This window comes from Natator depressus, chromosome 2, assembly GCF_965152275.1.
Source record: "Natator depressus isolate rNatDep1 chromosome 2, rNatDep2.hap1, whole genome shotgun sequence".
NCBI classification, from domain to species: Eukaryota; Metazoa; Chordata; order Testudines; family Cheloniidae; genus Natator; species Natator depressus.
The window spans coordinates 93,791,124-94,367,839 of record NC_134235.1 but is presented as its reverse complement, the minus strand read 5'-3'; the positions used below and the strand labels follow the sequence as shown (position 1 = coordinate 94,367,839).

The window sequence follows — 576,716 nt, the reverse complement described above, 5'->3', positions numbered from 1 at the left end:
ATGGCAATGCCAAACAGGAAAGGTGACAGAATGTAGCCTTATTTGATACCAGTGAGGTTAGCCAATGTTATAAATTAGGTTTCAATACCACCAAAAGAATCATGAAAATAAAGGAATGAAAAAAAAATCTACTTATGGTGTATAATGAAGTCTCTTACTAAAACATCACATGGCTCTAATCTGGTATTGATCCTTATTTCACCTTGAAACTCTCAGATTAAAACTGCTACATAACTGACAAAAATGAACCAAGCACAACAAAACTGAGCAGATTCCCAAAAGAACCATTACATCTTCTCGAGAAGGGATACCATTAAAATACTCCAAAAAGGATGAATATACAAGGCCTTTCTCCAGTAGTGTATCTTCCCTAATCTGTTAAAATAAACACACAGAGACAGGTCTTCAGTTGGTATAAATCAGGATACCTCCACTGAAGGACCTTGTCCACTAAATTTTGACAAGATAAATATTTTGTTCCTTACTAAGAACATAAATCTAAGATAACCTTTTCCAAGACAATGGGTATTTTATTGTATAGCAGCACAGAACTATAAATTGTAATTATAAAATTGTAAATTCATCTCCATGCAATGGAATAGTTTCTGCATATGAATGGATAATTATTATACCTAAAGTTAAGTAGTTTAAAAACCAATACTACTCCAGTCATTTCCACTTCTTTACTCTTACGATTGCAATTTGATTAACTTTGGCAATAGTTACTATGGAAAAGTTTTTATGTTTGTTTGTTTCCTGTCCAATAATCTGAATAACCTTATGTACACCTACAACAGACTATTTTTAAAGAGTAGTCCTTAATGCCTAAACATCAATAGGTTATACTTTGTGATTAAAATTAAAAAAAAAAAAAGTGTTGCTAGACTTTTCTTTTGCTTATGCAGGAGTGCGTTGCTGCCAGAAGCCAGCATGTTCAGCTGGGCAGTAGCAATGTGAGCTCTCCATGCTAAGCAGTTTCAAAACTTCCTGGGGCTTTGTAAGGAGAGGGGTACATGCCTCTCTAACTGGATGCAGGGCAGCGGAGTTCAAAACAGTGAGCGGAGAGGTCACAGTGGACATTGTGGGATACCTTCTGGAGGCCAGTTACAGTGACTTAATGAATGCGGTGTCTACACTGACGCTTTGTTGATCTAACCTTGCTGCAAAAAAACCCATGCCTCTCATTGAGGTGGTTTTATTTTGTCGGCAAAGCAGGAGAGTTATGTTGGCAGGAGGAGCATTGTAGTTTGCACACCTGCACTGTTTTTTCGACAAAAGCTGCCTTTTGCCAACACAACCGTGTAGTGTAGATAAGGCCAAAGACATCTAGGTTCCTTACACTCAGATTTCTGGGGAATGTTAAGTACCTAGATGTTTTTGAAAATCCCACTTGGCATCTAAATTTGGGGGGGGGGGGGTTAGTTGGGTTTGTGCTGCACGTTAACCCGAAAACCGCAGCCCCTCCTTTTAAATGGCCAACCCAACGGGTGCTTGGTATAGGAAAGTAGGGTGCTGCTGTTTAAAACCATTCCCACATGGTATGAAGCTTGAAGAAGCTGAAAGACTGTGGCTTACCATGGCTGCCTGCAAGCCAAATTCTGTTGCCCGGCTCTGCGTGTGTGATCTCTCACACCAAACCAGCAGGCCCTCAGTATAAGAGGCAAAATGTGACCTTGTACCGAAAGCACATGTGCTATGTAATGTTAACAGCTTGGTTCACCGTGAAAGAGTCTACCTATTGTTCTCTAAAATGTGTCTCCCTTTTTTCCCCCTCCCACAGCTGCAGATGTTTCAACGCTCCCCCTATTATCTCCGTCCCAGAGGCCAGCGCAGATAAGAAGGTGAAAAAAAAATGCACTCATGATGTAATGTTCTCTGAGCTCATGCAGTCCTCCTGCACTGAAAGAGCTCAGCAGAATGCATGGAGACAAACAATGGAAGAGTTCAGGAAAGCAGAAAATGAACGCGAGGACAGGAGGGACAAGCAAGGTGAGAGATTGCAGGAGCAAGAGGAGAGGTGGTGGCAGCATTATGAGAGGAGGCAGGATGCAATGCTGAGGCTTCTAGAGGGTCAAACTAATATGCTCCGGCATCTGGTGGAGCTGGAGGAAAGGCAGTAGGAGTACAGACTGCTGCTGCAGCCCCTGTGTAATCGCCCGCCCTCTTCCCCAAGTTCCATAGCCTCCTCACCCAGATGCCCAAGAATGCAGGGGGCCCCTCTGGGCACCCAACCACTCCACCCTAGAGGACTGCCCAAGCAACAGAAGGCTGGCATTCAAAAAGATTTGAAGTGCAGTGTGGCCTTGTCCTTCCTGCCTCCCTGCATCCACCACCCCACCGGGGCTTCCTCCTCCTCCACCCCTCCCGGGCTACCTTGGCAGTTATCCTCCTATTTGTGTGATGAATTAATAAAGAATGCATGATTTTGAAACAATGACTTTATTGCCTCTGCAAGTGGTGATCGAAGGGGGGGAGGGGAGGGCAGTTGCCTTACAGGGAAGTAGAGTGAACCAAGGGGGTGGGTTTTCATCAAGGAGAAAAACAGAACTGTCACACCGTAGCCTGGCCAGTCATGAAACTGGTTTTCAAAGCTTCTCCGCTGCACAGTGCGCCCTGCTGTGCTCTTCTAACCACTCTCGTGTCTGGCTGTGAGTAATCAGCGGCCAGGCGATTTGCCTCAACCTCCCACCCCACCATACACATCTCCCCCTTACTCTCACAGATATTGTGGAGCACACAGCAAGCAGCAATAACAATGGGAATATTGGTTTCACTGAGGTCTAATGAGTCAGTAAACTGCGCCAGCATGCTTTTAAACGTCCAAATGCACATTCTACCACCATTCTGCACTTGCTCAACCTATAGTTGAACAGCTCCTGACTACTGTCCAGGGTGCCTGTGTATGGCTTCAGGAGCCATGGCATTAAGGGGTAGGCTGGGTCTCCAAGCATGCCTATAGGCATTTCAACATCCCCAACAGTTATTTTCTGGTCTGGGAAGTAAGTCCCTTCCTACAACTGTTCATACAGACCAGATGTCATAAATATAAAGGGAAGCGTAAACCCCTTTAAAATACCTCCTGGCCAGAGGAAATCTCCTCTCACCTGTAAAGGGTTAAGAAGCTAAATGTAACCTCGCTGGCACCTGACCAAAATGACCAATGAGGAGACAAGATACTTTCAAAAGCTGGGAGGAGGGAGAGAAACAAGGGGTCTGTGGGTCTGTCTATATTCTGTCTTTGCCGGGGATAGACCAGGAATGGAGTCTTAGAACTTTTAGTAAGTAATCTAGCTAGGTACATGTTAGATTATGATTTCTTTAAATGGCTGAGAAAAGAATTGTGCTGAATAGAATAACTATTTCTGTCTGTGTATCTTTTTTGTAACTTAAGGTTTTGCCTAGAGGGGTTCTCTATGTTTTGAATCTAATTACCCTGTAAGGTATCTACCATCCTGATTTTACAGGGGGGATTTCTTTATTTTTATTAAAAGTCTTCTTGTAAGAAAACTCAATGCTTTTTCATTGTTCTCAGATCCAAGGGTTTGGGTCTGTGGTCACCTATGCAAATTGGTGAGGCTTTTTACCAAACCTTGTCCAGGAAGTGGGGTGCAAGGTTTTGGGAAGTATTTTGGGGGGAAAGACGTGTCCAAACAATGCTTCTCCAGTAACCAGTATTAGTTTGGTGGTGGTAGCGGCCAATCCAAGGACAAAGGGTGGAATATTTTGTACCTTGGGGAAGTTTTGACCTAAGCTGGTAAAGATAAGCTTAGGAGGTTTTTCATGCAGGTCCCCACATCTGTACCCTAGAGTTCAGAGTGGGGGAGGAACCTTGACACCAGAGTTCCTGAAGATGCGAGCATCATGCTCCTTTTCCGGCCATCCCACGTTGATGTTGGTGAAACATCCCTTGTGATCCATCGGTGCTTGCAGCACCACTGAAAAGTACCCCTTGCAGTTTATGTACTGGCTGACTTGGTGGTCTGGTCCCAAGATAGGGATATGCATTCCTTCTATTGCCCCACCACAGTTAGGGAATCCCATTGCAGCAAAGCCCCACTATGACCTGCACATTTCCCAGAGTCACTACCCTTGATAGCAGCAGCTCAGTGATTGCATTGGCTACTTGGATCACAGCAGCCCCAACAGTAGATTTACCCACTCCAAATTGATTCCCAACTGACCGGTAGCTGTCTGGCATTGCAAGCTACCAGAGGGCTATCGCCACTTACTTGTGAACTGTGAGGGCTGCTCTCATCTTGGTATTCTTGTGCTTCAGGGCAGGAGAAAGCAAGTCACAAAGTTCCATGAAAGTGCCCTTACACATGTGAAAGTTTTGCAGCCACTGGGAATCATCCCAGACCCGCAACACTATGCAGTCCCACCAGTCTGTGCTTGTTTCTTGGGCCCAGAATTGGTGTTCCAAGGCATGAGCCTGCCCCACTGCCACCAGGATGTCCAAATTGCCGGGGCCCGTACTTTGAGAGAAGTCTGTGTCCATGTCGTCATTACTCTCATCACCGCGCTGCTGTCGCCTCCTCGCCTGCTTTTGCAGGTTCTGGTTCTGCACATACTGCAGGATAATGCGTGAGGTGTTTACAGTGCTCATAACTGCCACACTGATCTGACGGGCTCTATGCTTGCTGTGGTATGGCGTCTACAGGAGAGCAGAGTTGCAGCGGAAGCAGTGGCTGACGATGGATGTCACGAGAATAGATATTTATAGAAAACGATGAGAGGACCTGCGAGGTGGATTCATGAGAGCAGGAGAGCACAGTTGCAGCAGAAGTGGGGGATGATGATGGTTAGCAGTCCTACTGCACCATCTGCTGAAAGCAGTATGGCGTCCACATGGAAAAAAGACATGAAACGATTGTCTGCCATTGCTTTCACGGAGGGAGGGGCGACTGATGACATGTACCCCAAACCACCTGCGACAATGTTTTTGCCCCATCAGGCATTGAGAGCTTAACCCAGAATTCCAATGGGCAGCAGAGACTGCGGGAACTGTGGGATAGCTTCCCACAGTGCACCGCTCCGTATGTCGATGCTAGCCATGGTAGCGAGTAAGCACATTAAGTTGGCGGAGTGCGTTGTGTGGACATACGCAATCAACTGTATAAAATTGATTTCTAAAAATCGATTTCTATAATATCGACCTAATTTTGTAGTGTTGACACACCCTTAGGCACTTAGAGGCACACAATCACACAGAAAGTGAGCAGCTGAGCCAAGAATAGCACCCAGGTCTCGTGACTCCCTGGAGAGGTCTCTTTCCCTTGGACCACACTGCCCTACACAAACAAATACAATATACATATACAGTAGCATATGTATAACCTGTATCTTGATTTAAATACTTTAATTAGGATTGATATTTCAGTCTAATATTGATGGCTTGTAACATTGTGCAGGGTGGGTCCCAGAACTGTCAGGCACTCTATTATCTCTCTGCCTCAGCAAGAATGAGCTGTGCTGGAGATTAAATTGTGTCAGCTCCCTGCCACACCAGTCTGACTTCCTCTCCAGCAGATTCCTCAAGGTTCTTCAGCCTCAAATCTTGCCTAGCAGGCAACAATCAGTGAGCTCCAGCCACCAAGCTCCTCAGAGATGTTTCTCTGCAATGCACAGCTCCTATTACTGTACATTCATAGAAGATATTAAGTTTGCTGCTCTTTTTAAAGGATCTGTACATTACAGCTTACTAACTTAACTGGGGTAACACACCCTTCCCTTCAAACAAAGCACCAAGTTGGTTTATAGTTCAAATAAAATGAGTTTTAACAACAAAAGGACAAAGGTTAAGTGATACCAAACAGAAGGAATACAGATAGAAATGGTTACAAATAAATAAAAGTAAAAATATGTTTTCCAATGATTAAGACCGAACTCAACAAGCTACAGTCTTTTTTTCAAGGTAGTTTCCTCACCAATCTTCCTTTTCCAGCAGTGAGTGTCTAGCCAGGATCCCCACAGATTTGAATGCACTGATTTTCCTTGTCTCATCAGGTGAAAGATAATTTAGGGGTCTGCTGCCCTTCTGGTTTCCCAGTAAACCTTTGAAATGTATTCTTCTGAAATATATCCACAGAAAGTTTCTTTCCCCTGCTGGGTGTGGATGCCATTCTGTCTTCTCCTCCCTGTAAAGGAGCTGGCTCACCCCTGCAGTGCCTCCTGCTGGTCGTTGGGAATTAGCTTTTTTCCAGCCTGGAGCGCCCTCTGCAGACTGGTGATCTGCACAGCTCTGGCCCCCATGTCCCTCACAGACCCCAGTGACCCTTTCTCTGGGGTTCTGCCCCCTGGCAGTACCCCCACACTCTGCCTCTAGGTCTCCCCTTCCTGGGGAACCCCCAACCCACTATCCTCACCTTGCCTCAGTCTGGGCTACTGCCAGTCATCACCAAGCCCCCACTCCCTGGGGCAGACTTCAGTGTAAAGGCCACTCACCATAGGCAAGGGGGTTCAGACCTGTTGCCTGTCTCTGCCTCCCAGTACCTCTATGGGCCTTGGACCAGGCCCTACAGTCTGGGGAGTAGCCAGCCTGGAGCACCCCCGCTCAGCCTGCTCCTTTCCCAGCATAGCACCACCCTCAGTACCCTGTCAGGCAGGGAGCCAGGCCCTGCTCTCTCCCAGCCTGGAGAGAGACTCCTTGGGCCTCTGGCTCACAGCCTGATTGGGGCATGGCCCAGCTGCGGCTGCTTCTCCAGTCAGCCAGCCACAACCCTCTCCAGGGCTGCTTTGACCCCTTTTATTTTAGGAGCAGGTTAGCCACCCCGTTACACTCCCCCATACCCAGTAGTTTTTACAAAGTAATGATCTCTTCCTGCAACCTCCAGTATATATATCTGGTCAATTGATTTTGTCTACACCTGGTTTGAGGTGTTAGCCTCTTTCCTGGGTCTGGAGAAAACCTGATTAGCAACTCTCCCTCACATACCTAGTTTAAACGCCTTTTAGTCACAGACTTGTAAGCATAATATCAGTGAGTACCCATAATTCCACATACAGCCTTGTCATTTCACAATGGTGTTATGACCAATGTGTTGCTAGTTTTCAAATGATACCTGAGAAGGCATATTTTGTCGTTGATGTGGTATGTAGAGTGTGAATACATTGGTGGCTAGGGTCACATATTTATCCTGCCAAAAAACAAAACAAAATGCAACAATATCCTTTGAGTCACTGGCAGTAGGTTATCATTTCTATTCTGTTTTAGTATTACTTAAAATCAATCAATAATAGAAGTTAGAGGTGGGAAAATCCACCAATTTCCCTAGTATATCAACATTTCTAAAGCTGGCCACATTAATAGATACCATGTTTTTGTTCCATGTCTGGTTAGTACTGTACATCCCTGAACTCAAGTCCTTGCAGGATAGGGCTTATGTGCGTTCTTAAGCTTACACACTCTGAGTAATTCCACTGAAGTCTACTTCAGTTGGACTACTCACAGTGTATAAAGTTAAGCATGTGAATAAGGTTTTGCAGGAGCAGAGTCTTGGAAATAATGGTGCAGTAAACTAAAGAGAAACAAAGCACAGAAGGTGAATTTCATCCCTGTGTAGAGGTTCTGCGCAAAATTAAATCCCACTATATTCCTTCAAAATACTTTTAAGTGAAACTTAAATGGGGTATATGCCTTGTGTGGGCCCTCTGAACAGGAGTAAATTTCACCCAGAGTGAAAAAACCTTGTTTTAAAAGCACTAATTTGCTGTTTCCCAAGTATCAAGGTTGAGTCACTTACAACCAAATAATAAATTACAAGTGCAAAATGGGCTAGCATAAAGCCTAATAAATGTTAGCAAAATATTTTTATTTTGAAAAAAGGACAGTCTGACTTATTAATATTAGCTTTAATGTTACCTTGTCATTCGGGTAAATGTTTCCCAAGCTGTTATTAAAACAACTTGCCGTATAAACCTGGTAATTAAAGTACAACCTTCTGAAAAAAAGCTACATGCTTGATTGAGATTAATAATCACGAATGCTATTATAAACCTACCATAACATCCTGACTTCTAATTTTGTTTTAATTAAATTAAACTGGTCTTGTATAACTAGGTTATAAATTATTCTTAACACACTGGTGCTTCCATGCTACAGACCTTCAGTTCATATAATCCAAGGGGGAAAAAGAAGACTGGACACATTTTGTCGTAAAAGTAATATATTCAATAATCAATTTTGCTTCCTAGGACTGTTGACCAATTTGCTATAGCCTAACCAACCATGCAACATATAGATTCCTTGATTATTATTCCATTAAAATGAGCAACTCACCAGCAACAAGTCTAAACATTTTATCTCCCTGAACATACCATTTTTAGTTTCAATGTTCTATCTTGCAAGAGCAAGAATCAGATTTCTAGGTTAATGCTGTACCTCTTACAGATACTTCAAAAACAAAATGCTAGCTAAGGTACATTGGCTATTATTCCAGCCTCATCCTCCATAAACACATGAGACTTAGAGGCTGCAGCTTTAGTTTCTGATCCAGTAGACAGGGTGCTGGCCTAGGAGTCAGGGTACCATTCTTGACTCTGCCACTGACCTGTTTGTTATCTGTGGCAAGTCAATTCACATATCTGTCCAGCTATAGAATAGAGGTAATGATCTTTATCTTCCTTTGGAAAGGATAAGGAGTTTGCTGGAGGCAATTGGCACCCTTACCCTCCTGAACTGGCCAGTGGGTGGCCAGGGAGGTGAAGACTACATCCTCCTATGGATAGAGATAGGAAACAGGAGGCAGCCCTTGTCCAAGAGAGGGCACACTCTGATGCCACAAGACCCCCTGTCCTTCTGCTGGTCCAAAGCAAATGCTCCTGCTCCCTGTCCTCCTCCTGCTAAGTGGGAAGGGACATTGTACATACCATAGAGAAAGTACACCCTCACATTCTCCAGACAATCACAAACGGATTCCATCTGCTGTCTAAAAATTGTTCACCATAAGCCAGTGCTCCGTAGCCCAGAGAGAGAAATTAATGCTGGAAATTGTAAGCAGTGACATCTGTTTTCAAATGCTGACTTTTTAAATGACATTTGTACATGGGGAAAAATAAATACCTTCATAGCTATGTCAAGTATCTGACTCATTCCTAATGAGCACTGGCACTTTGAAATCACTGCTGCATTCTGCTGAAGTGGAATGGAGTAGCAAAGGAGGTTATACAAGCCAGTGTACCCATATTGGGCCTTCCCTCTAATTATTTACTGTTGCTCACAACCCACCCTTTTTTTCAAGTTAAACTGTCCAATTGAAAAATGGACAAAGGGACTGGCCAATACATGGGGAATGGGCCTACAATCTAGAAGCACGCAACAATCTCACTGACTTCAAAGGGAGCTTTTCCTGTGTGAGGACAGCAGGATCTGGTTCCAACACCCCTATTTATTGTTTATTTACCATATGCCAACATTGCTAATCACTCCTGACCTCTCACTGCCCGGCAGAGGAGCCTTAGCTCGTGGTACACAACTTTGTGGATAGGAGTGGCATGAAGCATCGGACATGGTAATGCCTTTTCTCATGTGAGCCTTCAACCCCCATCCTCACCCTCATCTCCCAAATACAACAATTTTCCTTTAGGACTGACTTGCCAAATGTTTGAAACATAGTACATTTACACCACCAGTCAAGCTTATTGTAATCTTTAGATAGGCATTACAAATAAAGTGAATTAAGTTGAATGCTGTAGTTCAGAGGACCAAAAAAAAAAAAAAAGATTTTATTTCTCTTTTCCATCCCCCCCTCCCCCCCCCCATGGTGTCTGTGCACAGATTGTTTTCAGTTCCCAATTTCTTTGTTCTAATTGTTGCAGTGTTCCTTTAATTGTTCTTAATGCACATTTTGTCTTAGTGCAAGATTGTCTTTTACCTTGCTTCAGATGAGAAATAATTGCTTTATGTGTAAGCATGATTACTTCAGTCTGAAGAAAGATGTGTTTCTGCACTGGGGGACAAGTGAAATCCTATCAACATGTGAAGATAAAATGATTGTTTATTTTAGGAGTTATCACAGCCCTAATAAAGCTCTTTCAGGTGGACACTCACCAGGCTGCTGGGTTTGGATTTCATCCTTCTCTACCTTTAGTTTCCTTTTTTCTGAGTAGGCTATGGTGTTTATGTCTATGCTTCTAAACAGCCTCAATGGATGATGTTTTGCTAAACTTTGCTGTTTTAAAAAATTATTGAACTCCTGAACAAAGGGTATCTTACAAATGTAGTGTTGGTATATATTGTCCATTTTAAGAGCAAGTGCGGTCTGAAGCAGAACCATTTCCAGAGAGGTTTCAGAGTAACAGCCGTGTTAGTCTGTATTCGCAAAAAGAAAAGGAGTACTTGTGGCACCTTAGAGACTAACCAATTTATTTGAGCATGAGCTTTCGTGAGCTACAGCTCACTTCATCGGATGCATTTCCAGAGAGTGATTCAAGCTTGTTTGATGAGTCTACTTAGATTAACAGAAGTTTAAGACCACATGAGTCTAGCGGATCTTTCCTTGGCCTCTCTGCCACATTTCCTGGGCACAGGCTTTGTCTGTTTCCACTTCACAGAAATGTGACCTTATAGCCCTGCTGCCCTAGGTCCCCAGTGCTGAGCGCCCCCACCCACATGCTCTTTAGTAGCTTAAGCTCACCTTCTCCCAGAATTCCACTTTGTGCATGTTCTAGCTTTATAGTTCACCTCTTCAGGGTGAAAGGGGTTTGCAAATAGTTCCAAAAAACAGTCACTTTGTAGCTAGCTCAAGGAATGCACAGTTCTAGAAAAAACAATAGAACACCTCTACACATTTCCTACTTCAGTTCTTACCAGTCTTGAGCTTTCTTTGGGCATTGATCAGATTCCTGTAAGGAGTTCAGGATCCCCTCATTATGCATATGGCTTCCTCTTCTGAAATGCAGTCTCTGTCCTCTGAGGGGGAGACCCATTGGCTACAACAACAAAAAAACAAAAAAAAAAACCCCCCACTACTCCTCTGTCCCTTTCTCCTGCCAAGTCTTGTGTCTCTTTAAAGGATGTGGAGGTACATATAGTGTCTCAGGCTCTGTTGTTTTTGAGATGAAGTGTTAACACCTGATCTATTTGTTCTCCAGTGTGGTGATTTTTGACTCTGCAAACCCCAACCTCTTGCAAAGCAATTGGATAAAACTGGTTTTACCTAGTAGGTGGCCAACTCATTGTCCCAAGACGCTCCTATTGGAACGAGAGCCATTGATGTTAATGATCATCCATTGTCCCTGGTCTAGGAGATATATAACACAGCCCTGACAACAGATGTTAGATTCCACATAGCACTGAGACATTCAGTGCTACAGCAATTTCACAAAATCAACCAGAATTTATGAGTTGTACATAGACAGATTCCCCAAATCATCACAGGAGTAAAATTTGAAAAATGGTTTTATTAAAAACAATGAAAAGGAAGTTATGTTTGTACTATAATGCTGAACAAGACAAAGTATAATTAGGCTTCTTTAAGCTTGTCTAGATAGAGGAGGAAAAGGGTCAAGTCTAATTGTGGTGTGTTGATAAATGAACACAGTAGGCTTGGAAATAACAGCCCTTAGTATTTTACTTGCAAGAATAATGTGCCAACATCAAAACTGCTGTTTGATACAAGCTGTTATTTTATACCTAGACTTTCAACTATCCAGGGACAATTGTTGTGAGAACAATACTACATGATTATTTTTTAAGTGCCCAGCAGACATGCAGGCATTTCTTTGGGAAAGAACTAGTTATTGACCTTTCAAGGCCATACACCCCTATTCCACTAATGCCCCAGACCAACAGAGCAGGAGCACGCTCCTCTCGCTGCTCCCAAACCACCAGTCTATTCTGATAATTGTGGGTGTGACATAAAAATAAAGGAATGGACTTGGAATGTTGGGAGCAGTAGAAAGCTTTGTCTGTGCTTTTTCTTAAAAAAAAAAAAAAAATTAAAATAATCCTTTTTTTAGTATTCAGGATAGGGCTTACCAAACAGGGTTTTACATATTTATTCAAAGGCTGATATATGAGCGAAACTAGTTGCTTCTTTGTTGTGTCTTTAAGCCTTGCATGCCACAGATTTTGACTATTCATTGAATCCTCTGAAAAGGACTAACCTCTGAGTCATTTTCTAGTTCTTTTGGAAGGTTTGATGGACATTTGACACACTTGTTGCTTAATGATAAGATCTGGTTGTCTTGTTTCAAAGGATGGAAGTCCTTTTCTTTCTTTTGTTTTTTTGAAAGAGCACAACGGAAGGGAAATAAATTTAACAATTGAATAGTATTTTATTCATAAATTCTCTACAAATTAAAAAAATCAAGGTTAAATTGTAATCCCCTGAGCAAAATTAAAGTAAAAGTGTTCTGTAGAGCAGAACTTCCTGGGGGTTAGCAGGCCAAAATCCTTCCTCCAAATGTTGGAGGTATGACACAGACCATGAATAGTACTACATGGTGAGCTCAGAAATAGTGGTGGTAGCATTGTGTTCCCTCTAGAAAGGGGTTCTGAGTATTGTGCAAGGATGCAGGTCCTGATGTAAAGCCCATTGAAATGAATGGGAGTCTTTCCCTTTGCTTTGGCTCAAGCCAGTACTGGTCATGCGTTCCTTCCTCCCGTGGATGCATAAGCCCACACCTTAAGGATCCCATGTAGAATTACTGTAGAGCATTAGACAGGAGATTATGGAGTCGACCTGCTTCAATTCTTTTCAGTCTTGCTATGCTCACATTGGAAAAGTGGTATTTCCATCACATTTATGGCTTGCTTGCCAGTGGTGGGGGAGATGTATGTGGCAGCAAGGATATTATCTTTAGATAGGAAGGCAAGAAAGAGAAAATACAGTATATAAAGTGGAGATGCAAATATAAGTCATGGAACAAATATTCCAACTAGAAGAGAAGCATGTTTGAGAAAAACAGCCTTGATTTCAAACATCAGCACCAAACTAGGATGTCCAAACATGGTATTACAAGCATAATTGCCCCATTTTAAGCAATTAAGTGTCACTGTAATTGTCCACATCCAGGATGTGGATGTCCAATTTAGATAGCCACATTGGAAAATTGGGGCCACAGAGCCATTGTAAAATGATGGGTTGACTCCAAAGTCCTGGCTGAGCAGCTCATAGTGGTTTTCTCTCAAAAAGAGGGGAAAAAAATGAGCTTAAATTTATCGTGCTAGAGATGTAGGCTGGTGAAGGTTTGCTGCAGGAATTCTCCTCAGGGGTATCACAGTCACTGATTGTAAATGACCATGAGCACAGGGTAGAATAGAGAGCAAAGGAAACTAGCTATTGTAAGATACATCATCAAAACAAGGAGCCCACAGATGAAAGGCAGAGAGTCTGAGCATGAGGCAGGAGCCTGGGACCACCCGATTTCTAATTTCAGTTCCACCAATGACCTGCTTTGTGGCATTAGGCCAGTCACTTCACCTTAGTATCCGCATGTCTAAACACGTCTTAATGCTAGTTACTCATGGGGTAAAGATTGTGCAGTTTTGAAAATATAAAGATTTATGTAAGTGCTAATTATTATATTTGAGAAAATTCTCATTATAGGTAAATATTTAATTGGATTTCAAATTACTCTACCACCTGTAGCCCAAGAAGTGTGTAGTTCCACTGAGAAAATATAGCCCAAACACTACTTTATACAGAAGACAAGGACTGGGATCTACAACATCCATAGTAAACAAAACACTTATAAGCTTGTCTGGCCTCTGGATGGCACTATGCTGTCATACAAAAAAGCTGAAACATCTTTTCCCAATCAGTTAAAAATGTTTTTTTTTTTTAAAGTAGTGGTATTGATCACTAAGTCTGAGTTAATTTGGCAAATTGTTAGTTCTCAGAAATTTAAAGAGTATTTTTTTTTAAATTAAGCTTGACCTTAGTAACACTGTAGCTGTGGGGTGTCCTCTTTTTTCCAGTGACAGAACTTTGCACCTGACTTCATCCAGTCATTGTGGGTGGGATTCAAAGGTAGTTAGGTGCCTAACTCCCATTGAAGTTAATGGGAGTTAGGCAGCAAAATCATTGTGTGAATCATACCCTCTGTATAATGACTGCGTCCTAAATTTACAAAACATGAAAAAACTGCCCTTTCCCAGAAATGAGGGAAACTCTTTCATGACTCCATTTGACCAATATATTCTACACTGTTTATGCTATTAGAAAATGCTGCTATGTCCTTCAAAAAACCCAGTGTGCATTGGCATAGATAGCACTACTCTGAAAACATGCTTGAAAGAATTTGAAGCATTTACTACTTCTGATTGTCTACCCAATTCCCTTCCTTCTGTGAAAGTTAGATATTTACAGAATAATAAATGGATACATTTCTGCAGTCCTTACTCAGACAAAATGTATATTGACTTCAACTTTTATACATGCAGGCCACTAGACCATACTTCTACCTTAAAACTTTTCTGTAGTGCACTGTTTACAAGCTTTTAGCTGAATTCTGCTGTCCTTACTCAGAAGGGTTTCCTACAGAGTGAGCAGAGGAAGAGAAGGTTGGTCTGACCACAGAAGTGAAAGCCAAGTACTCTGAAAATCTAAATCCAGCTCTAACACCAACTCCCTCTGGGGCCTCAGGGAACTGATTTAGGCCAGAAATTTCAAAAGCGACGAGTCATTTTTGGTATACAACTTGAGACTCCTTAAAGGGGTCTGATTTTCAGAACTTTCTGAAAATCCAGCCTCTTTAAGGTGGCTCAAGACAACTCTGACACCACATTCTACAGGCCATTACCCTCTGACCCCACCGAGGATTACCAAAAGAAACTAGGTTTCAGAGTAACAGCCGTGTTAGTCTGTATTCGTAAAAAGAAAAAAGAAAAGGAGTACTTGTGGCACCTTAGAGACTAACCAGTTTATTTGAGCATGAGCTTTCGTGAGCTACAGCTCACTTCATCGGATGCATCCGATGAAGTGAGCTGTAGCTCACGAAAGCTCATGCTCAAATAAACTGGTTAGTCTCTAAGGTGCCACAAGTACTCCTTTTCTTTTTACAAAAGAAACTACACCATCTGCTCAAGAAACTCCCTAAAGAAGCACAGGAACAAATCTACACTTACACACCCCTAGAGCCCGACCAGGGGTATTCTATCTGCTATCCAAAATCCATAAAACTGGGAATCCTGGACGCCCCATCATCTCAGGCATTGGCACCATGACAGCAGGATTATCTGGCTATGTAAACTCTCTCCTCAGGCTTTACACTCCCAGCTATCTCCGAGACACCACTGACTTCCTGAGGAAACTACAATCCTTTGGTGATCTTCCAGAAAACACCATCATAGCCACTATGGACGTAGAAGCTCTCCACATGAACATTCCACACAAAGATGGACTACAAGCCATCAGGAATAGCATGTCCGATACCATCACGGCAAACCTGGTGGCTGAACTTTGTGACTTTGTCCCCGCCCACAACTATTTCAGATTTGGGGACAATTTATACTTTCAAGCCAGAGGGACTGCTATGGGTACCCATATGGCCCCACAGTATGCCAACATTTTTATAGCTGGCTTAGAACAACGCTTCCTCAGCTCTCGTCCCCTTACACCCCTACTCTACTTGTGCTACACTGTTGACATCTTCATCAGCCGCACCCATGGAAAGGAGGCCCTTGAAGAAATCCACCAAGATTTCAACAATTTCCACCCCTCCATCAACCTCAGCTTGGACCAGTCCACACAAGAGGTCCATTTCCTAGACACTATAGTGCTAATAAGCGATGGTCACATAAACACCAGCCTATACTGGAAACCTTCTGACCGCTATACTTACCTACGTGCCTCCAGCTTTCATCCAGACCACATCACACGATCAGTTGTCTACAGCCAAGCTCTAAGATACAACCGCATTTGCTCCGATCCCTCAGTCAGAGACAAACACCTACAGGATCTCTATCAAGCATTCTTAAAACTACAATACCCACTCGGTTAAGTGAAGAAACAGATTGACAGAGCCAGAAGGGTACCCAGAAGTCACCTACTACAAGACAGGCCCAACAAAGAAAGTAACAGAATGCCACTAGCCATCACCTACAGCCCCCAACTAAAACGTCTCTAGAGCATCATCAAGGATCTACAACCCATCCGGAAGGATGATCCCTCACTCTCACAGACCTTGGGAGACAGCCCCCCAACCTGAAGCAAATACTCACCAGCAACTACACACCACACAACAAAAACACCAACCCAGGAACCAATCCCTGCAACAAACCCCGGTGCCAACTCTGTCCACATATCTATTCAACAGACACCATCATAAGATCTAACCACATCAGCCACACCATCAGAGGCTCGTTCACCTGCACATCTACCAATGTGATATATGCCATCATGTGCCAGCAATGCCCCTCTGCCATTTACATTGGCCATTGGACAGTCTCTACGCAAAAGAATAAAATGGACCCAAATCTGACATCAGGAATCATAACATTCAAAAACTAGTAGGAGAACACTTCAGTCTCTCTGGTCACTCAACAACAGACCTAAAAGTGGCAATTCTTCAACAAAAAAAATTCAAAAACAGAGTCCAACGTGAAACTGCAGAACTGGAATTAATTTGCAAACTGGACACCATCAGATTAGGCCTGAATAAAGACTGGGAGTGGTTGGGTCATTACAAAACCTAAACCTAATTTCCCTAGTACAAATTTCCCCTGACTGTTACTCATACTCTGAAATGGACCATTCATTACCACTTCAAAAGTCATTTTTCCTCCCGTGGTATCCTGCTGTTAAGTGAATTCTCGTTAGACTGACCTCACACTTGGTAAGACAACTCCCATCCTTTCATGTATTTATACCTGATCCTATATTTTCTACTCCATGCATCCAATAAAGAGGGTTCTAGCCCATGAAAGCTTATGCCCAAAAAATGTGTTAGTCTTTAAGGTGCCACAAGGACTCCTCGTTGTTTTTGCTGATACAGACTAACACAGCTACCACTCTGAAACCTGAAAATCACTAGTCACTTTTGAAAATCTTGGCCTCTCTTTACCTAAATCTCCTTACCTGTAAAATGGGCATAATGATATTTATCTGCTTCACAACAGCATTGCATGTAAAATTGTTCCTAGTTTACAAACGTTAAGTATTAGTTATTTCAAAAGGTCTGAAAGAGTAGTTTGCAAAGGTCGCAAGATGCAGATGTTTGTATTGTTCCTGTTCCTGTGTGCTGATTTTCAAGAAAGTGTGTGTAATTTTGTGATGGGTTTGAGTAAAATCACTTGGCATAGGAGAGGTAGCACCCCAGTGCTTTCGAGTGTGATCTCCTTGAGGCAGTGATGGTGATGGGCCTTCTCTGTTTGGAAAGCAACTTGTACTACCAGAAATAGTAAATAATTAATTATAGTTACATTTCCTAGTCCTGTAATAGTCAGACCATGTATTTTGCCCTAACTAGTGCTGCAGGTCAATTAGTACCCCATATTGTGCCAAACAGGTGAGTTGATGAAGGAATCTTGCTTTATACTTATACCTTTCCTTGTTCAACATGGGCTTATTACAAGAAACCTAACCAAAGACTACTTCTTTCTGTTAAGAAGTGTAACATGCACAGTATTATGTCTGCACTTCCAGGAAACAATTCCATCTCAAATGACATACCTGAGAAACCTAAACAAATCACTTTTCTGCTTGTGTCACTCGATGGAGATCTTTTTACTTCTGCAGCTGAAGGTGATCATAATGGAATGGTCACAATATTTTTAAAAATAAATGCCTTACATCATTGTGAAAAAGCAGGAGCTCTCTCTTATAACTGGAAACAGATGTTTGTTTCTCCCCACTCTGCTCTTTTCAAACTGCTTAAATATTTTTGCTTCTAAAGTAGATATTAGGGCTGTTGATTAATTGCAGTTAGCTCACATGATAAACTCAAAAAATGAATCATGATTAATTGCACTGTTAAAAATAGAATACCAAATGAAATTAAATATTTTGGGATGTTTTCTACATTTTCAAATGTATTGATTTCTATTACAAACACAAAATACAAAGTGTACAGTGTTTGCTCACTTTATATTTTTATTACAAATATTTGCACTGTAAAAATGATAAAAGAAATATCATTTTTCAATTCACCTCTTACAAGTACTGTAGTGCAATCTCTTTATCATGAAAGTTGAACTTGCAAATGTAGATTTTTTTGTTACATAACTGCATTCAAAAACAAAACAATGTAAAACTTTAGATCCTACAAGTCCACTTAGTCCTACTTCAGCCAATCACTCAAACAAACAAGTTTGGTTACAATTTGCAGGAGATAATGCTGCCTGGTTTTTATTTACAATGTCACCTGAAACTGAGAACAGGCGTTCTCATGGAACTGTTGTAGCCAGTGGCGCAAGATATTTACGTGCTAGATGTGCTAAAAATCCATATGTCCCTTCATGCTTCAACCACCATTCCAGAGGACATGCATCCATGCTGATGATGGGTTCTGATCGATAATGATCCAAAGCAGAGCTGACAGTCGCATGTTCATTTTCATCATCTGAGTCAGATGCCACCAGCAGAAGGTTGATTTTCTTTTTTGGTGGTTTAGGTTCTGTAGTTTCCACATTATTTAAGACTTCCAAAAGCATGCTCCACACCTCGTCCCTCTCAGATTTTGGGCAGCACTTCAGATTCTTAAACCTTGGGTCGAGTGCTGTAGCTATTTTTAGAAATCTCACATTGGTACCTTCTTTGCGTTGTCAAATCTGCTGTGAAAGTTTTCTTAAAACGAACATGTGCTGTGTCATCATCCAGGACTGCTATAACATGAAATATATGGCAGAATGAGGGTAAAACAGAACAAGAGACATACAATTCTCCAAGGAGTTCAGTCACAAATTTCTCACACATTTTTAACGACCATCATCTGTATGGAAGTATGTCCTCTGGAATGCTGGCTGAAGCATGGAAGGGTCATACAAATGTTTAGCATATCTGGCACATAAATACCTTGCTGGCTACAACAGTTCTATGCGAACGCCTGTTCTCACTTTTAGGTGACATTGTAAATAAGAAGCAGGCAGCATTATCTCCTGTAAATGTAAACAAACTTGTTTGTCTTAGCGATTGGCTGAACAAGAAGTAGGACTGAGTGGGCTTGTAGTCTCTAAAGTTTTGTTTTTGAATGCAGGGGTTTTGTTGTACATAATTCTACATTTGTAAGCTCAACTTCCATTACAAAGAGATCGCACTACAGTACTTGTATTAGGTGAATTGAAAAATACTATTTCTTTTGTTGTTTTTTTTACAGTGCTAATATTTGTTATACAATATAAAGTGAGCGAGCACTGGTACACTTTGTATTCTGCATTGTAATTTAAATCAATATATTTGAAAATGTAGTAAACATCCAAAAATATTTAAATAAATGGTATTCTATTATTGTTTAACCATGCGATTAATCACGATTAATTTTTTAATCGCTTGATAGCCCTAGTAGATATACACACATTTCAGTTTGAAAAAAATATACAGGTTATAACTATATATAAAGTCTGATGCCTTAATTTTATGCAAAAGCATAAAACTTGAAAGTCAGGAAATGGCAGGGTTTCAGTGCCTGTAAAATTTGTGGACTAAAAATAAATCTAGATAACTGTAGCTCCACTCTGTCAGTTTGCTCTGCCTTGTGAGTCTTACTGTAAATCCTTGTAAGCTCACTTTTATTTATGAGCTGGAAATTTAGAGATGGCAGATAGAGCCTGGCACTAGAATAAGGTTTCTCAGGTTCCTAAGGGTTATAATAATAGTAACAAACCTATAACTTTTATCATGTGTTTAAAGTAGTCAGCTAGTGATTTATCAGTTAAATCTCTGGAGAAGGCAGGGGTGTTGGAGACAGATGTTGGCTAAGGAAACCACACAATGGTCTCATTCCAATAGAGGAAGGTAATCTGTGTGCCATAATGTAAAACCAGTTTCTACTCTAATTTATTCTGATATAAATTTGGAGTAGGAAAATATTAGAAGGTTGAAATAAAAGGCTGAGAGAGAGAAAATAAGGGTTTCTAATTTAGGAGAAGAGTAATGTGGTAATATGAGAACAGTGCTTTGAATGCCTCTCATGGTAATTCTAGTTTATTGTAGTACCTAGTATCCTTAACAAGAAATTTGGTTTTTCTGTGTTTGAGGAGCCCACCTGCCTTGTCACCTCCTCCATCATCCCCATCTGCACTCCCTGTGATGGATGACCCATCATCCTCTTATGCCAACTGTGGTGTTAAAATAGATATTAGAATTATAAGAATGTGTTTAGACTTTATGAAATGCTCGTCAGATGCTGCATGTATTAATCTTACTTATAATAGCTGTACCCCATGTTATAAGGAACTATTTAAGTGTTTGCTCTCAAACTATAAGCCCTCACATTTTAGAGGAGAGAAGCATTACCAAGTGTGAAATGCTAGTTGATCACAAGAGTGTCATCTCCTCTCCGACAAAAGAAGGCCCATAGACACCAGACAAGCCATTGTGGAATATTGGTGGACAAAAGACTTTGTTCCCCCACAACCATGAAGAGGAGATGTGCACAAATACTCATCCCATCAACTTGAGCTTGGAGGGGGAAATAAAAATCCCTGTCAAGAGGAAATGGTTATCCCTATGCTGACTGGACTTCTGGAAGAGGGCAAGACTTTTAAGCATGAACAGAGGATCACCAGCTGTTTAGCTTGGGTTAGCCCTAAAGGACATATAGAGCTTGCACATTACAGAAGCATGCATTAATTTATTTTAAACCTAAGACCATAACTCATGTCTGTGTGTATGTATTTAGCTGCTTTAACTTTGCAAACAACTCATTTCTTTTTCCTAGCTAATAAATCTTTAGATAGTTTATTATAGGATTAGCTACATGAGTCATCTTTGGTGTGAGATCTGAGGTACAATTGACCTGGGGTAGGGGACTTATCCTTTGAGACTGGGAGTAACCTGAACCTTATTGTGATTTTTGGCATAACAGACTTTCTTGGGTGGCACAATAGATGAGATTACCATGCATCCGATGAAGTGAGCTGTAGCTCACGAAAGCTTATGCTCAAATAAATTGGTTAGTCTCTAAGGTGCCACAAGTACTCCTTTTCTTTTTGCGAATACAGACTAACACGGCTGCTACTCTGAAACAAGGGGGCTGTGTGACTCCATGTTAAGGCTGTTCTAGTGCATGAGGAACTCACATTTGATTTGGTAATATCTAAGTATAGAACTCACCACTGGTCTGGTGCCCTGGTTTGTAGCAGTTTGCCTTGAGGTTGGCACCCATTCATGAGCCAGTCCAGTCAGCTTACCATCAACGTCATTCCCTTCCTCACACAACGAATTCCTCTTTACCCCCATACCCATGGTGGCTGCATTGGAGTTGCAGGACTGCAACATGCTAACAAATTTCCTCTCCATGATCTTTCTGATAAATCAGCAATTTCCTGTAAAAATCTTACATCCCTCATTATGATTCCTGGCTGTCCAGTTTCATCACAGTACTGAATCCCTAGCAATAGGGTTCTCCTTTCCGCCATTTAAGTTTGCTTTTATCAGCCAGCAATCACAATTTCAAATTATTTAACTCCCCTGACTATAATTTCTATAGAACCAATTTGAGTGCCAGATTGCAGTTTTATAGATTTGGTTATGCAGCGTGTCAGTTTCATAGATTCCACTTAAAATTAAGTGTCCCTGCTGGGATGTGTATGTTTTCTTACAAATCAGAATATAGGGGCAAATAAAGCTAAATGAAGTATTCCTTCTTCCACTGAATTTTATTAAGAGAAAACTAGTTTATAATCCAAGCTACTATAGAAAGCTTCTTCATATTAAATATATTAACATTCCCCTGAATGAACATATAGTGGTTATGTAGTCACTGCAAGGCCATTTTTCAAATCAATAATTTTTTGTAGATGGTACATTTTCATAAGTGAATCTCTTAGGTGAATAAGAAAAGACTAAGCTTTTTACAGAAATTGCAACTCCGTTGTTTTTATGTGGGATTTCTGTAAACCTTGTATTGATGTTACTACCTGTGAGAGAGTAGCTACCTGTTGGGCCCCAGTTTGCATTCTTCATGTTTCTATATTTGAAAGGCTGTCAGGCTTTTCTGTAAGAGCACACCTAACTCAGCCTCCTGATGCTCAGAAATACAATTGGTATAGGAGAAAATGACACTTTCTTGACTCCCAGTAAAGTGGATTCCATTTACTTTTTACTGTAGACCTAGATTAGTGAAAAAATCAGTATGTATCTAGTTCCATGCTCAACTTTCGAGCAGGTTAAAATGGGTTAATATTTTCTTTAAAAAAAAAAAAAAGAAGAAGAATCAGGCAGTTATTCTAGACCTTGTTGATAGCTTAAAGTTGGTTGAATATTCCTAGCTTTGAAATATAGTTATTTTGTTGATCTTAACGTTTTTCCTGCTAGCAATAATGGATTCAACATTGTGAAGGAATTGTGGGGAAGATTTATCCCTGTACTACATATCCTTTGTGTTGGCTACACTGGTGAAAAGAGGCCATAAACCCTTCCATGGTACACTCCTGGAATGAGGGGCCCTGTGCCAGAGGGACTGAACCAGTTCTGCAGCTGACCCCTTCCCTTCTCCTCGAGGCTCTGCCAGAGGGGCATTTCAAGCCAGAGCGGGAGAAGTCTTCTTATGCTCCAAGAATGTTGCACTTCTGCAGTGGCTCATACAAGACCGTGCACAAGAGGCCAACTTAGAACAGCCAGACTCCAGCAGCCCTGCTATTGAGGATGTACAAGCTGCCTCTGGCTGTCCCTGCAACAGCCATAATACCATTGAAGGGACGAATCTGCCCCTACTGTACATGGACGGATGCAGTTACTGTTGGCAAAGCCATAGATGTGGTTTGGCTAGTAAGTGTACAGTAGGGGGTTTCAGATTTCTTTCCCACCCTTTTACATCATGACCAGCACTCACATACTTTTCTGCAACCCATGCATCTTTGAAGACCCTAATTCCGTTTCCAACATCTGACAATCTCTACTGTCCCTCTGCCTCCAAGTCAATTAAGTAAAGTGGGAGCTTACAGTGCCCTCATTTGAAAGCAGCCCATTCACTCTCCCGCTGCAAATGAGCAACACTGGTCTTCAGGGAAGAAGGGATAGGAGCAGCAGAACATGATGGGAATTCCAAGCTGAACGGAAGCAATAAGAATAGTGTTAAAATATATAATATCTGCATTTTTAAGATGTAGAAGTGGTATTTGCATTTTTCCCCTATATGATATTCTCAGAGAAATTAAAGTTGAATTTTACTAGTCCAATAGTAGGTATGCTTCTGTGGCATTTAAGCCTGAGTCTTCAACTATTTACAAAAGAAATGATACAGTATTTTATATGAAGCGGGGTACTGCTTCACAGTGCAGGAAAACAAGGTTACCCAAACTTCTAAGCAAAGGCATTTATAAAGGAGACAGATGAAGATCTGAACACTCCGTTCACAATGAGAATCATGTTCTTCTGTACTAGATATGGACTGGCTGCAGAGCTTGCTTACACACACCAGATGTAAGCAGCATCTTAAAATTCCTTTAATGCTCTGCTGGGTATGGCTGAGTTTAGTGTAAATAGGATATTTTATGCACAGTGCCACTTAGTGGTGGAACAGTATAATACAGTTTATCACTCCATTACAGGTTTCAGAGTAGCAGCCGTATTAGTCTGTATTCGCAAAAAGAAAAGGAGTACTTGTGGCACCTTAGAGACTAACAATTTATTTGAGCATAAGCTTTCGTGAGCTACAGCTCACTTCGTCAGATGCAACACGCATCAGTCCTACAGTTAGATTTTCTGATAAGGTCCCCTGCATCATGGGACTCTGAATAGATGAGAGGGTCCATGCTAGCAGTTCTAATTGAAGGTTCAGACTCTAGGATTACATAGGAAATTGCATGGATTCAGTAACTCTGGTGTGATGACAGAAATACAGAAATGCAATAATGCACTTGGCAAATTTTATTTTTGTTGGCATGCAAGCTGCGAGGTACAGTAAGAGGACAGTGTTTCCCAAAGCCACATGCCAGAGCCTTCACACAAAGGAAATTAAATAAGACAGAACCTTAGTTAAATAATATGTCTCTTTAAAACTCAGCCCAACATTTATAATGAAGTATTGAGAAGAGGGCATTCTGGTGTTTTGTTGTGACGTTGGGGAATCCAAGTGATCACATTCTGGAAAAATTAAGATAACTGCTGAGCAGCCATAATGCCAGCAAGAATCAACAGGAGCTACTGGTGTTTAGCAGCTCTGAAAATTAGGCCAAAGTTTTTATTCCCCTCCACGCTCCCCAGTAGCATTCAGATACTGACTACTTGAGAGGGAGTAGCTGTATGATTTCTACTGACCACATGGGCTAAGTTCAGCCAATCAGGAAACCAAAAGAAACACTGTTCCACGCAACACCCACCATTAGATTCCTGTGTAATCAAACCCTGATAAAAAGCTCAAAATTCAGAGAGCCTTGTGAAGAGAAAACCTAAATGGTTAAAAATATCTAGATAATATATATATAAAAATTCAATATTGATTAAAAATGTCTGATGTAAGAAGAATTAGAGAATGCATCAAATATTCTCTCTTAGGTTTTCCTGTATCTGTCACCATCATCATGACTCTTAAGTTCTTATCCTTATATTTAAGGATTTTACAATTCTTGCTCTTTTTACATCAAGGCTCCAGTTGGCCCCTGATTTCCATGTGAGTCTTTATATTCATAAATTAGGAAATTTTGACAGAACTAAGCCTCTGTTTTTGACAGGAATGTGTTTCTTTAGTGGCCCCCATTTGAAAGCTATCATTTACCCATACCATATTAAGCAAGTTTTGGTATCTCAGATAGCTGAATACTAACTTTTAAAAACAACCACAGTATGTTTTCTACATTCATATCTAAAGTCAGATGCAGGGCTATAGTCAAAGCCACTGAAGTCAGTGGATAAGTCTCATTGACTTCAGGGAAGTCTGGTCTATGGTGTACATAAAATATTAATTGCTGTACTAATATACCATTTAAAATTAGCTTATGTAGCTGGGCATTCATGAAAGAGTCACACTGGATTCAGCTGTGCTCCCTGAGGTTTGGAAGTTGGTTACACAAGGCTGAAAATGATATTAAATAAAGACAACTTGCTTGGGCCGTTGAAAGCCTTTCACTTTAAAAGAGAGAGCTTTGATGTTGTGCTAGAGCATTTGCTGAGAGACATTTTTTCATTTAAATTAGTTGCCATGGAATCAATGTTTGATGTATGGCACATCCAGATAACCTTTGCCTGTGCCATCACTGATAAGTCATTCAGCATTCACTACTTCCAAATACTCTTCAGAAATGCTATTCATGTTGCCTTCCTGACACATATTTAGTAGATTTTTATAGTTTTTTTCTCCCCCTTCTATCCTTCCAAATAGAATCTGTTACTGCAGATGAGAATTGCCTGAATGAGTTTTGTCATCATTGTAACTAGTTGGAAAGTAAGGCCAGAGTGTGCTGTCTAGATCCTTGGGCAGGTGGGATCTTCCATGAATGGATCATCCCTGACCCATGTAAAAGATGCCTGTATAACACCTTCCCACCTTCCTGATCCCCAGGGAGAGTGATCTATGGAGCTAGGGAGCCACACATGAAAAAGGAGCTGACAGACATATGGGAAATCCAACAAAAGGCAAGAGCATTAATTAGTGAGGGTCACTAAAGTTAATAAACAGCCTTTTCCTCTTGTAGGTGGTGATAGTGGGTGGCGTCTCTTGGACATCCACAAATTAAGGAAGCCTTGGATACTTGACTTGATTGGAACAGCACTGCAGCACCAAAGAGTGTGTGTGGGGAGCCTTCACACTGGTACAGATACACAGGGACTCCACAACGATAACCCTGGTGTGTCCATGGTCAATGGAGGGGGCCATACTGAGATTGCTCAGTCAGGCAAGCTGCAAAGGATGGGGCAGACAATTCCCCCAAACTGGTGGTTATTCTAATAATTAGATTCACCAAGCCAGCAACAAAACAGCTTCTACAATACCGTACTGGTTACCCAGAAGCCAAAAATACAATTCTCTTAAAGCAATCCAGCCTTGGGCTCCCACCCAGACAGCCAAGTCAAATAAATTGAGGATTATTTAAAATCTTCACCATATATAAAATGCTACCAATCTGAAGGGATCAGACACATTATCTGGTCAATGACTATTTCAGATCTTACCCAAATACACACTTACAGCCAATTCTTATTAAGTAAACTAAGATTTATTAATCACAATACTTTTCTCTTTTGTAAAAGATTATACATGCAGATATGAATACAGTTCTTAGGTCAGTTTTATAGCAGTTCACCATTTCTACTAAGTTGCAAAAAAGATCTTTCAGAATCCATTCCCTAGGTTATAATCCAATAAACATTGGTTCAAATCCTTCAGTAACTTCCAGAACTTGCATGATCAGTCCAGGGTACCTGGAGACCTCAGTCTTATGACAACTCAAAAGCTCCCCTGATAAGGTTCTAGCAGGCTTGAGATGACCAGGATAAGGTCCTAGAGTTTTTATAGATCTCTGGCAGGCTACTATAGCCTCTTGACATCATAACATAGCGGGCATTCCTTTAATGAAGATTAGGTAATGCACAGCATTGCTTTGAAGTAAAAAATCTTTTTCCTATGTATGCACAGGTAAACTAGTAGTATTAATTAAGATAAAGCAATTATCCTTTCAGACTATCAAGGCATTTCATTATGGCACAGAATTTAAACAGAGGACAATATAAGTATTATTTCCTGCAATATCTTACAGCTTTGATCTTAAGGTTAACTGAACCACCTGCAAGCATAATATAATGTAATTAAGACATGAAAGGGAATTACCAACCACAAACCAATCTGGTTACCTGGTTAACATCTAACAAGATATAGGTAAAACATACAAATACAATTAGTATTTACCTCTAATTTTCTAACAATAAAGGTTTGCATTTCAAAGCTCTAGTTTATCTAACATGGCTTTGTTAGCTATTTAAAAGGAATGGCCCTAATTACCATTTATATACTTTTCTAGTATGTCTTTGAAGGTCATTTAGCATACTAGTTGCTTAACCTTGCTGGCTCAGTGTCACATCTGGCTTACTACAGATACTTATAGCAATCCACATTGGCCAATTACTGAATGACCTAGGGGAAACCCATCACAGCTATCCTCCTCTTAGGGTCCTCCCATGGGTTTTTCCCCCCTCCAGGGGAAGTGATCAGGCCTTTACTTTCTTTGCAAGTGTAAATGAGTTTCCCCACTGGAAGTGGTGAATAAGGAAATAATGTAATCAGCCAGGGGTTGGTCCGGATGAAAGTTTTTAAATGCGGTGTGAAAACTTAATTGAGCAGAAAGTTGGGGGAAGTCTTCCCCCAGAACTTTTTAAATGGTTGTGTTACAATGTGGCAGAGCCAGGTTGTATGCTCACCAGTTTGTTGTGAGGGGACCCAGCCAATTGCTGGGCTCCACATGCTTTTAAGTCAGTAGAGCTGTGATGGAGTCGAGTCACTGCTTCCTGCTCTGGACTCTAGGGCACACTCTGAGGTTCATACAAAATCTGAGGTCCTTCCTTGGAATGTTGAGTGCCATCCAGATGCCCTAGGCCCCTAAATCAGGGTCTGAGGCCTCCCAAGCCCCCAGTCACCTGGACTTCTAGTGTAACCCCTTTGGGGATGTCATGGCAGGAAAGTGAGGAATACAGGCTTTGCAAAGGAATTTAACCACACTGACTTTACTCTAAAAGCATTTGAAAGTTACAAGTTTTTGGAAACAGAAGTCCTGAGATGTGCCCTCTTCTAGCCTAATCTCACCCCTTCCATGAGTGCTAGGTTTGTCAGCATTCCAGGCTGGGCAATCATTCCTGCCCTCACTCTCCTGTACATCTTTGTTACAAGTGGTGATGACTGCCCCCCTGCACAGAGCAGAACTCTGCTCTTAAACAGCCCCCCCACCAACGCTCAGATTAAAAAGCTACAGACCAACCAGTCATGTTTGCTGTTTCCTCCTCTGCAGGCCCCAGTGTAGAAAATCCATTGTTCCCTGAGAGTGGGCCATAGTTGAGACACAAGATCACTGGCTCCAGATTACAGCCATGGTTAAGTGTTAGTCCTTCAATGTGGTGTCAAACACCCTTCCCAGGCAGGGCAGTTGTCAGAAATGCAGTGCATTGGTTGGTTTTGGTCACTTCCAGTGTTGAACACAGTCAATATCCAATGTTTCCACACATAAGACAAGACAAAGTTCACAATTTGAGTCAGATAGGAGCCTGTGACAGAGATGGGTTTCAAAGTGCAACCTGCATAGCTGAACAAGATAAATAGAGTGGGAACACAGCTTGCCAATCAGGGAGCAAGTGTTCTTTCTCAAATTATTTACACTGTGGCAAAAAAACCCACACCAAAACCACAACCGACCACCAAATGGAGAGAACAACACGATGATGTTTTCTGAATGCGGAGCAGTGTCTGGGCTCCAGAGTACTAGGAGTCTGATAGCATAAGAACCCAAGTGCCTTTTCAGCTTGGAGTCTCACCCAAATAAAAGGCAGAAGAAGAGAATGACTTGAGGGGAAGAGCTTTCCTACTCTAAGCAACACTATCACAAGGCACACCAAAGGAGGAGGAGCAGAACCCTGAGAGTGGATCCCTTGGTGACTGGGGCTGAACTATAGCATCCCTCTTTGCATTAAAGGTGTGGGAGTACGTCCCCACCTGGAGTCCTGTTATTACACTCATGCTACAAGCACACACAAGATGATATGCCAGAGATTAAGAATATCCTAAGAGGATTAAACTGCTTTAAAGGTTTAGAGGGTCTTAGACTCCTTAAGCAGCTTTAGGGCTCCAAAGTAGCATGAGCTACTCTAAGCAGCTTAAATTGTCCTACAGACCTCAGACATCTTGAAAAACTTAAACTGCTTTAAATCCTTCAAGTGGCTTAAGATACAGAAGATGTTAAGCTACTATGGCAGTTTAAGATACTTAAAACATTCAAAGGTCTTAACAGGGACACTGGGGTGTAACAGGAGATCAAAAAGGGGGTGTGACCAGTGCTGCTTCTCCCAACTCTCAATCAGTAGTGAAGGGGAGAAGATGCCATGGTCCTGCTGCCCAACCAGAGCAGTGAGGAAGAGATGAATACAATGCTGTGGAAGGGAAACAGGAGGGGAGTTAGGCCCAGAACTTCTGAAGTCCTGTTGAGTGCATGAAGAGAAGCCACTTTGCAATCTAAGTTACCATCCACTAATATAGATGCAACAATTTGCCAGCACCTGTCTATGAATTAGAGAAGAAAATTACTATTTTCTCTATGTTTCCCCCTTCAACTCCTTTACTCCCCCATCCCCTTTCTTCTAGCATGCCTGTATGATGACCACCATCTTAGCCAATACCAGGGATTGAACTAGGGCAGTGGTGGGCAACCTGCAGCCCATCAGGTTGCAGGCCACAAGACATTTTGCTGATGTTGACCATCCATAGGCATGGCCCCCTGCAGCTTCCAGTGGCTGCGGTTCACCATTCCTGGCCACTGGGAGTGGCAGGGGCCATGCCTATGGATGGTCAACATCAGCAAAATGTCTTGTGGCCCACAATCAGATTCCCCTGACGGGTCGCATGGGGCCCGTGGGCTGCAGCTTTCCCACCACTGAAGTATGGTCTCCCCCAACAAAAAGCCTTTACTGCTTGAGCTAAAGAGCCAGATACTAACGAGGGCTGTAGCAGACTCTCACTCTTTTTTGATCAGGTGCAGAGGGGAGGGGAGGGGAGGGGAGGATCGGATCATGTGACATACACTGGCCAGTGTGTTACACCTGCAAGCTACACACATTGTTCCTCCTTCCCGGGCGGGAGGGAGAGAGGGAGAAACCACTCAGCAACAGTAGTGCACAAACCATGATGGTGGAGAGAGGCATATAAACCAGTTTGTTTCGGGATGGAAGATGAGGTCCAAAAGACAAGCCCCATAGAATATAGCAGCTATGATAATACTAATTTCACGATGGTAGCCACAGCATAGAGACAATCAAATATCCTGTAGCTAGTGTACAAAGTGACAGATACCGTGAAAAAGTTATTTTGTTCTCATGTTCACAGTCTAGAACCTGTAGACCAGATCCTCACTTTGTATAAATTGAAGTAGATCCATTGGTGCAGGATGCTTTTCCAGGCATCTTTTTAACACCCTAACTAGCATTCTTGGTGACTGGAGAAACCACCCATCTCCCTCAAAGCTGACTGGTGGAAAAATGACACCTTCACTGTGCACATTTGGTTTTAGCCTAGCCTCTCAAAAAGAAATTACTATAAAAACATCCTCCTTACTCTCAACCGAAGGGGAAAAAAGTTACCAACCGCCATAGAACATGCCCAGGAGCAACAGCACAAAGTAGGACAACTCAAGTTTCCAAATATGTTTGTCTATTTATATTTGGTACTTAGATGGTCCTCTCATCCAGTATTTAAACAGCTCACAATCTTTAATGTATTTATCATCCCTGTGCGGTAGGGAATTCATTATGCTATTCCCTTTCCCCAGGCTTGCTGGGCATCTGGTAGAGAAATACTATAACACATAGTGAGTGTAATGAATTAAATTCAGATCAGAAATGTAAAAGGGTGGCTGTTTTCCTTATTGTCTACTTTCCCATTTTATAGTCAGATATCAGTCTCCTCCCATCTCCCTATTTTCATTTTATTCCTCTTTCCACTTATGTTTCTTTTCCAGAGTTTGCTTTTTCCCTTTTAACGGATCCTCACATCTTTCTATCTTCTTGTATTCCCATTGTGTTGCCCAGTTTGTAATACTGGGCAATGAAGAAGTTCACAAGAATGAATCACTTAAGTCTAAGACTAATATAAAAAAAGTTAACATGTTTATATAACTCTTCAGAACATTGAAAATTTCAGCAGTCCCAGTCTAAACATCTCTCAAGAAAGATATTCCACGAAGGAATTAACTCACCACAGGAGCATCTCCTTGTAGCAGACATGGTGTAGTGGTTCTCTCCATATCTGGCACTCTGCTGACAGCCACTCTAGTAGCTGGCCTCTTCCTGAGCCTTCTTCCTCAGGCCTCCAGCCAGGTCACAGTTTAAGTCTACCTCTTCCAGTATAACAGAGTGCCAAGAGTCCAGGGTCCTTATATCAGGTCTCTGGCCCCAACAGTCCTTGCACTGCCTTGTCCCAGGGCTTCCCTTGTCCTTATCCACTAGTAACAGGGGGGCTTTACACCACCTTATCCAGTGGCTGGTAGGAGAACCCAGGCCCTCCTGATTACACCAGGCTGCAGCCCAGGGATCCTATAATTGGCATAGCATATAAATAGCATCCCAGGGCTGCTCCTTACAACTCCTTACTGCTGCCTCCTTCTTTCAGGGCAAGGGCCCTCTTCTGGAATCCCCTAACAAAATGCCACACTAAAAGCATATCCTTAGTCAACATCCACCATCCTCAGTCTTGTCCTTTTAGGTTTCTTAAGTTCCCCTTGCTCTGTTCCTTAATTGAACACCTCCCAGTCGTTCTCTCCCCCTCTCTGGAAGGCTAGAGCTTTCATTTTTATCAGGGCTTACTACTGGAGCCTGTTCCACTTTCAGTGGCTACTTTGTGTCTCTTAGCTACTTATCAGACTAGGATCCTAGGGCTTCTTTGTCTCCAAGGCTTCCTCCTTACACCCTCTCTATTCTCAGAGAGTAATTGGAGATTCTTCCCCAAGCCCTTTTCTGTTACAAACTTCCTCTCTTTATATTAATCATCCTGCTCCTGCCCAGCTGGTTTTCTTGATCAGTTAAACCTTGTTCCCCCTCCATGTGCAGCCTGGCATTTTAATTGGCCATTCAAACCCAGGTCATAGCCTGTGATGGGGCGTCATCCCACACTGACTGGTAAGGGGTTAATGAGGCCCTAGAGCGGCTGCGCAGGAGACAGCCAACTAGAAAGGGGCTGCAAGGAGCAGCCAATCAGGGCTGGCCAGGCCCATATAAGAAGAGCTGCAGGGCAGAGCAGGTTCAATAGCTGCTTAGAGCTCAAGGAGGGAGGATAAGCTGCCTGGCAGGTAGAAGAAAGCCATCAATCTGGACAGAGCAGGGCTGCTAGCAGGGCCCAGGGGAGCTAGGGAAGAGCTGGTGGCTGGGAGTTGCAGGCTGAGGCCCTGAGGCAAGGGCAAAGAAGGTACTGGGGCTGTGGGGAAATAGCCCAGGGAAATAGACTGTGAGGTTGAAGGGGACACAGCACATGGCTGCCATCTACAGGATCCCTGGGCAAGGACCTGGAGTAGTGTGTGGGCCTGGGTCCCTCCCCCCACCAGTTGCCACTGATGAAGGGGTTGGATTGTGGTATTGTCCCCTGGAAAGGGGAAGCACAGAGTGGGGCACAGCCAGAGGGCTGTGTCCTAAAGAAGATGCTGTGGTCCTTGGAATGACACAGGTCCAGGAGCAGAAGTGATGGTGGTGAGACACCACTGGAAGAAGATGCACTGGCTAGCAGAGCTAATCCCTCGGACAGCTAGGAGGAGGTGCTAGCATTGTGAGTGAATCCCATCATATGGCTTAAGAGTGGATGAATTGTAGAATCCCTCTCCAGGAGGGGTAAAGGCCTAAGATCTGACACCTGTGAGGGGTGCACTAAGAGAGATGCTAAGAAGGGACAACTAGCTTAGTAACTGTGACACTGGGATTTTGAACACCTAACTGTTTTGGGATGTTTGAATCTGAATTGTTTGGTCTGGCCTATTATAAATATAGGAGCTATTAATAAAATTCATGTCTAGGTTTGGATTTTGAACCATCCCAATGTTTAAGAGTGTTTAGATTTGATGTTTCAAGTTGGGATCATCTCTAACAAGAAAGGGAACATTTTAAAGCATTTGTTACTGCATGTTCTCATGAACAAAGGCCCTCAGTCTGGCTCTGATATCATACCTTGATTCTTCAGACAAGACCATTAAAAAGAAAACAACCCAACCTCTCCCAGCTGTGTGTGGACATGTTAAAGAACTCCTGGTGCCTTTGGTAAACATAGAGGTTTGTACCAGTGTCATTGCACAAAATGTTCCTTTCCCCCAGTTATATGCAATTTTCTGTACACTTATTGCCTCAATGCACCCCATAGGCCACTTCAATTCAGTGGTGATACATATATTTACTTAGCAAAAGTGTTATATAATTGTCAATATCATAACAGCATACTATAGTTAACTGGGACACATTTAGGCCTGAGTGAATAAATTTTTTTTTGGTTCAGTGGCTGCTCTAAAAAAAATTAGGTCAAATGAAATGTTTTATTCCATTTTTGGGTATTTAACTTTTTTGTTTATTTAAACAAATCTAGATACTTTTTTTGAAGTGAAACACCATTTCAAGAATGTCAAAACATTCTGACTTTGAATTTCTCCAATTTATTTTCAGCTGAAACTATTTGCCAAATTAACCCTCAATAGCTTTCATTCACCCAAGATTGCATTTTTTGGCTGTCAAGGTTCCTTCCCCACTCTGAACTCTAGGGTACAGATGTGGGGACCTACATGAAAACCTCCTAAGCTTACTTTTATCAGCTTAGGTTAAAACTTCCCCAAGGTACAAATTAATTTTACCCTTTGCCCTTGGATTTCCACTGCCACCACCAAACTTTATCTGGGTTTACTGGGAAATGTAGTTTGGACACATCTTTCCCCCCCAAATCCTCCCAACCCTTGCACCCCACTTCCTGGGCAAGGTTTGGTAAAAATCCTCACCAATTTGCATAGGTGACCACAGACCCAAACCCTTGGATCTTAGAACAATGAAAAAGCATTCAGTTGTCTTACAAGAAGACTTTTAATAGAAGTAAAGGAATCACCTCTGTAAAATCAGGATGGTAGATACCTTACAGGGTAATTAGATTCAAAACATAGAGAATCCCTCTAGGCAAAACCTTAAGTTACAAAAAAGACACACAGACAGGAATAGTCTATTCAGCACAGTTCTTTTCTCAGCCATTTAAAGAAATCATAATCTAACACATACCTAGCTAGATTACTTACTAAAAGTTCTAAGACTCCATTCCTGTTCTGTCCCCGGCAAAAGCAGCATACAGACAGACACAGACCCTTTGTTTTTCTCCCTCCTCCCAGCTTTTGAAAGTATCTTGTTTCCTCATTGGTCATTTTGGTCAGGTGCCAGTGAGGTTACCTTTAGCTTCTTAACCCTTTACAGGTGAGAGGCTTTTTCCTCTGGCCAGGAGGGATTTTAAAGGGGCTTACCCTTCCCTTTATATTTATGACATTGGAAAATGAACTTAGTCTGAAAAATTTTGCTCAGCTCTTGACACACTGAATTGTTATGGTTACTTTAGTGAGACAGGTCTCTGGAGAATGATTTCACTTAATGGCAGTGAATGGGAATGACTGATGCTGAATTTGCATACATTCTGAATAAGGGATGAATTTTGCTAGTGTCAAATAGTTATTTGGTGTTTAACTAGGTGGTTCTTTCTTTACTGCACTCTTTTAACAGACAACTTATCAAATAGATTAATGAGTACAAAACTTTTGGTACTTAGTGTTGATTAGGGGTGGGTAGATTTGGGAGGCAGCAAGCCAAAAGGTGGCAGATCAAGCCATGTCTTCAGCAAATGTCACTTTGAAAATTTCATTTGCATAGAGATTATAGAATCTGCTTAAATATTTTTTCTTAAATCACCCAATCTTAAATACCTCTTTAAAAATACATTAATTTGTTTGACAGCATTTTAACAATATCTCTGAACAAAATATGCTGCATCATTCTATATAAAGATTACCTTTCTCCTGTGAATGTATTAATCTACTATTTAAAATGTCACCAGGATGAATCCTTCTTCCCCATTAAAATGCCTCAGGCATGCCTGAAAATAAATAATTGGAAACAGTAACTGCTTCCATCATGGACTGAAAAAAAAGAGAGAATCTTAAATACTAGTCAAGGCACAATCAGTATCTTCAAAATTTGAAAGGATCAAAGACATTTTTACAAAAAATATAAATTAGTTTTAAAAATCAGGTATTTGATTTGCTAGCTAATAAAATAGCTGTGAAGTAACACATTTCTATCACTGTATGTTAGCTTCATTTTTTGTGCATTTTAACCAAACTAATGAGCAAACAAGAACGAACTGTCATTTTGTACTATTTGACTGGAATGCAAATGATTATTTACTTTTTTGTTCTTGCAGAATGCTTAGTTTTCCCCTTCTATCCTGTAGACACTGATAACATTTATGTAAGGTATATAAAGTATACCAACATCAACTCTGTGGCTCAGGTAGAATAACTTTTGGTAAGGCCAGGTCCATGCTTGGAAGCTGTATCAATTATTGATGCTTTTCAGGAATGGGATAGATGGACTGATGTTGACATGTGATTGTAATACTTGGACTAAAAGATAACTGGAATTTTCTAACTGTGAAGTTGTACATATAATCAATATTTCTTCTAGTTCCTGTTGAATGTAGAATTCTATTACTACTTTAATGAAGTCAAACACTATTTCTTCTAAACCTTTTCAGTCACATTAGGTCATTTCAAATGTCAGTCAAGTTATATTTTTGTTGCTTTCAGAATTACTTGATTTTTTTAGCAAGAGATCTCTGCCCTTATTCAACTGTCCTCTTTTCTAACTAATGTTGTGAATGATTAACACAGCTTCACCTCACCACATCACTTAGTATTTCAACTCCTATTAAAACGAAAGACTAAAGAGCTTGTGATCAGATTTGTATTTGCTCATGAGCAGATTTTTTTTACTTTTGCTTTCACTTTTCTCATTATTGGGGACAATGGGCCAAATTCTGACTTAGTGTAAGTGGTGGATATAGTGTAGAAAGCAATCCATGACTGATTAATTTGGGCCAGGAGTTGGGGCTTGCCTACATTTAAAACTCTATAATGGCACACTTGCGCTGCTGTAGCGCTTCAGTGTAGACACTACCTATGCCAACAGGTGGGATTCTCCCATTGGCATAGGTAATCTAACTCCCCAAGAGGCAGTAGCTATGTCAACAGAAGAATTCTTCCATCAACCTAGTGCTGTCTACACAGGGACTTAGGTCGTCTTAACTACACTGGTCAAGGTAATTATGACAACCTAATTTTCTAGTGTAGACCAGGCCTTAGACTGACTGTCATAATACTTGCAGCCCAACCTGGATTCCAAGAGCCGTTTGAGATATAGGAATTGTGTGTGTCCCTCACACTAAACAATCACTCCCTATGCTTGTTACTCCTGTTTCTTTTTCTATTGCAAGAGACTCTAAAGTTGTAATTACTTACAGCCCACTCCAGCTCACCTTGAGGTCAATGTCAGGCTTTCCATTGATGTCAGTGGGATTTGGATCAAGCTCTTAGGTCCAGGTGTAAAATTGGCCCTAAATTATAGTGGTGACATTGTGCTAGCTGGGCCTTTGTGGTGTGTAATCTATATTTCCTTAATCTGAAAAACGTGCATGAAAGGAGGAACAAGAGAGAATCCTCTCCTGATCCAGAAACATGTGGATATTTGTGAATGTTAAGCCTATAGCTATTGAAAACTATGGGCATGGCTACACTTGCAGAAGTAGAGCGCTGGGAGTTGAACCAGCCCTCGGAGACCACAGCAGGGAAAGTGCTGCAGTGTGTTCATGCTGTCAGCTGCAAGCGCACTGGTGTAGTCACTGCATTATGGGCAGCTATCCCACAGAGCACCTCTTCCCATTCTGTGGCTTGTGGGAAGGGGTGCATGGCATTCTGGGTTCTGTCCCAATGCCCCATGATCCATTGGTTCGCATCCCAGCAATCCCTGTGCTTCCATCCACATTTGGTGCCATCTTTCAATGTTTTTTGTACTGCGTGCTCTGTCTTCCCTTTCGGTTTGAGGGAATGGAACCCGAACTGCTGAGGAATACGCTGATGGGTCTTGCCAGCACATCATGAATTGCAGTCGAGTTACTCCTTAAGCTACAAGCTGACAGTGAGAGTCCGAGGATGATGTCGACTCATATAACGCATATGACATGACATTGCTTTTGGCATTCATGGACATGCTCACACCATGGAATGCTGCTTGGGGCTCAGGAAACAAGCACTGAGTGGTGGGATCACATCATTGTGCAAGTTTGGGACGACAAGGAGTGGCTCAGAACTTTTGATGAGAAGCCACTTTCATGGGACTGTGCTGGGCTCGCCCCCACTCTTCGGCACAAGGACACAAGATTGAGAGCTTCCCTGCCAGTGGAGAAGTGGGTGGCAATTGCAATCTAGAAGCTGGCAACTCCAGACAGCTACTGATAGGTTGCTAACCAGTTTGGAGTGGGAAAGTCAACCGTTGGAATCGTGTTGATGCAAGTTTGCAGGGCTGTTAATCACATCCTGCTCAGAAGAACCATAACTTTGGGTAACATGCATGGCTTTGTGGCTGGGTTTGCACAATGGGTTTCCCTAACTGCGGAGGGGCAATAGATGGGATGCGTATTCCAATTCTGGCACCAGCCCACCAAGCCTCCAAGTACATTAATCGCAAGGGGTATTTCTCTATGGTTCTCCAGGTGCTTGTAGATCACTGTGGGAGTTTCACTGACATTAACGCAGGCTGGTCTGGAAAGGTGCATGAGACACGTATCTTTCAGAACGCAGGCCTGTTCAGGAAGCTGCAAGCCGGGAGTTTCTTCCCAGAACAGAAGATCACCGTAGCAGAAGTCGAAATGCCCATTGTGATCCTTGGAGACCCCTCTTACCCTTTAATGCCATGGCTCATGAAACCCTACACAGGGAGCCTTGACCACAGCAAAGAGCGGTTCAACAACAGGCTGAGCTGGGGCAGAATGACTGTGGAGTGTGCTTTTGGCCATTTATAGGGCCACTGGTGCTGTCTGTATGGGAAGCTGGACCTGGCCGATGACTACATTCCCACGGCTATATCTCGGTCCTGTACCCTCCATAACAGTTGTGAAGGGAAGGATGAAAGATTCACTCAGGCATGGACCTCCAAGGTTCAACACCTGGAGGCTGAATTTGAACAGCCAGAGAGCAGGGCTATTAGAAGGACCCAGCGTGGGGCTGCAAGGATTAGGGATGCCTTGAGGGAGCAATTTGAGGCTGAAAGCCACTGGTAATGTTTGGTGCCCTGCATGGGAGTGAAGTGCAGGGGTTCTAATGTTAGTAGGAATCTGTGTTTGCTACATATGATGCACTGACTTGCAGTGCCTGTTGCTTTTCTGGGCTACGGTATCTTTTACTTAATGCAATAATTGTTTTCAAAGCCAAAAAATCCATTTATTGAAAAGAAACACAACTGCTTGGGAAACAGAAAGGGCATTACACATAGGTGCTGTGTGGGATGAGGAAAGAGGGTGCAGTGGGGAACAGAACAATCACAGATTTGCTTATGTCCTATTATCATACTCAGCCTTCCTGTCTAGAGTGCTGTGCAAGGAGTACTGCACTTCCAGCTGGCTAAAATGCATGGTGATGGGGTCATAGTTTGGTAAGGGTCATAGTTTGCAGGGCTGGGTGGTGAAGCCACAGATGTTAGAGGCATTCGTGGCAATAAGAACCCAGATGTTGGGGAAAGTGGGTTGGCAGTGACATGGGGGCACAAGGGAAAGGAGTTTTTTGGGACTAGGGCTACGGGGTGGGGGATGGGGAGCAGGCACAGAAGTGTTCCACCTGCATTTCTACAAACACCTGTATCTAGTCCACTTGGCGCTCCATGATGCTTAGCAGCTGCTCCATGCTTTGGTGCTGGCATTCTGCTGGCAGACCCTCCTTCTGCACTTTTTGATTTTCATTAATGGACTGCTGCATCACTTCATGCAGCATGTCCTCTTTGCTTTTTCGAGTACGCTTCCTGATTCTTTGGAGTCTTTTGGCCGTTGATAACACGGACGGCTGGGATCTCATGGTTGCATCTGTAAAGCTAAAATGCAACACTTAACAGAGGCAGCATTGTTCACACCAGACAAAGCAATGATTCAGCTGTACTTAAAGACAACCACAGTGTACACAATAGCAGAAATTTCCCATCCCAAAGTGAGCACACAACCCACAGGAGCCCCGAAATGGTGAGTAAGCACAGGGGCAAGGGGGACTGATTGTTTTATGGCCATACTGTCCTCTGGGGTTCTGTGCCTTGGGGAGAGCCAACAGCTGCAGGGGGCCCCTATACGGAACACTGTCCCCACATTTTCCACTGGAGTTTGTCCTGGAAGATATCTCACTGCTGAGGGTGACCTGGGAAGCAAGGGAGGGTCTTCTACCGCAATGCAGCTTCCACCCTGGCCCATATGCAGCTTGCCTGTGCACCAGTGGTCCCCCTGCTGCCCCTCATGGCACAGTAGTGCAGACACATTAGCCTTACTGGGACAAGGAGCACAGTAGCTCTGCCAAAGAACCTGCACAAGTGGACTGCCCAGCTTCTGCATGAGACCTTTGAAGAGATCACTCAGGCCAATTACCACAATGTGAGAGCACATCAACACCCTATTCCGCATCTAGACATGCATGCAACCCTAACCCTCCTTGCCCCAAGAGCTCGCACCAAACAACTTCCTTCCCAAACTAAAAGCCGCTTACCGGGCACCTCCTCTGGTGTTTGTTCTTCCCCAAGCACCATCCGTTACGACTGGCTACCTTCCTCCTGGCTTGAAAACAGCTCCTGGCTGCATGCATCTAGGGATGCCGGGCTTTCTTCCTCTTCCTCCTCCTCCTGCGTTGTTGAACTGGGCTCTGAAGTGTCCATTGTGGTCTTCAGAGGGGAGGTGGGGTTGCCCCCAAGTATTGTGTCCAGCTTTTTGTAGAAACAGGTCGCAGGGGCAGCACTGGAGTGGCAGTTTGCTTGGTGGCCTTTGTGGTAGGCCTTCTGCAGCTCCTTCACTTTAACCCCGCTCTGCACTTAGTCCCAGTCATAGCCCCTTTCCATCATGTCCCTTGATATCTGCCCAAAGGCATCATAATTTCTAAGGCTGGAGCGCAGCTGGGACTGGACAGCTTCCTCTCCCCAAACAGAGGTCCAGCACCTCCCCATTGCTCCATATTGGGGATCGCCTGGTGCGTGGAGGCATTCGCCTGGAAAGATGTGCTGAGAGCACTCCCTGTTTGCTCAGCAAGGCATGAATGGGATTTTCAAAATTCCCAGAGAATGTAAAGGGCGGGTCTGACAGTTGGTCACCTGAGGGCAGGGCAGTAGAGTTCAAAGTGATGATGACTGGCTAGAACAGGCATGGTGGGACACTTCTGGAGGCCAATCAGAGCGTATTAAAAGACCGGGGTGTCCACACTGGTGCCGCAGCGCTCCAGCCAGGGCGCAGCAAGCGTTATGCTTCTCGTGGAGGTGGATTACCAGGAGCACTCCAGCCATGGAGTCCAGGCGCTCTACGTGCCTTGCCAGTGTGGACGCATCATGAGCTAGGGCACCCGGGGCTGCTTTAATGCACTCTAACTCGCAAGTGTAGCCAAGCCCTATGGATATTAAGCCCAGTGTTAAAGTGCTATAAGGACATGATAGGCAGGTATGAAAGATTGGATGGTCTAGCATTTTCCTTTGATTGCTGTACTTCCTTTCCCTAGCCTCTCACAAACTGACTCATTGAGTTGATAGCTGTGATATTTTGATTACTTTCATGTTCCACCCTGTTAATGTGTGAATGTTTGTAAGGGAGAAAAGTTGTATCTTCTTTGACCTGGCTTCACCAAATCAATTGTAACAGAAATTAAGGAACACACAGGATTTAATTAGGGAAATGGTGTGTACCAATTGCGCATGGACTATTTATCCACCCAAAATGACTAAACAAACCTGAAGAATGGACTCCTAGGATAAGGATTAGACTGAACTTTTTTATTTATGCTGTATTCTTTCACTTCCATAAAGAGGCAGATTCCCCACTATGGTGGCATATAGGGACTGAAGCTTTACCTCAAGAAGCCAGGAGGAAATGCCACTAGTGAAGGCACAATGTACTGCGAAGAGACCCTGTGGTGCCCACTTCACAATCTAAGAGGTGAGGAAGTGCTGTGCCAGGGACCAGGGCATGAGGGAGAATCTCTACAGTGCTGCTGCTATGGAGATTCTGGGCCATAGAGCAGCCAATAGGCAGCTTTTGAGGGGTTGTAATAAATGAGAACTCCTGTATTTTCTCTAATTTACACTGGAAATTGTTTCAGCCCAGAATCCTGATGGTACAATGGTGGCACTCTGAGCTTCACTTGTAACTTTCAGTAACTCTGGGGTCTGCCACTGCCTTGCTGTGTGGTCCTTGGCAAGACACTTACCCTCTGTCTACTTTCCTCCTCTGCAAAATAGAATATATACATAGCTATCTCACAGGCATGTTATGTTTAACATTTTAAACTTTGCTTAAAATATGTGAAGTGATTAGTATCCTTGTAAATGGGTTACTGTGGTTTTTTTCATAGATCTCAAGGCCAGAAGGGACAATTGTGATCATTTAGTTTTATCTCTTGTATAACACAGGCCACAGAACTTCCCAAAAATAATTCATAGAGAATATCTATTGGGTAAAAATAAATCCAACCTTGATTTAAAAATGGTCAGTGATGGAGAATCCATCACTACACTTGGTAAATAATGTTAAGTAGTTCATCTTGGAATGATATTTAAGAATGTCAAAAGCAATGCTGGAGTACTTAGGAGGGTGGATGACAATATGTTTAGCTTGCTCTAAATTACATTCCCTAATTGCAGACATGATTGTATACAAGCTGAAATAAATTTTTGAACTAAATTTCAATTCCTTCATGTAGGAAATCTAGTGTTCAGCCCCATCTGTTGTTTTTGAGTTGCAGGGTTAAGTCTGTACACAGTATAATGGGAAATGTTCCACTTAGTATGAATCTGGGGATAGACTAGGCAAGATGACATGAACTCCAGACTTCTTCCCTGATGCATAATCTTAGTTGTTTTGATGCTGCCAAATAAACAAAACATACAAAGTGGTTCATTACAAGTTTCATAACTGCTTAGCATTGAAATTGAATGAATCATATTAAGTGTATTCCAAGCAATTTTTTCTCTGTTCACAGCAATAAGGAAGTGGAGGCAGGAGGGGAGATCATACACTGCATAAAGACAACCCTGGGTTTTAGTAACAATTAATCTACTTGATCTACACTATCACGGTTTAAGATGCCCTCCAACGTGATACTCCCCACATATCTTTCCTTATAACCAGGCCTGCTCCTGCAATGGGCAATTCAACTAATAGAGACATTGAAGCAACTCTTCCATCAGAGTGTATGGATCTGTGCTTCTAATCCATTAGGTTCTTTCCCTAATATTTATTCTCTCTCATTGAGTAAATCCTTATGAGAAGTCCAGTTCTGAAATGTGGCATCCTTAACAGGATATCAAAATCTTGCACATGGGTCCTGATCCAAATCCCATTAAAATGAATAGAAAGAGTCTCTCATTGATTTTGATGAGCTTTGGATTATGGCCTTCAGGTTTGTCTCAGCATCTATGGTTCAATGCCTCCCCAAAGGATTACTTTCTTCAAGGAGGAGAAAAATCTCTTTTGCAGATATTAAATGAAACTGAAGATGATTACTCCTAAAAATTTCCCTGGAACTCCCTTGTGAGGAAGTAATACTTTTTGGTAACAACCGCTACAGCCACAAAGGGCCATTTTGATGATGCATTTGGACACAGTTGTGTTAATGGCCTTTTTTTTTTAAGGTGCCCAGGTGAATTAATTGTATTAGGTCCCCACATTTCAAAATTGGGCCCACATTATGGACTGCATATGCTTATTTTAGCAAAGATGGAAATAATTATGAATGTATGTTAAATTATTTTTTAAATATGTTTGAATCATTTCAGTGAGAAACTGCAACAGTTCATTAGGAAATATAGTCAGGCATTTGTTAATTTTTAGTGCTCATCAAAGTTGCTAGACTGCAAGCTCTGGAGAACTGAAGTCCTCTATTTAGCTGCAGAATATTGTGACAGGGTCGGGCCAGATGGCTATAGGAGAGTAAGAGAAGGCAGATATCTAAGCGCCAGGCTAAGTAGGTCCCTTTTCCCTGGGTAAGGTAAGAGGGAAGGTTTTTTATTTTGAAACAGAAAAGAATTTTATCGTGTAACACTTGCCAAGAGTTACTAAAGAAAACAAAACAAACTATGCAACAAAACAACGCAAACAGAAGGTATAACACAGCAGCTTTCAGGAGGGAGAAGTGTTCAGGCTAGCCTGGGCCTAGAGCAGGGGGGCTTCCTCGACACTCGTGGTCTTCCACCCTCTCAAGTTACCTAGGGCCGTGCCCAGTGTCACTGATTATCCCTCTCCTGAGAGTGCAGGGCAAGATGGACACGGCTGCGGGGTGGGTGGTTTGGGGGTGGAGGGGTAGAGACCCACGTATTATAGGACCCCTCCTAGATGACAGTAACAATGGTATCCACAGCGGCAACGGCTGGGGCTAGTGTCTCTCGCTCTTCCCCTCAATTAAAGGGTCAGACGGAGGGAACCGGATGGGGTCACCGAGCAGAGAACCCCGGACAGCGCCCACCGCTCCTCGAAGGCGTCAAGGGAGTCGGTGGACTCCGCCCGGATACGTGAATGTACTGAGGATCGGAAAAAGGCCCTACAATCGCAGGACGTTTCATGGGCCAACCTCCTCTCTCTGGTTTTATAAATGGCTGTTTTAGCCATGGTTAGGAGGAGGTTAACCAGGAGATCCCGCGATTTTGTGGGGCCACGGATGGGAAGTGTATAGATAAAGAGGTGAGGGGAGAAATGAAGCCAAAAGCGCAGTAGAATATTTGTGGGGAGCTGGAAAAGGGGCTGCAATCTGGCACACGCTAAATATACGTGCGCCAGGGTTTCCCTCACATTACAAAAAGGGCAAGTATCCGGGATGGGGGTAAACCGTGTCAGAAACACGCCCGTGCTCACAGCTCCGTGAAGGAGCTGCCAGCTGATGGTCCCGAGGCCCGTCGGGGACAAGGTGGAATACAGGCTGGCCCACCGAGGTTGCTCACCCTCCAAAGGTGGCAGGAGGTCCCGCCACTTTGTATCGGGGTGGGACACCAGGGTGTGGGTGTGAAGGGTGTGACGCGTGAGTGTATACAAATATTTCCATGGTGCAAATTGAAAACTGACCGGCTGCAGTTCATGCAGCCGGCTCGCAGTGAAAGAGTGAGGGGTTTGTTGGGATCGGCAGGGTAGGGGCCCAATGGAAAAGTCCGGCGGGCCTGGGGTAGAGGATGGGCGGGGTGTGCCCTCGTGCAAGGCTCGCTTGACATAAGCCCGAGCAGTGGGGGTCAAAGCGGCCTTCACCTCCTGAAGTACGCGCCGGGGGGTACAAGGGCTGGAGAGCCCCATGCGCCGAGCGAGCGTCAGGGCATCTAGCCAGTCTCTCCGGTCGTAGTCCAGGAGGTCTCCGACCCTTGTGACTTCCACCAGGACCAACCTCTGGCGCACCGAGCAGGACTCCGCCACCTGCACACGGAGTTGGGGGTTGTGTAGCAGGGGCTCCGTGAGGAGATCTACTCCCGCGGTGGCCGCCACGGACCTGGTCGTTAGAAACAGTTTCCAGGTCCGGAGGAGGTCCTGGTAGAAGACCGGCAGCCCGGAGAGGTCTCGCCGAAAACCTCTCGGACAAAGGTAAAAGAGCTGCCGGTCGTATCGGAGCCCTTGGAAGCGGCGCAGGAAGGCGTGCGCCAATATGCTCCACGTCAAACTACCTGCACTGTAAAGGAGCCTCTGCAGGGCCTGGGGGTGGAAAATGCAGACCTGAGTGTACAGACACTTCAGGCCCTGTCCTCCTTCCTTCAGGGGTAAATGAAGAACTCCAACAGGGGCCCAGTGCATTCCTGACCAAAAGAACTCTAGAATCAATCTCCGGAGGTGGGTCAGGAAACCCGGGGCCGGGGCCAGGGTGTTGAGCCGGTACCAGAGCGTGGACAGGACTAGTTGGTTAAGCACCAGTGCTCTCCTTCCGAGGGAGAGACATCGGAGTAGCCTCGTCCATTTCCAGATCCGCTCTATCACCCCGCCCTCTAAATTTTGCCAGTTCTCCAGCGGGGAAGGGTGCGTGGCGGAAAGGTAAACGCCGAGATAGAGCAGAGGACCCGCGCTCCACCGGATGGTCTGAAGCGCGGGTGGGAGGGAGCTTACCTGCTGCCAGTCCCCCACCGCCAAGCCAGAGCTCTTGACCCAGTTGACTTGGGCGGAGGAGGCTGCCGAATAGATGGCCTGGCATGCCTCCACTCGCACCAGGTCGCCCGGGTCCTGGACCACGAGAAGTACGTCATCGGCGTACGCCAACAGGACCAGCCACAGCTCCGGCTCCTGCAGCACCAACCCCTGCGGAGGAGACAGAGGAAAGGCTCGATCGCAAGAGCGTACAGCTGGCCCGAGAGGGGGCACCCCTGTCGCATTCCTCGCCCGAAGCTGACCGGTTCGGTCAGGGTCCAGTTGAGCCTAACCAAACACTCCGCGGAGGCATACAGCACCCGGAGAAAACTCACAAACTGAGGTCTGAATCCAAAAGCCTGCAGAGTGCTCGGGAGGTACCCATGGTCTACTCTATCGAACGCCTTCTCCTGATCAAGAGACAGGAGGGCGAACAACAGACCATATCTCTGCCCGAGTTCCAAAAGGTCTCGGACTAGAAATAGGTTGTCAAAAATGCAGCGACCTGGGACAGTATAGGTCTGGTCTGGGTGGATCACGTCTGCCATCACGGACCCTAGCCGCAGCGAAATTGCTTTCGCTACGATTTTGTAATCCGTGCTAAGGAGTGAGACGGGACGCCAGTTTCGTAAATCGCAGAGGTCCCCCTTCTTCGGCAGCAAGGCAAGCACCGCTCGCCTGCACGACAGAGGGAGGACCCCGCCCTGCAAGGACTCAGCCCAGACAGTGACTAGGTCTGGGCCGAGGATGTCCCAGAACACGCAGGAAAACTCCACGGTCAGCCCGTCCATGCCCGGAGATTTATTGGTGGGCATGCGGCGGAGGGCTTCCGAGAACTTGGCCAGGGTGAGAGGCAGCTCTAGCCGGTCTCGGTCGCCCACGCTGACCGTGGGGAGTTCCTCCCAGAGCACCCTGCAAGCGCCAGGATCGGTCGGATCCGGGGAGAAAAGGCTTGTGTAGAAGTCGCGGGCCCTCCCACACATCTCCTCCGGATCCGTGAGGGGGGTGCCGTCTTCCACTAGAAGGCAGGTGACGTGTTTCTTGGCCCCCCTCGTTTTCTCCAGGGCATAGAAGAAGCGGGAGCCGCGGTCCATCTCCTGAAGGAGGCAGATGCGGGACCGGACGAAGGCACCTCAGGCCCGGTGGTCCTCGAGGGCCCGAAGCTCATCCCGCTTCTCCCGGCACGCTCCGCAGAGGGACGGGTCCTCGGGGTCGGCGGCCAGGCGCCTCTCCATCTCCAAGACCTCCCGTTCCAACTGCTCTATCGCCGCATTTCTCCGTCGGCTGGTGCCCCGAGTGTAGTCACGGCAGAAGAGCTTGGCGCGTACCTTCCCTAGATCCCACCATCGCCGCACCGAGGGAAAGGCACACCACTGCTCTCGCCAGGCCAGCCAAAACTCCTGGAAGGACGTCACGAAGCTCTTGTCCTCCAACAGGCTATTATTAAAGTGCCAATAGGCCGGCCCCGGTCTCTCTGCACAGAGGGAGACCGTTATAGTAACTAAATGATGGTCGGAAAAAGGGGCCGGCCGCATGGTGGAGTGAGCCTGTGAAAGATGGAAACGGGATAAATAAATACGGTCCAACCGAGAGTGGTGTGACCGATGGGCCTCCACCCGGACAAAAGTGAACCTGGAGGTGTCATCTGGGTGATGGTCACACCAGACGTCCACTAGGGAGTGATATTCAACTATTCCTCGGAGGATGTTCGCGGCAGCTGGGCTCGGCTCGGCCCCTGAGCGGTCCTGTTCCTCGAGGGTGGTGTTAAGGTCCCCTCCCAGGACCAGGCACTCATGCGAATCTAGGGTGCCGAGAAAGTCGGACACCCGCTGGTAAAATTGTGGCCGCCTTGGGCTCATTTGCGGGGCATAGATATTAACAAGGTTGACCACGAGCCCCTCCATACGGACTCGAAGGTGCAGCAGGTGGCCCAGCACGACCTCAGTGACCCCCTAGCACCTCAGGCCATAGGGTGGGGGAGAACAGGGTCGCCACTCCAGCTTGCCAAGTCGTGAAGTGGCAAAAGTAGACCCCGTCCCCCCACTCCAGCCGCCACCCATCCTCAACGGTCGGGTCCGTATGGGTCTCCTGCAGGAAAGCTACAGAGTACCCCCCGTCCCGAAGGTAAGAGAGCACCTGGGACCTGCGGAGAGCCATCCTACAGCCCCTGGTATTCAAGGTTGCAATAATAAGAGGCATCATGCGGAGGGCTGGGGGGGTGGGGGTTTCTCATTGGCAGGGGTGTTCGTGGCCCCCGGTGGGTTGCGCAGCAACCCGTGACCCATCCCGTAGGTGAGTAGATCGTTTCGGAAGCCGCGGGCCCGCTCGTAGGCCGCAGCACCGCGCCTTCCTTGCCCTCTGCCCTCCTTTATAAGGGCTCTTGTGGCCTGAAAAATTTGATCAAAGTCCCCCCATCGCTGGAGAGCCAGCTGTGCCCTATTGCGGGCACCACAGGTGTGTTCTAGGAACTTCTGTAGTGCATGCTGCAGCTCATGGGGGTGGTTACGATTTCCAAGGTATTCCCTGGTGGGGCTCTTAATACAGCCTCGTGGTCCGTTAAGGCGGGTAGGCAAGGTGCGGACCACCGACGGGGCGTCTGACAGGCTGGGGTTATTTAATCCATTTCGCGCCTTGGGGTGGAAGGGGATGGCGGGGGAAAAATTGCAACTCCTAATGGGTCGCGACTAGAAAATGCAAAAACTGCTCCCTGGGGGGCATCTGCGAAAGGCGGGAAAAACGACCCCAGGGGCGGCAATAGCATTGCAGGAGGAGGTAAACTGGGTGGGGGCAGGGGCAGAGGTAAGGCTCTGGGGTTCAGGAGGCAAGCAGCTAAAGGAAGGTGCCCCCTGAGCAGAGTTAAGGGGTAAGGGAGGGGGCTCCCAGTAATGCTAGGCGCTGGCTCCGTGGTGGTCTTGGCGGCCATGGCATCAGGTGGTGGACCACCTTCTGCAGGGTGCTTGCCTGGGAAGGCAATCAGGGGGAGGGAGCATGGGGAAAGAGGGGCTGGGGTGAGGTTGCCGGCTGGCCTCGAGCTGGGGAGTAGATCATCCTCTCCCTGGGTGACCGGGGTCAAATCTAGGGCCTCAATCTCCGTGTACACGGAGGAGAGGCCAACGCCTGCTACCCCGGGGGCCTCTCCTCTAGGGCCCGCCTCAGCGGTCGCCTCGGGGTTCGCGGGGGGTTCGGATGGTATTCGGGCAGAAGGGGTGTCCTCAGGGGTCTTGGAGGGGAGGGTCTCCCGTGGAGGGGGAGTTCTGCCCTCCAAAGCCAGTCTGTCTTCCCCTCCTGACACCAGCAGATGGATCTAACTCGTGGTCGTAGCGGAGGGCCCGATGTCAGTGCCTCCCTTCCTGGTCTTCTGGGGGGCTTCCGCGTCGGATGGATGCAGCAGAGCTCGAGCCTTCCGCTTGCTCCATTTCCCCTGGACTAGGTTCCAGCCCTCCATAGCGTCGTCTGGGGGCTGGTTAGCAGGGGTCGTGTCGGGGGGCGGAGGCAATGGTTCAGGGGTTCGGGGGGGTAGCGGTGAGGCAGCATGAGGAGGGGGGGTTCTCCTTGGGGCAGGCCCTCTCCTATGCCCAATAATATCTTTGTCGCACCCTCCTCCATAGGCTCTGCCGAAGTGGAAATAGCGAGGGTGGGACTCCCTTGCTCGCCCGGGCGTTGTAGGGAAGGAGTCTCCTGGGCCCAGACGGGAGCAGCGATGGATTGAGTAGGAGGAGGGTTGGTGTCAGGTGCCAGGCAGCCAGAGGCGTCGGCAACAACGGGGCCGATGTCCTGCCGGGTCTTGGGTGCCCCTCCCCCCCGGGCCAAAGGGCAGTCTCTGTGGACATGCCTGGCTGAGCGGCAGAGGTAGCACCGGGTCTCTCCGGTAGAGTAAAAGACCCGATAGCGGGCTCCCTGATAGGGGACTAGGAAGGACCCCTCGAGCGCCTCTCCGTCACGGACCACCGCCGGCGGTAGAAGCTGCACTTGCCGGCGGAATGAAAGGACGTGATGGAGGGTGGGGTCCTTGCAGCCCAACGGGAGAGGGCTGATGACAGAGGTAAGTTTCCCCAGGGCGGAGAGAGCGGGTAACAGGGCAGCATTGGGTAAAAAGGGAGGAACGGAGGTGAGGACGAGGCGAACGCCCAGGTCTTCTAGCGGCTCTAGGGGGACGAACACCCCCACCTACCGCCAGGCCCCTTTCCACCGCCTCCTGGGCGGCAGCCTCCGTAGATAAGAAAAAAACAACCTTCCTGTACATCTTGGAGGCCGCCACAATAGCCATGGGTCCTACCACCTTCGCCAATGCCTGCACGTGTGTCTCCACGTGAGGTGAGGCGGGCACCAGGAGGCAACGGACACCGTGCTTCCTGGTCAAGGTGGGGAAAGGGCCCCGGCTGCTGGTGATGGTAGCGGAGGCAGTGGGTGGGCGAGATGACGAGGCGGCAGGCAGGGGGGAGCCTGCCACGGCCCGGGCATACGTCCTGGGGGCCGGGGGGGGGACATATTCGGAGCTGGTGGAGGGAACTGCGGGGAGGGGCGCCGCGGTCGATGATGAGGCCACGGCTGTGGGGGCGGCCCCTGCCATGGAGGGCCCAGATGTTTTAGCGGGGCCCTTTCCTTTCGGCCCGCCCCGACCTTTCCGTCGAACTGGGGGGGGGTTCCTAGAGTCTAATGGGGCAAGAACCGAAGCAGCAGTAGTAATTGCCCCGGTGCCTCCCACTGCCGAGGCCCCAGCGGGGGCGGGGGCAGGGGTACTAACAATGGAGGCGGTGGGGAAATCCTGAGGGGTGGGCAGGGGGGTAGATGGGGAAGGGACAACCAATTTCGTTGGAGGGGCCTTGCGTCTCTCTATCTCTGCCATTGTAAGCAGGGAGAGACAGGGAGACACCGGAAGGAGGGGGGGGGGCAAAAATCGGGGTCCGGTAGTAGGGGTAAACTATGGGATAAACAATCCGGGGGGGCGGGGTGGAGGGAGAATGACCCACCACAATTGTCCAAAGAGTCTCGTTTGGTTGGTTGTTATGCCCGGTCCGAAAGGCAAAGTCCAAAGCAAACAGCTGGATCCGAAGGCAGATGGCAGATTGCCAGCAGGGACGAGGCAGCGGGGGCCGTGATAGTCGTAGTAGTGGTGGGGGGGTTGGGGGCACCGGTGGATCTGGGGGTAGCTCCCTGCTACACCCCTGTGCCGCCACAGACGCAGCTGGAACGCAGTCAACTCCCCCCCCGAGGGTATAATTCAAAGGAAATCCCTCAGTCTTACGGCCTCTCTCCACGATGATTCATAGCTGCTCGGGCGAGTTCTCCGGCCTCTGGCATCTGTTGCAGCTGTTGGCTCTGTCCCAAGGCTCTCGGCAGCTAGGAATGTTGTAATGATAAGAAAAAAGTCCAGGCAAAAAACAAAACGGCTGGGTCTGGGGGCGTCCACTCCCCTCTCTGGACAGCGGGTCGGCAGTCCTCCCCCCCTCCTCTGGGGGTTTCAATTAAGCAAAGAGCAAAGGCCAAAAGCAGGCGTCTGGGGGGGGGTGCTGGCGACCGGCCAGCACACTAACGCAGCTCAGAAAAGCGGGAGAAAACGAAACCAAAAAAACAAAGCGTCCGGCCCAAACGCGGGGGGGGGAAACTAAGCGAAAGGAAAAGTGTGAAAAATCTGGGCCAGGGGGCTTCAGGAAAGAAAGGAAAGCAGATAGCTCAGGAGCGAGCGAAGAAACGATTCCGTCTCCTAACAGGGAAGGTTTTTTTTTTTTTTTTTTTTTTTTTTGAAACAGAAAAGAAATTTATTTGTAACAGTTACAGAGATTACAAAAAGATAAAGAAAAACTTAGCAACAAAACAACGCAATCAGAAGGTATAACACAACAGCTTTCAGGAGGGAGAGGTGTTCAGGCTAGCCCAGGCCCAGAGCGGGGGGGCTTCCTCGACACTCGTGGTCTTCCACCCCCTCGAGTTACCTAGTGCCGCGCCCAGGGTCACCGACCCTCCCTCTCCTGAGAGTGCCCGACAAGATGGGCACGGCTGCGGGGTGGGTGGTTGGGAGGGAGGGGGGCACACCCATGCATTATAAAACCCCTACTAAATAACAATAATGATGGTATTCACAGCAGCTAGCGGCTGTGGCTGGCGTCTCTCGCTGTGTCCCTCAATCAGAGGGTCAGACGGAGGGAACCGGACGGGGTCACCGAGCAGAGAACCCCGGACAGCGCCCACCGTTCTTCGAAGGTGTCAAGGGAATCGGTGGACGCCGCCCAGAGGAACTCCGCCCGAATGCGTGAATGTACTGAGGATCGGAAAACGGCCCTACAATCGCAGGACGCCTCATGAGCCAACCTCCGCTCTCTGGTCTTATAAATGGCTGTCTTAGCCAAGGCTAGGAGGAGGCTAACCAGGAGATCCCGCGACTTGGTGGGGCCACGGATGGGGAGTGTATAGATAAAGAGGTGAGGGGAGAAATGAAGCCAAAAGCGCAAGAGAATATTTGTGAGGAGCCGAAAAAGAGGCTGCAATCTGGCACACTCTAAATAGACGTGCGCCAGGGTTTCCCTCACATTACAAAAGGGGCAAGTCTCCGGAACGGAGGTGAAACGTGTCAAAAACACGCCCGTGCTCACGGCCCCGTGAAGGAGCCGCCAACTAATGTCCCCGACGGGCCTCGGGACCAAGGTGGAGTACAGGCTGGCCCACCGAGGTTGCTCCCCCTCCAAGGGTGGCAGGAGATCTCGCCACTTTGTGTCGGGGCGGGACACCAGGGTGCGGGCGTGAAGGGTATGGAGCGTGAGTGTATATAGATATTGCCGTGATGCAACTTGAAAACCGACTGGTTGCAATTCATGCAGCCGGCTTGCAGTGAAAGGATGAGGGGTGTGTTGGGATCGGCAGGGTAGGGGCCCGATGGAAAGGTCCGGCGGGCCTGGGGTATAGGATGGGCGGGGTGCGCCCTCGCGCAAGGCTCGGCTGACATAAGCCCGAGCAGCGGGGGTCAAAGCGGCCTCCACCTCCTGAAGCACGCGCCGGGGGGTGCGAAGGCTGGAGAGCCCCATGCGTCGAGCGAGCGTCAGGGGATCCAGCCAGTCCCCCCGGTCGTAGTCCAGGAGGTCCCCGACCCTCGTAACTCCCGCCAGGACCAACCTCTGGCGCACCGTGCGGGACTCCGCCGCCTGCACACGAAGTTGGGGGTTGTGTAGCAGGGGCTCCGTGAGGAGATCTGCCCCCACGATGGCCGCCACAGACCTGGTGGTTGAAAACAGTTTCCAGGTCCGGAGGAGGTCCTGGTAGAAATCCGGCAGCCCGGAGAGGTCTCGCGGAAAACCTCTCGGACAAAGATAAAAGAGCTGCCGGTCATATCGGAGCCCATGGAAGCGGCGTAGGAAGGCGTGCGCCAATATGCTCCACGTCGAACTACCTGCACCATAAAGGAGCCTCTGCAGGGCCTGGAGGCGGAAAACGCGGACCTGAGTGTACAGACACTTCAGGCCCTGCCCTCCTTCCTTCAGGGGCAAATGAAGAACTCCAACAGGGGCCCAGTGCAATCCTGACCAAAAGAACTCCAGAATCAATCTCCGGAGGTGGGACAGGAAACCCGGGGCCGGGGCTAGGGTGTTGAGCCGGTACCAGAGCGTGGACAGGACTAGTTGGTTAAGCACCAGTGCTCTCCCCCGAAGGGAGAGACATCGGAGTAGCCTCGTCCATTTCCTGATCCGCTCAATCACGCCGCCTTCCAAATTTTGCCAGTTCTCCGGCGGAGAAGGGTGCGTGGCAGAAAGGTAAACGCCGAGATAGAGCAGAGGGCCGGCACTCCACCGGATGGTCTGAAGCGCGGGTGGGAGGGAGCTTACCTGCCGCCAGCCCCCCACCGCCAAGCCAGAGCTCTTGACCCAGTTGACTCGGGCGGAGGAGGCTGCTGAATAGATGGCTTGGCATGCCTCCACTCGCGCCAAGTCGCCCGGGTCCTGGACCACGAGGAGGACGTCATCGGCGTACGCCGACAGGACCAGCCGCAGCTCCGGCTCCCGCAGCACCAACCCCGTCAACCTCCTGCGGAGGAGACAGAGGAAAGGCTCGATCGCCAGAGCGTACAGCTGGCCTGAGAGGGGGCACCCCTGCCGCACCCCTCGCCCGAAGCTGACCGGTTCGGTCAGGGTCCAGTTGAGCCTAACCAAACACTCCGCGGAGGCGTACAGCACCCGGAGAAAACTCACAAACTGAGGTCCGAATCCAAACGCCCGCAGGGTGCTCAGGAGGTACCCATGATCCACTCTATCGAACGCCTTCTCCTGATCGAGAGACAGGAGGGCGAACGACAGACCGTCTCTCCGCCCGAGTTCCAAAAGGTCTCGGACTAGAAAGAGGTTGTCAAAAATGCTGCGACCCGGGACAGTATAGGTCTGGTCTGGGTGGATCACGTCCGCCATCACGGCCCCTAGCCGCAGCGAAATTGCTTTCGCTACGATTTTGTAATCCGTGCTAAGGAGTGAGAGGGGACGCCAGTTTCGTAAGTCGCGGAGGTCCCCCTTCTTCGGCAGCAAGGCAAGCACCGCTCGCCTGCACGACAGAGGGAGGACCCCGCCCTGCAAAGACTCAGCCCAGACAGTGACTAGGTCTGGGCCGAGGATGTCCCAGAACGCGCGGTAAAACTCCACGGTCAGCCCGTCCATGCCCGGAGATTTATTGGTGGGCATGCGGCGGAGGGCTTCCGAGAACTCGGCCAGGGTGAGAGGCAGCTCTAGCCGGTCTCGGTCGCCCACGCTGACCGTGGGGAGTTCCTCCCAGAGCACCCCGCGAGCGCCAGGATCGGTCGGATCCGGGGAGAAAAGGCTTGCGTAGAAGTCACGGGCCCTCCCACACATCTCCTCCGGATCCGTGAGGGGGGTGCCGTCTTCCGCTAGAAGGCAGGTGACGTGTTTTTTGGCCCCCCTCGTTTTCTCCAGGGCATAGAAGAAGCGGGAGCCGCGATCCATCTCCCGAAGGAGGCGGATGCGGGACCGGACAAAGGCACCTCGGGCCCGGTGGTCCTCGAGGGCTCGAAGTTCCTCCCGCTTCTCCCGGCACGCTCCGCAGAGGGACGGGTCCCCGGGGCTGGCGGCCAGGCACCTCTCCAGCTCTAAGACCTCCCGTTCCAACTGCTCTATCGCTGCATTTCTCCGTCGGCTGGCGCCCCGAGTGTAGTTGCGGCAGAAGAGCTTGGCGCGCACCTTCCCTAGATCCCACCAGCGCCGCACCGAGGGAAAGGCACGCCACTGCTCCCGCCAGGCCAGCCAAAACTCCCGGAAGGACATCACAAAGCTCTCGTCCTCCAGCAGGCTGTTATTAAAGTGCCAGTAGGCCGGCCCCGGTCCCTCCGCACGGAGGGAGACTGTAACGGTAACTAAATGATGGTCGGAGAAAGGGGCCGGCCGAACGGTGGAGGAGTGGGCCTGTGAAAGATGGAAACGGGATAGGTAAATACGGTCTAACCGAGAGCGGTGTGACCGATGGGCCTCCACCCGGACAAAGGTAAACGTGGAAGTGTCATCTGGGTGATGGTCACGCCAGACGTCCACTAAGGAGTGATAGTCAACTATGTCTCGGAGAATGGTCGCGGCGGCCGGGCTCGGCTCGGCCCCCGAACGGTCCCGCTCCTCGAGGGTAGTGTTAAAGTCCCCTCCCAGGATCAGGCACTCGTGCGAGTCTAGGGTGCCGAGAAAATCGGACACCTGCTGGTAGAATTGTGGCCGCTGTGAACTCACTTGCGGGGCATAGATATTAACAAGATTGACCACGAGCCCCTCTAAACGAACTCGGAGGTGCAACAAGTGGCCCGGTACGACCTCAGTGACCCCTAGCACCTCGGGCCGCAGGGCGGGGGAGAACAGGGTCGCCACTCCAGCTTGCCAGGTCGTGCAATGGCTGAAGTATACCCCGTCCCCCCACTCCAGCCGCCACCTATCCTCGGCGGTTGGGTCTGTGTGGGTTTCCTGCAGGAAAACCACAGAGTACCCCCCCTCCCGAAGGTAGGAGAGCACCTGGGACCTGCGGAGAGCCATCCTACAGCCCCTGGTATTCAGGGTTACAATAATGAGAGGTGTCATGCGGAGGGCCGGGGGGGTGGGGAGTTCTCATTGGTGGGGGTGCTCATGGCCCCCGGCGGGTCGCGTAGCAACCCGTGTCCCATCCCATAAGTAAGTAGATCTTTCCGGAAGCCGCGGGCCCGCTCGTAGGCCGCGGCACCGCGCCTCCCTTGCCCTCTGCCCTCCTTCATAAGGGCCCTTGCGGCCTGAACGAGTTGATCGAAGTCCCCCCATCGCTGGAGAGCCAGCTGTGCCCTATTGCGGGCACCACGGGTGTGCTCTAAGAACTTCCGTAGTGCATGCCGCAGCTCATGGGGGGGTGGGGTTACGGTTTCCGGGGTACTCCCCGATGGGGTTCTTAATACAGCCTCGAGGTCCGCTAAGGCGGGCAGGCAGGGTGCGGACCGCCGACGGGGCGTCTGACAGGCTGGGGTTATTAAATCCATCTCGTGCCTTGGGGTGGACGGGGATGGCAGGGGGAAAAGCGCAACTCCTGATGAGTCGCAACTAGAAAACGTAAAGACTGCTCCCTGGGGGGAATCTGCAAAAGGCGGAAAAGAAATAACCCCAGGGGCGGCAGTAGCCTTGCAGGAGGAGGGAAATTGAACCGGGACAGGGGTGGGGGCAGGGGCAGAGGTAAGGCCCTGGGCTTCAGGAGGCGAGCAGCAAAAAGAAGGTGCCTCCTGAGCAGGGTCGGGGGTTAAGGGGCAAGGGAGGGGGCTCCGAGTAATGCTAGATGCTGGCTCCGGGGTGGTCGTGGCAGCCATGGCATCAGGTGGTAAACCACTTTCCGTGGGGTGCTCACCCGGAAAGGCAGTCAGGGGGAGAGAACATGGGGAAAGGGGGCCTGGGGTGAGATTGCCTAAAACGAGGCTGGCCGGCAGTAAATCATCCCCTCCCTGGGTGACCGGGGTCAAATCTAGGGCCTCAATCTCTGCATACACAGAGGAGAGGCCGACTCCTACTACCCTGGGGGCCTCTCTGCTAGGGCCCGCCTCAACGGTCACGTCGGGGTTCGTAGGGAGTTCAGGTGGTATCCGGTTAGAAGGGGCTTCCTCCAGGGCTTCGGAGGGGAGGGTCCCCCGCAGAGGGGGGATTCCTCCCTCCAATGCCAGTCTATCTTCACCTCCCAACACCAGTGAATGGATCTCACTCGTGGCCGAAGCGGGAGGCTCAAGGTCAGTACCTCCCTTCCTGGTCTTCCGGGGGGCTTCCGCGTCAGATGGATGCAGCGGGGCTCGAGCCCTCCGCTTGCCTCGCTTCCCCTGGACTACAGTCCAGCCCTCCATAGCATCATCTGGGGGTTGAGTAGCAGGGGGCGGAGCGGGGCACGGAGGCAAAGGTTCAGGGGTTCGGGGGGATAGTGGTGAGGCAGCAGGAGGGGCGGGGGGTTCTCCTTGGGGCGAGCCCTCTCCTGCACCTGGTAATAGCTGTGCCACACTCTCCTCCAGAGGCTCTGCCGAGGTGGTTACAGCAAGAGCGGGACTCCCGTGGTCGCCTGGGCGTTGTTGGAAAGGTACCTCTTGGGCCCGGACGGGGGCAGCGTTGGATCGGGTGGGAGGAGGGGTGGTTTCAGGTGCTGGGTGGCCAGGGGTGTCGGCAACGACAGGGCCGATATCCTGCCGGGTCTCGGGGGTCTCAGGTGCCCCTCTCCCCCGGGCCAAAGGGCAGTCCCTGCGGACATGCCCCGCCGAGCGGCAGAGGTAGCACCGGGCCTCTCCGGTGGAATAAAAGACCCTATAGCGGGCTCCCTGGTAGGGAACTAGGAAGGACCCCTCAAGCGCCTCTCCGTCACGCACCCCCGCCGGCAGTGAAATCTGCACTTGCCGGCGGAACGAAAGGACGTGACGGAGGGCGGGGTCCTTGCAGCCTAACGGGAGAGGGCTGATAGCAGAGACGAGCTTTCCCAGGGCAGAAAGAGCGGGTAACAGGGCAACATTAGGTAAAAAGGGAGGAACGGAGGTGAGGACGAGGCGAACGCCCAGATCTTCTAGCGGTTCTAGGGGGATAAACACCCCTCCTACCACTAGGCCCTTCTCCACCGCCTCCTGGGCGGCAGTCTCCGAAGCCAGAAAGAAAACGACCTTCCCATACATCTTGGAGGCCGCCACAATGGCCATGGGTCCTACCACCTTCGCCAACGCCTGCACGTATGCCTCCACGTGGGGCGAGGCGGGCACCAGGAGGCAACGGACACCGTGCTTCCTGGTCAGGGCGGGAAGAGGGCCCCGGGCGCTAGTGATGGTAGCGGAGGTAGTGGGTGGGCGAGATGAGGAGGCGGCAGGCGAGGGGGAGCCTGCCGCCGCCCGGGCATACGTCCTGGGGGCCGGGGGAGGGACGGTCGCAGAGCTGGTGGAGGGAACAGCTGGGAGGGGTGCCACGATCGATGATGAGGCCACAGTGGTGGGGGCGGCCTCTGCCATGGAGGGCCCAGCGGCTTTAGCGGGGCCCTTTCCTTTCGGCCCGCCCCGACCCTTCCGTCGAACTGGGGGGGGGTTCCTAGAATCTAATGGGGCAAGAACCAAAGCAGCAGTAGTAATTGCCCCGGTGCCTCCCACTGCCGAGGCCCCAGCGGGGGCGGGGGCAGGGGTTCTAACAATGGAGGCGGTGGGAAGATCTTGAGGGGTGGGCAGGGGGGTAGATGGGGAAGGGACAACCAATTTCATTGGAGGGGCCTTGCGTCTCTCCATCTCTGCCATTGTAAGCAGGGAGAGACAGGGAGACACCGGAAGGAGGGGGGGGGCAAAAATCGGGGTCCGGTAGTAGGGGTAAACTATGGGATAAACAATCTGGGGGGTGGGGGTGGAGGGAGGACGACCCACCACAATTGTCCAAAGAGTCTCGTTTGGTTGGTTGTTATGCCCGGTCCGAAAGGCAAAGTCCAAAGCAAACAGCTGGATCCGAAGGCAGATGGCAGATTGCCAGCAGGGACGAGGCAGCGGGGGCCGTGATAGTCGTAGTAGTGGTGGGGGGGTTGGGGGCACCGGTGGATCTGGGGGTAGCTCCCTGCTACACCCCTGTGCCGCCACAGACGCAGCTGGAACGCAGTCAACTCCCCCCCCCGAGGGTATAATTCAAAGGAAATCCCTCAGTCTTACGGCCTCTCTCCACGATGATTCATAGCTGCTCGGGCGAGTTCTCCGGCCTCTGGCATCTGTTGCAGCTGTTGGCTCTGTCCCAAGGCTCTCGGCAGCTAGGAATGTTGTAATGATAAGAAAAAAGTCCAGGCAAAAAACAAAACGGCTGGGTCTGGGGGCGTCCACTCCCCTCTCTGGACAGCGGGTCGGCAGTCCTCCCCCCCTCCTCTGGGGGTTTCAATTAAGCAAAGAGCAAAGGCCAAAAGCAGGCGTCTGGGGGGGGGTGCTGGCGACCGGCCAGCACACTAACGCAGCTCAGAAAAGCGGGAGAAAACAAAACCAAAAAAACAAAGCGTCCGGCCCAAACGCGGGGGGGGGAAACTAAGCGAAAGGAAAAGTGTGAAAAATCTGGGCCAGGGGGCTTCAGGAAAGAAAGGAAAGCAGATAGCTCAGGAGCGAGCGAAGAAACGATTCCGTCTCCTAACAGGGAAGGTTTTTTTTTTTTTTTTTTTTTTTTTTGAAACAGAAAAGAAATTTATTTGTAACAGTTACAGAGATTACAAAAAGATAAAGAAAAACTTAGCAACAAAACAACGCAATCAGAAGGTATAACACAACAGCTTTCAGGAGGGAGAGGTGTTCAGGCTAGCCCAGGCCCAGAGCGGGGGGGCTTCCTCGACACTCGTGGTCTTCCACCCCCTCGAGTTACCTAGTGCCGCGCCCAGGGTCACCGACCCTCCCTCTCCTGAGAGTGCCCGACAAGATGGGCACGGCTGCGGGGTGGGTGGTTGGGAGGGAGGGGGGCACACCCATGCATTATAAAACCCCTACTAAATAACAATAATGATGGTATTCACAGCAGCTAGCGGCTGTGGCTGGCGTCTCTCGCTGTGTCCCTCAATCAGAGGGTCAGACGGAGGGAACCGGACGGGGTCACCGAGCAGAGAACCCCGGACAGCGCCCACCGTTCTTCGAAGGTGTCAAGGGAATCGGTGGACGCCGCCCAGAGGAACTCCGCCCGAATGCGTGAATGTACTGAGGATCGGAAAACGGCCCTACAATCGCAGGACGCCTCATGAGCCAACCTCCGCTCTCTGGTCTTATAAATGGCTGTCTTAGCCAAGGCTAGGAGGAGGCTAACCAGGAGATCCCGCGACTTGGTGGGGCCACGGATGGGGAGTGTATAGATAAAGAGGTGAGGGGAGAAATGAAGCCAAAAGCGCAAGAGAATATTTGTGAGGAGCCGAAAAAGAGTCTGCAATCTGGCACACTCTAAATAGACGTGCGCCAGGGTTTCCCTCACATTACAAAAGGGGCAAGTCTCCGGAACGGAGGTGAAACGTGTCAAAAACACGCCCGTGCTCACGGCCCCGTGAAGGAGCCGCCAACTAATGTCCCCGACGGGCCTCGGGACCAAGGTGGAGTACAGGCTGGCCCACCGAGGTTGCTCCCCCTCCAAGGGTGGCAGGAGATCTCGCCACTTTGTGTCGGGGCGGGACACCAGGGTGCGGGCGTGAAGGGTATGGAGCGTGAGTGTATATAGATATTGCCGTGATGCAACTTGAAAACCGACCGGTTGCAATTCATGCAGCCGGCTTGCAGTGAAAGGATGAGGGGTGTGTTGGGATCGGCAGGGTAGGGGCCCGATGGAAAGGTCCGGCGGGCCTGGGGTATAGGATGGGCGGGGTGCGCCCTCGCGCAAGGCTCGGCTGACATAAGCCCGAGCAGCGGGGGTCAAAGCGGCCTCCACCTCCTGAAGCACGCGCCGGGGGGTGCGAAGGCTGGAGAGCCCCATGCGTCGAGCGAGCGTCAGGGGATCCAGCCAGTCCCCCCGGTCGTAGTCCAGGAGGTCCCCGACCCTCGTAACTCCCGCCAGGACCAACCTCTGGCGCACCGTGCGGGACTCCGCCGCCTGCACACGAAGTTGGGGGTTGTGTAGCAGGGGCTCCGTGAGGAGATCTGCCCCCACGATGGCCGCCACAGACCTGGTGGTTGAAAACAGTTTCCAGGTCCGGAGGAGGTCCTGGTAGAAATCCGGCAGCCCGGAGAGGTCTCGCGGAAAACCTCTCGGACAAAGATAAAAGAGCTGCCGGTCATATCGGAGCCCATGGAAGCGGCGTAGGAAGGCGTGCGCCAATATGCTCCACGTCGAACTACCTGCACCATAAAGGAGCCTCTGCAGGGCCTGGAGGCGGAAAACGCGGACCTGAGTGTACAGACACTTCAGGCCCTGCCCTCCTTCCTTCAGGGGCAAATGAAGAACTCCAACAGGGGCCCAGTGCAATCCTGACCAAAAGAACTCCAGAATCAATCTCCGGAGGTGGGACAGGAAACCCGGGGCCGGGGCTAGGGTGTTGAGCCGGTACCAGAGCGTGGACAGGACTAGTTGGTTAAGCACCAGTGCTCTCCCCCGAAGGGAGAGACATCGGAGTAGCCTCGTCCATTTCCTGATCCGCTCAATCACGCCGCCTTCCAAATTTTGCCAGTTCTCCGGCGGAGAAGGGTGCGTGGCAGAAAGGTAAACGCCGAGATAGAGCAGAGGGCCGGCACTCCACCGGATGGTCTGAAGCGCGGGTGGGAGGGAGCTTACCTGCCGCCAGCCCCCCACCGCCAAGCCAGAGCTCTTGACCCAGTTGACTCGGGCGGAGGAGGCTGCTGAATAGATGGCTTGGCATGCCTCCACTCGCGCCAAGTCGCCCGGGTCCTGGACCACGAGGAGGACGTCATCGGCGTACGCCGACAGGACCAGCCGCAGCTCCGGCTCCCGCAGCACCAACCCCGTCAACCTCCTGCGGAGGAGACAGAGGAAAGGCTCGATCGCCAGAGCGTACAGCTGGCCTGAGAGGGGGCACCCCTGCCGCACCCCTCGCCCGAAGCTGACCGGTTCGGTCAGGGTCCAGTTGAGCCTAACCAAACACTCCGCGGAGGCGTACAGCACCCGGAGAAAACTCACAAACTGAGGTCCGAATCCAAACGCCCGCAGGGTGCTCAGGAGGTACCCATGATCCACTCTATCGAACGCCTTCTCCTGATCGAGAGACAGGAGGGCGAACGACAGACCGTCTCTCCGCCCGAGTTCCAAAAGGTCTCGGACTAGAAAGAGGTTGTCAAAAATGCTGCGACCCGGGACAGTATAGGTCTGGTCTGGGTGGATCACGTCCGCCATCACGGCCCCTAGCCGCAGCGAAATTGCTTTCGCTACGATTTTGTAATCCGTGCTAAGGAGTGAGAGGGGACGCCAGTTTCGTAAGTCGCGGAGGTCCCCCTTCTTCGGCAGCAAGGCAAGCACCGCTCGCCTGCACGACAGAGGGAGGACCCCGCCCTGCAAAGACTCAGCCCAGACAGTGACTAGGTCTGGGCCGAGGATGTCCCAGAACGCGCGGTAAAACTCCACGGTCAGCCCGTCCATGCCCGGAGATTTATTGGTGGGCATGCGGCGGAGGGCTTCCGAGAACTCGGCCAGGGTGAGAGGCAGCTCTAGCCGGTCTCGGTCGCCCACGCTGACCGTGGGGAGTTCCTCCCAGAGCACCCCGCGAGCGCCAGGATCGGTCGGATCCGGGGAGAAAAGGCTTGCGTAGAAGTCACGGGCCCTCCCACACATCTCCTCCGGATCCGTGAGGGGGGTGCCGTCTTCCGCTAGAAGGCAGGTGACGTGTTTTTTGGCCCCCCTCGTTTTCTCCAGGGCATAGAAGAAGCGGGAGCCGCGATCCATCTCCCGAAGGAGGCGGATGCGGGACCGGACAAAGGCACCTCGGGCCCGGTGGTCCTCGAGGGCTCGAAGTTCCTCCCGCTTCTCCCGGCACGCTCCGCAGAGGGACGGGTCCCCGGGGCTGGCGGCCAGGCACCTCTCCAGCTCTAAGACCTCCCGTTCCAACTGCTCTATCGCTGCATTTCTCCGTCGGCTGGCGCCCCGAGTGTAGTTGCGGCAGAAGAGCTTGGCGCGCACCTTCCCTAGATCCCACCAGCGCCGCACCGAGGGAAAGGCACGCCACTGCTCCCGCCAGGCCAGCCAAAACTCCCGGAAGGACATCACAAAGCTCTCGTCCTCCAGCAGGCTGTTATTAAAGTGCCAGTAGGCCGGCCCCGGTCCCTCCGCACGGAGGGAGACTGTAACGGTAACTAAATGATGGTCGGAGAAAGGGGCCGGCCGAACGGTGGAGGAGTGGGCCTGTGAAAGATGGAAACGGGATAGGTAAATACGGTCTAACCGAGAGCGGTGTGACCGATGGGCCTCCACCCGGACAAAGGTAAACGTGGAAGTGTCATCTGGGTGATGGTCACGCCAGACGTCCACTAAGGAGTGATAGTCAACTATGTCTCGGAGAATGGTCGCGGCGGCCGGGCTCGGCTCGGCCCCCGAACGGTCCCGCTCCTCGAGGGTAGTGTTAAAGTCCCCTCCCAGGATCAGGCACTCGTGCGAGTCTAGGGTGCCGAGAAAATCGGACACCTGCTGGTAGAATTGTGGCCGCTGTGAACTCACTTGCGGGGCATAGATATTAACAAGATTGACCACGAGCCCCTCTAAACGAACTCGGAGGTGCAACAAGTGGCCCGGTACGACCTCAGTGACCCCTAGCACCTCGGGCCGCAGGGCGGGGGAGAACAGGGTCGCCACTCCAGCTTGCCAGGTCGTGCAATGGCTGAAGTATACCCCGTCCCCCCACTCCAGCCGCCACCTATCCTCGGCGGTTGGGTCCGTGTGGGTCTCCTGCAGGAAAACCACAGAGTACCCCCCCTCCCGAAGGTAGGAGAGCACCTGGGACCTGCGGAGAGCCATCCTACAGCCCCTGGTATTCAGGGTTACAATAATGAGAGGTGTCATGCGGAGGGCCGGGGGGGTGGGGAGTTCTCAGTTGTGGGGGTGCTCATGGCCCCCGGCGGGTCGCGTAGCAACCCGTGTCCCATCCCATAAGTAAGTAGATCTTTCCGGAAGCCGCGGGCCCGCTCGTAGGCCGCAGCACCGCGCCTCCCTTGCCCTCTGCCCTCCTTCATAAGGGCCCTTGCGGCCTGAACGAGTTGATCAAAGTCCCCCCATCGCTGGAGAGCCAGCTGTGCCCTATTGCGGGCACCACGGGTGTGCTCTAAGAACTGCCGTAGTGCATGCCGCAGCTCATGGGGGGATGGGGTTACGGTTTCCGGGGTACTCCCCGATGGGGTTCTTAATACAGCCTCGAGGTCCGCTAAGGCGGGTAGGCAGGGTGCGGACCGCCGACGGGGCGTCTGACAGGCTGGGGTTATTAAATCCATCTCGTGCCTTGGAGTGGACGGGGATGGCAGGGGGAAAAGCGCAACTCCTAATGAGTCGCAACTAGAAAACGTAAAGACTGCTCCCTGGGGGGAGTCTGCAAAAGGCGGAAAAGAAATAACCCCAGGGGCGGCAGTAGCCTTGCAGGAGGAGGGAAATTGAACCGGGACAGGGGTGGGGACAGGGGCAGAGGTAAGGCCCTGGGCTTCAGGAGGCGAGCAGCAAAAAGAAGATGCCTCCTGAGCAGGGTCGGGGGTTAAGGGGCAAGGGAGGGGGCTCCGAGCAATGCTAGATGCTGGCTCCGGGGTGGTCGTGGCAGCCATGGCATCAGGTGGTAAACCACTTTCCGTGGGGTGCTCACCCGGAGAGGCAGTCAGGGGGAGAGAACATGGGGAAAGGGGGCCTGGGGTAAGATTGCCTAAATCGAGGCCGGCCGGCAGTAAATCATCCCCTCCCTGGGTGACCGGGGTCAAATCTAGGGCCTCAATCTCTGCATACACAGAGGAGAGGCCGACTCCTACTACCCTGGGGGCCTCTCCGCTAGGGCCCGCCTCAACGGTCACGTCGGGGTTCGTAGGGAGTTCAGGTGGTATCCGGTTAGAAGGGGCTTCCTCCAGGGCTTCGGAGGGGAGGGTCCCCCGCGGAGGGGGGAGTCCTCCCTCCAATGCCAGTCTATCTTCACCTCCCGACACCAGCGAATGGATCTCACTCGTGGCCGAAGCGGGAGGCTCAAGGTCAGTACCTCCCTTCCTGGTCTTCCGGGGGGCTTCCGCGTCAGATGGATGCAGCGGGGCTCGAGCCCTCCGCTTGCCTCGCTTCCCCTGGACTACAGTCCAGCCCTCCATAGCGTCATCTGGGGATTGAATAGCAGGGGGCAGAGCGGGGCGCGGAGGCAAAGGTTCAGGGGTTCGGGGGGATAGCGGTGAGGGAGCAGGAGGGGCGGGGGGTTCTCCCTGGGACGAGCCCTCTCCTGCACCTGGTAATAACTGTGCCACACTCTCCTCCAGAGGCTCTGCCGAGGTGGTTACAGCAAGAGCGGGACTCCCGTGGTCGCCTGGGCGTTGTTGGAAAGGTACCTCTTGGGCCCGGACGGGGGCAGCGTTGGATCGGGTGGGAGGAGGGGTGGTTTCAGGTGCTGGGTGGCCAGGGGTGTCGGCAACGACAGGGCCGATATCCTGCCGGGTCTCGGGGGTCTCAGGTGCCCCTCTCCCCCGGGCCAAAGGGCAGTCCCTGCGGACATGCCCCGCCGAGCGGCAGAGGTAGCACCGGGCCTCTCCGGTGGAATAAAAGACCCTATAGCGGGCTCCCTGGTAGGGAACTAGGAAGGACCCCTCAAGCGCCTCTCCGTCACGCACCCCCGCCGGCAGTGAAATCTGCACTTGCCGGCGGAACGAAAGGACGTGACGGAGGGCGGGGTCCTTGCAGCCTAACGGGAGAGGGCTGATAGCAGAGACGAGCTTTCCCAGGGCAGAAAGAGCGGGTAACAGGGCAACATTAGGTAAAAAGGGAGGAACGGAGGTGAGGACGAGGCGAACGCCCAGATCTTCTAGCGGTTCTAGGGGGATAAACACCCCTCCTACCACTAGGCCCTTCTCCACCGCCTCCTGGGCGGCAGTCTCCGAAGCCAGAAAGAAAACGACCTTCCCATACATCTTGGAGGCCGCCACAATGGCCATGGGTCCTACCACCTTCGCCAACGCCTGCACGTATGCCTCCACGTGGGGCGAGGCGGGCACCAGGAGGCAACGGACACCGTGCTTCCTGGTCAGGGCGGGAAGAGGGCCCCGGGCGCTAGTGATGGTAGCGGAGGTAGTGGGTGGGCGAGATGAGGAGGCGGCAGGCGAGGGGGAGCCTGCCGCCGCCCGGGCATACGTCCTGGGGGCCGGGGGAGGGACGGTCGCAGAGCTGGTGGAGGGAACAGCTGGGAGGGGTGCCACGATCGATGATGAGGCCACAGTGGTGGGGGCGGCCTCTGCCATGGAGGGCCCAGCGGCATTAGCGGGGCCCTTTCCTTTCGGCCCGCCCCGACCTTTCCGTCTAACTGGGGGGGGGGTTCCTAGAATCTAATGGGGCAAGAACCAAAGCAGCAGTAGTAATTGCCCCGGTGCCTCCCACTGCCGAGGCCCCAGCGGGGGCGGGGGCAGGGGTTCTAACAATGGAGGCGGTGGGAAGATCTTGAGGGGTGGGCAGGGGGGTAGATGGGGAAGGGACAACCAATTTCATTGGAGGGGCCTTGCGTCTCTCCATCTCTGCCATTGTAAGCAGGGAGAGACAGGGAGACACCGGAAGGAGGGGGGGGGCAAAAATCGGGGTCCGGTAGTAGGGGTAAACTATGGGATAAACAATCTGGGGGGTGGGGGTGGAGGGAGGACGACCCACCACAATTGTCCAAAGAGTCTCGTTTGGTTGGTTGTTATGCCCGGTCCGAAAGGCAAAGTCCAAAGCAAACAGCTGGATCCGAAGGCAGATGGCAGATTGCCAGCAGGGACGAGGCAGCGGGGGCCGTGATAGTCGTAGTAGTGGTGGGGGGGTTGGGGGCACCGGTGGATCTGGGGGTAGCTCCCTGCTACACCCCTGTGCCGCCACAGACGCAGCTGGAACGCAGTCAACTCCCCCCCCCGAGGGTATAATTCAAAGGAAATCCCTCAGTCTTACGGCCTCTCTCCACGATGATTCATAGCTGCTCGGGCGAGTTCTCCGGCCTCTGGCATCTGTTGCAGCTGTTGGCTCTGTCCCAAGGCTCTCGGCAGCTAGGAATGTTGTAATGATAAGAAAAAAGTCCAGGCAAAAAACAAAACGGCTGGGTCTGGGGGCGTCCACTCCCCTCTCTGGACAGCGGGTCGGCAGTCCTCCCCCCCTCCTCTGGGGGTTTCAATTAAGCAAAGAGCAAAGGCCAAAAGCAGGCGTCTGGGGGGGGGTGCTGGCGACCGGCCAGCACACTGACGCAGCTCAGAAAAGCGGGAGAAAACAAAACCAAAAAAACAAAGCGTCCGGCCCAAACGCGGGGGGGGGAAACTAAGCGAAAGGAAAAGTGTGAAAAATCTGGGCCAGGGGGCTTCAGGAAAGAAAGGAAAGCAGATAGCTCAGGAGCGAGCGAAGAAACGATTCCGTCTCCTAACAGGGAAGGTTTTTTTTTTTTTTTTTTTTTTTTTTGAAACAGAAAAGAAATTTATTTGTAACAGTTACAGAGATTACAAAAAGATAAAGAAAAACTTAGCAACAAAACAACGCAATCAGAAGGTATAACACAACAGCTTTCAGGAGGGAGAGGTGTTCAGGCTAGCCCAGGCCCAGAGCGGGGGGGCTTCCTCGACACTCGTGGTCTTCCACCCCCTCGAGTTACCTAGTGCCGCGCCCAGGGTCACCGACCCTCCCTCTCCTGAGAGTGCCCGACAAGATGGGCACGGCTGCGGGGTGGGTGGTTGGGAGGGAGGGGGGCACACCCATGCATTATAAAACCCCTACTAAATAACAATAATGATGGTATTCACAGCAGCTAGCGGCTGTGGCTGGCGTCTCTCGCTGTGTCCCTCAATCAGAGGGTCAGACGGAGGGAACCGGACGGGGTCACCGAGCAGAGAACCCCGGACAGCGCCCACCGTTCTTCGAAGGTGTCAAGGGAATCGGTGGACGCCGCCCAGAGGAACTCCGCCCGAATGCGTGAATGTACTGAGGATCGGAAAACGGCCCTACAATCGCAGGACGCCTCATGAGCCAACCTCCGCTCTCTGGTCTTATAAATGGCTGTCTTAGCCAAGGCTAGGAGGAGGCTAACCAGGAGATCCCGCGACTTGGTGGGGCCACGGATGGGGAGTGTATAGATAAAGAGGTGAGGGGAGAAATGAAGCCAAAAGCGCAAGAGAATATTTGTGAGGAGCCGAAAAAGAGTCTGCAATCTGGCACACTCTAAATAGACGTGCGCCAGGGTTTCCCTCACATTACAAAAGGGGCAAGTCTCCGGAACGGAGGTGAAACGTGTCAAAAACACGCCCGTGCTCACGGCCCCGTGAAGGAGCCGCCAACTAATGTCCCCGACGGGCCTCGGGACCAAGGTGGAGTACAGGCTGGCCCACCGAGGTTGCTCCCCCTCCAAGGGTGGCAGGAGATCTCGCCACTTTGTGTCGGGGCGGGACACCAGGGTGCGGGCGTGAAGGGTATGGAGCGTGAGTGTATATAGATATTGCCGTGATGCAACTTGAAAACCGACCGGTTGCAATTCATGCAGCCGGCTTGCAGTGAAAGGATGAGGGGTGTGTTGGGATCGGCAGGGTAGGGGCCCGATGGAAAGGTCCGGCGGGCCTGGGGTATAGGATGGGCGGGGTGCGCCCTCGCGCAAGGCTCGGCTGACATAAGCCCGAGCAGCGGGGGTCAAAGCGGCCTCCACCTCCTGAAGCACGCGCCGGGGGGTGCGAAGGCTGGAGAGCCCCATGCGTCGAGCGAGCGTCAGGGGATCCAGCCAGTCCCCCCGGTCGTAGTCCAGGAGGTCCCCGACCCTCGTAACTCCCGCCAGGACCAACCTCTGGCGCACCGTGCGGGACTCCGCCGCCTGCACACGAAGTTGGGGGTTGTGTAGCAGGGGCTCCGTGAGGAGATCTGCCCCCACGATGGCCGCCACAGACCTGGTGGTTGAAAACAGTTTCCAGGTCCGGAGGAGGTCCTGGTAGAAATCCGGCAGCCCGGAGAGGTCTCGCGGAAAACCTCTCGGACAAAGATAAAAGAGCTGCCGGTCATATCGGAGCCCATGGAAGCGGCGTAGGAAGGCGTGCGCCAATATGCTCCACGTCGAACTACCTGCACCATAAAGGAGCCTCTGCAGGGCCTGGAGGCGGAAAACGCGGACCTGAGTGTACAGACACTTCAGGCCCTGCCCTCCTTCCTTCAGGGGCAAATGAAGAACTCCAACAGGGGCCCAGTGCAATCCTGACCAAAAGAACTCCAGAATCAATCTCCGAAGGTGGGACAGGAAACCCGGGGCCGGGGCTAGGGTGTTGAGCCGGTACCAGAGCGTGGACAGGACTAGTTGGTTAAGCACCAGTGCTCTCCCCCGAAGGGAGAGACATCGGAGTAGCCTCGTCCATTTCCTGATCCGCTCAATCACGCCGCCTTCCAAATTTTGCCAGTTCTCCGGCGGAGAAGGGTGCGTGGCAGAAAGGTAAACGCCGAGATAGAGCAGAGGGCCGGCACTCCACCGGATGGTCTGAAGCGCGGGTGGGAGGGAGCTTACCTGCCGCCAGCCCCCCACCGCCAAGCCAGAGCTCTTGACCCAGTTGACTCGGGCGGAGGAGGCTGCTGAATAGATGGCTTGGCATGCCTCCACTCGCGCCAAGTCGCCCGGGTCCTGGACCACGAGGAGGACGTCATCGGCGTACGCCGACAGGACCAGCCGCAGCTCCGGCTCCCGCAGCACCAACCCCGTCAACCTCCTGCGGAGGAGACAGAGGAAAGGCTCGATCGCCAGAGCGTACAGCTGGCCTGAGAGGGGGCACCCCTGCCGCACCCCTCGCCCGAAGCTGACCGGTTCGGTCAGGGTCCAGTTGAGCCTAACCAAACACTCCGCGGAGGCGTACAGCACCCGGAGAAAACTCACAAACTGAGGTCCGAATCCAAACGCCCGCAGGGTGCTCAGGAGGTACCCATGATCCACTCTATCGAACGCCTTCTCCTGATCGAGAGACAGGAGGGCGAACGACAGACCGTCTCTCCGCCCGAGTTCCAAAAGGTCTCGGACTAGAAAGAGGTTGTCAAAAATGCTGCGACCCGGGACAGTATAGGTCTGGTCTGGGTGGATCACGTCCGCCATCACGGCCCCTAGCCGCAGCGAAATTGCTTTCGCTACGATTTTGTAATCCGTGCTAAGGAGTGAGAGGGGACGCCAGTTTCGTAAGTCGCGGAGGTCCCCCTTCTTCGGCAGCAAGGCAAGCACCGCTCGCCTGCACGACAGAGGGAGGACCCCGCCCTGCAAAGACTCAGCCCAGACAGTGACTAGGTCTGGGCCGAGGATGTCCCAGAACGCGCGGTAAAACTCCACGGTCAGCCCGTCCATGCCCGGAGATTTATTGGTGGGCATGCGGCGGAGGGCTTCCGAGAACTCGGCCAGGGTGAGAGGCAGCTCTAGCCGGTCTCGGTCGCCCACGCTGACCGTGGGGAGTTCCTCCCAGAGCACCCCGCGAGCGCCAGGATCGGTCGGATCCGGGGAGAAAAGGCTTGCGTAGAAGTCACGGGCCCTCCCACACATCTCCTCCGGATCCGTGAGGGGGGTGCCGTCTTCCGCTAGAAGGCAGGTGACGTGTTTTTTGGCCCCCCTCGTTTTCTCCAGGGCATAGAAGAAGCGGGAGCCGCGATCCATCTCCCGAAGGAGGCGGATGCGGGACCGGACAAAGGCACCTCGGGCCCGGTGGTCCTCGAGGGCTCGAAGTTCCTCCCGCTTCTCCCGGCACGCTCCGCAGAGGGACGGGTCCCCGGGGCTGGCGGCCAGGCACCTCTCCAGCTCTAAGACCTCCCGTTCCAACTGCTCTATCGCTGCATTTCTCCGTCGGCTGGCGCCCCGAGTGTAGTTGCGGCAGAAGAGCTTGGCGCGCACCTTCCCTAGATCCCACCAGCGCCGCACCGAGGGAAAGGCACGCCACTGCTCCCGCCAGGCCAGCCAAAACTCCCGGAAGGACATCACAAAGCTCTCGTCCTCCAGCAGGCTGTTATTAAAGTGCCAGTAGGCCGGCCCCGGTCCCTCCGCACGGAGGGAGACTGTAACGGTAACTAAATGATGGTCGGAGAAAGGGGCCGGCCGAACGGTGGAGGAGTGGGCCTGTGAAAGATGGAAACGGGATAGGTAAATACGGTCTAACCGAGAGCGGTGTGACCGATGGGCCTCCACCCGGACAAAGGTAAACGTGGAAGTGTCATCTGGGTGATGGTCACGCCAGACGTCCACTAAGGAGTGATAGTCAACTATGTCTCGGAGAATGGTCGCGGCGGCCGGGCTCGGCTCGGCCCCCGAACGGTCCCGCTCCTCGAGGGTAGTGTTAAAGTCCCCTCCCAGGATCAGGCACTCGTGCGAGTCTAGGGTGCCGAGAAAATCGGACACCTGCTGGTAGAATTGTGGCCGCTGTGAACTCACTTGCGGGGCATAGATATTAACAAGATTGACCACGAGCCCCTCTAAACGAACTCGGAGGTGCAACAAGTGGCCCGGTACGACCTCAGTGACCCCTAGCACCTCGGGCCGCAGGGCGGGGGAGAACAGGGTCGCCACTCCAGCTTGCCAGGTCGTGCAATGGCTGAAGTATACCCCGTCCCCCCACTCCAGCCGCCACCTATCCTCGGCGGTTGGGTCCGTGTGGGTCTCCTGCAGGAAAACCACAGAGTACCCCCCCTCCCGAAGGTAGGAGAGCACCTGGGACCTGCGGAGAGCCATCCTACAGCCCCTGGTATTCAGGGTTACAATAATGAGAGGTGTCATGCGGAGGGCCGGGGGGGTGGGGAGTTCTCAGTTGTGGGGGTGCTCATGGCCCCCGGCGGGTCGCGTAGCAACCCGTGTCCCATCCCATAAGTAAGTAGATCTTTCCGGAAGCCGCGGGCCCGCTCGTAGGCCGCAGCACCGCGCCTCCCTTGCCCTCTGCCCTCCTTCATAAGGGCCCTTGCGGCCTGAACGAGTTGATCAAAGTCCCCCCATCGCTGGAGAGCCAGCTGTGCCCTATTGCGGGCACCACGGGTGTGCTCTAAGAACTGCCGTAGTGCATGCCGCAGCTCATGGGGGGATGGGGTTACGGTTTCCGGGGTACTCCCCGATGGGGTTCTTAATACAGCCTCGAGGTCCGCTAAGGCGGGTAGGCAGGGTGCGGACCGCCGACGGGGCGTCTGACAGGCTGGGGTTATTAAATCCATCTCGTGCCTTGGAGTGGACGGGGATGGCAGGGGGAAAAGCGCAACTCCTAATGAGTCGCAACTAGAAAACGTAAAGACTGCTCCCTGGGGGGAGTCTGCAAAAGGCGGAAAAGAAATAACCCCAGGGGCGGCAGTAGCCTTGCAGGAGGAGGGAAATTGAACCGGGACAGGGGTGGGGACAGGGGCAGAGGTAAGGCCCTGGGCTTCAGGAGGCGAGCAGCAAAAAGAAGATGCCTCCTGAGCAGGGTCGGGGGTTAAGGGGCAAGGGAGGGGGCTCCGAGCAATGCTAGATGCTGGCTCCGGGGTGGTCGTGGCAGCCATGGCATCAGGTGGTAAACCACTTTCCGTGGGGTGCTCACCCGGAGAGGCAGTCAGGGGGAGAGAACATGGGGAAAGGGGGCCTGGGGTAAGATTGCCTAAATCGAGGCCGGCCGGCAGTAAATCATCCCCTCCCTGGGTGACCGGGGTCAAATCTAGGGCCTCAATCTCTGCATACACAGAGGAGAGGCCGACTCCTACTACCCTGGGGGCCTCTCCGCTAGGGCCCGCCTCAACGGTCACGTCGGGGTTCGTAGGGAGTTCAGGTGGTATCCGGTTAGAAGGGGCTTCCTCCAGGGCTTCGGAGGGGAGGGTCCCCCGCGGAGGGGGGAGTCCTCCCTCCAATGCCAGTCTATCTTCACCTCCCGACACCAGCGAATGGATCTCACTCGTGGCCGAAGCGGGAGGCTCAAGGTCAGTACCTCCCTTCCTGGTCTTCCGGGGGGCTTCCGCGTCAGATGGATGCAGCGGGGCTCGAGCCCTCCGCTTGCCTCGCTTCCCCTGGACTACAGTCCAGCCCTCCATAGCGTCATCTGGGGATTGAATAGCAGGGGGCAGAGCGGGGCGCGGAGGCAAAGGTTCAGGGGTTCGGGGGGATAGCGGTGAGGGAGCAGGAGGGGCGGGGGGTTCTCCCTGGGACGAGCCCTCTCCTGCACCTGGTAATAACTGTGCCACACTCTCCTCCAGAGGCTCTGCCGAGGTGGTTACAGCAAGAGCGGGACTCCCGTGGTCGCCTGGGCGTTGTTGGAAAGGTACCTCTTGGGCCCGGACGGGGGCAGCGTTGGATCGGGTGGGAGGAGGGGTGGTTTCAGGTGCTGGGTGGCCAGGGGTGTCGGCAACGACAGGGCCGATATCCTGCCGGGTCTCGGGGGTCTCAGGTGCCCCTCTCCCCCGGGCCAAAGGGCAGTCCCTGCGGACATGCCCCGCCGAGCGGCAGAGGTAGCACCGGGCCTCTCCGGTGGAATAAAAGACCCTATAGCGGGCTCCCTGGTAGGGAACTAGGAAGGACCCCTCAAGCGCCTCTCCGTCACGCACCCCCGCCGGCAGTGAAATCTGCACTTGCCGGCGGAACGAAAGGACGTGACGGAGGGCGGGGTCCTTGCAGCCTAACGGGAGAGGGCTGATAGCAGAGACGAGCTTTCCCAGGGCAGAAAGAGCGGGTAACAGGGCAACATTAGGTAAAAAGGGAGGAACGGAGGTGAGGACGAGGCGAACGCCCAGATCTTCTAGCGGTTCTAGGGGGATAAACACCCCTCCTACCACTAGGCCCTTCTCCACCGCCTCCTGGGCGGCAGTCTCCGAAGCCAGAAAGAAAACGACCTTCCCATACATCTTGGAGGCCGCCACAATGGCCATGGGTCCTACCACCTTCGCCAACGCTTGCACGTATGCTTCCACGTGGGGCGAGGCGGGCACCAGGAGGCAACGGACACCGTGCTTCCTGGTCAGGGCGGGAAGAGGGCCCCGGGCGCTAGTGATGGTAGCGGAGGTAGTGGGTGGGCGAGATGAGGAGGCGGCAGGCGAGGGGGAGCCTGCCGCCGCCCGGGCATACGTCCTGGGGGCCGGGGGAGGGACGGTCGCAGAGCTGGTGGAGGGAACAGCTGGGAGGGGTGCCACGATCGATGATGAGGCCACAGTGGTGGGGGCGGCCTCTGCCATGGAGGGCCCAGCGGCTTTAGCGGGGCCCTTTCCTTTCGGCCCGCCCCGACCCTTCCGTCGAACTGGGGGGGGGTTCCTAGAATCTAATGGGGCAAGAACCAAAGCAGCAGTAGTAATTGCCCCGGTGCCTCCCACTGCCGAGGCCCCAGCGGGGGCGGGGGCAGGGGTTCTAACAATGGAGGCGGTGGGAAAATCTTGAGGGGTGGGCAGGGGGGTAGATGGGGAAGGGACAACCAATTTCATTGGAGGGGCCTTGCGTCTCTCCATCTCTGCCATTGTAAGCAGGGAGAGACAGGGAGACACCGGAAGAAGGGGGGGGGGCAAAAATCGGGGTCCGGTAGTAGGGGTAAACTATGGGATAAACAATCCGGGGGGTGGGGGTGGAGGGAGGACGACCCACCACAATTGTCCAAAGAGTCTCGTTTGGTTGGTTGTTATGTCCGGTCCGAAAGGCAAAGTCCAAAGCAAACAGCTGGATCCGAAGGCAGATGGCAGATCGCCAGCAGGGACGAGGCAGCGGGGGCCGTGATAGTCGTAGTAGTGGTGGGGGGGTTGGGGGCACCGGTGGATCTGGGGGTAGCTCCCTGCTACACCCCTGTGCCGCCACAGACGCAGCTGGAACGCAGTCAACTCCCCCCCCCGAGGGTATAATTCAAAGGAAATCCCTCAGTCTTACGGCTTCTCTCCACGATGATTCACGGCTGCTCGGGCGAGTTCTCCGGCCTCTGGCATCTGTTGCAGCTGTTGGCTCTGTCCCAAGGCTCTCGGCAGCTAGGAATGTTGTAGTGATAAGAAAAAAGTCCAGGCAAAAAACAAAACGGCTGGGTCTGGGGGCGTCCACTCCCCTCTCTGGACAGCGGGTCGGCAGTCCTCCCCCCCTCCTCTGGGGGTTTCAATTAAGCAAAGAGCAAAGTCCAAAAGCAGGCGTCTGGGGGGGGGTGCTGGCAACCGGCCAGCACACTGACGCAGCTCAGAAAAGCGGGAGAAAACAAAACCAAAAAAACAAAGCGTCCGGCCCAAACGCGGGGGGGGAAACTAAGCAAAAGGAAAAGTGTGAAAAATCTGGGCCAGGGGGCTTCAGGAAGGAAAGGAAAGCAGATAGCTCAGGAGCGAGCGAAAAAACGATTCCGTCTCCTAACAGGGAAGGTTCCAGAACAATCAGGAACCTTCTGGAGACAATTAAGACAGGCTGATTAGAACACCTGCAGCCAATCAAGAAGCTGCTAGAATCAATTAAGGCAGGCTAATCAGGGCACATGGGTTTTCAAAAGGAGCTCACTTCAGTTTGTGGTGTGCATGTGAGGAGCTGGGAGCAAGAGGCACTAGGAGCTGGATGAGAACGCGGACTGTTGGACTGAGGTGTACAAGCATTATCAGACACCAGCAGAAAGGTCCTATGGTGAGGATAAAGAAGGTGTTGGGAGGAGGCCATGGGGAAGTAGCCCCGGGAGTTGTAGCTGTCGTACAGCTGTTCCAGGAGGCCAGACAGCTGCATTCCACAGGGCCCTGGGCTGGAACCCGGAGTAGAGGGCGGGCCCGGGTTCCCCCCAAATCCTCCCAACTTCTGGTCAGACACAGGAGGAGTCGACCTGGACTGTGAATTCAGAAAAACAGCCAAGCTGAGGGCTGCCGTGAAGCTCCAAGGTGAGCAAATCCGCCAATAAGCGCAAGACCCACCAAGGTATAGCGGGAACTTTGTCACAATATATAGCTAGAGCAGTGCAGGGAAGCCTGTAATTCCCCTGCTCATGTTACGTGCCTCAATCCTGTCTTAGTGGAACCTCCATGTAGGGAAGAGAGGGCAGCTTAGTTTCCATGACCTCTCTGCTGAGGGCCAATAAAGGTAATTTCTGTGGGGATGTTTTTTAGAATTATTCTGCTTACCTTTGTGAGCAACTACATCATGAAAAGCATTTGACAGTGCATGATTAATGTCATGTATTGAAGAAACAAATCAGAAGTTTACTTTATCACCATTAATTGTGTCACATTTTAAAAGAATGATGCCAGGCATAATAAACTCACGCTTTGCATGCCAGATGAAGGTTACACAAGGCCCTTGTGTCATCACGATTAATTTCCCAACCAGAGTTCTTCAGGTAGACATTGTCTGTTTTGTCACCATGAAACACCCATGATCTAATTGGCTTGCCTGCAGACACTCCATGTAGTCTGAAGTTGGGGGAAAAAAGGTCGGAAATCAACGAACAGATGGCAACTGGCTAAAGTAATTAAGTGTTGAAAATTCAATCCTTCTTTACACACCCTGCACAGAATATTTAATTAGACATTTGACCAGTGAGATCAGGCACTCAGAATAATGTTTTTTTTTCCCCTGGCTATAATATATTTTGTATTACAAATAGAATACTTATAACATTAAATAAAATATTTCTCATATTCAAGAAAGAACCGCACCCACCAAAAAAGAACTCTGATATCAGAGTATCAGCAATTTGAATTAAGACTATCATTGTCATTATGCAAAATGTCCCCGCAGAGAATAAAACAAAATTATTCTCTTATTTGCCCTCAGTGGCTTTTTCTTTAGCTCAATAGACTAGATTGCAGCTCTGGTTGAATCCATAAGGTGAGCAGAACGCACAGTCCAATAACAGGGGATGGGGCAAAAGTGGGTTAGTTTCAACTGAAACAGCTGGCAGTTAAAATATTTTTATCTACTGAAAGATCCCAGCCTGGTAGCTTTATATGAATTTTACTTATTTTTACTTTTTACTTATTTTTCACAGACACAAAATCACGCTGCAGACAACCCCTATGCATATTTCTGTTCCTTAGGAGGACTGAAGGTCTTGCTCATCTAAAGGTTTCTTAGTTCTAAAATTAGGCAGTACAATAGGTCCTGTTAGTGGTTAACTATCACTAAGGGCAAGTGTACAGTACAAAATTAACTTGACCTAAGGTACAGTGATGTACTGCTGCCACAGTCATTAAATCGTGTTTGTATGTCCACACTATGCCCTTTGTCGGTGGTGCATGTCCTGACTACTAGTACTTGCATCGATGCAGAGAGACGTGCAAACTGAGTAGGTATCCCACTGTGCAACTCACCACCATCTAGCACAGAGATTTGGGAAGGATTTGCAATGCCTTGTTTGGGCAAACAAGACATGCAGTGGTGACTGGGAACACGATTTCAATGTCCCATGATGCAGTTTTCTCCCATAATTTTATCTGCATCCCACACTGTTTCCCACCTCTCTTCAAAAGACCTGCTAACCTATGCATCCACCATCTCTGTGAGAAGCATGGATCTTGCATAGCTGTGCACTATTGTGATGAGCACTGTGAACAAACACACTTGATTCTGCAGTATTTCCACAGCTGCAAGAGTTGCTGCATGGAATATGATGATTCCTTGCAAGCTGGCTTGCTATGCACCATAGAAAGAAACAATTCAAGGTGGTTGTTGGCAGGCATGGAGCAGCTGCAGATGGTGGAGTGCCTGTTCTGGGCCTGAGAAACAAGCACTGACTTGTGGGATTGCATCATTATGCAGCTATGGAATAACAAGGAGTGGCTGAAGAACTTTCAGATGCACAAGACCACATTCCTGCAACTGTGTGTGGCACTTGGCTCATCCCTCCAGTGCAGCGACACCAAAATGAGCTTCACTGACAGTGGAAATGCGAGTAGTGATCATTGTGCCAGATTGCTACCAGTCTGTCGGGAATCAATTTGGAGTTGGGAAATCCACTGTGGGGGTTGCTGTGATGCAAGTGTGCAGGGCCATTAATTACATCCTGCTATGAATGACTGTGACTCTGGGCAATGTGCAGGACATAGTGGATGGTTTTGCAGCAATTGGGTTTCCAAACTGCATTGGGGTGATAGATGACATGCATATCTCTATTTTGGCACAGGACCACCTTGCCACAGCATACATCAACAGAAATGGCTCCTTTTCTATTGCATGTGCTGATAGATCAGCGAGGATGTTTTACTGATATGAACACGGGATGGCCAGGGAAGGTGCACGACAAGGCATCTTTAAGAACAAAGGCCTGTTCAGAAAGCTGGAAGCAAGGACTTTCCTTCCAGACTAGAGGGGATGTTGAAATACCAATACTGATCCTGGGAGACCCAGCCTACCCCTAGCTCATGAACTCACGTACTGGCCACCTTGACAGCAGCAAGGAGCGCTTCAACCACAAATTACCAGGTGCCAAATGACAGTTGAATGTGCCTTTGGCCATTTGAAAGGCTGATGGCACTGTCCTCTTACAAGATTAGACCTAAGTGGAAAAAAATATCGCCATGGTCATAGCTGCCTGCTGTGCGCTTCATAATATACGTGAAGCAAAGGGGGAGATGTTCCTGCCGAGATGGAGGGTAGTGGTGGAACAGCTGTCTGCTGATTTTTGAGCAGTCAGGGCTATAAGAACTGCTCAGTGGGGAGCTATCAGGCTCAGTAAGACTTCAGAAGACCCTTTTAATAATGAGACACAATGTGGCAGGCCGCTGCTAGGAAAGCCCTTAATCAGCTCCTACCGCTCCTGCCACTCCAGCCCCAATGCTGGGGAATGGATTGGGGCTGGGTAAATAGCCAGTGCTTGCCTGGGAACTGCCACTCCTGCCAGCCACATGAGCTAAAAGGCTGGGAGGACATGGAAGAAGGGGACAGAGACCAGGAGGGGAAATGGACACTAAATAAAGCGCACGAGTGTTGCACCAGCTTGGAGCCTCCCTGAGTGTTTAAGGAGCAGGGCCAATGGGCCAAAGCTGATGGGGTGAGGTGTGCACCCCGTTACACACAGTAATGTGTGTTACTGGGGTGCAAAAAAAAATGTCAGACACACCACACAACAGTATGAACCTTGTAATGAGTACTTTGTGTGTGGTAATATAACATTGCAAATGCACCTATTGCTATTATCTGTGAAGGATGCCAGCCCCAGCTACCTTATGTTGTGAACTAATAAAGATGAATTAAGTTTCCATAAATAGACCTTTATTTCAAAGCCATGCAAGCAGACATATTTATAACTGAATGAAACTTTATAAATACAGGGAAGAGAATCTTTGAAGGGGGAAAACAGTCATTTTCATTTCACAAACATATACACCAAACATGTCTCTCACAGATCAGTGTATGTGCTTCTGTGATTGTCTGTACTCTTCCCTGGGGTGGAGTGGTACGGGTAGTACAATGGCCCCAGATGCCATGTGGGGTGTATGTGTAGAGAGGTCCCGGACTGCAGTTCTCTATGGGCTACAGAGGGAGGCAAACACGAATCTGTTGAGCCTAAAGGTCAACAAGACTCTCTAGCATATCTTTGCCATTTTAGAAGTGATATCATCTCCTGCTGCATGTCACTCTCCTTTTCCCTATCCATTTCACGAGTGCGATCCTCTAAGCCCTCTGCTCGGTATCTGCAGAACCAGAGGCTTGCATGATCACTTCCAGCATGTTATCCTTCATTCTCTTCCTTCTCCTTTATCTGGTTGAGACACTCCACTAGTGTAGATGGAAAGACACTTCCAGTTGCAAAAAATACAATGCACAGAGGTACTATTGTGACTGTATTCACAATATAAATGGAAACTTGGTATATTGAACTAACTCCCCTTGATCCACACAAGTTGCAAGCACTACATTATCACTTCTTCTTTGGATTCATAGAGCCATAGGAGCCAACTCCATCGGTGCTCCGGGGCTGGAGCACCCACAGGAAAAAATAGTGGATCCTCTTCCCCCCCAACCCCAGCAGCCAAGCTCCCCTCCAGGCCCCACCTCACCTCTTCTCCGCCTCCTCCCCTGAGCAGGCCATGTCCCCGCTCCTCTGCCTACCTCCCAGTGCTTGCCATCACCAAACAGCTGTTTGGGGGTGTAGCAAGCTCCGGGAGGAAGGGGAGAGGAGTGGGAATATGGCACACTCAGGGGAGCAGGCGAAGAGGCAGGTCTGGGGCAGGGATTTGGGGAATGAGTCGGAGTAGGGGCAGGGAGGGGGCGGAGTTGGGGCAGGGACTTTGGGGAAGGTGTTGAAGCGGGGGTGGAGTTGGGGTGGGGCTGGGGGCAGAAAGGGATGGAGCGGGGGTGGAGTTGGGGTGGGGCTGGAGGCAGAAAGGGGTCGAGCACCCACTGGTGTGAGCAGAAGTTGGCACCTATGCACAGAGCAAGTGGCAGTCCCAGCCATGGTGAGTATGGCCCAGGAACAGACGGGGCAAGTTGGCACAATAAGAGGGTTGTTTGGTAGCCCATGGGCATTAGTATATGGGGATAGGGCAATTAAACTGAATACTGGCACTGTTTTCCACTAGCAGTGGTGACTTTAGCTGATATCTCACTCCTGAGGATAACGGAGGCTGAATGGGAAGAGCTCCTGCACATGTCTGGCTGCAGACTAGGTCTGTATGCTGCTAGCCTGTGTGCTGCAATGATGGCTGCTGAAGTAAACACTGAGTGGTGTGGGAAGGTATCCTACTGCAGCAGAAGAAATAAGGTATCCCTCCCCAGAAACCTTCAGCAGAGAATTGCAGACTACCTCCAGGAGAGATCTCTATGGAGGATACAAAGAACAGCTGGTGCACATAAACAAACTGTTCTGCAAGGCCTCCTCTGCCTAACTGTATGAGGAATAAGAAGCAGATAGCAACTCTATTTCTACTGATTATTTCACTACCTCTTGTAGCATGATTTAAAAAAAAATGGTAAATTAATAGATGTGTCCCTGCAATATCAAAGCAAACTACCTACTTACCAGTGGTTCCTTCCTTTGCATCAGGCTCAGCCATGCTGGCTTGACTGCTCTGTACTCTAAAAGAAGTCCTGGCCTACTGAACAACTGGATCCCCAGTCACCTGTCCCCCATTCTCCTCATCATCATCCAACACCTTCTCCTTAGTGTTCACTCTGTTGACCTGTGACAATGAGTCCTCCAAAGTATCCACGGGGCCGTTGGGGCTGGTGGTAGAGTACCAGCCAAGGATGGCATGAAAGACTTTGTAAAAGTGGCAGATATGCAGCTCTGCACCAGAGTGACTGTTAGCTTCCCTTGCCCTCTGGTGTGCCTGCTGCAGCTCCTGGGCTTTCACACAGCACTGCTGTGTGTTCCTGTTGTAGCCCTTTCCCCCCCCCCATGCCCTGAGCAATTTGCTCATAGATATCAACATTTCTACCGCTGGATTGGAGCTGTGCCTGCACAGCCTCCTCTCTCCGCAGACCCAGAAGATCCATCACCTCCTGTGTACTTCAGGAGTGTGGAGCACGGAGCTGTCATGGTCAGCTGGACAGTTGCTATGTGAGCTTTCCATGCTGAGCAAACGGGAAATGGAATTTCATAAAATTGCAGGGCTTTAAAGGGGGAGGGATGTGTACCTGCATACCTGGCCTCTGGGTAGCAGAATTCAAAACCGGGACCAAAGCAGTCAGGGTGGGGCATTGTGGGACACCTCCTGGAGGCCACTAAGGTTGATGTAAGTGTCACTACACTGACACTGCATCACTGTAACTATGTCGACCTAACCGCTACGCCTCTCGTGGAGGTTGAGTTATTATGTTGGTGTAGTGGCGAGTTACATCAGCGGGAGGGACATTTTAGTGTAGACACTTACAGAGTTAGGTCGACGTAAGCTGCCTGGCATCATCTTAACTCTGTAGTGCAGTCCAGGCCTAAGTAATTAGCAAAAGAAACTAATGAACTGAATTTTAATCAAGCATGAAGAATCTGCCTTTGATAGTCCCTCTGAGATTTCCATCTCAGTTCAGTATTTGCTATCTTTCAGTTAAATATGCAAATATCATCTCTTGGAGAAAAGAAAAATCTTGGTGAAAATCTAAAAAAAATTAAAATGCTAATATAACTTCTCTATAGAGGAACTTCATTCCTCCATAAACTGAACATTAAGCAGCTTACTATGTATAGTATTCATCTTTATTTTGACTTGTGCAATGGAAGACCTGATTATTATAGTACCCTGATTGGGAACTGTTCAATGAAACAATTTTTCATTGAAAAATGCCAGTTTGCCAAAACCAAAACTGTTCATGAAATAGTCAGTTCTGACAAATGTCATGACTGGGGAAAAAAGGTTGAGAATGAAGTTTTGAATTTATTAAAATACTTCGTTTCAATTTTTTCTAAATGAAAAATTATAGTTTTCTAGTTTGAAATTACTTTTCATTTAGACATTTAAATTAATTAGACTAAAACAAGGTTAAAAATATTAAAAAAAAGACTGAAATCAAAATCAAATGTTTCAAAATTATCAAAATGAAAATTTTCAGTTGACCAAAGCAAAAGGTAATAATTTTTTTTTGGTTCATGAATATTTTCAAGATATTGACTTTTCAAGAAGGCAGAAAATTTTAAATTCTCAAAAAAATGTCCCAGGAGAGAAAAATCATTTCCCACCGAGCTCTGCTAATTATACTTCTGTCAAGGTTCCTTCCCCACTCTGAACTCTAGGGTACAGATGTGGGGACCTGCATGAAAACCTCCTAAGCTTACTTTTACCAGCTTAGGTTAAAACTTCCCCAAGGTACAAATTAATTTTACCCTTTGCCCTTGGATTTCCACTGCCACCACCAAACTTTATCTGGGTTTACTGGGAAATGTAGTTTGGACTCTAGTTTCCCCTCTATTCAACATTGGTGAGGCCTCAGCGGGAGTACTGTGTCCAGTTTTGGGCCCCACACTACAAGAAGGATGTGGAGAAATTGGAGAGAGTCCAGCGAAGGGCAACAAAAATGATTAGGGGACTGGAACACATGAGTTATGAGGAGAGGCTGAGGGAACTGGGATTGTTTAGTCTACGGAAGAGAAGAAGGAGGGGGGATTTGATAGCTGCTTTTAACTACCTGAAAGGTGGATCCAAAGAGGATGGATCTAGACTATTCTCAGTGATAGCAGGTGACAAGACAAGGAGTAATGTTCTCAAGTTGCAGTGGGGGAGGTTTAGGCTGGATATTAGGAAAAACTTTTTCACTAGGAGGGTGGTGAAACACTGGAATGCATTACCTAGGGAGGTGGTGGAATCCCCTTCCTTAGGAGTTTTTAAGGTCAGGCTTGACAAAGCCCTGGCTGGGATGATTTAGTTGGGATTGGTCCTGCTCTGGGCAGGGGGTTGGACTAGATAGCCTCCAGAGGTCCCTTCCAACTCTGTTATTCTATGATTCAATGACACATCTTTCCCCCCCAAAATCCTCCCAACCCTTGCACCCCACTTCCTGGGGAAGGTTTGGTAAAAATCCTCATCAATTTGCATAGGTGACCACAGACCCAAACCCTTGGATCTTAGAACAATGAAAAAGCATTCAGTTCTCTTACAAGAAGACTTTTAATAGAAGTAAAAAAAAAGAATCACCTCTGTAAAATCAGGATGGTAGATACCTTACAGGGTAATTAGATTCAAAACATAGAGAATCCCTCTAGGCAAAACCTTAAGTTACAAAAAAGACACACAGACAGGAATATTCATTCTATTCAGCACAGCTATTTTCTCAGCCATTTAAAGAAATCATAATCTAACACATACCTAGCTAGATTACTTACTAAGTTCTAAGACTCCAATTCCTGTTCTGTCCCTGGCAAAAGCATCATACAGACAGACACAGACCCTTTGTTTTTCTCCCTCCTCCCAGCTTTTGAAAGTATCTTGTCTCCTCATTGGTCATTTTGGTCAGGTGCCAGCGAGGTTACCTTTAGCTTCTTAACCCTTTACAGGTGAGAGGCTTTTTCCTCTGGCCAGGAGGGATTTTAAAGGGGTTTACCCTTCCCTTTATATTTATGACAACTTCTTTAGTGGATCCCTCCAGCCATCAATTCCCATATCTATTTTAAAGATCACCAGCTGACACTGCAGCTAAATATTGGATTTTCTGGTGACTGTAGGCAAACTCATTCCTTACAGCTTATCTGCTTCCTTTTAGCCTCTAGTTTGTCCACCATTGTCATGTGATTAATGATGTGAGGAAGTGTGTGACAGAGAAAATGTCACACATTTTGGCCGAGCAATTCCGCTGGACACTTACTTGACTGCTGTGAGAGGATCCAACCACTGAATCCCACATGCTCTTAGTTTGCCGAGGGTTGGCTGAGTTTAGTCACTGTTCCTGGCTTTGGGGCTCCTAGACACAGTAAAGACCAAGTGTCTGACACCCCTCTTTCATTGGGAATCCCACAATCAAATTGTCTATGTCCTGAAACTAGTGCCATCTCCCCCTAGCCTCCCCAGCAACTTTTGCATGTTCCTCAGAATCCCACTGCAAGTATGAGCATTCTTGTTTGCAGTTTACCTCTTCAGGGACGTGTGATAGAAGACACAAGTAAACACAGACCTAGCAAAAGATTTCCAACACAATTACTCTTTACTGAAGGGAGAAAGCACGAGACTATAGATCATTTAGAAAATTCACACTTTGAATGCAGTACCCCTCACTCTAGCTCACCCTTCCCCTGGGAGTTTTTGGGTGGATCATATAGGTTCAAATATATAGGGTTCCTCCACCTCCACAGGCTTCTGCAGCAGCTCACCTCAGCTTGAGCTGGTGAAAATGATTAAAGACCAAAATAACCTCCCTATCTCCTCTATCAGGAGACCAACCACCTGATCAGCCTTAATAGGTGACTTGTCAGGTGATCTCTCCCTTGATAAACCTGTTCCCCTGGGTAGGAGTCAGCCTTTTGTCTAGGGAGCTTCTGCTTGAAAAGAGGTTTAAGTACCCTCTGTTGTTAGACTGTGATGCTCAGTATTTTCAGTATTGACACTGAGAGATCAAAAATCATGAGTCAGACCTCCAAAAATCCATGAGATTAAAAAAAAATCAAATCATGTTTTACAGTCTGCCTTTCCACTTGTTAACTCCCCTCTAGTCCTCTTCCAGTGCGTGAGTGATACTCTCACATTGAAAAGTCACCTTTAATGCACACAAAAATGGCTGCTCAGATGAAATTTCTATTTACTTGCTCCTCACCTGTAAGATAGGGGAACAGCCATCAAGTTCATGTTACAGTCTTGACTCTGCAGCAACACTGTTACACTCCCTGCTTTCTCTGGACTTCTCTACCTGGGACCCAGTGTCACCTTTTCGCCAGCTCCTTCCTTCCCCTGCCCTGGAGCCTCTCCTCTACGCAGATTCCAGCAGCACCACTTCTCCAACTCCCCTCTCCCTGCCTCCCAATACCCTTGGACCCTTTGTGTCCTACAGGGCCACCATACACAAAGGCAAGTCTGTGTCCTTAGCCCCAAGGTTCTCACACAGAGCCCTGCCCACATTCCTAGTCCTGGAAAATTGCAGGATCGAGAAGCTTCTTGTATCATCCCAACAGCTCCTCCTGCAGGTGCCGAAATCCCATGACTTGTCATCAATATGCAAGAGCTGGCAACACTGAATATACTGCCTTCCCCGGGCTGCTTGGAGGGGACTCCCCTTATTCACCACTGCCTCCAGGCTGAGGGAGCTGCCGTCCAATCCCCTTCACTTCCCGTCTCATCCCATCACTGTCCTCTGCCTCCCTCATGCCCTCCACATCACTCTGCCCCTGTTCCCCTGCACCCCTAAATCTGCTTCCTGCTCTCCCTCATTCTCCCCATTCACCTTTCACAATGTCTCTGCTGCTCCTCACAGTCCCTGTCTAGCCCTCTGAACCATTTTTGGGTGCAACTTTGTCTGTGGGCATGGCTTCAATCTCATTGAAAACAGTGGGAGATCCAGCCAACTTTATCAATGGCAGCCTCATTTCCACATGCAGATAGATTGCAAGGAAATGGAAGCCATCTTTCTGACTCCAGTCCCCATTGGCAGTAACAGGAGATGGTAGCCATTTTGAATATTCATTAGTTGGTGCCTTTCATTAGAGTCATGATAAAATCATGAGAGTTGGCCATTTGGAAATGGAATTTCAGTCCAATATGGAGATAAAAGGACAACTGAGAAGGCAAACAAGCTGCACATACAAAATGGAGTTGGCAGCTTGGTAAAGATATGCCTAAAGAGTGCATAATCTCACACAGAATTAATAAATTGTGCATAGATGATTCCCCAAATCGTCGCAGAGATGTACTAGCCAACAACTAACAGCTACTTGAAAAACAAACACTTACAGTTTGATTCTCAAACTCCATTTGGTCTGAGCAGTGCTGATGGAGTGGAGAAAAAGGCCACAGGCTTTTGCAGATCCTTAATTCAGAACAGTCTCTTCTCTGGGGCAAGTTGAGGCTGCACAGAGGCATCAACAAGCAAGTATAAAGTCCCTCAGCTCTTCTCTGCCAGAACCTTCCCCCTCACTGCCCTGCCCGTACCCACTCCTTCCCCTCAGTCAATGAATGAGGCATGCAACTGGTTCAGAGCCACCTCTGCCAACTTTACACCAGTGGTGGGAATTCCTGGGAAAAGCAAGACTTCTCATTTGGCCTTCTCTAGCAGCTTTAAGGCAACTTTACATTGCTTATGCACACACAGTGGCCTTACTAGACTGGACAATCTGACCCTAATGGACCAAGTTTTGTCCTATGATGCACACAGAGAGTTTCCATTCAAGTCTATAGGACTTTTGCACAGGCATCTGAGGTAAAAATTTGGTCAAGAAGGGAGCATAGTTCCTAAACCAAACCAAACCAGAATGACTTAGAGTGGTTTTGGTAGAGGGCATATTTTTAAACAGCTAAACTATCAACAGGAGAGATTAAAAAGGATAGTACATATTCCTGGGTTGAGTAAATTATTTGTGACAAGTCGGAAAGAACAACACAGGCATATTACATATCTATTTTATATTATGGTTAGGAGCAAGTCATGGGTAATCCTATTTTCCCATGATGGTCTCTACACCCTATAAACCTTATCACTTGCATCAATGATAATTGGCATCCGGTTTCTCTGGTGCTGTTTTAGTTTAATACAGCTTTTAAAACTGACTGAAAAATGTGACTTTTGGTTTTAATTATACATTTTAACCTAAGCTTGAAATTTGGGCAAACATTCATTTTTAAAATTTGTTTGCTCACCAGATAGGTCTTTTAGACTTTTCCCAGTGCTATAGTAACTATAAAGTAAGGAGTGAAACGGGAAGTAATTTCTTAAAACAGCAACAACAAAATCCCCTCAAATTTTAAGGATCAAGTTATTATGTTTGTACTTGTGTTGAGCTGCTTGAATGCATCTTTACAGTTCTTTACCCCCTAATCTCATTTACAATCAATTTCTGATGAACTATAACCTATAGTGTTTGCCACTATTTGTACAAAGTCTTGTACAGTTCTTTCTTTGGATAACTATCTAACAGAATCTAGTTCTAAATTAATCTCAGCTGGTATTTCCAATTTACTGCTTAGTGACGATTTCACACAATTTTGCCTCATATACTTAAATATAAACCCTCATATTTCTGCTCACACCATTGCTGAAATTTTTGCGAATACTATATCTTCATCAGTCAGATAAACAGACAGAGAATAGATATCAACTCCTTTCAACAAAGAAATCTGCCAGAAAAACTTTGATATTGGCCGAACCAGTTATCAAACACTTTGAGAGAAAGTTCTTACTTCTTCTTCACTGTTTTTGCTTTTTTTACCACAAACATATTCTCTCCTGCTGTGGGATAAATTAAATATGTTTATTCTCAACAATAAGACTGGAGTTTAGAAGTAGACAGAGAAGCTCTCAAGATGTTTTTGGAATCAGAAACAAAATTTTTCTTGGTCAACACGAAAGTGTAGTCCAGAAATCCTCCCTGCACCTAAGCCATACACAAAAGCGGAGACGTTTATTGTTTCATCTCCCACCCTTTTCCACTCTGGAAGTAAAAAGAATCTATCATAGTCATAGGAATCGAAGTACCTAAGAATTGTTCTTTGAAAAGAGTGTACTCATTCTGTAGCACAAAAGGAACCACAAATATCAGGTTTGAAATAGAAACCAGAACCTTTGAAATATATGGTACAAAGAAAATTAACTCCTTATTCGTCATTTTTTGAGGCATACCAAATCTCAAGCAATATCAACCCTTTTCTTCTCCTCCTTCACAGTAATATCTTATTCTATCACAGAGGCATTTATTGCCAATTCTCACTGACATCAACAGAACCCTGAGCATGGAGCACTTGCAGAAACAGACTCTACCTCTACAAAACTGATATTAACAAGAAAGAAAGAAAATAACTGCTCGTCTACATGAACACTATGTGTGGCAAGCTGAGGTGTAAATATTCCCCACACCAGCCTGCTGAACACAAAGTTTTCTTTGTGGACCCTGCTGCTACACACTAAAGTGCCTCAGTGCACTCTGATCGACCCCACTTTGAAACAGGAGCAGATCAAAGCACTCTAGGGAATTTTTGGTGTGCGACAGCAGGGTCCACAAAGATGCTTAATGTGCATCAGGCTACTGTGGGGTGATTTACATCCCAAGCTCGCCATGAAGAAAATATACATATAGACAAGCTCTAAGAGAGCATCTGTACATGAGCAGCTGCTAGTTCCTAATTCATATGGTTGTATTTCAAATCAAGCACCTGCTTTCAACTATCCAGGTTGCATGGTAAATATCAAATCATAAAATGGGTTGGAGAGAAGCAATTATCTGGCTGGCCAGTAGGATTCAGAGCAGTGGCTCAGTTCTAGGCTTGTTTCTCAGATTACCATGCTCCAAAACCATCTGTCCCATTAAGGTGGCAGAAACAGGTGGTAAATTCCTTCTTCTGGATTCTGTTCTTGTGATATAAATTTTATGTAGCTTTCTAAACCGTGTCGATTTAAAATTTGTAAATCAGCATATCTCCATTGAAACCTATGGAGTTACACTAATTTGCAGCAGTTAGAAAACAGCTCACAGGTTTGGTTTGTTTTTTGTATGTATAACCCACACACTGCCTGGGTGTGGTGTTCTGTCTCCTCTAGTGGCACAGAGATCACTTAGTGATTAATGAGTCTGCTACAGCCATAGCTAAGAGCCATGTGGCTTTTAGCTCATGTATTTAGTTCCAGAGGTCCCAGGTTCGATCCTGCCTGTCGATGAGCGGCATCTGTCAGTGTTACATGTGCACAAAGCTTTTAAATTGTACTCATTAAAAGAGTCATGTAGGCCTGATCCAAAGCACGCTGAAGCAAATGGAAAGACTTTCACTGACTTCAAAGGGCTTTAGATCAGACCTATCATCAGAGAACAGTTAACAAAAATTGCACAAATTTATTTGTACCCAGCAAATTTAAAATGTGATGTTTCATAGAAAGTTTACAGATAGATAGGGGTGCTCACACAATCCTGGTTTTAGTCAGGCTTTTAGTTATGTATTCACAGCATGCAATTTTTTAACTTTCCTGGCGGCAACAAGATTTAAGATATACTAGCAGCTTATTTTGTTCTTGATCAGGTCCCTTATTAACACATTCCTTCTGTGCAAGCATACAGTAAAACGTACTGAAATCCTGATGTAAAAATGTTAGTAAGCTTCACTGTCTTGGACATGGACAGAGTACAGCATAGGGGGAGAGAAAGAACACAAGAATGATGATACAGGACAAGGGAGGAGACAAGAGTAGGAAAAGAGAGCAGGGGAGAACATGGAAAACCAGAAGGGTGAAGAACAAAAATACGAGACAAAACAGAACAAGAGGGGGAAGAGAATACAGAAAATTCACTATTTGTTGAAACTTATGCTTTCAGAAGATGGGGTGGGGTGTAGAATGTTTTATATGTAGCTGAAGCCAATATTATGGGTCTCATTTGTAACCTTTTATCATGACTAAAGCTGACCACAACATTTGAATTTCTGTCCCATGGGAAATTCTAATACCTTGAAATTAATTTTCATCCTGAATTATGCAAGGGACCTTGGTGCATCAGGACAGATGTAGCCAGGCAGGAAATCAGGGTAGATAGGGGGAAATGGGGACATGTAGACCCAACCTGAAGCAAAAAATATTTCATTTAGATTTTCCTGATGGAAAATTCACTCCAACTCAGTCTTTTCAGATGGAAAATTTAAATTTTGATGAAACCCAATTTTCTGATGGGAAAATGTTTCATTCAAAGTTTTGACCAATCCTACTCATTAGGGTTAAAGCATGTCATTGCATTCTACTATTGGGCCCCATTCAGTAGCCCTTATGATGAATAATATTAATGCTTGCAAATAACCCATGGGAGTGAATTAGTCTGTGTGTTCCCACATTTCAAATTGCTGTCTACACCATTGTAAAATATTTTCTAAATGAGATTTTTTTCTTCGGCAACCTTAGGTTAAACTTGAAATTCTCGCCCTAATGATTTATGAAAAGACTCACTATTGCCTTAAACGGTCTTCTGTCTGCATCTATAAACATATAATATATCACCAAATCCCGAACCTTTCAGTGACTTGTGAATGCTACTGTGTAACAGCCATCTTAGCACAATATATCTCGGTGAGGTTATACTGTAGTTTGGCTCATAAGGAGGTAGGAAGGTGAATTCAAGTATGGTGCCCATTCCCTGCCTACCCATTGGACAGATAATAATGGCTCTCAGTAATACAATACAATTTAATTAAAATATTAAAGTATCAATTAATATTCAAGTAGCTTTCATTTTTCTTTGCAGTATTAAATAGAATTTACTTAAAACTGTTCTGATAATGGCTGTATTTCCTTTTTTCCATGTCTCTACATGTGCATTAAGATTGATTACCCTTTCTTGATACTAAAAGTCTGTGTTACACAAATATTAAAAGAGCTGTGTGGCACAGATCCAGAAAAACTGATCTTTGCATATAGCAATTGTTTTTGTGTTGCTAAGGTAGAAAATCAATAGTGCATCAAATCTGCTTTGTTCTCGAATTGCTAAGGGCTTTGGTTCCAGATGGGCATCTCAAAAATTACTTACCTCAGCTTTTGTATATAAAAAAGACAAAAAATGCCAGAGAAACAGGCTTGACTTTTAGAACCATGTTCATTTTAAAACATTTAATTCATCATAAAGATCAGATCTAATCTTCCTCAGAAAACAATGTTCTTTTTTTCATTGAACATCTATACCCATTTATAGCACTGGCATGTCATTGGACTTTTATGTCTTAAAGGCACTTTTTTTCTAGCACTGTTATGCATTCAAAAATGTGGTGTGCTCAGCTTCTTGCTTATTATGGAGATAAGGGGAAACAACCTTAACTTTGCCAGTGCTTCTCTAAGTATTATTCCACATAAATATGGAATCAGGCAGACAGTCAGACAGAAAATATAATTAAAAATTCCTAGATTGTTGGAAAGTTGAATAAACAAGTCTTTGCCAAATTATTCAAAAGTGGCTAATAAATTCAGATGCCTCGTTTATTGGGTGCCCAACTTGAAACACCTTAAAGGCGCTGGATTTTCAGAAAGAGTTGAGCACCAGCCCTCTGAAGATCAGGCCCTTTTAAGAGGTCTCCGGAAGGGCATTCGATTGTGCGCCCAAAATCACCAGTCACTTTTGAAAATCTTGTGCCTAGTGACAGATTCATATGGAACGAAGACCTAGATGCTCAACTATCTGAAAATGGTATATATGTATATAGTGCCTTTCATCCCCAAAACATACTACGAGCCTTCCCAAACTATACACGTATCCTACCGAAATGCAGACACTTCTGGGGTAGAAGTCAGCAGCCAAGCGTCCTAGTTCAGGGCAAGAGCAGCTGTATTCCCCCTCCGTGGTCCAGCAAGGGCACCCACTCTAGGCTCCCAGATCCTTAGCTGCCACCCTTCTTAGGCAGAGACCTGTGTCTTTCTCCCGCCTAACCACAGTATTTCCATACTGGGCAGCTCCTTGCCTGTACTGTGACCTCCCAAACAGAGTCAGGCTGCCTATGCCAGACTGCCTTACTTTTCTCCTCAGAGAAAGTAAACAGTGTAATTGCCACTATTAAACTACCACCCAACTCTTTCTAAACAAGCAGATTTATTATTAAGATAAAAGTATTATAGAGAAAAATATAAAAACAATTAAAGAACCTACACATGTGCTAATAAACTCACCAGACATTATCCTCAACTCCAAAAAGGGTTCTTGCCGGTGGACCTCGTGAACCAGTTTAGAGGAACGTCGTCCTACCCACATCTATCATCTGGGTTTGTTGTTAGCCCCTTAAAAAAACGATAAACCAAGAAGGATGTGTGGGTGTAAACAACCAAGGTATTTATTAAACAATCAACAGTTCTAAACAAGGTAAACCAGAGGTGAACCAAATGAATAGGAACACAGGTAAAGCAAGGACCCCCACAACAGGTGATATAAAGGTAAGTAAAGGGCCGGTAGTATGCTGACTGACTGAGGATAAGTTCCCTCCCCTAGGACGGGACCCAGGTAAGAGGATGGAGGATCAATGGTCCACTACCATGTCTTGCAGCTCTGAGGACCCTTGCAATGACAGGACAGCTGTCATTGCGGTTGGCAGAACCTGCAGGTAAGGAGTGGACCTCAGGATCAGGCGATGATGGCTCTCCCGCAGCGATGACTTTGCTTGTACTCCCTGCCCCCGCTGCAATGTTGTGGGTCTGTGTTTGTCCTCAGTGAAAGAGTGGCAGCTGGTGACACACTCTCTGTACGCAAGTGAGAATTAGCCTCCCGCAACCAGATGAATGAGTGCGGTGTTCTGCCTACTCCTCTGGGGCAACCTAGAGAGTTGCGGTGTCTGCTGTGCTTTCCAGCAGTTGCAGCAGCAGCACCTCCAGACTCTACCACTCAGAAGGGCAGCTCCTTCCTTCTGACGTGCTAGCCTTTATATGCCCTGCTCTTACTGGACAGATCACAGTCACATGATTTGCTTGGTTTCCCACCTTTTGGTAGGAAGGGGAGGAAACTACACCTGAGGAAGGGGAAGAAGGGCAGCCAAGGTGGATTCCTAGTTGTTTGGGCATTCCAAGATGGTGCACCTATGATAGTCGCCAAAGTTTTTCTCCTACAGACTGACATTCAATGCTCACCTAAGGGTTTTCTTGTGGTTACCAGTTCATCAGTCTTTTTACTCAGAACAAGAACCATCATGAGTAAGTCAGTTACTTCTTTATATGCTTGCTCTTTGAACTGTCCTCATGTAACAGATGATCTGCAGACAAAAGGTTCCCATCTCAAGGGAAAGCTTCAAAGGCTGAGTCCAGAGGTGGGAGTTTGCAATCTCGTCTTCTCAAGTACTTCCTAGGAATTCCACTCCACACAGATTATCCCAAAAGATCAGTTGTGTCCGCTGCATTGTTCAGTATAGTCTTTTGAAGCTCACAATACTTCTCAGAGATTGCATTGATCTTGTCTTCCTCCTAAAGAAGTTTCATGCAATCTCAGAATAATACATAAACATTTGCATTGAACTCAATGCTTAAACATAATTCAATAAGATTTAACTTAACTGAATATGGTTTGTACAGGATATTGCAGGAAATTGCCATATCTGTTACAAACAGGTATACAATTGAAGAATATGGGTGGGGAGGGAAGTTTTGGTCTGCTCAAAATCCTACCTTTATGAAAAGCATTGTGGGATATTTAATGTTCACATAGGTCTGATCCAACTCCCAGTGATGGCAATGGGAGTCCTTCTGTTCTCTTTAATAGGAAATGGGTTGGGCCAAGAGAGCAGGCAGTATCTTGGATTTTACCTATGGAACTGGCAGTTAAGTGTTCACCAGCAAAATAAAGTTGCATTACATAATGGGCTACCACAAACTTAGGAGTGTGCAAACTAATATTCCTATATGCTGGCAATGCCTTAATATGCAATAGTTTGTGATGGGAATCTTGTATGTGATAATAAGAGATTTGAATTCTTAGTACCACTTCTCTCTCTCTCTCACACACACACACACTCTCACACAATCTCACTGTCCCACCAATAGTTCTTCTGAGCCAAGTTGTCGATTTACTACTACTGATTTTGGGTCTGGGTTATGGATTAACTTCCATCACTAGGAGCAGAACATATTTCCCCCCGCTCCTTAAAATAGATAAATGTGATAAAAATCCAAGGCTTCTAGTAATTATACGGGTTGATGCCCTTTTTGTAAGCTATATGGTAATTCTATTAATTATTAGTTATTATTTGTATAATCCATTGCACTTAGGCAACCTAGTCATAGACCAGGACTCCATTGTGCTAGGCACTGTATAAACACAGTGTAGACATAAAGTTATGTGTAGACATAACGCTGGAAACTAAAGCTGGTGTAGAATGAAGTGGCCTGTTTGTTAAGTGGAGTGTCAGACCAGATACTATTCTGACCCCCTGTGAGTTTCTGGATGGAATTCCATATGTTAGTTTTAACCCTTAAATCCCTAAAAGGTTTGCAATCTGCTTCTGCCTAATCTCCACATCTCTTCACCCCCATTGAGACATGGTTCACTCCTGGGGGAGTAACTAGGGAGAAATCTCTGTGCTTCCTGGAGCACAGTGACTTCATTTCTGCCCAGATCTAACACGGCCTTTGCAAGGAGGAAGGAGGTCAAGAGAAAGGAAACTCTTTACTCTCTCTGCCACACATTGTGCACCCAAGTAAGGCAAAATCTCTCTAATTTATTAGCTGTCTTTTTGTTTGTTTCATTGCTGATTTCTGGCCTTTCAATCTTTGTGTGTTTTAAGTGTATATGGTATAAGAGTAAAGTGGGTCTCTTCTGGAAATCTGTTTGTATGTATTCTCATTTTAAAGTTTTCATAATACCTTTTCCCCATCAGTAAGTATTGCTATCGTGACAGTGTTGCTGTGCTGGCTGGGTGAATGTTTCTCGGCACTCACTTAGGCAGCCCCTAAAGGGTGTGTCTCATTCCAGGCAATAGGAAGAGCCCCTGTCTTAGGAGATAACTCTCTGAGCAAATCCAGGGGGTGGAGATGTGCTTCCTGGCTGGGGAGAAATTGAAACTCTTTGGTACAGCAGCCAGAGCAGAGCTACCTTTGTACCCTCTGCCGGAAACAGAGAGGTTATGCTTGATGCCGACAGGAGCTCAGCATTGTTCGGAGGACTCAGTCTAGCTATGCTAACAAAGAAATAGACTGTGAGATCATGTAACACTAGTTATACATTCGTTACAATAATATAAAATATATCTATAATTCAATGAAACCATTAGCACTAATATATTCTACACAATGTATAATTCTCCAATTTATACTGTATCTTTCACGTTTCATGTGATTAAGTATACAACAAAGACAATGTATAATTTTCCAATTTATACTGTACGTTTCATGTGATTAAGTATACAACAAAGACAATTACAGTTATGTTTGCATTCAGACTTCCACTCTAGCCCCCTGTAAAAGAGGTCATACCATGTCTACACTACAAAATAACATCAACCTAAGTTACGTTGACATACAGCCTCTGCAATTATTACATCTCTTGTGTGTGTGGACAATTGGCTCCTTGTGTCGGCAGTGCATGTCCTCATCAGGAGTGCTTGTATCAATGCAGAGTGCAGTGCACTGTGGATAAGTATCCCACTGTGCAACTCACCGTGATCCAGCACAGCATCCTTTGGGAAGTTCTTTCAATATCTGACGGGGCTGAAACGTGTCATGCAGGGGTGACTGGAAGCATGGGGTCAACTTCCCATAATGCAGTGTTCTCCATCCCATAATTTCTTCTGCATCCCTGTAAAGGGGCTAGGCCGGGGCTCAACCCTCTCTGCGGCAGCAGGGAGCCACACCAGCTCGCTACACACAGTTGACTTTGGGGAATTTGTCAGGCCACCAGAGTCTCCCTTGGCAGCCCTTGCAGTAACTGGAACGAGCACTGTAGGTCCGGGCCCTGAGTCAGGGCGGGGCACCAAATAGTCAGTAGCTCAGGTTCTCAGGTAGGGGCTGAGCAAATAGCCCAATGTTAGTAGGCCAGGCCCTGGGTCAGGGCAGAGCAGCAAACAGTCAGTAGCTCAGGCCCTCAGGCAGGGACAGAGCAAACAGTTCAAGATTAGGCAGGCCCAGGCCCTGCGTCAGGGTGGGGCAACAAACAGTCAATAGCTTAGGCCCTCAGGCAGGGGCTGAGCAACACAGCATGTGTGAATTAGCCCAGGCCTCCACGGGCCTGGGAGAAGGGGAGACTGCCACCACGAGTTGGGTGGCGGGGGGGACGCAGCCCACCCACTCCACTGCGTCCCAGCCCAGGGCCCTAGCAGCGGCCGAAGACCTGCTGCTGAGTCAGTGGGGATCCTGGCCGCAACACACTGACATTGGCTCTGGCAGTGCTGCAGCCAGACTAGGGTCAGCTGCCCCCTGGCTACTTCTGGTCTCCCCCTCATTGGGTACCTGGGTCATGGCGGTGTTCTCCGGGGGGGGGTCCAGCACCACGGGTTCCTCGGGGCAGTGGGCAAGCGGCAGGTCCGGCAACACCCCTGGATAGCTGGCGCAGGGCAGGTCCGGCAACTCCCCTGGATAGCTGGCGCAGGGCAGGTCTGGCCAGTCTTGGCGTGGACCTGGGGCCGTGGGGTTTTCCCAGTCGCGGGCTAGGCTGGCAACATCTGGCCTCCCCGGCAGCTAGTCCTCTAGTGAGCTCTGAGGGCCCGCCTTTCTACTTCCGGGTCGCAGCCTATCCCTCTGAGGGGTGGGCTCAAAGCTTCCTAGCTCCACTCACTCTGGTGTCTGGAGGGGCTTGAGCCTCTCCAGGGCGGCAGGGAGCCACACCGCCTCGCTACAATCCCATATTTTTTGTGCCTTCTCTTCAAAATCCCACAAACCTGCACATCTCTCCTCGCTGTCCCCATCTCTGACAGAAGCATCAAGCCTGCACAGCTCCTCATGACTGTCATGAGCATTGCAAGCACAGTGTACATGATCCTGCAGTATTTGCAGTGCCACAAGAGGAATTGCAGGGAACATGATGATCCGTAGCTAGATTGCTGTGGGACATAGAAAGAAACAATTAAAGATTGTTAGTGGCATTTACAGAGCAACCGGAGATGGTGGAACTCCTGTTCTGGGTCTGAGAAACAAGCACTGACTGGTGGGATTGCATTGTCATGCAGGTTTGGTATGATGAGCAGTGGCTGCAGAACTTTCAAATGTGCAAGGCCACATTCCTGGATCTTGTTCCGAACTCATCCCCCCGTGCTCCAGAGCAGGGACATTAAAATGAGAGCTGCACTGACAGTTGAGAAGCGAGTGGTGATTGCACTATAGAAATTTACAATGCAAGATTACTGTTGGTCAGTCAGGAATCAATTTGGAGTTGTGAAATCCATTGCAGGGGCTATTGTCACGCAAGTGTGCAGGTCATTAATCACTTCCTGCTACTCAAGAGTGTGACTCTGTTCAATGTGTAGGACACAATGGATGGTTTTACAGCAATGGGGTTTCAGAACTGTGGTGGGGCAGTAGGTGGCACACAAATCCCTATTTTAGCATGAGACTACCTCATAGAGTAGATCAACAGAAAGGGCCATTATTTATGGTTATGCAAGCACTGTTGGACCACCATGAATGCTTTACCAACATTAATGTGGGCAGGTTGGAGAAGATGCATGACGTGCATATCTTTAAGAACATAGCACTGTTCAGAAAGCTGCAATCAGGACTTTCTTTCCCAACCAGCAGATTAACATTGGAAATGTTGCAATGCCAATAGTGATCCTAGGCAACCCAACCTACCCCTTGCTCTCATCACTCATGAAGCCACACACCTTGACAGCACCAGGAGTGCTTCAACTACAGGCTCAGCAAAATGACAGTTAAATGTGACTTTGGTCATTCGAAAGATCGTTGGCATTGTTTACTTACAAGATTGGACCTCAGAGAGGAAAAATATCCCAATGGTTATAGCTGGCTGCTGTGTCCTACATAATACCTGCGAAGCAAAGAGGCGGGGCGGGGGGGTGAGTTTCCACCAGGGTGGAGGTGGAGTGGCTGTCTGATGAACAGCTAGATACAAGGGCTATTAGAAGAGCTCAAAGTGGACCTATATGGCTTAGGGAGGCTTTGAAACACGATTTTAATAGTGAGCCAGTATAATGTGTATGTTTCTACAGTGTGCTGTCTCTGGCTGTGCTCTTTTTATGCCCAGTATGAATCTTGCAGAGAGATTGCTGTGTACATAGGAATACTGTATTGTCAATGCACCTATTTATATTGTTTGTGAGTGATGTTATGAATTGTGTGACACAGTGCAATAACAGGTAGTTGGTTGCTGTTAGACCTGCTCAGCATCAGCCAGCATATGCTATGAATTAATAAAGATTAATTTTGTTCAAAAAATAGAATTTTATTCTGTAACATAAACCAGGCAATTTAAAAAACCATTTAAAACTTAATAAAACTTAATGGAACAGAACTTATGAAGGGGAAAGAACAGTCATTTTCATTTCAGCTACACATACATGAACCATGACTTTCACAGGTCAGTGTATGTGAAGCTGTTATTTTCTTCAATGTTCCCATGAGTGGAGTGGTAAGGATAGTGCACTGACCTCATTGCCATGTGGAATGTTGAGGGGGGAGTATGGGGAGGTCCCAATATTGAGTTCTCCATAGGTTACAGTGGGAGGCAAGCACAGGATGGTTGAACCTAGTTCAATGGGCTCTTGTTCCATAATGGAGGCTCCTAGGTGCTACCACAATACAAATAATAAATTCTGCCTCAGTTTTCAGACGATTATCCATATTATTTGTTTGTATTACCACAGCACCTAGAAGCTTTAGTCATGGACCAGTATCCCATTGTATGAGGAGCTGTATAGACACAGAAAAAAAAGGCAGTCCTTGCCCCAAGGATTTTACAATGTAAGCAGACTTTTTTTAAAAAATAAAATGTTAAAATAAGCACAGGTCATTACTTTGAAGGTCACTGAGAAGTTGAAGATTTTGGAGATAGCAAGCATGGTTTAATGTTAATTACATTGTAATTCTTAGCGCTAATTCCTGCATGGAAATTGAAAGGAGGAGCAGAGGTTGCAGGAGGAATGAGTTTGGAGGAGGCACTAAGAACTCAGTCTGTGTGCCCTGACTAGAATTCTAGCAGCATCTGCAGCATCTCTGCTATTAAAAAAATATTTCTCTCAGTTAAAGGCCAGTTTAGTTTTTCAAGCAAGTCCTTTCATATTATCATCTGAATGAGTGGTATCTGAAACACTGATAACTATTTCAATCACCTTTTCTATAACAGTTTGAGTTGGGTAAATAAAATGCTGTGATAAGGAGACAATTTACTGAGCGCAAATTGCTAAAGAGCAGGAACAAATTTTAAGATGGTTCTTACATATCAAATGTATTAATCCTGTGAAAACAAAAAGGGCTAAATACTTTCCATTTGTTTAATGGAATAAAAACAATGATAAACAAGTCTATTATAAAATACTTACATATTTTATTTAGATAATTGAACAGTGAGATATTGTTAAGAAATAACTGCTCACAGTAACAAGTATTTTTGAAAGTGATAAGAGCTGGAATTTTGTTGTAGCTCCAAAAGCTAAAGCGTTCAGGCATGCATCCCAAGTTGTATATATTTCAGTGATAAAAATACAACTTTGCAAACCGACAGGGAAATAAAGTATGGGAAACTGGGCCTGTGGAAAAATACATATACAGTGTAAAAGGAGTTGCAGAAGACCTAAAAAAAAATAATTGTTCTCCAGGGTCAAGATGAATGTCTAACCTGTTTTGGGACCTAGTTGCTATTTTAACTTTGAAAAGCTCTAAATTCTGTAAACAGGTAACCAAGACAGATCAGGTAACCAAGGTGCTGGTCGTTTTTGAACTTGGTCTCCCCTTATAATTAGAACTAAACCTTTTGTGGCCCCTTATCTTTGGTCTAGACTCAAGACATCATTTCTTCCTTGACTGAAGATCCTCACTGGATGTGCTTGGGTAGCCTGTATTACTCAGACAAAAATCTCTTTGATTCTTCTTGGGGAGTGGCCATTTTGAAAATATACTTGCCAAGCTCTCCTAACCATACTATATTTGACCCTTTTTGCTGTGTTGTGGATGAACTGAGTGACAATGAAAGAGATGACTGGTGGCTGGGTAAGGCCAAAAGAAAAAAAAACCCACTCCACAATCAAATCAATTTTTTGGCTATACTAACTTAGTATAATCATATGACTATATAAATTTATTATACATAGATTCAAGCTTTTTTAATTAACTAAAATTCACAGAATTCTTTTTCTCTACAAATTATTATTTTGCACCATTCAAACCATTTTCAGAATTCCAGTCTTATACTATAGCAATTGTGGATCTTGATAAATGAAAAAAAGTTCCCATGGAAAGGAGTTATGTTAGAAGTAAAGCTTAAAAACAAAGCAAAATCCTCTGCTGTGTGACTTTATATGGTCAGAAAATTGACTGCAATAGTTTAAGAAAATGAAAGTGAAGAAAATGCCCCAATCATTCTATTTCTGTTACTGCACATTGGGAGCTCCTTAAAGATAAACCATAAGCTTAGCTTCCTGGGGGATGGATGCCACCTAAGTTACTCTATAGCACTGTATGTCATGCTGGCTATACTTTCATAAAGTGGTGGTTGCTAGTAATGACTCCTAAAAGAACTGCTCCTGCTCATATCTGGAATTAAAGTGACAAAATAGCCACTGAGGAGAAAGAAGCAATAAGAAATGTACTAAGTGCTTTTGGGGCTAAAAGACCTGGAGCTGGCAAGAAGGAATACAGCATACAATTTTCTTGGGTACTGTCTGCATGCAGTAAATGCTTCCAAAGTATCATTATTCTTAATTCATTGGAAGCACAATAATTAATATTTTTCTTTGTGCCACTCATCAATTTGCTTGCAGTAATCATGTATTTTGTTTTCCCTACATCACTAATTGCCTCATTTACTTAGAGGTGACCTTTGAATATAACAGGATTCCCTTGCACCCATGTGAATGCCATTTATTAACTACATTCTCATTCCAGTCCTTTGGTACACAAAGGACTAAGCTATAACCTGATCATTGACTTGGCATATTCATGTTCTGTGATGATGCAATTTTCTGAAGTAACTTCTTTCAGAAGCTGATTCACACATCTTCCTCCAGTCCAGTCAGGACTTCTCCTTCTAGGTCCTCTTCAAGAGTACTACAGAAATAGCAGAGGCGTGAATGGGAGTGCCTTTCAAAAGCCGTGGTGTATCTGAAAACGGTATTGGAATCATAGGCTGTCACTTTAACTTGTGAGGGGTTTTCTGGTCCTGCTTGCAGGATAGGGAGCTCTGAAAGAAAGTGTGTGATCAGACTCATTCTGATACAGCCAACCTGAAGTAAGGTTTGGTGAGATGTGCCTGTCTGTTTTAGAGAGTAGCTTGCTTTCACTCTTTCTGTGTGTATCATCATTCTGAATCCTAAGAAATAAAGCAGTGTTACACTGCAAACTTCCAGCAAAAGATTTTATGCTTTTATCTAACTTCTCTGCATGTGGGAAACATAAGATATATATGCTCCCTCCACAGTTCGTCTCTTTACAACTTCTGTTATCCATGACTCCTTCCCAAATTCTCTTCCTTATTTCTACCAGCACTCACAACTCTAGCATATTTCCTTCAATCTTCAAATATTCCTGTACCTTTTATAATTTTCCCTCAATCCTACCTCCCTTCCATAATTGTTATTTTATCTCCTCCTCCTCCTTTTCTGTCTCCAAAATCATAGAGAATATTTTCTACTTATGCTGTCTTGACTTCCTTTCCTCCAGCTCACTTCTGTTTTCCTATCCAGCTTCCATTATCTTTACTTCACTGAATCTCAACCTCAATGTCACTGAAGATTTCCCCCTCACTAAATTATGAGAAGGATATTTCTCTATCCTTATTCTTATCCCTCTGGTACCTTGTCTCTCTTCCTCCACTTTCTCTCCCCTATTGGTTTTTGTAGCTTGTGCTGTCTTGGTTCTTCTATCTTACTACCAATTTCTTCATTGTTTACATTAGTTGCTCTTCCTCCTCCTCTTCTTCTTTTGGTGTCCCTCAGGGCACTGTCCTAAATTTTCACCTCCTCTTTCTCTCATGCACTTTGATGGCTTCAATTAACATCTCTGTGTGGAAGATTTCTAAATTTACCTCTCAGCCTACAACCTCTCCCCACTCTCTTGCATTTCAAGGTCCCGCACAGGTCTCCTGTTGCCGTCTCAAATTCATTCTCTCTAATACCAGATTTTCATTCTGATACCCTTTCCCCTATTTCCCTAATTTAACTGACAACTCCATTTTCCCTCCTATCTGAGGCTTACAATCTCACGGTAATCTTTGATTCTTTTATTTTCCTCGATGTCCAGTCTCCCTAACTCCTATCACTTCTTCCTCTATAATATTTATCCTTTCTCTTCTATCCCCATGGCTAACAGCTTGTCCCTGCCTTGATTGCCTCTTAATTTGGTTAACTTGACCTTCTTGAGTCTTTCCCTCTTCACAGTATCCAAAATGCCTTTGATTAACCAAATTCCTCTCCCGCCACTCTGACCTATGTTATCCCCCTATTTGAATCCCTTCATTGGCTTTCTATTTTGTACCACATTAAATTCAGTCCCCTTTCCTCACCATCAAATCCCCTGATCATACTTTTCCCCTCTACATCTTTGCTTTCTTCTCCACCTCCCTCCTCCTCCTCTCACTACCTACACACTCCTCAATCTCTCACACCTTATGTCATGCTATCCTTTGTTTGTCCACCAAGGCCCAGATCCTTAAAGATATTGAGACATCGAACTGCCTTTGATTACAATTGCAGTTAGGTGCCTGAATACCTTTGAGATTCTGGGCCCAAATATCTGCTGCCTCTTCTTTTAATCCCTCCTTATAATCCACTTTTTCAAGGTATCTGTGTTACCACCTTCTTCTTCTCACAAATAATGCCCCCCATACACACACACACGCTCCCTTTCCTGAACTATTGCACCATGTTGCTGGACTGTTGTCTGCGATGGATTATTAGATTTTGGGGACAGAAAGCAAATCAATCAGCCTTGGAGGAACTAGTCACAGCCTGTGGCTTGGGCTGTGTTTCTAAGCACAGTGTGCATTTATGGGGCTGTATCACTGATTTTTTTAATGATATATTTGGTGGATAATGCACTACAACTACTGCTAGATGGGCATTTTGTATATTACTCCTTTCTCTTTGATGTAGCCTTCCTACATTATTTCTCTTATTTCTGAGAACTGGGTCATGTGAGCTACCATCTACATAGAAAAAAGGTTATTTTAAATGGAAGCTCATTACAGGCCCATCCAGAGATTAATATTAACTTTTAAAAAAAATTTACATAGTCCCAACAAGTATATTTGATGTCTACAGACATTCAGAAAATGAAGTCCTTGCCCTGAAGCCTTAAAATCAAAGCCTGTACTCCTGTAATGAGCTCTGCATGGATGGTGCCCCACTGGAGACAATATGCTCCATGCACGTTCAGGTGTCTATCCACATGGAGTTCATTGAAGGATCAGAGTCAAAATAGACAAAACACAAATAAAGGAGTGGGGGAATGGTGGGGAAGCGAGGCGAGGAGTGAAAAAGGGATACCATACAAAAGTAAAGGACGACGTGCTTGAATTCAGCACACATCCTGCTAGCTCTCCCTCTTCATTTCATTGTAAGTTTTTTTTCCCTCCTACTTACTGGTCATTTTTTGTTTTTACACCTATCGGCAGTGCAATGAGCTAATGCCCCATGTATCCATTAGGGGACCTCCACAGCCCTGCTGCACCTTGCTCAAATGGTGCTACTAGAGGCATGTCTACACTGCAGCTGGGAGCATGACTCCCCGCCTTGGCAAGCAGACAAACGCTAGACAATTAGATGAGAGTAGGTAATCCAAAATTTGTCCATCTGCTTTCTTTGTAACTGTGCCACCAATAAAATAAAAAGTAGAATTTAAATTCTAAACTTCCTTTTCAGATCTCCACTAATTGCATTTAGCACTACAGCAGCATATTCGAAAGACAGTGTTCCAGGATTTAACCATTTTCTTACATTTTTTAGATCTGTACCCACATAAGACCTGCAGCATCCTTGTATATTACATCCTTTATAGCCAATCCTGTATCTCAGCTGGCATAGTGAATGGAAAGCATGCAGTCAATATATGCTTCAGAACACCACTGAATGTATGATATTGCACACTGAATTCCACTGCCCTCATGCTGTGTTTTAATTAAGATAAAAGATTAATGACCTCCCTTTCCTGGCTAGGATGGTGTTAATACATAAATTATATTGCTGCTTGACAAATGAAATGTGATTATGAATGTCCTCATAGACCAATTAGCATTTAACAAAATTAAATGTAAGAAATACCCTTATGCAGTGACCTAGATAGACTGAAGATAATCTCTGCTGCAGAAAATTCATGTGAGAAAATTAAATATACCAGTCTGGACATCTACAGGAACATTCCTAGCTTCCCCTCCATCCCTCCAGAACATATTTTAATGTCATCCAAATGCTTATTTCGTTAGTGATTGGCATCATTTCATACCTTCCCCAGTGATCCTAGACACAGCAGAGTGGCATCCTAGACACAGTAGAGTGGCATTCAATTTTTGCTCATGTCCAGCTGCTTTCCACAGAAGAGACTGACTATCAGGCGGTGTGAAAAACTCACATGGGGTTTTTGAGATCATTAATCAGGATATCTAATTCTGCCTGGAAATGTTTTATTTCCTACCTTTCTCCAGTTCCATCCTCAGTGCTGCTGCCGCCACAGTTTCAGTAAAGAATGAAACAGGTTATCCATCTCTCTGAGGTCAGTGAGATGGATGACTTTCTTTGCTATCTCTCTGATGCTGTTTCTTCTCCCTTTCTAACAGTTTAAGCTAGCAGATTACAAAATTAATTAGAATGCATTCAGACACATTGACAAATACAAAGGCTTAAAAATATTACACCTGGTTGACTAGTTTTTGTTGGCCTGAAGCTATACTATGACTGCTCAAATAAGGAGCACTGAGGCAGCATTGGTGGAACAGGTTGGCTGGGGAAAGCAGCAGGGAGTTGAACGTAGTGGAGAAGGGGCACAAAAGTGTGTCTAACATCATCTATGCTACTTGTCTGCTTGCCTAGTGCTGTATGTCTTACCTATGTAAATTGTCAGTTGTTTGGAGCATGGGCTGTTTTTCTTATGGCTGGAAAGTGCCTATCACATTTTGTGCAGTCTTGTGATTATTAATATCTTAATTTACAGAACATATTTGTATTTACGGTATTGTACTGCACTGTACTGTATTGTGTTGGACATGGTTCTCTTCTCATTCCCACAGGCATGCTCCAACAATGCAAAGGAGCTGAAAGCCAGAGGATCTCCTCAGCTGAGGATTCTCCTGGGGAGGAGAAGACCCTAGCTGGCACAGAGCCAATGTAGCTGGTTTCTGCTCCAGTACCCATGAAGCCCTAGGTGTGGCCTGAGCACTATTGCACCCTGGCTATTCTTGGATTGTGGAATGGCCCCTTGAAACCATAGCCAGCTGGCATACTTTACAGCAGCCTCCAGGATACGATAAACTATCTCAGGATGAGCACAGAACTAACTCAAGGAGAAAGAAGCCATAGCTAAATCTTTGCCATACTTTAACAGCCTCAGTTGCACGCAGTGGATACTGGTCACAGCTGAGTATCTGGGCTTGTAAATACAATCTGTGGATGTATATATATCCAGAAAACCAGAACGTGTAAATTAGGTTTCATAATGACACTATAATAGCACTTTAGGCCAGAAGTTTCACAACCAGTCTCTCTTTTCACACACACAATTGATTTTGTGGACACAATAATCTTGACCACAGTTTTGTGCCTTCAATTATTTGTAAATGTAAACTGGACAATTTAGAGATCTACTAATGGATTTGTAGGTACACCCAGGTGGAAATCTCAGTCATCTAAATTGCACCCACAAATAATTCTGAGCACAATCTTATACTGTATTTACTGTGTCCACAAAGCTGTGGGCTCTAGAAGGGAGGTCCAACTAAGTGCAATCTGAAAATTAGGTCCTATATCTATAATCCACTTGGTACATGTATTACTGATGGAGTGAACTACAATTAAGCCTTTATTAATTGAATAACCATTCAAACAATAACTAGAATGTGGCCTTTTAGGGAAACAGTCTTTCAGTTAAGGTATTTGGGAATTTTTTTTTTTTTTGGAATGCCAAGTAACTCTTACAAAATCTGTTGTAATACAGTTAAAATACAAATGCTTAATGAAACAATTTAGAAGGGCTTCCTTACTGCTGGTGAAAGAAGAATGTATCTGCCAATTACACTGGGAGGGCCATAGAGATGCCACTTCAACTGGAGCAAATTTAGGCCAATGCTGAAAGCTTTTGAAAAAGCTATGCTAAGTTTTTATTTCAGTTATATCTAGTGTAACTGGCAGACATTTCCAGGATTGATTCCATAACCTTATACCTCCTTCCTGTTCACACCACAATGATACTTTCAATAGTTAAAAGGTTAATTACTGTTTTTCTATGTTTACAGAGATGAAAGACAGAAATGGGTCTATGTTAGAAAATAATTTTTTTCCAAGGAAGAATTAGATACAAATAACAAATATATAAGTGACATAGTGTCATGGTTATGTTTTATGTAATATTAAGAAGTGACTGTATTATGTTTGTAATGAAACTTTGGGATCTTGGATGAAAGATACCAAACAAGTACAAAACATATCTATTTTACTGATGGGTAAACTGAGGCATAAATAAGTTAACTGACTTGCCCAATACCAAGGTCTGACTTCTAGTCCCTTCCTCTATCTGTTATGCTATGTCTACACTGGCATACATACTCAAGTACTGAGTCATATACAAGCTCACACGCGGTCCCCATACCATGCCAAGTGTCCACATTTGTTGTGCTGGACACGGGTATAACACCATATACGTGTGTATACCCAAGTCCACATGCTAGTCAAAGTTAGGAAAACATAGCAGTTTTCAGGGTACAAGAATGGAAAAGACAAGTGGCTTTCCAGTACCATAGAGGAGATCTAGCAATCTATGCCAGAGAGATGTTTCTGCTAGTGGTCATCCTTCTGCATATTGCGGAATGGAGGGGTTTGGTCAGCTATGAAGGTGGACCAAGCACATTTGCAGACATTGAACCTCGAGACCCAGCTGGAGTTTGTGTCCCACCAGAAATTTGCTGAAATATGCTTAGACAACTGTGAGGCAATTTAATTGTAAATTAACTATATTCTTAGCTAGCATATGGAGTTTCCATGCAAAGGAAGATGCAAACCATAAAAATCATTCCCCACTCCCAGAATTACCAGAAAATTCTGCCCCATGCCTGCCCCATTACCAGAAAATCCTGCCCCATGCCTGGCTAACAATGGTTAAATAGGCAAGGAAGGAAAGAAACACAACAACATTTGATTCGGGGTCCCCAAAAGTTTCCAATCTGCATCATGAGCCCCTCGACTCTCCAGTACAAAAGCGACACCAGTTGTGTTTATCCAACTACCAGACCAGATCCTTCTCCCATCCCTGTTTCCCACAGCTGCTGCAGCATGGCACAATGTGGGGAGATGTCAGACACCAGTGAAGGGGATAGTAAAATTTTTGTACTCTTCCACGTGAAAAAAGGAATGTTGTGACTAACTTTACCTCAGACAACCAAAGTGTTCTACAGCTGTGTTTTGTTCCTTCCCCTTTGTGGGCCTAACCCCTCCTTCCACCTCCCACCCTGCTCATTCTCCCTTAAATGGAGCTCCCATTTGTAAGGGGATGGTAAGATCAGTGGCATGAGAGAAGCACTGAAACTATGTAGTCTTACAAGGTACAAAAGACACCTGGTACTACCTGTAGACAACTGACTAAGTTTTCTACAACTGGCCCATCCCAGACTGGGACTTTCTAACCCATACCCTCCCTTCCTGCTCAGTGTGGCCCTGGGACCATCACTGCCTGACTGCTGGCCAAGAAATGCACAGACACAGTGGCACAATGCTTTTTCCTTAATAAACTGTTTTTAAGAAGGAGCTTTAACCAAATGCCTAATAGTGCTTAATCAGAAATTAATAAACTCATTGATTTAAAACATGGGAACCTTTTCAGGTTGGATTGGAGGAGGGACTGGAGGGAGGAGGGGAAATTGGAGGAGATTGGTAAGGGGAAGCAGTGTGACAATGCCATGGCTTCAGCACTGCAGTTCAAATTCACACATATGGCATGGCATATTATCCAGGAAGGAAAAGTTAGTGCACAATAATTCAAATGCCCTTGGTCTTAAAATCAGGATTGTAGCAGAAGAGCAAGAGGGGATATTGGCAAGGAGGGTGGGAGTCCATTGTAACTTACCAGCCTTAGGTTCTGGTTTTAGGAATGTGTCAAGCACTTGAAGTTTCTGTACAGGAAGGCCAAAGACTTGAACAGACACTCCAGGAGGGCTTGTCATACATGCCCCCTTCTATGAGGAACTTGACCAGGTACTGTCAAGGACTCCCAGTATAGACCCTGAAGTGGCTGAAGTGATGCCCTCCTCAGTCCTGCAAGCCTCATTGTCAAAAGGGATGCTGATGAGGGCCAGGATAAGGAAGCAGCAGGAACTGTGGAGGCTGCCCTGGAAGACAAAAAGTATGTGATTTTGTACTTCTACCTGGAGTAGCTGGTGGAGGAAGTCTCACCCATGCCTGACCAGGATCCTGAGCCACAGCAAAAACGTATCCATACCCCACAGACACGCTAGCTTAATTGACCGCTAGTCACCTTCAGACCTGTGCTTCTGGGGTTTAGGTGTGGACAACAGGGGATTATGACACAACCACACATATGTAGAGTCACTAGTGTATATATATCCTGTACCCTGATGTATAGATTATGTGTTAATTATATTGATTATTTAAGAATTCCCACTTTGAGGGTTGACAGGTTCTTGTCCCAAGATCAGGCCCAGTATTATTCAAATTACTATATAGGTGGAAACCATGAGGTGCACAGTTGCAACACTCACACTATAGGAACCCTTCTATATTTACAAGAGTTTATGAATACATTTAGCAAAGTCACAAACACTTAACTCAGTAAGGTAGCTAGAGACAGTACAGAATGCACATCTGCACTTCCATATACACACACTCACACCTTCCCTTGCAGAACAACCTGAAATGTTAGTCATCATCTTCCTCAACACCATCACCATCACCAATGGCCATCATTCTGGCACCTTCCAAGGACTACTACATCTCTCTCCTCCTGTACCCAGGCTAGGATACAGCTTTTATAATATGTTAAGCTGACTCCACTATGTCTGATGCATATTCAGTAGGGTTTCTCCCCTCTTCCTTATTTGTATTTCTTCACCCTACTAATGTTGAGGTGCCCTTCATATATGTCAATTCATTGCCATGGCACTCTTGTGGTCAGATATCTGCAGATTTTCTATCCAAAAGCTGGTGTTAGCTCATGTTCCTGTGGCTGGCTGGTGTTGTTATGGTCAAAATTCCCCCCTACACACTTTATTTCCAGTTCCCCCAAACTCAGGGGTGACCATTAGGCCATGTATCTATGCCAAAGGTCATAGGCCTCAAACCTTATGCTAACTGCTGAAGCCAATGTCTTACAGACTACAGGCCTGTAGGTTCCTTGTATTACGGCTGAATAAAATAAATGCTAACACTAGTTCTATGGGTGACAATCCTTAGCTACAGGCATCCACTTCTTCTAATAGCCTTTGTATTTACTCTGTCCTTTCCTAATGCAAAATCTTGTAGGGATTTATATGCATAACTCACAAAAGTGTTACAAGGAATTCCATGAGTTAATCTCACATATCAAGATGAACAAATAAGCCTAAAAGTATGAGCCAATTATAGTAAGGAAGCATGCTGTAATAATTTGTTAACAGCAACAGAAACTACGATAGAATATGCCTCTGACAGGTATAAGGAAAACATTTTAAAGAAATACTCCCAAATGCTCAGAGTCATATATTTTCAAAATCTAGCAGGGAAAAATCTAGTTCTGTAAGCTATTTAGGTCATGATGGCTTTCAGGTATAATTCAGCTCAAACAGTCACTAGTCCAATTAGACTATAGCACAATAAATTGTTGACACATTTCTCTTGTCATAACCTTTGGCAACATTCTTTAACACATGATGGGTGACAAAGGTGCTCTGTGATGTGAATTTGAGGCATTGTTTGACTATTATGTCTTGCCATGTTCAAATGTGTTTCAAGATATGTGAAGTTCCAGTAAATTAGATTTCCAGGACTTCTACTTGCAGGCATAGACATTGTGACATTATTATTTTAATACACACATGTATGTATAGGTATTGTTTATCTAAAGTGTGTAAACCAAAAAATCAAGGCTTTTAGGCCCTCATCCAGCAAAGCCCTTAAGCATGTACTTATCTTTAATCATGTGCTGAAGAGCTTTACTGAATTGGGATCTTCATCGGTAGTCTTGCTAGCTAAAGTGTAAAATTGTAGAATTTAAAGAAAATATTAGTTTGAACTCTATTCTAAACTCATACTTAAAGATATATTATAAGCTGTTTGTTGCTGTTGAAATGCTATAATATGTAAGTTGTGTGTATTTAGTCAGCTAAATCAAGGTCTCCTAGGGTGGAAAAGGGGGCAAAAAGTTGGTTATAATTTTTTTCCTATTTCAGTTGACTTCTGAATGCTTGACAGTTTGAAAAGATGAAATTCTATTAGTACCAAAAGTAGAATACTAATTGTGATGGGTTGCCCCCCTCCAGGGTGCCACCTGATGTACTGGAGTACCATTGAGCCCACCTGTTCATAGAATCACAGAATCTTAGAATATCAGGGTTGGAAGGGACCTCTGGAGGTCATCTAGTCCAACCCCCTGCTGAAAGCAGGACCAATCCCCAACTAAATCATCCCAGCCAGGGCTTTGTCAAGCCTTACCTTAAAAATATCTAAGGAATGAGATTCCACCACCTCCCTAGGTAACGCATTCCAGTGTTTCACCACCCTCCTAGTGAAAAAGATTTTCCTAATATCCAACCTAAACCTCCACCACTTGCAACTCCTTGTTCTGTCATCAGCTACCACTGAGAACAGTCTAGATCCATCCTCTTTGGAACCCCCTTTGAGGTAGTTGAAAGCAGCTATCAAATCCCCCCTCATTCTTCTCTTCCGCAGACTAAACAACCCCAGTTCCCTCAGCCTCTCCTCATAAGTCATGTGTTCCAGTCCCTTAATCATTTTTGTTGCCTTCCGCTGGACTCTTTTCCATTTTTCCACATTCTTCTTGTAGTGTGGGGCCCAAAACTGGACACAGTACTCCAGATGAGGCCTTTGGAATAGAGGGGAACGATCACATCCCTCGATCTGCTGACAAAGCCCCTACCTATACATCCCAAAATGCCATTGGCCTTCTTGGCTACAAGGGCACACTGTTGACTCATATCCAGCTTCTTGTCTGCTGTAACCCCTAAGTCCTTTTCTGCAGAACTGCTGCCGAGCCATTCGGTCCCTAGTCTGTAGCAGTGCATGGGGTTTTTCCGTCCTAAGTGCAGGACTCTGCACTTGTCCTTGTTGAACCTCATCAGATTTCTTTTGGCCCAATCCTCCAATTTGTCTAGGGCCCTCTGCATCCTATCCCTACCCTCCATCATATCTACCTCTCCTCCCAGTTTAGTGTCATCTGCAAACTTGCTGAGGGTGCAATCCACACCATCCTCCAGATCATTTATGAAGACATTGAACAAAACCGGCCCCAGGACTGACCCTTGGGGCACTCCACTTGATACCGGCTGCCAACTAGACATGGAGCCATTGATCACTACCCGTTGAGCCCGACAATCTAGCCAACTTTCTATCCACCTTATAATCCATTCATCCAGCCCACAGTTCTTTAACTTGCTGGCAAGAATACTGTAGGAGACCGTGTCAAAAGCTTTGCTAAAGTCAAGGAACAACACGTCCACCGCTTTCCCCTCATCCACAGAGCCAGTTATCTCATCTTAGAAGGCAATTAGATTAGTCAGGCATGATTTGCCCTTGGTGAATGCATGCTGACTGTTCCTGATCACTTTCCTCTCCTCTAAGTGCTTCAGAATTGATTCCTTGAGGATCTGCTCCATGATTTTTCCAGGGACTGAGGTGAGGCTGACTGGCCTGTAGTTCCCAGGATCCTCCTTCTTCCCTTTTTTAAAGATGGGTACTACATTAGCCTTTTTCCAGTTGTCCTGGACTTCCCCCGATCACCATGAGTCTTCAGAGATAATGGCCAATGGCTGTGCAATCACATCCGCCAACTCCTTTAGCACTCTCGGATGCAGCGCATCCAGCCCCATGGACTTATGCTCGTCCAGCTTTTCTAAATAGTCCTGAACCACTTCTTTCTCCACAGAGGGCTGGTCATCTCCTCCCCATGCTGTGCTGCCCAGTGCAGTAGTCTGGGAGCTGACCTTGTTCGTGAAGACAGAGGCAAAAAAAGCATTGAGTTCAGTAGCTTTTTCCACATCCTCTGTCACTAGGGTGCCTCCATCATTCAGTAAGGGGCCCACACTTTCCTTGACTTTCTTCTTGTTGCTAACATACCTGAAGAAACCCTTCTTGTTACTCTTAACATCTCTTGCTAGCTGCAACTCCAGGTGTGATTTGGCCTTCCTGATTTCACTCCTGCATGCCCGAGCAATATTTTTATACTCTTCCCTGGTCATTTGTCCAGTCTTCCACTTCTTGTAAGCTTCTTTTTTGTGTTTAAGATCAGCAAGGATTTCACTGTTAAGCCAAGCTGGTCGCCTGCCATATTTACTATTCTTTCTACACATCGGGATGGTTTGTCCCTGTAACCTCAATAAGGATTCTTTAAAATACAGCCAGCTCTCCTGGACTCCTTTCCCCCTCATGTTATTCTCCCAGGGGATCCTGCCCATCAGTTCCCTGAGGGAGTCAAAGTCTGCTTTTCTGAAGTCCAGGGTCCGTATTCTGCTGCTCTCCTTTCTTCCGTGTCAGGATCCTGAACTCGACCATCTCATGGTCACTGCCTCCCAGGTTCCCATCCACTTTAGCTCCCCCTACTAATTCTTCCCGGTTTGTGAGCAGCAGGTCAAGAAGAGCTCTGCCCCTAGTTGGTTCCTCCAGCACTTGCACCAGACAACTGTCCCCTACCCTTTCCAAAAACTTCCTGGATTGTCTGTGCCCCGCTGTATTGCTCTCCCAGCAGATATCAGGGTGATTGAAGTCTCCCATGAGAACCAGGGCCTGCAATCTAGTAACTTCCGTGAGTTGCCGGAAGAAAGCCTCGTCCACCTCATCCCCCTGGTCCGGTGGTCTATAGCAGACTCCCACCACGACATCACCCTTGTTGCTCACACTTCTAAACTTAATCCAGAGACACTCAGGTTTTTCTGCAGTTTCACACTTGAGCTCTGAGCAGTCATATTGCTCCCTAACATACAGTGCAACTCCCCCACCTTTTCTGCCCTGCCTGTCCTTCCTGAACAGTTTATATCCATCCATGACAGTACTCCAGTCATGTAAGTTATCCCACCAAGTCTCTGTTATTCCAATCACATCATAATTCCTTAACTGTGACAGGACTTCCAGTTCTCCCTGCTTGTTTCCCACCTGTTCCACCAGCCTGGGCTCCCTTACACTGTTCTGCTGAGCCAGGTCCTCAAGCATCCTCCAGCACACACATGGGTAGGGACACACTCAGCTGCAGAAAGACACAGACACTGAAATCAGCTCTGCATGAGAAAGCTTCAGCTAAGGAATTGCCCAGCACTCAAGTGCACTGCCCCTCTGGAGTATAAACCCAAAATTGTACTGTCTTGCGCTGCACAGAGAACTGTACATCATAAACTTATTGAAATTTGCTGCCTCCCTACATGTGGAGGAAGATATGTACAGCTTTTCCCCCCACCCAATTATGAATTCCACAAACTGGTTTTAGAGAAAACAAAAACAAGTTTATTAACTACAAAAGACAGATTTTAAGTTATTATAAGAGATAGCAAACAGATCAAAGCAGATTACTGAGTAAGTAAAACAAAAATGCAAACTAAGCTTAATACATTATAGAAACTGGCTGCAAGTAGTAACTGCTCACCCTAAATGTTGTTTTTGGCAGATTGCAGTGGTTCCTGAAGACAGGCTGCTCTTGCTTGCAGCTTAAAACTCCAGGTATTTCTTTCACAGGCCTGGCACCTTTTCCAGCCTGGGCTCAGTCCTTCTCCCCACCTCCTTTGTTTTTGTTTCTTAGATGTTTCCAGCAGTCATCCTGGGCGGGGATTCAGTGAAGAACAAACCCTGATTATCTCACTTCCCTGTCTTAAATAGGATTTATATATGGCAGGAATCCTTTGTCTTTCAGTATGATTCCTACCCCCGCAGTGGAAAAATACTGGTATTCTATCATGGAGTCCAGTACCGGGTGACATGATCACATGTCCTTGCAGTGTCAAAGCAGCCATGAGTCAAAGGCCGCTTGTAGCATCCCAGAAAGATTCTCAGGAAGGTGGGAGATTTGCATCTTCAAAGACCTATTGTCCTCCCTAATGGTTCATTGACTTATCCCTGGCTAACCAGCCAGACTGATTGCATTTTGTCTGGTGGGCGTTCCCCAGGTGCAAATACTTTTGTAGTACAGATGTATAGTTAATATTCCTAACTTTACATACAAAAATGATAGATGCATACAAATAGGATAATCATATACAGTAAATTATAACCTTTCCAAAGATATCTCACATGCTTTATCTTGCACAAAACATATCATAGTTATGCTATAATCATATTATAACAATATTTCTGTGAAGAATATGGGATGGAGTGTCACACTAATATCCATCTCTTGATAGAGATATACATATCATTCATTTTAATCAGAAAGAGAATTCATATGACATACACTGCAAAGTCCTTATTCTTTTCTCTTTATGTTAAATGTAGAATCTTCACAACTGATAAACTGATGGTAAATTCAACAATTAGCCATTGCTGCTGTTGACATTTTCATTTTCTTAAAGCCTTGATCCTGAGGCGAATGGCAGAGATTGAATGGCTGTTGCACTTCAGTGCACAAACTTGGTGCTGATACAACTAAAATTATGCACAAGGCATAGTATGCTTCTATGAGCAGAATGAAGTCTCAAGCCCTCTATGCATCCACTCTCTTATTTGAAAGTGTCAGATAAAACACAGAAGTGCACACAGAGAACAGGATTATTTTAGGAGACAGGGATTTAAGAGGATTGGTCCTGCTTTGAGCAGGGGGTTGGACTAGATGACCTCCTGAGGTCCCTACCAACCCTCATATTCTATGATTCTATGAAGAGTCATCCCTGTTACACTAATGAGGCACTTAGCTACCTGTCTGTTACCAGACTGAAGTAACTTGATGGCTGTGTAATACCCCTCATTAATATGGGAGGTAGTTTCCTCGGCCTTCTGGGGCCAGATTCTGAGCTGGCGTAAAGTGAGATAAATTTATTGAAGTCAGTGGAACTATTCTGATTTACATTTGCTGAGAATCTGGTCTCTAGTCTCCTGAATTTCACATTTTTACCTTGCACTGATAGGAGTCTGACTCACGAGTGCTGGAAACATACTAGACTTCCTGGCACATGATCTGAGTCAGATGACAAAAGACATCACAGGACAGGCAGTCAATATCTATTGACTCTTGTGACTACCACTAAATAGATGCAAGCCCTTAAGTGTTAATGGGACAAGAAGAAGGATTGGAGGAGGGAGGATTTAACTATGTACATATTTTTAGTTACATGATTGTGTTTACCCACATGCCAAGTAGAACCTATCCGCTTCCTGATTAGAAAAGCTGAGAGCTGCTGTTTACAAAGAGAAGGATTGAAAAAAAGCACATGCCTTCAATGTATTTGAAAATGTTTTAATCAAAGGCTCACCTAGCCTGGGACAAATTCTGCCTCCACCTTCTTGGCATGGATGGTCTAGTCAATGACACTGCTGCCAGGGAGGGGCTGTTCATCATGGAGAAAGTCTCCCCTCCCCCCTGCCGTGATGAATTTCTGATGTGTGGAGAGGCTCTCTGCTTGACTATGAGCAGGCAGAGGTGGAGCCAGAGGATCAACTGTTGTGCAGATCCTCCAGTAGTAGGCCCTGTGGTTGGGTCATGTAAGAAGTGTGGAGGACTACTTCATTCAGCAGGCTGAAGTAGCTTCCACCAATAGCTCTGCAGCCACTCTATAGCCTGGGAGGGAGGATTCCTTCCTCTCTTTCCCCTGTACCTTTTCCCAGCCCACATTCCAGCTACTCAGGCTGTTGACACACTCAACAGGACATTCATTGCATTTGTTTCCCCTTTTTCTTGTTATTTGAGGTACAGAGAGGAAACAAAAACATTCTGTCTATTCCCAATTCAAGTAATATACAGCAAAGCAACACTGCTTTATTATTGTTTTTAACTGAGCTGCAAGAGAATATGGTGGCTGAGCATATTTACTCAAGGAGTTCAGTCTCCACCCAAGCCAAGTCTGGGCTTTAAAATGGGCTTTCAGAAGTATCAAGCTAAACTGGTGCTTTTATATCGTTCTGTCTGTTATTTAATAGACTGAAATGAAACCTGAATCCTTTAAAATTTAGAATGCAGGTGAAAAAGCTGTCCTCTTCTTGGGTGGCTTTATAACTACCGAGTTCATTTGTAGTGGGTGAAATTCACAGCTGTGTCCTGGGGCAGTACAAGACCTGTGCAGCACTTAAATGCCACTTACGCTGCCTGGAGCAGGGACTATGTCTATATGTGAGTGTGGACAGTGTTTGGCTGACTGTAAGTGCTACCTGATGTAACCAGTAAATAAGATTATGAACAGAATGTGGGAAAATAGGCTGTGTCACCTTATTTTTTAAATTGGCATATAGGATGTAATCACTGAATCAAAGCAATTAATTAAACTTGTTTAAGTTGGATTAAAATCAGATCTTACGCCATCAGCAACAGAAGCAGCTGAGATACCTGCCCATCTTTGTTGTTGTTGTTGTTGAAATTATGTCTTTGAAAAAGGAAAAAATCATTTAGTTTAGAGAATAACTATTCAAGGCAATATCATATTTTCCAGCATTGAAAAAAAAAAAAGAATAAACTTAACAGTATATTGTAGCACAAGACTCTAGCGTGTTGGCTTTGTCTGCACTGCAAATTTTAATATCCATTTTTCGGTAATGGTGCATCTTCCCCAATACTACCAATGGTGAACACAGAGATCAGTTGCATTTAGCACCACGTAATGAAACCCTACATCGTACAGTTCCTAGCAGTGGGGTAAATGTACTACTGAAAACAAGTATTCATTTGCACCCTAAGTGACTGTTATGTCCCGACAGATTCTGTTCTGACATGCATGGCTACACAACTCCCACTAAAAGCAATGGGAACTGCTCGCATATAGCAGAAGGCAGATATTGGCTGATACTCTATAAACAAAGCCTTTGTGGCCCCAACATAACTAACAGGATTAATGAGTATTCTTCAGCAGAATCAGTTATGTTATTTTACTGATAATTAAATTACAACAAAAAGTAGTTACCGAGTGCAATATATTTGAGTTTGTAATTTCACTGGTGGTAATAGTGTGACTCTGTGCCTTCTCCTTAAGGAACCAATTAAGCCAAAGAAATAACAAGTTGTCCTCTGCTGCTGCCATTGGAGGTCAGATTTGAAATGGGCCACAAAAGCTTCATAAAATTTTAATCCCAGCAGGAACTGGGAACACAACAGTTTTGTCTGTTTTAGTCATTTCTTAATTATTGACTGTACAAAAATCAAAGAGGACAAAGGTGAAGGACAAACCACAGCTAGAATAATTTATTTGGCTTTGTTGTTGTTGTATTTTTACTTTGGGGATTTTGGACCCTTTCAGATGTAGGCTAGTGAAAGGGGGAGATGAAAGGCTGTATCATGTTTTAATGTGTATTAAATCTAACAGCATGAAAGTTAAAAAGAAAACACCCCGAAAACTAATGAGCGAAACTCGATATTTTAAACAGTGTCAACACTTTAGAAATTACAGTGCCAGTAAAATTCTGATGGAAAATATGATCACTCAAATAACTTTATCTGGGCCTTTTTGTTGCTCACTTATTACTCCTGTGGGAATTCTGCATGCATGCATAGTTAATAAGCCATGCATATTTTTCATTTTTTTGCACAGAACTAAGCATCTGTTGAAAAGTTGCTGCAGTTCCACCTTTTGCCTACCAGAGGGTGCTGTGGTGACAGAACACCGCAGCAGCTCCCAGGCAGCTAGGGAAGAGAAAGAGCCTTCAGAGCCTTCTTCACAACACCTGTAGGACAAGGTCAGGAGACAGGGGCTATAGGGAGACAGCATGGGGCTGCTGGGGTGTCAGACAGGGGCTCATAAGGGAGGGGGTGCAGGGCTACAGGGGGATGGGAGGAGTGGGTGTCTGTGTGGAGGTGGAGGGACACATGTTGATAGGACTATAACAGGGTTTAAAAGAGAACTGGATAAATTCATAGAGGTTAAGTCCATTAATGACTACTAGCCAGGATGGGTAAGGAATGGTGTCCCTAGCCTCTGTTTGTCAGAGGGTGGAGATGGATGGCAGGAGAGAGATCACTAGATCATTACCTGTTAAGTTCACTCCCTCTGGGGCATCTGGCATTGGCCACTGTCGGTAGACAGGATATTGGGCTGGATGGACCTTTGTTCTGACCCAGTATAGCCATTCTTATGTTCTTATGGTCTGATGGCAGGGGGTGCAAGGACACATGGGGTGAAGGAACACATGGGGACAGTGGCAGATGTGTCTGACTGAATGGGAGAGGCTAGGGGTCAGCAGGGTCTGCATGGGGTAAGCTCCCTAACAGTCCCTCCCCACCCCCGCAAATAACCTGTTCCATTCTTTTCCCACCCACACCTAACAACCCTCCAAGTTCACACCTGGGCTCCGTCCCAGAAATTACTTCCCTCTCCCTCAGCTCCTCCATTACCCCTGACTCCCCGAAGCCTATGCACTGCTTCTGAGGGGTGCAGGAAATACCTTTCTGTATTGTAGTTTAAATGAATTTATTACTCAGAGTTCTGATTTATTAATTTATTAATAAAGTAAGGAATCTATTTGTCAAAGAACATTTTCTGAATTTTTTTTGTCTGTATTGTTACAGACATACTTGCTGACAGGCATTTTTAAATAGATGACGAAAAATAATTAAAACTGGTATGATTATATTGTGTTATTTTGACAAATAAAATATGCAGAATTTTGCAGAATTTGAAAATACTGTGCACAGAATCTTTAATCTGTTGGCACAGAATTCCCCCAGGAATAATTTATCTTCTTTAGGCTAACTAGAACTGGAGCACTCTGTTTAAAAACACATCAAACTATTTGTATGTACATACTCTATGGGTTATATACCTCATGGTAATACTACTAAAATTGGAAGTTACCAAGGATACCTTGGACCTCTGGAGGTGTTTCCATTTTTGAAGATGATTCATGTTAGGACTTGATCTAATATGTGAGTGTCCCTACATATTATTACTTTTAATATCAGAACCCATTTAATATCTAAGGAAGTACATATACTGGGTATTTCATTTATAAATTATCCAGTGCAATCCCTGATACCAAGTATTTAGACTATCTGAAATAATTGTATTCTGAGTAGTAATAATTACTGAGAGATTAGAAATGAGGCATGCTTTAAAAATTAATAGATACCACTAGAAATAGGCTGAACAGTATTAATATATTAGGAATAGTTTTAAATCCAGGTCTATTTGGAACCTGAGGGATGAATAAGTGTTTCGTTTTCTGTGCACCACTTATTACTTCTATACCTGCTGCTGATCCATTGAGTACTTTTACTTGATTGTCCTATCGTGATCAATCTTGCAAACACTTCTATAAGGCAGAGTGCTTACTCCCAAAAGGAGTCATATTTTTGTCAGTGATACTCACAGTAGTAAGCACTACACATGGTAGGAGGGATTTACAGGATATGGCCCATAGACTTTATAATAAAGATATGATCTTAGTCTTTCCTTGGTAAGACTGATTTTGACATGCAACCACCTCATCTTTTGCCATATGTGTTTCTCTGAGATAGGAGAATACTTTTTAATGAAATGTTTGGGGTAATCACATGAACCATCCTTGAGGTATGACAATGCAGAAAACAAACAAAGAAACACAGGCTGTAAAACTGGTTAAAAGTTAATTGTCTAACATCACATGAAGTACCAGTTGATTCAGCAAACTGGTGGAGGGATAGCTATGCCCCACTGTGGAGATGGTGGTGTTTGCATCAATAGGGGCATGACTAATCTAGGGCACTTTAAATTGAGGTTGGGGCAGCATATGAGTCCTGATGATAGAGGCTTCCTGGGAGACGTACTGTATCAGTGTGCCTCCCAGATGACCTGGCTCCATTTTTGGAGTTGTGTAGACAGGGGTGAAAGTAAGTCGAGTGACTTACCGGTACTCTGGGGCCAGCTCTGGCCCCCGGAAGGGACGGGGCCAAGGGCAGAAGGGGCAGGGTTGAGGGGGTCAGAGCCAGCCCCAGCCCACCCTGTAAGATAAGTGCCCTCCCCCACCGGGGTAGCAGCAGCAGCCCGGGGCTCCAGGGGCTATTTAAAGGGCCCAGGGCTCCCCTCTTCTACCACCCTGGCCCTTTAAATAGCCACCGGAGCCCTGCGGTGGCAGAGGCAGCTGAAGCCCCGGCCCTTTAAATTGCCCCTGGAGCCCCCGCTACGCCAGGGCTCTGGGGGCTATTTAAAGGGCCTGCCGCTCCCCTGCTTCTACCGCCTTGGCCCTTTAAATAGTCTCCAGAGCCCTGGAGTACCGGTGGCGGGGCTCCAGTGGCTATTTAAAGGGCCCGGGTGGTAGAAGCAGGGGAGCCCCAGGCCCTTTAAATAGCTGCCGGAGCCCTGCAGCTGCTACCCCAGGGCTCCAGCAGTGGGGCTCTGGAGGCAATTTAAAGGGCCTGGGGCTCCCAGCCACTGCTGGGAGCCCCAGGACCTTTAAATTGCCCCCTGGGGAATCCGGGCTGCCCGAGTACGGTGCACCGGCTCTTGCTGGTACGCCGTACCAGGGCGTACTGGCTTACTTTCACCTCTGTGTGTAGACATCATATGGGAGTTGCAGGTAACTTGTATTGCAGCAACTTGAGGGATAACAATTAGTTCATATACTATTCTATGGCACTCAGCACTGTAGAATCTAAACATCTCACAAATATTAATTAATTTATCCTCACAACAACCTGGTGAGGTAAGGAAATATTATCTCCATTTTACAGAGGGGAAACAGAGGCAAGCAGGACTAGTCTCATCTGCAAAAGAAAATAATCCATTGGCCAGAAAACAATAGTTCTGTTTCTTGAAACATTGATCTGTTTTGAAATTTGTTTTCATTTGAACGTAGAACGAAAATGAGACCTTCTGAAAAATTTCACAAAATGGAGAGAAAGAGACTTTCTTAGTCTACAACCTGATGGTTACGCCACTGGCCTGTTAGAGACCAGGTTCAAGTCCTGGCTCTGTCTGATTTGGAGCAGAGACTTGAACCTGGGTCTCCCACATTCCAGGCCAGGGCCTAAGTATTGGGGTCCCTAGGCACACACTCAGGGTGCAAGTCCTCTGTCTAGCACCCTGTCCTGAGAGCTTAGTCTACATGAGGGATGGGCAATAATTTTCGCAGGGGGACCACTCCACAAATTTTGGTAAGTCATCACGCGCTGCACATTTCTACTATATCAGTGGAGGGGGTGCGGGCTCTGGGAGGGAGTTTGGTGCAGGAGTGGGGCTCTGGGCTGGGGCAAGGGATTGGGGTGCAAAGTGCAGGCTCTGGCCAGGAGGCACTTACCACTAGCTTCTCCTGGCCAGCAGCACAGCAGGACTCAAGCAGGCTGCCTGTATGCCGTGGCCCCACGGTGCTCCCAGAAGCGGCTGTGGCCGGCTGATGCTGGCACGTGTCTGCACACCCCTTGGGGGGAGGGGGAAGCAGGTCTCCTTGCACTTCCCGTGCCCGCAAGCACCGCCCCCGCAGCTCCCAGTTTCCAGCCAATGGGAGCTGTGAGGACAGTTTTGCGGATGGGGGCAGCACATGGAGTTGTGAGATCACAAGGGGGCTGGACAGAAATGTTAGAGGGGCCAAATCCGGCCTGCGAGCTATATTTTACCCACCCCGGTCTACATGGTCCCTCTACCCACTCCCTGGAACTGGTGCTGATTCCTCTGGCTTTCCTGTGGCTTAAATATACCCTCTTCCCAGAATTTTGGTGCGAGCCTTCTGGTTTACCTCTTCAAGGTAGGTAGGGATAGCATATAACACAGAGACACTTTGCTCTGAAGTCTAACACGTTATAGCTCTTAACTTAATCACACAAGAAAAACACAGTTCTACATAAAAATAATAAATGTTACATGCTCACCTCACACTGGCTCACTCTTCCCTTGTGTTTGGGGGCCTCCTGAGTTCAGGTAGGCAACAGCTTCTCTCATCTTGAGCTGGTCAAAATGGCTGAAGAGAGCAAAGAGATCAGCTCCTGTCATTTTGAAACCTTCCAGGACCCTATGCTGGGTGAACTCCTGTTCATTCCCAACAGGTGACCTCATTTCAAGGCTAACTCTCCCCTGACAAACCATTTCTTCTGGTTGTTAGCTAGTCTACTGTCAATGGGGTTTGTGTTTCAATAGAGGATGATCCTGATCCGGTGGGTCTCCATTTTCAGCCCTGTACCACTACCCTTTGGAATTTCAGTCCAACATGGAGGTAAAGAGACCACTGAGAAGGCAGCTTGTCCCCACATTCTAAATGGAGTTTGCAGCATGATAAAAATACCGAGAGTTCATGTTCTCACATAGAATTCATAAAGTGTACAGGCAGATTCCCAAATCACCACACAGCCCTCTGTATCTTGTCAGAAGTAATGGGACATGAGAAATGCTCAGTTTCCTGGACTGCAGAAACCCATGATGTGAACAGGAATTGTTTTAGACTTGCTTGTTTTGAGGGATTATACATTTCCTCTAACCATGCTGTGGAGAATAAGGGAATTATGTGCTTTTTGAAAAACCATATGCATCTTAGTTTCTCTGTGTGTGATATCAACCTGCCTGAATGCATAAAGTTAAATCAAAGTACACTGTAAGAGGGAAACCAACAGGAAACAAAACAATGGCAAAGATAAGGTGCTATTGTAAGGAATACCAAAGGTCCTTGGGGAACCTATTTAGGGGGAAATAATCACCAGTCTAGCATACAATAGGCTAGCAAAGTTCACTCTTTCCAGGCTGAACATATGATTAAAGGGTATAAAAACTTAAAGATGCTAGTCTAGGCAGGACAATGGGGAAGGGGGAGAGAGAAAGGATTGTAAGCAGACTGAGGCTTCTGCTTCTCCTTCTCCCAGGCTAGAAATAGAGGTAAACTGGGCTGAATGGAGCTTATTAAAGCTTGCAAGGAAAGTCTAAAGTTCAGGCAAGGTGAAACATGCATATAGGCCTTTTTTGTTTTATACCTATGCTCCACATACTTGATACCTTTGGGTGAAAGAATAAAATGCTTTGTTTTGAAGAAGCTGGTTTTGAGTCCTTTAATCAGCTTATTGGTTACAAGCTTCCAGAGGAAAAGGTTTACAGGTGTTAAACTCAGTTGGGCTTGTTGGATTAATGTGGCTGGGAAACAGCCCAGAGATCCAGTTTAAGAGTTGTTGGACCACATGTTTCTTCTACCCTTGAGGAAGGTGAAAGCATCCAGACTTGTAACCTGAGGGGTACACTCAAGAGGACAAAGGGGTATCTAAAGCATATTTTGCCAATATATATGACACATGTAAACAAGAGAAATTACAGCTTGTCACCTACATAGTGCACTATGTGTCTTGCGCATTATCATCTAATTTCACATAGATAGTTTAAGGTTCATGTGTCCCAAACAAAGGCCATCTTGTCTTGTTGATAACCAAAGAGATCTTTGCATTTACCAGAAAAGCACTTCTGACCATTGGGATAGGGAGCATCACCACTACTGCCATTGGTGCTTTTATATATTTATACTGGAAGGTGAAAACTAGGGCAGCTAATGCCTGAAGTGGTGGTGTGATTAGAGTAAAAATTACATTCTTAGGTGACTTTTGCAGTTCAAATACTGAAATCCCAAACCTATCAGGAGGCAGTTTGGTGGCATGCAATGAAGCTATGTCAATGAATTACACTGAATATTGTCGCAGGCTAAACTTCATTTAGAAAACATCCCAAGTAATACAATGAGATCTTGTAGTTGGCCAGATTGCTCGTCTGATCACCCAAAAGCTTATTGGAACACAAGCTTAACTTTACTTTGGCTTTACAAAATATTCTCTAGCCATTACGGATTCTACTTCCTAGGATTTGATTTCAAATGCTTCATTCTAGCTACAGCAAGATTCTTCTGAGTATTTCCAGGAATAGATTTCTTATAACCAAGTCTTTCGGGACCAACAATTCATTATACCACCACAGTACTAGTTTCAGATTCAGACGAAAAGAAACCAAATTAAATTAAGTGTTTTGGGTGATTAAAAAAACTATTTTCTTTGAGGGATTACACAACAACCACAAAACCTTGGGTAGAAATGCTGAGCTTGAGCTTTGTCCTAGAAGTGAAAGCTCAGCACTTCTCTCGAGAGTGTATATGAAAGAGGAAGGAGGATCGAGAGAATTTGTCCATTTATATCACCCATTCAGAATTCCTTGCTTTTATTGATTTAGATGCCGTAGCTTATTTCCCCCTCCCCCTCCAAAAAAAATTATGAATCCTACCAAGTTATGCTGAGCAATTCTGGGCACTTGGGATGTTTTTGTCAGTGCAATAAAAATTGAAGATGACCATAAATCTTTTGATTATTTTCAGATGAGACTCTTTTCCTCAACACAGCATTTCTGACATAGGAGTAGATACGCGTATGTGTGTACACACACAAAGAAAGTATGACAGTGGAGAGAGGAAAAAAAGGATAGACATGAAAAATAGCTGCAGCTAACTGTACCCAGCATTAATTCCAGAAGAAAAATCTAATCCAATTTTTAAATGTTACTCTCTTTTAGATGAATAATATTAGGAAACTGCCAAGAAAAGAGAGAACTACCTAATAATTCATGCCATGAACCCGGTATCTGTGACCATTTTAAATGAACTCCAGATTTACCCTTGGCCGTAGGCAATACTAGTGTCCACTGTGAATCAAGACAGACCATTCCTGTACATTGATCAGTGTACATGAAAATGTTGCTTTTGTCCTTACTGTTCAGAAACTTTTCTTTAGGCAACAAGAGGGAAAATATATTTCATATTTCCACAGCATGTAGCCCAAAGCCAAAATGTCACCTCTAGCCTTCTTTTTTATTCCCAGCATGTACTTTCAAAAATAATGTTTGGGGTTTTTGGTTTGATTTATAACCAAGTCTCTGTCACATCAGCACCAACTATGTGTCCAGATCTGCAGGATGTTCATCCATCACTGGGAAACACGATCAATGTCTAAAAGATGGCTCCTGAAAGTAGAGAATAGGAAGGATGATGGATGATATAACTGATATCACTTCTTTAGCAGGGGTAAAAGAAGAGCAGGGGTTCTGTGTGGGTGACATATGATGAAAACAGCTGTTCATCTTTTCTGATCTGGAGGGAGCTGAGCATGGGATGCTACAAGTGGAATAACTGTCATTTTGGGATCTTCAGGGATTGAACAGAGATCCTCCAGAGCAACCATCATTAGTCACTCTAACTGAGCTAGTCTGGAGATATAGCACTCCATCTTGAACTGGGACAAAAAATAAAATCAAGAAAAAATTTATAAATCAAAATTAAAACAAAAACAAAAAACAAACAAAAATAGATCACATTAATTGAAATGTTACATTTCAATCATTTATAAATATTTTATTTGTACATTTACCTTTTTGACTTTTTTATTATAAATTAACTTAAATTTAAAAATTAAAAATTATTTTGAATTCAAAAATTGACCTTTTATTTTTCAAAATATTTTTGAAACGGGAAATTGGTTAAAACCAGTCCTTTCCTATGTAAAGTTTGGGTTTTTATGAATCAGCATTTTCCAATGGAAAACACAGTCTCCTTAAGGGCACTTAGAGTTCAAGCCTTCAACAACAATACATTTAGTGAGGATCCATAAGGCTGAATGTTTGAGGCAACATAGTGTAACGGCTTTATCGCAGGCATCTAAAAGCTCTCTAGGGTTATTATTCGGAGCTGATGTAGCCAGTTTAATTGGGGATGACTGTGTGGCCACTGCCAGTCTGTGGCCAAGCAATGTCCCTTGCTGATCTCAAATCTGATCTTCAGAGTGTGTGGGGACTTAATCTCCAAGGTGGGAAATATGACCAAAAAGTGGCAGCTGGTGGTGACCAATGATGACTTCAATCCTCTCAAGGCCAGTTCTCAATAATAAATTCCTAATACTTATGCCTAATCATTGCCACTTGTAACATGTATGATATTCTTCCAGCCTCCTGATGTTCTGTTTAAGCAGCCTCCACATTTCAAATCTGTATAAGAGGATAGAAGTATGCAGATTTGATAAATACATACTATTGAATATAATTTCACCTTCTTTTGGCTCCAGACCCTATGCAAGGCCTTACTGGTTGAGGCTGCTAAACTGATTCTCCTCAGAATGTCTGTCTGGATGCACCCATTTGATGACAATTTATGCCTAGATAGGTGAAATCATCTACTACTTCCATAGTTTGTCAAGCAGCACAGATATCTTGTATCACAACTTTTACGTCAATGCTCCGGATTTTTGTTTTTGATCAAGAAATCCTTAATCCAAGGGTAGCTGCCACATGCTGGAAGCTTTTTAGTGTATCTTTAAGGTTGTTTGCATCCTAGCCAAAGAGGATGACATAATTTCTATAATCCAGGTCCATAAAAAGCATTAATTTATAATGGTATTTGTGGAGATATGTTCAAGGAGCCAATCCACTGTGCAACAGAAGAGGGGTGGGGCCAGGACACATCCCTGCTTCACTCTGGAGCTAGTGTAAAACCTGTCATATCCTATATGTCCCTCATCACATCTAAACTCCTGAGTCATTATGTAGATCTTGAATTAACCTCCGGACAATGTCAGGAATGCCTGTGTCTTGTAGGGCCTTCTACTGACAGAATTGAGGCTGTCTTTAGGTCTACATATGTTGCTGTCAAAGTATGATTGAATTCGTGATGGATCTTTGATAAAAGATATAGAGCAAGTATAGCATCCATTGAAGATTGCCTTGTATTGAGGTCTCATTGCTCTGGGTGATGATGTTTCACAAGGAGAGGCTGGAGCTGGACAAGTAGGACATGTGCAACAACACTTCTGGGAACAGAAAGCAGAGTTATTGGCCTGCAGCTGCCGTACTCAGTGCATGGGCCTTTTCCCTTTCCCTTCTTTCCACTCTGTGGTAAAATGAGGCCTGGTGACATCTGATGACACACTCCACTGGTACCGTCCCAGTAGTCCAAAGCCCAGACAAAGAAGTTGGTGTAAAGCTACATTTACAGGCTCTATGGTACAGCTCAGACGTTCAGATGTCCCATCTGGGCCAGCAGCTTGCCCACTTCACAGTTTCTTTTTATGGTAGAACAAACATCTTCCAAGATAGGTACATCTACTCAAGTTTCAGGACCAGGGATTGCCTCTGCTACTAATGAGTCCAAATCTGGGAATACAGCTGCTTTAGAATGGCTAAGTTCAGTTTTATAGTATTCTTTCCATCTTTACAGGACTTCTTGGGCTGTGCATGTTTTACCATCAGCCATATTTATCGGCATAAATCCCATGCGCTCTTCAGTTTTGGATCAAAGTGATTGAAGAGCTTTAAATGGAGGCTATAATTTATTCAGTCTTATTCCCTCTTCTCTCTTTTGCCAGGTTCTCAAAATTAGCTTCATGATCCACTTTTTCTCTTGCTGGAAAAATACTTTCTAAATATTCACATTCATCAGCATTGTCGCATTGCCTGGCTTCAAATTTCTTTTGAAGAATTTGAAATATCTCAACAGGTACCCAAGGGCATTGATTTTAGCATTTCAGTGTAGGGGTGGCAACTATGGCTTCTTGGATGACTGTGTTTACGGCAGTCCAAGCTAAATCTATGTCATTTGTGAGAGCGCCAAGTGCATTGAATTTGTTATGCACTGTGATGAGTACTTGTTAGCAAGAACTGAATTGTCACAGACATATTGTGCCTTATGACAGGTTTCAGAGTAGCAGCTGTGTTAGTCTGTATTCGCAAAAAGGAAAGGAGTACTTGTGGCACCTTAGAGACTAACAAATTTATTTGAGCATAAGCTTTCATGAGCTACAGCTCACTTCACACTGAATGCATCTGATGAAGTGAGCTGTAGCTCACAAAAGGTTATGCTCAAATAAATTTGTTAGTCTCTAAGGTGCCACAAGTACTCCTTTTCTTATTGTGCCTTATGTGTCATAACAGGCTCACTCATGTGTTGAAATTAGGAGTACTTGCCATTTTAGCAACAAGGAGACAATGGTCAGTATTTGCTGGGTCTTCTGCGCCTCTGTAGACCTAATATGACCTTACGATAGTGTGATTCTGGACCAATATATGATCCAGCTCCTTCCTCATCTGGCTTTCATTGGATATCCAAGTTTACCAACGCATATCAAAGCACCTGAATCAACAAGCAATGATGGTAATATGATGAAAAGCACAAAAGAAGAGAAATCTCACAGAGTTTTCATTTATTGTTCCAGAGCAGAATCGTCTGAGAATAGTCTCAAAGTCATTTCTGGAACAACTTGGTGTCGCATTCATATCTCCAACTCTAAGTTTGTCATGCAGCAGAACAGATTGCATCACTGCTACTAGCTGCTGATAAAATTAATCTTTATTAGTGTCAGTAGCATCCCTGGTGGGAGTGTAGGCTACAATGGCGGACAGCTGCTTATGGTGATGCATCAAACTGGCATATGGCAGTCAATCAGAAATAGGGAGCCGTCTTGAGAGTTATTTATTAAAGGGTGGCTGGAGCATTACCATCACCCTGTTTGTGTAGCTGGTTCCTCCAGAGTACAATAAACTTGCATACTCCAAAGAATGTTGAACATTTTTTATGAGTCTCACCTCCGTTACCCCAGCAACTACAATGTTGTATCTTTTCAACTCTCCAACTAATGAAACCTGGTACCTAACCTCATTTAGGTTTAGTACATTCCAGGTAGCTAATGTGGAGTTCAGCCTAAAGTATGGACTAGGCCTTCAGTTTTCTTGGGGTGGAATCCCACAATTTTCTTTGTCCAGACCTGGCTCTTCAGCTGTAGACTTCTGCAATTCACTGTGATCACCTCAGCAAATCGGAATTCAATTCAGCCCCTGCAGTTCTTTTCTCTAAGGGCATTTGCAGGGATCACCAAGTCACCAGCCACCTTCATAAAGCAGAGTATTATTTATTCAGAACAAAAGCATTTCAGATAAAACATTTCTTAAAACAGTTTACATCTTATGCACCTGCCTAGCTTACCAGGTGGCACCCGTCTTCCCCATGAACACCCTGGCTGGTCGAAAATACTTCAAGTCCTCACACAAGGCCTGGTTCTGTTGGTCATAGTCTCATGCCTATCAGTTCTCAGATGGTGTGAGAGACCATCTGACTCCCAGATCAGAGCTAGTATTTGTATACACTATCAAGGCATTGGTATTCTTAGGCTTCTTGAACCTGTTCAAATCCAATCTATGAGCTTCCTCCCCAAGGAGGGGGTCTCGACTTGTTAGCTGCATTGTTTCAATATTGGGAACTTGCATTAATTACCCTACATTGACTTAAGTTCCTGCAGAGAGCATTGCTTATCTGACCCATTTAACCAGAAATGCAATTATTAGCAAGCCCATACAGATACTCATAACATGTACAATATTAATACAATGGTCTTTGAATATTCTACGAATCCGTAGCATCTGTCACTCTATACTCTGTTGAAAACATAGAAATCCCAACTGTCCAATACTGCGCAGCAGTATTTTCTAACTCTAGTTGTTAGTAAGACATCAGGCCTTAAAAGCACATAATTCTCATTACCCTCTTGCCTTTTCCTCCTCAGTTCAGTTCTAACCTCTGTTTAGTGACTGCTATGTGGAGAATTGTTACAGCTGGAATCAAAGCCATATCCCCCCTGTGAAAGCTCTCTCCCTCTGCTTCCAAATGGTATAAACTTCAAGCATTAAGCTCTAACGCTAGGAGTTCATGAGAATACTGAATGATAAAATCATGTCAGAACTTAAGGCAAGGGGTGTGGAAAGAATGCAATGTGGTAAATTACAGTGCACTCATTTTAAAGTGTGAACCCACCAAAATAATTAGCTTGGATACCCATGATGCTTCTGACATTATAAGCACCTCATGTTATAAGGCAGCTGCAATGGCCACATGAAGTTGCATGGAAATAAATATTTGGATGTGGGGGGAAAAATAATCCCCAACATTCACTTAATGAGGACATTGACCCTCCTTTAAAACATGGAAACAGCAATTGCTTATGACAGCACCAGTAGCGGGGGAGGGGGAGAAGGAAGAGGGGGAAGCCTCTGCACAGCAGGCTTTGTTGCAAAAGGTACAAATATGAACCTTTGTTTTGTGGAACTGCTGAGAGATTTTACATTGATATTCACTAAGAAAAATATTGAAAACAAAATTAAGGCCCCTATTCTGCAGCCATTATTTGGCAGTAGAACTATTCGTATGAGTAAACACTACTCAGTGCAAGAAAGGTATGTAGCATCTGACCCTAAATTAAGTGACCCACACATTTTATGGTCAATGTTTTGTAATTTTCCCTGGACCAGAAAAATACTTTGGTAGACTGATATAAAATGTTTTCAGGATCAGAACATCTTCTAAGCACTGTTTCTGCACCTGTGATCAGCTCAAAAATATGTTACTCTCTGAATTCTAGCAGGATAACATTCACTCAGTTTTACCGTTATCACCGCTCACCTGCTTGCAGTAGCACAAGTTCAAACACTATCTACAGTATCCAGGACCAGCAATTAAATTGGATGTGTGTCTATACTGCAATGCGGGAGGAAGACAAAATACATGCATTAGGGAGGTGGTATCGCCACTGTGAGATTGTAGTAAAGCATACTGTGCTAGGACCCAGCCAGTTGACCCAATTTTTGCTGGTCCTTTGAGGATCTCTATTGTTTCCCAGTAAAGTAGGTGGTTTGTGGAAGAATATATAAAAAAGTAAGAAGTTTTCATTTTAGAGAAAATGTTACTGAGGCTGATCACTTCTCAAAAAATATGGCATGCTATTTTTTGGATAGGACAAAGGAGAATGAATTGAGAGGTCAAATCTCAGTCATATTTTTGGGGACTTGAACATTTGGGGGACAGTGATGCATCTTTAGAGCTTGTTTAAGGATCGGGTTTTATTTCCATTTTATTTTTTTGCAGCAAATAACAAAAGCATTCAGTAGTGTCCCCACATCCATTGGAAATGGATGTAAGTTATTAGCACCGTATAGGGGAGAAAAAAATCAGTAGGTAAGAAATAAAATAGGTTTTCTCAGAACAACTGATGCTCCAGGTCATAGGACACAATGTCCACAGAGTAAAATGAGACTCAGCTCTCTTTTGAGAAGCCATTGACATAGTCCAGAACCCCGCCCCCCCAACATTGTAAATAGGATACATTAAGGTTTAATTATTCAATCAATTTTCTTAAAAAGGAATAATGCGGCAACCTCACCCTAGGGCTTGTCTACATGTTAGTCTGTACTAGAGGGGTGTAAATTCCAGCGCATGCTAGCATATTGCGCACTACTTGCCCCCTGCACACTAAAAGTTCTTTACTGAGCATTAATGTAACCACAAAGGCTAGTTAGTGTGTGACACGCTAGTGCACACCTCTCTAGGGCAGACTAATGCACCATACATACAAGCCCTGAGGGAGTAGGGCTGAGATGAAAAAGAGCAAGGAGGAATTTCAGAGCTTGCGGTTTAGTAACACATTGTGCTATTTATTTATTTTATGTTTAATCCTGTGACTTTGTGCCACACTGCAAGAAGCAGCTGCAGTAGTTATCAGCACTTCAAAGGGTCATGAAAGTGCATACCATCAATTGCAGACCAGTCAAACTGACAACGAAGCAGCAGCCTGCCAGAGGCTGAAAGGAGAGGAGGGAGAGAATGAATGAGTGAATTAAAGAGTGAGAAGATAGGAGAAAGAAAGTGGGTTATATCACTTAACTCAGTGACATATGAATTCTGAAGCTAAATGTTTAAAATTAGGAATTGAAAGTCAGGCTGCCCAACATAAAGTTAGAGTCAGACAACTAGCTGAGGGCAGGTCTACACTTAAAACACCACAGCAGCGCAGCTATACCGGTGCTGCTGCACTGCTGTAGCACTTCAGTGAAGACGCTAGTTGGCTGACGGGAGAGCTTCTCCTGTTGGCGCAGTTAATCCACCTCCACCAGAGGTTGTAGCTATGTCGAAGGGAGAAGCCCTCCTGTTGACATAGTGCAGTCTACACTGGGGGTTAGACTGATATAACTGTGTTGCTCAGGGGGGTGGATTAGTGACGTAGTTATACCAAAATAAGTTTGTAGTGTAGATCTGCCTGAGCCAACAGCTAATTTAGAGAATCAGCCAACCATAGTGTGCAAAATGAAAAAGCAAGATAAGAAACCTGGATATCAGGAATCACTAATTCCCAGAGCTGGTTCCACCATAGAGACAGAATGGGCAGTCACCTAAGGGCAGCAAAATGTTTAGTGACTGTTTATTGTGCGAGCGAATGTGAGACTGAGAGGGGGAGCACATTTTCCAGGTTGCCTGGGGAGCAACAACTGTAAAGCAAGTGCTACCAATTCCAGGGGGAATTAAAGAGTAAAAGCTAGAGATCCCGTCAGCTAAATGCAAGAAGGCAATTAGAGCTAAGGAGTAGGCAGAGTCTGAAATGACCTTGCAAAAACACGGTGAGAATCATAGGAATTATCTCCCCGTACATGCTTTGCATACCACATTTTGTATATTTGTGTTATTTTGCAACTTTCCTTTACAAGAGATATCCTGAAGCTGGACAGGAAGCTTCTGGAATCTGGTCACTTCTGATTGAGGCCTCCAGTCGTTAGCAACCCACCACTGTTCCCTCCTTACAAACCCTATCCTCTCAAATGCTGGGCCATCACTGAATCTGAGTGGCCATAGAATCAGCTCATTCTAAAGCTAAACTGCATCATAGCACCCCCAGCTTTCTATACCATCCTAGTTTCTTAGAACAATAAATAAAAATAGTCTTAACTTTATCATGTGCTGCCTATTTTGCATCCTTTTGCATACAGTAGTCATTTCAAACAAGTCTTTGGACACAGTTTGTATTATGGATTAAATTTTCATAGTAGTGTGTGAGGAATTACAAATGTGTGGTAAATCCCTTTATTGTTAAAGTTGAGTCTCTATTCTTCCCTTTCAAATTTGTTGTAGCCCTACCACACTTTTTTATAAGTTCCTGATAACATAAGGCTATTGTACTTTGCAAACTCTAGTGGCTTATATCACACACAGAATTCTTGACTTTCCCAAACAGCCTAGTTCAGCAGTTCTCAGTTCAGTGGTTTATCATTTTATCAACACATATGTGGCCCACACTGTGTTACATAGAGCACAAGTTGAGAACCACAGTATGCTCCCCTTGCTAACCGCACAGACACCTTTGCCCATTGCCCCCTGCCCAGAGACCTCTCCACAGAATGGGGCCAGGAGAGGAGACCCGGGCATGGGGCCAGGCAACTGGGACCCAGATCCTGCCACGTGGGCTGGGCTGGGCAGAGCATCTGGGACCTGGACTCTGCCACATGGGGCCAGACAGGCCAGGGCAGCTGCGAAACGAACCCCGCCATGCAGAGCCAGGCTGGGCAGTCAGAACCTGGACCCCCGCCGCAACCTGGGATCTGCTGCGCCAGGCCGGGCAGCTGGGACCCCTGCCGTGGGGCCAGGAGTGGAGCCCCATATAAAACCGGGGGGGAGGGTTAGCACCCCCGCAAACCCCTAGTTCCCACGCCTATGCTGTTCAGCGCCCCCCACAATCCTCCCCAGAGACCCACTCTCCCACACCCTGCCCCATTGCAGTCGTCATCAGCCCACTACAGGGAGGAGCGCTCCAGCAAGGCTGCTTGAAGCTGTCTCCCCTTGCCATACCAGAGCGGTAATTTTTGAATTTTTTTTAGTACACAGCTGGGCTGCAGCTTGGCTGCAGCTGTGTGCTAATTGGGCCGCATGTGGCCCATGGGTTGAGAACAACTGGCCTAGTTTGTTGGAGATCACTACATTAATTTTGAGAAGTTGCAGCTACATCACACGTCATAAACTATATATATAGGACTAATGCCCAACTTTCTCTCTCATCCCTACCTCAGCTTTAATAGAAGAAAAATAACTAACGAAGTATAATGGCACTTAAATATGAGGGCATGTATTTGCAGAATCCCAGGTACATAAATTATATTTGTCTAATGGATTCTTCTTGCTGTTTTTTTGTTTGAGTAATTTTAGGCCACATCTGCTCTCCTGCCAGATTCTACGAAGTTGCACAATTAAGCTAAGTAAAAATGAAAGAGAATCACTTCCATTAGAAGAACCAAACATTTATTTTGAGAAAAAAATGGAAAGAGATAGTAGTTCTATCTATTCAAAATTGTCAAGTGGATACACCGGGAGGAAGAAAAGCCTCCATTGCTTCAGTATTTATGACCACAGAAATCCTGTCTTTATTCTGCAAGTACCGACTGTGTCAAATACAATACTTATCATCAGAACTGATGAGAAATATATACAAAGAGGATAAATAACATCTGAATATTCAGTATTCTTGAAATATGCATTAAACATTAGGTAACATTAATAAATATATCAAAGATGCGTGTTAACACTTTAAGGATTATTGAAACATTCACACCGTTTAATTTAAGTGCAGCTCTTTCCTTGCAATAGAGTGATATGCAAGAGAAGAGCCAAAGAGACAGACAAGATTTATAGAAGACATAAACAAGTGATCAATTAAAAATGTAGTTTAGGGACGAAACAATAGAATCAGATGAGGTGGGAAGATGTGTACTTAATATGGAGAATAATAGCACATCAAAGGAATAACTATAGAAAAATCATATGGAGAAGAGATACAGAATTGTAATTGTATGCAAATAAAGTTCCTTTTTCTATTCACATCTTCTCCATGTTTATTAGAACCTTGGAAATTGAAGCTATTTTTATGCAGAGAACATTGTCCAGATGATATGACTTTTCTACGCATTTGTTATTGGGTGTCATGAAAAGGACAGGGGAACAAGATACTTTTCAGTTTTGTTTCCCCATGTATGTAACATGCTGATTATTTAAGAGCTTAAGGAACTTGCATAATAAGACAAATTCCACAGCAGCTTATTTTGTGCCTACAGCATTGGTAAAAACAAAACAACATATCAGCCTAGTTTACATACTTTATACATCTTGGATGAACTTTAATATATATTTTCTACTGAGCTGAATTTTGCTTCAAACTTTTCTTGACCCTTGGCAAACAAAAGTTATTCAATAGTCAATGGACGTTCAGTTCCAGTTCAGCCGATGCTAAAATCCCAGGGTGGGTGCTCTCAAGTAAGACAGCTTTTAATGAGAAATTATACCAAAGGTCAGCACCTGGGGGCTATCATGTCTACATGAGTTTAGAGCTCCCTGAGGGGTTCTAAATTGTGCTTGGGTCTGGACCAGCAATCCTGATGCTATGCAGCCTGACAATAACGCCCACTGAACTCAACAGGAGTCTTTCCATTGATTCAAAGAAGGTGAATCAGACTCCTGCAGGTAATGGGCTGGATTTAGAAAATTGCTCAGTGTTGTCCTAACTCTGGTCCTACTGAAATGAGTGAGAATAGTAACACCGACTTCAATGGCAATGGAGGTAAGCCAATGCTCCAACCCCGTGGGACCTGGATCACATCAAAGCCTGAAAAATTCCAGCGGAAGAGATGTTACCCAGTGAACCACATCATGGTGAACAATTAGAGATGTTCCCAAACAGGAACATGTATCTGAAGCTCCCATACTGTTTAATGATGATTACAAAAATACAAAACTTAAAAGTGTCAGCTCATTTGGCCTAATGCCCCCGCACCTCCAAAGCAGCAGCAAGAAAAACACAAATAATACACGCTCTCCAAACCTATAACAACAGCAAAAATAATAATAAAGAACAGGAAACAAAATAAAATCAAGCCCAACAAGGAAACCTTGCATCCTGATTTGAAACCAACCACTTTGGCCGTTCATTTCACATTGAAGGTGGGCAGCTGGTTAGATGGTAATATCCTGACTAGATGCAGAGGGGAAAAGGTAACGTACATCAACAATGCTAACTGCATAGCTTGAAGCTTTCTCAAATGTCGACGTGGAGCAGGATCTCAGCTGCAAAGAGAAAGTGGGCAAAAACAGTTTTAAGCCATCATTGCTCTCCACTGGTTCACCTCCCCCTCTCCCACCCACAGCATAATTTATAGCAGCTTCAGGGAGGCTCTAAGATTTGCAGATTTGCAACAGTCACTGGGGAGCAGGACCTATGTCTTGATATATTTTTTTATAAGAATGTTATTACTTTTCAATGCATATTATGGATTTTTCTCATTTGATTTCCCAAATAATTTAAATAATATTTTGGTACATCTTAAAAATATTTATATTTGATATTAAAATATGCTTGCAGGCATAGGGGTTTCCCTATGACATCTGCATGTCTTTCATGATTTTCCTAAATTTTTGCCATGGTGAAGACTGAGCCTTAATTGTTAAAGAAATGGGTCCAATTCACAGGTAGGTGAGTGCAGTTCATTCTCTGTCTCATTGAGAAGCTTTGGATCAAACTCCACCAAACATAGCAGCACTCTGCAGCTGTGACCAAAAAAAAAGTAAAGCTCTTGAAAAAGATAATGTGATAATGTGAAGAGATTATGATTCCAGGGTATGGATATGTATGACCTCTGTTTTAATAACAGTAAGAGATGGTTAAGGGAGAATTAAAATGAGCTATTCAAATTCAAGATATGAAATCACATATGACTTATATCATAGCTAGTTACTTTCAGTTGAAAGATAGTTCATTTACAGATAAGAGCTGAGCAGTAACAGGGATTTTTCAGGTGAACGGCAATTCTGAAATACAATAAAACAATTTTGTGTCAACTTGAAAACAAAATTTTTCAAAAAATTCAGTGAATGAAAAAGTAAAACAAGTTTTGATCTGTGAGCATTTTTAACATTTTAAAAAATAAAATGAAGAAAATTTGAAACAAAAGTTATTTTAAATCAAACAAGCAAAATGTTTAATTTTCAAATGTCAAACTAATTGGGTTTTTTAATTTTTTTTTTTGTCAAACAATTTGGCAAAATCAGTACAAATCTGCAAAAAGTTTTGGTGTCACTGAGTCTGCAGTTTTTCTGGAGAAATCCTTTTTGGTCAAAAAATGTTGCCCAGTTCTATAGTGTATGTATTTCTATATAGAAGAATTGTACCATATTCATTTTATACTCCTAATATTGCTGTAAAATTGCAGTGAAAGAAAAACTACGCAAGGCTCACTCTGAAATTTTGCATCGTATCCCTCAGGGGAGCATTAGTGTCCTGAAAACTCATTTTTGTTGCTCTCCTACCAATCTTTCTCTTTATCTGATACATTTATTTAGCCAACAGAATAGCATATCATTATCTGAGTGCATCAACAGTATTTTTTCCTGTAGACTATTCAAACTATATTTATTTCCATTCCCAGTAATTGCTATCCTGCTTGTAATTGCTATCCTGTTGATCCTCAGTGTGTACCTTTTTAGGATATTTGCAGTGATCTGGATTGCTCTGCCTGATGTCCTTTGAGGTCCCCCAGATTTAAAGCTCTGTGGAACAGAGTAGTTTTTAATCATACGGCTCATAAATAATTTTGGTTTTTATTTTATTTAAGTTTTGATCCATTTGTGTTTGCAGCTCCCAAGTTACACTTTCAGTTTGGGATTAAAATGAACTCTCAGCCTCAAAGTGAAAGCCTGTCAGAACCACAGAGCGTTAGTTTATCTTATGTCCAAACCATGTGCAACTGTGCATTTCATAGAAATTCTGTACAGAACTGAGTGAATAATTGATTTGTTTGGTTCAGTGACTGCAAAGATTTCATTTTGGGTCAAATAAAATATTTCATTCGCCCAAAAGCAAAATAAAAAAGGGAAAACTTATTCATTTTGGGTCAAACAAAATGTTTTGTTCAACCTGAAATAATTGTTTGTTTCTTTCATTTCATATTTGAGTGGGTTTTTTTTACTTAAAAAAAATAAAGCTAGCTAAATTTCTAAACAAAACGTTACTTTGAAACAAAAAGTCAATTTCAAAAGTTTCAACTTTTTTAAAAAAGTATATTTTTAATTTAAACTATTTGCCAAATTCAACCTGAATTTGCAAAGAGATTCAGTCCACCCGAATCTGCATTTTTTGGCAAATAAACTATTTGTCTGAATAATCTTGTCCTGCTCTATTTATGTATGTCATCATAAATCAGGCCAAGTTCATTTAAAAATGCCACCTACCCACATCAATGGGTGGGGCAATTTTTTCCTATTATTCTTTATAATTGTCACAATATGAACTGTTGTGAACTTTGTAGCTCCTTCAGTTAATTATGCATTAGAGTTTCCTGTTAGATTTAAGTTTCTCTTATTCCTTACAAAGAGTTGTTATTATAAACTCAGTCAAATATTTCCCCTTTTGTTGGGGGTAAACAGAGTAACTATTTCCCCCCTCAGTAATACAAGTCCAATTTATTAAAAGCTTTTTTTTTAAAAAAAAAGATTTAATCTAAATACTGGGAAGGATAATTCAAAGAAGAAAAGAAAACAATTTGGAATATGTAATGACTTCCTGAAAAGGGAAAGCATTCCATGAATGATCCTTTGATTTATTTGGTACTTACCAAATACAAACTACAGAGTACTCTGCAACAGTTGATTTTGAGTTCCAAAAAGTATGCTAAAGTCTTGTATACCTCACTGGCTGACCTGGGCAAGTCACTTCAGCTCTCTGTGCTTTGGTTTCCTCGTCTGTGAAATGAAAATAATGATACTTACTTTGCACTTTGAGATCTACTGATGAAAAGTAATATAAGAAGAGTTAAGTATTATTGCTAACCCATTAGTAATTATAGACTTCTTAATCAATTAGATTTTAGTCTTGCAAAATGCATGCATGTGCTTATTAGAAAGACAAGGTGGGTGAGGTAATATCTCTTTTTGGACCAACAAGCTTGTCTCTCTCACCAACAGAAGTTGGTCCAATAAAAGATATTACCTCACCCACCTTGTCTCTCTAATATCCTGGGACCAACACAGCTACAACAACATTGCATACAATGATGTATGTGCTTATCTTTGATTTCAGGGGGGCTGCTCACAGTCCATAAAATTAATTGCATGTGTAAATTGTTACAAATTCAGGACCGTTTAGCACTAGCATAAAATATCTAATCATTGTAAAACTATCCTTCCACAGCTATAAGGATACAGGATATAGGGACATAATCATTTTGGATAACGTCTCCTGGCTGATGGTGAAAACAGCAAATAAATGGCAATTTTATATGCAGTTTTACATACCAATTGTCTTGCAAAAATTCAGCGCTATTGAAATTAATCAATAGGAAATGAAGATTCCTGGAGGAAAGGGTAAAGAAGGGTAATTGGATTGGAAGGTCAGGTTTGATGACTATTTTATTCCAGCTACTGCAATCTTCCAGGCAATTACAGATATTTACATTATCTTATTCTGATAATTATATGTAAAATTGCAACCATAGGTTTCAGTCCTGGGCCCCATCATTAGCTGTTTTCATTGCAGCAGCAAAGCAGCCAGACAGCTGCCCTAAAGGCTCAGCCTTGGATTTCCCCTATCATAGCTGTACACCTCCATCCTCCCCACACGTTCAGCATTGGAGACAGGAAGAGAGGGCACTAGGGATTGGAGGGGATATGGGGCAGAACAGACAATATGCCATAAACTCCTCAGCCACGTGCAGCAGATAGCATAACTAACATAGTTCCTATTTTTAAGAAAGGAAAAAAAAAGTGATCCGGCTAACTACAGGCCTGTTAGTTTGACATCTGTAGTATGTAAGGTTTTGGAAAAAATTTTGAAGGAGAAAGTAGTTAAGGACATTGAGGTCAATGGTAAATGGGACAAAATACAACATGGTTTTACAAAAGATAGATCGTGCCAAACCAACTTGATCTCCTTCTTTGAGAAAGTAACAGATTTTTTAGACAAAGGAAACGCAATGGATCTAATTTACCTAGATTTCAGGAAGGCGTTTGATACCGTGCCACATGGGGAATTATTAGTTAAATTGGAAAAGATGGGGATCAGTTTTGGGACCAATCTTTTTATTACTGACCTCAGCACACAAAGTGGGAGTGTGTCAATAAAGTTTGCGGATGATACAAAGCTGGGAGGTATTGCCAATTTAGAGAAGGACAGGGATATCCTACAGGAAGATCTGGATGACCTTGTAAACTGGAGTAATAATAATAGGATGAAAGTTAATAGTGAAAAGTGTAAGGTCATGCATTTAGGGATTAATAACAAGAATTTTAGTTATAAGCTGGGGACGCATCAATTAGAAGTAATGAAGGAGGAGGAGAAGGACCTTGGAGTATTGGTTGATCATAGGATGACTATGAGCCGCCAATGTGATATGGCCGTGAAAAAAGCTAATGCGGTCTTGGGACTCATCGGGCGAGGTATTTTCAGTAGAGATAAGGAGGTTTTAGTACCATTATACAAGGCACTGGTGAGACCTCACCTGGACTACTGTGTGCAGTTCTGGTCTCCCATGCTTAAGAAGGATGAATTCAAATTGGAACGAGTACAGAAAACGGCTACTAGGATGATCCGAGGAATGGAAAACCTGTCTTATGAAAGAAGACTCAAGGAGCTTGGCTTGTTTAGCCTAACCAAAAGAAGGCTGAGGGGAGATAGGATTGCTCTCTATAAATATATCAGAGGGATAAATACCAGAGAGGGAGAGGAATTATTTAAACTCAGTACCAATGTGGACACAAGAACAAATGGATATAAACTGGTCATTGGGAATTTTAGACTTGAAATTAGACGAAGGTTTCTAACCATCAGAGGAGTGAATTTTGGAATAGCCTTCCAAGGGAAGCAGTGGGGGCAAAAGACCTATCTGACTTTAAGATTAAACTCGATAAGTTTATGGAGGAGATGGTATGATGGGATAACATGATTTTGGCAATTAATTGATCTTTAACTATTCATGGTAAATAGGCCCAATGGCCTGTGATGGGATGTTAGATGGGGTGGGATCTGAGTTACTACAGAGAATTCTTTCCTGGGTATCTGGCTGGTGAATCTTGCCCATATGCTCAGGGTTCAGCTGATCACCATATTTGGGGTAGGGAAGGAATTTTCCTCCAGGGCAGACTGGAAGAGGCCACGGAGGTTTTTCGCCTTCCTCTGTAGCATGGGGCACAGGTCACTTGCTGGAGGATTCTCTTCTCCTTGAGGTCTTTAAACCATGATTTGAGGACTTCAATAGCTCAGACATAGGTGAGAGGTTTATCACAGGAGTGGGTGGATGAGATTCTGTGGCCTGCATTGTGCAGGAGGTCACACTAGATGATCATAATGGTCCCTTCTGACTTAATATCTTTGGAATTTAGAGCAGCTCCATTCTTATTGTAAACTTGACACAGATGAGAACTAAGCCCACAATTAGTAATAATTGTCTGTCTCTTACATATTTTATCACCAGTGGATGTTAATAAATCCTTGCATTCCATCTATGTAAAAACACCCAAAGATATACATTATAAAAATGTAAAGTGTGCAAAGTGAAGCATTCAAACGTTAGGAAATGCTGCTAGTAAGGTTGTCTGTGCCTGTGCATATCCCCTGGGGTTATGGATTTTGATAGTGTATAATTATATGATCACATATTATATTTTCAACAGGTTCCCCATATTTTCAACAGGAACACAGTGCACAGGATGAAATGGAAGGTGACCTGAGTCAGAATCAGGGATGTTTAGTGAATGTCTTTTATTGGTAGGAATCCTGTCTCATTTATGGCTTGGGAATTGTAGTTCAGGTGCCTCATACCCCCATTCTCCTCTTTGGGTGGGACTCCCTGGCTGGATTATATCTTCCATGACGCACCATAGTCTTCCCTCTCATTGAATTATCACAATGCATTATGGGAGATGTAGTCCAGCTGGGGAACCTGGCCCATACTGGAAAATGGGGTGGAAGAGGTCACGGCTGTTCTTCCCCGTCCATCTGGGAGGGAGGCCATTCCCCCCTCACTACAGTGCCTCTGTAGGGCTCAAATTCAGGGGGGGATTAACACCCAAAAAGAGTCTAGGAGCCCAGGCCCTCAGGCAGGGAAGGGCACCAAACAGTTACTGGGCTCTGGCCTGCAGTCAGGGTAGAGCAGCAAATGAGTCTAGGGGATCAGCTCTCCGGCTAGGCAGAAAACAGTCTGACATCCTAGCTCTGACAGATGGCAGACAAACACAGGAATCTTGACCTCAGGTGGGGAGGCTGCCACCCAGGGTTCAGGTGTAGATCCACCCGCCTCCATCGGATTCCAGCCCAGGGCCCTGGCAGTGGCAGAGTGTTCTACTACTGGATCAGCGAGGATCTGTCAAAACATGCTGACCTAGTTTCAGGACACAACACAACCAGACTATTGTCTGGTTCCCCTGGTCTACTTCCTACACTCCCACTGTGGGGTACCTGGGTCCCAGGATTGTCTTCCATCTCCCCAGAGTAGTCAGCTAACGGCAGTTGTCAGGGTTCCCTCCCCACACTGAACTCTAGGGTACAGATATGGGGACCTGCATGAAAGACCCGCCTAAGCTTATTTCTAGCAGCTTAGGTTAAAAACCTCCCCAAGGCACAAATTCTTCCTTGTCCTTGGATGGTGTCACTGCCACCACCAATTGATTTAGACAAAGATTTAGGAAAAGGACCACTTGGAGTTCCTGTTTCCCCAAAATATCCCCCCATTCCCTTTCACCCCCTTTCCTGGGGAGGCTTGAGAGTAAACAAGGTGAGGTGAGCACAGACCAGACCCTTGGGTTTTTAGGACACTAAAACCCCCATCAGATTCTTAAAAACAGAACATTCCTGGCAGCCAGCAGCTTTGGTAGCTTGTCAGCGCTGTAGTGGTCACCATCTGGCTCAAGACCCAGCAGTGGGCAAGAGGTGTCTGTCTCCTCTGGTGACTCCAGCCCAACTGAGCTGCAGCGCTCAGCTTTTATACTTCCAGTTCCTGTCCTGCCCTGCTATTTCTGGCAGGGTGGGCATGGATGCGCTGAAGGGTGGGTAAGGGAGTCTCCCTGTCTATCTGTGGGGGAGACCACGCACCCCTTGTTACATGGGGGCATGAAGCAGCCTAACTATAAATCCCATGAGGCACCCTGGTGGCATTTCTGAGTTAAAACCTTTCAGTTTTCAGGCATCCAGTTTCTCAATTAGAAGCTGAAATTTTGTATGTTAACTAGACACTTTTTGAAAACAATGTTAAAAAACATATATTTCAAAATACCCAATTTTGATGGAAAATTGTTGTCAGTTAGTCCTAATGATCAGTGCTTTATTAAACTTCAAAATCTCACTTCCATACTGGCTAACTGGTATAAATTGACATAACTCCACTGACGTACATAGAATACATTTGAATTATGCCAGTTTATACTAGAGGCATCTGGGAGTGCCACATTTTTTCCATCTACAGAATAAAATGTATCTGCAGTAGCTCCTTGCCACTGTCGACTTTTTAATGATATCTAACATATAGGTGGTTTATAAACACGTCATTAAACTTTAGCTAGTATTTTAATATAATTTAAACATGAGCTTGATTTGGGCTGAAGTTCAGGCGGGCTTTTATCTTGTCCCAGTCAGTTCACCCTTCCTCAGTAAAAGTGATAAAAAGCAAAGGTAAAGAAAGCTTATTTCCTCCTAGGTATCTGCTATCGCTCAGTGTGTGACCTGAAATTAAGCTGACAGATAGAACTGGAGTTGATGCGTAAGTATCCTCTGCAAACCAGAGAATACTCTAGTTTGTCAGGTATGTGATTCATTTTCAGCTTGTTCAGCACCTATGTAATAGACAGTTCTGTCACTCCACTGAATTCACTAAATTGACCAGAGGGGTTGTGGGAAACAAATGGGAGTGCTCGGCTATACTTCTTTCTTTCTTTCTTTCTACTCCTCACTAACAGCAAAAAAACTACGCTACCAGTGACAAATCTGAAAAATTGTGCTTGTTCTTGTATGCAGCATACTTTTTTCTCTCAATTATGCCACCTAATGTGCCTGTGAAATAAGGGATAAAAATTCTCAGAATGTGTATAAATTCTACTATTCTCAATCTCTTCTTGACCAAATGATGGACTAGGGTAAAGACTGCAAAAGCACTTAAGTACTTAAGCTCCTAAGTCATTTAGGAACTTTTGAAAATTTTACCATTGATCCTCACCTGGTATAAACTGACATAGTTCTTGAGTTAATGCTTTTATGTTGATTTACGTCAGCTAGAATTTAGCCCTATATTTCTAATACCATGTTTATCATCTTTTCTTAAAGTATCTATACTTTACAAAAATCCAAGATTTTATTTTTATAACACATAATATGTATCATATCTACAGTGAATAGTTAGCAAGAAAAATGCATATATTGTATACAAATGTTATTTGTGTTCATCATAGTTCTGTTCCATATTATGCAACAGCTTCTGAGCAATGTGTTTTAGCCTTACAAAGGGTTATTAATGAGTATGTAGGGAATAGCCTCAAAATTATGCTAAAATGTGTTAAAATCTCACTCAGGAGATCTTTCTGATGACACCCATCAGAACATGCCACCCACATGTCCACAACAAACATAGTAACTTCAAAATCTCAACTCACCTCAGATCAGTTTTCTCAATATCACCCTCCTCTCATCCTTGCTAATCAGAGTTGAGAGCTTTAGATAATCACTATGTGTTACTGAGAAACAGCCATACATTGATTAATGTAAACCCTGAACTCTGCTTGGCTAATGATGACCTTTTGCCATTCAGAGTAAAGGGATTTGCATATTGTATGGTTAGTGAGATAGAACTGTATTGTCATTATGCAAACAAGAGTGTAGGGGTACATAAATGCCTGAGAAATAAGCATACGTATGGATGTAATAGCATCCTTGAACTCTGACTGGCTGAGACATTTCCATAGTTTAAAAAAATCAGGAATAAAGCTGTTACAGGTAAAATATGGGGAAAGATGATTTGTGGAGGTCTGGGTTCTATTCTCAGCTACAGCAACCTTCCTGGCAAGTGACTGCACTGTGGTTGTTTCACCTCCATCAATACCCTCATTGTAAAATTAGCATAATAATATTTATTCCCCTTATAGATTTGTTGGGATTCTTAGATCAGTAATGTGCTTTGAAATCCCTAAATGAAAGGTGGTATGGAAGTGCAAAATATTATGATTATTATTAGAGATAGGCTCAAACAAAAGCCTTGGAGCTGAGTTCTGGATCTGAATTTTGTATCTCTGTAATGGGCAGAACCAAACCACTGATCTGAAAACTCCCAGACTTTGTAGGTCATAGTCTTGAACCAAATCTGAACTTTGCCCAAGATTGGGGTGCTAGGATTCAATGTGCAGATTTAACCAACAGTAGAAGAAAAACTTGGATCACAACTTGGAAATGGAGATTGTAGCTAGTTATTATTAAGATTAAAGAAATCTTGTGTTCACCTCTTTTTGTTAAAAAGTGTACAGAAAATACAGTTCTAAGTGTGAAGGCATTGACAAAAGCTGAAAATACCTTCCTTTCACATGAATAAAAGCTATTACTTGGCAGTGCAACCTATCTTATAGTGTGGGAAGTATTTCGACAAAAAATTAAGCAGAGCTATCACAAAGGTTTCACAAGTGCACATTGATTTTGAAAAATATGTTTTTGTTTGCATGTTTTGTAAGCTTTTTTCTTGGAAAAAATGAGGTTGTGTGACATTTTGAAGTAAATAAGTGCAAAATTTGTGAAATGATGTTGAATTCAGGATATTTGGTGAACTTGGGTATAATTTCATATGAGGGAAAAAACGTGGAATGGGTCAGAGAACATCACAGAAATGAGAGTTTTATTATTCTTTATACATCTCCTATTTAGAACCTCATTGTGCCTTCTAATGTTTTAATATTTACCAATCTTTACCACCTATTAATCATGGATATTTCTCATTCTAATTATAAAGGGAGAACTGGTAATTCAGATTGCATTGTGTGGTAACTTTTTCTAAAACCGTACAGGATTCATTATATATACTATAATGAGGGATTTAGGAAATTAATAGTTGTTGTGACTCAGTCTAGATAGATTCTCATGACATTTATGCAAAATATATAATAGAATAGGCCTGCTGCATGTGAATACATTGAAAATGTTATTCATGAGGCTGCATTACTCAGTACTAAATTGCCTGGCATCAAGAGTCAGGCATTGAAACTCAGCTCTTTCTTTGGAAGAGTTCCCCTTGACCAATTGTGTAACTTTCAGCTGTAAAACAAACAGCTAGGCACAACAAGTTCATATTATATCCTTGGACATCTATAGGGGCACTAGTAGAAAATAAAATCAGCTATGGTAAAAGCAGTGTAGAAATTCCATGTAAGAACTAAATTGTTTTTAGTTACCACATGTTAGCAGATTATTCTCACACTTTTGAGATCAGAAGAAGCCTATTCTACAAACACTTTGAGGAAGGAAATAATTGTTTGTTGAACTGTTTTATCTCCTTTTAAATGTTATATTTTCATCATGATTTACTTTTTATTTCATTCAAAAATTATAAAAATTGTCTGTGCCGATAGCCTCAGAGTGGATTTTTTCCCCCAACAAAGAGTTTGTTTGAACAACAAGGCACCTTTTAGATCAAGCAAGTAGGAGTCAGAGGGGATAGGGAACATCTATGGCATGTATTGGATGCTATTCAAAGCTGGTTTATAAACTCCCCATTGATTTGGACCAGTACCACATGACAATAGCAATGACTGACCACTGCAATTCACAGTTAACGGATTGTCAAATGAGTATTTTTCTGTCAGTTGGTTATTTTGCTCTCATATCCTTTGATACGTCCCAGAGAAAGAAGGAAGAGACATGGTGGAAACAAGTAAACCAGCATTAGCGTCAACAACAACAAAAGAAATGGCAGGTTGGTCTGAAAACTAGCACTCTTCAAGAAAACTTCAAAATCAGCTGCACACTATGGAGAGCTGAACAGCAACTGTTTCCTAGTCATTGAAGGCCTGAAATTAAATCTCATGCTTCAATGGTAGGTCCATAACCAGTGAATTCTTTCCCCACTGAAGAACCAACAATCCTAGCCATGAACTCAGTCTCTAAGAATGGGCCAAATGCAGGAGTAACTTCCCTGAAGTTACACCAGGGATGAATTTGTTCCATCGTCTGTAAAAGAAAAGATGTAGCCATGTGCATGGAGACCAGAGGGAAGAATAAACATTTCCTTTCTAAAATGTCCAAACAGGACAGACAGTTAGGAAAGAATTAGGAGACAGAGCTGTTGAATAAAACCTTATTTATTCTTAATCAGTTATGCTCCTGCTCTTTATTGCAATGAGTGCAAGTTACATGAAATGGTGACTGCTTCTGTTGTGGCTGTTCTGTGGAATAATCATCATCATACGTAGCTCTTACATTGTGCTTTCCATCAGTAGATCTCAAAGTGCTCTATAGAAGGAGATAACTATCGCTATTGGTGGTTAGGAATTTTTAGATTCAACATTTTTTCATTGGAAAAAGCCAGTTAGTCAAAACTGAAACTTCTCATGGGAAAGGGTGAGTTTTGAAGGAATTTTATTTTCTAATAAAAAAAAAAAGAAAGAAAATGTAAAAATATTTTCTTTTGACATTTACTTAATAAAATTTTCTGGTTTCCTGGCTCAAAAATGACTTTTCATTTTGTCATTTAATCTAATTATATTTAAAAAATAAAAATGACCAATCAAAATAAAACATTTGAAATGATTGAAATGAAACATTTCAATTGACCCAAACCATTTTTTCTTGGGATTTTTGGTGTACGAAAACAGAGTTTTTCAATATCTTGAATTTTCACAGGATGAGAAAACTGCTTCCCACCTAGATCTAATTACTATTCCCATTTTATAGCTAATGAAATGGGCGCACACTTTGCTGAAATTATTTGCCCATGGTCACCCAGCAGGCCAGTGACAGAACCAGGACTAGAACCTAGGTCTCCAGAGGCCCAGCAGAATGCTCTAGCCACTAGGACATGCTGATTGCCATAGCTAGCCTCTCATTCACGGAGTTTTACAATAATCATCAGCTAAGATTTTTTCCTTCAAGGAGAGATAATTGAAGACGACATTTTCCTATCCACAACATTTAGTTTCTTTAATTATACTCAGAGGTAAGATACAGTTAAGATATACCTGCAAGACTCAAACAGTTACCATTTTAATTAGCAATCTATGCTCTGCGCAGGCAGAGTGCAATTCATTCTCAGCTGAAGATGTCTTTTAAAATGCAATTATAATATGATGAAATAACTCCAGCTACATAAGTGAATGTTAAATACTGAGTGAACTTTCACAATATAAACATATGATTCCTTATATAAAACTGTGCTGGTGCCGTTTAAAGCAAAGAATCTAATGTACCTAGCACTGCATTAAGGAGTATATTTACAAACCTATCACTTTAGATAGCAGCAAAATAATGAACTTGATTTCCAGCTGTATTTTATACCAAAGCATATTATATATAAAAAAAAATAAAAATACAGAAACATGAGTCTAAATCCTTTAAAACTGTAGAGAAACTCAGATCCTGATCTGGACTTTGCAGCTCAGATCCTTCTCTACAGTGAAGCAATCTAATGGTGTTATTGTCGAACCATTTCAGTGTTGAATTCTGTGCGAGGCATGTCAGGCAAAGGTGCATTTCATTCACAGCATGATATTCCACCCTGATTTCAGTGGACTCCACCCTGGACGATGGCAACACAGACACTGGAGTGGAAGAGCAAAGTGGTTTCAGGATTTGATATTCTGGGATAGCATTACTGCTTGTTCAAAATACTGGATTTCCTCAGAAATCCTACCTCCACCTTTTTGTTTTTCTTTTTGCTTGTGTACGAATATGAACGGGGCTAAGGGGGCTGTGTCCAGATCCAGATTTGAGTTGGAGGTCAAATCTGAGTTAGGGGTCATGGTTAGATTCTACAGGGCCAAAAATCCAACAAGATTTTGGATCCAAATGATACATCTCACATGATCAGTTGAATGATTTTAACAATCTCAGAACAGATGCTCTTGAGAGTGGGGAATGCAGTAGAGGAGGCAAATTCTTTGTAATGCTTCTGTATTAGCATCACATCAATCTTCCCTGGGTGCAGCTTTAGGCAGCTGCTCTTTATCCAGATGCTGATTTTGGCTAGGCATTGAGAAAGCTGGGAGAAGGTACTGTTTGCATTTGATGTAAAGGAGATGTATTGTTGTTCATATACTGCTGGCACTTCAGCCTTTGTCTCACTCACTCACCAGGGATTACAAATTGATGTTGAATGATATGGAGCAGAGCCTTTAGCCTTGTGAGTTTCCACAGATAAGAGCTTTTGGAGATAGAGGGAAAAGTGGCCATAATCACCATCTGGATTCATTCTGAGGGAAAGGATTTAAGCCCTGTTATGGTGGTTCCAGTCACAGACTTTTGGAGGTGGGGAGGGAGTATCTGGTGATTAGTGAGCTCCAATGCCTCTGAGATCCAGCAGGATGAGTGTGGATGTGCTTTCTTTTCTATGGAAAGGAGCAGGTCAGCCATAGAGCAGTAAGCGTTGTCTCTATAGTGTGCTTGGCCTACAGTCTAGCTGAAAGGCATCTAGCATACTGTCAGCACAGAGCATTGCTTAAAAAAACCCCTGAGTGGGTGGCAGTTTGCAAAGTCTTCAATCTGTACAAGGGTGTGGGTATAGGAGCATTAACAGGAGTATGGAGGAGTAAGAGAGATGAAGGCACCCGCTGCTGGGAGGAAGGAACAGGAGAACTAGGGCACTGATTGGCACCAGTGGCCAGAGAAAGGAAATTGATGAGGAGGAGAGGAGTCATTCACTGAGATGGCAGCTGCTGCAGGCAGCTGTAAAAGCTGAAGATATTATGTTTGCAATGGTGAGGTGACTGATGTCTCTCTGTGCTGTACTCAGAGATAGCAGCTTGAGAGCAGGATGCTTCTAACAAGTGACAACTGAGTGGAAGAGATGTTTCTTATTAGCACTTTTATTAAGTGCAATTTACCCCAAAGACCACCGTGCACTTAATATCTTCAACAACCTGGGCCATTCTGCCCCAGCCTATTACTGTCCGTCATGCTTGGTGTTGTTCATTGTTCAAAAAAGGCCAGAGCAATAACGATATGTCCTAGTCCAGGATGTAGGGGAGAAAAAAAATGATGGCTTACTGAAGTTCTAGCAGTGTGGAAATGAGGGTTTAGACACACACTGAGGACGTAATTCTCCAATGCATCTCACCTTTTATAGCCACTTACAGCTGTGCAAACTGGGTGTGAAATACTACTCTTATGATTACGTAATGTTTTACACCCACTGTTCACTCTCTATACACACGGGGAAATGACTGTATCGGGGACAAGATAGTGGAGAATCAAGGCCTGAATGCTTAAAATATCGAAACCAAAATCAATATCTGTACTATGGAGCAGTACGGAAGGGTACCCAGCGAGATGCAGAGGTTAACTCCACAGTTGGAATCCAGCAAATAGTCCTTTTAACTCCCACAGACTCAGCAAATAGTCAAGATCTTAAACTATATTTAAAAGCTGTACTGTGGCTAAAAATGCTGGTGGATTGCTCATAGCTTGGCTTTGCACTCTCAGCTTTTTAATCATTGAAAGTAACGCGAAGGGGCATGATTTGCAGCACTTGGCAATTCAGATCCACTACAAGAGTATTTTTTTGACTCAGGGTTATTTATTTTAATGGTAGCACCATTAAAGAAATACACATAAGCTCACCCCTCAGACTTCTACTAATTTATCTGTACAGCATCCTCTCATGCCCCCGCCAGTGAGAATTCCAGAGAGCTGCATTTTGATCAGGTATCAAGTTTCAATATGTGCCCAGATCTTAGACTTTAATACTACTCATCTTTTCATTAGGTTCTCTTTTGGTCATAGATGCCTTTCCATGAATGGGTGCTGCTTGCTACCATTGTCTCTACGTTAAATCGCTCCTAGCTGTAGGCCCAATATTATCCTGCTTTGAAAGCCTGCACTTGTCTAGCTGGTTTTAATAAGCGGAGTCTCACTTGCGTGGTGTTAGGTTTAGAGGTAGGGGAATATATCTAAGCAAATTTTCTGTGAGAATAACAAATGGATGTTGATTCTGTTATAATCCTTCCCCCTTTATATGTTCTTTTCCACAGATATTGAAAATGAACAAGTTTATTGGCCAGAATACTTGTGGAAATAGATTTTATAACATTTTCACCTAAAGTGACTTCTGAAGTAGTGAAATTTGATTCCAAGAGTTACACTCATCCAGTGAGGAAACAGAAACATACATTGGGGCACGTTCAGTCCAAACTAACCAACACAGTTCAAACTTCAGATATAGTATACTCTCAGTAAATTTTTGGCAAACAAGCTGCAATCCAAAATTGATCAGGACATGCATGTGAATGAAAGACAGACATAGGGATGGATTTAAGTGCTAGGCTGAAACTTTATTAACTTAACAATGGTGAGGGGCACTATTTGCTGATGCTTTCTCACATACCAGATATTTGGTTTGGTCCAGTATGTGATTAAAGGGCTCACAGCATATAACCAATAACTCGAGGGAGACACTCTTCACTAATGCACTAACTCTGAGCATACCTCCGAATCCTCTTATCAAGGGGGAACTCAGGTTGCAAAGATTTCAGGTCGCCTTCTCCTTGCAGACAAAAGGCCCACCAGTTTCTTTTGCCTCTGGGAGCTGGCCCTTTTAGCCATTATCTGCACAGGACACTGGCCACAAGTTGCAACAAACTAACATTCCTATATTCCCCATAATGGTGATATTCTTACACTTTTTAACCTAACCTGTTAACCTAACCTAACCGCACCCCCTTGGGACGAAGCCTAAAGACTTCAGCCCTGGGGAGTGGGGCTCGGGCTTTGGCTTCAGCCCTGGGCAGCAGGACTTAGGTTACAGGCCCCTCACCTGGGGCTGAAGCTCATGGGCTTGGGCTTTGTGCTCCCCCTCCCACCTGGGGTGCCAGGGCTCTGGCGGGCTCAGGCTTCAATCCCCCTTCCTGGGGTCGTGTAGTAATTTTTGTTGTCAGAAGGGGGTCATGCTGCAATGAAGTTTGAGAATCCCTGAACTACAGCAAGCTGCCCCCTAGATGCCTGAAAGGGATTTAAATTGGATGGTGAGAGGGACTGAGAGCTAATTGGCCCTCCTAATTCTTCCCAGCTGCCCAGTGGGAGGCACAGAAGCCCCTCTGCCTCCCCCAGACACACTCCAACATGTACTTTGAGGCACAAGGAGATGTAGACCCCAGTATGGCTGAGCACGATCTCTCCTTCCCAGGAGCTGCCCATCTCCCTATCAGTGCAGCCAAGCCTTCCACACTGCTGAAATCAGGAGAAGCAATTGTGTGCAGAAATAATATTTGCAAAATTTCCAATAACAAATAAACTTGATAAAAATCAAACCTCTCAAAGACAATCTGTCTTCTGATTGTTTCCTCAATAAATATTTAGGCCTAAAGAAAGAGAACCTTGGATATAACACCAGTCTCTGGAAACAGATTGCTGTATAATCTTGAACAAGTCACTTTCCTGATTCAGCCTCCTTAACTATAAAGCAGGGATAATAATGCAGATATCTATGATGTCTGTGGGTTGTGAGATTTAATTAATTAGTGATTTTAATGTGCTGTGATAAAAGATGCTATAGAACTGAAGAATATTATTCTAAAAGGATAATCCCAGGAGACAGAGAATGAAACCCAACCAGGAAAGCAATAAAAGAAGGCAGAGGTGGCTCACTGGGCTCTCAGGAAAATAGGAACTTAAAACAAAAATAAGGAAAGCAACATTTTTATACAAGTCAGGGTATGCTAAACTCTGTGCTGGAGTTCAAGAAGCAGTTGGAGTAGAGGAACCAAGGTCAGGAAAAGCCAGAAATGCTACTTATTACAGATCCACTTGAAATGACATCCTCTCTCATTTAGGGCCAAGTCAGGCATGCAACTATACACATGTATGCAAAAAGCATCCTCCATACAGCATGATCTCATACTCATCGTATTAAAAGTGTACACCGTGCAGAGGATGCCATTTTGTTCACGTGTTTGGGGGCCAGATGGAATCATCCTGTGGGCACAGCCAGTCTTGGGATATGCAATGCATGCCTTGCATACAGCGACAGCATGCCATTCAGCTATGATTCTGTTCACAGTGTACAGTACCCTGTTCCAGTGTGTAGGAGGAAATGACAGCTACAGTGTACACAGGAAGCATGGTGATGAGTCAGGGACACCGGAACATGGATGGCCCTTCTACTTTTGAAAGTGGATGAGCCTGGCCTGTCTCTTTTCACTACAGGTTCAGCCCCCTACCCCTCTTCTTCCTCCCCAAGGCCCCACTCCCCAGCTGGGCTGGAAGCTGGAGCCCCGCTTGGGTAAGAGAGGCCTGGGGAGCTCTGGCAGCTGTGGGGAGCTGCAGCCCCTCCACCTGCCCAGGGTGGGGGGGCCCAAGAGAAGCCCCTGGCCTGTGTCCCTGCCCTCTGGACTCCCTGCCCATGGCAGATAGAGTGTCCACGGCTCCCCACAGCTGACCAGGCAGCTCTTACCATGGCTTAGGTGTGGCACTTTGGCCCCTGAGGCCCCACCCCAGGCTGGAAGGTGGAGTCAGGTCAGGGTAAGAACTGTGCGGGCAGCCGTGGGGAGCCACAGATTCTCCACCCGCCCTGGGTGAGGAGCCCAGGGGGCAGGGACATGGGCTGGGGGCTTCTCTTGGGTCCCCCCACCTAGGCAGATGGGGCCTGGGCTCCCTGGCTCCCGGTTTGGCTGGGGAAGCAGATCCCCAAAGGGAAGAGGAAGGGCGGGGTCAGGGCCAGAAAGGGGATAAGGTTTCATGCCCCTCTCCCACCTCACTATTAGGAAGACTCCGTCACCCCTACAAGGAGTAGAAACCTAGAGGAAGAAAAGAGACAATAGGACAACAAGGTGTGAGAACTGAGGAAGAGGGCTTGAGCCATGGCTGAAGAAGAATGATCACAAGTGCTCCCAAATAGCTCTGAGAGTGAATAGCAGATATCTGTAGAGTGGTGGAAAGCAGAAGAGAACTGAAGACTATTGCCATCAAAAATCATTATAAACATTTAAAACTGTTGTCTGCATAGTCTTTGCATTAAAACTCTGAATCCAAGAAAACACTGCCATCCAACCTATCTGAACTGCTTGCCCTGTGAGTTCTACGGCTACAAGGTAGAGAGGATGCTAGAATGTTCATAGAATCATGGAATCATAGAATATCAGGGTTGGAAGGGACCTCAGGAGGTCATCTAGTCCAACCCCCTGCTCAAAGCAGGACTGATCCCCAATTAAATCATCCCAGCCAGGGCTTTGTCAAGCCTGACCTTAAAAACTTCTAAGGAAGGAGATTCCACCGCCTCCCTAGGTAACGCATTCCAGTGTTTCACCACCTTCCTAGTAAAAAAGTTTTTCCTAATATCCAACCTAAATCTCCCCCACTGCAACTTGAGACCATTACTCCTTGTTCTGTCATCTGCTACCACTGAGAACAGCCTAGAGCCATCCTCTTTGGAACCCCCTTTCAGGTAGTTGAAAGCAGCTATCAAATCCCCCCTCATTCTTCTCTTCTGTAGACTAAACATCCCCAGTTCCCTCAGCCTCTCCTCATAAGTCATGTGTTCCAGTCCCCTAATAATTTTTGTTGTCCTCCGCTGGACACTTTCCAATTTTTCCACATTGTTCTTGTAGTGTGGGGCCCAAAACTGGACACAGTACTCCAGATGAGGCCTCACCAATGTCGAATAGAGGGGAACGATCATGTCCCTTGATCTGCTGGCAATGCCCCTACGTATACATCCCAAAATGCCATTGGCCTTCTTGGCAACAAGGGCACACTGCTGACTCACATCCAGCTTCTCGTCCTCTGTAACCCCTAGGTCCAATTGTCACTATTAAAACTTCCGTGAGGGATTTGTATGGGACTATCCAATTATAGTATGTGTGCCTGCATCTGGTCTTCAGAAAGAGAGGGACCTGAGAGCAAAAACTTTGCGTTGGCATTTTAAACTGGCAGTACACAATGCTACATTCTTTGTCTTTTCTTCCTTTTAATAAAAAGAATTAGAAGAGAAGGGATTTTCTAAATGTGGAGCTTTTCTGCTAGCCAGATATTCTCCTGGATATTAAAAGTGTACACTTGAAATGTATGCAGCCTTACTCTCCACGTCATTGTATTTGTGACCATTTACATCTGTGCAAAGTAGATATGAAATATTGCTATTTTGTTTTGGAAATATTGACATGCAGTTTGTGGAAGGTGCAAAGACTGGAGAATTAAGCTCAATATCTCATCTTAAAACCGATTCTGTTTGACAAGGAAAATATTAACATTTTTTGTACAGATCCATATTCTTCTCTGTGCATACAATGTCATTTGTCATTAAATGAGAGCTCATATGTTCATATTACTTGCTGGCATGGAATAAGGTCTAATTTTTGCTCCCTCCTAGCCATCTATGCTTTGCTGTTTTTAAATTATTTTTTTGCGTTTGCCAATCAGCCTGTTCATCTTACTAAGCCTATGCAATTTATTTTCAGATCGCTGTACAACTGCAACAAACAAACAAACAAATGATAAGTCTATGATATAGCAAATGGGACAGGTAATAATACATTTCAGAAAGATCATGATTATGAATGAAGTCCATCTATTAATTTTAATACTGGCAAGAGACTGGAGCTTCCAACGCCATTAATATAGTTATTGAGATCTTATTAAGAATCAAGTAACAGATGCCAATTAGAGAAACATACAACAAATGATGAACAGGCCAAACACCACTGATAATGGTGCCATTCACACAGCTGAATATTGTCTGTCTATGGGGCTCAGTCCTGAGCAGCACTGAGAAACCATTACAGACATTAAAGACAATGGGAGTCTTGGGTGTTCAGCACCTCTCAGAATCAGGTCTATTTTGTGGACAATACATTGCACTCTAACATCCTTGCCATCCGTTCCATATTCAGGCAACTCATTCAGCAGGTGGAGTGAAAGAAAATGCCACTGGTTCTTGCCTTGAAAGTTGGGAAGGACAGGCTGGAACCTCCACTTGTGTTATGTAACAAGAAACCCCATTCCCAGGGCAGAGAAAAAGAAAGGAGCTAACTCTGAGTTCAGAAGCAGGAGCCAATCAGCTCTCCAGGTGGTGAAAATGTGCATTTTATAAGCTTGTTACATGGTTCTCTGTCTACCCATGAGGACCTGATCTTCAGGTTGTGTAAATCAGTCTCTTACAGTTTACTTCAATGGAGCTACACCAGTTTGTACAAGCTGAAGATTGAGTGCACACAGCATGGGAAGCACATTCAGGCTTTCCTTCTCCTCTTAAATCCTGGAGCTTGGGAGTACCTTGGAAATCTGCTAACTAACCCAGGACCTCTCTTCCTGGTAGATGTGTTTCTATTGGTGAAAGTACTCCTCTCTTCTTGTTAGCATTTGAACTCTTCAGGCAAGAAGTAGTAACAATGGTCTCCCGTCTACTCAACCAGGGAGCTGGGCTTCCTGGATGGGGCCACTTCCAGTTGGAACATTAGACATAGGACTAGAAGGGACCTCGTGGGCCACTGAGTTCAGTCCCCAGCTATTGCAGGCAACCCCAATTTTGTGCTACAGAAAATTTCATTAATACGCTCCTACTTTTTGTGTCAAGGTCATTAATGAAAATATTAAATAATATCTGTCCCAAGACCAATCCTTGAGGAACTCTACTAGTTAACCTATCTCCAGCCAGAGAGTTCTCCTTTCTGCACAAGCCATTGTTATCTCCTCTTTAGCCAGTTCCTTACCTATCTTGAAATTTGTATACAAACCCCCATCTTTTCCATTTTAGGTAATCATTTCCCATGTGGTAGCTGTACCCATATCAAATGTTTTACTGAACACCAAATAGATTAGATCTACCACACTTCTCTTGTTTAAAAAATTAGTTACCTTATAAGAACTATTTCAGATTTGTTTGGCATGATCTACCTTTGCAACCCACATTGCATTCTATCCAAGTTTTTGTTTACCTCCATGTGTTTAGTTATTTTTTCTTTCAAAATTGTTTCTAATCCCTTGCATACTATTGAGGTCAGAATAATGGGGCTGTAGTTGCCTGGATCATTTTTTCCCTTCCTCAAATATCAATATCACATTGGCTATTCCCCAGTTATACAGTATCACCCTTCATTTGATAGATTAAAAATCCCTGATACCAGACTTGCAATTTCCTGTGCCAGTATTCTGCAGAGGAGATTATCTGTTCCCTGTGAGCACATTAAACTCTGTGTTTTTTTCTCACCTCACATGTGGTCACTTCTATACACTCATTTCTACTAGCCATCCTGCCTATGCCCCCATGTTGCACATTATCATCCTCACTGAAAACGGAAGAGAAGTACTCATTTAGTTTTAGGGTCATACCTAGATTAATTTTAATCTGTATCCCATTCTTGCTACGTAGCATTTCCACTTCTTTTCTTGTTCTCTTTTTATTTATATGGTTAAAGAACCTTTACTATTTGTTTTCATTTTTTTACATGATCTAACTCAACTTGACTTTTAGCGATTCTCACTGTTACCCTACAATTTCTGAACCTCAAGATGTAGTTTTCTTTGCTGATCAATCCGTTGTTCCTTGTAGACTCTCTGCCAACTCCTAATATCCTTATTGAGGTGGTTAGTTACCTAGTTAGGTCTGGATCCCTTTCCTATAAGATTTTTTCCTCTTGCTCAGGATGCAAATTCCAGATAGTTTTTGAGCCTTTGACTTAAATAAATTCCAAGCCTCCTCCACATTTAAGGCTCTGATCTCTTTAGTCCAGTTGACTGCACTAACTAGTTCCCTAAATGTCTTTAACTCTGCTCTTTAGAAATGAGGAAGCAGATATCTGTGCATTGCCTAAGATATATTTGGGCAATATTTCAGTTAGTGAGGAACACCAATGTTTGTAGCTTTGGAGGATAGGATTAAAATTCAAAATGATCTGGACAAACTGGAGAAACAGTCTGAAGTAAATAGGATGAAATTCAATAAGGACAAATGCGAAGTACTCCACATTGGAAGGAACAATCAGCTGCACACATAGAAAATGGGAAATGACTGCCGAGGAAAGAGTACTGCAGAAAGGGATCTGGGGGTCATAGTGGACCACAAGCTAAATATGAGTCAACAGTGTAACACTGTTGCAAAAAAAGCGAATATCGCTCTGGGATGTATTAGCAGGCTTGCAAACACGAGAAGTAATTCTTCCGCTCTACTCCACACTGTTTAGGCCTCAACTGAAGTATTGTGTTCAGTTCTGGGCACCACATATCAGGAAAGATGTGGACAAATTGGAGAAAGTCCAAAGAAGAGCAACAAAAATGATTAAAGGTCTAGAAAACATGACCTATGAGGGAAGATTGAAAAAATTGGGTTTGTTTAGTCTGGAAAAGAGAAGATTGAGAGGGGACACGATAACCGTTTTCAAGTACATAAAAGGTTGTTACAAGGAGGAGGGAGAAGAATTGTTCTTCTTAACCCTCTGAGGATAGGACAAGAAGCAATGGGCTTAAATTGCAGTAAGGGAGGTTTAGGTTGGACTTTAGGAGACACTTCCTAACTGTCAGGGTGGTTAAGCATTGGAATGAATTGCCTAGGGAGGTTGTGGAATCTCCATCATTGGAGATTTTTAAGAGCAGGTTAGACAAACACCTGTCAGAGATGGTCTAAATAATACTTAGTCCTGTCATGAGTTCAAGGGACTGGACTAGATGACCTCTCAAGGTCCCTTCCAGTCCTATGAGTCTATGACTTAATCAGTTTATTACTCAAGTCACTCATTCCCTTGTTAGCATCAGTGTCTTGATTTTTTATTGAGAATTATTCCACCTCAGGCCTCTTGTTTCCAAAGGTAATGCATGATATACAAATAGCTCTGGTGCTGTTTTTAGCGCTATTCATTTTTTTTATGATAGCTCTTGAACAATTTCCTCAGGATTTATGCACTTGCTCCATCAAATAGGAGGAAACAGGTTAGTAAAAGGCATGATTTCATTTCCCTTGAGACATGTTTGATCTTAAAACAGAGTAAACAGAATTGCAAAGCAGGCAGCAGAGAGCAGTAATATATTAGCTGCAAAATTCAAGAAAGATTTCAAAATAGGACCTATTTCAAAAAAGGAATATTCTCTCAGAAACAGACCTACTCCTTTCACTTTTGTACAGAGAAAGAGTAACTTGCAGTCTATTTCGGCACCAAAACTATACTACAAGTAGTACATGTTATGTCTTGCAAACTTTTAAAAGTATTTTTTTCTGCATTAACCACTTATTACCACAAGAATGCATCTAGTGACGACATTTTCAAAAGAAGACAACTGAACACTGCCTGCAAAATTTGTGCAACATCTCTTTGTGTGATCAAACCCTCATTGTGGTGATATATTTATGCAGAATACACTGACCTGGGCATCCTCTTCTATAACAAAGGCAACTGAAGGAGTTGTCTGGGGAGACAATCATCACAAGGTTTTCCCTCGGAGTTCCTCCCCTAACTTTGTGTCACAAGGGTTTGCTTCCAAATCATGGATTAGTTGACAGGAGTGGCTCCAAACTGCTCAGATCCCCCAGAGATTTGCCTGAGATCCCATATCTCTGCATCTGTTCGGGTCCTCAGTGTCCTGTCTGGCTTCAGCTTTCCCTGGGACCTGCATGAAATGGCTCTATGGTATTGCTAGGTGAAATTTTTCATCCTAAACTTTTTTCTTTGAAAAATACAGATTCAGTGACATCAAACATTTAGTGAACCCATTTTGGTTTCACTGAATTGTTTGTGTTGAAAAAAACAACCACAGAAAACAAAGTAAAAGAAATTTGGAAAAAAAATGGAACTTTTCATTGCAACATTTTTAGAACAATAAGTTTTGATTTTTCAATTTGAAATGACTTTTTGTTTTGAAACATCCTTCAGTTTTATTTTTAAAACAAAGCTCTTGAAATAAAAAATGTTTTGTTCCACCTGGAGTATTTTTTTTTTCAAATTTTTGATTAATCAAAAATTTTTTTTAAATTCATTTTGGTTTGACCTGACAATTGTTTTTGAATTGCCAGAAAACTGAACAAATTAGGTATGCCAACAGCTGTTCTCCATAGTAATATGACCCCAGTCTGTGTTCCCTCTAAGCTGCGTGGTTGTGTGGCCACCCAGGAGTAAATCAAGTGCTGTGCACTTGATTAGCAGAGCTGCACACAGTGATGTGTGCTCAGGTGCTCCTCCCCCGACTGCTTTGCATCCATATTGTTCCTGCCCTGTGCCTTGGAGACCCTGGCCAGCTGATCTCGGGACTCTCCTGCTTGCTGTAGAGAGCGGGGGGGATAGAGGAGCTGCTGATGTCAGGGTTTCCCCTCCTCCTCCTTGCCCATGTACCCCATCTCCTCAGAGCAGGGGAGTGGGGACAGGGGTCAGCAGCAGGAGAACTCAGCTGCTGCGGTCTGAGCCTTCTGGTGAGTGCCTTGAAGAGACCGCATATGGTCTCTCATTAGGGTTGCCAGTTTTGGTTGGACGTATTCCTGGAGGTGTCATCACATGACCTACTCTTTAATTAAAGATTAATCTTGAATTCCTAGAGACTCCAGGACAATCCTGGAGGGTTTGCAACTCTATCTCTCATAGATTTCCCAGGCAGTCAGCACACATGCACACTGTCTCTGTGTCTCTCACACATTCAGACACACGCACACTCTGTCTCTGTGTCTCTCACACATTCAGACACACGCACACTGTCTCTGTCTCTCACACATTTCGACACACGCGCACACGCACACTGTCTCTGTGTCTCTCACACATTCAGACACACGCACACATGCACACTCTGTCTCTGTGTCTCACACACATTCAGACACCCACACACATGCACACTCTGTCTCTCCCCCTCCCCCATGCCTATGTACCCCATCTCTGCAGAGCAGGGGAGGGGAAACAGAGGTCAGGAGCAAGAGAGTTGCTGGCAGCTGCTGCTGCCTGAGCCTTCTGATGCGTGCCTTAAAGAGACAATGCATGGTCTCTCATAGACTTCCCCATCAGCCAGCACACACACTGTGTGTGTGTGTCTCTCTCTCACACACACAGTCTGTCTCTATGTCTCTCACAGAGACACATAGACACACAGCCTCTGTCTCACATACACACACACATTCTGTTTCTTTCACACTCACCTCCCAACACATACTTTTGTTATTGTTGTAGTTACTTCTGGGTATTTCCTGCAATGCACATATATTCTCTGTAATTTTATTCTTTCAAAGTGCTGTTATTTGAGTTTTTTGACTGGTCTATGCATTTCATAATTTTATTTCTCTCCTATGCTTAAATTTAATTCTTTGAGTAGTGAATTCTAAAATGCCTAACCTGTCCTGGCTGCAGTAATTATCCCGATGGTAACTTTAAATATATATATATATAGGTTTTTTGTTTCTACTGGTGGCTCACATCCGCACATTACCTCGATAATTTGGCGCACATAACAAAATACATTCTGCACATGGATAGAAAAAATTAGAGGGAACGTTGGCCCCAGTCTATATTAACTTTTCCACTTAACCTCCAAAGGCCTGGAAAGGAGAAAATGGTGATGTCTCCCCCTCCCCAACTGCACCTATCGCCACCCCTTCTCTTTGAGTAGATCCTGGATTTATGGAGTCCAGTCAGGCAGTCTGATTTAGGCACATGAGCCAAAAAGACAGCAGACTCCCATTCTTAAAGGAACAGCGAGATCAATACACAAAGAGCCCCTTCAGTATGAAGAACTGGGGGGACCGGGGAGATTATCTGGGACAGTATACATTCTATGTAAATGAGAACCCACCATCTAAAGAGCTTTCTCCCCTCTTTCCAAAAGGCAGGCATTTAATTCTATTCCACACTGCTCATATGCTTTTACAAAATATGGAGTAAACCTATAAAACATAACCATTTAAAGACTAGATGATGAAGAAGATATTCAAAAGTAGTGGACTTTCTACATGTTCATAGAGGTTTTCATGTCCATTCACAGATGTTTTCAGAGAGACTTTGGGTAGTATATATGAGAAGAAAATATTCTGCATATAATACAAAATGTAATTTTTTACAATAAAGAGACAAATTGATCATGAGTAGAGTGGCTTTTTGCTGTTACTCAAAGATGGAAAGAAAGTATAGCCAAGCACTCCCATTTGTTTTCCACAATCCCTCTGGTTAATTTTGTGAATTCAGTGAAGTGACAGAAATGTTTATTACTTAGCTGCTGAACAAGCTGAAAATGAATCAACTAACTGACAAAACAGAGTATTTTCTAGTTTGCAGAGGACACTTACCAATCAACTGCAGTTCCATCTGATTTATTTCAGGTCACACACTGAGGAATAGCAGGTATCTAGGAGAAAATAAAAGTTTTCATGTTAGTTTTTGTTACTGCACTGGTTGGGAAAAGGTAAAAGTCTGTCTGAACCTCAGCCTGGATCTTGACTAAATCAAATTTATGCTTACAAGCTCTATTCTACAATGTGATGTGTATGAATGGCTTCCTGCACCAACATACAGCTACATTAGGGCTCTGCTCAAGCATAGCAGAAGGTCTCCGGGGTCTGCCTGACCACATCACATTATAGGATCAGGGTTTAAATTACATTAAAATACTTGATAATAATTGATAGATTATTTTGTGGAATTAACTTGTTAAGAAGCATTTGCAGATTAGAATGCATGGCAATTTTATACATCTCCATAAAGTATTCTAAGATTAAATTAAATTTATTAGGGAAAAAGATATAGCTGAGATTCATTTATTAACTCTTAATGAAGTATTGAGGACTTTCAAGTATTATAAAATAACTATAATTACTATACTAAGTCAGAAGCAAAGGTGGAAGAAAAGCAAAAACAAATGATGTGAGCAAATCTGACAGTGGAATTTCTAAGCAGTTCAGATTCAGCTCAAGTAAATTGGCTCAGATGTGGTATTGGTGATTATGAAGCTATACTTACTTGTAGCAGCTGCGGGTCTAGTCCAAAGTCTTGGTTTTTCCTTGTCTGGAACTTAGCTTTTCTTATTTTTGAAGTGGAAATTGCAGTTGCTAGGTTTGCGACACTGATTGTAGTCATCACTTGAAGGGCATCTCAGGATTCCATCTAAAAGAAATAAAGCCCTCTCTGAAACACCCACAATTTCTTTCAAAGTAAAAAAACCTTTATCTTCACAATATGATCTTTTATGTTTCCTCAGTCACTCTTATCCTGATGGAACCAGCTGGCTTTAAGCTATTACATTTTACCAAATTCAGAGTTGACATCAGCATTTAGAATAACTGAAAAGGTAAACATATAAGTAGAATTTGACAATAATGCTTTGCTTTCAGGAATACACTTCTAAAGGGAAAAAATTCAACTTGAATATTATTACAATAGTGAATCTAAAAAAAAAAAATAAAAGCAACAAAATATCTCAACTACACAGTATTGAAACTCACAGCTTCATTTCTACAAATGTCCATCTCAATACGCACACTAGTATTGACTTAAACGTGGGGCATATTTTCCACTTCTTCTACTATATATGATTCATTGTGGTGCTTTCTGTTTTCTTGGTCCCTAACCCAATGGATTTCAAAGACAATGGAAAGACTCTTATTGGCTTCAGTGCAGTTTGGATCAGGCTCTTATGCCTCAGTGATACTATCATGTATGCCTTTCTAGCAGAGAAGTAGCCCAGGATACATCCATTCAATAGCTATGAAGCAATATATAGTTGCTATAGAAAACCAGCTTCTAAACAGACTGAAAGGCGTATGCTTTTGTCTATGGGAATGAAGACACAAATGACAATGAACTAAGGTCCTGATCAAGCCCATCCCTGTTCAGGACAGCACTTAATCAAGAGCTTAAGTCTCACTGAGCTTTGCAAGACTTAGCACATGCTTAAGTGCTGTCCTGATATGCTTTCCTATACGGGACCTACGTAAACAACAAAAAATGCTGTGCAAGGCATGTATTGTCTCTTCATGTAGCTGGAAGGGACATAAAACGTGGTGCCAAAACCATTTTTATAGTGAGGATGCTGAAGGCGGAAGCCGTGTATTTGGGTTGTTATTTCAACTTCAAGCAAGCAGATATGGCAGCATCTGCAGCACTACTAATTCCACCACCTATGGAGAGAAAGATATTTTAGGATTATTTGGCAGTCTTTTAGAAAGCTGTGACATGGTAGAGCAAGATTTAGAGCAGACTAAGTATCTAACATGCAATGCCTTTAAAAAGCATTGCAGAGAAATTTAAACATCAATTTGATCAAATTAATTCATTAGTAAAAGAACTCAAGGGAGATTATTGAGCTGACAAGGAATATATTAGACTGAAGAGATACAATTATAAAAGTTAATGCCGTCTTCAAATTGATAAGAAGCATTAATGTCAACAGGAAAGGATAATTATTTGGGATTGAGGCTACATTTATTAAAATTTTGTGCCATACTCCCATTTATTCAATTGTGATATTGCCACAGGGTAGCTGGTCCCTCTGGATAGACTAGGCCCAGTGCCCTGGACCAGAGCAGGTGAGTCCAATCCAGCCAATTAAAGAAGGCTGAGCTACACCCAAGCCTATAAAGGGCTGCTAATAGGCAGAAAGAAGTGGGGATTGAGTGAGTTGGGCTGTGCCTGGAAAAGGAAAGCCACGATAGAATGGAGCTAACTCCTGTGGTGGGTCGCCTGGAGCAAGGGGCCAGGTGCTCAGGGAGACAGCTCTAAGGCTGCTGCCCCAGAGAGAGAGCAGTGCTAGTCAGAACTGAGAAATGGCCAGAGACACCTAAGAGGGGTGAAGGTGAAGCCTGAACATAAGAACTGAGTTAAACGGTTGTCCCTCTGTTTGTGTACTTGCTTATATTAAAAAATAGAAATGTCCTTGCAAGAGACTTGGTGCAGCAGCGTATATTTTTGAGGTAAGGAGAAGCCCTGGTCAGTGACAGATATATTTCCATCTCTCATTGAAGAAAAAGAAACAGTCCTTTCAGTATTTAAAATGGAGAGGATACGAATAATTAATTGCCACCAAGACTGGGTGGAATTTTTTTTTAGGTTTTTATTCCACATTGGATCAACACCAATTTTTTTAATGAAATAATGAGAGAGAGATTGACATTCCTGAATAGCCAATAGCCCAGTGGTTAGGGCAATCATTTTGGATGTGAGACAGCCGGCTTTATATCCCTGTTCTGAATGAGGCAAAGCAGAGATTTGACATCCCAGGTGAGTGCCCTAACCACTGGGTTATTGGTTATTAACTTTTTTTGAAACAGATAAGTGTCCACGCAAAGTTTTGATTTCAACAAATTGGCATTTTCTGATGAAGAACATTTTCTCAAAAACTTCCCAACTGGCTCTGATTGCCACTATTGTTTTGCTTCATGGGGTGCAACAGAAGCAAATTCATGATTAGGGTGTTGAGGAAGCTAGAATTAGAATTATTCTACAACTGTAGAATGGGAGTGTTGAAGATTACTACTAACATATACCCCTATGGAAAAGATCATGTATCTAGGTCTTTGATTTTGTCAGCCACAAGTTACTACTACTTAAAGGGGCTCCCTCTCTGTGATGCTATATGGAATCTGGGGGACACTTTACGATATTATGAATACCAATATTGTAAAATTGCAATGAGTTGTGCCAGATATACCACGTAAGGTATCTGCGAAAATGTTATAATTTGCCAAGTATGATAATCTTGTGTATATGTTTGTATCACCTTTGTATTGTACATTATAGATATGTATGGTATATCTGTATTTCCAAATTTGTGCTGTGCATCTGGATGACACCTCCAAACAGATTGGCATCAGCACTGCCTAGCCTGCTTGAGGGCCCATCAACTGTACAATGAACCCACTGAAAGGACCAGGGGCTACATCTTATGACTCAGCAAGGCATGTAGAGGCATGCCTATCGACAGAATTCTAAGGCTTCCAGGCCATATGCTGGGCAGCTTGTGTTTGAAACAAAGGAAATACAAGCTGCATGGCAAAAGGACTATAAAGGGCAGCTGCATCATCTCCATTTTGTCTTCATTCCTTCCCTCTAGAGTAAACTTTCTCCAAATGAAGCTCTGAACAAAGGACTGAATGACTCATCTAAACTGTGGATGTATTCCAGAGGGACTGTCAATCCAGCAAACTCACCAGTACTACTAAGAACCTGATACATTGAATCTGAATCTTTGTATGTATGTGACTGCTTTACTATTTAACAGCTCTCTTCTTGTTCTTTCTTTTTTCTTTATAATAAATCTTTAGTTCTCTACACTAAAGGATTGGCTGACAGCATGGTATTTTGGGTAAGAGTCAACCTAATATTGACCTGGCAGTGTGGCTGGCCCTTTGGGATCAGAAGAACATTTTGTATAGTGAGCAGTTTTAAAATAACTTCTCAGTGTACTGGACCTTGGTGCTGATTGGAAGCCAGAGAACAGGAATGCAATAAGGGGGCTGTGTGATTTCTTTTCTTCGTCTTCTTCTTCTGGTTCTTGATAACCAGTGTGGGGGGTCAGAATCACAGTTTGTGGCTGGCTGGGTAGTTTAACTACAGTGTTACCCACTAGTCTTGGGAGTATCTGCTCTCCTTTTTGCAGCCTGCCCTGACCTTGGCATTTCCAGTGAGGGCTGCCCCACGCACCTCAGGTCACACTCTCGTACCTGGAAAGGGAAGAGTGGCATACCCAGTACTTATCCCAGCACCTGAGACGTATGTGCTTGGGTGGGTAGTTCAGGCCTGCAGCATACTTCTTCTGCCATACACTAAGTCCTCTGCTGAGCTCTTGGTGGTGGAGTCATCAGTTCAGTGGATTTTGAAATTAACTTCCCACTAAGATATAGGGGGCAGTTCAAATCTCTCAGATCAATTAATTCAGGGTGTCTGCAAATTCAGACAGATTACATAGATTATGTTAAATCCATGTTTTCAAGCTTTCCTTTTTAACCAGGAGTGCTAAAAAGCTGAGATTCTGTTGTAATCACATAACTCCAGGAGCTGGATGCCTAGGCATGACAGTGCCTATGTCTTTATCTAATGACAGGTTTCAGAGTAACAGCCGTGTTAGTCTGTATTCGCAAAAAGAAAAGGAGTACTTGTGGCACCTTAGAGACTAACCAATTTATTTGAGCATAAGCTTTCGTGAGCTACAGCTCCGATGAAGTGAGCTGTAACTCACGAAAGCTTATGCTCAAATAAATTGGTTACTCTCTAAGGTGCCACAAGTACTCCTTTTCTTTATGTCTTTATCTGGCTCTGATCTGGAACCTTTCATCTGCTCATTGTTCAGACTCTGAGATACAGCACTTCCTGGATTTCTTAAACAACAGGCATCTTGATGCCATATGACATGACCACTTGCAACTCACATTCTGCATTATCTGACTCTAGCTGCACTATTCCCATAAGCATATGTAACCGCAATACATCAATCTAACCCTTAGAATCATAGAATCATAGAATATCAGGGTTGGAAGGGACCTCATCTAGTCCAATCCCCTGCTCAAAGCAGGAACAATCCCCAACTAAATCATTCCAGCCAGGGCTTTGTCAAGCCTGACCTTAAAAATATCTAAGGAAGGAGATTCCACCACCTCCCTAGGTAACGCATTCCAGTGTTTCACCACCCTGCTAGTGAAAAAGTTTTTCCTAATATCCAACCTAAACCTCCCCCACTGCAACTTGAAACCATTACTCCTTGTTCTGTCATCAGCTACCACTGAGAACAGTCTAGATCCATCCTCTTTGGAACCCCCTTTCAGGTAGTTGAAAGCAGCTATCAAATCCCCCCTCATTCTTCTCTTCCGCAGACTAAACAATCCCAGTTCCCTCAGCCTCTCCTCGTAAGTCATGTGTTCCAGTCCCCTAATCATTTTTGTTGCCCTCCACTGGACTCTTTCCAATTTTTCCACATCCTTCTTGTAGTGTGGGGGCCAAAACTGGACACAGTACTCCAGATGAGGCCTCACCAATGTGGAATAGAGGGGAACGATCACGCCCCTCGATCTGCTGACAGTGCCCCTACTTATACATCCCAAAATGCCATTGGCCTTCTTGGCAACAAGGGCACACTGTTGACTCATATCCAGCTTCTCGTCCACTGTAACCCCTAGGTCCTTTTCTGCAGAACTGCTGCCGAGCCATTCAGTCCCTAGTCTGTAGTGGTCCACGGGGTTCTTCTGTCCTAAGTGCAAGACTGCACTTGTCCTTGTTGAACCTCATCAGATTTCTTTTGGCCCAATCCTCTAATTTGTCTAGGTTCCTCTGTATCTTATCCCTACCCTCCAGCGTATCTACCTCTCCTCCCAGTTTAGTGTCATCTGCAAACTTGCTGAGGGTGCAATCCACACCATCCTCCAGATCATTTATGAAGATATTGAACAAAACCGGCCCCAGGACCGACCCTTGGGGCACTCCACCTGATACCGGCTGCCAACTAGACATGGAGCCATTGATCATTACCCGTTGAGCCCGACAATCTAGCCAACTTTCTATCCACCTTATTGTCCATTCATCCAACCCATACTTCTTTAACTTGTTGGCAAGAATACTGTCGAAGACCGTGTCAAAAGCTTTGCTAAAGTCAAGGAACAACACGTCCACCGCTTTCCCCTCATCCACAGAGCCAGTTATCTCATCATAGAAGGCAATTAGATTAGTCAGGCATGACTTGCCCTTGGTGAATCCATGCTGACTGTTCCTGATCACTTTCCTCTCCTCTAAGTGCTTCAGAATTGATTCCTTGAGGACCTGCTCCATGATTTTTCCAGGGACTTAGGTGAGGCTGACTGGCCTGTAGTTCCCAGGATCCTCCTTCTTCCCTTTTTTAAAGATGGGCACTACATTAGCCTTTTTCCAGTCGTCCGGGACTTCCCCCGATCGCCATGAGTTTTCAAAGATAATGGCCAATGGCTGTGCAATCACATTTGCCAACTCCTTTAGCACTCTCGGATGCAGCGCATCCGGCCCCATGGACTTGTGCTCGTCCAGCTTTTCTAAATAGTCCCGAACCACTTCTTTCTCCACAGAGGGCTGGTCACCTCCTCCCCATGCTGTGCTGCCCAGTGCAGTAGTCTGGGAGCTGACCTTGTTCGTGAAGACAGAGGCAAAAAAAGCATTGAGTACATTAGCTTTTTCCACATCCTCTGTCACTAGGTTGCCTCCCACATTCAGTAAGGGGCCCACACTTTCCTTGACTTTCTTCTTGTTGCTAACATACCTGAAGAAACCCTTCTTGTTACTCTTAACATCTCTTGCTAGCTGCAACTCCAGGTGTGATTTGGCCTTCCTGATTTCACTCCTGCATGCCCGAGCAATATTTTTATACTCTTCCCTGGTCATTTGTCCAATCTTCCCCTTCTTGTAAGCTTCTTTTTGTGTTTAAGATCAGCAAGAATTTCACGGTTAAGCCAAGCTGGTCGCCTGCCATATTTACTATTCTTTCTACACATCGGGATGGTTTGTCCCTGTAACCTCAATAAAGATTCTTTAAAATACAGCCAGCTCTCCTGGACTCCTTTCCCCTTCATGTTATTCTCCCAGGGGATCCTTAAAACAGTAGCATTTCATTAAATAAAATAGTTGCTTCAAAAACTGATATTTTTCACTTAAAATTATATTAAATTTAGTAAAACTGTGACAGATTCCCCTGGGTATATGAGAAGTGGTTCAAAAATATATTTTGGTAAGTGTTACATGAACTGGCAGTAGCATGAACAGGATTTTGTGGAGGGGTGGATGGGGAAGGGATAAAATTCCCTATGTAGACATGGCTTTTTTTAGCTGAGTTAGCTTTGCAAGTCAAACAGAAGTAAAAAGCAATCAGATCTCATTCTTGTTACTAAAGTCACCGGATCAGATTGATTACGCACAGGGAACTTAAGGCATTTGTACATAATTGTTCTTAAAAGTGAAACGGTACTTTTAAGAAGCAAATATTTTGTCTTCAGGCAAATGTCCCTAACGTAATAAAAACTAAGTAAAGGAAAAGAATTAAAAAACAAAACAACATTATGTAAAAAATATGATATCCAAAAAGGAAACTTTAAAATATTTTTCACAAGATACCATCTTTAAAAAAAATACTCAGGAGTGAAAACCATGATACCAAAGCAAATTTAAAATATAACACAGAACACACTATATCAGGTACCAGAAAAAGCTACCCGTCTAGATTCATCATGCTAAGTTGCCTAAATATGTACAGCTAGCAAATTCCTCTGATGTGTCCAGAGTAAGTGTTTACAAATGATGCAGTGTATAAAACAAACCAAAAAAAGTCACCATATTTTCACTTTGATCATTTTTACGACCCATTTTCTTGGTATAATTAGCTATGTTGTTATGGTATTATTGTATTCCCCCTTTAATTTATTCTTTGTGTAACTTGTTAGAAATCTTGATCATAAAAGAGGAATCTGCTCAGGGCTGTAGATGTTTTATTCCTGCATATTTAACTTTCTGTTTTAGGCTTTTTATCTAGTTACTGTTCCTTAAATTCTTGGGATTTTTTGTTTTTGTGTTTGCTCTTTTCCTCTAACACTTCTTTTCCCCTTCACTCAAATCCGCATCACTTTAAAAAAAACAAAACAAATCTAGGCTCTTCTCTATTACCGTAGAACCTCAGAGTTACGAACACCTCGAGAATGAAGGTTGTTCGTAACTCTGAAATGTTCTTAACTCTGAACAAAAGGTTATGGTTGTTCTTCCAAAAGATTACAACTGAACATTGACTTAGTACAGCTTTGAAACTTTACTATGCAGAAGAAAAATGCTGCTTTCCCTTTATTTTTTTTAGCAGTTTACATTTAACACAGTACTACACTGTATTTGCTTTTTTGGGGTCTCTGCTGCTGCCTGATTGCGTGCGTACTTACGGTTCCAAATGAGGTGTGTGGTTGACTGGTCAGTTCGTAACTCTGAGGTTCTATTGTATCACAAATAGATTATAGGAAAAAACAGCATTCTAAGTCTATATTTGCAAAATAAATATTGGACAGAATATTAGAAATGCTCGTTTTCTTCATCTACAGTCTTAATTTTCATATATTCTTTTGTATCTTTTCAACATATTTTGTCATAAAACTTCCTGAGTTTACTTTAGACTTTGGGGTCCCAGTTTTCTTAATAATGTGTGACCTCAAAGTAGTTTTCACATTCGGGAAAAATGCATGGATGATGTTGTTAATAAAGTATAAATACTATTGGGCTACGTCTTATAGTCTTTACTCAGGCAAAGCTCACCTTTTAGTCAAGGAGATGCTTTACTTGTGAAAAGAGCTTCAGGATGAAAACGGCTTGTATGCATATGTCTACCCAGCAATAAAACATCCATGGCTGGCCTGTGTCATCTGATGTGGGCTTGCAGGGCTCAGGCTGCGGGGCTATAAAATTGCTGTCTAGATGTTTGGGCTTGGACTGGAGCCCAGGCTCTAGGACCCTCCCCTCCCAGCTACAAACATTTTTTTAGCCTATGGGTAGTTACACCCCATGCCCGAGTGCAAGGGCAATTCATCTCTCCAAGCCTCCTATAATTCACCTTTAGCTTCAGTGGCACACATTGTGCCATGATTACATTTTACGTATGTTGGAAAAAACTTGAAACTTTCTTAAAAAACATGAATTTTTTGAAATGTTCCTTTGTATCTGCACATAAAAGTATTTATTTGTTATTTAAAAAAAATGAATATCAATTTTTTTTGAAAATGTGGGGATGGAAACGCTGCCACCTTAGGATGAAATGTAAACCGTACACCTGGAGCTGGGCTATCCCAATTCAGAAAAATAACTTGCATCCATTATAATCATGTGGCCTTGGAATAATAAATGGGGAGCCCGCAGGTATTAAACCTTCTGGTCTCACATCTTTATCTAATATATTAACATGTGGAGAACTAAAATAATTCTTTTGCTGACTCTACCTCAAAGAATTCTTTCACAACAGGGATGACACCACCCACAACTACCCCATCCTCACTGGCAGTCATAAGAAAGAAGAATCATCTGAGTAGGCTCTCACAGTGGATGAAACCTCAAACCTGATCATTAAATTGATTGCATCAGGAAAAAGTCTGAATGTGAAATCCTTAAACATCACATCCACACTGAGAGCACAGTCCCTGAGTGGAGGTGCCATCGTGGTTCTCAACCATGATGACTACATCAATGAAGCCAACTGACAATCTCCGACACAACTTACTGTAAAGAACTCAAAGAAGATCCCACACCACAATTCTCTCAGGAGTTTAAAGACATCTGCAAATCCTTCCCCAAACAACTTCAGGAGAAACTCTACAACCTCATCCCACAAACCCAATCCAGGGACCTTCTACATGTTTCCCAAGATATGCAAACAAGGGAACCCAGGCAGACCGATCATATCTGGCCATGGCATTCTTACTGAAGAATATCAGGACTCATAGAAACTACCCTCAAACCACTCAACATACAAAGGGCTGGCTTCCTCCAGCACACAAATGACTTCCTCCAGAAACTCTGTAACATTAGCAATCTCCCTTGGAACACCATCCTTTCCACCCTAGATGTCACCTCATCATATACCAACATCCCTCACAACAATGCCTGCCTCAGATAGCTACAAGACAAATGGACAGCACTCAGATATCCACCCCAAACCCATGGCCAAACTCATCCATTTCATCCTCACCCATAACAATTTTACATTCAACAACACACACTTTGTCCAAACCTCAGGAACAGTCATGGGTACTAGGATGGCTCCCAATCCCTCAGCCCGCACTGCTTCCTGCAGCCCCTATTGGCCTGGAGCGGCGAACCGCGGCCAGTGGGAGCTGCGATCGGCCGAACCTCCAGATGCGGCAGGTAAACAAATCTGGGCTTACCCTGGAGGCGGCGTGCCAAAGATTGCCGATCCCTGCCACAGAATATGCTCCGAGGAGAAAGTCCGGGATACACAGCTTAACACACTTAAAACTGCCTTCACCAAACAAGGACACTCCAACAGAGAAGTAAACTGCATCACAGAATGGGCCACCCAAATACAACAACCTACTTCAATATGGAAGAAAAACACCCTCCGACTTCACACTTCTAAATGTCACTTGTCTCATATGGGTTCCAGTGTGGGGTGGTATCATTAAACAATACAACCCAAACTTGATGAGGACCACATCATGAAAGAAATCTTTCCAACTCCTCCCTGCTTTTTGCCTTCAAACACTCTCCCCAACCTCGCAAGCTCAACATCATCAGAAGCATTGTTATGATGATCAATACCCCGCACAGCACATCTTTCAAGATCCATGAGTCCTACACATGCCTATCAGAACATACGGTGTACTTCATCCAGTGCACGGAATGCCCCAGTAACAACTACATGGGTGACACAAGACAATCACTACGTGCTCAAATGAACTCACACAGAAAAATGAAAAAACACAAAAAAATCACCTGTCGGTGAACACTTCACAAAGCACTCACTCCAAATCTGACCCCTCAGTCTTCATCCTCAAAGGAAACCTGCACAACACTTTCAAAAGACAAGCCTGGGAACTTAAATTCATAACATTGCTAGAAACTAAAATTCATGGATTTAATAAAGACATTGAATTTATGGATATTACAACAATCTCTAATCCACTAACTGCCCTTTTTTGTCCTATGACTGCAGAGGTGTTAACTGATTACTTCACCTCAGATGGTCTCTTACAATATATATGAACTACACATGCTAAACAATCTGTTCCTCCTTGTATTTAGCTGTGACATTCTGGGTAGGTCTACAATAAAGCATTCTTGGCTGTTTTATATCAGCAGATTAGGGCTGTCTGGGCTCCAGCTATGGGGCTATACAGTTGCAGTGTCGACTTTCAGGCTTGGGCTGGAGCCTGGGACCCCATAAGGCAGGAGAGTCTCAGAGTCTGAACTATAGCCTGAACCCAAAATTCTACATTGCAATTTTATAGCCTTGCAGTCTGAGTCCCACGAGCCCGAGTCAGCTGACATGGGACAGACATGGGTGTTTTACTGCAGTGAAGACATACCCTCAGAGTACCTTTCACAGACCTGAAGATGAGCTCTATGTAAGCTTGAAAGCTTGTCTCTTTCAACAACAGTAATTGGTCCAGTAAAATATATTACCTTACCCATCTTGTCTCTCTAATATCCTGGGGCTAACATGGTTACAACAATTCTGAAAACATCTTTATCTGTATGCATAATAGGATCGGAATAACAACATTTTCGCATTCAGAGATCACGATTTTTCTGACTTACTGCTGCTGAATGCACAGGTATAGCCAACATATGTGATTCTGAACATACTTTCAGCATTCTAAACATTCTCAGCATACATTTTCATATGCTGAACGTACATTTTCAGCATTCTAAATCAATTAATTTCAGTGGAATGGAATTTTAAATTGATAGCCTTCGAGTTGTAAAGAGGTGTTTTTGGCTTTAAGGTTAATTGGAAACAAAACTAAATGCTAACTTTTTTTTGGTCCAATTTAAAATATTATAGGGTTAGTTTTTAATTGACCAGGGCAAGTGAAACTGTCACAGGATGGGTGGCCCATTACCTGAGGTAGGTCCAGCTCCCCTGTTGAAGAACAGGTGCTCCAGTTCATCTATTTAAGTGGGCGAGGCTGTGCCTGGGGCTACAATGGGTCGGAGAGCAGCTCAGTGAGTCAGAACTGGCTGAGAGAGGGCTAGGGAGCTGCAGGAAGCAGGACTGCCAGATTGTCTGGGTGGGGAGATGGGAACTGGTCTTTTAACAAACAGTTTTGTTTGTGTGTTGGTTTAAATTTGGACAGTAATCCTGCCTAAAAGGTGGTAGCGAGTCCTTGGCAAACTAGGGAGAATCCCTGGCTTGTTACAGAAACACACTGTACTTCATTGTATAGCATACACTTTGTTGCATTAAGGTACATCTATACTGGAACTGGAGGTGTAATTACTAGCTTAGGTAGATGTACATGCACTAGCTTTGTTCCAGCATAGTTCCTAAAAACAGGCAGCAGCTGAGGCTAGCTGCTTGAGTTGGTATTTAGGATCTTGGGTGGGATTGTACTCGAGTGGCTAGCCTGAGCCACTTTCCATCCTCTGCGGCATGTTGCTATTCTTAATGGGCTAGCGCAATCAGAACTCGCATGTGTATGTCTACCCAAGTGGAGAATTATACCTCCAAAGTGCAATGTAAAAGTCCTCAAAATGAGTATCATTTGAACTGTAGCAATTACCATAATTCCTGTATGTAACACTGTGATACAAGTAAAGCAACACAGGTTCTCTAATCCTATCCCTCACCTCCTCCACATACTCTACTGCAGTGGTTCTCAAAGCCGGTCTGCTGCTTGTTCAGGGAAAGCCCCTGGCACACCGGACCGGTTTGTTTACCTGCCGCGTCCGCGGGTTCGGCCGATCACTGCTCCCACTGGCCGCAGTTCACCGCTCCAGGCCAATGGGGGTTGCGGGAAGCGGTGCAGGCCAAGGGACATTAGAAATAAAGAGAGGTTTACTCATTCTCTGACTTTAAGAGCAGCCCCGAGAGAGTGAGATACTACAACAATAAAAGTCATTTTTAACATCTCATCCAATATGACTTCTAGTTAGGGCACCATCACTGGGTTCAAAACCCAGAGCTCCTCTGCTTCTCGCAGCATTCTTTCTAGAAAGCAGTGAGACAGACCATATTTGCCAGGGTATTGGGCAGTGTAATTGGCACTGCCAGAAATCACTTTTTTTGCCTCTACTTTCTTGAATTTTCAAATGTGTCTCTATGAATGATTTATCTTTTAGAGTGAGAATGCTCCTTTTTTGACCTGACTTCTATTTGCATCTCTAATAACATCAGAGAAGCATTCCTGAGACTGTGCAAGTATCAAAGGTAATCTAGAGTTTAGTGAATATCTAATGACTAGTGTGAATACCAGCATAAACTCTTTTATTTCATTCATTAAAGTTTTTTGCAGTAGTTGCACTTAAAAACATTCCCACGTTGCCCTAGATAACTAGATATCAGTCCTACGGTAACTGCACCATTCCCTAGACTAAGAAAAGGGCATGCCTGGGAACATTACAAATACTGAGATAATGTTACTGTGTTGTCAAAGGCAATCGACATGTTTTTAAGTTCAACGACTGCGCATTCTATATTGTTTTGCTAGTCTATGATTTATGAAGAGAAAGGCTGTGAGTGGCAGAAATGTCATCATGGTTTTGTTTCCTTAAGTCCTACGCTAACAACCAGTGTATTCTGCCTTTTTTCTAGTTTTGGAATCGTCGAAGTTACAGATGGTTAAGACTGTGGCCTGGTCTGTGCGCAGAATTTGTAACAGTGTAACTATGTTGGTTAGTGGTGTGATTTTTTCTTTCAACTGATATAGTTATACCAGTACAATCTCTTGTGTGGATGCAGTTGTATTAGTATAAAGGTGCTTAAACAGATATAGCTTATTACCCTTCTCATACAGGAATAGCGATACCCGTATATCATAATACGAGTACAACTTTATACCAGCATAATTGTGTCCACACTAGGGGTTATACTGCTTAGTTGTACCATATAGTTAAAGTGAAAAAAACCTTCTGAGTGTGCAGAAAAGCCCTGAGTCCACTCTCCTTGCCAGTATAGAATTGTTCATTGTGTGTGATTTATAGTGGTTTATCCAGTCTAATTGTAAGGAGTCCAAAACAACAGAGCTTTCATCATCTTCCTTGGGGGTCTATTACACAACCTAATACATCTGAAGGGTTAGGATTGCACTATTATAGAGAGAGAGTGCTACAGGTCTTATATGGATGTAGAGAGACAAGGTGGGTGAGGTAATATCTTTTATTGAACCAACTTCTGTTGGTGAGAGAGGCATGCTTTCAAGTTTACACAGAGCTCTTCTTCAGCTCTAGGAAATATACTCAGCCTGTCACATGAAGTGAGTGAGCTGCAGCTCACAAAAGCTCATGCTCAAATAAATTGGTTAGTCTCTAAGGTGCCACTAGTACTCCTTTTCTTTGAACTAAATACAAGATGGAACAAACCCATTCATGGTGAAGTGGCCCATTAACACCCCTCCAGGCATAGTGGGAAAGGAAGGGAGAAGTAAAAAAGACAGCTTGGGTGGAAGGGAGGTTTGGTAGTGGGTTACAGATTGTGGTAATAAGCCATAAATCCAGTGTCTCTTTTCAGTCCAGGATTTTTAGTGTCTAGCAAAGTTAAATAGATGTAATAATGATATAAGAATATGTGAAACACATGAATTTTCCATGTACTTATAGAGTTTTACATTTTTAGTTGGTAGATAATCATATTGTTTTGGTTAATACACATTCTTAGGTGGAAAAAAAAGCATATCATTATTTTATATGTAATACACACTCTTGGGAGTCATTGAACCCTTTGCATCTTCCTCTCTGGTCTTACTCTACGTCCCCTGCTTGGGTGGACACTTCATTTGAATGAACTGGAGAAAGAATAATCGCAAATATAGGCAAGGCAAATATTTGAAAGCATTTCCAAAAGTGGTCCCTAGGTGAAGATAACTCACAGGATGAGTTGCATAAGTTTCACAAATGAATTTACTTATCTGTTTCTTACTGAAAACAGCTTTCTCTGACCTTTACTCTGCAATGTATAGGACAGAAATAAGGTTCCTCCGGGCAAATATGGTTAGCTGAATATTCTTGCAGCTTTCTTCTTCACAATGAATTGTTCTAATTTTCAACTCAGAGTGACACAGACCTTCAATATATTCTTATTTCCAGTTACTGTGGAATTAATGGGTGCAAAAAGCTAGTTATGGCCTACTACGTTACTAGCTATTAGAAATTTCATGCTAAATGTCTTATATAAAATAGTTTTCATCAACTTTAACATTATTAACCTTGTTACATTATGAAGGGCAAATAGAAGCCTTTGGCACATAATATATTACATATGCACATGCAAGAGACAATTTTTCAGTATAAGTAAGTACTCCCTTGATAATGAGTATGTTAATGGAGGCAGAGACCTGGGGGATCCAGAAGAGAGGAAAAACAAAGAAAAGAGGGAGAAGGGTACAACTATGCAACAATCAAGGGTCACATAGAAAGATAACCACTCCACACATACAACACCCACTGCAACATTCAGGAGCAAGTGAAAGTGAGAATCCCAGATCAGATCATGTTTTCAGGCATCATTCATGTAGGTTAAAATGAAGCACCACAGAGAAGCCAGACTGTTAAACTGTGATTGTGCTTTTAAATTTCAGATAAGGTTAAAGGTTTTAAAGGTTAAAAATCTACAGGAATAGATGCCATTTTCAAAGATCCATCCCATCCATAATGTTAACACTCTGACTCCACTTTGATTTCAGCTTCTACTGCATTCCTTGCTGGAAAAGATTAGTGCTTGTGAAATATTGACTCCAGTGACTCGCAAGATCGCTCCTGAGTCATCATTACATCAGTGCTACCATCCAATACATTTGCCAAATCCCAATGGCACCTGAACCACAGACAGTGGAAGACCCAGTGGACAAAGCGCAGTACTTATTTAGAGAGATAGACAGATTAGATTAGAATAGGAAAAAAAACCCATCTCTTTCCTGTCGCATAACTCAGGTTCAGTGGCTGCTCACATTACTCATCTGAGAGGTTGCAATGTCTAGATTCTAGAAGCACAGAGCTGGACTTTTATTCTATGGTAACATTTTTACTATCAAGAGTTTCATTAGCTTTTTTTTTTAAAAAAAAGTACTCTGTATATTTTTAGACTTTTCGCCCATCCAATAATAACCTCGCAATGAAAAAACTGTATTTCACATTCTTTCTTTAGAGTCTTAATCTATTGAGAACAAGTTCGTTCTAGTGATGTAAAATCAAAAGGATAAAGGGGAAGATTAAAGGATGACAAGAAATAAAATTAAATACAATTTTAAGTACAAAAGAAAAACAAAGGAAGAGTCCCACAGATATTTTAATTTCACTCTTGGATTCCAACTAAGCAGATTACTTATTTGTATAGCTTCAAACCTAACTGTGTTCCCTGAGTTTATGCTAAGGAATAATGTATCAATGAACCAGGGAGTGGGCAGGATGATATGCACTACTTCTATCTGACTTGTACTTGTTCAATGAATAAATACTAGGTTTCAGTCTCCATGGTTGTCAGTCTGGCATGTTTCACAGCCATTAGAATTTTAAACTAAAAAGTTTTTAAGCAATCACATAGCTTGGTACAAAAATGGGATATAATTGAACTTATTAGCAAGTAGCATCTTGGTTTCTTTTCCCTCCAATCCATTCCAAGATTCTCACCCAATCAAATCAAATCATAGTCAAGACAAAGGACTTTCATTGCGGGTAATGTTGGGCTAGCTCTGTTGGTGTAAATTTACACCAGTTGATTACTAGGCCCATTACTTTTCTTAAATTCTCAGTGGTTTCCAACCACCAACTTCCAAGCTCATTAAACTTGTCTAGAGCCCTTCCTCATTAGGGAGAATACTATTAATGTTTCAAAAAGCTGTTTTCCTTTTTCTCCCCTTTAACATTTTTTGCTGCTCCAAGTAATATGCACAGAAGTGGCTGCCTGCCACAATCACAAGTGAAAGAAAAGCAAGTGGGATAGCTCAGTGGTTTGAGCTTTGGCTTGCTTAAACCCAGGGTTGTGAGTTCAATCCTTGAGGAGGCTATTTAGGGATATGGGACAAAAATTGGGGATTAGTCCTGCTTTCAGCAGGGGGTTGGACTAGATGACCTACTGAGGTCCCTCCCAACCCTGATATTCTATGATAAGAGCAGATTTACCAGTGCTAACAAACAGTAAAGCATCCACAGTTCAACTTTTTAACGTTTTTTTTGGGGGGGAAGGCTGTCATTTGTATGAGGAATGAAAAAATAGAGTGGGCATAGTGACCAAGCTTTTGAATTCTGTGCCTGGACAGATGTAGTATGTTTGAAGTGATTTACATTTTTCCTCAGTCGTACTGTAGCTCCATAGTACCTTAGTAACTTTTATTACCAATATTCATTCAGCCAGTTTTCTGATAATATACCTAGTACAAGATACAGGGTTTTGAGTAATGAGATATGACAAAGTATGTATTTTAAGCATTATATTTTTCCCTGGATGAGTCAGTGCAGGGGGGGCATAGAAATTGCCAATTGTATCCTCTGCTGCAGAAACCTGGCAAGTGCAAGCTGGTGTCTCTAAAAAGAAAGGAGCCCACTGTCACTTGCTGGTGACAGTAGTGTACATGTGAAGCTGCTTGGGGTCTGGAGAAACCACACCTCCTCAAGGTGCTGGAAAAGTGCAGAAAAGGTTTATGAAAATTTGAAACATTTTCAGCAAAATTTTGAATTTTTGAAAAATTTCAACTACTCCATATCTTGGTAAAAAAGAGCAGCACCATTTCTTGTTAAAAAAATTCATCATTGTTTCAAAAAGTCACAACTAACTCTACCTCCCTGGGGACACAGAGCACAGGCATGTCCTGAATTTTATAGAGTGATCTTATCCTGTTTGTATAGCAAGAGGATCCATCCTATGCTTTCCTATTGGCCTTAAGGCATTCACGTACACGCCTATAGATGGTGCGTTCGTAAACATAAGGTAGGTGGCTGAATGGTGTTTGTATTAAAAAGTAAATTGAAAATGCACTATTATTACGCAATTTTTTTTTCATTTAAGGCAATTTTATGGAAAAAATTCCTTGCAGTATTTTAAAGATTATTCAGATTATTGTACTGAACGTGCACATCAGGGAGCACAAAACTTTTGCTTCTACAAGAAGGCCTAAGCATTAGTAGAAGTCATCAGTCATAAGAAGACTCAAAACACGCAGTACTAACAACTAGAGCTGAGGGGAATTGTTTTTCAGCAAAAAATGCAGATTCAGCAACACTGAAACAAGAGTTTACAATCCCTCCCAGCTTGCAATTTGATAAGCATATTCTCCACTCCATTATCCAAGTCATTAATGAAAATACTGAACAGTACTAGAGAAGACCTCTGTGAAACCCCTCTGTATACATCCTCTTAGTTTGACAGTGAACCATTGATAACTATTCTTTGAATACGGGTTTTCAACCAGTTGTGCAACCACCTTGTAATAATTTCATCTAGGCCCCATTTCCCTAGTTTGTTTATGAGAATATCATATGGAACTATGTCAAAAATTTTAATTAAAATAAAAATATATCACATTTACTGCTTTCCCTCATCCACTAGGCCAGTAACCTTATCAGAAGGAAATTGGTTGGTTTGGCATGATTTGTTTTTTGAGAAATCTATTTTGGCTGTTGCTTACCATCCTGTTATCCTCTAGGTCAGTGGTTCCCAAATGAGGGGGTGCCGCTTGTTCAGGGAAAGCCCCTGGCCGGCCAGGCCGGTTTGTTTACCTGCCGCGTCCGCAGGTTCAGCCTATTGCGGCTCCCACTGGCCGCGGTTCACCACTCCAGGCCAATGGGGGCTGCAGGAAGGACGGCCAGAATGTCCCTCAGCCCACGCCGCTTCCCGCAGCTCCCTTTGGCCGAGAACGGCAAACTGTGGCCAGTGGGAGCTGCGATTGGCCGAACCTGCGGACGAGGCAGGTAAACAAACTGGCCCAGCCGGCCAGGGGGTTTCCCTGAACAAGTGGCACCCCTAGTTTGGGAACCACTGCTCTAGGTGTTACAAAGTGATTGATACTCAGACAGATACTGGAACAAATTATTAAACAAAGTTAGGTTGACTGATCTATTATTTCCCTAGGTCTTCTTTGTTAAGATAGGTTTTATGTTTGCCTTTCTCCATTCCTCTAGGACTTCACCTGTTGTCCATGAGTTCTCAAAGATCATTACTAATGGGTCTGGGATTGTTTCAGCTAGTTCTTTAAGTATACTAGGGTGAATTTCACCAAGCCCTGCCAACTTGAATACATCTTAGCTAAATATTCTTTAACCTGTACTTACTCTACTTTGGCTTGTGTTCTCATCACCTTGTTGTTAATAATTGTGTTAAACATCTGGTAACAACTAAACTTTTTAGTGAAGACCAAAGCAAAATAGGTATTAAAAACCTGCACTGGGATCTAGGCTCTGGTCCCTGGAGATTACAGGCCTCACAGTCAGCCTGCAGAGTTAATAAACTGCTTTAGGCAAGTAGTTTTGATTCAAGATGGAGCTGGTTGAAACATCCAATTTTATTTCCACCAAATGTTTGAAACAAAACATTTTTGTATTAAAATTTTGATTTTTCAATGGAAAATTTGAAACAAAATGTTGTTTGATTATAAATTAAAATAATTTGTTTCTTTTGTTGAAAAATATAAAAACTTCCATTTTAAGATGCTGCGGCCCTCCCCCCTCGTATGTTTATTCCACATGCTTTTTTCCCATTCCCCTCTGGAAAAGGGAGAAAAGATGAAAAGTGAGGGGGAAAATAAACCTGTGAAAATAAAATTGGGAAAAAAAACCCTCCCCCCACTCTCTTATTTACTTTTTCTTCTACTTGAAAAGTAGAAAGAAGCCACAGGGCGAGGGATTATTCTTTCACCCATCCATGGTTCCTCGATCCATCACAACCACCAGGGCTTTTTTTTAAATTGTCATTCTTCAGAGCTTGGATCATTTCAGCTCAAATCATACATAAACTAGCTGTCCGGTACAGTCTGAGAGGTTTGGGGGGACTCTCACAAAGGGGTCCGTAAATAGCTCCTCAGTACTTCCCCCACAGATGCTAAATGTCTCTATTTAGAAAGAGAAATCCTAACTTTAATTAAAAAAAACACTATTATTTTCTATCCTGTCCCAAAAATCCACCTGTTCTTCAGTATTTCAGTGGAGTTAAAAGCACGGCTCCTATTTTCTTCCCCTTAATGAGGGCTTGACATTGCTTGTAGTGAAGAGAATGGCAAAACTATTTCATATTAATGGGAGCAGGACTGGGCCTTTTACAGTCATCATTCTGAGTATCTGTGCATATCTTCTGTCTCTGGGCCCAATTTTCATACATGGGGTCCTTAGGAGGAGATTCACATCCCTTATTTAGCATCCCAAATGGGCATTTGGGTTTCGGCCTGTTAAGTAGGTGTTTGCATCTTTCAATGTTGAGTTAAGCACCAGAGGCAGAACTGGACATTCTGGTTAGCTTTTTTGTCTGAAAATTAGGGTCACTGTGCCTTCTGAGCTGTATGTGAAGCAACTCGCCAGGTGTGTTGCTAGCACTACTTTCTATGTCTTTGCTCTATCTGAATCGTCACACCTTCGAGTCTTAGAGAGACTAATTTACCAGAGGCAACTACATGTTCAAAATATAGACCTCCAGTCCTCTGCACACTATCCCAGTAAATATTACCACATAGAATAAAACTAATCCTTAAAGGTACAGAGACCCAAAGAAAAGCATAATATTTTAAAGCAAATGTGCTGATGGAATAAGCTGAATGAAGACCCAAGAAATGCAGAGGTCTTTAAAAAGAGCCAGTTGAAAAATACACATGGCACAGATTATATGCCATGGTTAAACTGCAAAATTATTGCAACCTATGGCTGTATAGTGCATATAGGTAATGAATTATACATGTTGCTCATATTTTTTTATTAACAATGCAGTAACTACATGGCACCTTCTCTGGAAGCAATATCAATTACATGGCAAATGCTACAATATTATCTTTTAGTAACTATCATCAAGTTATGCCTTTCCACTGCTAATTAGAATAGTGGTTCCTGGTGATGGATGCAGCTGAAATCACCCAGGAAAAAATAAGGAGAGATTCTTATAGTTGTGACTGCTTTGGAACATGCTCATGCACTCACAGTGTGACCGGAGTCATACTTGGTACCAGTAAATCATGCTGGGAGGAAACTAATGCAGCAGCAGCCAATATCATAATGGCTACACAAACTTGATTTGTTTAACTGCGTAAGATGTTTGGGGGGCAGATAGGTAGCTTATGATTTATGTCTTGTCCATTGCTTAAAGGACTCCACAAATGACTCCTTGATTGTTGAGAAGAATATGCTGTAATAAAGGAGTGTGATCAATGATCACTTATACCTAAATACATGTAAACTTTCATAGGGCATTGCCACTGCAGAACAAATCATTGTTACACTAAAGGAAACAAGAGCTACTCACCTATCTGAACTCCATATTCCACTAAACACAAGTACTAATGATGAAGAAGAAAACATAGTACATACTGATGGAAAAATACGGCACAGGGTTAACAAAGACAGCGGGGTCTGTGTGGTGGTCCCTCACATTCTGCCTCACTACTGGCAGACCACAAGTAAAAGTCCTGTAGGGGAAAGCCCTGAGCCCCTGGGCAGGACGAATCATAATAGTCTTTAGCCCACAGCTGCCTGGCTGACAGTAATTAACAGCCTATAATTAGCAGTCTATATGGGAGCTCTGGCCCTCTGGGCGGTGCCGAGCCACAGTCTTTAGCCCACAGCTGCCTGGCTGGAGCAGACTACAAGCAGCACACAGGCCTTCTGGTCTAGGGGTGAATAGGTCGCTACCCCAGGGGTGGGGTTGGCAGCAGGGGTAATGGGACCCGGGCCCACCCTGCTCCACCAGGTCCCAGCCCAGGGCCCTAACAGTGGCGGATGGGTCCACCACTTGGTCAGCGGGGATCCTCCAGAAACATGTTGACCCACACTCCGGCAGCAGAACCAGAGTAGAGTCTGGTCCCCCTGGGCTACTTCCTATGACAGTCTGGGTGTAGGGCTCAGTGGTCCAAAGATCCTCTGTCTCCTCGGGATACTCGGCTGCTGGAAGCTCTGGCAGCTCTTCGTCTGGCAGGGTTTTAGAATCATAGAATAGAATAAAATAATAGAATATCAAGGTTAGAAGGGACCTCAGGAGGTCATCTAGTCCAACCCCCTGCTCAAAGCAATAGCAATCCCCAATTTTTGCCCCAGATCCCTAAATGGGCCCCTCAAGGATTGAACTCACAACCCTGGGTTTAGCAGGCCAATGCTCAAACCACTGAGCTGCCCCTCACCCCCTAATGTCTTTGTCTGCCTCCCCTGACCACAAGGCATTGGTCCACTCTGGGGCTGGGCTGGGCTCTTGCAGAGGTGTTCGCTCCCTAGAAGAGATGTCCATTCTTCTCCAGTGGCTCAGCAGCAATTGAGCTCCAGGGTTCTCCTTTTCTCCTGTCCTGACCTGGTACTTCCAGAGAGGGGGTGGGGCAGATTTGGCTCCACCCACCCAGGAAAGCGTAGTGGTCCTTCACACTCCAGTTCAGAGCCTCCCTACAGACTGGTTTACATCAATACAGTAAATGTGATTCAGTGTGATTACTCCTCTGATTTGCTAGTCCCCTTTCAAAATACACGTGAGATGGTCTCTTTTAATGTGCAGAAACAGCAATGTGCTTATTCCAGACCCTCCTGAATTCTGACTTTTTAATGTTTCTTATGGCTTTTTCAAGTGACCCATATAATAATGCTCTATACTATTTATTTGGGAATTGTTTTGGGATTGGCTTCAATGGGTTCTGGCTTATACCCATAGTGATTGAGACTCCACTGCCATAGTCTGCAGAAATAAATGCACGAGGCCAAACACATCTCTAAAACTGTGCCTTTAACTAAAAGTTCTATTAATTCGATACCAATGGAGTATAATAATGTATAATGTGAAACTATGCAGAAAACTGGATGTTGAATCCATTTATATTCATATTGATTATATGACTGGAAGACCAATCCACTTGTAATAAAAGAAATACAGTGCATTGTACAAATACTGTAGGCATTGTTTTTGGCTAATGAGTTCAGCAAATGAGTTGATGTCGTCTGAAGTATTTACTGATTCTGTATATACAAACTCTTTCTCTTTCTACAATTTCTTCCATGGAAAACAAAAATTAAATGATAAATGGCACAGGTCTGTTTGTCCTTTCCCTAGCTGTATTTTCCCCCTTTCAAATGGCAATAACCTAAGAATTATGATATCCATTTGTGTCAGGAGCTAGATTCATTATGCAGAGTCCTTTTCTGATTACGATCAATTAGCACCCAAAATGGAGCCACTTTGAATATATTCTCTTAGTGATTAAAGAGCCAACATAATTACATTTGTACTTTAACATGCTTATGTTTGTTCAATATATCACTCAGAATAGTAATTGAAAAGAAGAGTGTTTTGATTTTAGATTTTTGGTTCTGATTATTCCTCTGTTATTTGGGTCTTTACTGTTTAAAAAGCCTCATCTCCTGGCCTGGGCCCTATAAACCAGGTAAAAGGGCTGGGGGGTTATAAAGGAGTCCTAAAATCCCTGTGTCCAGCTGTGGGAGGATTATCCATGAATACATTTACTGATCCAGTATATGCAAATGTGTTTTCCTTCACAAGAACTGAGGAAGATAGCTGTGAATTGCCTACTGAGGACCCCTCACAAGTGTACTTGCGGGGAGGGGAACATGGTTGCAGCACAGAAATATGGGAATTTGAAGACTGGGAGGATGTAGAGGTGACTTAAAGCCACTATAGCCCCTGCCTTCTCCTGAACTGAGAGTCCTGTGATACCTGTCTTGGAGGCACTTCACAGAATCCCACCAAAATACTCTATTTTGCCATCAGGTGGACAATAGGATAAACATTGTTTTGGAATTTATCTCATAAAAATATTTAAGCACCCATGCAGGTGAAGTTGTGGGGGCCATCCTTCAAAGTAAGAAAGAAATACAAAATAGATCAAATTTTCCCCAAAGAGCATTTCTCTCTATTATTCCTCTGAAAAAGATAAGCAAGTTTAATAATAAAGCAGGGGTAAGCAAACTTTTTGGCCCGAGGACCACATCTGGGTGGGGAAATTGCATACAGGGCCATGAATGTAGGGCTGGGGCAGGGGGTTGGGGTGCAGGAGGGAGTGCTAGGTGTGGGAGGGGGTGCAGTGTGCAGAAAGGGGCTCAGGGCAAGGGTTTGGGGCAGAGGAAGGTGTGGAGAGTACGAGGGGGCTCAGGGAAGGGGGTTGGGGTGCAGGAAGGGGTTCAGAGTGCGGGAGGGGGCTCAGGGCAGGGGTGCAGGGAGGAGTGCAGGACGGGGCTCAGGGCAGGGGGTTTGGGTGCAGGAGGGGTGCGAGGTGCAGCAGGGGGCTCAGGGCAGGGCATTGGGGTGTGGGCTCCAGCCTGGCGCTGCTTACCTGGAGCAGCTCGGGGGTGGCAGTGGCACACACCGGGATGAGGGCAGGCTCCCTGCCTGCCTGCCCTGGCCCCGCACCACTCCCAGAAGCAGATGGCACCATGTCCTTGCGGCTCCTAGGGGAAGGGAGGGCTGAGGGCTCTGTGTCCTGCCCTCGCCTGAGGGTACCTCCCATGAAGCTCCCATTGGTCTCGGTTTCCCATTCCTGGCCAATGGGAGCTGCAGGGAGCAGTGCCTGCAGTCGAGGGCAGCACGCAGAGCCCTCTGCCACCCCACCCCCCTGCCCCCGGCCCAGGAGCCGCAGGGATGTGGTGCCGGCTCCTTCCGGGAGCGGCACGGAGCCTGCGGTGCCATGGAGGTGGCAATCCCGTGGGCCAGATCCAAAGCCCTTACAGGCCGGATTGAGCCCGCAGGCCGTAGTTTGCCCACCCCGATATAAAGTTTCAAACATGCTCCTCCAATAACTAATCAAACAATTTCATTATTGTGTATAATTCTGATATTTGGACACTTTATACATGCATGAAATTATATCCGATCCCTAAGAATAAGCAGCTTCCTAAAGAACAGATCTCTAAGATTGTCATTAGAAGAGTACACTTTATTTTGAAGATTACTCATATGGCTTCCCATTACTGTATGAGCAGTGTTTATGACCCATTCATATGTGGTAAATATTCTTTTTTATATTTGTTAACATCTAGTAAGCTTCTAGAGAAATAAACATTTATAAATCAGTGACTATAGCAATTTCATATGAGATCAAGGATTCAAAAATCTGCATTTAGTAGAGTTGAGTACTGAACGTACTTCTATATGATGAAGAAAGTTTACCAAATGGCTGTAATGTTAGACTAGGACTTTGGAGTCCTGAGTTCCTTAGCTCTGTCACAGATTTCCGGCGTGACCTTGGGCAAGTCATAATCTCTTTGTCCTTTAGTTTCCCATGTGCAAAATGAGGTTAATAATACGTCCCTGCCTCACAAAGGTATTGTAAGAATGCTCACAACTGAAGATCATGAGGTGTTCTGTTTCTATGGTGATTAGGTCCATGTTGAACAGATATTTATGGAAATTTTAAGCTAAGATCACTTTAGTCATGATTCTGCATTTTTTGTGCTCTTTTGGCCAGTTTTAAAATAACTGGCCTGAGTAGTCACAGACAGAATATATCAAAGTTACATGCTTAAGTAGTTGCTGAAATAAAATTTTCTATTTGCATGTATAACTCTCCCTAATGGACACAGCTGAGTACTCATCCTGTTAGGGAACAGAAAAAAATGTTACCTATCACAGCCAAGCAACAGAATTTGAATCCCAATACTGATTATTGGGCACTTGAAACCGTATCAATGTACAGACTAAAAAAAAAAAAAGAAAGGTGTTGAATAAATGTGAACAATGAGTACATTTGAAGAAAAAAATGGTTATTCACCTTCTCGTAACTGCTGTTCTTTGAGATGTGTTGTTCATGTCCATTCCAATTAGGTGTGTGTGCACACACATGCATGGTAACCAGAAGATTTTTCCCCTAGCAGCATCCGTCAGGTCAGCCTGAGTGCCCCCTGCAGTCGCGCCTTCATGGCGCTCAATATAGAGCCCTGTTGACCTGCCACCCCCCTCAGTTCCTTCTTGCCGGCTCGTCCGACAGAGGAGTAGGAGGGTGGGTATTGGAATGGACACAAACAACACATCTCAAAGAACAACAGTTACGAGAAGGTAATAGTTTTTTCTTCTTCGACTGCTTGTTCATGTCGACTCCAATCAGGTGACTCACAAGCCCAAGTTTAGGAGGTGGGGTCAGAGTCTTCCACTGATTGGAGTACTGCTCGTCTGAAGGCCGCATTGTTTCTGGCCTGCTGGGTAATCTCATAGCGTGTGCCAAAAGTATGGATGGAGGACCATGTCACTGCTCTGCAGATTTCCTGTGTGGGAACCTGAGCCAGGAACGCTGTTGATGAAACCTGTGCCCTGGTGGAGGGCACAGTGATTGGAGGTGCAGGAACCCCTGCCAGATTGTAGCACTCATGAATACTGGACGCTATCCATGACGAGATATGTTGTGATGACACCGGCAGACCTTTCATTCTGTCTGCCATTGCCATGAATAACTGGACTGATTTTCTGAATGGTTTCATTCTCTTGATATAAAAGGCTGGTTGCCCTGCAGACATCCAGAGAGTGGAGTCTCTGTTCCCCACTACTGGAATGAGGCTTAGGGTAGAACACTGGGAGAAAAATGTCCTGGTTGATGTGAAACTGTGACACAACCTTTGGGAGGAAAGCAGGATGAGGCCTAAGCTGAACCTTGTCCTTATAGAACAGGGTGTAGTGAGGCTCTGACATTAGGACCCTGAGCTCAGACACCCTCCTGGCCAAGGCTATTGCTACCAGGAACACCACCTTGTTAGAGAGGTAGAGCAGGGAACATGTTGCTAATGGTTAAAATGGTGTTCCCATGAGCCTAGAGAGGACCAGGTTGAGGTCCCAGATGAGGACAAGCTGACAGACGTGAGATTACAGTCTGCTGAGTCCTTTTAAAAATCGGCTGACCATAGGATTAGCAAACACCGAGCGGCCCTCTGCACCCAGATGGAAGGCCGATATGGCGGTTAAGTGCACCCTTACTGAAGACAATGAAAGACCCTGCTGCTTCAGATGGAGGAGGTAGTCCTAAATGAGTGGCATTGAGGCTAGCATCAGGAACGAATGGCGCTGCGCCGACCAGATTGAAAATCTCTTCCACTTGTCAAGGTAGGTGTCTCTCGTAGAGGGTTTCCTGCTGCCAAGGAGGACTTGCCTAACCTGGTCTGAACAGAAAAGCGCCATCGGGTTCAACCATGGAGTTTCCATGCCATGAGGTGAAATAACTTGAGGTTCAGATGTTGAAGATGACCGTGATCTTGCGTCAGAAGGTCTGGGAAGAATGAAAGGGTGACCAGAGCTTCCACTGACATCTAGAAGGCTGGTGCTATCAATATGACCTGAGCTCATTCCCTCCGGAACTTGAGGAGTACCTTGTGAATGAGCAGTATGGGTGGAAAGGAGATAGCATCCCCATGGAAGGAGGAACGCGTCCACTCTGGAGCCTGAGATGAGATTCTGGAAGGAGCAGAACTGCTGGCACTTTCTGTTGCGTCGCGTGGCGAATAGGTCTATCTGGGGAAAGCCCCACCTCTGAAATATTGAGAATACGATGTCCGGATGAAGGGACCATTTGTGGGCATGAAACGACCTGTTGAGGTGGTCCGCCAGCTCATTATGTACCCCAGGGAGGTACGACGCTTGCAGGTGTATTGAATGTTCTGTACAGAAGTCTCACAGCATGAAGGCTTCTTGGCACAGGGGAGAGGAGCATGCACCCCCCATTTGTTGATATAGAACATTGCTGTTGTATTGTCTGTCATAACTCATACACAATGACCCATTAAATGTTCATGGAAGGTCTGGCATGCTTGGCGCACTGCTCTTAGCTCTCTGACATTGATGTGGAGAGCCAGGTCTGCCTGAGACCAGAGATCTTGGGTCCTGCAGTCTCCCAGATGAGCTCCCCAGCCCAAGTCTGATGCGTTCGTCACTAGTGAGAGAGACAGCTGCGGATAGGTTAAGGGGACCCCTGAGCACACTTCCTGAGGGTTAAGCCACTAGATGAGGGAGTCAATGATTGGGCGAGGCAGGGTCATGATCCTGTCCAAGCTGTCCTGGGCTGGACAATACACTGACGCGAGCCATGACTGAAGAGATCAAAGCCTGAGTCTGGCATGCTGTACCATGTAGGTTCAGGCAGCCATGTGTCCGAGAAGCTTCAGGAAGTTCCTTGCTGTGGTGGGGGAAACTGTCTGAGGCCTTGAATGATATCTATCAGGGCCTGAAACCTTGCTTCCAGCAGGTATGCCCCAGCTTGGGTCAAATTCAGTACTGCCCCTATAAACTTTATCCTCTGGATGGGGGACAGAGTCGATTTTGCTTTATTTAGGAGACCCAGGTTGTTGAAGATGGCTCTGATTAATCTGACATGAGCTTCCACTTGAGTCCTGGAGCAGTCTTTGATCAGCCGGTCATCGAGGTACGGAAATACCTGTACCTGGTGCCTGAGCAGGAATGCGGCAATGACTGCCATGCACTTGGTGAAGACTCAAGGTGCTGCTGACAGGCTGAACAGAAGGACTGTGAATTGGTAGTGGGTATTGTTCACCACAAACCTGAAGTATTTTCTGTGTGTCTGAGTGATTGAGATATGAAAATATGCATCCTTCAAGTTGAGGATGGCATAACAGTCTGCTGGATTCAGTGAGGGGATGATAGAAGCCAAAGAGACCATGCAGAACTTGAGTTTCTTCATGAACTTGTTGAGTTCTCGCAGGTCCAAGATGGGCCTGAGGCCGCCTTTGGCTTTCGGTATTAGGAAACAAACAATAGAACAACAATAGAAGCCCTCGCCCTTCTGCTCCAGAGGAACCTCTTCTGTTGACCCTAGCGATAGGAGTGAGTGCACCTCCTGGATGAGGAGTTGCTCGTGAGAGGGGTCCCTGAAGAGGGACGGGGAAGGGGGGGTGAAAGGGTGGGAGGGAACAGAATTGGTTGGAGTATCTCCTCTCTACCATGTGGAGCACCCAGCAGTCTGAAGTAATACGGGACCACGCATGGTAGAAAGGGGATAGTTAGGATGAAAAGGTAAGATAGGGTGGAACCAGATCTCGCTCTGGTGTGCCGTCCTCGACTGTGCCTTCAAAAGGCCAGTTTGGCCCTGAAGATGGCTTGGACTGTCCTGAGCCCTGGCCAGAGGGTTGATGCGGCCTTCTCCTTCTGCTCCGATTTCTCCTTCTGGAGCCCTCTTGGCAGTTCTGATGATTGAACCGCTGAGGAGGCTGCGGACGAAAGTGTCTCCACTGAGTTGAAGGCGCGTAGAGGTCCACAGGCCTCAGGATGGCTCTGTAGTCTTTAAGGCTGTTTAGCCTTTTGTCAGTTTTCTCTGAGAAGAGAGAGTCACCCTCAAAAGGCAGATCCTAAATGGTTTACTGTATCTCATAGGGAGGCCATAAACCTGGAGCCATGAGACCCTTCTTATAGCTACTCCTGTGGCCATAACCCCGTGGCCGCATCTGCCCTGTCAAGGGACAGGACTGCACCTGAAGGGACACCCTTGAGATCAGTCTCCCTTCTTCAACCAATGCCACGCAAGTCCGAGGGGAGCAACTCCGTGAATTTAGCCATCGCCCAGCATGTGTTGTAGGAGTACATGCTGATGATGGCTTGCTGGTTGGATACGTGGAGCTGTAAGCCTCCAGTGGAGTAGACCTTTCTCCCATAAAAGTCAAGCCTTTTCTCCTCCCAATTCTTCAGGGAAAATCCCTGGAAGCCCTGACGCTCATGTTGGTTGGCAACATCGACCTTGAGAGAGTCAGGTGTGGGATGTGTGTATAAATGCTCGTAACCCTTGGACAGCACAAAGTAGCATCTTTTTTAGGGATTAGCCGTAGGGAGCAATGAGGCTGCGGTCTGCCACAGAGTTTTTGTGGTGTCAGAGCTAGTCTTTATGAGGGGCAGGACAATACATGCATGTCCAGAGGGGGCAAGAATGTCTGGCATTGGATCTGCATCCTGCACTACCTCCTCCACCTGAATGCCCAGGCCCTGGGCAACCCTCCACAACAATTGCTGCAGAACACTGTTGTCCTCCAAGGCTGGGGCTGTTGCCATGCCCTCCAATGCCTCATCTGGTTAGAATGAAGAAGAGACTCACGGGAGGGCTGGCTGCTCCCTTCTTTCTGCACCCAAGACATCCTGCAGCACCTAGATTTCTTGGGCCGGTGCCAGCCTAGATGGTGTCATGCCCCTCAGTGTAGGGGCTGTATACACCGACGCAGGCACTGCTGGTGCCAAAAGTGCTATCGGTGCAGATGTCATCCTCAATGTCAGAATTGCCATCGGCACCGGAATTGCTGTTGGTGCCGGAGCCAACATTGCCACTAGTGCCGGAGTCCCCGCCAGTATTGGGGCCGCTGGGACCCCCCAGGCCCAGTGACAGTTATGCTGGAGGCATTGAGATGGTAGCGCAAGGTGCTAATGGGCCTACCCCCAACCCTACTGGTGCCGGTGGTGCTGGCGGGGGTACAAATGAGGCTGAGGCCACTAACATCGCCCTGGAATGAGACCCTTGGCTGTGGCCGAGACTTTGATGAAAGGCCCAGGGAGTCCAAAAGGGCCATTGCACCAGGGGCTGCCATTGGGCGGGCCATGGTGCTGGGTAAGGGTGCTGGTCCCAAACTGACATGGATCATCTGCTCCTACTCCTCCGGGACCAATAGAAGCGTGACTCCAACTCCAAGGTGTCTGAAAACGATGACCATGGGGGAGTGGTACTTCTAGGCACCGAGCTTTCACGCCGAGGGCTCGGGGATCAGCGTGGCTGCTGGGTGTGCTCCAGTGCTAGGGAGTGGTGCACGGGGCTCAGAGATTGGAGGGTCATCTTGTTGAAGGAAGGTGCAGGTCACAGCTTGGCCTCGGCAAGCGAGGAAGGTCCAGACTCAACCACCTTTCTCCGTGGGCAGGAGTCGGCATGACCATCACCGGTGGAGCAACTCTGGTGTAGCCCGACTTGGGTATAACAGCGGCAGGCTCTTTAGGCCTAACAGTGGGAAATCGACTGCTCTTCAGCCTCTTATTTTGTGGAACCAGCGATTGCGAACAGTGCCTGCATGCGGCATGTGAGCTGCAAGTGGAGCCGGGACAGTCCTGTGAATCCTTATCCTTACTGGGATACTGTCATGCTGACAGTGCCGGAGCGCTCCACATTGAGCAGGAGGTACTTGGCACAGGGTCCGTCGACCCAGGGTTGGGCTGGGGGCAGAATGCTGCCTCAGTCAACAGGACCTTCAGGCACTGGTCTCTATCTTTTAAAGTCCTAGGCCGAAAGGTCTTACAAATGGCACAACTATCCTTCTGATGGCCCTCTCCTAAACACTCTAGACACTAGGTATGAGGATTGCTTCTGGGAATACACTTGCTGTAGGCCTCACAGGCTTTGAAGCCCGGAGACCCTGGCATTGGGAGAGGGTAGGAGGGGATTCCCCACCAAAGGAAACTTATCTAACACTAATGAACTACTAACTATTAACGAACAATGGAAAATTAATGGAGAACAATGTAAGAAACTGCAAAATGCGCTTGTCGCACAGGGAAGTTTCAGCTAACCATCACTGGCAGTAAGAAGGAACTGAGTGGGTGGTGGGTCGACAGGGCTCTATATTGAGCGCCACGAAGTTGTGACTCCAGGGGGCGCCCAGGCCTACCTGATGGATACTGCTAGGGGAAAAATGTTCCAGCTACCATGCATGTGTGCGTGTGCACACACCTGATTGGAATCGAGATGAACAAGCACTCGAAGGAGAACCATCATTTTCTCATAAATATTCCATGAACAGGAAGAGACACTAAACAGGCTGGGGAAGTTATGTCTTGTGAACTATTCACTCAGCTCTAATCTTGAGCACCACTTGAGAATTATACTTACCACCACTACCCTTGGACTGTCCAGCTGCACTACATCAGTGTGACCACCACTTGTATTGCAATGGGGCAACTGGCAAACACATACCAAAGATTTATGATGTAGTGCTTAGATAGATTGTTGGGAATTAGTTCCCAAATGACTGTGTCAGTTGCCTTCAACTTAAGTACTTCTCAGGATCCAGAAGACTAATGATTGTTTTCTTTTTCTTGCACCTCTCACCATTTGAGGTTTGGCAGGAATAATCACAAAGCCTTAGCTCCCTATTAGTACTGCCAATTGCTTTGGTTTCACATTTTAATGAGAGAAGTTGAAATATCCTGAATATGACTCCTGAAATTTTAAGAATTTTGCCCAATTGCTGGGCCTCTAGGGTTTTCACATTGTATAACAAACTAATTTTTATATCTTGTCAGAGAAAACACTTTTTCAACATTTTAAGGCATACCATGCTTTAACATTAAGCATATTGCATGACTTTACAGTATTACTAAGTGCATTAATGTAATTATTAAGATGAAGTGAAAGTATTTTAAAATGAATAAACAATTGTTTGCTTTTCATTTAAATTTTGCATATTGACATTTTCACTATGGCTGCATTACACTTAGGACTGTGATGAATTTAGTTGAGTAGACACAAAGATTCTCAGTGAGCTGCAGTAACTGGAGTTTTAGGGGGACTCAAGAAGTGCTCTTCATTTATTCACAACATCTGAAGAATGAGTAAGATCAGAACAGGGTATTAGAACAGTCGGTGATGTTTTAACTTTGTGGTGAGTTGTCCACAGTAGTTTTCCAGCAAGAAAAATATAGTGTACAGAATAATGTTTACTGGATGGAAACTCAATTTCACTTGCAATTTTTTAAATGTTCTATTGTTTTTAATCTTCAGATTCTCAATCACAAATTGAAAAATCCATATGGAAAAGACTATCCCTTTGCCAATGCATGATTAATTGTTCTCTAAATTTTCTAAGCTTTACCCATTCTAGTTTTAAAATGTGGCAGCAAAACAATTGGCTTTTTGAGACATCTGCTCTCCTTCTCTAAGAGGCATGGAGATGCAGAAATCCAAGTAAAAATGATGGAGAAACTCTTGAAATAATGCAAAAAGGGAAGAATGGAAACAATTTGACACATCTCTCCCCACAAAGTCTGGGCCTTTGCGTATCCATGGGTATTTGGAGAAACTGGGAGTGGGTAAGAGGCAGGAATAGAACAAAAAGCATATGTGTGGCATAATTCCTGTAGACACCAGCAGGTTTCTTGGTGGATAGCCTTACAGAAGTTTATTGCTGCTGTGACAGTGAGAGAAAGCAAGCAAGCGCGAGAGTGCGTACACCAGGGTGTATTATATGTAGCTGCACATGAAGAAGTTACTAAGGAAAAGCCAAGTCAAGTAAATGACCATTGCAGTTTTAGTGTTTTGAAAGCTCTCTCTCTTCTGAAATCTAATATGGAATTCAGGCCATTAAATGTGGAAAAGATAGAAAAACATGGAGTTATCTGATGGCTAATTTAAACTGAGAAAATATTTTAAAATCTGATCAATATTATTTGTAACACAATGCTACTCTAATGGCGATAGGCCTATGTACATAAAGAGAAAACACGGAATTTATCTGCTATGGTTCCCTTCTTTCCTTCTGTGCTTGTAAGAGTGAAAAGGGTATTCTGAATCAAAATATGAAGAGGTCTAGGCAACAAAACAGTGAGGAAGTCTGCTTTGGGAGGGCAGGAGGAAAGACAGTTCGGACAAAAAAGCAAAATCACTATTTTTAACATTCTTAAAATCTTAATTCCCACAAATTTGAAATTGTGTTTAAAAACTACCTGTCTCAATCAATGTATTCCTCCACCCCATGGGAGAACATGGGCACCAGCTATGGATGTCTGAGAAAGGACATCAGACAATCTTACTATTCCCCACATCTCCCCAAAGACAGCAGTTACGGGGAGCAGGCCAGGCAGGTGCCCATGTAGACATGGGAAAGGGAGAAGGATTGTAGGCCACTGTAAGGAAAATGAGGAGGGGCATCTAATGTGCTAGTGGAGTTAGGGGTGGCAAGACTTGTTGGTTTCAACAGGAAATTAAGAATTCCTCTTGGCGTTTCAGGCTCATACGGACACAGCATCACACTGTAATTAGTGGACTGCAGAACTGTCATATTAGGTCTATAGAATCCCTATGAACCAAAACTTGTAGGGTTTTTTTCATATTCCTATTAATGACCCCAGGACAGTTGCTATTGACCGTGTTAGAGAATATCGCTGACCCAGTGGCTGAGAAATGCTGGTCTTACACATCATTTTTTAACATTTGAAGAGAATGGTATTTCAAAGCTTTCAAAATTTGTCATTTTGAAAATCCTAATGCTTAGAGTGCTACTTCACATAAGAGGACTACTGATATGTAAACATGATTTAAATACTTAAACACGCAGAATTAATAAAACAGATATTTAAACAAAAGCACAGTTAAGCCCTTAAAATAAGCTGATATGTACATGTTTGTATGCATGCACACGTATGTGGGGGGAGAGGCTGGGGCAAGAACAGGAAAAATAAAAGAGGAGGGGTGATTTGAAATCTAAATGAATATTAATATTTATAAGGCTTTTTCCTATAGACCTCAAATACATTTATGAAGGAATGTATGCACCTTCTAACATTATATAGGTGGGGAAACTGAGGCACGGAGGAGCAAAGTGATTTGCCCAAATTTACACAAAAGGTCAGCATCAAAGCAGGGATTAGATTTGAAGTCTCCTGGTTCCCAGTTCATTGCCTTGTCCTCTGGACAATACTAAATTTGAACCAGGTAGCCTTCACCTTGCATGTTTTGAATTCAGTTTGTCTGATGATAAACTAGGACATTGCCACAATAAGTAAAATCAGATTTTTGCTTTAAGAGACAGCAATCAAGAGAGCTGAGAATGAAAAATGCACGACTGCAAACTCCAATTCAGATTTGGTACACATCGAAGCAAGCACATTTCCTGCGAGTCTAATGTAATATGAATATGAGTCCTGAATACTATATTAGAAATAATGCATGTCATATTTCTTTGTACAGATCTGCCATATGTCAGAGGTGTCTCTTTCCTCTAAATCTTTATCAGTTTTCCTCTGTTCCTAATGATCAGTGTTAGTCTTGTCACTGTGGGGCTGTTTTATGAAGCATGCTGGCTCCCCTCATCTTTGCTCACTGTCTCTGTGGAGTCGCCAGCATCATACGTGGAACTTTGCTTGATCCCAAATCCAGAGCTCACTTTCTGCTGTCTCTTCAACCTGAAAGGAAACAAAGTGTGTGACCAGAAAAAAAAATCAGAAATGCCAATTGTAAATTTAAAACGGGATATCAAATATCTTCCAAGAAAAAGTTTTGTTATCACTCAAGTGTAGAGCACTAGAAGTTTACATCAGACAGGAATTTTGCAGCTCAGTTAACTTTAGGGCAGATATTGGATTTTTTTCCCCAACAATTGATTCCTTAATACACCTAAGGAAAAAGAGATACTGTTTTAGATTAAATGATCTGAAATCATCTTTTAGAACAAGAAGCAGGGTATGTACATTTGCTTACTTTCTTTGCGATGACTATGACCCTTTATTTACTGAATGGCATTTTTGGACTGTGGTAGGAACGTGTATGATTTTTTTCATCTATTTGGAGCAACAACTGCTGAGCCTTCTTTTGGGTATGTGTAGGGAGGTATAATAAGGCACCTAAATAATTAAGATACCGCAAGCCACTGGTTTACCAGGTTTTAGTGTCTGAAGGGAAGGATGGACCAGGAAATGTGCAGAAACAACCATCCTGAAAAAAATATGTTGGGTTTGATACATTCTACAGCATTTTGCTCAACAACAGAGAGTCCAGGTTCACATTTTGTAAATTACAGTTAATTCTCATTCTTTAATAACTATTGTCCATTACAATGAAACCTCCTATAAAAATGAGGTTGATGTGAATTAAAATAAATGAATCCTCTAGTACAGAGACACAGTGAAATTACTTAGCAATACCCTGTTATTGTTGTAGTTTGCTTTTGCCACATAACCAAATTAGAGACGCTATTCCATATATTCATATGACTACATCAGCATTTATGTTAGCTTGACGGTATTCAAGGCAACACTGCACAATGCCACTTTATACTTTTTTGCACAAAAAGGGAGACTATCACCAGAATTTAAAACTGAAAAAAGACAATTGGAAATCAGGGATATGAGCTTAAATGATACAAATGACATTCTGTTCCCTCAGGAATATGGATGTTACATTTTCAATAGCAAATAATTTACCTTTAAAAAAGAAATATGTCTGGCTAATAGAAACACACAGTCAATTCCATTAATACTAGCCTATATTTTTTATTTATAGTTCCAAATTAATAGGCTGCTCTGATACTTGTATAAAATTTAGCTGAAGGCTTCCTGTCCTTCTGATATTTTTAATGCATTAGTAGAGACAGATGTTCATTTTATTCAATTATTTAATTGCATTAATACAATTACATATGTTGTGAACCAACAGTAAAATCAATATCTTGCCTAATAACTTTTAGAATATTTAGAACAAGTATTTGAAAGTATCCGTAAAAGAAAATATGTTTGCCAACCTTCACTAATAAACTTGAATACTGACCCTTTTTGAATGGTAGCACCAATCCATAATAAATGACACTATGCAAAATGTCTCCTAACCTATTAATATAGAGGAAAACCCTGGACCCACCACTGCACTGATTTGCAACCACCTGCAGTATCAAATCAAAAACAGCTCCTACTCTGTGAGAACTACTGGGACTGCTGTTCTATTTAAGTTAATCCTTACCGAGGTATAAATGGAGTGCATGGCACAGATATCAAATGTTTTTAGCTCAATTTTATTTTCCATATTTGCAATATATACTCGTAACAGGTCTGAAGAACCTTTTATTGATTCTCTGCCAGTGTTATATATTACTGCTGTAATGTCCTATTTAAGAGAGAACATTTATGGAATCAGAGTGAGCGGGCTATGAAAATGGTCTATTGCTAACGGAGAGATTCTGTGATGAGGCCTGTCATAAATATAAAGGGAAGGGTAAACACCTTTAAAATCCCTCCTGGCCAGAGGAAAAACCCTTTCACCTGTAAAGGGTTAAGAAGCTAGGATAACCTCGCTGGCACCTGACCAAAATGACCAATGAGGAGACAAGATACTTTCAAAGCTGGAGGGGGGGGAGAAACAAAGGTTCTCTCTGGCTGTGTGATGCTTTTGCGGGAACAGAAAAGAACTGGAGTCTTAGAACTTAGTAAGTAATCTAGCTAGATATGTGTTAGATTCTGTTTTGTTTAAATGGCTGATAAAAATAAAGCTGTGCTGAATGGAATGTATATTCCTGTTTTTGTGTCTTTTTGTAACTTAAGGTTTTGCCTAGAGGGATTCTCTATGTTTTGAATCTGATTACCCTGTAAGGTGTTTACCACCCTGATTTTACAGAGATGATTCTTTTACTTTTTTTCTTCAATTAAAATTCTTCTTTTAAAAACCTGATTGCTTTTTCATTGTTCTTAAGATCCAAGGGTTTGGGTCTGTGTAAATTGGTGAGGATTTTTATCAAGCCTTCCTCAGGAAAGGGGGCGTAGGGTTTGGGGAGGACTTTGGGGGGAAAGACATTTCCAAGCAGGCTCTTTCCTGGTTATATATTTGTTAGACGCTTGGTGGTGGCAGCAAGAAAGTCCAAGGACAAAAGGTAAAATAGTTTGTACCTTGGGGAAGTTTTAACCTAAGCTGGTAAAAATAAGCTCAGGGGGTTTTCATGCAGGTCCCCACATCTGTACCCTAGAGTTCAGAGTGGGGAAGGAACCTTGACAAGGCCAACACAGTTATTCTAGAAGTAGTTGCCCAATATCGCAGCACAAATTCAGATTCAAATTACTATTACTGCTAGTAAACTAAATTCAAAATCTTAAATGAGTAATAAAAAACATACCTAAGCAAAGCATTAGCTGTGTTAGTTTGTATCCACAAAAACAATGAGGAGTCAAGTGGCACCATAAAGACTAACAGATTTATTTGGGCATTAGCTTTTATGGGTAAAAAACCCACTTCTTCAGGTGCAGATGCAGGTATCATCAGCTTTGATTCCACCAATGAAAAAGAATGGAGATTAAATAGGCTCTAAACTTTCTCAGCTTTAGAAACAAATGTAATAAATATACTATATTTGCTTGCTTGTGGGCAGCCCCACATACCTGTGAACGCAGTGGTGGGAAAGAGCATCTAAGGAGTTTTTCCTCCATAGTTTATGTAGGGGCCAGGCACAATTCCCCTGAGCAGAATATTGAGACTAGTGAGACTTAGCCTCCCAAAAGTGGAATAGGACCACAGTTTAATTGCTTTATTTTCTAATAGACAGTAGAATTATCACTGGGGCTTGAAGAGTGAGCCTCTTCCCATTCTCCCCACCCCTCCCTAAAGAAATTCTGGACTTTACAATTAGGAACTACACTTGTGGTTCTAGCTCCCATTGTGTTTTGCAGGTTACTGAAATGTTAATTTTGTGCAGGTGCAGTTTACAGGCTCTGGAAATCAGATACTATGCGTTAATATTGTGTTTAAAACCAAAACAACAAAAAACAAACCAAAACCAAAACAACTGTGGCAAGAACTTCTTGCGTTGCACTCCAGCCTGGCTTATCTTACCTTATTTTATCTTGAGTGATGTATGGACCGCAGGATAAAACCTATATTGTCTGAAAGCCTTCCATGTAAAAGTGAAAACAATTGCAAAATCCCTAGTGGACTTCATGGAGTCTCTGACTCTTCTTATTATTCAGAATTAAATCTCTGCTTGGGGAAGGGTTTTGTTTCTGATTTTTTAATTAAAAAAAATACTTTTTTTGGTAGATTGTTTTTGTGTGGTACATCTCCAACAAAGCAGGTGCAGCTTTTTACAAAAAGGCTATTGAACTCTGCACATAGGGAGAGTTCTATCGTATTCACTACCCAGGAGATAAAATCCATAATAGCTTCCTAGCTACATACCTTAAAAAAATGACAAAAGATGAGTGTAAAAGAATGACTTATATGGGATTTTTTTTTTTTTAAGCAGCAAGATACTCATAAGAAAGTGTGTTTGGCATATTCTCCTTTTCAATTTCCTCCTCTACATGTGAGTTTGACTTTGTACAGTAATATTTTTACCTACATAATCTTCAGGCCTATAAAAAGCATAATAATTTTCTTTCCCAGTAATTACATGGTTGCCAGCTTCAATTTCAATTCCATTTACCCATTCAGAACGCTTATCTTTTAAGAGCTTCCCAATGTGTCTCTTCATTATCTCCCCTTTTACCTCGACCAGGTATGCTACTGTTTCAAACCTTCCTTCCACCCGCCCACTTCCTTTCTCCCATGAGAGTTTGAATCAAGCTCTCTCTAGTCTAGGCATAACATGTTGGAAGTCATTTGATGTGGATTATTTACTCTATGCTGTTTTTCATGTCTAGTTCTTTTGCTAAATTTGGTTTAAATAAACCAAAGTAATGTACACATGGAAAACAAAAGGCATCACATTTCATAAATACATGTATCACCATTCCAAATAGGAAGTCACATGTAAATACCTGCAGGTTAAATTTTTTGTTACTCAAAACACTACTTAACATATTACGGTATCATTCCATAAAATGCCTCCTGAAGTCGCTACTTCTAATAATTACTTTATAGTCCTGGAATGAAAATTACATGGGTGGAGGTCTCAGACTCACTATATTCAGCCCTGGACAGGTGCCAAAAACACACTGCTGGACTGTGACAGTATTGAAGTCTGATATCTCATGGAGCAGCAGGGCTAGCAACATATGCTATACATCATTGCAACGCTGTTACAATGAGCTTTCCAATGGTGCACAGCATTTATTTCAAACCTTGTGAGGTTGTGAGATAGCGTGTGAATGTACATCAGTCCAATTACTATCTCGTTGCCTGCTACCCCATCCCAACTTACATTTTGACATGATAGTGGCTGCTATCTCAAAAACTGCTAGAGATAGATACCAATTCCACAGCTGCATATCATCTGGAAGTTTGAAAACTAACTTTCAAATGTTACAAAAAATTAATCTCTCACTCTGTGGTTTGTAAGCTTTCGAGTGCTAAAGTTATGTTGGAATTGAAGTGGGAAGCAAAAACTAGAAGATGTAATCAGAATGAGAATATTAAGGTTTCATTATCATCGGACCAATCAAGTCTGATGGACAAGTGCAAGGGCTTTCAGGGCCAGTAGAGTTTTCCAAGCAAACAAATAGAAAGTAAAAAGCACTGGTCCCTAATTTATAATAAAGCAGACCATTGGGTAAGGAGAAGAAGTAAAACAGTTACAAGGAGGTACCAGGTGTCTTTTCATTTTTACTTTACCCATAGATCTTTAAGGATGGATTTTATTTAATATTACCAAATTAATAGATCAAAATCTCAGTATTTTGCTGCTTAACACGTATATTGTCTTTTTTAGATTCAGATTGTCACAACACACAAACAAAAGCCATCTTTTAAATAAGAAATGATGTCCTATGTTTTTCACACCAATTATATACAGTAAGTTCTAAGATATTCAATGGAACCTAAGGCTGCAAGGGCCCCAACTCTCATTGAAATTCAATGCAAATTGGCACCTAATTCCCTTAGTCTACTTTGAAAACCCCAGCTGCAGAGTTTTATGAATAGATAGAAAATGATGCTATTCATCAACACAGCTAACTCACCACATTACAGAGCAAGTTCATATGCAGAAGACAGCCTGAAAAAGTAAGTTTCTCTTCGGTATCTAAACTTGTCTCTTTAGAAAAGTTGCACATCCAAGTTAAGGTGAAGTGCTGACACCTCAAGTTACAAGGGTTAATTTAACATGACTGTGGCAATAATATCTACTGTAGGTAATAGGTTTCAGAAAAAGAAAGTGTCCAAATCTTTTCTCAAACATTCTTGCTTTTAACTGCAAGTATAGAAATCCACTTGTGACACTTCTTTTTCTTCTTCAACAATTAGGTATATATTATGGTTCATACAGTGAAAATCCCACTCTCACTACACCCAGCTATTCCCTCACAGCTCATTAGTAGGTCTCCCATTTCCAGATTCCTAACAACACCTTAATGGCCACATTACTTTGTTATCTAGCTATGTTGAAACTTCCATGTGATGTTCTTCCAAAATCTTGTCTTCATCTTGGTCTGTGGGTTTACATGACAACAGAAATTAGTAGCATATAGTAAATGACATTCTATTCTTTTGGGAATAGAAATTGATTTTATTTTTTGTCATCTTGGCATATGAAGGCTCCAGAGTGTACCCTCTGACCTATTCTCTGAAAAGCGTGCATCCAGATGAACAGCAGCCAATTTGGAATGAGCATCGTTTTGGGGGGGGGGGGGGGTGAGAAATAGCAGCACATAAGAAAAAATAAAAATTTGCCCAGCTTCTAGAGGCTCTGAAATTTTCAGAAATATAAAGGGATGTTATACAAAGTGAAAAACTCCCCAAAGAAACTGATGTATAATTAGATCATTGAAAAGCATCCTTAAGAAAATCACACTAAGTACCATGCTTTATCTAGAAATCTATGCCACATACAAGACCTTTTATAAATTTTAAGGGAACACAAAGAGTAAGGGTGAAAATGCTGTTTTGTTCACTGCACTTATATTTCACTTATGATAACTTCTAAACTGTACGTGCATGCTTTGAATCAGATTCTGGTTTTGATTGGTTTTACACCAGTGTAATTCCATTGATTTCACCGATTACTCATGATTTACACTGATGTAAGTAACAACACAGTCTGGCCCCACAAAATATACACTGTTAGAATGTATCAATAATTGATAACGTCCCTTTCACTGAGTCACACAGTTCACCTGCTTCATGTGATATTACATAACAAATAATTGAAATTAGCATTATACAACCAAGTTCAGATATCTGGTGGCTTAAAAGAAATGTTTGGTCCCTATTTACTGGGCTGGAAAAGCAATTTCATTGGCAGTTCCACATTTTAATGAGGCCTTATTTTCAGGGCCATTAAGGGTATGTCTACAGTGCAATGTAAGCCTAGTGTTAGCAGAATTTGAGTTAGCAGATCCTGCGTTTGTTGAACTAGAGTTTAAGTGTCTGCTCTCATTTGTAACCCCAGTTTATGAACTGTTGAACCCTGGGTCCCAACCTGGAACTCCAGTATCTACACTGCATTATGTGGGCCTGAGTCCAACCACCCATATCCCAGACTTCTTCGTGCCCTCCCAAAATGTGGCCGCTATAGCCCTTTGTTCATGGTGCAGCGTGGGAAAACTTGACTGTCCAGAGGACAAAGAAAGTCAGCCTGTGGAATTGTGGGATACTTTTGGTGGACTCTCAGAGCATGAGTCTAGTGGGGCTGTGTCTGCACTGCAAAGCAATAGGGCTTGAACCCTGGGTCCTGGCTCAAGTCAGGCTCAGACCCTACGCTCCCATGGGGTTGTGGGACATAACATCTGAGTCCAGGGTTAATGTAATTTGTGTGTAGACAGGAGGGGGTTTAGGCTTGAGCCTCAGTTTAAATCCTGGGCTTACTTTGCAGTGTAGACCTACTCTAAGGGATTTGCACAAAATTGAAATGAGCTCAGAATCCACAATTAATCAGTCACTGAGGCAGTTACTTTTTTAGACTTAAATAAGAATTCATAAAGTCTTAGTTGGTTTTCAGAAGGTTTTCATTTTTATTGCCTATATTTCTGAGGTCCAAATAAAATTAACTACATTAAGCTTATTTATTGCTTTTCAGTATGAGCTAGATGACCAAGCTGTGAGAAATGCCAGATCCCAGGAGGAGGAATAAGTGGCAGATCTGTGGGAGGCTCTTATTCTCTACATGGGTGTAGTGAGGAGGTGTGGCCTCCCTTAGAGAGTGACAGGGAGGGACCACAACATGCCCACGGTGGGCAGAACCAGGAGAGCCATGTCCGCCCAACTGGAAGAGGAAGGGCTGGACAGGAAGCGGAAATACAAAAGGTGGGCCCTGCAGGTCACTTGGGATGGAGCTGCCAAGGGAGACAGACACATCTCACTGGCCAGAGACCCCCGAGAAGACGGAGGACCCCCACATTATAGATGTACCAATCCCCATGGTAGGAAGTAGCCCAGGGGAACTAGATGACCACCTGGTTAAGTGGGGCCCTGATTCTAGTTCAGTGTGTTGCGGGCAGATCCCTGATTACCCAGTGGTGGACCACTCTACCAGTGTTAGGGCCCTGGGCTGGGATGGGGTGGAGTTGGGCAGACCCGTGTCCCCACTGCCACCCCACTCCTGGGGTGCTCCCCATATTAGGCACCGTTATCTGAGCCCCTAGGCTATGCTGGTGCTCACAGACTGCTTACCTGCTCTGCCCTGATTGTAGGTCAGAACCTACAAATTGTTTACTGCCCTGCCTGAGGCTCATAGACAGCTGTTTTGCTGTGCCCGGCCAGAGAGCCAGAGCACTAGGTGCAGCTAATTCCCCTCTTTTGAGCTCATCTTTACAGGTATGTGGCAGCGAGGAGGTGTGGCCTCCCCCAGAGAGTGACAGGGAGGGATGGCCACTTAGCTTACAATAGGTCACTGGAATATACTTCTAAGGGATACAACACACCTGGGGTATTGCAGGTCCAAGATCCATGGTCGGACAGGCAGATATGGGACTGACTGGATAGCCCCTCTCCATAGCATCTTCCACTTCAACCTGCATGGAATTTACACCATCTTCCAGTGGCTCCCTCTTCCACACATTGGGACCATCCCTCTCAGGGAGAATGGGGTTGGGATAATTGCAGCATGGAACCCGTGATAGAATAGCTCCTGAGAAAGCTCTGCCATTATGGAGAAAGGGAAAATATAGGAGGGAAGCATTGGACTGTCGTACAAATGCCCAATACTCTGTGGAGACCCTTGGATCCATGGGACTATCCTGCATGAATTTTAATGTCTCTCTCTGTATTGTGTTCCCTTAACAGTCAGAGTGAAAAGACACTGTATCACTGATCATTGCATATTCAGGTAAGTGTAAAGAAAAAAATAATAATTTAACATCAGTGTGTCATATCCCAGGAGAAAACCTTGTGGGAGAAAGCTAGGCCTCAACAGCATGATTTATTGTCACTTCAGCAAACTAGATTAGATTATAAAAAGAAAAGGAGTACTTGTGGCACCTTACAGACTAACAAATTTATTTGAGCATAAGCTTTCGTGAGCTACAGCTCACTTCATCGGATGCATGCAGTGGCCACAAGTCCTCCTTTTCTTTTTGCGGATACAAACTAACACTGCTGCTACTCTGAAACCTAGATTAGATCATGTTTCCTAAATTACCAATTTACAATAATAGTTTCCCCAATGAAACCTAAGCTGAATAGGGAGATCTCCTGTACATGGATGGTATCTGCTGCTTTGGGGCATGGAACATGTGTTCCAATCATGCTAGATGAATACACCAAATGTATGATACTTACATGAATGAGTTTTAAGAAGAAAAAAAAGAGCAATAGGGAAGTTTAATTTTCTAGGAGAAGGAAAGTTTTAGTAAGGTTTATTGCATTTTCAGTTGAGGAATACTAACAGGTTGTTAGCATGTTTAATGATTGCAAATATCACAGTGGCCTTGCATTTTTCATAAATAACACAGCCATACCTAAATGACTTACCTTTTCAATTTCAGGGAAAGACTAAACTAGATTCTTATCTTGCGTGCAAGATAAAACTTACAAACAAAGCTAAAGCTTGTTCAGAGTCTTAGTAGAATAATCTCCCCCCCCCCGCCCAACTTTACAACTTGCTAAAAATATGCCCAAGAAAAGAGAATTTAACTGTTGTCTCTACGCTGATTTCCACTGTTCCAGCCCTCTTCCACAATCTTGCTTCCTCTAACTTAGACATTCTCTAGTGAATTAAGTGCTTAAAAAATCAGGGGTCCCATTAGGCTACACTGTGATAGCTCCACAAGCTGAAAGATTTTGTTTGGAGGCTGACATCTTGTATTTCAGAATCTAAGATTTCAGTTTAAGAAATTAACTCTCTGGAAGTCATAGTTACCATGAAAACCTTCCAACTGTCAGCCATTGTACTGCCTTAGGCTGCAGACAGCCTAATAAATAGGTCTTAAATGCCCCTATACATCAGAATAAAGATAATTGAAATAGTAACTATTCCACTGTTGATCAAGGGATGTAAGAAAGAAGAGGACCAATCCTATTATTTATATTGCAGTACTACCTAGGGGCCTCCATCAAGCCCCATTGTGCTAGCTCGGACAAGCACATAGCAAAAAAAAAAAAAAAAAAAAAGGTCTCTGCCTTGAACAGTTTACAATCTAAGTATAAAACAAGACAAAAGGTAGATGCAACAGACAAGGGGAGCACAAGGTAATAATAAGATAATCAACATGATAAGCAATCGCACCACAAAGGCTAAATAACCAGTGTCATGTTTCTTGTAGGCATCATGGGCAGAGGAAAATTTTAAGGAGGGATTTGAAGGAGGATATTGAGGTGGCTTGGCAACATTTATGGGAAGCTCCTGCCAGGCATGGAGGGGCAGCATGGGTGGGAACACAGACTGATGCTTGCTTGAAAATTTAACAAGTGAAAGATGAAGGCTGGAATCATTGCCAGATGGAGGTGGGGACTGACATCTCAATAGCAGACAAAAGCTGATAGACAGGGAGAGGATAGTCCATGACGGCTTTAAAAGCAAAAGGTGAGTAATTTGTGTTTGATATGGTAGAGAAGAAGAGGCCAGTAGGGAAGGGACACAAAAACAGTGGTGACATAGAAGGCATGCTTTGCAGCAGTGCTTTGAATGGATAAAAGAGGAGCAAGAGTGCATTTGCCAAGGCCAGAGAGGAAGTGGTTACAGTACTCAAGATGTGAAATAAGGGCCTTGGTGAGAATTTTAACTGTGTGGACAAAGAGAAAATGCTGGATCTTAGACAATGCAGGAAGATGTGACAACATTTAAACGCTTCCTGGGTGTGAGGACCTAGAGGGAAGTCTAAGTCAAATATATCACCCAGGTTACATGCTGCAAGTGTTGTTTTCAGTGACTGCAAAAGGAGATAGTAGGGAGGGTTTCAAGGGAAAGATCAAAAGCCATGTTTGGACCATACTGAACTTAACCTGATGGTTGGACAGCTCATGAGGACATGTCAAAAAGGCAGGCTGTGATCCTACTTTGAACGGGAGGAAGCCAGTCTGGAGCCAGTCAGAGGTAGATCTGACAGTCATCAGCACGCAGATGACAGTTGAAGTCATGTCTGTGAATGAAATTGCTCAGAGACAGGATGAAAAGGGAGAAGGAGAGAGGGCCAAAGACAGAGCCCTGTGCAAACTTCACAGAAAGTAGGCAAAGGCATGAAGAAGGTGATCTTTCCAACATGCTGAAAGTGATTAGACAGCATTAGGAGAACTAGGAGAGAACAGAGTCACAAAAGATGAGGGAGGACAAGATTTCTAGAAGAGCCTGGTCAGTGGTGTTGAAGACAGCTGATAGTTACAGAGGACAAGGATGTAGTACTGGTTCTGATCTTTGGCCAGGAAAAAGGGTCATTAGAAATTTTGGTGAGAGCTGTTACACTGGAATGCAAAGGGCAGAGGATCTAGGTAGAACTGAAAAATAGGAGCTTCAGATAGCAATTATAGATAGAGCTTAGATATGAAGGGAATAAAGTAGTTGGGGCAGTAGTTGGAGAGGAAAGGGGAGGATCAGTTGTGGGGTTTTGCAGAACTGCACAAACTGGCATCACATTATGGTATCTCAAATGGTAGTAGAGGGAAACTTTGGTTTGTGGGCAGAGCTTGGGAAAGGTATGTTATTTCACTCACTTCTTTCAACATCTGAAAACAAAAGGTAATCAATAGGAACTAACAAAATGCATATTTGAAAAATATCTTGATTAAAGCCAAGTGAAAATTTTTGACAAATTTTTTTGGGGTGAAAAATATAAAAATTTTGAAATGTTTCCATGTCACCAAATCTGTATCAATTTTGAAGAATTGTTTCAGTTGAAACAACTAAAAAAAAGCTAAAAAATGAAGTGTTTTGACATTTTCTAAACCAAACATTTCAATTTTTTTATTTGAAATGACTTTCAAAAATTCTCTTAATTTTAATTTAACTTTAAAAAATATTTTCAAATGCTTAAAATCCAATGAAATGTTTTGTTTGACCTGAAATGAAACTTCCTTGGTCTTTCTGATTTACCAATTATTTTTTTAAAGAAAGTTCATTTTGGATTGACACAAAACAATTAAAAAAATATTTTCAGGGTTGCCAGCAAAGCAAAAAATCTATTATTCATCCATATCTAAAGCTTGATCTTTTACTTAGAGCCTCTTCCTTTCTTCTTGTGATCACTTGGTATCTTTTAATAAAATTTTAAGCTTCTCTGAGCAGGAACACAATTATTTAATTTGTCTGTAAAACACTATGCACATATATAGCACTATAGAAATAAAAAGTAATTAAAATGTCAAGGTTTCTTTGATTATCTAGTTCACTGACTCCTAAAGCAATAAAATGAAAGCTCTGTGAAATTTCCTTTTTATATTCCTCCGGCAACCTTTGAAATATTTTTTTTTCTGTGTGTCTGTTGAAGGACTGTATACACTTATAGGACTTTAAAAAAAGTAACTGCTCTCCTCTGATTAAGATCCCACATAAATTTATATGTAGATTAGGTGTGGGCTTTGGACACTTGGCAAGTTTCCCAATGTGCACTCAGTGGTGCAAAAATTGTCTGTCATTGACCTACAGTAAGAAAATGGGAATTTTCAAAATGTTAGAGATTAAAAAAAGTGAAAAATGAACAAAAATGATAGTCTTATAAACAATGGTGGAAAATTAGGAACAGAAGATAATAATTATTTTCCAATCAGTCTTTACTATGCAACAGTATAGAACTGCCCAAATTGGAATTACATGTAACAGAAATTGTTATACAAATATTAGGAGCTCTTAGAGTAGAAAAATCCCCAAGTTAAAGGAAATGAGAACAGACACCTGTGAAACCTAAACTGGTACACTTATAAATTTTCTAATTTCAGGTCTAGAGAATGGAAAAATGGTTAACATACTAGCAACATAACATACTATCAGTGTTCCCCACCAAAAACAGGACAACCAGGAGTAACTAGACTAATTTTCTAGAGCAGCCAGGTACTAATAATCTCAACTATAGGAACAGCAGCAAAGAACTCCTGATCTGGAATTCCAGCTATAACAGCATCTGTTTCAGTTCTCCCATCTGGAACTGGAGGCTAAAACTGCAGCACATACTTTGAAGAGATGATGTGAGAATTAGGTAATATTTTGAAAGTGATAAAATAATTTAACATTATTTGAGTAAATTATTTTGCACAAAAGAACATCCCAAAATTAAGGCTGCAACTCTGAAATGGAAGATGCTGGGAAATAAATCTTTGCTCCTAGAACTCTAGGTACTGGTGTTCCTTCTTGCTTTTGGCTATCTCGTCTCTCGTATATTTTACTTGTATAGCTTGATCAGTTGCTTCGGGGTTTTCAAACTATGTGAGCAACTCATGCAAGTGAGTTTTTCAGACATGGAGTAGCAATTTCACGTGTTACCAAGAAAGATGGGCAGAGAGTCCAGTCTCTGGAGGGGCATCTCACATTTTAGATGATGATTTACCTCTACCCCATCTAACCCTATGGTATTACCTCATGTATTGGGATGATTCTAAGCATGCTAAACAAAGAAAAGTCGTATTTGAGCCATAAAAGGTCTAGAAGTAGTTTTTAGACAGCCAGGCTTTCTCTTTTAGAAGATATGGTTGCCACCTTTAGGGACAAATTCCCCTTTGCTGGGGATTGCTAACACTAACTCAGTAAATTCCTGTATTCTAATGCAATCCACCCAGAAAAAAATCATCTAAGGCACTTTATTTTGCCTTGTCATATGAAAGTTAGGCCAGAATATGAGAAAATGTTGAAGTTATGTCTTCATAATACGTTCTCTGCTTACTCCATAATACAAGTACTAAATAAATGGTTGTGACTGAATGCATCCCTGTAGTCACACCCTATGCACTACTGCAATAATCTTCGTACAAAATATGCTTGTGAAGTATCATTTGAAAATAACTCACTGTCAATAATATCATGGTGAAATAATGTGTGTAGCAACATTTTATGTAAAGTTATGAACATAAATTGAAATTATGACTGAAATTTGGTTACCAGACAAGTCTGGGGAGGGTGTAAACATGTTCCTCAAAGACAAAGGACAAGCTAAAGCCTCTAGTTAGGTGTCATTAGAGTTGAGGAGCAACCACCTGTCAAGTGGTCATTCTTTTACAACGAAGAGGAGCAGGAACAGTTTGATCTGCCTTTTAGCAAGAAACAACATGGAACCTCTTTCACCACGAGACTCCATCCTCACAATGGGAAGGAACTTTATTTAGGGGTAACCCTCAGGAAAATGCATTTCAATGGGTGACTGGACTATAAAGTGAGAGGCAAAAACATCCCAGATATTCTCTCTCTCTCTCTCTCTCGCTCTCACTATCTTTCACCTAAGTTGACAAAGAAGCCAGCCTTTGGGAGGGGATCAGACCTGAGAATTTGGTCAGCCCTGTTGCTGGGAATTTATAGTAAGGATTTTAACTTGAACCAAGTCTAGTTTAAATTTTAGCTACTAAAAAGAGTTTTATCTTAATTTCTCTTATAACCATTTCTGACTATAATACCTTATACCTGTACTCACGTAAATCTCTCTCTTTTTAATTAAATTAATTTTGTTAATTTTTTAAATCAAAACTAATCAGAGTTGTGTTTAAACTAAACTCTTTGGGTACCACCAGTGAAAAAGAAAACTGTTGAATATTGACCCCTTCTAAGAGCAACGGACCTATAATATCTGAGCAGTACAGAGAGGGTTGGATAGTGCAGAACACAGTTCTGGGATAATTCAGGACTAGCTGTGTGTGTGGGGGGTCACCCTGCAAGTGGTAATCAAGGCTGGAAGTCAGAGTGTGACTGTAGTGTTACTGGCAAGCTACAGCTATACACAGATACTCAGGGAGAAACCTGCATGCTGTGTGGAGTTTGTAAGGGGGCCAGGTTGGAAACTACACCAACAAACCATTTTGAGGCTCCCAAGATTACAGGGCAGATGGTGACACAATCCCTCACTGGTTGGGACTCCTGCAACACTGTACTCAGCTAAACTAAGAGTGCAAAATGTTGGAAGTGTCACCATTCTCTAGCATCTCTATTACATATACTTTAGTCTGACAAAAATAGGCTCCCTAAGGCATCAAGTCTGCAATCTTCTCCATTTTAAATTTTCCCATCGCACCATCAGCCAAACTTTGGCTACTAGAGTAGATGAAGATACTCATATTTTGTTTATCTTTAACAAATAAACAAACAACAACAAAATTCCCACAACCTGCAGTTTTGGCCTATGCCACTGGTCATATGAAGAGCCTTCTTCTTTAATCAAATGGAAATGGGAGATTATCTCAGCATTATCATGGAAAATAATATTATTAATTCAGAAGAGAAAATACCATATTATAGTTTCTAAATCTCATCTACTTGACAACATCCTTCTCTACCCAGTTGTCTATACATACTACTCACTTACTTTTCTAAATTCTCTTTCCCTATTTTTCTTACTGCTCTCTTAATCTTCAGTTTCCTTAAACCTTAAATTTCAGTCCCAACTGAGGGCAACTTTTCTGGCATTTCAACCCCAGCTAGAATGCTGAACTAGGGGGAAAAAAAATACACAGATTTTCATTGGAGCAGTGGAAGTGTTAGTTTTTCTGACCTAGTGTACCAAGCTCTGTAACACGCCTATGTACATACAGTAAGCTCCCTGTGCTTCAGAAGACAACTGATGAGTGCGGTCTAAATTATCTCAATCTGTCTGTCTTTAAGGCTATACTGTAAGCCATCGTTGTACTAAATGGATCCTCAAATACAAAAGTGCAATACCACTTTATCAAAAATAAATTGATTAAACCAACTACAACAAGCAGAACAAATCTCTTTGGCTGAAATTTGGAAGCACCTGATTTCTAAGGCTAGACACACTAAATGATTGCCATTGAAAGGTCAGTTACCCAGAAGTATCACACAGTAGCATCTAACATACCACTGTATTTCCCTATGCAGTATCTCAGATACCACTGTGAGAGAATTGTAGGTAAATGTTGACTTCTTGATGACAACCACTGTAAGTCTGTGATGATACTTTATCACAGAATCATAGAATATCAGGGTAGGAAGGGACCTCAGGAGGTCATCTAGTCCAACCCCTGCTCAAAGGAGAATATGTAGGGCAAATCCTAGCTTTTGCTTCTGTTAGTAATAGCTCCACATGGCTATCTGAAATAGAATGCTGCAAATCGCTATCTAATGGCTTGAAAAAATTACTTCTTGTGGTCTTTAGAATAAAATATGAATGAAATCTGCACTAAGACTTGATAAGTACTTTTAATAGACAATTAAACTTTTAAGAACAAAGAAAAGAGCCACTGACAGACACAGAAATGACAAATTGTCTGTTGAAGGACCTTTGTGGCTGCACAGATAGAGTTATGATTACAGGAAATGCTTGGGGGGGGGGGCGGTGGAAGCTTACCAATGACAACTAGCCAGTCCTAGAATTTGGACAAATTAATAATATTCAGTCTAGGGTCATTCATTTACTATGGTGTGTCTAGAAAAGTTCATATTGTTTTAGTAAACAGTATTTAAAAGAAAGTGCCTTTTCTTTTATAACCTATTGGAAACTGTTGTGGATCTTTTTAAAAGACCTCTTGGGAAGTAAAGTTACTTTTCAAGATCATAATATTCAGTATTAGTGGTGAAGCACATGGCTATTTAAGTACCTAGATAATAAGTCCATTCATCATTCTTCAATTAATATTTGTGTTTAGTGCCAGAACAATTTTAGCAAGGAACAATAACTAATTTTAAGTACATGGTACTCTTCCTCTCTCTTTAAACACTGACTACAATAGAGACCATTTAAAGTCACCAACTACTTCAAACTAGTTCTGACCAATGCCTGTGAGATATTACTGTTCTGCTCTCTATTTTGTATGTTAGCCATTCAATCGGTTAAATCCTAGAAGAAAAAAGTGAGTTCTCTCTACATATTAGGAACTTACACAAACAAGTTCTCACCTTGTTCAATAACATTTTTTGTCTCCTGAACCTAATAATCTGTTGTCCTCAACAATTATTACTGCTTTTACAAAAATAATTCACCAGTAATACAACAGACTTGCTCCACTAATGAAGCTACCCATATCTAACCTGAAAATAAGAAGAGACTCTTCTCATCTCACCCCTGGGGGTAATATGAACATTGAATGTTGGGGCACTTACAGAAAACTTTCAATTGCCCACCATACAGAAATCCCAATTGAGATCAGACTAAAAATTCTTTCAAGAAGACACATTCCAACAAGTGATCCTTCTCAGATAAGAAGATCACTTTACAAAATTATGATTATATTTCAGTTACAGGCATAACAGGAAAAAAATCCCATCTTTTGAACTAATGACAGGTCCTAATAAGACATGTATGTGACATCTCAGGCATCAATGCAGAAACATTCTCAGTAGCATGAAAGCAAACTTGGATGGTTACTATATGCCCTTCTAAGAGTTAAGACGTGAAGCTTGCTGAAATGGAAAGCTACATTAATAGTCAAGTTAAGACACTTGCATGAAGGTCTCAACAAACCTGTAAGTGGAAAGAATATCATGAACTGACTGAGTGAACACCTGCACAGAGAAGCTGGGTCAGTAGTGCAGGATCTCGATAAGTTACTGCATGTATCTTGTACTAATTTCCATTTTTCCTCCTCTAATTCAGGAGCATCTTTCTTGCCTTTCTCTGCTTGTTTGTGATAATTCCCTATGTTAAAATAAACCACCTTTTGGGGTTATTTGCTGTCTCCACAGATTGGTACGGGAATCTTTCAGCCTTTACAATTCCAGTTCAGATCGAGCATGGGTTGATTGTTACCATCTCGTGGTGTGCACTGGTCTATATGAAATGAATCTAGTGGTCACATTTATGCTGTGGAGAATATGGAAGCTCCATTTTACATGGGGTTTTGAGGTTTCAAAATTTGTTTTTATTCCAAATCGGAACAATAACCAAAAAATGTTAAGTCCTCTGTGAATGAACAAAAAAGTTTCAGGTCAATTGAAACACTTAGCTATGACAAAATAAGAACATTAACCTTGATTGCACCCTGGTATGTCACAATATAATAATGCAAAAATTGAAATGAAAAATAGTTCAAAATGAAAAATTGAAATGTTTTGTTTTAAAAAGATCTCTTCTTTTCCTTCTTGCTGAGTGTAAAGGCTGCTTAACAAGATTGATACCCCTACCACTTATGTGGTGAGTGCTTATTTCAAGGAGTATTACTAGAATTTCATGAATAATGGATTTTTTAGTTGGTTGGTCACACTGAAAAAAAAAGATAAAATTTGATTTGGATAAAACAATTTTGTTTATTTTCTTAGCAAAATAAAACAAATGTTTCAGGTTGAACAAAACATTTTGTTTGACCCTAATGAAACTCTGTGACTTTGGACATTTTAACTGAAATCTTGCCCTCCCCCCTTGGTTTTTGTTTTTAAAACAAAGGAAATTTGGACATGCCAGTCTCAAAAATAGAGTAAGGAGACATGGTAGAGCTAATGGTGCCCCTTATATCCAATAATCTAGTGGGTAGGACATTCACCTGCAACCTGGGAGACCCAACTTCAAATCCCTTCTCCAAATGAGGTAGAGTGGGGACTTAAACCTGGGTCTCCCACTTCTCTGGTGAGTGCACTAACCACTGAACTATCTACACTATAGATGCACTATACCTACAAATATCTGGGTATAAAGAGGACCTGACCACCACCACCACCACCTCCTCTAGTTTTGTGAGGGGTGCCTAAGTCCCCTTGAATCCACCCAGAAAAAATAAATGGCTGAAACTATTTGGAAAATTCATAATGAATCACAAATAGTTTCAGTCTATGTGAAACAGCATTTTCTAGTAAATAAAACTAATCTGAAAAATGTCACTCAGCTCTAATAGAAACCAGCAAATTACAGGCAAGCACCATCATATCTGTTCAAGAGAAGAAGTTATATTTCCTTCAATATTTGTCTCATTTCTTCCTATTTCACAACACGTAACCACAACGCTGGTAATTTGGTAGCTGGGTCTGTAGCATCTACCAATAGCTCTCCACTACCAAACTACAGTCTAATTAACAACTTTCCCTCTCGCAATAGAAGAGGACGCTACTTCCACATGGTTGGGTAATTGAATCCAAATTAGTGTCATATAAATGAAAGAGGAGGTCCTCAAGACTGCTATTTGCTGGTTTGGCAGAGACTCGGTAAGTTATAAACATGAAAACATCAGCCCCACTATCAGAGGCTCGTTCACCTGCACATCTACTAATGTGATATATGCCATCATGTGCCAGCAGTGCCCCTCTGCCATGTACATTGGCCAAACTGGACAGTCTCTATGTAAAAGAATAAATGGACACAAATCAGACGTCAAGAATTATAACATTCAAAAACCAGTCGGAGAACACTTCAATCTCTTTGGTCACTCGATTACAGACCTAAGAGTGGCAATTCTTCAACAAAAAAACTACAAAAACAGATTCCAATGAGAGACTGCTGAATTGGAATTAATTTGCAAACTGGATACAAATAACTTAGGCTTGAATAAAGACTGGGAGTGGATGGGTCATTACACAAAGTAAAACTATTTCCCCATGTTTATTACCTCCCTCTCCCACCGCTGTTCTACAGATGTTCTTGTCAACTGCTGGAAATGGCCCACCTTGATTATCACTACAAAAGGTTCACACCCCTCCCCCCCACTCTCCTGCTGGTAATAGCTCACCTTACCTGATCACTCTCATTACAGTGTGTATGGTAACACCCATTGTTTCATGTTCTCTGTGTATATAAATCTCCCCACTGTATTTTCCACTGCGTGCATCTGATGAAGTGAGCTGTAGCTCACAAAAGCTTATGCTCAAATAAATTTGTTAGTCTCTAAAGTGCTACAAGTCCTCCTTTTCGTTTTATGAAAACCTTAACTGGCAGGAGGGACTGCCAGGGTACTATAGGACTAGTTCAATGAGGCTGCACGAGTCAGTCCCAATTGATCCATGTGAAGTGATTCATGTCAAGGATCTCCTGACCCACAGTTCTTTGAATCCCCACCTCACCTTAAGATCAACATGTGCATATATTCAGGAAAAAAAATAATCCTGTCACAGTACTTAATCTCCATTCTATAGTGAGAATAATGTCAAATTCTTAACACTGTTTTCCTAAGGGAAAAAAGCTTCTTTGAAGCAAACTTTCAAATATATTTTCTTTTTTAATTTGATATGAGAATAAACCTTTAACAACTTTGCCACAGTTCCAATTTATTTTTTTAAATTGTAATTTACTGCTTCCATAAGAACTAATACCATAGAATACATGTTAAGGTGATATCACATCTTTTAGGATTTGCAAGTTCCAAATCTCCAATCTATCCAGATTATTGTAACCTTCATCTTTTGTCATTCCCTAAATAGAAAGATTTGCATAAATACATTTTTATTTGCAATATATATATATATATTTCAGAACCAGCTCTGTAAATTTGTTACTTAATTCTGTTGGTAAATTAAACTTTATACACATTTTAATTGTTTCTATCACTCTTCTCTGTGTATTTTTTTTAAAGACTTCTTTAGTGAAACCTGATCAAACTTTTTTTAATAAAGGGGTTTCCTCCAATAAATCAAACACTTGAAAAAGAGACAGCTCACATCTGGAATTAAAATCCAAATGCCAGTTTATTATTCCATGCTTTTCTTGTACCTTCAGCTACAGAGTATATCACGAGAAATAAATCTCACACAAACAAAAAATGAACTACATTGTAGATCGTGGCCCACCACTAGCTCTTAGAAGACATCACTGCTCACATGGTGCTGGCTGCTGGTGTTTTGTTCTCAGCTACAAAATTCCATTAAGAGAAACTAAAATTATTTACTTTTTAAAAGTTACTGTTCCATGTAAGCTGTTGCTGTAGTTGCCACAGGGATGGCATTTGATTGCGACTAGTAGCTTAGGTGGTTCACAATCACCAACAGGAGAGGAGGTGGTCCATGAGACAATATCTCTAGGATGAGGTGATCTATGCTGTGAAAAATTTTCATAAACAAAGGATTTATCTAATAAATCTCTAAATTTTCTCTAATGTTTTTGAATCACTGTGCTGACTAAACTAAGCCAAGACTCCATAGGGTTTTCAGCCAGGCCAAAGAAAAATGGGGAAAAAAAGATGGCTTGCAAATGTCTGTCATTGCTATATATTGTAGTGATAGTTACTAGACAAGAAATGGACTTTGTCAAGCTTTGTGAAGCTGACTCTAATAAGCAAAAATATATAGGGAAAACAGCTCTTACAAACAAAATAATTAACTAGGATATAATTTGCTTTCTGCTAATTAATAGAAAATAGATGTGTTCAGCTCACAAGAGAAATGTATTATTAAATTCATGAATTTGTGCTATACCTATAAGAGTAATTCAAAAGGACATGTCATGTAACCAGAGTAGTAAAGTAGCTAATAGTAAATAAGTATAGGACATTATATTTAGAATGCATTATATTCATGCTGAAATTGTACTATAGTTAGGTGCTGTAACCTTTGCAAGACCCTTATTCTACTTATAGCAGGAGAATACAATAAGGCTTGAAAAACACACTCAAACCTACCAACCTTTGGGTATTTTGCTATGCTTAGCTATTAGAGACCCTCTGTCTCTTGGAAAATATGTAGTGGTCATATACAGTAAAATATCCCAAATTTTGTATCACTATGAATTTTATTCATGTTTAGCTTTTCAAAAATGCATTTTACTTATGTTAATATTTGTTAACTAAAGGTGACATGCAAAGTATTTTAATGTGTATTAGATATGGAGACATTCTAGAGAAGATGTCAATTTTGCTGAAGCTTATTGAACATAACCTATGTACCCAGCTACGACTGGTGACGGTTTTCCTGACATAGAATACTATGGTCAAAACAAAGTAATGAATTTCTTACAAACTTTGTCACGTTTACTGCAGTCTGTCCAAACCTATCAAAAGGTCTTCAGAAACATGTGAACATAATAGAGAGATTGTTATGGGAGAATTAAACTTGACATTACTGCAGTCAGCCACTGGTAGCTGAAAACCAAATACCACACTTTCCACAGTATGCATCCGATGAAGTGAGCTATAGCTCACGAAAGCTTATGCTCAAATAAATTGGTTAGTCTCTAAGGTGCCACAAGTACTCCTTTTCTTATAGCCAGGAATGATCATTTGGGCTCTGAGAGGCAAGACCAAACAGCTGCATGATTGCAGTTTTGCTAATCAGAATGGGAGGCTGGGACAGAGTTAATATACCATGAGAAAGAAAGGGATGTTTGGATAACCGATCTCGGTGTTAAGTGCCCCGGATGTATAAATGTTGTTGTTATGACAAGAAATACTAGAAATGTTCTGGTAAGAGATGAGAAATTTGTTGAAGCTAAGAAAACTGGTGGTCCAGTAGGGGTTAGTATGAGTTCTGTGTTTTGTGGAGGTTAGCTATAAAAGATTAAGTAAAAGTAAACACCTCAGAGCAGTCAGAGCAAGCTTTTTTCAGGGAAGAAGCTGGCACCTAAACTCCCCATCAGCTGGATGGAAGGAGGGCCCTCGGAAGCCCTGCTGGTGATCATTTGAAACCATCTCAGACTTTGGGTAATTAAAATGTTTGGAGGGCTCTGAACCTATTGCTATAGCATAATAAAAGAGTAGGTTTAGGTAAAAATATTCTGGTTTGTATCAATCATTTATCAGATGGAGGAGCTGTGTCCCTACTGATTTATTCTTGACACCACCTGGCGAGAAACAGGTGTTACCACTGTTTTGGGTTTGGAAGAACCTGGGTAACAATGTAGTAATTCAAAAAAGGAAATACCCACAATCTTATATATCTGTCTATATTGAGAGAGAGAGAGAGACACACACACACAGAATGCCGTTCATATTTTGAGATGGTTGACCAGCAGCATGGCTGCCTTTCAGTTGCATGGTATTGCTCTTCCTTTTTGTATTATTGTGTTTTAATCTTTGACTACTAATATTTGATCAGCAAAGTTGATTAAGTCTCACTATTTAATATGTCATGTTATTGAATTAAATCAAACTGGTAACACCTGTAATCCTTTTTCAGGATTTTAACAAATTTTCTTTTAACAAAGTTCTTGTGGATATAATATCATGGCATAGTAATGATTTCTTCCATGAAGTTAGTAGTATAATTTTTTCCCCAGATGTTACAGTAGTTTACTATAGAATCATAGAATATCAGGGTTGGAAAGGACTCAGGAGGTCATCTAGTCCAACCCCCTGCTCAAAGCAGGACCAATCCCCAACTAAATCATCCCAGCCAGGGCTTTATCAAGCTTGACCTTAAAAATATCTAAGGAAGGAGATCCTACCACCTCCCTAGGTAATGCATTCCAGTGTTTCATCACCCTCCTAGTGAAAATTTTTTTCCTAATATCCAACCTAAACCTCCCCCACTGCAACTTGAGACCATTACTCCTTGTCCTGTCATCTGCTACCATTGAGAACAGTCTAGAGCCATCCTCTTTGGAACCCCCTTTCAGGTAGTTGAAAGCAGCTATCAAATCCCCCCTCATTCTTCTCTTCCATAGACTAAACAATCCCAGTTCCCTCATCCTCTCCTCATAACTCATGTGTTCCAGTCCTCTAATCATTTTTGTTGCCCTTCAGTGGACTCTCTCCAATTTCTCCACATCCTTCTTGTAGTGTGGGGCCCAAAACTGGACACAGTACTCCAGATGAGGCCTTACCAATGTCGAATAGAGGGGAACGATCACGTCCCTCGATCTGCTGGCAATGCCCCTATTTATATACCCCAAAATGCCATTGGCCTTCTTGGCAACAAGGGCACACTGTTGACTGTGCAATCTTAATTTGTCCCCCTCGGGCAGCATATGCATTATGATACAGGCTTTAATTACATGATGGCATGATATTTTGCCATCCCTGTCTGCCTCTGCTCCCATCCCTGTGCCCTCCTACACAAAACTACTCATGTAATTCAGAGTCAACACATTTCCTGTGTTAGGAATGAGAGCTGCTGTGGCATAAGGCAGAAGAACCATAGGGCTTAGGGAATATGGTGGGCCTTTCCTTTTGTGGAAGTGCTGCTGTTGCTCAAAGTGCTTACTGGATTTTGCATCATGCCTCCCTAAACATGTGCCACTGCCACACATTACTATCTGAGAAACACTGGTTTCAACCTACATTATAACACACCCAAGCATATTCAGCCTTTGGGAATCATTATATTGAATTAATATTTTGACATTTCATTTTAGAAAGAAACAAAACAAAGAAGGGCTGCAGTCAGGATTGACAGGCCATGTGTCAAGATACAAAATCAGTCACTCTTCTCCTCTTCTTGGATGGTATTTCCAACAATTCCCATTACTCTCCCCATGCTACTGTTTACTATTTCCTGCTGCCCCCTTCCATCTTGTCCAACTCTAATCTTGGCCAACTTGTTCAGTTAGGTTTTTATTTTACTTTGTTGAACCATTCAGTAACAAAGTTTATTTTACTTTATCTCATTTATATTCATTTTACCAGATGATCCCCAGATGCAGTGAATGAAGGAGGGTCAGCACTGAAACAGGTGAAGATGTAACTGACTACGGTTGGAAGTGGAGGTTGATGAGGTCAGGCAGCAGAGTCCAAAACTGATCTTTCCAGGACTGAGTCACTAAGGAAAACTCATTTGCCCCACTTAGCTCTCTTATTCCACCTCTCTTTCTTCCTGGTGGTAGTGGTAGTGGGGGGATGAAGTGGGGCAGGTGGGGATAGATTCTTTTCATATTTTTGTCTTCACATCAGGGAATCTGAGAGCAGCTAAGGAAAGTCTCTCATGGTGTGAATGGATCTGAGGTTCTTGTCTTCCTCTCCTGTTTAATGGAGAAAAAGGGTCTTCTTTCTCTCCTCCTCTCCTTTGCCCCTGCTGGGGAATAAGAAGGGAGTGAGGGTGGGTGCCTCCACCTCTATGTATTTATCTCACTGTGAATGTGTGGTCCTTGATCTGAAAAACCCAGCCAAGCAAGAGTAAAAACAAAATCCTGTTAGGGCCATATTGTGAACCTCTCTTACTCATGCTGATGAGCAGTTACACACAGGAATATACCCACTGACTCCAATCTCCAGTGGGACTACTCCTGTAGGTAACTGGTCACCAATATGAATAAGTGGTTAACATTTTGTTCCTTGAGTTTATCTTGAATCTAGCTTCCAAGTTTCCTCTTTTGGCTTGATGCAAACAAAAGTCTCTTGGTCTGCCTTTGAGTGGGAGAAAAACCACAGAAATCCAACGTTTCAACCTCCAAACCTTTCAATGTCACAGAGAAAATTGTAAGTTGTGGCAAAGAATGTGGAACACCTGCATTTTATTAATCAGCATGCTGCACTAGACAGACTATAACCGAGTTCTAAAAACCCCTGTTTTCAAAGATGTTTTCACTCTGTGTGACTTAAATAAACCAATCATAGTAAAAATATTAGAAAAAAAACCCAGATATTCCTTCATATCCAACCATAAGGAATCCAACCCTGCACGTATTGAATTCAGGGTTTGAATTCAGATCCATAGTACAAATATCTGCAGTTTGACCTGAAAGAGTGGCGCAGCCACAGTGCAGGATGATACACATACTTTGCTGGTGGAATATACGACTATGTAATACTGGAAAACAGGATTTTTCAGTTCTATTCCTGGCTCTGGGCAGTGTTGCTTAGTGGATAGAGAAGTAGTTAGAAATATATGAACTTGGTATACTCTTTCTGATAGGCAGTATGAATGAATGATGAGACTTGGGTTTTAAATAGAGCTGTTCAGAAAATAGATTTTCCATCCAAATGTTGAGATTCAAATACACCAAAACCAATCTTTGAAAACTCATGGCGATCGGGGGAAGTCCCAGAAGATTGGAAAAAGGCTAATGTAGTGCCCATCTTTAAAAAAGGGAAGAAGGATGATCTTGGGAACTACATGCCGGTCAGCCTCACCTCAGTCCCCAGAAAAATCATGGAGCATGTCCTCAAGGAATCAATTCTGAAGCACTTAGGCGAGAGGAAAGTGATCAGGAACAGTCAGCATGGATTCACCAAGGGAAAGTCATGCCTGACTAATCTAATTGCCTTCTATGATGAGATAACTGGTTCTGTGGATGAAGGGAAAGCAGTGGACGTGTTATTCCTCGACATTAGCAAAGCTTTTGACACGGTCTCCCACAGTATTCTTGCCAGCAAGTTAAAGAAGTATGGGCTGGATGGATGCACTACAAGGTGGGTAGAAAGTTGGCTAGATTGTCGGGCTCAACAGGTAGTGATCAATGGCTCCATGTCTAGTTGGCAGCCGGTATCTAGCGGAGTGCCCAAAGAGTCGGTCCTGGGGCCAGTTTTCTTCAATATCTTCATTAATGATCTGGAGGATGGTGTGGATTGCACCCTCAGCAAGTTTGCGGATGACACTAAACTGGGAGGAGTGGTAGATATGCTGGAGGGTAGGGATAGGATACAGAGGGACCTAGACAAATTGGAGGACTGGGCCAAAAGAAATCTGATGAGGTTCAACAAGGACAAGTGCAGAGTCCTGCACTTAGGACGGAAGAATCCAATGCACCGCTACAGACTAGGGACCGAATGGCTAGGCAGCAGTTCTGCAGAGAAGGACCTAGGGGTGACAATGGACGAGAAGCTGGATATGAGTCGACAGTGTGCCCTTGTTGCCAAGAAAGCCAATGGCATTTAGGGGTGTATAAGTAGGGGCATTGCCAGCAGATTGAGGGATGTGATCGTTCCCCTCTATTCGACATTGGTGAGGCCTCATCTGGAGTACTGTGTCCAGTTTTGGGCCCCACACTACAAGAAGGATGTGGAGAAATTGGAGAGAGTCCACTGAAGGGCAACAAAAATGATTAGGGGACTGGAACACATGAGTTATGAGGAGAGGATGAGGGAACTGGGATTGTTTAGTCTATGGAAGAGAAGAATGAGGGGGGATTTGATAGCTGCTTTTAACTATCTGAAAGGTGGATCCAAAGAGGATGGATCTAGACTATTCTCAGTGATAGCAGATGACAGGACAAGGAGTAATGGTCTCAAGTTGCAGTGGGGGAGGTTTAGGTTGGATATTAGGAAAAACTTTTTCACTAGGAGAGTGGTGAAACGCTGGAATGCGTTACCTAGGGAGGTGGTGGAATCCCCTTCCTTAGAAGTTTTAAGGTCAGGCTTGACAAAGCCCTGGCTGGGATGATTTAGTTGGGATTGGTCCTGCTCTGGGTAGGGGGTTGGACTAGATGGCCTCCAGAGGTCCCTTCCAACTCTGTTATTCTATGATTCTATGATTCAATGAGAGGACCAAATGAGAGGAAAAAAGCTTCCCCCCCCCCCGCCAAAAAAGAAGAAGAAGATATTTTTGGTGTGTGTAAAATGAAATTCTGAAAAACAAATAATAATTTCTGGCCAATTGAAATGTTTTATTTAAATACACCCAAAACATTTTGTTTTAATTTCAACCTCTTCATTTTTTAATATACAATAACATTAATTTGGACACAAAAAGTTATTTTGATACAAAAACAAACATTTTGTTTCAAAAATGTCAAAGTGGGACATTTCAATTTTTCCCCCCAAGCAAAGTTTTATCAAAATCAATATCAATATCATTTCATGAAAAAAATTGGTTTTGATGAAATTCATCTGGCTAACTCTAGTTCTAACTCCTAGCATTCTGCCAGATCTGACCGTGTGCAGTCTCTCAGTTAACTTATTTATGATAAAGGAGTAATGGTAAGTGTTTCTCCTGCAGGGTAGATATGGGAGGCCATGCTACATAGTAAGGGTTGTGAAATGTATAGAAATAGTAGCAGCAATAAGTGTCAAAAAGATGAGCTTTGGAACTCCTAACTAGGTGTGATTAGAAATTTTTGGCTAAAACTTTTCTTTTTTTGGTCAAAGAAAGGCAGATTCATTGACATTCAGATGTTTGTGGAAAAACATTTGCTTTGAGAAATTTCTCAAGTTGAAAAATTTTAGAGGTTTCCAAATTGTCAAAGTGTTTAGTTTGGAAATTTCTGAAATTAAAATTTTCCAGTTTTCTTGTCTGAAACCTTTTTTCATTTAGAAATGTAAACTAATTATAGTAAAAATTAAAAAATGGGCAAAATCGAAACATTTTTTCCATTGACTCAAACAAAACAAAAATCAGATTTTTTGGTTTGCAAAAATGTTCAGGGTTTCTACTTTTTGTCCCAGTTTGCGACAGGAATTATTTTGATACTTTGAATATTTTTGTGGGAGAGGAAATCCATTTCCCATGCAGCGCTACTCCATGAAGGTGCACAAAGACTGTGATTCTCTTTTTTGTGAAATTAAATTTTGAAAAAAAAAATCATTCAAAACATTGTATTTGAATAAATTCAAAATATTTTGTTTAGATTATGACTTCTTTCTATTTAAAAATAAACTAAAGTTTATAACAGAGAAAATATGAATTGCCTGATTTAGTGGTATTATGGAACAGAAAGAATACATCAGCCAAAATGTGAAATGCACTGCAAAACCCGTGACACTTGAATTATGAGCAAACCCCCACTTTTCAAGGCTCAAATAAAACAGCAGTCTATGGTTTTTCCTTTCCTCAGCAGATACTTTGGTTGTTCAACCAGTCCTAGCAGCTAACTGCCTCTTCCTTTTTTATGTTCCAACTGGTTTCCTGAGAGTTTATATGGTCTCCAGCTGCTTCTAGGCCCTGCTGGTTAATTCTTGTCTCAGGACATAGAACATCAGGGTTTTCTGAACTGGTCACCATCCTGACACTTCCTGGACCCAGTCATATTCCCTTTTAGCCAGGTCCAATCTCTTCTAGCCTTACCCACACTCCCTGAGATACAGAATAGGCTCCAGCCTGTGCTGCGATTTCATAGTACTGTCTATATAGCTATTTTTTAGAGTGCTAGCTCAAGTCTGTTGATCCAGGCTGGGAGCTTGCTTCTGTGCAAACCCATATATGCTGGGGGCTCAGGGAGTGACAGTAAACCACATAGATGTGCCAGTGAAGGAAAGAATGAACACATGCAAGAAAAAGCATTCTCCCCTCTCCAGCCCCCCCAAATAAACAACCACCACCACCACCATTAAAAATAAAATGCTGGGCTACTGAGATAATCTTAGCAGGGGCTCAGGTTAAGTCCAGAACATTATCCACACTTTAACCTGGGACAGCTGTCTTGTAAAATTGCTCTCTAATGAAGAGGACCATTCCAATAGTATTGTGCAACTGTGCCACTCATTACTGAGAGAGATTGGGGGGATTTTTTACAAGTCCCTGTTCACCAACTTGTTTCAGTGTTTGGGGCACAGTACGTTTTAAAATTTAGAACTGATACAATTATTTTAAGGAAAGTTGCAAATCAAAAGGTATAAAACACATTAAATTTGCTCCATATGTTATGTCAATTGCTAAGGCTCTACAACTTTGACAGTACCCCTTAAAGAGGTTCATGTTATATACTTGACCCTACTTTGGTTTTCCAAATTAAAAAGAGTTGGGGTTGTAACTGCTGGATAATCCCAGGTTCTTTCATGCAGCTCAAAAAATGCCCAGCCATCCAGTATTCTGCCCTTGTGATCCATAATATGCTTTACTAAAAAATGCAAAGGCAGAATTAAAGTGAAAATATGTTTAGTGAACAGAATAGGTAACTTCTGCACCTGCTATTTGTGTCACCAATGACTTTATGGAATATCAGAAGGTGAACAGGACTGAAAGCATGGTCTGCCTGAAACAGAAGGCTGATGCATCTTGTAATGGCACCTTTAGTAATGTAATATGCAATATATGATTGTTATATGGATTTAACATGTTAATAATGCTGCTACATATAGTATCACTCTATTATCTATTATGGCGGGGGGAGTCTAACACGTAATTACATTCATATATGGTAATTCATCCTGTCATTTATTTTTTCACATACACTCCATTCATATTATTTGTTTGAATCACAGTGATTCAATAGCATGTAGCTGTTAATGCAATTAAGAACACTTATTTTTTTCTGAGAATATGATATGACAGTTTTCAAATTAGTGCATTATTACACCATAAAGTAATTTATTTTATATGGTTTCATGAGATCTCCTGTAACAAAACTGTGCAATTAAATATGCCTTATCAAGACTGATCATGAGCTCAAAACTTAAAGAAGCCTTCATTAAAAATGCTTATCTTTCTCAACAGTTTTCCCACGTTACCTAAAGTATTATTGGTTTAGAACACTGATGCTTAAGGATTTACCAACATATTGCAATGGAATGCTTGGAACAGTTTGTCTCACAATTAGATGAACACAAAAATATACTGCTAATCTGAAGAGAAATATTGTTGGAAAATTACTGACAGTATGATGGCCAAGAATCATTAACAATCTGGTGCTTATTCTTGAACAGGTGTACAGTTTAATTATCAAAGCCAATGGGCAACATCAATGCCAATTTCTGAGAAGCAAAACACTGCCCGAGGTTCTGAGCCAATGAATGAATGGATGCTGCATTCCAGCCAGACAATCCAGGTTAACCAGGAGTAGTCAACAGTGCTATGGAAAATGCTGTGGGCAAGAAATAAAATGCTACTATAGTTTTCCTATAGTGAAAGTATGCAGTACTGTCACACTAGTTTGGGGGGCAACAGATTTTTATTGGAATAGTTTGTCCTTCCTTAGCCCCTGAATTCATGTCCAGAGCATATGCAGAAGAGCAAAAGGTGAGATTTTTAATGGAATGTCTACATATTGTTACTGGAATGCTGCCATCTGGATTCTTTTAATGACTATCTGTTAAAGGAAAAATACATTTTAATTTAAATTGGCTGAAATGAATAATTATTTGTTTCGGTTGCATAAGTGTCGTTTTCTTAGGATTTTTAGTTTACAATCATTGAGAACACAACTGTAATAGATGCTGTTCTGTCAAGAAGAACAAAATAAACTGGTGCTCATTGTTTAAGAACCAGAATAAAATGTCACTAACACATGAATCACTTGAATTTCATAAACATTAAAACACTTATACTGGAAGACAGTTTTGGTCAGCTTTTTTTTCCTGGCAATTATATACCTTTTCTCTCTAATAGTTCTGAAGTCATCCTCTCATGTTAAAGAAAATTTAAAACTTGTTTGATTAGTAAGGAAATCCTTTTTCATTAATTCCCTGGTTCCTATAAAGGTGCATGACTTATATTATTCTTGATTATTAAGAAAAATTAGAAGAAATTTTTGCAGTACTAAAAACAGATTACAGAATCAATTTTGGACAGACTAGAGGGAACAATCCTAATTGACTAATAAGTTTCCCAATCTCAACTTTTAAGGATGTTCTGATAATGCAAAGTTACATACTGCATTCATAAATGCACATATTTTCTAAGAAAAACTAGGATAGTTTACTGTATCATGGCCCTGGCCTTGTGTGCACCTCCATGGCCTTGTGAGCACAAAGTCTAAAAACAAACATTTGTTCTCAGGGTGATTTTGCTCACATTGCTTTTCTCACTACTGTCCACATTATAGAACGCAAACCTCGGTCCTGTGGGTGCAAAATAAGAAGTTATTCTCAACATTTTTTGAATCAAATCTTGCACTGATTTATACCACATTCAACCTGCTGAAGTTACTGGGATTGTATAGAATGAAAGTCAGCAGAATTTGGCCCTTTGCCCTGAAGATTTATACCTGAAAGTTTGAGCCACAAGAAATGGGACACATATCACAGAAAATTCTAGTTTTGAAAAAAGGGCATTTTTGTTGAAAAATAATTGAGACAAAAACATTCCAACCAGCTGGAATAATTATACTTGGAATTTTTGGTAGATTTGGTATTATCAAAGTGTATGCTGCCTCCTCAGTGCCCTCTGAAGTGGCCATGCAGAGGCTTTGTGTCAGTTTCCTCTTCTAAAGGTTTCTTTGAAAAAACCCACAGCCTGCTTTGGCTGCTCCAGTTACTCAGCCCTCTGGCTTAAGTCTTTTAACTAATGTCCACCTTCCAGGGTACTCTAGTACAAAAAACAAAACAAAACAGAAAACACCCCAAAAAACAGAGTCTGCACACTAGCCTCAAACTGGATCCAGCCCCTCCATCCTGAAGGTCTGGTCTGTTTTCCACTGAGACACTCTTCATAAAACCTTTTGGCTCAGTTTTCAGCCCTTTCCAGACTCTTTTCAGGATCTCCCTGTCAGCCCCTCTTAAGCTCATTTGGGTCATTCCCTGCTCATTTGCAGAGCAACAACTTTGAAGGTTTCCTTCTCTGGAGTCTCTCTCCCCACTCTCCTATGCCCGCTGCCCCCACGGGAGAAGACCTTTTTCCTGGAGAACGAGATCAGCAGAGGTCTTTTCCCTCTAATGTATCTTTTCTTATGAGGGAAGAAACAGATTATAAATTATCCTCTTTCCTAGGATCTTGTTGGCTGGGAGAGAAGCGAGTGTGCTCTGCCCTATTCTACACAGCTCTTGGGCCTGGGCCTTTAAAGAAACTGTTACTTGGAAATACTCACACACTAATCATCATTCTGTGACCACGTCCTCTCTCCCCATATGTGCTCCAAAACACTGGAATGGGGTTTGACTGGTGCCAGTGCCTGTTCACTCTTAAAGGGGAGAGAACACCGTGCCCCAGGTATACATTTGGATGTTAGGTACACACTCTGTAATTACACAAAACAAATGTGTACGTGCATCTTCTAAGTGTAGCTATTTACACAACACTCACATTTTGTATTGAAGCGAGCACAGAATGCTGTAGTCCTTTTATTAAGCAGAGTTACAAAGTAGACCAATGCTTCATGATCACCACTGACTTTAAACAATCTACCAGGTGGAATTCAAGGGGTTAGTTTTAACTTATAAATCTTTCAGTGGTTTGGAATCTGATTACCTGAAAGGTTCTCTCTCTTCTACTGCCACAGTTGAAATCAACAAAGGCACTCAGCTGGGGCCTCCTCAATATAAATGAGAGGGACCTACAGGCAGTGTGAATGGTCCTTGGTCCACCTTAACCTCTTCGCTCCCTCCCAACACCCTGATCTTTAAGGATGTTAAGGAGATCATGGGCTGAAAGAGGTCTATGGGCAGTCCTTTGAAAAAAAATTATAGGGTAGGCCACCAGAACACTGGATGGGCACCGAGAGTTGCATTTTAAAAAAATCAAGAACTAAAATAATAATAGTTGTATTAGACACTGCATAAGTATCTTTTATACCATGTGTCAAAAAGATACAATATGGCACATCATTTTTATTGTGCCAAATTGATGAACTAACCTATTACAATTCATTCTGCATGTAGAAAAAAAATCAGATGTTAATAGAGATAGGCTCAAACCAAAAATTCACAGCTGAACACCAGCAGATGCTTGAGAAATTCAGATCCAGATATGTTTTGTTTCTGTTAGTCTTTGAGGGGAGGGGAAAAATAGCCACGTTCCGATGAGTGCAGTCTTCTAGTCCTCTAACTTCAGCGTATGAGCATGAGTAATTTCTCTGAAATACGGGTTGACTAGAGAACTATGATGTTACTAAAATATTTTTCTAGAAGATAGCTTCAGGAGTCAGCTGACAAGTGGGTTAACAACTCCTCTTAACAACATTTTTGGGAGGACTTATATTCTAAATGATTTTTAGATGTGCAAGTCATTACTGGGCTTTGATGAAAATGAACACCACAAGTAGTTTCTATAATCTATAATTTTTCAGAAAGAGAATATAGTGACCTGCATTAGGAAATCTTCAGAGCAATTCAAAAACCGGATAAAATTGTGCAGTAGATTGAGCCAAACTCTTATTTTTCGATAAGAAAAAGCAGCTGCGTTAAATGGAATTATGCATTTATGCAGTCTCTTCACATTAAAGATGTGACTTTTGAACCTTTGCTAGGTAACTTAAAGAATCCTTGGCAACCCTTATGCCACAAATGAAATGAGCTAAAGTACTCCTTGACCCGGATTTTTTATGTACTGAACTACAATTTGTGTGTGGCAGGTGTTTCTTTCAAACCATGAAGAGAAGAAAAATCTGACAGAAGTTAACAGGTATATTCCCATAAACTAAAGCTATGAAAGATGTTAAAAAATAATACAAGGTGAGGAATATCTTAATAAGTAACAGTCTTTTCTGGCGTAACTTCCCTGCCCCTTTGTGTCTATATGTACATCCGGGTATTCATTTCCTGCATAATTAAATTTATTTTGTTTCTAATGTTTTCCATAAAGTATCAGCAACAAAGACACAGACATAGAAATGGAAAACATTACATAAAGTAATTAAAGACACTTCAGTGTTCAGAGCTAAAATTTTAACAGACCTTTGTCACAATTTAAGGTATGGAATTCACTCTAGATTTTTATTTTATTGGGGAAAAAAAATCACACTTTGTTTTCACAAAGCATCCTCTATCTCAGATGTACAAATGCTAATGCGATACTCATGATAGCACTCCTGAGAACAAAGAATTATCACCATCCCCATTTTACAGAAGCCACAGAGAGGTAAAGATTGCAATATTAGTTACACACACACACACAGCCTGACTTCAGTGTTTCTCTTGGCTGCCACCCACCTAAAATTTTGATAACTCAAGAGAAAGTTTATGGCAGAGCAGGAACAGAACCCTGAACTCCCAGGCCCCAGACTTATGTTGAAACCAGAAGCCCATTCTTCTTAAATATTATTCTTTTAAATAATCTACTTAGTTGCTGTAAAATTTAAAAAAGGTAACCTTTTCATAGCAACAACTTTGTGAAGCCTGTCAAGTGTTTTTTTATGATTCTCTATTGACTTTGTAAAAGCAATTTACATCATAGCTATGCTGACAATTGATAATACATACGAACAAATATTCTTTATCAAGAGAGAAAGACAATTTGGAAGCAAAGTCAAGAACTTCTAGGTCCGTCTATTTTATTTTCATTTAAATAGTAACTTAAGATACTTATCCAAGGCTGTAGGTATAGTACAATTAAATCTGAAAAGTATTATCAGTTCAGCATGAACTTAGCCAATCACCACCTACAAAACTCCTTTCTACCTCTTAATTATATATCTCATTCCCTACTTGCTAATAGTACAAATCAATCTCTGAGCAGTTACAGCCATAATGTTCTGGACCTCCAGATGAATACCTACACTTTACATTATTTGATGTTAGTAGCTCCCACTATTTTATTCAGCAGATCATTGCATTTGCATATTTCCTCATAACACAATTCTCCATACCCCCAAGTAAGCCTTGGTTTTCTCCTGCGTCCCTTCTTAAAACTTTATGTCTACTGTTTTAATCTTTGTGAAAAGAATCTGTCAAAAAAGTAAATTATCCACATCAGTCCCAATTACAAATTCAGATGAGCAATTATAATTTTTTTCAGGGCATGAGCCATGTCCTTAGAGGAAGAAAATATGGAATTAAGTCAAGGAGCCTGCAAACATATTCTCTCATGGTTCATGAGACAAAGGAATATAGAAAATATCAGAAATGTTGTGATATAAATATATATCAGCACTATTGGGGGTAAAAGTGTTTTAGGTTTGGAGGGGATTTTTTGGTTCATCCTAAAGAATTTATAACAGTCAACAGTATTGTCACAACCCCCTCCTCCCCACCTGACTTAATAACAATATGACTTGAAGAGACTGGTATGAACTTTATGAAGTGAGTGTGCCACTGTGATACAAGAACAGAAGCTTTATAGCAGAATAAAACAAAAACAATTTCCCCAACCATCTTAGAACCACTGGCTGTACTAATATGGTGTGCTGTTATATGTATCACATACTGGTGGGTTTAGCTGATATCTGTCAATTTACAAAAAAGGATTAGTCTAGCCCTGTTTGGAGCACTATTTACCCCAAGCACCCATAGTTCACATTTTAATTTAAATTGCATAAAAAACTATAGTCCCATCCATTGCACCCTCTATTAAAAAAACCCTAAAATTTAAAAATAATACTTTTTAGAATGCTCTGATCTTGGCCATGACCCCCAGTATGTGGGTGTGCGTCACTGGATATCTTGTGAAAAGATCATGAAAAACACAAGAGAAGTGGCTGAATTAACACTAATGGAAAAAATGGAAGAGGAATAGCTGATTTTTCAAGACATGCAATGAGTGATGCATTCACGTTGCCCACATATCTAAGGGCAGGACTGCGCCTTTAGTATGCCAGTATAATATTGCTCATGGTCTTAAAGGTCACTAAAGATTTTACTGTTCATACTTGAAAAGAAACTGCTTTCTGTAAGTGCTTGGTTCTCTGCAGCAGATCCAAACATTTTACTTCTCATTGCAAGTCAGAATTTCTCAGCACTGATGGGAAATCCATTGGCAGTTAGTGGCAAGAATGTCAGACACAAGCAATATAGGAAAAAAAGAGGGGGGTTAGATATTAATATGCTGTGACTATGCCTATAGAGGCTGCAGGGAGTAAGAGGCTGAGTCAGTAGGGGACAAGGCATCAACAGGGAGGCCAAACCCCAAGCAGAAGGTGCTGTGATGCAGGAGGCAGACCTGCAGCTGGGGAGAGCTGCTCCTCCCTGAAACATGGATGGGGACTGTGAGAGATTGAGTTATCTTTAATTTATCAGGAGAGAAACTGCTGAACTAGAGTTGAGGCCTGGAGGGCCAGTGGGCCTGAGGATTCATTAAGTTGGACCCCAGGTAGGGAATGTTTAATTTCCTTTGTGTTGTGTGGAGTTTAAGTTCTGATGAAGGGAAAAGACAGGGCAGTGAAGAGGCACCCCTGGCCCTAAGGGGCACTCTGAAGGCAGTTGACCCTATTACAAAACATATAGGGCAAGAATGCTAGTATCATAGCAACAACTATAATGATGTAGCCTTGGAGTCATACGAATCTCTTCTCTTTGTTTCTGAAACTTCTGCACATTTCAAAATTTGTTATGTGGTTTGTTGTGTAGCTCAGAGAAAATACAGAGAACATATGACATTTTCATAGCCATAATCATGAATGTATAAAATCTGTTTAAGTATGCTCTCCTTCATCACCTAATTTCCTACCAGTGACAACACTGAAATCACTTAGGTCCTTTTTCAAATCAGAGGTTCTGAAACCAAAAAGCTCAGGAGCTCAACTGCTTCCTGCCTATGTATTAATCAAAATGGAAAACAAAACAAAACCATACACGTGATAGGTTTGACCATTTACATGATTTGAAAGTACTTTGGCCTCTGTAGGCAGTTTTTCCAGATGTAATATATTTCTTCTGGTTTACACCTTATGCCAGCCTCTTCAGCATTGTCTCAAATAAAGGAGGTTTAAAGATTGACTGCTATGAAATAAGAAAAGCCCACCAAACAGAGTAATTTCTAAAGCTTATCACCTTCTTCCTTGAGATACTAAGCAGTGAGCCCTCAAATGGTTTGATGAGTCAATTGAGTTTAGATAAGCATGTAATGAAATGAGCAAAAGTAGATTTATTGGGGCAAACAATTGAAAATTAGTAAGTTGTGTTAGCGTAAAAGGGAGATTGCGACATATTTACAATTCATTTCAGAACAGATACAGGTTGGCATAGTATTGTTAGGTTTATGCCTTGTTCTCTCTCAGCGATCACATTTCCTGATTCGCTAAACATCTTTTAGGCAATGAATGATGAGCTGCCAAGATAGGTAGTGTTCATAGCCACAAGTTCTGAAACAAACTCTTTTTATGGAATATCAGTATAGCAAAAAGTCTTCCTTGATTCATTCCACTAAGTTCCTGTTAAATAACTCTTCACCGTGGTAGAGAAGGAGCAGCAATACACACATCAAAAGAGACATTTAAATTTAATTTACCACTGATGACTCCAGAAATGAGTCACTATCACATACTGTCACAAAATCTATTTGAAAGCAAGTGATCTTTCTTACTGGAGTACTCCCACTGCATGTGATTCAACAGAAAACAAAGTTATCTGAGAGAGTAGGCTGAGAACTTGTACTTAAGTAAGGGATCCAATATTTGCTTTTTTTCCCCCCCACAGCAGGGTGTCTAACAAACGTTCACATTAGGAAGAGGAAAAACAAAGTAATTTTTGCCAAGAAGGAAGATTAGCGTGCCACCGCTTTTATGATTCCTGTGCATTGAAGTTTCTTGCTATTACTTTTTAAAAATTATTTTTGTAATGTATGGATTAACGGGTCAGTTTTCAGGCTACCTAATACTATGCAATTGCTACACCAAAACCTTTTCCTGTAAGAGGCGCATTGCTTACTAAACAAGTGCATCTAAATCAAGGTAAGTATTTTGTGAAAATAATGTCTCTCAGGATGTCTAGTACTTTGTTTCTATAGGCCAAAAATACTGTTAAGCATGTTCAGGTTGAGGTAATGAAGACAGGACTGGGATTCTCATCAGCGATGAGATCATGATGATAAGAGTCTTCTTGACCACTGAACTTGAGTTAATCAACAGGAATATGAGATACAAGCATGTGCGTGTGTCCACTGTGGTCTTGTGAAAGGTTGCTACTGACTGTTTACACATGACTAGTTATATATAGCTGTATGATCTTCTGTACTTACTTTTATCTACAGCTATCCTTAGGAAAGATATGCTGAATTTTTGAAAAATAAAAGTCACTAAAATTCTTTAGAGCTTTAGAGTTTGGTTCGAGTTTTAGGTAATTCTTGCTTTATGTATCAGTAAATCTTCACCTTTTGCCTTCATCTTTGTTCTGCTTTTGACTTGTGTGTGATTTCTCATTGCTTTCAGATATTAATGGATACAATGGGGGACAACACTGTGAAAAAGATAAAACCATTCCATTAAAGCGTTTAAGACAAATTCAGCCATGACAGGGAAGGTATCAGTCCCAATTACGACAGCCTTCACGTTAGCTGTGACGTTCATTAGAGAAATAGTACTGTAAACAAAACTTCTCTCCCATCCAGAGAACGGAATGCAGTGTAGACGAGACTGTAGCTTTAACCCACTCCAATCATCATAGAGAGCACAGAGCTGCTCTGCTCCAACAAATGTTCTGAGACTCACTGTGCCTGATCTCCAGCTACCTGGACATAAATGCCAGGATAGCCCCAGCTACAGCCTTATGAAAGGTGGTGCATACATTGCCTCACTGCACTTTTCTGGCTAAGTGCAGAAGGGCGTGTCTCCCGAGCCATTTGAGGAAGCTCTGCTGGTGCAGTTTGTTCCAACTTTGCACAGTTCCTGTATTAATCGTTGGGGGATACACACTATTGCATTGGACATAGAGCTGTCAGAGCAGATATAGGAAATTTAGCTTAAAAAATATAAGGTTAAAAAAAAAGTCATCCAAACTGGATTACGCAGTTTGGGATTTGTCCCCTCCTCCCTCCACACTTTTTCTGCCCATGTAGCATAATTAGAAGGCACTAACAGGTGCTTACAGGTTTTCTTTTCATGTTTGCTTTTGCATTTCTGCATTTCTCAAGTGTAAACATCCATTTTAAATTATTCAGATGGCTCCCTGTGTTATAAATTAGAAATGCCAAAGGAAAATATGGTTATCAGCCTATGAATATGGTGATAGTGTTGAAATATCCGGTTGGAAGCAAAGTTTGGATGTCAGTGCTTTGAATCTGAATGATAAAGACAGTTCTGAATTTGAATGCTGCTCAGTGAAAACAATGTGTAGAATAGTTCTCATTTATTATTCAAATGCACCATGAGGCATCACGTAAAGAGGACCTTTCCCTTTATCTTGGTTTCGTGTTTGAACAAGTGATTCATAGATTGGTGAATACAACCTGAGTCCTTCCTGTCTCATCCTTGAATAAAAAAGTTAGTAGTTTCATTTTTAGTCTCTCTCTCAGACTCAGTAAGTGGCACCTGATTATATCTTGGCTTTTCAGCTATAGCTCCAATTACACAATGGGTATTATACTTGCTGCATGCGCATACCGCTGTTTTGAGTATGGTGCACAGCAATACACACTGCATGCAGTGGGCCAGATCCTCCCACCTGTCCATGTGTAAAACTCCTACTGAGGTCAAAAATCTGCACAAAAATCTTGCAGGATCTGGTTATTCTACTTCTATTTTCATTTGAATTAAATAACTTTCATCCAGAAGTTAGAGCCCCACAGTTTTGGTCACAGATCATGTCTGAGTTTTGTGACCATTGTGAAGTCTAAGAAAGATTCAGAAATCAAAAGTTTCTTAGATACCTCATTAGGAACTCTCTTTCCAAGATATGTGACCCTGGGTGAAATCCTGGCCACAGTAAAGTCAATATCAAAACTTCCTAGCCCCATTAAACTCAATAGATTTCATGCTCCATTTTGACAAGTTGGCATTTTGCCATTATAACCTGTCTTTCATTTCTCAGCCTGAATGCAAGATCCACTACAAGTGTCCCTTTTATAAATGTGCTTTGCTAGAATGCCCACACTCCCTGCCTCCATAGGCAGAAGATTCCTCATACCCCCCTCCCCTTTGGGGGGCACATTTGCATTTAAATTGCTGCTGGAATATGGGAAAGATATTACCATTTAACTTCTTCCTTTTATTAAAAACTTGTCCTATCAATATTCAATTAGTTTGCTTCCTTTGTTATTAGCGCAGCAGTACAGTGAGTTAATTAGTCATTTTAATAAAATGTGACTCTTTCTTAAAAGATAATTATTAAGCAGAAAATTATGGTTTATCAGCAAAATGTTAGCTTTTTGCTCTTGAAATTAATTTGAAAGTTGATTTGTCTCTATAAAAGACCATTAGGTGCCTTCAATTTTCTTATTTTCCCTTTGTTGTAATTTTCATGCTAAAATAAGACCACCAATATTTTTTCAAGCCACCTTCAAATGGTGTAAACGTATTAAGATACCTTTACAGAGTCAGTATTTTCACTATGGAGTTAATGCTTGCTCTTTGTATGTTTAAATAACTTCATTTAATCAATGAAGCTTATTTAAATTACCAATTCAGAGTAGGGCCCAAGCTGGCATTTTTCATTTTCCCTACTTCCTGAATCAAAGCTTGCATTGGAAAGCAAACAGACCATCAGCTGTTACAGAGAGCACTACAGACATGTCTGCAAGTAGAGGAGGACCAGCACTCGATTACCACATATGTTAAGTTCCTATGAATATATACAAGAGCAAGTTTCCTTTAAATAATGAAACATGCTCATTTGTATTGCCACAATTCTCTATATAGGTTTCAGAGTTTCTTTATATATTAACAAAGGAGAGGAAGCCAGAAAGCTCATGCTTATGTTGACCAGTATTGTCTCATTGCTACCTTTATGGTCCCCTTCCCATCTGTTTTATTCAACTCTCATCTCTCATTTTATACTTCAGTTATAAACGCATTGGGATAGGGGCTGTCTCTTTCTTTAGTGTATGTACAATGACTAGCACAACTGTGCTAGAGGCTTCTAGCTACCACCAGATAACAATATAATGCCATTGGACGTACGCAACCATCTTTCCCATCACTTCTGTTTACCCTTTGCTATGCTGCTCGATTCAGGGTTTAACAAAGAAGAAATGATATAATAGATTAGTTTAATGCTTAGTTGGACTCAAGTATGCTACTGATGAAATACCTACCATTTTACTTTTTTCATTTTGAGGAGGACATTTTAGGAGCTGCTTTAAAATTATGCTTTTTAATAATATTCTGCTCTGAGTTCATTTCCTTAAAGTTCCCTTTATCTCCAGTCATTATTTTCTGCTTTGTCTTTCCTTTTACGCTTACAGGACAAGCATATCATTATCAGGTGACTCCTTTTCCCTCACCAACACACAACAAAAACAGAACAAACAAGCAAGTTTCTTAAATTAATTTTGATACAGCACAAAGCCAGAAAGCCACGGGAAAAAATGTTTAGTTGGAAAATTCCTGACCAGCTTTACTTTTGTTGTAAAACTGATCACTAGCAATCATGCGGAAAATAGTCAGTCAGATCACAGCATGCAAAAGTTACAGCACAAGCTGACTTAAATACCATTTCCTTTATAAAAATAACTGCTCTACTGTGGGACACAATATGGTAGCTCCTCAACATGATCAAAGCATAGTTTGGTATTGCAGGATGCAAGTTAAAACATTTCCTAACTGCTAAAATCCAAGGGTTTAACACAGTTAAAACATAGTTCAGTCCCATCTACCATGCAAAACTAAAAACGAGTTTCAGCCATGTTACAGGATAACCCTGATCAAGAAGGTCTTTTTTTAATGCAAATTGTTGTGACTTTATTTAAGTTTTTTCATAAACGCCAAGAGAAAAAATGCCCTCTTGCCACCTTTAGCTGTGGAGGTACTTTGACTGGACAGCAGGGGTTGACAGAAGTCCAAAATACATGTGATGATGGGGAGTCCACTGCTTCCCTCAAGCCCCTCTTCAATTCTCTGTTTAGCCACTGGCTGGGCAAAGGGGGATGGGGCCAGCAGATTGGCTGCTGTGTCCTCTCCACCTTTCTTACTTATGCTAAACCAGGACTTTTCAAAAGCCTTTTACTCTTCTTTAGCCTTAAGGAAGCAGTTCAGCCATGCCTGGCGCAAGAAAACATGTGAGCAATGCTACAAGAGTCATGGGAACAGAACCAGTGCATGGATTCTTTTAGGTTTCCAGTACCAGGATGCCAAGACAAGGAAGAATAGAGGTGCCTTCTGCACCCAAAAATTGCAGCACCCAGAGGGAAGGGAAATGCTTTGGGACCCCCATTGCTACTTGTGGAGGAGGCAACAATGACAGAGGGATCTCAGCCTCACCACGGGGTTGGGAGCTTGGTTCCCCAACCCAGAGGCACAGACCAGCCAAGGAGCAGGAGCCCTGCTGGGAGGCTGATGCAGCTTGCTTCCAGAGCCACCAAAAATTATACTCGGCGGAAGCCACTGTCCTTCTCCCTCTTCCTGCTTGTATGTGGGGTGCTGCTATTGATGTGTGAGCATCTGGCTCCCTAGGTCCTGCTGCCTGGACTGACCATGGAGTCACTGCGCTTCCCCCTCTCTTGTTTGCAGGGGAGGTTGCTAGCGCCCACTTGATGGTGGAGCTACTGTACAGACAGCACCAGGCCCTGCTCCCCACTCCCCACGAACAAGAAGTCAGAGGGTAGTCAGACTCTGGCTGCAAAAGTAAGGCATCTGGGAGCTTGGGGCTGATGGTAGTTGCAGCTACAGCAGGGGTTGACACTACTGAGGGAAATGGGTGCACAAGAGTGGCCAAGAGCCATGGAGGGGTTGTTCCTTCTTGTGCCCTGGAGAGCCTCATGGCCCTCAAGAGTGATGGCCTCAGAGACTGGTGGTGTTTCCTTTACACAGCTTTGCCATGGAGTCATGGGACCTGTGGGGAAAGAGATTCTCAATTTGTACATGACTCTGGAGCAGACGAGGACCATTGATAAGGCATCAGTGCTGCAGAGGGGAGTGAAGGAGAGAACTTCCATCCCAGATTGAGGAGCAGACTAGGACAGGGAGCTCTCAGCAGCCAGGAACCACGACCTTGGCAGGGACAGTCCATCTTGTGGCTGGTGGACAACAGATTCTGGAAGCTCACCCCATTTGCCAACAGAGGTCCACAAGGGATGCCCAACGAGCTGTGAAACCTTGGATTCTGACTGCAATAGGACTAGTTGAGAATGTGGTTTCCTGAAGGATTTTTCAGGACAAGACTTGCCTCAGTGAGTGCATGGAATTTAGAGCTCAGGATGGGCTCCAGCATCTGTGGCCCATCCCTAAGCATCAAGGAGTGAGATACGCAGTGTTGTGGTGCACCACGGGTTATCTCCCTCCACTATATCAGGTTTTTTAGCTGACCCGTCCTTTTGGTGAAGGCTAACAGGTTTCTCAGACCCATGCAGAGATTCCATAGTGCAGAAGCTCTTGGAGGGATGGTCCAGAGGTGATGGGCACAGGGTAGGAGGACAGGAACACCATAACTAGAAATTCTTACACTGTTATTAAATGCTCTGCCCAGGATATGCAGTTCTCAGATGGAGGCCATTTTATTTAATGCAACATTCATTGGGGCCTTCTTTGGTACTTTCAGATTAAGTAAGCTGGTGCCTCAGGCAGCCATGAACATATGCAGCGGGGTAGTTAAATTATTGGACATATGGTTGTGACCCAAACAGTATCACTGCACTTAATATAGACCATTCTGGGTAAAGGGCCCTTGGGGGGTATTATGGGAATATGCAAATCAGTGCCTGTACCCCATAAAGACAGGCATAGATTTCCTAGTCATACAGAACCAGGATCCCAGCCTGCTGTTATGCACTGGCATGGCAGCTTCCTAACAAAATACCAGTTTTCTGCAGTAATGAAAAGAGCTTTAGCCTACTGCAGTCTCAAGCCAGCTAACTTCGATATATATTCTTTCAGGATTGGAGCAGGGACATGGGCAGTGTCAATGGGTTATGTCTCTTGCAAGGTTCAGGCTATTGAGAGCTGGAAATTGAATTATTACATGCCCCAGAGGAAAGGTTGCTGGGACTGGCAATAAGTATAACTAACCCTGTCTGTTTCTGATTCTAGGTGATTTCCAAACTGATTATGTGCTTTAGGGTTCCCAAGAAGGCAGCCAAATCAGCAGATGGATCACTGCTGGGCTTCAAGGCTGAAACTGTATGCATTCAATGTTTGAGCAGGAGGGGCATGATGTGGGATCAGCTCTTGGTATGGTGGACAGGGCACGAGCTGGCCCCAGTGCTCATTGATGCTGCTCATTGCTGTTGGGTTGATTAAGCAATTGTGGCCAGTTGTTGGCCAGGCAGCAGGTGAACTGCAAGTGAGTTTCAAGGCTGGGGTTTCATTTGCCTTCAGTGGTATGGCTGGAGGCATGAGCTACTTCCAGCACTTGTTGATGGCTGAGCTACAGCCACCTGCTGTCCTGATTATTCACCTGAGCAAAAATGATCTTGGGGACTGTGGGACTACATTAGATTAAATTTATGGCTTAGGATACAGAGGAATGCGGAGCTGATTACACAGGTATGGTCTCGCCCTCAGTTGATTTGGCCAGAAATGGTCACAAGATGAGTTTAGTGGAGACCCACTGAGCCAGTCTGAAGCAACAGGACAAGGAAAAAATGTAAACAGTAAGATAGCCAGCATAATTTTGAGAGTTGAGGGCTGGCCATGGTGGTGGTAACACACAGTGATATCTGATACAATGGTCCTGAGCTCTCTAAGGATGATGGAGTTCATCTGTCAGATGCTAGAGCTGAAATTTGGCTAGGCAGAAGAGGGTACCTGGCATGGTGGGTATGGGGTGTGACCATGCTAATAGCTGGTGCTCCCTATGGTTGGTGGCTAGTGAGTGAATGCTAAAGAGGCCAGCTCCCAGACCTGGGATTGTACAGTTGGACTGTGCTCATGTGGGGTGAGGAAGGAAGAGCTTAAATTCTTTGTGGACTGAGGTCCCCCCACCAATTACACGGGTGTAGGGAAAGGGAATTAGAGGTTGTACAATTGAACTGAGTCTATGGGGTAGACTGGTGAAGGTCTACCCTGATTTGTTTGATTTGTGGCCAGAGCCTTGTAACCCACACTGGAACCAATTAAATGCCTGGTACATGAGAGCTGGGACAAGCAATGTAATGCCCCTCCCCAAGTTATATGTGCGGCCTGCCATTTAAAGCCATCACTTCTTTCTGTAAATCATTCAACTGTTTGTCCTAGTCAATGGATCAATCTAATTTTGTATTTCCTTTTTCTTGTTAATTTATGTTGCACTGATAATTTAAATGCAGCCTTTTGTACCTCACAGTTAGAAAAAATGCAAACAAGTTTACTGGCAATACAACTTAACCACATCTTAAAGGAGGCTTTAGTTTATTGCCATCTAGCTCCCAGAGGCCGGCACATTAATCTTACCACAATTGTTTTTGAAAGACAAAGCTGCTCTAAATACTAACTTTTTTCTAAGATATAGAAATCACTTGAAGGGAAGGATAGTATGCTGTTGCTCTTATTAACTCCAAACATGAAAATGTAAGTGCAGTGCTTAGTAACAGATACTAGGAGGTCTTAGACATTTAAATACTCACTTAAATACTGTAAAAGAAGCAAACTTTTACTAAGTGACCATTTGAGAAGACCAGATGGCAGGTCCAACAAGGGTGCATACAGATGCTGCTAAAGGCAGATAACTACTGCTCAGTCTCAGGTTTTGAAATAAACAGTAATCTAATTACCGGTAATGGCTTGTCATTATAATATGAAAGTAAACAGCAAAATACTAAAGCATCTTCCTTTTCAGTAGCAGCTGCATGCTCTAATCAAACTAAACATACTAATTATTATATGTAAATTGGGATATCATAAAGATAGGACAAAATATAAACTGAATTGGTAGGATAAAAACAACAACAATTGTCTCCCCTTGATATGCAGTCAGCCAACAATGCCATATGCTATAGAAAAGTAAGATGAAAATGTGTTAACCAAGAAAGTCCCCTCAGAGTAACTGCAGGTATGAATATAGAAGGGTAACATTCTATCAGATATGGCTTTATAAGAAGGGGGGGGGGAATTGTCTATTGCTAAATAGAATTGACAGTTTTAAATCTCCCAGAATAGAAGCATCCCGAGAAAATTAAATGAGTAATTAAATTTTGGATTAATACATCAGTGAGCTATCATTTTTATGAGTTATTACAGAAAAAAAATGGCATGAACTAGAAAGCCTAGTGGAGAGTCTTACACATTTGAATTTACTGAAAATGAATGTTATGTATTGTTCTTTCTTTCTTTCTATTTGATAGTCAAAATTATTCCAGAAGAAAATATGGTATTGACCCACCACAGTCAAAAATACTATGATGTATATAAGTAGTCTCACCTTCCCAGGTCTGTTTTTAATATACTGCATAGAGTTATGCTAATATTTATCAGCAGAACATATTACCTATTTTATAGATTACTGTTTGCAGCATAAATATGAAAAAATTAAGGAGATACAATCCTTTCCACAACATTCAGGAATAAAAATTTGTAAGCAAAGACTATCTAATGGATAAGTAGGTGAGGAAAAAAACCAAATCAGTGTCAAAATCCATAGGTATTTAACTAAATCTAAATGTTACACCTAAATTATTGGGCACAATGTCCCTTACATAGAGAAACTAAACAAATTTGTACTGCACTTTGAGATGAAACACTATAGATGCAGGAGATTATCTAGAGTTGTAGAGTATGCATCAGCAATCTCAATGACCTATATAGAAAACAGACATGATTTCTAGAGAGGAAATGCCAATTATACTTGTGCACATCCTATTGAGGAAGGATGGCCCAATGGTTAGGGTTCTAGCCAAGGACTTGGGAAACCTGGTTCAATTCCCTGCTCTGTCACAGATGTATTTTTTGATCCTGGGCAAGACAGTTTGCCTCTCTGTGCCTCAGTTTCCCAGCTGTAAAAGTCAGGATAATAGCACTTCCTTACCTCATAGGGGTGTTGTGAAGATAAACACAAAGATTGTAAGGTGTACAGATATTACAAAAATGAGGCTATACAAGTATCTAAGATACTGGGTAAAACTACACATGCATGCACATACAAATGCAAAATCAACCTATAGAGGAGTTGAAAAGGCAAACAAAAAATGAAACTGGTTTCTTATTCCCCTTCTATGTCTTTTTCCTTCCCTTGTGCAGAAATGATGAATCGGTGGTGTTCCAATCTTTTTTTTTTTCTTTCCTCACATTGAAGGACTCTGGTCCAAATCCTCAAAGGTATGTAGGCAATGTCTCCCATTGAAATCGTAATGTGTGTCTGGCAGAGAAAGGTTGGATGTGGCTTCATGCTAAAGCCCTTCAGCACGAGTGACAAATTGACCAGAGTCAACGAAGAGACAGGCAAGTTAATCCTTCCCTGCAGAGACTGAGAAACCGATTCCCAACAATACTCTTATGGCTCACTGTCCCAGAAGTGAATACTGATTTAAGTCTTTAACTTAGATCCCTGAATAGTAATGCTTTCACTCCTTCATGGCTACTTACCATAACAAATGAAAATAACTCCGGAGTTGCTACCTGTCCCCACTGAAACTAAGGTCAGGTCTACACTAGCACTTACTACAGTATAACTTACGTCACTCAGGAGTGTGAATAAGCCAACCTTCTGAGCAGAGATGGATTTATTATGCCAATGGGAGTCCTGTGCTGATGTCGTGCTTCTAGTGTAGAATAACCTTAAAAGAGGCTTCAACAGACTGCTGCAGAAAAGTGACTATATTACTGCTAGATCTCACAGCAACCATCTCCCCTCTGCTAATTATAAAATAGTGCTGCTAGTCAGAACTTCTGGGTCTCACACCATCCCCAAATAAAACATGCTTTCATCCCTTCTGCAAGAAAACAATCAAGATGCAGATACAGTTTACTGACTGGAAGGGAGAGGATGTCAACATGCTTTTCTTTCTCTATTAGTAAAGCGACTGAGCCTTGCATATCAGATGTGACATGCCATCTACAGCATCTGGCATATAACACAGATGGCAGCACTACGAACAGCATTTTAACAATGAATGCCTTTGCATTATTTGTCAAGAAAAATTGGGCTAGTCCCCATTCCCAAATTCTCAAAATAATTCTCTGATGGGGCAAAATAATTAGTACAATAATTGTCCAGACAGTGAAAAAATAAGAAGACTATTCTTGAGATTTTGAAGAACTCTGATTTTAAAAAGGGATGCCCACCAACTGGAAAGTTTTTGTTGATGTTGTTGCCAACTCATGATTTTATCACTAGACTTGCAATAGGTGGCGCTTTTCTTAAAGCCATAATGTCACATTTATATACTGATACCTCACTGACTCTAGATGACATCAAAAGAACTCAGAAGAGTGCTGAAGGAGGAGAAAGTCCAAAAGATTTTCTCTGATATCATTCCCATCTCACTAATGAAGGAAGACAGAAGATTCTGGAAGTGAACCCACTAGCTCGGTATGTGGTACAAGGTTTTGGTTTTGTGGAACTTTGATCCACCTTCTATGGGGAAAGGGATCTGTACAGTTTGGATGACCCCCATCTCAGAAGAAGGGGAATGGATCTTCTCAGGGATAGGCTGGCGAGACTAGTCAGGAAGGCATTAAACTAGCAATAAAAAGGGAAAGATGAAGAGGGGAAACAATTTAGCACAAAATTAAGATATTGAGAACAAAACTGATCAAGGCACCAAGAGATGTATACAGAACAAAGTCTATAAATGACTATATACACCAATGCTAGGAGCTTGGATAATAGGAGGAATTGGAATTGTTCATTTAGGAGCAAAAGTTTGACCTGGTTCAGAATACTAAAACCTGTTAGGATGATCTGTGTGATTGGAATGTAAAAATTAATTGTTGTAACATATTCAATAAGGATCAAGAGGGCAAAAAAGGAGGAGGGTAGCACTGTATGTAAAAAATGGCATTAACTATTTCTGACTCACTGGTAACTCAAAAGAAAATAATCTCAATGTTTAGGGATCAATGTTCTAACAGAAAGCACAAGATAAAATGTCCTCAGAATTTCTAAAAATTAGAGATGACAATTCCCTAATTGAAGAAGTGATGCATCTAATTTGCGTTAATTGTACATTAGATCTCATCTACATTAGACAGATAAATAGGAATTGATTCTGGAATTAAAAATTAGTCGTTGTTAAGGTGCAAGTGATTATAACTTTATTGCATGTGTTATGTACCAAGAGAACAAAGTCCAGACTAGTTTATATGGCCTAATTTCACAAAGATGAGAATAATTATGAGCCAAATTGGGTGGGAGAAAGAAGTTAAACACAAATTGTAATGATAATTGGGAATTGTTTAAGAACATTTTACTAGATGCCCAAAAATCCACAACCAAGAAAGACGGGTACAATGGTTAAAATACTGATCTGGTTTAAGGGAAAGTGAAAGCAGGAACAACTGCCCCCATATTATTTTATTATATATAAGCAAATGGGGGGAAAGGGAAAGTTAATAGAAATACATATAAAATTAGAAGCTAGGAACTGTAGAAAAGTGGTAAGGGAAGTAGAAGGACCAGGGGAAATCTATGGCAAGCAGAGTTAAATACAATGAGGAATTTTTTTTAATATATCAAGAATAAATGGAATCCTAGCAATGGAATTGGTCCATTACTAGATGGAAATGATACAATTATGAATAGTAATGCAGAAAAAGCATAAACGTTTAATGAATATTTCTGTTCTGTACAGTATTTGGGGAAATCCAGATCATAAATTCATATTACTTAATGCCGATGATGAAATACTTTCCATTCCAACAGTAATTCAGGAGGACATTAAATAGCAGCTGCTAAATTTAGACTTTTTAAATCAGCAGGAAATATTTTTGTCAAAACTATATTTGCTATTTTTATTTATTCCTCTTTATGCCACATGATCTGATCCCCTCAGGCCTGCACTCTTTTATCGCTGCCCCAAATTAGCAATCCTCACATTCCTTTAAAAGAAAGATTCCAGGGAATTATCTCCTCTCAACTTTCCACACACTGCAGGAGATCCTACTGCCCTTCTCGACAGGAGTGCAGAGATGGAGCCTCCAGCTTACAGAATTAGACTGCTTGAGAGACTCCTTGACCTGCATCGCATGTGGGAGCATTGTAAAAGGCAGTAGGTCCAGTTTGGAGTGTTCCACCTACCTGGTCCCAGGCTGGCATTCTTTACAGTGTCTTTAAAAACACCAGCCTGGATGTTCACTTGCTATTAAAGCCCTCACTTTTTGGAACAAACCCACAAATAATCAGAGATAAAAGTCTTGGGGCATGATGAAAACAGTAAATTTGAGTTAGTGGTCCCTTTAAAAACAGTTGTTGCATGACCATGGAAGTATGTTTTGGTTTATAAGCAAAAACACCAAGAGAATAAAATGCATGTGTTGGCCTTTGTGATTTTGAATGATACTTTCCTTATATTATCATCCTGTTAGTGTGATGTATTTTAACTGACAGCAGCTGCTGGCACAAAAAAGGAGACTGCATTGTGTAGTTGCTTACCATTCTGCAGTCCACCATTTTAAAAAGTGTAATGTCATATACTTCTGAGAATCACATACTCTATCAGCCTTTGGTTATCTTTATATTCATGCCAACGTGCCCCAACAAATCATGTCTGCTGATAAGGGAGTCTATGATCTTTCAGTCTGGGGCTCTGTGCTAAGACTACAAAAACAAACGGCAACTGCAATGACAAGTTTCATGGATTAACCATTCATCCACTAGGAAAGGAGCTGATAGTATCAACTCATTTCACATTAAGCATCAAATAGCCATGTAATGGTGTGGGTTTTTTGGGTTTTTTTGTTTGTTTGTGTGTTTTCGGGTGTGGGGGCGGGGTTTGCAACCAGTCTTATGAGGATTTGACCCAGTGGATTAGAAGTGAAATACTCTACTACATTTAATTGATTGTATTGAAAGTGTACGGTATTTTCATTATGTGACTCAGGCACACATGGTCTCTAAAACCTCATTCCTCATATTTTGGCCAGGGATGTGGGTTTTGGATTCACAGCTTATAGGAACGTGTCGAATTTTACACTTTCTAAGTTTCTTTTTTTTTCTTGAGACATTAACAGGGTAAAGTAACCTTTTCCCCTTTAAATAATTTTTGCCCTGCTTTCTGGGACTATGTATAAATTTAAAGTTATCAGGAAAGGATTAGAAAAACCACATGCCAACCTCAGGCTCATTACAAATTTAAACAGTACAGGAACATGAAGTCAATAAAACTCCAGAATGCATCATGCAAGGAAGCATTGCCCAGTGGGTGGCCATGGTGTGTCCTGGAGGCAATAATCAGTAAGAGGAGTAAGGGGAAGGAAAGAAGAGTCAGCAGGAAGGAGAAGAAATATGGTAAAAGAAAGCAGGTTTGGAGTGTCCCAGTGGATGGGGAAGGGAAAAGTTGTTGGTTGTGGGGCTGAAGAAACCGCAGGGGGATGGAATGAGGGAGGAGATCTTTTTTGAGAGAGGTGAAGGGAGGAGAGGAAGGAAATGGCAGCTGGTGAAGGTTAAATCTCGGGGAAAGAAGGTGGAAGTAGGAGCCTACAGGCACTCTCTCTTGGGGTACGACGAAAATGGAAAAGAAGTAGCTATGTGGGTGTGGGAGGAAGAAGGAAGCAGGTGAAGATGAGTCTAGAGGAAGAGCCAGGGGCCTGATCTGAAAAGAAGGAAATCTGAATTAACAGTGTACAATGGTATTTTTCAACTAGAGGATCCTGAAATAGGCTGCCTGGTTTGGATCCAGGTTGCATCCAAACCTTCTTGGAAATATCTATTGCCAACGGGTTAGATTCAAATACTATAAAATTTGGGGCATTTGGAAGAGGGGTGCCAATTGGTGATGCCTTCATAATGAAAATATAGGTTTGCCTAGAAAATATCCAATTTACTAATCAGTAATATCCAAGCCTAAGTAATACAACAGTAGCAAATTACAGACGTTCTAACAAAGTGAGATGTCATTCATTTCTATTACTGCACCTAAACCTTGTGTCCACAAGTTTTATACTGTCAATATATGGACGTGACATTTTAAAAAGGTTTACTGTATACATAAGTTTCTCAAAGCACTTCTGAGCGCTTTATCTTCACAAAATAGACACGAGCAGCAAGTGCAGCCTGTCAGTGGACTTACAAATGAATGTGTTAGAGACGGGGCCCTGCCAGACTCGAATCCAGATGCTCTTTTTGAAATATTGTTTCTGGGTTTGGCGAAGGAGAGGGGATGTGAATAGCCAAAAATGGTGCAAGAACATATAAAAAAGGAGAGGAGCACAAAAACAATTGTAATATAAAGAGCAGACATCTTGAACTTGGAAATATTTAATACAAAAGGTAAGAGCATCATGAACCCTGTAATAATTTGTACATTATGGATGAATGGTAATGCTATCATAGACACAAGGCTTGATCTTTTACAAGGACAAAATCTATATAAAACTAATTATCTACAAAGATTGAAGTTGGAAAGGTAGGTCAGAACATAGCAGAGAGGCAGTTTTGGCAAACACAAAGCAAAGAGCGTTTTATGCTTTTAAGCAGTACTATAAAAATCTGCCTACAAGTCCCAGAAGTCTGCTTTAGGACCCACTTAACATGATGTATCCTGCTGTGAACTCTCTCTGTAACTTTTTCATGGGAAACACTTTTATCCACTTTGTTGCAACAGGAACATATAGAAAATTAGCCAGGGAAGAATCTTCTTTGCCTGTTGCATTTTTATATAGTCACGCATACACACACACACACACACACACACACACACACACACACACACACACACACACACACACACACACACACACACACACACACTTCGTAGAAGATTTTATACAAAAAAGGGTGCTGATTTGCAGCTGGTGTGGGATTACCCTTCTTTCTGTCATTGACGAATGACAGAGTTTCTGACAACTGTGGTGGCCACCCCAATCCTTCTCCACCCATATTACTGTACAGACACCTTAGCTTTGCTTTGTTTCAGAACTATCCATTACTAGAGGGGGGAACAATTGGAAACAGAGTTCCAAGATTTTGACACAAAAGATCCTTTTCTCTCACTTCCCTTGGCACTTATACCATGTTTATAATCATAACATTTGAGTATAGGGTCTCAGCTCAAGTCATCTTAAAAGTGTCATTAAATACCCATTTGTAAGAAAAAACAGCACCCCACTTTTCCCCTCAATGACACAGATTCCTACCCTTGAAATCAAATGTAATCTGTTTTTCTTTCAATAGGTGAGCCTAGAGCACTAGCTGCACTTCCAAAATTACCAGAGAATGAACTAGCAGAAGAAAATAAGCAAGTTATTAGAAATCCTGCCCTTAGGCAATCCCCAGTGGGAAGCTAGAATAAAATTTGTTGTACATATGTCAGGTGGACCTGAAACTGTGTCTTAGTCATCTTTTCCAATTCTCTTAAAAATGATATATTTCACGTAGGACAATAACTCGGTATCAGATGTGGTGAGTGACAATAGTTATAACAGAAATGAAAATTAACATTCATTTCTGAGAGACTCAATCTGAATATGGTGTATTGAAGAGTTAGACTTCAATTCATGGATCAATTATAGATCTGAAGTATCATTGGAGGGAAGCAGGTGACCAACCACTTCAACCTTATCATTTTCTGGATCCCCATGAAAATTATACCATAATTAAGTAGGGCACAATGTTTCACAGTGTGACTGGTTGGATAAAAAAAAAAGAAGACAATAGCTCATAAGGGGCTGATGTTCTTAGCAGAAAAAAATAATACTCATCAAAGACAATCATGTACTCAGAAATTTTGCTGCCACTGCAAAAACAGCCAAATGTGGAAATGTCTGGATTGACCTTCTGCTGAGTAGAGAACAAAAGCCTTGCCCAGTCAGTGCAACGGTACTAGACTTAGGAAAATGTCCAAAACCTCTTCAACTGCATTCCAGATGCGTCATACCAATAAAATCCCAGGTAAATTAAGAAACCAAGAATGTCTTCAGTACCTTGGCAATTATTGGGGTAGTTTAGACTATAATAACATATAGGAGGACAAACTGCTGTTTGAGTTAAACGTCACACAATCAGCAAGTATCTAGTTTAGAATTACCTTTGAAAATATAGCGAGTGATAGCTCGCAATCAACCCACTCAAAAAATCACAGATGTGGCAATAACAGAAAATGGAGCTATAATAGGAGAAAATGATTATTGCAGTTGGTGTGTCATAGGGACATACCAGTGGAGAAAAATCACGTTTTTATATATAAAAGCTAAACAGTATAAAATAAAAATAATCCAAAGGGTCTATAATTTCTTTAAATTTCATTCGTGTCTTGAGGATGGGGATTTTCCAATATGTTCACGCAAGTAAACAGCATAACTTAAAGGGACAATTTCCAAGTAAGATGAAAATTTCTTATAGAACTGTAAAAAGAAAAGGAGGACTTGTGGCACCTTAGAGACTAACAAATTTATTTGAGCATAAGCTTTCATGAGCTACAGCTCACTTCATCGGATGCATTCAGCTGTAGCTCATGAAAGCTTATGCTCAAATAAATTTGTTAGTCTCTAAGGTGCCACAAGTCCTCCTTTTCTTTTTGCGAATACAGACTAACACGGCTGCTACTCTGAAACCTGTCATTATAGAGCTGTGGAAGGGCCAAATTTTTCAAAACATTTACTCTATTCAGGCCTGCTATATATTTCCATAGGCAATGGCTTTGACACAATTTTCTCATACTATCACGTACACTTACATTTCACATTAATAAAACCTATTTTGTGCTCTCAAACTTAATGAAAATCAGACTAAAATGACTAATATGTATTATTTTCACGCCCAAGTGAGAAGTTAAATGGAGGAAGAGTTGAAATGTTGAATCAAAATATTGAACCAGCAAAGCAGTAGGGAAAGAAGTAGCCCAACAAGTGACATATATCAGCGGTTTTCAACTGTGATGCGTGGACTAGTCTAAAATTTCCAAAGGGATCCACTCCTCAATTTGAAATGTTTTAGGGGTCCACAAATGAAAAAAGGTTGAAAATCACTGACACATACAAAATGAGCACATTTCCACCTATCAAGAACAGCATGAAATAATCAATGTAGCCATGCACTATTAACTACGCCTGAAAGATGCTTCAATTTTAGTCAACATCAATCTTTAAAAAAAAAGAAAAAAAAAAGGTTTCTATATGTTAAATGCTGTTGGAAAAAACGTTATTTTCTGCAGAACGAAGATCTAATCCAGTGCAGCATTTATACAAGTGAATAAAATATGTATATAAAAGTGTTTTGCTAGATGGCGTCAAGTGCTTAATTTGTGCCAGGGTTTGCCAGGGATGAGCCCTGGCGCCGCTAGATTTGCCATGTCAATTATGAAAGTAAAAAATTGCTTGAGCCACAGCACCCAATTGCTTGACCCCAGCACCTCTTTCATTACAAATTAAGTACTGATGGAACCTAAATGGTAATGAAAAAAATACAGCTCCTTGGAGTTACAAATTTACATTAAGAGAGAGTATACAGTCAGTCAAGTATCTGTTGGCATGAATCTCAAAATTTGCATTTCAATTATGCACACTGTGCTATGGCAAACAAAGTCTGACTATGTTTCTTTTGAAAGGGGTTAGTGTAAAGAATGCAGTCACAACATAATAGCAGCATTGGTTTAGATGATTTTAAGCAGCAACTTATTTTTCATAAGTCTGAAATATTTATCGTAGTATATGGCCAATTATTAATATAGAGCAAACCCAACACTAAACATTCAGAGTAGTTTGTAGAGAAAGAGTGCCAACATTCTAAAATTAAATTTAGATTTCTAAACAGAATTTTTTTCAATTATATTTGCAGGGAAAATTATAGATATTCATAATGCCCATCTGAAGAAGCACAGCCAATCTGGGATGTATGTATGATTACACCCTCGTAATGCCAACAGATAGTGTGACCCAAAATGTATCTGCAAAAGGTGTGGAATGTGGGTGTACAATTAGATATGCATAGAGAATTCCAAATGAAACAAAGTAATTGAACAAATTCCAAATAATAAGCAAAAGAACTTACGGATTCTGTGCTATTCAACAGAAGATCTGGGTAAACAATGTGTATCTAATAACTGGAGAAAAATGATCAGTTTTCGCTATTCCAAATTATCTGCAAATAGACTGATTTTTACAAATTGGCTTTTTATTTACAGTTGTTGAATGAACATGTCATGAGAATGTATTTCACGTGTTCTGGAACTATTTACTTTGACTGTGTCTTTCCAATTCACCATGTGAATAACATTTCACTGTTCTTATTATTCAAGTTGTGTGATTGGTCACATGGTATTTTCTTGCTGTTGATTGGCTTTTTAAAAAAAATACATACACATACACACAGAGGAACAGGGAAATCAGAGATTCAAGATTCAAGTGTGAGAACACTTAAGGGACAAGCCTTCATGAGAATAATAAATATTTGCATGGGTATTTGCAAGATTTTTCATTTCTCATGTGCATACAAATTAAGTAAATTCATGGTTTTTTCATATACAGTTTCTGCCATAGCAGCAGAGAAAGAAAAAAAAGTGTTCATTAAGCATCTGATTATACTGTCTGAAAATGTACATGTACATAATAAACATGTTTCAAAGTCCTATATGGAGTTACGTCAGTAAAAGAAAAAGGAAAACTAAACTATTGCGCCATTTGTGAATTGCTCAATTATTGATTGCCTATGCATGTCCTTTATAAATCCTCATAAGATTAGTTGACTTAAGGCAAAGAGTTTAATGTAACTACAAGAAATAATGCTAGGTAAATTGAGTTCTGGGTTTTATTATCTTGATACAAGTTATACAAGAGCAACAAAGTTGATGATCTTTTTTCCCCAGGCATTTTTAATAGGTAAATTATGCACCAGAGTCTCTAATAAGGCTGAGTAAAATAATTCCTTTTCTTTACAGATTAAAAAAAGTCGTAAACACTCCGGGGGAAAAGAGGAAACAAACAAACACATTGAAAATTGCATTAATGTGTTACATAAAATAAGAACTGTTTGCATTTGTTGTGGTTGTTGATTTTTGTTTTCCCAAGCAGTCTTAGGACACAATTCTGCACTCCTTTCTTAGGCATACTTCCCACTGCAGACAACAGGAATTCTGCCTGAGAAAGGAGAGCAGGATCACACCAGTAATGTTCCTGTAACGTTGATAAATAATATTTACATTGGTGTACTTAGAGTATCTATTTTGGATCATCAGTGACTGCTGCAGTATGTGCACATTTAAAAACTGCATTTATCAAAAAGTGCCTTTTGCCTGGTAACAATTAACCTTTCCTTTTGATAAATAAGTCAATCATGTATCAACGAAGATTATAGTATATTTTAATAAAGGCAAACAAACATTATACATCAGCAGGGTGGCAAGAAAATCATCCTTGATTGGATCAATACATTTGTACTTACATTTGACAATGCAAGCAACTTGCATGGCCAGGGTTCTATATTGTACTTGAGAGATGTGATGACAATAGCGTTAAAAGTAACATTAAAAATGCAATTTTTAATCATCAGTCAGATAACTATTAGCCTACTAAGACTTTCCAGTTGTAGCTGCATCATACTTAGAGAGACATTTTGCAGCATAAGAATTAAGAATGCAAAATAAAATACTATAGTAAATCCCTCCTCAAGACCTACTTCTGACATGAAATCTATGAGGGCTAGGTTCTGCCCCACTTCATTCACATTGAGCAGTTTAATTAAAACAGATTAGAGTAATGTATCTGTAGAGAAATGAAACACTCAGCACAGATAAGGATAACAGAATCTGGTCCTCAGAATGCAGCCAGCTAATAATCACTGGGGAACTGATTTTGATACTCTTATTAATGCAGGGCAACATCTAACTCCACAAGTACTCCTGTTGATTTCAATGGCACCATTCATGGAGTGGATACTATTCCAAGGGAGAAAAGGTATCAGAATATGTCCTTAAGTTTTAAAAAAATTACAAACAAAACAAGAGTAAAACCAAATATGCTTATCTTGTGGACCAAACAAAAACACATGGAAGGAAGTAAATGTTATAGCCTTATTCACAGACATTGCTTTTCTTGAGGGCCAAATTATGAGCTGCTTACAAACACTTACACTCATTTCTTGACACAAGTAGCCCCACTGAGTTCAATTTATAGAAGAGAAGAGTTTGTAGAAAATGTTGAAAGTGATGAAATGTCTATTTTCTGCAAAAATCATAATTTGGCAGGTGCTTTGTAATATATCCAGTGATGATGAAAATAATGTTAGTTGAAAATATTAGTGATATTTTCCTTGGCTGGAGTTCATTACCATTATTAACTTTAAGTGGACTTTCTGACCTGTGCCACCAACAAGAACCACATTGGTTATCTCCTTTTATGATTTCTAAAGTGGCTATACATAAAATTTATGAACCTTGACTGCCTATTTCTACCACCACACACTCATTCTTCTGAGAGGTAAATATAAAATGTCTTTGGCAGATTTGAGTCCTATTCAATCTTATTCAAGCTGGGTAGTACCATAACAAGAAAGTGTCCCATTTAACTCAGTGGTGCTACTCAAATAGTAAATTGTTATGCAGCATGAGTAAGGATGTTGAAAAATGGGCCTAAACAGAAAAGTGGCCAAACGTATGGTCAAAGTAAACTATCAGTAAGCAGATACGAGGGTGGCTTGACTTGTGCGCTGATGTTTAGTTATAGTAAACATGAGCTACTCTGAACTTCCAAGAATTATGTTTAAACAAGAGTTTCAGAACGTTGTAATATATTTTACATTTCCACATGGCTGTTCCTCACTTAGCTTTTTATCCCTTGAGAGGCAGGGCTTGTCTATATGTTGAGTTAGACTATGGCTAAATTACAGAGCTTATAGTAGTGCAGTTGCACTAGCGCTGCTAGTATAGATGCTCTAAGCCAACAGGAGAGAGCTCTGCCATTGACTTAATTACTCCAGCCCCCATAAGTGGCGGTAGCTCGGTCAGCGGGACATAGCGTTGTCCACACTGGCGCTTAGGTTGGTGTAACTTATGTCGCTCGGGGGGGTGGCTTATAACTTATGCTGATTTAAGTGTAGTGTGTACATAGCCTTAGTGTGCAGCAAGCCAGGATGTGAATCTACAATGCATGAGGATCTTGTTACAGTTCACTAAATGTTCTGTAGCACTTTGATGTATTGCTGTTTGAAACCGAAGTGTACTAGGAAATGTTTAGTGCACTGAAGCAATGGGATATTACTGCAGAGCAAGCTACTCACATCCTGTGACAGTAAACCCACAGATTACCCCTTCAGTAGCTGCTAAGCACCCTCTGAAATCAACAGAAGTAGAGCCCACTCTGCACCTTTCAGCATCAAGTCCGTTAGATATTTGCAGACTTGGAAGAGAAGTGAGAATATGTTCAGAAACTACTAGCACCGTCTCATTCTCTTGCTGTGAGGTGCATTTCATCTTCAAGAAAATCAGGTCACAAAACTGCACAATAGCTGACCTGCCTACACAAGGATGAATATCAGACAGAGATTTAAACTTGTAAAGAAAGTCTAAGTGTTTTTTTCCCCACACAACTTTCATATAAAAAATATGAAGAACTTTCATACATAAAAGATGAAGGAATAATAAAGGGCTAAAAAAAGGTGGATGTGTTGACCATGCTAGAAGTATTTTATGAAATATTCTAATTACTGGCTTCAGTCGTGCTAATGTAAGTACTATCTCACTGCAACAATGATTCTGAATTATTTGGTTATATTTCAGAAAAAGTAATTAAGATTTAATGTACAATCTGATTATTCATTCATGAGTCTTGATTAAATCTAATTTTTATTTTAATTCCTTTGTGACATGAAGAACTCAGGCAACAGTGTGGAGATTTCCTTTATGTTCCCTTTACATCCAACTGATGCACTAAAATGGGGAAGAAGTTTGTCATAAAAGAAGACTGGTGAAGGCATGGGGGGGGGTGTTCATATTTGCTGAGGTTTTTGGTTTTTGGGCTGCTTGAGCTGCTTTGTATTCATACATCCATGGCTGTGAATAATGAGGCGTGGGTGAACTGGTTTGTGAAAATATAAAATAAAAACTCCCACCCCACATTTCACCTGAACCTATGCCCATCCCCCAAAGAGAACTTTATATTTTGAGGATCAAGAAAATTCAATTAAAAATTCTCCTCCAATCTCTCTCTCCTTGCCTTGAATTCAGGGAACTTTGAAGGACAAACCACTCAATGCCATCTCAATGTAATAATCTTTTCTGCTCTCGTGTCATTTAATCAACCAGAAACCTGCACTGACAGCCTGGTTGCATGAGCAAAGGGAAACGGTGCACATATAAGCTATGGCCTGTGTTATACAGGAGGTCAGGCTAGATGATCATAACAGTCCCTTCTGGCCTTGGAATTTATGAATATATGAAACTGACTCAGTCTTCTGTTTCCTATTTCACTGTTCCAGCTCTGTTGTCAAATATTTTAAGGAGGGGGTCCAAATGTGTCCGTAATTTTCCCTTGCAATGCTACCCAAGTGCAGTCATGTACCTCCATTTTGCCATCACTCTGCTTCCCTATGGAGATAAGCTTCTGGGAAATGAGATATTACATTCCTACTGTAACACACATTTATAAGAAATTGAACTTTTCTTAGTCAAGATTTTTAGAACGAAAGTTGCCCTTCAAATATTTCTCCAAAATTATGCATGCAAGTGGGATTTCAGCACACAAAGGTCAATGAAAACAAGGGAAATGTTCACAGGATTGGGGCCTATATAGGGGGAAATACACCTATTTGTCATACATATTGAGTGGTGTAGAAAAAGTTGTAGAGACATACAGGTGTTTATTTTTACCTGGTTTGAAAATGACGTGCACAATAGAGCTGGTTAGGAATTCCACCCCCATATCTGGAAAATTTCAACAAGGTGTGTGTCAGGTTGGCAGGGGGTGATCCAGATTTGTCATAACTGTTTTCAGGATTTTGGAGAAAAACTAAATATTTTTGGGTTCTCAACAACCAAAACCCATCTTTGTTGTTTTTTGGCAGAAGTGAACTGCATTTTTCCAGTTTTAAAATGAAAATATATGATTTTAAAAAAAAAACTTTTTTTGAAGTTTCAACAAAAAATGAATATTTTCAGTGAAACTGCAATATTTGCATGAAAATTTTAGTTTTGTCACAAAGCTATTTCTGCCAAAAAAACTTTTGATGGAACATTTTTGACCACCTATGTTGAATAGGTCTTATTTTATTTTATGTGTGTGTGTGTGTGTGTGTGTGTGTGTGTGTGTGTGTGTGTGTGTGAGAGAGAGAGAGAGAGAGAGAGAATATTATATATATATAAAAAGTATCTTAGAAGACTTGGACCTTACAGTCTCAAATGCCACTTTCTTTGATGTTCATAGAAGATGTTCTATGAAGACAGAGCTAGGCCTAGCCACAAAGACAGCTCAGTTTTACGTGGGCCCTGAATGTAGCCTCTAGTTTCCCAAATGTCTGATTTCAGTATGCAAACTCAGTTTCTTGACCATAAAAATTTAAAGGCTACTTTTAAAATATAACCCAAAGTCATAACAACAATCATACTTTACCTACATGTGTGTTTGGATTGGAAAACAAGAATCTGATCATTAATTAAGAGGGTTAGTGTTAAGAAGGTGTACAGTTCTAAACTTATCCATTGACATGGCTAAAACATGGGCATTTTAATGCTGTTCATATTAAAAGTTTATAAATTTCATATGGTGGTTTTTTTTCCATTTTTGCAGTTCTGTTTTTAAAAACAGCAGTTTGTAAGAATATAGGTATGGCAATATATCAATAGTGTTAATAGACCAAATGCTATCAGTAAGTTATCTTAATATTGAGAGATATCCCACTGATGAAGCACGATTCAAAGGGTGCTCGCAGGTGCATTTCATGGGTTGTGACCCTGAGGTAAAAGGAAGAATAATACTCTCTGTCTCTCAAACCCCCCTCCCGCCCCGACACACAATTGATTATTATAAAATTGTCAAGCCTGCTGACAGAATGGAGACCTAATGAGAAATTGGGAAGGCAAGGGCTTCTGGATGATTTATCATCAGCATCCTTTCTAAAGTGAGATAAAATGCCTGGAGAGATATGCAGCCCACTGGCTGACCTTGCTGAGATATGTCATAAGAGCAACAGGACCATGAAGCAAACTCTCAAAAGAGTACAAGTAATGTATTTATGATGTGCTTGACCTTATTGAATAGAAAAATGGCTAGCCACCATTGTTGTCATTCCCTGTGAATAAGAGTAAATTGGAGATAGTAAAGGACTATAAAGTATTCAAAACTGTTGATATATGTAATCCATGACCTAGTTTCTATTACAGAGAAGACCTCTGCAATGGGTTGGTGAAAAGTAAATCTAATCTTTTAACAGGTTTATTTCTTTATTGCTTAAATCAAGTTAACAGGGTTATATCCCACAGAAAAAATATAGAAAAGACTTAATACAGGAACACTGAGTCTTTGGGCTACTGAGTCTTATCCATTCTTACTGGAATCACTAGAAGCTTGGCACCCCAATAGAATTAGGCCCTGGTGTACTGATCAGCCAATGTACTAGGTTCGTGGTCTGGTAATGCACATAATGCCCATTTGGTATGATGTTCGATTTACAACTATAAACTCAGGCTATAATGATTGTGTTATAACAATTTTTTCTTACTTCTTATTGTGGAATATGTTTATTTAGCTATATTGTATCTATCTACATCACAATTTGGAAGTAAAAATGCAGACAAGTTTATTTAAATAAAGCAGATGCCACATTTCTATAGTGTGTTGCTGGTAAATGATGTTTTCAAAATATCTTTTGGGTTTGCTAACAAAATGGTATTTTATGTCAAATTAAAAACTGAATAAAATTGTAATGCAGTATTGCATGACATATTGCATTTTCAAACTGCTTGTTATAGGAGACATAGGGAACTGGCTTTTCACTATAAACTTCAAAATATGTAAGCCAAACATAACAGTTCAAAATTGAATTTGTACTGCAGTTTATATTTAAAGCTAGCACTTTAAGTGAACACAAAAAGGAACTCTCTCCTCATAGTATACACGGTTAGTGCATATTTTCATAAGTAGTAGCACTGTCAATGTTGAAGCCAACTCAGTATGACACTACGGGCAGGTTGGCAGTGGAGAGTCCAATTTTCAAAGAGTTTCTAAACAGGATAGACAAATACTATCTGGATTCTAGAAAACGCATTTTGGTGCTCAAGTGTCCAATCCAAAGCTCAAAGGAAACAATGACAGTCTTTCCATTGATTTCAAAAGGCTTTGGATCAGGCTCTGATCTGAATATCTGTATTTAGATAACTGTTTAAGCTACCCATGTTTGAAAGCTGGGCTCCGGGTGTAATTTTCCTTTTAATTTGTGTGAAGTTTAAAGAAACATACGTTTCATGAAACAGGTTCACTACATCAGAAAACATCTAATTGTTTTAAGAAAAAGATAATATAAATGGCAAAGTACCCTATTTCAACTGCACCAAGTCATTAGAGAGGAGATGAACCAGCTGTCTGCCATCTGAAACAGGCATAGGCAGCAGTGAGCCTACCAGCATTGAGGGCCTATCAACACTATAAGAGAGGGCACCAACTTTTTTGCCCCCCGAGGAGGCAAATTTGCATTTGAGAGAGGTACCTTTGTCAGGCTGTGTCCCCTTCCACATGTACCACATGTTAACTAATGCGGGGAGAGGATAGAAGGGTGAGGATAGCCTCACAGTTGAACTAAAAGTAAAACAAAAACTAAAGGTAGTTGGAGTTTTGGGAAATGATTCAAAAGAGTACTTATTTGATCTTAAGTGCTTCACCTAGCCATGATTATAATCACAACTGCAATTATTTTTTTTTAAATCCTCCGGGAATACATTTGCAATGCCACCACAGATATTAACACTGTTACATTCAAATCTTATACAAATGCATTAATACATCCTTTTATTATATATTGATCGAGAATGTGCAACTTTTCAACACCTACATTATAGATTGTACGTGAAAAACAGCTCTGTACAGTGAGTAGCCTTGATTAGGGAAAGCAGATTTTCCCAAGACAGCATATTTCCGTAATACATTCTTATGCTTCTTATAATTCACTGCATAGTACAGATGGAGAAATGAGAAGTATTTGTAGCAAGCAAACCCCAAGTAAGGCCACATTGCCTTGCAAATCCAGGCAATTTTTAAAAGTACGTCCATAATGTAAACATATATAAAATATTAGTTGTGGACTATGTAAGTATTTTGACATTTAAATTCACATTTATAAGCAATGTTCTGAAAGTGTTATTAGCAGCAGCAACTATCAGCCTCTACAAATTCTGGAATTATCCAGAGCATTCATTGCTTTTCCTTTTCAAAAGGAACAGGAGTACTTGTTGCACCTTAGAGAGTACTTTTTGTTCTTTTTGTGGATACAGACTAACATGGCTGCTACTCTAAAACTTTTCCTTTTCAAACTCTCAAAGTTAACAAGCAATGCCGTTTTTAAATTATTAATGAAACAGCCACAACAACACTGACAAATTGAGTAAGACAGATTAGTCACTGTATGATCACGTTATAAAGATAATATATTAATTGGAAAATGGGCTATCCTCCATTGGCATGAGCAGATACAACTCCACTGAAGTCAATACTATCGCACCAGCTTTTACCAGGCGCTATATTTTCAAAGCAATTCTCAAATGCAAGACACTATATGTCATATGAGAGAGACAAAGATTATTTAATAGAATAGAGCCTTGTTTATTGGAAGATTTTGGAGGACTTCTAAAGTTTCAGATAACAAAATGCAGTACAATATGGGAGTTAAGCAGTCAACTATGTCAAGTTCCCGTTCATCCTCCTCCCCCCGGGATAGGATGAAAATACCAGGGTTATCTACACACACAGTACAATTTCATGCACATATGTAAATCTCCCAGCTAACCAAAGCTCTGCTAACTGGGGGCACGGGCATTAAGTAAGGTTTTAATGCAAAGTTAAGGGATAATTAGAAAGAGTACAATAGGAAGGCAGAAAACATGTCAAGGGAAACAACAATGAAGCAGAGGAGAAGGGTATGTTTCTACTAAGTGAAAGTGAATGAACGTGTAAACTTCTTTAAGTGTAAGTTATACATATTTAACCCTTGTCTATTTAATTTCATTTAGTTTCTTATACACCCATCACTGAGGTATCTGAATAAAACTCATATGAATATTGAATTATTTTCAAACTCAAGCTGTGATTTCAGACTTGGTGTAGGGCTGATTAACTTTAGAATTTACCTTGCAGCAGTCCTCTCACACTGCCAGGGGGGTGGGGTGGGTATTTTTGGGGTTGTTCGTTTTTGTTTAATTCCTTGAAACAATCAAATTTGATATTATTGTTATTTTTACCATGGAAGCAACCTGAGGCCACAACTGAAATTAGGGTCCCATTGCTTTAAATGCTGTAAAAATGCATGGACAGTTCTTGCCCTGAAGAGTTTAGAATCTAAATCAGACACAACAGATAGAAGCTGGGAGGGGATAAAATGAGAAATAGAAGTGAAGTGACTCGTCCAAGGTCAGTGGCAGAGCCAAGAAGAGAATCAAGGCCTCCTGAATCTCAGTTCAGTGTCCTATCAAGTGGATCATGTAAAAATATACCAACTATGATGCTGAGCTTATATCCTATTCTACTGAATCTCAGTAGATTATCATTAGAAGTTTATGGTAAAAACTGACAGCGCAGAGCCAGAAGCCAAAGTAGCACAAATCACTTACAAAATGTGAAGCTCCATTTACAAAAGGAGGCTACAATAGACAATGTATTTAGACACACTCTAAAACCCCCAAACATCTCTGAAACAAATTCTTTCTTTTTGACATCATTGTGTGTTAGTTGATCCTTTTGAGCCAACAATTTGAAAAGAAGGCAGGGCTTTTAGGTGACCTCATAGCAGCTCTGTGGGAGCTGGCAGCTGTATGTTGCACTTTGGCAGTCCAGACTCTCTCTAGTGCCATCTTTAGTAGGAAGAGCTCCTTGAAAGCATCACAAAGCATGTCAATCTTAGAACACTTACATTTGTCAGACTGCCAGCTGAGCCTGTCCACAAACCCTATTGTTTAAGGGCCAAGTTTTGAACCCCTTACATTAAGGAGTAGTTACTCAAGGGCTATCATACCGAATTCAATTGGACGTACTGAATGGTGAGGACATATTCATTTTGGCTATAGAAAGCCCACGCTTTTTTTAGTCTACATTGCAAGGGCCAAGCAGAAATATGCGAACCAAGTGTATACTGCACAGACAGGATTCTCAAAAACCAAGAAAATCTTTTGTAGCCCAGAGTCAACCTATTTTTTAAATTCTTCAATCTAATAGATTGACAGTTGTAACTTAAGTGTTCAGAAAATAAAATAGAACTATTCTAAAAATAAATCCCAACAACAGAAATTAAAAGACCTAACCAAAACAACAACAAAAAGCCTAGAGAGACAAGATGGGATGGAGGGAATACCTTTCATTGGACCAACTTCTATTGGTGAAAGAAACAAGCTTTCGGGCTACCCAGAGCTCTTCTTCAGGTCTGGAAAAGTTACTCAGAGGGCATGTCTATGCTGCCATTGAACACCGGCAGCTGGCCCATGTCAGCTGAGTCAGGCTTGTGGGGCTCGGGATACGGGGATGTTTAATTGTGGGTTAGATGTTTGGGCGCAGGCTGGAGCCTGGGCTCTGGGGAGGGAGACCAATATGTAGTTTGTTTGTAGCCATGAAGGGAGACCAACATGGCTACCACCAAAAATACCTAAATCATGCTTTCCTCATTCAACCATTACTAACTGTGGCAAGAATGAATAATCCCTAGCACTCCAAGCCTATGCCTGGCTATGGGTCTCCCAAAATAATAGTTGCATTGTCAACATCACAGGAAACAATTAAATAAAGAAAACAAGTGGTATGTTGCCTCAACATGCTCTTGGGGGTGCTTTAATATTCCCCTTTTGTAACATATAACAGTATGCATCCGATGAAGTGAGCTGTAGCTCACGAAAGCTCATGCTCAAATAAATTGGTTAGTCTCTAAGGTGCCACAAGTACTCCTTTTCATATAACAGTAGGTCAATTGGCTTCCCTTGAGGAAAAAAGAAAAAGCCAGTTTCAATATGGTATTCTGTTCAGTGAAGGATAACATTGTTTCAAATTTATTTTAAACAGGTTGTTTCTTTGTTATAATATTATTTCCCCAGTGCTGTCAACTGAGTGTTAAAGGACTAGTAATATTTAATTGACCTACTGTATGGCAACAACAGCACAGTTTCAGCTGCAAAACCATGGGAAAAATTACAGGCTGGTTGACAGTAAGGGAATAACATTTCAATTAAAAAAAAAAGTTTATATTTACAGATGGCTGCACCTGAAGTATTCTTACATAATACCTCAATTGTAAGCACATGGTAATTCATGCAAAAGCTCTCACAGTTCATGGGCATAATACTGGTTAACTAATATCTTGAATGCTTTATTAGTAATAGTTCTGCATAAAAAGGTTTTCCACTGGGATAAATATTAACAAGAAAACTGTGTTTTATTTAAAGTTATGGAATTTAAGAGTATGAATGAAGAGAGATGGGAAATTGTCAATTAAGTAATTTAGTGTGCTGTGAAAGTTACATATATTACATATATTACCTGAGATTTCTAGATACACTGTATGTCAGGACATGTCTGAACTTATTCATGTAAGTCAGGATAGTCTGCAGAGCATGTATCTGTACTCCATATTGTTCTGTCAGCAATGGGCATCACTAAGAATTCAGCTCTTGGTGCAAATAAAGCATTAACTTGCTCTAAAGAGCAGAAGAGGTATCATAGGAAACTTTAAAAAACACTATTTTAAGTAGAACATTATGTCTTGACATTTAAAATGCTCATCATTTCCTGTTATTCCCCTTCCTGAAGTTCTAAACCCCTCTTGTAACATCACCACAATCTCCACAGTAGTCCAGTAGGGTTATCACAACATAGAATAAATTACTTCTTTATGTCTTTATACAAGGAATAAGAAACAGCAGCAGAAAAGGATTTATGAAACAAAGATTGTTTTTTCATACAAATATTGAATAAGAAAAAAAGGGAAAAGCTGTACCTAAAATATTTCACACAATTGCTTTGAAAAAAAGAGCTGTTTAAGAATGATTCCTTTTGCATTGTCCTTTATTATTCACTCTTATTATGTGAATAGTGCTCAACAGATAATCTGCCTCAAAGATTAAAAGGTTTAAAGTCTTGTCAGTACACAGTTGGTCATTTGGGGCTAGTGGAACTAAACCACCCAAACAATGACCCAGATTTTAAACCCACTATAGAAACTGCAGTATCAATCGTGCAGCTGTTTCACAGAACCATCTGTTATCACAAGGTGGCTCCTAGTTAGGCCAGAGCTTCTTCAATACCTTGTGACAAAGCTCTATCCTTGTCTCTGAGGGTCCCGAGTTTCCTGGCGGATTTTTGCTATCCTCAGAGGCTCACTGTGACCCACCATGTAGCCCTTCTCTCTCTAGAGGCAAGGGTCACAGCCTACTGAGCCATTTTCATCATAAGCCAGTGAGGGAGGTGAGGAGAAGCTACTCTCCCTCGCCCAGTCTCTGTTGTCTCTCAGTCTCAGTGATTAATCAGGGGGGCAAAGGGGTGAGCCCGGGCCCACCCTCTACTCCGGGCTCCAGCCCAGGGACCCTAATAGTATCAGCTATGATAGCTGACTTTTTAGAAACAGGACACGTACCATTCCCTGTGCCACTTCCCCACAGCAGCCCCCACTTCCTTGAGATCCAGTTTACCCTTACCTCAGGGCCTCCTTCCTTGTGCCTGATATGGTTTGTACTGCTCAGTCTCTCCAACAGCGTGACTTCCTCCTCCAGCTCCTGACATGCACCCCACCCCCCACTAACTGGGAGGTTTTTAACTTCTTTCAGCCAGCCCCTGATTGGCTTCAAGTGGCCATTGGCTTCAAGTGGCCCAATCAACCTAGCTGTCTCCACTGCTTTCTGGAAGGATCTTAATTGTCCTCAGGTGTCTTGATTAACCTGGAGCAACTGCCATTTGGTTACCATGGTAACAGGGATTTGTTTCGCCTGGGGCTAACATACCTGTTTATTACTACTTTCCTTTAGCCATCTGGCCTTGCCCCGTCACAATCTGCAGTCCTTCAGTGGCTGAAATCCACCAGGCCACCACCAAGGAACTTCTTTCTGGTTAACAGTATCAGTGCTCCAATATCTTCTTATTAAATCCATTTAGTCTCAGATGCTCCTCAAAGCACCAACTCAAATGGGAATCCTGGTGGCAGCAGGTGGCACTGTAGTAGTATAGCCACTTTACTAATACTACCTAGTTTCTAGAGTGTCGCTGACTGGAGGGACATTGCTATCAGTACCTAATGGACAGCTGACTCTGCTGGTCAGTATTGTATGGCCAAATTCCTGCAGCGGTATTTAGAAATGGAATTCTTAAAGGGACTTTGAACTTGAGAAGGGTTTTCTCATGATTGTGTGCATTACTAATTGTCTCCTTAACAAAAACAGGGAATGTTAATAAGCCTCAAAGCTTGGAAGAGCTGTAATATTTGGATTTCCATGGTAAAGCTATAAAATACAGACATAGTGTTAAAAAGAAAAGAGTAGCTGTTGATTTTATTGTGTAATAAAAAATGTTTATATTACCATGACACAATGCTATTTCCTTGACCTTTCACAGTATAGTGTGCTGTACATCGATCTCTGTCAAGAACATACTATCATGTTTATTGAGATGACCTGGCATTTTAAGGCAAGCACTCAGATTTTTATGGAGATGATCCATAAAAGCCCCATAAAAATTTGCCACTGTAGAATAAGGCAGCCTAGTGGAACCAAATTTTGAAGTGCTTTGAAAACATTACAAAATGTTTTTCAATGTGGTCAAGCAATTTTCATGGAATTAAGGCATGATGCAATAAACCTATTATGTTTACCTCTCTGACAATGCAGGATGGTTTCCTACAGCACATTGCTCCCTATAAATATGATGAACTGGTTAGTCCATTCCAACTCTTGTTCTCAAGTGATGGGATGTGAACCACTTCCCAAGGCATATCATTCTGCAGCCTGATAGATCTCCTTGTCAGGATATGAATACAGAACACTTTCATTCTTACTAATTCACTATGAGTTAACAATAATCTTCTATCTGTATAGAGGGGTAGTTATCTTGGTGTTCTTTACAACCACAATATATGAAGTCATTTCAGGCTCACTATTCACTTGGCTTTGAAAGTCTCTGGGTAGGGAATGAAAGATTGGATTCCTTTCTATGTCCCACTATAAGCTGCTAAAACATTATTCTTTGGGTTGTTATGTCTGGGTAATCTTGCAACATCATCAGAGAGTCTTCTAGTCTCATTTTTCAGGCCATCTCCTCCTTAATAGTCTTTTTAAATTCATACAATTTCTGTCTGATTGCAAGTCTGTATCCTATATGCTACATAGCTTTCTCTCACAACTTCACAGTGTTCAGGGCCCCATTAGCTATATAGATAAGGCCAATTATCTGCTCAAGTTCACTCTGACCCATGATATCCATTTTCCTTTACCTGGATCCAGTTGGGAGACCCTCGGTCCAGTCCTGCTGCAATCGCTAGTATTTAACCCACAGTAAAACAGCTTCAACAGGAGAGATTGAGGGACCCCCCCCCCCTCAACAGAATACCCCATAGCTCAGTGGTTAAAGCACTCTCCTCAGGGGTAGGAGAGACCATGTTCAAATTGTCTCCCTGCCTCTGGCAGGGGAGGAGGATTGAACTTGGGTCTCCCACATCCCAGGCAAGTGCGCTAACCATTGGACTAAGAGTTATAAAGTGGGCTCCTCCTCATCCTGCCCCCCAGTTTGTGTGAAATGAGGTAGGCACTTAAACCATTCCCTCAAGAAGTGGTTTAGGCACCTAATCCACCTGGGGTTCCCATTCATGGATCACTAGCAGAGAGAGTTACCTCCCTGCAGTCTGGACTTAGTTATCTATCTCCATGAGGGAGTAGGGCTTAGGACACGCTCCTGTCATTGGCATCTCTCTTTGGCTAGCTTGGACAGCTCCCTGTCTAGCTTACTGGCTTTTGTGGGTTCCATTCTTAGGTGTCTATCTCCTCCCCATTCACTGTATAGGGAGCCTATACCTAACTCAGACTTTGTGGATTTCTGTGTTGTTTCTAGGCACCTAGAAGTTAGGTGGTCAGCACTGCAACACTTAAGTCTCTTTGTGAATCTTACCCCATATTCCTAGTCACAGGGAAGAAACCCAATTGTACAGTTGGGCGGGCATGCTGATAAGCAGTTGACACAGATAGACTTGGATCTGGGTATGACAACCCAAGAGTGTGAAAATTCTGAAATTCTACCCCAGGAGAGTAAAGGCACAAGGACTGCCATTTGTGGGGGTGCACTCAGATACCAGAAAGGGGACAAAAGTGCAGCTAGTCTCATAACTGTGACATATACCATTAGTAGTCTACTATGTTACCTTTAAAACTCAAAAGTCCCTATACGTACATTCCTCAATCTCTTTATCCATAGTTTACCCTCAGGGTAACTTTAAGCAGTACAATCTGATCAGACACTTAGAGGTTGTTTTTATCCATAGGTAGGCTAGGAAGGGAAAAGATATAAAATGTTTTAGTTTCTAACTCACTTCAGCAAGGAGTGAACAACCAACGGAAGACTGACCTAAGGAAGCATGGTTCCATAGGGAAATCTTGAACCCATGACATGCAAGTGGGTTCAAAATACATCCAACTTTGAATATTTTAAAATATATCATGAAAAAATATGACTGAATGCTACCTGTCTCAAAGTACACCAGAGTCCTAGCATTCCTGATTGATCACTTGTAAGCCTAATTCTCCAGTACTTTGCACTTTAGGCTGTCATTTATGAGTGCAGAGTGAGTACACATTTAGTGTTTTTGTACAGGTGTAAGTGATGGCATAAGGCAGGCTCAGAATTAGTCTAGGGTGAGCAAGCAAATAGCTGTAATCTGTCTTTCAGCTGTAACACTTAACAAAAAAAACCACCATGCTAACCAGCAGCAACAAAAAAAAAGGAAAAATATTTTAATATAGTCAAAAAATACTACTTTCTGAAATGTAAGTTGGCTTCTCAGCCTCTTGGATAACATGGAACATGGTTCACAGTCAACCAAGATAAGCATTCAAGTTCAGGTGAGATGCTTTATAAATATAAATGCATTATATGGGTGGGTTAGATGTGTTTTCACAATATGTATATTTTGCAGTTTTGTGAGGAAACAAAAGTGGTGCAATATATACCTCTTTGAATGCTCCAGCTTCAGTTTGACACCCATATTTATACCAACCCTTGTGTTTCCAGAAAAAGCTACACTTTAAAGTAGCCTCTTTAGTAACAGACAATTAATGGAGCAGCATATATTTGCCCCAGAAAAAAAGTGTGTCAGTTGTACATTTTCTTTGGATATCATCTATGCTATTGGATAATGAAATAAACAATGAGAAGATTGAGTATGCTCCTGTAATCTTTGCAAGAATGGCAGGTTCCATCCTTGAGTGTTGGATTCATAGTCTACTAGAAACAGTTTTGAGATATATATATATATTACTATTCACTATATCCAGTCCCACATGAATGCTCACTACTTACATAAATGCACACAGACACACATGTGGGTGCACAAGGGTATAGGAGAGGTACAGGCAGACTTTCCCTACTATGCAATGCACCATCACGAAGGGATCAGTCACACTTGCAGTCCCTTCATATCCTGAGTGGTGTAACTTATCTCTGGCGATGAGAGCTAAAACCCTACTCACTGTAACGGGAGGGGAGAGGTGTCTGAAGAAAGGAAGGCCAGAGTGAAGCATGTTTTTTATCCTACTTAGGAGGAGCGCAGGAGGCACTCCCCCTCTGCATGTCAAGAACTCCACTGCAGAGCCTGTCTCACACATTAAGCACTAAGCTGGGTGGCTCAGCTGCACAACGTCCCCAGCATGGGGCCCCAGAATATCCTGATTAACTGCACCTATTTCTTTGTGTGTTTATCCATTCTCACCCAGACTGATTAAAAACCAAATGACAATAGGAGCTTGAATGTATTCATATGAACCAGAAATGTAGGGGGAACCAAACAATTGCAACAGTTACTAGACAGATGTAAATGTGACAGATCATCAGTGAAAGCGCATCTTCACTTGATCTTCCTGTATTAACATTCCAGCCTAGATTCAAAGTGTTAAAAGTGTAAAGCACTCACCTGCTTTTCAAATGATTAAGCTGAATCTGTAAATTGTCATTTGCCTCTGTCTGCTCATCCAGAGATCGCTGTAGCTTTCGAATCTGGTTTAGTGAATCATCGAGCTGAAAGCAAACAGACCTGATTGGTTTTGAAATGTACCACGCATGTTTTTACCATGAGTGTTATTATAATAGACACAAATAACATCCACTGATATTTGAGGTTAATTTTTTTTAAAGTTACATTTGTGTTTAAGATTTTATCACACGTGTTTTATTCTCTCTCACAAGCACACAGAATCAGGATCCCTTTTCTTAGTAAGGACAGATAACATTGTACTCAGTGCTAAATGTTGTCACGTTTTATTTCCTATACATAATTTTCTGTGAAATACATGAAATATCCTATTTCTTAGCTTTTTTGTTAAAGCATCACAAAGTTTTATGGACAATAAGGAATAACATAGAACATTTATTCTAATTATGTATGAGGATATTTTATCTGTCCTTGTATATTTCCCCCAGTTTTTATGCTGCTGTCAATAAAGTACCTGCCAAGTCACTGGAAAAGCAATAAAATGCAATCATGATTTAAAAATAAGGTCACAAGTAGCTTTCTCTGTAGAATTCTAATTTGACTTCTATGAAACTTGTAGAATGAAACCTGATAACAGGTGAAAGTCAACCAACTTCTAGTTGTTACGAACCCACCAAGGCACAGCCAGCATTTTAGTAAGGGGCTCCCATAAGTGTTCTCCCTCAGCCTGTGATAAATCTCCATGTCCCAAAGCTTTGTGCGCTTGTAGGAAGGAGTCTTGAGGGACTTGAGAATCTATTCATTTTCCCAATTAAATCAAAGAAAAAATTAATTGTCTCCCAAGACAACAAAATTTGGCAATCAAGTTTATCTAAAGCTGCACTCTGTGGGAGGAAAAAAGCTTACATTTTTGTTCCTTAAAAATGTGTTCAACTGGGTCAATTTCAAACGGAGGGTGCAGGGTGACAGATAAAGTCCTGTTGGTGGATGGATATAAAGGTAGCTCTGACACAAATTGCATTGCACCAAATGGCAGATGCTTGCAGAATAACCTGGTCCATTTCTAATGAAAATAAATAGGTTGCTGTCAAAGTATTTTTTTTATAAACCCCTAGGATAAATAATCTTTTTCAAGGATAATTTAGCAGTATCCCAATGGAGTTCATCCTCTCAGCCACTCCCCAGAACCCAGTATTCCCTTAAATCTGCTGGGAACATATTAAATGGGAGGCTTGCAGGCACCCCCAAAGATACCTCTAGATCACAGGTTTTATAAACATAGGCTTCTCCCAGGCTTGTTTATTTATTTCAGTTTGTACAAGATTTACTAAGCACCCATCCAGTGCTGCAGGCCCTAATTACACAATTTAAAAATCACAGGAAATAACTATCTGCAAACAAAATAGCCACCTCTATAGAGCACGTAGAACCTTCCAGCCTTCAACTCACACTTTCCCCAAACCCCAGAAAAATAGATGGGCTTTGCAGCATGCTAACAAGTTAATAGATCTGGGTTCTGACAGCCCAATGTAGAGACACAATTCCAAAAGGCAAAGTCCACTCACACCAGCCAGCCAGCTGCCTCTTCCTTTTTAGACAGGGTAGCTCAGACTTGTTCTCAGCAGAGGCAGTACTGAATGGGGAAAAAAGGTGGAGTCTCAGAGTTTGTATTTACTAAAACATGCTGTAACATGTTATACGGTGCTAACCACCACGTACTAAAATGCTAGTGTGTACTTTAGCATGTACTGAGCTGGTCAAATCAAAGCAAGTGGGGGAGTGTAGGCTTCAACATGATTAGATCAGCATCTGTTAAAGTTGCCTTTGCCTACACTAGCAGTTTAGAATGAACCTGCTGGCCAACACCATTCTAACACCACACTGTTTATCCAAAGCCTCAGATGACCAGAGAGATGGTAAACCAAACTCTTTAGGGCTTGATAGGTTAAAACAAATTCCTTGAGCTCCTTGAGCTCAAAATTGGCAAACCTAGAAAGAGTCTTCAGCAAACTCTCTCCCACTAAGGAGTTACAGTTTTGGAAAAGAGTCACACTGAATTTTAGGGTACACACACAGTGCAGCGAAGTTTAAGGCAGTGGTCTCCAAACTGGGGTGCGCAAGATGATCCCAGGGGATGCACGGCAGCAGGAGTTTTTTTCCTTTGGCGGCAGCTCTGCATGTCCACGGCTGGTGTTCCCCTCCGGCGGCCCGCCTGCGGCAGGTCTTCTGGTCTTCTTCCATCGGCGGCGCGCATGTGGCTGGTCTTCCGATCTTCACCCTGGGGGTGCGCGAGCCAAAAAGTTTGGAGACCACTGGTTTAAGGGACTGTGAAACCACCCCTTATAACCTTCCCCAAAAAGAGTTGGCAACACTTGTTTTAAGCAATACAATAAGTTTCATTTTAATTCTCTTGTTCCACTTATTGTGATCCTCAAAAGTATCTAATCTATCTACAGGAATTATGAGTTACATATAATCTTGGTACCTGAGCCCTTGATCCAACAAAAAACTAAAGAATGTACATAGTCCTATTATTTCCACTGGGACTACACACATACTTAAAGTTGCGGTTGTGCTAAAGCGCTTTGCTAGATATGGGTCTAAGTACAAGGATCCAAGTACAACTGGAGAATGACATTTTAACTTTATGTAAGGGGACTGTTGCCCCCTTACTAACACTCAGTGGGGGTGTTTTAGTTGCTAGCTCCCAGGACTAAAAGGGGGAACGGTCGATGGGGAATCAGGACCCTGAGACTGACAGCCCCCGGGAACAATGGGGAGAGGCCAATGCTCCAGATCAGCCTGAATGACAGGGCGGGCAGGCTAATCAGGGAGTCAGGAGGCAAGGGGAGTTCCATCCTCCGTGTGAGCTGGAATTGCCTGGGTCAGACAGAGTGGGGCCGAGATAAGGAGAAAATAGGGGCCCAAGCCGAGCTGTGGAGCAGAGTTGTGCCAGACCCAGAGGGACCAGAAAAGCAGCCCAGAGAGAGCAGACCCTGTGCTGGGAGTAGAGCTGCAGCCGCAAAGCCAGAGGCACAGCCCAGAGAGAGCAGACTTGTCCTGGGAAGAGAGCTACAGCAACCAGAGCCAGAGGGGCCAGAGAAGCAGCCCAGGGAGCTGGAGGCAGAGCAGCAGCCGTGCTGAGACAGAGTGAAACTGGAGCTGGGGCTGGGGCTGGAGCAGTCCGGAGCTGGGTGTGGTGAGCAGCTGGGGAGAGCGAGGGGGACCCTGGGCAGTGGGCCCAGCACAGGGAGACACCTCAGCCAGGAGGCTCTGTAGGCCACACTCAGAGGGGGATTGGTAACCCCGACAGGGCAGGGGCAACGCTGGGAAGAAGGGCCCTGACACCTAGAACCTGAGAGTGTGTGGCCATCACCAGAGCGAGTGTCCAACCCACAGCATCCCTGCAGCACAGCCAGGGCCTGAGAAGAAGGCCTGGGACTTACAAGGAACAGACTGAACTGCCCTGACATTCCAGAAACACTGTGTGTGATGGTCCCTGCCACAGAGCAGGTTGATGTGTTTCCTTTAACCTTTCCCATTTTTCCTAATTCTTTTTAAAATTAATTGTTGATTAAATAACTTGCATTTGCTTTAACTTGTATGTAATGATCAGTGGGTCAGAGAAGTGCCCAGTGTAGAGAGAGTACCCCGGAGTGAGGATACCCTAGCCCCTGTCCTAGGTGACCACAGCAGGGTTGGGGGGTTGGGGAATCCTGGGCCCAGCCTTGTTGGGGTTACAAGGACTCTGCCAGACAGGAGAGCAGAAGGGGAGTCCTCAAGGGCAGGGAGGCGACTGGGTAAAGGAAGTGGGAGCGAGGACTCAGATCCTTTCGCTAGCCCACTTGACCGGGGTTGTGAAGAAGCCAGGAAAGTTCCCCACAATAGCGGGAATATTCCCCCGCTTACATTTATCTTTGCAGTGCAATGTTGCAGTGTTGTAAGAAGCCTGAGAAATGCTTACCATTACAGATATCCTATTCCTATCAATGGCAGTTATATGCAGACTAAGGGCAGTATATGGTCCACTGTGACTGATATTGCTAATCAATAGCTTTCTATTGTAGTGAAAAGCGTTGTGGTGGAGAAGGGAGAGAGAGAGAAAAAGAAAGAACTCTCTTTCTGAAATGTTAATATCAATAATCTTAGTTCACAGCATTTCTATGGCAATAATTACTGGCTGGAATTAATGGTACACACCACTTTCAGCTAGCTAGCCATTTCATCAGCAGGAAATGCCTTGAACTTTATTCACAATATTGTCCTATTCCTATTGTGATCAGTTTATAAAGGCTGCCATCAAATCATGCTCACAGCAAAGTGTTAGCTACCTGAAACATGAGACATTAACACAATAACTTGTGCATGAAGGAGTCCAGAACAGATATTCATTCTTATTTTTTAAGTGACAAGTGTTTGAACTTTCTCAACTATTTTTTATCATGTTCATATGCCTTTAATAATTGCTTCAGCATCTCAGTTTTACCTGGTTTTCCAGTGAATTCCTTCTGATCAAGGCACTGCAGCTAAGTTTGTCACTTAGGGATGGGTTTTAATTTTTCCATCTTTGAAAGGTGAAATATTTGTTGCATCTTTCATCATTTTTCTTTCTAAGATGCATAACTTGTTTGCAGCAAAGCAGGCCAGAATCTTCACTTATTTTTACTTTCTATCTTTGTAGCGAGAAACTCCAGAATAAACAGTACTAATGAGATTAATCATGTTCAAAATTACTTGGTTTAAAGTGGTCTGATTCAACATGCTCACAGCAGAGGAGCTACCTTGTGACTGCTATGGGCTATGGTTTAACCCCATAGTCTTTGGGCATCTGATTCAGTCATCTGAGGCCTCTTATTTTACTAACAATTTACAGAAAGCTCAGCACTACAGAAAACTTTAGAACCAAATTATTATAAATGACCTCTATTTTCTTAGATGCCTTTTTATTTAGATTTGGTACTTACATTCTCTCTACCTAAATACCTCCTCCAGTTTCAACTGGATACAGTGTTTTAACTCTGTTTTCAGTCCTAATTTCTTATGTATTGCTATGTGCAGCTCAACAGCTGTTATTCCGTGCCTCCATTTACCCATGTGTAAAATGGATATATTGTGTTTCACATGATCTTTAACAACTACTGACATGTACGATTTTGCCACTTTTGCAAATCTATAGATGTGGCTAAATGGAGGGGAAAAAAAGAAATTGTGATTTTCTTTTGGGGGAGGGGGGCACAGGAGTTGTATTTCTTGCAGATTAGCATAGTTTTACTACATGATACGTCTAGTAATTTTTTTCAACCTCAAGGTATGAATTTTAAAAAGATCCCAAACAAACTGTGGTAGTAAGATAAACAAGCATTTTCTATAATCACACATCCTCTACCCAATAAAATGATTTCTTCTAAACATCATTGTTTAATTTAAAAGGAATAATATCAACTTTTTGGTTGTCACTTATTTCATATTATAGTCATTGCTGAATTTTCCATTGGAATGTGGGGTATTGGGGGGTGGGAGGGAGGGTGAACAGAAAATGTAGTATCTGCGATATCAAAAGCTTCCACAGGAAATTTTCATTTTTCCATTGGGAAAACAGAAACGAAATATTTTGTTTTGGGTTGGCGTGATGTTGTCCAATTAAAATATTATCATGCAAATCACTATTGCTACCACTGTTATATAATTGCAACTAATCTTATACAAAGTGTAACATACGGCCAGAAAGGGTTAAGAAGCTTGCAGGCTGAATGACCCAAAGCCAACCTTTAAAAACATGTTAGAAAGTATGTGAATGTTAATTAGGGCCATTCAATGCTAGATAGGCTAGAACTTTGAAGTGCAAACCTGTATTTTTAGATAATTAGAGGTGATACTAATTGTGTGTATTTTAGATATTAGCCATGTAAACAGGCAGTTTCTGTCTGTCACCATAACTATTAATTTCGAGATCAACAGGGAATATTAACATTTAGATGAATCTTGGGTGAAATAATGTCATTGTCTATAAGTCTCTTTGAAGCCTAATGGGTAAATTGCCCTATGTTAATTTGTGTAACTAATTACTGGTGGTGTTTAGGAAACAGAAGGTTACATCAAAAGCCTATTGTTTACCCAGGACTGTATGGTCAAGTGGATGCTAGAACACTGTATAAAAGACTCTTGGGTCCTGATCCTGTTTATTTCAGATCTTAAGCTTCATCAGGGGAAGTTTGAGTCACAAGATTGAGATCCCAGTCCTAAACTAAAACTCTGAAAAGATATTGGACACTGGCCCATAACTTATGGACTAAATTACAAAAGAACTCCTTGCAACTACAAAGCTCACCATCTCTGCTATGAATTTGAACCTCAAGAATTATACTCATGCCTGTATGTATACTGATCTTTTAATCAACACTTCCTCTTCTTTTTTTTAAATACATTTTAGTTTAGTTCATAAGAATTGGCTATAAGCATGTATTTGGGTAAGATATGGAATATTCATTAAACTGGGAGGTTATGTGTCTGATTCTTTGGGATTGGTAGAATTTTTTTATATGATGACTAAGATTCTCATTAATCCGCATCATATTTGACATGAGTATCTAGGTGGAGGCCTGAGGCTGGGTTACTTTAAGGGAACTGTGTTATTGATGTCTGAGTAACCAGTGAGGTATAATAGAAACTGTTTTGTGCTGGCTTGGTAAATTTAAGTATTGGAATATCCACCAGCTTTGAGGATTGCCTGCCCCATTCTGTGCAGTTCACCCTAACTGAGTGACCTCAGCTGGCTCCTCTGGGCCTCCAGTCACAGTTGGTTGGACACAAATCAGAATATTTGTGTTTGTTGAACTGACACATAGCATTTCATTCTGAGTTTGTTCCACCTCAAAATTGCTGATGATTTGGCACTCACAACTGAGTCCTGTAGCTTTAAAGAACTTGAAGTGACCCCTACATCTGACCTTAAGATCACAGGGGAATATTTCCAAAAATGGCAGATGAGACCAAACCTGAGCTACCCCATAGTCTCTATTTCCCCCTTGATAACAGAATGGCACAAAACACACTGTTGAGTTTTGTGGTGAAACAGTGTGTTATGTCCCAAAGCCAACATATCTTGGTCTCATTCTTGACTGCACACTGTCCTTTCATGACCACTTCAAGAAAGTAGTCTTAAAGGTAAGACGCACATCATCACTATTCAAAAGTTAGCGAGAATAAGCTGGGGATCAACTGCTCTCGTGCTATGAACGTCAGCCTTGGCCGTGGTGTAATCAATTGAAGAGTACTGTGCACCAGTGTGGACAAGAAGCTGTCACACCCAATTTATGGATAGGCAGCTGAATCAGACCATGTGAATCATCAAGGGAAGTTTAAAATCAACACTTCTACTGTTACTTTCTGTATTAGCAAACATTGAACCTCCAGCTATCTGTCAAGATATAGCTCTAGCACCAGAACTTAAATGCACCAAAAATTAGTCAGAATTTCCCATTGGAGAGGTTATGGATAGCATTCCTCAACGTTTGAAATTGCAAAAACCACTATGGACCACATGTGACCACCTCATGGCTCTGGATCTGGCCAGGGAATGGCAGTGTCTGGACGTCATCTACTGTTCCAAACAAGTACATTATTACTTACTCAACAAGCCGCCCTAATGGTTTTGACCTGCCATGCAGACTTTGGACCACATTGAACAGCATCTGAACAAACCATGGAAGATGCAGCTAGTTGATGGGTAAGTAGAAAATCAAAGACTCCCCATTGTGCGGCTGTTGTGAGAACATCCAAAGCATCCAGGGACAGCCAATGGTAGTCAGGCTGCATTGCTGTCTGAAGACAGGTCAGAGTGTTGTGGGCAGATCTCCACTGACCCAGTGGCGGAACACTCCACTACTGCTAGGGCCCTGGGCTGGGACCCGGTGGAGTTGGGTGGACCCAGGTCCCTCTACCCCCTGCCACCCCTGGGATGGCAGTCTCCCCACCTTCAGGCAGGAGGCCTGGGTTGGTCTACCAATTGCCTAGTTAGGATGCTAGACTGGTACTCACCCCCACCTGAGCCCTAGACTGTTTGGTGCCCAACTCTGCTTGGGGGCTCGGGATCATAGACTACTGATTGCTCTGCCTGAGGGCAAGAGCCTTAGACTGTTTGGTGCCCCACCCCACCTGGGGTCTGGGCTCCTAGAGTACTCCCTGCTCTGCTCTGTCTGAAGATTTGAGCCCTAGAGACAGCTAACTTCTCCCTTGTACAGACTGCCATTCCAGATGCATGACAGCAGAGGCATGGCCTCCCTCGGAGGGATGGCTACACACGCCTACAAGTTACTAGTCATATTTTATCTGAAATAGTTTACAGTCAAGATCAAAATCAATCAAACAGATTAACTCTGTTTTACAGATCTTGCTACTCTGATTCCTTGACACTAGGGTTGAAATCCTGGGCTCACTGAAGTCAATGAGAGTTCAGCACGCTCACACACACACACACACACACACGTACGTCTTATTTTGTATACTGTCTTTGGGCCAAATCCTGATCCCAAAGAATTCACTTGGAAAACTCCATAGGAGGGCTTTCTTCCTTGAATGGCTGACTCACTGACTGTTCTCAGTTGCTTTCCCTCAAAAGCATTCACTCTGAAGAAGAACAAGCTTCCAGGAGTTTGCTTCCTGGGGCCCACAAGACTGTCTAGGAAGAGGAGTTTTCAGAATGGAGCTTCCAAATTCCATGAAAGCCACCATTAGTGGTCTGCATACATCCAAATATCTTTAATAAAGGCAGATAGTGTCCATTTTGCAGAAAGCATGGTAGTGATTCTGATCAGGGAACACTGTCTCATAGAGCCAGGAAGCCTATCATACCAACACTCTAAAAAGCTGAAAGTGGTACTATGGTGATTAGCTAACACAGAGCACCATGATGACAGCCAGGTTATTTTTGAGCAATGCTGTCAGACAGTGGCACAGTAACAGAGACTGATCCTCTGAGATCAGAGAGAGAGCACTTATCACCTTGCAGGACTACACAGAGAAAATAACTAAAATACACATTTGCAAATGGATGGCAAACTTAAATGCAAACTAAACATGTGGGGTTTTTTTTAAACCTAAGCTGCATGTATCTTTGAGAAGGTTATGGCATCAATGAGAGAACAGTAAAATCACGCTGGCTGATTATTTCCTTTCTAATCTGTCTTAGAGGGAAAATAAAGGCATCTGTAAAAAACAATATATAACGAAAAAAGGGGAGGTTGATAGTAATGAATATAAACCAGAAGCTAGGAACTGTAGAAAATCAATAAGGGAAGCAAAGGAACACAAAGAGAAATCTATGGACAATAAGGAGGAGTATTTTAAGTATAATAAGACAAAAATAATCCTAACAGTGGTATTGGTCCATTACTAGAGGGTAATGGTAGAATTAACAACAATGTAGAAAAGCTGGGATTGATCAATAAGTATTCTGTTCCGTATTTGGAGAAAAAACAGATGATGTTGTCATTTGATGATAATTATGACACTCTTTCCATTCCAATAGTATCTCAGGAGGATGCTACTAAAGGAAGACTTTTAAAATCAGCAGGTCTGGATAACTTGCATTCAAGAGTTTTAAAAGAGCCGGCTGGCAGGCTCACTGGATCTTTAATGTTGATTTTCAGTAAGCCATGGAACTCTGGGGAAGTTGCAGAAGACTTGGAGAAAGCTAATGCTGTGTCAATATTTAAAAGTGGTAAATTGGATAACCTAGGTAATTGTAGCCTCTCAGTCTGACATCAATCCCAAGTATGATAATGGAGCGGTTGATACAGCACTCAATTAATAAAAATTAAAGGAGGGTAAAATAACTAACACCAATCAAAATGGCTTTATGGAAAGTAGATCCTCTCAAACTAACTTGATTTTTTTTATGCGTTTGCTTGATAAAAGTAATAGTAATGGTATAATATACTTAGACTTTTGTAAGGCATTTTACTTGGTACCGCATGACATTTTAATTAAAAAAAAAAACTAGAATGATATAAAATTAACAAGGCACACAATGGGTTAAAAACTGGCTAACTGACTGGCCTTAAATTCTAATTGTAAATATGGAATCATCACTGAGCAGGTGTATTTCTAGTGGGATCCCGCAGAGATCAGTTCTTGTTCCTATGTTGTTTAACATTTTTATTAATGATCTAGAAGAAAACAAAATCACTGATAAAGTCTGCAGACACATAAAGATAGAAGGCATGATAAATAATGAAGACAGGTCTCTGATACAGACAGACCTGGATTTCTAAACAAGCTGGGCATTAGCAAACAATGTGTGTTTTAATACGGCTAAATGTAAATGTATATGTCTAGGAATAAATAATACAGGTCATGCTTATAGCATGGGGGACTTTATCCTGGGAAACAGTGACTCTAAAAAAGATTTGGGGTCATGGTGGATAGTGAGCTGAATATGAATATGGTGGGGGAGTAGCACTGTATGTAAGGGAGCAGTATGACTGCTCAGAGCTCCGGTACGAAACTGTGGAAAAACCTGAGTGTCTCTGGATTAAGTTTAGAAGTGTGTGCAACAAGAGTGATGTAGTGGTGGGAGTCTGCTATAGACCACCGGACCAGGGGGATGAGGTGGATGAGGCTTTCTTCCGGCAACTCACGGAAGCTACTAGATCGCATGCCCTGATTCTCATGGGTGACTTTAATTTTCCTGATATCTGCTGGGAGAGCAATACAGCGGTGCATAGACAATCCAGGAAGTTTTTGGAAAGCGTAGGGGACAATTTCCTGGCGCAAGTGCTAGGGGAGCCAACTAGGGGGGGGCGCTTTTCTTGACCTGCTGCTCACAAACCGGGTAGAATTAGTGGGGGAAGCAAAAGTGGATGGGAATCTGGGAGGCAGTGACCATGAGTTGGTTGAGTTCAGGATCCTGACGCAGGGAAGAAAGGTAAGCAGCAGGATACGGACCCTGGACTTCAGGAAAGCAGACTTCGACTCCCTCAGGGAACGGATGGGTAGGATCCCCTGGGGGACTATCATGAAGGGGAAGGGAGTCCAGGAGAGCTGGCTGTATTTCAAGGAATCCCTGTTGAGGTTACAGGGACAAACCATCCCGATGAGTCGAAAGAATAGTAAACATGGCAAGCGACCAGCTTGGCTTAATGGTGAAATCCTAGCGGATCTTAAACATAAAAAAGAAGCTTACAAGAAGTGGAAGGTTGGACATATGACCAGGGAAGAGTATAAAAATATTGCTCGTGCATGTAGGAAAGATATAAGGAGGGCCAAATCGCACCTGGAGCTGCAGCTAGCAAGAGATGTCAAGAGTAACAAGAAGGGTTTCTTCAGGTATGTTGGCAACAAGAAGAAAGCCAAGGAAAGTGTGGGCCCCTTACTGAATGAGGGAGGCAACCTAGTGACAGAGGATGTGGAAAAAGCTAATGTACTCAATGCTTTTTTTGCCTCTGTTTTCACTAACAAGGTCAGCTCCCAGACTGCTGCGCTGGGCATCACAGAATGGGGAAGAGATGGCCAGCCCTCTGTGGAGATAGAGGTGGTTAGGGACTATTTAGAAAAGCTGGACGTGCACAAGTCCATGGGGCCGGACGAGTTACATCCGAGAGTGCTGAAGGAATTGGCGGCTGTGATTGCAGAGCCCTTGGCCATTATCTTTGAAAACTCGTGGCGAACGGGGGAAGTCCCGGATGACTGGAAAAAGGCTAATGTAGTGCCAATCTTTAAAAAAGGGAAGAAGGAGGATCCTGGGAACTACAGGCCAGTCAGCCTCACCTCAGTCCCTGGAAAAATCATGGAGCAGGTCCTCAAAGAATCAATCCTGAAGCACTTACATGAGAGGAAAGTGATCAGGAACAGTCAGCATGGATTCACCAAGGGAAGGTCATGCCTGACTAATCTAATCGCCTTTTATGATGAGATTACTGGTTCTGTGGATGAAGGGAAAGCAGTGGATGTATTGTTTCTTGACTTTAGCAAAGCTTTTGACACGGTCTCCCACAGTATTCTTGTCAGCAAGTTAAGGAAGTATGGGCTAGATGAATGCACTATAAGGTGGGTAGAAAGCTGGCTAGATTGTCGGGCTCAACGGGTAGTGATAAATGGCTCCATGTCTAGTTGGCAGCCGGTGTCAAGTGGAGTGCCCCAGGGGTCGGTCCTGGGGCCGGTTTTGTTCAATATCTTCATAAATGATCTGGAGGATGGTGTGGATTGCACTCTCAGCAAATTTGCAGATGATACTAAACTGGGAGGAGTGGTAGATACGCTGGAGGGGAGGGATAGGATACAGAAGGACCTAGACAAATTGGAGGATTGGGCCAAAAGAAATCTGATGAGGTTCAATAAGGATAAGTGCAGGGTCCTGCACTTAGGATGGAAGAATCCAATGCACCGCTACAGACTAGGGACCGAATGGCTAGGCAGCAGTTCTGCGGAAAAGGACCTAGGGGTGACAGTGGACGAGAAGCTGGATATGAGTCAACAGTGTGCCCTTGTTGCCAAGAAGGCCAATGGCATTTTGGGATGTATAAGTAGGGGCATAGCGAGCAGATCGAGGGATGTGATCGTTCCCCTCTATTCGACACTGGTGAGGCCTCATCTGGAGTACTGTGTCCAGTTTTGGGCCCCACACTACAAGAAGGATGTGGATAAATTGGAGAGAGTCCAGCGAAGGGCAACAAAAATGATTAGGGGTCTAGAGCACATGACTTATGAAGAGAGGCTGAGGGAGCTGGGATTGTTTAGTCTGCAGAAGAGAAGAATGAGGGGGGATTTGATAGCTGCTTTCAACTACCTGAAAGGGGGTTCCAAAGAGGATGGCTCTAGACTGTTCTCAATGGTAGCAGATGACAGAACGAGGAGTAATGGTCTCAAGTTGCAATGGGGGAGGTTTAGATTGGATATTAGGAAAAACTTTTTCACTAAGAGGGTGGTGAAACACTGGAATGCGTTACCTAGGGAGGTGGTAGAATCTCCTTCCTTAGAGGTTTTTAAGGTCAGGCTTGACAAAGCCCTGGCTGGGATGATTTAACTGGGAATTGGTCCTGCTTCGAGCAGGGGGTTGGACTAGATGACCTTCTGGGGTCCCTTCCAACCCTGATATTCTATGATTCTATGACTGCCCCTCTAGGCCACAGCCTGAGCAATGAGTAAAATGCAGTAGTTAGATGCATAAACAAACAGAAGATTCCAGAGGAGATCCTGGCAATTACAGGCTAATGAGCCTAATTTAAAGTAAAGAAAACTAAGTAGCCATGGGATAAGAAGGAAGGTCCTCTCATGGATCAGTAATTGATCGGAAAATAGGAAACAAAGGATAAGAATGAGTGGTCAGTTTTCACAAGGGAGAGAGGTGAACAGCAAGGTCCCCTCAAGGATGTGTACTTGGACCTGTGCTGTTTATTATTTATCTGAAAAAGGGAAGTGGCAAAATTTGCAGATGATACAAATTTGTTCAAGATAGTTAAATCCAAAGCAGATTGCAAGGAATTACAGAGGATCTTGCAAAACTGCGTGACTGGGTGACAAGATGGCACGGGAAATTCAATGTTGAAAAGCACAAAGTAATGCACATTGGAAAAATAATCACAACTATTCATATATAATGGTGAGTTCTAAATTATCTGTTACCACTCCAGAAAGATCTTGGAGTCACCATGGATATTTCTCTGAAAACTTCTACAATGTACAGCAACTGTCAAAATGGCTAGCAGTATGTTAGGCACTATTAGGTAAGAGAAAAAAATCTGACAAAGTAATTTAATGCCACTGTATAAATACATAATGTGCCCTCACCTTGAACAATGTACCCAGTTCTGGTCACCCCATCTCAAAAAGAATATAGTGGAACTGGAAAAGTTTCAGAGACAGTCAACAAAGATGTGCAAATGTATGGAATGACTTCCATATGAGGAGAGACTACAAGGATTAGGGCTATTCAGCATGGGGGAAAAAACAAAACAAAAACCAAGTAATGGGGGCTATGATACAGGTCTATAAAATCATGAATGGTGTGGAAAAAGGGGAATAGAGAAGTGTTATTTACCCTTTCCCATAATACATAAGCCACGGTTCACCCGATGAAGTTAATAAGCAGCAGGTTTAATACAAACAAGAGGAAGTACTTTTTGCACACAACTAATATGTGGAACTCATTACCATGGGATGTTGTGATGGCCAAATGTATATCTGAGTTAAAAAAACTGTATACGTTCATGGAGGATACATCCATTAATGGCAACTTGCATTGAGCTACCAAGTTCAGGGAGACCCTAAATCTCTGATTGCTCGAAGCCAGAAGTTGAAGACAGGTGGATCACTCCATAATTGCCTTGTTCTGTACCCTTCCCCTGAAACATGGGTCATTGTCAGAGTCAGCATACTGGACAAAATGGACCGTGGTCTACTCAGTATGGCAGCTCTTGTCTTTGTATGAGTAGAAAGGTTATTTTACCTCCTTATTTGGCACTGGTTGTTGCAGGAATACTGTGTCCAGTTCTGGTGTTCCAATTCAAGAAGGATATTGATAAATTGGAGATGGTTCCTGGAAAAGCGATGAGAATGATTAAAAGATTGGGAAAAATGCCTTATACTGCTAGACTCAAAGAGCTCTGTTTAGCTTAACAAAGAGAAGGTTAAGTAAGAACTGGATTAGAGTATGTAAGCACTCATATGGGGAACAAGTATATGACAATGGGCTCTTCAATCTAGCAAACAAAGGTATAGCACACTAAAGTTTGAAGTTGAAGATAGACAAATTCAGACTGGAAATAAGGTGTAAATTTTTAACACTGAGGGTAATTAACCATTGGAAAAAAACTTATCAAGGGTAGTGGTGGATTCTCCTTTACCAACAATTTTAAAATCAAGATTGCCTTTTTCCCCCCTAAAAGATATGCTTTAGGAACTATGTTGGCGAAATGATCACAATGGTCTCTTCTGCCCTTGGAATTGCCATTGGCCATTATCTTTGAAAACTCATGGCGATCGGGGGAAGTCCCGGATGACTGGAAAAAGGCTAATGTAGTGCCAATCTTTAAAAAAGGGAAGGAGGAGGATCCTGGGAACTACAGGACGGTCAGCCTCACCTGAGTCCCCGGAAAAATCATGGAGCATGTCCTCAAGGAATCAATTCTGAAGCACTTAGAGGAGAGGAAAGTGATCAGGAACAGTCAGCATGGATTCACCAAGGGCAAGTCACGCCTGACTAATCTAATTGCCTTCTATGATGAGATAACTGGTTCTGTGGATGAAGGGAAAGCAGTGGACGTGTTATTCCTCGACATTAGCAAAGCTTTTGACACGGTCTCCCACAGTATTCTTGTCAGCAAGTTAAAGAAGTATAGGCTGGATGGATGCACTACAAGGTGGGTAGAAAGTTGGCTAGATTGTCGGGCTCAACGGGTAGTGATCAATGGCTCCATGTCTAGTTGGCAGCCGGTATCTAGCGGAGTGCCCCAAGGGTCGGTCCTGGGGCCAGTTTTGTTCAATATCTTCATTAATGATCTGGAGGATGGTGTGGATTGCACCCTCAGCAAGTTTGTGGATGACACTAAACTGGGAGGAGTGTTAGATACGCTGGAGGGAAGGGATAGGATACAGAGGAACCTAGACAAATTGGAGGATTGGGCCAAAAGAAATCTGATGAGGTTCAACAAGGACAAGTGCAGAGTCCTGCACTTAGGACGGAAGAATCCCATGCACCGCTACAGACTAGGGACCGAATGGCTAGGCAGCAGTTCTGCAGAGAAGGACCTAGGGGTGACAGTGGACGAGAAGCTGGATATGAGTCAACAGTGTGCCCTTGTTGCCAAGAAGGCCAATGGCATTTTGGGGTATATAAATAGGGGCATTGCCAGCAGATCGAGGGACGTGATCGTTCCCCTCTGTTCAACATTGGTGAGGCCTCATCTGGAGTACTGTGTCCAGTTTTGGGCCCTACAAGAAGGATGTGGAGAAATTGGAGAGAGTCCACTGAAGGGCAACAAAAATGATTAGGGGTCTGGAACACATGAGTTATGAGGAGAGGCTGACGGAACTGGGATTGTTTAGTCTATGGAAGAGAAGAATGAGGGGGAATTTGATAGCTGCTTTTAACTACCTGAAAGGTGGATCCAAAGAGGATGGATTTAGACTATTCTCAGTGATAGCAGATGACAGGACAAGGAGTAATGGTCTCAATTTGCAGTGGGGGAGATTTAGGTTGGATATTAGGAAAAACTTTTTCACTAGGAGGGTGGTGAAACACTGGAATGCGTTACCTAGGGAGGTGGTGGAATCCCCTTCCTTGGAAGTTTTTAAGGTCAGGCTTGACAAAGCCCTGGCTGGATGATTTAGTTGGGATTGGTCCTGCTCTGGGCAGGGGTTGGACTAGATGGCCTCCAGAGGGCCCTTCCAACTCTGTTATTCTATGATTCTATGAATCTGTTAATCTATCCCACCAGACAGAGATATTTGGGCTCTGCCTCTCTTCCTGCAAACATTGGGGAATCCCTAACTGCCCAGTTACATAAGCATAAGGTTATGTTGTGCTTTGGGAGTGACACAAAGCAGCCAAGTAACCAGTCCTTTGTGCATAGGCTGAAAGGACTACTGGAGACTTGGAAAGTATATATTAGTTTTGAGCAATATCACATCTTGGTTAAGACTGGTTGTTCAGCAGCCAAGCTGTCAGGTTCAAACAACCTTGGTTGGGATGTGGAAGTAGGCTGGGAAATGGAAGATCTGTCGGATTGCCAATCCAAGAGTTCTACTAAATATTGCCTTCTGAGCCATTTTGGAATGATGAGAATGACCATCACTTTTCTCCTTTTGATGTTTTAAATTATTCTTCCTAGTAGTAGAAGGAAGTGGGAGGGAAGGGCCTATAGAATAAATTGCATCTTCTGTGAGCCACTGTATTTGTTGCCAGTGATCTCTAATGTGTTCTACTTATGAAGAGTCTTGTTTTCATGTTTTGACTGGGTGTGTATTGGTCCATAGCTAATGGGAGTGTAAAATGAAAAAAAAAAAGTGGTAGTACTGTAACTCACTATATAATGGTCATATGCATTAACAGGCAAGAGAAAGCTATTAATGTTTGTCACACAGAGTTAGTCTGTGAGTCATTATTTTCATGAGGAAAGTATGGTCATCAGTAATATAGTCTGTCATCAAGGCTTGATAGAAATAATAAATGTGGCCTACGATGACATGCATACTTAGTAACATCAGGAAGAAACCTATTTTCTACAAGGGACCAAAAAAGAACATTTGCTAATGTACAATAATAACGATAATTAAGAGGAATGAATAGTATTTATTTTCATGAGCTGACAATGACCATATAACTTACAAGTGGGTAAGAGTAAAGGAGGCATTACGGAGCAATCTTCAGTTACCCCCAACAAAAATATAGAGAAAAGAAAAGGAGAAAAAGAAAAAATAGCCTGTATGACATTGAGATTTAAGTAAGGATAGCCTCCCCAACATTTAAAGTGTTCTCCACAGCAGTGTTCAGGGCTTCAGTGTGCAGCTGTGAAACTTACTGGACTGTAAATACACCTGAGAGGTAAACAAGAATACAGGATGGATGCTTTAGAATATCTTCCCTTCATAAAATGGCTTTTCATCCCAAAGGATTTCAAAACTAGATAGGTATGCACAGCTGGCACATCGCCATCTCTGGGATGAAGACTAGCACAACTATGCTGCACAACAATATGGGGAAAAGAAGGGAAAATCTTGAGGACAAATTCCCATTTTTACAAAAGTGCCACAGGACCTGAATGTCGACACAAAGCATCCAAGTCTTAAGTTAAAAGATAGACCCAACTTCCTTTTCCTTCCCACCACTTACTTCCTTCATCACCTCTCCACAAATCTGCCTAACAGTTCCTCATCAGATTTATCCTGCTCTCCAAATTTGCATGTAAGGTGTGTGGGTGCATTTGGGCGAGGGAAAGCAAAAGTTCCCTCCAGATGAAGAGTTTCTGGTGGTTTGAGTTAATAAGACTTTTAGTGAAAGTTATGAATATGTGCATAAGGCATTGTATGCTGAATATATCAAACAGCCAGTGCTTAATTTTTGCCCGGGCTTGCCAGGGCTGAGCCTTGGCACTTGTAAGCTTGGCAGTTCATAGATCCAGCACCTCTAGGCTTGCTGCATCAGTTATGAATGTAAAATAATTGCTTGAGCCCCAGCACCATTCATTACAAATTAAGCACTGCAAACAACACATTGTGTCTGCAGGTTCTCTGTATTATTTCCCATAAATTTGCATTCACTTTGGAACAGAAATGTCACACCTGTGGAGAATCTCGCTACCTACCATAACAATAAGTTTACAGTCACAAAAGCCACAAAAAATGAGCCTTGTTAGCGTAGTCCCTAAGAAATAATAAACCATATCACATCCAGATGGCTCAGTCACACTAAAGGAGTCAAGAGAATAAAGCTCAGTAAAAAACAGAGTAATTAAGAGCAGGGCAGATACACACACTATCTTTCCTATTCATGACCTCTGAAATCCCTGAAGTTATAGAATGAATTTCTCAGCAGTTACAGATAAATGGGTGAAAGCTCACTTCTACTTTATTTATGTATGGAGCATATGTCTTAATTCCTTAATAAATCTATTCTGCAGTTGCAAAGAAAAGGAGAGCTGGATCCTATATTTTCAGGAAGATGTCTGTAGAATTGCACACGTTTATACTGGCCTATAAGAGGGTGGGGCTCTCTCCCCTTGCACTCCTTTAGCAAACAGTCCTTACACACTCCGATAGCCAGTTCAACACTACATGTCTTATTTACAACATGCTATAAGTGCTAGTTTCCCACAGCATAAGACTTTTTACCTTGTCCCCCCAAAACCACCTGAGCAACTATCATGTCCCTGAACTCCTAGCCTTCCTAGCTCTCTTTTAATTTATTCCAGCTGTGAGATGAATCACCTTGTTAATTGTTTAAACATCCAATCCTTAACCAATTATCTCCTCAATTTGGGCCATGTGGGGATGTTTGCAAAGTACACAGAGTGATGAGTCAAGCTTAGACTACCCATACTCTTTCACAGGGCCACGATGACACACGTCTAAGAAAGAAATTAATTTAAGAACAGGGAAAAAGCCAAGGCATCCTGAACAGTCTAAGAGTTAGAGAGGCAGAACCTGAGGAAGTGTAAATTGTCAAAGCTTCACTGATTTCAATGAGCCCATGCTAATTTATACCAGTTGAGGATCATCCCCGGAGTCTTAAATGAAACTCCCCTTTCTTGAAATTAAAAGAAAGATTAGAGAAGCAGAACTTGTCATTCTTCAAAGAATTTGAAAAGGGTATTTCTAGGATAATATAAATCTTCATGACAAGCTATTACTATATCTAGCAGTAGTTTTAGTTTGATTAGTAATTATTTGTTTAATGAATTATTTTGCAGTACTTTCTGTGTGCATGCACTTTTCTTTCAGTTATATAGATGTTCATCTCTTGCTTTCATAATCTCTGTATTTTTAAGGACATAGTTCTCCACATTTTATGGTATATATTTTGGTAATGTTTTCTTATTTTGTATCTGTTCTTCATGACCATACTTAAGAAAGGAGGGAAGCAATTTAATGGTAATGCCCTTTAAAATATGCTCTTTTTTTAAAATCAGTAAACAACCATAAACACTAGATCTAAAAAAAAACATTATTTGATGCTACCGTGATTTGTCAAATTGTCCCATAAAGTTTGACCCTTGAGTGATTCTGTATGATGACCACTTATATCATTAATATTGCCACTGTTAGACAACTGCTGCAACACATCTTATATAAAGTATGTCATTTAAGGTATCAATACAAAAGTTACAATCTATCAAATATAATTATCCTGTTTGTATGCATATATCATCTTTGGGTCTAAAGTTATGAATATTGACTATATACCAGTATTTCAAATGTGTTTGCTCCTGGGGTAACAGCCACAAGGTAGTTTACATCCAGCACATTATGAATGGACCATTCAAGTTGATGGCACATTAAAGAACACTTAACTCTCACAATAGGCTATAGAAGAAGCTCCTCCCCGCCTTGTGAGCCTTCCCATGGATACCATAGCCAGATTATGGGTAATGGCTGCTCCTATGAGTCATCAAGCCATGTAAATGCCTGTGACTTGCTCATGTGCTCCTGGACTCCATCCTGTCCTGCCATTTTTCACAAACTAAGGCTGAGATCTTTTTTTGGGACAGTGAAATTCCCTCTACATTGGAGAACATATAAAAGACCCTGGACGCATCTCCTTTTTTACTCTTTCCTGCTCTGATCTCTAGACTTACACTGAAAGGAGCATACTGACTATGGACTGAGGACCTTCTAATCTTTTGGAAATTACCAGATACTTTACAAGCCAGCAGTCTGTAATATCACTGCTACAAACATGATCCAAGAACTCTGCAATGATTGTATGTATCCGATTTCTTTGACCAGTTTATCTCCTTTCTCTTACAAATAGACCTTTAGATATTAAAGAATTGGCAAAATGTGATTATTGGGCATGATCTGAGTTATATACTGACCTTGCTATGTGGCTCATCTCTTGAGATTAGAGGACCCCTTCTGTGATGAAATTGGTTTTCAGTAACCACTCATCATAGAGTCCAGTGTCTGGGTGGTGAAGCAAGGGCTGGAACGCCTAAGGAGACTTTGACTTCTTGTTAACCAGTGAGGTAAGACAGAAGTTTACTTTTGTTACTGGCTTGGTATATCTTATGCTAGAATAATCACCACTTTGGGGGTGAGTCTGCCCAGAGGTTTGTCCTGAACCTGGTATTCTCAGCTGTGACCCACTGAGGCATGGTCATACCTTGATGTGGTGGCTTCCATGTCTGCAGGTGCCTAGCTATTACTATACTACTATATTAGCCTCTTCCATTATAAAGAATCCCAAAATAATTTATAAATGTAACTAACTGATCAGTCTGTCAGATCTTCAAGACAAGGACTGTGTGTGAGAGTCAGATAGTGTTTAGTTATATAGCATATTTTGGGTACTACTGGAATACAAGTCATAAACAAAGCTATCGAAACTATAGAGAGAGATCACTTCATGTTGACGCACCATGGAAGTACAGTCACCTCCTCAGTGGAAAATGAATAGCACGGGAAGAAAGGAAGAATAGTGAAGACTGACCTGAAACTGCAGCAGGAATTAGGTAGGCAGAATGTAAATACCCAGTTTGGAATTAGGCCAGGATACCACAGGCCAAATTCTGCCTTTCGTTATATCTATATAATCCCACTAAAATCAATGTCAGAATTTGGCTCAAGTTGGTTAAATCCCTAGTGCAAGGAGACTTAATGACAGTGGTCAGGACTTTGGTTTTGTGCCTCTTCCAAAGAAAGATTAATGTACTTTCGCCATCAAAACAATCTCAACATTATCTTTAAATAGCTGACTCCTGGAGAAATGCTTCCATTTTTCTAAATCCTAAGAAACTCAAGTTGCCACAATAAGTGGCTGAGGATACTGCCTGCCAGACAAGAACAACATTCATCATACCACATCTGAAAAACAACATACTTGTGATTGACTCACAGTGCTAAAAAAAATACTGGGTGAAACTTAAACACCTGTGCCAAAGTCCTTTGAAAGATGCACGCCACTGGTTCACTTCAGATACACCAGATTAATTCCCACATCAGTCAAGACCATGCATCCAACTCCCCCTTCTCCAGTGCATCAAACACAACCTACCTGTGATCACTTTTAGGGCCCCTCATGGCTTAACCCAATGCTATCTGCCTGTTATTAAGTCCGTGTCCCTGTCAGTGGAGACTAATCAAACACAGTGTATGGAACTATGTTTAATTGTTTTAAAATTGATCTGCCACCAGTTCCCTTAAACTATTCCCTATCATTATTTTTTAAAAACGCCTAGCTCTTATATAGCACGTCTAATCAGAAAACCACAAGGTGCTGATGTATCATTATCCCCATTTTACAGGTGGGGAAACAGAGGCACAGAGCAGTGAAATGACTTGTCCAAAGTCACAGAGGAGGCCACCAGGGAGTAGAACCCAGGTTTCTGAGGCCTAGTCTAATGCTTTATCCACTAGGCAATGCTGTCCTGCATAGTCTGAAATATCTTACCATTAAGAAATGTTTTATGATATTTATCCAAAAATTTATTTAATTTGGTTAATTTATTTAATCACTCTCAGTATTACTGTACTTCCCAGGACCATCCTTTCTTGGTGTTTTCATCTTAAATCCTAGCCATTGTTTATATTCCCCCCTTTAGGAGGCTAATTGCTCAATGGTCAGAAGTGGGTAAGCAAGGCAAATTTAATTTGAGGGAAGGGAGGTGACACACTTTTCATGGAAAAATTGGTAAAACCAGGCATAATTTCCTGCATTTTAGAGGCTCTTAGATGAAGACTTTAGATTAAAGAGAGTCATCCAACCACAACAAAAAAACAATAAAGAAACAAGAACCACACACAAACAACTAAGCTACTATTTGGAATGCTAAAGTAACTAATCAGTGAAAAAATTGTCCCACTGGGACACCACCTGTGTTCTAAAAATGCTTAACCTTAAAACTCACTCATGTATTACACACACACATGCAAAATATTTTTAAAAATGTATGATAGAAAATTGGAATGCTTGTTTACTGCCCTCGAATTTGGTCATTGGCAAAGATTACAAATCTCTTCCTTCCTCCCCCCACATCACCTTCTGTCATGATTTTGTTATTTGCTCTGGGAAGTGGTACCTCTAAAAGGTGTTAAAGTGATATGTGGCATTATTCCCAGAGGAATAAAAGACAGATTAGTTTTTATTCCAAGAATAGCAATTATGTTTATTTAGGGGGAAATACTGACCGTTTGTTATGCTGACAGTATAAAGCTAGGGATCCATATGCTGATCAATTTGTATTAGCTCTTTGCTAAGGTCAGACCGTGTGCTTGGAGCTGTATGTGGTACTGAAGAAGGCATGGTCCCTGCTCAAGGAAGTTCATAGCTGAGAGGCCCAAACATACAAGGTACTGAAAGCCCTCAATTTCCATTGTTTTAGCAGTCTCAGGCCCTAAATTATGAGCTCACAATAGAAACACAACATCCTCGTATGTTTCCCTCCCTTTTATTGAATGTGACTCATCACTTCCTTTGCTTAAGCATAGGCAAACATGCACATTTTTCATACCTTGCAGTAAGGGGATAGCCTCAAAGAATATCTGAGTATATGTAGAGCTGGATAAATAATTCTAAAAATATATTTGTTAAATGATTTATTCCAAAAAAGACAGACGTGTTAAATCATTTTCATTAATATTCAGTCTGTTCTAGATGGAAATCAACAGGGAAAGCAAGACAAAAGGACCTTCCTTCTTCTTAGCAGATGTCTCCTTCTGTTGACCAGTTTTAGGACTTGAATTGAGATTTGGATGTAATTTATTTCAATCTTCCGTGTCCTGGTCACACAGAAGTATGCATTTAATCTGCAAGTACATTTTAAGGTATGGAAGAAAAGTATCTTCTTGCATTACTGCTTCTAATTATATTAAGAAAATTAATAGTTCTTATTTCTGCCACAATTCTGCATGTTTTTCTCCCGTGTTGCAAATAATAAAAACTTGTGTTTTATAGATGACATGGTCTTGTTTCATCGTTGCATCTGGTGCAAACTCAGTTCTGTCTGGAAAATTAGGCCTGTAATAGGGGAGGGGAACTGAAACCTTCTGGCTCTACTTTCTGGCCTGATTCAGGTGATACCCATTGTTTTCTACATTTACGTTATGTCTACACTGCAATTAGACACCCACACTGGCCTGTGCCAGTTGACTCAGGCTTGCAGGGCTCCAGCTAAGGGGCTGTTTAATTGCAGTGTAGACGTTTGGGCTCAGGGTGCAGCCCAAGCTCTGGGACACTCCAGCCTGAGCCCAAATGTCTAAACCACAATTAAACAGCCCCTTAGCTTGAGCCCAAGTCAGTTGGCATGGGCCAGCTACAGGTGTCTAACTTCAGTTTAGACATACCCGATATATCCCTATTTCTGTCCTATACAATTATTTGCTACCAATCAAATGTAATTTGTAGTGGTGCCTGAAAACTTCTTGTTTGTTTCTGAAAGTTTGGACATCTTCAGTTTTGACTTCACCCTACTGATTACAGTCAAATAATTTGGCCATGCAGCAGGGAAGGATCTCTTGGAAACTTTATTGCACCTACAACATTTTCTAAATCCCTAGAGGTGGGAAAGAAGAACAGATTGTTCTGAGATTGAGAGGCTACATTGGCAATGTTTCCTTTTTGAAAGGATTCGTATGTGCTAGAGAGACCTTTGGTGCTACTGCATTTAGCTGTTCTTCTGCATGGTATGCTTTGTTAGATTTCCTTAGCCTTTTTCAGTACATGATCAATGTGTTATATAGAAAGATGTGTGTGACATGGGACCAGGATGGTGTCTGCTTTTTATTGGCACAAGTGACAAAACTTTTAAATCATGGCAGGCTTAGATTGCTCAACTACTTTTATAGACAGCCCAGTGCATTCATGTGCTATATTATTATACCCTAACCACTTATTGAAAAGAATGAGAGAAATAGTGAGAAGAATGATAATAATATTCCCTCCATAGACACTTCTGCCAAAAAAACAAAACAAAAAAACTTGTACTTGCTTCCGATCATTCTAGTGGGCTTGTCACAGAATACTCCTCAGCACAATATAGTACTGTAGCTGCTACAAGCTAGAGTAATCACTCAGATACTGTTAGGCAAACCAGTAAAGAGTTTATAATCAGCTCTGTAAAGACATTATCTTTTTTTTTTTTTCTGAAGGCCCATATTGGTTTAACAACTTGTCCTAAGTACAACATAAAATAATGAGTAAATCTGGCAGCAGCTCAAGTTGCTGCATTAATATATATAAATTAGATTTTTGGAGTCTTAAATGCAATGTCTAGTACGTTTTCAGATATCCTTTCAAAATCTGTTACAATACGCTTCCGCTATAAATGAACTAAGTACATGAGCAAAAAATAATGTAGATCATAAAATATACAAAAACCCAGCAGAGTCAGAGAGAATGAGAACTTTCCATTTTCATGTGGGCTCAAGAATAGAAATAATTGTGTTGAACATTTCACCCTGAATACACTGATAATTTCCTGCCAATGGAGCACAGGAAACAACAAACTGTTTTTGAGGTTGGTTAAAGACATTTTGCCTATTGTGTCACAAACACAATTCTTTTGAGTGCTGAATGCAGCAGTGTATTAATCTAAATCTGAGTTTTAGGAATAACAGAAGGAACCTAAATGCTAATATAATCTTCTTCAGACAGCACTTAACTAAATAAAATCTTTATGGTTTTGCTAAATCATTGTTAAGCTGCTGCATTAGGAGAGAAAACATAAGTAACTGGAAATCTGATAATTTCCCTAAAAATACAGCAAATATTCTTTTCCTCTTAAACAAGAAGATATTAAATAATAATAAAAATATTACATTTATGATTACCACAAACAGTATTTCACTAAGAGCAGCTCTCTATACATTAGGGGAGCTCCTATATCCTACACAGTATGAGTGGTTCCTTAACATGCTTCTTGGTATCACTTGCTTGGCAATATTGTTAGTTCCAGCATACTGCTGGCAAGGATTATTTTCTTTGTTCCGCTGATAACCCTGAACAAAACTAACTATAGCTCCCAATTATAAAGTACAACTGCTAGAGAAGGCTCTATGCGTTACAATGGTGAACTGGGTGAGGGACTGACACCAAGGAAATAGAAATCTCCCATTTCTTCAAAGAACAGGTTTAAGATGGGTGGCTGCGGTGCAAGTTTCCTATAAGGCACCCACCAACCTGTACATTTTGTGAGGCCACTTTTAGAGTAAAAATTAGGCAGTTTTGTCGTCATGACTGTTCTCTGCTTACTTAACCCCTCTGTTGTCACTTCTAATAGGAGCACCAATTAGCTTTAATTAGGAGTGTGTGATTGTTATACCCTGTCTAACAGGAACTGGGCTGATATCAATTAATTTCAAATAATCAGCTAACCTGTCAGATGGCAGTGATGTCTGTGTTCCTAGTATTGACAGATCGTGAGTGAAAGTTTTCTTGTGCTACTACCAAATTCCTAAACATCCAGTCCCCAACAGGATTTATTTTATTTATAAAGATATTTTCTTGGACTCATCATTTTACCAGCTTTGTTTTTCCTCACTTCCCCCTCTCCTAGTCTGTCAATGATTGGCTCTGAAATCAAACAGAGATTGGATCCATGGGCTGCAGCCACTAATGCAAAAGTAACTCTTCTAACTTAAGGGCATGAGAGGTGCCTTACTGTATTGGGTGTCTGCAACAAGCAAAAGCAAAGTAATAAACTAAGAGTCCAATTCTGTAGACACCTGTTAATGGACATAGTACTTATCCTATGATCCTGACTAATAACAGCAAGATTGAAAGACAACTGGGCATAGACCACATATCTTAACAAAAAAAGTTGGATTATCAAATATTGCATCAAAATCTGGCCAGTCACCATCCTGACTGTGCACAAAGCTGTGAACTGGGGAATCTTATATACACTTGCCTGGCACTTGCTATGCCAAAAGTATTATTTCCTCATTTTCAATTACCATCAAATTAATTCTTTCTAGGTGTCTCAAGCTGAGCATCTAAAAATTGATTCACCCAAATTCACTAGTCACTTCTGAAAATACAGGTTCTCTCTCTATATATATGGCTAGGATTATCTAGAAAGGCTGCTACATGGAAGAAATAGGAAATTCCACTACTAAATGTGAGGAACCAGCCTTCAGGCAGTATCACTATATCACATGGGTACAAAAGGAAGACTTTCTTTCCTGCTTAATGAGCTTCAAATGGTGGCTGAAGATTCATTTTTCTCCATCACAAAACATTCAGGGAGAATGGGCACATCTACACTATGATAAAAAAAACGCAACAGGGAATCTCAGAGCTCGGGTCAGCTAACTCAAACTCACAGGGCTCAGGCCGCCGGTCTAAAAATTGCAGTGGCGACATTCAGGCTCAGGCTGGAACCCAGGCTCTAAGACCCTCCCCACTTGCAGAGTCTTACAGCCCAGGGTCCCTCCCGAGTCCCAACACCTACATCGCAATTGTATAGCCTGCAGCCCAAGTTCCGTGAGGCCGTCAGCTGACCCAGGCCAGCTGCAGCCATGCTGCGAGTCTTTTATTTCAGCATCAATGTACCCAACGTGAGCAGGGAAATTATGTCACTTCAGCAGGGCAAGATACCTCGGTATCATAAACCAATTGTAATCATCACTTTTCTCAGGTAAGGGATCCTCTTTTCCAGGCTGGTCGGAAAAAAATCTTGAAGCCAAGTTATTTTCAGAATGAAAAAGTGGTTAGATTTTTTTTTTTAAACTGAAAGGTAATCAGGGCAAGGAGGAAAGCACATGTGGTGATGGTTGAAGTTTTTTTGGGATGGGAGGGAGAGGATGAAACAAGTCTAATTAACAGCCCCTGAAATGGATATTTTGCAGCAAGCATACAATTAACCATCAGCAATGATCTTGAATCTAAAGTAGTCTAAGATGTTTAAGGGTAATTGATAATGAAAAGGATTAAACTGGGTTTTGTACCCAATAGAAGGTGTTGGGCAAAAGCAGCAGAATTTTGTGCTGTTGTGATTTAAAATAATCTGTACTCATAGGAATGTTGAAAAATTAGTCAATGAGCTCCTTTTATATGTATATATTACACACACACACACACACACACACACACACATTTTGTCCAAATTGTCTAATAACATCCTAATTGGCATATTCAATAGAAAGATAAATTGGGGGGTTATTAGATTTATAGAGACATATAAAATCTTCAGAAATAATCTTATATTGGCAGGACAATGGATAAAGGGACTAAAGAAGTCAAATTCCATGTCTAATGTCAAAGATTGCAGTCCTAGGACCATAAATAAACACATAACTCTACAACATAGATGAGAGGTTTTTCGCAGGAGTGGTGGGTGAAATTCTGTGGCCTGCGTTGTGCAGGAGGTCAGACTAGATGATCATAATGGTCCCTTCTGACCTAAATATCTATGAATCTATGAATATATAAATGCATTTACAGTATACCCTTGAATATGTGAATAAACTGTAAGTGACAGATTCTTTTAACAAATTAAAAGTTTAAATACCTTATCCTCTGCCTGGTTTAGCCCTCTTTTTAGGTCTTCCACACGACTTCTCAGCTTCTTAACCTCAGCCTCGTGTTGTTCCACTCTCTTGTTTGCATGCATCAGTTCCGCCACTTTATCATGAAACTGCTTGTTTAGCTTGTGGTGTGCATGCTGCAGATCAATGAGCTCCTTTTAAATAAAAACAATACCATTCAGATACTGAAACACATCTGGGGACTGAAACAGCTTTGAAATCTTCTTAAAGAAAGTTTTCTATCAGGGAGCCTGCTTTGGCTGTTGAAAGTCTTGCTTATAAAAAAAACTGGTTAAGTATATTCCAGTTAATATTTATTTTAACAAGAACAATTCTGCATTTTCAGGTGAACTTAAAGTGTAGGACCTATTCACATCACTTCACAAAAACTATAGGGAGGCAGATCTTCAGCTGGTGTAAATTGTCTTTATATCACCACTGACACCAATGGAGCTATAAAAATATACACCAGCTGAGAATCTGGCCCAGGGTCTTTTATCACAGCATTGCAACTGTAACATGCTGCCACTGAGGAAGAAAATAGTCCCTTCAGTAGAGAGCTGTGAGAAATGTCAGGGCTGTCTGTGACTGTCTGAGGAGAATTGCTGTGGAAAATTAAATGACATTTTATCAAAAGACAGAGGTTCTTACAGTTAAACTGGTGAAGCTTCCAATCCATTTATCAAAGCCCTTTCAGTTCTTATTTCAAGGTAGATGAAACAAATATTAAAATAAAGTTAATCTGTTTCTGGAACATTTTAAAAAGTAAAAAAATCTGTTCATACCTGTTTTCTCTTGCCAACTCTTAAATTAAATACACATTTTCATAACTAGTTAACCTCTATCCTCTGTGCTAAGGTATTAATCATTTGGTCAAAAATCTTAAGAGTGAAAACGAAAGGGATAGCAGAGAGATGCAACTAGAAATAAAAAGTTTGTGTAGTCAAGACAAAATGTTTTACATTTGAAAGTAGCAGTGAGCATAAGAGCTACCTTGTTTGGAATAAGAAACTTGATTATAAACAGATTATTGTTATTTTTACTAATTTATATTGTGGTAGTGCCTGAAGTCCCCAGCCCCATTGTGCTAGGCACAATACAAACACAAAAGAAAGACAGTCCCTACCCTGGAAACCTTATAATTTAAGTAGAAGTACATTGCAGCCTAAGTAAATTGTGAAGAAATTTGAAACATCAACTGAAACTCAGGACACTAGCTGGCATCTATTTGAGTGTCTTTGATTAGATCATCTATACTGAACATTTAGAGCTTCTGGTTTTTTGGTGTTTATTAATTTCATTTTTGAGGTTAATCGGGGCTTTTGAGGGCTTTCTCTTCATATACATTGTAATGAGTAATGTATATTGTATAAATTGCTCATTACACTCGTATATACTGTAATAAGTAATCTTTTGATAACGTTCCCTAGTGTGCTTTAATGTAGTACTGTCTCAAACAGTACTACATTAAAAGAAAAAGAGGCGACTAAGGGGGGATATGATAGAGGTCTATAAAATCATGAGTGGTACAGAGAAAGTAAATAAGGAAGTGTTATTTACTCCTTCTCATAATACAAGAACAAGGGGCCACCAAATGAAATTAATAGGTAGCAAGTTTAAAACAAACATAAGAAAGTATTTTTTCAAGCAACGCACTGCCAACCTCTGGAACTCCTTGCCAGAGGGTGTTGTGAAGGCCAATACTATAACGGGATTCAAAAGGGAGCTAAATAGATTCATGGAAGACAGGTTGATCAATGGCTATTAGCTAAGATGGGCAGGAATGGTGTCCCTAGCCTCTGTTTGCCAGAAGCTGGGATTGGGTGACAAGGCATGGAACACTTGATGATAACCTGTCTGTTCATTCCCTTTGGGGCACCTGCCATTGGCCACTGTCAGACGACAGGATGCTGGGCTTGATGGACCTTTGGTCTGACCCAGTATGGCCATTCTTATGTTCTTATGCACCAGGTAACCTTTGGTGCACACTAGCAGGGTCTACATGGACCAATTAATGTGCAACACATTAGTGTGCTTCAGAAATCATAACCTCATGGTTTTCATTACTGTTCCCTGTAGACAAGCCCTTAGATACAAGTAAGCACTTCCTGTGTTTTTCTGGCATTTATTGGATAAATGCCAATTTTTTTTTCTTTCTTTTTAAACTTGTTATCTTATTGGGGGTGCTATATTGGTGTTTATTGGTAAAAACAGAAAATCAGAAGTCTTATGAATATTTCAATGTAATTAGCATTTATAGTTTTTTTTTAAAAAGTCCACAAGCCCTAAGCATCTGCTTCAACTATTATACTCTCCTGCCTCCCTGGTTTCCAGTTTATTCCTGTAAGAGTAAGGCCTGGTCTACACTACACAGTTAGGTGGACACATGGCAGCTTACATCAACCTAGCTGTGGATGTGTCTTCACTTAAATTTGGCTCTTGCTGACATAAGTGCCTCACTGTGCAGATTTAATAACACCAGCTTCATGAGTAGCGTAGAGTCATGGTTGATATACTTAGGTCAATGCAGTGAATGTGTAGACACTGCATTACTTATGTCAACCATTACTGTCCTCCAGCAGCTGTCCCACATTGCCCCATACTGACCGCCCTACTCATTACTGTGAATTCAGCTGTCCATTATTGTGAATTCAGCCTTTTCCCTCCGACATCTTTTAAAGCCCATCAAAAGCCACAGCTGGTGTACATGTACCTGAAATGGAAATGACTGTTCTTTCCCCTTCATGAGTTCTGTTCCTTTAATGTATTAAGTTTTAAATCTTTTTTTTTTTCAAATTGCCTGGTTCATGTTAAAGATTATTTTGGTCCAAAAAATAGAATTTTATTCTCTCAATGCGGCTCTGATTTTGATGTCCCTGTGCTGGAGGGCTAGGGCAAGTTCGGCATATAGATCCAGGGATGTGGCCTTGCACATCTGAAAGTTCTGCACCCGCTGCTCTTCATCCCAAACCTGCATGATAATATGATCCCACCAGTCCATGGTTGTTTCTTAGGCCCCGAACTGGTGCTCCATCATCTCTAGTTGCTCTGTGAATGCCACCAACAACCCTGAATTGTTTCTTTCCACAGCACTCTAGCCTCCAGGGCATCCTCACGTTCCCCACAGCTTCTCTTGTGGCTGTGCAAATACGGCAGGATTATGCAGCCTGTGCTTGCAATGCCCATGATAATAGCGCAGAGCGCCGCAGGCTCCCAGCTTCTGTTAGAGGTGGTGGCCAGCAAGGAGAGACACATGGGTTTGTGGGGATGCTAGCAAGTAGGTGCCAGGTTAGCCTATCCTTATTCAGACTCGTGGTGCCAGAGATGAAAAGGCATCTTTTTAAGTACGGGAGTCCACTCACACGGACAGCAGGACTCCGAGATCAGCTATGTCATATTCTTGATTAAAATATACCATTTCTGAGGTTGGTGACTAATATTATTGCTTTCCTAGAGCCCCACAAAATATGTCTGTTCTCAGGGCATGAATGTTACAGTTGATTTCTAGGAGTCCTTTAGTGGCATGTACCATCAGCTGCTGATTCTGTTTGGTGTTTTACACAGTTGCCTTCATTTTTACCTCAGATATCTAAAACCACTGGTTTCTAACTTTGTGTGCAGATGTAACTGGGAGCCATCCAAAGTCTGAGCTGTAGATAAAAGGCCAAACAGCTAGTGACTAGAATGCAACATAAGGAGGTAATGATCAAATAAAGGTTCTTGTTGTTTTGTTCACTAAACTTCTTCCAATGAATCCTGAATGTTAAAAAATACAAAGCAATGTCAGATAATGCTTTTAAGAAGCTACTGTCTTTCCATTGCTCTCAAAACCTTTATTTTTCCATTTCCCTCCCCAAAAATGTGAAAACTAATTCTCACTGGCTAAAATGGTATAACTGAGGTATCAGCTATAGTGATTTAAAACCATCAATTTTGTCCTGTAGACAAACACAAAGTGACTTGAGGATACTGACCGGTTGAGATAGTTCACTTTGCAAAAGCAGAACAAGTATCAGTATATTTTAGTAGACTTTGAATGTTATAAGATCTTGAGTAGTCACAAGATACATTGGATGATCCAAGCACCAACCTCAGAAAGCCAACACTTCCCAACAGAGTGGCTGAGAATGAGTGTACTCTCGCCTAAACAGGTTCTTTTCCCACACTTTCCACTGCAATCCTGAAGCAGCCAGCTACACATAGGCAAGTATTTCACTTGTGTCTAAGGCATGCTGTCTACCAGGCATTTGGGGAACAGTTGGTGTTGTAAAGAGGCCAAAGGGAAAGATGTTTTATTGGCTGTGATAGTATCTTACCCCCTTTTTATGAGAGGGGCCTCTGAGAAAAAGAGATGGGGAACAGGTAGTTAGAGTTGTCATGGAGTGGAATTGGATTTTGTATCCATACTGCATTATTTCTAACATCCACTAAAAAAAGGTGGGCAAGGCAATCCTTAAACGGGAGAAGGGTTTTCTTTCCCTGGATGGTCCAGACAAAGCTTCTCCACCCCAGAGAGGGTGTATGAGAGACCCTAGCAAGTGCTCACTCTTGCCTACCCACTAGGATTGCTGTGCATTGTATCTCCTCATTTGTGTGAAAGCCTCAGCAAGCTGGTTCCTTACTTGGACTCTCTGGCATATTTCCTGACCCCTGACTCTCAGTCTGCTACCCCTTCTCAGAAATGGGGCTCCTCAGCCCACCTGCAATAAGCCCTACCACCAGCACTGACCCTCTATATATTCCAGTTACTTGAACATAGCTGTCTCTACCCAGAAGGTGTGAAGCTTCTGGTTTATAGTTCAGCTTTCTCGGGGCAAAAAGCAGTTGTGAAGCAGTTAACACACACTCATACACAGATTCTAACACCTTTATGTTTAATCATACAATGCACGAGTGTACAAATCATACAAAACAATAAATACTAAAGGCATGTCCCTCCCTCACTGTTTCAAGGCATTCCTTGGGCTGAGGTCTAAGTTCCTTGGGTTGTCCAGAATCCTGGGGCCCACCTGGCTCTGGAAAGCTATTAGAAACTCCTGCCCCATAAGGCTGCTAGATGGCATGTGACCTCTTCCTCCTGGAGCCTCTTACCCAGCTTCTGTGAACTTTCTTTCTTTCTCCTGCCCCATGCTGCATCTACCTGTCTGGGTCCCCTATTCCTATATGTTCCTTGGTTTAAACCCCTCCTGGTCACTGGTTTCTTGTTCTGTTCCTGGCAAGTTTCCACTACTCCTACATTCCTCCCACCTTTCCGAGGAGTCAGCTAAATTGGTTTTCTAAGGGCAGCTCACCTGAATAGGGTCATTGAAGCCTAAGCACCTTCTCTTGTATCTCTGTGGTTCGTATCTTTTTCAGGGTTTGTTAGTATAGGGGTGGATCCACATACATATATACATTCATGACATGGCAGTTTTTTATAATACAATATCACCATATCAATCAGATTTCAGAAATTTTACAGACATAGCTCCAGTGGAGAGGATGGGAGGAGGGCAGCATTCTTTTGGCTTCATTACAGTTGTCCCCTCCTCCACCAGCAGATAATTGTGGTAAATAACTTTTTTTATTATTATAATTTATTCTCTTTTTGCCCCTTTCCATTCTGGCTAACTTTGGACCAAATTCTGACCTCTATAACAGTTGTGAGGTTACTCCAGTTTTACCCTGGGGTAACTTAAATCTGGCTCTTTAATAAATGCACTGTATTACTTTCACAAGACTGATGTGGTGAGCACAAGGTTTATTTTTGCACAAGAAATTGGGATTTTTGAAAATAAAAGCACCTAACTTTAGAAGTTGGAACTGGGCATGAATAAAGTCAGCATCAAAACAGCCAACTACAGCTTTGTAGTAGTAACAATGGAAACAGAAAGAAAGGAAAAAGGCATGAGCAGAGGTTGAATAAATCTGCCAAAAGGCTACTTGAGAAATAATTGCTGGAGTTTGGGAGCTTTTTTTTAAAAAAGTCTTTTGAGCAATCTCTACCCCATTATAATTATAGGCGCTCCATCTACAGTTATAATAATCTACAGTTATAATCAATACGATTGGGCTATTTTTCAGAGAGAATCTGGTTTGCACACAAATAATAATACATGGTATGACAATGGCTATAGAAGAACTACACTTCTATAACTGGGTCTGGCTTGATTACACCATACTGATAGCCTTGTTACACTTCAGCGGGGTTCAATAGGGGACTTGGGCAAGAAAAGTTATTCTGACATGGAAACAAGTTGATTAAAGTACAACATGTGTGGACACTATAAGCAAATCTATTTATCTGAAAGTTAGTTGAAGACATCAACCATGGTTCAAAAAGAAGCACCGAGCAGGAAAATGCACAACAAGAGTACATGATGTTTTAAAGAAAGAAGTGGAATAAATTGGGTACCATCTCCAAGTTCACCCTAATCTTATTGAAGTTGTCATCCCAGCAAAGAATAGTAGAATACACAGAGAGCACAGCATTTAACAAATTCACACACTAAGCAAATAGGCAAAATGTGTGTGTCATAAATATAAAGGGAAGGCTAACCACCTTTAAATCCCTCCTGGCCAGAGGAAAAAAACCCTTTCACCTGTAAAGGGTTAAGAAGCTAAAGAGAACCTCGCTGGCACCTGACCAAAATGACCAATGAGGAGACAAGATACTTTCAAAGCTGGGGGGTGGGGGGGAACAAAGGGTTCTCTCTGTCTGTGTTTTTTTTTCTTTTGCCGGGACCAGAGCAGGAATGCAGCTCAGAACTCCTGTAAAGGGTTAATACGCAATCTAGTTAGATATGCGTTAGATTCTGTTTTGTTTAAATGGCTGATCAAATAAGTTGTGGTAAATGGAATGTATATTCCTGTTTTTGAGTCTTTTTTTAACTTAAGGTTTTGCCTTGAGGGATTCTCTATGTTTTGAATCTGATTACCCTGTAAGGTATTTAGCATCCTGATTTTACAGAGGTGATTCTTTTATTTTTTCTTCAATTAAAATTCTTCTTTTAAGAACCTGATTGCTTTTTCATTGTTCTTAAGATCCAAGGGTTTGGGTCTATGTTCACTGATGCAAATTGGTGAAGATTTTTATCAAGCCTTCCCCAGGAAAGGGGGTGTAGGGCTTGGGGGGATTTTGGGGGAAAAGACGTTTCCAAGTGGGCTCTTTCCCGGTTATATTTGTTAGACGCTTGGTGGTGGCAGCAAAAAAAGTCCAGGGACAAAAGGAAAAATAGTTTGTACCTTGGGGAAGTTTTAACCTAAGCTAGTAAAAATAAGCTTAGGGGGTTTTTCATGCAGGTCACCTCATCTGTACCCTAGAGTTCAGAGTGGGAAGGAACCTTGACAGTGTGTTTTGCTGCAAGTGGCAAAAAATTCAGGACATAATAAAATTCCCTTTAGAAGGAACAGTCAATTATATCATGGCCTTCCCTCTGCCATATTTCTCTACCCCAAGGAACATGCCCAGTTCTCTTGGAAAAATCAGGAATAGTTTGAACTCACTTAAATTTGCCTAAACCCCGGTGCAAAAAACTGAACATATTGTTCCATCTCAGGCTGAACCAGTTATGACTAGAGAGAAATAATTACTCTGCTTGTTTTACATATGGTATTCCTGGTAAAGCAACCCACTATATTCTTTGTCTTTCTCATATTCTCCCCTTCTCGGGTGGTATTACCTTAACGGTATTCTTAAAGAACAGTGTATATACGTCATCATTCATTCCCATGTAAAACACTCTACATTTATTAGATACCCTTTTTGCCCACTTTATTTTACTAATATCACATTGTATCTTTAAAACTAGCTTTCACAGTATTTCCTATCACTTCATTAGAACACTCTCTACTTCATCCCCCAACTGGTCAATAATAATAAAAACAGCCACAACCACCATCAGCACCACTTAGTATGGGACCCAGAAGAATTCAAGCAGCACATCAACACTTCTTCCCACTTGATATTTAACCGTCATAATCTATGCACTTTTAATCCAATTTAATCCAATTCTGTATACATGTGTACTAGTAAAATCTCATTTATATCGCTCTAATTTCCCCAGTGACAGTGACTTGTTGAAACCCCACTCCATTTCCTTTATCTACTTAAGCTAGATATCATATCAAAGAAAGATGTATTGGATTTTGTTTTGTCTTGATGAAACCAACTGCATGCATTCACACATGCCTCACCTCAACTTTCCCCTAGAATCTAAATAATTTCAAAATGACAGTTTTATTAGTTATCTTAGCAATTTATCAGACACTGAAGGTAAATGCTATGTTTGTAATTCTCTATCAGTTTTATTTAGGGTTGTGCATTCAGAATGTGCAGAGACCTGAACATTGCAGATTATCCCAGTATTTGTGTTTACATTTTTCATCATCTTTTCTAATGCCTCAAGGAGAACATTATACCAGGAAGTCTAAAATAAGCAGAGATCTTGTTTTCAGCATATTTCTACCATTTATGAACAGAAATGCTTTAAGACTAGAATTTGTTTTACCTCACTTCCATAAATGGCTCCCTCAGGTCCTAAAAAGCCCATAGGAAGTATACCTCCACTTGTATTCTTTTGTGTAGACTGTACAAACACTTCTAATTTCTGTACATCTTCAAAAAGATACAATAAGGTTTGCCTGTAAAAGTGTTCTGAGACCTTCCTGACTGCCCCATGAATAAAATTAACTACTGTGATTCCTGTACTACTATACCTATTCCCTTGTGTCCCTTAAGGTAAACTTCATCAGATCCTGCTTATTTGAATAAAACATTGAGCTATCTAGGTGATCTATATTGTGTTCCTTTCTGAACAGCCTTGTGACTTCCCTCCCACCCTGGCAAACTATAAATATAGAAGTAATGTTATATTTCCAGAGACTATTGTAAGGCCTTGTCTACACTACGAAAATAGGTCAAATTTATAGAAGTCGGTTTTGTAGAAAGCGTTTTTATACAGTCAATTGTGTGTGTCCCCACACAAATGCACTAAGTGCATGTAGTCGGCGGAGTGCGTCCACAGTACCGAGGCAACCGTCAACTTCTGGAGTGTTGCACTGAGGGTAGCTATCCCACAGTTCCCACAGTCTCTGCTGCCCATTTGAATTCTGGGTAGAAATCCCAATGCCTTATCGGGCTAAAACATTGTTGCGGGTGGTTCTGGGTACATATCATCTGGCCCCCCTTTCCTCCCTCCCTCCGTGAAAGCAACGGCAGACAATCATTTCGTGCCTTTTTTCCTGGGTTACCCGTGCAGACGCCATACCACGGCAAGCATGGAGCCTGCTCAGCTAACCGTCACCGTATGTCTCCTGAGTGCTGGCAGACGCGGTACTGCACTGCTACACAGCAGCAGCTTATTGCCTTTTGGCAGCAGACAGCGCAGTATGACTGGTAGCCATCATCGACATATTCCAGGGTGCTCTTTTAACCGACCTTGATAAGGTCGGGGGCGCCTGGGGAAACATGGGAGTGACTCAGCTAGGTCATTACTCTTTTAAGTTTCGTCTCATGGTGATTCAGTGCTACCGGCAATCCTACTGCACCATCTTTTAATGAGCAGCTAGGAGATGACGATGGCCAGCAGTCATACTGCACAGTCTGCTGCCAGCAAGATGTATAAAGACAGATGAAGTGGATCAAAACAAGAAATAGACCAGATTTGTTTTGTATTCATTTTCTCCCCCTCCCTCCATGAAATCAATGGCCTGCTAAACCCAGTTTTGAGTTCTATCCTTGAGGTTTGAGTTCTGTCTTTGAGGGGGCCATTCTGTTTCTCGCAAAGCCACCCCCTTTGTTGATTTTAATTCCCTGTAAGCCAACCCTGTAAGCCATGTTGTTGGTCGCCCCTCCCTCCGTCAGAGCAACGGCAAACAATCATTTTGCTGCCTTTTCCCTGGATTGCCCGAGCAGGAGCAGACTCCATAGCACAGCAAGCATGGAACCCGTTCAGCTCACCGCAGCAGTTATGATCATTGTAAACACCTCGCACATTATTGTGTCGTTTATGTAGAACCAGCACCTGAAAAACCAGGCTAGGAGGTGATGGAAGCGCGGTGATGAGGACATGAACACACTTTTCTCTAAAACTGCGTTCCCCCGCAATTTGGAGATCATGGTGTTAATGGGGAAGGCTCATGCCGTGGAACACCAATTCTGGGCTGGGGAAACAAGCACAGACTGGTGGGACCACATAGTGTTGCAGGTCTGGATGATTCCCAGTGGCTCCGACACTTTCACATGTGTAAGGACACTTTCACGGAACTTTGTGATTTGCTTTCCCCTGCCCTGAAGCGCAAGAATACCAAGATGGGAGCAGCCCTCACAGTTCACAAGCGAGTGGCAACAGCCCTGTGGAAGCTTGCAATGCCAGACAGCTACCGATCAGTCGGTAATCAATTTGGAGTGGGCAAATCTACTGTGGGGGGTTGCTGTGATGCAAGTAGCCAGTGCAATCATTGAGCTGTTTCTATCAAAGGTAGTGACTCTGGGAAATGTGCAGGTCATACTAGATAGCTTTGCTGCAATGGGATTTCCTAACTGTGGTGGGGCTATAGACGGAACACATATCCCTATCTTGGGACCGGACCACCAGGGCAGCCAGTACATAGACCACAAGGGGTACTTTTCAATGGTGCTGCAAGCACTGGTAGATCACAAGGGCCGTTTCACCAACAGCAATGTGGGATGGTCGGGAAAGGTTCACGACGCTCGCATCTTCAGGAACTCTGGTCTGTTTAAATGGCTGCAGGAAGGGATTTACTTCCCAGACCAGAAAATAACTGTTGGGGATGTTGAAATGCCTATAATTATCCTTGAGGACCCAGCCTACCCCTTAATGCCCTGGCTCATGAAGCTGTACACAGGCACCCTGGACAGTAGTAAGGAGCTGTTCAACTATAGGCTGAGCAAGTGCAGAATGGTGGTAGAGTGTGCATTTGGACATTTAAAGGGTCGCTGGTGCAGTTTACTGACTCGCTCAGACCTCAGCGAAACCAATATTCCCATTGTTATTGCAGCTTGTTGTGTGCTCCACAATCTCTGTGAGAGTAAGGGGGAGACGTTTATGGCGGGGTGGAAGGTTGATGCAAATCGCCTGGCCGCTGAATACGCACAGCCAGACAACAGGGCGGTTAGAAGAGCACAGGAGGGCGCGGTGCGCATCAGAGAAGTTTTGAAAACCAGTTTCATGACTGCCCAGGGTACTGTGTGACACTTTTGTTTGTTTCTCCTTGATGAAAACCCGCCCCCTTGGTTGACTCTCCCTATAAGCCACCCGCCCTCCCACCTTCAATCACAGCTTGCTTGCAAAGGAAATAAAGTCACTATCTTTTAAAAAACATGTAGTCTTTATTAATTGATTACAAAAATAGGGAGATAACTCACAAGGTAGCCCAGGTGGGGTGTGGGAGGAGGGTAGGAGGAAAGGAAAAGGCCACTTTAAAACTTGTTGAATGACAGCCTTCTGTTGCTTGGGCTGTCCACTGGGGTGGAGTAGTTGGGTGCCTGGAGCCTCCCCCGTCTGCGTTCTTGGGTGTCTGGGTAAGAAGGCTATGGAACTTGGGAAGGAGGGAGGGCGGTTAAGCAGGAGCTGCAGCGGCTGCTGTTCATGAACCTCCACCAGATGCTGGAGCATGTCCATTTGATCCTGCAGTAACCCCAGCGTTGCCTCATGCCTCCTCTGATCTTCCTGCCACCACCTCTCCTCCCGTTCATCAGCCACTGTCCTGTACTCTGCTATTGGGTCCCTCCACACAGCTCTGTCAGTGCCGAACGACTGCATGAGCTCAGAGAACATTTCATCGCACGTGCATTTTTTTCGCCGCCTTATCTGAGATAGCCTTTGGGACAGAGGAGGGAGGCTTGAAACATTTGCAGCTGCTGGAGGAAAAAAAGGGAGTGAAGTATTTAAAAAAATACATTTTACAGAACAATGGCTATACTCTTTCACGGTGAACAATACTATTCACATTACATAGCACATGTGATTTTGGTACAAGGTCACATTTTGCATCTTATATTGAGTGCCTGCGGCTTTGGTGTTAGAGATCACACACGCAGTGCCGGGCAACAGAATTCAGCTTGCAGGCAGCCATGGTAATCCATAGTCTTTCGGCTTCTGCCACCTTCATAACAGCAGCGCCCTCCTTTCCCATACCAAGCAAAGCCCGTTGAGTTGGCCATTTAGTGCTGCGGTTTTCCTGTTAACGTGCAGCAGCAGAAACCAAACTAACCCCCTCCCCCGATCCAATTCTCTGGGATGATCGCTTTTCCTCTCCCCCCACCGCCTGGCTGGTATCAGGGAAGATTTCTGCTAGCCAAACACGAATAGCTCAGCGCCAATGCCCCCCACATGGCTAACTGCAGGGAGGATTTCTTTTCAGCCACAGGCAAACAGCCCAGTAGCAATGGGCACCTCTGAATATCCCCTTAATTAAATTCCCCTATTTCAACCAGGTTACCATGAACGATATCACTCTCCTGAGGATAACACAGAGAGATAAAGAACGGATGTTGCTTCAATGCCAGAAAATACCGGGATCATATGCTGCCATGCTTTCTCATGCAACGATACCAGATTACTTGCTACTAGCATGGTGTGGTAAAGTGTCCTACCATGGAGGACGGAATAAGGCTGTTCTCCCCAGAAACCTTCTGCAAAGGCTTTTAGAGTACCTCCAGGAGAACTTCATGGAGATGTCACTGGAGGATTTCCACTCCATCTCCAGACATGTTAACAGACTCTTCCAGTAGCAGTACTGGCCACGAATTCATCCCAAGTCCTCAGGGCTACTTAATCATTAAAAAACGCTTGCTTTTATAACATATATTATATTTAAAAAGGTACACTCACCAGAGGTCCCTTCTCCAGCTTCGTTGGGTTGGGAGGGTATTTCAGTCAGTGTGATAAAAAGATCCTGGCTGTTGGGGAGAACAGTGTGCTGTGTGCTCTCCCCATGCTTGTCCTCCTCCTCCTCATCTTCCCCATCTGCAAAATCCTCAGGCATGGCAGAGTACACCCCATCATCGGAGTCCACGGACGGGGTGGGGTAGTGGTGGTGCCCCACCCCCCCCAGAATTGCATGCAGCTCAGCATAGAAGTGGCATGTCTGGGGCTCTGTCCTGGAGCGTCCGTTTGATTCTTTGGTTTTCTGGTACGCTTGTCTGAGCTCCTTAAGTTTCACACAGCACTGTGTTGCGTCCCTGATGTAGCCTCTGTCCCTCTGAGATTTTTTAAAATGTTTTGGCATTTTGTCTTTTGGAACGTAGTTCTGATAGCACGGACTCCCCTCCCCATACAGCGATCAGATCCAGTACCTCCCGTTCGGTCCATGCTGGAGCTCTTTTTCGATTCTGGGGCTGCATGGTTACCTCTGCTGATGAGCTCTGCATGGTCACCTGTGCTGATGAGCTTGCTTGGCCAAACAGGAAATGAGATTCAAAAGTTCCCGGGGCTTTTCCTGTACACCTGGCCAGTGCATCCGCGTTCAGAGTGCTGTCTAGAGTGGTCACAATAGTGCACTGTGGAATAGCTCCCGGAGGCCAATACCTTCGAACTGCTTCCACACTAACCCTAATTCAAAACGGCGATGTCGATTTCAGCGCTAATCCCCTAGTTGGGGAGGAGTACAGAAATCGGTTTTAAGAGCCCTTTATGTTGAAAAAATGGCTTTCTTGAGTGGATGGGTGCAGGGTTAATTTGATTTAATGCTGCTAAATCCGACATAAACTCGTAGTGTAGACCAGGCCTAAGATAGCTATTAAGCACTTCAGCATACTCCTTGTTAGGCTGTTTGCTCTCCTTTCCTTTAGCTGCTGCATGGCACATGAAACTACCTTTTGTGCAAACTCATATTGATTTACTTTTCTAATATTACCTCCGCAAATAATGTACATGAGGTGGAAAAGTAAGTGCAACATATATGTGAGATTTAATAATACAAAATATGACTAACTTTTTGGATACATTTAATCTAGTATATATTGCTTGTCTTGTGAGGAGAAAAACAGATCAGTTTGAACTGGTGTTATAAATTCTCACCAGTTTATGAAATCCTTTACTAGGTCCAGAGAGTCCCAGGCAAACTAAAATGATATGGCCCTACCTCTGAGGTGCTATTAGGGAAAGAATAACTTACACAATAGCTTTGCACGACAAGTAGAATCAATTATTTTTACTGTTATAACCAAGACAGATTCCCGTTAGAAACGATACCACCCTTGCAAGCAACTACTTTAGATTTTTATATACTTGGTGCGCCCAATATTGCGGTACTATATTTCAAATCACTTCTGTAAATCTAATTGATTTAATAAATTCATACTGAAATTACTTACTTTACTCTTCAGCAGTTTTACAGTATTATGCATACAGCAGCACTAGAATATAATTAAAGGCCCTATTCATTGAAGATAAATTCTTGTGCTACTAGGTCAACTGTGTTTTTTGACCCTTTTTCTAGTTAGAACATTTCTGTATGAAAAATTACTATGGAAAACTGGAAATTAATAAATCCTTGGCTATGGACTGGCCTGTACAAGGGTCATATATAAATGTGAGGCCATGACAAACATTTACATTTATCATATGAACATAAAATCAGTACTTCATGGACAAATCTATAATATCACATTAACACTGAATGCATGTCTAAAGCTACCATTTACATGCAAGTTATTCAGGGAAGCGATCCAGTAACTCATTGTTTTTAAAGATTATCTGGATGTTAAAAAGCTTAAGGAACTGAAATATTATACTTTGTATATGAAAATACAAAATCACACTGGTTCAAATTCAGGGCAGAAGTGTGACCATGCAGATGTCCTGAAAAGCAAGGAAATAATTCACAAAATACACTTTCTGAGCTGTGGAAATCCACGTGTGTGCACACAGCTCTGAAAGATAATGGATAACCATACTCACTTGTGTAACATGAGTTCAGAAGATTACCAGAGGGGAATCGCCTGACAAAGTGTGTGCAAAAGCCATTCAAAGGGGTTCAAAGCCATGGCAGTCATATGTAGATGCCACAAGACCATGCAGATAATACTGCTTATTCAATATTATTTTTAGGTTTCTCCATGGCACGCAGGAGTAGAGGCTCAGAAGACCTCACAAACAATTTGTGCTCCAAACCACCCACTAAGTAGGGAAGTATCATCCGTATTGAACGGATGGGGAAACTCAAGCAAAGAGCAGTTAAGTGATTTGTCTAAGGTCACACACAAAGTCTGTAGCAGAGCTGGCTATAGTATCCAGATCTATTTATTATCAGGCCAATGCTTTGGCCATGAGACCGTCCTCCCTCTCCATAACTGAGGAATTTGTTTCAACTAAGGGTTACGATACATCTTGCTAAAATGAGAAGTTGTAATCCCCAAGAAGAGGCAGATTGTTATTTCCCTGCAAGCAAGCAAATGATGTGCTACTTGCTCTGCAATTCCCAATTCATCGCTAGTATTGGTTGGAATGATGTCCTTGCTGATCTCTGCTGCCTCAAGGTAAGTATCACGAGGGAAACTCTGGAACTAGCTCTACATGTGGGCTATGCAAAACATTCCACAGAACAGCTTGGCTGTGCCAGCAGGTGGTGAATAAGATAGTTTAGTTGTTCTGCCTCCCATGGGTTCTGCAAATCTCTGACTACAGACATCCGTGGCACAGAATGCAGACAAAACATTGTGCTTACATTTCTACTGACTTGTGAATATGTGAACTTTAGGGCAGGATCTTGGAGATCAGGGCCCCTCAGCTGATAAGTGTGCATACTCAGAGGCAGAGCAGTGACTATATAATACTTGAGATGCATTCATGCTGGCAGGGGTGGGTTCCTTTTTTCAGATAAAAAACGAGGAAGCAACAGTCTATTTGAAGAAATTGTGTATAGGGGAAAGAAACCTATGTGGGAGACTCTCTGTAGGGTCCTCAGAAGTTCTGTGGTCCCAGTTAGCTGCTCTTGCATATGCACTTTCAGCACCCTGGTGTTATACATTAATATGAATATTCATGTTTTGATCACTTGAGCTATTTGTTCAGTAACTGATCATTTATGGCAGTGGTTCTCAAACTTTTGTACTGGTGACCCCTTTCATATAGCACATCTCTGAGTATGACCCCCCTCCCCTTATAAATTAAAAACACTTTTTAATATATTTAACACCATTATAAATGCTGGCTGCAAAGCGGGGTTTGGGGTGGAGGCTGAACCCCCAGGTAATAACCTCATCGCCCCCTGAGGGGTCATAGAATCATAGAATAGCAGGGTTGGAAGGGACCTCAGGAGGTCATCTAGTCCAACCCCCTGCTCAAAGCAGGACCAATCCCCAATTTTTGCTCCAGATCCCAAATGGCCCCCTCAAGGATTGAGCTCACAACCCTGGGTTTAGCAGGCCAATGTTCAAACCTCTGAGCTATGCCTCTCCCCTCCCCAAAAAAGAATTATTTCCCTCTCATTTTGGATATTGCCAGTACAGTGGCAACGTCTCAGATAATGGAATTGCCAAAACCAAAAACAAACAAACCAAACTTTCCTTCAAATGAGCTCTTCTATACTTGACTGGAGCAAAGAACAGCTACAATAGCAGTAATTTTTAACAGTCTAACTAGATGAATTTAGGCTTTTCAGAATTACAGGAGCTCCAGTTGGAGAACCCCTGATTTATGGGAAGCAACATCAATGTTACCTCAGTAAATGAAGTAACTTTTTGTAGCAACATCCATGGAAATTGGAGGGAGGAGCACAGGTTGCAGAAGGGAAGAGATTGGAGGAGGCACCAAGAAGTCAGACTGTGTGCATATGGGTAGAATGCTAGATGCAACTCCAGGGAGCTCTGTAAATAGTGTTCTGAATAAAGAGCCAGTTTAATTTTAGAACCATGGAGTCCTTTCATATAATTACCCACAATGTGGTGCATGAAACATTCTTTATAAATGTACCAGAGTACTGGAATATTTGGAGGAATATTTCATTTGTGAAATGATGTTCATTTAAGGATGTGATAAATGAAGGGGAGCTCCCTTTTATGCACAGCCAGTTAGCTATAACATCCCTCTTGGTGGCTGCTTGTTTTACCTGTAAAGGGTTAAAAAGTCCCCCAGGTAAAGAAAAGGAAGTGAGCGCCTGACCAAAAGAGCCAATGGGAAGGCTAGAACTTTTTTAAATGGGAAAAAAGCTTTCCCTTTGTCTCTCTGTTGTTCTCTCTGGGCTGAAGAGACGGGGCAGCTGGAATGCTGTGTAAAGTTTGGACCAGATATGAAAATTCATCGTCAATACCTAGAAGGATTCATTGGAACAGGGAATGTTTAGATAGAGGTGATTAGGTTTATTTATTTTTATTTTCTGTAAGGCTTGTGGACTCCTCTGTGCTAACCCCAGATGCTTTTGTTTGCTTGTAACCTTTAAGCTGAACCCCCAAGAAAGCTATTTTGGGGCCTTAATTTTGAGAATTGTTTTTTTTAAATCTATCAAAAGCCTTATGTTCCAGATGTATTTTCTTTTTGTTTTTAATAAAATTTACCTTTTTTGAGAACAGGATTGAATTTTTGGTGTCCCAAGAGGTTTCTCCATATGTTGTTAAATTAGCTGTTGGCAACAGCTAATTTCCTTTTTTTCTTTCTCAGCTCTTCCCCGGGAGGAGGGGTGGGGAGGAAGAGGGCTTGAAGGTATCCCACAGGAAGGAATTCCCAAGTGTGCCTTTTTGGGATCTGCAAGGGAGTTTGCATTTGGGTGGTGGCAGCATTTACCAAGCCAAGGTCAGAGAAAAGCTGTAACCTTGGGAGTTTAATACAAGCGTGTAGTGGCAAGTATTAATTTTTAAAATGCTTGCAGGCCCCCACCTTCTGCACTTGAGGTGCAGCCTTGCCAAAGGAGTTTTTTCTCCTACACGTAGATGGAATTACAGACATGAGTCTCATACATCAAGATAAGCATGTTCCTACATACCTTTGTAAAATGCTTCTTTTATTAACACCAGATAGAAAAGTAGTAAACCAGAGACTAGTGGAAACAATGTAAGATTAACTCTCATAAAATTACAACTCTCCAGGTTACTGTCTTGTAATAGGCTACTGCTATGTTTAATCCTTTCAGGGCAATTGTTAAAGACTTATTTTTCAGAAAGAGAATGTTACTTCTCTCCCATAGATGAGCAAATGAGAGAGTTTTGATTTATGCAGGAGTAAATCAATTACAGAAGCATAACTTTGTCTCTTAGATCACGATGGCACTTTCAACGTGATCCAAATCCTACTGAAGTCTATGAGAGTCTTTCCATTTACTTCAATGGGCTTTGGATGAGGCCCTTCCTGGATAAAACGTGGCAATCCAGAATCCTTGGTAAAATGTGACATAAGAATACTTTCACCCTTCTGTCACACTACTGACTTCCTATTTATTGTAAGTAAATGTTTCTTAAGTATTTTTTTCCTGTTTTGCAATGCTTATTTGTTTTGGAGCTTTCTCAGGACAGCTAATCCTGCAAACTGGCAAATTAATAAATATAGATCTTGATTTGTTTAATGCTAATATTACCTTAAAATGGAAATAAAACTAAATCTAGCTGTGAGTGCACTTGACAGGTATAAATCCTGTTAACACTATTGTAGTGCTTTATATTTTCAAACCAATATACAAACAGTACCAAAATATTACTTCATTTTAGGTTAGTCTCAGATTTGATTTTATGTTTTGTAAGAAGAGACCATGTTCAAAATGATTTGCTTACTCTCAGTCTTCACCATAGTACTTTAATACCATAAATCTGACCAGGCAAACAAAGAGTGTGGGGACTACATCTGTGGCTATGGGTGAATCGTTTATTATCTTTCTGATATTGTCACCGTTACTTTGCAGTTTGGAGCTGCTGATATTTTTTCCAGGCCAACCAAGTTAAAGTTCCTAATGGTCCTATCTGGCTGTTAGCTAAATATTACAGATTACTGAGGCAGCAAAGAATGGTTTTGTGTTCTATTAAAATTTGTTTTCAGTCATACCATGCTTTATCTATCTGCATCTTAGAATGACACAGTATTCAAGACAACAGCAGGCATACTGGCAAAAGGTAGAATCCCACTTTGCTAGTTTTCTGCTCTCTCTTTCTGTAATTGAAAATGATGAGTTCAGCCTATTGATATAATATCATCTCAATAATGCTCTAAAAGACACACACACACACACACCCAGCTGGATCTTTTAAATTCTATCTGTCCATCAGAAAGAGTGCCTTTTTACAGACATTCAGTGGATTTTATCCTGTTTGGCTTCAAATAACTTATAAGACAGGTGGAAAATTTAAGATTCCAGGAGAGATCATGAGATCACATGTGTACATATGCCCACTCACACACTTTTCTTGGATGCTAGGCTCACTACCCACAACAAACCTTAACAAAATACATCAGATCAATTTAAATCTCATGAAGAAAGCTCCTAAAGTGTTCTTGGCCATCAACATCACCTTCATTATAATCTTTGATGCCTCTTCCACTCATTCTATTTATTAGTCCCCACAAAAGTTGGGAATAATAAGAACCAAGAAATCTTGTAGGTGTTTGAACCTCTCTCTGACCATACTGTTGCATGCTGAATTAATGAAATGGCTGAAGACATTATAAACCAGCTTATAGCCTGAATCAAGAGTAGCTCATACTTTGCTTTGCAGCTAGACAAGATCAGTGTTGCCAACTTACTTGTATATTTAAAATATGAGTTTGAAAGTGAGCTGTTGAAAGATTTTGTTTTGTTTTGTCGCCCTATATCAATCCGGATATGTGCAGAGGATTTATTCAATGTACTTGATGCATTCCTGAAAAAAACCTGTATGGACTGAGGTAAATGCATCGGGATTTGCACTGGCAGTTCATGTTCAATGACAGGTAGTATTTCAGGATGTGATGCTGTATGATTGAAATAGGACCATGTATATCATTGTTGCTACTACTGTTAGACAATTACAACAAATCTTGTACAAAATATGGCATGTAAGATGTGTGATACAGGAGGGCCAGGGAGCAATGGGAGAGTGGTAGGGGGAGATATATAAGCTAATTAAGGCGTGGTTCCCTGTAGACTAGGGAGGGTTGCTACAGGTTAATTGGAGCACCTGTAGTCAATTAATGCCCTGTCAGGAACCTAATAAAACCCCCTGCTTCAGGCAGTCAGGGTGTGTGAGGAAGGAGAAAGGACTGGAGTTTGGAGTTGAGTTGTTGAGACTTGAAAGACCAGAGAACCAAAGGAAGGGAGACCCTCCCCCAGCAGGGTTGGGAGACTCCCTCCCTCAGCGTCAAGGACCGAGGGTAGCCCTATCCAAGGGGTAAGAAACCTGCAGGGCTTGAGAGGGGCAGGGGTTCAGAGTGAGGAGCGAACCTAGACCCCTCCCCAGCTTCCCTCCTCTACCACCTTCCCAGGCCACTAGCGGGGCCCTTGGTGCCCCAAGAGTAGAGGCAAGGGGTGGCGTCTTAGCCCCCCACCAAGAAAAGCGCGGGACCAACCATACCAACATCGGCCATTTTGTCAAAGGTGTCAATGAAAAAGGTATGATTTGCTAAGTTTGATTATCCTCTTTATATGCATGTATCATCTTTTTTATCTAAAGTTATGAATATTGGCTATAGATATGTATCCCAAATGTGTGTTACCCCAGGAACATGTAAAATCTACATTGAAACTAGACAGCTTTGTGTTGATGGCTCATCAAAGGAAATGAACTCTCACAATGGGCCACAGAAAAAGTTCATCCCACTCAAATGACTATTCCTGCAGATGCCTTAGCCTCCAAATGGCCAATGGCTTGCCCCTGTGAGTCAGTAAGCTGTGTAAAGGCATATGACTTGCTCATGTGACCCTGGACTCCATCTTGTGCCTGTACTTTTCCACAAACTGTGTTGTGAGCTTTGTTTGGGACAATAAAATTCCAACCACATGGGAGAGGAATAAAAGACCCTGGAAACATCTCCATTATGTCTTCATTTCCTACTTCATTTCTCTGGACTGGACTTTCTAATAAGGAAGTTCTAAACAAGGACTGATGACCCCCAAGCTGTTTGGGTAATATCCAGAGAGACTTTTGCAAACTAGCAGTTTATTCCATCATTGCTTCAAATCTGATATAAGAACTTTGCAATGACTTGTATGTATATGATTTCCTTAACCACTTTAACTCTCTTCTTCTTTTCTCTTATGAATAAACCTTTAGATTTGAGTTACTACAGGACTGGTAGCAGTGATTATTGAGTAAGATCTGAGTTATATCTTGACCTGGCTATGTGGCTGATGTCTTGGGATCAAAAGAACCCTTGGTTTTATTAAATTGGTGTTCAATAACCACTCATCATAAAGTCTAGTGTCTGGGTGGTGAAATAAGTGCCAAATGCCTAAGGAGACTGCATTTTTGACTTGTTAACTAGTGTGGTGAGAAAGAAGTTTCCTTTTGTTACTGGGTTGGTATATCTAACGGTAGAGTGGCCACCAGTTTGGTGACACAGGGTTAGTTGTATGTATTCAGAAAGTAGCCTCAATATTCACTGGGAACATTGTAGTATTCCCAGGGAGGCACTGGCAACTAAGAAAATCCCAGGCAACCTGAAAAGTCTTGGATATGGCTGTGAAAATGGCTAATTTCATCAACGCTTGATCACTGAACTCACATATATTTTTAACTCTGTGTAATGAAATAGGCAATGAACATGTGAGTTTACTTCTTCATACTGAAGTGCACTGGCTGTTCAGAGGCAATGTGCATCTGCATTTCTTCAAACTGCATTCAGAAATGCAAGCTTTTTTTTCTTGACAAGACAGTTCAAATGGATGGTCACCTTGGAAACAAAGGTCATCTTGCTTACCTTTCTGATATTTTTTTCACGCCTGAATGATCTCAACTCAGGACTGCAGGGAAATAATGTAATAGTTTTGAACAGGCATAACAAAATTGAGGCTTTCATCAAGAAGCTTCAACTCTGGGTTTCTTGAGTAAGAGAAAACAACTTTGACACATTCAAAATCCTTGACAGCTTTTTGGCTGAAGAAAAGTTGATGCTGGATGGTGATGTGAAAAGCAAAATAGAGGAACTCTTGGTGGTGCTCAAATCTCAGTTTTGCTTCTAATTGAAATGCACAATTAGAATGAGTGAGTGGATATGTAACCCCTTTTTAGCAAACTGCAACTCTAGATCCTGTCTAACAGCTAAAGAAGAGGAGCAATTACTCAAGTTATCCTGTGACAGGGGACTGAAACTTTAATTCAAGCAGGAAGTTCTTGCCTGATTCTGGTTGAAAATAAAAAAGGAATACCCTGATCTAACATAAGTTAAAGTCTTCGTTCACCACCACATATGTGAAAGTGAGTTTTCAGCCTTAGTATCAAAGAAAAATTGAAACAAACTGGATGTTGAAGAAGATCTAAGACTGAAACTGTCACCTATCCTACCAAACCTTCATGTGCTCTGTGCCAAGAAGCAAGCACAACCATCTCATTAGAACTGATGACAAGTTGTTGTTGTTCACAACAGCTTGTCAGACTTAGAGCCCATTCACACCGGGCCAAGGGATAGCTCAGTGGTTTGAGCATTGGCCTGCTAAACCCAGGGTTGAGTTCAATCCTTGAGGGGGCCATTTAGGGATCTAGGGCAAAAATTGGGGATTGGTCCTGCTTTGAGCAGGGGGTTGGACTAGATGATCTCCTGAGGTCCCTTCCAACCTTGATATTCTATGGTTCTTGTTTTTCACTGCAGTTCATTTCAGTTCAGAACGTTTAGTGCTTCCTTTCAGTGTGGAAGCTTCAAATGTTTCCTGGAGTGATTAAAGCAAACCATAGGGGTGTTCTTGGTACAGTTCACTCCTAAGGTTGGCTTTTTGTTCTACATTGCAAAGTGTACTCAGTACACACCCACTGTGAAAGGAAAACAAGCTTAAGATGAGTGCACTTGATAAGTGTGCTGACCTCAATCCATTTACAAGTGTCCCCAGTGTGAAAAGGAAATTTAAATTGGCTACTTACAAACAATAGATTTCCAAAGGGGTCCACACCTCCATTCAAAATGTAGGGACCAAAAGTCTACAGGTTAAAAACCACTGTCCTAGACGTATCAACTACAAAGCAGATCCACTCTGGAGTGAATCCACAGACCCCTTCTATGCTCTGCATGTATGTTAGCAGCACCTCATGGTTGATGATTTCCAAGGCAGCTGACCGATCCAAAAGAATTCTCATCTCTATTCGCTGCCAGGAGATAATCAGCAATGCTGTACTATCTAAAACCTGATGGAATTAAAAGACTGAGGACTCCAGGAACTGCTGGGACTATTTCCTCAGCATTCTTGATCATCTTCACCCAAAATGGGGTGACAGACAATTTGTCTTATTCGGGTGTCTAACAAACACTAAATCAGAAACTGGTACCTTCATGCAGGGCATTAACAGTAATGTCCAACAATGGCCCCACTTCTCCCCACTCTCTTTCACGAGCAAGGATGGACATGGCTATTCCTCATATGTAACCAATACATCTTCCAACATCACCAGAGCCTTAAGTGTCGCAAGCAGCAACCCAAACAGTGAGGATTCTACATTTGTTCTACCTCCAATCCCTCATTCCTCCTCCACATGAGAACTTGCTCCAAATCCAAGGGAAATACTTGCAAAGATTTTGAAAACTTCTCCCAGTAAGACACTCACAAATATCAGATGCAAACAGCCTAGATTAGTCACAATGTTAACTACTGCAGCTGCACTAATTGACAATTTTCTATACTTATTACACAAACAAGGTTGGTTTTTTTTTTTTAAAGCAAATGATCCTATTCAGAGAAGAGTTTGTGTCACTAGCATTTCAGTCATCTTCCTTCCCACTGCAGTCACATGTCATTTGACGATTGTGGAGACCCGCAAGCATGAAGTTAGCAAAGAGGGAATTTATGAAATGTTATCACAACATCCCATCAAACTGACCGAGCAGTCTCTGTTGGTAAGGCTAGTATTCCTCAGTCTTCTAGAACTCTCACTGTGGGCAGGTTGTTCCAAATGCTCTGATTCTCTCTTCCATTTTGTTCCACTCTTTTTCCAAGTAGTTTTATTTTTAAAGTTTGGTTGTCTTATCCTGTCTTGTAGATACTGATCCTTCTGTGTATTTTTATATATCAGACAGTTTTTTCACTTTATTTCTTATATAGCTTATGGCTATTGTATTTTGTAATGTAAACCGTAGACCTTTAAAATTCACAAAAAACAGTGAATTAAAAGCTGTTTCTCTGCCAACTTTTAAATTTTCCATTTCACTTAGGTTGAGAGGGGCTTCATGGTCTGAGTATAAATTTCAGAGCCATTTTAATCCCAAATCAGAAACTGAATATCCTCGCGGCCTTGAGAGAGTCACTTAATTTTTCATCCAAAATTTCACCATTTGTATAACAGGGATAACAATTTCACTGGTGTTTTCATCAGGATCCTACACCACACAGAATCCCACTGACTTCAGTTAGATTCCATGAATCAGCATGCAAGCTCAAAGCTTTATTGTCAATTCTGTTTCAATATTTTTACTGTATCAAGCACCCTGGTCTTTGGTGGTGTTTTTAGTAAAAATAAGGACAGAGTATTACTGGGTCCACTAAGTTCTGAGGTTCTTACTCAAATTTGACTCATTCCTTACTCAAAAAAACTCCCATAGATATTATTGAGAGTTTACCAAACTAAGGACTCAATAAAAATTACTTCAGGATTTAGCCCATTAAGCTAACAGGGGCTTCTATTACAATACCTTGTATTAGTTGCTATTTAGACACTGAGGATTTCATGACTAGAATTTCAGTATTTATTATCTGAAGTTAAAAATATTTTATTTTTCTCCCATATAAAAGGGCCTACTCCTGCATAACATGCAGTAATAAAAGATAATCTTCTACAACTTCCTTTTGGTGGACTTTTCAGAGAAATACATCAGAACTCTAAGATATATAGTGTACAGGATTTTCAAGGCACATGTTGAAACTTGGGTATTACAAAGGCTCCCCCTACCTATTCATCACCTTCATAAAGTCTAGCATTTTATAAAATCTAGAATTATAATTCTTTTTATGAGGTTATTTAGGACTTTAGTCATTTGGCAAGTAATTCATAATGGACATAGCATCTTCTAATCTTGGAACCATCGGTTGAAATACAGCATTTAGAAATGCATCAAAATGTGAATTCTCCACTGCTAGTAACCCAATATAATTGAAGTGCTTAAAATAAAAAGCTTTTCCTGTTTAATTTTGTACAACATGAAGATATGCATACAAAAAACATTCTCTCATCTGTTCTTCCCCTGATCTTCTGTCCTATTTTTTTTTCTTTGACTCCTGATGACAATACTAGGAAAAGAATCACACAAAAGATCAAAAAGATTATACGACATTCTTTGAAAAGGGGCCAATGTCACTCTACAGAGTGATTTTTTTTTTCTTTGTGATGAAAAAGATTGAAAACTGAAGTCTTGAGACTGTTAAGAGTATTTGGATGAAAATCAATATGGTGCTAGGGACTGCTGAATACATTGCAGCCACTAATGGTTTATACTACACCAACATTTAAATAAGAATTGGATTTTGTTTTGCTTTGCATATCTTGCCATATTCAGTGCATTCAAGGTATTCTCTTCATCCTAATTTCATGTCTTTGAATGACTTGACTGGTTCATTGTTTATGTCTGACTGATCTTTCTTAAACTAGTATAAGTCATGATTGACTTCACTGAAGTGGTGAAGTCATGAGAAGCCTAAAACAATTATTCAGATCCAAACACCCCGATCCTTGGAGTGCATAAATTTACCTCCAGACTTTACACCTTTGGAGCCATAGATAATCAGCAAATCTTGCAGTTAAGTTAATATCACTTATCCAGTAGTTCACTTCCGAATATATCAAATAGCTTATTATTTAAGATCAATGTCTGTACAACATTTAAGAAAAGGTGTCAAGAATTTAATCATCTAGAAACTTAGGAAATGGGGAAGAAAACAAATGTAATCCCTTATGTCCTCTTCATTCATATGTATTAGGGCTTCCAACAGGCTTTATAATGAAAAAAGAGTGGAGTGATTCTGCAATCCAAGAATTTATACAAAATTGATATTCAGCCACCAGAATTTTGGCAGCACATCAGAAGATGAAGTTGATCTGGCCAAAATGAGTAAGATGCATCAACACACCACAAAGGTTCCCTTTGATCCATTATTAGAGAACATTCACGAGCACTGACAGGTTGAGGAAGTGACTAGTATTAGAAAAATTGTTTTGCAAGATCAGGTCAGGTACTCCTCACAATCTGCCACCTCCATCCTCCTTTCCCCAAAACACCATTCATGAAGAGATTGCCATAGGGCCATGGCTCTCAACCTTTCCAGACTATTGAACACCTTTCAGGAATCTGATTTGTCTTGAGTACCCCCAATTATACCTCACTTAAAATCAGACACAAAAATACAAAAGTGTTACAGCACACTATTACTGAAAAATTGCTTGCTTTCTCCTTTTTACCATATAATTATAAATCAATTGGAATATAAATATTGTGCTTATATTTTAGGGTATAGCATATACAGCAGTATAAACAAGTCATTGTCTGAATGAAATTTTAATTTGTACTGTTTTCACTAGTGCTTTTTATGTAGCCTGTTGTAAAACTTGGCAAATATCTAGATGAGTTGGTGTGCTCCATAGAAGACCTCTGAGTACCCCCAGGGGTAAGCATACCGCTGGTTGAGAACCACTGCCATAGGGGATGATTTCTTCAAAGAGATCATTCTGTCAATGGGGGGCAGGGTGGGAAGACAGAAGAGATTGGTGTTCCTATAGAATCCTAGTGTAGTGTAATACAATGGGGTCGGGGGAGACTATGCCCCAAATTTCACAAATATGCAGGAGGTCAGAACCACTTGCACGGTAGTATTGTGCCTTTATACTAGCTCTGGTGTTCCATTCCTTGAGCCCCAAGGAATGCAGTGCCTATGGAGTTGTAGTATAAGACAACACCCAGTAAGTCCAAGGAGGGGTTCTGCATGAAAGAAATAAGTAACATAGCCCCAGGCTGAATTATCTTTTTTGCCTAAACTCAATAGGAGCATGTGTGAGGGTGAGGACAATATATGCACTTCCTCACTCCCTATGCATATCCTAGACCTGCAGGGATGTCCATATGGTCCAAGGGAAAGGCAAGGGTTAGTGAAGGCAACTCACACCTCACCCTACCCCAGAGTGAGAAGAGATCCATGTCCAGACTGCAATCCAAGCCTATATTATTGCAACAAATTTGCTCACAAAATAAAAGCTATAATTGAGCACATTTGCTTGACTTTAGATCTTATGTTGCTTCCTATGGTTTTTTAGAAAAGAAATCCATTGTACTCATATTTGAAATACGCAATCAGTTGCTAGGTAAATAATGAGCTGATCATATACAATATTTTGGAGGCTAAACTCATTATCTGTTATTAATAATGATTAAAGTGAGCCTTGGGCATTGATCTTGCTGAGCAGCTAGTTCATGTGAGGAAAAACTGCATGTAACAAAAGTCAATCATAGTTCTGTATGATCTAAACATCCAAGATAAAAAGAAAACTAACTCTGCTGGCACTTGGTTGTCAGTTAGCTCTTGCTTCCTTCTTAATACTTTGCAGTCTTATTCAAAGTGAATGCTGAAAATGCAAAAGGTCCCGATCATTTTCTAAGAACACATGTAGAAACGACCTGGGAATTCATTACCATTTAAGCACAGGAGACTATTAAATCACTTAACATGCCATCTACTCACTTTCAATTACCCATACTCTTTGTCAGGGACGTATAAACCTTTAAGCATATAAAATAAGCCTTTGAGCTTTTTAGTTGAATGACTTATTGATTTTTAGTATTGTATGCATGTGGACTTCATTTGAAAGGCAGACAAATTAATGGTACGCCAAAAATAAACCCAGAGAAAGAGTTTTTGATGTATTTGTGAAAAATAGGGACTGCAAGTAAGAAATGTCTGTCTTTTTAAATTACATAGAATTTACAAATCTTTAAAGTGCAAAACATATGATCAATGTAACATATTCAACCCATCTTGAGGTTATATTTTCCATATTTAGGTAGAGCTCTATCTACCTTCAGTAATGTTCTTTATACTGTTAGCTGTAGTAAATGAAATGATTCAGTTAAGTGGCATCTAGATCACCAGTATGGCTTTCAATTGCCATGAGCTGCTGCATGATGAGGACACACGAGCACTGACATCACAGATTGCTGCAGCCAACACACTAATGTCTGTTTCTATTGCCACTCATTTCAATGCTGTCATCACCTTAAAGATTTTACTTGTTTGTTCTTGTAACACATAAGGGATGAGAACAATTTAATAGGATTTATTTTCATAATGCCTCGGTAAGCAACAGTGCACCATCCCAAACTGATACAGAAGGCACTAACTATCAAAGTCAGAAAAGTCCAACCATGCATACACTTAAATTAAAATGTAAGAAACAGACAGACAAGATATTCATAGGAAAAGTCCTCAGAAAACCCTCTGTTCCAGTTTTGATTTCACCTGTAAAAGGATTCCGTGATCGGCATCAAATTTCAAATCAGTTTGCTTCTTCTACATGTATAAGTACATGCCCTTGAGGTGGCTCTGCTGCACAGAGACCTACAGATATACGGTTTATTCTGAAAAGGGTAGAGTGTGGTCATTTTGTGGTTACGCTTGAAATATGGCAGGAAAATTTGATGTCATGTTGCTATTTAAGGCAAATACTGAGGTATCCTTCTATTAATATCTTATGTTGAGAGTTTCCACCACTGTATTGATATGTCAGCTCAGTGGTGGATAAAGAGTAGTGAATTTTTAGAGCATGAGAATTGTCATCACATATCCCCTTCAATCATGGAATTATGCACAGGTATCTCACATTTCTTGAAAATATACTCTGGAGCAGGTATATAAGGTATTCAGTACCCCAGAATCCTTCTGTGATTGAATGGTACCATAAAATATGTGCTACTTATGCTAAACTATCTGTTTGATCTTGTGTTTAGCTGTGACACTGAGTGCCTTTCCCAGACCTGAGGAAGAGCTGTGTGTAGCTCAAAAGCTTGTCTCTTTCACCAACAGAAGTTGGTCCAATAAAAAATATTACCTCACCCACTTTTGTCTCTCTACAGATCTATTGTCATTGGGGCAGATTCAATACAGTGTGAGATCATGACTTTCATACATCTCCCAAAGCACTTTTTTTTTTTCTAAATGCGCTTCAATAATGATATCTGAAACCCCCAACTATTCTCAACATCAATAATAGACTTGTCAACAAACAAATATAAAGATTATGGAACATAATAAATAAAGGAAGGGGGAGATAAAGGGGAGTGATCACCTTTTTGGGGGGTACGAGGAATTCCCCCTCCCCCAAATGATCATACCGCTCTGACTTCCCCTCTCCCAAATTTGCTGAGGAGAAAGAGCGAGAGAAAAATGACTCACTGCCACTCAATCTCTTCTCCCTGTGAAAATTCTCTCTCTAAACTAGTGGTTCTCAACCTGTGGTCTGCAGGACACTTGTGGCCAATCAGCACATAGCTGTGGCCCATATGACATCCTCAGGGCCATATGGTTGTGTGTGTGTGTGTGTGTGTGTGTATACATAGTGTGTGGATGTGGCCCACATAACACAGAGAGCTACATATGTAGCCCACAATGTAAATAGGTTGAGAACCACTGCTCTAAACTGACCCAGTGAATGTTCACACATGCCACACACAGCCAGCGGGATGAGTACTGGTCCTTAGATCTGTGGTGATTATAACTGGTCAGAAAATAGCTGTCTAAATTAAATGTGGCCCCAATGATTTCAATATCTGACTAAAAACTTAAACAGGTGCTTTGCTGAATTGGGGCCCTAATTAGTAGGCAGGAGCATGTTTCAGATATGAGAAGGCAGAAAGTCCACTAATCAGTTATGAAGCATAATCAGTATTGCTAACTCCAAGCATTCTAAAAATGTGTCAGCTCCCAGTCCCTCTCAAAAATGTAATAAGATTGGCTTAAAAAAATCATGAGATTTTAAAATAGTAAATTTGTGGTTGCTTTTATTTGCCTTCTGGTTTTTAGAGCCGTTAGTGTTCATATTTGCAAACTTTTCTCTGCAATCATAAGGACTAGAAAGTTACTTTAAAAAGGAAAGTGGAGATTTTCACTTAATTACCTAACTCCAGAAGTTATAGCTTTAAGGAATAACACCAAAAAGTCACAAGAGTTGGCAACACATTAGACTCATGCCATGAAGGTGCCATTGCCAGAGTCTGCCTAACCTTCAGTTCACTTACCAGCCCCTTTCCCGAAACCAGTTTGCCAACCCCCCAAGTAGCTCAGAGTTCAGAAACATTGTAAAAGCTTTAGGCTCCCAAAATCATAGAGGTGCGGCCCCCAATGTACTAGGAGATGAACGGAGCTGTTGGAATTCTGACCATGAACTCCTCACTTTAAAACAGATATATGAAAGAGACTAGCCCCTCCTCCCCCAACCACGAGACACTAGAACATTTTGGGGAGTCTATAAAAGGGCAGTTAAAAGTAGTTAATGAATTTAATTTTCAAATGTATGTTTAAAATGTACACAATACATATATATTTGTACATATTTTGATTATATCTCCTCTCACAGACTTCATATATTCTTCATCTTAAAATGTAAGAGCTTTGGGGTAAACTTATTAAAAAATAAAGATATTTTATCCTTAAGGGTCATGGCAATAAGAATGGGGAGGCATGAACTCAGAGTCAAGGCCATAATTTAATCTGAAATTAAACCTGACCTCCACTGTCACTGAGTCAAAGTCTTCATGAGTTGACTCTTTTCAGCTCTCTCCTCTTGCACAGTATTTACTTGATGGGAGAATCAGAACACATTGTAATTAATATGAATACGATATTTAAAACTAGTTGCTCACATAAATGTAGCCTATCTGATGGGAGATATTGGCCCACAGGGTGGACAGGTGCAGAGCAAGTTTCTTTCCTCAGAATATCAATCCTAGCAAATACCCCTACCAGTTTAGTCCTGGACTTCTCTTGAAAGGATATCACCAATCATGCCACACTCTACTGTGGTTTTGTAGCATCAGAAGTAGACTGAGACAGACCATCTGTAAAAGTCATTTTCTCGTAATACCCATACCAGTATTCAAGCCCAGGTCTTCAAAAAGAGTGCAACTATATGCTGCAAGTGGGGAGAAAAATGTGAATGAAGGTGAAAAGACAAGAGACTTCTAAACATATTTTGGCTGAAAGCCTTTCCAACGTTTATAATTGATGATGAAATATTACAACAACTGATGTCTTCTAACCTGTTATATAGAAACAATTTTGCCACATGCTCTGTATTTTGTTTTTATTATTAGGGACATCTGCATAAAAACAATAGCCTTCTGCTCCTGCTCTTTATTCCTCATCAGAAATCATAATCCTCCTTTTGCAAATAGATCCATAAGAAATATTTGCAGCATAGCACCTGCTTCGGAATTCACACACACAATCAAAGCACCAGAGTCTCATTCTTTCAAGCCTGCTAATTTATCATCAAACCCAAGATGTGAGGGTTTTTTTTAACTCCATGTAAATAGATGCTAGTAAAGGTTAGAGTTTTGATGGGTGCATTGCAAAATATCGTATGGTCTCTTTAGTTGAGACCTTTAGCTGAGTCTCCACCTGAGATCACAGGGAAGAAAAGGAATTCTATTTGTAGTTGTGTATTAACTACAGGTGGCAAAAACTGTCAGATTTGTTTTGTGTTGGTTTCTTGGAACTAAACCAGCAGTGTAATTTGAAGATGTAACAACACCATAACAAACACTTGGATCTTTTGGGTTTCAAATAGCAAAGGAAGTTGTATAATTAGCCTGTTAATACATTTTACATGAAGAAACAATCCTTTATACTAAATCCACTCCAGAATCCATTCCAACTTGTGGACAGTAGAGTAAAAGATGCATTTAAAAGACAAATTCAAAAACAGCAATATTAAAACATATATAGTCAGAGTCTGTCTGAACCCCCTTTTTCATATGTGCAATTATTTGTTACATGTGTCCCCTGCCCAGACTCTCTGCCTGGGAAGCTTAGACCTTAAAGGCACAGCTTCCAATACCACAGGAATCAAGATAGTTCTAGACCATGCAAGGCATGTCACTTGAAAATCAGGTATATAAACCATAGGGGTGGGATTTATACTTCCTTATATGACTTTGCAATCTTTAAAGTGAACGAGGATTGTTTTAGATTAAGATATTGAACTGAGACTCTGGAAAGCTGGGTTCAATTCATGGCTCTGCCATAGACTTCCCATGGGACCTGGGGCAAGTTTCTTAATCTCTGTGCCTCAGCTTCACACCTTGAAAATTGGGATTATATTTCCCTGCCTCACAGGGATGTACTGCAAACTCATGTTTCTCCGTGATCAGAGAGTGCAATGATGGGAACTGCCTCAATACACAGTTATACAAAAGGGCTGTGGGAAACAGGTGATGCTAATTTTTGTGAAGGTGCCATGTCTTCTAATAGGATAACATTGAAGTTGAAGGAAAAAATAAATGGAGGATGTCCATGATAGCAACAAACAATCTGCATGACAGTAAGAAGTCATACAAAGAGAGCTGGAGAAAAGACAAAATTACTGACTAGGATGAACAGGTTGTACTATTGCCTCACTGTAATAGTCAGCCTTCTTTGCTTTGTCCTTCTACTGTCCAATTTGAGGGAAGGAGGGGATGGAAGATGGAAAGTCAGACAAGCAGTCTGTTCCTCTGAAGATTTCTGCTGATTGAAAAGGTAGCCCCCCTCCCCAACCAGCAAAAGAGACCCTGACACCTCCTCCCAATTAAACACATCAAGATGTGGTGATGGAGTGGGCTTGTAGATCATCATGCCTTGCCTCCTCCAAGAAAAGAGTAATAAGGTGTGTGTATACACTCATAGTTTTAGGCATACTAGAGGGAAACTACTGACATTAATTCTGGTTTCATTTTGTGTTTCATGTTCATTTGACCATGAACATTTAGGGAAACCGCACCAGTTAAATGTTTCCCTGAATCAATTGGAAAGTGGACTGAAATTTGATACAGCTGAGTTTGCAATATTACATTTAGATGAAGTGGAAATGACACCACAAGCAAAGCATTATCTGTGGCCACTGGTGGGGAATAAGTAATAGGAGAACATGAACTCTTAAGAAACAAAAACAGTACTCCAATTTCATCTTGCCTCAGTGATAATAATAATAATGGTCGTAATAATAAAAGGAAGACCAATGCAAAATATACAACAACAAGTTTTAAAATAGAAAGTATGAACGAAGCCATGAATCATCAAGGAAAGCTTCAAATGACAAGAACTAAGAATACTGATTAAAGCCAATATACCAAATGGTAAAATCACTGCCTCATTAGTCTTCTCCTTGCTTTACTGTTTTCAAGCACAATCAGCTAGAGCTCTTCCTACGGGATAGGAATTTCCATTAATGCCAGGTTTGATGCAGGAGATATACGTGATTCTTAAGGTACAATTGGGCATTTGAAAAGTGTGGTATTCATGGTGTTAAGGAAAGAAACAAACAAAGAGGACGAAGTGCCTGTAAACTAGCCTATGCTCTCTCAAAAAATTCTGGCCTCCTAAGGATATTGGAATAAAGTCAGCTACTTTTGCAATAAAGTCAAGATCGTATTTGGTTGAAAAATGGCTTGTTTCTATCCCACATTTTTTTTAATATGATGTTCAAAGTATAGGCAGGATGGTGAATGTATTACATAGCAATCTGTTTAATGCTCTTTCAAGGCAACTCCATGTCTCATGTTAAATAATGGTCTATAGCTTTTGGATGACATTGAACGTCTAAAAGCTTATCCACCACAGTTATTAAAATATCAGCTGTAGTGCAAATGATTCCTTGATTGGTAGGAGTTATGTACGCCCTCCTCACTTACCCTTTATTAATATATTAACCTAGCTCACCACCAAAAAAAAGAAAGAAGATAGGTTAAAGGTTAATATAGCTGTTCATAGTTCCAGGGAGATGGGGAAACAAGAGAAATAATAATAGGCCAGGAGAGTCTTTACTTAACTATTACAGCATTACACTATGAAAAGTAACTATGTAAAGATGGCACTGTCATGGATGCCAGGCTAATTGTACCTCTGCCTCATTCTGGCCTTTCTGAGACAATCCACCTAAGCTTTTGGGCCTCTTGCCCTTACTTGTCTCTGGATGGAATCTTGAGATTTTTCCACTCTTAGACCAGTATCCAGGTACTATATCTGGGCAAAATTTTTCAGCTGAAACTAAGATTACCATATTTCAGGTTCCCCAAAACAGGTCACTGACAGGGGCTGGAGGGGAGAAGGGGAAAAAAAATGAGGGGGCAAGGGGGAATACAGTTGTGGGTGCTGAAAGGGGTACCTGTGGTGGGGGTACTCACTGGAGGTGGGGGGGCAGTGTCACTCCCTGCCGTAGTGGCAGAGTGTCTGGCTGGCACAAGCCCAGGATGAAGCAATGGCCATCAGTCAGTGCCTCCCTGCAGGACCTCTTCCCCTGTGGGAGGGATCCGGTGGCTGTGGCTTTCAGGAGAATAGACCAACCAGCTGTGGGTGCAGGGGAGGGACCAATTGGGGCTCCTTCTGAGCTGCAGCTTTTCTGCTCTGCAAAAACCCTGGGCATTTCCTGTTATTTGAAAAATCTGTCTAGACAGAGAAAGGAAGCTCAAAAAAGAGGCTCTGACTGGGAAAACCTGGATGTATGGGACCCCAGCTGAAACTTGATTTGGTAAATTCCCCTGTGATTGTGCTCCATTATATGTACAGTTAGACACATTCTGTCTAGCTGGGTTGTAATGACAGGCCAGATGGCTGTATCTTCTGTTTGGGTCAGAGGACTGAAACTATCAAATATGTGGGACTCCATCAACCCCTTTGTAAGTCTAATATACACTCTTAAAAGTCAAGCACATAGATCATGTTTTAGATAAAGGCTAAAATAGGCCTGTATAAATAGGCGGTTTCCTTCAGCCAGAATCAACTTCCTCCAGAAAATCTGCAACATTAAAAACCTCCCTCAGAACACTATCCTTGTCACATCCCCATATACCAATATCTCTCATAATGATGACATCACTGCCTGCCTCAAATATCTACAATACTTCAGATATTCACCCCAAACACATGGCCAAACTCACTCATTTCATCCTCACCCACAACAATTTTACATTCAACAGCAAACACTTTGTCCAAAGCATGTGAACAGCTATGGGTACTAGGATGGCTCTCCAATATGCTAACCTCTTCATGAGCCATCTCAAGGAAGACTTTCTGGACAAAGTCACCATGAAAACAATGATATATCTGAGCTACATCAATGATATTTTCACACTCTGGATAAACAACCTAAACTTCCTCAGGAATTTCTAAGACAACCACCACCCATCCATCAAACCCTCTCTAGAACACGCCTGCACCAGCATCAACTTCCTAGACCCACCACAATCAGCTTCAGCAATGTAACCCTGCGGACAATTATATACAAGAAATCCATGGATCACCATGCTTACTTTCACAGATCCACTAACAACCTCAAACACACCAAGAAATATGTTATCCAGAGCCAGGTACTCAGATACCACAGAATATACTCTGAGGGGATAGTCCACAATGCACATCTTAACACACTTAAAACTCCCTTCACCGAACAAGGACACTTCACCAGAGAAGTAGATTGCATCATGCAATGAGCCACCCAAATAACCCAATAATAAATAATAAAGAGGGGAAAAACCCTCTGACTGCACACCCTTAGTTGTCACCTACCACCCCACACTGGAATCCATATGGGATATCATTAAATCAGTTACAACTCAAACTCGGTGGGGCCACATCTTGAAATAAATCTTTCCCCTACCTCCTCTTCTGGCTTTCAAACAACCCCTCAACCTCACTAAGCTCATCATCAGAAGCAAGCTTCCTACAGATGAAGACTCAGCAACTCAAAGTGGCACCAGACTGCACCACCACAACAGATGCAAAATCTGTAGACATATCTCTGCTGCTACAATGATCAATATCCAGCCCCCACAACACACTTTTCTAGATCCATAGGTCCTAAACATGCCTATCACAACATGTGACGCACCTCATCCTGTGCACTAAATGCACCAACAAAAAGTGGGTGAAGTCACATCAGAAAAATTATAAGACAAAAACAATATATTAACCCACAGGTGAACACTTTTCACAATGTGATCACTTCATATCTGAGTTCTTGTGCAGGTTTCTTTTGAGGAAAATGACTGACACCTTCAAACCATGAGCCTAGGAGATTAAATTCATACCTTTAACACTAAAAACACTGGACCCAGTAAAGAGACTGGATTTATTCGCTAATTATAACAATCTATCATCCACTAACCTCCCCCGCCCCTTTGTCCTATGACTGCAGAGGTGTTAACTAGCCACGTCACCTTGCGTGGTCTCTTACAGCATGTTAACTCCTTATGCTAAACAATCAGTTCCAACTTGTATTTATCTGTGACACTGAGTACCTTTCCCAGACCTGAAAAAGAGCTCTGTGTAAGCTGAAAAAGCTTGTCTCTTTCATCAACAGAAGCTGCTCCAACGAAGGACCTACCCATCTTGTCTCTCTCATAGGCATGTGTTGTCATTGTCTCAGATACCTTCTTACTTAGACCTACAGCTTGTATACATTCAGAGATGTTCACTTGCTCTATTGAACGAAGTAAGAGATTTTTTTACTACTTTTTTAGCCCCCATTTCATTACTTTTACTGCTAAGACAACACAACTATAGATGAGTGAGGTGGTATGACACAGAGGCCCATTGGTGGTTCATTGCTCTGTATCAGCAACTCTTGCCAGGTCTGATATACTCACTACACTTAACACACTGTTGTCTTGATATATACCCAAAAGCTGGCATGTAATATATCACTGGAAAACTAAACTCAGTGATTATTAGTATTCTTATGAGATATATGTCTGGGGTGTGCACAGAGAGTTATGAGTATGTGCTAGAATTATGTTCTTAAAATCTGGCAAGCAATGCATAAGCCCAGTCTGCTCTAAACAAAAGAAATATATATTTGCTGGTCATCAGGCAGAAGGAATGAACATACATTGATATAAAAGGTAAACAAATTCATCAACCTAGTGAGTGGGGAAGGGATAGCCTCTTGCAGGGGTCTGAATCTCAAATGGTAAGTAATTGAATCCAGTAATTATAAACAATATTACCGTATTATAAAAGTGTACCAAGAAAGGTCTTTTATGAAAGCTAATGACACATTGTGATTAATACCATTGTAAACATATGTATTAACACTATATGAGGAATTTTGAATATTCAGTGATATTATGCTTTAAAGTCTGTGACCAAACAAAGGGAGAAACAGCTGCCCTTCTTTCCTGTCTGGGAGAAAACCTATCTAACGGTCTCCAGTGAAATTAAGTAAAGTGTGTGATCAAAACCAATGAAAGCCCCATTTACATATGAATCAGCAGGGGAATGGGAAGTCCACAGGAAGGGAAGAAGAGCATGAGAACATCCTGACTCTGGGGACAAAACAGTGAGTTTGGGAAGATATAAGGAGAGAGACAAAGCCATCTTGGTATCCCTCATTGACAAGACACAAGGGGACAGAGCTCTTGCAAGCTCAGAAATATGGGTCCTTCTAACAAGAGGGTTGAAGTCGCTGGTAACTAAATATAAGTAAGAAACCTGCTTAGGCAAAGATCTTTTACCTAGGAAGACAAGGGAAACCAGCACCTTGTACTTCTGTGGAAGGTCCTGACTGAGAGAAAGTCAGCCATGCCCAAAAAGAAAAACATTTATAAGAAATCTACTTTGAACCAAGACTGTAGCTTGTTAAGTCTGAGCCACTAGACTAGCATATTTTACTGTTATTTACAGTTTACTGCTTGTAAACATGTTATCTTTATCCCTTGCACTTGTATTTGATCTGAAGTGATTGTTAATTCCAGTTAAAGCAAAGCTATGCTTTTGTCTCTTTAAATGAGCTACAAACCTTATTAATTCTCTGATTGTTCCAGGAGATGATTGGACATTTCAGGGCAGACAATTTGGGGTAATTTGAGAGTGGAGATGTGTTGGGGTCACCAGCCAAGCAGTAGCCAAGACAGGTGGAGACCAGACTACGGCTGTGGTGTAACAAGCAAGCTGCTGGAGTCAGCATTGCTGAAACATGGCTGCTTAACAGTACATACAGACACACAAACATTCATTAGGACTAGTCAAAATTCGTGGCTTTTTTTTAAATTAAGTCAAAATGTCATACTTAAATTTTAAAACAATTTTTTCTGTGTTTGTAGAATCCTTTACATTGTTGGCAATCCCCAAATTTTCATACTTTCAGTTGTAAACTGTAATTCAAGCATGAAATGCTGCCTTATTGCAATTTGTGGCATTTGAAATTTGTTGTTGAAATATGTATAATGGCAACCATCATGGGCAATTCTGCCTTGAGAAAAATAGCCAAGAAAAGACTGAGCAATACAAAGAAAGACACACAAGTCTATAATCTACTACAGTATATAAGTGGGCATACATAGAACCCAGGTCTGGTGGGAAATAACCGGCCAGAGATGTATGTACTCCAGTTTTACATCTAGAAATGTACAGGAATCCATACCTGACCTGCACCCATCAGTCAAGGAGACTGTTGTTTTACATTTGGGTTTGGGGCTGGTGGAGAGAAGATAGAAAGTCTGTGGTTAAAAAACAGTGCCAAACTACATCTTGAAGCAATTCTGAGGACCAGCTGTCAGCTTCTGTTTACATCCACCATTGTCAGTGGAATTGGCACAAATGCAACTGAAGGGAGAAGTGGGCTTTAATGGAGCAGCTTTCTATAATAAAATCCCCCACTCACCATGACAGTCACAAAAGTGGGAATTAAGGACAAAGAAGGAGAAAGTAACGTGAACTCCCTTTGCTGTGATTTATAAATACAACCTTTCCCATTAAAGTGGTGTTAATAAAATTTAAATTCCTAGCCTCCCAAGGGTGGTTTGATAACAAGAGTCAATAGCTTGTTCAGTGTTCATAGAGTTGAGCCAGAAGAGCCCTCATTGCTCAGAAAAAGAAAAAAAAACACATTTTAACCTGCACAATTTAGACATATCAAATTGAAGTCAGGTCACCTTTCAAGGGGAGTCACCTTAATTTCTAAAAATCTCTGTAATCTTTGCAAGAGATATTTGCCCATAAAATTGCTGACAGCTCATTATCATCCTTGTGGGACAGATAAATTCCTATTTATCCACACTAGTGGAACTGAGGTACAAAATGAACAGTCATTTTATGTTTTTGTATTGAATTTTAAACCTGGCTGAATTAAATTCAAATTATATGAGAAGTTTAAAAATGTTGTGCCCTTTTATAAAGTGAGAAGCCTAACCAATTTCATTTTTGGGTAGAAATATTTTATTCATGTTTAGTTCATGTGTGGGTAAGCCACAGTAAAGCAGTGGAGGCAATCATCTATTACAAAGTGCTGTGGATGGTAGGGTAGGTAAGGCTTAGCACCACTGGTGTATTAACATTCTCAGAATAGACCTGTGCCAACTTGCTAGCCTGAAAAATTGGAAAACAAGTTAATCTTATACCGTGGCTTCCCTAATGGTGAGTTACACAAGCGTGTGGTGTGGTGTTTGTTTTGCTTTTTGAAGAAATGGGAAACAATAATTTAAACAGGTTATCTGTATTACTGATATACCTATATTTTGTGAAACACCATGTGGTTGGCCAATAAATTTCATGGAATGCTACACAGCTAACTTCTTCATTATACACTAAAAGATTTTTAAACATCATATTTGAAAAACAATATATATTTGTCATTAGCTTGCCCTAGTAAAGTAATATTTCTGTAACATCAATAACAGTAATGCCAAGGACAATCATGGATCGGTGACCAAAAGAAAAAAACAGTAATTGGATAAACTCATTGATTTAATTTCATTTCTCTCATGGGGGTGCTTCCTACAAGCTGTTCTTCAGAGGCAGGTATAATTCGTGAGTTTCTTTTACTTAACAGCACAGTTAGCTATCACAATGAGACTGGTAGCCACAAGAAAAATCTATTCTCGCTTTATAAGTTAACAGTTCACATTTTCCCCTTCTGGTTATTAGCTTTCTTCCTTTTGTCTCAGGAGCGATCTCTTCTCCCTTCCCTTTTGGATTTCATGCATCTTTCTTCCATCCTTATTACCCCAATTCTCTCATTTATTTATTAACCAAATATGAAGTCACACAGGTTCTCTGTTGCATCCTCTTTCCCCTGTATAGAACCCAGTGAGGAGGATGGGGCTCTCAGGGGGCTTTTCTCTCTCACACACATCAGATGCAATGTGTTATGCAATGTGCTCTGGTCATTCCTCTTCCCTATACCAACCTGTGCCCAACATGTCCCTTTTGCCAGTAGCTGTGTGAATGAAGGTATATGGGCCAGCTCTACATCTACTGGCGACTCCCCCACACCATGGGCAGCCCTAGTAGGGAACTTGTGGAAGGTTTCCATTTCCTTTGCACTGCCTGAGCAAACAAAGGGAGAAGTTCAGGGTAGGAAGTCTTGTCCTGATAAACTTACGTAGGGCCCAGACTTATTCCCATATAGTCTATGAGCTGAACTATGCAGGGAGACTTGGAATAAAAAGTCGCTTGCTAGGCAAACTCGAGAGTTTCAAACAGAGACAACTAACAGGAGAGTTTCAGAGGGAGTTTGTAGAAGTAGTGTGAGAGGCTTTCCTTTCAGGTTCAGCTGTACATGCAATTTCAAGATGGCCAATGATGCAGCAGTGGTGGTGACCTGCAATAGATTTGCCATGTTTTCTTTCGTACCTGAAGAGATTTCCTGTTCATGAAGTTTAAATAGCTGGCTGCGATGGAGGAAAAGATTCTTGGATTGGAGGGGCAAGTAGAAATGCTATGGGAAATCACAGAAGCTGAGGAGTTTCTAGACAGCCAGGTTCAGGAAATATCAGTACCCCAGTATCATGGAACAAAGGAGCTGGCCACCAGGGAGTTGGAGAGAGAAGAAGTCAGAGAAAAGGCTTGGCAGTTCGTAACCACCCGAGACAAGAGGCAAGCTGGCATTCTACACCACTGGAGACAGATGAGGATTGTCAGCATATCACCACCAAAGAGAAAAGGACAGGAGCAATTCCACACAGCTAGAATACCAGGTCCTCAATGTGGAAACTGTGGAAGATAATTCTCAAGATCCAGCTGGTCTCAGGAAATGGAGAGATGTACAGGACATACCTGTGGATCGTAGCTCAGCCCAAAATATAAGAAAATCAAGCTTGACCACAAAGAGATCTCCAAGGAAGACAGACAATCCTTGTTGGGGATTGAATACTCAGAAGAACTGAAAGAACATTATTCAAGGACAAGTGGACAAGAGCCCTGGCTGGGATGATTTAGTTGGGGATTGGTCCTGCTTTGAGCAGGGGGTTGGACTAGATGACCTCCTGAGGTCCCTTCCAACTCTGATATTCTATGATTCTAACAGGATGGGGTGCTATCTTCCCATATCCAATACCATGAGATGTCACTCTAAGACTGGATAGGGTTCTGAAGTCAATGGGCAAGACAAGGGGATGATTCATACTGGCATTAATGGCACTGCATTGAGGAACATCTCAAAGGTAATAGATGGTTTGAGGGAACTCAGAAATCTGCTGATGAAGAATGTCCAAGTGATCGTCTCCGAGATCCTTCCTGACCCTTGAGAAAGCAAGACAGAGTGGGGAAAAATAAAAAAATAAAAAAATAAAGAACCACTGGCTAGGAAAAAGTTGTAGGGTTTTGGTTTTGTGGAACATTGGTCAACTTCTGATGGAAAGAGGTGGCTTAGAGTTTGGATGGCCTCCACCTTATTAGAATGGGAATCAGGTTTGGTTGGATTCTGGGGCTTAGATTGGCTAGAGTAGTCAGAATAGCAAACTAAAACAAAAGGGGGAGATGAAAAGAGGGACGATATAAGAACAAATTTAACCAAGAGCCCAAAGGACATGAAGAGAAGAAATTCTTTAATTGCCTATAAACCAGTGCCAGGAAGCTGGATAACAAATTTGGAATTGCTCATTTATGAGTATAAATTTGATCTAGTTGGTATTACTAAAACCTGGTGGGATAATTCATATGACTAGAATGTTAAAAATAAATGGTTATAACCTATTTAGGAAGGATCGACTGGCCAAAATGGGAAAGAGTGGTGGTGACTGTCTATGTCAAAAATAGCATAACCTGCTTCTGGGTCTCTGCAAACTCAGAAGATATATCTTGAATGCTAATGGATAAACAGATAAAACACAAAATAGGGCATTAGTCAGTGAGCGCTATAGACTACTCAATCACACTAGGGAACAGGATGACCCACTCCTTAAGCGTCTACCTCTAATGTGTAGGGAGGAAAAGACTGTGTGATCATGGTACAATTCAGTTTGAATAACATATTCTGGAGGTCTCATAGTACCAGTACTAAAATATCCCTCAGAATTTCCTAATATTATAGATGACAATATCCTAACTCAAAAAAATGTTGCAGCCAACGTGGGGGAACCTTGTCCTAACAAATAAAAAGGAACTGATCACAGAATTAAAAATAAATGGTAGCTTAGGTACAAGTGATCTTGACTTGATCACGTTTATAATAAATGTGAATAAAACCAAGACCAGTAACATAAATACTTGGTGCTTTAACAGGGTCAATTTTATATATATATAATAAACTTGTTTTATAGCTGCCTTCAATTACCCTGTAAAAGAAGCCATTTTTAAATCTTTATGGACATCTTTCTCAATTATGGGACTGTAGCTTTCTGGGCATTTATTAAAGTGGTCTTAAACTATTCCCAATTATCATTCAAATTGTTCTGATTAAATTCTTCATCCCAGCTGATCTGGCTCAGAATTTTTTTTTTCAGCATTCTAAAGTTGATCCTATTAAAGCACCAAGTATTTATGTTACTGGTCGTGGCTTTATTCTCTTTCTTTCTCTCTAAAAAACAAATGGAAGAGATGAATATAGATCAGTAGCTAGGAATTGTAGAAAATTGATAAGGGGAGCAAAGGCCAGCAAAGTTAAGGACAGTAAGAAGGAGTTTTTTAAAGCAATTAGGAACAAAAAGAATACTAACAATCTTATTAGTCCATTACTTGATGGAAACAGTAAATTGTCTATAATAATGCAGAAAAACCATAAGTATTCAATAAATAGCTCCGTTGTGTATTTGGGAAAAAACAGATGATGTAGTCATATCATAAGATAACACTCTTTCAATTTCATGAGTATTTCATAAAGATGTGAAACAGCAGCTAGACATTTTAAAAAGTTAGACATTTTAAAATGGCACGTCCAGATATCTTGTATCCAAAGATACTTCTACACTGCGGTAAAAGACCTGCAGCACAGGCATGGCTGGGTGGGTCAGCTGACTCGGGCTTGTGGGGCTCAGGTTATAGGCCTATAAAATTGCAGTGTAGACATTTGGACATCACGGGGGTCCTAGAGAGGAAAAGTTTTAAAAGAGTTGGCTGAGGAGCTCATTGAAACTTTAATGTTGATTTTCAATAGATCATAAAACTGTGGGGGGAGTTCCAGAAGACTGGAAGACATCTAATGTTTCGCCAAAATTTAAAAGCGTAAGTAGGATGACCCCGGTAATTATAGGCTGTCAGTCTGACATTGATCCTGGGCAAGATAATGATGTGGCTGATACGGGACACAATTAATAATGAATTAGAGGAAGGTAATATAAATAATGCCAACCAACATGGGTTTATGGAAAATAGATCATGTTAAACTAACTTTTTTCCCCCAAGTGTGGTCAATGAAGGTAATAACATTGATGTAATATACTTAAACTTCTGTAAGGCATTTAACTTGGTACTGCATAACATTTTAATTAAAAACTAGAATGATAAAATTAAACCTGGCTAAGTGATAGCTCTCCAAATGTAATTGTAAATGGGGAGTATCATTGAGTGGATGTGTTTCTACTGGGATCCCATAGGGATCAGTTCTTGGCCCTACACTATTTAATACTTTTATCCTTGATCTCAAAGAAAATACAATATAATCACTGATAAAGTTAGCAGATGACACAAAAATAGGGGAAGCAGTAAAGAATAAAGAGCACAGGTCACTGACACAGAGTGATCTGGATCTTTTGCTAAGCAAACAATATGCATTTTAATGTGGTTTAAGATAAATGTTTGCATTTAAGAAAAAAGTATGGAGGCCATAATTTCAGGATGGGGAACTCTATCCTGGGAAGCAGTGATTAAAAAAGATGTGGACGTTGTGATATATAATCAGCTGAATATGAGCTGCCAGTCCAAAACTGTGGCTAGTTTGATCCTTGGATGCATAAATAGGAAAATATCAAATTATTTCACCTCTGTATTTGGTATAAGTGAGACTGCTGCTAGAATACAGTTCTGGTGCCCACAATTGAAGAAAGATGTTGATAAATTAGAGAGGGTTCAGCGACGACAGTAATAAATAGGAACAACAAGAGGCATCTTTTCTTTTTTCATGACTTCTGTCCTGCCATCCAATGGAAGAGCATGGTAGCAGTAAAACCTGTGTCTGAAGTGGCATACTGAGGTACAACTAAGGTTGAGTTGTGAAAATAAAGGAGGATTTCTTAAGGGAAGCTGAACCTACTCACATCAAACTAGAGAGAAAAGACGACCAATGATATTTCAAATATAGAGAAAATGATACAAACTATATATCAGAGGATTTGAGTAATAAGAAAATAGGTAAGCTAATTAAGCAGCTCTGTTAAATTTGTTCTATGAACTTACAATTAAACATTCCTTTATGGAAATCAATTTACTGGCCCTTCAAAAGGCGACTGCCAGAGATAAAAATGATGGATTTCAATCAATAACCCTTTTTTAAAAATTTGCATTGTCGCTGTTCAGTGGAATTTCAGCCATGACTAGTCCAAAACAAGCTTGAGGAACTAAGCTGAACCAATCCAAAATATTGTGATTAACTATATAAGTGGCAATAACATTCCCAGTGTTTTAAATGAATGGAAACAGACTTAACTAGGGTTACAGCACAGGAATCTTTTACAGAGATATTTTAACTCTTTGGCAGGGTGAAAAGTTTTAACGTATAGTTTTCTTGCACTGAAGTGATTTACATAACATTCTATGCTTGCCTCTTTTAGAAACATGCAACTTTACAGCGAGATGCTGGATGGCGTTTCCAGATCTTTCAGGAGTCCATTGTTAAAATTCTCCTCAAACCTGAAGGGAAGGATCTCACTTCTATACCCTCTGGATACTGTTAAATCATCACAACCCAAACAGAAACCCCGCACGGGTTCAGAGGAGCAATATTTACCTTTGGAATGGACTAGATAATGTCAAATGGCAAGGGTTGTTTTTTTTTTAAATACCCTGGATGAATACTCTAATATAGACCTCCGTAGTTTATATTATACCAGCAGAACACTAGGCTACACGATCAACATGCTTAGTATAATTTTAAGAAACAGAAATGTACCCTGAAAATGTACTTAATGTAAACTTGTTTGCTCCCTCTTTCCTGACTTTTGGTTATGAGATAATATTTTTATTTAAATGGGAAGACAAATGAGACTGTTCATTAGTGCCTTCTACCTTCTGTTTCGAAGGACACATACCTTTGATAACATGGAATTTGCCAAAATTGTTAAAATAGTAGAGTAACTACAGCAGGTCTGTCCAAATTCCATTACATTAGCATGAGCAGTAAACACAATCAAGACAATAAAACCATGAGGTTAACCCTGTAGTGTGGTGCAGCAGAATCATAGTAACAACCCCCCATACAAATAACTAGTCATCCTAATTCTAACAAAACAAAGAAGCTATTTTGTTTCCCAGATCTTGTTAGTTTGCTATTGTCACCATATGTTATGACAAAAAAACAGCACATGGAAGATTTATTAATAATTGAAGAGTTGTATAGGAATGTTGATCCACCTGCAAATCATAAGTAAAACCTGTTATTTCCCCATCTCCCAGACAATTACTTCTATTCTAGATATATTATTTACAAGATATTTAATTATACTGTTTCTAAAAAGAATAACAATAAACAAATAGTGTACATTCTCAAAGGTTAAAGGGGCCCTCTCTGAGAGCTGTTTTGCTTATCCTGCTGATGTTAAGGAGTAAAATAAATACTTTAGGTAACCTACATAATGATACTCTTAGCTGCTTCTTTTAAGCAAAAGTAGCATTTTTAAATACAGAGTGAGGAACAAGAGAAGACGCTTAAAGGAAACACCTCTTCATACCTCCAGTGAGAGGGGTACAGAAATGAAAGCTATCACCCAGGAAGGGAGTAACAGGAGGGTCTGCACACAATGACCATGAAGAGAAGGGGGAGAAAAACAACAACTGGTGCTTTAAGAAGTGCTCAAGTATCCTCCTAGTATCTGCAATTTTGGGGGGTTCCCAATGAATCTAAATAAAACCAAATGTTGTTATTCCTTGGGCTTTTATTCCTCAGGGAACCGTTTGGTATCGTTCTCCAAGAACTGCATATTCTATTAAACTATTATAATATTAAAGAATTAAAGGCCCATGCTAGGGGCCAGTGTACAATGTAAGCTACCCCATAACGCCCAGTCCTGCCTGAATGCCCAGAGAAGGGGGATAAAATGTTCCTTTATTTTATCAGTTAACATTTATATTGTTGTAGTGCCTAAAGGCCAAGTAGGTCATTGTGCTAGATGGCGAGCAAACATACAGAAAATCATAGTCTCAAAGAGCTAATGATCTAAAAATGACAAGGCATAACAGTGGAAGAGAGACAAGCAGGTTGGGGTGCAGGTTGGTAGGGACAAGAATAATTGGCTGTGTGCAATTCTCCGTCAATCAGGAGTAGTAATTACAACTCATTCACACACCCACACAGGGCTGAATAGAATAGAATCCTAAACGATTTATGAAAGAACCTTGTTGAAAAATGGGGAGTGCATGCGAATGTATGCTACTCCTTGAGTTTAGTGACACCAGCCCACCCACAGTATATATCAAATACCAGATTTTAGCCACTGCCTATTTATACAATTCTCTTTAAATTAAAACTATAACTGTAATTACAGGTATCTTGATTATTCAATAAAATAAGTGCATGCATTGTTCCCATTCAATTCAGTATTGCAATACAGCTGCTGCAGCTTAAGTTCTTATGTGCTGAAGAACACAGATCAAATAATCCAAAATGTAGTGGATGTCATATATTTGCTTGAGATACATACCAGCACACTGCTATTATATTGGATTGTACTCCTTTAAACATTATGTTTCATTGATCCATAATACCTAAACATCATTACACCACTGTTAATAGTAAATCTAATAACGTGATTGCAGTAAGAATACACCAAACTTATTCGTATCCACATAAAAAACTGATCCCTGAAATAGTCCTTGAAGAGAGTTTACTTGACTCAAAGGATAAAAAAAAAATAATAATAAAAAAAATGCCCAACTGGCCTCTTATAGGGCACTGGATTTTATTAACATTTTTCAGAAGAGCCCTTTAGTCAGCATAAGCTGGTGGGAAGTATTTTTTGAGAATAATAAGTCTTTACAGCCCCATCTGAAACCTTCTTGCATCACATAGGAACTATAGCTAATGCAAGATGTGTGAATTATAAAGCCAATGAGAACACATTATTTTCAACACTCTGAAGCAGTTTAGCTGAGCACTGTTCCATCTTTATTTTAAATAAAAGGACATTTTTTTTTTTATTGTTAGCAGCTATACTCTCCATTGCACGTTACTGGAAAAATGGGACCCCCTCCTCCTATAGAATTGTGGTCCAGTAAAATATGGACTGTTCTTGTAATGGAAAAGCTTTCATGCCTAGTACGTACACAAGAGAAGTGCCAGAAAAAGGATGGATATTTAAAAATTTAGTCACCCTTTTTAGTGTGCTCAGAGGAGGAGTGCTCACCAGCCAGCAAGCCAGAAGCTTTAGCCAGGTTCTTTTAATGCTACCCTGATCCTGAACAAGTAATGTGACACATAGTGTGCTAATGTTTCATTTTAACTTTCCCTTAATGAAAAGTTAAAACAGAATAATTTTCCTTTCAACTAACGTTGGTGTCATTAAGGGAATTATGACTTCAGGAATAAGTGTTACTGCACATGTACGGCCTGTGCAAGATTATGAGCTGCAAAAGTAAAAGTTCAAAGATCTGATTTTTATTATCATGTCCTCAGTTATAAAGACCAAGATTAGAGAAACAGAAATTATATATAAGCAGAGCTATTTTCCATAAGACATTAGAAGTTTTCGAACAAGGTGTGAAGACACTTGCATGTATGGAAAAAGAACCGGAGTACTTGTGGCATCTTGGAGACTAACAAATTTATTAGAGCATAAGCTTTTGTAGGCTACAGCCCACTCCATCGGATGCATTGAATGGAACATATAGTAAAAAGATATATATATATGCACATACAGAGAAGGTGGAAGCTGCCATACAAACTGTAAGAGGCTAATTAAGATGAACTATTATCAGCAGAAAAAAACTTTTGTAGTGATAATCAAGATGGCCCATTTAGACAGCTAACAAGAAGGTGTGAGGATACTTAACTTAAGGAAATAGATTCAATATGTGTAATGACCCAGCCACTCCCAGTCTCTATTCAAACCCAAGTTAATGGTATCTAGTTTGCATATTAATTCAAGCTCAGCAGTTTCTCGTTGGAGTCTGTTTTTGAAGCTTTTCTGTTGCAAAATTGCCACCCTTAAATCTTTCACTGAGTGGCCAGAGAGGTTGAAGTGTTTTTCTACCGGTTCTTGAATGTTATGATTCCTGATGTCAGATTTGTGTCCATTTATTCTTTTGCGTAGAGACTGTCCAGTTTGGCCAATGTACATGGCAGAGGGGCATTGCTGGAACATGATGGCATATGTCACATTGGTATGTATGGAGTCTCCCTTAAAGGGGAGAAACAAACTCAGGCATATTTATGATTCAACTGATGTACTTATCTCTGTTTAGACTTTTTTGATTTTGTCATTTTTCAAGAGAATACTGCCAAGAGATATTTTTCTAGGTATTTCCATTGTTGACCAAACTTAACTAAAGTCTTTACAGCTAGATGAAAAGATGATCTGGAAACTACTGTACTAATGTTACAGTGATAGTTTCCACATAAGTAATGGAATTGTCCTGAGGAATGTGAAATTAGCTTTTGCAAACAAATGTATTAACCAAAATGCAAATTGCTTTATTGCTGTAAATACAAGTGTGATTGAATCAGGTATGTTGTGTAACTAAAATAAGAATAACTAGTAGTAAATAAATAGATATGTCATACGTTTTTAGAATGCTTTCTATCCGTGTGTCAAGGCTGATTCCCCACGCCACCACTTGGAGTGCAGAAGGTGGGGGCCCGAAGGAGTCTAAAAATTAATATTGGCCACTCGAGGCTTGCATTAAACTCCCAAGGTCACAGCTTCTCTCTGACCTTGGATGGATAGATGCTGCTGTGAATAAACTGAGCAACTGTCTTGTTAAACTTGAACGAAATAGAAGTATTGCAAATGTTAGGCCTCAAACTTCCGTATGCTTTAAAATGCAAGCCTTGCAAAAACAAAGCTTAAGCTTGTGGTCAGGACGCACTGCAACCAGATAACAATTTATGCTGACTCATATGTACTTATCAACCCTAAATTACCCACATTCAAAATCTAATTGGCTACTGAAAATAAATAGGCCTCAATTATACGAACAACTAACAATTGGACATAAAAATTAAATATGCATCAATTATACAACTAGGGCAACCACTTAAACAATGTGGCCCACCCTGATTGGTTGGTCTGTTCTAAAACACGGCCGTCAGATCAGATAAAAAGAACGAAGGCACGGGACTGTGTGTACGTGTTTTCGGTAAACCTGACCCCCACCCCCTGAACTGAAGGGACGTGTACTTCTCGACTGTCTGTACCTGGCCAGTGCAGAAAGCGTCCGACTGAAGGGTAACGTATTTTCAGATGAATGCAGGGTAAGTCTATGGAGTAAAGAAGTCTGGTTGCTCGAACCGAATTGATCATAGTCATATGGATACGGTAGCATTAAATCAATAGTAGGTGGCTGATGCATAATAGCTTTGCATGTATTAATGCTTGTCTTTTAAGTAGTCCGAGCAAATGCATGTAGCGCTGTCATTCATCAGCTTTATGTTGAAATACTTTGTACCAGGAACATAGAGCTGGTGAATAATAGCTTTACTTATGCTTATCTTCAGGGCTTTTATTATGACCTGCCAGGACCAGCATATGTAGAGTCACTGTTCAGAAACTCGCAAATGGTCCACAATATTACATGTACTTGCACTTGTATTCAATATAATCTGCCTTTTGTATTAATTCTTATTCAGTGCTGGTCTTTGGTTTTCCTTTTCTTGTTTTGTTTATGCTGTTATTATAGTCGAAAATCATTAAAAGCCTTTCTTGAGGAATAATTAGTAGTACTTATTTATTTTATACGGACACCACTTAACCTCATTACATCTGTGTTGGGTGGTGGGAAGTAGCAAACACCCCGGGGTGAAATAGGGCCCTGAGGCATGCCTCCTTCTTCCTTTATCTCCACAGCTGCCACCACCCAAATGCAAAAAATCCCTTTGAACCCAGGAAGGCACACTTGGGAATTCCTCCCTGTGGGGTACCCTCAAGACCTTTCACCCCCCCCCCACCCCCACCCCCAGGGAAGAGCTGTGAAGGAAAACAAAGGAAATTAGCTGTTGCCACAAGCTAATGAAACAACATATGCACAAACCTCTTAGGACACAAAAAAATCAATCCTGTTCTTAAAAAAAGGTAAATTTTATTAAAAACAAAAAGAAAGAAAATACATCTTGAACTTAGGCTATTGCTAGATTTAAAAAGAGCAAATATAATAATTAAGAATCAAGAATGGTTTTCTTGAGGTCCACCTTAATGGTTACAAGCAAAACAAAAGCATTTGGGGGTTAGCACATAGGAGTCCACAAACCTTACAGAAATAAAATAACCTAATCGTGTCTTTCTAGACATTTCCTGATCTACTTACATATCTGGGGTTTCAAATTGAGTAGTTCTAGTTATGATCTAGTTATTTTCACACCTGGTTCACAGCTTTTTATAGCATAGCTTTAGCCCTGTCTCTGCTCTGTCCCCTCTCTCTGGAGGACAGACAGACAGACAGACAAAGGGAAAGATTTTTTCCCAATTTTAAAAAGTTCTAGCCCTCCCATTGGCTCTTTTGGTCACGTGCCCACTCCCTTCCTCTTATCTCTGAGCTTTTTTAACCCTTTACAGGGAAAGCAAACTACCAGGGATTTTGTAGCTAACTGGCTGGCTGGGTGTCCATAAGGGAGCTACCTCCCCCTTCATTTATCACACGGTGAATTATACTCTCAGAATTCCTTATACTTGTACTAAACTTGACTGTGGAAATTTACTGGTAACTAAACTATTGCAGTCTCTGCCCTCTTTACACATACCTCTGTTCTTTGTATATGCAGAGGCTGGCACAATCTGTCAGAAGATAAGATATCTGTTTTTCTGAGACTTATGAAATGTGCACATGCTACTAAACGCAGGTAACTGTCTGTACATAGCCTGTTTGGTACAAGATGCCTCTGTGTCTTAAAAAAACAACAACACAGGTATGGAACAAGATAAAACAAAGCCTGTAAGTCCCATGGAAATATATTGTTAGCAAATATCATATTATTCACAATATTAATATTACATAATTACATATGTTTTTATAACTATGAGTTGTATTCATGTTAATTTAAGTTCTTCCCATGATGCTTTTCACTAATGTCTAGTTATTTAACTGAATGAAAGTGTTAAGTGTTGTAATTTCACTGTTAGGTACAGAGACATACCAAAAATACAGGATTAGATAAATGATCTTGTTGATGCTTGACCAACATGCAGAATGAATGTACTGAAATGCAGATGTCTCTATGTTTTGCTGACTTCTGAAATGTTATGCTCAAAATAAAATAAGCAACTGGTAAGAATTGGTGTGTAAATCTTGTGTTTCATCAGTCATAAATAACTACTGGTACTTTATTAATACAAGCAGGCTTGATTGTATATCTTTGAAACAGAGATACAATGTAAGGTGGAACACTGCAGTACCGCTTCCTGAAGAAGGTAGTGTGTGGCTTCTTTTATCTTGTTTTGACTAATAAAACTGATGAAGTCTGGGGTTATTTGATGTCTTACTAATAAAATCCTTGAACACAATCTTATGTGTAATTACTGGAAACCAGTGAATTTGAAAAGTAAGGAAATATATAAAATGTATTTAAAAATGAATAAAATGATTCACTCACATAGTTGCCAGGGTAAAAACTGGTTCAATGAGTAATAGTGCAATAGATATCCTAATAATGTTTTGGTTAAATATATTAAAAAGTTATATTGCTCAGACGTTAAAGAGGAGACTAGTTTTTCAGTCTTAGATTCAATAAGAGATATACTTGTCACTGAGCAACTTACCTGATTGTAAACTACTAAAAGTAATGTATTATTGAATCATATTTAGATAATTTATTTCACTATATCAACATAAACGTACAGGAGACAAAACTGTTTCCATGGTGTTTCCAATATCTTAAAGGGACATCATCAACGTCAAGATCACAATGTCTTTAAAAAAAAACCAAAAAAACGACTATTTTTAAAAGAAACTTGCAATATTCCTTTAGCTACAGGAAATTAAAACTATATTTTCTCTGCTTTTCCAGTGTGTTTTACTTTGCTTCATTTTACACTTTTTTTTTATATAGTCAGTTTTAAAGTTTACCCTGTTTGTACTGGTCTTTCAAACAAAAACCACAGAGGAGAAACATTTTTAAAAATAATTAAAAAAAAAAAACCTGACTGTAAACTACAAGAATTAGTAGTCTTGCTCTAGTACAGGTGAAATCACTTTTAATTGATATGTTAAAAATTTACTACCTTTTAAATTGACTGTGTCTCCTTAACAAAGACAGTCAAATGTTTTGAAAATTCCAAAAGTCACATTAGTTCCTTCTCCTACACCAGACTTCTAGCAAATTCTCACCACACAGTCAGTGTATCGAGTCCTAAAAAGGATAACTCCATGTAAAGGGATCTTCTTATACCAAAAAAGAGCCGACAAGAATGCCTCTTTCTGCTTTTAGTGCATACTGCATAACCTGACCAGAATGCCTCTTCATTACACTGATCCCCAACTGTGGTTTTGTCCCTTGGGTTCATTAGCAGCTGATTTAAACTTACACTATGGGGTTTGTTTTGCACGCAGTGACCCAAGATTGGAAGAGTATAACAATGAACTTTACATGATTTTGGCACCCACATTCCCCTTACTTGTGCTATAAGCAGTTAGCTAAGCTTTACAATTGGAATATTCAACATGTAAAATATATTTGAGTATTATCTACTTCTTTTCAGAGGATCAGAAAAGTTACTTAAGAATTTTTACCTATATTTTCACTTTTTAACCACCTGCAAAAGAAAACTTTTCAGTAATCCCTAAGGTTCTAGGTGCCTAGATGCAGCTACTTGTATTTAACTACTGTAAAGGTTATAATAAAAGATCAAAAATTGTTAAGTGTCTAAACTGAATCTCTAGAACTTTTGAGATTTGCCCATCACTACTCCAAATACAATCGTCAATGTTCTAAAGCAAAGTATCCAGTTTACACAACATAACTTGCTGTGAGAAATTCATAGACCTTAGTTCCTCCCACTTAAATGATTCAAACTCCTCTCCATTCCCTGCCAAAAATTAGAAAAAGCAAGTTGTGTGTGTGTGTGCGGGGGGGGGGGGGGGGGATTTTCTTCTTTATGCTTATGCCTCTAAAAGTATTTTCAGTAAATCAAAGAGAAAAATGAAGTTGAAAGGATCTTATTATTCCAAGAGTGTAGTCCTGTGAATCCTCTGTGGAATATTCTTCACTTAAATTAATAACCATGCTAAATCATAGTTTAGAAATGAAATAGATGTGTTAAGGGTGCATAACAGCAATAGAAATTCAGCCATGCTGCAGATGTTTAGTATTATTTTATCTGGTTAGTCTTTTTACAACTCACTGTAGCTCACAAAAGCTTATGCTCAAATAAATGTGTTAGTCTCTAAGGTGCCACAAGTCCTCGTTTTCTTTTTGCAGATATAGACTAACACGGCTGCTACTCTGAAACCTATTTTTAAAATAAATCTCAAAACAAAGTGGCTGACTATGGCACCACATAATTAAAAAAAAAGTAAAATGGAATGAAAGGTTATATTTATCTTGGAATATAATAGAAAAATGTCACCGTATCTGGGATGACATTTCTAAATACCAATTTGACTGCTTGTATGAAAAGCAGACCCTATTTCTCTAGGACACAATAGAACAAACAGTCTAGTGAAGATGATCCCTTGCTCAACAGCACTGTTTAAGGGTAGAAATAACAGAACCAGAACAATTCAGAGAGAGAGACATCAGGTACTCCAAAGTACAACACACATACCTCATTGGTATAGTAGAATCTTGCTACTACACACTTCACTAATCTACATACAGAAAAATAGAACTTCCTACCTCTTAGCAAATATTTGATAGCAAAATCTATAAATAAATATCACTAAGAATAAATTATTTTACAGGAAATGTGATTGTACATTATGAAGTACTATAAATAATTAAAATTAAACTACAATTGTCAAAGTAAATGATGTGATGCATTGTCCTTGCATTTGGTCCTGCACCAAAGCCTACTGAAGTCAATGGAAAGATTGCCCTTGACTTCAGTGGACTTTGGATCAAGCCCTTACATGTTAATCCACAAAACTCATTCATTTTCTGTGGATCTCAGTCTGTGCAAATTAGTTAGAATCTACTGTTCCTCCAATGAAGAATGTAATGGTATCTATTAACAGGGCTATTGACTTCACCATAGCGTATCAAAATTAAGGTGAAATAGGTTTTTCTATATCTATCATCCAATATTGAATATTTGAAATAAAAAACATGATACTTCTTGTATCCACCATCAAGATCCAGAAACAGAGCAATAAGAAAAGTTTCATAGATAAGGTCAGAAAAAATAATATAAAACATTATGATCATCTAGTCTAATCCCCTATATAAACACAGGCCAGAGGAGTTTCTTGAATCAATTTGTGCCTGAACTAGAGCATATATTCTAGAATAAAAGAAAAAAAAATCAATCTCAATTTAGACATTCCCAGTGAAGGAGAATCTACTTCAACCCTTGGTAAATTGTTCCAGTAGTTAGTTCCCTCCCTGTTACACATTTATATCTTTTTTCTAATCTTAATTTATCTAGCTTCTACTTCCAGCCATTAGATCTTGCTATACTATGGTCTGCAAGACTGAAGAGCCCTTTATAATTAAACATTGTTCTCCATGTAGGCACTTACAGACTGTGATCAAGTCACTCCTTAACCTTCTCTTTGTTAAACTAAACAGACTGAGTTCTCTGAGTCTCACTATAAAACATGTTTTCTAATCCTTTAATCATTCTTGTGGCTCTTCTTTGAATTCTTGACACCAGAACTAGATACAGTATTCCAGAAGCAGTCCCACCAATGCTAAAAATGGAGGCTAAAAAATCCTGTTTATGCATTCAAGGAATGCATTAGCCCTTTCAGGGACAGCTTTGCACTGAGAGTTCATGTTCAGCTGTTATCCACCACGACCCCCAAATCTTTTTCAGAGTCATTGCTTCCCAGGACAAAGTCCATCATCCCGTAAGCATGGCCCACATTCCTTGCTCCTAAATGTATACACATTTGTCCATATTAAAACACATATTGTTTGCTTGTGTCCATCTTACAAAATGATTCAGATTGTATTATATTAGTGACCTGCCTCTTCATTATTTAACACTCCCAAAGCTTTGGATTATCTGTAAACTTTATCAGTGATGATTTTATGTTTTCTTCCAGGTCATTGACAAACATGTTAAATAGCATCAGACCAACCACCAATCTCCATGGAACATCACTGAAAATGCATGCTCTCAGTGATTATTACAATCCCATTAACATATCTAAAGAGCTCAAAATGTTTATCTTTAAATCAAAGAAAAGCATCCATGTTACCAATGCTGCACTGATCACATTTGGTGTCTGAGGAGTCAAAGGCCACTCCTGCCTGCTAATCAACAAGGTGAAATTAAAAAGTTAGAGAGGTCAACAGAGCATCGAAATCTACTACCCAGAGGCATTATTCGGTAATGACAGGAATGCTAAAAACAGGCAAAGAAAAGGATTTTTTAAAAAAATTATTTTAGTTTGATAAAAATGAGGTACAATAAGGATAGAAGATCTTGGTATACTTATTTTAAGTTATTTTCCACATTAGAATTAATGTGCTCATGTTAATTAAAAGAACACATTACAAACGGACTCCCTCTGCTACTTGCATACCCTGGTGATGTTCAAAGTGATAGCATGAAACATTCTAACTCTGGTCACTAGCATGAGTTCAGAACTTTCTTCTAGAATAAAGATACCAAGGAGCTGTGCAGATGTAACTTTTTTTCTAGCAACTTTTCATTTTAACTGTGGAGTGTGTAGACCTCTGTCTAATCTATGTAGGGGCTAGGGCCAGCATAGAACCAACCCCCAGACCACCGAGGCTTTGCTACTTTTCTTGCATCCAAACTTGATGTACCTAGCAAACTCTGGATGCCATTATCTGGGCCTAGATGTTTGAAATACTTGATGAATACCACACACACAGCCGTATTTGTAGTATTTTCTAACAAGCGACAATATATGAACAGGAAAAGTTATATTTGGAATAGTATCTGTACAAAACAATAATGTTATGGTATTACTGACTTCTTGTTCTAATTGTTAATAAATGTATAAGAGGTCCATGATAGTCTCTTCTCGCATCTCAGCTCTGTTACCATGCAAAAGCCAGGTGCAAGTGTGAAACATTTCAGATGTTTAACCTTCTGCTTGCTCACAGTTGCTTACACATACTCCCTTGGAGCCCCACCAGAGCTGTGGATACCCTGAGCTTATTCATTTATTTCCAGGTGGAAACAAACTTTTTGGGAGGGGGTTTAGGTGGTGTTGGGATGGAACGTTATTTTTTGTGGTGCTACCTGTTAGGGTACGGGGTTTTTTTGGGTTAATTTTGTTTGGGATTTAATTGGAGAGGGATATGCAGGGCCAGGGGACCTGGGACTTTCGGCAGGGGGCCACCCCTGGAAAAATACCCAAGTAATACGTGATGCTATATTCCCAGGATGCTAAGCCACAATTGCCCCCCTGCCAATGGATAATTGACCCTCCTTTTTTTTTATTATGGCTAATTTTGAATAGAGGTGAAGTAAACAGAGGATGACAAAAGCGTTGGACACCTGGGTCCCTTCCAACCCTGATATTCTATGATTGTATGATTCCCACAGATATGTGCCATTATACATACATTGCATTACACTGATGAATTTTGCAGGCCTGAAGCAGCAAGAGCAGTCCCACCACTCCTGTTCAGGGTGTCCCTGGGCTTTTGCTATTACTGCCTTGTTTTGTTAACAAAGCAAAAGGGGAAAGAAAAAGAACAACATAAATGCATTTATTGGGGAAACTGAGGCACATATAAAACTTTTTAAGTTATTAGTTGTTTTGTTACAGCTTTTTTTGGCTTTTGTTATGGATGTTGTTTGTCTGGTTTAGGACGTCACAACAACAATATTGTGGCCAGGGATTAGGGGCTGCTATTGCTCGTCAAAGGGCTTTTTATTTTGCCTCAGGCTACTACATGAGGAGCAGGGTTTGTTCCTCTGGGATTTAAGGGAAGTCCGGGGCCACCCACCAAGTATTTTACTGTGGCCCTATGGTATTTATTTGGACTATACACTGCCTTTAAGACTTTGTCTTAAAAGGGACACAATTAACTTTTACCAGAGTTTTGATTACTTTTTTTTTTTGTTTTTAAAACACATAAAAATTTGCAAAAGGGAACACAACCTATTGTGGCTCCCTTTGGAGTCCTACTAGGATTTTAATTAAGTAGCATGGCTTGTTTGCATTTTTTTTACCCCTTTTATAATAGACACTGCACATGTCCTGGGGAAAATGCACATGTTTTTTACACTGCTTTGTTTTTATATAGCTGTATATAGATTACATTCCCTATATATATTTAGGGCAGTTAAATTTTAATAGAACCCCCTTATATTCTTTTAGCAAATTTGACTAACTTGTTTATAGTTAAATTATTTTAATTAGATAGTTTTTTTGCCTGGATTATTTACAGACTTTTTTTTTGGAAAAGGACCGATTTTTCCTTCAGAATGGCTCCAAAGAAACCAATTTTTTTTATAATATATATATTTTTAATATTGTTACAATGTTTAATTGCTTATATTTTAGCTTTTGCAGAGTTAATTTTTTACTTTTTAAAAAAATATTTGCTTATTTTTAAAATGACATTTTAATTAATTTAGATTTTATTATTTTAAATACTATGTTAGGGATTTGAATTTTTTATGTTTGCATTTTATTATTATTGTTGCTATTATGCCCTTTGAGCTTGTATATTATTATTATTTTTTTTTATTTGTTGCTTGCTTGCTTGGGCCCAATCCTGTTTTTCTTGTTGAACCGTCCCTTTCCATGGGCACAGGTTTTGTTCCACTACCAGTTTAGCAAGGAGGGTGGGCTCCTTAACTAGCCCCCACCCATCCTGGTCCCTTTCCTATTCAAGTCCTCTTTAGTTAACGGCGAGGACTGGTACTTGCTTAGCCAGTGCTTCCAGGTGGGTGCATTCTGCTTTTTCTGCCTGGAAGTCCTATCTCAAGGCCTGCAACTTGTCCTGGGCATCAGCTTGGGTTGCCACCTGGTTAGTAATTTGCGCTTTCATTTGTTGCATTTCCACTAGCTGTCGGGCGCTCCCTTTTCCCCCAACTCCTCTTTCTGCCCTGACAACATTTGATACCACATAGCTGCTGCAGTCCATACCAATCCCACAGCTGCCCCAAAGTTTTTACCCTTCTACCATTCATACTCGGCATACAGGTCTAACAAATCCTGCTAAGTATGCACGCTTCTCTGAAGCTCCGCCACAGAAACCCAGGGATTGTATCCCACTTCGGTGAGAGCCCTCTCCAACCAGGAGAGGTCCTTACCTCCATTGCATCCGATGAAGTGAGCTGTTGCTCACAAAAGCTTATGCTCAAATAAATTGGTTAGTCTCTAAGGTGCCACTAGTACTCCTTTTCTTTTTGTGAATACAGACTAACACGGCTGCTACTCTGAAACCTACCCCCATTTGAAAGAGGAAACAGGGTCCCGTCCCTCTTTACTGTCTCCCCTGTAGCACGGGCACCCAGTCCACCACACCTCCCGTGACCGCAGTGGGCCGGGCAGCTGGACTCCCGTGTCCACGCTCCTGAATGCCTGTGCGTCCAGCCTTGAACCCATCGTTAATGCCATCGCCAACGACTGCGGGACTCCAGAGTCTGCAGTTGTACCCTTCTGTTTCCTGAACATGTTATTACAATCCGTTAGTACAACTCCTAAGATCTTTCCAGTCACTTGAAATTTCACGCTGCCCATGCCGGCACCAGGGCTTGCAATGTTCACCCCCCTGGGACGGAGGGAGAGATGATAAGCCTCCCTCCGTATTACTCGGTCCTCTACCACCGAGGGTCCATACACCCAATCCAAAACCCTTCTCAAGCAGAGCGAGAAACCTTAAATTCTCCTCTTATGCTCAGGCATGCTACGGCTGAGGGTGTACGCACCGAGGATTTTTCCTTTCGCTAGGGTCTTTAAGTCCTCCTCCTATTGCCCGGCACTTCTATGGCCGGGGGTAGACCCACCTGCACCCTTCCCCCACTGACTGGGGTGGAGAGAGAAATACTAAATCTCCCTCCATTTCTCAGTAATGCTACGACTGAGGGTGGGGCACACCTTTAATCATAAAATCCTTAACATGAAATACCTACCATGTCGGGCAGAGCAAACATGAAATACCAAGGGCAGATCAGATGGTGCACTCTGGAGGTCCCCTCCCCACCACCCTACAATTCTCCACCAAAACTGTGACAGATTTGTTACCAATCTGCTTGGGGCATCAGGTGATAAGGCTGAGGCCGCAGAATCTTTAGGGGAGAAGATGAAGGAGCATACCAAAGGACTTAGTTTTAAAGCTTTATTAATAAAATAACAGAGGTGAGTGCTGGGTTCTCCCCACGTCACTCAAAGGAAGGAAGAAAGCATTAGTGCCCGAGCCCTCACCCGCTTTCACACTCACACACACACAACCCAAGGCTGGCCAAGCCCGGGTGTAACATAAGAAGAAGAGGGGGAAGGGTGGATGAGAGTTCTGTCCTGTGCACAGACCGTCCAGGGTCCGCTGTTGATCTCCGACTTGCTTCAGCTCTTAGGAGGGTTTTAAGTCCTGGGGTCTTTTGGGAGCGTTTTGTTCAGGAACCTTTGTCCCCCATGCTTTTTGTACCAGTCCAAACCAGCTTTCCGCAGCTTCCTCAGCTTTCCCAAAACACACCGGCTTCAGGGATACAAAACTATTGTTTTCCCACTCACTGGCCTTCACTGTCTCATTGGTTTTTGCAGCCCCTACAATTCTGTTTAGCTGAATCTTCCTTTCTCATGGCTGGACTGGGTTGGAATTCAGGCCCCCATCTTTCTTGGCAGGCAGCCGAGAGTTGGTTGTGTGTTGTGGCCTTGGGCTGGAGTCAGCATCTTATCTTCGGACCTAGCTGGAGCATCGAGTTAACCCATTCCCTTCTCCCTTCCTCCCTCTATGGTCTCTTGTACCCTGCAAAGGAAGCTTTCACTCCACACTCACACCTTCAACCCTTCCCACAATACACTCCACTACATATACAGGTGCTAGCAACATACAATGCTAAACTGCTTACCCAGGGGTCCCCATCGGGGGCAGGAGAGGCAGTTATATTGTGACATTACCCCTTTGCAGACAACATAGCAGGAAAGCAAGGACCACAGGTTTAGCAAAGGAATTTCTTAACTACGACATTACTCTTAAAGCAGTTGAGAGTTACAGATCTTTGATGAGCCCTCATCCAGTTTGCTCTCACAGCTCCTGTGACTCTAAGGTTTGTCAATGCTCTATGCTGAGCAGAGTCCCTCCTGCTCTTTCTCTCCCCTGCAAGCCCTTACATGTGACAATAGCCGGCTCCCCTGCACATGACACAGAGCAGGACCTTGCGTTTAAATAGGGTCCCTGTCTCTGTGCAATGTGCTCGACTGTGAAATTTCACATCCACCACTCATGATTGCCCCTGCCCTTTGCAGGCTCTTGTGTAGAAAGACAATTGTTTCATGGGGGCAGGCCATTAGTTGAGAGTTAATCAAAACTGATAACCCCAGACTGATGGACACTACGGTGCTAATAAGCAATGGTCACATAAACACCACCCTATTCCGGAAACCTACTGACCGCTATGCTTACCTACATGCCTCTATCTTTCATCCAGACCATACCACATGATCCATTATCCATCCATAAAGCCAAGCTCTATGATACAACCGCATTTTCTCCAATCCCTCAGACAGAGCCAAACACCTACAAGATCTCTGTCAAGCATTCTTACAACTACAATACCCACCTGCGGAAGTGAAGAAACAGACTGATAGAGCCAGAAGAGTACCCAGAAGTTACCTACTACAGGACAGGCCCAACAAAGAAAATAACAGAACGCCACTAGCCATCACCTTCAGCCCCCAACTAAAACTTCTCCAATGCATCATCAAGGATCTACAACCTATCCTGAAGGACGAGCCATCACTCTCACAGATCGTGGGAGACAGGCCAGTCCTTGCTTACAGACAGCGCCCCACCCCCACCCCAACCTGAAGCAAATACTCAGCAGCAACCACACACCACACAACAAAAATACTAACCCAGGAACCTATCCTTGCAACACAGCCCATGGCCAACTGTGTCCACATATCTATTCAGGGGACACCATCATAGGGCCTAATCACATCAGCCACGCTATCAGAGGTTCGTTCACATGCACATCTACCAATGTGATATATGCCATCATGTGCCAGCAATGCCCCTCTGCCATGTACATTGGCCAAACCGGACAGTCTCTACGTAAAAGAATAAATGGACACAAATCAGACGTCAAGAATTATAACATTCAAAAACCAGTCAGAGAACACTTCAATCTCTTTGGTCACGTGATTACAGACCTAAAAGTGGCAATTCTTCAACAAAAAAACTTCAAAAACAGACTCCAACGAGACACTGCTGAATTGGAATTAATTTGCAAACTGGATACAATTAACTTAGGCTTGAATAAAGACTGGGAGTGGATGGGTCATTACACAAAGTAAAACTATTTCCCCATGTTTATTCCCCCCCCCCCCCAAACTGTTCCTCACACATTCTTGTCAACTGCTGGAAATGGCCCACCTTGATTATCACTACAAAAGGTTCCCCCCCCACCCAACCTCCCGCTCTCCTGCTGGTAATAGCTCACCTTACCTGATCGCTCTTGTTACAGTGTGTATGGTAACACCCATTGGTTCATGTTGTCTGTGTATATAAAATCTCCCCACTGTATTTTCCACTACATGCATCCGATGAAGTGAGCTGTAGCTCACAAAAGCTTATGCTTGTTAGCCTTTAAGGTGCCACAAGTACTCAATAGGTCTTTGTGATAGTCCTTCAATGAGGTGTCAAATGCCTTCCCAAGGGTAGCTGTCTGGAATGTGTCATAACAGGTTGCCCTGAGCAAGTCCAAACTAGTGTAGCCTCAGTGCAAATATTTCAACAAAGGTACAAAATAGACTTTGTAATTTGGTACAGTCATATCCACTTATTATTAGCAGAATTTTCTCCCAGAATGTGTATCTGAGGTTTTTTCCCCCCTTCTACCAACATCGTTGCATATGTGTTATTTTTCTTCAATGTCAAGTTAAATTTATGTTATCCTGAGGTCGCATCTGGCTTGACTAAATTATTTCACAAACTTAAATATACTTTTACAAGGGACTGTACATTCCTCTGAGTACAATTGGAGGCAAGTCACAAACCTGTTCTGAAAGGAAAAGAAAACACAGCACATATTCTAACACTAAAAGGATGCTCTTACCACTAGGATTATATGCAAGGTCAAGCATCAACTGAGCTGCTCGAGGCCATGAAGGTAAAATGTCATTGTCTGTGTTAAGAAGAAAAACAATCTCCAGCTCTGCAAGAAGAATTAATGGAATATGAAGCATTTCTATTCGTTGTTCCTCATAATGCTAGTTTTCACAACTTGTGTTTGATTGGCATGTGACCTTCAGCATTCTAAAAACACACACCTCTATGCTTCAGGCACATAAATCTGATTTGTTCATATCAAATTTAATATAGTAATACAGTGGTGCATTTCAAGTAACATGTTTTGAGGGCTGCATCACTAGTTCAATTAAACTGACTTATCTGCGTTTAGAAGCCAATAAGCATTACATATATTGCGAAGTGTCTCCCTGCAAACCTCTCAAGAGCTGTCACCATAGTCTGGGTCACCTGTAATAGATCCCTTGTAAATAAATTATAAGATGGGTTTCCTGATCTGTAACATTTCAGAAACAGTAAGCAACTGCAAAGTGATGGGTACCAATATAAGTAATAAGCGAAACAGTGAAAGACAAATTTGGAATTTTAAAAAGTCTGAGTTCCCTAGCTTTATACTTTAATCCACCACTTGACATGGTTTTGCAGATGTTCAAAGCTACCGTCCCCACCCTTTACCCCCCTGCAAAATGTAATCATGATGGAGTATCAGACCATGCAATATTTATTCTATAAATATTTTCTTCCACTTCATATGACATACACTATTCATTCAAACGCTATAAGCATTTAGGCTTCTAATAATCTCCAATACATCTTTTCTCTGTATGTAGGTCTCAGCAATACAATTTTCAGTCATCAAATGAAGCAAACAAAAAACACCCTGTGAAAAGTAAAATAATTTCAGTGGTTGGAAAGGCAGTGAGTTTCTCACATAATGCTTTGGGAGAAAAAAATAGGTGGATGGAGTTAAAGACAATTTTGGTAAAAGATTTTTTTTTTTCAAAATTTGATCATCTCATTTTCCTCTCTCCTAACTCAACTTCTTTTTCCCTTGTGTCTCCTCACCCCTAGTACTTCCCTTTTCAACACCCTGAGGTGACCTGTAAGGACCATTGATATTTTATTTAACTATCTGAAAGGTGGAATCTGTGGCAGAGTCAAAGAGGTCTGCAAAAAGGAAACTAAGGGTATATCTACACTGCAATTAGACACCCACAGCTGGCCCATGCCAGCGAACTCAAGCTCACAGGCTAAGGGGCTATAGATGTTACAGGCTACAGTTCAAGCTCTGGGACCCTTCCAACTTGCAGGGTGCTAGAGTCCAGGCAACAGCCCAAGCCCGAACATCAACACTGCAATTAAACAGCCCCTTAGCCTCAGGCATGCAAGCCTGAGTCAGTTTGCATGAGCCAACTGGGATGTCTAACTGCAGTGTAGACATACCCTAAGTAATCATAGCATCAGTGATTCACTCATCTGAAGCCTTAGTATTGGATACCATTATCTAGGGTTGTTAACAATTAAAACTCAGATGCAATAAATGAACACTTTCAGAGAAACATACTTCTACCGTACTCACAGAAATGTAGGGCTGGAAGGGAACTTGAGAGGACTTCTACTTCACCCCTCCTCCCCCACTCTAAGGCAGGACCAAATATACTTGGCCTATCCCTGACAGTTATTTGTCCAACCTATTCTTAAAAACCTCCAATGACAGGGGTTCCACAGCCTTCCTTGCAAGCCTATTCCAGTGCTTAACTATCCTTATAGTTAGGAAAGTTTTTTTCCTAATATACAACCTAAATCTACCTTGCTGCAGAAAAATAAAACAAAAAAAACTTTTTATCCTACCTTCCGAGGACACGGAGAACAACTGATCATCATTCACTTTATAATAGCCCTTAACACATTTCCCCTCCCTCTCCTTCCCCTCCCTCCTCTCCCCACCCCCACCCACACCCCAAGTCTTCTTTTCTCAGGACTAAACATGTCCAGTTTTGTTTTTACTTTTCCTTATAGGTCATGTTTTCTAAATCTTTTAGCATATTTTTTGGCTTCCTCAGGACACTCTCCAATTTGCCCACCTCTTTCTTAAAGTGTGGTGCCCAAAACTGAACACAATACTCCAGCTGAGCCCCCATCAGTATTAAGCAGAGCAGAAAAATTACCTCCTGTGCCAATCCACATTCAGAAACAAAACAATAAGAGTGCACAAGTCTAAGTCCAGATAGCAAATTATAGTTAAGAAAATGTTAGTTGAACTGAATAAATCCACCTGGTTTATTTTAAATTTTACATCTGTTTAATGATACAATATAAGTTCTTTCCCCGCTGCATAGTGTGCTAACTGCACAGAATATGAAACCTGCTGGTTTGGGGTCACCTCAGGCAGATTTGATTCACATGGGTTCATAGCACTGAGGCTGTCTTGGAAACCCTAATCCCCAAGAAAACCTAGTGTCACCTGAGATTTCTGTAATTTCACCACCTCCTTTCCCAAGCAGCCCCCTACCCAAAACACCCCAGTCCCTACAATGTTGTCTTCTGGGAAGAAGCACTATGGTCTTCTATTGTCCCTCCCTCCCAGAAGCCCTCAGTGGAATAAGGGGTCAATGGCTTAGTTAATTTATTAAAAAATTACACCCCACCTTCTACCAGCATCACATTGACCTTGCTTCACCCAGATATGATTTTCTTACAGACAGTGGTCTTCCCAGCCAAACGGGTATATTTATTGGATGGTATATTTTATTATGACCAAAATTCAGTGCTGGTCTATCCTAATTATGGATAGAAGGTGAATTGTTTCTGAGCCTAAAGCAGAAAAAAAAATCTGAACTCCACATACCCACAATACTAGTAAATATATAACAAAGGTGCCTCTCTACATTTTTTAGGCTTACAGATACATTTTCCCTAACTTAGAGAAAGCAGTGCACTAACAATTATTTTAATAACTTTAGAATGAACAAGCAGTTAGTAAACGGCCTATCCAACAGCACAGTCACAGATGTAATAATGACAAAAGGACACTGCTATCTGAGCACATAACTCTGGTCCTGGCTCATAGATAAACAAGGACAAATTGCCTACCTGCTGTTCTACAAGAGTTTCCACAACATTTATGACAAATACCTTGAGGTTACTATGTATTAGTATGCTTCAGTAAACCACGCTATTAAAAACCATTACAATCCATAATCTACTAGGAATCAAACAGCTGTACTATAAACTATTCTGAAAGCATGCATAACATAGTCACAGCATGGAAACTATTCATTGGCCTTTTACATTTTGTGGTATGGTTTTGTCCTAGGATTATCAGAGTAAGGCATGTCATTTCTATTGTATAAAACATGTGAAGTGTATAACATTTCCCAATGCTTATATTTTTACTGCTATGGCTCAATTGAAATGAAGCTAATAGAAGTGGCAATCAGGTCAGGCTTATTTTAGGTAAATTAAGTCAGAGACATTTTCTCCCATACTTCAGAACAACAAAAAAGGATGAACTCCAAGAAGTATACACCTAGAAAGATATTTAATTTTAAGGCATTAAAAATAAGTGTCAAGATTAATAAAGTTCAATACAATGGAAGCATATATCCATAGATAAGACTGCTAGCTAGTACAATCAAGACCATATCCTAGAAATCTTCCTGGGGCAAAGTCCTGGAACATTTTACTCTACACTACTCAAGGTTGCACAGACTATGAAACTGTTCAACTTTTTTTTTTAAACTTTGTATAGCTCACCAAGTGACTTTGATTTTTCACAATTCATTGTTCAAACGGGCCACACATCCCCTTCTTAGCCTAGCCCTGCTTTCCCTTTCCCAGTGGACCAATAATTAATTTCTGGAGAGTACAAAATCTTAACTGAAAACATGGAACATGAACATTAAACATTACAATTGCTGGAAACCTCTATGCACCCTGTGAAGTCAATGGGAGCTTTACCTCAGTAAGGATTTGTCTTAAGTACCGCCATATTATTACATATACTATTTTCAGTTGTAATGCCATAGGTCGTATGTCTGACTCATCTCTCACAGTGCAGCATATTTTATACAGTGTATTAAAACACACTGTCACCACTCCTTAACTGTTATTTGAATATTTTAGATATCCAGAAGAGGGTAAAGAACATGTACAACCTGGAAAAGAAATCAAACTAGAGTTACTTGACTTCAGATCTCATGGGTAATGAGTATAAAATTGCTTACTTTATAAATGGATTGATAATGTACACTTGAAACAGCATTAAATATAGCGATGAAATGGGAGCATACTCACTGGGAATCATTCAAATTGCCATTTTGTTTAAAAAATATTCTCTCCAGGTTCAATTCACTAATTGGCATGGGTCCTTCTGTTATGCTGTGTGTATATCTTACATCCATTAGACTAGCTTATTATTAGCAGTCACCTTAACTTACCTTAGCTCAGATCCCTCAATATTGGAAGAGGCCCTGGTATATACTTGTCATAAATATAAAGGGAAGGGTAAACCCCTTTAAAATCCCTCCTGGCCAGAGGAAAAATCCTCTCACCTGTAAAGGGTTAAGAAGCTAAAGGTAACCTCGCTGGCACCTGACCAAAATGACCAATGAGGAGACAAGATACTTTCAAAAGCTGGGAGGAGGGAGAGAAACAAAGGGTCTGTGTGTCTGTCTATATGCTGCTTTTGCCGGGGATAGAACAGGAATGGAGTCTTAGAACTTTTAGTAAGTAATCTAGCTAGGTATGTGTGATTATGATTATGTGATAGATTATGATTTCTTTAAATGGCTGAGAAAAGAACTGTGCTGAATAGAATGACTATTTCTGTCTGTGTGTCTTTTTTGTAACTTAAGGTTTTGCCTAGAGGGATTCTCTATGTTTTGAATCTAATTACCCTGTAAGGTATCTACCATCCTGATTTTACAGAGGTGATTCCTTTACTTCTATTTCTATTAAAAGTCTTCTTGTAAGAAAACTGAATGCTTTTTCATTGTTCTCAGATCCAAGGGTTTGGGTCTGTGGTCACCTATGCAAATTGGTGAGGATTTTTACCAAACCTTTCCCAGGAAGTGGGGTGCAAGGGTTGGGAGGATTTTGGGGGGAAAGATGTGTCCAAACTACGTTTCCCAGTAAACCCAGTTAGAGTTTGGTGGTGGCAGTGGATATTCCAAGGACAAAGGATAAAATTAATTTGTACCATGGGGAAGTTTTAAACTAAGCTGGTAAAAGTAAGCTTAGGAGGTTTTCATGCAGGTCCCCACATCTGTACCCTAGAGTTCAGAGTGGGGGAGGATCCTTGACAATACTGTAGAGAGCTGGACACAAGGAAGATTAAATCCTAGCTTTAGAGGTATGTGTACATTTTTTGTGTGTACACAGCAGGACACTCAAACTTAGTTTTTGTTCATTTTATCCTTTTTCACTTAATCACCTATTGTGGGATATGTAAGTACCGTACAACGGACAAATCATGGTAAACAATACTAAAAAAAGAACCAGGAAACATTATTTCTGCAATATTATTTTTTAAAAATGCACAAAACTAAGCATCCCACCCTACTTACAAAGGCACACGCGAGGAGTAAATAAAATAAACTAATAATAGATATAAAAGCAAAGAAAAGGTCCCCAAAATCCATGACATAAGCCAGATGAAATAAACACAATTTGTGTGCTGTAAATACAACCAACAAGGGACTCTAGAAGACCTCCTATGGGAGGATGTCTATAACAAAGACAGGCCCCAGTCCATTCTTCAGTGAATGTAGATAATAAGAGCAGACCACTCATTGCTGACAGAAAACACCAGGAAGGGACATTAAGTTAACAGAGAAGAGATCACTGAAGTACCTGAGTCAGGTGCTTCTAGTTCAAAAATAAATACAGAATGAGCAATGTATTCAAAACTTCAGTAAAACCATTATGAAACTAGAACTGTCCAACAAGAAATGGAAAGGAACACTAGGAAAGGGAATGGAGTAAGATTGTTATCTGCTGGTCAGGTAGTTTGAACCAGCTAAACATCAAGATTTATTCTGTGAACAATCTTACGTTAATTCAAGCAAACAATAAAATTTACAAGAGAGGCAAAATTCATCACATAAATGATAGTTTATTATTTGCCCCCTTTAACTACTACCAACAAAATCCACAAAGCAAACAAGGCTCACAAATATCACAAGGAAAGATTTTTTAAAAATTCCCAGTGAGAGAGACTCCCTTTTACATGTTGAAGAAGTACTGATTCCTCTTTTGTATAATTGATTTAATTAGTAAGAACACCAGCAGCATCTTTTGTCCTCTAGTGCGTAGAGTTCAGAGAGCTTTCCAAGAGGAAGAAGCAAGCAGGTCAGTAAATATTTTAGGCCTTGTGTGATTTATGGGCACTGACAGAGAAGTTTACCAGAACTCAGTGGAAAGTTATGAACACAGTGTGCTTAGGAGTGGAAATTTCCCATCTTCGGAGTGGGACAAACAGAATACAGTCTCTGCAGTCCATGGTCATAACTACACAGAGGAAGTTTGCCCTAATATAAATACATAAGTGTGAAAACCCCTAAAGTACATCAGTCTGAAGCAGGACTTCAACCATTAAACTTATGTAGGAAAGGACCCTGAGTTTATATTTGGAGTGGAAATGACCACTCAGTAGGTGTCTGATTACATCATTCCTGGTGACCACATGTCAGAGGGACAAAGTCACCAGCAACATCAACACCAGACATATTAGCTATTGCCAGTGATGGGAGGTTTCCACTGTCACTTCCATAAGTGCTAGTTGCCATGCTGTGCAGAGGTTTAGCCTGCAGGCTTGGCTAATGCCCCCCAGGAGATGAGGGTGAGACCACAAGCATGGGGAATATTGAAACAGAAAGGGGCTCTGTGACAGGAGCAAGAACCATGCCAGGCAGTATCAGACCTAGTCCCCCAGATCAGGACAATCAACCCAGTCACCACACTGCCCTGATGGAGCAGTGATGGACCTAAGGTAACAAACAACTAGACTAGCACAGCAAGGGAGAGCGTCATCAGGCAAAATCCACCCACAGGTGTGTGAGGGCAGTCTGGACTCACTTCCAGCAGAGCGTTTGGCTGGAGTGAAGCCACCCAAACTTACATCCAACAAGCTGCCATCGCCAATTCAAGCCCCACAGGGCAGCAAACAGCCCCTTGTGGGCATGGCCCACAAACTGAGGCAGTCAGGATTCCCCACAGGGTTCTGCCAGATACATGGGGCTCAGCCCAGTCATCCCTAGGAATTCCTAATCCCCACTGCTCCAAGACCCACAGGGTCCATGGGGAGGAGAGGCAGTCCTTATCTTGGCCCAGGGACCTGGCCCCTGAACCACTCCAGATGAGGCACCATGACAGTGAATTGCTCCAAGGTAAAGTCATCCAGGCATGGTCCCACCAGCTTGCATAGCTGCTGCTCACCTGAACAACATTGTAAACGAGTCCAGTATTTAGCAACACTATCTATGTACTAGAAAAGAGAAAGGACTGCCTTTGAATCATAGCCATACTCTATTGTAGCACAGCCTTCTAAAGCTTTTTATAACTTATTGAACCTCGCTATTCCCTCCAAAGCAGAACTTTTTCTCCACTGCTGCTGTTCCTTACGTTTATTATAATTTAGTCATTGAAATTAGAGAAGCTCTCAGGGACATTAAAGTAATGAAAGGCCATATTCTGCCACCCTTACAGGAGAAATGGGACTACTCATGAATTAAGGTACATTAGTACGACTGTCAAGTTCTGACCCAGACCTAGCAAGGAAGTATTCACATTTCTATTTTGCCTTTACAGTGTGTGCAGTTAAACTTTGTGTCTGAAAGAGGAAATTATTGCTAGCACACATGCCTGAAATTGTACCCAGACAGTATAAAATGTCTAGACAAACAGAAACAATACACAATAGGGAAAAACAAAAAACAAATCTAACCACCACCCTCTCCCATATTTCTTGCAATCACAGATGAAAGAATAATTCAAAATTTGATGGAATGTCATTTGGATCAACCCCCAGACAGGGATCTGTGGGTCCAGAAAGCCTAGGACATGTCAAATGTGTGGGGTGCTAGTTTTGGAAAGAAACACGGAGGAAGTAAAGCATGAACAAATGAAGCCAAGTAAAAAGGGGCAGAGCAATAGTTGATTACATGGCATGAATTTATCAGCTGCAGTTGTGCTGGCTGACCTAGAGGAGAAACTGCAGCTGAAGACTTGAGCAACAAGGGGAAATCAAGAAGTTTGCCTAACAGGAGGAGAAAAAGTAATCAGAGAAGGTTCTCTGGAATTGGGGTTGCAATGGGATAAGAGGTATACAGTTCGTTCTTTTCTAAACGATTTCTGGCAGGATGGAAAGTTTAATAATACAGCCACATGCACAATGTTAGACTACATGGGCTTGACTTTGAGAAGTGCTGAGCATCCACAGTTCCCCAGGACTTCAAGGAAAGTTATCAATGCTGATCTCTTCTGTTAATCAGGTCCTGTATATGTTCTCTGTGGATTGAACCAACCCTTCCCATACACATAAAGATGGCACAACAGAAACATTCATGTATCTACTCATTGCTTTGCTCACTGTCCAAGTTTGATTGCGAATGTGTGATAATTTGTTTCTCATGTCATCCATAGTGCTTTTATCACTGAGAAAACAGACTGACTTTTAGTTGAGTTTTGGGGTCCCTACAAGTCTATTTAAACCAGAAAGACTTATCCAAAGCCTTTAAGGTCCCACCAGTTATAACTAGTTTGATTTATTTGCATGCTCTGCAGAAAGCTAACCCAGAATGTTCTTAGTTACAGGTCATCTTACATCTTAGGGCATGTTAAGTAATATTTTAGTTGTGTGCTTGGGGGAAGTGGGTCTGTTCAGAGTACTTAGTATTGTTATTTAACATGTACAGTGTGGCAGTGCTGAGAAACGCAAACGAGGATCCACAGCCCACGGGACAAGGCCCGGCACAAACAAATGATGACTAAGTCCTTGCCCCAAATTGCTTAGAATTTAGTAGTATTACTACTATTTGTATTCCTGCGTGCACAGAAGTTGGTAGGCATTTTCCAAAGATAAGGTGGCATGCTTCCTACTACTGAAGCACGCCACCTTCTTATATTTGGAAAATGCCTACCTACTTCTGTGCACGTAGGAATACAGATTTACAATCTAAGACACTGCCCTGTAAAGTCTTGCACATGTACATACATTTAACTAACAGGAGTCAACAGAATAACTGAAATAACTTTTGGTTCTTAGAACAGTTTTATCAGAAACAGCTATTACTTCTATTTTAGAGAACTTTTTTGGACTTCATTATTTATCCCTCTTTTACCCTCCAGTATTACTTTACAGTTAGTTACAGTAATAGAACAGCTTATTACAAATCATTTGCAAACATTATAAACTGACATGTGATGAAGTGAAATGATTTAAAACATATACGCTTATTTTTCCTCTAAATCTCTTTCTAATGACCTTCCACTAACTCTAAATAATCAACCACATTAAACTAAAAAAATGTCCATACAGAGATTAGACACAGTAGAGGAATACCAATATCACGAGCTTCTTAAAACAGAGTGTGAGACTGAAATTGATGACAGTTACCTTTCATTTTAGATATTGTTATTAGACCCCAAATATCTGTTTTGCTGTATGCAATCCAAGATAATAATAGAATCATAGAAATACAGGGCTGGAAGAGACCTTGAGGGGCCATCCAGTCCAGTCCTCTGTGCTGAGGTAGGACCAAGTAAACCTAGACCATCCCTGACAGCTGTTTGCCTAACCTGTTCTTAGAAGTCTCCAGTGATAGGGATTCCACAATCTCCCTCGGAAGCCTATTCCAATGCTTATCTTTCCTTTTAGTTAGAAAGCTTTTCCTAATATCTAACCTATGTCTACCTTGTTGCAGATTAAAAAATTCCTTCTTGTCCTATTTTCCACGGACATTGGAACAATTGATCACCGTCCTCTTTATAATAGCCCTTAGGACATCCTTCTTTTCTCAGTTTTGTTTTCTCAAGACTAAACATGTCCAGTTTTTCAACCTTTCCTCACAGGTCATGTTTTCTAAACCTTTGTCAATTTTCTGGAGATCCTCTTGCATCTCTCCAATTTGTCTACATTTTCCCTAAAGTGTGGTGTCCAGAACTCTACAGCGTCCTGCAGTTGAGGTGTCAGCAGTGCACATAGACTGTGAACAACTACCTCCCATGTCTTACATACAATACTCAGAATGATATTTGGCTTTTTCGCAACTGTATCACATTGTTGAATCATATTGAATTTGAGGTCCACTGCAACTCCCAGATCCTTTTCTGCAGTACTACTCCTTAGCCAGTTCCCCATTTTGTAGTAGTGCTTTTGATTTTTCCTTCCTAACTACAGTGCTTTGTACTTGTCCTTATTGAATAGTGGACCTGGTTGATTTCAGACCAGTTCTCCAATTTGTCAAGGTACTTCTGAATTCTAATCCTGTCCTCTAAATTGCTAGCAACCCCTTCCAGATTGGTGTCATCTGCAAGTTTTATCAGCATACTCTTCACTCCATTATCCAAGTCATTAATGGGCATAGTGGCTGGTACCAGACCCAGGACAAAGCCCCTGTGGTATGCCACTAGATAAGACCCCATTTTGACAATGAACCATTGATAATTGCTCTTTAAGTACAGTCTTTCACCCAATTGTGCACCTGCCTTATAATAATTTAATCTAGACCATTTTTCTCCAGTTTGCTTATGAGAATGTCATGTGGGACTGTGTCAAAAGCCTTACTAAAATCAAGATATATCAAACCTACAGATTTCTTCCTATCCATTCAAGCAATAACCTTGTCAAAGAAGAAAAATAGCTTGGTTTGGCATGATTTGTTCTTGACAAATCTATGCTGGCTGTTTCTCATAACCCTATTATCCTCTAGGTGCTTACAAATGAATTCTTTAATAATTTATTTCAGTAGGTTTCCAAACATCAAAGTTAGGCTGATTGGCCTATAATTCCCCAGGTCCTCTTTGTTCCCCTTTTTAAAGATAATGGCATAATGCTAATCAATAATTATTTATGCCTGCTACAAAGCAGTACTGTGGATGTAGTTTAGTTTAATAAAGGATATAGTAAAATATTTATATTGTAAATGGTTACATTTAGAATTTGATTACATATGAAAAATTATAGGGGATGATGGAAGGCTTGCCCTCTCCTAGTTTTTTGCATGACTACAGGAGGTAAAATAGATTAAAAAAAACAAACAAGCAAACAAAGAAAAGCAAACACACACACATACCACCACAGCATTTTCTAACTCAAGGTTGTTTGCAGGACTGTACCTAGGGTGAAGATTTTGATAGTGTTCATTTTGCTACCATATTTTCCCCATCATTCCTCAGAGCTGCTTGGAATTAAATTGCTGTGTGGGTAATTCATCATTAGATAGTGGGTGTTTAGATTCCAGTTCATCTTTATGAATCATGGCTATTCAGTAGTGCAATCTCTGAAAACATGAATCATCTCAATAAAATGAAAATGACCTTCAATTGAAACCTTGCTGCGACGAACATGAATTTAGAAATATTTCACAATTATATGAAGAGATTCATTGATATTAAAAACTAAGGAAGAAGAGAGGGATGGGTAATATCAATGAAAGGAAAAAGCAATATGTTAGCAAAACAGCTTGCACAACATAAAGTCAGTTTTTTGTCACCTCCAAATTTTAAGAGTTAAATAAAAATAATATTTTGTCTTCTTTTGCTACCAGTCAACACTGCTCAATTGCCATGGTCACTACATCTCCTTTAAAAAAAATCTGGTTAACAGGAAACAAAAATCAATTCAACATAATTGGTACAAAATACCTAAAAGATGTCCAACCAATCAGCACATTTGCCAGAACATTCCAAGACATTTTAAAAATATTAGTAGATGTTTTTGTCATATGTTGATATCTATACACAGCCTGATCCATTGTTTCTTGAAGAATTTAAGACTGGGAGAAGCATAGTATAGTGGTTTAAGCATAGATTCAGGAAATCAAATTCATGAACCTTAATTCCAGCACTTCCTGTTGCCTTGGGCAAGTAGTTTACTCTTTGCTTTAGTTTCCCAATCTGTAAAATAGGGATAATACACACTAGTCACAGGTGTGTTGTAAGAATTAGAGAATGCAAATAAGGCATTATATTTACATTAAAAGTGAAATGTGGTTCACAAAGGTTAAATGAAGTATTTTAGAATTACAATTATTTAATTCATTTTTTCCTTTTTAAAAATCTGGGAGATGCTACCATGTATTTTTTTTTCTTATATTCACTGTGGAGCCAGTTCATATTAAAATGGCATCGTTTCGAGTTTAGATGAGACAATTGTGTAAGGTTTATATGTCGTAACAGCAGATTTACTCCAAAGAAAAAACATAGAAATAGTTATACAGTATTCTCAAGAGTGACTGAAGTGCCCTCATGGGTTTCTATGTTTTTTATGTTTGACTTCCAGATCATATTTGCTCAGTTTGCAGGGATTATTCGTATTACCTTAACAACTAGGCACCATACTCATGGACCAGGACCCCATTGTGCTAGGCATTCTACAAACACAGAACAAAGATGGTGCCTAAGAAGCAGATTCTATAACTGTTAGCTCAAAAAACTTCATTTAGCATTTGAGAGGCAAACTATCTTCCATGTACCTTTGGAACAGCATCAATAACACTGATTCTGCAAGTGGAATTTGTTAAACAGTTCTCTTGAGAGTTCGTTGGCTAGAGAAGACTCTGGCTCACACATAGGTGTGTGAACTCTGCGTTGCTAAAAGGAATGAGTTCTCTCTTATTCCTTATTCATTAAGGTAAGCAGATAGGATTGAATACACACAGAAGCATATTTCTGATTAAGACGTGTGATGGGGTGTTGTAGGGGCAAGGTTGCGGAAGATTGGTGAGGAGCTAAGTGGTGGACTGAGTATATGACTGGTTGTAAGCAGAGGATGCAGGCAGTTTCAATCAACTTTGTCCGACAGACCCTGCCAAAAGATATTGTAGCCTAGCTCAGTATATTTTTGCCTGTAAACAAGTCAGTTTATGTAATAAGCATAAATTGTACGTATAAGAATGTAGCCAGCTGTTGACCCCATGTAACCCCGAGATAAGCGGGGAGAATATAGCGCCGCGGAGGACTCCCCCCCGGCGGAGTCCTGCCTGGTCAGCTGTCCCGAATGGCCAGAGTCCCCTGCAGCCCCTCCGCGTGTTCTAGGGGCTCCCCACGCAGATTGGAGTGTAAGTTCTTCCTTCCTTCAATAAAGCATAGTTTACTATTCTTAGGCCTGAGTGTCCTCCTTTCGCTGGTATCTTCCCCCCCTCCTCCAGCCCTTGCGGGCACAGGTGTCCACCACACACAAGACTAGAAGGGGGTAAGGTTGCCAGGTGGGCCACTCTCTACTCTCTAGGTTGCACCGGGAGGAGGATCCAGGGAGCAGGGATTGATTAAATGAGCCTCAGCTGGACAGGAAGAGGAGTGGCCTGTATAAAGCCTAAGAGTTGAGAGAAAAAGGGACTACAGGGAAGTAGTCAGTAGTCATTTCCTGGAAGAAGGGAGGTGTGTCTGGGACTGAAGAGGGTAGCCTATAGGTAGTTTCTGGGGTTTGGGCTGGCGAACCCAGAGATGGGGGAGAGCCAGAAAGGTAGGAAAAGCTCAGGGGAAAAGCAACAAGATATGGGGTAAGGCAGACCTTGCCTGCTGATCAGAGGGTCCCTGACCTGGAACCTGGAGTAGAGGTTGGGCCTGGGTTCCCCTACCAGTCACTGCGGAAGTCACAGAACAGGCAGTGGAGAGTGGACTGCTCGGGCATTTCACCCTGAAGGACTTTGGTATCCCAGAAGGCACACTCCGTGACCTGGCCAGAGGGCTGAGTCACAAAGAGGATGCAGCAACTCCTGTTATGATTGAGGGGCCACAGATGCCAAGAGAAGAATAGGGTGACCAGATGTCCTGATTTTATAGGGACAGTCCCGATTTTGGGGTCTTTTTCTTATATAGGCTCCTATTACCTGCCACCCCCGTCCTGATTTTTCACACTTACTGTCTGGTCACCCTAGAGAAGAGTGTGGTGAAGTGCAACTGCAGGAAGGGGCATCAGTCTAGCAGAGCTAAATTCCAGAACTGCCCGGAAGCGGCACTGAAGGTGTTGCTTTTACATAATTCCTTTTCTAACTATAGTCATATCTTAAGGATCCTCTCGTCACCTTCATTTCACAGTGGAAAGCCTGAAGAAACGGAACTGTGGCCCAGAAAGGAAAGTGAATGTTAAGTGCTAGGTTCCCCTGTATAGACTCAGACCATCTCACCATGCCAGCTACAGTATATGCACTGTGTATGACAATAGAGGAAGCCTGGCAGAGTGGAAGAACACAAGGAAGAGCTGTTCTGTGCAGTACATTACCCTTCCAAAGCTTTGGAAGTTAAGCAGAAATTGGCCATGGTAGTTATCCCTACTCAAGCAGCATTAAATCTTATGCGCTTTTTGTGTCCCCCATCAGAGTAAAGCTCTGATTCTAGGGAACATTGGTAGTGGGACACAATATCCAGTTCTGCAATCTGTGTTGGAGCAGGAAAGGCCATGGAACAGCCATAAGAGTAGGCAGGATCCTTACATATATAATGTGTGGTGTTCCCAGAGAATAAAAACAAGGCACTATCATCACTTCCATATTTTAACCCTTTCCATAAAAGTAGGTAGAAATATTTTCAAATGCTTTTAATCTTATTTTTTTCCCCTCATCAAATTTCTTCATGCCTGTTATATTTTTATTCTTACATTCTTATCTTAACACTGCAAACAACATATTCTTATCCAGTTAATATACTGCTTTAAACAAATAACATACAATGTGTATATGTGTCAATACGAAGGCCACCATACAGATCAAATTTATGTGTAAAATTTGACTTAAATACATTTAACTGACTCAGAAATAAAATAATGGTTATGCTTTTGCCCCTCTTTTTTAAAAAAATTAATAAACTAGAAATTTTATCTTCCCTAGTGAGAACTCATTTACTTGTATATCACTGGTGTAGAACTGATCCATGAAATTGTTTTAATTGTTCACTTTATTAATATAACTTCATAAGTAAAGTTTTATGAATGAAACTACATTCATTCATTAAACCAGGTACCCCAAGAACTGGCTAATTGAGTTTCACTTTGAATCCCATTGCTGCTCAAATCACTGACACTGGCACTGCTTCAGCATTGTAACTTCTGTTCACTGTTTGCCCTTCCTTACACTTGTCTATGTTGTAACCCAAACTCCATTTTAACTTCTCCCAAACTCCATTTTAAAATGCTCACTTCATTTTTGCAAAACCCTGCTGAAATGTTATTAGTTTAGTTTAGATGTGTGAATGAGGCATGTATGGATGATGGACTCAAACTTCAGCCTGTCCTGATTAAATAAAGTGTAAACACCAACGGCTGAAGATGCAGACAACAGCCCTGACAAAGCAAGAAGAGTCCACCCTAAAAAGAAAAAGAAACATCAAAGCCAGCTCCTAGGCTGAAAGTCATGTCTGCAATTGACGGGTGATCAATCACACCGAACTCAGAGGCAGCGTGACACAGCAAGACCTAGAGACTCTGGATTCAAACTAAAGCCTACAAAAAGAATGGGTGAGATGGAAGACTTGGGAGGGTGAGATTCTGCTGCCAACATGGAAGGGCTCAACAGAGACCCAGTTCTTCCTTGTGCCCGGCTTTCCTGGCCAGTTAGCCGCCACAAGCTACAAACCCAAGCCATGAACTCAAACTACATTCAGGACTGGTAACTATCTAGCAGCTGCAGAACATTTGATGTGTGTATGTACATAGGTATTAGTTATTGGTCTTAAATCAAATTGTGTTATTATAGTAAACGTGACATCTTGTCTTGTCCCCTGAAACGATCCTGTGTAGTTTTATCTGTATAACACTGGCTACGTCTCTGAGATTTTCAGGAGCAAATATATATGTAATCTAAGAATTAGAATATATTTCATGTAATGAGCATGAAATAAGGTTGGCTTTCATTAGATCATATCGCTACATACATTGCGGTTGTGACCAGTGATGAGCTGCCAAAATCTTAACGGGTTGCCTCCTCACCCCGCGAGGGGGTCATTGCCCACCCCCGCCCCCGGGACTCCTGCCCCATCCAACCCCCCCGCGTTCCTTGACGCCCCCCCCCGAGGACCCTTGCCCCATCCACCCCCCTCCCCTGTCTGCCCCCAGAACCGGGCAGGAGGTTCTCGTGGGCCACCGTAGTGGGTGCCCACCCCACTCCTAAGAGCCAGAGGCACCTGCTGGGGGATGAGGTGAGGAGTCCCGGCGGTGCTTACCTGGGGCAGCTCCCAGGAAGCATCCGGCAGGTCCCTCTGGCTCCTAGGGGCACAGGAGAGTAGCTGGGGCGGGAGCAGGGGGTGCGGCTGCTCCCCCCACTGATCACATCAAAAGTGGCACCATAGGCGCCGACTCCCTGGGTGTTCCGGGGCTGGAGCACCCATGGGGAAAATTTGGTGGGTGCGGAGCACCCACCGGCAGCTCCCCGCCTCGCACCCGGGCCCAGCTCACCTCCGCTCCACCTCCGCCTCTTCCCCTGAACGCACCACCCTGCTCTGCTTCTCCAAGTCCCCCCCCCCTCCTCCCGCCGGCTTCCCACGAATCAGCTGTTCAGCGGGAAGCTGGTGAGAACTGAGAAGCAGGCCGCGGCTTCCCACTCAGGCCAAGGGTGGCGGAGGTGAGCTGGGGCGGGGAGCGGTTCCCCTGCGCACCCCCCTAGGTTACTTGCTGCAGCGCAGGCGGCCCTCCTCGTGCGTCCCCCCCTCACCCCCCGAGCTCACCTCCGCCTCCCTGGGCCTGAGTGGGAAGACGTCGCTTGCTTCTCAGCCTGTCCCGGCTTCCCGCGCAAACCGCTGATTCGCGGGAAGCCTGTGGGGGTCAGGGGGGCAGAGAAGCAGAGCAGGGCGGCGCGTTCAGGGGAGGAGGCGGAGGCGAGGTGAGCTGGGGCTGGGGGTGGGGTGGGGAGCTGCCGGTAGGTGCTCTGCACCCACCAAATTTTCCCCTTGGGTGCTCCTAAGTCGGCACCCTTGCGGAACAACTGGTTCTAAAAGGGCTTCTAAATTTAACAACCGGTTCTAGCGAACCGGTGCAAACCGGCTCCAGCTCACCACTGGTTGTGACCCTTAATACCCCATGTTCACAACCCTATACACACCCTATACACGTAATCTTTGTACAAAATATGCCTTTTGCTGTGTCATTTGAAAACTAACAACATTCTGGTCAATAATATGGTAAAATGTATTTAACAACATTATATGTAAAGTTATGAATTCCCCTTGTAGGGTGTCACTAGTATATGTTCCAGACCAGACACACATGTCTAGATGAAGTTGTTAAACAAGTCTATCCCGGACAAAGGAACGTAGTTTCCCCACATGAGAGTAACTTCTAAAGTACTTTGAAAGAGAATGAGAATGTATCTACATATCACATAAACAGACCCAACAAGCTAACTGGGGGGAGAGGCAAACCTTATACTATCACTGTTGGAGAGGAGATTGACAAGATCATGTCTAATGTTCATTCAGTTGCACCAGAGGGGCCAGGAACCAAATAACGTGCATGTTAGCAGACAGCTACAGCAGGGCAAGAAGCAGCAGGACACCTCTTTCAAGACAAACTACACGTTGCCCACCTCACAGTTCAAAACAGACTTTTGTCTGGAGGTGTCCTTCAGAAGAATCCACTTCAAAAGTTCATTGGAATATAAAAGAGAGGGGGAGAGAAACCCCAAGTTATCTATCTTTCACCTAAGATGACCAAGCTACCAGCCCTTTGATTTTGGGGGCTAGATCCTGACCCAGGGGTTGGTCAGCCATCTTGATGGAAATACACAGTGAGGATTTTACCTTGAACCAAGTCTATCTTAAGTTTTAGTTACTGGAAAGTGTTTTATCTTTATTTCTCTTGTAACCATTTCTGATTTTAATCCTTATACTTGTACTCACTTATAAGCTCTCTCTTTGTCATTATATAAACTTGCTTTATTTTTAACCTAAACCAATCCAATATTATGTTTGAACCGAACTGTTTATTAACTTCAGTTACAGTAATAAATTATTGGATGTTGACTCTTTAAAGGAGCAATGAACATTAGCATTCCTCTGATTGTTTCAGAACAGGGCTGGACATTTCAGATCACATGTTTCTGGGAAAATTCAGGGCTGGGGAGAGGAGGGAGTTAACCAAGGCTGCTGGATGTCTGTGGAAGTCTGGATCCTGAAACCTCTCTTCAGTACCACAAAGTGTTGGACCAGGGCTCCCCAGTACATAAACATAGAGTGCATGCTTGATGACGACTGTGGTCATCACAGTCCGACAGCTACAGCAGCAGCACATTGTGAGTCACTCAGAGTTACAGGATAAGCGGTGACACAACTCTACATTGATCTCGATTGCATGCCATAACATGACAGCAGATCATTAATATAAAGGAACAGATGGTGAATAATGACAGAGTCATCTGTGGAAGAGGTTTCAGCTGTCACATAGAAAAAATATATATTTTTTTCTTTATTTGCCATAAGCTTGGAAAATTCAAGAGAGTTCTTTAAACAAAATTCTAGAAAGGAGCTTCACTCTGATCTGAAAGATATTTCCTCTGTAACATTAACAGGTGAGCTCTAGTTCCAGGGACTCTTGGGAGGAAAAGGGCATCCCAAACATACTTAGGTCACCCCAAATTTCTTCAAGATTCACATTCAGATACAATTTTGAGTGAACACTGCCTACTTCTGGGTTTCAATTGGGGTAAATTAAGGTGAGACTTCATGGTTTTGATAGCAGCCCCAAACTCTCACAATCCATAGATTCATCTAATCTGGCCTCCTGTATAACACAAGCCATAGAACTTCCCAAAATAATTCCTAGAGCAGATCTTTTAGAAAAACATCCAAACTTGATTTAAAATAATAATAATAGCAGCCACGCTTTGTGGCTGCAGTCAGTAAACTCCAGAGCTTCAACCATCTCAATCCATCTTCGATTAAATGCTGAAATCAGTGACTTTAGCAGGGATGTTTCTTTGGGTCACCAGATGTTTGGTATTGCTTTAATAGCCTTTCTGTTTCTGGTTTACAGCATGCAGTGTATCCTTTTTGATAGCTGTAGAGGATGTTTATCCTTGCAGCGATCCAGATCAGATGGATGAAATGACTGAAATTGTCAGACTTTGGTGGAATTATGTTGATGGTGTCCTCAATTGCTACAAGGAATCCTGGCCAGTTTGTCTTTCAAAAGTCCCATCATAATTCTGGGTGATGGTATGATTTCAATCCCAGTGTGCTCTAAAGGAAAGGGGACTTATGAGGAAATGACACAAAGATCCAGTATGCCTGCCACAGATGGTAAATTAGGGGTCTTTGCTTGTAGTTTATTTCTTGGGAAAAGATGAAGTGGCCTGATAACTAGGGCTGGTCAAAATTTTTGATAGAATATTTTTCCAGTGGAAAATGGTGTTTCATCAAAAGCTAAGCATTTTGCAGAAAAGTATTGATTTTGTCTAACTTTGAAGTTATTGAAATTATTCATTTGTGTCCAAGTCTTCTTTCTTCCATGGCAACTGTTATGACAAGGTTTATTCAAAATGAAGAAACAGTTTTCTCAAGTCCTTTCCCCCTGCAGTCTGCCACATAGTCACTCAAATTACATAGGACTTATTAAAATCTCTCATTAGCACTAAGGCTTGCTTCTGAAATTTGTTCCTGAAGCAATTCATCATTCTTTCTTATGTAGTAATCTATATCAGACCCCTGCTTTGAAATCCCAATTGTTTTCTCTCTCATTCTAAACCATAAAACTGAATTGTTCCTGCTTCCTTCATGTATTTCATTACATGTATAAATGTTTGATATACAGCACAACTCACTTCCTACTTTCCATGCTATGAAGAATGTATCCACGAAAGTTAGTGTTATTGCAGAAAGCTCCTCATCTCTTTATTTCTTACATTCCTACCTATTTTATAGATGCATACAAGAGTTTCATTGCTTATGTCTTGTTATAGAAGAGTATTCTTGGCTTCAAGATGCCCAAACAAACCTAATAAAAATGAAAATTTATTTTCTACACGGCAGCCTGTGTTGGTACCAAACTGAAGCATTATGGCTCTCTTCATTATATCACTATATTCAGATGGACTTCAGAAAGCAGACTGAGGAAAATGTGTGAGCCCATTGATCTCTCAGCTCCTATCATCAGTATCCATGATATAAGCTTTAAACCCTCAGTACCAGGAGATGGGAAGTGCCAAGGCATTCACACTTAGCATCTGGAAACATAACTTCTTGTGTTTAAAGGCAATTTCTTCAAATCATAGTACATGGCATCTGTACATTCTGTTATAAAATCTAAAGGTGTAAGACAATTCAGAATTGCAGATACCTAATTCACCTATCATAAAACTAGATGGATTTGAAGATAGAGTCATCTTGTTAAACTTAATCATTTCAATGAATTGTAGTAATTAGACATAGCAAAAGTGATATCAACTCAACTATCCCACATTATCATTTCCAGTAGTTCCCATTTCAAGGTCAACATTTACCAGACCTATTGATAAGAGCCAGTTGTTGAATTTATAAAGAGCAATCAATGTATGTCTGACAACGGCAGAGCATAACATTCAAGAGCAGTTTACCCTTTCTCAACAAATGTAAAGCAAAAGCCATTTTTTCTCTTTACATACATTTTGGGTGAACATGAATATTTTTTCTTCCACAGGACCTGTCTCTCAATAAATGCACAGGGTGGCCTAGCCTTAGCTTCCCTCCCCTGTATCACTATTGCTGCTCCAAAAGCAACCACCTGGTTGAGTGAGGCACCAGGATGAGACACATGCGCTGGGCTTTCAGATGTTCTGGGGTTAGGCTTTCTGCCAGAATCAACCTGTACAACAGAAGCCACAGGTGGGAAACACTGATTTTCAACAACCTGTAAATGGACCACAATTCCCTGGGAATGACGAAAAAGAACCTCCTTGATCTAAGAGCTGTCAGCTTACTGCAAACAATAGAGCAGTGACAGAGTCTCAGAAAAGGTCACAAGATTTCTTTTTTTATAAGGAATATAAATAGAGGGGTCACTGTCAGCTCACCTTATATTGTATGTTAAATATTCTGAATACTACTTCCTTTATAACACTGTTTCTGCTTAATTTATACTACCATATTTATGCTAATAATGTTGACTTCAAATCCTGCTTCGTTTATGGCAGACTTATAAATATAGCTAATTGAAAGAATTCCAACAAAACATTATTTTGTCAGAATTTGTCAATTGTCTCCAGAACACATTCCATTTCTGCCAATCTGCTTTAGCAAAATTCGGATTGAAAACCAGGCACGTTTCCATCACAAACCTGCCTGATTTTCTGAGAGCTCACTTTCATGGATCCTTGGCAGCCTACCTACTGGGCTAATGGGGATTCCAGGGCTTCTAGGCTCTGCGACCTTAAACGAGCGCACCTTGTGTACTGCTCCAGGCTGAGACCCACAAGCCTTCCTGGGTCTGTGACTCCCCAGGCAACCCACCACACCACTCTGGGCCCACCCTGAGCCCACCACCCTGGGCTCCATTCCCTTTCACAGAAAACTGTGATTTAAAAAAAAATCGTTCTTCAGTGGCTCAACATCAAATTGCAAAATATATCAAAATCCTCCACAAACCAGAATTACCTTTCTCCACACTACTCTGTTCAAAAATATCTAAGCTGCTAACAGGAATTTGGAAGTTTAATTCTTTCATTCAAAATTAATGGAGTGCAGAGAAAGGAAAAGAAAGCAAAATATGGGAAGGAATGGAAAGGGAATGAAATTAAAAAATTAGGATAATAATGCCGAAAAGAAATGAAAAACATACAAACTCATTGTAAATCCATATAACACAGGTATTACCTTCAAGGGTAACTGTGACAATTGCATTGGACAGCTGGGGGAAAGTTACTGGTTAACAACTCTGGGACAAATTCAAAAAGTGCCAAGTGCATGACTTGAAGTCAGTGGAAAATTCACTTTCAAACAACTGGTGTGTTAGGATCTTCTCCTCTACACTTTCAACATATGCAAGAGATTTCTATTGAGAGTAAAGGTTTTCTTACATTTTATAACACATGAATAAAATTATAAAGAGAGGCCATATAGGACTTTTTATTAAGTTAAATATTTTGTTCTTCGTTATTTGTATTATGGTAATGCCTAGTGACCCCAAATGTTGTGATAGGTACTAAACTGTCATGGGATAAGAGGGAAGGTCCTCTCATGGCTCAGTGATTGGTTAAAAGATAGGAAACGAAGGATAGGAATAAATGGGCAGTTTTCAGAATGGAGAGAGGTAAGTAGTGGTGTCCCCCAGGGGTCTGTACTGGGACCAATAATGTTCAACGTATTCATAAACCATCTGGAAAAAGGGCTAAACAGTGAGATGGCAAAATTTGCAGATAATACAAAACTACTCAAGATGGTTACGTCCAAAGAAGACTGCAAAAAGTTACAAAGGGAACTCACAAAACTGGGTGACTGGGCCACAAAATGGCAAATGAAATTCAGTGTTGACAAATGCACTGTAATGCACATTGGAAAACATAATCCCAACTATACATATAAAATGATGGGGTCTACATTAGCTGTTACCACTCAAGAAAGAGATCTTGGAGTCATTGTGGATAGTTCTCTGAAAACATCCAATCAATGTGCAGCAACCATCAAAAAAACAACAATGTTGGGAATCATTAACATGACAGGAAATATCATATTACCTCTATATAAATCTTGAGTACACCCACATCTTGAATACTGTGTGCAGATGTGGTCGACCCATCTCTCTCTCTCTCTCTCTATATATGAGGGCTGTCAAGCAATTAAAAAAATAATTGCGATTAATTGTGCAATTAAAAAATTAATGGTGTGATTAATCACACTGTTAAACAATAATAGAATACCATTTATTTAAATATTTTGGGTGTTTTCTACATCTTCAAATGTATTGATTTCAGTTACAACACAGAATACCAAGTCTACAGTGCTCACTTTGTATTTATTTTTGATTACAAGTATTTGCACTGTAAAAAACAAAATGAATAGTATTTTTCAATTCACCTAATGCAAGTACTGTAGTGCAATCTCTTTATCATGAAAGTTGAACTTACAAATGTAGAATTATGTACAACAAAAAATAAAACATTGTAAAATTGTAGAGCCTGCAAGTCCACTCAGTCCTACTTCTTGTTCATCCAGTCGCTCAGACAAACAAGTTTGTTTACATTTGCAGGAGATAATGCTGCCTGCTTTTTGTTTACAATGTCACCTGAAAGTGAGAACAGGCATTCTCATGGCATGGTTGTAGCCAGCGTCACAAAATATTTACATGCCATATGCGCTAAAGATTTTTATGTCTCTTCATGCTTCAACCACCATTCCAGGGGACATGCGTCCATGCTAATGATGGGTTCTGCTTGATAACAATCCAAAACAGTGCAGATGTCACCAACAGAAGGTTGATTTTCTTTTTTGATGGTTTGGGTTCTGTAGTTTCTGCATCAGAGCGTTGCTCTTTTAAGACTTCTGAAAACATGCTCCACACCTCATCGCTCTCAGATTTTGGAAGGCACTTCAGATTCTTAAACCTTGGATTGAGTGCTGTAGCTATCTTTAGAAATTTCACATTGGTACCTTCTTTGCGTTTTGTGAAAGCTGCAGTGAAAGTCTTCTTAAAATGAACAACGTGTTTTGGGTCATCATCCAAGACTGCTGTAACATGAAATAGATGGCAGAATGCGGGTGAAACAGAGCAGGAGACACACAATTCTCCCCCAAGGAGTTCAGTCACAAATTTAATTAACACACTATTTTTTTTTAACAAACGTCATCAGCGTGGAAGCATGTCCTCTGGAATGGTGGCCAAAGCATGAAGGGGCATACAAATGTTTAGTATACCTGGCATGTAAACACCTTGCAATGCCAGCTACAAAAGTGCCATGCAAATGTCTGTTCTCACTTTCTGGTGGCATTGTAAATAAGAAGAGGGCAGTAAACAAACTGTTTGTCTTAGTGATTGGATGAACAAGAAGTAGGACTGAGTGGACTTGCAGGCTCTGAAGTTTTACATTGTTTCATTTTTGAGTGCAGTTATGTAACAAAAAAATCTACTTTTGTAAGCTGCACTTTCATGACAAAGATATTGCACTACAGTACTTGTATGAGGTGAATTGAAAAATACTGTTTCTTTTATTTATCATTTTTACAGTGCAACTACTGGTAATCAAAAACAATATACACTTTGATTTCAATTACATCACAGAATACAATATATATGAAAATGCAGAAAAACATGCAAACTATTTAATAAATGTCAATTGGTATTCTATTTTTTAACAATGCAATTAAAACTGTGAATAATTGTGATTAATTTTGTTAATCGTGATTGATTTTTTGAGTTAATCGTGTGAGTTAACTGCAATTAATCGAAGAATTAGAAAAGGTAGAGAAAAGGGCAAAAAAATTGTCAGGGAACAGCTTCCATATGAGGAGAGATTAATAAGACTGAGACTTTTCAGCTTGGAAAAGAGATGACTAAGGGCGATATGACAGAGGTCTGTAAAATCATGACTTATGTAGAGAAAGTAAATAAGGAAGTGTTATTTACTCCTTCTCATAACACAAGAACTAGGGGTCACCAAATGAAATTAACAAGAAGCAGGTTTAAAACAAAGAAAAGGAAATATTTCTTCACACGACACATAGTCAAGCTTTGGGACTCCTTGTCAGAGGATGTTGTGAATGCCAGACTGTAACAGGGTTCAAAAAAGAACTAGATAAGTTCATGGAGGATAGATCCATCAATGGCTATTAGCTAGGATGGGCAGGGATGGTGTCCCTAGCTTCTTTTTGCCAGAAGCTGGGAATGGGCAATGGGGATAGATCACTTGATGATTACCTGTTCTGTTCATTTCCTCTGAAGCACCTGGCTTTGGCCATGGTCAGAAGACAGAATACTGGACTAGATGGACCTTTGGTCTGACCCAGTATGGCCGTTCTTAAGTTCTTATGTTCATACATTAAGAGACCGTCCCTTCTCTTCCCTGATAAAACAAGACAGGTGAAAGGTTGGGGGAAGGAATATAACATACAAGCAGAGTGAACAGTTGTGCTATGCAAAAGTTAGTTTCATGATTTTTTTTATGGGTTTATTGGGAAGTAATTAGATAAAGTGAAAAAAGGGAAGGGAAAGGAGATATTGAGTTGTGAGGAAAGGAGACGAAAGGGAGCATGGTGGGCTGGTGGAGTGAAGATAAAGGAAAGAGACTAGAGTTAGAGTCAACAGAATCATTCAGTGCAGGGAAAAGAACATCAAGAGCAAATTCTGAATAAATCAGTTGGCACTGATGATGTTTTCAGCATCTGAAGGCTTCTGCTGCTGCCAGATGAAAACTTAATAGACATTTTCAATAATCATTTTTTGAGAACCAACATTACTTTTAATCCTGTTGGAATCACATTCTCTCCCAACAAAAATTATGGAATTTTCAATTGATTTTCAGATTAACTTAAAACTAGTTTCCTGTTTATTAAGTCTAACTTGTGTTCTTTCAACTGCCACTAACCAGAGAGCAGAGAAATCTTCAGAATTCTGTCACTTATCCATCAGGAAAAAGCTAAAAAACCCTTCCTCTTCCTTTCTGCCTAAAAATAGGGTCATTGTGGTTGCCTAGATACCTGCTGATGCAAAATGTATGCTCAAAAGCAAATTGGTCTGTTAAAGAGCCTGATTTATCATCAGTAAGTACTAATCTTAAGTGAAAAGCTGTCTAATGGTATCTTCAAAATGTCTGTATTCTCACTTCAGAGAAAAGACTAATTTTAGTTATCATACATCAATTGCTATCTTCCTCCCAAATTCACTGATACAGAAAGGCAGAGAGGCAATATTCCCTGTACTGAAAAAATGATATAGAAATTCATCTTGTTAGCAGTGACCTTTAATACACATGTTTAGCATTATAATCCATCTTCTCCCAACCCAAATGAATCCAAGAGACTGTTGCTTCTTAGATGTATCTTGAACCCTAACAGCAAACAGAAGATAAGTTTTCACTTTAAGAAACCAGCCAAACAGAAGCCATAGCACAAAACACCCCCACTCTGTGGCTGGTTAAAAAAAATATTTTGTTAAAATCAGATGTGGAATAAGGGCTTCATATTCTCCATGTAGTTTCTCAGTCCTTGCTTGTTTATTTTTCTTATCAAAAGATTGAGGAAGTCAGTCTCTAAACAGTAACAAAGAGTGTCATAAGGCAATGAAGGACCCTAGAGATTAATTGCTTAACTATAAATGCACAGATAAAGTGATTCCAGTGTCTAAGCCAAATGAGAATAACAAATAGGTGCTGACACAGAGACTGAAGTTTTATGCAGCTGCTTCATCTTGCTGGTGTTGAACCAAGATTAGACTGTTGGAAAACAGATGACTCCAACTGTATAATGGGCTGATTAAACAAACTTAAAAAACACCAAGGAATGTCATGAGATTTTACAGAGATCAGAAAACTTTAAAATTGACTTTGTAAGAAAGACATACAGCAATTGAGCTAAATAAGCCAAGGAGTCACACCAACAAGCAGAGTGGCCCATGGTAGTTTTGTTGAGAGCATAGAGCTGTCCCAAGCTGTCCCAAACTGACACAGGCACCTGCTGGCATGTCTGAAACAGCCTGCCCTACAATCCTGACAGTGTATCCATTTAGCTTTATGAAAGAAACCACTACAGTTGAAAGTAACTGATAACATTGGTTCAATACCAATACTGTGCTTTAAAGTGTTAAAAGCCAAACAGTGCAATTTTTCTTTAATATCAGTTTCATACACGTATTATTGGAATACTTTGTATCCCGTATTGTAGTTTCCCCACAAGATCCTCAGTTCCTTTGAAAAATGCAAGAACCTGCCAATTCTTCTGAAACATCTTCAGACCAATAATCATTTGTGACAACCTGCTAATTTTATTTTCTAATTCATGTATTGATGCTGTAAAGGTACCAAAAACTCACCTTATTAACCACATGTGTCATTTTATTGAATATAATTAATGAATAGATAATGGAATCAAGTAGCAGGTTACAGACAGGAGGCAAGTAGTGGAGTTGGGGATAAACCAGAATGAGGAGTCAGAATCTAGATTTCATAATGAGGGAAGGTCTGGAGTGGAACCAAGCAGGTAGTCTGCATTATGAGTCAGACAGTTCCCACTGATGACTTCCTGATTTATGTACCAGCAGGAGCCAATCAGTGGAGTGCAAGGGTCCACCACTCAGACCCCTCTGGGTGATGAGTCCTGCACTGTCTCGCTTCATAAGGTCTGCTGCGTAAACCTGACCTGCGCTTCTGACGGTGATGTGCAAGTGTTGGTAGCACAGAAGCCCCCCATGGTCCCAGGTTCTGGTTCTTGCACCTATATCTTTACTATTCTTATGCATACATGAATGAGTGGGTGAGGCAATGTACAACACCACAGACTAGATGATCATGGTGGTCTCTTCTGGCTCTAAAGTCTATATAAGAAAACTTTGATTGCAGTTCCACAAAGCTCTCTCTGGGCTGCTGCCAGTCTCAGTCAGCTTCTTTCTTCCTACAGCTTTTGCCCCCACCCCACTGTTTCAGTCTCCCAATTTCTCTCTCAGTTTTGGCTGCTACTTCCAGGTCAAATTATGCTAGCCTTACTCAAAAAAGTAGTCCCAGTATACTCACATAAAGGAAGTACAGAGTATGCTTCTATCTCTGTACGTTAGGCCTTGCTCTCCACATTGGTTTCCTGTGTTGCTCTGCTACTGCTAGAGCTCCTTGCTAACTCTTTGTAAGCTTTATTTTTCCTATGTCAGTCCATTATACCTCCAGTCCATATCTCTAACCCCACTACCAAAATTCATCCCACTTCGATCTGTATTGCAAGCTTTCAGTCAGCCAACACAAATCAGGAACTAATATTTAAAAGTAGGCTTCACAAGTGGTAGGAAAAGTCTGGGAATCAAGTCTGGGAATCAATGTAGAGCTGGTCAAAAGTTTTAATTTAAAAGTTTTTTCTGGAAAAATAGACTTTTTTTCCTATACCAGAAAGTTTTGTAAAATATTTTCTTTCCGAGCTTCTCATAAAAACTGAAAATTTCAGGATTTTGTATTTGTTTTTTGCCACCAGATGCAATACAATCATTTCCCCCCATTTTTTTTTCATTTCTCTTTTTATCATTTTAACTTTTCAAAACTTAAAGAAGTTTTGAAAGTTAGAGTAGCAAAGAGGAAAATGAAAAAAGGAGCTTATATGGTATGTGGGAAAAATAGGGGGGAAAAAACAAAATGAGATTTTTGAATTGTGAAAAATTCAAAAATGTCAGTGTTTTTGAAAAAATGTTTTAAACATGAAAAAATGTTCTATTTTGAACCCCATGAAATGGAAACAATGTTGCTTTTTTTTCTTTTTTCTTAAACCAGCTCTAACTGAAAGAGAGAACTATGGGTTATGGTAGACAGCAAATTAGACATGAATTTGTCATTTGCATATGCAGACAATCAATATCAGCCTTCAGTGAAATTTCAAATGAAAGCGACAATGAGAAAGCTCTTTAAAAAAGGATGGATTTTCAAATTGCTAAGATACCTACTTTATGGTTCCAGGAACAACTGGAAGATTTCACAATGCCTATTATGTTGTCTTTTCACTCAGGTTCGATGAGTCATGAGATCTCTTCAAACCTAACCTCTGATTTTTTGCTTGAAATGTAGATCTTTTAGTTGACTGTCATGCTGAGATCTTCATGTTGTTCCATTCATTTTATGGGAGATATATTTCAATACAGATTAATACATGTTAATTAATATAAAACTTGAATATTCAAACTTCTCCCATACCGTCCTGTCAAATTCTGTAAAACCACCACTTTATTTTCATTTAAGTTCCTTCTAAAACTCAGCTCTTCCATAATGTACACATCCTGACAATGGCTAGGCAGGCAGAGAGCTGAGATCACTAACAACTGGCTAACAATTTACACATGATATTACATTTATTACCCCATCCCCCTCAATTCATCCTGTCCCAGCTGTTTGCCTCATCCACTTGTTGAGTCTTCTCTAATAGAAAGCAAAACGTATGGGACACAAACTGTTATTTATTATATGTCTGTACTGTACCTAATACAACAGGACTCAAACTTGGGACTGGCTTTAAATGCAACAGCAGTTTCAACAGCAGTAACAGAGGAGCATGATTATATGAATTCTTAAAAGATATTAAAGCTTGAAGAACAGTAAGGTGACTCATTTAGAAGTATATTTATGAGATTTTTTAAAAAGTAGATATTGCCGAGGTAACAAAGGAGCACATTTGTTTTGTTTCATGCTTGTATGTTTCCACAGGGTAACAACATCTCATTTCATTGAACCATCGTTTCTAATTTGGTTATTAATTTTGCCAGCTTGATCTTTAAAGGCGGCCAACTATCAGAACCTAACACCAAGTTCTACACAGTCTGTTCATGGTTAACTTTTAGCTGTTGGCTGTTAGGGCCTTTTTTGATCTCTCTCTTATAATTGCCAGATGAAATTTCCTTTTCAGGATGTTCCCACCATGTTTACCTTTAAAAGTACTCATTCTCATTCCCTTTTCAGAGATATGTAGGCAATTATTCCATTTTAAAAATTCATGTGGGATAAGATTATTGTAGAAACTTAAAATTAGTACACCAGAAGTCGGTCCAACAAAAGATATTACCTCACTCACCTTATCTCTCTACATTGTACAGGGGCATTTTACATAAAAAACAGCCATTCTGGGTCAGACCAATGATCCATCTAGCCTAGTATCCTGTCTTTTCTGACCGTGGCCAATTCCAGATGCTTCAAAGGGAATGAACAGAACAGGTAATCATCAAGTGATCCATCCTGTGTCGCCTATGCCCAGCTTCTGGCAAACAGAGGCTAGGGACACTTCAGAGCATGGTTTTGCATCCCTGCCCATCCTGGCTAATAGACATTCATGGACCTAGCCTCCATGAACTTATCTGGTTCTTTTTTTAACCCTGTTATATAGTCTTGGCCTTCACAACATCCTCTAGCAAAGAGTTCCACAGGTTGACTGTGCATTGTGTGAACAAATACTTCCTTTTGTTGGTTTTAAATGTGCTGCCTATTAATTTGATTTCATGATGCCTAGTTCTTGTGTTATGAGGAGGAGTAAATAATCATGAAACTAACTTTTGCATAGCACAACTGTTCACTCTGTTTGTATGTTATATTCCTTCCCCCAACCCTTCACCTGTCTTGTTTTATCAGGGAAGAGAAGGGACCGTCTCTTAATGTATGAACATAAGAACTTAAGAACAGCCATACTGGGTCAAACCAAAGGTCCATCTAGTCCAGTATTCTGTCTTCTGACCGTGGCCACCAACATTCTGTTAGTTTTTTGATAGCTGTTGCGCATTGAGTGGATGTTTTCAGAGAACTATCCACAGTGATTCCAAGATCTATTTCTTGAGTGGAGACAGCTAATTTAGACACCATCATTTTTTATGTATAGTTGGGATTGTCTTCCAACATTGAATTTCATCTGCCATTTTGTTGCCCAGTCACTCAGTTTTGTGAGGTCCCTTTGTAACTCTTTGCAGACTGCTTTGGATTTAACCATCTTGAGTAGTTTTGTATCATCTATATATTTTGTCACCTCACTGTTTACCCCCTTTTTCCAGATCATTTATGAATATGTTGCACAGTACTGGTCTCAGTACAGACCCCGCGGGACACCACTGTTTACCTCTCTCCATTCTGAAAACTAACCATTTATTTCAACTCTTTTTTTCCTACCTTTTAACCAATTACTGATCCATGAGAGGACCTTCCCTCTTATCCCATGACAGCTTACTTTGGTTAAGAGCCTTTGGTGAGGGACCTTGTCAATGGCTTTCTGCAAATCTAAGTATACTACATCCACTGGATCCACATGCTTGTTGACCCCCTCAAAGAATTCTAGTAGATTGGTGAGGCATGATTTCCCTTTACAAAAACCATGTTGACTTTTCCCCCAAGAAATTGTGTTCATCTATGTTTCTGATAATTCAGTTCTTTGCTATAGTTTCAATCAATTTACCTGGTACTGAAGTTAGGCTTACTGGCCTGTAATTGCCGGGATCGCCTCTGGAGCCTTTTTTACAAATTGGCATCACATTAGCTATTCCCCAGTCATCTGGTTCAGAAGCTGATTTAAATGTTAGGCTATGTATGCTGGAATTCGAGGTGCTGTCGGTGCTGCCACACCTCCTGGCTTGAAGTGGTTTCCATCATATATGGTGTTTACAATTTGGTTCAATGGCTCTCAGCACCAGCACTATAAAAATTGTTCCAGCACCCTGCATACCAGTTAGTAGTTCTGCAATTTCACATTTGAATTTCTTCAGAATTCTTGGGTGAATTGCATCTGGTCCTGGTGACTTATTACTGTTTAATTTGTCAATTTGTTCTGAAACCTCTAATTTTGAAGGAGACTCCAAACATTTTGCACAAATCAATTAATATTCTTCTGCTGGGGACAGTAAACAATTGACTCTCATTTATTTACAGATTTTTATATTTGTTTTTGAGCTATATGTGTTATTTCATATATTATATTTTAGATAATGGTTCTTTTCAAAAAAGGAATACTAACTACTTGAATTTCCAAATCTATAAGTGCCCTGGCCATTGATGCTTCATGTTTGCATAAAATTTGTTAAATCTGAAATTAATATATTATGCAAAATACACTCACAAAATAATACAGTTCCTGACCCAAAGAGTTTAAATCTAAGCAAAGGTAAAACATAAGAGATTATAGACCATGGTGGAGTGGAGATGTTAGAACAAGAAGTACAACAGTAGATAGTTGTTTGGTTACTTAAATTGAAGACACTCTAATTTGTTCTAATGTATACATTTGTCCTTCTTTTAAAGAATTTCCCAAACCTGTCAAAGCTAGAGATAAATTCAGCCCTTGCAATAAGGTTTACTTATATAATGGGGAAACAGAGGATTATAACAAAATGCAGCTTAATAAACATGGAAAGGAGATTTGAAAACTCTCTTCTTTTTAAATTTCACAGGATGGGTGACTGTTACTTTCCAGTAACCAGGATCCTTTAATGTGTGTCAGTTTGGAAAATCAAAACTACTTTTCAAAAGTCTTGGCCATAGAAATTTGCATACCAGGACAGATTATAGTCCATCTACATTCATATTCTGTTTAAAACAGTAGCTTAACCTTCAAAAAAAGGAGAGAAATACTTGGATAACCTGGCTTACAATGCATATGCAATACTACACTATGCGTAGTAAAGGTCATCATTTTATTCTAAAAGAACCACTATTCAGAAACAGTATATCTGACTTAATTATTTCCTTCCATTCAGACAGAGGCGCATTGACTTCAACTAGCTTTTCACAGTTGTCAAGAAATCTAAAGTAACCAAATGCCTTTACCACTTTTCCTTCATGCATTCAAGCAGCAGAGGGCCAGGCCAGTTTGTTTACCTGTCGCGTCCGCAGGTTTGGTCGATCACGGCTCCCACTAGCTGTGGGAAGAGGCGCCCAGCACATCCCTCCACCCACGCCTCTTCCCGCAGCCCCCATTGGCTTGGAGCAGCGAACTGTGGCCAGTGGGAGCTGCGATCAGCCAAACCTGCGGATGCAGCAGGTAAACAAACCGGCCCGGCCCACCAGGGGACTTACCCTGGCGAGCCGCTTGCCAAAGGTTGCTGATCCCTGGTATAAATTATGTCACTCTGTTACAGATTGTTGTAATAACAGGTTTCAGAGCAGCAGCTGTGTTAGTCTGTATCCTCAAAAAGAAAAGGAGTACTTGTGGCACCTTAGAGACTAACAAATTTATTTGAGCATAAGCTTTTGTGAGCTACAGCTCACTTCATCGGATACATTCAGTGGAAAATGCATTCCACTGAATGCATCCGATGAAGTGAGCTGTAGCTCACGAAAGCTTATGCTCAGATAAATTTGTTAGCCTCTAAGGTGCCACAAGTACTCCTTTTCTTATTGTTGTAATGAGTTATAAGTTCAGTGTCAGTCCCAGAATATTAGACAGGCAAGGTGGGTGAGGTAATATCTTTTATTGGACCAGCTTCTGTTGGTGAGAGAGACAAGCTTTCGAGTTTACGCAGAGCTCTTCAGGTCTGGGAGGTGTGCTCAGAATGTCACTACTAAATGTCAGGTGGATAGATTGTTTAGCATAAGTAGTTAATACATATTTCAAGGGACCATTGAAGGTGAAGTGGCCTGTTAACACCTCTCCAGCCATCAACACATCAAAAGACAAACCTGGGAGCTTAAATTTATAACTTTGCTAGAAACTAAAAATCATGGACTGAATAGAGACAGTGGATTTATGGCTTATTACAACAATCTATAACACACTAACCCCCCTGCTTCACCCTCCAGCTTCACCCTCTGCCTCCCATTACTGGAGGGGTGTTAACAGAACAACAGGGGTGTTGAAGAAGACCTGTGTATAACCTTGAAAGCTTTTCTCTCTCTCAAACAGAAGTTGGGCCAATGAAACATTTTTCTTCACCAACCTTGTCTCTAAGGGGATTTTTTTTTCATTGTTTGAAAGAAAGACCATGTCTGAAGGGTTGGAAAATGCAGTTTTAGGTGGTGGGATAATATATTGATATGAAGACTCCTACATGGGTAAAGGATTTTATGTTTTAATAGGCCAAGGACATTTTTGCTTTTCTGTGGTTCTACAAAATGCAGCCACATAACTAGAAGAACTGGGAGACATATACCCAAGTGAATAGTGTTTTGAATTACATAAAGACAAGAAGCCAAAGATAGAGGAATGGACAATCCAGTTTGGTTTGGTATAATTTAAAATAACTGGTTGTTACTTATAGGGGATTTTTTTTATAGGTGCTCATTCAGCTGATGTTAAATTGACAGTACTCATTAATAAAACAAACAGTAACCTCTTAATCAAATCTAAGTCATATAGCTCAAGACTGAGAAAAGTCTGTCTATCTTGCATGGCATAATTTGATGCATTAATTCACTAATTTCTAGAGATTGACTCATTTGTGATAAATATAAGATTGGAGGAGCATAAATAATTGACTTTTCTTCTTAAAAGGTGAAATATATTTCCCTAAGAAAAAGAGTAACAAAATGCTTCTAATACCAGATGATATTCAGGAAACTTAAAATCACTTCCTCAATTTAGTAAACCACAAATTGAGTTTGTTTTTGTATACACATGAAAACTAGAAGTCAACTGATAATTGAATAAGTATGGTGATGTTAATATCACACATTTAAAAATGTCACGAAGAAATGGACTGACTGACTTGTTGCCCTTATGTCAGTGCACAACTTAGTTTTTTAATAGGAGTCTATCACAGCTTTCCTATAGACCCTCTTTATACAGCAACAATAAATTCACTCATAGGCATTGTTCAGATAAATAAACATTGGTACAGATCCACTGTAGAAGTTCCAGAAGACTGGAAGAAAGCCAATGTGCCCATTTTTAAAAAGGCTAACTGAGAAGACCCAGGTAATTATAGGCCAGTCAGTCTGACATTGATCCTGAGCAAGATAACAGAACAGCTGATACAGGACTCAACTAATTAAGAATGAAAGAAGGGTAATATAATTAATGTCAATCACCGTGGTGTGATTCTATGTCTCTATGATATCCAAGGTCCTGAAGGCATCTCCCTACCACCTGCCCTTAGCATGAGGAAGCCTTGTCTGTGCCTGTTGTGGGTCAGTAGCCCAACTCCACCAGCCTCTGGCAACATAAACACTCCCTTCCAATGCCTCCACAGGCCCTGCTCTCTCTTTACAGGTTAACCATAGGCATACTCTGACCTCTAAGCTTTTTCTGAGCATCCTTGTGGACTATCCAGCCCCATTCCAGTGGAAACTCACATAATTCACAGAACTATTACTTAAAGGCATAAACACACTAGCTTTCCAGTTATACCTCAGGGTCACCACTCTACTCAACACAGCACTTAGACATATTTGTAGTAAAAACAAGAAGAAGTTTATTTAACAAAGAACAGAGGTTAGAGAAGAAGCAAGTAGACATAATGGAAACAAATTGTTAAATATCAAATAAAATCATAACATGCTGTCTAGAACCTAAACATAACTAACAAGACATTATCGTGTCATATAGAGCAAAAGCTCTTGAAAATCCTTCCAACATATTACAGCCATGCTTAGCAGTGATCTTCTGTTCATGAGACTAGTCATACTGTCCTCTTGCCTCCTCAGTGAAATATCCTGTATCTCTTTGCAGTTCCGTACATATCAAAACAGTCCTTTCATCTTTATTCGTAAACTGACAGTTTTCCCCTATGACCTACCTCTCTTGTTGACCAGCAATCTTTTAATAGACACCTGGCTCCACAAGCAGATAGAGTTACATTGCAAGACATACAATGCACAATACATACTTGACCAGACAAAGAGAGATAAGCATCTACTATCCCCAACCTGAACACAATCTTTCAAAGACCTGTCACCTCCTGGTGATCTACTTTTAACTTCAAGGCTTTAAGAACATAATTTCCGGTATAAATATATAACTTTTTTAAAATTACCTGTACGTACATTTCTCAATGACTAAGATGATCAGTGCGTAACTGACTGTTGGTAGAAACCTTGCATACTATCCTTTGGTCCACCGTTATGTAGACAGCAGACCAGGGGATCCCTTTAAACCTCTATGTACCTCCTGTGTCCTTTGCCAATTGGCACCAAGAAATTCCTTGGTCACACATGGATTTATGGAGAATAAATTCTGTTAAATTATTTGATATCTTTCTGATGAGATTACAAATTTGGTTGATAAAGGTAATAGTATTGATGTAATATACTTAGACTTCTATCAGATGTTTGACTTGGTACCGCATAACAGTTAGGTCTCAAAATGTAATTGTAAATAGGGAATCATCATTGAATATGTTTCTAGTTTTGGGCCCTACAGTATTCAAATTTTTTTATGTTGAAGATAACATTCCATGTTATAAACTGGAAGGAAACATAAAATCATCACTGGTTAAAAGATAGGAAACAAAGGGTAGGAATAAATGGGCAGTTTTCAGAATGGAGAGAGGTAAATAGTGGTGTCCCTGATGGGTGTGTATTGGGACCAGTACTATTCAGCATATTCATAAATGATCTGGAAAAAGGGGGAAACAGTGAGGTGGCAAAATTTACAGAGAATACAAAACTACTCAAGGTGGTTAAGTCCAAAGCAGACTGCAAAGACTTACAAAGGAATCTCACAAAACTGGGTGACTGGGCAACAAAATGGCAGATGAAATTCAATGTTGATAAATGCAAAGTAATGTACATTGCAAAACATAATCGCAACTATACATATAAAATGATGGAGTCTGTTACCACTCAAGAAAGAGATCTCAGTGTCATTGTAGATAGTTCTCTGAAAACATCCACTCAATGTGCAGCGGCAGTCAAAAAATGTTAGGAATCATTAGGAAAGGGATAGATAATATGACAGAAAATATCATATTGCCTGTCTATAGATCCCAGTATCCCACATCTTGAATACTGCATGCAGATGTGGTCACCCCATCTCAAAAAGATATATTGGAAATGGAAAAGGTTCAGAAAAGGGAAATAAAAATGACTAGGGATAGGTAACACCTTCCATATGAGGCGAGATTAATGAAACAGGGACTTTTCAGCTTGTTAAAGATGGTTAAGGGGGGATATGATAGAGGTCTATAAAATCATGACTGGTGTGGAGAAAGTAAATAAGGAAGTGTTTTTTACTACTTCTCATAACACAAGAACTAAAGATCCCCAAATGAAATGAATAGGCCACAGGTTTGAAACAAACAAAAGGAAGTATTTCTTCACACAACGCACAGTCAACCTGTGGAACTCTTTGTTAGAGAATGTTGTGAAGGCCAAGACTATAGCCGGGTTCAAAAAAGGACTAGATAAGTTAATGGAGGATAAATCCATCAATGGCTACTAGGTAGGATAGGCAGGCATGATGTCCCTAGCCTCTGTTTGCCAGAAACTAGAAAAGTGCAACAAGGGATGGATCACTTGATGATTATCTGTTCTGTTCATTCCCTCTGGGGCATCTGGCATTGGCCACTGTTGGAAGACAGGCTACTGGGCTAGATGGACCTTTGGTCGGGCCCAGTATGACCACTCTGATGGTCTTATGATAAAGTCAGAAGATGATACAAAAAGTTGGGGAGCAGTAAATAATGAAGAAGACTGGTCTCTGATAAAGTTTTGGGGGTTCTGGGGGATAATCAGCTGAACTTGAAGTCTTGGTGCAATTTTGTGGCCAAAAGGGCTAATACAATCTTTGAATGCATAAAGAGAAAAATCTTTGGTAGGAGTAGAAAGGTCATTTTACCTCTGTATTTGGCACTGGTGCAACCACTGCTGGAATACTGTGTCTAGTTCTGGTACCATAATTGAAGAAGGATGTTGATAAATTGGGACGGTTCAGAGAAGAGCCATGAAAATTATTAAAACATACCTTATAATGATTAAGATCCTCGAGTCTATTAACCTTTAATAAAGAGAAGGTTACAGGGGACTTTATCACAGTTTACAATACTTACATGGGGAACAAATATTTGATAATAGGCATTTCAATCTAGCTGACAAAGGTATAACATGTTCCAAGGCTAGAAGTTGAAGCTAGACAAATTCAGAGTAGAAATAAACTGTATCCTGCATTTAAAGTGCATTGAAAACATTATCTGTATCACTGGTTCACTTTTATATTTATGTTGTACATAAAACAGAGTTAAATTGATTTAGAAAGGTCATTAAGTGTTGGTTAGGGAATGATGGAATTGATACTGGTATTTGGATTTAGTGTATTTTATTTTTATTTCAGCCATCTAAAATGCAATACATTCCATTTTGTGCAGGTTGGTGTGAAAGCTATAAGGATGCTTGCCTTTTTGTTCATGCTACCTCTGGATTTAATTATTCATCCTATCAATTTTTTTCAAAGATAGACCTTGTCAGCTATGCTGTGCTGTTGAAGCAGCCATCATATGAAGGTTAAAAACAAAATAAAAAACAAGTAATCAAAAGAATAAAGTTGTTCCTTTGGGACAAATTAAATCTGAAATCTTAAACTATCGAAAAGATGCTTACTTTTCCATACCTTTCCATTCACATATATCTGCCCTCTCTGAATGCTCATAGAGACTTGTTACCAGGTGTACTTTTAAATTTTATTTTCAGATATAGAAGTGCATCTATTTTATTAGTCTCTCAGACTCATTTATAGGACTATTCATTCAGACTATTTTCTTGTATGGCATTCATTGTAATGTAAAACTGGGTTTTTAAAACATCAGTTGGAATAAGCCAATCTATTTAGTTAATCATTATTTTGTATTTTCAGTTTCAATAATTATTTAAAAATATTAGGCTATGTGCCGGATCAGAATCTTTGTTTTCCATAATCAGAAGAATAGATAACTTTGAGGCCCTGATTCAATAAACCATTTAGTCATATATTTAAGTGCTATGAACTTTAATGGAACTTCAGTGCAACACTAATGAAGGTGTGGTTCAGCAAAGCATTTAGGCATGTTCTCAAGTCCCACTGAAGTTAATAAGACTTAAAGGTCCTAGGTCAGCAAAGTATTTAAGCATGTACTTAAGTCCTAGTGACTTCAGTGGGACTTGAGAATATACTTAAATGCTTTGCTGAGCCACAACCTTCATTAGTGTTGCTCTCAATTACACATTTTTGGTGTTCTGTTTTGATAGCTACATCAGATATTAATAGAACAGGGCTTTATGAATTTAGTAGTTTGAGAATCTATCTTCAAATTAAGTACGAAGTATTTTCCTTTGAACTGAGAGAGAGAGAGAGAGAGAGAGAGAGAGTCTAGTTTAGACATTCAGTATTATGAAATAATTCTAGGATGCATACTAAAAATATTACTTGTCACAGACAGTTCAAAGACTACAAAGAGCTCCATTTTGATTTCCCTTTCTTTTAGTACTGAATATCAATGACAATTATGCTGCTTACATTATTTTCACTATAGTGAGCAACTATCAAGTTATCTATAATTTGAACTGACTGTTTTGTATTTGTATTCAGGTCATTCACATGCAATAGCACAGAAATAAGGAGATATATTCATTTAATTAGGAACTATTTTCCCTTCCAAGTAATATTTTTTAAGTGCTTATACCCAATATCATGTTCCACACAAATGTTTTTAGTTTGGACTGTCTCCTGCTTGTATGTGGTTTGATAAAAATGATATATTGGAGAGCTGATTAATTTGAAAAATGTGACAGAGAAAAGAAATATTGTGACCTTTTTCAGTTTTATGACACTGACTTCTGAATTTCAGCATATCAGCCATTCTGTGTTGTAATATATGATAAGAAAGGCATGAGATTTCATTTACCGATGTCTGCTCTTCAGTTTTATCAATATACGTTCCCACAGGAAGAAATGCTTACACAATATATATGGATTAAGAATTGGGTGAATAACTATTCAAATAATTTGCATATTTCATAAATATTTTTGCGCAAGTTATTTGATTATTTTTAAAAAAATATTCACCCATTTAAAGAGCAAGGATGATAATTTGCCAAGTATTTCCAAATAGTTATACATAATTTTTCAAGATTTTTACAAATAAGTGATTAAACTTTAACATTATTTATCCATCCAAAATATAGATTAATTGAGCATTAGTTTATTCCCAAAGAAGCTACATTAAATTGGAGTTAAGGGTAAGAAACACAACAGATATTTTAATTATCCCCAGAACAAGTGTTACAAATCTATAATATTCAGAATTAAGGTTAGGGACACCATGAAATAACCACAAAAACAACAAGTAGTCCGGTGGCACCTTAAAGACTAACAGATTTATTTGGGATATAAGCATCTGAAGAAATCGGCATGTGCATCTGAAGAACTGGGGGTTTTTTACCCACAAAAGCTTATGCCCAAATACAGACTAACATGGCTACCCTCTGATACTTGACACCATGAAATAACCAGAGCATTATAATTGGTGGATAAGACTGTTGCACTCCCATATTAGCAGAAACCGATTTTGAAAGACAATTTATATATTTCATTTTTACTTTCATGGTATCACCACAGGGCCTGAACTAAAGTAGTTTGGGTGCTTTAACTATGAATTTCCATACCTTAAAAGAGAAAAAAAACATTTTCACGTTAACTATGGATTTTCCAGCGTTATCACTGTTTGGGGGATAATTGAAATATTCCTGTAATGGGTTTTACCCTAAACTGCAATCATGTAATCTTAAGCAAAAAGAAAAGGAGTACTTGTGGCACCTTAGAGACTAACAAATTTATTTGAGCATAAGCTTTCATGAGCTACAGCTCACTTCATCGGATGCATACTGTGGAAAGTACAGAAGATCTTTTTATACACACAAACCATGAAAAAATGGGTGTTTACCACTACAAAAGGTTTTCTCTCCCCCCACAAACCCACTCTCCTGTTGGTAATAGCTTATCTAAAGTGATCACTCTCCTTACAATGTGTATGACAATCAAGGTGGGCCATTTCCAGCACAAATCCAGGGTTTAACAAGAACGTCGGGGGGGGGGGGGGGTAGGAAAAAACAAGGGGAAATAGGTTACCTTGCATAATGACTTAGCCACTCCCAGTCTCTATTCAAGCCTAAGTTAATTGTATCCAATTTGCAAATGAATTCCAATTCAACAGTTTCTCACTGGAGTCTGGTTTTGAAGTTTTTCTGTTGTAATATCGCAACTTTCATGTCTGTAATCACGTGACCAGAGAGATTGAAGTGTTCTCCGACTGGTTTATGAATGTTATAATTCTTGACATCTGATTTGTGTCCATTTATTCTTTTACGTAGAGACTGTCCAGTTTGACCAATGTACATGGCAGAGGGGCATTGCTGGCACATGATGGCATATATCACATTGGTGAATGTGCAGGTGAACGAACCTCTGATAGTGTGGCTGATGTTATTAGGCCCTATGATGGTGTCCCCTGAATAGATATGTGGGCACAGTTGGCAATGGGCTTTGTTGCAAGGATAGGTTCCTGGGTTAGTGGTTCTGTTGTGTGGTACGTGGTTGCTGGTGAGTATTTTCTTCAGATTGGGGGGCTGTCTGTAGGCAAGGACTGGCCTGTCTCCCAAGATTTGTGAGAGTGTTGGGTCATCCTTCAGGATAGGTTGTAGATCCTTAATAATGCGTTGGAGGGGTTTTAGTTGGGGGCTGAAGGTGACGGCTAGTGGCGTTCTGTTATTTTCTTTGTTAGGCCTGTCCTGTAGTAGGTGACTTCTGGGAACTCTTCTGGCTCTATCAATCTGTTTCTTCACTTCAGCAGGTGGGTACTGTAGTTGTAAGAATGCTTGATAGAGATCTTGTAGGTGTTTGTCTCTGTCTGAGGGCTTGGAGCAAATGCGGTTGTATCGCAGAGCTTGGCTGTAGACAATGGATCGTGTGGTATGGTCAGGGTGAAAACTGGAGGCATGTAGGTAGGAATAGTGGTCAGTAGGTTGGGTAATGGGTAATGTTGAAAGTAAAGTTTTAGGATTCGTAGTCATGTTTTCTTGGGTTTTTTTTCATAACTGAAAGTTTCTTCTTCAGCATGGACTGCAGAATATTCTGCTGCAGGGAATTCCATGAACAATCATACACTTTCAAAATGGCCATCATCTGCTATTGTTTACAACAGGAGAGAAGTCAAACTGCCCTCAAGAAAGATGGTGGCCCTCTTGCTGTCAGGAGCCACCGTATTACCTTATGGCAGCCACTGGAGGAAGATAAGAAAGATTAAATAAATCTAACATGGGAGGCTATGTGTCTCAAGGGAATGGTAATACAGCAGGCTTCACTTTGATTAAGGATTCATTGATTTTTCATGTTTAAGAAATACCCATCACTTCTGAAAGTTGGGGATTGTGAGTACACAAATGTGGATGTAAAAGTTTAACAAACAAACAAACAAACAAACAAACAGAAAAACAGTTTTTACGAAGAGCCTTGTGAATGGAGCTGACCAAAATATTTTTAAGAGTGAGGTTTTGCTGACAATTTTTTTTGTTTAAAAATTGTGCAGAAAAAATCCCACCCTAACTTTTCTCCTGCCACTTTTTTTCCCACTGGAAAATACAGTGGGATTTTTCCTCAATTTTGAAAACAAAGAAAAATCAAACCCCTTCCATTGGTTACTGTCCCACTGAGACAAGTATCACAAGTATCACCTCCTCTAAGTCAAAAAGGAACTACATCTGAAGGCCGAGCAGTGTCCATGGTTATATTTGAACCACAGTGAGGGGAAGCACAGAAATAATTGATGATCATATTTTAGGCATCTACTAAGAGCAGCATTGTGTTTTGGCATTTCTAGCATGCAGAGGTTATTTTGGGATGGAGTTGGTAGAGTACCACTAACTTTTCTCTCTCACTCCCAGTTTGACTGCATATACATGAAACCTTTACAAGCCTATTGCAAAGACAAAACAGCAAGCGAGGAAACATTACTCAAGTAGTGACTTCAAAGTTATACCCTACAGCTAATTTATTGTATTTGTACTTATTTTTAAAGCTAGATAAATAGATATATTACTTAGCAGATCTTTACTTGCAGACCTTTACCTTAATAATTAGAGGTAGCACTGGAAAACAAAACAAAATTAATTTCAGATTTTGTTCAAAATGATCTTTAGAGTTGATGGTAATAAATCTCCTTCAGTAAATAATATGCTTTTGGGTATTGATTTATATTTTCAATAGTTTTTTTCCATTCATTGCAATCCCTTCTAAAACGAACCACTTGGATACATTTAACATTAGTTGCCAGCCTATTTGTCAAACATTATAACTATTATTTTAAAACGCAAACTCCATGCCAGGAAGTGCAATCAATAGGTCCACAAGTCCTCCTTTTCTTTTTGCGAATACAGACTAACACGGCTGTTACTCTGAAACCTGTCATTAAAAGAGTCAATATTTCCCAACCATTACTACCAGGTAATGCTACCATTGTTGCCTATCCTAAGTACAGGGAAACCATTCTAAAATACCTCTATGGCAGGGGTTCTCAAACTTCATTGCACTGTGAACCCCTTCTGACAACAAAAATTACTACATGACCCCAGGACGGGGGACTGAAGCATGACTCTACCCGAGCCCCGTCGCCAGAAGGGGGTGGGGGCAAATCAAAGCCCAAAGGCTTCATCCCCAGGCGTGGGGCCTGTAACCTGAGCCCCGCCACCTCGGGCTGAAGTTGAATACTGACCCCTGGGCGGTGGGGCTTGGGCTTCAGCTTTGGCCTGGGCCCCAGCCAGTCTAAAGCCAGCCCTGGTCATTAAAATGGGTTCACGACCAACTTTGGGGTCCTGACCCACAGTTTAAGAACAGCTGCTATATGGCAAAACTATTGGTAGACTGCAGATTCACCTCCAAGCTTTCCTTTTTTGGTGGATGGTGGGGAAGGGTAAGAGAGGGGCATTTATTTGGCAAGCAGTCTAGGTTGGAAGCTACAGACTATTTGTTTATACTTCTACAGCTGGTGCTTACTCACAGCCCTATGCTAAGTTTTCACTGTATTTTTATTATTTAAAAAAAAATCACAAAAGAAAGCAAAACAAAATACATCACATACAAACAATTAAGCATGGAAAAGTTACAGAAGCTCATTTGTGCCAAATGTTGACAGCACCCTCAGTCATGATGAGTTGCACCTTATTCAGAGGAGTCCCACAGATTTCAGCTGGTCTACTCCTGGAATGAGCTAATGTAACTCAGGTCAGGTAAGGGTAACAAACTCTGGCCCTGGTTCTTTTGTTCCCTCTCCATTCCCTGAATCCTCCCCTCTCTCCCCCCACCCCGGCCCCCACATTCTAGCATCTACCTGACCCCCATTTCAAGGCACATAAGTTACTGCTTAATGAACATACAATTGCAGTCACTCAAACTCATGGACACACGCTCCTTCTCGCCCTCTCCTCTCCTTTTCCTAAAAATAGCAGCAAGGCTACTGGAGCAATAAACTGCAAAACCATATGGGAAAGTAAATGTCATAACATTAATTATATCCTCAGTTACACTGCTGCAATCTCTCTGAAGGCATCCATGTTACGAGTGGGCTAATTCTGTAATAAGTAAGCTAAATACTTTTAAGACCTTAAAAAAAGGCCTCATGGGCATGCTTTCATAACTATTTAGAAACTTATCCTTAATACAGAGGAACAAGATAATAGGTATTTTAATAAATAGTTAGTTGATTGTTATATTCTCCAGAAAGACACTTATAACGAAGGTTTATGACCATCGACTGGTGTGCTTATAACTATCTATAGAAGTATTTCCCAAATCACAGAAATGACGGGAAGGGACCTTGATTGGTCAACTAGTCCAGTTCCCTGCACTGAGGCAGAACTAATTATTATTCAGACCATCCCTGACTGGTGTATGTCTAACCTATTCTTAAAAACCTCCAATGATAGAGATTTCACAACCTCCCTAGGTAAGCTCTTCCAGTCTTAACCACCCCTAGAGTTACCAAGTTTTTCCTAATGTCCAACCTAAACCCCCCTTCCTGCAATTGAGCCCATTCCTTTTTGTCTTGTCCTCAGTGGTTAAGAACAATTTATCAACCTCCTTCTTGTAACAGCCTTTTACATACTTGGAGACTAATCATCATGTCCCCCCTCAGTCTTCTCCTCTCCAGACTGAACAAACACAATTTTTTAAATTTTGCCTCATAGATTGTGTTTTCTAGCTGCTTAATCGTTTTTGTTGCTCTCATCAGGATTTTATCCAGTTTGTCCATATCTTTCTCAGAGTGTGGTGCCCAGAACTGGGCACAGGACTCCATTTGAGGCCCTATCAGTGCTGAGTAGAGTGGAAGAATTACTTCTTGCATCTTGCTTACTATGTTCCTGCTAATCCATCCCCATGGGTTGTGGCCAGGTTCTAGACTGGTCACAGGCCTGGTGAGAAGGAGAAGCCCTGTCAGTGGGTGGGGTTGCAGAGCTAGCCCACCTCCCATTCATGCTGCAGCCGTGGCTCCTGTGCTAAAAAACACAGCATGGCTCCTGTGAGCAAAAAACAAAGCATGGTTCAGTTTAAATAATGGGCCATTTCTTATTTTAGCCAAACTGTTTTCTAATTGAAGAACGAAGATACACCAGTCCACCTAGAGAATCACTGGAGAATACACAGTAATGAAGGGAAAAGTCCTACACTGGCCAGAGGGTGGACAATATAATTTAACTAATAGGACTCTTCTATTATGTTATGAAAATCTTTGAGGGCAGTTTGAGGAGATGATTCTTCAGAGTGAGGCACAGAAAAGAACAGATACTTATCCACCATCTGTCAAGTCACCATCAAGTCAGCCATCTGAACTGGAACCTCTACCAAGAAGTAGTGTCTTGAAATGGTGTGAACTGAACTCCATGTAGTTGCCCTGCTGGTTTCAGAAATAGGGACATTTAGTGAATAAGTTCTAATGACTATATGATGCTGACTAGCTCATAACATCTTCTCATACAGCTGGAGACCCATTCTGATAATCTCTGAAAGGATATTGCCTGATCATTACCTCTATCAGAAAAGACCACAAGTAATTTGGGTGTGTTCCTGAATTACTTTCTTCCACCAAAGTAAGAAGACAATGCCCTTAATACATCAAGTGTGCAAAGTTTAGCTTCCCCCAGGGTTGAGGCTTGGAAAAGAAAACTGGAAGACAAATTAATTTATTCAGATGGAAGTCTGAAGCAACCTTAAGCAGAAACTTGGGGTGAGGCCTGAGAATGACCCTGGCTCTATGAAAACATGAATAAGGCCCTTAAGGAGTCTTTCCACTGTAGGATGAGAATATACAGTGTAGACTTGACTGTTGGAAATAGGCAGCTATAGCTGCTAAATGAACTGTTATGGAGCTGGTGGAAAGTCCAGCTTGCTTCAGGACTAGTAAATAGTCCAACACCGCTGAAATAGTTGTTGTCAAGGGGGACAGCTGATTTTGAGATGCCCAAACAGAAAACCTCTTCCATCTAGCTTTATAAATCATTTGGACTGAAGCAGAAGCTGACCAGCTTCTTTCGGTGGACATTATGTCTGATTGGTGGCTGGAAGGCTAATTTTTCACTGCTAGGTTCATCAGACAAGACAAGAACTGCCTGCCCATCACTGGGGCTATTATGATTATCAATCCTGCATCTCACCGCTGTTTCTTCAGAATACTTGTTACCGTGGGAATTGGCAGAAAGGCATATATCAATCCTAGCATCCAGGGGATGAGAAAGGCATCTGTCTGTTGATGTAATGCATAGCTGAGGTGCTGTCAGTTTCCTCAGAATGAATTTGTAAAATAACTTTCTTGGCATTTATTAGCCATAATGAAATCCAAACCACTCCTTAGCTCATCCACTATCTCAACTACAATGAGTTCTTGCTCAAAATCCAGAAGTTCAGTTTTCTCCATTATTGGGCAGATGAACATTCCCCAGTCAATGTTTCCATTTGAGATCAATTAGGTGGTTCCCTTTTGGATTCCTTGTTGTCTAGCATTTTATCACATCAGATCTAATCTCTTAGATTTGAGCCAGTGTCCATTATTCTTTTGCATTTCATAGATCCTATTACACACTTAATAGCCAAACGCCAATTATTATTAACTGCCCCGTTCTAAACTAAAGCTGTGGTGCTGCTTCTTTTACCTCCAAGTTTCCCCCTTCAGCTTGTTCTCATACCTGCTTCCCAAAACAGGGTGAGAGGCTTTCACCAGACACTTGTGAGGCTTTCTCCTGGTGAGACTTACATTTAGAGCAATCCTTTTTGTGGCTAGATTTTTCACCGTAGCAGCATTAAATGAACTGCTTCCCTTTACTTTTGCATTATTACCAATTTCCCTTGGTTTTAGAAACTGAATTTAATACTTGTTTCTAATTGTTCAAAAATGTCGAGCAATATTAGAATCCCCTTTGCCATCATGCATATTAGACACAGACCTGTACTTACAGGACTCAGAGATCAGCTTCCATCTTTCTCACTAGACTGTTTCTGCTTCTGATGATCTACTTATGGAAAGATTCAAATTCTGTGGCACATTCCAGAGCCTGTTGGAGTGCATCTGACCTTTTTTTGCTGATCTTGATCTGCAAGTCTAGCTGAGTGTCTATAAATTGGTCCGTTGCCCATTTATCCTGAAAATCCTCATTGGTATCCAGATATGCCAGGAACCCAAGTCTCTTCAAGTTTTCTGCCACTTCAAGTAGGGTCTCTTCTTTACCTCTCAGTTGTGGCCTGATCAGTTCAGATTGATGGCTGACTGCTAACCACATATCTAGGGTTTGTACCAAGTCTGGATGATTCTGTCTCTTTTCTAGGGAGTCACTTGTGTAGGACTATCAGAGCTGGGCCACTCAAGTTGGCTGCTAGAAATACCCCTTTCTGTTTGTCTACCCAGCCACCCATTTCTGCCATGGTGTTCAACTGAGCCAAATAACCCTTCCAGTGAGTTCTCTCCTCCCCTCTTTAAAAAACAAACAAACATGTAGCTTTTGTCTCAGTTGAGCTGGAACAATCTGATCTCTCCACTCTGGGGTTCTTTGGATTACAAACAAGGTAGAAAAGTGTTGTAAATGTCTTGTTTTCACCCACGTTTTGTGGCTCGCTTAATTCCATAGCCAGATGGCTGACTTTACCTGTACTTCATGATTCTTTGATTTCCTTCTCAAGGTGATTTTTTTCAGCTCTTGGAATCCTTGCTGAGGCTCATTTGTTAGCAAGATCCAAGTTGGATAAAGTTTTCCTGATATCCCCTCTTTCCTGGAAAACCTTCTTATCCTTGACAGGCAGGTTGCTGGTCACCTCTTTGATCTACCTTGCCATCCCAGATTTGGAAGTGTTGGAGCTGGGCTCCCCAACCACTCTGTAGCTGCTGCCCCCAAAAAGACTTCATCTCTGCCTGCAGGTCATCTCTCAGCCCTTCCTGGGAAGCTTCCAGCATTTTGCTTTAATTCTTTTTGCAGAGCCTCCAGCTCTTGTTTTAGACCTTGTTTCAAATTCTTCAGGGCACCTTTGAGTTCTACAACCATCTCCATTATTTGTTCCACCTTGGCTCAACAGGAGTACCAGCTCACACTTCTCCCCTTGGAAGCTGGATCCCACTCCTAAAACCAGTATTGCCCTCTTGACTTGAGTGGTTAGCAAATATTTGGGGTCTTGTAGGTTGTTTCTGTTAGGAGGAGAAATTGATGATGAAGTCTGGTATTTCTTTGATAGAATTCTGTACATTTACAAATGGAGCCTTGTTTCCCTGAACATAGTAGGAATCACACAGCAGGAAGCAGTTCCTTCCTTACAGTGTCAATCCTCTGTCCAGCCAGCATTCTCCCCAAAGAGCTCTCCTTCTTAGTTTTCTCTGAAGGACATGTTACAAGTGCTTCTTTTCCTGTCTCTTTCTTTCTGCTTCTCTCTGCCTGCTTCTTGGCTGTTTCTGGCAGATAGACACACAGCTGCAAGCAAATCAATCCCCAGCTGTCCTGTGCTTGCATTCAGTCTAGTTTTTGTGCAGGGGCATTTGTTGTCAACCCCCAGGATGTTTTCCATTTTATCAGCTACCACTAAATCAAATGACCATTAATTGTTCTTCATTTATCCTGAATTAAAAGCAACCAGCACACTCAGCAGCTGCAAAGACAACATGTACTACAACAATATGACTACACTACGTGGCTTTTAGTGACATGGCTGTTCCGCTACAGCCATGCTGCTAAAAGGCGTGCTAAAAGGAGAGAGCTCTTCTGCCGACAAAAAAATTCCATTCCTCATGAGCAGCAGCGGCTTTGTCGGCAGGAGAGTGTTCCTGCTGACAAAGCGCTGTTCACACCGGCGTTTTTCGTCGGTAAAACTTTTGTTGTTCGGGGGGGGTGTGTGTTTTTTTTTAACAGCCCTGAATGACAAAAGTTTTGCTGACAAAGTGCCAGTGTAGACAAAGCCTAACTAAGGCCATGACTGCACTAGAAAGCTTTCAGCTGTGCCACTGTAAGCTCTCTAGTATAGTCTCTCTAAGTCGATGGGAGAGAGCACTCTTGTTGACTTAATTAATCTGCTCCCAATGAGCGGTGGTAGCTATGTTTGAGGAAGAAGCTCTCAAACAGATATAGCGCTGTCCACACCCGTGCTTAGATCAGTGTAACTTATATTGCTCAGGGGGGTGGCTTATTCATACTCCTGAGTGACATAAGTTATACCGACATAAGTGGTAGCACAGATATAGCCTAAGAAAAGCAGATGCTGCAAGGATTCAGCATCACAGTGATAGGTAGTCAGAAAAGAACTGAGGAATGGTTGGATCTACTCCACCTTTTATGCCCTCGGATGGGAGTGGGGACAGCTCAGATGGACACTGCTGATCAAAAGGATCTCATCTCGTGTTCAGAAAATGCATGAACACCAAGAATTCATGTGGTTGAATAACTATTTGATACACAGTAACATATTTTCTCATATATGCGTATATTTGACCAGCGGTCTCTTCGAAATCTCAAATTGCTTTTCTTATAAAGGAATATCTTATATACTTATTGGTTCAAATAAATACCAGTCTAAAAGAATTTTAAAGGAAGGTTCATAGTTGTTACAGATATGGCAATTTCCTGCACTATCCTTGAAAAATTTGATTGAATTAAATTTAAGTAGCTTTGGAATCCATTGCATTAAAAATGCAAAGTTGATGTATTATTGTGAAATTGTATGTAACTTTCTTTGTGGGGAGATATGACCAGTGTAAACGCTGGGAAGTGTTATGAGCATCAAAGAACTATTTGAAATAGATGTGATGAAATGGTAGTTCTTCAGGTAGTAATCAGTGGCTCAACAGGTAGTGATCAATGGCTCCATGTCTAGCTGGCAGTCGGTATCAAACGGAGTGCCCCCAAGGGTCCGTCCTGGGGCCGGTTTTGTTCAGTATCTTTATTAATGATCTGGAGGATGGCGTGGATTGCACCCTCAGCAAGTTTGCAGATGACACTAAACTGGGAGGAGAGGTAAATATGCTAGAGGGTAGGGATAAGATACAGAGGGACCTAGACAAATTAGAGGATTGGGCCAAAAGAAATCTGATGAGGTTCAACAAGGACAAGTGCAGAGTCCTGCACTTAGGACTGAAGAATCCCATGCACTGCTACAGACAAGGGGACCAAATGGCTAGGCAGCAGTTCTGCAGAAAAGGACCTACGGGTTACAGTGGATGAGAATATGAGGATATGAGTCAACAGTGTGCCCTTGTTGCCAAGGAGACCAATGGCATTTTTGGATGTATATGTAGGGATATTGCCAGCAGATCGAGGGACGTGATCGTTCCCCTCTATTCGACATTGGTGAGGCCTCATCTGGAGTACTATGTCCAGTTTTGGGCCTCACACTAGAAGAAGGATGTGGAAAAATTGGAAAGAGTCCAGCGAAGGGCAACAAAAATGATTAGGGGACTGGAGCACATGACTTATGAGGAGAGGCTGATGGAGCTGGGATTATATAGTCTGCAGAAGAGAAGAATGAGGGGGGGATTTGATAGCTGCTTTCAACTACCTGAAAGGGGGATCCAAAGAGGATGGATCTAGACTGTTCTCAGTGATGCCAGATTATAGAACAAGGAGTAATGGTCTCAAGTTGCAGTGGGGGAGGTTTAGGTTGGATATTATGGAAAAAAAATCACTAGCAGGGTGGTAAAGCACTGGAATGTGTTACCAAGGGAAGTGGTGGAATCTCCTTCCTTAGAGGTTCATAGAATCATAGAATCATAGAATATCAGGGTTGGAAGGGACCTCAGGAGGTCATCTAGTCCAACCCCCTGCTCAAAGCAGGACAAATCCCCAACTAAATTATCCCAGCCAGGGCTTTGTCAAGCCTGACCTTAAAAACTTCTAAGGAAGGAGATTCCACCACCTTACTAGGTAATGCATTCCAGTGTTTCACCACCCTCCTAGTGAAAAAGTTTTTCCTAATATCCAACCTAAACCTCCCCCACTGCAACTTGAGACCATTACTCCTTGTTCTATCATCAGCTACCACTGAGAACAGTCTAGATCCATCCTCTTTGGAACCCCCTTTCAGGCAGCTGAAAGCAGCTATCAAATCCCCCCTCATTCTTCTCTTCCGCAGACTAAACAATCCCAGTTCCCTCAGCCTCTCCTCATAAGTCATGTGTTCCAGTCCCCTAATCATTTTTGTTGCCCTCCGCTGGACGCTTTCCAATTTTTCCACATCCTTCTTGTAGTGTGGGGCCCAAAACTGGACATAGTACTCCAGATGAGGACTCACCAATGTCGAATAGAGGGGAACGATCACGTCCCTCGATCTGCTGGCAATATCCCTACATATACATCCAAAAATGCCATTGGTCTCCTTGGCAACAAGGGCACACTGTTGACTCATATCCTCATATTCTCGTCCACTGTAACCCGTAGGTCCTTTTCTACAGAACTGCTGCCAAGCCATTTGGTCCCCTTGTCTGTAGCAGTGCATGGGATTCTTCAGTCCTAAGTGCAGGACTCTGCACTTGTCCTTGTTGAACCTCATCAGATTTCTTTTGGCCCAATCCTCTAATTTGTCTAGGTCCCTCTGTATCCTATCCCTACCCTCCAGCGTATCTACCTCTCCTCCCAGTTTAGTGTCATCTGCAAGGTTTTTAAGGTCAGGCTTGACAAAGCCCTGGCTGGGATGATTTAGTTGGGGATTAGGTCTTGCTTTGAGCAGGGGGTTGGACTAGATGATCTCCTGAGGTCCCTTCCAACCCTATGATTCTATGAACTGGTAACCACAGAAGAAAAATAAACAAACCTGTATGAGGTTTGAAGGACTGATCACCTACCAGAGCTCCAGGCTGGAGTTGGGGGTGTTCTCTGGTAACTTTATTAACAGGCATGTAGGTTCTTTTATTGTTTTTATAATGTTTTCTCTGTAATACTTGCACCTTAGGAATAAATGTGTTTGCTTAGAAAGGGCTCTTTGGTAACTTAACTGTGGGTAACTATGCTGTTTATAGCATCTGGGGAGAAAGCAAAGCACAGACTCTGGCCTATTTAGGCAGTCTGACTTGCCATGTAAGCAGGAAACTGAGCAGACTAGAAAAACCCCGGTCAGGATAGAGAGAAATGTGAGTCTCTGCCCAAGAGAGGTGATGGATGGGAAGCTGGAAGCCTGAGTGTGGATGCCATTGGTAGACCATGGAGAGGGAATAGAGATGCACCTGTCCTGAACTGTGACAATAGTGTGGAAAGATATTTGAGGAAGATAAGATATAAGCAGTTTGTTCTTTAGAAACCCAGACTCCTCCTGGAAAATGAGCTATTGCAGTATTATAGTTTCAAAGAATGAACTATATATGATATTTGAATACTGAACAAGGTAAATTAAATAGGAGTCCAGTAATTTGAAGTTCTGTAAAAGTGAGTTTACATGAAAGAAAGTCTAGTATGGAAATATTTACTATGATTTTGCTTATCATATTTCAGTTTGAAAAAGTTAATAGCTATAGCAACTATGCAGAAAAATCATTGTCATCGTTATACTTTATGGAATGACTACATCCATCAGAGCCTTTTTTCAAAGAACATGCCATCCATTCAAAAATAAAATTAAGCGATACATTAGGGCCCCTAATCCTGCAAACACTTAACTTCATGCACTACTTGATGCATGTACGAATCCCTTTGACTTGAATAGGAATACTCCTGTGTGTAATGTTACACAGATGCATCAATGTTTCCAGGATCAGTGACTATTTTAAATCTGTGCTGATGGCTGAGAACTTCCTTGAAACAAGTTTGGATCTACTATCAAGTAAAGTGCATACCTTATTTTTTTCCAGTAGTTCACCTTGTGCTGTCTTGAAATCAGAACCCAAGTTACTTGATAGCAGTTTATTTCTCTTATCCAGAAGGTCCTGAATTTCTTTCACCTGGGACTTCAACCTTCTATTCTCTCTTTCCAGACTTTGCTTTTCTGTTTCAAATATCTCTCTCTTTCCCCACTCAAAGGTATTCTCAGACTGTAGTCTCTCCAGCTGAAAAAGAGAACAAAATATTGCTAAAATCTCCTTTTTTCTGGGTGAGGTTAAAGGGTTAGCCAGCCAGTACACCCTACAGAGGTTTCATGAACACCCTGGAAAAAGTCAACCTGATACATAATTTAACAGTTTTGCAGGATTCATAAATGTTTTAAAAATGTGAACATGGAAAATAAAAACATACAAGTGAAACTACAGTTCTTTATTTTTCTGTAGTTTTATCTTTACATTCATAAAGCACAAGTCAGACTTCAAAAGGGGCAGTGTTAACCACTGTAAATTATTGTTTTTAACTTGTTCCATTCTCTATTGTACATAGATTAATACTCTTAAAAATCAAGAAAAAAGGATTTTTTTAAACACAAGACAGAGCCAGTTTTGCACACCATCTCTTTAAAAGTGCCAGAGCCCACTTTTCACCCCATGAGGAAAAAACCCATTTTCCATCCTAATTTTATTGTACACTGTTTTTAATTTTAAAGGAATGGAATGAAGTGTTTTGGAACTAAGACAATTAATAATGGATGAACATAAGCAGTTTTTTATTACTGTTACTCAGTTAAGGCTCTGCATGAATTGCAGGATGCTTGTCAAAAAATTGCAGTTGCGTTGTGGACAAACCATGGAAAATTGTGGAAAAGTAATAATGGACCTTAATATTTGCAGTAATAAAGTGCATTGTTATTTTTACGCAAATTTCTGCTGTCAGCTGCCCGGGGCTAAGAGCACGGGTCTGAGGCTTAGATTGGCTGCCCAGGGTTGAGAGAGGGGGCTCCTGCTCTCAGCCCTTGGGTGGCTGGGGATCCCACTGCCAGGTACATGCACAGAGAGGCTCCTGCTGTCAAAATTGCAGTGGAAGCCTAATATTGCAGAATCTGCAATATCGCACGTTATGTAGGGCTTTCTAATCAATGGATTATTTTGTTAGTACTGAGAGCCTGCTGCACTGAGGAGATAATGCTTTAACACTTGGCTTTACTGGAGAAGTTTTAAATTGTAACTTCAGTACTAGAGCCAACTACCTGGGTAACCAGAGCAACTTGTTTCTTGGGTTAATACTCATTAGTACTGCAATGAGAATGGTCTTTTGCAATCCAACTTAGAACATGTCACGACCTTAGTTCAACAGAGTCAGGCTTTTTTGAATGCTGATCAGTGCATTACTAAGGGGAATGAAATTAAGTATCAACAACAACAACAACAACAAACATTTTACTAAATGATGGAGAATGAACATCTAAAAAGTGATTTTATTTACTCAAAGACAGGTAAATGGAGGTTATGCCAAGGGTGTATCAAATGCTCTCAAGATTTTAAAGGAAAAGCTGTGGTCAAATGTATTGATTTTTGTACCAGAAATCAGATAACAGGCACTTATCAAAAGCTTTAAATAGGTTAGAAATGGTCAAAAATGAGAGAATCCAGCAACTTGAACCAAAAAAAGGACAGGAGGAGAATTCCATCAACAGCAGAAAAGTTTTAAATAAAATGATGTGAACTTTGTTACTTGCAGTTTTGTGAAGACCAGAACCAATTATTTGATAAAATTATATGGTCTGACAACTGTGAAAGGCTATAAGGCATCACTAGCTTTTACTGCAGAAAAAGGCTGTACAAGCCAGCAAGGATTTAGAAAGAAATCAGACAGTCTTATTTTAGATTTACTTTTCGCAGGCACAGCCTAGTTTTATTTTAAAACCCCTATGTGGAAAACATAAAAAACAATCATATTCAAGGAGAATGGTGTAGTAGATGAAGGCATTCACAGCATCAGAGACAGAATAATTCAGAAACTTTTAGTTTCAGAAATGGTGTTACTTGGGTAAATCAAATTACAGGCTTGTTTGTCCCCTGCCCCAAAATCATTAGTAACTATACAAGCAACTTAAGATTAGAGCAGAATTAATCATGGGTTATATAGTTTTTCCATTTCTAGTTCACAGACGCCTCAATCCTACTAACACTTATAAATATGATTAATTTTACTACTGAGAGTAGTAGTCTACTCTACTGTGGGACTACTCACAGGTCAGTAGTAAAAATGTTATTATCTTCTGTCTGAAAATGTACATACAGCACTAAACCCACCATATCAGCTGGTATTATTTAACCATTTCTTGCAACTAAACCCAAACTCCATTCCCTTGTGGAATTTCCTTGAAATTAATGACAGGTTTCAGAGTAACAGCCGTGTTAATCTGTATTTGTAAAAAGAAAAGGAGTACTTGTGGCACCTTAGAGACTAACCAATTTATTTGAGCATAAGCTTTCATGAGCTACAGCTCACTTCATCTGTATTTTCCACAGTATGCATCTGATGAAGTGAGCTGTAGCTCACGAAAGCTTATGCTCAAATAAATTGGTTAGTCTCTGAGGTGCCACAAGTACTCCTTTTCTTTTTTTCTTGAAATTAATGGGCATCCAGACAATCACAAGGGTCAGCCCACCTGGTGCAACTGCAGGATTTGGGCCTATCTCTGTAGTCTCCACAGAGATCCCAGAGATTAAATGGGCATGGGCACTGATCAATGTCTCCTTTGTAGAAAGAGACCCTCCACTCCAGGGCATGGGGCCTTGCTTGGGCATTGTGGACCAACTTCCACTGTGACTCCCTATCTGATGTCACTTCTGTAGCTAAATAGTGCACCTTTATCAGAACTAGAGTCACATTGAAAAAAAAGGTTTAAACTATTAAAAAAAAATTAGGATGTCAACATCATGCTATGGGTTCCACAGACGTGGAAAGTACTGGAACTGAACAGACAGCTAGGAATGGTCAAAGATTCATTGTAGTGTTAAAGCACTTCTCATGAGACACAGAGTAAAACCAGATCAGGGAGCACCAGTACAGAATTGTGCAGTTTTACACTCAATTGACTCCTTGTCTTTTTCCCTGTTAACCCTATTAGGGCTGTATTAGGAGTCAGCAGCTCATTTGCCCCTTGGGGTATGTCTACACAGCAAAGAAAAAACAGTGGCTGGCCCATACCAGCTGACTTGGGCTCACAGGGCTTGGGCTGTTACACTGCTGTTGTAGACTTATGGGCTTGGGATGGAGCCCTGAGCTCTGGGACCCTCCCACCTCACAGGGTCCTATAGCCCAGGCTCCAGCCTGACCTCACCGTCTACAGAGCATTGAAACAGTCCGAGCCCTGCAAGCCCGAGTCAGCTGGCACAGGCCAGCCAGAGATGTCTAGTTGCTGTGTAAAATATCCAAAATGACAATCATGGGTTCACAGGCAAACAGATTTATATTTAGTGGGGGAAATATGACAGAAATTGAAATGTTTATTTTATAAAAGATTCCCTCAAAAACTGGGGCCTATCCTTCTGACCTGGCTACAATCCAATATCTGGGTCAGATAGTCAAAAGAGTAGTAAGTCTAAGTACTGCTTGTGCTGAACTAAAGATAGACCAGTCTTTGCTAATGTTCCTCATATCCAAAAGCAGACATTATCAATGAGGCATTCTGGTGATCTCACTTGTATTTTAGTTGCCCTATTTAATGACATTTTACACCCTTAGGGTGTGGGCTCAAGTAATGGGCACAAGATCTGATTTGTAACTCAAGGAAAGAAGATGCCAGGAGAGAGATGAAAGAACAGGCAAGTCAATTTATAAACCACTGATAGAGCCATGTATCAAAATGAGATTAGGCAAATGAGAAAGGAAAATATCAACAACCTTTGCCTTACTAAATAAAAGTCTATTATGATTCTCAAAAGGAGAATGGATCTGTGTTCTTGATTAGCCAAAAGGCAAAGAATTTACAGTAGTAATCTTTAGGCTTTTGGTAAACTTCTAATATAACATCCTTTCCCTGACTCCTTGTCCTCCAACCGCCTCCTGCAGAAACTTAACTTCGTAATAAAAGGTGAAAATTCCAAGAATTTTCTTTTCCTTTGGGTTCCAATAAATTACCCCTACATTACATTGTACAGTTACAATGAATTTTAAAGGACGGTGAAGGGGCTTCTTGAAAATCTAGTAAGAACAGAATCATAGGTTTCTGGCTATTTGTTCCGGTAACAAATTAACATTTGCCTACAATGATCTCAATGTTTTTTGACTGATGTCTGAACAGTTTTGGCCAATATTTTTTACCACAAAAACAAACAATTTAGGGGAAAGAAGTTTTAAACCAGTGCTTCAGGCCCTTACCTGGGATATGGGAGGCCTGGATTCAATCCCCCCCCTTCTGTCTGATGTGGAACAGGGATTTGAACTTGAATGTCCCACAAACCAACGGAATGCCCTAGCCACTGACATATTGTATGATCTGGTGGGGCAGTCAGTCAGTCTCTCTGTGTATAAATAATTAAGTCATTGCAGCAGGGTTTTGAGCTTGGAGCTGCCTCTTACATCGTAGGTGAGTGCCATAACAACCAGGCTACAGAGTCAGTCATTTTCACTCATTCTTTCTCTAGCCCAATGACTATTTATTGTCATTATGAATGACTATGAATTGCCAGTATGATCCAAAATTGATTTTTTTTAATTTGCCAACTTTTTGCAATTTTAGAATTCCGTTTGACCTAACCCATTTTTTTCTGAACTCCGGGAAAACTGAAAAATCAGTGAATCTACTAGCTCTACTTTGGCCCCATAGTTTAGGAAGCAGCTGTTCAGGTGGCAAAGAGAACCAGCGAAGACTTTTGAGAACTACTGTTGGATATAGGTGGGCTGCCCATGCCCAGAAGTTATTCTGAGGATAACTAGACAAACCCAAATATATTGGGCAATGCCTGCAGAAGAAATCTACAGGCTGCTTTCCCTTATAGGATTTTTCATGGATATGTTTTCAGTTTCTGGATCTGAATCAACCTAAACAAAATATCCAAAATAAAACCATGAGCTAAGGAACAAGCCTACTGGGGGGAAATTTGTGAATTGAAAAGCCATGGGAAACAAATTTACAGGCAAGGAGATTAGTTGAATGCATGTGAATTAAAGCTGGTGGTCACATGTCTTTTGACCTAACCACTGAAGTTGGTGTTAACCGACTGCAGGGATTATGGAATGAGTACAGTTAGTCTATTGAAGCTTGAAACCACTTTTTTGCTTTTGAATGTGGTCTGTTAAAGCCATATCAATAAAGAAAATCTTCAGTATCCCTTTTCTCAATATCATCTTTCCCAATTCCCAGATTTTTGCTGGAAAAATAAAGGGTTTAGCACCCCATTGTTTAGAAAAACTTATGGGATCCCAAATCTGTCAGTCATTCTTCTCCAACCAGCTGCAGACACTAAAACATTAGTCTTGAGGGAAAACAATATAGCATTACTATGGGCTAGATGTTAGAATAATGTAACCTCCACCAAAAACTGAGTTTCTCACACAGCACTTGGGGTTCAAACACAGTGCTGATGTTAAAGTGCTGTACCCTGGGGAAGTATAAAGCCCTGCAAGTAATAACATAGTTAAGTCAAAAAGCAAACCAAAATTACTTCCAATGATTTCAGTGTCTCGACCACCATTATGAATCCACATTTGGTTGCTCTGTTTGACTACGCAGCCAATAATAAGGCTATTACTTTATACACTGAGATTCCTTGACCATGAAGAGTACTGTATTCATTAACATCTTTCCTACTCAATTGGCTTAAGATGCTTTTTGAGCAAAGCTCATAAACCTTAAATCTCTGTAAGCCTTCACAGGTGGAGTTCACGCATACCATTATTTATAAGAATATATTTTGTTTCAAGAAACATACAAAATACTCAAATGCTTTTTGCACTGCACATCTATTACGTAAATTCAAGGATTCTCACACTTAAGTACCTTAAAAGGTGCTATTAGAAATCTGATATTCTTGCCTACATATCCCCCCCTCCCTGACACACACAAATCTATTCTAATGATAAGATGAGCCCTAAATCCAAAGCTTCTCTACTCAATAGGCTACACTATAATCCATGAACTCCCCAATTTGGGGCTTCAAAATACCAAATCCAAACTTTTCCAAATTCAACTCTGTTCCAATTCTTCTGTAACAGTGATAGTTCTCTCTCCTGCCATCCATCTCCATCCTCTGACAAACAGGGGCTAGGGACACCATTCCTTACCCATCCTAGCTAATAGCCATCAATAGACTTAGCCTCCATGAATTTATCCAGTTCTCTTTTAAACCCTGTTATAGTGCTAGCCTTCACAACCTCCTCCGGAAAGGAGTTGTGTACTCCGATACAAACTCAAATCTTGATCAGAAGTTTAGGTTTGAGGCCATCTCTAGGGATATTCTACTAGATCATTAAAGGATCACAAAAAGCCACACAACACTTGAGAAATATTGATTGTCATACCACAAAAAAGCAACACAGTTCATTGAATAATCTGAGTAAAAATTTGATCCTTGCACTTGAAGACTACAAAGAGGAGAGCTCCTCTTCAGACCCTGATGGAGGCACTTTTAAATGACACTCATATGTGGACATGTTTTTCAAGAGTTCAGCATCCACAATCAGGGTCAGATTTTTAACCCATCTTAGTTCCCATTTAGGCACCAAAGTGAGTTGACTAGATATTTCACAGTGACGTGGAATGTTTTGAAATTCAGGTTTCAACTATGAGCACAGAGTACTTGAAAATCTATTTAAAGCCTTTTGTTATACAGCTATAGCTGTTTTATGAGCAATAACAACATTACATCTAAACACTGGTCATCAAAACAAATAGGAATCCAGGCCTAGAGGGAGTTCAGAGGGAGACAAATATGCTACCTCATGAAAGGATGTATATGAAAAAGGAGATAACTGAAATTAACACTCGCACTGGGATTCAGTGTGACATGAACGGCTCATGCAAATCATAATGCAGTTAGCTGTGTGAACTCTGTTTCCCCCTAAAAAGGAAAACTTGCTTGTTCTATGCATAGATGTGAAAAGCCTGACAACTTAGTCTGACCTAGGAAACTCCCTTCCCAAATCGAACCTTGTCTCCACAAAACTCACTCAACTCTCAGAAAAACACATGATTGTAGCTTGCCACACTTCTCCCCTTCTGCCATATGTACACTGGTACCCTTGTTAGAGCTTAAAATTAGAGCTGAACTGCTCCTCCACATGTATAGTTTTCAGGGGACTAACAAAGGAAACCCATTTCCCACCTCCATAGAAAACGTCTTAGAGGAGGAGTAGAAGCCCAACTGCTCAACAGCAATGGGACTAACAATGCTCCTCCACTGCTTCTTTAAAGTCTATTTACCAGGTTGAGGTGCCACAGAATACAACAATCCAATTGGAAATCTCTGATCTGGGGTCTTCCTTTTAGCTTAGCATAAAAACAAGATACAGTAAATTGCCTGTACCATGTAGTAACCAAAAATAGCACAGTAATCTGAAATAATGGCCCAAAGCATTGCAAGACTGCAAAAAGCCTGTAGTATTTTGGATTACTACTACAGAACATGGTAGTATTTCTTATTAAGGGTGGAGCAGGTGGCAGGTCTAGAGAAGGATTCTCCAGAACTGCTGATGCTAAGTAGAGCAGGGGACCTCTCACCTGAATGTTTTCAGCAGAAGTATGAAAGAAAGTGGGATTTCTTTGCTGACCTCTCAAGACCCTAGATCGTGGATAGAGAGCTAGTCAGTCACCTCATGAAACACTGAGGATAGATTGGTTGGCCTTTCCCAGTGCTGACAAAAAGAACTACAGGATGTCAGGAGCCAATTCTGTAGGATGTAGTAGAGCTAGTCACATGAATTAAAAGCCATCTAACCCTCTGTCAAATGAATTTAATCCACATGAAGCAAGAAAGCTGGGCGTCCCATAACTCTAGTTACAGTCTATCTGAGATTGCTCTAATTGTCTGAATGAAATTCAAAGAAATTGTCATGCCTAGGTCTGAAGTTATGAAAATTTAAGTATCATCTGCTAACTAAAAACCCAAAGGCATCTTACTTTTTAAAATAAATATTTACCAAGAAAATTTCAGTGAGAACTACAATACATGCACATAGATGACTTGGAATCCAAGATGACCCTAAGGTTATGTGCACACTGCAATTAGACACCTGCAGCTGGCCCATTCCATCTGACGTGAGCTTGTGGGGCTTGGGCTAAGGGGCTGTGATGTAGATATTTGAGACTGGACTGAAGCCAGAGCTCTGGAAACCTCCCACATTGCAGGGTCCTGGAACCTGTGCTCCAGCCCGAACCTGAATGTCTACACCACAATGAAACAGCCCCTTAGCTCCAGCCCCGCGAACCTGAGTCAGCTGGCACAGGCCAACCATGGGTTTTTAATTACAGTGTAGACATACACTCAAGAGTCCTAACAGAACCATCTGCCTAAAAAGCTGACTCAAACTCCAAGAGAGCAAATTCATATTTCTGCACTGATGTCTTACGCTAATCAACTCATCCTTGGCTGGATTCAAGTAGAGCAAGTTACAAAGCCATCCAAGACTGAATTTGAGTCAAACAGACAGAAAGGAGACTACCAAGTGAAGCTCTGATCTATAAAATATATTTTATTATTATCTGCACTTCTGTGAAATCTCAATTCATAGCTGCTATGTTGATAAACTTCACATTGTGCTCCTATTATGTGTTATTGATTAATGCAACAAGGTCTTTGTTAGAAGGCTACCAGACATCGATTTGTGGATCTGCCAATATGAAATTTGTACATTGCTAGTCACCTTTCTTGCTATACAAAACAAAAACAACAGCACCTAAGATTTTTTTTCAAGTTGTGATAATACTTTTTTTTTATTTTTATACACCTAGTACCTGAAGGCCTCTAGATACCATCACAAAGAGACACAAAAATATAATCTATCATTGACAGGCAATTGGGTAACATTCAACGTATTACTAATAAATCATAACCCTAGCTCCTCCAAATTTCAATACTACTCATTCTTCCAAGTAATCTTCAGAGCGCTGGGAAATCTCTACTGGCTTTTTGTTCTATTGGATTATTCCAACACAATAAAAAGGAATCCCTGGTACCTATTTTATATGCCATCTTCCACGCAACAGTCTCGAAGTTGTATTTAAGAATGAATCCTGACAATCCTGTGAGCTAGATTGGCATTAACCTAATTTTACAGATGGGGCAAATGAAGCAGAGAGAAATTAAATGGCTTCCTCAACTCTGTGACTCAGCTGGGAATAGGAATAAAACTTCTACCTCCCAATCTTGTGGTCTGATCATAAGACTTTTCCTTTCCACTTAAAACAAAATTAAAAGCAAAGCTGAAGAGATAGGACACATTTATATGGAAGTAATGTATGTATTACCAAGGGTACTTTTGATACAAAATCATTTCTTATTCATAGTATAAGTAATATAGATATTTACAAGTCCCCAAAGAGAGAGTTACTAGTAGCATTATTTTTCTACATTAATTGTTCCAGTGTAAAAATATTCACTGTATGTCTTACATTTGAAACAGAGGAGCACAACGTTTATCTTCTTACAAAGCGGAAGATAGGAAGTATGGTTATGTTAAAGGAGATAGATAGGTGTAGTCATCTATACAAGCATAAAGTAAAAAATGTCAATAACATTGGTGATATGCACAAGTTTTTGTCTTTCTGTTTTTTTGAATTGGGCATTTTAAAAATACTTCAGTTTATAGCTGTGTTTATGAATGCATGTTCTGTATTTAGTTTACAGATACCAGCATATTTATTTGTAATCAGGTTTGATTAATAACAAACTGGAAAGGCAGTTTTCATTTAAAATTATCAATAGGAGAGGGTTAATACTCCATAGGTAATGTGTGTTATTTAAATAAATCATACTGTAATAACAGAACTCTCTGAAAAGGCTTTCCCCACTGTCTCATTGTCCTGGATTGGAATATTGTGGGTATGAGGAGGCACAGAGGACTTACTGATGTGCAACCTAGTTCTGGGGAAAGCTGCTAAAATGAAAGCTGTAAGAAAAACTGTCTGGCTACTTACTTGTACTTACATTTGGCAATGAGGTAGGTCAGTCCCACTTGTACCAAACAGCTTTTCATCTCTGCTTATGGTTCACACAGCAGTACCAGATCAAAACCAATTCATGTGATATCAGCACTATCATTTACTATCAATTCCAGTTCTTTGACTAGCTGGGTGAATCTGCAGCACTGCAGATGTCATGGTACCGCATGGTTCTATACATTCCTGTATGCTTTTTCTTAAGGAAACAACCCATATAAATTCAGCTATTTATCTTATAAATTAGTTTCACCTATTGGACCAGACATGGAATTAAAACATACCATAATGTCTAACTGATACCTCATAACAGTAGTAATGTATTGCTGCTTAAATGCTATCAAAGAGAGACCTGGGCATGCTATGTTAGCAATTAATTACATTTTAGTATGTAGTAAATAGAAGTACTGAACAGTAGGGATACAAATTAGTTTCAGAGATCTCTATTCATTAGCATTCTACACAGAGATGATTCTGAAGATGCAGTGTTATATTATCCCCCTCTTCAAATATGAAATAAAGAAGTCCACATTGGAAAAGCATCATTCGGGAATGCTTTTTTTTTTAAATTCACTACTACCCTCAAGCCCTCCTTGCTATGTCCTTTCTCGACCCCTGTGGATCAAAACTATCATTTCACTTCTCAATTATTGCAACCTCCTTCCTTCCTCTTTGGTCTTGACAAATGCAATCTTGCCTCACTGATATTCCCTCAGAACACTGCTAAAAAGGTCATTTTCTTAGACTGTCACTCTGACCATGTCACCCCCTGCGTGGGCTGCCCGTTCTTTACACTATCAAACATAATCTGCTTGTATTTGCCTTCAAGGCCCTTCATGGGCAATCCCCACCCTACCTGCATCTCTCTCGTTCACTACTGAGCTGTTAATACTCGCCTCCAGTCAGCCCATGATGCCAGTATCCACTTACTATTTGTTAAATTTTCAAACACTTTGTGCTTTCTCCCATGCTGCCCAGCATGCTTGGAAGATGCTCCCCGTAAACCTCTGCAAAACTACCTCACTATCCACCTTCAACCATTCCCCATAATCCTCCTCAAAACTCTCCTTTGTTGTGTGGTGCCTACAAAAACTTAACTGTTAGACTGCCAGTGTTCAGAGACAAGTATCTATCATGCTGACCACTATTTTTGCATTGCTTCCTTGTACTCCCTCATTCTGTGTATTTATAGCCATCTTTTGTCTCTTGTCATATTCAGATTGAAAGTTCCGTGGGGTGGGGACTATCTCTTTGTTCTGTGTTTTTATAACACTTAAAATAGTAAGGCCCTGGTCCATGACTGGGGCTTCTGGATGCCATGATAAAACAAATAATATACAATAATGAAAAAAATATGGTATTTATATTCTTAGTGAAAGCTTCAAGTAAAATATTTGCAAACACACCCTCATTCACCTTTTGATCCTAGCATCTGCACCGTTAATGTTACATTTTGACAATAGATAGGTAAATCATGGAGTTAAGCAAAAATCAGAAAGTCGAATTAAGTTAAGAAGAGCAAACCAAATCTGAAATACTTAATGATCCCTTTCATATCTTTTTGGGTTGAAAATCTTGTAAGATTATGCTCTGTCATAAAGCATCCAGGACTGCTGGGTTTCAGACCAGCAGCAAGTGCCATAAAAACAGCCTCTCTAATTCAGTGTTTCATTTTTTAGGGAAAATTAAATGCAGTGGCCCCAACAATTTTAAAAGTTAACCAAAACTGATCTAAAATCCAGGAAAAGGTTCAGCTTTAGAGTTAGTTTTGGACAAAGATTTTGAGTTGTTCTTATTTTATCTGAACAAAGTCACCAAATTCCTGTTTTCCTCTTGTGAGCTACATTTGTTCTGGGGAAAAGGGAAAGATCATATAACTGAGGCAACCGTCTTAAAAAACATTACTCATGCCATGGGCCTCTTCAGATTGGCTCTTTACTAATTTCAGTGAGACAAGTATGCTCCACTTTACTCCCCTAATCCTCTCATTTCGATGGCAGGGCCTGTCCCTAGAGCATCCCTTGGGGCAATGTTTCTCAACCTTTTTGCTAACAGGAACTGGCTTGCTGCCTTCCTAACCTGTGTCAGGTATGGCTTAGGACATACCTGATTTGTGTGAGCCTGAACACAGCCACCTGGGACTGAAAACACAGCCAAGGAGGGGGTGTGGTGCAGATCTATCATGGGTACACCTCCTTTCTGTTACACAAAGGGGGAGAAAGGAGTGTTATCGGAATCATATCAAATCTATGTAAGTGGAAGGTGAGCTTTGTACTGGGATGATCCTCCTTGCACCGAGATGATCCTCCTTGCACCAGTTAAATGGACTTTAGAGCTAAACAGTGCTAGCAGTGCTGCATAAGGAAGATGTACCATAAAAAACAACAGCATTTAGATTATGTTTTTGGAAGTGCTCTATTGGAATACTTTTCCATATATGGAAAAAGTATTTTCCCCTAGTTTTCCAGAGGATTTTCCATGGAAGAAGATATGTTGTTGCAAGTGTTTAGAATAACAATACATTAGAGTGTCTGAGCCCTGGTCTACACTATGAGTTTAGGTTGAATTTAGCAACATTAGGTCGATTTAACCCTGCACCTGTCCACACGACCAAGCCTGTTTTGTTGACTTAAAGGGCTCTTAAAACAGATTTCTGTACTCCTCCCTGGAGAGGGGAGTAGCGCTAAAATCGACCTCGCTGGGTCGACTTTGGGGTAGTGTGGATGCAATTCGACAGTATTGGCCTCCGGGAGCTCCATTGTGACCGTTCTGGACAGCACTCTCAACTCAGATGCACTGGCCAGGTAGACAGGAAAAGCCCCAGGAACTTTTGAATTTCATTTCCTGTTTGGCCAGTGTGGCGAGCTGATCGGCACAGGTGACCATGCAGAGTTCATCAGCACGGGTGACCATGGAGTCCCAGAATCACAAAAGAGCTCCAGCATGGTCCGAATGGGAGGTACTGAATCTGATCGCTGTATGGGGAGAGGTTTCAGAGTGGTAGCCGTGTTAGTCTGTATCAGCAAAACCAACAAGGAGTCCTTGTGGCACCTTAGAGACTAACAAATTTATTTGGGCATAAGCTTTCGTGGGCTAGAACCCACTTCATCGGATACATGGAGTGAAAATACAGGAGCAGGTACAAATACATGAAAGGATGGGGGGTTGCTTTACCAAGTGTGAGGTCAATCTAAAGAGGTCAATCTAAATCACTTAACAGCAGGATACCAAGGGAGGAAAAATAACTTTTGAAGTGGTAATGAGACTGGTCCATTTCAGACAGTTGACAAGAAGGTGTGAGTAACAGTAGGGACAAATTAGTATTGGGGAAATTAAGTTTACGTTTTGTAATGACCCAACCACTCCCAGTCACTATTCAGGCCTAATCTGATGGTATCCAGTTTGCAAATTAATTCCAGTTCTGCAGCTTCATGTTGGAGTCTGTTTTTGAAGTTTTTTTGTTGAAGAATTTCCACTTTTAGGTCTGTTATTGAGTGACCAGAAAGATTGAAGTGTTATCCTACTGGTTTTTGAATGTTATGATTCCTGATGTCAGATTTGTGTCCATTTATTTTTTTGCGTAGAGACTGTCCAGTTTGGCCAATGTACATGGCAGAGGGGCATTGCTGGCACATGATGGCATATATCACATTGGTAGATGTGCAGGTGAATGAGCCCTTGATGGTGTGGCTGATGTGGTTAGGGCCTATGATGGTGTCCCTGGAATAGATATGTGGACAGATTTGGCACTGGGGTTTGTAGCAGGGTTTGGTTCCTGGGTTGGTGTTTTTGTTGTGTGGTACGTAGTTGCTGGTGAGTATTTGCCTCAGATGGGGGGCTGTCTGTAAGCGAGGACTGGTCTGTCTCCCAAGGTCTGTGAGAGTGAGGGGATCGTCCTTCAGGACAGGTTGTAGACCCTTGATGATGCGCTGGAGAAGTTTTAGTTGAGGGCTGTAGGTGACGGCTAGTGGCGTTCTATTATTTTCTTTGTTGGGCCTGTCTTGTAGTAGGTGACTTCTTGGTGCCCTTCTGGCTCTATCAATCTGTTTCTTCACTTCCGCAGGTGGGTATTGTAGTTGTAAGAATGCTTGATAGAGATTTTGTAGGTGTTTGTCTCTGTCTGAGGGATTGGAGCAAATGCAGTTGTATCTTACCTCCGTTCCAAAAGACGAAATGCCAATATATTTGCCAAAATCTCCAAGGGCATGATGGACAGAGGCAACAGGGACAAACAGCAGTGCCACGTGAAAGTTAAGACACTGAGGCAAGCCTACCAAAAACCAAAGAATGCAAACTGTTGCTCCAGGACAGAGCCCCATACATGCCACTTCTATGATGTGCTGCATGCAATTCTAGGGGGAGCCCCTACCACTTCCCCACCACTGTCCGTGGACACCTGCAAAGGGGGAGTCTCATGCAACAGAGATGAGGATTTTGTGAATGAGGAAGATGAGGAGGAGGAGGAGGAGGAGGAAGAGGTTGAGAATAGCACACAGCAGGCAAGCGGAGAATCCCTTCTCCCCGGTAGCCAGGAACTGTTTATCACCTGGAGCCAATACCCTTCCAACCCTCCCACGGTGGGCTCCCGGACCATGAAGCCGGAGAAGGCACCTCTGGTGAGTGTACCTTTGTAAATATAATACAGGGTTTAAAAGCAAGCATGTTTAATGATTAATTTGCCTTGAAGATTTGGGATGCATTCGCGGCCAGTATAGCTACTGGAAAAGACTGTTAATGTGTCTGGGGATGGAGCAGAAATCCTCCAGGGACATCTACATGAGGCTCTCCTGGAGGTACTCTTTGTGTTAGCCTCAGGAGAGCGATATCATTCATGGTCACCTGGTTGAAATATGGGAAATTTGTTTAAGGGGACACTCAGAGGTGCCTGTTCCTGCTGGGCTGTTTGCCTTTGGCTGAAAAGAAATCATCCCCGCTGTTAGCCACGCAGTGCGGGGAGGCCTGTTCATGCTGTGCTGTTCGCGTCTGGCTAACAGGGATCTTCCCTGATACTAGCCACATGGTGGTGGTGGGGCGGGAGGGGGTGAAGTGATCATCCCACAGAATTGGGTGTGGGAGGGTTGGGTTGTGCTGCACATTCATCCTAAAACCACAGCCCCTCCTTTTAAATGGCCAACCCAATGGGCTTTGCTTGGTATGGGAAAAGGGGGCGCTGCTGTTTGAAACTGTTCCCACATGCGATGAAGGTTGAAGAAGCCAAAACCCTTTGCCTTACCATGGCTGCCTGCAAGCCGAATTCTGTTGCACAGCCGAGCGTGTGTGATGTCTCACACCAAACCAGCTAAACGTCCCTTGTGATCCACCAGTGCTTGCAGCACCACTGAAAGGTACCCCTTGTGGTTTATGTCCTGGCTGCCAAGGTGGTCTAGTTCCAAGATAGGGATATGCGTTCCGTCTATCGCCTCACCACAGTTAGGGAATCCCATTGCAGCAAAGCCATCCACGAGGATCTGAACATTTCCCAGAGTCACTACCCTTGATAGCAGCAGCTCAGTGATTGTGTTGGCTACTTGGATCACAGCAGCCCCCACAGCAGATTTACCCACTCCAAATTGATTCCCGACTGACCTGTAGCTGTCTGGCATTGCAAGCTTCCAGAGAGCTATCACCACTCACTTCTCAACTGTGAGGGCTGCTCTCATCTTGGTATTCTTGCACTTCAGAGCATGGGAAAGCAAGTTACAAAGTTCCATGAAAGTGCCCTTATACATGAGAAAGTTTTGCAGCCACTGGGAATCATCCCAGAACTGCAGCACTATGCGGTCCCACCAGTCTGTGCTTGTTTCCTGGGCCCAGAATCGGCGTTCCGCAGCATGAACCTGCCCCATGATGTCCAAATTGCCAGGGCCCGTGCTTTGAGAGAAGTCTGTGTCCGTGTCCATGTCCTCATCACTATCGTGAACGCGCTGTCGTTGCCTCCTCACCTGCTTTTGCAGGTTCTGCACATACTGCAGGATAATGCGTGAGGTGTTTGCAATGCTCACAACAGCAGCGGTGAGCTGAGTGGTCTCCATGCTTGCCATGGTATGGTGTCTGCGGGAGAGCAGAGTTGCAGCAGAAGTGGTGGATGATGATGGATGCCACGAGAATAGATATTTATACAGAAAGACAAGAGGACCTGCAAGGTGGATTCATGGCACCAGGAGAGCAGGAGAGCAGAATTGCAGTGGAAGCGGTGGATGACGACGGTTAGCAGTCCTACTGCACCATCTGCTGACAGCAGTATGGTGTCTGCACGGAAAAAAGGTGCAAAATGATTGTCTGCTGTTGCTTTCACAGAGGGAGGGGCAACTGACGACATGTACCCAAAACCACCCGTGACAATGTTTTTGCCCCATCGGGCATTGGGAGCTCAACCCAGAATTCCAATAGGCAGCAGAGACTACGGGAACTGTTGGATAGCTACCCACAGTGCAACGCTCCGAAAGTCGATACTAGCCACGGTAGTGAGGACGCACTCCGCCGACTTAATGTGCTTAGTGCGGACATACGCAAACAACTGTATAAAATCGATTTCTAAAAATCAACTTCTATAAGATCAACCTAATTTTATAGTGTAGACATACCCTTAGAATAAAACTAAAATACAAAAAGGGAAGGAAACAAAAGATGAACAGTGCAGCCTATAAATACTCTTATGACAATTAGAGAGAAAAGGTGGGTGAGGTAATAAGTTTCATAGGACCAATTTCTGTCCTGGTGAAAGAATAGCTTTCGAGCTTACACAGAGCTCTTCTTCAGGTCTGGGAAATGTGCTTGGTGTCACTGCTAAATACAGGGTATAACAGATTGTTTAGCATAAGGAGTTAACACAATTCAAGGGATCATTCAGGATGAAGTGGCCATTTAATGCCTCTCGAGTCATAGGGGACTGGATAGTGGATTGTAGATTATTGTAATAAGTCATAAATCCAGTGTCTCTATTCAGTCTGTGATTTTTAGTAACAATTTTAATGACAACTGAAAACCACCATACCATGTCAGATAATTTCCCCACATGCCCTCAAAAAGATGAGTATCCTCTTCCCAAATCATTTTCCTACCTAACTGAATTACACTTTGCTTTTCAGTAGAAGGATCAAAACAGGGGGGGAAATACAGAGTGAAATCAAACTGCAGCCATTCACAAGCCACTGAACTAGACTGTCACATAAAGGGAAGTGTAATAGAGTACTCTGGCCCTTTAAGACTAAGGAGGGAGGTTACACCTTTCCTGGATTTCTACTACTGACAGATCCAGGGAACAATAGAGACAGCTTCTGAGAGAAAGGAATTGGTTGCAGGACCGTATCTGGAAAATCCTCAACCTACAATTCTGTTTAGGGGTTGGGACAAAGAGCTTGTAGTATGGCAGGACTCCCTCCTAGTTGGAGTTATGCTGGTAGGAAGAGGCATGGATGCTAGCTGCTATCAAGGACAAGGAGAATGAAATGTAGCTGTTCAGACTACGTCTGCAAACTACAGAGAGGATTTGGGAAAAGCTCACCCCAGCGGGGACACCTGTGGAAGAAGGGAAATAAGGAAAGGGATTTTCACGCTGTCTGGAATGGCTCAAGACTGTGAATGCCTACTTCAGGGGAGACTGTCAAAAGCACGGCAGATACTCCACACTGGTGGTATGTTGTATAATTAGATTTCACTAATCCAATACCAAGTGTAAACTCCCAAAGTACTACAAGTCTTATAATGGAGTGACAGACAGTCCCCTTAGACACTCCAGTCTATCTTGCCATCCAGGCAAGCTGGACTTGGTGATAAATAGTCATTTACACCAAAAATCACAAAACACTCCAGGTTACATCCAGTCCCAAAAGACCAGTCGATTTGCATCCGAGATTGCACACCAAACACAACACTGGTAGCCAGTTCTACAGCAAACTAACTAAAAGGAATTAAAGTTACCGAGAGGCTAAAGGAGGTAAAATATGTATGTACAGGTGAGTCATAGTCTATAATTCCAAATAGTAGCAGAGATGTAGTAATATTCCAGTTTCCCAAAAGACTCTCAGGGCTACCCAGAATAACTCTGGAGATCTCCGTCTTCTTGTTCAGTTATTCTGCCCAGTTAGAATCCAAACAGTCCAGAGGTGAAGCACTTTTCCTTTTGTCCATATACACAGCTTCTTCCCTCAGAAAACAAGCTGACAGGGTCATTACCTACACAGGCTTTTTCTTTGATTGACACAGAGAGAGAGAGAGAGGTATATTTAGGGCTGGTCTACATTACACAGTTAGGTCGACATAAGGAAGCTTATGTTGACCTACTTATATATGTGTCTACACTACAGCCTTTCTCCCACTCATGTGCTATCCCGACATAATAACTCCACCTCTATGAGAGGTATAATCCTTATGTCAGTGTTGATAGGGCAACACAGTGCCTGAGTAGACATTGCATCCCTTATATCAGCTGTTGGCTGTCTTGTCAAATTCACTGCAGGAGCCGTGAAATTGACAAGAAACCAGGACAGCTGCCCTCTGCTCCCAGGGAGAACTGGGCAGCTTCCACACACACCCCAGCTCCCAGCTAGGACAAGAAGCCCGGGTGGTTCCGCCACATGCTCCTCTCGGGGAGTGGGGCAGCACTGTTAATTTCATGGCTTCCCGAACTGTGAAATTCACAAGGTTGCCCAGCTGCCAGCGGGGAGTGGACAGGGGGCATGAAAAGCTGGGGCAGCTGGATCCCTCTCCCAGGGGGCAAGATACCCTGAACGGATTCTCCCGCTCCCAGTGGGAAACAGGGACTGGGCAAGCGGGGGCAGCCCACCAGGAGCTCGGGAGCCTGTGAGGGCAGTAGGGAGCTGTCAGGGGAGCTGAGAGATTGGATTCTCAGCTCCCCACACTGCCCCTCTTAGGTTAGTGGAAGCGGTGGACTAAGGTCAGTGAGGATGCACACCACTGACCCAGGAGGGTATTGTGGACATGAACCAACACAGCAATTACTGTGGGGGCTGTAAGTTGAACTAATATAGGTCAACTTATGTTTCTAGTGTAGACATACCCTTTGCGTCCTTGATATCTGATCATCACACACAATGACCAGTTGCCTTCCAAGGCACAAGAATTAGTACTTTCCTGTTAAAGTTCTTCATTTGTGTTATCGAAGGCTTCTTTCTGGTTTGATGGGTTATTTAGCTAAAGGGGTATATGAAGTTTAAATGGTTGTATTGCATTATAAAAGCATACAGATAGGTGAAAACAATACATGCAGCATCCCATTAGTTATCATAAAGTTTAAACATCAAATACATTCTTATACATTTAATAACCACTTTGATTTATACTGATATACAGGTGAATTGGCCTGGCTTCCAGTTACGCATATGAAAGTGTTCAGTGAGGCCGGGGACTCTGGCATGAGCTGGCACCTGGTCTGCCAGCATCATAGGGTTGTTCAATTTTATTGCAAATTTTGTTTATCTATTAGGCTTTACTGTGAGCCTAGGGTAGAATGAGGTGAAGTTGATTTAAAAGGGCATGCCTGTAGGACATGCCTGGCTCTGAGCTATAGCCTGCTACAAGAAGCGTTTGTGTTTGCCTCCAACACAGACATAAGTTTGTGGTGAACGTACGTGCCTTTCCTTCCCCTTTATTTGTTATTACATGATCATCATGTCTATTTCTCTCTCTGTGTTTTCCTTTTTGCCAGAATACCTTCCACCACATGTAAGGCCTTTCGCACAGCATGGTTGACTAATCATTACAATGGATATCAGAAAATAATGTTTTGGATGACAGGGCTTTATTTATTTATTGGCCATCTCAGCCTTGCTTATCCTCAGTGAAGCACTCATTTTAAATGTCATCTGTCTTTGTACCAATAGTCTACAAACAAGCCTAATATGACCTAGAGACTTGTGTCTTCAGGGGGCATGATTCCTTGTTGAACCCAACAAAAGGAAGCCTCGGGCAACCTGATTCAGATAACCACAGAACAGCTGTTTTTAACTTGAACAGATCAACATTGAAAAGTTAAAATCAATAACACTCTTTCATGTTATAAACAGCTGTACAGCCATTTCATTTAAAATAGAAAGAATGAACGTACATTTTAAATATTACTGTCACCCAATTTTGCAATCCTTACTTTATACACAGTACATGAAAGTCATTTAGAGCACAATTGTCTGCAACTTGAAGGAAGAAGTATACTCAGCTGAATCCTAAAGCAGCAATGCCTTGATTTCAACAATGGATTGTTGAAAATTATGTACTTATAATAAACCATAAACACTTGTAAAGCAGAAGTCAATGGATCCACAGGGCCCAATACTGCTCCCATCCGGCAGTCAGACCCACAATAAAGGGTGGAAAAGTGAGGTTCCCCACACTGCGTTTACTTCAGATTATTACTTTTGGTGGGGAAGGGAAGAAGTGTTTCCTCCTGTGAAACACAAGTAGATATTTTTGGGCTCACAAAAACTGCAGGTATCTGGGTTTTCTTTACAGTCACAACCAGCCATAGGTTGCATTAGCTTTGTGGTTTATTACTCACTAGTTGCCAGAGCAATCAACATTCCCTCGCACAAGAATTGTGTTTGCAATGAAACTGATAAAATTGGGATTCCCAAACCCTCTGTCAATCAGTTTGGCAACATACCAGGACCCTGAGACTGCACTTAGTTTGCACAGTATTGTAACATTGTACCCCACTGTTCTTGGAACATGTGGAATTCTTGGGATATTCTGCGTTTTTGTTGCTGACACTGAAATTAATGGCAAGACTAATCCCCTTACAGCTAGAGTCTGAACATCAAACTAATTAAAACTTTTAAAATATAACAAAGTGTGTCTGAAGAAGATTCAATTTTACCAATAATATCCATGTTTTTAATTATGGAAACTGCTTTATGCAAATATCATTAGGGAATATATATATATTCAAATAAGGAAACATTTTTACATAGTGTGAAGGGTCCTGTACTTCATAGGGCAGGCTATAATTTTGAAGGATTCAAGACATTAATTTAGGACATTAATAGTGGCAACCATGGAGTGAGAGATTAGCCACATAGTTATGACAATAAACTCTGAAGCTGATTTGTAATAGTATTAAGGAAGGAGGAAAAAACAGGAATTTTTGGTGTTTTCTAATAAAGGACAAATATATAGAAAAAACTTTCTTGTAATATACCATTCTGTTAAGTAATGATTTAAATGGAACAGAAGATATTAAACTACTGGACTGATAAAGAAACTCTCCCAGCCATGCTTAGTTTGAAAAGCAAATTGAAAGAGATATCTGCTAAGAGGTAAGAACTGTTACTACTTTAATGTTTTTGCCGAGATATTACTAAGAAATAATATACTATTTTGCCCTTCCAGATACAATTTAGCACCAAAGCTGTTCCATTCCTAAGTAGGGTTTGGCATTTGGCCGGCCCAAAAATAATTGGGCAATTGAGTGTTCAAACATTGCTAAATAAAGTAAAAGGCTGTCAAATGTTTAAGAGTGCTAATTTATTAGAACAGTTTAAAAAAAAAGAGTTTAAGGTCTGCAACAGACTTAGCCTTAGATACTTATGCTTAATTACAAAAAAAAAAAGCCACAAGTTACTTAATTGTTAATTTTAAACAGAAAAATACAAGAGAATATAGAATGCAGAATTATTACTACCCTTTTTAGCAATATTAAGGTAGCATTTAAATGTGACCATTATTCAAGACTGAACAGTTACAAAAGAAAAAATTAAATTAAACAGAAACAGAAGAAGCACACAGCAATTATAAAAGAAAAAAATCATTTTTAAACGAAATTATACTAGGTAGGCAGCAGGCCAACTTTTCAAACCTCTTGGTCTTTATTATCTTTTTCTTTATCAGCTTCACCTGCTTCATCGGTATCTTTGTCATCATCATCATGAAATTCACCAGTATCTCCTTCTTTCCCTTCATCTGATGAATACTCTTCATCTTCCATTTTGTTCTCTAATCTTGATCGTGCTATACAGTCACAAGTTACCTGGCAGTGGAGGTTTTAGTCTGTTTTCAAATGGATGATTCCCCAAGCTAAACAGTTTCATTCCACGCATGCAGTAGTACACAGAAGTGGTAAAAGTATTTCTGGCACTGGAGCTGGAGAGCAAGAAGCCTGACACAACACTTTCCACCATGATAGAGCAAGCTGTTTTGATTCACCTGCTGGGATTGCACTCCACATTGTTTTATAACTCAACAGTGTGCTTCTTGCTTTATAATTTGCTACCTCCATCAGTACGGTTTATTCATTCGTATTGCCTTTAAAATTTACAACAGCCACTATAGGTCAGGAATCAGGGCCTGCAGGAGACCCAGTCTCCAGGCAACCTAACAAGCACAGCTGGCTTGTAGTAGGCTACCTGATCGGCTACAGCCCAATCAGTTGGAAGAGCCAGAAGACTTGCTCTTAAGCCCAGAAGCAGCAGCATTTCAGTGGCTGCTCAAAGCGTTCAGACATGGCTGTGATAGCTCCTCTGCTTGTTTGTCCCCAGCCTTGCCCCATTCCTGACCCTTGGCTCTGACTTTGGCCCTGGCCTCCAACTCCACCTCTGACCCTGGGCTCCAATTCCTGACTGACTCCTACTCTAACCATTAGGCACAACTGACCACTTTCCAGGTCATTGACACTGTGAGATCACAAGCTGTCATTTGAATGCCTCATTAGAAAGGTCTTGACCATGGAAACATGGATCAAGAAGGTGGGCAGCATTATGTGTAGAAGTGACTTTCCCCTGATATTATTTTGTCTAAAACCTTTTTCTCTCAGCTTTTATAAATGGACTGGGTTCAGTATTCTCACAAATATGTTCTTGGCATCAGAAAATGTAGAACTAACATTTTCCAGATTCTGAATGGACTGAGCTATGAATTGAAGCAATGAAATGCATTTTGAGTTTCACATCCAGAAGACATCATCGTCAAGAAAGTCAGTGCAGATTACTTGGGGCCGACACCCAGTCACCTTCTTCAAGAGCAACTGACTGAACAGCCTTCTTTCATATCTGAAGATCTTTGAGGCATTTAATAGAAGATGCCCATCAAGTATGACAAGACTTACTCAGTGTCGATGAAATTGAGGGTTGTATTAAATGATGCTGGAAAATGGCCAACAATACTTCTCAACTTTTGACACGTGATGAGAAAGCTGTCAGATCTTCAGCATCACTGATGAAAAGTTGTGTTGTATGAGCAATGCATCCATAACACAGAAGGCGTAGTTTCTCGTTTATCAACAAAGCCCAAGCAGCTTTCAGACTAGCTGCATCATCAGTCACAACCAAATTAATCTTCTGTGGACCGAATTCATGGTTTACCTATTTAAACTGGTCAGCAATGTATTGAGCTATGTGGTGATGTTCAGCTGTGCATTGGAATGAGTAAAACACTTGTTGTGGAGTCATTACCATGAAGTTGATGACACCCTCACTAAAAATATTGCTCCATCCATCAGAGCTTGCTCCATAAGAACATCAACTTTCTTTTTCACATTGTCAGCTTTGGCATTCAGAAGACTTCCTGCAAGCCATTTCTTACTTGGCACTTTGTAAATTGAATACATATAAGATTTTTTATGATATGAAATAGAGTATTGCTGGCATAAATACCTCTAGCAAACCTACAGTCAAGTTTGTTTTTCTAGTCATGGGATATTCTATCCAAAAACCTCTCAATACCAATTTAATGACCATCTGAAGACCTTCCAGGCATAGGAGTTAGAATAGTAAAATTCTTATTAGAAGATGAAGGAATGGAATTAGCTTCACTTTTGTTGTTACTCATATCACTATTTTCAACAAAAGATTCCATCCTTTGTGATGATGCTGGCAAAGATGAAGTAGAAGAAGAATGCACAGAAGAAAACAAATTTTGATGCATACTAGTTTTCCTCTTCTTTCACATTAGTTGGACATGTCACAAGAATTCAACAAGTGTCTTTCCATTCTAGCTACAGGCGTCTCATACTCAGAACAACAGAACTTGCACTTAACTTTAGCAGTTTTTCTGTGTTTGCACCTCTGTCTTCACTTGTCTAATGTGCTTTTTAAACTACCATATATGCATATGGGCTGGTATACAAATAAAGATATACATACGGCGCTTGTTCTAGAAGAGTCCAGTGAATCAAGATGCTCAACTTTCAATAAGTTCACCTTGTTTCCCCCAACAAATGGCACTAGCACATATTAAAGTGAGTAATCAAGACATTTAAAAAGGCTTGATAACAGATGTCACCATGATGCAATCAAAAACAAAGACAGTCATTTGTATCAGGGCATTCTTGCTGTAATATTTCACAATATTTGACTGTATGTAGAGTAGCTGTAGCCATATCAGTCCCAGGGTATTAGAGAGACAAGGTGGGTGAGGTAATATATTTTATTGGACCACCATCTGATTTATGGCTTATTGCACCAATCTGTTATGCACTAACCCCCTATTTTTGTCCTGGGACAGCAGAGATGTTAATGGGCCACTCTATTTTAAATGGCCCCTTAGAATATTTGCTAACTATTTATGCTAAACAATCTGTTCCACCTTGCAATTAGCTGTGACATTCGGAGTACCTTTCCCACACCTGAAGAAGAGCTCTATGTAGCTCGAAAGCTTGTCTCTCTCACCAACTGAAGCTGGTCCCAGAAAAGATATTACTTCACTCATATTGTCTCAGTAACTGACCGGTCAGTTGACCAACTTGCCCAGCCTATTCCTAAGTATAGGCTGCATAGCTGTCTCTCCCTGTCCGTCTCTGACCTGCAAAGGTGAGGTCAAAGGGGGGGAATTAGCTACACCTAGTGCTCCAGTTGGGCAGAACAGCAAGGCAGTCTATGAGCCCCGGGCCCTCAGTCAGGGCAGGGCAGTAAACAGTCAATAGATTCTGACCTTCAATCAGGGCACAGCAGCTGAGCAGTCTATAAGCCTCAGGCCCAGTCAGGGCCAGGCATCAAAGCAATGAGTACACTCTGGCCTGCAATCAGGGCAGAGCGACTAGGCAGTCTATGGGGCTCAGATAAACGTGAGCACCAAGCACTGTCTATGGGGCTCAGGTAAGGGTGAGTACCAAGCACAGTCTAGTGCCACTTGGCTAGGCTCAGGTAAGGGTGCCCGAGGATCACAGGCCTCCTGGCCTAAGAAGTGGGAGTACTGCCTCCTCAGCGGTGGGCTGGCGGGGGAACACAGGCCAGCCCAACTCCACTACATCATAGCCCAGGGTCCAAACAGAATGGTCCATTACTGGGTCAGCCGGAATTTACCCACAACAGGCTAACTTTGTATCAGGCCAGCTCCCAACCAGACTGTTGCCTGGTTTCTCTGGGGTGCTTCCTACTCTCCCCCTTGGGTGTATCTGCATCTGTCATATCGTCCCTCTGGCCAGTCCGCGGGCAGCAGCCCCAGCAGCTCCTCGGCATCTCGTCAGCTGGCAGCCCAGGGAGATCTGTCCAGTCCACAAGTGGCAGCCCCAGCAACTCCTCAGCATCTTGGTCAGCCAGCAGTCCTGGGACCTCTGGCCAGTCCTGAGGAGGCAGCCCTGGCAGCTCTTCTGCAGGCTCCAGCAGCAGGAAGGATGCATTCATCTCCTCTGGTAGCTCCACTCCAACTGAGCTGCAAGGCCTTCCTTTTGTACTTCCCCTTCCTGTCTCGCCCTTCCACTTCCGGCGGGGCAGTGGAAGGCTCTCCTGGTTCGGCCCACCAGGGGGCATGTTGTGGTTCCTCCCTGTCGCTCTCTGAGGGAGGTCACGCCTCCTCGCTACACTCTGACTCAATTTACTGAAGTCTTAATTGTGGAAATGTAGGGAAATTAAATAATAAAGAGACAATGAGCCTAATTCTGGAGAACCATTTGGATACTTTACAATATGATGATATAAAGAAAAAAATAATATTGCATAGCTTACTTTATATATTACCACAACACTCACTCATCTGATCCTCTTCATTGTCTTCCTATCTTTTATCCCGTCAGATTCAAGTTCCCAGTTCTAGCCTCCAAGGCATTTCATAACATCTCTCTCTCTCTAACTGTAGATCTTGCCACTTCCTCCTACTTTCTCTATGCTCTTCTTCATGCCTTGCCTCTCCCTTTTCCCTCCATATTCTGAACTTCGTTCTTTGTGTCCTGCAATCCCCTAAAATGGTGTAACCTCCTGTTTCCTTGGCCTGATTCGCCTCCCATTTCTAACAAAATAAAATAAGGAGTAATGACACTGAAATCAATATTTATAACTTTGTTAATGTACTCTACCTGAAAATTATTTTTCACTTGGCTTACTTAAGCAGTGGTATTCAACCAGGGGTACATGTATCCCTGGGGATACGCAGTGGTCTTCCCGGGAATACATGTAGATACATCTAGATATTTGCCTAGTTTTGCAACAGGCTACATAAAAAGCATTATCAAAGTCAGTACAAATTAAAATTTCACACAGACAATGACTTGTTCATATTGCTCTATATACTATACACTGAAATGTAAGTACAATATTTATATTCTAATTGATTTATTTTATAATTATATGGTAAAATGGTAATAGAGTGATATGACACTTTCGTATTTTTATATCTGATTTTATAAGCAAGTAGTATTTAAGTGAGGTGAAACTTGGAGTATGCAAGACAAATCAGACTCCTGAAAGGGGTATTGTAGCTGGAAAGATTGAGAGCCATTGACTTGGAGTATTTCACAGTTCTTTATGTGGAGTCAGTTTCACTGTTTCCCATATAGTCCCTAGATGAAAAAAACTATATTCAGCAGAGAAGAAAATCTCTTATAAAAAGATGTGTGTGACTCTAACTGCATCCCAATGGAAGGGAGCAAAGGGCTCACTGGTTTCTGGTAGTTAGTTTCAGATGGCATGACCAGTTCAGCATGCTCCAATGCATTAATGACATGAACCATAATCTGATAGTGTCATGTAAGGTATCACAGGAAAAACAACACACTGGTCATTCATATTTTTGCATGGTATATGTTTGGTAAATGCCCAAGGGACCATACAAATATGAAGAAAATGTGGGACTAAAATATGTTTACAAGGCAAGTCTGGGGAGTGGGTAAACAGGTTTCTCCCAGATACAGGACAAGCTGATGCCTCCAGCTGGGTGTCATCAGAGTTGATTAGCAATCACATGGCTAGTGGCCATTGATTTACCTCAAAGTGGGCAGGAACAGATCCCTTTGCATTTTTGAAAACACCAGTGAGATAAGAAACCAGCATGGAACTTCTTTCACCACCACACTCCATGTCTCCTTCCTCACAGCTTGAATGAACTTTATTTTGAGGGAGTATCCATCAGAAAAATCCATTTCAAAGGTTCACTGGACTAGAAGAAAGGAGCAAAGAACCACATCTTATCTTTCACATAAGATGACAAAGGAACCAAAATCTCTTGCCTCTGGGGAGAGATACTGACCAAGGATATGTGTGTGTACGTGTGGGGAGATGGCGGGGGTCAGAGATCTTGCTAGAAGAAAGCATGGTAAACATCTTACCTTGAACCAAGACTATAGTTTCGTTAAGTCTTAATTTCTAGAAAGAGTTTTTCCACTTTTCTTTCCTTGTAGCCCTTTCTAACTCTATCCTTTATATATGAACTCACTTAAAATCCTATCTTCCTTTGTTAATAAACTTGTTTTATTTTAATCTAAACCAACCCACTGCTGTGTTTGAATTGACATGATAACTCCAGTTAAAGTGATAAGCTTGTTTTTTTTCTCTAAAGAGGCAAAATGCACAACATTATTATTCCTCTGAATGGTCCTGGAAAGGGCCAGACATTGCAGAGTACATGGTTTTGGGAAAATTCGAGACTGGACATGTGTTAGATTCACTTGGCTAGTAGCAACGAAGCCTTCATTGATTGGCATGTAACAAACAGGCTGCTGGAATCAGAGCATTAACCCAGAGCTGCTTAACACACACGTCATGCTTCTCAGGTGGCTGCCAGAGTCCAGGCTGTGAGCCACCACAACAGAGCATTTAAGGCATCCAGGGTTACAGGGCAGACAGTGATACAACCCCTCACTGGTCTGAATTGCCCCCCAGAATGTGGCAATAGGTACAGGATTTTCTTTCATTCCCCCAAAGTCAGGACAGCCTTTTTAAATAGTTCTCTATCATATTGAAATGTTTTACAATTAGTCAATTAAAAAAAAATCTATGAGAGAGTGTCCCTTTAATTCTTCTTTTTTTTTTTTTAATTTGACTCAACTCATGTTTGTGATAGGGAAGAGCCCTGTGCTGTCACTGTGCTTTATATGTTGAAAATAGTGACAAAGTAGAACACAAAGACCTCTTGTCCTATACATCAGTTCTCTTGCTCTAACAGGGCCTATGGGAAGCTGGTTTTAGCATGCAATCTGCCTGGGAATTTTGCATACTCTTACTTCCCATTCATACTGGCAACATGAAAAGTGGAGCTAGAGGTGTTGCTCCTCTAAGAACATATCTGAGCCATCTTTGTCCTGAAGAGATAGCATAAATGGCAATTTCCTACCAACAAATGTTTTGTGGTCTTGGAATTAAAGCACATATGAAGTATAAATTAAGACTTTTGCATATAAAGAAAGGCAACAAAAACCCTTGTAGCACAATGAAATGAAAGAACTATCTCATAGCCCACCATCAGAGTATCTGAGAATCCCAAGTATTTATTGATTTAACTCTAGTGATGTAGCGAAGTTTTATTATCTGCATTTTATGAATGGGAACCTAAGGCCCAAAGAGTAAGTGACTTGCCCTCATTACACATGAAGACTGTGTCAGATCTAAGAACTGAAGGCAGACTCAAGTCCCAGTCCTTTGCATTAACTAATAGATCATTGATCACCTCTGCATTATTAATGAGTTCTCTCCAAACTTCTTTTTGTATCAAGATTTTTAGTTACCCTGAACAATATGGACACATAACATGAACCTATGTCAAAGATTACTCTCAGTTCTATTCTGATTGCCAGTAGCCATTCTTAAAATTCAGCCAATCATAGCTAAGTTGTGCACAGCTGTTCCATCTGTGATGTTTCTTCTCACTACAAAAAGCCGTGCCAGGCATGGGTTCAGGTTGATACAAATCCCTTCTCCCAGTCACTGACAGGGAGCAAATATGAATGGGAGGCAGTAACCGATCCCACCATGCTCCCTATAAACATGTTATAGGAATCCCCCTTCATACAGGATCTCTATTGCCAGGTAGAAGAAGCAGCTGGAGTGGGGATTCAGAAGTGGGTGGGCTTAGTTACTTGTGATGTATGGGTTTACGTCATTCATCTCACCTACTGTTCTGCTGCCACCTATTCTCCCTGGTTGTTATTCTGTGGCGGCTATGAGAGCTGAGTGAGCACTGCAGAAGACCTCATGGTCTGAAAGGATCAATGACAAGGCAATCCCTGCTGCCTGCCTGTGTGAAATTCTAGCAGCGCTGCTGTCCCATCAGGCAGGGTGTTGGTCTACAGGCATAAATGTCACTCAGTGTGGTTGATCTTTGGCAGTTCTGTGCAATGATTAATACTGTACAGATGATCAACTCTGGATTACTTTTTTCTCATCTAAAAAATGTGAACAAAGAGTTCCAGAATCCATGACACTCTCTGTGCAAGAGGAGACATTCTTGCCACAATTTTATTTGACAAGTATCTCAAACATCAGTTCAATACAAGACAAAAATAAAATTACACTGTTTGTTTCTTACTGTGAGAATGTCTTCCAAGAACTCCATCAAGTCCACCAAAAGTTCTACTAAATATATGATATATGTCACTGGATCTGACAATATCTTGAGACACCAAACCCAGCAACAGATTGAACTTGTTAATGAGTTTTACTCACGAGACACACATTTTTGCTCAGGCATCTTTGGAAATGAACTATTTCTTCCTTTCTGCACCGTTCAAATGTTTCTTAGTCTGCTGCAAGCTGATATCATTGCACAATGTTATTGTTAAATGCCAAAAAATCAGCAATTTTTCTCTTCCTATTTTTCCTTGCCTGTCTGCTATTACAGAACTTTTTTTGTGTGTAGGAGACACTGATCATTACAATGGTTTGTACATGAGTCATTAAATTTTCCAAAGATATATAACGTTACAAACTGAAACATCATAGAAACTATTATTTGATATATATGCAGAGTTATTATCTGCAAAAGAAGTTAGAGATGCCTTGGAAAAACATTACCTCTGCTCTTAATTCACACATCTTTCTGTCCATATTGCTTCGGGCACCAGTTTCATCCTCTATATTTTCAAAATTCCTTTCCACTTCATTTTGGTGTAGGTCATGTAGTATATTCAGCTAAAAGACAGAAGTTATTTAGCATCATCAGTAAAGAACTAGGAAATGTGTTCCCACTAAACAATCCTGAACAAAATCTTAACAGCCAAAATTAAATACAAACAAATATAAAATGCTTTCATGGTACCAATGATAGTTCACATATTTATAGCCCTGGTCCTACAGATGCTGTAAGTACATGAAGTCCCACTGAAGTCAATCAGATGCCAGGAAAAGGCAGTAGTTCACCTACTACACATTACATGATCAGAACCCAAGTGTACATTTCAGTGGACAATTTGTTTGTAAATCAATTTAGATGAGGATCTCCTTCAAATGCCTGCCCATACTCACACATTCCTACTCATACCTATTATATGAAAAACAATTAAAGGATCAATATTAACTTGATTTTTTAACTGATTTTTACAACCATGGGAAATTGTCAGTTTTTCTGTAAACACAAAATTTTTAAACAGTAAAAACAAATTCTAATTGAATATTTCCAGTTTGATAGCAGTGCAGAATGAAATCCTCTTTCATGTCCAAATAGGTACTGTAACGGCACATAGAGTGGCAGTGAATGCTTCCTCCCCACTGTCTCAAAAACTTCTCTCTCCTGTCTTCTGGAGGAACTATTTCTACGAAGGAGAAAATACTGTAGTCTCCAGCTTCATTCTGTATCTTTTTTTAACCCAAAATTATGGTTGGTTCTCCTCACCTTCCCAGGAAGGACCCTTAGCTACATCCAAGTCTATTTTTAGACACAGTTTTATTTTTTCAACATAAAATTTAGGGAAAGCATCAAAATCAAGCAGTTCTTCTGCCAACCCTGGCCTACAGATCTCTGAGTATATCTACACTGCAATTAAACACCTGCGGCTGGCCCATGTCAGCTGATTTAGGTTCATGGGGCTTGGCTACCCGAATGTAAAATTGCTGTATTTATTTTGGACTTTGGCCGGAGTCCAGGCTCTGGGGCCCTGCACTTGTGGGGCCCCAGAACCCAGGCTCAAGCCTGGGCCCAAACATCTACATCACAACTAAACAACCCAAAAGCCCAAGCCCCGCATGCCCAACTCAGATGACCTGAGCCAACTAATTGCAGCGTAGACATACCCTCAGAGGCTGTTCCCCTTGCCTCTGTCAGTGTTGAAAGGAGGACATGCCCTCCCTTCAGTTCCACTGCAGATTCTCCCAACTGAACTCTCTCAGCCCATTACAGAGATCAGTTGACCTCTTCCCAGCTGGGGGAATTGAATAGGGCTGGCTGGCCCCAGGCTTCTTTACCTTTAATGGGCATGCCACCCTGTTTACATGCCCATCACACATGGGAGAAGCTCCCTATAAACATGTGCAAAGTAGCTTAATTATCCTCCTTACAACTCTCCTTTGCTGTGATACCTACAAAAAAAAAAAAACCCATAACACTTAGGACATTGGGGAGTGCTAATATTACTGCCTATGATCTTGATCAGTATTGTCTCACGTTTTCCTTAAGCTCCCCAATCTATCTAAATCCACCTGTCTCTTATCTTAATACTTGGGCCCCAATCCTGTAAAAATTCACACGCTTAACTTTACTATTATGAATAGCTGCATGATAAAATTATGCATGTGCATAAGTGTTTACAGGAATGGGGCCTTAGATTGTAAATGTATTGTTCTGTGTTTGTATAGTGCCTACCACAATAGGGTGTTGGTCCATGGCTGGGGCTTGGAGATGCCACAGTAAGACAAGTAACAATTAATGTTATTAATAATCAGATACATAGGTATTCATCCAAATTTTTACTCAGTGACCTAACAATTACGGTTAATCCATAGCTTCCTATAAAATATTTCTTGCTGCTTATTTCCATTTGAATTTAGATGATATATGTTACTACATATTATGAAGGCATTGAAACTGCGTATTTCATATAGGGGTTGGGCATCTCTGATGGATAAGGAGTTTAACTTTCTTCTCTGCATACATACATTTTCCTTCCCTCAAAGCACGCATACAGTTGGATTAATAGTGGTTCTACATGTTAGAGGTATATACAGCATATTGTAACATTTAAAGAGTGCTGCAAAACACTTCTGAAATAGTTTCTGTTAAATGTAAGACAAAACAAAAATGCAGGGTGGTTTGGTGTGCTTTTGAGTGTAGGGGTTTTGGATGACCTGAACAACTCCCATATGGTTTTGCTGCTCCTGAGTAATGCAGTCATTCACGACTCTTGCCTACAAAACTTTATATGCAGTTATGTTTCTATTGCAATAAGAGCAAAGTGGGGGAAGGAAGAGAGAATATTTTTAATCTCAAAGTGAACCATTTCTCCCTCTAAAAGAAGCTATCTACTTGAGGGCACTGGCCAGAGCAACAGCTATTACTCAAGTCAGAATACATTATGATATTAATATCCACCAGGATATCATATTATCTGTCATTTGTGTTTCTAATCTATCCATGGAAGAATTGTAAGCAATTATAACATCTGAGTGTTTCAAAACACTTTCTTTGAATCACTCTGATAGTATCACTGATGAAATCTGTCTGTATTGATACATACTCAGATGGATGAAGTCCAAAACAAACAGTGCATCCTTATTAGAATGGCATACAACATGGCCACAGAGAATGACAGCCCCTTTGCCAACCTGCAAGTCACTGTAATTAGTCTGAATACATCTAACCAGTCACCTATAACCATTTTTAATAGAAAACTTCATAAAGTTATGGTTGCTTGTAAGAAAATTTCCTGATTTAGTGTTGGAGCATGATACCCATTACATAGCACATGAGGTTATTAGTGTCATTTATATATTTTATTTATTATTTGTATTGCAGTAGGAATTCTACTCAGGGACCAGGACCCTATTTTTCTAGTTGCTGTACAAACACAGACCAACAAGACAACTACCCTTGCTCCATAGCCCTTACAGTCCAAGCATAAGACAACTCAACAGGTGGACAAGACAGACAGGGGAGCACAAGGAAACGGTGAGCTAACACTGGCCATCCTGACACACAGTCACCTCAGTTCCATTATTTCTCTGATGATTTCTCTGGGGCATGGCAGATACAAAGGTTGCTGGAAAAATGGTCTTTGTTTCCAACTAACACTTGGATCCCAGATTTAGCAGAGAAAACGTGTCCAAAATGAAACCTTCTCTGGATGGACTTTTGGGTTGTATAGCTCTGAAGTTCCAGAGTAGACATGTTTTATTTTATCCCTGCTACCATCCCGAAGAGTATTCATTTTTGAGCAGTAATTTAATGGCTATGTTTTTCTTTAAATTTTTCAGTTTCTGTAGCAAGTAATATCATAGAATCCTAAATGGGAAACACAAAAATTATTCCCTACAGGACTTCTCAGTACTGTTACTTATCAATTTTGACAAACTTGTCTCAAAGTTCCAATTTTACTTTTCAAACTGATCTAGCAACATTCCTAGCTTTGTGTTACAAACTTCACAGTGCTGAAGCCACAGGGAAAAGTTCTCAGAATTATTTTTCAAAACGAATATTCGTAAAAGAACCCTCAGGCACACGTCATGGGATTCATGACTGATGAATTTTATCCTCTTCAACAAGAAATATTTTGAGAACAGCAGATTTGGTACAGTTTAGTTTACATTGTTCTGAGTTGGCTGCTTACACACAGGGATATTATGTCAACAGTTGAACACCTTTTTAAAAGATCAAGTTTGTACTCAAATAACTTCGTTGTTGTTTTTAAGAGTTTTCATAACCTGTGTCTCGGGCTTGCAATTTTAGTGTCATTTTAGATTTAATCCCTCTTCCCCAACACATTGTAACCAAATCTTATTGTTTCCTCCACCACGATATATTGAATACTCAACCCTTCTTTTTTTCCTGATTGTTAAAAACCCGAGTCTAAAGCGTGATCATTTCTCTGAGTCAAATTCCTTCCTTAGATTGGACCCTATGCATTGCCCTTTATTTGTGTACTACAGGGAATTATGAGATTATGGGAAACTAATTTCCCATATATAGATTGGAGGACAAGTGCTATTAATAATAGTAGGGCCCAAATATTTCTGGATGTGATAGCCAACAGATTGATTCTTCAAGTAGTCAATGAACCAACAAAAGGTGATCCCATTTTAGCTTTAGTATTAGAAAGCACTGAGGACCTCTTAGCAGAACTGATTGTAGGGGAAAACCTTGGTTTGAGTGATCATGAGTTAATCAATTAAACTAAATGGAAGGATCAACAAAAATAGGTCTGGAACTAAGGAACTTGATTTCAAAAGGGCACATTAAAACATTAAGGGAATTAGTCAGGGAAGTGAACTGGACTGAAGAACAAGGATCTGAATGTAGAGGAGGATTTACTTTATGTCAAAGTTGAAGAAACTTCCTGAAGCCTGCATCCCAAGTATGGGGGGAAAAACCATAGGGAGGGTTGAACACCCTACTGGATGGAGAAGCATGTCAAAAAGGTTATTAAGAAACAGCAGAAGCCTACAAGGAATGGAAGAAGGGATGTATCATCAATGAAAGCTACCTCTTGGAGTCACAAAGTGAAGGGGAAAAACGAATACTTCCAAAAGCCAAGCAGAATTGGACCTTAGGAAGGAAATTAAAACCAATAGTAAAAGGTTCTTTAGCCACAGAAATGAAAGAAAACAAAGAAAGAAAAATTGGGAAGGCTAAGAACTGAGGATGGGGTGAAGAATAAAGATAATCTAAGTATGGCCTAACACCTAAACAAGTACTTTGCCTCAGTTTTTAATCGGGATTATGAGGAGCTTGGGGACAGTGGCAGGGTGGCTAATGAGAGCAAGGTTATGTAAGTATAAATTACCACATTTGATGTGGAAGCCAGACTCAAACAGCTTAATGGGACCAAATTAGGGGACCCAGATAATCTCCATCCAAGAATATTAAAAGGAACTGGCATATGAAATTGCAAGCCCAATATCAAGACTTTTTAATGAAGCCATAAATTTGGGGGTTATACCCTTTAACTGGAAAATTGCAAATATAGTACCTATATTTAAGAAAGGGCAAAATAAGTGATTCAGGAAACTATAGGCCCATTAGTCTGACCTCAGTTGTATGCAAGCTTAGAACAAATTTTGAAAGAGAGATTAGCTAAGGACTGTAGTGAGGTGGAGTTGCCCCTTCTCTGAGCCTGAGGGAAAGGGACCACTCTCCTCCCTTGGGGGGTGGAGCCAGGCCAGGCCTGCTCCTCATACTAGAAGCAGATAGGCAGAACATGAAGTAAAAGAGGCAGGGCCTCCAGCTCTGTTGGGCTAGAGCCAAAGGAGGAGTCGGATGCCTCTGCCTTGCTGCTGGCCTCTGGACCATGGACCAAGCTGTGCCAACCCCAGATCCAGGAGGAGGACCCTGAGTAGCTTCCATGACTGCCATCTGACAAGTAACCCAAAGAGACGAAGGACCCTTGGACTATGGAGCTCTATCTCTGGGCTGTGGTAGTCCGGTTTTGCTGCCAGAGCATGAGTCAGCGTGTTTTGGTGGAATCTCCACTGACCCAGTAACAGACCCCTCTGCCACTGTAAGGACACTGGGATGGGACCTGGTGAAGTAGGTTGGGCCGAGGTCCCCCTACCTCCTGCTGCCAACCCCACACTGGGGTGGCCGCCTCCTCACCTTAGGCCGAATGGCCTCTGTCTGCTGAATGCCCAGAAAGGGAGCTGGGCTAGAAACTGTTTCTGCTCTGCCCCACATACAGGGCTGAGCTTGACTGAATTTGCTGTGTGCCCCAATCAGAGAGCTGGGCTAAAGACTGCTCCCAGGGGGCCAGAGCACCCAACTGCATGTACTGTCTGTCCCAGCCAGGAAACTAGGCTAACAACAGATTGTTGCTAGGCCCCATCCAAAGGGCTAGGTCTAGAGACTAGTCATTTGCTAATTCCCCAGCTCATTTACTTTTGATCGGTGTGCCGCAGTGAGGCAGAGTGGCCTCCCTCTGAGCCTGAGAGGGAGAGGGACGATGGCCAAACCACTGCAAGGACACAGAGGTAAACGGTAATTGGGGTAAAATACAACATGGCTTTAGAAAAAGTAGAATGTGCAAGACCAATCTCATCTCTGTCTTTGAGAAGTCTGTTTTTCTGGACAAAGGAAATGCAGTAGATCTACCTGGATTTCAGTAAGGCATCTGATACAGTTCTATATGGGGAATTATTAGTTAAACTGGAGAAGATGGGGATTAATAGGAGAATTGATAGTTGGGTAACCAGCTGGTTCAAGGGGAGACTACATGGGTCATGCTGAAAAGTGAACTATCATACTAGTTGATTTACTCAAGGGTTGGTCTTGGGTCCAATCTTATATAACATTTTCATTGGCACAAAAAGTGGAAGTGTGCTATTAACATTTGTGGGTGATACAAAGCTGGGAGGTATTAACAATAAAGAGGAGGAGCAGAATATCATATAAGAAGATTTGGACAACTTTGAAAATTGCAATAATAGAAATGCAATGAAATTTAATAGTGCAAAGTTATGCACTTAAGGACTAACAAGAATTTTTGCTATAAGCTGTGGACGTATCAGTTGGAGGTGACAGAGGAGAAGAAAGATCCGAGTGTATTGGCTGATCACAGGATGACTATGAACTGCCAATGGGCTGCAGCTGTGAAAAAGATTAATGCAATCCCAGGATACATAAAGCAAGGTATTTCCCATAGAAATAGGAAAATGTTATTACCATTATACAAGGCACTGTTAAGACCTCATCTGGAATACTGTGTGCAGTTCTGGTCTCCCATGTTTCAGAAAGATGAATTTGTGATGGGGTAGACAAACCCCACACTTGGCCAGAGGGGTTAAAGGACAGTATTGGGCCTACATAGCCCCAGCCCTGCAGTACATGCTCTAACTGAAGAAAAGGTTGAAAAAAAGGGAGAAACCCATCTCAGAAGGGGTAGGCTGAGGAAGAGGACAGACCTACCCTGCAGGCTCCTGCCAAGGGCATCTGAGAAGCCTCCTTGAGGGAATAAGACTATATGCTGATCCTGTTTGGGGCTGACTGTTTGGTTGCCTTTTCTTTTTCTTTTCATCTTATTGGGGACTGGAAGTTGGGAGAGAAACATATCAGTAGGAAGTGACTGAGGGAGGGTAACTCAGAGGGCACCTTCAGGGCTAGATACTGTTGACCTGAACATCCTGAACAGTTGAATGGGTGGATCCAGATTCCTCTACCATTGCCCCTACTACAGGAGGAACCCAAACTGCCTGCCCATCTCACCACACCTCTCATTAAGATGGACCAGGACTGCAGGACATACCCATTCTGAGGTGGCATGAGGCGAACTAATAACTAGGCCACCTAATCCACCAAAGACTATTACACAATTCAAACTGGAAATCATGCAGAAAAGAGCTACTAGGATGATCAGAGGAATGGAGAATCTGCCTTATGAGAGGAGACATAAGGCTTGGCTTGTTTAGCCTAAGCAAACAAAGGCTGCTGGGAGATATAATTGCTCTCTATAAATAAATCAGATGGATAAACACCAGGGAGGGAGAGGAGTTATTTAAGGTAAGAGCCAATATTGGCACAAGAACAAATGGATATAAACTGGACATCAATAAATTTAGGCTTGAAATTAGATTGAGGTTTCTAATCATCAGAGGAGAGAAGTTCTGGAACAGCTTTTCCAGGTGAGGACTGGGGGCAAAATACCTAACTTGCTTTAATACTGAGCTTGATAAATTTATGGAGAGGATGGTATGATGAGACTGCCTACAATGGCATGTAGCCCATCTACAACTGCTATTAGCAAATATCTCCAATGGCCAGGGATGGGACACTAGAGTGATAGGGATTATCTGAGTTACTACGGATAATTCTTTCCCATGTATCTGGTTAGTGGGTCTTGCCTGTGTGTTGAGGGTATAATTGATTGCCATATTTGGGGTCAGGAAGGAATTTTCCCCCAGGTCAGATGACAGAGACCCCGAAAGGTTTTCTCCTTCCTCTGCAGGATGGGACATGGGTCACTTGCTGGTTTGAACTATAGTAAATGGTGGATTCTCTGTAACTTGACATGTTAAAATCATGATTTGAGGACTTCAGTAACTCAGCCACAGGTTTTGGGTGTGATTCTGTGTCTTGCAATGTGTGGGAGGTAAGACTAGATGATCATGATGGTCCCCTTCTGGCTTTAAAGTCTGAGTCTATGAGGTGACCAAAAGTAGTGGAAACAATCCAAGAGGAAGTGTTATAATAAGATCACTGAGTCCATACTTATAAGGACTATATCCTCAATAGAACAGACAAAACCTAAGCATGAAAGAATCTAAATAGGAAAACCTTAAATGTAAAGTTGATACTGAGGCAGCAGTCACCACACGCACACACACACACACGCACACAGAAGATTATAATTGACCTCAGAATGCAGATCCACGAAGACCAAATAAGATTCTACATCAGGGGTTGGCAACTTTCGACACGCGGCCCATCAGGGTAATCCGCTGGCAGGCTGCGAGACATTTTGTTTACATTGACCATCCACAGGCACGGCTGCCCACAACTCCCAGTGGCTGCGGTTCGCTGTTCCCAGCCAATGGGAGCTGCAGGAAGTGGTAAGCTCAAGTGAGAAAGGAAGATCTAGCAGTGATTCGAGCCACTGAACAATCAGTGCACATCTGTATTGCTTGGATTTTAACATATAAACAGGACATAAACCTTTATTGACATTATTGGGTTCAAAAGCACCCCCAACATGTTAAACCCCATTATTGTGTCCCATCATTTTCCCAAATCCTTTCCACTCGGTTTAAAATTACCTTACAACAAAATGTCTTGTATAATATGCTCAGTTTGCCATATTTCTATGTGTAAATGAGATTTAAAATTGGATTAGTATGATTTAATTTTCTAACTGCATTTCTTTTTTGCCTTGAGCTGCACATAATTATTCTAGTCCAAACCCAAGAATAATCCATATGAACATTCTATATGGTTTTAGTACAATTTAAAGTGTGCTCTAACTGCAGTCAAGAAAAGAATTAGAACGAAATAATCCTTGTAGGGGACCTTTAAAAATGATAAAGGACTCAAACAAAATCCTTAGAACCTGACAAGCTATCACTTTCTTGAAGAATCAGCACTTCTGTATGTGTGAAACCATAGAATATTTCTCTTTGTTACTGTACACTGATAAGTGAGATTTTCATCCAGTGGAACAAAAACAAATCCATGTATTAGTTTTCTCCTGATCTGTACAGTCTCGGTGAGGGAGGGGGAGGTGGGAACAGACCTACACCTGAATCTGTATGTTCCTCAGCTTTGCAAGGGAAAATTGGAACCGCTGATGTTCATTCCAAGTGGGATTTTTACAATCATTAGCATGCTTTTCTTGTAGCCAATTGGATTATGACAGACGAACACAGCAGGGATGGCAGCAGTAACAGGTTACACAAACTTTGTTGAAAAACCTGTGTAAATGGCAAAGATTGTTTTAGGCAAAGGGATTATAGCAATTATTTCTTCTAATTTAATTTTAAATCTCACAGAGCAGCTGCTTTGGAGCATTCTTAACCAAAAGATCTGAAGCTAAGAAAGAGCTTTCATCCCTTAATTTGCCTCAGTGACATCCTAGTTTTACAAGAATTTAAGATGACTGTTCATTAATTCCCACATGTGTTTCGAGGTTCAGTAATAGACATTTGGTTTATATTTCAAAGAAGAGTAACTTGTTTCCATTGAGAACAACTTTTTTAAAGGGCTCTTGAAACAGTTATAAATTGTGGGTTTTGCCATTTCATTTAAGTAAAGTTGAAATGACACAGAAGCGTGGTATTTATAGAGAGTTTTCATGATCTGAGGCTGGTTTGGTTTGTATTATGGTTGTCTGTTTGTTTTTAAAAAAACACTTTACCACAATCTTCTCCCTGACATACGGGACTCTGACAGTTATTAGGGAATTGAGTCCAACTTGCGCAAATCTTTCTTACTACCGAACAGTTGTCAAAACTACTTTTCCTTTTTTTGGGCAATGTGCCTTCATGTGTGGGGGTGGGGGTAAGCATGGATCTGGAAGTCAGCAAAACCTTCCACCTGTGCTACACAGCAAAACAGTGTTTTCAGCAAAGAAGCATTACAGTAATTGAATGAGTCTTAAAAGAACCTTAATTCTCCAAAACAACAACAAGCAACCTTGGATACTTGATTTACCTATAGAATTTCAGTTTCTCCGTACATACATTTCACTATGGGCCAGATTGTGATATCCTTACTTATGCTGAACAGCATCTCACTTAATAATAATTATTTGTATTGCAGAACAGACCCAGTCATGGACTAGGACCCCATTCTGCTAGGTGCCGTACGAACACTGAAGAAAAAGATGGTCACTGCCCCAACGTGATAACAATCTAAGTATAAGACAAGAGACAACCAATGGATATAGACAGACATAGGAGCACAAGGAAATAATGAGATGATACTTCTCAGCATGATAACCAGTGGTCTCAGCAATTTCAACTTGTCATCAATTTCAAGAGTTGCCTCTTATTTCAACACGATGAGTCGTGGAATAAGGTATTATTTAATTTAGCTAAGGGGGAGCATAATCCAGCCCTACACTATTAAACAAGTAACAAATGTTATTCAAGTATAGTACAAGACACTACCTAAAATTATTTTAGTAATTTAGAGTAGAATTGCCAGAAGAACTGTCCAACTGAACGTATATCAACAGTTAGTAGCAGCAAATAAATAAATAATGCATTGCACTTACAAAGCACCTTCTACAACAGGCACAAAATGCTTTACGAATTATGTGCCCATTAAATATTGTACTAAATACCTTATGCACAAGTTTGAAATTAAGCTCAGAGGGGATCCATCTCTTCCCCCAAGATCACACAATGAGTCAGCGACAGTTGGGAATAGAATCTACGTCTGCTCAAACCTCTATATAATATTTCCTGACTACAAGGAAAGTACATTCTCTTGTTGGAGTCGAATGAGATTCTGGTGTACATAAACAACATTCTAAGAGAATCCTCTGCCTGTTTCTTATTTGGCCAGCTCTGCAAAGGTCAAAGAATACTGCAGTTATGATGGCATATATAAGAAAACTCAACAATTTATTACATTTCAGGAAATTAAAAAGATAATGCTTCTTTTGCAAAGGCCAAGTGTGAGGTTGCTTTTGGGTAGATAAAGCAGATTTAAGAACTTTAAGCAATAAACAGGATGGAACTGAGCAGAGACTTGTAATCCATGTTCTGGACATGAAGTCCTGCATAGCCCTTTGTAGTGGGTAGCTGACATGTTGACTCCCACTGCTTCAATATTTGAAAGACTTCTATTGGGATGCCAGATCCCTGAAACCACTTATGTTCACTATTCATAATCACTAGCAGCGTGAGCTAACTATCAAGATCTAAGCTACCACAAACAATGAAGTGATCCTTATACCTCACCCAACTGCAATAAAATTCACATATAGGAACAGGCAAGCTATCCTCCCAAATAAGTATCTGTGACAGAATGTACCCCTGTATTCACACCTTACACACTATTGTAATAATCTTTGTACAAAGTATGTCTTGTAAGGAATCATTTGAAAACTCATAATTTGCTGATCAGTTTCATCTTAATAAAATACACATGTGGCAACACCATGTGTGAAGTTATAAAATTTCCCTGTATGGTGTTATTAGTACATATTCCAAATCACAGCCCTACCTAAGCAGAAGTTGGAAAAGAGGTCTGTCCTAAACAATGGACCATGTGCTATGCTTAATTTGCATTTAAGATAATTCTTTCCTGGGTGTCTGGCTGGTGCGTCTTGCCCACCTGATCAGGGTTTAGCAGATCGCCATATTTGGGGTTGGGAAGGAATTTTCCTCCAGGGCAGATTGGCAGAGGCCCTGGGAGTTTTTCACCTTCCTCTGCAGCGTGGGGCATGGGTCACTTGCTGGAGGATTCTCTGCACCCTGAAGTCTTAAACAATGATTTGAGGACTTCAAAAGCTCAGACATAGGTTAGGGGTTTATTACAGGAGTCGGTGGGTGAGATTCTGTGGCCTGCATTGTGCAGGAGGTCAGACTAGATGATCATAATGGTCCGTTCTGACCTTAAAGTCTATGACTCTAAGCAGTAAACAGTCATCAAGCAGGCCGGGGAGAGAAAAACAGCTCAAACAGGTGAGAAAAAAGTAGCAGAGAACATCCTTCCACATAGACTTTTTGTCTCCTGGTATCCAGCTGAAAATGTATTTCAAATGGGGAACTGAAACTATAAAAAGGAGGGGAAAACTCTCCAAGGCCCTCCCCTCACAGACCATTGCATTTATGGCACCTGAAGCAACAAAAGGAATCATTAGTTGGATTCTGAGAGAAGGGGTCCTGAACTAAGAAGTTTGGTCAGTAAGACTGCTGAAAGCATGTGGCGAGAACTTTGCTTTGAATTTAACACAGTTTGTTGAGTTAGGTGCTCGTTGTGTTTTATGTTTATTTTTCTTGCAACCATTTTTGATCTTTATGCCTCATTACGTGTACTCAGTTAACATCTCTCTCTTTATAATTAACAAAGTTATTTTATTATTTAATCCAGTGTGTTTAAATTGAAGTATTTGAGAAACTCCATTTGGGGTGGCAACTTGTATGCTTATTATTTCTATTAACAAAATAATGGACTTTATATAAACTTGCATTGTCCAGGAGAGGGCTGGGCAGTACAAGACATTCATTTCTGGGGGCAACTGTAAGACTGGTCAGGGGTGGGGGGGTGTTGGGGCCAGCCTGCAAAATAACCAAGGCTGATGAAAGCCAAGATGTTGCCAAACATGTCATAAATTTTTAATTATGAATTATCAAGCCAGGTGTAAACACTGACATATTATGTGAAGATATTTTCCTGGCATTCCCATTAATTTTCTTCCCCACTTTCAGTCAGTCAAGATGTGGCTGGCTGGCTGGAGCACACACACAGACATAGCTGAGAGTGACTTGCATGTTGATGCTGGAGGCTGATTGTGGGCAGTCCAGGCTGGAGGCTACAGCAGCAAAGCATTATGAAAGACACCCCTAGTTAGAGGGCAGGGGTGACACAGCTACTCATTAGTCTGGATTGTACCCCGGGTCCGTCACAGTGTCACAGATCATCAGTTGTAACAGGGCCCCTCTTCCCCTGGCATTCCACAAGAGACCTTCCGTAAAATGCTCTCCTCCTGCCCTTTGTCCAGAGCTAGGGACTTAACTCTGAAGGGAAAAGGCATCCTGGCACCAGAATGCCTCTAAAGCTATTTAAATTAAGAACAGTTCCATGGGAGGGCTCTGAAAAGTGTGGTAGCCTTTGGGGAAAAGAAAAGCTGAATCCTGTCTCTCTCTCCAGCTATGGTGTATAACTAATTGTAAACAAAGGCTAAGTTTATGGCATCCTTACACATATTGGGAACTCCCATACTTCACAGTCCTATCTATTCCAATAGGTCTATATGTTGAGTATGGTGTTATTGTGGCACAAGCTTGCCAACATTAGTAATGGGTACTCTCAGAGTCACACAACAGATCATTCATTTTGCATTAGACTCATCACCACTGGATGATAAAAAAAAAACAATTTGATGGAATTTTTCAGTCTGCATAACCTTACATGGCATTACATACAGCAGGGAAAATATGGGGGGGGGGGAATTCTGAAAATATTAATTTAAATGTTGAAAGAAATTTCCTTTAATTGTGTTTGCTCCTCTTTTGTGTTTTCTTTTCATGAATATTCTAGTAAATGAGTTTGTGGGAAGGCATATTCACTGAAGCAGCAAAATCTTAACTGAATATTTCAGAATATAATCAAAAGCACAATTTCAAATTTATAATCATAAGATATGTGATTCTTAAAGTTACACTCCTTCAGTCAGGGAACACAAATATTTCATGTGAGCTGTGTGTGTCCAATAAAAATAACTTGAATATCAAATTGTTGCAACAAAAGTTTTGCTGGTAATCAAAAATTATTTATAGAAATTATTCTGCCGATAATTCAGAACAAATAGATTTGAAAAAGTCATGATCTATTCATGGACAATTCACAAGCAGAAAGAGACCCAAACGTGTCATAAATTTTTAATTATGAATTATCAAGCCAGGTGTAAACACTGACATATTATGTGAAGATATTTTCCTGGCATTCCCATTAATTTTCTCCGCCACTTTCAGTCAGTCAACCATCCAGAACTAGTTTAAAGGGGCAAATCACTTTCCAAATATAGCCTAACAAACCCTGTTCCTCACAGGTAGTGCTATTTTTATGTGCTGTTTCATTTCCACAAATTAACAAGTTGGCTCTTCACTCTATTACATGCTTTTGATCTCTCTTGCAATTCAAAATGAAGAGAGTTTAGCAACCTGAACTCGTTCCTTTCAATATTAAATATTATAAAGTCACAATAGAGTTTGCAATCATTGCTCCTCATTGGCACACAAGTCATCTGTGATCATAACAAATGACTTGTATCTAATCACCTGCCAGTCTGACTTGAGGTTATTGCAGATTCAGTGTGAAAGGTGTTGCATTGAGGTTGCTTGAAGAGAAGCAGAGGAGAGTATAACTATGTCTTGTAAAACACAGAGCAGTTCCCTAGTACTGCTGTAATGATCCCCTTCTCTTTAACTGATAGACTGTGCTATGAAAAAGCCAGGGTTAAGCAATATTCTGCTTCAGCCTCTATCTATGAGCCAACCCTATATTCCTTACTGACCCCTGAAATCAATGGGCGTTTTACCCAGTTTTACCCAGCAAGAAATGCAGGATCAGGCCTTCTGAGAGAAAAAAAAAGTACAGTAAGCCATTGGTGACTGGAATTGAGGGAGAGGATGGCTGGGGCGTACAACAACCTTATCTTGTAGGTTGTCATCTGGGTGTGAACCCAGGTTCTTCAGACAGACCTTGGACCACTTGACTTAAAGGAGTAACTAGATAAGTGAGTAGCAATAGCAGGTGATCGCCAGCCTTTAGTGGGCCAACCACCAGGAGAGGTGGCACAGACTGCCCTTGTGTGGTTTACTAAGCCCTTCCCTCTTGTTCTACATAGGATCATGTGAATAAATGTTAAATTTATTTCCATGTCGCAAAGTGATACTTGCCCATGGAGAACTTACAAGAGGGCAGAATTTGCCTTCCATTCAGACTCATTTAGGGACTGATCCAAAGTCTATTGACAACAACAGAAAAGACTCACATTGACTTCAGTGGGCATTGGATCATTTCCTAACTTCATTCTCCTGATTGCTCATAGAAATAAGTGGGGTTCCATGGGTGTAACTGAGGGCAGAATTTGACTCTCTAAACAAAACACCATTAATTGATTTTACCTAAAATTGAATCCTTTGATTAATTAGAATCTAAGGAAACAGGATGTAATGCAACAGCTCCAAGGCCCTCAACTCACTGTCAGTCAGTACATGCAGGTTGAAAAGGCAAATTCATGTTACAAATTAAACACAGGAATAATGCTTGGCTGGCTCTCTCCCCCTCTAACCTCCCAAGCTTTCTCTTTGCTCCAAAGTAATACAACTCTTCTCTGTACATTATAGCTGACTGAAAAATCACCTTCTATTTCAATAGCCACAATGAAACAACAAATCTGACCAACTTTTCTTCATCCTAGCCACATAGCCAAGCAGATGTGGTTGTAAACTTACATATGCAGCAGGTATATTTATTTTTTCCTAAACCCAGCACTGAAAATGCTTGTGGATTGTGTGGTTTCTGTCTATATTCTAGATACCAGGTGCAGAGAGAAACTGCTTCCAAATGGTCACAGTACTAGATACTTGAAGCTTGAAGTTGTGGACAAGCACTATCTGCTGATCCATCTGTGGTTTCTTCAGAGCTCATGGAAAGATCCTTTTGAAATCAGGAATGTGATATGAGTCTTTCCAAATCTTCCTTTCAAAGACATGCACAAAGCCACCAGCTGGGGAGGATCACTAAGTCCGTTGTGAATCTAAAATTCTCCATCAGCATTCAATAATGAAATTTAGTTCCCTTTATGGCGTGTATCCATATAATTAAACACAATCAACAATGTCTGGCTGTCCTGTTAAGTCAATAATGTAAACTCCACATCAGTGGAAAATAGTGTTGTACTCTAGGCAAGCAAGTGGTTGCTTATGCATCTAATTCATTAATAGATAGGTTTATCATCCAGGGGTAGTTGGGCAATTCATACTTACATGGATGAGCACTTACACAAATAATCCTACTTAAATCAATAAGTCTGGTCACAAAGTCAGTGCTCACCATGGTGAATAAGGGCTCCATAATCAAGCCAGACATGATGAATACAGCTGATCAGAAAACAGTATTTTCCATGAAAACTTTTGAAAGAAATGAAAAAGTGTCATGTTTTCCACAGGAATTTTTCATTTTTTCAACCAAAAAAGAAAAGAAGAAAATAAAAAGAGATTAGGGTTTTATTTTAGAAAACCAAAAAACATTGTTTTCAAAAACCAAAAAGATTTGGGGATTTTAGTTTTCCTATCAAACACCCAGAAAAAAAATATTTTTGGAGGGAAAAAAAGGCCATTTTTCTTCAAAAAAAAATTGGTAGACATTTTTTAAAACCAAACTCTAATAATTATCCTCATCCTGGTCTGTGCAAGAATAGATGGAAGACAGCTACTACAGGAAGTGCAAAGTATTAGAACTAGGTGCCTTAAACCAAGTGATATATATTCCAACTTGCTATAATTTTGTGCACACTGAGTTAATTCATTATCAATTTTCTGAGCATAACTCATTGATGAATACATATTCATTTTTCCCAAGTTAACACTAATCTTTTCAATAACAGCAAATGAGTTTACTGGTAGGAACATTTGTCAAAGCAGCAAACTAAGGGAATATGGAAAAATATTCTGAAAGGCAAATTTGAATGAAGTATTTGAACCAGAAACCTGACTTTATTGAAAACATTTCAACAAAAATAAAAAAACCCACAATTTTTAAAAAAAACCTATCCTGTCTCCTAAAAACTCGTTTCTGCACTGTAAACAAGTCATCAGTGAAAAAACTTTTTAAAGAAATATTCCTAATCATTCATGATTCTGAGGTGTCCAGTGTGTGTAGGCTATTCATGTGTAGGCTATAATTTAGATTGTAAACTAGTGAAGGCAGAGATTATCTGAGTTCTGTACAGCACAGAGTACACAGTTACTGCTTAAATAAACAATAAAATATGCTAATAATTAGACATTACTGTTTTCCCCCAAAACCATGATATAACTTCTGAGTCTATTTATGGTGTCTCCCCAGGCAAATGCATCTGAGAGAATGGTTGCAGCTTTGCCTTGGAGTGGACAGTGATTCTTTTCATTGCACATCAAAAAGCACACAAAGACCTCCCTTATATATTTCTTAATTGAAACAAACACTATGCTATTGTAATGCAGCACAAGAATTTGTTCCTTTTTGTCCTTCATTCTTTTCAACTCTATAACTGCTCTTTTCTATTTCACTTTCCAATCCAATGCAGTCACGGTGTAGTCATTTACACAAATGCAAAATGGCTGTAACTTGCTACTATATTGGTTTTGGTAATGCTTTACACCACAGATGAAAACAACTACACAGAGGTGTATGGCAATTGAGAATCAGGCCACTAAGCTTTAATTTACTCTTCAGTTGACTGTCAGTCTGCCACTGATTCTTGCTCAGACACTTGCCACTTTACAGTTTCTTCCATTCTGGTTAATTGTTTTCTCTGTTTTCTGTGACCTTTCCCTCTTTTAGAGCATTAGTTTATTTGGATACATATTTAGTGATTTTAAATGAGGAAGGAACAAACTCTGAGACTAGCTGAAAGAACGGCAGGTCACAAGCCCTGTAGCGCCAACAAATGAACAAGACCACTTTAAGTTTCAGCCATTAGGAGGTTGCACTGCGTTGATATACTGCTTTTCTGTAGCTGATATCTGAGATGATATAAGTGGCGGTAGAACTTCTTAAAGGACTACTGAGAAAAAAATAAACTCATTATGTGATTGAATGCATCTCCTTCAGCCTCTTCCCTAAAGCACTTACTAGTTGAAGAATACCAAATTTAATTCAATGTGTTCATATTAATCGAGCTCCAATGAAGGTGACCTTTTAAGGAAAGGCTAAATATACTCCTTGCTTTATTTTATCATGCATACCTTGTGCAAAATTCCTAGGGATGAGCTAGGTTGGAAGGATACACAAATACATTTTGATAGTATAGGGACATAGCCACTCTGGCTGTAGTGGAGTTCATAGAATATCGGGGTTGGAAGGGACCACAGGAGGTCATCTAGTCCAACCCCCTGCTCAAGCAGGACCAATCCCCAACTAAATCATCCCAGCCAGGGCTTTGTCAAGCCTGACCTTAAAAACCTCAAAGGAGTTATACCCATCTGTACTAGCTTATGATATAAACATCAAAACATAGGATCTCATTCAGTACATTGGAGTCCTGTCTCTTCTTTACCATGAGGAAAGTACATAAAGATGGTCATAGAGCTGTAATACTGAGATACTGAAGTAAAGAAGAGTCATAAGCCATAAGCTATAATGAAAAATAGAGAGAGAGTTTGGAAGAATACTTTTTCTTGAACGGTGCTCAGAGATATTTTTTATGAGTGAGTTATTTCTAGTGCAAGATGAATAACTCTGGTGACTGATTTCTGGGTTTCCTACTTTTTCCCCAGAAAAGAAAGAGCAGCACCAAAATCTAGCTTCTAACACTGCTCTGAAAATGTTCCTCAACCGAAGGGTGAAGGATACTAGTTTAGTCTCCATATCCAGTCAATACCAAGCACCTCTGCTGATACTGGCACTGCTACTGGGAGTGCCAGCAATTGCCAATTTTAGTGATTTGTCATTTCCAGTGGGAACCAGACTTAGAATCAACCTGTTTTTTTTAAACGAGACCAGCTCTAGAGTACATATGCTTTAATACTCCAACTACCAGAAAGGGAAAATTCTTTCTGTTTTAATGACAGAAGACCTATCACTCTCTACAGAGGCATTTCTAAATCTACACTGCACACCAGTGGCAAGTTTCAGTTTTTTTCTTTTTACGAATACAGACTAACACGGCTGTTACTCTGAAACCTGTCATTATGCAAGGCACTGCATTTAGCCGCATGGAGTGGAAATCTATCAACTGCATGAAAAAACTTGTACAGATACAGACAGACATCATCTTCCTTTCCAAATGCAAACAGATGGACATCGTACCAGAAGGACTGAAGGTAAAAAATCCATTACAATCTACATACCACACAGACTATGCTGACAGCTTGTGCCACACGCTCTCAAAGAAACTGCGGAATCACCTGATCAACATCCTCTACAGCAAACAGGGAAAGATTAAGAATGAGCTCTCAAAAATGGATACTCTCATAAAAAACCAACCTTCCACACAAACTTCCTCGTGGCTGGATTTTACTAAAACTAGACAAGCCATTTACAACGCACACTTTACTTCTCTACAAAAGAAAAAGGACACTAAACTTTCTAAACTACTACAGGCTACAAGGGGCCACAGCAATGGTCCCCTCAACCCACCCAGCAATATTGTTAACCTATCCAACTATACTCTCAGCCCAGCAGAAGCAGCTGTCCTATCTCGGGGTCTCTCCTTTTGCCCCTCCACCCCCTCGAACATGATACAGTTCTGTGGTGACCTAGAATCCTATTTTCGACGTCTCCGACTCAAGGAATATTTCCAAGATACCTCTGAACAACATAATGATCCACAGAGGCCTGCCTACCAACATTACAAAAAGAAGGATTCTAGGTGGACTCCTCCTGAAGGTCGAAACAGCAGACTGGACTTCTACATAGAGTGCTTCCGCCGACGTGCACGGGCTGAAATTGTGGAAAAGCAGCATCACTTGCCCCATAACCTCAGCCGTGCGGAACACAATGCCATCCACAGCCTCAGAAACAACTCTGACATCATAATCAAAAAGGCTGACAAAGGAGGTGCTGTTGTCATCATGAATAGGTCGGAATATGAACAAGAGGCTGCTCGGCAGCTCTCCAACACCACTTTCTACAAGCCATTACCCTCTGATCCCACTGAGAGTTACCAAAAGCATCTACAGCATTTGCTCAAGAAACTTCCTGAAAAAGCGCAAGATCAAATCCGCACAGACACACCCCTGGAACCCCGACCTGGGATATTCTATCTACTACCCAAGATCCATAAACCTGGAAATCCTGGACGCCCCATCATCTCAGGCATTGGCACCCTGACAGCAGGATTGTCCGGCTATGTAGACTCACTCCTCAGGCCCTACGCTACCAGCACTCCCAGCTACCTTCGAGACACCACTGACTTCCTGAGGAAACTACAATCCATTGGTGATCTTCCTGATAACACCATCCTGGCCACTATGGATGTAGAAGCCCTCTACACCAACATTCCACACAAAGATGGACTACAAGCCATCAAGAACACTATCCCCGATAATGTCACGGCTAACCTGGTGGCTGAACTTTGTAACTTTGTCCTTACCCATAACTATTTTACATTTGGGGACAATGTATACCTTCAGATCAGCGGCACTGCTATGGGTACCCGCATGGCCCCACAGTATGCCAACATTTTTATGGCTGATTTAGAACAACGCTTCCTCAGCTCTCGTCCCCTAACGCCCCTACTTTACTTGCGCTATATTGATGACATCTTCATCATCTGGACCCATGGAAAAGAAGCCCTTGAGGAATTCCACCATGATTTCAACAATTTCCATCCCACCATCAACCTCAGCCTGGTCCAGTCCACACAAGAGATCCACTTCCTGGACACTACAGTGCTAATAAACGATGGTCACATCAACACCACCCTATACCGGAAACCTACTGACCGCTATTCCTACCTACATGCCTCCAGCTTTCACCCTGACCACACCACACGATCCATCGTCTACAGCCAAGCTCTGCGATACAACCGCATTTGCTCCAACCCCTCAGACAGAGACAAACACCTACAAGATCTCTATCAAGCATTCTTACAACTACAATACCCACCTGCGGAAGTGAAGAAACAGATTGATAGAGCCAGAAGAGTTCCCAGAAGTCACCTACTACAGGACAGGCCTAACAAAGAAAATAACAGAACGCCACTAGCCGTCACCTTCAGCCCCCAACTAAAACCCCTCCAACGCATTATTAAGGATCTACAACCTATCCTGAAGGATGACCCAACACTCTCACAAATCTTGGGAGAAAGGCCAGTCCTTGCTTACAGACAGCCCCCCAACCTGAAGCGAATACTCACCAACAACCACATACCACACAACAGAACCACTAACCCAGGAACCTATCCTTGCAACAAAGCCCGTTGCCAACTGTGCCCACATATCTATTCAGAGAACACCATCACAGGGCCTAACAACATCAGCCACACTATCAGAGGCTCGTTCACCTGCACATCCACCAATGTGATATATGCCATCATGTGCCAGCAATGCCCCTCTGCCATGTACATTGGTCAAACTGGACAGTCTCTACGTAAAAGAATAAATGGACACAAATCAGATGTTAAGAATTATAACATTCATAAACCAGTCGGAGAACACTTCAATCTCTCTGGTCACGCAATCACAGACATGAGGGTCGCTATCTTACAGCAAAAAAACTTCAAATCCAGACTCCAGCGAGAAACTGCTGAATTGGAATTCATTTGCAAATTGGATACTATTAATTTGGGCTTGAATAGAGACTGGGAGTGGCTAAGTCATTATGCAAGGTAGCCTATCTCCCCTTGTTTTTTTCCTACAAACCCCCCCACCCCAAGACGTTCTGGTTAAACTTGGATTATTGCTGTGCACATTGTAAGATGAGCTATTGCCAGCAGGAGAGTGAGTTTGTGTGTGTGGTTTTTGGAGGGTGTGTGTGTGTGGGGGGGGGGGGGGTGAGAAAACCTGGATTAGTGCTGGAAATGACTCACCTTGATTATCATGCGCATTATAAAGAGAGGTTTCAAAGAGGGATGGGCTATTACCAGCAGGAGAGTGAGTTTGTATGTGTGTCTGTGTGTGTGTGTGGGGGGGGGAAGAGTGAGAAAACCTTGATTTGTGCTGGAAATGGCCTTCCTTGATGATCACTTGATGATCACTTTAGATAAGCTGTTAGCAGCAGGACAGTGGGGTGGGAGGAAGTTTTGTTTCATGGTCTCTGTGTGTATATAATGTCTTCTGCAGTTTCCACGATATGCTATGCATCCGATGAAGTGAGCTGTAGCTCACGAAAGCTCATGCTCAAATAAACTGGTTAGTCTCTAAGGTGCCACAAGTACTCCTTTTCTTTTTTCTTTTTACGAATACAGACTAACACGGCTGTTACTCTGAAAAGTTTCAGAAGATGCATATTTTTCTGTGGTTACAGTTTAATGCAAAATTGGTTAATAAATATTGTTTTATTTAGCCTTCAGACCACCAGAAAAGTGCATCTATTAAAAATCTTAAGAGCACAGCATTTTTGCTACAAAATGTTCATTAGAACAATGCAATGGAGGCTTAATGTATACATATATGTTTTAAAAGGAATCTTGTGTGTGAAGAAATTAAATGCACAACAAGAACTGTGGAATATAAGAACTTCACAACATCTTTCAGATATAAATCCCTGCTTAAAGAAGACTGTCAAGTGCTCTCAAATGTGTACTGGATGTCCAAGGACCTAAATAGGCCAAAACAGATTCAACATATATGTATGAGACACCATATGACCACTTCAAAGTAAAAAATGAGCCAAATACGTATTTATGTATTATCTAATCCAGGGATCGGCAACCTTTGGCATGCAGCCTACCAGGGTAAGCCCCTGGCAGGCCGGGCCAGTTTGTTTACCCGCCGCGTCCGCAGGTTCAGCCGATTGCAGCTCCCACTGGCTGCGGTTTGCCGCAGCCAGCACATCCCTCGGCCCATGCTACTTCCTACAGCCCGCATGGGCCTGGAGCAGTGAACCGTGGCCAGTGGGAGCTGTGATCACCCAAACCTGTGCACGCAGCAGGTAAACAAACTGGCCCGGCCCGCCAGGGGCCTTACCCTGGCGGGCCACATGCCAAAGGTTGCCGATCCCTGATCTAATCAAAGCCATACCTCTCCAAGTTGGATCTCACAGAGTCACTAAGTATCACTTTCTAGTGACTATCAGGATAACTATCCTGTTCTCCAAGTAGTTTAGCTGAGTCCAGCAAACCACCATATCCGTGGCTACTGAAAAAAAGATAATGGCAGAAAAGATATGAACAAAATAAAGGAATCCTAGGAATTTGCTATGGTGTTCATCACCATAGTCTCTATTCTGATAAGGCAATATAAATTATACAGTACACTGATCTATCCTCTTGCCCTCTCCCACCCCCAAGGATCCCAAAGAAATATTAAAATTCTTCACACTTCACAAGCATGGAAACCAAGGTGTGAAGGGGTGTCCAATCCACACAAGGCAGAGCAGATTATGACAATTAACCTGATAGGCTGTACTGTGGGAGAGCCAGGGCCTGAAAGGCTAATCGATGATGAAGCACAGCTTCACAGGGACAGGCTGAACCTGTATAAAGCCAGCAAGCTGAGAACAGAAGAGGTCTGCTGGGTCGGCTGGAACAAGAGTTTGAGATGAATGGCTGGGTTGGCTGCTGACAAAGGACTCATTAGGCTACTGGCTGGCTGAGCTGTGGCTGGCAGAGGCTTTGCCTGACAGGCTAGGCAGAGTGATATGGAAGAGCCAACAAATGAAACTGAATCCAGGCTAGCCAGTGAAGAAAGGGAAAACACTGAGAAAGACTGGATGTAAACAAAGAAGAAACAAAAAGGGTTAGATTGTCGAGAACCAGAAGAAGGGCCAGCAAATAGGAGGGCAGGAAGGGGAAATGGAGCAAATTACATAATAGTAAAATCTCTTGTTAAGGGAACAAAGATACATGATATTGATCCCCTGAGGATTGCAGAGTGAATCAAAAAATGTGTGGGAGCTCCTTAAGACAAGCATGCTGGCTGAGGTAAAATAAAAAAAGCTGTTAGCTACCTAAATTCCTCACAGAAACAAAAAGAATAGTATGTGATATGCCTGATGAAATGTCAGAAGAAATAAACCAGTGAATAGGTAAAGATCAGGTGATAATGGCTAAGAGGCTAATGAGCAGAAGGGGAGGTGATAGTAAACCCCTGACAGCTGGGCTGGTCACATTTAAGGAAAAAATGCTACCAGATACAGTAACTTTAGGATATCAAATTTATTATGGACTATGCCCTATATTCCTTCTCCTGTGAAAAGCTACTGGTGTCAAAGATTTGGTCACGTAGAAAATAACTGCAAAGAGAAAATATAATGCCGTAAGTGTGGAGATGAACATTCATATGATGATTGTGAGGAAGGGACAGAACAAAAACGTTTTAATTGTGCAGGAAAACAGCTCAGCATATAAAAGATGTACTGAGGCAAAGCAAGCTAGAGAAATAAACCAAAATTACTAATAATATCTTAAGCAGAAGCTGCTACGAGAGATCTAAAAGAGGAAAAAAGAAAACCTGATATAGAGAAAGGGAATAGCCAGCAACAGAATAATGGGAAGGAAGTGACACTGGGGTAAAAGGAGATGACATGCTACTTATAGAACAGAGATTCATTGTGTTTATTATTGAAGTAATGAATTGTACATCTCAAACAGGAAAGAAAACAGAGAAAATAAGAATTATAATAAAAGCTGCTGAAAAGTACCTATGAGCTAGCAATCTATCAGTGCAATGACTTCATGCTTTCTTAAGTGAAGGAAATATTGAAGATTAAAAGAATTTTAACCTATTTCAGCTGGAATGCCCAGAGTGTAAGGAATTAAAGAAAAATATTATTGATATGAAAACAAATCCTGACGCATATGCATACAGGGGACTTGGTGAATAGAAAAAGTAGGCTATGAATTCCCTGGATGTGGCATTATATAGACATGATAGAAAAATAGGAAAAGCTGGAGACTTCTGCACCTTCATTAAGGAAAACCTGAATTACCTTGAAGTAGAGGTTAAAAAGCTAATATTGACTATAATATTATAATAAATACCAATAGAAAACCATTCAGTATTTCTATGACTTTATAAGGTCTATAACCCATGCAGGAAACTAGAGGCTATGGGCCTAAAAGAATTAATTGCACATGTCATATCATTATCTGTGGTGATCTGAATAGTCACAATAGACTGTGGGGAAGAAAAATGATAAAAATGGAAAACGTTTAAAGCAATTTTTTGAAGACAATAATTCAGTAACATTAAATGGAGCACCTACCAGGTTAAATACAGCTGCTGAAAGCTTCTCATGTAGGGCTGCCAATTTTTATGATTGCAGAAAACCAAAACACCCTTGCCCTGCCGTGCCCCTTCTCCAAGGCCCCACTCCCGCTCACTCCATTCCCCACTCCCTCTATTGCTCACTCTTCCCCACCATAGTTCATTTTCACCCGGCTGGGACAGGGGGTTCGGGTGCCAGAGGGATGAGGGCTCCAGCTGGGGGTGCGGGCTCTGAGGTGTGGCAGGGGATGAGGGGTTTAATGATGTGGCACGGGGCTCAGGGCTGGGGCAGGGTGTTAGGGTGCAGAGGAGATGAGGGCTCTGGCTTGGGGTGCAGGCTCTGGGGTGGGGCAGGGGATGAGGTGTTTGGGGTGCAGGAGAGGGCTCTGGGATGGGGTCAAGGGGTTCGGAGTGTGAGAGAAGACTCCAGGCTAGAGCAGAGGGTTGGGGTGTGGGAGGGAGGGAGGGCTCCGGCCGGGGCTGTGGGCTCTGGGGTGAGGCCAGAAATGGGGATTTCAGGATGCAGGAGAGGGCTCCGGGCTGGGGCAGAGGGTTGGGGGTGAGGGTTCCATCTGGGGTGGCGCGCTCAGGTGGGGCCAGGGATGAGGAGTTCATGGTGTGGCAGGGGGCTCCAGGCATGGCAGGGGGTTCGGTGCGGGGAGGTAAGGGCTCTGGCTGGGGGTGCAGCTGGGGATGAAGATTTCAGGGTGTAGGACGGGGCTCCCGCTGAGGCTGAGGGATTCAGAGTGTGAGAGGAAGTGCAGGCTCTGGGAGGGAGTTTGGGTGTGGGAGAGGGCTCAGGGCTGGACCAGTGGGTTGGGGTGTGGGAGGGGGTTCGGGGTGTAGGCTCTGGTTGGCACTTACCTCAGGTGGCTCCTGGAAGTGGCTGGCATGTCCAGCTCCTAGGTGGAGAGTCCAGGGGGGTCACCTTGCTGCCCTTGCCTGCAAGCGCCACCCCCACAGTTCCCATTGGCCAGGAACCGCGGGAGCCAGTGCTCGGGGTGGGGGCAGCACGCGGAGCCTGTTTGGCCGCTCCTGCGCCTAGGGTCCACAGGGACATGCCGGCTGCTTCCGGGAGCCGTAGGGAGCCTGCCTTAGCCCCACTGTGCCACCGACCTGACTTTTAATGGCGCAACTGACCGAAGCCGCCAGGGTCCCTTTTCAACCAGGCATTCCGGTCGAACACCGGACTCCTGGTAACCCTATTCTCATGCCTGGATCTGGGAATTGCTTTTAGCACCATAGCAAGTAAATGCAGCTGAGAAAATTATGGAGAGAAAGGACTGGGTAGAGACCACTTCCCAACATTAATTACATATTAAGAAAAAGGGAACACTGAAGACAGGGATAATATCTCCACTTAGAATCTTTAAAAAAAAAGGGCAAATGGAAAACTCTTTAGAAACAAAGTGAGGAATATGTGATTGAGCAAAGTATTAAATGAAGATATTGAGGAATTCTGTAGTGATGTTACTAAGGGTGTTCTAAAGACAACCAGCCTACCTATTCTTAGGATATGAACACTACTTAAAGATAGGAAAAGCATTTCATGGTAGAACAAGGAATGTAAAATTAGGAAAAGGAATAAGGCATACAGAAAAGCAAAAAATTCCTTAAACAGTGAAGACTTAATCAAATATATTTTAAAAAAAGCAAGGCAGGTGCACAAAGGGCTCTAAAAAGGGCAAAAAGAGAAAGCTGGGAAACAGACTGTAGCAAAGTAAATAAAAATACCAATGCAGCAGAGGTATATAAACAAATTAGAAAAATGAATGGAATAAAGAGTAAGAGCAACAATTGCAGGGCATGGACTAATAAACTCCAACAAAGAAAAAGTGTAAATACTGGCCACATGTTTCAAAAAGTAAAGATGAGGATCAGAGGACAAATTAGGGAGAGGAAAAGAACATTCTTTAAGGATAATTGTGAGGCTGAAGAGACGGAAGGAGGATATGGATATTATTTTAAATGAAAACTTTAGTAGGAGAGAACTCCAAACAATGGTAATAAGCAGCAAAAGCACTGCACCAGGCAAGGACAAAATAAGCTTTGAGAAGCTTAAACACTTAAGTGAAGGAAGCTCGAGGTGCTACTAAAATTATATAACAACATATTGCAAAATAGTGAAATATCTAAGGACCAGAACCAGGCAATTATTGTCCCAGTGAGGAAGTCAGGTAAGTTGTGCTCAAGACTCGACACAAAGACCCATTGCCCTCACAGCCTGTTGAGGTAAAACAATGGAAAGAATGATAATGGAGAGATTAGTGGTACAACACCCAGAGAGAAATAAATTCATAGATGGAATGCAAAGTGGGTTCAGAAGAGGTAGGAATGAGATTGACCACACTGTAAGGTTAGAGACAGAACCACAAAAAAACCTGAGAACCAAAGAATTCACAATAACAACTTTCCTGGACATAGAGAAAGCTTATGCTGTGTTATGGAGAGAGGGATTACTTCATAAAGGGGCTTCCATGGATGTTATGGGGAAAATGTACAGATGGATAAGGGACTTCTTAAACAAAAGACCTACACAAGTCTGAATAGGGAAAGCTTTTTCCAACGTATATTCAGTTGGAAATGGATTTCCACAGGAGAATGGAATTAGCCCAACCCTCTTTAACATCATGATAAATGACCTCCCTAAGGAGCTGAGTACAGGAATAGGGATCATGTTATTTGCTGACAACTGTGTCATATGTAAGGCTATGTTTTAATCACAGGTATTTTTAGTAAAAGTCATGGACAGGTCACGGGCAGTAAACAAAAAATCATGGCCTGTGACCTGACCATGTCTTTTACTATATACCCCTGACTAAAACTTTGTGGTGGGGGGGGCAAGATTCAGAGGGGCGGCCCTGGGGGTGCCACGGGTGGCAGCCCAGAGGGCTCTGTGGGTGCGTGCGGGGGTTGCGCCTGAGGGAGCGTTGTGGGTGCTCAGGGGGAGGGGCATCACGGCTGGGGGAAGAGAGGTTGGCAAGGCTGGGGCAAGTTCCCTACCCAGCTCCTGGGAAGTGGCAACCTCCAGCTCCTAGCTCCACATGCTGCCTCTGCTCTGCTCTGCTCCGCTCCAAGACCTGGTTTTGCAGCTCCCATTGGTTGGGAACCACAGCCAATGGGAGCTCCGGGGGCAGTGCCTGCAGGCAGAGGCAGCATGTGGAGCTAGGAACTGAGGAAGGGGAGTTCCTTTGACCCCCCAGGTAATCACTGCCCTGCACAACCAAACACCTGCTGCTGGAGAAGCGGGGGCAAGACTGGTCATGTGGACCAAAAGCAGAAACCTTGAAAGAGCTGCCAAAAGAATCAATAATGCACTTAAGTGTATAAGGGAAAACAGGTGGAGCTTCCCATTTTTCTTAAGCAAAATTAAGAGAGTGAGCTTCACAAAAAGGAAAATCCAAAAAGTTGTAAATTTATACCGATATAATGAACAGCTAAATATAGTAAAAAATTAAAAATTCTTAGGTATGATATTTGATAAGCTCACTTAGAGGGACCATACTGAAAATATTAAAGAAAAGTGAAAATGCAGAATTAACTTACGGAAAAGGATCTCTGAAACATTCTGAGGAGCAGATAAGAAAATGGTCACAATATTATACAAAGCGATAATTAGACCAATTATTGAGTATAGATGCCAGGCCTTTGGATCAGCAATGAAAGGAATCTGAGAAAACTGGACTATATCCAAACACAGGCACTGCATATCACACATGATGCCTTCATTACTATACCTCTTCATGTACTATAAACAGCAGCCAGTGAAATGCCTATCACTCTTAGAATGAAGCTCCTCGACTTAAACTTTTGGGCCAAAGTACTACGTAATAGCAAAGATGATAACACAAAGCTAATAAATAATTGATCATTGGGAATTAAGTGGAGGACAAGAAACCCTCAAAATTCCCCATGTGAGTAGGCTACAGAAGTTGATAAAGGATCTTAACGAAAAGAGGATTAAAAGAGACCAAAATTTATAGTTATGTGAAAATACTCACTGGAAAACTTTCCCCCCGAGATAGACATGGAATTATATAGTGAAATACATAAAGGGAGAAGACTGATAAATATACAAAATATAGCAAATTCATATATTGGTGACAAGTGGGGACACTATTGCCAAATATATACAGATCGCTCCAGTGAGGAAAATACAGGACAAATGGGAAAAGCTCTCTGTGTGCCTCACTCAGACTCAAGAAAGCTGTAATGCTAACTAACTTTGTATCAATCTTTACAGCTGAGCTAACAGGGATTATACTGGCACTAAATTGGACTTCAGATGTGTGGCCAGCTGCTGTAGCCAACCTGTGAGACTCCTTATCAGGGACACAGACAATTTTACAGTGATAAGTCTGCTAGCAGAAATGACAATATCTTTAATGAAATATTACTGCTAATAACTGAACTGTCACCATTGCATATAATCACAGTAATAGCCTGGATCCCAGCACATATAGGGATAGCAGGCAACAAATTGGCTGACAAACAGGCAAAAAAGTGCTATTAATCATGAACCTAGGAATTCCCTTAGGCAAACAAGAATGTAAACACCTAATCAAAAATGAGCTAAGGAAGGAATAGCAAGAACTGTTGGCAAATGAAACAAATGGAAAAAAATTCTGAGTCGTATGCCTTACAGTTGACAATGTTGACATAATCCAAGGCCCTGGGAGGAGGGGCAAAGTGGCTCTGTTTGGAATTATAACAGGGCATTGTAGATTAAACAGTAATTTATTTCTAACACATCAGAAAAACCTAGGAAAACAGGGCCCATTTAAAAAAAGCTCTTCTGCAATTCTCTAAGAATACGGGGAAAGGTGCGAGACTTTAAGTCATGAAAAAGATACTAAGTACAACGCATGGCAGTCATAGACTCAGGAAATGAGTCTGCTATGCCACAAACCTGAAGAAGAAGAAGAACAGGGCTTTGGGGGAAGTAGTTTGCAGTCACGCCCTGGGAGAAGGGAGGTGTGTTTGGGGTTACAGAGTCTGGCAAGAAACCAAAGAAAGAAGTAGTGTACAGTTACCCACAGGATGAGGGAGTTTAGGCTGATAAATTTAGAGGCAGTACTAGGAGATAGAGAAGGGAAGTAGGAAGGAGTCCAGAGAAATAGCAACAGAGGCTGGAGCAAGCAGATCGTGGTTGCTAGACAAAGAATCCGTGGGCTGGAACCTGGAGTAGTAGGCAGGCCCAGGTTCCCAGCTTCTGAGGAAGTGGCATAGGACCTGGCCTTGGATCAGAAGATTGTCTGGAATGGCATGCAGAAAGCTAACCCAGTGGGACTTTGATACCTCTGAAGGGGAGGTCTATACAATGACCTGGCTGGAGGGCTGAGTCTCAAAGAGGGAGCACTGCGAGTCCTGAGACCAATCTGTCTGAAGGGGAGGCATCAGACCTGAGTAGAATAAATCCCCAGACTCAGCCACAAGGAGATGCCCAATGGTAAGTGAACCCTGTGACACAAGGCACAGAAATATAAAATGACTTGTACAATTTCACATTGTGGGTTGGAGGTAGATTTAGGTGTTGAACTCAGGCCTCTTAACTGCCAGTTCCCTACTCTAACAACTATATATACACACTATCTCTCTTGCTTATGACTCTGAACAGGACACATTTAATGCTGTATCCACACATACTGGAACCTGGGATAGCGTCATTGTGTACATATCGTCACTTTTTCTAGGATTTTTTTCTGGTTAGAAACTAGTTTATAGTTTCCAAATACACTTGGGGTGAGTGAAGTCTTAAAAATACCCAAAGATTTTCCTCTCTATTTGTACTTTGTGGTAATATGCTTCTTTCTAAGACAGAGTGCTGCATTTGCTGCACCACTGCTGTATTCTAGTATGGCAATTCTGAAGTTTTTGAACTCCTTTACTTAATACCTCTTAGCTAATCAAACCTGACAAAAATCTTGTTCTTCCAAAAAACTAGCAGAACGAATCACATGGCTACTAATTGCTATCTTCAGAGGCATGGACACTGAAAAACGAGGATCGTCCACTGTTCTGTTCAGGCTGTTTGGCAAGAGAAATAAGATTGTTACTTCTGTGAAATATCTCCACGTGATCCCTTAGATCAGAACCATTGTACTCTCAGAGTAAAGGGTACAGAGAGTTCATTACTCTATAATTATCCTTGAAAGGGCTGTGCTTGAGTCTGAGAGTGTTAGCATTTCTCCAAATCCCGCATAATATAATGGGCAACATTTATTATGCATGGTTAGCTGAAGGGAATTTGTTTTATCCCCAGTGTTGAACTCTACACTATAATGAATGATCCTGTAATCCCCATAAGGACAATAACTACCCTGCAGATAGCCAAGACCAGTGAGAAGACTAGATTCAACATGTGTCTCCCTTCATGCATAGTTGCATTAACATTGCTGGTCCAGGTACAGCAAATCTATGAGCTGGTGGATTCGTAATGCAGATAGATAAGAACCTCTCAACATATCTTTAGTATATCAGAAGGATACTAAAGACCTTTTCTGTTTTACCCATAAGAGTTGTTTTATCCATGAGAGTTAGAACTATATTTTTAAGCTTCTATCTACAAGACTCTTTCTACAACAGACAACCACTTCAGATCACTTGAGGATTATGGGATCTCACACTCTTGAACAGCTCCATCGTTCCAGAGGGTAGACACTAGCCAGACTGGGCTCTTCCAAAGTATCAGTCACTAAAGCAACCATGACATTGTTATTGTGTTTACAATACTTGTGAACACATGCCTTATCTACCAAAAAGTTACTTACACCAGACTTCACATTTTTAAACCATTTCAGAAGCAATATGAAATCAACAAAGAAAATGTAGTCCAACTACAGTCAAACACGAAATACAAAAAGCTAGTAATAAAAATGCATGGTTACATTCACTTCCTTACAGCTAGCAAAAATTCAGCTTTGTAATGTAGTCTGAAAATAGAGTACATATATGGATAAAATGATGGTGTCAGTTCAAAAATCCCTTTTATTAAGTAATATTTAAACGAGTATTTTGCAAGCTAAGTATACCTCTACCACAATATAACGCGACCCGATATAACATGAATTCGGGTATAACGCAGTAAAGCTGCATTCTGTGGGGCGGGGCTGCGCGCTCCAGCGGATCAGCGTGTCAGCATGTCTGGTTCCGACACGCTGCTCTGAGCAGCATGTTAAGGGTGCCAGGCCAGGGCCGAGGGACTGGATAAGGGGCAGAGGGTCTCGGGAGGTGGTCAGGGAGCGGGGGGGGGTTGGATGGTTCGGAGGTTCTGGGGGCGGGGGTGTGGATAGGGGTTGGGGCAGTCAGGGGACAGGGAACTGGGGCATTGGATAGGGCGTGGGAGTCCTGGGAAGCCAGTCAGGGGACGGGGGTGTGGATAGGGGGTGGGGCAGTCAGCGGACAGGGAGGGGTGGGCGTTGGATGGGTCGGGAGTTCTGAGGGGTCAGTCAGGGGGTGGGAAGTGATTATTAATAAAGGAAATGCTTGAGGCCAAAGCAAGTTCAATATAACGCAGTTTCACCTATAACGCGGTAAGATTTTTTGGCTCCCGAGGACCGCATTATATGGGGGTACAGGTGTAGTATGACTCTCAACCTGTTTTAACTATTTATTGAAATCTAGTGTGATGTGGATTTTTTTTAATTAAACAGGAAATTTCAAGGACAGTTAGTATACTGTTTCTTGAACTGATAGAAATCCAGCAATTTGTCTTTGAAACATTGATATCTAAGTTTTATTTAAAACAGAGAAATTTGGCAGCTCTAGCTGAAACGTAGCTGCAGTTCAATATCTAAGAAGCTGCATTTTACTGATGTCCTATTCTATAGCTATGGTATCATATATATTTGGGGAAAAGAGATCATAGATTTACTTTTCCATTTTTTTCTATTATAACAATTTCTCAAGAGAGGTAAGCTTTGTGATCAAGAAGCTTGTAAGAGTAGCTGAATATTTGTTTCTTAACACTAACATATAACAAACAACATTCACGCACAGACAAGATTTGTGCCTTTTAAAATATGGAGGATTTTCACTTACAAAATAGATACATGGTGGTAATTTCATTCACATTAATCAGATTTACTAAAACCAGTGTTTTCCCCTGTAATTTTGAAAACTAAATAAATCACAGACCTACAAAACTCACAAGATATGCAGAATACCAAAATGTTACCTTCTGTTCACAGTTAAATACAAATATTTTCAGTGTATGTGTTTGTTCAATATCATGTATTGCATAAAAATAAACATCTCGTGTTAAAATTAGTTTTTTTCTTTTCAACATGTATCCAACTAAGAACTCAAAGATGATTTGCAGTTGGAGATTGCATGATAGTTGTCTCTTGTCCATATATTAGTAACAATTTTGATTGTTCCCTTCTCCCCAGCAGTGACAAATATGTTTGATCAAAACCTCAGGGCAAAATAATTTACCAAAACATCTGCTTCATATTTTAATCACAGAGGTATGATAGACTAGTTGAATAGTTTGCATTTAATCAGGAGGGATTTTCCTACATAACAACTAAGGAGAGTAAAAGAAACCAAAATCTAAAGGAAACCTAAGATAACAAACCAAGAGAAGATCCAGGACAACAAAGTAAAATGTGTAAAAACATTGCTACAGTGCATAGAATCATAGAATATCAGGGTTGGAAGGGACCTCAGGAGGTCATCTAGTCCAACACCCTGCTCAAAGTAGGACCAATCCCCAATTAAATCATCCCAGCCAGGGCTTTGTCAAGCCTGACCTTAAAAACTTCTAAGGAAGGAGATTCCACCACCTCCCTAGGTAACGCATTCCAGTGTTTCACCACCCTCCTAGTGAAAAATGTTTTCCTAATATCCAACCTAAATCTCCCCCACTGAAACTTGAGACCATTACTCCTGCAATCCCTGCTGAGTTTATATATGTATGCTAATTTTTAAAAAATGTAATCTAAGTAATAGCAATTGACTAAGCCTCCTGTGGGAGGGGGGATCAATCTTATTCACGTAACTGAAGTCAATGTACTTAGATCGACTTACCCTGGTGTCTCCACTGCGGTAAGTCGACTACTGCCGCTCCCCCGTCGACTCTGCCTGTGCCTCTCATGGCACTGGAGTACAGAAGTTGACAGGAGAGCGCTCAGGGGGGTCGTTTTATCACATCTAGACTTGACACGATAAATCGATCCCCACTGGATGGATTGCTGCCCGCCGATCCGGCGGGTAGTGAAGACATACCCTCAATCTAAGTGTTTGAGAATCACAGTAATTGAATTAAAAAAAAAAAACCTAAAAAATGTCTTGTGCTCAATAGAGGCAAAGAAAGTGTAAGTGCTTGAACCATATGTTCTAAACCTGGGTGCCTAAAGTTACAGTAGACTCTTATATACCAAGGTTTTGACACCTAAATAGAAGTGACCTGATTTTCAGAAGTATCCACAAATTTCAATGAATTTTATGAGAGTTATCAGGACTCAGAGTTATTAGGACTCAGCAACTTTTTAAAAAAACAGTTTTCATTTAGGTCACAAAATATGGATACATGGATAAATGTTTGCAAAATTTTGTCCAAATGAAACTACTATATAATATGCTTGTATGATGTAATTTGGCTCAGTAGTTTGGTCAGTCTCTGCACATGGGCTCTGAATGAGGGTGAGAATGGTGACTGACATTTTCTGTCAAATACAGAAAATATTGTTTCCTTTAGGGCAGGCATCTGCTACAGTCCAGAATTACTTGTTTATCAGTTTCACAGACTCATCTTTCTGTTTTGTTTTTAGTTAGCCAGAGGAAAAAAAGCTTGTTTTGCTCTCTGTTCCCCAGCAGTAGTATTTTGTTTGTTTTTTTCTGCCAACATACCTGTTTCAGGCTCTCCAGCTTGGACTGTTGCATTTCTTCATATTTCCATTTCCACTGAGAGAGATCAGAGCACAGCTTCTCGACTTCTTTTTCCAGGGAAAAATGCATTCTATAAAAATGTTTTAATTATCATCATTAAAAAATATTTAAGACAACAAAGCTGATTCTGAATATCTTTTGTACTGTTTCTAAACTGTCTTGCTTTGCTAGATTTGAGCATAGTATTCTGTTTTTGTTTTTTTAAATTACATGTTTATGATGTTCAAAGGATTAGCCAAAGAGATTCACCAAAGTGAGGAGAAGGAACCCAAACAATCTAACATTGTGAAATATGCATGAAATGCTATGCTAAACCAAAGGACACTTGGAAATGACTTCAACCAGATTCAATTGACCCAATATACCATGGCAAAGACCATCAGAGAAAAGGTACTGAATGAGTGTAATATCTGAACAACAGACTAGAGTGTAAAGAAAGGGGAAAGGCCAATTGTATCTTTCATTAGATTATCTTAATCATGCATTCTCAAGTTTTCACTTTTTCCTGCTCCAGGCTGCTTTCCCATTCCATGCAGTGATCTACTTTATTTGAGCTTTGTTTTACCTTTTACCACATTCATCTTCCCTGGGCTTTTAGTGTACATTGTTTATAGCTAATTATACTTTTTTTGGAATAGTTCTATCTCAGTTCCCTCTTTATTCTGAGTTTCCTAGCGCTAGGTCCTCAGCTGGTGTAAATCCGCCTCGCTCCACTGAAGTCAGTGCAGTTCATTTTCAACACCTGGAAAAAAGTCCACAATGCTAAAAAGAAGATTGATATACCACCATTTCTAGATGCTGTGAGCACTCCTTTTTTAGTCTTCTGTCAAAATGAAAATCCTTGAACTTTTACTTCCAGGAAGGGCATGTCCTGTTTCCTCTAGGGCTGGTAGGCAAGCAGCATTAAAATTTCACCGCTTATTCCCGAAGTACTCCACCAATAGAAAACTCTAATTGGAGGTATGAATCAGTACATTCTCAGCTACTCTGGCCATGCTTCTCTCCCAGCCAGAAGTGCTCTTCTTTCAGACTTTGCCAGTCTCCTACAGCTCTCACAGATTGCAGAAAGTTGTGATCTGTTTGCACTGTCCCCTAATTTCAGGGTCTAGGCTGACAGAAGTATGATAATGTGCTTTTGCAAGCATGATGGGTTTGCGGTATTTCAATCAGATGAGTGCACTTTTTCTCTGGTTCCCATACTCTAGAAGCCATAAAATAATTATATTTGAATAGAGCTCTCAGGATTGCAATTTGAACACTTGGCTTTTTTTTAGATTTGTTTCTTTCTGACCTTTACATTGGGTAGTTTGTAATGAAATTTTCAAAGACTATATTCACTTTGTCTAAGTACAGTCAGAGGAGTATTGGAAGGGGACATATACATAACATATGCACAGTACTGAATGGAAACCATAAATGTTCTAATTTAGACATTAATAACCCAAATGGAATGCTTTCAAATTTTGTTTGTATTCTCTAGCCATTTCAAATATTATATGCTCCTGAAGGAAGCTGCTAGAAATATTTTGGAAATGGGGATGTATTGATCTCAGAAGTACTATTACATCTTCATTAAGATGACATCTTTTAATTTTTATTTGCCGCCATCAAGATACTTGGGTATGAAGCTCTACTTACTCCTACAACCAAGACAATATCTATGAAAATATTAAGACTACATAATGCATGAAGAACAATCTGATTCCTCTTAGAGAAAGGTACTGTAGTATTTAAATAATGAACTCTGATTGCTGCCTTTACCCTTTATTCAAAACAATTAAAGCATTATTTTCTACCATTATCCAGAGATCTAAATAAATAGGATTTAGAGCAGCAGAGAGCACCAGACAGGATATGTCTACACTGCAATTAGACACCCACGGCTGGCCTGTGCCAGCTGACTTGGGCTCACAGGACTCAGGCTAAAGGGTGTTTAATTGCTGGGTAGACATTTAGGCTCTGAGTGCAGCCTGGGCTCTGGGTCCCTTGAGGTGGGTCATTGCTCATTGTTAGAAAATGGCAATTAGACAAAGGGTTTTACATATAAAGTCACTTGGATCATAATCACAACAGTATTATGAAATCAGATGAGCATCATAAAGCCTAGATGTATTCCATTAGATTATAAACTACATCTTAGTCTGGCAGCAGGAGGATGAAGATGTCCAAACATTTAAGATAAAAGTGTTGACGTTATTTTAGTTTTATTAGTTTTTGAAAGTGTTTATTATAATAGGAGGTGCTTTGTAAAGCACAAGGGACAAAGGAGGACTAGAAAACCAGACAAGTCGAATAGTTGAAAAGAAAAGAAACCTCAAAGACATCTGCAAGGAATAACAATTCTATGCCATAGTAAGGCCTTTGACAATCTACCAAGCATTTGATAAATGGCAACATTTGTGTGATAAGATTGTTTTGACTAGAGCCACATTTTATGAACATTTTGGTATAAACCCATAATTAGCTTAGTTGATCGAAGTACTAAACCTAAACAGATCTTATAAACTCTAAGTGCTCTTCTTCCTGCTATATGGTGATCAAGTGACAGATAGCACATACACCCATTACTATAGACTAGCAGTGGTGTTAAATAAAGATGGGGGTAAGAAAACAACATCTTTTGCAACAATGCCTTCAAAAACTTGATAACAGTTAGTGCACTGCTAGGCTGATACCACTGCCTATCATGCTTACCAATACTGTCTCATTGTTTCCTTGTACTTCCTTATCTATCTGTTGTCTCTTGTCTTATCCTGAGATAGTAAGCTCTTTGGAAATCTATCAACTTCAAGAAAAAACTCATACAGATACAGACAGACATCATCTTCCTTTCCAAATGCAAACAGATGGACATCATACCAAAAGGACTGAAGGTAAAAAATCCATTACAATCTACATAGATACTAAGGTCAGAAGGGACCATTATGATCATCTAGTCTGACCTCTTGCACAACGTAAGCCACAGAATTTCACCCACCCACTTCTGCGAAAAACCTCTCACCTATGTCTGAGCTACTGAAGTCCTCAAATCGTGGTTTAAAGACTTCAAGGAGCAGAGAATCCTCCTGCAAGTGACCCGTGCCCTATGCTACAGAGGAAGGCAAAAAACCTCCAGGGCCTCTTCCAATCTGCCCTGGAGGAAAATTCCTTCCCGACCCCAGATATGGCGATCAGTTAAACCCTGAGCATATGGGCAAGATTCACCAGCCAGATACTACAGAAAATTCTTTCCTGGGTAACTCAGATCCCACCCCATCTAATATCCCCATCACAGGCCATTGGGACTATTTACCATGAATATTTAATTACCAAAACCATGTTATCCCATCATATCATCTCCTCCATAAACTTATCGAGTTTAATCTTAAAGCCAGATAGATCTTTTGCCCCCACTGCTTCCGTTGGAAGGCTATTCCAAAACTTCACTCCTCTGATGGTTAGAAACCTTCATCTAATTTCAAGTCTAAACTTCCTGGTGGCCAGTTTATATCCATTTGTTCTTGTGTCCACATTGGTACTGAGCTTAAATAATTCCTCTCCCTCTCGGGTACATACCACACAGACTATGCTGACAGCTTTGCCACACGCTCTCAAAGACACTGCGGAACCACCTGATCAACATCCTCTACAGCAAACAGGGAAAGATTAAGAATGAGCTCTCAAAATTGGATACTCTCATAAAAAAACAACCTTCCACACAAGCTTCCTCGTGGCTGGACTTTACAAAAACTAGACAAGCCATTTACAACACACACTTTGCTTCTCTACAAAAGAAAAAGGACACTAAACTATCTAAACTACTACATGCCAAAAGGGGCCACAACAGTGGTTCCCTTAAGAGTATAGTTGGATAGATTAGTTGTTAATCTATCCAACTATACTCTTAGCCCAGCAGAAGAATCTGTCCTATCTTGGGGCCTCTCCTTCTGCCCCTCCACCCCCACAAACATGATACAGTTCTGTGGTGACCTAGAATCCTATTTTCGACGTCTCCGACTCAAGGAATATTTCCAACACACCTCTGAACAACATGCTAACCCACAGAGACCTTCCTACCAACACTACAAAAAGAAGGATTCTGGGTGGACGCCTCCTGAAGGTCGAAACAACAGACTGGACTTCTACATACAGTGCTTCCGCCGATGTGCATGGGCTGAAATTGTGGAAAAGCAGCATCACTTGTCCCATAACCTCAGCCGTGCAGAACACAATACCATCCACAGCCTCAGAAACAACTCTGACATCATAATCAAAAAGGCTGACAAAGGAGGTGCTGTCGTCATCATGAATAGGTCAGAATATGAACAAGAGGCTACTAGGCAGCTCTCCAACACCACTTTCTACAAGCCATTACCCTCTAATCCCACTGAGGGTTACCAAAAGAAACTGCAGCATTTGCTGAAGAAACTCCCCAAAAAAACACAAGAACAAATCCACACAGACACACCCCTGGAACTCTGACCTGGGGTATTCTATCTGCTACCCAAAATCCATAAACCTGGAAATCCTGGACGCCCCATCATCTCAGGCATTGGCACCCTGACAGTAGGATTGTCTGGCTATGGAGACTCCCTCCTCAGGCCCTACGCTACCAGCACTCCCAGCTATCTTCGAGACACCACTGACTTCCTGAAGAAACTACAATCCATCGGTGATCTTCCTGAAAACACCATCCTGGCCACTATGGATGCAGGAGCCCTCTACACCAACATTCCACACAAAGATGGACTACAAGCTATCAGGAACAGTATCCCCAATACTGTCACGGCAAACCTGGTGACTGGACTTTGTCCTCACCCATAACTATTTCACATTTGGGGACAATGTATACCTTCAAATCAGCGGCATTGCTATGGGTACCTGCATGGCCCCACAGTATGCCAACATTTTTATGGCTGACTTAGAACAACGCTTCCTCAGCTCTTGTCCCCTAATGCCCTTACTCTACTTGCGCTACATTGATGACATCTTCATCATCTGGACCCATGGAAAAGAAGCCCTGGAGGAATTCCACCATGATTTCAACAATTTTCATCCCACCATCAACCTCAGCCTGGACCAGTCCACACAAGAGATCCACTTCCGAGACACTGTGGTGCTAATAAGCGATGGTCACATAAACACCACCCTATACCGGAAACCTATTGACTGTTATTGCTACCTACATGCCTCCAGGTTTCACCCAAACTACACCACACGATCTATTGTCTACAGCCAAGCTCTACGATACAACCGCATTTGCTCCAACCCCTCAGACAGAGACAAACACCTACAAGATCTCTATAAAGCATTCTTACAACTACAATACCCACCTGCTGAAGTGAAGAAACAGATTGACAGCCAGGAGAGTACCCATAAGTCACCTACTACAGGACAGGCCCAACAAAGAAAATAACAGAACGCCACTAGCCATCACCTTCAGCCCCCAACTAAAACCTCTCCAATGCATCATCAAGGATCTACAACCTATCCTGAAGGACGACCCACCACTCTCACAGATCTTGGGAGACAGGCCAGTCCTTGCTTACAGACAGCCCCCAAACCTGAAAAAAATACTCACCAGCAACCACACACCACACAACAGAACCACTAACCCAGGAACCTATCCTTGCAACAAAGCCCATTGCCAATTGTGTCCACATATCTATTCAGGGGACACCATCATAGGGCCTAATCATATCAGCCACACTATCAGAGGCTCGTTCACCTGCACATCTACCAATGTGATATATGCCATCATGTGCCAGCAATGCCCTTCTGCCATGTACATTGGTCAAACTGGACAGTCTCTACGTAAAAGAATAAATGGACACAAATCAGACATCAAGAATTATAACATTCAAAAACCAGTCGGAGAATACTTCAATCTCTCTGGTCACTCGATTACAGACCTAAAAGTGGCAATTCTTCAACAAAAAACTTCAAAAACAGACTCCAACGAGAGACTGCTGAACTGGAATTAATTTGCAAACTGGATACAATTAACTTAGGCTTGAATAAAGACTGGGAGTGAATGGGTCACTACACAAAGTAAAACTATTTCCCCAGGTTTATTCCCCCGCCCCCACTGTTCCTCAGACATTCTTGTCAACTGCTGGAAATGGCCCACCTTGATTATCACTACAAAAGGCCCCCTCCCCCTCCCCAGCCCTCGCTGGTAATAGCTCACCTTACCTGATCACTCTCGTTACAGTGTGTATGGTAACACCCATTGTTTCATGTTCTCTATGTATATAAATCTCCACACTGTATTTTCCGCTGCATGCATCCAATGAAGTGAGCTGTAACTCACGAAAGCTTATGCTCAAATAAATGTGTTAGTCTCTAAGGTGCCACAAATACTCCTTTTCTCTTTGCACAAGCAGCATCTTTTTATTCTGTGTCTGTGCCTAGCCCAATGGGGTCCTGGTCCATGACTAATTCTCCTAAATGCTATGGTAATACAACTAATAAATAACATTGTCTCACCCCTTTTCTCAATAATGAGGTTGAGTTTTCTGCCTGGAACCAGTAGTTTGGATATCATTTAGAAAACACAATTTGATTTTTTGCTTTTTTTAAATTCAGAGAATAGTTGACGTCTGAAGAAAATATTACTCTCATAGGCCATCATGACCAGCAATAATACATTACAGTTGAACAGGATGAGAAAATTGAAGCCATCATTAGCATAGTCAAGGCTAAAATAACGATACCAGGCTGATGAGTAACCATGAAAAACAGCAGACAGTGAAGCACAGGACAGCTAAAGAGATGAACTCACACCTTTACAATGTATAACGGGAAGTGTGATCCTGACCTTACAGGAGAAGTGAAAGTGAATTAACAAAACAGAAAGGACATTTAACACACTGGACAGCAAAAGGATGAAACTGTAAATTAAAGAAGGAACTTCTAATGAGTGTAAAATGCTCTGTTTGGGTAGTAGTATCAAATGTACATATTGAATGACTATGTAGATAATATCGTTGGAAAGTGGAGTTTTCCTGTGTACTGTGCTTACAAATGGCATGATGAGGATATGAAGTACTAATTTATTATTTGTGTTACAGTAGCACCAGTACTCAGAGGCTCCCATTGAGTCTGTTGTTCCATTGGCCTAGAAACTGTACAAAAACACATAAGAGGCAGTCCCTGTTTGCAGAGTTTGCAATCTAAATAAGACAGATAAAGAGTGTGAGGGGAAAATACAGGCACATCATAGAATCATAGAATATCAGGGTTGGAAGGGACCTCAGCAGGTCATCTAGTCCAACCCCCTGCTCAAAGCAGGACCAATCCCCAACTAAATCATCCCAGCCAGGGCTTCGTCAAGCCTGACCTTAAAAATATCTAAGGAAGGAGATTCCACCACCTCTCTAGGTAACGCATTCCAGTGTTTCACCACCCTCTGAGTGAGAAAGTTTTTCCTAATATCCAACCTAAACCTCCCCCACTGCAACTTGAGACCATTACTCCTTGTTCTGTCATCAGCTACCACTGAGAACAGTCTAGATCCATCCTCTTTGGAACCCCCTTTCAGGTAGTTGAAAGCAGCTATCAAATCCCCCCTCATTCTTCTCTTCCGCTGGACTCTTTCCAATTTTTCCACATCCTTCTTGTAGTGTGGGGCCCAAAACTGGACACAGTACTCCAGATGAGGCCTCACCAATGTCAAATAGAGGGGAATGATCATGTCCCTCAATCTGCTGGCAATGCCCCTACGTATACATCCCAAAATGCCATTGGCCTTCTTGGCAACAAGGGCACACTGTTGACTCATATCCAGCTTCTCGTCCACTGTAACCCCTAGGTCCTTTTCTGCAGAACTGCTGCCAAGCCATTCGGTCCCTAGTCTGTAGCGGTGCATGGGATTCTTCCGTCCTAAGTGCAGGACTCTGCACTTGTCCTTGTTGAACCTCATCAGATTTCTTTTGGCCCAATCCTCTAATTTGTCTAGGTTCCTCTGTATCCTATCCCTACCCTCCAGCATATCTACCTTTCCTCCCAGTTTAGTGTCATCTGCAAACTTGCTGAGGGTGCAATCCACACCATCCTCCAGATCATTTATGAAGATATTGAACAAAACCGGCCCCAGGACCGACACTTGGGGCACTCCACTTGATACCGGCTGCCAACTAGACATGGAGCCATTGATCATTACCCGTTGAGCCCGACAATCTAGCCAGCTTTCTATCCACCTTATAGTCCATTCATCCAGCCCATAGTTCTTTAACTTGCTGGCAAGAATACTGTAGGAGACCGTGTCAAAAGCTTTGCTAAAGTCAAGGAACAACATGTCCACCGCTTTCCCCTCATCCAGCCAGTTATCTCGTCATAGAAGGCAATTAGATTAGTCAGGCTTGACTTGCCCTTGGTGAATCCATGCTGACTGTTCCTGATCACTTTCCTCTCCTTTAAGTGCTTCAGAATTGATTCCTTGAGGACCTGCTCCATGATTTTTCCAGGGACTGAGGTGAGGCTGACTGGCCTGTAGTTCCCAGGATCCTCCTCCTTCCCTTTTTTAAAGATGGGCACTACATTAGCCTTTTTCCAGTCGTCTGGGACTTCCCTGGATCGCCATGAGTTTTCAAAGATAATGGCCAATGGCTCTGCAATCACATCCGCCAACTCCTTTAGCACTCTCGGCTGCAGTGCATCCGGCCCCAAGGACTTGTGCTCGTCCAGTTTTTCTAAACAGTCCTGAACCACTTCTTTCTCCACAGAGGGCTGGTCATCTCCTCCCCACGCTGTGTTGCCCAATGCAGCAGTCTGGGAGCTGACCTCGTTCGTGAAGACAGAGGCAAAAAAAGGCATTGAGTACATTAGCTTTTTCCACATCCTCTGTCACTAGGTTGCCTCTCTCATTCAATAAGGGGACCATACTTTCCTTGACTTTCTTCTTGTTGCTAACATACCTGAAGAAACCCTTCTTGCTACTTTTAACATCTCTTGCTAGCTGCAATTCCAGGTGTGATTTGGCCTTCCTGATTTCACTCCTGCATCTCCGAGCAATATTTTTATACTCTTCCCTGGTCATTTGTCCAGTCTTCCACTTCTTGTAAGCTTCTTTTTTGTGTTCAAGATCAGCAAGGATTTCACTGGTAAGCCAAGCTGGTCGCCTGCCATATTTACTATCCTTTCTACACATCGGGATGGTTTGTCCCTGTTACCTCAATAAGGATTCTTTAAAATACAGCCAGCGATCCTGGACTCCTTTCCCCCTCATGTTATTCTCCCAGGGGATCCTGCCCATCATTTCCCTGAGGGAGTCAAAGTCTGCTTTTCTGAAGTCCAGGGTCCATAATCTGCTGCTCTCCTTTCTTCCCCTGTGTCAGGATCCTGAACTTGAACATCTCATGGTCACTGCCTCCCAGGTTCCCATCCACTTTTGCTACCCCTACTAATTCTTCCCGATTTGTGAGCAGCAGGTCAAGAAGAGCTCTGCCCCTAGTTGGTTCCTCCAGCACTTGTTCCAGGAAATTGTCACCTACAATTTCCAAAAACTTCCTGGATTGTCTGTGCACTGCTGTATTGCTCTCCCAGCAGATATCAGGGTGATTGAAGTCTCCCATGAGAACCAGGACCTGCGATCTAGTAACTTCCATGAGTTGCCTGCTGCCTATTAATCAAAGTGAAGTGACTTACCCCAGGTTAAACTGCAGATCAAATGGCAGAGCCAAGAATAGAAACTGGGTCTTCTGATTCCCAGTTTATTTTTCTCTCTGCTAGACAAGTACTAAGTGCCTCCTGCTAGGTTCTGAATACCTTCAACTCCCCTTGGAATCAATGGGAGCTGAGGTGCCTATCACATACATGAGGCATTCACCACACCATAGTGTTGGATCTAAGAAACTGTGAGAGATCACAGGGCAGGCTCCATTTTCGGAAGATGCAAGAGTGTTGCACAATTAAGACTGTTAACTGCATGCCCAGTTGGGGACACAATGAAACTTGCAAGACTTTTAATATTTTCAACAGGTTGCACTTACTTTAAAACTATTAGAGTCTTAAAACTATTAGCACTTACTGGTTTTGTTAGGCATTTGAAAGACATATTATTTTCTTGAGACTACTAACATCAGCCACCCACTTACAGAACTCTGTGGTGAGTTTAAGAGAACAGATTTATACAGAAAATACAGGCACTATATCCTTGAGAAACATTCTGTTATTATGGGAAAAAAATAGCTGTGTGATAGTCTTGCACATATTGCATGCCAAAACTGATCCATAAACAAACACACCCACAGACTCACAATACCCACAAGATAGCTGCAAAAAAAAAAAAAAAGGAATAATGGAAAACATTGCTCCATCATAGCCTATTGTTGCTGATTCTTTGAACTGAATTTTTTTAATCTACTTCTGCTGTTGTTGAGGAGGAGAAATTTTCTTCCTTTTCTTTTTTCAGTTAACTTAACTTTTTATTGGAACAACAGTTCTGGTGACTGAAGTCTTCTGACTTCATGGGTACAACACACATTGCAAGTTTTCTTGAAAGACCCAATCGATGTTCCTCAATACTTTTTCTTGACGGACCATTCACAGGGATGATCAGCTAATCCCTTATTTCCACTAATGGCTCTGATGCAGACACCTGTCTCTTACCACCTAGAATGAGATCGCCAAGTCTCTTCCTTCAGAGCACCGAACAGATACTAGACATTCACTACTTACCTCAGACAAACATAAGAATGGTCATACTGGGTCTGACCAATGGTTCATCTAGCCCAGTATCCTGTCCCCTGACAGTGGCCAATGCCAGGTGCTTCAGAGGGAATGAGCAGAACAGGTAATCATCAAGTGATCCACCCCGTGTTGCCCATTCCCAGCTTTCGGCAAACAGAGGCTAGGAACACTTCAGAGCACTGAGGGACCTATCCTCCATGAACTTATCTAGTTCTTTTTTGAATCCTGTTACAGTCTTCACAGCATCCTCTGGCAAAGAGTTCCACAGGTTGACTGTGCATTGTGTGAATAAATACTTCCTTTTGTTTCTTTTATACCTGCTGCCTATTAATTTCATTTTGTGACCCCTAGGTTCTTGTATTATGAGAAGGAGTAAATAACATTTCCTAATTTATTTTCTCCACACCACTCATGGTTTTATAGACCTCTATCATATCTCCCCTTAATCCTCTCTTTTCCAAGGTTAAAAATCCCAGTCTTATTAATCTCTCCTCATAGGGAAGCTGTTCCAAACCCCAAATCATTTGTTGCCCTTTTCTGAACCTTTTCCAGTTCCAATGTATCTTTTTTGAGATGGGGCAACCACATCTGCACGCAGTATTCAAAATGTGGGCATACCATGGATTTATATAGAGGCAATATGATATTTTCTGTATTATTATCTATCTTTTCCTAATGATTCCTAACATTCTGTTAGCTTTTTTGACTGTCAGTGCACATTGAGTGGATGTTTTCAGAAGAACTATTCACAGTGACTCCAAGATATCTCTCTTGAGCAGTAACAGCTAATTTAGAACGGATCATTTTGTGTGTATAGTTGGGCTTATGTTTTACAATGTGCATTACTGCGCATTTATCAACACTGAATTTCATCTGCCATTTTATCGCCTATTCCGATTAATGTCTTGAAATGAAGACTCTGTATTCTTTTTCTAGTCTTAAGTTATCCAGTTCCTAGATGGAGCTTATTTTGAGGTGTATTGATAATACTATTAATGCTTTGTACCTGTGTAGCACCTTTCAACCCAAAGCCTCGCACGGCTGAGCATACAGGGAGTCATACTGCACTAGCTGAAGCTTCCAAGTGTAATGCTATGGAGAATACATTCCAGTAACTTAACATACCAAAGACCAGGTACAGTAATACTGATATTGAATAGCAATATTCAATATCAGTATTACTGCAGCCTTAGCCAATTCCAACTTCACATTTTTCCAGATAGTCATATAGAGTCTCAAGTATATGACACCAAACATAAGAAATATTGAGGAAATCTTCACAAAACGCAGAAGTATGTTGTCAACAACATAAAACAAACATCCTTATACTAAGTTTTTTCCTCCTAAAATATTTAAATATATGCCTCTTAACAGAAATTAATGGTCACGTGATCATTTTAGAACACTGGCTTTATTTAAGTAACTTGCTCTAGGGAGAATCAATTTTGCACTTACTCTCTTTCCTTCTGTAAGACTTTCTGTGACTCATCCAATTGCAAATGCAAAGCAGAAACATGTATTAATTCATTCCCTTGAGGATGGACTATGTCGTCGAGCCTTTGTCTAGGCTTCTCCCAACCGATGTCAGAAGCAAAGGAGTCAGGAAGGCTCAGATTGAATCTCGTACCTTGGTTCTTTCTTAATGTGTTTTCAGTTGTCTCTACCTCCTGAGAAAAAAACATAAGAACAAAACATCCTAAGCCAGAAAGACAAACATATGTAAGGAACAGCCATCTCATAATGAAGTCTACAAGGACCGTCATGCTCTTCAAACATGTACAGCCGCACAGAAGGAAGAATCACATATCTTGCACATCAATATGAGAGGCCAATAGACTATGGTCAGTAATGCCCCTGACCGCCTTGATGATCAGCTGGTGTGGTTGGTGGCACTCTACACCAGGAGTTTCAAACATGCGGCCCTCGGTGCACATGCGGCTTATGGAGTTATTTTCTACGGCCCACCATAGGCACTGACTCCGTGGTTGCTCCGAGGCTGGAGCATCCACAGGGAAAAATTAGTGGGTGCTCTGCAGCCAAGCTCCCCGCTCCTCTGCCTACCTCCCAGCGCTTGCTGCCGCCAAACAGCTGTTTGCACACTCCGGGGGAGTTGGGGGGAGGAGCGGAAATGTGGCATGCTCAGGGGAGGAGGTGGGGAAGAGGCAGGGCCAGGGCGGGGATTTGGGGAAGGGGTTGGAATAGGGGCAGGGAGGGGGCATGTTTTGTTGTTTGAGTGAGGTGGTTTGGCATTCTGCTCTGGCTGCTGTCTGCCGAAGGTGGAAGGTTTACAGTGCTGTGGGATGAGCGATTTGGGTGGGAAGTTCTCTTCAGGGTGGGGGTTGGATGGTTTTGTTTACTTGAATCAGATCAATGTGCCTCTACCCCCCATGCTCTCAGGACAGCACCTCCTGCTACAAGACATGTGCTCACACGGCGCACATGCTCCCAGCTTACAAACTGCAGCTGGCTGCTCCCTGCCCCCTAAGCATCTTCATTCTTCTGTGTACATGAACTAGGAGGCTCTTCCCGCACAGGAATGGTTACAACAGAACATCACCTTGTGGAAGCTAGTGTCCTCTTTGCCTTTAACCCCAGCCCAGGTGCTCAGAGCTGGGGGACTCTCAAGGACTGCATCTTACACATGTTGCCACACCTCTGGCCCCAGAGCCCTTTAAATCAACAGACAGGAGTCACAAGAGACTTGACAACTGGAGCCTAAGCTGAGACCAGCAAACTCATATCATGTACCATCAGTTTGGCTTTAAATCCTAGATTCAGGAGGTGAGAGCCAAGTGTCTTGCCCAGGCTTTCGGTTTTCCCTTTCAGATCAAATCCCGCTTGGTGCCTCCAGAGTAGCTGAAGGGGTAGGCAAGCCATGATATGTTCAGCAGCACCCCACAGGTCTCACTTAACTTTAGTTGTTCATTTTTTTCATTTTTGACTATACTTTTGTATCATTGTATGAAAAGGTTTCAGTGATGCGGCCCTCAGGCCAATGTACTAGTCCTCATGTGGCCCTCGTGGTAATTTCAGTTTGAGATCCCTGCTCTACACCACAAAAAAGGTGTATCCAACCAGAGTGGTGTGAAGCCAAGGATCTGTTTCTCTCAGGCATTGAAATATTCTTTCCAGCTAGCATTTTGAAAAGGTCCCAGATGTGACCCTGAATCCAAATTCCATTGATGTCCACTGGTTTTTTTCTGGAGGGACGGAAATGGTGCAGGGGAAGGGAACAGAGTTTATGCCTAAATACATTTCTGTTTTGTGAAGGCAAATGATTTTGCATAAAGAATTGTGGGAACAAAATTTAATCCATAATTAAGTAAATTGAAGTTCTCCCAAGAGAAATCCAGCTAACTTCAGAAATACAATAAATTGTGTTTCCTCCAATTAGCTTATAAACTAATTCAGTTTCTCTCAATAAACCTCTGTACTGTTCCTGACAACTCTGTTTGACTGACATTACCAAAACTTTTTAACATGATGCCTGAAAATTATATTGTAAAAGATACTGTAAATTAGGTAAATGGATATTCCGAGGCAATTTTAACACACTGAAACTATAAAGCCTCAAATTAAAGCTGGCATATTATCCTTCATCAGTGAAAGAGATATACTGTTAAAATATATTTGTGTCATTCCCTCCTTTAGGCCCTGCACATTACACATTTTAGTGACTCTGACATACAGTTAATAACATACGTCTGTGGAGAATTCGAGACTTGGGGTGATGTTCCAGCCCTGTTGAAGTCAATGGAAAATCTCTAGGGCCAGAGTTTCGCCATTGGACTGTAAACAGAAAATACTGTTTGGGTGTTCATTGATTTGAGTTCTGTATTACAGTGTTTTTGAGTTTTAAATAGGATTGCTAAATAACAAATAGCACACTGTAGTTCTCTTCTATAACAAAGACAGATGCACTGATCAGTGTGCATGTTTAGTAGCAAAGTCAAGAGAATTATTACACTTTTTATGGATGTCAGTGGCGATTAAATGAATAGATTCAAAGACCCAATGTGTATACCTCAAATAATCACTTTGTCTAATTAAAGGAGTTCATTTTAAAATCAATATTGCAAATATAGTTTTAAAAGGATCCTTCATGTAAAAATAATTAGGAACATAGTGTTTTGTATTTAATTCAGCACATTTCTTCTTAGAGTAAATGAAATTATCTTCGTTACATGATGTGACCACTCGTCGAGGTCAGCCTGATAAAAAAAGTTGGATGATGATGATGATGATGATACCAGGACAAATCATAACAGCACATTTTCATTAAGCCTGGTGAACTCGCAGGAAACTGCCTAACACATTAGAATCAAATCACTGGCTAGTCCTTCTGAATAAGGTTCAAATATAATTTTCCAATTGTTGCAAAAATCTTAGAGTTCATAATAAACTTGAGGCCAAAATTCTTAACTGGAGTAAGTCCACTGAAATAAAAGGAATTACATTAGCAAAGAATTTGGTTCTATGTCTAAGCCCCTTTTTTGAGTGTGCCTACAGAAGAAACACACAATGAAATGCATAATTGGTCAGAATCTTTTTTCAGGTTGATTCTCAAGTACCAGTAAAATGTGTAGGTCACAGCACATAGTGTAGTTCACCTCACAGCAGTGTCGGTGGAAATTCTGACAAAAGATGTACATGCTGAAGGCCCTGATTCATAATCTATTCACGTCAATGCAAACTTTGAGTTGACTGGGCTTTGAATCAGGCCTATAGTCAATACATGTTATAGGTGATGCTGTTTATGATGGGTATATAATATATATAATATATATCCAGGGCTGGAATGAATACCTACAAAGGAAGAGGGTACAGTTCCATTTGTTAAAACTAGTTCCTTTATTTTAAAACAGGCAACTGTAGAGCTGGAAAAGTTGCACCAAACTATTCCATTCATTAAGAGTCCATGGCTACCTTCTGATCCTATATTACCAAGAAACAACGTAACTACAGTCCTGGCTCTTTACTAATACTCCTGTTCTGCAGGAAGGGGATGTCCCCCCGCACTCAAGGAACTCAAAGTTATTCACTAGAATCTAGAATTAACTGTGAAGGGCAGGAAGAATTTTGGAAGACCAGACTATATAAATAGCTTCCACTCATTTTCAGATCTACCTGTGTCCATAGACCAGTAAAGACATTAATGACTGGACACCAGAAAACCTACACTGCTTTTTGAAGGGGGAAAAATTATATAAGTCACAGGGGAGCCCAAATTATCATCTCATGTAACTGCCGCCATGACAACTGTTTATATATGAGTGATAATGCAAATTGGTCTTCTAGTTTATATATAAACAAAGCTTTATGTACTGAAATTTTAGTAGTGGAGACAGGCATACATGTATAGTGTTACCATGAAGCATAGAAAAGTAGACCTTATGTAGTCTTGCTAAAAATGCAGATTTCTGAAGATACAAATGTGTAGTTCCCTTTACCTTATGTGTTTCTTGTACCACAAGGATCTTGTTCTTGATCACATCTTTAACAGGCTCTTGTTCCAGACACACAAACGGGTACTCCTTTTCTGTCATACAGAGCATCTCTGAGAAATTGGGTTTCTTTTTCCAAGTGACTTCAGTTTCCCACTCTTCCTTTTCAATTAGTAAGTCTTGGTTTAGCTTTTTCAGTGCATTCAGTTCCTTCATTGTGGTCTCCAGTTTGATTCTCAATTGTCTCCCTTCCTCCCGGGCTTTATTCCTTTCTGCTCTAACTTTGCTCCATTTCTCCCGCCAGTTGGCTGTGCAGTCTGACCACCAGCGCATGGTCTTCTCCATTTGGGCCGCTCTAGCCTTAACTTCTTCCAGCTCCCGAAGTCGGAGCTCTTCAGAAATCTCCCAGTCATTGTTGTTACTAATTTGCATACAAGGATGATGAGAGGAGTATGGATGGAGCCGCTGAGATGGTAAACTTGAGTTACAGAGGTTACCTGTTGCTTTGCTACCTTCAGCTAGTTCATAAGATTGTCTTTGTTGGGTCCTGAAAACCTGTGTCTTGTCAGATAATTTATGGACAGAGTCTAGATTCATGTTTCAATTCTTAATCTAATTTCACACCTAAAACAGATAAGGAGAATTGAATATTAGTTATAAATATAACTACACATATGTCCAATAAATTAGAAAATCTTTAGAACCATGAGCACATCAGAAGTCAGATTGTAGATTCCACTTTACTTTTCTGCCCAAACTGTGATGCCCTTATTAAGTTTTTGCTCAAGCAAAATCTCAGAATTTGCGTGCATAAGAAAAGAATACAACAAAACTAAGGACCTCAAGACTTCATCCTCTCTCTCTTAAGAAAATTAAAATTTCCATAAGGGGTGACATATAGCAGTCCCAACACCAAAAGCAGCAGAGGGATGGTCTGTCCCCATTACTTCTTTGCTACAGTCATCTACAGAACACTTCCCACATGAAACTAACTCAGCTCTGCTAGCCAGTGCTTGGGGTGAGAGGAGTAAAACCTTGATTCCACCCATTCCCCACTTCTCTATAACCACTTCTACTCACCTGCTTGGGGAAAGGGATGACTAGTACTTACTTTCAGCCCCACACACAGAGTGGTGAATTGAGTCACCTGTGCCCCCTTACTCACTTACCCAGTATCTTAAAGAAAAGTGACAGTCCTGCCAGTATTAGCAGAAGAATGGATACTGTAGGTAAGCATTGACACTTCTACAATCTAACATCTAGCTTGTTTCAGTGATTTATATATTATGGTGATTAGTTTTAAAGTTATTACATTAATTAGAAAAACAACCTAAATGAAAGTCCAGTAACAAATTATTTACCAACATTTCATCTTGAAAAAATTAAAGCAATTAACAAGTTATTTTAGCGTAATGCTTTGCTCTCATTTTTATGCATATTAGCCAGGAGCTTCTGCAGTTTTTTTCAATCATCAATCAGATGTTCCCAGCCAGTTTTAATTGGTATTTGACTTTGCAGAACATTCATAATATTATTTGTCATTTATTAAATGTTTCTGGATCATTGTTACAACATAACTATATCTACACTGCAGCTAGGAGTGTGATTCCTTTGCTCTTTACCTTATAAGAAATCTGTCTCTCTTGAAAGACAGTAGCTGACTGAGAGACACACATTGCTCTCTCTCATAGAGACTTTATTTTCATCCTTGCTTCTTGTTTTCACAAATTTAAACTACAAGTCATTTTATTATGCCAAAAGTATGTCGTTGTTTTTTCTGTATAGAAATGTCATAAGACAGAATTTGGAGATAAAGTTGCACCATTCAGCATCAGAAGCAACAGTAAGGACAAAATTACAAGCCGGATAATAAGTACCAATAGGAAAAGTTCCTGAAGGAGTTTAATATCTGGACTTCAGGATAACTCCACTCTTTTGGGAAAAAAACCTGAAATATGTATTTACTCTATCACGAACCCTCCTCTCCATTCTTAATGTTGTGCATATCTATACAAGAGATAAAGATTACAAGATGAGGAATATTATGCAGAAGGATTTATATTTCCACCTAAAATTGGACATTTGTTGATGTTCACGTAGATAAGGGCAACTAGTGGCTTTGCTCATTGAAAACACCCTTGGGGCCATACAGGTAGTATTGGATGCAGCCCACAATGGTAAATAGTTTGAGAACCACTGCTTTAGAGGGAGGCTGATACCTATTTCCCAATTTTGGTTATACAAAAACCCAGACTTTTATACCTACGCCCAAAGAAGTTGTCTGAGGATCACCTGTTATAAGAGGCCAAAATCAAAGGCCCAAGCTGTATAAAAGGAAAGAATGAAGGATTCATGGCTGTTCTGGTTCTCAATCTGAGACAGTTATGATCTTGTAGGTTTTGAAGAGCTAACACCTCTCAGAGCCCAAGGTTGGAGCTGGGGACCTCTGGTAAGCTTTTTAGCATGTTTGTAAGTACTCTTTTTTAAATGTTTTTTTCTGTGATACGTTCACTTTAAGAATAAATGTGTGCTTGCTTAGAAAGGGTTGTGTGGTAACTTACAACTGTGGGCAGTTACACTGTTTATAGCCTTCGGAGAGAAAGCAAAACACAGGCTGACCTTTGAGGCAGGTCTGGCTTGCTGAAGAGACCACTGTATAGCTAGAGAACTGCATAGCCTGCAAAACCTTGGGCAGGAAGGAGAGCACTGAAGAGCCAAGAGTCTAGAGTGGGTTCCCTTGAGGGATTATGGAGGAGTTGCCCTGAATTGTGACAATAGGATCAAACCCTTGGGAAACAGGCTACGATGGTGATCCCCTTGAATGATATCACAGTCTTATCTCATAGTGCACACAATTTTTTGAGGAAAAATGTCATATTGATGAAGTTGTACCACATTTGTATCAGTTGAAAGCCTCTGCTATAATGGATGTGTGGATAGAACATGTGCAGTCAAATCTTGGCCAGATAGACAGTATGGCCCCGTGGATAGAACACTGGACTGAGACTCAAGAAACAAGATATATTCCCTGGTCTCCAGCTGGTCTACTGGGTGACCTTTTGCAAGTTGCTGCACCGCTTTACCTCAGTTTCCCCATCTGCAAAAATCGGGATGATACCAACCTTTTCTGTAATGCACTTTGAGATCTACAGATGAAAACTGCTACGTAGAAAAAAAAAACAAAACTATGTATTACTACATATTCCAAACAGACAAATAATATAAAGACACGGCTAGCTCCAAAGATTCTGTGGCACTAGATATTTGCTCCTGTTCCATTCCATCACAATTACAGAAGGTCCACTAACACAGTCAGTCAAAATCACTGAAGATTTTACATCTCCTATTTTCCTCCACAAGCCACTTATTCTGCATGCATAGCAGAATGGGAGGCCAGATAGGGAGGCCAGATAAAGATAATATTGCATAGCATTTTAATCATCTTATGCATATAGAACAGGGATCGGCAACCTTTGGCCCGTGGCCCTCCAGGATAAGCCCCCTGGCAGGCCGGGCCGGTTTGTTTACCTGCCACATCCGCATGTTTGGCCGATTGCAGCTCGCACTGGCCGCAGTTCACCACTCCAGGCCAATTGGGGCTGCAGGAAGCGGCGTCCAGCATATCCCTTGGCCCACACCACTTCCCGCAGCCCCCATTGGCCTGGAACAGCAAACCGCGGCCAATGGGAGCCGCAATCGGCCAAACCTGTAAATGCGGCAGGTAAACAAACCAGCCCAGCCCGCCAGCGTGCTTACCCTGGTGGGCAGCAGGCCAAAGGTTGCAGATCCCGGATATAGAACATACTGTACAATTGACAGCTAATTAACCCTCATAACACCCTTGTGAGGCAGCATTACTTGCATTTCACCATTGGGATACTTGGGGCAGTGTTTAAGGTGCAGATTTTCAAAAATGATCTGTAATTTTGAGTATCCAACTTAAAATAACTCAGCCTGTTTTGCCAGAAATACTGAGCACTTGCAGTTTCGATAGATTTGAATTGGATTTGGCCACTCAAAATTACAGGCCATTTTTGAAAACTCTTGCTGTAAGTATGTCTTTTCCAAGGTCTAGACCAGGCAATGGCAAAGCTGATATCAGAGTCATCAACCTACTAGACAGCATTGCCCATCCATGGTATCAACAACATCTCTAACAGTGTAAAAGATCTGGCATGGAAAAGATACATACACACACACGAAGCTAGAACAGAAAATTGTATTATTAGAATACCCACATGGATCCTAAAACACTGTGGACACAATCCGAAGTTCCTCTATTGATTCTAGGGCTTATCAGTAATCTGCCGAGCCCCTGGCTTCAGAACTCCTCAGGGCCACAGGGAACAGTAACTGGCCAGAACACAATGTGTACCAGACACAGCTCTATGCCAGTGGAGGGGTAAATGGTGGAAACCTTATCCTGGGGATATTCTCTGGTGAGTATTTTCAATGTGGTAAAAAAAAAAAGTGCCATAATGCAGGGATGCATCGAGCCATGATTATGGGAAAAAAACCTCTAACAAAATATTCTGTGTGGTTTACAGTAATAAAGTGGAATTCTCTGTGACACCTTAACTAACATTTAATCTGATTCCAACAGTTACTTTGTTGGATTTGTAGATCATAAAATCTTTGACCAATCATTTTCTCTGGAGATGAATGATTTCATTACCCTTGACTCGCTCACTAGGTAGACTTCTGAGTTTGAGCAGTTATCTGATTTACAATGAATGCCACTTTCAGTTATTGAAAAAACATTTACTAAATGACCAGGAAAGGTTCTGTCATAAATATAAAGGGAAGGGTAACAACGTTCCTGCATACAGTACTATAAAATCACTCCTGGCCAGAGGCACAAAATCCTTTTACCTGTAAAGCGTTAAGAAGATCAGGAAACTTGGCTGGCTGACCAAAAGGACCAATAAGGAGACAAGATACTTTCAAATCTGGGGGGCGTTTGGGGCAGGGGGAAGGTTTTGGTCTGTCTGTCCTGTGTGCTTGCTGGACACAGATCAAGGAAGCAAGCAATCCAACTCCATTAGAATTAGTAAGTACTAGCAAGGGAATGTGTTAGCTTATTTTTGTTTTGGCTTGTGATTTTCTCTGTGCTGAGAGGAAGGTGTATTCCTGGTTTTTCTTTTTGTAACTTTAAAGTTTGGCCCAGAGGGAAATCCTCTGTGTTTTTGGATCTTTTGTTACTCTGTAAAGTTATTTTCCATCCTGATTTTACAAAGGTGATTTTTACCTTTTTTTTTTTTTAATAAAATCCTTCTTTTAAGAACCTGACTGATTTCTCTATTGTCCTGAGACCCAGGGGTTTGGGTCTCTGATCACTTTGTAACCAGTTGGTTAGGATATTATTCTCAAGCCTTCCCAGGAAAGGGGGTGTAAGGGCTTGGGGGGATATTTTGGGGGGAGTAGGAACTCCAAGTGGATCCTTTCCCTGATTATTTGTTAAATCACTTGGTTGTGGCAGCATACTGTTCAAGGACAAGGTGGAATTTGTGCCTTGGGAAAATTTTTAACCTAAGCTAATCAAAATAAGCTTAGAGGGTCTTTCACGTGGGTCCCCACGTCTGTACCCTAGAGTTCAGAGTGTGGAGGGAACACCAACAGGTTCCAAGACCATTTTGATGAGCAACTAATAAATGTGGTTGCAGTCAACTGTATTATCTCTGTTGTCAGGCCAGTTGTCTGGCAAATATGCATGCCTGCTAATTTTCAAAAGGAAGGGAGTTCCATAGGTGAGGTCCCTGAACCAAGAAGGCCTTGAACTTGGCCCAGTTCAGACATAACCAAAGGAGAGCCAGGTTTAATTGGCTTTCTGACTTCAACTACCAGGAAAATAGCAAGTTGTGGGTGTATGTAGAGATGATTGTCAAGAACCTGAAGCCTGGATTATTAATTTTCAAAATTACAATAAATTGAATGAGAAAAAGATATTCAAGGCTCCCACATCAAGGGGAAATGACTTATTAGTACAATAAACTTACAATAATTCTCCTTATCCTTCCAAAAAAGTTTGGAAGAGTTATGCATTTGTAAACTTTCAAGACATGTAAGTAACTTTTAGTCTGCTAGTAATTTGCAGTCACCTTGTAATTGGGTATTGGTATGTGGAGGGCTCTTCTACAAATTAAGTGTGATTTCCTTCCCTTTCTCCAACTGGCCAGATGTGAAATGATGTTGATTCCTTCCTTCAGCATTTGGCTTGAACTCTTTCTTCTGTTTTAAATCATTTCTTTAGTTAGGGACAGGTTGGTATTTATTTAATCTATTAAGACAAGCTATCAGATGGTACTCAGAGACAAATAAAACTACTCAGAGAAAATGCTTAGACCACACTGTAGCACAAAAAGATCAACCTAAGTGGTTAGATGAGTAGCTTGATAAAACCACCATGACGCATCCTAGATATCCCTCCCATTATGGAAGATGCATGGGCTGAGCTCCCCAGCTATGTACCAAATTCCCATGAGGCACTGCAGCAGAATCTTTGAATATATTTTATTTTCTGCCAAAGTGTTTCAGTTTTGGGGCCTTCAGGCTTTTTGACTAAAAGTTAAAATTCTAGGCAGACAAGAAACACTGTTCTTGGAAAATTTTGTTAACTTGAAAAGCGATTTTTTTCGTCAAAAACGAGTTTTGACAGAGAAATTGTGATCAGCCATGCTGAGTGATCTCAATTTCTGATCACTATTTCCTGGAAATATTAATCTGCCTCTAAAATGGTGGGATAAAGCCTGTTTTGTCAGGGTTTCCCCTTCTCCCCAAATATAGATCTTTTAGTCTATGGAAAGTATGTTGGGTGAAGTTAGATCTCTTGTTCCTATTGTTTTGAGAGCTAAATGTTAGAGGATGCGAAAGGTGTAAATGAGTTACTATGAGTGAATAGGGCAGATGGCACCCATGCTCTGTTTATTAGGCAGAGACCACAATAAGAATGACAGTAAGAAAGCTTTTGTAACCATGAATTGTTAATATTAGTACTCGCACTCCTCTTTAATAGAAGCCATAGGACTCTTAGAGATAATCAGTTATAAGGAATCACTTCATTAGGTTATGCTTGAGAGCATAATAGCTTTCAAATCTACATGTCAAGAGGATAGAATGGATCGTTTTAATGTGCCTGTCTGTGGTAATTTTGCAATTGTTGCTTTATGTAGGATAACGCCACATGGCTGCTGCCATTGACAGAACATCACTAAAAACAAGAGGCTGCATCTCAGCAAAACATGAGAAGATCATCTTTGTGTCAATCTGCAGAAGGCGGAGTAACAAGGGAAAGCTAAATGTTACACATGGGATTTACTGTTGCCTCTCAACTCTGAGTTGTGGCTGAGGAAAGAGACTTTGCCTGTAACACATGTCGAACTTTGTCTGCTTTCTTTCCCCTGCATCATCTGTTCCTTTAAACACAAGAACTAGGGGTCACCAAATGAAATTAATAGGCAGCAAGTTTAAAACAAACAAAAGGAAGTATTTCTTCACACAATGCACCGTCAACCTGTGGAACTCTTTGCCGGAGGATGTTGTGAAGGCCAAGACTATAATGGGGTTTAAAAAATAACAAACCTAGATAAGTTCATGGAAGATAGATCCATCAATGGCTATTATCCAGGATGGGCAGGGATGGTGTCCCTAGCCTCTGTTTGCCACAAGTTGGGAATGGGTGACAGGGGATGGATCACTTGACGATTACCTGTTCTGTTCATTCCCTCTGGAGTACCAGGCATTGGCCACTGTTGGAAGACAGGATACTGGGCTAGATGGACCTTTGGTCTGACCCAGTATGGCCGTTCTTATGTAAACATTTAAAAGGACACTATCAATTTGAAATCTAGTCAACTAGAAAAAAAAAAAGAGTTAAAGGGCCCTTTCAGCCATCATATCTACTCCCAAGTCTCCTGACCATTTTTGTAGTTCTCTGTTGACTTTTCTCAAAATGTTTCTCTTCCTTGTTCTGTGAAAAATCCACATAAACACAGTGACTTCCCCTCCTGCACAGCTGCTCCTAGAGATCAGTGACCCATATTGTAAACACCATACAGAATCAGTTTTTGTCCCTAAGAGCTTAGTCTGTAAACAAAACTACAATTTAATGATCAGAACATAGAAATTAAAAAAAAAAATCCCAGGAAAAAAGTCCTCTAATCTTTTTCAGTCACAATAATACTTGGTGATGATTTTTTTTTGGTCAATATTATTACAATTAAGATTTGCAATTTTTCACAAAATGAGAACTTAAAGAGGATAAGCATTTTGTTTATATTACAGTATATGAAACCAAGTCATCACTGGTGCCATTTCATTGTATTCCCCTTCTCAGCTGGTGGAAAATCAGCATAGCTCCATCAACTTCCATGGAGCTATGCAGATTTATAACAGCTGAGGATCTGGATCCGAAAGAAAGAGGAGGATTCAATGAAGTTGCTCCAGTAATATTATAATCACAGGTTTCAGAGTGGTAGCTGTGTTAGTCTGTATCAGCAAAAAGAATGAGGAGTACTTGTGGCACCTTAGAGAATAATAAATTTATTTGGGCATAAGCTTTCGTGGGCTAACACCCCTGATGAAGTGGGTTTTAGCCCATGAAAGCTTATGCCCAAATAAATTTGTTAGTCTCTAAGGTGCCACAACTACTCCTTGTTTTTTTAATAATAATCACAATAAGGCCTTCAGTTCTGTGATAAGTCTTCCTGATGTATTTAAAACTATATACTCTTTCTATTCCACCCCTATTCAGCCCACTTAGTTATGTAGTCTTCTGGGGTTCATAAGGCCCAGTGAATATACGCATCAAGACAAATGGGACAGCAGGTTGAGTTGACAGGTCAACCTGGTTCACAAGGTGGAAACAACCAAAACGCAAAATCCCCGCCCATGCTCCAAGGTTGGATATTACAAGTTGTTCAAGAAAAGAAGTCCACATACACATCTCAGGGCTATAGTAGTCTAATTTACTCACACCCTTTTAGATGGGAATGGAAGCTCCCAAACTGATCCTTCAGAGGACTGTGGAAAAAGCACTTCTGTCCTCAAGTCACGGGGTCCCTCCTTTCCTTTGCATTCTTATTTCCTCTCTTTTATGGATGGAGAGATGAGTGAACATCTTCCACGGACCCTTACCTTTTCCCTGCTGATAGCTCCAGCTGTTTAATGTCTTCAGACTACACTTAACCCCCTCGTGAATTTTCCGTAGTTGATTGATCTTCAGTTACATACACAGAGTACAAATAGATTTTCCTCATAACATCAGTAGAGTGAAAAATAACATGAGACAGAAACATCTAATTGTTTAAGCTATATGAAAAGGGGAAAAAAAGCTAGAGAACACACACAGTGTTTGGCAAACACAATCAGGAATTTGGGTCTATTCCCTATCTATATTATATAAAAACTTGCCTTGTTTTTTTCCCCTAGCATTGATAAGCAATGTACAACATCATTATCTGGTTAGAGAGAAATTCTGGAGTGAAGGTTGGCAGTGAGACAACATGTATTAACCATTAATATTCTGGTCAACAGCTAGCCAACCAAGAAAATTCTGTTAAAATTTCAGCTCCTGGGTCTTACCCCATGGGTAGAGAGGAAGTCAGTGCCTCTATAAGTAACATTTTTTTCTTCTAAAAGAAGGAGGAGTACTTGTGGCACCTTAGAGACTAACAAATTTATTTGAGCATAAGCTTTCATGGGCTAAAACCCACTTCATAGGATGCATGTAGTGGAAAATACAGTAGGCAGAGATATATATACAAAGAGAACATGAAAAAATGGGTGTTGCCATACCCACTATAATGAGAGCTCACACCTTCTTGTCAACTGTTGGAAATGGGCCATCCTGATTATCACTACAAAAGGTTTTCTCTCTTCTGCTGATAATAGCTCACCTTAACTGATCACTCATTATATTGGGTATAGCAACACCCATTTTTTCATGTTCTCTGTGTATGTATATCTTCCTACTGTATTTTCCACTGCATGCATCCTATGAAGTGGGTTTTAGCCCACGAAAGCTTATGCTCAAATAAATTTGTTAGTCTCTAAGGTGCCACAAGTACTCCTGGTTCTTTTTGCTGATACAGCCTAACATGGCTACCACTCTGAAACCATTTTTTTTCTTCTGTTAGTAGCTGCACATGCATATGCCATTCAGGTGAATCAAAAGCAGTATCATTAGGAGGTGGGCCTTGGAGTGTCCCTCCAAAGTTTGCATCAGATCTTGAAGAAGTCCCGACGATGTAATAAGTGAAGGCCTGCACAGGCGGGAGACACCCCAAGGTTTCAAAAAAAGGTCACTAAGCAAGAGCATAAAGGCATGGACAGCCACAACAATCTGTCTCTGCTGCCTGATCGGTTCTGCTTCTAGTATTGGCTCTCCTTCTGGCAGCAGCCTAGAAGATTTGCTAGACCATCTAGAAGGGGATGGCAAAGTACTGGAGGACTCCAAACAAATATGCAAGGAGCCATCTGAGTAGTCAGAGGGAATCAGGGGTGGCCTGATGAAGCCACAAGGTGGCCTGACTCATCTGAAGCTCATTGTGAAGAGGCCAGCATAAGTACCAAGGCAAGCATGGTAGTCAGTACTGCAAAAGCATCCCAAGATGTTGAGAGTGTGGTATAGTATGGTATCAGCATGGGAAAGACTGTGTAGATGGTGCCAAAATACAAGCTGTGGTTGGTACCCACTCTGACAAAAGTTCGGGCACGAAGGCCACAAGCGCCAAGACAGGGAGTGCAACTGAGGCCGAAAACCTTACCAGAGCCAACCTGTCATGTGCTAGCATCAGAGATGGAAACAGGACCAAGTCGTTGTCACATTTCTTAGCTGGTGCTGCTAACAGTCTCTGCGTCAGAGGTGAGGAGCCAGACTGGCCTGGAATAGCAGGAGATACCACTAGTGCAATGGACTACTGCACCATAGGGAAGTCTGGGATGGAGAGGCAAAGCGAATCCTTTGCTGTCTAATACACTTGTGGAGTTGTCGGTACCAGTAATGTATTGAAACCATGTTAGTGGGAACCAGATTCAATGGCAGTCCTGCAAATGGTGCTGCAGATGATGACACAGTACCATATTTCCTACACCTGTACTGGAGAGAGACAGGTTGACAGACCAGTTCTACCCTGAATACCTGAAGTGTCCCAGTGATGTTCCAAGTCCTTTTTTGAAGAAAAGGAGTCTGTCTTCAACTTCAAGTGGTTCTGGTCTGTTTTATGGGTCCTCTTTTAGGGAGGCCGCAAATTGAAAAATCAACCCCTCTTTCTCCATGGAGAAGAGTCTGAGCCTAGGAGTCCATCAGAAACAATAGCAGCCACCCTAATGATCTGAGTTGGGCCTCACTGCCTGCTTCATGAGGTGGTGGTTGATATGCACATCTCTGGAAATCTGCACCTCTCCTTAATAGGTCCTTCACTAAGGCAAAAAAGGTAGTTTGTGTGGGGGGTCACTACTAGAGGAGAGACCCTACATGATGGGCAATGCTTAAAACCTGGCAAGCGCTGCATGCCATCTGTGTCTAACAGTGAAAAATATTAAAATAACTTAAAATAAAGTATTGTCTGGTTGGTAGCTTTCTTTTTTTAAAGTGTTAGTTAACTATTTACAGTTAAGGTAGAGAGCTAAAATCTGTGACTACACAGAAGAGAAACCATGAGGGAAACCAGAAGGGGAGCTTCAAGTCAAGCCATAGGCAGTGACAAGAAACTGAGTGGGGTGGTGCTGACCTTATGCAGACTCAGGAGGGATCATGAAGATGTGCAGGGTGCCTGTGCTGCTCGGAGGGTACTGCTGCAGAAAACTCTTCAGCTCCGGTATTCTGCGTGCACATGCACCTGAGTGTGCAAGCACTCAAAGAATATACCATGAATCTTTTTAAGTGCTGTCATTCTTATGAAAGTCAGCACTTAGTTGTACCACTGCAAAGCAAGCAGCGGAATAAAAGATCAATGAAACAGTTAACTTCATTCATCCCAAAAGCTGGGAAGCACTCAGTGACTAAAAATCATCAAAAGGAAACATATCCAAAATCAACAACCAACAATCTATTTTATGAAGAATCTATGCATCATTCTTGATGGACCCTTGGGGAAAAATCATGTTTTCTGGCAGTATTATCGTCGTCAAGGCTTTTTACTGTGTGGGTGTGGGTCTGATTTCAGACAATTTAGAATTACTTTCCAGCTGTTAAAGTAGATATGCCATACTCGAAAAGTAAGGACGTGCGTGTGGTTTACAGAACCTTTAAAAACAAAGAAACAAAAAGACCTATAGGAACAAGCAAATTCTAGTACAAATATGCCTGTGTCCTCTCTAGTCTGGTCTAGATTATGAAAAGTACCAACTGTGACAAGGACTGTCAGTAACTAATCCAGGCTGAATCACCACTGGACAGTTTTACAGCATGTATGGTTCAAGACAAATGGACCCCAATTCACCATGGATTATCCCAGTTTCATGCCAGTGTAATTCTATTGATTTTAATGAAGTTACACCAGTGTATAGAAGGAGTGCCACAGTGGTGAGTCACATCTATAGTGTTCAGCACGATAACAGTCAAGGCTAAAACTACAACTTTAAAGTACGGAGTTATTTCCTAGGTGCTCTGAGGTGTAAATTGATTAATACATAGTTTCCTTTTTTATAAGCTTTAGATCTTTGTGACATTTTATGCTGTTCCCATGTTGTCTGCTCACTTGACCAATTTATAATTTGATCTAAATCTGCATAAGAACATCAATTCTGTTTATAACTCTTAATATCATTCATATGAATTACAAGGGGTCTCAAGCAATAAATTACTAGATAGCACAAGGAATAAACTGTCTCACCAACACGTTCCCCTCCTCCCCAAAAGAAAAACAAATGCTCTTAAAGATTTTAAATTTGTTTTATTCTCAAAGATCAGTTTGTGCTTCATTTCTCACAATTATTCACTTTTTTCTGTGTTTCTGTCACAATTTGGCCCCTATCCTATCACTGGATTCACAAGAGTGGACATATTCCAAGCCCAAGTGACTTTAATGGAATTCTGAAAAGGTTCGCCCACATGGATCTGATTGCAGAAATAAGGCCTATGTTAAGAGGTTGGGAAGGTTTGTTATTTTTTTAAACTAAAAAGAATAGGCATTTTGAAACTGCCTAAATGTAAGCCAAAATTATTGTGTTTATTTTTACACAGCTATAAAACATCCACAAATCAGAGCATATGGTATATTTTCCAAAGGCTGTTTAGTCAGATTCTCCAAACGTCATATTCCTTGCATGTGCTATAAATTTAAAATTGGCCAAAAAAATACCTTGAAATAAAAAGAGACAGCAACGAGTCAGAGGAAGACTGTAATTTAATCATTTACTTCTTTTCTACTTTCTGTGCCTTATTCTTTTATTTAAACAGTTTTTGCTATAGTCCTTTTTGTAAATCAAAGTAGCAATGCAAAGCTACATTTATATTTAAAGAGTCCAATTATGCTTGTCACTCATCTGTTAGCTAAATAAAAGGAGGAACACATTTTTCTTGTATGAAAACTGATGTTATGTCCCTAATTGTTCATAGTGGAAAGTTTTAATGTTTTCACTGTCTTTATTCCAACATAAAATCTGTAGAGCAGGTGATGGAAAATTTTTCTGCAGTGGTAAACTGTCAGGCCTGGTCCAATGCTTACTCTTCTGGGATTACATGAAATCACAGCTACAGTTCAGCTACCCTGACTCAAGTTAAAAATTGGGGCACCTCTCCTCTTTTCCCAGTCGAACCACTAAATTTTTTGAACCATTTGAAAAATAGAACAAATAGAAAATTAGGCACCATAGCTTGAGCTCAGCATTCCCTTTAAAGGGGATCAAAATGTGAGCTTTTAAAACTCTTAATGCAAAGAAAGAGAGCAATAAAACTAGCAAGATCCAGAGAACTGGAAAAAGAAAAAAAAACCCACACCTGCTGTTGCACGCATTCCTTGAGGAAACAGAGAAGACAGTATACAAGACAGACAGAACAATTTCCATCTGAGCCAAGTTTGGCACAACTTCTGTTGATCTGGCCCCTTGCAGCTCACCTAATAGATTTTTGCTCATGAACCGTGACCAATGATTTGCAGAACACACAAAGGCTATGTCTACACCACAACCAAGGACAAGCCTAACTCAATATTTTCCTGCTGCTTTGAAGACAACACAAGGCATCCTTGTTCAGGGACCAATTCCAAACATGAGTATGGGGCAGCAATAACAAAAAAGATGAGTACATGGGTACTACCGGGTAAGAAGAATCAGTGTGTGTAACTGGTTATGTTGTATCCTTTAAAGGGGCTACAGGCCCAGCACAGCCCTGATCCCATTTGTGGTCTGGTCAGTAATACATGCCGGGAAAGAGGGCAAAAAAATAGAGAAAGCCGCATCTAAGTCTACACTGTATCTGGGAGTGCATCTCTCAGCATGGGTAGAAAGGCTCATGCTAGCTCTGTTTGAGCGAGCATACTAAAAATAGCAGCATGCTTGTTGCCGCTGTGGTGGAGACACGAGCTCAGACCTAGGTAGTTGTGTAAGCTTGAGCCCCCAAACTGCAATGTCCATACTGCTAGCAAGCTATCATGAGTCTGTCTAGCCACTCCCAGCAGTGCTGGAGACATATTTTATAGTGTAAGCAGCCAAACTCTGGAGGATCAACAGCATAGAGGGGTAAGAAGCTGGAGGCTTCTAGGACAGTAGAGAGGAACTGGAGTGGGGAGCACCAGCTGGGCATGAGGGGGGTGGGGCTCAGTAGGAAAAAGAAGGAGGACAGTGTTGGATGTGCCTGTGCATGAGCTCAAGCAACAAGACTGTGATAAGCACTCCTAGACTGGGAGTGGTAGTGAGTACTTTGGATGTAGACTGGAAAAGGGCAGGTGAAGGCAGAGTAGCTGAGGAGCAGAGCACTCCACCAGGCCAGAGGTCCAGACTGTGCAGCCACCAAACAGTGCACCTCGCTAGGCTAGCTCAACTCAGCTTTATGTGCACCACCACTGGGCTAAGGGTATGTCTACATGACTTCTGGGAGTGTGTCTTGTAGCCCAGGTCGACAGCCTCGCACTAGCACATTATAAATAGCTGTTGCTTTGAGGTTCAGGCTCAGGCTAGAGATCGGATTCTGAAGCCATCTCCTCTCTTCAGCTTCAGACCCCGAGCTGGAATGTCCACATTGCTGTTTTTCATGAGCTAGACCAAGCTAGCATGAGTCTATCAACCTAGGCTGTGAGACTTGCTCCCAGCAGCTATGTCTACATTGCAATAAAAGACCTGATGCACAGTCGTGGCTGGCCTGGGTCAACTGACTGGGGCTTGCAGGGCTATAAAGTTGTAGTGTAGACATTTGGGCTTGGGCTAGAGCCTGGAGCCTGACACCCCATGAAGGGGGGGGAGTCTCAGAGCCCGGACTCCACCCCAAGCCCAAATGTCTATGCTGCAATTTTACAGCCCCACAGTCCAAGCCGTGCAAGCATGCCTCAGCTCACCTGGCATCTGAGGCTCAGTGCTGTGGGGTTTTTGTGTGGTGTGTGTGTTTGTGTGAAGGTACTGGACTCCTCTAGAGGTGGGGAAAAGAATCAGTTTAAAAAAAAAACCCGTTTCATTGTTGCTTTTGAATTCTTAAGTCCCTCATCCCCATTTCAGCCCATGGGTCTTACCCTTTCCCCGTCTAATATTTTTATATAAATGGTCTCAGAACTCCTGTGCGTGTGTGATTGTTTTTTTGTGTCAGGGGCTTTGGGAGCCATAAAAGCAAAAGGGTCTAAACCAGATCTAAAGAGAAAGAGGTGCAGGCTCACTACTTCAGGACATCCAGCAGCACCGAGAAAGGGAGGAGGGCTTCATACACAAGGAACAGGGAAGAGTTGCAATATGGCTCCCTGTTAAAAATTCTGGGAGGAAGCCTGAAGTGGTTTAGTAAGAGGCCTAAAAGTACATGGACATAGGGGTGAGAAACCTTAGAAAGGTGGAAGTTCTGGGGAACTTTTCTACAGATCTCTGGGGTGAGTTGGGAAGGGCTAATAACAAAGGATTTTTGAAGTCCTTGGAGGAAGAATGGTGTCTGGCTAATCATCCAGCAATAACCAAATTCCAGGAGAAAAAAAGGTAAGGGAATAGTTGAGTGAAGGAAGAGGCTATAGGTTAAGAGAGCACAGAAGGAACAGTTTTCCATAAATATATATATATATATTTAAAAGCAGTTGTCAAAAACAAGATGTTTCACAGGAAAGTATAGATTGACAAAATCTGATATTTCTCATTTTGAGAAGGTAAAATGTTTAGACGTTAAAATATTACTGCATTATACAATATGAAATATTTTAGTATGAAAGACAAAATGAAATATGTTTTGGATCATTAAAATGATTTGATTGTCCCATATCTAAGTTTTTCTTTATTTTCCTTTCATAGATAATTCCAGCTTTGTTCCAATTTGTACTGAAAAATTTGTAATATTGAGATATCCAGCAGAATGGAAATTCTGCTTTCTCACCAGCTCCACTGTTAGCTCTTATGGGCAGACCGATGAGCCCAGGAAGGAATTTTCACAGGTGCTAAACTACTATCATAAGTAGTAAGAATGAGCACTGACCTCACCATGTATAGAGCTAAATGTAAAACTCCTCTGCTGCTTAGCTTTCCACAATAGATTCCTCACATATGAAGACCCACAGTGTGCCAACCCCCACGCCCGTTAATTAATCCAAACTATTTTTGCAACAAATTGAGAAGGAAGAGAGATTACCATTTTTATGTTTACTACTTGGAAAGAACTCAAGTACAGCAGTGATCATTGTCTTTTGAGTAAGTACTCAGATTAAACAGACATAGGTTTATTAAAAGCATCCTTTAAGAAATTGCATTTCCTCCTTCCTGTGAATCTTCATATCCACAACTCTTCATTAAAAAAGAAGTCAAAGCTCAGCTTACAAAGTTACTTTTCAAGCATGAAGCTTTGCTTTTTGTATCTGAAATTTCAACAGAAACTACCATGACGGCCATCTTTTCCAGCTTTAACTTATTGAGAGAAGGCAAGTAGGGTTAGGATTTCTAGGCACTATGGTAATACAAATAAATTAATAATATTGCATAGAACTCCATGCACACAAATTTGTGATGTACTATAGACAGAAAGATATGCAGAACAGAAATGGCTATGTACATTGGTTTCTCCTTCAGAAACTGCATATGAAGCCATACTCAATTCTGCTTAGGATATTTGATGATGTGTTCAACAAGGATCAAAATTTTGAGCAACTAGGATGTGGGAAGTTAGAGGTTGGGAGTGTAAAGGCTATCTTTTGATCAATTATGGTGTGGATAGCAACAATATATATATAAAACCCTGTTTCCCACTAGTCTTTCCAACTAATGCTTAAAATTAAAATAATAAGTCTTATGGCCAGTGAATATGCATGCTCTGTATCTACATAGCCAAACTACAGGTAGCAAGGACACATTTGAACCAGCTTTGACATATCTAAGTTCTATATCAGTCTAGTTATGGGTTCAGAGTTTAGATGTTTATCTAAATTATCCAAACTTATAAAGAGTCCATAAATTCTTCTGTCCCTTGTTCAATGTACTGTAATACTATGTAGTGTTGCAGGAGAGGGCCAGCATCCTGTTTCCTCCTTCAGCCTCTTTGAAACACCCTCCCCTTGGATGACTTTGTGGCTGCCAGATAGGGCCAGGGCCGCTGCTCCCATTAAGTCCCGAATGGTCTTTTGGAGGGGGACATCAAGCTACATCCCCACACACACAGGTTAGCAGAGCACTTAGTCGCTCCCTGCTGCTACCACTGTATCTGAGAATAGAATTGGAAGAAAGGGAGGGTCCTTCTCTGAGGAGCTCAGAGCATAAAGATCTTTGCACATGTTAAAAAAAAAAGGATAAAGTAAAGGTGACAGTGGATAAAACTCACTTTCAAGTCTACTATATTAAAGTAAATAACACAAGGGAGAAAAGTTGTGGTGAACCCAAAACAACTGATTAAACAAAAGGAGGCATGATTAAAATGAGCAAGCTATTCTTCAAAGTGGTAAGAGGGAAATCAGGGGATGTCAGTATTCAGTACGACACTAGTCTGTAATTATATGGAAGAAGTGGAAAACAGGCTGGAGACTGCTGATAACAATTGCCTGTTTTGGTTGGTAAAAACAGCGAAGTCCAAATGATTGAGACAGACTGAAGAACTACAAAGCACACTGTCCGTTTCAGCTACAATAGAGATGAAGAGCTCCTGTTGGGTTACTGAGTCCATCTCCAAGTCCGTACACCAAGAAACTAAATGCTTATTTTCAAAAGCAGCGAGCATCCAGCAGTTCCCAGTGTGGCAAACTACTTTTGAAAGTCAGACCAAAGAATTTAAGCACCTAAAATCATCTCCTAAATCCTTATTTTGGGCACCCATTTTAGGAAAATATTGGCTCAGAAGTCTAATGTGAAGGCTTTTGAGTATATAATTTCAGGTACCAGAGATAAATGCTGTCTACTGGGTAGAGCTGAGACTAGGAATCTAAAATTCTATTCTCAGTCCTCCATCTGAATTCAGTCTCTCTTAACATTTCTCTATTAGCTTATCCTATTGTAAAATGGATAATTTAACACTTACCTACTTCAGAGGGGTGCTGTAAGAATTAAAAGGAAGCCACCAACTGCACATCTTCATACAACCTAATTATCAAATATAAATAGTAGATACTATTTTGTCCCCTTCCCAAAAACAAACAAACAATGTTAGTCTGAAATTGCTTCCCACAAACCAAAGATCCAAAAACCTTTGAGAAGAGAAACCATGCCCTGAAAGTTCTACAAGTTCACCTTTCAGTTACCATTGCTTTTCCCCTGAAATTGGAGAGGTGCACAGAAGGGTCAAGGATCATGGCTTTCAAACCACATGGTGCTCAAGAAATGACAGGAAAATCTTTTCCCAGTTCATCATCCATGTGACATTAAAACAGTAAAACTACCTTGCTGCACAATCTTCGGAGGAAAAAGACTCTGATCATCATGGAGATTTTGCAGTAACTGAGGAAGCAAACGGGATGCACAGATGACTTTAAAACTGCTTGGGTACATTAGAAATTAAATCCCTATTTACATTTCAGAAATGTATGTAGAAAAATATTCTACAAGCAGGGTAAGGGAAAGCCAAATGGTAGCAACACTCTGGGTAGCAATATTATCTGGGTTCAGGTTTGGACTAAATACAATTGGTTGGGTGTTGTCTCCAGTTTCTGCCAGCCCTCGCAAAAGTGGGCAAAACATCTTTTAAAAAAAAATTATTTTACCATATAGAGAAGGCAGATCTGGAGACAATTTACTTAGCATAAATTACAACTGACTTCAGAAGCAATAACTTGCATTCTTGAGTCTCCTCAGATGTTCAGCCAGTAAAAATGTCCAGCTAAATGTGATTTAGCAGAAAAATGTGCAAAATCGGTTATCTAAATACAAGCCCGAGCGCTCACGTGCACCATGTGGTATTTTCACACTCTTTGGAGGAGTAGAGACCAGAAACTCATGAAAGGCTTATACTGATCCATTAATATAATTGTTACCTTTCAGATATATTCATAATATTCATTTTATTTAACTGATTCTAAGCACGACATGGGAGAAGAGCTCAACAGAATGGAAGTAGCTTTTACAGTATATAAGAGGGGGTGGCAGCATTTCAGAGCACGTGTCCTGTATCTTGGTGAGGATTTATGCCTGGGGTAGATGGTAGACTCAGACACAGATGGTAGACTCAAGCCCTAAAATTGGACAAAGAGCATCACATCAGAGAAACCTTTTTCCCCCCCTCTCCACATTTCTGAAATGTTAGGTAAGTATTGAGTAGACATAGACATTGTCTGTAATTAGGGAAAGCATGCAATACTGCAGATAACAAATGTGGATTTTTACTTCTATATCTTTTGCTGCCAAGTTATTAAAATGGTTTTAATGTTACCTAGGAGAGAACACGAAAATGACAGTAAGACATTAGGCCAAGATAGGGAGAGGATAACATGTATGATCTCATAAAAGGTTATTATTAAGGTTGCTTTTATTACTTTATGGGCTAAATTGCCCCTTCCAGTGAAAAGTGTTGAAGAGGTCACCACATTAATAAGGTGACTTACTCTTTCTCCTTCCTTTCTCCCTCAACAGTCCAGGGGTCGTTCCTATAAACTCCATGGATCCTGGGCTAACAGCAGGAGGTCAGAACCATCTGCATAGAGGCTCTGTATTTCCACAGTGGATCTGTGTTCCTAGCACCACTCTCCCCATTCCTTGGCTGTGACACTCCTTTGCAGTTTTCCATGGGGACTAGGCAGAGGAGGAAGCTCTGCTGTAAAGGTACCTGACCACTTTTTCTACATGGGCAGGCTGCGATCCACATGGAGAAATCTCTTTCAGTACATGGGAGAAAGGTCCATGGATCAGGATGTGTTACTTGAAGGAAGATATTGTTTCTGAAATTGCTAAATAAGGTGATGGTGACTCAAAACTTGTGACAGTAAAATACAAAATAAAGCAAACAGGGTAATTTTTGATGGATTAGATTTACGGAATGATCAACAGCTCCTGCATTCTCTGCAAAGAAATGTAAGTTAAGGTAATAAGAACAGGGACCACAGATAAATCAGAGGGGCTAAATAAACATGGTACCAGACTGGAGCTACAGGCCAGGAAGAAGTTTCAACTGAAATGGAGGTGGAGTTAGAGGGTTAAATCTATACTGTTATCTCAACCTTCGGTTAATTGATTCCAAATACTGTTAAATGGGACTTCAGCTTTCAAACTCAACTTTATTTTTAGGCTACAGGTTCAAATACAGCCACATCATTTATACTATTAACTTCCTGTAACAAAGCTAGGTTGTACCATTTAGCCACATCCCTATAATGGGGGTGGGTCATATCTGGAGTATCCCAGAGGGAGCACTGGGAGGCATTGTTCCTCAAAGAATGCCTCCTGCAGTCTCCCCCTGCCCCAAGTTCTGCTGAGGGGAGAGGAGGCAATTTGTCACACCCCTTTAAGGGGAACAACATATTCCTCCCAGTGTAGAAGATAGCTGATATTGAATCTGTAGCTCTACTCCCTGCCAACCTTTCCAGCAAGTTGCTCCCACTGAGAATGGAGAATATATTGGTACATTCCCTCAGTGAGGCAGACTGCAATTCTGGCTAGATCTTCTGACCACACAAGTGACAAAGGTAATTTATCCCATTTCCCCACAATTTAGTTAATAAGTACTAGATCTTCAAAATCATATTTACAAATTAGGGCTGCCAAGCAATTAAAAAAATAATCATGCAATTTAAAGACTTAATTGTGCGATTAATCACACTGTTAAACAATAGTAGAATACCATTTACATATTTTTGGATGTTTTCTATATTTTCAAATATATTGATTTCAGTTACAAGACAGACTACAAAGTGTACAGTGCTCACTTTATATTTAGTTTTATTACAAATATTTGCATTGTAAAAAAACAAAAGAAATAGTATTTTCAATTTACCTACTACAAGTACTATAATGCAATCTCTTTATCATGAAAGTGGAACTTACAAATGTAAAATTATGTACAAAAAAATAACAGCACTCAAAAAGAAAACAAATGTAAACCTTTAGCGCTTACAAGTCCACACAGTCCTACTTCTTGTTCAACCAATTGCTCAGACAAACAAGTTTGTTTACATTTGCAGGAGATCATTTTGCCTGCTTCTTGTTTACAATGTCATCTGAAAGTGAGAACACTCATTCACACGATACTGTTGTAGCCAGCATTGCAAGATATTTACGTGCCGGATGTGGTAAAGATTCATATGTCCCTTCCACCATTCCAGAGGACATGCTTCCATGTTGATGACAGGTTTTTCTCAATAACAATCCAAAGCAGAGCAGACCAACACATGTTCATTTTCATCATCTGAGTCAGATGCCAGCAGCAGAAGGTTGATTTTCTTTTTTGGTGGTTCAGGTTCTGTAGTTTCCACATTCGCATGTTGCTCTTTTAAGACTTCTGAAAACATGCTGCACACCTCGTCCCTCTCAGATTTTGGAAGGCACTTCAGATTCTTAAATCTTGGGTCGACTGCTGTAGCTATCTTTAGAAATCTCACATTGGTACCTTCTTTGTATTTTGTCAAATCTGCAGTGAAAGTGTTCTTAAAATCGAACAACATGTGCTGGGTCGCCATAACACGAAATATATCGTAAAACAGAACAGGAGACATACAATTCTCCCCCGAGGAGTTCAGTCACAAATTTAATTAATGCATCATCATTAAACAAGCGTCATTGACATAGAAGCATGTCCTCTGGAATGGTGGCCCAAGCATGAAGGGGCATATGAATGTTTAGCATACCTGGCATGTAAATACCTAGCAATGCCAGCTACAACAGTGCTATGCAAACACCCGTTCTCATTTTCAGGTGACATTATACATAAGAAGCGGGCAGCATTATCTTCCATAATTGTAAACAAAACTTGTTTGTCTTAGTGATTGGCTGAACAAGAAGTAGGACTGAGTAGACTTGTAGTCTCTAAAGTTTTACATTTTTTTTATTACATGACTGCACTCAAAAAGAAAAAAAATCTCCATTTTTAAGTTGCATTTTCACTATAAAGAGATTGCACCACAGTATTTGTATGAGGTGAATAGAAAAATACTATTTATTTTATCATTTTTACAGTGCAAATATTTGTAATAAAAATAATATAAAGTGAGCACCATATACTTTGTATTCTATATTGTAAATTGAAATCAAATATTTGAAAATGTAGAAAAACATCCAAAATATTTAATAAATTTCAATTGGTATTCTATTGTTTAAGTGTGATTAAAACGGTGATTAACCACGATTAATTTTTTTAACCACAGATTAATTTGTTTTAGTTAATCATGTGAGTTAGGGCTGTCGATCAATCACAGTTATTACAAATGTAACCATAATGGGCTCCTTTTCTGTCTCTAAAAACCCCATCTTGTAGCCATTCTGTGTCTGTTTTAGGAAGAGGTAGTGACAATTCTCTTCAGAACATACCTTGTTGCTACTTAGCAGGTTGGGTGATTCTTCTTTGACACTCCTTCCTTTCCCAGAGGATGACTACAATACTCCTACGGCCCAGGAGGCAAGAAGCTACCAGGATGAGAAATTAAACACTGCGCTCTTGCATGCCAGTGCATAGCACTACTTCCAACTACACGGTCAATAAAGCAAACTTTAAAACATAACGTAAATGGATGTTTAGAGCTTCAGAAATAAAGACCATCTTGTGAAAACACTGAACTGCTGTAGAAATATTAACTTCATATTGTTCTTGAACATTTCGTATATTCCATCCATATTTCCTCTTTTGTACTGCATCTGTATTTCTTTCAAGTAATTTTTGTTTTCAAATCTAAGTAGATATGTATTCTGACTAGCATAACAACATAATGCAGGAAGGATATTAAGAGGAATTATGTGGCTTCGTCTAAATCACATTCATGCTATAAAAGTTTAACTAACTGGACATTTTCAAGCTTTTGAAATACCACATAAGCTGGTTACATACTCAGGATAAACAAACTTGTTTCATTTTCAATATTGCATTCTTTGAAAAGTCTATCTAATTTCTGAGTAGTGAAAAGTATAGACCTAATATGTGAAGGAAAGTTTGCCATCAATTTTACTTGTTAGAGTCAGAATTCTATCCTATGATGACAGCAGATAGCACTGAAACATTTTATATGTTCTTTGGAATTTCACTAACACATGGAGAAAGTATTTCCCCAAGTAATGTTACCTTTCTGCTTAATCCATTGTCACTGTGACAAAAAAGCAAACCCAGACTACAGAAAGAATAATGCTTTAAATTTTTTTGGATAAGGGTAGCTAATTCTTCATTATTTATTTTTCCAAAGCCAGTAATTTAAGTTTCCCTAGCTTTATGCTTCCATTCCAAACTTCAAAAACGTATGTGTAGGATCTCACTTCGTTAACAAACAATGCACTTTAGAAAACTAAACCCATATTCCTGAGAACTGAAAGCCTCTAAACTTGCATACAGTTTAACAATTCTAATACTGTATTTCTTTTGTAATATACTGTGTGCCATATCTTCTGCATGAAGCCCTACTTTGAAAGGCATTTCTTCAAAAAACATCTTACCAACACTACTACTTCCTGAAAATAGACTTTGTGGTCGAAGAGGTGATTGTAAACTGTTTGTGGCAGGGACTCTGGCTTTGCGCATTTTGTAAAGTGCTGTGGTACATTTACACTGCTAATATTAGTACACAGTAATTAGAAAAGGTTTAGAGCATATTGAGTAAATATCTGCACATGGACAGAGCAAAGATGGCTACGCTGGTTTTGATAGAAGTACATGAAACTCAAAATTTTTGCTTCTCCTTTGAATTGCACAAAAACAGATCCTTCTCCAAGGTCCACGAAAGCTTGGACGATATTTCCCACAATTATTGCAGGCCTAGTTGCTTCTTGGCTCTAGTTGGGACAGGAATTTTGATGCTGATAAATGGCAAAAAGCAGTTCTTGGAATATGTCCGCCTAACTGAGAGCAAGAAGTAGCTGGAGGAAGTATGTCCTCAAAATTCTCAGCACATGCAAGAAGCCTCAGTAAGGAGGTTCACACAAATATCTAAACTTTTGGGTACTGGCTGAACCCAAACAGAGCCTGCTGAGTATTGGTGTTTATATAACAGAAGAGTTAGTGTTTGTTTTACTCTCTGAATGCCCACAGTTAAAACCCAAATTGCTCCCACAATAAGGGAAACTTCCTTTGATATCAGCACCTGTGAGAGAATCTGGACTGATCTAATGTTTCTTATAAAAACAGTAAGATTTCCAGTTTCAACATGTGGTTCATCCACATTCTTCTTTGATTTTGTGTGTGCAAAATTTGACACCCAAGGTAAAAACAAAATTCAGGGGTGTGAATCAAAACTGTAAAACAGTTTGAGTCAGAGTCAAAACATCCATTTAACTAGTTACAAGATTTCACTGTTTAACATTTAATAAAAGTATGTTTAAAATATGTTGCCATTAGTCCACAGAGGACCTCATATATGAAGGTCATATATAAGGTCATTCTTATTCACATCAGATAGTTCCTCATTCCATTTATCCATCTAGATACTTACACAGCCCTCATCACTGCAGAATCTGAGCATCACACAATCATTTATTTTTTATCAACAAAACACTTATGAGGTAGGGAAGCTTATCCACATTTTACAGATGGGGATCTGAGGCACAAGAGTGAATAAATGACTTATCCAATGTCACACAAGAAGTCAGCTGGGAACTGAGTCCAGGTCTTTGGAGTCCTACCCAAATTCCTGATCCATTAGACCAATCTTCTTACCTGAAATCAGTGAGACTAATTATGGAGTAAGGGTGGAAGAATCTGATCAAAAGTTATTTCATTTACCTTATAGCAAGAATGTATGAACTAAAAAAAGAACTGTAGAAAGGATTTATTTCTTAAGTTCTGTAGAACTTTACATTAAGATTTATATAGCTCTGTTTAAACTGACATTCTAAAAACAATTATGGTTAACTAATGGGCATTGTATATTCCTCTCAGTGTGAATATAACTCCTATTACATAAATAGGAATTTATACATGTGGATTAAGAGAATTTGACTTTCTTTTAAAGTCTTACATAAGGAGTCAGACTTATACAACTATTGTAGCTACTATTTCATTTTTATTTTCCAGTCTCAAAAAAAAATATCTAATTGAGAAGGTTCTGTTCATATTTTACAATAAAACTTAAGAGCAGCCATCACAAGTATGGTAAGAACATTAAAAACTATCATTGCATGAAAGCACACTGACTCAAAAAAAAAAACAACACATTTTATTATCTTGTAAACCTGTGTACAGCATGTGTCACACAGATCGTGAGTTATTTGAGCTATATGGGCGTATTTTTGGAGACAGGGACTATTCTCGCTCTATAACTTTTAAAACAATCTTATTTTAAGAAATCTTCTACCAGTGTCTCCTATATTATGTTGTTTGCTATTGCTATCCATCTTTTTTGGTACAGCTCCATTGATTTCAATAGTTATGCCAGTTTACACCAGCACAGAATTTGATTCTCTTTGTTGGATTGTATACTGTTGTTTTCCTGGAAGGAAGTTGAATACCTCTCTTTTTATAAATATATATTGAAATCCTGTTAATTGATTTTTATCACACAGAACTAATTATGGTAAATACAATCTTAGTAGTTAACTAGCTTGAAAAAATTATCTGGAGCTCCATTTTCTACCTAGCCATCAGCAAGAAGATGCATCATGGTGGTATGGGAAGTTCAGCTGTGATGACCTTTAATATCCTTGATTAATCATATTTGAAGATAAATAAGGAAATTCTATTTGGTGTGTGTTCTAATTAAGTAAAAGAAAAAAAAAAAAAAAAAACAAACCACACCTCATCCTCCAAAGAAGCCAAGAGGTCTCCCAGTATGAAACATCATCTAAATGCTAAGAGATTTTAAACTTTGACAATGCTGCCTCAGTGTAGGGGACTGGATTAGATGACCTATCGAGGTCCCTTCCTACATTTCTGATTCTATGATCTTGGGCATAGAGTCATAGGAACTGAAGAAAAAAGGGGGAGGGTTGCTGCCTGTCCAGGTTTTCCCAGGATCATCCCTTTTTGAGGTAGTGGTCCTGGGAAGCCTGTAAGGGTGCTCAGTGCACACTGCCAACTGTCCAATTTTATGGGCTCATGATTATCCTGGATATCCAGTTTTGTGTACCTCGGAGGTGGAAACCCTAAACAGGGGACCTATACCAAAACACATATTGATAGGAAGCTGTCAGTTGAATCATAGGTTACCTTATGTTGGTGCCCCGAGTAACCTAACAGACATTGGGTATTGGAATGTTAGCATTGCCATCTTTGGCTAACAGCATGAATTTAAGATCCATATCAGATCTTGGGCTCACATATTGATTTTTGACACCACAGAAAGGGAAAGGGGGATAACAGTACTGTGAGAAATCTCTTTATACAGCCCTGTTGCTTATTCAAGTGGATGATAAAGATCTTATGGCACTTTTTTGAAAAAAAAGCAGGAGATATTCCTAGTCTCCAAGAAAGCACTTCATCTCTAAATCAAGCAAGACCTACAAGTCCAAGGATGCCCAGTAAGTATTGTTGAGGGCCTAAACGCTCATTCATTTCCCCTATACAGTCTCCGCACCACTACTGTCTTCCCCTACCTCCAGTTATTACATCTAGCAAAAGGGAAAAAAAAAAAAAGAAGAAGCAGAGACTATACAATTCAGGCTTTAAATAAATGCAGAATATATTCCCCAGTCCTGAACTATTTTAATAATTGTTTTAAATTTAGCTAATTACAATGTGTTAGATTTATCAGGTATGTTATCTATAAAATATACTCTGCAGCCAGATACACAGCTAGTATTTCCTATAAAAGAATGAGATTAACCAACTCTTTCCCTCCAATTACTTTTTTACCTATCACTTGGACAACACTGTACAGAGTTTGGAGTTGTTGACTATTGGTCCACCTCTTGTACAACATGCATTTGCTTGGACTTCAAACTTTGGTTAAGATCTTCCAAAATTTTCATTTTATGCAAGCCAATATTTATGCCGATGTCTTTGAAAGGTGAGCCATTATATTCGAAATCTCCAGACTGAATGTGGATAACTTACATATATTGCCATTTACAGCCCATAATTTCAGAAGTGCAATATAAATTTACAGTAGAATGATGGCTTTTCAAAACATTTCATTTGATTGCAAACCCTTCACAGCACCACCACTATAACATATTTAGGCTGGTACTTCACTCTGGTCTGCGAGTCACTGAAATTGACAAATTAAGTTGCATAACAGGAAAACTAGCAAGAAAATCCTTCCCAGCTGTGTGACTAACAAGACTTCAAGAGGAATTAGGTATTGAGCAGGAGCCAAGGCACTCTTGTTCCACTTCAGCCGCCATCTGTGCCTTGAGACACAAAAAGAGTGGACTAGCTGGCTCTTTCCAAGCCTCTTATTGACACTCATTGTTTATCAGGGAATCGTTAACAGAAGCCTGATGCAAAGCTGGCTCCTTGGGTCCCTTAAGATAATCTAGATCTATGATCAAGTAATAGGTACACCTTGAAAAAGTGTTGCATTTTATTAGAAGGCCAGTATAATCCTGTGGATTAACCACAGACCTAGTAGAAAGAATCTTCCAGTTTCTAGTTCTAGTACTGGCTCTCTGGTGGTCATTTAACCTGTGCCTCAGTAACTCTATTTGTAAAATGATCTTCATGGGGTATTGGCAAGTTTAATAGTTCACTACTTGGAAGACGAAAAGTGCTATTTATTACTGATGTATCATACAGTTAAGCCTATACAGGGGCATGCTGCTTGAGAAGACATTTCTACTACTACAGTTAATTAGATCATCAAAAGTCTCATGATTTTTAGAAGGCTCTTCCTATTGTGATACTGTCATATCATCTGACGTCCTCTGGCATAGATAAATAATTCTTCTCCTCTTGGGATTTTGCTGAACATTCATTGGATAGAAAACTATACAGCGTCTAATGCAATTTCCAAATTCCTTTAAACCAGATAGCATATTCCCTACCCTAACCCTCATATGTCCACCAGTATCTCAAAAGACTAACAACAATGGGTAATTATTTTTCCTTCTTGAAAGCTTCTGCCTCACCAAGGCGATAAACATGGAATGGTTGGATGATTTATTATGACTGAGTACGAGTTTAACAGCACACTATTCTACTGCCAACAGATAGATCAGAAGGGGACATACTGAATTTTTATTTGCAAGTTATGAATCTTGGGGAAGATTAAGTGTTTTTCTTGAAGCCCTAGCTCAGGGAATCAGGTGAGTCCCCGATAATCTCATTTTACAGTACAAAAAGTTGAGCTCTCATTGTTGCTGAGAAACAAAAACAAACCACTAACCAAGGAAAAAAATCATCAAAATGTGAGCCCTGAAGGATCAAAACAGACGGAAAATAAAGGGAACCTGAGATGTACGTGTTTGTTTTAAATCTCATGATTTTTAAGCCAATTACATTATTTTGGGGCTTGACTCATGATTTTTGATCACTTGGAGCAAGGGACTGAGAGTCAGCAGTCCTAGACCTGCTTTTTTCCTTGGCTCAGTCTGTGACTGTGGCCAGTTGTTTGCAAACACAGGGTCGGATTTTCTGATTCTATGAGTTTTGCTGCTCCAGATGGTCCAAGAGACCACCTAGCTAAACATACCAGAACCCATTGCATTCTGGTCACTCATCCTTTTCCATACTGACTTATGCATGAAGCCCATGCCATAGCAGCTACGTTCACACATATTGGGGAATCCTCTAAGCCAGTGTTTCCCAAACTTGGGACGTCACTTGTTCAGGGAAAGCCCCTGGCTGGCCCGGCCAGTTTGTTTGCCTGCCACGTCCGCAGGTTCAGCCAATCGCGTCAACCACTGGCCGCAGTTCGCCGCTGCAGGCCAATGGGGGCTGCGGAAAGCAGCGCGGGCCAAAGGACATACCGGCCACCGCTTCCCACAGCCCCCATTGGCCTGGAGCGGTGAACCACGGCCAGTGGGAGCCGCGATCGGCCGAACCTGTGGACCCAGCAGGTAAACAAACTGGCCTGGCCCGCCAGGAGCTTTCCCTGAACAAGCGGCATCCCAAGTTTGGGAAAACATTGCTCTAAGCCATGCAAATCCCCAGAGGAAGGAAACACTGAGGAACACTTTGTCTCCTTTGCATGGCAGACATTTTTCAAAATTGCCCCATATTTTCAAAAGTGGCCATTGTATTGGGGTATTTTTGGCCGCAGGGTATGGGCCCCCAAAGCTTTATGAGAGAGGAGCATAAAGTCCGTATCATAAGAAATAGTAAAGCAAATAATACCACCTAGCTCTTATATAGTGCTTTTCAAGAGTAGATCTCAGAGTACTTTACAAAGGATCTCGATTTTACAGATGGGGAACTGAGGCACAGGGTAGTGCCATGACTTGCCCAAGGTCATCCAGAAGGCTACTGGCAGAACTGGGAACAGAATCCAAGTTTCCCAAGTCTAAGTCCCCTGCTCTATCCACTATGCCACATGGCTGGCTGCAGTCACAATGCCATTGTGATTTGAAAGGACAGAGAAAAGTAATCCAACCCTGAAAAAAATCCCTTTACTAATTAAGAGAACCAGATGTGACAGTATGTCCTTCTATAAAAAGAAGAATGAGGTTCTCATGACCCTAGATTGTCTTTTCAGTCATGCACTGGATTACAGAGAGGAGTTTGTCCCTAATATTTTACTCTCAAATGCAGGAAACCAGGAGCATAATTGTAGTTACTTTCAGGAAACTTGAAAATTGAAATACACAGTGTTCTCTAGCACTGTATAGTCCATAAATTCTAGTGTTTTTTTTCTTTTGACATAACAAACTATGAAATTAACTAGAAATGCAAAATGTTACATTCCTATAACACTTTGTGTATCTAATGATTCAATCAATTTAATAAACTAGGATTGCATAACATTTGAGATCACCCTATTCATTGAAGGCAGAGTACACTCTCATTGCAGGGGTTTTGGTTTGTGGATTTTTGGGGGAGGCAGGTGCAAACTTCATTTATTTTATTCTAACACAAAATTTCCAATGAAACCAGCATCTACCTCTGCAACTGTCATTTCAGTAATGTGCAAAGCAGCTTTAGTTATTTAGCATGACATGCCTTCTTTTCCTGAATGTTTCTTAATAGGATTATCTGGAAGTCAACTTTATGTATATTTTCAATTCACACCACATACCCAATATCTCTATTTTAAAAATATATATGTTCATTTGTCTTCCCAAGTACAATAATGTTAATTCACTCTGACAATTAAGCAGTGAAGGTCCCACTCCTACAAGTTGCTAAGCACCTCCTGCGGATGTAAGAAGCAAGAAGCAGCCAGCAGTCAGCTGCACCAGCTGAGCAGAGGAACTTGCCCCCTTGCCCATAGGTGACCAGAGGAGGGGGCGGGGGGTATTTACACCCATACTCCTATTGATGGAAGCAGTTAAAATACAGGTTTCAGAGTAACAGCCGTGTTAGTCTGTATTCGCAAAAAGAAAAGGAGTACTTGTGGCACCTCAGAGACTAACCAATTTATTTGAGCACAAGCTTTCGTGAGCTACAGCTCACTTCATCGGATGCATACTGTGGAAAGTATAGAAGATCTTTTTATACACACAAAGCATGAAAAAATGGCTGTTTACTACTACAAAAGGTTTTCTCTCCCCCCACCCCACTCTCCTGCTGGTAATAGCTTATCTAAAGTGATCACTCTCCTTACAATGTGTATGATAATCAAGATGGGCCATTTCCAGCACAAATCCAGGGTTTAACAAGAACGTCTTGGGGGGGGGGGCACAAATCAGATGTCAAGAATTATAACATTCATAAACCAGTCGGAGAACACTTCAATCTCTCTGGTCACGCGATTACAGACATGAAAGTTGCGATATTACAACAGAAAAACTTCAAATCCAGACTCCAGCGAGAGACTGTTGAATTGGAATTCATTTGAAAATTGGATACAATTAACTTAGGCTTGAATAGAGACTGGGAGTGGCTAAGTCATTATGCAAGGTAACCTATTTCTCCTTGTTTTTTCCTACCCCCACCCCCCAGACGTTCTTGTTAAACCCTGGATTTGTGCTGGAAATGGCCCAACTTGATTATCATACTCATTGTAAGGAGTGTGATCACTTTAGATAAGCTATTACCAGCAGGAGAGTGGGGTGGGGGGAGAGAAAACCTTGTGTAGTAGTAAACAGCCATTTTTTCATGCTTTGTGTGTATAAAAAGATCTTCTATACTTTCCACAGTATGCATCCGATGAAGTGAGCTGTGGCTCACGAAAGCTTATGCTCAAATAAATTGGTTAGTCTAAGGTGCCACAAGTACTCCTTTCCTTTTTAGTTAAAATACAGGTTTCATCACGATCCACTATGAGCATTACACTAGTTGTTCCTTTCTCCTGGGACTGAGAAGGAAATGTTTTCCCTCACCACCAGATTGGCCAAGGTCAGGTGGGTTTTTTTGCTTTCCTCAGAGAGGATTAGGGGCTTGGTGGGGAAAATGTTGGAACTCATTAAGTAAGCTTGTGGCTGATGGGCAGTGTTGGTACTCCATATTGGGGGATATGGTGATCAGATAGAATGGATTGGGAAAAGCGTGAAAGGAGCGGAAAAGGGGTGTTCAGCATTCCCTACGGTGTGGTGTCAGCCCCCCATTCCTTTATAGTCATAACCCTCATATGAAGGGGGCATGGCAGGGTCACAGCAGTGGGTTGGCTGGGACCAGGATGTGTAAGTGGGAGGGCTGATGGGTATGTGGAAAGGATTATGGAATTACCTGCACTGTACAATGTTATCTGCCAGGCACTCGCAGATATTTAAAAATAAAGTTGTGGACTAATTAAAACTACATCCAGTACCTTCTGTCTTTCTTCCAGCATAGGAGGACAATGCCACTAGGTTCCCATCTGCATCTTTTGGGCACTTAAATACCTTTGTAGATCTGGCCTATAGAGTCTATAGTTCTACTGCAGGAGAATAAAGGATATTTTGAGATTCATTCTCTTAATGATGATTTACACAGATAACTCACCTTAATTACAGCAAAAATCATTGGAATGCCTTAAAGTATATACAGCACTCATAAGAGTAAAGAGGACCACAGCACAGAATGTGTTAAGACTCAACTAGCAGAGCGGCCATAAGAATGGCCATACGGGGTCAAATCAATGGTCCTGTCTTCCAACAGCGGCCAGAGCTAGGAGCTTCAGAGGGAATGAACAGAACAGATGGATGGACTGATCCATCCTGGGTTGTCCACTCCCAGCTTCTGGCAAACAGAGGCTAGGGAGACTCAGAGCAAGGTTTTGCATCCCTAACCATCCTCGCTAATAGCCATTGATGGACCTATCCTCCATGAACTTATCTAGTTCTTTTTTGAATGCTGTTTAGTTTTGGCCTTCACAACATCCTCTGGCTAAGAGCTCTACAAGCTGACTGTGTGTTGTGTGAAGAACTTCCTTTTGTTTGTTTTAAACCTGCTGCCTATTAATTTCATTGGGTGACCCCTAGTCTTGTGTTATAAGAAAAAGAGAACAACATTTCCTTATTCGCTTTCTCCACGCCAGTTATTTTATAGACCTCGATCATATCCCCCTTAGTCATCCCTTTTCCAAGCTGAAAAGTCCCAGTCTTTTTAATCTCCTCAGCAAATCCACAGAAGATGCACATGAGTATCTTATTTCACTAAGAATAAGCAGTAAGACTGAATTCCTGTAAAAAGACTCCAGGGAAATTTAGGACAAGTATTTCAGATGTGTATCATTTGTAAAGATTAATATGTCTTTGGGTATGTCACTCATCACTGGCTTTAAGAGTTTTGGTTTATTTCCAAAAAAGGACACAAGCATTATTCGTAAGGGAGAAAAAACATTGGTAAATGAAATCAATTAATAGAAAGCACAGAGATGAGGTCAGCTGATCATGTTCATCCAGCAAACTTGTTACTAAAATTAACTTAAGTTCTGATATCATCCGAATCTTAGAAGAATTTGCAAACCCATAAGAATTAAACAAACATCTGGCAAGCCTCTGAAGTTTGAGGATTTGCCATGGTGCCCTGTTAATGTGCGGTTTTCTCTTCCCCACTCCTGCCCCATCCCATTGTTCCAATAAAGTCTAAAAAAACCCTGGCTTCAGTTGCAGTGAAGAATGCTCAGTACCACACAGGAGGTACTCAGCACTTCATTGGGGGCCTACTCCTGCCCCTATCAAAGTCTATGGAAAACTCCAAAAAAGATACAGGATGGGGTACGGCAAACCCATCCACAATGTTAATAGGGAGAAACTAACTTGAAGAGTGAAGGCTAAATTCTGTTACCCTTCCTTCCACTCAGTAGCACCTTACTCAGGAAGCAAGCCCATTGGGATCAAGAGGACTAGTTGTGAAATAAGGTGCCACAACATGTAAATAATGGTGGCAAAATGTCTTAATTCAAGACACCTCTATGAACTGTAGTTAGTTTTATATCTCATTAGCTGTACAAGCCATTTCAAGATTTGTGAAGCAACAGTGTTAAGATAAAATGATTTAAAGAAATCCTTACCAGTGATAATACTGGCATCTCATTATCTGAATCAAAATGAACACTAAGTTTCCATTTCACCATTCATGCTATTACTCTTTGCATTCAACAGGAACAGTGAATCAAACTGGTTAATTTCACTTTCATTCACTGTCATTTTTCTGATTCTCTTTTCCAAACGCAATACTCTTTGTTTTCAGCACCAAATGGATGTTTATATTTTAAAGAAGGATTTCACTGAAATGTTTGTAAAATCATAAAAACAGTTCTGTTCTTAAGTTTTAACTTTTAAAACGTTGGGCCTAGATCTATTTGGCTGGGTGTCTTCAGAATATTTAATATCTGAAAGTAAAGAATCTTAAAGAACCTGTCTCTTGTTATTTTGGTAATCATCTGATTTATCTATCCAAAGCGTGACCTACTTTCAGCAGCTATTACATATTATTTAGAAAAATAATAATCCTAGATCTCAATTCCACTAATGGATGAAATAGTCTCAAAACATAACATGGAATGTTTACTCAAAAATAAGCTATTCCCCGATCCCCACATATAGAAAAGTAGAAATGCTGCTATAGCTCTTACTTGCTTGAGATCAGAACCTGTTCCATTTGGTGTGCAAATCTACTATGCCTTCTCTTTATCAATCTAAGAGATTAGGTGCCTTCGTCACTGTAAATATCTAAGCAGTGCTCAGATATTAAAGACAGAAAGATTTTTTTTCCTTCCTGACCTGTCAAAGAAATAAAAAAGCACACACATTTATCAATTTATTTAATGGTTTGCTTGTTAAATTTGTGAGCCAGAGTCTCTACTGCTTTTCACCTGGTGTAGTTATTTTCCCTCACGCAAAGTGAATGTAAAAAAGTGTTGCTGTCATACGGTGGCTGCCACTTGAGCGCCATCTTGTGGGATTAGATCACCGTATGGCGCTCTGCCTCTGTTTTGCCTCTCTTCACTGGGCACCAAAAATCCACCTCACTCTCCCTTTCTATTAGAGGCCAACAGAAGTGCTTACATTCTCCGCCATATGTGATGCAGCAGGGCTTCTCGTCATCTTAACAAGCACTCACTGCCATGCCCAATCACCTTTAAAGTAAGTTGTTGTCCAAACATAACATAAAAGAAAAAAAAAACAAAAACAGTTCCTCAGCTCACCCTTTGTCCTTGGGTTTTGTAGTCTCCCATCCCAGAGCCCTCTGGTAAGACTGCTTCTTCCAGGTTCCCAGTCCCAGCCAGCTTCCCTTCTCAGCCAGCTCTCATCCAACCAGCTCTGTTCCCCCTTCTGGAACCCTGGCCCCAGTGTTACTTCCTCATGCATCTGGCCCCTTGTTCCAGGGACCCACCACCAGAGTTAGCTTCACTCCTCTGTGGTACCTCTTCCCAGGTACATCCTGCTCCAATCACTCTTTTTCCTGCGCTCTGCGCTTTATAGTCCCATGTGTAGCACTCTCCCCTTTAATTGGTTCAATTGGGCCCACCTACACTGTCACAGGGAAGTTGGGCTTAATCCAGTCACAGAAACCAACTATCCTCTGACAGTTGCCAAATCAGAATGGTAGCATTTTACCTCTTCCCCCACCCCCCTTTTGCACAGGTGTAAATGGCTGCATCACAATGTGCGAGGCAGTAGAGAATCAGGCCCTCTGTGTGAGAAAGAACAAATTAATGAGCAGAAGTTAATTTGGAAAAAAGAAGTTCTGAAGATGAGGTCTATAGTAATTTTTAACTATTGCAGGGTTGAGAACAAAAGTCAGGTGTAAACAAAATGGCTTTTAAACATGACTTCTCCTTCCCTCAGGAGTTTCTGTAACATTAATCACCATAGCATTTTGATGGTAGTGCTTAGTGTACCTGACATGATACCACCTCTAGGCCTCACCCATGATACTTAGTGCTGTCAGACCAGCATCTTATACCAAATCAAAATTCACTAAAGATTTGCTGCGAGTGTTCTTCAGAGATTACCTGTATTTTCATATAACTAGCTAGATGATTAGTACGTAAAGAAAGTACCAGAAAGTACAGTATATGCAAGATACTTTGCGTTATAGAGTGCTCAGAATGCTATAGGTCACTCAGAAACAGATGGTGAAACATCTAATGGAAAATGTGAACTCCCCCAGCTTCACCAAGCGTTTCTTTGAACACAATTCTTCCACAAATCAAAAGCAGACTATACATGCACACTGACATATTTCATGTTCCACAGTAACCACGTCTTTAATCCTGTACAAAGGAGTTCTTCAGTCGCCTTCTGCAATCAAAATGTTACCAGTGATATCAATTCTCAGCCTCATCAAAACCTCCCTTTCTACTATCTTCATATGACACAGAGAAACAAGTTACACAGTGGAAAAGCAAATATATCGAACACTAAAAGTATATGTGATGCTATCAAATATAAGGGGAAATGACTATTATAAACAGAAAAAAAATGTATACAGCTGTTTAACCATCATTTATTCTTTTCTTACGGTGTGCTACCCAGAAGAAAGTCACTAAGGGCTAAAACTTGTTCCCAGCCCCTAGCCTGAATAAATATCCTGCACACTAATATCAAGGGTCTGATGCAACAGAAAGTATACTCTAGTCTACCGCCACTAGTGTAGCCTTAAGAAAATAGCAGTCATGCAAGTATAGCAATCTTTTTACACTGTAACTAAGTGATGAATATGCTTAATCATAGCTCTCTTGGCTCCTCCTATAAACCTTCTCCTGCAATGGGATGCAAGGATCCTTGGCAGAGCTATACTCCCTCATACATAGGTTTGGAGTGAAAAAGAAGGTTTTTGAATGTATTGGAAGGGCAGGAAATGTGGATTGGGCCACTCCACATTTCCTGTCTCCTGTCCTTCCAACACATGAAAAAGGAAGGTTCTGAATGTAAAGAAGAGAGTGGGTTTTGTTCCCAGTGGCATTTGGGCTATTTGGTCATTTCTCTTTAGGGCCACATTAAAGAGTCTTTAGTCATTCTTACTCATATAGTTGTCCTATGGGAAAAGTTTGCAAGTCAACTGAAAATACAATAAAAACAAACAAGGGTTGTCAGAGTTACTAGGGTTAAACCAGGATGAATTTGGCACAATTGCTCTTTTTCACCTTTTATTTACACCAATCTAGATCAGGACTCCTTTACTGAAGTCAGTGGAGTTTTCCTCTTCTGGGAGATCCAGATGGATCTATGGAATTTATGGATCTCTTATAGGTAGCAGTGTTATGTTTTTGGTGTATAAGAGTAATCCTGAAACATACAAGTCCAACCTGGTGTGGGGAATGTATTGAGTGTAATAAGCATTTTAAAAGCTCTGCATGTTCAAATTTTTTCAAGGTTAGGAAGGTTTCTTCGTTTCTGTAAAGAAGTGACTACAATTACATGTTATACTATGCACCCAGAGAAGGCTGGCGCATATTACTACATTGCATGTATTTTTAAAGATATCTTATTTTGTTAAGAATAAGTTTGTGAACAACAAACTAACAGACAGAATGTCTGTTTACCCTGTGTCTTTTTTGCAATGGAAAGGTAGCTGGAAGCAGTTGCTGCATATATTTGCAAGCTTAGTTTGAACATTTACTTTGAACCTGCGGCCTTCTGGGAAAACGTGGCTTCGTAACTGACTAGCTATGTTACAAGCATGTTGTTTAATTGTCCGAATGAAAATATATTTCAGGATTATTTTAGTGTAGAATTTGTTTTTATTAAAGCACAGTGATGAGTTACTTGCTCTTCTCACACACATGGGTTATTTGGGAAAAAAAAATGTTGGAAGGCAAGATTTCAATTATTTTGGTTGACGCACCACATGGCTGAGATGAGCATCTTCTGAAGCCTTCTTTTAATAATTCCAGTGGAGAAAATATGGGAAGTCTATATTTAGTAGCCAGTCACATTAATATTTGAGAAAGACTTGGTGTAATGTGTATTCAGCAAAGGGGAAGTTGGAAGTCGGGGGGAAGGAAAAAGAAATACAAAGACCACCACATGAAGAACAAAATAAGAATGAGGGCATAGAACTTTGAGAAAATTAATTTACAGTCAGTAACAAAGAAAGTGGAAACTGAAACCTTATAAAATATATTCTGGAAGCATCCATATACATGAATCCTTCTTTGGAAAAAAAAAATCTCCTGCTTCTGTGACTGCTTGAATTCTGATGGACCCTGATCGTGCTCTGTTATACAATATCTGGAACTCCCTCCCATTCCCCTCCCCCACTTTACCAGAATATAGAGTTTCAGATAAATACAAGTGCAATTAAAATTCCTATCACTTATGAGATTATCACCATGGGATTATCCAAAAATTACAGTACATGTACCACTGGTGAAATGAATTGGTGGAACGTCAAGCTTATCTATCAACTATTTTTTAAGATGGAGGCACATGAAATCAGTAGAGTTTGCAAGCCGCTGCTCTAGAGCAAGGGTACATATCAAGTAGGCTTAATTTAGCCCTCGAATATGCAGGCTTGCACTCGGGTAACCCATGTTGTATAGCCAACTGTGGTAGAAACTTTGTCTAGAGGTAATCAGGGCAGTGCTAATAAGGGAAGAGCCACAACCAGGTGACATGTTCAGACTTTTGATGACACTTGACAATATGACCTTCCTTAGCAGGACAGCCAGCAGAGGATAGCAGGGCACCACTGGTGTGAAAGTAGGTGTGAATTAAATCCAATATATTCCCAAATCCCAGGATGCACATTAGCGGGAATTATGCTGTGTACACATGATTTACAAAGAAAAGGAAGTGCAGAAAACTGAGGATTTGGGGCAGATTTGTTTTTGCCAAGAAGACCTTGTGTGAGCATTTATAAATTGTTCTAATCTGCCAGCTTTTTCATTTAGAACTAGCAATCAGTAAGTGATTTGACATAGATTTAGGGCAAATGGAAATGGATAAAAAGCAATATTTAAAAGGAGGACAATACATAGGTGGGTTGACCCAACAGATTATTAGGCAACTCAAAACTGACACTATTGGACATGAACCACATTACACTAGGATATTTTTCACAGAAAGTAGTTGTCATTAAGAAGTCAGCATTTTCCAGAAGTAACCTTACAATAATGTGAATGCCTCCTTCTGTTTAGGAGAGTAGATCACTAAGGCAATCTTCTCATCATGACCATTGGGCAGCAAAACTCTTTAGGGCAGGGAACATCTCTTACTATGATTCATGAAGTGCTACATATACTTGTGGAGCTAAATAATTAATTAGTAAATAAATATTAATAAATTAATCTACTAAAAGACTGAGGCCCATCTATGGAAATAAATGGCAATAGATGAACTGATTTCAACATCCACTGGATTAGGGTCCCTAGTTTTTTTTAATAAAATAAAAAAAAGAAATAATTTAAGAACGCTGGATTGAGTTAAAGACAGGCAGAAAAATAGATAGGTAATAGGCTTGATACATCATTCTTTGCAGCCACTGAACTCCCATTGAATTTGTTGGAAGGTTTGAGTATGTAAAGAACACACAACAGGTCCCATTCATAATACTTAACATTTATATAGTGTTTTATATCTTCAGTGCACTAGGCAAACAATTGCAATAGCAGTGTTCAAAAATACGAAGTATTCCTAATGTAAGTTACATGAGAGCAAAACAAGTTACCTGCTTTTTATATCAACACTGACGATCGTGGGGAACAAACTAACATGGTGGTGATGAAAACAGTGAGAATGAAAAGATAAAAACCCAAGTATTCTTGTCATATCCGACAGACAGGCAGTTAGAACAGTCTGCTATATGCATTTATTAAATTGCTCTGCATTACTTTAGGAATTTGCCCCTTGGGTCCTCCCTGGTGACAAGTCATCCACACACTCACATTCCATCTGGGATTCTACCATTTCAAATAATGGACAAACTGAATATCTTTGTCCATTGCCAACATATCACATTACAATACTTCTCTGCTTTGTTATACCACACTTTAAAAATACAAACAAAAACCTCACTGCATTTCAGCCCTTATTTTTGCCTGTATCCAGATAGTTTTCAAAAGGAAATTAAAATCACAAATCTATCACTAGTTGCACATTTTAAATCGGAAACATTCCTTCTGATTACACAACTTCCTGCTAACCGCAACAGAAATTTAGTGTGAGCAGCGAACTCAAACAACACTATTCCCCTTAGTCTAAAATTTCTACACTATTGAGTGACATTTACAAAATGACCCAAACAGTACCAACTTTTCCTACTGTTGTTTTGAATTTATATATACAAAAACAATATAAGCCTTCAACATGCCATATTTAAAGTAACTCATTCAGATTTTTTAATTACTAATAAAGATAGATGGTTTAACACACTTGTGCTGTGCAAATTTATATTTTAAACTCTTATGTGGTTATGTTAAATAAGCATATTGTATACATACAACAAGACTAGGTATGTTTAATATGATGTAAAGATAAAAATAAACCAGTGGTGGTGAAATGGAAAGCAAAAGGAAGATAGGTAAGCACAATTTAATCACACACTCAGATACTCTTCTTTTTCATATCTAAGTACTTTGCTATATATCTTATACTGCTTTCCACCCTCAACTCCCTGTGTGGGACCTACACACAAACTGTCCCGCAGAAAGATATAAAAATTAAAACAGTAAAACCACAAGACTATTAAACTCCCTTACCCTCTGGGCTCGCTGGGCTGCTCTTGCTGCTCAGTGCTACAGACACATGTGTAAACAGAATTTCCTGCATCCTTTTCTGATCTGCACAGTACTGGGGTCTCGGCCAACAGGATTATTTCCAGCATTAAGGCCACTCCACACTAACTTGACAAAGATCCCCATTGGCCAATACCACAACTTTTTAAATGCAAATCAGTTCCCCCCCCCAAATTATATATATATATACACACACACACACACACACATATACACACACACACACACACACACACATATAAATAAATAAATAAATACTTGGCTTATTCTCCTTAACTAAACCCTTTTCTCAGTATTTCTTCCTCCCTTTCTGAACTGCGTATTATGGCCTGATCCTGCCAAGATGTATGCATGTGCTTAACTTTATGTATTATTGACTTCAATGGGACTGCTCAGGATTGGGTTCTATGAATGAAACCATGCCAATTCCATGGGTGTGGTTTTAAACATTTCTGGGCCGCGCATAGCTTCTTTCCCCCCCACATATCTCTGGCACATTTTCAGTGCTACTGTAATATACATAATTGGGATGGCTGCAGAACACCATTAACAAAAGTCCTCTGATACCTTAAATTATTAGAGATGTGAGAAACTAAATCTATTGTGAAGCTCAAAAAGTGAGAGCAAATTAACAAAAATAAAAATACAGACCCTGAAAGAAAAGTTTCATTTCTTTAGCATGGAATATCTTTTACACCAGACAAACAACAAATAGCTGGTGCACTAAAGAAATAAATGTTTCTTCAGTGGAATATAAAAGAATGAAGTTTTGTAATATTGGGGTTACACATGTAGGACAAGATTGTAACACTTCAGCTACTGCCTATAATAGAAATGTGCAGAGGTGCTGCATGCCACCATTGTGGGACCTTCTAGAATCATTGGGACAGATGCCCTCTACTGATGTCATTGAAATCAGTGGAGCTCTGACAAATTACACCATCTAAAGATCTGGCCCACTGAGTCTACTTCAGTCATTATGCCTCTATACAATAGTGCAACCCAGAGCAATCCCCAATGTGTCTTTTGGAAAGATGCTTCCTGTTGATACCTAACAATAGCAACTCCTCCCCAAAACGTTCCCCCTTCACTTTCCCCACCCGTTTTGGGCACATTGATGTCAATAGGAGAGCTACATCCAGACAGAACACAGCCAAAATTTCAGACTTGTGATTTTTGGAAACACTCACTAGAAACACCTCAAAGGAACCTTGTTTTCAGAGGGCAACCGCTTGGCACTTTCTGAATATTAGTTCCCATCAGGGTGTCTCAAGGTCAGCACCCCAAAGAATTAAGGAACCCCAAAAATCACTAGTAACTTTTGAAAACCTTCGCCTGGAGAAACAATATACGACCAGTTTTTATGCATAGAAAACTCTGGCAAGTCACATGATTTTAATGGTGTGTCCATCACCCCCCTCCCCCGCCCCAGGACCTAGGGGTTGCCGTAGAGTTCAAATCTCGTTTTTAAAAACACATAAATCATGTCATATTAGGTTACTTTATACACTACATTGCATCCCTTAGAGAATATTCAGAGTTCTGGTTTATAGTAAAGAAAAGCTAAGCTAACCACATACCTCTGTCAGATGAAAACACACCTGGAGACAGGATTTTCTTAATTGTGCTGCTACTTCTTACACCCTTTCAGCTGCCTCCAGTCACCAAACACCCATCACCCCTCCTGCCCCAGCCTTCATTCTGTACACTGCCAATTTCCACTATTTAACATTAATTTGCTTGTAAAAATCTGAAGGTATGTACAGTGCATAAGCACACTACATGGTATTTCCTTGCTGCTGTTGTAACTCATCATCCATTCCACCACTCCTGCTATCCCCCACCCACAGCACACACACACACACCTCTTATCCAGCAAAAAAAAAAAAAAAAGAGATAGACTTTCCCTCCACACCTTGTTTACCAAGAGCCTGATCTCACAGCCCTTACTCAGGCAGAATTCCGATTGATTTCGACAGAAATTCAATATATTACCTTTCTTCAAGAAAAAGATAAAAGATACTTGATCAGTTATAAATACCTACATGAGGAGAAGATTACTGATATTTGGGAACTCTTTAATCTCACAAACAAAGACATATCAAGATCTTATGGCTGGAAGTAGAAGCGGGACAAATTCAGACTAGAAATAAGGGCAAATTTTCAAGTAAGAACAACAAACCATTGAAATAATTTACCTGGGCATATGGTGGATTCTCTGTCACTTGAAGTCTTTAAATCAATAGAAATAACAAAAATACCTAGCTCTTATTATTGTGCTTTTCATAACTAGATCTCAAAGTGGCTCACTGTCCCTATTTATAGATGGGAAAACTCAGGCACAGAAGTGACTTGAGTTTCCCCAAGCAGGCCAGTGCCAGAGCTGGAAATAAAACCCAGGCCACCTGATTCCCAGTCCAGTGCTCGATCTCTAGGTCACATTGCCTCACAATTCTTGATACAAATCAAGATTGGTCACCGTCCTAAGAGGTATGCTTCCGCTCAACCAGAAGTTATGGACTTAATGCAGGATTCACTGGGTGAAGGTCCATGGCTTCATCATGCTGGCAGTCAGATTAGATGATCGTGATGGTCCCTTCTGGCCCTAAAAATATACTATTGAAGTACTGACTGATTAACTTTGATGGGAGTCCTGCCTAAGGGTTGAATCCTGCAAATTAATGCATGAGAATAGTTCAAGTGAATTCAGTGATCAGTAACTAAGTAAGGTTTTTAAGATTAAATTTTAGGATTGTGAACTCTTCAAGGTAAGCCACTAATACTAGTTCTCTAAGATGCCCAGCATAACCATGTTGTTGCATTAATAAATAATTGTAACCCCTCTGCCAAATGAAGCCAGCAGCCACAAGGGCCAGATTCAGTATCTAGAAGTTCCTTTTCAACAAACACAAAACCGGCTCGAGCCCACACCCAGTGACTAGGGACAATTACACACCACTCCCTGGGTGCCTCTAAGAGGCAATAATTCCTCTCTCACAAGGACAGAGTCTGAGTGTAGCAAAAACTTTTAATAAAAGGAGGGAATTAACTCAGCATTAATTTGGGGAAACACTGGAACTAGGGCTCATAAACACAAACCATGAGCAAAAGACCCACCCAAAGTAAGTTGGGCAGTGTCCTTTTCCCCTCAGGGTCTCAAGACCAGCAACCCAAAAATCCCTTTAACATGCCTGTCCCTTCTCTGTACCCCACTCACAGTTGCTATCCTTTGGCCAGTGCAGCCCCAGAGTCCAGAGGTTCATCTGCAGAGCTTACCTCCCACCCTGTGTGGAAGGCAACAGTAAGGAGGCACCTTACACACTACACTGTTCAGGCACTCACTCATCGGCCCAACAGCTAACTGCTATGCCTCTGCAGGGCTCTGCTCTAGCCCTCTCCATCAACCACCCTGCTAGCCAATTGCCATGACTCTCCACCAGCTGCCGGCTCACCAAGATGTCTTCAGAACCCCACTCATCCACTTAACACAGCTCTCAGTGATTTCAGATGTTAGCGGGGGAGTCTCTTGCAATAGAGACACCATCCTAAAGTAGATCTAATGCTTAGACCTAGGTATCAGTAATTTTAACTCTACAGCATGTAACAAGACTCTCAATTGAGTCCAAAATAGCTCTTTTACTATACCATAGAGAAGACAAGTCAAATAGTGTCTAAGACCCTTAAACAAAACACCAACACCCACCCTCAATTCATTGGGCTTTGGAACCCATGTCCCCTGCCTAGCAAGTGCTGTTGAGTTGAGGGTGAATCCCTCCATTGGGGTATGCCAGGTTCAGTTCTGCTGCCCTCGGTTCACACAACAAGGATAGCAACCCTTTATTACTCTTGCCCCAATAACCAGGAGTCTGGGGATCCAACACTAGCCACAAGTGATCATTTGGACAAGTAGTCCCATCATGCTGAGCACCTAGGCAGGGTGTGTCCATGCAAACGAGATCAGTTTCTGAAGTCTTTTTCCACAGCTCACCACTAGATGTCAGGAGAGAGCTTATCCAAACTCTGCTTACAAACAATGAAAAGATGCAGCAAGTGTGTTGCCTTTAGAATTTTTATAAGCAGTCAGGAGAATAATAAGGGCAGCTGGTTTTGTTTGTACTTGACAATATACATTCAGGTACCCTATATTTAGACTGATTTGGGCACTTTTATTTGGTCTGAAGTTTACAACTGATTGTGACAATTGTGAAACATTTGACAACACCTAACACATGAAGTCCACTTTGATATAAATGGTTAATTTGTCTTTCCAGAAAACCCAGGTATTTGGTGCTTTTGTAGTAAGTCAAATAATTATACACTCACCAAAAGAACCCTTCTGTCAAGGTTAAGAATTCTTTTTTTAAAAGTAATTCATACAAAGAATGTTTGATTAGAAATGGTATATGTAACATTGATTGTTTGGACCACATGCTTTGACTGATAAACATGGTGGTAGCAGCAAACTGGACCATTGCTCCCCAGGCTAATGTGGTATGGACTCCCTTTGATTCTAGTACATTTGATTCTAGGATGTATGTCACATTATTCCTCCCCATAACCCTTAGGGCAAATCATGCTAGTCAATCCATAGGGGAGTATTAACATGATGTGAAAAACAAAACTCTGAAGTCCTCAGTGCTGAGAACCAGTCCCAGGGCGTTACAAAGGAAAAGAGTTGATCCACCCAAGGATTATTAAAACCAGTGAAAAGAATTATTTAATGTGTCTTGGAGGAGCAAGCTAGGTCACATCTTTCTCAAAACAACAGAAGTCAACATCCACTGTACTGATGTAATTTCTGTAGCAGTCTCAAGTATTGAATTAAATTACATTATAGCTCATTCCATTCAAAAGAAACCAAAGCCATACAGTTCAAGCACAGGGCATAATAAACCAGAGTATACATTTTACTAGCTAAATTAGAAACACATATAGCATGGCTTTTAGCCCCAACATTGTAACCTTCTGGAAAATCCTTATAAAATAGTTTCCCAAGATGAGAATAAAATCTTTTTCAGCCAAAATAACTACTATAATTCCTTTTCATGATGATTCTTGGGCACTGTGGCCTGTTTGTAATCTCACAGTGGTTTTATAGTGATAATTCCTTTCAGAAGTTACTCCTGATTTAACAGCAGTTTAATTCACATCAGAATTCAAATCAATACCTTTCAATATCTATTTGACAGAAGGATTCAGAATCAATGCTTATAAGCAATTGCTTCCTAGTGGATAGCAATGTAATTTTTTTTTCTAGGATCCTTGTTTTCCATGAAAAAGAGTCAAATTATCCATAAGAAAAACATTTTACTGTCGTTAAAAAAATTTGAATTTTTTTTATCCTAAGTCATTTATAATGCTCACTTCCTTCAGCAATTTCAAAAGGAAACATTTGCTAATATTACAGTCCCATTGGATCTGGACAAAGGTCCTCTGAGTTAATAGTTCTAGCTTCTGGTGTATCCCCAGGTATCCAAAGATAACATTATGGGATATTCATGAGGCCCCTTCCAAACTCCCCTTGGGTTTTCTGGGATAGGGGATGATCCAGGTCAGAGTATTAATCCAAATCAGATCTTCCCATGATTAGTTCAAGGATGTTCAGATCCAAGAATTTGTTTTGACTCATTGTGGTTGTCCCCCTGCACAATGTTAAAATTTGGATTTGAGCTTCCTCAAGATTAAAGACTGCTAATTTTCAGCAGCCCCAAAGGGCTATTACAACAGCTAGGTATGGCCAGGGCAAAAGAATCCCCATCCCCCACCATCCCAAGCACACTCCCTGCAGAAGATGGAGAAGGAATCATTTTGGTGGCACTGTGACATCTCTGATGACCCTAGTAAGAAAGAGAGATCATCCTGTCTCTGGCTAGGCTGCACTCCAGTCACCTTTGCACAAGTAAAAAGGGGCAGAGCTGTGCAACACATTATCGGATCTGCAGCATTTTGCACACACTTTGAATGCATTTTACTACAAAGTGCAAGGCAGTGAAGAATCAGACCCAGTGCATAGATTAGGCAGTTTGAATCAACAGAAAATAAAATGGTTCTTTGTATTCCATATTTCAATGTTGCACAGATTAAGAACCAGCAAGATCGTGATGGTGACAAAAAGTCATTATCATTTCAATAGAAGAATAAAAAACAGGGTTTTTTTGGTTGGGCGGCACAGTTCTCTCTCATTTGTTAACAAAAACAATAATAGTGTAGCCTATCTACTGTAGTTCCTAAATTCAACAGGGTGAACAAGAATGGAGAGACTGAAGCCTCCTCTCTGATTTGCCTAACTTTGTGTGGCTTTGGATCCAGTTTAAACCCTAATATTATTTTAACATTGTTTCTTTTATATAACATGGCTTATTTCAGCCAAAAAATAAAAAAAGAAACAACCAGCCAAACAAAACCAAAACAAAACAAAACCCCTTGCCTATGATTTATTCCTAAAGGGACTCTAATATCTCTAACAAGTTCTCAGGGATAAAAAGTTGAAAGCAGGCTATGCGTTATGTGAATTCATATGGCAGGATTTACATACATAAATAATGGTGGTTATTCATGTAACTCTTCCTCTCTTACTTGGGTTTAAATGCAGTTTTAAATAAAATTAATGCCTGACAATTACTAATTTTAACTGTACTCAAAACAGACCTCAAATATCTTGAGTTAATGTGAAACAATTCTTAGGCCATTGCAGTCAAAACAATGCACTACAGAGAATAGTCTCAATCTCCATGGAAGACAACAGCCCTTGAAACTCTCCTAAACACTCTAGGTTTGATAATTTACTGCCTGTGTTCTTCTGTAGCCATTTACACCTGTGTAATCAGCACACACAGATGTAAGGCAAGAAAAAAGGCAGTAGAGACTCAAACCCTTTACGAGGAAAATCTGGCATCCTACATTTGTACTCACTTAGGGTATGTCTACACTGCAATGTAAGCCCAGGGTTAGGGGCACTTAAGTCAGCTGTCCTATATTAGGGAACCAAAGGATTGAGCGTCTACATTTTATTGTAACCCTATGCTAAGGCTTTTTTAGCCCATGCTAGAACCTAGGGCTCTGGTGCCTATACTGCAGTCTGCAGACCTGAGTCAAAGTAGCCATATCCAGAGTCCCTAATGCACCCACTCTGAATTGTGTCCACTTTAGCCCTAGGATCGTGGGTGCACCATGGGAAAACTTTATTGCCCATCCTAGACATTACCAGGAAGTAGCTCGCTTTGCAAAAGGCTTGATTGGTTCGCTTCTCATTGCAAACCCATGAGGATTTCTGACAATGTGCTTGCAGATCGGTGCTCAGAAGAAAATGGGTTAATGCTGTCCTGAGGTGCTGCTATTTGAAAAGGTGGGGTGGCTTCCATTTTCAATAGAGTGGATTGCAGATTGTTAGGATAGAAAGGACTAAAGAAGTTGTCCCATGGAATTGTGGCTGACTCCTGGGACCTGAGTACGGTTGCCAACTTTCTAATTTCACAAAACCAAGCCCCCTTCCCTCCGTCGTTTGCTCTCTCCCACCCTGACTCACTTTCACTGGGCTGGGCAGGGAGTGGGAGGGCTGGACGGGGTGAGAGCTCTAGCTGGGGGTAAGGGCTCCAGGGTGGGGCCAGAAATGAGGGGTTCAGGGTGCGGGAGGGGTCTCCGGGCTGCGGCAGGGGGTAGGGTTGCCAACTTTCTATTTGCAGAAAACCGAACACCCTTGCCCCACCCCCAACCCTTCTCTGAGGCCACACACCCCACTCACTCTATCCCCCCTCCCTCTGACTCTCGCACTCTCCCCCATCCTTGCTCACTCGCTCATTTTCACCGGGCTGGGGCAGGGGGTCGGGGTATGAGAGGGGGTGAGGTCTCCAGTTGCGGGTGTGCCTGGAGAGGGGCTTGGGGTGCAGGAGAGGGCTCCGGGCTGAGGCAGAGGCTTGGAGGGTGGGGGCAGGGTGAGGGTGCCATCTGGTGGTGTGGACTCTGGGGTGGGACTGGCGATGAGGGCTTTGGGGTGCAGGAGGGGACTCCAGGCTGGGGCCAAGGGATTTGGAGTGTGGGAAGGGGGTTAAGATGCAGGAGGGAGTGTGGGAGGGGGTGACAACCTGGGGCAAGGGTGGGGGGAGTGGGCGCCTGCCAGGCGGCACTTACCTCAGGCAGCTCCTGGTCAGCTACGCAGTGGAGCTAAAGCAGGCTCCGCACCTGCCCTGGCTCTGCACTACTCCTGGAAGCAGCCTCTCCTAGGCGAAGGCACAGCCAGGGAGGTCTGCGCAGTGTGCACTGCCCTTGCCCGCAGGTGCTGCCCCCTCAGCTTCCATTCACCGCAGTTCCCGGCCAATGGGAGCTGCGGAGCTGGCACTTGGGGCGGGCCCAGTGTACAAAGCCTCCCTGGCCCCTGTGCCTAGGGCCACAGGGACATATTGCCGCTTCTGGGAGCTGTGTGGCACAAGGGCAGGCAGGGAGTCTGCCTTAGCCCCACTGACCAGATTTTTAATGGCCCGATCAGCATGCTGACTGGAATCTCCAGGGTTCCTTTTTTGACTGGGCGTTCCAGTCAAAAACCAGATGTCTGGCAACTCTAGACCTGAGTCAAGTGGGACTGTGTCTACACTGCAAAGCAATAGGGCTCAGACCTGGGGCCTGTCTTAATTCAAGTTCAGACCCTCCAGCTCAGCTGGGTCCAGGGACCCTGGGTTAGTACAATGGCAGTGTAGATGCAAGGGAGGCTCAAGAATGGGCTTACATTGCAGTGTGGCCCCTGTTTATACTGCCGGTATTGTTTAAGTGGCCCTAGTATAAATGTGAATCAGGTCCTGACTGCTGGGTATAATACTTACTATCATTAATAGTTCTATTTACTCATCCAAAAAGGGACTGTTGCTGGTAGTAAGCTCTATGCTATATACTAAGGAGTTTTAGGACACTAAGACAAAACAGGTTTCAGAGTAGCAGCAATGTTAGTCTGTATTCGCAAAAAGAAAAGGAGGTCTTGTGGCACCTGTTAGGATATAGATATTCAGGCCTGTTTGTAAAGGCCTATACTCTAAGAATTTAGGTGTATTCTTATCTCTTGGCTAGTTATAGAGGTATAAAAGAAAGAATCAAAATCACTGTCTGCCGGTGTAAGGGCCTTCTCTTACTGTGACGGTCTGAGGCCCTGTGCTTAGGCTAAGGCCTTTGGCTAAGCAGCGGAGGCAGCCATAAGCTAGGAAGCGAACAGTCACATCCTCACATTCCAAACTAGTCACATTGAAATAAGGTGCTATTGGGCTGTTAGGCACTATCAGGATGGGATTGTATTCCTATCACCTCCAGAGAAAGGGAAGTGCCTAGAAAATGTAAAAGGAAACTTAGTTTGATAGCCTCCTGTCTGGCAAGAACTCACTTATCGATAGCTGGGATGTGAAATCCTCACTTCTGTATTGTTTTGTTATTATAGTTCCCACTTTGCTATTGTTTGTCTGTATAATCTCTGTCTGGTTCTGTGATTGTTCCTGTCTGCTGTATAATTAATTTTGCTGGGTGTAAACTAATTCAGGTGGTGGGATATAATTGGTTACATAATCATGTTACCATATGTTAGGATTGGTTAGTTAAATTTCAGGAAAATGATTGGTTAAGGTATAGCTAAGCAGAACTCAAGTTTTACTATATAGTCTGCAGTCAATCAGGAAGTGAGGGGGTGGGGAAAATGGGAACAGGGAATGGGAGTAAGGAAATTGGAATCATGTTTTGCTAAGGGCAGGAATGGGAACAGGGACATAGGTGTAAGGCTCTGTGGTGTCAGAGCTGGGAAGGAGGATACTAAGGAAGGAAACTAGAATCATACTTGCTGGAAGTTCACCCCAATAAACATCGAATCGTTTGCACCTTTGGACTTCGGGTATTGTTGCTCTCTGTTCATGCGAGAAGGACCAGGGAAGTAAGTGGGTGAAGCAATAAGCCCCCTAACAGCACCTTAGAGACTAACCAATTTATTTGAGCATAAGCTTTCGTGAGCTACAGCTCACTTCATCGGATGCATAAAAGTGGAAAACAGTTTGCTTTAGAAAAGACAGAATTTTACCCCTTTAATTAAATCTCTTTATTGCCTATACAAGAAGCACTGCTGACATATATATATATATATCATATTTTTATAATGACAGGAAATAAATAAAGCTGGTCCCAAGCTGCAATTTCATATAATGTTATTTGAATAGCACTATAGATGTGCATGACCCTTCACAGACAAGTAAAACATTTTCAGTTAATTAGGGCTCCATCCTGTAGTCCCTTACACAAGTGAGTAGTCCTCACTCAGCCCATGGAAACACATGTAAGTGTAATACATGAAAATCATCATGGGAGGTGAATAAAGAGCACATGCGGTGGGATGATGCATCTAGCACTTTCCATGGACGAGAGACCATAGGAAAAAAAATTATCACCAAATTAATTTGAATTTACATCAATGCAAGTCTGGTGACTGCAATGAAATCAGAATTCAGCACAATTTTACTGTTTTAAAAATAAAAAGAAGTGTTCTAAATTATTGAAATGGAATTGATATTTTATTGCTTGCTGTAAAGAATCCGTTAAAGCTAAAGCATAATTGGTCAAGACCAGAAAATGATTTCATTTTAACTTGTAGTTTAAATCTTTTCAATGTTTAAATGCAAGAGGTAGTCCACAGCTGTTGGTAATTTCTATTTCAAAAGTTATAAGACTGTGGTGGTAAGTGAAATACTAGTATCTATTGGAAATGAACCAGCAAGAACTGGAGGTTAATTTGATATGCATTACTGTATTCAAGAAGTTCACATCATGTGTGGTAAAGCATCTGAAGTAATTTTAAGTTTAAAAAACTTTTCTAAAAAATCAGGTTTTCCTGCTGATTTTTTATTCTGACTGGGATTTTTCATTCTTCTCCATAACTTGAAGCTTTACAATCTGTTTCATGGTTAATGATTAAAAAATAAATAAAAGAAGCAGCTGAGTATTGAGGCTTGAAAATGTTTTTTTATTAAAATATCCTGCAAATATAGTGACACAGAACATGCACAAGTATTATAACACAATAGCATGTAAACTCAAAGTCCTGTTTCAGGGATCCATTGTACAGATGACAGCTGGGGGCAGACCCTCAGCTAGTGTCAATTGTTATAGCTCCATTGAAGTTAATTGACTTCTACAAACTCCTGCTGAAGTCAGTGGGAGTCTGGGTGCATAGGAATCCTAGATTGGGTCTTAAATATTAAATTCTTACTGGCAATTTCTACAAATTATCTTCAATTACTTGGGCAAATTCTTCTTGAAATTTATTTTTCAAGAAGAATGAAATTTTGATTTCAAGGGTCAACACTCTCTCCATTGATAATTAATGGATGCATCTCTTGAAATTGGATGATGCATATTATATGTTATTCATATATTTTTCAATACTACTGTATAGTCCAATAGTTCTTATTCAGGCAAACCTGCAACTGATTTCCCATTTTATTATTGACCTTACATATAAACCATACAGTTTATAACATAGTCCCCAATTCTGCAAATATTTATGCACATGAGTAATTTTATGCATGCACTCAATTGGACTATTCCCATAAATAAAGCAGTACATGGTTGCAGAATTAGGGTCATAGTGTGCATATGGAAGTAAATCAGAGTCAAATTTTCCATGAGAAGCCAACCTGTTTTTTGAACTGTCTCTGTTTTTCCTCCCAGGTGTTTCCTGGTCAGTTGATTGCCTGTACATCAGATAGAATTTGCCCATGTTGTTGGAAAGAAATTACTGTCTCCTGAAAATTCCGTAAGTGAAATTCAGATATAGTCTAACAATTTTAAAACAAGAATTAGAAGAAAATTGAAGAAATCAAACAGATCCATCCCTCCTCACTGACACTTATATCAATTATCACATAGAACCCACCACAATTTGGTTCTAAGCATATATTGTTTGATGTGAAGTGGTGATGGTGTAGTCCCTTAAAAAACAATACCAACAAAACAAATTTCCCCTTGTAACAGATTGTTGTTTCCATAGCTTCCTCATGCCCTAAGACCTCAGGGGTCCAATAAATTCTAGTTCAGAATGTATGGAGAAAAAAGGAGGAATCATTTCTGAAATACATACCAGCCAGAGCTATTTTCAAGGTATACTTTAAAGATCCTTCCCAATCTGCAAACCACAGAAAGATTATATTTTACAATCACAAATATACATAGCAATCACTGCATGGAGAAACTAAACATTTGGGCTAAATTCTGTACTTGCAAGTTAAAAGCACCCACACAAAATTAGGAATATCTGGCTTCCTGATTTTACAATAGATAGAGTAATTTAGTTTCACATAAAGAAAAGGAGTACTTGTGGCACCTTAGAGACTAACCAATTTATTTGAGCATAAGCTTTCATGAGCTACAGCTCACTTCATCGGATACATCGGAAACCTTAGTTTCACATTGTAATCTCTTTACCAATTCAATTCTTGTGCTCTTTTATGAAGCGCAGTTTAGTTTTTGGTTTTCTTTTTACACTTTCAGCAGGCTGAGATGTGGCCAGTGCACCACACTAGGGGAGATACCAGGGAACTTGTACCCATTACCAAAGCCCTTTGTAGGGTACAGCTTACTTCTGCATCGTCAGCCAGTGCTGCAGGCCAGTGCCTTGGGGTGTGTGAGAGGGAATCATGGAACTTTGCATAGATCAAAAAGACTGAAATTGAACATTTTGACCTTATCAAAACACTTAAAAAAATCTTTCTTTTAAAATGTCTTTGAAATGGACTTGTTTTCATGAAATGTTTTGCTTTCAAGGAATTAGCATTGTCCAATTGAAAAATGTTCTGTGGGAAATTTTCCAGCCAGCTCCAAATCCAACCTTTCCTCTTTCAACTCACAGATAGACCTCTTGCTGTAGTGGTAAGTGACCAAACCTGCTTCTGTTTGGAGGTTGATTCCAGGCCCCAAATCATCACCCTCTATCACTTCTTTTCCCTTATCATCCATCTCCTTTCAGTGGTTTGCTGTCTTATAGCTTCAGATTCAGGTTTTTTGTCCTCAACTTCAAATGCTACATTATCTCCCATAACTCTGGGCCCCTTACATTGTACACACACAAACCTCTGTCTGACTTCTCTGTTCATCTCCTTCTCCAACACTCTTCTTAAAACTTTCTTTTGTGCAGCCTTGTGCTTGGAAGTCTCCCATTTCGTGCCACCAAACACAGGCTCTCCTCCTTCATCTCATTCCTTCATATCCACCATGATAAGAAATTCTTCCTATCTTGTTTTCTTCACCAATATTCTTTTCAACTGTTTCTTCATTTGAACTCATGTCTTGTGTCTAGCCCTGATCTTGAAAACATTTACACATGTGCTTGCTCAACTTTAAGCATTCAAGTAATTCAATTGACTTCAACAGGATCACTTACATAGTTATCGTTAAGCACATGCTTAAACCTTTGCATTATTTGAGCCTTTCTTTGTCTTGTTTCTCCTCAGTTTTGATCCTGCATTAATTCTGCCCTCAAAACTCTTATTGACTTCAGTGGGAATTCAGGGTAATCAAGAAGTGAAGGATTTGGCCCTTTGATTGTTAGCTCTTTAGTACAGAGAGCAGATCTATGTTCTGTAAAGCACCATGCACTGTTATAAGCTACAGTAGTTTCATTTAAATAAATATTTTACCACTCTTCAAATGGGATAAACACTGTCTATATGAAAAAATGTGGCATATACTTGTCTTAGAATCATTGAAATGTAAAGCTAGAAGGGACCATGAGAGGTCAGGATGACTACTGGATGAAGTCAGGGGGTCCAGGGTTCACAGATTTCCCGTTGGTTCAGAATATCTATTGGCAGCTCTGGAGTTGCATGATTTAATGCCAACTGCTCCGAAGACTAAGAAATTATCTTTGAGACAGACAGATATTTCCCCCCCTGGATTTTTCATGGGACAGACACATATTTACCACATACATTAGCATTAAGTTTCTGTATATCTGTGTCTGCTCCCAGCCTACTGCCAAGTTATCAAGTTATCCTATTGAGGTTAACTGGTTAAAGTATTTTAAACCATGTATGGTTTTAGTTATGCTTTCAGTCACAAATAATACATGTAATGTTAAGTTGTATAAATGATGACCAAATTAGCTCACCCGTCAAAAGATTAAAAAAACAACAACAACATTGCTGTTTGTGACTATAGACATTTGGAATAAAAATCAATTTTACAGTCAGGCCTGGTTAATCCAAATGAGTTTGCAGAGTACTTAATTTTACATGAAAAATAAAATCAGATGAACAAGCTGATGTTTGTTGAGATATGTTCTGGAACCTGCTACAAACTGAATCTTGGAGATATTGAGATATCTTAGGCCAACTGCAGTTCACCAGGGATGAATCTGGCCCATTAAATTTGTTCTTGCCTTGATACACACATGTAACTTCAGTTACCATTAATGAGGGTTATGTATGTGCATAGAGAGGGAATAGACAACTGAGAATTGAGATATATGAAGCATAAATGAATGAAATCTACCTATGTTTGAAAGATTTATAGTCATAACTGTGTTCAAGGAAACACTAATGTGATTTCACATTTGCAAGGCATTCATGTAATGAGACAACACCTAATTTCTGAGACTTGTATTTTCTCCCTTAATGATTTTCTTTGATCATTTTGGCATGCACAGCAACCAAACATCACTGATGCATGTAATGGTATTAGCAAATGTATAATTCTAGGAGGAGATATGTTACAGGTGATTTAAAATCACCCTATTATGTCTATTCTCCATTAGGTCACACCCAAATCTGACATGTGGAAACAGTAACTGCTGTTTTATAAATTCAGTTTAAATAATAACTTGACCCACCATCCCCAACGTTATTATTTTTTCCAGTTAAACATCACATAGAGTTGGAGAACCTTTCCATGTATGTGCCTCTCCAAAGCACACTTAATCCCACCATGTATAGAACAGTGGATTGCCATTTCCAGAGTAACATTTTCCTTCCCCATCTACCCTTTGCACTCTCCAGAGCCCCCATTGCTGGGGGAATCAGTGGAAAGAACTCCACAAGGCTATGCTTGCACAACTGTCAGTTAGAAGGAGTAGAAGAGAGTACCAAATGTGCTCTGTAATACTTTCCCGTGAAAACTCTGATTTTCTTGTAGCAGCTTGGGCGGAAGTTAACAATGCCTGCAATGGTATTAACTCTTATTGGATTTCCCTCTATGGGGTCACAGTGCAGCTCTGTGAGGATCCAACTAATGGTAGATCTTTGATGGCAGGTGAAGTCAGAGGAGCCATGTGGATGGCTTCTGGATGTGTACCTAGCAGTCTTCTCCCTGCAGATCTCCACAAAGTTGGGAAACCTCACCACCCTCCAAACTACATGGTCCCCCAAACACCTCCCTGAGAGAGGATTACTTGCAGGAAACACACTGAGGGTATGTTTACATTGCAAAGAAAATCCCATGGTTGGCCCATGCCAGTTGATTCTGACTCACATGGCTCTGGCTGTGGGGTTGTTTCATGGCAGTGCAGACTTCTGGGCTCAGGCTGTAGCCTGGGCTCTAAGACCATCTCACTTTAGAGGGTTTTAGAGCTTAGACTCCAGGCCAAATCTACACTGCAATTAAATAGCCCCTTAGTCCGAGCCTCACGAGACTGAGTCAGTTGGCACAGGCCAGCCGTGGGTGTCTGTTTGCCGTTTAGACATACACTGAGGGAATCCTTATGGAATTTTCCTACATTTTGGTCTCTCTCCAGGTGGTTTTGGAACAGGATAGTATTGTTAAATTACACAACAAAAGATCCTCACAAGAGTGATGGTACAGTTGCCTAAGTTAAACAGTCTCCTCTTTGCTAGTCTACTTTTAAGTAATATAACTTAGACGTATCAAGGTTAGGATCACTTCATGAAAATAGTGGTGTTCCTCACAGGTCTGTATTGGGACCAGTACTGTTCAACATATTCATAAATGATCTGGCATAGGGGTAAGCAGAGAGGTGGCTAAATTTGCAGATGATACAAACTACTTAAGATAGTTAAGTCCAAAGCAAACTGCAAAGAATTACAAAGGGATCTCACAAAACTGGGTGACTGAGCAACAAAATGGCAGATGAAATTCAGTGTTGATAAATGCGAAGTAGTGCACATTTGAAAACATAATCCTAACTAGACATACAAAATGATGAGGCCTAAAGAGAAAGAGATCTTGGAGACATTTTGGATTGTTCTCTGAAAACATCCGCTCAGTGTGCAGTGGCAGTCAAAAAAGCTATCAGAATGTTAGGAACCATTAGGAAAGGGATAAATAATAAGAGAGAAAATATAATGCTACTATATAGATCCATAGTACTGCCACACCTTGAATACTGCATGCAGTTCTGATCGCCCCATCTCAAAAAAGATATATTAGAACTTAAAATATTACAGAGAAGGGCAACAAAAAATCATTAGGTGTATGGAACAGATTCCATATGAGGAGAGATTAAAAAGATTGTGACTTTTTGGCTTGGAAAAGAGATGTCTAAGAGGTGATATGATAGGGGTCTACAAAATCATGAATAGTGTGGAGAAAGTGAGTAGGGAAATGGTATTTGCCTCTTTACATAACAAGAGAACCAGGGATCATTCAATGAAATTAATAGGCAGCAGGTTTAAAACAAACAAAGGTAAGTACTTCTTCACACAACTCCCAGTCAACCTGCGGAACTTGTTGCCAGCAGATGTTGTGAAGGCCAAAATTATAATGGGTTTCAAAAAAGAATTAATTAAGTTCCTGGAGGATAGGTCCAGCAATGGCTATTAGCCAAGATGGTCAGGGATGCAACCCCATGCATCGGTGTCCCTAGCCTCTGATTGCCAGAAGCTGGGAGTGGATGACAAGCAATGGATCACTCAATGATTGCCTGTTCTGTTCTTTCCCTCTGAAGCACCTGGCATTGGCCACTGTTGGAAGACAGGATACTGGGCTAGATGGACCATTTGTCTGACACAGTATAGCCATTCTTATGTTCTTATAGCTCCTATTGTCCCAAATTATCTCAAAGCACTCCTCACACTTTATGTGCACAGGAATTGCTTTACACACTCCTGCAATGTGTTGAACACTATGTAACAGCATGCAAAAACAATGCGCAAGAGCTCAGTCAACAGAGAAAAATATTGCATATAATTGAAGCTAGAAGGGGAATTTTAGCAGCAGCCAATGTATCAGTATTTCAACTGAAATTTAATCAAGAAATTTAATTTTGAAATTTAATAACTTTCGCTCATGCCTGTACCCTGGTGAAAAGCTTGATTGGATATTTATTGGGGACAAGTGGTCAGGACCTTGGTTATACTTAGCGCTGTGTAGATAACTGATTGTTCCATTCACTGGCAATTGTGAAAAATACATTTTAAAAAAAGCTTTGGATCAACCCCAAACTGAAATTTTTGGCAACGCAAAAAAAAAAAAAAAATCAGGTTGACCAAAGCATGTAATTTGACCTGAAAGTAGAAATTTAATTTAGATTTTTGGCATTTTTAAGATGTTGGTGGGTTTTAGTAAAAGCAAAAGAAAGTTGGAAAAGAAAGGCTAGATTCACAAAGGGACTTATGCATGTAATTTCAACATTTAGGCACCATTCACAAAACCCAGGAGGCAGTGGTATCCCTTCTTTCTCATACCTTATATTCCAGAGGTTAGGGCCCTCACCGTGGAAATGGGAAAACAGGGTTCGGGTCCTTGCTCTGAATTAGGCAATGTGGAAATTTGAGCCAGGGTCTCACACGTTCCAGGTGAGTGCTCTAACCATTTGGCGATAGGGTAAAAGTGGGGTCACCACTACTTTCTCCTCTATTTTATGAATGGCACCTAAGTGTTGGAGTTTGGTACTTAAATCCCCCTGTGAATCTAGCTCAAAAAATCAAAATGTTTCATTTAAAAAATATTGAAAAGAACCATTTTGACATTTCAAATGTGTTCTTTTTTTCTTTCCAATCAAAACAATTTGCCAAAATTGAGATGCTAACCCTCATATTATACTCTCCCCAACAGCACTTCCTGACACATTCTGGGCCTACTTCTTCACTGTTTTGCTCCTTATGTAATCATTCACACTTACATAAAGCGGGTATAGAATGCCACCAAAAGAGAATTGTAGCAATTTGCTCCCACTTTACACAGGTATAAATAACTGTACAAAATACCTAAAGCAGGGGAGAATCTGGTCTTCTGTTTTTCAAATGGCCTCCTCTTCAATTACTGGCCTGGTCCAACATTCCTTTGCTTGGAAAACCAAAGCTTGAGGTGACATAGCTGTAGAATTATCTTATTTTATAATTCTTAGTAAATATCTATGATTATTTGGGTTCCCATAACTGAGTAAAGAAAGAAACGAAGGTTGGAAAAAAGGAAGGTATGATCTGTTTCTGCAAATAGAGAGCAGACTGCAAATAAAGCTAAAAAATATTGCAAAATATTTTTTCTTGCAAGCATGGATGCCAATCTTGCCAAGCATGGATGCCAGAATTTTTTCTGCTAATAATGCTATAAAAATCTAGGATGGGGGATATGGAAATGCAAGTACTTCCTAATGAGGTGTTCTAGAAAAGCAGTTTAAAGAACACCTAGAATATTTATATGGAAAAATGTCGAAGTCAGTGGAAGTTTTATCTGAGCAAAGAGCACAGGAGTTGTCCAACAGAGACAATTAACTGGCATTGGCACTGACCTGTGGTGAGTTTTGGAGATGTCTGGAATTTTTTTTCCATTTGATAACATTTTTATGGGTTGAATAAATGAAAATTTATTTTTTTTTTAATTTAACACTGGTAACTCTTTGTCTCACTGCCCCAGATGATGGCCATATGAACCCTGGGAGGCATAGCTTTTCTTGGGCCCATCTTTATATAATAGGAATAATTATTTATGACTCTGGTAAACTGTAAGACCACAGATTCAAATCCTGATAAAGGAACATTTGGCCATATTCTACACTGAATGATAGCTCCTGGCAGATATGCTTTATTTTACCCTTCTGATAAAACTTTAAAGAAAAAGAGATGACAGATGGAAAGGTTTTTTGTTTCCATGTAAATTTTACTTTCATTGGGACATTACATTTAAGGGGCAGTTAGCATTTCTGTTCCCCCGGTCTAGGGTTTTATAGCATTTTTAGGATCAATAACAAAAAGGTTCCTGAGATAAGTCCCAGCATATGTGCTATCATTCCAAACATGTTAAGAACATCAACTTAATTAACACTGGGAATAGGCCCACATGCTTTAATGATTTCAGATGTTACTTTGCTCTCTTATAGGAAAAAAATAGACTAACTTCTGGAGGCAAAATGTGTTCGTAGGCAATTAAGAATTTATTCTTTATCAACCCTTTCTGTGCTGTGGAAACCTACGCCAGTCCCTATGATATATTTTATTCATGACTTGCACAGCTTAGTTGAAATAATCTTCAGTCATGTAGTTTTTATTGGATCTGACATATAACCCTTATGGGCCTGATCCTATAAACACTCTCCTGTGTGCAGGACTTTCAAATAGTACACCAGTAGTCAATGTCAGGTGTGGAAGAGGAAGCTAAAAAAGGAAGACCTAACCAGACCAGGGTTTACTAGGAAAGAGAGAAGAGCTCTGTTATTGCCTCAATGAGGAAAGCCTGTTTCCAGCTGAGAGCCTAGGGCACCTTGCTACCCGTGCAAGTCATGTGGTGCATGGAATGATTCGGCCCAAGCAAACTGTCAGAAAAGGATTAGCTGCCTGAAGACCAGCCTAGAACAGATAGGCGAGGATCCTCCTCACAAACCTGTTTTCCTCTTTGTTTTTGAACTCTTTCTGAAATGGGTAGGACTTGAACCTGCCACGGCTTGAGGGCGAAGGTGCTGTGACACCTAATCTCTGAGGGGTGATGCTTGGGCATCTGAGGTGGGGTGACTGCCTAGAGAACCTGATTACAGTAAGCATGTAATATAAGACTATTAAAGGGGCAGATATAAACCCTACTGAAGTTAATGGGTCTCTTTCAATTGACTTCAGAAGGTTTGGGTCAGGCACATAATGCATACACAAGGAATAAATAATAATAGCTGGGAAGACAGCACTTTCCATCCCTAATTGTCAAAGAGTTTTACAAAAGAGATCACTATCATTATTTCCATTTTACAGATGGAGAAATTGAGGCACGGGGAAGTCAAATGGCTTGCCCAAAGTCACCCAGTAGGCCAGAGCCAAAGCCAGGAATAGAGCCTAGGTTTCCTGAATCTCACTCCAGTGCCCTATCCATAAGGTCACACTAACTCAGTTTAAAAAGAAGAGTAAAGTTTAAGGTGGACCTGCACCGATGTATGCCAGCTAAGGATCTGGCTTTTTATGGGAAATCTTTCCTTTGCTGTTTCTACAGTTCTGAATCTTTCACTTTGCATCATTAATGTTTTTTAATGAAGGTCACAGCTCAGTTTAATTGGTATACAAATTCAAGAGACAGATATTAAAAAAAAATTGAGTCCAGTATCCAGTCTAGTCCAGTGGCCAGTACCAGATGCTTCAGAGGAAAATGTAAGAACCCTACAGAAACAAATGACAATCTACACCTACATTAGCAATCATCCTGGTCTCTAATAATGAGAGACTGACTAAGCCCTAAACCATGAAGTTTAATAGCCTTTCCAAAAGTCTTATAATTAATTATAACTCTGGATATTCTTTGTCTCCGTTTAAATGTCCAATCCCTTTTTAATCTTGCTAAATTTTTGGCCTCAATGATTTCCTGTGACAATGAGTTCCACAGTCTAATGCAGCGTGTGAACTATTTCTTTTTAATTAGTTTTAAATTTCTTGCCTTTTAATTTAGTTAATTATTCCTTTATTCTTGTGTTAAGACATGGAGAACAGGCTAAAAATCTAACCTCTCCCCCACAATCCAGCTTTCCCCATTGAACACATTCCACTAAATGGCCCCTTTTCTGCAAAGACTAATTCCCCATATACATTATGCATTAACTAGTGTTAGAAAGTAGTGAATTACAACACCTTTCCCCCCTCCATGCCCACCAGTCTTACATGCATAGATGTTTGCTGGCTTGCAGACAGTGGAGCCAGTTGCACGGCGTAAATGATCCCAGTGATGGTACACTAGGGACTTTCGTCAATGTAGTTATTGCATGGAGACAGCGTAGGAAACACTGAATACCTGTGAAGGGTGAGCCTACTTTATGGAGCCTACTTTAAATTAATTCAGGTTTATTACCCAGATCCACTCATTTTCCATTCTCCTGGCTCATGCAGGGACCCAGGTGCTTTTGAGGAGTGCAATAGACATCATGCATCCACTATGGGAAAGGGACTGAGAGGTTTTTTCCACTGGACCATATGAACTGGAACCATAAACTCACTGAACATTAAATCCCACCAAATGAGGGTAGATCCATCCCCATCATCGTATCCACTCATTATACTCTACACATGAACATAGCCATTATATGGACAACATACCCGCATATCTCAATGTCTGTACTTTGACCGGTTAAACTTTTACCCCCAATCGGGGAGATTGCAGATTATGTAATCCTTATGCCACCCGTTCCTAAACTGAATTTCACACCCCTTGATAATCTGTACCTTATTCCCTGATAACCAGAAACTTCTATGCCTAAACTCTGTACCATTTTCTTTTTTACTTCAACATTATCTTAATAAAATTATTATATCAGAGAGTCACTCTTTCCTTTCTTGGTTTCTGCAGTTCTCATAGGCAATACAGTGAGTCATAGATCCTTTGTTTCAGCAGATTGTTTTTTGCAGAGATAAGCTGAAAGCTCTTGTTGAGTCCTGCGTTCTCCTCAAAGCTTCCCATCTGACTCTTCCATGCTTTAGGGCTGGTTCTCCTCAGTGTTCTGTTACTCTTCCCCATATGGAGAAGTCCTTGAGTTTCCCAGTCTTCACCAGTTACTTTCTGAAAATGTAAGCTTTTGTTGCTATGGCAATTGAAACAAAAAGCTGTGATCCAATGCGGGTATGTCTTCACTGCAGAGTTAACCCTGGGCTCTTACTCAAATGTTACCCTCTCCAAATTCCTGTCCACGCACAAAATCCACTAAATCTATTGGTGCTGTCAGCCTGGGTTAGCTGGTTCACCTGAAACTGTAGAGAGATTTTCACTTAAGCTGGTAAACTACCCACTTTACTGGGAAGACATACACTAAATCACTTGAATGCTGATAGTCCTATGAACAATTTGAGCCCACCTCCACCAAAGAGACATAAGGAAAAGAATAGGGTCCATAAGCACAGGTGAATACATATACTAATGCAAGTGAAAAGGAATAGTGTCCCATGGTATCTCAGGCCTGATATACACATAAAACTTTTATTGACCAAGCTACATCACTCAGAGCTGTGAAAAATTTTGTACCTTGTGTGATGTAGTTAGGTTAACCTAAATCCCACTGTGGATGGAGCTAGGTTGACAGAAGAACTATTCCATCAACCTAGCTACTGCCTCTCAGAGACGTGGATTAACTACATCAGTGGAAAAGCCCATTCTGTCCATGTAGGAAGTATCTCCGCTACAGCACTATGATAGCAAGGCTGCAAAATCATAGCCATGCTACAATAATGCAGAGATTACTCTCATACACACTGAAATCTGAGGAAGTTTATACCCCTGGGTGAGTGTGCTTGTGGGAAGAAATGATAATGCTAACTACTGTCAATTCCATGAGAAGTTATATGCAATAAATCCCATCTCCCCCACAACCCACATTCTTCTGCATCAATATTAATGAATACACTCCTTATATTCAAAAGTGGACTTTTGATTTTGAAATGCTGTATACAACTAATATCACTATTAAATATAATATGGGAAACTACTATGATTTACACATAATATATTGGCTTGTTTAACTATAATTCAAAGCCAATAAATACACCCAGACTGAAGTTTTTAATTATATCTGTAGTTTATCCTTAAGGCAATGTTCTGAATCATAATGCAATTTTGCATTTGTATAGTCCCTTTCATCCAAGAGTCTCAATGCGCTTTACAAACATTAGTTAAGCCTCACCATCTCCCTATGATGTACGTGTTTATTAGGCTCCTTTTGTAGATGGCATAACTGAGACAGAGAACTTAAGCCATTTAACCAAGGTCACACAGGAAGTAAATGACAGAGTTGAGCATAGATTTCTGGAGTCCAGACTCCAAACCTCAGTCAGCCAACTTACAAAAGTTTCTCAGGGTCCACATCACTCGAAAATGTTCACTGTGCTATACATAAAGACACAGATTCAAAGCAAGCAAGTAAATCTGGAATGCGTACAAACATGAATGCTGGGGGGAAGAAATTCTTTTTGGGGAGAAACAGGATTTTCTGCTTTCTCTGTGGAGAATTTGCAAAAGAATATAAATTTAGAACCTATAAAACCAATAATTTCTCACATGAAGAAGGGAATCAGACCTCAGGGGGGAAAAGCACCCCACCAAAAGTCTTTTACCAGATGATTTACTTAGACCTTGATTTTGTTAGCTCCTCCCAATACTGCTGTTGCTGCTAATCACAGAATGCTGACATGTCTGCAGTCAGTTTGTGCCAATTCAAGCAAATTGTATCAAATGTGCTTTAATTTAAACTCTCAAGATGTTGACAGGCCGATTCACAAGCCAACAAAACATCATATTCATCTTGTTTTCTAGCTTCAAAGCTTGAAAGGAGGACATAGAGTTCTGCAAAGTCAGTGGGATCCTGGAAAGCTAACACATAAGTTAAGTTAGCTACAGTGTTTTTGTTCATGCTACCAAAGGGGATGTCACAGAACTATCTCCAGCAAAACTTCTGGCATCAATGCAATTTTCCACACATGTTGTCAAGAAGACTATACTGAGTAGAGCTGGTCAGACCAAGTGTGCTGTTTTGTGAAAATGGGAAGGATTTTGGAGAGAGAAAACTTTAGCTGAGTAGTTTAGGATACTGGTCTGGGAATTATATCAGGGTATGGGGGAGGGGAAAGGATGTGGTTTTACATGTGGACATTATAATCTCATGATTAGTGTATTGATCTGGAAGAACCAAGTTCAAATTTATGTATTTATTGCATTGCATGAGTTGGAGTGATTTTGGGGATGAAAGACTATTCTGAATCAAATAGAGTAGGGACTTGAACCTGGGCCTTCCACTGGGCAATCAAATCATACACAACACTTTCTACCCTGAGACAAGTTGATGAAGGCAGAAACATTTTAGAGGTTTTGTTCCAATGTAGAATGAAAACAAATTGTGAAACCTCAAAAGATGCGGCATAAAAAAAAAAAAAGGAACTGAAAAAGCATTAGAACTGGCTCTAATACCAAAAAAGATTTTCTAATGGGCGTTAGCCTGATATCCATTTGTGCATACATTTTTTGTGCACTGATACTTTAATGTACCAATGATATAGTTTATATGCACAAAACTTAATTTGCGATTGGTTTGTGTACCTAAGTGGGTCTCTGTGTGTAAACTCTGTCATTTGTGTGCATAGATATTGTATTGGCAAAATGAATGTCAAATTTTGAAATCTTGGTCCTGAAACCACCATTTTCAAAAGTGACAATTGATTTTTCTGTGCCTAACTTGCTTTAAAGGGACTGACTTTCAAGGATGGGTGCACAGCACTTTCATACAATCAGACTCCTTTAATGGTCTCAGGCTGGGTACCTGAAATCCTGAGATATCTAAAAATCACTAGTAATTTTTGACAATCCTGCCCTAGTGTCTTGGGAAATGCTGAATTACATATAGCTCCACCACATAGTGTACCAGTCAAATAGCAAACTGTGATGAAAAATACTTTAAAATAACTTAATAAAATCTCAAGTAAAAAGAAATCTTACAGCCCTTGGAAAAATATGAAACTTACTGGATCCCATAGTTGCCCTCTGCCATCTGGACAATGAAAGATCTACAAAGAGGATTTAGGAAGGACCAGAATGTCACAATTTAAATGTGAGTGTAGAATTTTGCTTGTGGTGCCTTGATGAGAGAAAATGAATGAATGCATCCAATGAAGTGAGCTGTAGCTCACGAAAGCTTATGCTCAAATAAATTTGTTAGTCTCTGAGGTGCCACAAGTCCTCCTTTTCTTTTTGCGAATACAGACTAATACGGCTGCTACTCTGAAACCTGTGATTAATTAATGTTACTCATAGTGCTGTTAAGTCCGCTTTAATGCTTAATATGCCAGCTAAAACATCTGTGTAATCTGTTATGCTTTTACATTCACCTAGAACAATCATACACTGTCCATTTGAAGCCTCATCTACACAAGAAAATTGTACCTGTTTAACTTAATATGTGTTTTAAACTGATTGAATCACACCAATGCAAAAGGCAGTGTGGACATCTCTATTTCAGATGAATAGTGTCTTAATTTGGTTTATCTGAAGCCAAGTCCTATCTGATATAATCTAATAAAAAATAAACCTGGTTTAAACTAAAATAAGAGTGTACACATAGCCTTTTGCACTAGTTTAACTAAATTAGTTTATAATCACACCTTAAATTAAACCAGTACCATTTTTTCAATTCAACAAGCCTTGAGTGACGTACTTTTAGATTAAGACCAACAAAACAAGATAAAACAAATATAAAGTCTTCATGATAAAGAGGACAATGTGTGCCTCCGGTTTAACATGCTGCAGCAACTCTGCCTCTAAAAACGGCAACTGTCCTATGCAGACTGCAAACCTGTAGCACTGTAGGGATGCAGGACACATATATGAGAATCATAACATCATAACAGTTACCAGTTACACAGCCACAACATCTTTTTTTCAAAAATATATTGTCCACTTCTCATCACTATAGGGGAACAATTGCATTGGCACCCCACAATCCAATTACATCCTTAGGGCTCTATATGCAACAATTTCTGCAGATGTTTCTTGTTATATGTAATTTAGAAATTATTTCACGAAAGAAAAAACCCTTGGGAAATAATCACCCTCTTTGAGAAGTAGGAATGTCAGCATCACTACAAATGAAAATATGTTTACATTTGGAACCTCATTTAAAAGAACATAACATTGTTCTTTTTAAATGCCAAAAAGTACATAAAAAATAAAATATGTAATAATACTGGGGTCCATGCCATAGCTACTCTTTAAGACACATCCTTGTGTCTTGACTCACTTAGGAGGAGGAGGAGGAAGAAAAATACTTCAAGTATTCAGTAATGTCAGCACATACACAGTCCAAATATAATAAATCACCTCATTTAAATTCCCAAAGGGCTAGTGAATTCCATGCACATGTTGACACATAACTAACATAAGTATATTATTAAATATGTGAGTTGTTCTTGTGAAGCTAATGAGATATTCAGAAATTGAAGCTACAATGGTATCCATTAAAAAGTCAATGTTTATCCACACTTGATCCAGCATGGTCTGAAATTCCAAAATTATTTCCTGTTCTTACTGTGAACAAATGTTTGTTTTTAGGGTTTTTAAAAATATTTATCTTATGAATAAGTAAGTGATAAGTAAGCAATTAAATCAACATGCTTGCAAAATATCCCTATTCCTTCCATAATAATGACATGATCTATATATGGTCACTAAGGCAGCCCAGAATAAGTTAGTATTTCATATATCTTTTTTAGCTCTGAGCAAATAATTTACAATGAATAATTATTAAGTCATTTATTAATCTTTCTGTTAGCAAATTGTGTCCTTCTCCCCCCTACAAAAATGATTCTCTCGATTTTTTTCCTATTCAAAATTATTTGCCAAATTATTTCTGTGAAATTCTTGGTCTATAGAGTATTCACAAGCAATTCATTGTGAGTATTACATATTTGATATCCAAACTGCTTCAATAGGACACAAGTCAGGTGGTCTGTTTGTTCCCTGATGGGATGATTATTACTTAGAATCAGATTTCTGATGCAAATACCTGCAATTTGAATCTTATATTTATTTTCTCCCAATAGTCTGTAATATTTGCTTAAACTCACTTATTGACAAATATGCCATCCTACTCAAAAGTGGTGTCAATGCAATTTAAGCAAATTATTATTTTTTTAAATGAAAGAATAATTGCGGAAAGTGTGTTACATTATTCACCCAATTCTATTCCTTAGTCATTCAGATCATTACGATATGTCAACAGTTGCCTATGTAGAAGACGTGTTCTTTTTGATTTCAGAAATGTAAATAATTTCTTCTTCAGATGTAAACTGCATGGTTATCTCTGTATAAATAATGTTGTAACAGTGCTGTTAGATCGACTCACTGCAAACAAAATTTCATTGTTAAACACTCAACTGAGGTGCAATGAAAATAAAGGGTATGTCTATACTTGAGCTGGAGGTTTGATTCCCAGCTTGAGTGGACATACGTGCATAGGTGACAACCCCTGTGTGCTCCGCGGCTCAAGCCCCCATGGGGGGAGGAGGGGTAAATAGCGGGAGCCAGGAGCCAGAGCTTGAGTGTGGAATGTGATGAGTTCTGTGCTGTTAACAACTTCTGCCCTTGGGGCAGGGAGTTTGTTTATAAATAGAGGCAGGGTAATTAAGATAACAAAAGGCTTGTCGTTAAATTAAATTAAGGGCATTATTTGATCCTGAAAGCATTCCCAGACACTCCAGTTAAAAGATAGGAAACAAAGGGTCGGAATAAATGGACCATTTTCAGAATGGAGAGAAGTAAATAGTGGTGTCCCAGAGGGGCTTGTACTGTTCAACATATTCATAAATGATCTGCAAAAAGGCGTAAACAGTGAGGTGGCAAAGTTTGCAGATGATACAAAATTACTCAAGACAGTTAAGTCCAAAACAGGTTGCAAACAGTTAGAAAGGAATCTAACAAAACTGATGAAATTCAATGTTAAATGCAAAGTAATGCACATGACAAAATACAATCCTAACTATACATACAAAATGATGGTGCCTAAATTAGCTGTTACCCATCTAGAAAGAGATCTTGGAGTCATTTGCAGTACTCCTTCTCACTGTGCCTGTATCATCCTGAACTCATTCTCCAGCTTCAGGAGACTTAAAAATTATCTCCAGTCATCAATGGGACAGATGCAACTGAATAATGTAGCTGTCCTTAAGGTGCATCAAGACAATGCCAGGGAACTAGATGTGAATAAGATTGCTGACAGTTTCATCCAGAAAACTACAGTGAGACATAATGTCTTTAAACTTGGAATTAATAAAGACAGCTTATGAGTGATTGCAATGATTTTAATATACAGTACTGTAATTCATGATAATGTAATTCACAACAATGTAATCATTATTAAAATAGTAAAGATACCAATGATAGACACATTCAGTAACTAGAATATGAAAGAAGTGTATAAATAGGCTGAAAATATGCTCCCCCAAAACTGGCAGAGTGCCCTCTCCTCCCCCTCCTAAACACACACCTCTTCCAAAGCACCCTCTGGCAAAAACAAAAGTCAGCACCTATGCATACCTGTCTGAGCTCTCATTGAGCTAGTGTGCAATGGTGGCAGTGAGGGTGGCAGCGAGGGTGGTAGCGGGAGGGGGGGGGGGGTTTGCTGCCCCAAGTACAATCCCGTCTAAGACCACAAGCACTTACTTGGGCAGCTAGTCCTTTTTACTGCTCACGCTTCCACTGTCCATTCTAATCTTGGCACTCTAGCACTAGTATGTCTCCATGAGCTGGGGATCACACACCCAGCTCGAAGTATAGACATATCCAAAGTGAGAGATACCAAACTATAATCCTTTTCCATAAATGAACATTATTCTGAGCAGCTAATGTATTTTAGTATCTGTAACTTCAAACTGAAATAACTGATACACTCATCCTTTGGCGAGAACAGGGAAAGAGTACATACTATTGCTCATCAGCAATCCACCACCATTTAAGGAACCTCCTAACATCATCTGCTGAAAGGTCAGTGATGAAGAGGACCCCCTACTCCCTATGGTGGGAAATTAATATTTTTTAATGATAAAGCCTAACAAGAAATTGTGCCCTAGCTTTAATTTTCCATTTGGGGTGTGTTTATATGGAGCCGAGTAAATAATTCATGCATTTCATATCCATTTGAGTAATTTCCTTATTAGATGAACAGCAGTCATGAAAACCTACTCTCTGATTATGGAATAGGCATAATTCCACCAAATTAAGGAAAATCATTTCAACAAATATGAAGGATGTAAGGTCCAAAGGCATTATTTCTTTGGCTGCAAGTCTCTTAAGTCTTAATGAAAACAAAATAGCAAATGCACACATTTAATGCTCTAGGGCTTGGTCCAAAACTTTTCTACTCAATGGGAGTCTTTCTATTGATTTCAACAGACTTTGGATCAGGCCCTTAGGAATTAGATGGTATTTTTATCTGTATATCCTTTCAACCCTTTACTTTTCCACTGATCCAGACAACAAAGTTACCAGTTAAAAGGTAGCATTGTTTCATCAGTACAAATTGGACCAAAACTACTAACTTTCATAGAATAGTAACATTATTGATACAATGATACTATTGATACAGAATTTCTCATGTTCAAAATGTTTTATAATTATAGGTTGTTCACAAGGAGACTTAGTGCTCAGGAAACTCACATGTAAATCTACTGCACAGTAGCACACTATAGAACTTCTAGTGCAGTGGTCCCCAAACTGTGGGGCACGCCCCCCCCAGAGGGGGCATGGAGGAACATTTGAGGAGGCATGCAGGAGTGCCTGGGCCAGGCCCCATGGGGCCAGGCCGTGAGCACTGGCCAGCCCCATTCTGCCCCCAGATCAGCTCTGCCCCCAGCCACAGCTGCATTCCACCCCCAGCCACAGCTCAGCTTCTCCCCCTGCTCTGCCTGTAGCCCAGCTCTGCCCTCATTCCGTCTCCACCCCCAGCCCAGTTCCACCACTGCCCCCAGCTCATCACTCTGTCCCCAATTCAGCCCCCTGCTTTGCCTTCAGCCCAAACTCCTCTGCTGAGCCAACTGTGCAGTAATGGACGGAGGTGCAGACAGATTTGATTACTGGTAAGTGGGGGAGGGGGGCACGACAAGAAAAGTGTGGGCACCACTGTTCAAGTGTGAGTTAGCAGAGTCCACACAGTGACTTAGTGTGCAGCAGGCTAATGAGCTACAGATTTACACCCTGGCTTGCTGCGTGCCAAGGCTATGTTTATACAGCTCTTTGGAGCGAGCAGGAGCGAGCCTCCCTGCCCAGGACGACAGACTTGGGTTTGTGGGGCTGGCACTAGTGCTCTGAAAAATGGCTGTATAGACAGAACTTTGAAGTTCTGGGTTGGGCTGGTACCCAGGCTCTAAAGCTCACCCACTCCCTAGACTTCACAGACCAAGCACTGACCCAAATCTCAACTTCAGAGTTCTACCTATACAGGCTACAGCCATTTTTAGAGGATTAGTGTGAGTCCCACCAGCCTGAGTCTATCAACCCGGGCTGGGAGGCTCTCTCCTCCTCACTCCAGAATACGAGGCAGACATACCCACCATCTCCAAATAGACAAGTCCTCATTGAATTTGTTTCCCATCTTGCCCTGATTATTTCAGGCCAAGAAAGAGTGTACATAGTACAAAGAGCAAAAGTCTAGAGACCACAGGGTAGAGCAGTTTCTTGCATTTGCTATACCTCTCCAAGTAATACCTCAAGCTTGTTGTGGCGGCTACAGTCAGAATGCTTGGCAAGTTTGCTGGCAGCCAGCAGATCAATGAAAATCAAAATATAATAAAGTTATATATAAATCTTGCATGAAATAGTTCCCTGAAGTTTCTAAAGTGCAAACCACATACATTCTTTTCTATGGAATATCACTTTTGCATTTCAAATTGTATTGAATTAATGTTGCATCACATTGAAAATCATTGCATTAAGCAAAACAGAGATTCAGATGTTACACTCCTGTTCAACAGAAGTGCTGCAATTGTCAGCAGAGCATAAATCACTTTTGAAGTATCTGTAAACAGTTTTCCTTAAAAAAAAAAAAAAAAGAGCTTTTGATTTTAACATAGAGTAACTTATACTATGGGCATAAGTCTTGATACATGCAAACTGTTGCAAAGTTTAAAATCAGGAACAGATTTTACAAATATCAGTAACTAAAATAAAATTTACACCTCTTTACTGTTAGGTATGAAAATAGAAAGTAGCATGTTAAATACAAATATTTCCATTTTTAAGTTAAAAATGTTCATTTCAGCTGTTAAATCAGAGTTTGAAAAAAATATCTTTAGTACAAAATACGAGGCTGTCGATTAATCACAGTTAACTGACGAGATTAACTGAAAAACTTAATCGTGATTTATCACAGTTTTAATTGCACTTTTAAACAATAGATTACCAAATGAAATTTATTAAATATTTTGGATGTTTATCTATATTTTCAAATATATTGATTTAAATTTCAACACAGAATAGAGAGTGTACACTGCTCACATTATATTATTATTTTGATACAAATATTTGCACTGTGAAAATGACAAACAAAAGAAATAGTATTTTTCACTTCACCTCATACAAGTCCTGTAGTGCAATCTCTTTATTGAAAAAGTGCAATTTACAAATGGAGATTTTTTTTGTTACATAACAGCCCTCAAAAACAAAACAATGTAAAACTTTAGAGGCTACAAGTCCACTCAGTCCTACTTCTTGTTTAGCCAATCACTAAGACAAACAAGTTTGTTTACATTTATGGGAGATAATGCTGCCCGCTTCTCATGTATAATGTCACCTGAAAATGAGAACAGGCGTTTGCATAGCACTGTTCTAGCCGTCATTGCTAGGAAGTTATGTGCCAGATATGATAAACATTTGTATGCCTCTTCATGCTTCAGCCACCATCCCAGAGTACATGCTTCCATGCTGATGACGCTCATTAAGAAAATAATGCATTAATTAAATTTCTGACTGAACTCCTTGGGGGAGAATTGTATGTCTCCTGCTCTGTTCTACCTGCATTCTGCCATATATTTCATGTTATAGCAGTCTCGGTTGAAGACCCAGCACATGTTGTTCATTTTAAGAACATTTTCACAACAGATTTGACAAAATGCAAAGAATGTACCAATGTGAGATTTCTAAAGATAGTTACAGAACTCAACCCAAGGTTTAAGAATCTGAAGTGCCTTCCAAAATCTGAGAGGGATGTGGTATGGAGCATGCTTCCAGAAGTCTTAAAAGAGCAACACTCCAATGCAGAAACTACACAACCCGAACCACCAAAACAGAAAATCAACCTTCTGTTGGTGGCATCTGACTCAGATGATGAAAATGAACATGTGTAGTCTTCACTGCTTTGGATTATTATTGAGCAGAACCCGTCATCGGCATGGCATCCTCTGGAATGGTGGTTGAAGCATGAAGGGACATATGAAACATTAGAGCATCTGGCATGTAAATATCTTGTGAAGCTGGCTATACCAGTGCCATGCGAATGCCTATTCTCACTTTCAGCTGACATTGTAAACAAGAAGCAGGCAGCATTATCTCCTGCAAATGTAAACAAACTTGTTTGTCTGAGCAACTGGCTGAGCAAGAAGTAGGACTGAGTGGAGTTGTAGGCTCTAAAGTTTTACATTGTTTTATTTTTGAATGCAGTTTGGGGTTTTTTGGTATATAATTCTACATTTGTAAATTCAACTTTCATGATAAAGAGATTACATTACAGTACTTCTATGAGGTGAATTGAAAAATATTATTTCTTTTTTTACAGTGTAAATATTTGTAATAAAAAAAAAATATAAAATGAACACTGTACACTTTGTATTCTGTGTTGTAACTGAAATAAATATATTTTAAAATGTAGAAAACATCCAAAATATTTAAATAAATGGTATTCTATTATTAACAGCGTGATTAATCACATGATTAATCACAATCATTTTTTTAATTGCTTGAGAGCCATATAAAGTACAAATATTCAGCACTTAAAATATGTATGAAAGATTAAAAGGGTGGATGGGTTTCTCATCATTTGGATGATACAGTCTCCAATGGGAGACAGAGTTTTCACCTCTCTTTCACTAGATCAGATTTTCCTGTGCAATGCTGATTACTCTTCCATTAAATGACTGAAAATGTGCCAGGATGCAGAGCTCAAAAATACGCATGAGCATTTCTTCAATATGTGAGTCTTTCATCATGTCAGAATATGAAGATAAATGTGTTCAGAGCATTTATTTCAACTGCATGTTTAAACGTACATATTACATATGATCGGGGTGCTGAGTGATCGCTGCTATGAGAATCATGGCCCTTATGCTTTTCTAATTTACAATGGATAACTACACTGATAATTTCATTGATCCAAGTATAAATGAAATAAGTATTGGGCCCCCTAACTCTGATTGCCATGACGTGTGTTCAAATTCTCAACAAGAATAATGCATTCAAGTTTTTAATTGAAGGTTTAAAAGTACAGTGCAGAAGTGTCATTTTGCCTACCACTAATGCTCAGCCATGTGGGCCGTGCCATATGAAATGATGAGTGATTATTCCAGTGCCAGCAAAATACACAAGAACTCAGGACAAGAAGTGAAGAATGATTTATCCTACTAAAATTAAAAAAGAAGTTTAAATAAAATCAGAGATATAATTTGATTCTGTGGAACATAGCAAGAACCAATTCAAGGTTGTTGGTGGCATTTACGGAGCAACTGCAGATGGTGGTGCGCCGCTTCTGGGCCCAAGAAACAAGCACTGACTGGTGAGATTGCATCATAATACAGCTTTGGTATGGCAAGGAGTGGCTGCAGAACTTTCAGATGTGCAAGCAACATTCCTGGATCTGTGTGCTGAACTTGCTGCAGCCCTCCAGTGCAGGGACACCAAAATGAGAGCTGCAATGACAGTGGAGAAGCAAGTGGCGATTGCACTGTGGAAACTTGCAATACCAGGTTGCTACCAGTCAGTTGGGAATCAATTTGGAGTCAGGAAATCCACCACCGGGGCCACTGTCATGCAAGTTTGTAGTGCCATTAATTGCTTCCTTCTATGCAGGACTGTGACTTTCAGAAATTTGCAGGACATAATGAATAACTTTGTAGCCATGGGGTTCCCAAACTACGGTGGAGAGACAAATGGCACACACATCTCTATTTTGTCACCAGACCGAGTACATCAAGAGAAAGGGCTACTTTTCTATTCACACCTATGCAAGCACTGGTGGATCACCAACACCAGTGTGGGCTTGTCAGGGAAGGTGCCGGACACTTGCATCTTTAAGTACACAGGACTGTTCAGAAAGCTGCAAGCAGAAACTTCCTTTCCCAACCGGCAGATTACCATTGGCAATGTTGAAATGCCAGTAGTGATATTGGGCAACCTAACCTATTCCGTTCTCCACTGGCTCATGAAGCCATACACTTACCACCTCAACAGCACCAAGGAACACTTCATCTACTGGATCAGCAGGAGCAGAAAGACAGCTGAATGTGCTTTTGGTCATTTGAAGGGATGCTGGCATTCTTTACTGACATAATTGGATGTCAGTGAGAAAAATATCTAGCTGGTTCTAGCTGTCTGCTGTGTCCTGCATAATATATACGAAGAAAAGGGAGGAAACTTTCCACCAGGGTGGAGGGGGAAGTAGGGCGGATGTGTGCTGAATTTGAAGAGCCAGACACAAGGGTTATTAGAAGAGCTCAATGTGGAGCTAAACAGCTCAGGAAGGCTTTGAAAGACCCTTTTAATAGTGAAGCAGAGTATTTGTGTGTTGCAGTAATGTGCTCTACCAGGCGTTGCTCTTTTGTGGCCCAGTATGAATTGTGCGGTCATTGCTATAAATGTAGGAATACGACATTGTTAATGTGCCTATCAATTTTGTTTGGGAATTATCCTATGAGTTGTGTGATACTCTGTATTAACATGTAATTGGTTGCTTTCAGAACTGCTGAGCACCAGCCAGCATACGTTGTGAACTAATAAAGATGAATTATGTTTCAAATAATAGAATTTTATTTTGTAACAAAATCTGTGCAAAAAAACCCACAGGCAATTCAAAACCAAATACAGTTAGAACTTAATAAAACTTAACAAATTAAGGGAAAAGAACTTATGAAGGGGAAAGAACATTCATGTCCATTTCAGTTACACATTCACTGACTTGTGAAAGTCATGGTTGGTGTATATGATGCTGTGAGTGGTGGTTAATGACCCCTGGGGTGGGGTGGTAGTGGTAGTGCAATGGTCCCAGATGCTGCCTGGAATGGCATGGGACCTCCCTATATTGAGTTCTCAATGGGCTGCAGGGGGTGGTGAGCCTGGGATTGTTGTACCTGCAGGTCCACCAGTCTTCAGCATCTCTGTCTGCTGTCTGAGAAGTGCAAGCAACTCCTGCTGCACATCCCACCCTGCATTTTCCTTTCTCCTCTCCATTCTATCCTTATCCGGGCTGTCGGCAATGTTCATCCTGTGCTCACTGTCCGATGCAGCACTGGCTGGCTGGATCTCCTGGAACATGTCATCCTGAGTCCTCTTCTTTCAACTCCTTATCTGGCTCAGGCATTCCATGAGTGTAGAGGGAGAGACCCTGAACGTCACAATGGCAGCAGCTGAAGATACAACAAACAGAGGTACCATTGTCAGTGTATTCACTCTGGAAAGCAAAACTTAAGATGCTGAATTCACTCCCATTGCTCCCCAAAAGTTTTAAGTACTACATTCCCACTTCTGCTTAGGAGTGCTTGTGCACGGTGCTCGTCAGAGCACCAGCCATGGTGAGTGTGTTTCGTTGTGGGTTGGGGAAATAGGGAGGGAATAGCTCAGTTGCATGTTTCTAGTAGTATAGGTGCCGACTCCATGGGTGCTCCGGGGCTGGAGCACCCAAGGGGAAAAATTAGTGGGTGCTCTGCACCCACTGGCAGCCAAGCTCCCCTCCCCGCCTCACCTCCTGCTCCACCTCCTCCCCTGAGCATGCCACGTCCCTGCTCCTCCGCCTACCTTGCTGCTGCCAAACAGCTTGCTGCTGCCAAACGGATGTTTGGCAGCATAGCAAGCTCCGGGAGGGAGCAGGGAAGAGCAGGAACGTGGTACACTCAGGGGAAGAGGTGGGGCCAGGGCAGGTATTTGGGGAAGGAGTCAAAATAGGGGCAGGGAGGGGGTGGAGTTGGGGTGGGGACTTTGGGGAAGGGGTTGGAATGGGGGTGGGGAAGGGGTGGAGTCAGGGCAGGGCAGGAAGCAGAGGTGGGGGGTCAAGCACCCACCAGCACGAGTAGAAGTCGGTGCCTATGTCTAGTAGTACAGAGCAATGGCACTGAATGCTGGCATCATTTTCCATAGGCGATGGTGATTTTGGCTGATATCTCACTCCTGAGGGTAACAAATACAGAGAGAGCACAGCTGCTGCTGGTTTCCCGCATGCTGCCAGCCTGTGTACTGCAGTGGTGCCTGCTGAAATTATTGTTGAGTGATGTGGGAAAGTGTTCTACTGCGGTGGAAGAAATCAGGCAGCCTTCCCTAGAAACCTTCAGCAGAGGATTGCAGAGTACCTCCATGGAAGTTTCATCGCGATCTCTCCAGAAATTGCTCTATATTCCCCTCCTCCCTTCCCCGCACCTAACTCACGAGGGAAATTAAAAGTAGATACCATTACCTCTTCTAGCATGAGTAAATTAATAAGTCAAAAGATGTGTCCTCATACTTAGGGTGGGGGCATCTCTCTTATATAAAATTAAACTATATACTTACCCAAGGTTCCTTCCCATGCATCGGGCTGACCCACACTCGATTGGCAGGATTGGCTGGACTCTGGTGGAGTCGAAAACAGGTCCTAGCTCATTACACAGCTGAATCCCTCAGTTGCCTGACCCCATACTCCTCCTCCTTTTCCTTGTCCACAACCTCCTTCTCTTTGCTGTTCACAGCAGGGGCCTATGACTCAGACTCCTCTACTTCAGTGCTGTTGGGGGTGGTTAAGGGATCTCCATTGAACATGGCATGCTGCTCTTTGTAAAAGTGGTAGGTCTGTGGCTCGGCACGAGGTCAATTGTTGGCCTCCCTTGCCTTCAGGTATGCCTGCTGCAGCTCCTTAGCTTTCACACCGCACTGCTGCTGGTACCTGTTATAGCCCTTCTCCTACTTCCCCCGAGCAATCTGCTACTAGATACATCTTTCTACAGCTGGTTTGGAGCTGTGCCTGCACACCTTTTTCTCCCCACAGACCCCGAGATCCAATATCTCCCATCTACTCCAGGCACAAGCATGCCTGGAGCATGTAGCCAGCATACTCAGCTGGGCAGTTGCACCGAACAATGGAGAGCGGCTAGGTGTGCTCGCCAAGCCAGGCAATCAGTAAAAGGAATTTCAAAAATTTGCTGGGCTTTTTAGGAGAAGAGAATGCTTCCAGTCTCCATCATCCTTGGGCAGCGAAGATCACAATGGTGACCAGAGTGGTCAGTGTGGGGCACTGTGGGACAGCTGCTGGAGGACAGTAGCAGTTGATGTAAGTAATGCAGTGTCGACACTCACACTGCATCAATCTAAGTACATTGACCTTGGCTCTATGCCGCTTAGGGAAGTGGTGTTACCAAGTCTGTGTAACACGGCACTTACATTGGCAGGAGTCAAATTTACACAACTAGTTTGACAAAAACTGCCTTGCATCAACCTAACTTTGTAGTGCTGATTGCTGACTGCCTTGGCCTCTCACTTCACCTTCCTGAGTTAGGGATTATACTTACCAACATACTGCTCCAGGCATCTTAAATCAGTATATTTTCAGAGCTTCTCTAGTAAATAGCAATGGCACATTTTGCACTTGGAAAACCTGAGGTACAGAAAAGCTAAATTGCCTACATCTTGTAATCTAGTCAATTAACTATTAAACTAAGGGCTAGGAGACTTTGGTTCCAATCCTGGTTTTGACACTGGGTTGCTGTGTGTCTTTGAGCATGACATTTAATATCTCTCTCCCATCTTTCTGCAATTATATTTACTTACTTCCTAGGGTTTTCGTAAGGTATAATTAAATAATGCTTATAAAGGGCTAATAAGTGCACTTTGTTATTGAAGCCCTTTTATGGTAGCAGTGAAAATAAAGCAGGACTTTTTGTCCCCTAACCTTGTGCTTATTCGTGTAGGCAAGGTGAGCTTTAGCAAGTCTGACACCCTTTTCCTTTAAAAATTACCAAGTGCAAATCTTGATCTTTTGGCATTTCATGTGTGTGGATATGTGTACAAAACTGGTTTTTTTTGATCACTTCACTACAAATGATTTCCAGTCTATTAAACTTAAGAAAAATCAGAAACTTGGAGATGTAAAAACACATGCAAACTAATGACAAATGTTGCATGACATGTTGAAAAACTATTTTCACTATATTTAGCCAGTTCTAAAAATGTCCACCTCTCTTCCTTTCTTTTTTTTCTTTTTTTTTTTCCTTTTGAGGAGAAAGGAAGTGAGAGAAAACATTTAACTCATGAACAAAAGTAAGAGCATCAATATCCATTGCATGCTTG

The 576,716-nt window shown here is 41.8% G+C and overlaps 1 protein-coding gene across 1 annotated transcript; it reads right to left on the bottom strand.

The window, feature by feature from the left end:
- Positions 1-197,405: 197,405 nt before the first annotated feature.
- CCDC102B (coiled-coil domain containing 102B) lies at positions 197,406-538,316 on the bottom strand. Its single transcript, XM_074943138.1, has 9 exons — positions 538,269-538,316; positions 497,452-498,069; positions 493,457-493,668; positions 481,292-481,400; positions 446,075-446,191; positions 415,759-415,968; positions 299,551-299,721; positions 271,373-271,476; positions 197,406-197,610 (listed from the first exon to the last, which is right to left on the bottom strand). Exons 2-9 carry the CDS (start codon positions 498,040-498,042, stop codon positions 197,493-197,495), a joined length of 1,632 nt encoding a protein of 543 aa, XP_074799239.1. The 5' UTR covers positions 498,043-498,069; positions 538,269-538,316; the 3' UTR covers positions 197,406-197,492.
- Between the last annotated feature and the right edge of the window lie 38,400 nt (positions 538,317-576,716).

Excerpts from the sequence above, each read along its gene's own strand:
- CCDC102B (XM_074943138.1), bottom strand. The coding sequence starts at position 498,042 with ATGAATCTAGACTCTGTCCATAAATTATCTGACAAGACACAGGTTTTC. Across the intron at positions 493,669-497,451 it reads TGGTACAAGAAACACATAAG|GAGGTAGAGACAACTGAAAA; the intron begins GTAAAGGGAACT and ends TTTTTTTCTCAG. Across the intron at positions 299,722-415,758 it reads AACTACTGGAAAAAAATAAG|GAGCTCATTGATCTGCAGCA; the intron begins GTATGCACTTTA and ends TTTATTTAAAAG.